The sequence below is a fragment of the Microtus pennsylvanicus genome, chromosome 1 (genome assembly GCF_037038515.1).
Source record: "Microtus pennsylvanicus isolate mMicPen1 chromosome 1, mMicPen1.hap1, whole genome shotgun sequence".
In the NCBI taxonomy this organism is placed as follows: domain Eukaryota; kingdom Metazoa; phylum Chordata; class Mammalia; order Rodentia; family Cricetidae; genus Microtus; species Microtus pennsylvanicus.
In genome coordinates, this window is record NC_134579.1 from 197,957,838 (window position 1) to 198,534,553 (window position 576,716).

The window sequence follows — 576,716 nt, forward strand, 5'->3', positions numbered from 1 at the left end:
AAATAAGCAAACTAATTAATTAATTAAGCACACTTATGTTTCTAGATATTCCACAATGCTACATCCATTGACATGCAAGTGTTCAAAGAGAATTCTGCAGTTGGCTGATAATTTCCTACATTTCTAGATCAGATAGCAAAGTTCTCTCCATCTCCACCCATCCATTTCCATGTGTTGTTTAGGCCCCGGACAACTCAGTTACACTGGTGTCTCTTGCAAAATGAAAAGCAAAAGTAGCTGACCAATCCCTATCCTGAATGAATGAAGGATCTAGATGTGTATATCGGACTAGTTTCTCTCTTTTCTCCAAAGTCATATACGTAGATGCAAGAAGATACGGAGTTTGAAAAGATAATGGAGGTGCAAATGTATAATATGTAGAAAAATCATATAAAATGAAATTATCTTTTTCTTTCTAGAATTCAAAATTCACATTAATATTTCACCATAGTTAAAAAGGAAACCTTCCAATTCTATATCAGTGTGTTTTTAAAATACTAATATACTTCAAAATTCATAATAAATTAAAATATCTTAGTCACTGTAAAAAAACATATGTTAATATTCACTCAAAATAAGACTCTATGTTTAGCCTTAGCATAATGAAAATTATTGCCACTTGTCCTTATATCATGAAACACATTTTTATTTGCTTCAGAAACAAAAGAACTAAGGATTAAGAGCAAAGGCCCCTAGCCTCTTGGTTAAATCTAAATTTCTGATTATTTGAAACAGAGATGAACCTGCCAGCCTGCTACATATAACCAAACATTCACTTATCTGTGCTACAGAACAAGTAAGGAAAAGGAAATGAGGGCCTTGTTTCCTCATGTAACAAAAACAAGCTAAATAAAAATAACAAATCCTGCAAGACCCAAACTTGTCATTCACAAAAGAAAACCGCAAAATGATGAGTGTGAGACAGGGGCAGGATACTAAAAACGCAACTAAACTCTAGGAGTCTGGATTTAAGTCTCCAGTGCACGCGGGTCCTCAGCTCTGAGCTCTGCCATTGGTTATAGCATCTTTACTGATGCTTCCAGAAATGGAGAAAGAACGCAATCTGTGGGCACACAGACAAGCACAGGGGCCCCTTCTGCCCAGGGGGCTTCAGCTAAGACCTCAGCGGGAAGCCAGTACCCTGGGAGGCACCTTGTCCACTGTATTCACCAAGAAGAGAGTCCCAAGGCTGCAGGAGTGAAGGCTGGGTCACCAGGATCTCTTCAGAAGCCTAGCAGGTTCCACTGCTGTTCTTCTGAGACCTAGTTAGAGTTCTCACAGGCTCAACAAAATATGGGGCCCAAAGAAGCAGGAAACAAATCACAGAGGGAATAAGTACCTAATAGTCACCTTATAAATGGACTTTCAGACAAACTCTCTTCCTATAATCTTGGGAGGCCTGCTTATATTGGCTTTTTTCCCCATAAGACACTTTGTTTAAAAGTTTGCAAGTCTCTGCCCAACTCAGTTGCATTTCCTAGTCATTAGCCTGGAGAAAAAGGGAACTCAGAAAATGTTCAGTGATTAAAGGCTCCATCAGTAAGTGGACACATGATTACAGACGTGTTCATATTCTTTGTGCACTTGTGCATTGCAGAGCTCATGCTTTTTTCTCCATCCTGCCTTTTCTTTAAGTACTCTTCCTATTTCTTCAAAATCGAAGGTTATATCAGTACAAGTTGAATACATCCACATAATTTTAATAATATGGGTAGTTGCATGAAAATTTCTTTGTTGCGCCAGTTGCTCAGAATAATTTCTTTTAAAATATACAGACAGGAAAAACCAAACAAAATATAAATTCTATCCCTCTTACTTGTTGCTTGAATTCCACACCACAACCCTCTCCTTCTTCAGGATATGACACAATGTGCCCTTGTATGTGACTGTGTGGTTTGTCTAGTCATCTGTCCATTAGTATCCCTGAGAACAGGAAAAGAACTAGTAGGTGTGCGCATGCGCGTGTGTGCGACCGCGTCTGTGTGTGTCCTCCCACACCCACTTCCCTAGATTGTTCTCCGCAGAAATCTCCTTCTACGTGGGCCATGGGCCAAGGAGAGCCCGAGGACTTCCCTGACCTAAGCCAAGGGTGTATAGTGCACTAGGCATCGTCAGCAGGGTGCCCAAGGGATCACGTGGGAAGGAGGAACTGAGGAGGATGCAAGGAGGGGGTGGGGAGCTGGTAGCAGGAAATCCAACACTTTCGGCAGTATTTTGAAATCGGCAGAGACTTCGCAGGACAAACACATTCTCAAGCGATGCCTCTAAGACCAGCCAGAACACAAAGATCTACCCGGGGTTTATATAAACTTTACCCAACAAGGAGAAACCACCGAGAAAAAGCTCGGTCCTGCTCGCGGATGTGCTTGATTACATCTTCAAGACAAGAAATAACTTTCAAAATGCTTTTGCCCTCATTTCAACAACTTTCCAAACATACTTACCCCCACTTCTACACTGAAACTTTGTCATGGTTGTTTGGGATCCATGGCGGCACCCACTGGCCCTTTCTTGGATCCAGGCATTGACTACACCCTGAACCTTCACACACTTAGCATAGCCCCTGCTCCCCACCAAGAAAACAGGGCCCTCAGCTCAGGATGTAACTCCCAGGAGGAGCTCTTCTCTCTAGCAAGCTCCTCCTCCCTCGGCTTTCTCACGCTTTCCTGTCTTATTTTCAACTGCATTTCCGACAGCTCGGTACAGTCTACAAACACAGCATCCCCCTGGAGTCCCCAGCTGAGGCATCTAAACATCATGGGATTGGATCATGAGGGCATTGCTCTAACAAACAGACCCAGTAATGGATTCATAATGTAATGGCATTTGGGAGGTAGGAGCAGAGAGGCCTGGTTAGGAGAAGAAGGCAACTGAAGGCTGGGCTTTAAAAAGGTATCTTGTCCCTAGCCTCTGCTTCCGAGTCACCATATGGTAAGCAGTTTTGTTCCATCATAGCCTCAAAGTGATGTAGCCAAGTGGCCATGGACTGAAGCCTCTGTGATTGTAAGCCAAAATAAATCATGTTTCCTTTTCATTGGCTTCTTTTAAATACTTGAGACAAACATAAAAAATAGACACGTAACTAAAGCACTTCCAAGTACTGGATTTGAGTTTCAACTCCAAGTTGTGCATCTGGTTCCCGCCACATTTCCCACCTTTCTGGTACAGAATTGACATTATTCTCACGACCCTTGCTCAGCTCCCACCATTGCACTTAAAGAAGCCGCTCTGAATTTTAGGGAACGGAGTCCATATGTAAAATCCCCAAATAATATTCATCTATTTTAGGTAGAATAATTCTCATATTACACAATACATATTTCAAAACCCAGGATAACATATGGAGCTTAGCTGGTATTCTGTAATTTGGATTGGTTCCCTGACAGTTACTAAAGACACTGAATTGTCTCAGCCTTCAAAGCCCTCAAAGCCCTCAAAGAAAATATCCTGCAAACAGATAATTTACTTACTGTGATCTCTCGGAATTGTCTTTTTACTTGTGTTCCTACACCATCTGAGCTCAGCACTCAGAGAGAACTAGTAGCCTCGTGGCTTATCTCCCTCCAGTTCTTCGGATTTTTCTCTTCAATGTTGTCATTAAATAAGACTTAATTAGATCCTCCCCATAAGCCAGTTGTGTGTCTCCTTAGCTTAAAAGTGTGGTAAGATTCCTCCAGTTCTCTCTAAAGCAAAGCATAGGTTATAATTACTGAAAGGCTCTCTCTACTCTTTAGCTGGCCTCCACGTCTCTCCTTTCACATCTTCTCCCCATTCATCAATGCTCTGTCTTAAATACGCCGCTTCCTCCCTATTCCGTGTTTAAAACAATAATATCCATCCCACGCCTTGCTACAGGTGGGCACAATTCCTCCCATTTGACATAATTTTCCCTTTGTTTAAAGTCATCCTTAGGAAATCCTATCTGATCCTCGAGGCTCCCTTCCCCCAACCCGGGACACCCATGAGAGCACGGATGTCACAGAGCATTCTCTTTCGACATTCCTGACTCACGGCTACAAGCTTCCCTATATTCAAGTCGGGTAAATACTACTCCTAACTCCATTCTCCTCTTTATTTCCCGGACACTAACCTGCACGTGGCAGAACTGCATCAAATAGACATTCCCTGAATTTAACAAAACTAAAGTTTTCACAAGTAGCCAAAAAAGCTCAAGTTCTACAAAAAGGGGGGGGGGGGGGGGGGGATGAGGGCTCAAGCCAGCAGTGTTGGCGGTTGTGATGACTGGTGTTCTCCAAATTTCCACTTAAAGATGATGACAGAAGCAAGCCATGAATTATTTATTTGCGCACAAATCACTCTGTTAATGGAAATCTTTCATGACTTGAGATCTAACATACACTCGCTGCCCTGCACTTACCACATGTTCGCTTTCATCATTACTACACAGAGTAATGACAAAGGTAATGGCAGTTACAGGATCATAGGATGCTCGTAAACTAACTTCATCCAGAATAGCTCTTCTGAGCTGAAAACACACCTCTATGGACAGGAAGAGCAGTGGATTATACCAAACCAGTCAACTCATTGCTATCATCAAACTTAAAAACCTAAGCTTTTCTGGGTGTTAAATACATCACCAACTGAAAGAATAAATTCATTCAAGTACCTGGTATATTTGTCTTTATTTTGGTGCTTAATACTCCCCCCCCCCATTTCCCTGAACCAGACTGTCAAGTGACATATGTCACAGAAAAAGAAAAGTATGCGTCTGTGCACCACCTAGGGCTGTGAGGGTCAAACTGTCCCTTCGTTGTGCCACTCCAGCAAGTCATGAAGGGCACGGGTCATGCTCCTCAGAAGGAAAAGGCAGCTCTGCCCCTGTCTGTCTTGCTGAAACAGACACTCAGGCTCATGGGAATACTGAAAAGTAACATGTTCCCATGGAGGTGAATTCTTGGGGAAACTTGGCAAGGGTTAGGGATGAAAAAAAAACCTGAACCCCTCCTAAATCTTTGGGAATACTTAATGAGCTGAAAGAACAGCAAGAAGAGGAAGAAGACGCAACTTTTCCTGTGCGTTCTTACTTTTAAAGATGAAGCCTCATGAAAAACGAAAAGAATAAAATACACGGCATTTTGTCTGTTATTATCTCAAATACATAAAATCAAGTTGATCATGCCACTACCCAACCTGGCATCTCTTTTCACTTTCCTTTTATGTGAAACGTCATTATTTTAACTTGTGGTTCAAAGCCTCCCGCTCCCATCTCCAGAAAATGAGCACTTTGGAAAACACACAGCGTGAGTGAGGCACTGGGGGGCGGGGGGGGAGTCTCCATCCAATCAGGATTCCCTCACTGCATCCGATATACTTTTCTTCCAATTGTCTGTGCCCTGTCAGTCCTTTGTACTGCCCAGTTATTCCAACTCAGGTCCCCAACAACTGCTCTACCCCCACTTCACAAAGAAGTCAGATGACAAGGCCCACTAGGTACAGCTGGCACCTTTTTCAGTGAAGGACAATCCTGGGCACAGCGCCTTGGGACATACAGGATACAGCAACAGTTACCAGGGGTGGTAACCTGTATTAGTGTAAAGAGAACCTAAAGGAAGTAAGTAGGGCTGAAGGGCGCCACAGAAGCCCGGGCAATCAAAACCTGGGGTGTGAGGAACTGAGGAGGAAAGGCAAGTGAGAAAGACATCCCTGAGCCTAGGAAGCAAACATCCACTTAAGACAGCTAGGCAGGGCCTTTGTCTGTGATACGAGTGTGGGAGGAGACAGCAAGGGCAATGCAACTAGGTGACAGCCCTTGAGTGACTTAATGTGAGCACGCCCTAAGTCCCTAGTGACTGCTTCACCCTCTTACCCTACCCTGCTGTGCTCCTACCAGGGAACACAACTCACAGGAGCCTCCTAAAGGGCCCTCTACTCAAAAACACTCAGCACCTCCCCACCCGGGGCTCCAGGAAGCATCTAGGCCTTCACTCTGCAGTCAGTGCCAGTGCCACAGGGCCATCTTGGCTCGGCTTTTTACCCCTAAACCACTGGTCCCATGTCATTTCGTCTCATGAGTCTTTTCACAGGTAATTGTTTTTGTTGTCATGGTATTTGTTTTACACTGAGCATTTGTATTTTACATTTCAAGAAGGTACTAGACCCAAAGACAGCATAACTCAAGAAAAGAGAAAACCCAGGGTGGAGTTCCACAGAGCAGTCATTCCCAATGGAAGTTATGGAACTTCTCATGAATTTTATACTTCACTATAGAATATATTCATATATACTTAAATATATAGTCTTTGGGTTTCGGTTTGTCTTGGTGCATGATTTTTCTTATTTGCTACCTTTTTATAATAAAGTTCCAAATGAAAACATTAAAAAGGGCACTAAAAGCTTGGAAATTTGTCCTTACTGACTCTGTTGCAGATATTTAGTAAGATTCAGACCTACTGATCCATATCACTAATGTCACGGAGTCATTCTCTATGTATCAATTTCTCAGAATCTAACTTGAAGTTTGAAAGGAAATTCACAAATATTTTAATGAAATTCAACAAGTAGTTATGGGATGTCAACTATTTTGCTCGAGCCTTTTTATTTTCTCCCAGGCTGAGAAAAATATTGTTAAAACAAAGATCTACTGTTGCTCTCAAGTGGGGCCTTTAGATACACAGCACAATAAACACACAATTCACATAAATTACTTCACCACAAGGCATGTGTGTGCATGCTACCAAGTCTGCACGCGCGTGCGCGCGCACACACACACACACATACACAAGAAAAAAGGTTAAGAAGTTACATGAGAGGAATAGAAGGGCTGAGTGGATTCTGAGACCAGATAAAATAAAACAGAAAGACCGGTAACTCTAAAATGAAGATGTTCACCAGACTATGACATCAGCAAAGTTCAGCAATCTTTAGTGTCAACAACAGACAGAGCAGATAGTACAACAGGGAAAGTTAACTTATCATTTGGGAATTCATGGATAAGAAATCACCGTGGCATTATGTTCAAACATAAAATGAGAAGCTTTGTGGAGGTGGTTTGGTCCATTATCCACTTTAAGAATTTATAAGAAGCGCTGAAACTGACCAAGAAGCCTGGATCCAAGAACTCATTTTGAAGCAGGTAGAGAGTCTCAGGTTGGGGAGAATGACTGGGTAAACCTTACAGTGTCTTTCATTAGATTGCATTTGTCAGGGGTCTGAAAACTGCACATTCGGATGCCAGGTTGGTATCCTGATCTTCTGGGCTGGCTGGAGAATCCCTAAAATCTGATAATTCTCATAATTTCAATATGGCTTCTCTTTCCTTATATGAATCAGACTAAACAGAATGTAGTGACCATATCTGCAAAGCTCCAATATTTGGATAATGTCCGTCAACTAGACCCATGCCCTCACGGTGACTGTGACATGCCAGCTGACATTATGTAAATCAGGGTTGTGTTCTGTCTCTGTGATTAATTCCCTGGGGCTGTGGCTTTGCCTAAGCCACTATCTGTAGCACCCAGCTCTCCAGCCATAGCCTTCATTCCCTCGCACACAAACTAAAGCATACGGAGCTGTTTTCGCCCAGGCGATAACACGAGTGAACACTGTTTGCAAATGATGAACTATGACACTGGGTGCTAACACACACAGAAACAAGGCACACAGAACCTCAGTTTCACAAAGGCAAGACCTATATGGATCTATTATAATGATGAAACAAAGTCCGGCTGCCCGGCGATGGTGGCGCACGCCTTTAATCCCAGCACTCGGGAGGCAGAGGCAGGCGGATCTCTGTGAGTTTCAAGACCAGCCTGGTCTACAGAGCTAGTTCCAGGACAGGCTCCAAAGCCACAGAGAAACCCTGTCTCGAAAAACCAAAAAGAACAAAGTCAGGTCACTGGAAGTCATGTACTGAGTGATTTTCTTAACAGCCAATGTTCTAGTTTCTCTTGTCAATACTCAAACATGTATGATACCCTCTTCAGTTATAATAAAAAAGAAGGGATTTACAATGAAATGGCTTCCATGCACATGAAAATCTACAAAACTGCCCTGTTACAAAAGGAAACAGTTCATTGGCTATACCCCGACAAGACAGGAGCTAATTGCCTACGACAGGAGAAGCCACAGTAAGCCCAGCAGGTTTGATGGATGCCATCCGAGCAGCTGAAAAGTGTCCAAATACAAGAAAGTGTTTTCTTTTATTTTCTGAATTTTTAGAAATCAGAAGGAGAATAAGAAAACATATATGGGTATATCAGAAGAGAAGGGAGCTATGGAAGGTTGAACAATGGGTCTGAAAAAAATCACAAAATATAGCAATTTTGACAGACATCAGAAATAGGCATTTTATACATCTTAATATAAGACTTCAACAATTTATGATTCTAAATATTAATAACTGTAGTAGTTATATAATTCTGGGCAAGCGAACTACTACTTTGAAATCTAATATTCCCAATAAATATGGATTCTTAATTCTTAGTTTAAAATGACCGTGAAATTACAGCTAGGACCTTGAGTTATACAGCTTGCTCAATAAAGACTAAAATGTTTTCTCTTCCCTCTAATGCAAAGACAGCACTTATCAAATTCCTAAATAAATCTACCCATTCAATGAATGACACTTCCACCTGATCATAGATCAGAGCCAACGGTTACCAACCCAGGTTTTAGCTAGACATATAATGTTAAGATTGGTCAAAAGCATTACCACCTTGAAGGAAAACAGCAGTGTATAAAAACCAACATTATTATAAAGACAAAATAATTCACATTTCTTATTCTTGACAGGAAGTACCATAAAATGAATATTCTAATGGCTGCAGAATTTCCTTCTTTGAAGTATCTTTCTATATGCCACAAATTTGTGACGGTGAATATTTTATTATTTAGAGGAAAATCCCTTGGGTGAGAGGACATGGTCAAATTTACCACTAAAGTCTATGAGAAGTCACTGACCATATTTTCTGTCCACATTACAAGAAAAACGTAGAGCAGGAAACCCTTCCTCAAACAGCATCTGGATGAACTGAGAAAACAGGCCATCTCTGTGAGGTAGGTCCCTGCTGGTAGGCTAAAGAACCACCAGGCATGGAGTGGACAGAATGTAGTTCCTATACAGTCCAAACAGTTCCTGTTCAACTGTTAGCACTAACTACTGTCTTCATGATCATCAATAGTCACTGGCTCCTACTAATAGTCACTGGCTCCTACTTCTGGTCAACCATATGTTTTATCTTTGGAGAATGCTATGGATTAAGTAACACACTTAAGTAACACAAAACAGAAAGTATTTTCAAGGAGCTAATGTCCAAGAGGCCCAGGGCTCAAGCAGCAAGGCTATGTCCACTTTCAGTCTCTTCTATGTAGCTGACATTACATTTCACAAGTTGAAACTGAATGTGAGCACTGTGGTGCACACACTGGGAGGAAGAATAAGAGCCAAGCCTGTGAGTAATATTGAAGTTGATGGTTTGGGGTATTAATTTTCATCTTCTGACATACACAGTAACTACTAAACACAATCAAGCTTTGCTTTTGAAACTTTTTAAACATCTCTCTTCCTGATGAGAGTTTCATCTGATTGCCTGATATCTCTTTAAGTATCCAAAACTGTCCCCAAATGGCCTATGTGTGCATAACAATGAGAACTGGTAGTCACAAATGTGTTTTGAATACTGAACCTTACAAGGCAGGAGGAAAAAGATTCCTGCAGTTTTTAGATCCAAAGTTTCTCCTCTTCTGAATGTCCAGAGGCTACACAAAGAAAGCAAGATCTAAGGCTGAGGCCTCAAGGCAAATCACCTCAGATAAGGCAGCTGCTGGTAGCCAGTCCAGACACTATTATCAGCGAGAGATTACCTAGCAATGGCACCTTTAGGGACTCACAGCTAAACAAACATAGGTGTTTGATTTTGTTTGAAACCTCCTCCCTGAGTAATTAGACACTTCCTTCCCTTATTCATCAACACTCACTGAATTTTTAAATGGCTCTGGTTTATTTGAAGAGAAATTAAATAGCAAGGTACACAATTTTAGCATCATGGAAAACATGTAAGACTTCAGTAATTCCAATCTTGTGACCTAAATTAGGAAAACAGTTTCCCCCAAAATTCTCTGTTACTATGCAAGGGGTTAATTAAAGCATGAGTTTGCCTGTGTTAAAAAAAAATTACCAAGCCCTAAAATCAGAATCATTTAGACTTTCTGATGCCAAAAATCTGTTTGAGAGAGCAGGCTTTACTATGCTGACATTTTAAGAGTAGCCAAAGTCCTGTTCCCACTAAATTCTGGCAGTGCCTAGAGATCTGGGAACAGCCCAAACACCTCCTGGTTCTCAATTTTCTGTCTCAGGAGCCTCCAGTGTTATCTAGCAGAACATGAAGGTCAACTGAGCAAGTCCTGACTTACATGTCTGATCATGTCACACACAAACTGAAATTTCCATGGCAGCAGAATGGCTTAATATGGCAAGATGTGGGGTTTCCTTAAAAGTTCATTGTATCTTAGATGTAAGTACAGTAAGATGTAGTTATACATACGCACACACCACACACACACACACACACACACACACACTTACACACAGATTTTCCCCAAAGCAAAACAGGATATTCACATATTGATCCAAGATTACAAGAAAATTACCAATAAAATAAAAGGGGTTTAGTAGAATCTGGAGTTAGCATGTGCAAGGGGCGCGGGTTCAATCCTCTGCATCTAACATAATGCAATGCAATATAACAGAATGATTGATAAAAGGAGCAATTTCAAATGGTAAATTTTTCTATTGTTCAAGCCAAATCAGAGAACAAAGACAACAGAAATGACTCAGTGGGTAAGAGTACTTGCTCAGTAAGCGTGAGAGTCTACATTCAGATCATAACACCCAGGTAAAAAGTCAGGCATAGCCTTATATTTGCTTATAACTCTAGTGTTGAAGAGGAAGAGCAAGGAGGGCTTCAGGAGCTTGCTGGCTCCAAGTCTAGTCAGTGAGAGGCCCCTCTCAAATGATTAAGGCAGGGAGGCATAGAGCAGAATATATTGACATCCTCACCTAGGTTTTTTATACACAGGCCTGTGTATCTGCATACACATGCACACCACCACATATACATATGCACATATACCCTACACACACACATCACCCATGCACATATACCACACACACACATTATACATATGCACACATCCCCCACATCACTCTCTCTCTCTCTCTCTCTCTCACACACACACACACACAGAGAGAGAGAGAGAGAGAGAGAGAGAGAGAGAGAGAGAGAGAGAGACATATGCATACACCAAACACAATCAAACACACAATTTTAAACCTGAAATAATTCTTAAAGCTGCAGGACAGATTTACAAAGACATTCACTGAAGTCACAGCCCCAAGGCCTAGCACTGATTTTGAGAGCTTCGAACTATTCCTGTCAAAATCTCACCTAACCCCCACTTAACATCACACTTTGGTAACTGGAGTGAAACCACAGAAAGTGTGTACATTCACTTACCTATTGGCTGACTGTTGAGAGAAGGTTCCAATCAAATCAATTCACTTAATCTTTCCAGTAGATCTGATTATCATTGTCTTTGACAAAACTCACAGACTTCACCTAAGGAAAACACAAAGAGAAGAGCATTTCAATGGGAAGCTGGAAACTCTCTGTAACCTAACGATACAAAATTCAACTAGAGACTAGAAATACGTCTTTTCTGGTACCGTGTGACAGAGTAACAAAAGTATTTGGTAACTGGATTAAATTTTATGATTGGGACAAAATGAATGTTCAAGCATAGAGAGATTAAAGTCACAGAGGGAGATGAAAGAGTTTATTTCCAACCTCGATAGGCACATGGGAACAATTGACCACACAATACAAGGACGTTAAAAATCACATGCAAGCAAGCATTGAGATCATTCTGGAATAACCGCCATTGATTACTGTAATTGGCTGAACACAATAAAGACGTAGGTTGTGCTTCACCAAAGCCATTAAATCTTAGCTACATCAATTTCTGCTGAGGAACAGACACTACCACCTAGATGGGTGACTTATTCGTAAGAGCCATCAACCCATCTTGAAAAGAATTCAGTAGGATGGGTTTCCAGACCATTCCGAGCATGCTATCTTGTTTCCCCCAACAGCTGGTCACAGCAGTGAAGCCTTATCGACAGCTGATTACAAATATAACCTGCACATTCCACTTGTCTTGCCAGAGCAATGCCGGTCCTGAGGTCCAGAAATCAAATTACTGTCTCATTTATGGGAGCAGTTCCAAGAGAAAGCGAGCAATAGCTCACCTGGAGAGAAACTAAAATAGACGCCGCAGGAAGGATGGGGCACGCGCGCAGATGACAGAAAGTTACACAGCTCCCAGGGAATCCTGAATCGGACCACACTGGGGTAGATTCAGTATTTCCAAATAAGCCAGTATTCTGAAGTCACAGAACATAAACACAACCCCATCCTAGTCAAAGTTCAAGCCTATACTCCAAAGCCACAATATATACATGGTTTTATCGCGCAGTTTCTCCAGTCTCCAGTCTTGCTCCTCAAGCTAGTGAAATCACTCATTGTTTAGAAGAAACCAGCATGAAATAAATTCGCTATCCACTTCTAGTTTTAGAAGATTTTTTACTCCAAAAAAGATTGCTGATAATGGGTAATAAAAATAACAATAGCCACATCCAAGAAGAGCCTATAGTAGTCAAAGAAATATGTGTGAACTTTCAAGAAAATCTATGCCAAGATTCTGGCCTCATAGCTGTTCACTGAGTGGTATTCAGGAAGCTCACTTGGGCATAGACTCAAGAGACTTCTTCATTAGCAAAGATAAACAGTCTTTATTATCCTTGCAGAGTTCCTGCCATTAGGATGACAAGACAAATGTCATGTGCTTTGCTTATTAACTTATCCATCCATTTATTTCTGTGGTGTTGGGAATATTACTCAAGGCCTTGCCGTTGCAAAGTAAGATCTCAACCACTGCCCTGTGCCCCCCCCCAGTTCATCCTGTGTAAGTGTGTGTGCACAAGCACATGTCTCCATATCTCTGTGTGTGCTGGTGTCTTGTGGGTCTGCGTCTGCCTGTGTGTGTGTTAATTTTGTTGGATCAATAAATAAATCATCATCTGATGAAGTGCAAGATGGCTCAACACAAACACTGTCTTTGAACACCTAAAGCTGAGAAAATATCTATCTTTCCTTTTTTGTTGTTATCCAAGCATTTCAAAGGCTTTCAAGTGACAATGGTACCTAGGTTCATGGTACAATCTGTGAATATAGGCCAGGTTGGGCGTATATAGAGGCTGGCGCATGCTTCTTTCAGTTGGTCACTTTCTAGACTAGACTAGGACTCATCTCCTCATGAGGCAGAACACACTTCAAGATCCCTTCTTCTCATTGTATGTGGCTGTGTGTCCTGTATGCACGTGTGTTTATGGTACCAGTGTCTCCCTTCCGGGCGCCACTGTATATTTTGGGACAGGGACTCTTTCTACACCAGGAACTCACTCACTGGCTAGCCTGACTGGTAGCAAGCCCCCCAAGATCTTCATTTCTCCTTCCTGGCCCTGGGGCTGCAGATGTGCTCAGCCACACCTGGCTTTGCGTGTATATAGGTGCCTGAGGATCTGAAGCCGGGTCCTCGTGCTTCTGCACCCAGTACTCTACCCATTGAACCATCTTTCCAGCCCTCAAGCTTAACAGTTATTTAATTTTTCTTTTAATTTGTACAACATGAAACTGACCTGGACAAACATTGAAATCTAACATCCCTTTCCAGTCTTGTTCGCTTCTTACATAGAATAGGGCTCCCTTAAATGATACAATTTTTGCCTCCTAAGAAGTCTAAAATTTCTGAATACAACCAGTCAGGCCCATCTGTTATCAGGCTCATATGCTAACAGCCTTTTCACCTACACAGCTACAAGCAGCTTCTCTCTATCTGTTGTTGGGGATGAGCAGTGATTTCAGATGACTTAAGGACATGTTCAGTGCCTGCAAAGTGCCTCAAAGCCAACAATACTGGGCTAGCGTGGCTGGGGCTAGATGGATGGTTTTCTCTGCTCGTACCCAGGGCCCAAGCTCCGCAAGCTCTTGGGATACTTTCTGGGGCAGGGTAGTGCTTGTCTGCTGAAGTAGCTCCCAACAGCTGGAGTAACCACGAGTCACCCTGTCCTTCCACACCTGGGCTAGCATTGAGCAATCTTCCAACACTCTCCTTTCACTGACAATGAAACCCAAGGCTCAGAAGGTCAGTACCTCCCAGGGTCTGCAACCAGAAACAGATTTCCTGGTTTCTTTTGTGCCGTGTCCCCTTTCAAATTGAGGCATCTCACCTTAGAAAATGCCGACTGAGTATTAACTCTGTTAAAATTGCTTCTTGGTTTAGGATACAACAGAAAGGTGAAGAGAAACGAGTGCCAAGAGAGACTGGACGCCAAACATGGCAAACTTCAGACCATTCTGTCACCACTGGCGCCACCTAACAGCCTGGTTAGCACAACCACCCTGCTTAGTTACTTATATTAGCTTTCCTTAGAACTAAATAACAAAATTATAAATATTTGAACCAGACAGACAGTCCTATTCTATTACACAAACTCAATACGAGTACTGGCATTTACACAGATGCCCTTGAACTGCATAAGCCCTCTTGATTTTTTTACTTACTATTCTGTAATTTTTATTCCCATGTATTCGAGCTGCTCATCTTTCCTAGCCATGTCCTAGTCCACAGGGTCTGCATGAAGTCACTTCTTACATTAGTCTTGTCCCATATGGGGAAAGACTTCACATGCTTTCATGGGTATCACGGGAAATACTATTTTCCTTAAAATATTATCAGAAAAAAATTATTAAATCGAAAGGCAGGAATATTTTATGAACTCATATTTAACCCATATCAAAGCATTTATAATTTCTTCTAAAGCAACCAACAATAAATAGGTATCCTACATTTAGCACATGTTCTAACTTTGTACTTGACACATAAAAAGAGGTTTTTTCAATTCGAGTTGTACCTCAGTTTCTTTTTATTATTATTTTAATGGTGACAGCAATTCTTCTACTGCTTAAAATAATTTGTCTTTTATCTTTAATGAAAAAATTAAATAATCATATAAGTTGACCATGTTTAGGTCCTGACTTTACTTTTATAGTTAAGTGGCCTTGTATGTAGTGTGTGTGGGTGTGTGGGTGTGTGTGTGTGCGTGGGTGCATGCATGTGAATTGTATTATACCGGAGCTGCAGTTATAGGCAGTTGTGAGCCAACCGCTTTGGGTGCTGGGAACTGACCCCAGGCCCTCTACCACAGCCAGCACCATCCTCTCAGCTCCTGGTTGCTGGATTATTTTGTATCTTTATCTGGAGTCTACGGAGTTAGTTTCTCGCTTTTATTTTTAATATCTCAGTCCACACATTGAAGATGGAACGTTGATTCAAACTGTAACATTATGTGGTCAGCACTGAACTATCGATTCTGTGTTGTCGCATGAACACGGCATGCACATTTTGGGCTGCTTCAGGTACTTCGGCGTGTGGTGTGTCTGAGTCTGTAGAAGGACAACCTTCTGCTCCTTGTGATTCTTGTCCTAACAATCTTGAATACACCTGTGTGCTTGCAACGTTCTCAGCTGCTTTAATCCAGGTTATGCAGCCTTCAATCCCTGTATTCTTTACCCCTCATTTCAATCATACTCAGAAACTTCCATTTGGATTGTGGTTAAAATGGCACTTATCATAAATGCAATATTTGGGTGTGGTTAATGGGAACGTCATGTTAGGAGTTTAGTTTCCACGTTAAGCAAGTTCACTGTATGATAAGCTATCTCTGTACGGATGACACTCCGACTTTCACATCCCATAAATGTTCGCATTCTGTTAGCCTCCCCTCCCCCCTTTCCCGTTCCTATTGCACTTGCTAAAAATACATCATGCCTATCCAGCAACTAATTGTGCTAATTCCTTTTAAGTCTTCCAGAATAATATCCCCTGTATGTGGTTAAACAGTGATTAAGTAGATGATAAGTATTATAAGTCCTATCTTAAATAAACCAGCTTCATTTTCTTGACAAAACTGAGATCAAACTATACATAAACACTACCACATCCACAAAGTACCCCCATCAGCCATTTATTCCCCCATCTGAAGAACCCTTGAGCTCATTTAAAACAAAAATGAATGCCTCGGACCGCCCAGTGCCAAGTACCTTCCTTCCTCCCCCATTCTCGAATGTCTCCTGCCTCTTCTGTCATCTAGGCTTGGATTCAAAGACAGAGGAAAAGAGAGTGCAAGTGACTTGGAGACATAATAACATACCAGGCCTCTGTGACACAGGTAGAGGCAGGAGGATCGGGAATTCAAGGTCAGCCTCAGTTGCATTGCAAGTTTGAGACCAATCTGAGCTACATAAAATATTTTGAACTTATTTTTTTGGACTGAAAACAGTCTCCATTTTATTGTGCATGCTAATTATAACCATATGCCGTCGCCCTTGATTTAATGGATACTCAATAGGTACTGGAAAGCAATGTTACATTTCAGATAGTGTAAGATATATCTAGACGCTAGGTTGATGGGCAAGAGAAGGCTAACACACACAAATGAAAGGAGGAAGCATCTCGATTGTCCATGTGAGAATTCTAAGAACCAAGGCTGGTTCTGTGTTTACTTTAGAAGCCACACCGTGTGTTCAGTGATGTGAAAGTACAAGAGGCATTTCTCTGCTTTACTGGAGAAAGACAATGCATAGAGAAAGTGGCAGATATTTCATCTGAACTATAGTTCCTCAAAGACTGCAAGATGTCTACAAATTTTCTTCCCTGGAGTTCAAAATAGCAAGCTGAGTGGGCGTGAGCAGTTCAAGGAGAAAGAAAGAGGGGGAGAGGAAGGAAGGGGGGAAGGGAGAGGGGGGAGGGAACAAGTAGAAGGAGGAGGAGGAGTTATGGAACAAAAGTAATCATACTGTCTGCTCCTTGTTGCGACATCTACAAGAGGCCATCTGAAGAGCTGTGCATGATTTGCATGAAACGATTGTTTGAGCCAGAATACAAATAAAGATTATGACTTCACACAGAATCTCTAGTTCATATACTATGTGTGTACATGTATACATGTATGTATGGGGGTAGGAAGGGAGAGAGAGAGTGCACACACAAAGACTGGCCCTGGGTGTCTTCCTCAATAGCTCTCTCTTATTTTGGGGGACAGCATAAGTCTGAACACGGAGCTTGTTACTTTGCTAGACAGGCTGGTCACTTAGCCCCAGAGATCCTCCTGTCTCTGCCTCACCCAATCTTATTTTTTTTAACATGGGTGCTGGGTTCCAGAACTCATCCTCATTCTTGCAAGGCCAGTGCTTTACAGATGGAACGATCTCGCCAGTCCGAAGTAGGACCAGTCATACTTAAAGACTAAAGCCAGCATCAGGGTCACAGGAAAGGCCAGCAGTGCTCCGCAATAGCCAGATACCTTTCTAAGTCACAACAGCGCCTCTGCAGAGAGCTTAAAGATGGTGTGGTCTTGGCAGTGCTTTTTATAACTTTAACAGACACATGGTCAACAAGGGAGTTTGTTAAATTACAATGCCAGTTCTAGATTCTGTAAGTCTGAGGTGAAACTAAAATATAAATCATGTGCTAGTATGAGGGCTGCAGCTTGAGAAGCAAGATTTTAACTGACAGCCAGCCGGTTAAGTGTCTGCCTTTCTGCTAGCCATTGCCGGAAGTGATAAAGTCTATGACATGAGACCTGAGCAACAACAACACACACACACACACACACACACACACACACACATCACAAGCATGCAGGGCGGAGAGAGGGCATGCACACATTGTTTCTTAAGAGTGGTGCTGCAGTTGGAGAGATAGCTATTTGGTTAAGAAGTGACTCCTCTTCTAGAGGACCTGGATTCAATTCTCAGCATCCACATGGCAGCTCACAATTGTCTGCAACTCCAGTTCAGGGGACCTGATGCCCATGACAAAAAAAAAAAAAAAAGAACATAAAATAAAAAGAAGTAAGTGTTTTTAAAAAAGAGTAAGTACTCAATGCTAAAAGGCACAGTGAAGATCCTAAAACTAATAATTGCTGAGAGCAGGGAGCACTCAGTTTAGTCGACAGCAGTTACCAAGGGCTTCAAATATGCTGAAGGTACAGGCCCCTGGATGGAATGGGAAGTAGACAGAAAAAAAGAGACAGACCCTCAAGGCGAGCAAGAAAGTAGAGTTCAGACAATTACAGTGCACCTGCTTTGAGGTCAAAGATCTCATTGCTGGAGACTTCCAGCAAGAATCCACTTTGAGCCTAGGGAAGAGAGACTGCAACTCAAGTTTTTTCAGGTCTACCCAAGGATGGAGAGGACTGGATAGCTTGCCTTCGCCCCATGCAAATCCGCTCCACTAGCAACAGTAACAGTGTTAGGAATGACATTTTGGGTGTAAGCCTGGGAGCACAAAATTATCATTTTGGTATACATATTTATGCACATGTATGTCTCTGGTTAACATTCATCTTTAATAACAGCTCCAACAGCATTAGGCCACAACTTTGTAACATAATTGATGATTTTCTGTTAGTGTTTGAATATTACTTTTATTGCAAAAAAAAAAAAAGTAAATGCTTCCTATACAGTACTTTGGGACGGCACACACCCACACAACACCCTCAGCTACAGCATCTTCTTCCTGTCCTCCCACCCTGGCTGGCAACAGGAAGAAACATTCCCAGAAGCAAAATGAAATCATTCATGAATTATACCTTCTTTTTTTTTTTAACCTCCTCAGAAACATTTTCCTGCTGGCCCACATAATGTTGGATGTACTGCACAAAGTTGTCGATAGAAAAGCAAGAGTGAACTGAAAAGATCTCTATGAAAGCAGAAGTTCCATCAAGAGGCCATTGTGAAGACAGGAACATGGGACTGTGGGGATGTAACTGCCACCGGCAAGGGCAGGAGAAGCACTTGGAAAAGAATCAGGACAGGGCACCGTCCCGAGGCCAGGTCACCACTCTGCTTCCATTGGCCGTAGAACATACTCCATCACCTTAGTGAGGCACTGAAAACAAACTGGGATGCTCCTGCCGTGTTTCACAGTAATGTCAACCGGCCTGATGTATTCAGCGAAAGGATTAAAACAAGCAAAAAAAGCAAAGTGGGTACCTTTTGGAGGGCCTTGCCAAGGTATGCCACTAAGCAAACATGCCCCATGCAACAGAGTTAGTGCAAGAGGTTGATTGGGGGAGGAGGAAGGGAGGAAGCGAATGAGGGAATGGCCATCTAGAAGTGCGGACATGAGAGACGTGGGTGGGAGACAGAGAGAACAGGCCAGAAAAGCAAGTGAGGGCCGCTGTGACTGGCATGCACTTTTAAAAGGTGCACCTGTCATAGCTGATGGCGGAAAGGCACCTGGAGGCAGGCCATGATGTCACTGCCTAGGTGTTGAGGCAGGCTGCTGCCGCTGCAAGAACTAACATTAACTATCCCTGGGACTTGCTTTTCCTACCGAACCTCTGTCACTTCAAGACTTCAAGGCTTGAACACTGTAAGACACCTGTAATCATAACTCTTCTACTAGGTAGAGCCCTGGAACTCCGCTTCCTCCAGTGAATTACTGTCCTCCATCCATAGGTCCATCCCAGATCTGGACATGCAAGCCCTCACGAACAAGGAGAAAATGTCGTCAGCTTATGAAATCTAAATCAAGTCTAACTTATGAACAGCTTCAGAACATGAAATACAATATGAATAAGATGCCCTGATGAAACCACAAAGCCTTGCCTTCCCCCAAATCTCTCTACTCAGAACCCTTTCTGGTACTCTCCCCTGAGTCATGGGACCAAGACAACTACAACTATTTCATTTCTCCAAACCCACAACAGCAAAAGAGCTCCAAAATTTCACCAGAGGGGACCAAACAACAAAAACACACAAAACAAAGTAAGTTTTTGTGGGGAAAAGAAAGTGAAGAGGAAAACAAAAGCAACCATGAAATCTTGGGACTTTATCAACTCCCACATAAAGAAGTAAACAACTGTCCCTAAAAAGGAAACACAGGATTATTTTATACTCCTTGGTAGCCGCCACTGCAATCCTCTGTGTTCACGGGTCTACCTGCTTTTAGAACCGCCAAGGGGGAATCACCAGAAGTCACAAACTTAGATCTGCAGTAGCACAGCTTCTAACTACACCCCTAAAGTTGCGGTTCACACAGGGTTCAGCTGAGAAAGACTTCCCCTGCCAGAAGTGATGTCTTCAGGAATCCAACCACTAGGCCTAGACTAAATGAAGGTCAGTGCAGCCCCCAGAGGAAGCCGTTCAACTAGCTGGGTTGGTTCTCCCAGGAAGCCAGGCCTAGAAAACCCTTCAGACTAACAATGGACCTGGCAGAGAGAGCAGCTGTCTTCCCCCACACAGAAGGGCAGGCCCTCCTCCCAAAGGACAGGCAGAGTGCAAACCTGTCTCCAGCAGACACCCGAAGAAGGCACAACAGAGCAGTCAGGGACAGCCACTTGTGGCTGACACAAAGACAGATTCAGCCTCAGGACTAAGGCTGTGGAAATGTATATTGCAGACAGGACATCCCTCCTGGCACTCGGTGAGTGAAGCCCAGGCCACAGCAACAACAACCTGGCCAGAGGACAGCCTGCACCACACATCAAAGCCAGAGGCGCTGGGAGGCTGGCCAAAGACTCTGGGAGCTGCTGGGGAGTGCACTGCCAGGGACAATAGGCAAAGGGACCTGGTAGAATCTATGAATTCCCAGCACTGGGAAGGTCTTCTCAGAGATCCTGCCCTCTCCTGTCAGAGCTGTGATTGAATCTCTTTGAAGAAATAAAAAAAGGGAAAGAATATACATTCTTCAACATTCCTGTCTGAAAGAGCGACACCACAATGCATGCTGAATGCACTCTGGTCCCCATAGGCTGCAGCCAAAATCCAAAGCAATAGAGCTGAGTGAGATATGCCGTGTGTGTGTGTGTGTGTGTGTGTGCACGTGCACGCGCGCGCGCACACACACACACCTTCGTTTTCAGTGAAGGGAGTAATCTCAAACATTTAAATGCAAACATCATGTCTGCATTGTTACACCCTCCCAGAAATTTCCCACCAATTCTATTTAATTAGAGTCACATCGAATGTTAATTACATCCTGACAGCACTACAGTCTGGCAGGGCACAGCAAACAGTCCCCTTGTAGGTAGCAAGGATTTAAGGTAAGACTTCAGACTCTGGCTCACAAGCATGACACAGCTCTTGACGGAGAAGGTTCTGCTGGAGAGACTTAGCCACTTAAGTCAACAGAAATAGAATCTGCTTCAAACATGTCTTGGGCTCGCATTTTCTTACAGAGAACAAACCAGGGACAGAAACAGACAGAGATCCCTGCCCTGTAGGAAGACCCTGAAAACAGCTCAGCCTGGGTTGTCAAAGGGTTCCAAGCATAGGCATAAAGATCTGGGTTCTGATCTGAGGCAGTCTACATGTATAAAAGCTGGTTTGGGGAGACCTTCTGGCCAGGCTAGGTTTGTCTAATCAGTACCCTCGAGGTTCAGGGAGAGACTCAGACTCAAAATAAAATAAAATAAAGTGTTGAGTGAGTGAGGAAAATATCCAACGACACTGACCTCTTACCTTCATTACACACGCATGCACGCATGCACTCCCCCACCCCACCCACACACAGCCTCTAAGTTACAGAAAAACAAATAAATCTCTTGTGATGTGATGTCTGGAGCTGGCTGCCCTTTAAGGTAAAGCAAACAGCAGAGACATGGGATCCCTGCAACCCTGAAGTGACTGGCTTCCCTGTAAGAAGCCACCCTGCAGGAATGCTCTTTAGAAGGGACAGAGTTTGTCCGGTCTCTTTTCAAAGGAGATGTATGTGACTTGAGGGCACTCGGTACTAATGGAGCCTGTACATCATGGCTGTATGGCCAGCAGCACATGCTCCATGAAGCCAGCAGTTTGTCAGAGCTCCGCCTGTCATCCCTAATGGCATGCTGGGGGAGGAATAACTTCCAGCTCCTTGCTAATCCGGTGTGGGGATGCCAAGGTAGAGAGCGTGTTTTACTTGATTGCTTAAAAGGAAGACTTATTTTCAGCTTGTAAATCACCATTCTGGCTCCTTTGCCAGCCCTGATGCCACATTACAATCCTTTCAAAATATCTTTTTCTCGTCAATTTTCACTCATTTTGACATAAGCAAACATTTAAAGGAATTCTGGTGAGCCTCCGAAAGATGAAACTACCAGAGGGAAGAGGTTAAAAATAAAACAAAAACAAAACAAAACAAAACAGGAGTTCACAAATATTTAGCATTTAAGGTGGCTGTTGTTACACCATTAGTGGGCAGCCAGGACTTAGCAGGACTCTAGAACCAGAGGACACCAAACAATTTTCTTTAAGTCACACTTCTGAAGAGGACTTTGAAGAAAAACATAATAATAATGGAAATTTTAGAGCTTCTAACTGATATAGGAGGAACCCTAGCTATTTCTGTAATTATTCCCCCGAGACTGGTGCTGACTATTCTAAAAACAGGATGTGTTGTTTGTTGTCCCTTACAAAAGACAACCAGACCAGTATCAGCCTCAAAAACATCCCAACTACAGATCCATGTAAAGTCTAGTAATAGCCAAAGAGCCAAACGGAATTTTTATTCATGTATTTAAATTATTTTCCCAACGTGAGATGACCGCAGGAAGTGTGTTTCTTGTTTTTATGAATGCCAAAAGGGAAAGACAGTTACATAACTCGGGTCTGCATCATAGCTCTAAAAATTCCAGCCTACCTAGAGCTGAGTCTTCGCAGCTAAGGCTTCGAATTTTTAAAATTAGCTTGGATTAATCTGTAGTAACTAGGCACTTGTTCTGTGTAGTTACAACAGGCTACATTCAACCAACCCATAAGGCTTGATGACTTTTAATTTTTTTTATGAAACCAAAAACATCATTTTAATATCTAACCGCTTAACAGACTTCACTGTCCAATGAAATACAATGTGCTTCCTGTTTCAATCTCTGTAACATTGTAACAACTCCAATAGCAATCCTCCCCTAAAGTTACTGTACTGTGAAGAAACCATTGGCACAGAAAGATGAGCCTAATAGCAATAGATTTCAAGACAGTCTCAATGAACACAGGCCACACAGAGAGGGAGTGTCACCTCTGTTTGGACTGGGAATGACCTCCCTAAATGACACTGATGTTTTCCCTACTCTTGTGTCTTCACAAATGGAAGTGGCTTACCTGGCCCCCTCCCCGATCCCGACCCACATGAGAATGTAGGATACATAGAAAGTAAGTTATATCCCAGCTTCTCAAGCAGGTGGTTGGATTCTACCTCCTCCGGCCACTACTTTTACAAATACCTGGGAAAAATCGAATGAAAACTGCTTACTGCCACCATCCCGTCACGGATGGTGATTAAAACCAGCTCAAGCAGCAACTGAGCTCTGCTCTATGGAGACAAGAGAAGTCTCGTCTCCTCCGGAATTCTACAGGCTAAATCCAACTAACAAGGCTGGATGATCTTTTTAAATGTAGATAGCACTAGAAAAGGCAGCATTTTGATACCTAAGTATTCTAGTCTCTCTAACTGGTTATTTCTGTGATCTGTTATTCTTTTACACACCACGCTGCCACAGCAGAAGGTTGCCAGTGTGGTCTTTAACCTCAAAAATCACATGACTGGAGGAAGTATGCTAAGTGTGGCCCATCAGGTTACAGTAGAGCCCAAGAAAGGGTAGATGCCTGAGAGGAGGGACTTTTAATACTCATCAGCAGGCGGTTGTCAAGGAGACAGGGAGAGCCCCAAATTTGAAGAGGAGATATGTTCAGTCTGGGGACAAACTCAGCTTGAGGTGTCTTCAGGAATATCTTAGATAGAAATGTCCAAGAGGGAACCGTTGCACTTCCAGGTACGGAACGCAAGGAATGTGTGTGTGCGCACACCCAGCTGTATCCATGAGCCTAGAGTGATGCTCAGGACAGCGTGCCCTGGAAGACAGGGCACTTCGGAAACCGTGGGCAGGAAGAGGCCCAGTGCCTGAAATGTGGTTGAAGTCATAATGAAGGCAGGTGTGTAAGGAGGTTAAAAACAACAGTGTGACCAGGCTACCAGGGCACACAGCCACTGAGACAAACAGAGAAAGAGTGAGGCATGAGAGTCAACTGCAAATGTGCAACAGCTGAAGTCAGTCACGGACTGAAATGTGTCACTGGGTTTCAAAATTAGGAAGCTGCTGCGATAACAAGTTAGGTGGTCAAAATGATGAAGCCATAGAAACAAGTCACGCAGGAGCGGCGAAAGCCTTGGGAGTTGTTTTAGCCTTTGCTTTTTTTTTTTTTTCCTCTCTTTTTTTTTCAAGATAGAAGAGATTTCAACATTTTTTTTCAGTAAAAGAAAAGACCTGAGGGAGGAAAATAACAACGTCCTAACAAGATTTTACAAGATTAAATTTTGGCCAGAGTGAAGAAATAATTATGACTTGATTGTGTTAAAGTAAAACTTCAAATTCTCAACAATTAGCTAACCACTAATATTGATTTATGGACTCGGGGAGCCTTTAATCAAAGGGATAGGCTGTTCTGCCATAAAAGGAATCAGGAAGAAATCAGACAGAATTGTGGAAAGGGTACACAGGAAAGGCTAGGCAGCCACTTGGCTCCGCCAGAAGAACTTTAAATATCATCAGCAGCATGAACTCCTGCTTTTAAGGCTGTTTTTAAATTAATGCAATAACAACCACTTCCATTGGAAAGTCTAACCAGTGTTTATAATGTTTCAGATAGTATCTGAGACAAAGAGGAGGCCCAAAATGCCCTGCTGAAGGAACTCTTCAAACATGTGTCTCAAGAGGAGGTGAGCCCTAAGCCTGAGTATTGAAGGCACCAGTGAAACACTGCCAGCCATCTGAAGCAACATGAGAGAAAACACTGGTGGGTGCCTCCCATTTCACACCCAGACAGACTGATGCACTCCGTCTTACCATGTTCTCATTCTGAAAGTCACTTCCTAACAAGGAAGCCATCACATCGAAAGCGTTCAGCAAGAAACAGTTCCCACCAAAAAAACACAAGCGTTACCGTGTGATGGATTGTTTTTTGTGGGTCTAAATGAAAACCTAGTTTTTAATTCATGGGACGAAACATTCAGGGAAGGGTGTGTGTTCCTCTAGACCTGAGAGCCTGACATATGAGGTTGGTGTCTGGGGAGTTTAAAAATAACAGAAGCACTTTCTTATTTCGTTTACAAGTTAGGAATTTTATCTAAGTACTTTGCTGTTAAGTCTTAAGAGATGTCAGTAAAAATAAAATAAAATAAATACAAAACTAGACCAACAAGAAGGAGCAAGGCCTAAAACACATAAGCCCTGGAAACAGGTTCTGGCTCCAAGCCAGGAGTAGGGTCCAGTTGGCCTTCAGTATGACGCTTTGTATGCAGACTCACACAGATGCTCTAGGCATTACCTGATTTCTTTATAAGCTATAACAAGTCATTTTGGTAGTCCAGATTCTGTTTAGGCCACTCTAGTTTCTACAAAGTAAATGCTTAAAATCTGATCTTACTGTTAGAAATGTTTAGTAAAAGACACACATAGAAATAATAATGAAATTTGAACCATCATCAGAGAAAAATCAAAGCAGCCAGCATCTACTGGGCTTTGTTGTTGTGTTTTCTCTTAATCTTTTGATATGGCAGGTAAAATTACTTCCTATCACCACCTCCCTGTTGCCCACTCAGGACCTCAGTAGTCTAAGGAACTTGTTCATGGCAGCAGATAAAGTGCTGAAGATGGGTATTTATGTATTTTTTGTTTACTCTTATTCATTTATTCATGCTACAACATTTATGCATACTTGCAGGAATCTGATCTCTTCTACCATGTGGGTTTCTGGGATTGAACTCAGGTTGTCAGGCTTGGCTGAAAGTCCCTTTACCCCTCTATCCATCCCAAGGGCTCTGAAGAAGAATCTTTTAATCATCTACGATGAACCCACAACTTACCATCTTGAATGGATAGATCCACAGATTGGGAAGTTAAGAAGATCCTTAGGTCCAAGAAAGACAGAACACCTTGCAGTCACAAACACCCCATTTTCAAATTCAAGTCTTAAGGACTTCAGTGGCAAAGGGACTCCATGCACCAAGTGTGAAGAGTTAAAGACGTGGTATCATTCCTGGCCACTCACAGAGCTGGAGGGACTGCCCTGTGATAAAGGGGGGAGGGGGAGTCTTTTGTCACCAGATTCTACATGGGGATGGGTGCTTTTAGAGCAAAGCTCAGTACTCCACAGTCAACAACAAAATCTTTCTTACATATGCTTACATGGCTTCCCTCGCTCACTGTCTTAATTTAGTCTAGCTCTAAAAAGCGTTTCTTACCCCAATGTCAGTTAAAAATCGATGTTTGGAAGATTTTCTGTGCCTGTGTTCCTCTAGATGACATTTGGAGAGTGTGTCATGCTCCCTGTCTCTAGAAATGACAATCTATTCCTGTTGTCCTTGAATAAGAGCCATGCTTTTTTTTTTTAAAGAAAAATCACTACATGCTGCTCTTTTAAATTTTGCAGTAACTTCATTATTGGGAAATGTCTTTAATTTTTCCAAAGAAAAATAGCATTTACTTTCCTTTTAAAAATGTTTCCTGGTAGGTTGCCCACGCTCCAGTGGATGGCAATGTACAACTAAGCAACACTAATTGGACACAGTGAACTTTAAAAAAGTAAAGAAGGGCATGAACTGGGAGGGGGATGTGGTATCGGAGAGGATCAGGAGAAGGTGGAGGGAAGGATTGAAAGGGATATGATCAAGCACCTTGTCTATAGGTATGAATTTCTCCATGAATAAATAAAAACACCCTTTAAAATATCCATGATGAATATTTTCTTCCCCTCGTTTATCCAACAATTCATTCAGCAAACAAATGTGTGCTACTGTAAGACTGTCCCCCATGAATCTCTGAATTAGCGAAGGGCAGACATTGAAAAGCAACTGTTACCAGTTAAATCCCTAAGCAGAAGGCACAGGGTGTCTATGAGTCCCTGAGCTTGACAACACTCTGCAAACGGCATGTCCTCCAGAACTCAGGACCGGAAGCTGCGTAATCAGAATTATACTTCATTTCTACAACTAACCCATGTCGCAGCACACCCTGAACCCAACCTCAAAATCATCAGTAAGATGTTCTAGAAGTTTCCACTCTCACATTCTATCTGTGGAAAATTCATCTATCTAAAGTGTCCACCTATACAGGTTTGACAACTTTGGACGGGAAGCGGGAAAGTATGAGGATACAGAGAATCCTTGAACCTCTTCAGGTCCAGGAGCAACAATCCCCTCTGTGATTAGTCCTAATGTAAAATGGCAAATGTCCCTACCCTGACAAACTGGATATAAGCCTTTGTCATATGACATACAAACACAGCTCGGGAGTCTATGCTTCCCTTGTAACTAAACTTTCCTTTAGTCCCACCAGTCCTGAACAGCATGCAGCTCCTGTTTCCTTCCCCTTTAAAACTCACAGGGCCCAGTTAGTTCTTACTGTCTCTGGTGAGCCGGGATCTCAATCCATAGCTGCTATTCCTTTCGTCTCTTGGCAGACGCATGCATTTGGTAAAGACAGCATACCACAGCATGTCCACAAGAACTCCGAAATATCTCCATGCGTCCTCTATCCCTCATAAGGGGAGCCGGTCACAGCTGTTTCAATTCGTCAGTTCTCTGAGTTTGGGACTGAGAGGGAAGGTTCTGCCCCATGGGAGTACGAACTCTGACCTCCCTACCCAGAGCATCTCCCTGTAGTGTTACAGAAGGCCTCACTTATAACAGGTGACGGCTGGGCTAGGACAACCCTTCTCTCATCCATCTCTGCTCGTCTATCTCTCATCTCCACATCTTATCTGAAAAAAAATCACCTTCTCCAAGTACACTTTTTCCACCTCATATTTGAAGTCTGGACCATGCTTCCCCTCCAGACTAAAGCCACAAATAGTAGTAGGCACTCCAGGCTACCCTCCTAAAGCTTATATAACTGGATTTAGAATTAGCCTAGGGCAATGGAAGAGGAGCACCACAGAGCCTGCCAACCTTCCATGGCACAGTTTCTTGCCACATAGCCAAACTGAGGACTTGAGTCAATAGCACAGAAAACTGTCTTTCCCTATGCGGGCCACAAAAGACCGGGAAGAACTCAAAGAAATAAACAAAGAAGTAAGAATAGCAAGACCCGTTGTCTAGAGGCAGACTGACCTGCCGCGGCATTGACGGGAACACTCTCAATGGCTCCTATCTTTGTCAGAGGCAGCAGGGTTGGTACAATTACTGGCAGCAACAGGGGGCAGAAAATGGAAACAGGAGAGAGAGGAGAATTAAGTGAGTCAGAAACAAGGGCCGTCCTTGAGCAGGGAGTCCCGGGAGCTCAGGGCAAGAGGGAGAGGGAATTCCTGCCACAAGCCAGCAGGGGAAATCCCCTGCTTGGGGTTACCACTCACTCCGTCATGGACTAGGGAGACTCACTATTTAGAAATTTAACCCTCTCTGTCCTTACTTTCCTACTCTGGCCTCCTCAGTTCAGCCTTCGTGCTGTTGATAAAAGGCTGGTTCAGGCTGGCACATATACAGGCCTCTGGTTCCCTGGTAGCCTATGGTGGTCTACACAGCAGAAAGTTGGCCTCCCAAGGGACACGGAGCAAAGGCAAGGGCTACTTCTGACTATGGAGATTGGGAGGAAAGCAGAGCTAGGCTGCTGTCATCTAGTGGGCGGAGGGCAGGGATGCTGGGGACTATTTCACAGCGTACAAGCCAGTCTCTCCACCACAAAGAGTACCCAAAAGAAAAGCCAACCAAACCCAAATACTGTTTAGATTTATCAAAGCATAATGTCCGGTTTTTAATTAAGGACATGAAAATCAAGGCAGCTCAGCTTCTGGATGCTGGCAGGTGGAGTATGCCATCAATCCGGTCTCACCTGGCTCTAAACTGAAGTCTCCTCCGGCAGGTTCTTGGTACTCTTAGGAGCCGAGAACCCCTGCCACAGCTGTCCCTAAGCAGCAGCTGTGTTACTCATCCAGCGTCAAATGACAAGCAGAAGAGAGCGTGTTCTGGCAGGGCTGGCTTACAGCCAAGAGGTATTAAAGCAAGTAAGTCTCCCCTGCAAAGGTTTTCCACAAACAGCAATGTCTTGCAGGGTGCAGGTTCCAGGAGGGCCCAGGCCCTAGTCCACTTGGACTGACTGACCCAGGCAGGAAATGTCAGCTGTCTCGGACACCCCTATCTCCAGCTAAGCACCATTTTACTGACAACTTCCTCTCCGAGTCTCACCCATCATCAGGATGGCTTCCTTCTGAGAGCTCAAGGGGCAAGGATGTTGCTAGGAAATAGGAGAGAAAAGTGAGCTAGGGAATCCTCTCCAACCTGAGCTCCTACCATCTGGGTATCTGCAGGGCAAGACAGCCACCCGCCTCCTCCACCCCTGCCTGGCTGTGAGCAATCACACCCACTCCCTCAACCCCCAGCAGACAGTGAGTTATCCCTCCAAGGGAATATTTTCTGAACACAGCTAGACAGGCCCAACTTTCACATCGCTCTGAGGTGTATTAGAAATGCTGACCTTATAAAATCCGAGAAGGTCTCTGTCTGTAAAGAAGGGGAGGACTATTCTGTTCACTGCATTCCTCAAAAAAAGTCACACATGGGAGCCGATGGGTGCCACCAAACTGTGCTTAAGGAGTCTATGGTCAAATGTATACACAAATTTCGCACTTTTTAACTCTAGAGAGGGAAGTTCAGTAATGACAGAGAGGGACACTTTGAAAACTCTAGGCTAAGAAAAATACTATTTTCTTAAGTGTTCACTCAGAGAACTTTGTAAGAAGAATTGTTTTTAGTTTTAATTATGTATGTGCATTATGTGTCTGTGGGAGGTTGGTGTGTGTGAGTGCAGGGCCCACAGAGGCCAGAAGAGGGCGCAAGTCCCCTGGAACTGAACTAGAGGTGGTTGTGAGCCGCTCTTCAGAGAGTCTGGGGATGGAACTCTAGTCCTAAGGCAGAGGGTCGAGTGCCCCTAAGCCCAGTCATTTCGCCAGCTCTGTGGCCTGAGTTTTTATACTGTGTCCTATTCACAGGTGTAGCTTCACTCAACAGGTAACTATTAAAACGGGGTTGTGGCAAAGGTACAACCTTTGTTGGGAGTATGAGAAAGGTTTTTAATTAGATTTTAAAATCTGAATATGAAAACGTACAGAAAATGTACCACAGTGGAAGCATGTATAAAGTTAAAGTAACAATAATCCATTTGCCCCTGCCATTTCGGCATTATCATAATGCCTCAGGGCTTTGTTTTCTAGCAGAAGTACCAGATTTAAGCATGCATTTGAAATCCGAGTCTCGATAAAACATGTTGGTTTGCTAGATCTGTTGTTAGCTTTTCCCCCAGCAAGGGCTGATACTTTTAGAACTATCTCTCATCTGTGTCTGAGTGTACTTGACAGCCATCATCTGGTTACCTTTACCACATCCTGGTAAGGGCTAAGTGACATCCATCCACCGTCTTCCCTGCTCACTGAGAAGTCGTGAGGGGTTAAAAAGAAAATGAGACCTTCACACACACACACACACACACAGATTCACTTACTGCTCCTTTGACTACCCAGGACTCTGGCCAAGCTTCCTCCTGGGAAAGAAAACATCCCCCTGGATCAGGATGAAGACAGCCTTGCTGTACAGTACCCTTGTGCTAACCCTAAGAGACAGATGCAAGAGGCTGACTCCTCTCGTTGTAAATAACTCTCCCATGAGTGACGTGCCACAGAAATCAATAGCAGGGACGACGATGGCCTTTTTTGGAACTGCCCAGGCAGTCAGCTGGAGAGGGGGCATTGCTAAGCCCAGGCACATTGCCTGGATCAAGCACTGAAAACAAGCTTCGCAAGAGTGAAGGGTGAGTAATTTACTTATTAAAGAGACAACTGTAAAGACTGATGCAAACAGACAAGCATAAAGCCTTCACCACACAAACAGAATGCTTGGCTTGGCCTGGCAACCAAAACAGCGAAAGGCCGTAAGCAGTGAAATCTCGGCTGTAGTACTTCACTTCCCCAAGTCTAATGCCCCCTTTGTCCCTAAGATGACACGGAGACAGAGAGAATGGTCTGCAGGGAGGGCTCTGGTGGAGATGGGCTTCCCACCAGCAGGGAATCCACAGCAGGAAGTGAAGGGGAAGCCTCAGCACCACCCTACCCTCCACCCCATCTGACACGAAGCTGCTCTTCCGTGAAAGGCTGCAGAGAAGGTAATGGGGATTTCTCCTTTCGCTTTGGGTCTGAAACCATCTACATGTTTCCCAAGGCCAGAAGTCTAGCCGACCATTGCCTGCATCACTTTTTCCCATGGTCATTTTTTTTCTATATTGGCCACAAATGCAGTGATGAGGGAACCTCTGGGAGACTGAGGATGACAAATGACTCTCAGTGGCCCCAATTTTAACTTTCAACTTATATGACTGCACCCAGACATGGAAGCCAAAAACAACAAGAAGGCGAAAACATTAGTGCGTGAAGCTTGAACTGAGGAGCAAAGCAAGGAAAACGATATACTGTCACCCAGTGCTGTACGACGACCTAAAAAATTAAAGCAAAATGAAATCATGATGGCAGAAACTCCATCGCCTCTCCTACAGTCAACGATTCTATGGCTCCCAGGCCCGGTTCATCTACAGCTCCTGGAAATAACTATGTGTTGGTCAAATGTTCCTATTTCATATGTTCTCAGGGGCTTTCAGGACCGGGGCAAATTGTTTTCGAAGCACCATCCGGCCATAATGACCAGGTTACCACTGATAATTACGCTCGCCTGTCTATAGGTTTGTCAGCTAAAGAAATCCACAGACGCCCGTCATAATGAGCAGAAACCGACCTCTGGCACAGCTGGGCTGACCACATCACATTAGGAAAACAAGCTCTTTGCAATAACCAGTTCTGGGCATCGCTGGTTAAAAAAGACTAGTTTCCTGTTTTTCTCAGACTTCAGAATGTGGGTGTCGCTATTTTTTACCCCACCCACACTTCTTCTCTTTAATTGTTGAAGATTAGATGCTGTAAACACCTAATCATGGGTAGTGTATACATATTGAAACCCTGCTTTAATTTCAGGCGGGGTTGGTCCATTCTGAGGGAGGGCCTCACCTTTGCTGAGACAGGACTCGGGGCTTAGGGATGAACTTCCCTGAGCTTCAGCTACCCCAGAAAGCTACCCTTGGGAGTGGGCTTAAGCTAGGAAGTTGATACAAGCTCCCTGCTAGGTCCTTGTAGCTGATCCCAGCTACAGGTTGGAGGAGAAGAGGACCTGGGGCTTGTTCTTACAGATGGAATTGTACATCAGATTTGCCAAGCGAATCCCACAGTTAGGAGCCTAGTGCCTGTCCAATAGAGTGAATCTAAGATCCCAACCTAGAACCTACCTATAACCACAGAACCATCCTTCTCCCTTACTGGGCAATGCTATTTTTCTTTCTCTGGGGACTTTCAAAGATATGTCTGCCAAGTACAAAAACAGCATGGCTGTTTTTCTGCTTGATCCTACCATTTCAGTCAGGCCCTGTTCTACAGTCAGTTCCTCCCAGGCCCTCCCCAAACTTATCAACACATGTGCATGTGGGCTCATGGCCATGCATGTGCAACACATACACATGCACACACACACATTCAGGCATAAACACATGCATGTGCGTACATACATGTTCGTGCAGGCACACACATAGGTCCTACGGGAGTACAACATGATCTGTGCATCTCTAGAGCCAGCAGCACTTTAAACTGAGCCTCGGTCACAGCAAGAGAGAGACGAGTGTTTCCCGAGCATCCAGCCAGGCCTCTGTCCTCCACTCTTATCTGTAACCTGTGTCTCCCCTCCTCGCTCTACGTTCCCACACATCTCTCTGGAAACCCTCATCCTGCAGTTTGTCTGCATCTGTTTTTCTCATGGACCAAGAGCTCTGAGAGGTTGCGTGCTGCTCAGCACCTCTGGAATGTTACAGGTGCTCAGTAAACACTGGAAGAAACAGGACAGGGAAGTGACTTCTGATTGACAACTTTGAGGCCAGGAACTACACAGACCCATCAAAAAGAATCTGAAGAGGAAGGAAGAAGACCCTATTAGAAACAGATGTCTCTCTATAATTCCTTTACCAATACTGTGATTTTGGTTCCCTGCAAAAACAGTCTGCGGAGCTTCATTAGCCAAGAATATATGCTCAGCACAAGATACTAAGCATGTCTAGAAACAGACCGAAGAAATAACTGTTCCTTTTTTTCAAAAGAAATAATTGTTTAAAAAATGGTTACAAGTAAAATGTTTATCACTGTATTGCTAAGCAAGAAGTTGGGGTGTTATTTTTTTAAAGTCACTGAAGTCAGAGGACTCTACTTTGAGGGAGTGGGGAAGAATGAGAACCTGAGCTTAAATCTGCACAACCCGCAGAAAACGTCAGGCACAATGGCTGTTATTCCCAGAAAGTAGAACTGAAGGAAGTTCATTTATGGGCTGAGTGTAGCCTAATCTATGAACACTGAATAACACACTAGGGAAACTGAAAAGAGGTTTTTTTTTCTCTTCTAACTTATTTGAAAGGAGAGAGAAAGGGTTCTATCCCTTCCGGCCTCTATTTCTCTAAAGAATAAAATAGGTAAGAAAATCGGAGTCACAATCACACTTAAAGATACACATGTTGATTCTGTATGGCCCACTCCTGTTAATTACAACCAAGAAGAGAAACACTGAAATGGACCCTTGATGTGGATAAGTAAATATATGGTAATTCCTGTCTGTTTTGGGGATTTTTAAATTACCTGCACACATGCACACAGTGCTCTATAACCTACCTATTTCTGTACCTTCTATCAGTGGGAGGGAAGCAAGCTTTAATCCGTCACAGTTTCTGAAACTCAACTAAGAGAAACAGACGCTGTCGACCACCATTTCAGAGAAGGCTTGGCTGTGCTATCCAGGAAACCGAAACTCACTGAGACTCCTCTGGCCTACATCAGATAACCGGAACATGCCATGAAGGAGCCGCCCACCAATTAGTTACCAATGATGTCAACCAAAGTCAAGTATTTTCAAATGTTCAACCCAACTCCCAGAGGACAGTGACTGGACAGATAATACTTTGTCAATGAGTCTTCCCCGGTCACTCATCAGTTAGAATAGCTTCCCGGACTACTCACAAGACTGACTCATAAAGTACCACTTACGTACATGGGGAAACTTGAGGAAACCAGTTTTATGCATAAAAGGAGAATACCGTATCCCAGTGAACCAGGTATGATACAAAACCACTCCATACACAGGTGGTGGTGGTGGCAGACACCTTTAATCCCAGCACTTGGGAGGCAGAGGCAGACAGAATTCTGTGAATTTGAGGCCAGCCTGGTTGACAGAGCCAGTTCCACGATAACGGGGGCTACACAGAGAAACCCTGTCTCAACATATACTCATAATGCTCTAAAGGAAAAAATAAATAGCCCAAGACCAGTCAAACAGTATCACTATTACTCGTAGGCATTAAACCACTGTCTTTCGCCAACAGTTGGGTTTTGCGTGGCTGGGGCTTTCTGTTATTGTTGCTGTTGTGAATGTGAGGATATGCATGTATATATCCAAGCCAGAGGTCAACATTGTGAGTCATTCCTCGGAAACCATTCCTGCTTTTTTGATTGAGTCTCTCTTTGCGAGTGGGAACTCCCATTTGGCTAGGCTGCCTCACTGGCCAATAAGCCAACAGATTCCAGGGATCCTCCTGTCTCTGGCCTCAACACCAGTATCAGAGGCTCATGCCACCACACCCTGATTTTACGTGGGTGCTGAAAGTCAAACTCGGGTCCCCATGCATACATGGCAGGTACTTTAAATGAGCTATGTCTCCAGCTCCTGTTTCTGTTGGGCTCTGGTCTAACATGTATGCACATTCCTCCTATCCACTGCTACTAAAATGTAACGAAGATGAAATTTTAATAGGTTGAAAAGAAAGAAACCAGATCTGTCCAAGTCCTCAATGGACTGACTGCTCTTAGAACTAGGCTTGTCCCGCTAAACCATCTCTTGTCATCTGAGTTCTAAGTTGCCAGCCCCGCACTTGCGGATTATAAATAGACAGCATTTGGTGTGTGGGGCTTCTGCTTAGGAAAGGATTCCATTTCAAAGAGGGCTCCTAAGGAAGAGGGGGGTAAGCAAGCCGACCAGACAGGACGGCAGCCTTGCTGGAGACTAGAGTCCCGTCCACCTGAAAGAACAGATGGCCACACTGGACAGCTGCGGAAAGACGGGACGAGGGCAAGTGAGCACTTGCTCTCTGACACGATTTTGAGCCACCAACAATGAGGAGGCAGTACTTGAATTTTCGCATTGAAACGTAAAATCCTTTTTTCTAAAAAGAATAAAAATAAAAACAGATTCAGAGAGTTAGCGTGAGGGTTAAGACCAGCATTGTCCTGCTAAAACCCTGTTATCCGTCGTTGTTGCCGCATCTCTGCAAGCCTGCCTTCTCCTTTCGCGCTGCGGCCATCTCTAAAAGAGCAGAGCCATGGCACTGGACTAAATTATAAAAGATCAGGGAACAAATGTCACGAATGTGCTGTAGAGGCGAGGGACCAATGCCATCCTCCCTCCGACAGTTTCTACACGTGCACTGACTTCTTTAGACTTCTATTGCTTTTAATTACGTGGATGTGTGTGCATCTGTGCACAAGCATGCAGGTGCTAGTGCTACCCGGAGGTTTTGGCTTCCCCCGGGACAGGAGGCGGTTGCCAAGTGTCCAACTTGGGCGCTGGGAACAGAACGAAGGTCCTGGCACTAGATCTCTGAGCCATCTCTGCAGCCCCAAGGATAACGGATTTAAGAAGCACGAACAACAGATTTGCTACTACACTGAATGCAGGGGCACATATGTGAACATGTATACGTGATAAGGGCAGATTTGGCTATTTCTTTTCTTACATCTTTTTCACAGTTCTATTTTATAGGACCAAATATAATGGGAAACTGCTTACAAAAGAATTCTTGTACATTTAAATAAACTTGTCGTTATAGGAGTCTGCCTTGGGCTGCTTTAGTATACATCCTAAAGACATCAAATGTTTCCTCTGTCTTGTCCTGACCATGACACGTGAGACTGAATTGTTTTAAAACTTGATGTGTTTTTGGAAACGTCTCCAAATTGCTACTGGCTTTCAATAGTTATCCGGCATTAATAAGTATCACCTCCTGAAAACTCAACAGCAGAGAAGACACAATATTGCAAGACGCAAGGGCAGAGCCCGGCAAATACCAAGTTATGAATGCCATTACAGACTCAGTTGAGATCTCGGAAGTAATGTGGAAATCAAGTAAGCTTAGAAAGTCTTTCACCAAAAAAGGCCAAATTCAATAGTAGCTGTCATGCCAGTTCAAAAAGAAAGAAAAGAAAAGAAACATGCAAATTTAACGTCTCACAGTACAGTGCCTCACAGCCACAATCAGTTGTTCACTTTGACACAGTGGACGAGTCCAAGTCCTTGCCCCATCTCCATCTCTGAAATAGACTTAAATCTCATACGGAAGAACACATGGGTCTTCCTGGAGGAGGCTTCACATCCCAGGGACAATTCAAGAAATAGCCACAGTCCACAGGTCCCTCAAACATACCTCCAAAACACCCTCATTACTTAAATCTCATCCCAGGGATGTTATGCAGCTTGTCCCAGTGTAGAGAAATGTTTGCCCTGCTACGGAGGAGGGCTGTATCGAGAGGCGATATGTGTGTTAGCAATTTTCAAATTAAACCTGCATGATTTACCTTTGTCCCCTTCCTTGGAAAGGGCCACCCAGTAAGACAGACCAGAGAAAGGGCTGTGGTTGGGGGCGTGAGGGAGGGGGGCTGGAGCTGCAGTGGCTGGGTGCTCGCTCTTCCCTCTTTGCTGGTCTGGCAGAGGGTTTTCCTCTTCTGCCCCCCACCCCCACTTTCAAGTTCTGCAGTCTGGAACTCAAACCTAACTTAATCGCTCTAACATTGCTACCTCCGCCTCCAACAGCCTACAGTGGAGCTCCACAGCCTCGACAGCCTTCCTGCCAATTCTAGGAGGAGCTTAGGTCTTGGCTCCTTAAACTGAGGGTTACAACCCCATACTGTGGTGGTGAAAAATTTAGCAACAGAAAAAGGGTTTCTAAAGCTCCATGACCGAAACTGAACTCAAGAACAAACGTGCGGTAGACCCAAGGCTTTTAAGGCAATATTCACCTGTGTGGCGACTCACAGCGTCACCGCAGCCTTGGTTCCAAACACACAGCACACACCCTTTGCACTGGGCTGCCCGAAACACACCGGCTCAGATTTGAGACTATTGTCTACCATGGATTTTAACATTTCTTACTGTATTTACAAAGATTTATTCTTTTATAAAAACATAAGATTGCTATAGAAAACAAAGAATTTTAACACTTCCTACCATTATTCTTCCGCATGGAAGTATCTATCTCATCAGCATGCTGTTGGATTAGATTGCTTTCGAATATTTGATTTTTAAAACTGAGTTTGAGCTGCTGACTTGGGTCAGCAAAAATAATTCTGAATTTTGGCTTGGAGTTAGGATAAAATGTCAAAACATTTTTTTGTTGTTGTTGTTTTTTGTTTTTCGAGACAGGGTTTCTCTGTGGTTTTGGAGCCTGTCCTGAAACTAGCTCTTGTAGACCAGGCTGTTCTCAAACTCACAGAGATCAGCCTGCCTCTGCCTCCCGAGTGCTGGGATTAAAGGCGTGCGCCACCGTTTTTTAAGTGGCCCCAAACATTTTATGCGAGGCAATTATACAAAGCAGAGTTATCAGCATTGACAGGTTATTAAATTAAAATATTTATCAACTCTGAAAAATGTAAACTATGTTCTGTATCTGGTAGTATCAAATATTCAGCTAAGATTTAATTATATATATAAAGGAGATATATATATATATATATATATATATATATATATATATATATATAATATATATATAAACAAATAAGCCCATCCATCTCAATATACAAATTTGTTTCTACCTTTAATAATTTATTTTTAATTTTTTAATTTATTGGTTTTGTTTGAAACACAGTCTCATATAGCCCAGTCTGCCTCATAAACAATACGTAACCCAGATTAGCCTTGAATGCCCAATAGTCTAGCCTCCGTTTCCCAAGTGTGGGAATTACAGTTATGCAGCCCCCCACACAGTGATAATGAAATTACAAATGTAGTAAATAAATGCTTAACAATAAATTTCTTTATGGTTTATCATCAGTAAAGGTTTAATTTGTGCGCCCAATTTGGATGTCTCTATAACTAGGGCTGCAAGTAGAAACTGTTTAGGAAGCCCTGGCCTAGAACACAAATCAGGAGAGCTACTGTTACCAATGGTATAGGTATATAGGTCTTAGTATCACAGCTACTGTTGCCAGTGATATAAGCATATAGGTCCCAAAATCACAGCTACTGTTGACAATGGTATAGGTATATAGGTCCCAAAATCACAGCTACTGTTGCCAATGGTGTAGGTATATAGGTCCCAATATCACAGCTACTATTGCCAATGGTGTAGGTATATAGGTCCCAATATCACAGCTACTGTTGCCAATGGTGTAGGTATATAGGTCCCAATATCACAGCTACTGTAGCCAATGGTGTAGGTATATAGGTCCCAATATCACAGCTACTGTTGCCAATGGTGTAGGTATATAGGTCCTAATATCACAGCTACTGTAGCCAATGGTATAAGTATATAGGTCCCAATATCACAGCTACTGTTGCCAATGGTGTAGGTATATAGGTCCTAATATCACAGCTACTGTTGCCAATGGTGTAGGTATATAGGTCCCAATATCACAGCTACTGTTGCCAATGGTGTAGGTATATAGGTCCTAATACCACAGCTACTGTTGCCAATGGTGGAGGTATATAGGTCCCAATATCACAGCTACTGTTGCCAATGGTGGAGGTATATAGGTCCCAATATCACAGCTACTGTTGCCAATGGTGTAGGTATATAGGTCCCAATATCACAGCTACTGTTGCCAATGGTATAGGCATATAGGTCCCAATATCACAGCTACTGTTGCCAATGGTATAGGCATATAGGTCCCAATATCACAGCTAGCCCTTCAGAATGCACTGGATTAAAGACACTGATAATTAAGCTATGGCTACATCACTTCTACCAACACTCCACTAAGTCACAGGTCAGATTTATGACTTGACAAAGAGGAATAAAGGCTTGTCAAGAAAACTGTTTCCAAGCCAAGGACAGTTATCAGCCTACAGATGGGCAGGAAGGACATGAAGAGTATGCACATGACGATGACCCCGTTCATTTGGTAAATTTTAAGCAGGCGGTACACACATGTGCTATGGCTCACTTCGATTAAACACCCAATTCCCCCCCCCCTCTACTGCTCCGTGCTTCGCTTTTTAAGATTGCTTGTTTCAGAAGGGCGGTTCAGTTCAATGTCTTTCAAAGGAAAATAACAATGAAATACCCTGAAGAGAGAAAGACCACTCTCACGGGTGACGCTGGGCAGAGTCCTTCAGTGTTCTCTTCCCAGAGGCCCTAACCCTGTAGGAGTTAACAGAGCCACCTCTCACACATTGCAGCTACCTCCCAAGTCGTCCGTGCTCACACCATAAACATTATCTAGATCCATCTGTCTGGGGCTTAGAGCGCAAAACTGGAATCTTCAAAAATAGATTCCTTCAGCAAGCTTGCTCACAGTCCATTTGTGAATTGTGTTCTTGCTGTCATCGAGTTTTCATTGAGCTCAAATTCAGTTGTCTATTTTTATAGACATATATGTAGTGGGGGTGCGAGGTGGGGGAACAGTAATGCATCAAGTATAGTATGAGAAACACTGAAAGTAAGAAAAATCTTAATTTCATTTAAAAATGACCAAAAAATAGAGTCATGTCACTAATGAAGCTCAGAAATCATTAAATTGAAATTACCAGAAAAAGGAAAAAAAATTAAAGATTTTAAAGATTTACTAACTTCTTTTACTGAGCTATGTAATTAAATGCACATGGACACCTCTAACCATTACATCAGGTGACTGACTTCAGGCATCCTATAACTTATGATGGCAATTTAATTGCTTTTTTAAAGTGCACACTTCAATGATTCATAAACGGGAATAGCGGAGCCCAGTACACTGAAAACCGGCAAACTAATGAAATCAAGAAGAAGCTCCATGATGGAGACAGAGAAGGGGGATCAGACATGGCGGAAGCAGAAAGGCCTTCACAGTCTTCTGTAAATAGGACTCTACTGCCTTATTGGGAAGTATGACACACCTCTGGGCGTCTTCAAAACCCTATCCACCCTTATGAGAAGGGATCCAGGCATCCCCACAGCTACAACTCTGAGCTTTTGCAAGACAATGCCCCCCTCCCACGTCCCACCCTGCAAAGGTGAAGAGTAAAACTGATCGGGAAATCAGGCCTTGGTTCAAATCCTTCCTCTGCCCTTGGCCTTGCCAACGGTAACCTCTCCATATTTCCATTCTTTATCTGTAACATTGTAAGACAAAGATCACATTCACTTTGCCAAGGAGGCGTCAGAAGTTAAATTAGAAGGAGAGCAGGCACGTTCTATGTCTGACCTCTGGCTCTGCCCCAAATGAACTGCAACAAAACCTTGGGCAAGGCATATACACTCCTGGGGACTCAGGACTAAGATGGTAATGATGACAGTAAATACCTCAAAAGCCAGCTGGAGAACTAAATAGCTTCATAGTAGTTAGTCCAATAAATATCTAGACAGCACTCCAGGCTCTAAGTGCTCAAGAGAGGAAACTATCTGTCATGGCCACCAGCTCACAGGAACTGCTCAGCCATATGTAATTCCTCCTCCCTCTCCCAGTCCCCAGCCACACAGATATTTTCTATCAGTGAAAAGAGCCTGAAACTCTACTTGTGCTATGGAGTCTTCCTGTAAAACGGAGGAAGCACCAATTCCTCCTTCAGCTATTAGTCGTCTGTGTGTATCTCTACATCAGAGACACACACACACAAGTACTTAGGTCTGAGAAGCCAACAGTAGCCCACAAAGCATCAAGTATTTTGTAGTTAATGACAATGAAGAGAATGACTGGGGGTGGGGCTGTGCTGGCTAGTCTTAGGTCAGTTTAACACAAGCTAGGATTATCTGAAAGAAAGGAACCTCCACTGAGAAAATGCCTCCGGAAGATCTAGCTGTCAGGCATTTTCTCAAATGGAGGAAAAATCAGCCTGCTGTGGTAGGTACCACCCTTGGGCTAGTAGTCCTGGGTTCTATAAGAAAGCTGGCTGAGCAAGCCATGAGAAAGCAAAGCCAGTAAGCAGCATCCCTCCATGGCCTCTACATCAGTTCCTGCCTCCAGGATCCTGCCCTGTTTGAGTTCCTGTCCTAACTTCCTTCACTGATGCGCAGTAATGTGGAAGTTTAAACCAAATAAACTCTTTTCTCCTCAATTTGCTTTTTGGTTTCAAGGTTGTTGTTTTTTTTTCCCACAGCAATAGAAACCCTAACTATAAACTGAAGTTTCTGGTCCACCCGGTCTAAGTCTCTGTGTGTTTCTTTGGAACTGAACGGCTGTGGGACCGGGTAGGACAGAAACTTCCATTTATACCTAATTAATTCAGAGACTAATGTACCAGGCTGTGTCAAGGGCTGTCTTCTCATCATTACAGCAGCCCTTGGAAAGATCGGACTGAAGCACATAAAGATTTCTCTTACACCCAACAGTGTTAAGTACAGGAAGAGTAAATGGGGTGGCTATGTCTCCCTAACTGCTTGTAAAATCAATCCCTTTCCCTCACTTTCTTTATGGAAAACCACATACGACACTATGCTGTTGATGGAGGTTTTCAATTCTCCCCCAAAGGAACCCGGAGAAGAAAGACTGACGAACAAGATCTAAAGAGAAATTATGTAAATTCCAAGGTGAGGATAATCTGACCTTTGTCTGCCAAACCTATAACCTATTCTACTAAGGGTGGTTGGCTGTTTCTACACTAGTATTAGAACATGTGTGTGAGTATAAATATTATACACAAGTATGCTGTCTGTATGGGTCTGTTTATATGAACAGAGTTTTGGGCACACATGCATGCACATGCAGAGGTCAAAGGTCAACACAGGGGGTTCCTCCTCCCTCACACTCCATCAGTTTTTGAAACGGAGTCTTTCAAAGAACCCGTGGCTCATCAATTTTGCTGGGTGGCTAACAAGTCCTCTGGAATTTTTTGTCTCTCCCTTCTCAGTGCTGGGATCACAGGCATGTGGCACTTTGCCTGGCTTTGTATGTGGGTGCCAGGAATCTGACTTCAGTAAGGTATCCATGTCCTATGCAAGAAACAGTTTACCAATTACCTCTCATTATTTCTTATTATTTCTAAATAACCTCCCTTAGAAACATCACTGCTCACTCAACACAGAAGCAAATGTTTCCCTCTTTTATAATGATATATTTTCATCTGTCTATTTTTCTATTGATATATTTAAAAATCAAGGTTCACAGATCAATAGCTTTGCAGAAAGACTGGTGGCCCAAACCAATCCACACTATACATTCACGAAAAGCCTGACAATCACAGATAGTCATCCGGTTTTTTACTATGTCTCAGCGGCATTTATCACTGTGACATCCACAACTGCGTATTTGGACAAACTACATGCAGAACAAGCGTCTGGCTTGAGCTGCCTTCTGCAAGCCAGTTGCTATCAGCACAGATTGACGGTGACAGATATGCTCTGAGACAAAGAACCTGAACCCATTATCTCTGCCCCTTTCTCCACCCAGTTCTCAGGCACTCTGGTCAGCAACAGCTGCAGCTGATATGCTAACTTGCTCAAGAAAGTGACATAAATATAAAGATTAGATGAAATGAAGCTGTGAATATTAAACATAGCTCTTCTGATAAAGTCTTCCTGAGCCAGTCAGAAAAATCAAACAGAATGTATGGTAGCAGTCACACAAGCTACCAGTCACTTCTTTCAGTCATTAATGCCTTAATAGAACAGCGTGAGACAACTGTGAGATGCTCTAACCCTCAGGCGCTCATCCTCCTTAACTCCGAGATCCTTTAGTGTAATCCCGTATATTGTGCCGACCCGCAAACAAAAAATTATTTTTCTTGCGACTTCATAACTCTAATTTTCCTACTGTTATGTATCATCATGTAAATATCTGATAAGCAACCCCCAAAGGGGTCACAACCAACAGACTGAGAATCACTGCTCTAGAGTTTTTACAACACTGGAAATTTAGGTAGGATCCCACATGCAAGAATGTAATAGAAGAGATCATATATCATTTTTCCACCAAACAAAAGAAGTTTCCAGAAGCTTCTAGGTTGACCATCTATATAACACAACTTCAGGCCCTAAATTTCACCATTTTATACCTGTAACCTGACACAGCTTTAGAACGGAAAGGAAACACATGCCCATAATCGAAAACCAGAAAGATATCCCTTAGTGATACTGCTGAGTCAGTATTTCCGTTTCAGGGGAGTTGCACAACGCTCAAACAATAGTCATCCTACTGCCCTCTGGCTCCCGCAGCCTCGCAGACCAGCTGATGACTGATGAAGGGTCAAGAGGGCAGCAGACTTTGGGTGCACAATATTCAATCCTTTATCAAAGATGGCAAGAGGCCATGTGCTTCAATAAAGGAACAAATACTTCCTTTTACCATCTAGCCAGTTCCTTCCTCTGATTGGCCAGAGCTTCAGCTCCTGGGTCACAAGTATGAAAGCATGCTTTATCATTAGCAAAATGTGTTTTAAAGAGCAAACAATTCTCGGGCCAAGAGAGTTGCCTACCTACATCCAAAAGTTAATAACCAGGTGCGTCTACTTGTCACCGTATGCTAAACTGTCTTCCAAAAAGTCTAGGAATGAATTTCTGAAACTCAACCCTTCGGCACACATTCTCGCTCATCACGACATGGATCCACCCAATAAGGCAATTAAGTTCTTAGGAGACACACAAAGAATATTCTAATCAGATAAATCTTGCAACACATGGCAAACTGCAATCATTTGACATGTTAAAGAAAACAAATTATTTTTATCAACTCATTCAAATCAAGGGGATCTCCACATTTTGAAAGAGAAGAGACAATATAATCAAAATGTTTGGAACTATGGTTAGCTGGAATTCTTTATGGGGATTGAGAGTTGATTACAAAACACTTATTCTCAATCCAAGTTGGGCTTGTTATAATCTTAGGCTTTAATAATTGATAGGTATATCTCTAAGTCTAACATCTCCTTTTGGTGAGCTTGCCAGTGTCTATTCAAATTTGTAGGCTAGCACAGACATGTAGATTTAAATGGAAGATCTGTGTCAGTAGCTCCCAGTCAGCCACGGTTTCTGTCAAATGCTAAGGCACACTTGACAGTGTCTGGAGACACGTCTGATGCTCACTACCAGAGAAGGGCAAGGACTGCTGGCATCTGCTAGCTGACTGACAAGGGATGTTAGATGCATCTTACACTGCGCAAGACTGCTCCCCACAACAAAGAAACATCTGGAATCAAATGTCAACAACACCAAGGTTGAGAAACCCTGCCCCAGATAACTTACTTCAAAAAAAAGCAAACCATTGGCAGTGTCCCACCTTCAGGGAACCTACTACTTCTCTGCAAAAGAAGGCTCATGAAGGCAAGGCTTTTCTTAAAACAACATTACGGCTACTCAAAACTGTATAGAGTAAAAACAAACCCGGTTGTTTGACAAGTGTATACATATCAATGATGCACAAATTTCAGAAGAAATGACTGCAAAACAAGATGTAGGGGAAACGATGCATTCAACTGTACTACCAAAGACAGTTTAACCTTTACCCTTTGACAAGTATGAAATAATTATCCACATTTAAATTTAAAATGAAGTCTTTTAAAAATTCTAAAGTACTATGCTAGATTTTCTCTGATCAATTTCCCGCATCTTAACCCATCTGATTTTTGAATATGCTGTATAAGACAATGCAGTTTTGTGGTTTGGGAGTGGTTCGGGGGGTGGTTGCTGTTGTTTCAGTGTCTGGGACAGTAACCAAAGTTGTGTACTCAACTCCGGCCCCAGCCTGAAGCCCAGTTCCTAATGTTCCTCGCTATTTTCAACATAAAGAGCAAAACTAGAAAACCATCTTCCTGCGTCCAGGAAATGTAAAACATCCACTTAGCACACAAGTAAAAGACCCAGTTGAGTTGAGCTCAGGCCTCAAAGATCTGTACACGAGTCATTTGCTCACCAACTTCAAGGTCACTGACACCTTTATCCCAGAAAGCCATGGGTTAGAAAGGGTCAATCTGCAGTCTTTCATAGCGTATGTTAAACCACTGGGCACAGGCTCATTATATTCACAGCAAAAGGAAAAGACTGACAGGAACTAAGGAGATGGTTCAGGCCATAAAGTGCTTGCCTTGTAAGCTCAAGGACTCAAGTTCACTCAAGTTCAGTCCCCAGGACCCATGGAAAAAGAAAGTCAAGCTTGTGCCTATAAGCCCAGCACTGAGAAGGAACAAGTGATTCCTGCGAGTTGCTGGCCAGGCAGCTTAGTTGATTTGATAAATTCCAGATAAAATTGAGGGACCCTAATTAAAAATCAAAACTAAAAACTTAACAAGGTAGAAAGTACGTGAAGAAAAATATCAGAGGCTCTCCTCTGCCTCCACATGCACGAGTGCACATAAGCACCTGCACACACAGCGACATGCACATTTATACACAAACATGCCTGCATACACACACACACACACACACACACACACACACACACACACACACCAGAAAGGAAAAATATAACACTGACAGTTTGTACCCCAGAACATTGATCTCAAACAGCACTTCACAAGAGACTAAACGTAATTTGTCCTAAGAGGTCAGAAGAGTCCTTGACAATCCTCAAACTGTGGTGACCAGGCCAGGCCAAGAATGGCTATGGATTCTGGCTTCATATCTTACAGGAAGAAGGGCCCAGATCCTCACTCATGCCCACCTTCATCTGCTGAAGCACCACCCCCATCCCCACTCCTGGAGGATCCTGCACCAAGACCGCCACATGGCAGAGCAGGATCTGGGAACTGGAGTGAAGGGAACAGTGGCCTGAATCCAGGAGTTCTCCCTCCCTAGCTTTCTTGTACCATGCACAGACCCCCCTGCCTGTGAGCCAGTCACTAAGAAGTTCCGGTACACCATCATGTATCTGAAAAGTAAGGGTTGTCATGAGGAGTCAATAAAATAGATGTAGCCCAAAGCATCGGCTGGGTTTTGTTGTGGTTTTTTGTTTTGTTTTGGCTTTTGTCCTCAGGAGGTTATGCTAAAGCTCACTCTTCTTTCTCTAACTCTCCACAACACCTTCCTTCTCATCCTTCTTGCCCCGACTTTCCTCTCAAAGACCAGATTCCCACCAGGGCATGGACACACCTGCAATCCCAGCACTGGACCGACGAGAGCAGGAGGACAAAGGAGTTCAAGGTCATCCACAGCTATGTCCTGAGGGTAGCCTGGACTACATCAGATCTTGTTTCAAAAGAAAAGAACAGAGAAAGAGAAACAGGCAAAAAAACTATTCAGTAAAATCTGAACTAGACTGAGGCACCGTGCTATAAACACTACAGTAGCAGAGAACATCATGCCCTCTTGCCACCGACATTGAGTACCCAGCGCCTCAAGTGTAACAACAGCCCTCACATAGACCAACCATCTGATCCTAGAGTTTAAAAGCTGAGCTCAGAGAGATTTTACAAACTTTCCCAGTTGTCCCTTGGCTCCTTAGGGACTGAGATGATGACCACGGCATTAAACCCCAGAACCTACACACTTCATCACCATGAGGAACACCCCATTTTAAAAATAAACGTTACTTCTAAAACCAAACAGAAATCAGTGCCAAGGGAGCCTTCCAATGAGCAGAGACCAAGTACACACATGCACATGCGACACGTCATCCTCTACCTCCATCACCTGTGGCGCCCCACCTTTTCCCTATCAGGACACTGTGAGCACCGGGGAAATCATTCGCTTGCTGATGCAGCCTTCCTCAGGTTCAAGCAGAAAGCGCCCCCTCCATTGGACATATATTCACAGCCATCACAGAGAAGGCGGAGGTGAATAGCGGATGTGTTTGTTATGATGACACAGAGCGTAGGTGAAAACAGGGCTAACAATGGCCATCGGAAAATTCGCTTGTTCCTGATCCCTCCCGGCTCACACAGAGAGTCTTTGCACACCCTATCCCAGACCCACAAGGTAGAGACAACTAACTCTGGCAAATTATCCTCTGACTCCCCCAAACACACGTGAATACACTAACTCCACACACACACACATACACACACATGCACACAATTTATTAATTAAAAAATAATAATAAATAAGGACCTTAGTTGCTTGTTTTATAGCTCAAAATGCAATTTTGTATATTGCGAAAGACCAGAAAACATATATTTTATAATTCCAAGCTATTTTGCAAATATTTCTTTTAAGGAAGACAATGGGATGAAATGACAGCTTGTACACAAATACTATGTGCATTTTCGTGTTACAAATCCTAAAAAAAAAAATCTCTGTAAGGAACATTTTTAAAAATCAATCACTAAAATACATATTTATAAAAGCATGAGACATATGCTCCCATTAACACCCTATTTGGCCCTCATCCATATTTATCACTCATCTCCCCATCTCTACCGGCTGGCCCTTGCAGCCAGCCATGGCGCCTCTCTTTGCCTGTGTCTACCAGACACAGAAGAACTTTGCATACAGTTGAAACTCAGGCAAAGTACTGACTGGTTAGCAGATAGAGATTATGCTCTTAGACCATTAGCATATAATACATTTCAGGGTCTCACTATTCAGCCCTGGCTGGCCTGTAACTTCATATGCAGATCGAACTGGCTTGAACTCTGAGATCTGCCTGCTTCTGCTTCCTGAGTTCTGCAAGGAAAGGCGTGCTGCACTGTGCACCCCCATGCCAGACCTAAACAAAGGCCTTTTACAGCTAGAAGTGAAAGTACACGAACAAGCAACTAAACTGAGTTGGGTCATAACAAAGAACGACCACAGATTCAATGGTGGTGCAACAAAATGCCCCCCCCTGAACTCAACAGTCCCCACATTCAGACCCAGAGTGACTCGCAGGGAGAAGTCCTCAGAAGACTGCAGTATCTCCTAAGTAACTGCCACTGGAGGAGAAAACCCCAGGAAGGGGCTGATTGACTGGCTGGACCAGTGCGTGGGAATCAGCTGATGTCTCCCACGCTACAAACATTAAAAATGGGGACACAGTGAAGCCAGGAATAACCTCCCTTATCTGCTGTAGTTTGGGAAGCCATTTCTAAGCCAGTGAGTATATAACTTGGGAACAAGTCCGTGGTTAATTATTTACTGATAGCTTAGCAATTAATCTGCTTTTGACCGAATGTTCCCGAACTGGAGGAACAAGGATGTCCGATGTCTGAGACAATGAGGCTTTGAAAGCACTTCCATAAAGCAACAATTTTCTCTGATACTTATGACCGACTCAAAACAAAACAAAGGTTAAGCCAGACAGCAAGAAAAAGGAAAGAGCAGGAGGGAGAGGAAAGGGGAGAAGGAGGGAAGAGGAGGAGGAGGAGAAAGAGGAGAAATAACAGAGCAAAATGGACAGTAGGAAGTGACATCACTATAAAACAGGAGTTGATGCATCTTTTTCTGCTTGAGTAAACGGCTGGTATTATTACATCTGGTGGGTGAGAAGCCAGTGAGCTCACAGGGAAGATAATATCAGAGTCCATCCTCATTTAAATGGCATTCAAATCATTACCTAAAGACAAAAAATGCAAAAGCCCCTACCTGAAGGAAGCGAAGAGATACATAGATAATCTCTTATATCTCCGTGTAGATATCCCCTACATGGAGAGGCACAAATTAAATGGTTACCACATCTCTTCAATAGGAGTTAATTAGCCTCTTTGTGACCAAGATTGAAGGTTAAGGTAAGATTTCATAACCATCGGGTTCTTTAGTGATTCCCACTACACAGTTTTCAATGTATTACCCCAGAGTTTCCCACAGTTTTAGATTAAGTCCCACTTCCCAATCCACTATCCTACATCCCTAGATTCTTGAGGTCCCCAGTCCCAATCTACACAGGTGTTAATTCTCTAGGGGGCTTTAACAAGGTTACAAGAGCAACCATAAGACATACACACCAAGAAAAAAAAAAGTCTCTTTCACAGAAAGAAATGATGGTGGCAATACTAAAGTATTAGACAACACATGTGTTTTCATATAGCAGGGACCCAGCAGAGGACACCGCATGGGAACACAGAATAGATTGCCCTGCCAGCAATACCTGGCAGTGAACCTAACACATGGAACTTTCTGGAAAACCTTTACATCAATCCTCTTCAATGAAGTAATGCTATTCACTTCAAATCCAAGCAAGATAAATACAGGAATAAGTATCTCCTTCACCCCTGTTTTTCTAAAATAGGTGGATGCCCTCGAAATATAGTGAGGCCGAGGATGTGGCTGTAGTGGAGCACTGATCTGGTATGCATAAGACGCTGGGTTTGATTCATAGGACTTCTAGAGCAAAAGAAAACAGAGGTAAACGAAACAGTGCATTCCGGGATAGGTATTATTTACAACGACTGTAACTGGGTGCCTTTCGTGCTATCAAATGTTTTCTTTCTTACATCTGCTTGAAATATTTGAAGAGTTATCTTTGGGAAAAGAAGTATATGGTTACTCCCAACTCGAAGTAAACATTTTCCAGCCATTCTGGAAGGGGAGAACTATGCCATTTAAGGGCCCTGAATTCGGCCAGATCTCATAGCACTGGACTCCCGTAACTGATCAAACAAGCCTGCGACTCCTCAACTCTTGCTCTTCCTATGCAGAACCAGAGGGACTTTCAGAAAAGTTTCTAAAGGACAACAATAAATCACCATCCACATAAAACGCGTACACGAGGTGTCTTCCACTTCCTGAATGTTTCAGCGCTGACCAGGAACTCTCCTAAGGGTCGAAGAGGAACGAACAGCATCCTTCTGAATCAGAGTTCTGGGGGCCTGCCCAACATCAAAGAGAAAACACAGCTCAGGTTCTCAGGAAGCCCCAAGCGGAGCCCAGGACCTCAGCTGGGAAGTGGAGGACACACTGTACTTACGTCTTCCCACTACACATGGCTCCCCTGCACTCAGGCACTCGCTATTAAAAGCAGCAAGCTGTTCTGAAGATAAGCAGGAAGAGGATATTCAAAGCGTGTAGGCAGGGTATTTTCATAGAGCTTCTCCGCATTCCAAATACCTGAACAGAGCGAACCAAATTAAAAACCCAACTCGAGCTTTGACCCGAGTTAATTGGAGAAACAATGCCTGTCTCCCTCTCCACTCTCCACAAACACATCTCGAAAGAAAACAAATATCCGTAGCAAAAGCTCTCATAGGCTCAGTTACACATTATTTTTAAAAGGTTTTTGTAATTGTATCGCTTTTTTAAATGTATATGGATATTTTGCCTGCATGAAAGTTAGTGTACCACATGCATGTCTCGTGCCTACAGAGGCCAAAAGAGGACATTGGATCCTCTGGAACTGGAGTTATAGACCATTGTGTGCCACGTGTGGGTGCTGGGAATCGAACCTGGATCCTCTGTAAGAGCAACAAGATCTCTTAACCGCTCAGTCAACTCTCCAGCCACTCCCCTACAAATCTTTATAAAACACTGTATCATAATCTACCTAAATTTCTATTCTCGGATTTTTTTTCTCCAGTTCAGGCTTCTTAAATATATACCTATTTTGATTGTTGTTTGTGAAGTTTGTTTGTTCCATATCAATAACTACATAGGCAAATGGTCTTAGGATTTTGAAATTCATATTCTGGGTGAAAGTATGGGTTTGTCATCAAACTGGAAAGCAAACATAGCGTCCTGGATGCTGACACCCTTGGAGCATGAACTTCTGGAAGGGGTAGGGCTGAGCTACAGCCCATGCGTTAATGCATCTCATGGTGGACTAAAAGAGCTGATCTCAGGAGGAAAGGAGAAACTGAGCAAACTGGCGCCACTCTATATTTCTAGCTCTCTGGAGACTGAGGCAAGAGGATGAAAAGTCTGAGGTTAGTCCGACTAACTAAATAGTAAGGTGGAAAGGGAGAGAGAAACAGCTGGGGAATGCAGCCAACAGGAGAGAAAAGGAAAGACACTCAGGAAGGGAGAGCAACAGGCCTGCAAACCTGAATAAACATGGTCCATTTAGAGGGAACTATGGTCAACTGGACAGGTCAGGGACTTGGAGATGAGGTAAGTATTAAAATTGAGAAGGCAGGGCCGATCTGGGGTCACTGAGTTAACTTGTCTACACCTTTGTCTTAGATAAGCGGAGCAGGCACAAGAAGGTGAATGAGTCAACAAGAACTCCCCACGATGCTCTTGGCTGAGTCCTGGATACAGACGATAATCCACCATGTCAGGAACCTGAGGAGCTCATACTGGGAAGACACACACACACAAGAGCACATCTGGTCATCCCTATAAAGAAACGGATGAGATAGAAGATGAACCAAATGGTGGGAATGCAATCTTGTTCTGCCACTATGGAAATCAGTATAAAAGTTCTTCAAAAAAATTCGAATATGGACCTACCTGTCCCATATGTACCCTTCCTAAGTATTTGCACAAAGGACTCCACGGCGGCATAACAGAGATGCTGGCACATCAGTGTTTACTGCTGTGCTGGTCACAATAGCTAAGCTATGGAACCAACCTTGGTTGATAACAACAGAGGACTGGATTGTGAAAATGGCTTATATATGCACAGGAGAATGTCTCTCAGCCATACATAAAGAACAAAGCCATTTGCAGGAAAATGGACAACTGTGTTAAGCGGATTTAGCAATTTAGCCAATCTCAGGAAGAAAAAAAACTACCAAGTTTCCCTCACATGTGATTTCTAGATTATAAATAGATACACAAGACCATATATGCACACACATGGACATATATACACATATATGACATAAAAGCAGACTTGAAACTGTGCAGGAAAACAAATGGCACAACAGGAACTCAAGGTAGAATATGTATCAAGATGAAAAGCCCTCACGGAGCGCTGTGCACAATGGCTATACACAGTGAAAAACTTTAAGGGTGAACTGAGGACAGAGGCGTCTGCTCAAACTTGAGTCACAAACGGCCTGTATAAAATGGCATTCGAGACTTTAAAAAGGAGACGTCGTACCTGAGCGGATGAAAGTGAAGAGCTTTACATCAAAGGAAAACAGCTCAGTGCAAAGACCAAAGCAGAAACAAACTTAGCAAACTTAGGAACAGAAAGAAGCCAAACGGTGAGAACCTAACAGGGTATGAGGCAGTAAAAGGATGGTCCCTGAGAAACACAGATCCATGGCCGTGGGGAAGGGTCCGGATTTTATTCAAAGGGTAAACATAGTCTATTGGGGGACTTTTAGCAAAAGAAAAAAATAATTGTTATCAATTTTTCCCAAGTTACTTCAGGGAATATAGTCAAGAAAGACAGTTTACACCTTCTGGAACAGACTATGCCTCTAAATGGCGGCTTTGACAGAAGCTGTAGCAGAACAAACTGAAAAGCTCCACCATGCTGCCTCTCTTTTGGAAAATGATACAGAAAGATTTACCTTGGGATACAGGAACGGAGTAGACTCAAGAATGAATCAGCTTGGAGATAGCTCTGACAATAAAGTGCTTGTCATTTATATGAAGAACCAAGCCTGACCTCAGAAGTCACATAAAAAAGCCAGAGCATGGTGGTGCACTGTTGTAATCCTAGTGATGGGAAGACGGAAACAGGAAAATCCTAGGAGCTGGGTGGTCAACCGGCCTAACCTTATTGGTGAGGTCCAGGACAATGGAAGACCCATTCTCAAAAGAGATAGATGGAGCTTCTAACGAGGTTGTCTGTACCAATGAGGTTGTCTGTCCTCCACAGGCATGTGGACATATACACTCAATTCACATAAGCAGGAGTTCGTTCATACACACACACACACACACACACACACACACACACACACACGGGGGGGGGGGAATTAAAAAAAGAAAGAATTTGTAGTTTTACTCAAATTGTTACTTGAGCATAGGTGGTATGTATAATTATTCTATGTACTAGAAAGGAGTTTTTAGAATGTTTTGTGGGGAGCAGAGCTGACCAGAGAGACATCAACCATTCCCTTTTGTTAACTGTTTATATTCAGCAAGTAGACAGGTTGAGAACTCACAAGAAAATCTATTCATAGAGATAAAACTTTAACAATGAGCAACTTGAAACCACATGCTTACTTGGCACCTGCTCAGAGAGATGATCAAACAAGGGGACAGAACCCTAGGCGACTGCAGTGCTTAGGGCAAGGGTAGAAAGGAGAACCAGGAGGCGGGTGAGAGAAAAGTCTCATGAATGTCACAGAAGCTAAGAGAAGGGAGCGTTTATCATGGTGGTCAGCTACTCCCAATGTGTAGAGTTGAAAGGAAAAAACAATGGCCCTGACTTTGGTCAGGATGGAGGGCGAGTAAGAAACTGGTGACAGTATGCCATGCAAATGGGAGGCATTTAGAACAAGGCAAATAAGAAGCCAAGGGAATGGGGACACAGGTCTCTGCCTTCCACCTCCTGTGCCACTTTTAATTCTAAGTTTCCCCCTACACCATGAACAATAAAGACCCCTTAATAATTCTGTGTGAGAAAGATGAATGCAAGTAGAGAGTTGATGGAGGAAGGTCATTGGTTGAGTAATGAAGAAACTGCTTGGCCCTGATAGGTTAAAACATAGGTGGGTGGAGTAAACAGAACAGAATGCTGGGAGGAAGAGGAAGTGAGCTCAGAGGCCATGCTCCCCTCTCCCGGGCAGACGCGATGAAGCAAGCCGCCAGGTCAGACATGCTGAATCTTTCCCCGTAAGACCAGTGCTACACAGTTTATTAGAGATGGGTTGATCGGGATATCAGAAAATGGGCCAAGCAGTGTTTAAATGAATACAATTTGTGTGTTGTTATTTCGGGTTTAAAGCCAGCCAGGCGACCAGGAGCTGTGGCGGCAGGAACACAGCCCGCAGTTCCAACAACAGAGAGTTGCAAAACTGACCAAACAGTAGTGAACAAAATCAGTTTGAGCTAGAAGAGAGGTAGATAAGTGTCCTGGTACAAGAGAGTGAGGCCGAATTGGGACGAGAATGATGAAGAGGACACCAAAAAGCTCTGAAGAAGCACCAGGCCAGAGAAAGTCAGAATGGTTTCAAATACCTGAAGCCACCCAGAAAGTGACGGGAGAGAGCGGTGAAATAGAAAGACTACGCACTTCTGAAGGATTCTATCTTGGGCCATGCCACATGAGGTCTCTTTTCAAGAAGGCACAGTGTTATCCACCAAAGTGTTCACTTGGTCTCTTGTTCTCCACCATCATACGTTTTGAGCAGGCTTCTATTAATAATGTCCTGCTCATCTTTCAACTTACGGTGCCATGTCTGCAAAAAGAAGCTCAAAAGGCATACGTCTATTCTTCTCTACAAAGTGTCTGCTTTATTCCATTAATAATGTCATCCATTAGTATTAATGCTAATTAATAATAATATCCGCTGGGCCTCGGATTATTAAATTATCGTGACTACCTAGATCAATATTTCTAATGTTACTCTGGTGAATTTTTTCAATTACCTACAATTTACATTTTGTACTGCTAAAATGTTCAAAATTTAAACCCCACTTCAGGAAGATTTCCAGTCAGTAGTATTCGGAATTGACACGATACTGCCTCCCTACAATGCCTGGCTACCACATACAACTTGTATCTCATTTCAAAGAATTGTGACTCATGATACCTTTTGGTACATCAGAGAAAATAAAGAGAAAAACATCTAGTTTGATAGTGGAGACTCTTGGAACCAATCTCCCTATATTTATGGAGCCTTCAATTCCCGCACTTGAAAGCATAAGAAATATTCAGAAAGCCGTTCCTTAGCCTCCTGGAGACCTGTGTAACTGTTCTAGGTGGAAAGCATCATTCCAAGGGGACAGAAAGGTGTAAGGATGACAGCATGAGTCTGTAAACGTATGAAGACTCTCTACCTCAGCTTTTGTCATTGCAAAGAAATACCTCTTGGTCACGGAAACCTGCCCACCACCAACAGATGTGAGCCATGTATCCAAACCAATGCCAAGATCCGGGGGCAGAAAAATTATTGTAGATGAAGGCAGTGCAGCCCTCTTGAAGTATGTCATGTAATTCCCATGCACATATTCACTTCACTAGAAGAAGTTCTTGATACTCCAATTAATTGTCAGACTTTTTCTTGATCATGTGAACTTCTGAGGCAGTAAATTGCCTCCAAAGAAGCCCTGTCAAAATCCGAACGACTTTAGTTTCCGTGCAATGAGAAGCTGATCGAATGTCTGATAGAAATGGGGCATGTTGTAAGATGATGTTAACACAGATGCATCAATCATTGCACTGCCAACAAATGTTCCTGACTCTAACGTGTGTTTCAAAGCATGGCTCTATACCCTTCCACATGCAACACTTCCCAAAACAGCCTCTGTCTGAGTACCTTGTATAAAATGTCCATTAATAGCACAACTGAGCATACATTCTGAAACCAGTATTGAGACCTATAGTTCCTCTAGGTGCAATGCCTGATTCCCTGGCGTACCTCCCTGAAGAATTTAGAGAGTGATCCTGGTCATGGCTATAACCCATCCAAACACCAATGCGGGGACAGGCACAAAGCACTCCCCATGTTCCAAACAACGCCAGCAGACACGGAGGATGGCATCAGGGAAGTACACAGTGGTTTCTGTACCTCCCCAGAAGTCCTGGCAGGAAACAGGCTTTTCCCAATCTAGAAGAAAATCAGCTGGGGAAGAAGTCTCCGCTGACAGCCAAAGAAGGCAAGTTCTATGCAGTGTCAGCAAGGGGACCGCAGGGTCACAGGGAGCCTTCCCTGCAGTGCTGCTGGAACCAAAGATGCCACATCTCAGCATCCTAACTCAGAAAGTCTAGCCTCCGAAGGGAGAAAGGGTTTCCAGGCAAGTTGGGTTCACGGTGCGACAAACGCCTTAAACTTGACCTCAGAAGACCTGACATCTATTATTGGCTCTGCCTCTCCTGCATGGTGAGGCACTAGCTAGGTAGGTTATTTAACTTATTTAACTTGTCTGATCCTCAATTACAGCAGCTATAAAGTGAGAGGAGAGAGCAATATCTGTCCCATCTACCAGATGGTCTCTGTAAGGATTTAGCAAGACTCTTCGTTGAAAGTGTTTGACAAACTCTAAAGGCCTCTGAAAATGGTAACTTCTAAATCTTTATGAAGAAGAATGCCTTTCATTTACAGGCAACAAGTAGCTAGAGAAGGCTATGAACCTTCACATTCATCTACTTGAAATGTTATTTCAAGATGATCCTTGCAATGGATTCAGGAACAGCCTGATTTGAATCAATTGAAATATCCAGTAGATTTTTTTTTCATCAAAGAACGCGGATACACAGCATACGAGATAGGAATAAATTAGAGATATATACTTCACAAGCTGCTGCCAGAAAGCCCCTCATCACCTGACCTCTGGAAGCCTCCACTAAGAGTCCGTATTTAACCCCTTCGTCTTCTCGCACCCTCTTCTCCTCTGTCTTAGACTCAAAAGTCAGCCTGCTAACACTAGATTCCCTGCCCCCCATGTTTTCCTCTTCCTCACAGCTACTGCAGTCAGTCTCTTTCCTCTCTTGATCAACTCTCAGCTCTTGCCCACCATCCTGGACCAACTGACTTTGGCTATCTCTGCATGGCTGTAATGGCTGGACACCTCAGCGCACCCTCCTCGGAGTTTCACGAAATCTTGCTTCTCTAAGTGACACTCCTAAGCTCCTCTCCAAACTAGGCCAGCCTCGTATCCTTTCTGTTTTCCCTGGTTATGTTGTAATCAGAGCAAGGGCCTTGATCCTTGACTTCCAATGAACTCTGAGAGCAGCGACTATGTCTGGGTCACTGTTCTATCCAGGGATTAGCACAGAGCACCACCAGTGTAGGGTGACTGCCTAAACCTGAAAGGATTTGAGGACTCTGAAAACCACCCATCCTATTACAGCCTTCTCCTTGGCTTCCACCCCTCCCCGGCCTCTTTGTAGTCTACTTTCCTTCCCAGTCTTAGGATGGGACATTTCCCAGGATTCCAAGCTCAGCTTTCCTATTCCTTTAGCTTTTTCCAACAGAGATGAGTTCCCACCAACAAACAAGTATGTTGGAAAGTTTCTGCTCAGTATTCAAAGGCACCCAAATCCAGCTCCCTCACAACCAGAATAGAGTCCCAGAGCTTGCACCAGGTTCTGAGAGGTGAGGCTTTACCCTGGTCACCAAAAAGAGACTGCAGAGAAGGAACAAAGATCAGAGAGGAATCCAAGCATCCCAGTGGGGACAGCGGAGCCTCAAGTGGGACGATCAGGCAAGCCTTTGCCACCAGAGACAGTCACCAATGTGTCCTACATTGGTGACAAAGAGGCCTCTCTTCTAGGAAGCATGACCAGCCTTTAAAGGCGCAGGTTCTCCACGGCCCCGGGTGCTTTACAGCGGTAAAGGAGCCCTATTCTCTCCCTTGGAGGCAGGCTTTCCATGGAAAAGAGAAACTTTGCTTCAGCTACTCATTTCAAATGGGAAAAGCTGGTCTGCACTGGTGAGACCTTGCCCCCAATTCCTCACGTGGCTCTCCTGCATTGACTAAATCTTTACACATATAAGGTACTAGGTCCCCCTTCAAGTCTTCCCTTAGTCGAAAGTCAAGGCAATGCTCCAGTACCATCCTGTGCCCATATCCCCATCTGGACAGGGAAGTCCTTGCTCCACAACCACTTCAGAATTCCATTCTCCTTCATTTCTTGAACTTGACTTTGGGTCCCAGACATCTGTTTTAGTCAAGTGTGAGATGCTCACCCTTTTTTCCCTCTGCTAGACTGAAGTTTCTTAAGGGCAGACGTTTTGCCTCGTGTCTTGTACTTGTGAAACACTCAGATCCTTTCTCGCAGCTCACACTATATGTTCCCAGCCGTTCATAATTTATTCCTCCAGGAAGAAGATAAATTCTTTACTGGACTTGGCCGTGTGACCTTACAAATTACCTACCTCTCCACGCACATAAACTAATCTAAATAACACAGGAAACCAGTTAGGGATCTGGCCTTAGCTACTTCACACAGGAATCAGGCTATGGTTTTATAGGAAATGAGACATTCGTGGGCAATCCGTTATTTAAATATCTATAAATCTCCATGGGAGGAAATTTTAATCAGTTAAGGAAAACAAGGGCCTAGAAAGGGCAAGTTTTGCATAGCATTCTATAGTAAGTGAACTGCAAAGTGAAGGAGGCCACTTGGTCTGAGACAGGGCAGGAATCCCCTCCACACAGGGTGACAGGTGACTCGTTGCAGCTGTCTTAACTTTTTTAAGGCAAGTGAGTAGTGTCATCAAACTTCAGTGGACTTAGAAGAATGTCCTTGGTGGAATTCCCTGAACCCCAGCACCAGCTCTAGAACCCTACTTTCAAATCTCAGAACACTTAGATCCAAGGGTATTTTTTCAGCTCCACGCAATTCCTCTTTCTCCAATTGAAGAAAAGAAAAGAGTACAAAATAATATTTCCATTATGAGTGTACTTACCCCGTCTACTCCACCTGCCTCCCCTCCCTCACTTCCTAATCCTCTCTGCCCTGTGAAATTATTTCCCCAAAGCCATCCCTGGGCAGGAGTTCCAAACCCCGCCCCGGCTTAAAGGATGACATCTTGCTGTAGAAATCTAAGCACTTCCTGGTCTATCCAAACATCAGTCACTGGGGGCCTCTGCCCATCCTTGTCATAGGGTGATTAAGACAATGCACTCGAGGTCACAGACACAGCCTCAACCAATTACCAGCTCCTTACCCTTATCAGGGCCACAGGAGGAGTCTGCCCACTCTTGGTGAAGTCAGACACATGAGGTGAGAGAGCTTTTCAGCTCCTCAACCCTCACAGATAAGATCTTATGTGTGGGCCTGCCCCTGAACCATGGTCGACAGAATGGACAATTTCCAATAGAGTTCATCTGTCTACAGTGCCTCCTGGGTCTCATCTGTGCAATGACTTGATGTGAAGAGCCAAGAATCCTAAATCACCACGGAGAACTCACAAAGCAGAAGCATCATATACCAAACAAAATATAACTCCCGCCCACCCCACACACATGAGTTCCATCGTAAGTCAGCCTTCCGATTTGTCTGGCACCTCGGTTTCCTGACACCGGCATCGCTTTAACTGTAGGTGCCTCTGAGGGGTTTCTGTTTATCCAAATACAATGTAAGAGTCAAATGCCCTTATTTAAGAAAGAAAAGTTGTTATATGACCTCCATGTTGAAGGCTGTTATTGGTGTCCTCATGGTTCTGTACAAACAACATGAATCTTAGTCAGTGGATTGCTTCTGGGGACGAGGGGCTAGCAGCTGAACACAGAACCTAACAGTGTTCTTCCCCTAAGCTCCTCCTCCAGCAAGAAGCACACATTAACCAGGAACCCCCACCAGCAGCTCTGACCCAAGCTGCTATATAACCTTATACCCAGACTGATCATCTACAAGCAATAAAAGTATCTCCATAGAAACCAAGTATACAATGACATCCACTCAGAGTGCAGGATCCGCTTTAGCAGAAAGGCCACTTGCAGCCAAGAGCTTGCTCAAACTCAGGTTTGCACATCAAATGCGTATCTTTCTGTCTTACACCTTTAGAGTTTCACAATACTGAAGATTGCAGAAATAAACAGACATAGAGAGAGAGAAAGGCAGGCTGGGGTGGGAGGGGGGAGATAGATTTGCATCCATAGTTACAAAAATGCCAAAGCAGATTCTATGCTAAGCTCTGCCAAAAAGAGAACAATTACTCTTACCCATCAGCATGTGGCCTCAAAATTACATTCTCTTCTCCAAACTGAGGCAGTCATAAGATCACCAAAACGAGGCGATCCTGCCCAAACTCACACAGCTCTTATGGACTAAGCACAATGCCGTCAAGGGACAAGCAGCTATTTCTCTCCCACACAAATTACAATCTTCTGGGAAATAGATATTTTTAATGAAGAATACACAATCCTCCTACGTGTTTGGTTCTGCCCTCGCACTCCTCCACATGAAAGACTACATGAATTTTAAAGAAAGGGCGAACTGGATAGCTCCTCATAACATCCCCATAACCCCGAGCGGCGGCGGAGAGTGTAAGTGTCTCTGCTAAGCCCCCAAACTCTTCTTGGCACATACTGTCACTCTTCAGGAAGCCAGCTGAGCTGCCAGTGGTTCCGAGGGGACACTAAAATGAAATCAACAAACAAGGGGTCTCACCCATGTTTTAATGATCTCCTTCTAAACAGTTGCGGTAGGAGAAAGCTTAATTCACTATATTCCCACTGACTCAAAAGGCATAACTCTGAATTTCAATCTCTCACAAATTTCAAGTGATAAATTGCTTGCTGTGAGTCATGCTGCTTATCCAAGGAGCAAGTTTTCAAAAGGCAAGAAAAGTGTTTTTGTAGGTGAGGTTTGCAGTGGCGCTCACCTCCCTCTCTTTCTCCTTCAGTCATTTGAATTGTAAATGTCGCAAACTGAAATAATATGACTTGACAGGTGATAAGATTTTTACCATGAGGAGAGCACTCCTTTGCAAGGAAGCGACAAAAATAGTTACAAAATGTCCCATGCTCACTTTGTGGAGCAGAATGAAGCAAAAGCTCTGTGAACACAAGTCCAGGATGGTTTCTTCACCCCACACAGCTTTTTCAGGGTACCAGAGCCTGGGATTATCTCCTAATGTGGTTCCGAGGAGGCAAACCATCAAGAAAGTTGTTGCAGTAAGACTGGTAATGCTACATTAAGAGAAAATGTCCTTATTTGGGAGTGGGAGGATAATAAAATTGGTAAGCAAAATCAGTAATTTCTTTTCATGATGAAAGACATCCTAAAAAAAAAAAAACAGAAAACTAATTCTACCTAAATGAGTAAATGTTATAATTGCATTATAGTGAAAGGAGTGTTTTAATTTTGCCTGTCATTTAAAGAAACCAAACTAATGACTAGAAAAATCACCATACAGAGAGCCCCTGACTCACATGTGACCCCCCCACCCACCTGCTCAAGCCCCACCTCCCTTCACTCCACAGGAAGTCAGTCATTGCTTCTGCAAACAAGCAGCAGGAGGAAATGATCAGGAGAGCAAGATAAGATAGAGAGGAGCAAAGAAGCGGTGGGAGGCAGATGGACAGACAGACAGACAGAGGAACCACTTGGGAGACAGCAGCACATATAGTTGCTTAGATGCTGGGACCAATCTCTCTGTAGTCATCTTACACACGTGTGGAAGGAAAACAGAGCGGGAAAGGAAGGAAATGAAAAATAAACATTCTTGTGTGTTAGTTATAATTCATTTCCATACATAGACACACATGCACAGTTCTTTCCATAGCTTCTCAAAATAAGATGCAGGTAAAAAAAAAAAATAGCGCCAGATGGATAGCCAAATATCGTCAGACTAAACACAACACCAAATTCCCATCACTGTGCTGTGCCTCCTGGACATCTTAAATTTTAAAGCCTCAATTCTTATTCATGATTTAAAAAAAAATCCAATTGCTCATGGATAAATCGGGTCGATTTGAAAAGCAACCCCTCAACTAATTTAAAAGAACCCCATGCTGCTCTAAGATCCACCCCTGAGTTAACCACCCGCTGCCCACAGCAAGGTTCTAACTATCTACTTTCTCAGGTCCCGGATATGCACCTTTCCCCACAGGCAGCCACGGAGGAGGGCTAAGGGACTAGCTGAGCCAGGGCTGCTGCAGTCCACAAAAGGAATTCCCCTCCCTTCCCCTCTTTCTCCCTCCCCTTTCTTCTCTTGTCCCTCCCCCGTCATCACTGGTGAATGACACCCCTCACTACCTGCCTTGATCAACACCGTGAGCCCCTGTCTTCAGGCATGCAGGGAATTTAACAGCCTGGAAATTCTTGTTGTCCATTCGCTGAGGTCACAGATAAAGCTAAACAAGAGCCGTGGTTCCCATCAATCATAAGTCACTCGCTGGTAGAATGTATGGAAGGAGACCTGATGTAAGCGAGTCACCGGAGAAAATACCCACTGATGACGCATATCCAGGCATAAAAATAGTCACAGGGCCCTCAAAGGGATTATTCAACAGCCTACATTTAGACTTTCTTACAACAGACCTGAAGTCAATGTGCCACAGTAAGTGGTTGAGTTTAAGTTCAACAGACACAACCAGGAGTGCTTGCTTTAAAAATGCTCCCACCGTAACAGGCTGCTTAGTAAATTTTAGCATAACTTTAAAAGCATCAAACCAGTACCAGCCAGCTAGCTCATAAACAGCCTTCAAAGGACAACTCCTGCTTAGAGCACACCCCAAAACCCTCCTCTCGAGTAGTCCAGAGATACACGGTCTTGGCTGCTTTCTAAATCAATGTTAGGAAAATAATACAAACTGCAGTTGGGCATCTTTTGTCTGTTGAAAACATGTTTTTAAGAAGCACAAAGCCTAATTACAAGGTGCACCGGAGAAGCTGACACTTTGCCCACTGTCTTTGCGGTTATGATTTTTTTCAGAAGTGGTTGGATCATTTATAGAAATAATTACAGTGTGTGTTACATACACCTGCTACATGTGGAATATTACATGCTAATTAAGATTAATAATGCATAAGCACTATCATCGTTCAACAAATGGGTGCACAGGTGAAGTAAGATATGCAACTATCTTAACTGAGCAAGCGACGAGATATTAATGGAGACTGAAAGCCTGGGTGGTTAGGTTGTTTTTTTTTTAATTATTATTTTATGAGGAGGAAAATAACTTTTTACATTTGTCACAATTTTAATAATTTTCAAGTCATCTGTTCTTTTCCCCTCCTACTCAAACATATGCACAGCTTGCTACCCGGCAGAACGGGTCCTTCACAGAATCTGCAGATCAGCAAAGGCTGGATTTGGGCATATTTTCTAGTTAAATATCTAAAAATGTTCCCGTTCAAGTTTCCTTTAAGCAGATGATCCACCACAGTGAACAATGAAGGAAGCTGTCTAAGACAGAGCCTAAAATTCAGCCTCGGGATTTGAACACCTTGCCTGCTTGCTCTGCCGCCTTGCTAGCCTTAATTAACAATGCTTTCCTAATCATGGACACATTTCCATTGCTACCATGCAAATTATCAGCCGCAGAATATGGGTCTGGGATGCAGTCCATCTCTGGTACCCAAAGTTACTGACTCTCCTGCCCACGCAACCAGCGAAAAGCTCTTAGCAACAAGGCTGTAACTTTGACAGTGTATTCTGGGATTTTATTTAGAAGAGTCTGACTTCTCTGGAAGAGCTAAGATGACATCTTCCTCTACGGGTAAGTTCTCCACCACTTTCCTCAAGTATGATAACAGGGCTATAAATACAGGTGGAAATTATTTTTAGTTCAAAGATCTCACAGAGGGCTCGAATTTCTCTCCTATGCATACGTGTCAACGGCATGTGGCCTACTTTACAAAACCTAAATGGAAATGTTCACCAGTCGAGGATCTCTGCAGTGTTGAACAAACAGGCCTGCACCTCCATCATTCCATTCATCCACACCGGTGTTCGCAAGCAAACAGCTCACATGTTAGCAATGTATAAGATGTGAGGCCAAGGGGCAAGCTGTACAGGGCGGGTCTCATTTCACAAAATTTCAGTGTCTGGTTTTATCTGGAGATATGTGTATATGTGTGTGTGTGTGTGTGTGTGTGTGTGTGTGTGTGTGTGTGTGTGTGCCTGTGTGTGTATGTGTATATATATACACATATATATACACATACAAACATATACATATATATAATATACAACAAAGAAAATTTAAGAAACAGAAAAAATAATCAGTTGAGACATAGTCCCCTTTATCAAAATGAGAATGTTCCTTAAATTAATGACTCAGAAGCCGAAATAATTTCAATAATTTTACACAGCTCTTGCTTTTTAAATAGCTCAGAGCAAGCCAAAGTGCCCAGATATCACCAGGTGCCACTGGACTTCACACACATGACAGACTCTGGTCATGATGGTCTATGCCTGGACAGGTCTACCAAAATCAAGTTCGTTGCAAGCCCTTTTACCAATCACATAGACACAGCAACTGTCAATACAGGGAACAAGACTGTGTCCCATAAATTGGCTCCTTCATCATTCCTGGTTTAAACAATTCCATATCCAATATTAAATTTGCTACCAGCAAAACATTTTTTTATTCCTGTGAGGAAAGGGAACTTGCTTACTTTAAATCAGACTACACTATCATGATGGGTTTTATATTTCAATTTGCGACATCACTTCCTGCATTAGGTACAACAATTAAGAGCTTAAAGGAAACACTACCGGGGCTAGAGAGACAACTGGGTGGTTAAAAACACCAGTTGCTCATCCAGATGACCCAAATTTGATTCCCAGAACCCACATGGTGGCTCACAACTATCCATAACTCCAGTTCCAAGGGAACTGGTACCTACCTTTTCTGGCCTCCAAGGGTACCAGGAATTCAAGTGATACACAGGCTTACATGTAGACAAAACACTCTTGCACATAAAATCAATCAATCATTCTTCATCTGGGCTTGGTGGTATATACATTTAATCCCAGTACTCAGGAGGCAGAGGCAGGAGGTTCTCTGTGAGTTCATGGCCAGGCCACCCTCATCTACATAATGATCTCCAGGCTAGCCTGGTCTACATAACAAGCTCCAAGCCAGCCAGGGATATAGAGTAAGACTCTGTTTCAACGTAAAAATAAATTAATATATAAATAAATAATAAAAATAAATAAATCTTAAAGGCAAACATAGCTTGAATGTTTTAAATGTTAATGTACAATCAATAAAGCAATTGATTTCATCTTTTGACACATAACCAAAATCACGAGCTCTCTAACCTAAGATCAGGTTATTTAGCTACCTGTACTGAACTGGAGGCATGGAGGGAGACGTAAGCCAGCATAGCATAAAATTAATACAAGATAGGAGAATAAATCCCTTGTTAGCATTAGACCCTCCAGAAGCCATATTTAAGTTCCTCCTGGAATGGTTAGCCTTGCTGGGGTTGATTGATGCTTAGGATATTAGCAGAACGTAATTCTGGTTGTCTTTGTAGAGGTGTTTCCAGAGAGAGTTAGCTGGTGGGAGGGGTCCACCTTGATGGTGAGTGACGTCATCTAGCAAACGGAGGGTTCATACGGAACAGATGAGACGACCTGGTAGGATTTATTCCCCCCGCCCACTTCCTAGTCGCCATGACGTCAGTGACATTAAGATGCCACACCACACCCTCTGTGTCACGATGAATTGAAACCTCTCTAATTGAGAAAGAAGGAAACCCCTCCTCCTTGAGAAGTATTACTCTGGATATTTATCACCACAAAGAAAGGCTATGATAATCCTCTATATCACTCATGAAAAACCACACGAGGAAGTCTTTTTTACACGTTAAATATATCAAAAGTGGGAAAATACATTCCAGTTCAATATATCATGAGTAACAGAGGACGGTGAAATATCAATTGGTACTGTAGGGTTAGCTTCCCACCGGTCTCAGGAGCTCAGTGAGACTTTTGTTTTCAAATATTTTTTTATTGTAGCTTTGAAAAGTTTCAGTATTTACTAGTTGTGTTTCCTAATGTGGCAAATAGGATTACTTACTGAATTTAATTAAGTTACTGTCTTCTTTTCCAACATGTAATGTACCTAGAAAAGCGTGTATGCATGTGTACGCGCACGCACACACACACTTCACCACGTATCTCACTTCCTGTGATAAGACCAAACACTCACGTACCAAAGGTGAACAGTGAGAGTTACCGTCATCCCAGCCTTAACCCTCAGCTCCCACACGTAATCACCACACCAGTCAATTTTATCAAGTTTCCTTTAGTCTGTGTTCTCTCTAACTCCACTGCGGCGACCTCAGTTTTAGCTCTCACTGTTTCTCTTTGGGTAAGCATAGTACTCATCCCTAAGTCCTCTCAAACCGCACCGTACAGAAATGACCAGAACCAAGGGTGGGTGTAACGAATCACAAATCTGTCTATGGCATGACTTCCACTAAAATCTCAAAGCGGCCAGAGATAGCTCAGCAGATAAAGACGCTTGCTAGTAACCCTGAGGGCCTGCGTTCAAACTCTAGAACATACATGGTGGAAGGGGAGAACAGACTCGTGAAAGCTGTCTACTGACTTCCTCCACACAGAGGCTACAGAACACGCACACACGCACTCACACGCACACGCACACACAATGGAAACTATTTTGTAAAAGCCTTTCCACAGCTCTGGGTTGTGGCACATGTAGTCTTGTATCAGGACTCGCTTGTGCTGTTGTAATTATTAACTCTTCTGCCTAAACAGCCTGTTTGCTTTTGAACTTCCTGATATCAAAGGCGACTGTACTCATTAGTTCCCCTCCAGCTCCCAGCAGAGCGCAAACGATGTAGATTGAACGATAGTGTTCGGCACTGACATTATCACTCTTCCTATGGTCGCAGAGCAAACTATTACACTGGGTATTCTGGCTGGATTCGTGGCCAACTTGACACAAGATAGAGTTATTGAGAAGAATGAGCCATAATTGAGAAAAATGCCTCAGTGAGACTTTCCTGTCGGCAAGTGACGGGACATTTTCTTAATTAGTGGTTCATGTAGGAGGGGCCATCCATAAGCAAGTGGTCCTAAGATGTACAAGAAAACAAGCTGAGCAAACAATTAAGCAGTAGTCGTCCATGGTGCTGCTGCAGTTTCTGCCTCCAGGTTCTGGTCTCTCGTTCCTGCCTTGCCTTCCTTTGATGAATTGTGATGTATAAGAGAAATAAACCCTTTCCAGCCCAAGTTGCCTTTAGTTACATGGGTTCTATCACTGCAACAGAAAGCTAACCATGACATTATGCAATGACGTAACCTCTGGGAATCCTGTGCTCTCATTTTACAAAGAAGGCTGAGGTTAAACCGAGATTGCTAAAGTTTGCCCTGCTGTAGCATCAGGCACCTATGGAGAATGCACTCGGCACAGGGAAGAGATGACCATGTTTACACTATAAACATGCAGGAGAAGAATTCCCTTCTTCTCTTTCTCCTTCTTCTTTTCAAAACAGGGTCTCCTGGCTGTCCTGGATTTCACTATATACAGTCCAGGCTGGCCTTGAACGCACAGAGAATTGACTGTCTCTGCTTCCCGAGCACTGGGATATTAAAGGCGTGCCTCAAGGTTGCACAGCAACAGAAGCATCCTTACTTTCCATGTGCAAATAGACACATTTGTCAGGCATGAGCCTGACCAGCACATGTCTGTACACTGGTGCCATCCAATATACTTGAAAGAGAGCTCAGCATGCCTAGAAAACTGATTTGTACATCCTAATTCATTTAGATCCACACAGTTCATGGCTACCACCCTGACACAAGTGGAGCCCCATTGCATACCCAGTCTTCTCCCTGTTCACCAAATCAGTAACAATGACAAGCATTCCAGTGTCAGTGGTCCTTAGGGTGTGGATCTTCACTCGCCCGGTTAACGCTGCCCATTCTGCTAAAGAAATCAGACTGGGGGGCTGTAGCCTTTGCTCCCTGGGCAAATTTACTCTTTTTTGTTTGTTTGCTATTGGTTTTCGAGGCAGGGTTTCTCTGTAGCTTTAGAGCCTGTCCTGGAAATAGCTCTTGTAGACCAGGCTGGCCTCGAACTCAGAGAGGTCTGCCTGCCTCTGCCTCCCGAGTGCTGGGGCTGGGATTAAAGGCATGCGCCACCACCACCCAGCCGCAAATTTACTCTAAAGGGGGCAGAAAGTACTCTGCACAGCCTCAGAGGATCACGTGACAGTCCCAGTGCATCACTTTCCAATAAGGTCTCTACACACTGTATCTTACAGAACTACTGGAGTCTCTTACTGTAGGTGACTACATATAACAAACTTGTCCTGTCTACAGTCTAAGGCTGCAAACTCACTAAGGGTCCTGTCCCCTTGCACAATGGAGTGCCATGTTGGGAGTGAAGGACTGGACGTATGAGGAAGGTAAACCAGCCAGCATGACGTGGAGACACAGACTACATCAGCGAGCACACAGAAATCGGGAGGAAACCTCAGCTCCGAGGTTCCCGTCTCAGCTCGGCTTTCGGTAGGAAAGTAACATTTGACCTCCCATCTGTCAGGTACTACTACTTTAATTACAGCTTCTGAGTCTTCTCTAATAACGATCAAGTGAAAGAAAGCAGGCATATAAAGATTAATGCAAATGGTATAACTGAGAGTCATAAAAATAATGTTTAACTCTCCAGCCCGTGTTATTACAGAGAACAATGTGCTACAAATAGAACATCATGCATATGTCTTGCCAGTCTGAGTGCATGTCTGTAGGGAAGACTCGAGCTTGAAATAATTACAAGGATGGTTGAACTTCTATGTGTAAACTCCATTAAGAATGGGTCTATTATAGTCATCACCTGCAGGGCACAGCCTTCAGTCTTTGCCACCAAGGGGAGACAATGTTTAAGTCAGCTCTTACGTATATGAACTGTCTCCTTAATTACACCAGAGGTACTATATGGACAAGGAATGCCAGCACTAGGCAGTATCTGAACAATAGTTACAGTTCATTTTTCTTCTACGACTTTCAATCATGAATTACTACCCACTGGACCCATAACATCAGCGTCAGGACAACTCCAAGACGGGCTGAGATTTTCAGGAAAGTGCATTCATAGAGTCAGTCAACAAAGCCATCGGCTCAACTGCCCTAAGCTGCTCTTCTCTCTATATTCCGGAAACTTTGGGGGTTTTTGTGCTTCTAAAAGAGAACCTCAGTTTCATTTATTTGCTCCCCTTAAAATTTTAGCCACGTATTAGAGATGGTACCATATGCCTATACCATCACACACATGTGAGCATATGTATAAGTACTAATACATTCAGTTGGAGGCTTTTGAAAGTATTCTCGCCCACGCTCACTTAGCAAAGCTTTGTGATACCTTATAAAGCCATGTGCCATGCAGTTCAATTCCCATTTATAGGTAAGAGTTGGGGCTTGAAGGGATCCTGACTGAATCTGACTGTATTTTCCTGACAGAGAGGAGTGATGTGTGTAATTGAACTGCGTGTGTAGATCTACTTCTAACCAGGTGGGTGACTTCCCATAAGTCACCTATCCTCTCCGGACCTCACCCTCCTTCTACATAAGAGGAGAGACGGGGTGACTCACAGATGCCACCTACCAGTTAAAATTCCATCCTTCACGACTAGCTCTTAGGCATCATCCTCGGGACAAGGCCCCAGATGGTAGACACCTAGCTGGATCTTTGTTCCATGCCATGCATGGTAATGCCTCTTATGGTCTCTCCCTGTTGTTCCACAAATTGAAAAACTGGACCTAATTTAAGGAGTTCAGTCTGGTTTTTTTTGTTTGTTTGATCTTTATGGAGCATTAGCTCCTACTTATTCTTGGATCCCACAGCTCTGCCCAGTCCAGAAAACCAAGCCTCTATAGAAAGGCCATCAGGAGTAGGCATGTGCAGACAGGTTCTGGGGTCCAGGGACAAGGGTGTGTCCTGGCATGACGTTTTCTCCCTATTCGACCACATTTTCACCTTGGGCAGAGGTGTGCTTGTTTTGATAGGATTCAATCTTTTTCCATTTCTGTTTTCAATGAAATAATACAAGATCCAAGATTATAGCAAAGAGTGGTTCATACCCTCAGGTCCTAGAACAGGGCTCCAATGAACTTAAAGCAATGTAAGGAATCCACTCAAAGTCTTCCACACCAAAGGAAGAGTCACGCCCAGAGGAAAACAAGTCTCCTTGAGGGTCCACAAGAGCTGGGGACATCTGACCACACAACCAATGCACAGCGCCTCCTCTGTTGGGGCAGAGAATGCTCTCCCTCCACCCCGACAGTGGAAGCTGGACAGAAGCAACCTGACCGCCTGAAGTCTCTGGAGCCTGGCAGTAACCTGAGCTGCTCTGGGTTATTTTTTACTGATGGCTTGCGGTTCTTAAAGGGACTGTGTTCTAAGTTTACATATCTGGACAAGGAATGCCAAATAATGACAAGACAGACGTGATAAGCCTATCTTCATTACAAGCAGTGCAAAGAAACTAAAGAGCCACTCTAAAGTGAATACCCTAATGCCCTCTCAAAGGGGTCAGTCCTACATCTTGTGGGGAAGCTTCCCATTTAAAATGAGAAAGTGCTAAATGACCAAGAATCCTACTGGCTTAAAATGTAAACAGACGGCAGGCTATGCCCAAGGCTTCATCCTCAGTGCAAGCCAACTACTTAAACAGGAGTAAGGAACAGAGATTAGAATTGGAGACAGTGCCAGGATTGGCTCTACAGTTTTTTAGAAGTATAATTATTACATTGTACAAAAAGCGAAGTTCAGTGAGAGTTCACAACATGCTCAAAAGTTCCATGGCACAGCTATTATACACACGAACTCACAGCAGCCGTAGCTACCTACACAAGACCTACCCAAGATCAAGTCAGTTAAAAATTCCAGCATGGAATAAGGCGGGGCTTCCAAGGCTTCACCCCTACCTGGGGAGCTGGACTGGGTTTGGTTTTTGGGGAGAGGGGTAGTGAGTTGTTTTGTTTTATCTTGTCAAGTTGACACACACTAAAGTTACCTGGTGCAAAGGAACCTAAATTAAGAGATTGCCTCCATAAGGTTGCTCTGTGAATATGGGATGTGTGTATGTTGAGGGGGTGCTAATCTTCTTAATTGGTAGTTGATGTGAAGAAGCCCAGCCCACTGTGGGTGGTGCTACCCCTGGGCACTCAGGCCTGGCTTGTAGAGGAAAGCAAGTTGAGCAAGGCCATCAGCAGGGTCCTCCAAGGTCCCTACTTCATTCCCTCTGAATTCCTTGAGTACCTGCCCTGACTTCCCTCAGAGATGAACCATGACTCATAGCGTAAGAAGAAAAACCTTTTCCTCCCCAAGTTGGCTTCAGACACTGTCTTTGTCACAAGTTAGCTAAGACAGGAGCTGTTGGCAGGTGACAACTGTTGAAGTCACTTTTCTTCAGGAGGTGGCTGTCCTGATACACTGCCCCTGCCCCAGTGATTAGCGCCACACTTGTAGACATTTGAACAACACAAACTGGGCTTGACGGTTTGTTGATTTGTTTGTTTGTTTGCTTGCTTGTTTAGGGTCTATTAACTTGGGAGGGAGAATCATTGGAAAGGCTGGAGAGAGGGAGGGTGGATATGATTAAGATATCTTGTACACATGCATGAAATGTCCGAAGAATACATTTAAAATATTATTGGAAAAGAAAAAAAGTTAGGTAACCAATTATGCTGATTCCAAATGACGATTCCCACCAGACAGGCAGTCCTGTTACCTTCCTCCCCACACCGCTCTACTAACCTGGGAGGAGCAGGAATACTCCAGGAATGAGGGAAATGAGATCAAGTCATCAATGCTAAAGATTGTAAGCCTGCTGGTGACCTTGCCCGAGCTGGCACTACAGACTGAACTTCAGTGGGAATCACTGGGTACACCGAAGGGCATCCGCTACTTCCAGAGATCTAATGAGATCAATACACGTGTAATGTTTTGGACTGGATCCTGGCGTGAAGCCTCCCCGTCAGTGAAGTGTTGTTGGTATCTGGGCTCTCCATATTTCTACTCAGCAGGTGTGTGATTCGATTTGCCTTTAAATCTGACAATGTGTAATCAGAAGACAACAGCTACTTGTCGGGGAACTTGACAGTGTTGACTCTAACACTCAGAACTTGGTCAGGCGAGGGACTGACTCTCCTTTGGAGCTGAGAGAACTGGTGCTCAGAGGTGTTGGTAAGTTATGTCTAAGTAAGGATAGAGCAGGGGTCTGACTTCCAAGTCTCAGCTGTCAATTCCCTCCTCTCCATTGGGGACTAAATGAAGAAAAGCCTTGAAGACTTCACAATGGCCCCCAGACCCCATTCTGTTCCGCACCAGTTAACTGCACCCTTGGTTCTTCCCATTAACCTTTCCCATCTTTATTCTACCTTGCAGCCATGGTTATTTTTTCTTTTGAACTAATCTCTGCAGGAAGTTAACCATCCATTATCAGACTAGAGGTTACTCTACAGAGAATGAGGTCCCCTGTAATCCTCTTAAAATTACATTATTATGAGTATTCATTGTTGAACCACCAATCTTCAGCAATGCAAACAGAAGAGCGCATAAATCGTGCCAAACCGCACAGGTGCACCGCATCTTATGGTTCATAAAGCATCTTTACAAGTATTTGTTGATTTAACCATCCTGACAACTCAGCAAGATGGTCCTGAGCCTGTCACTCAAGTGAGGAAATCAGCTACATATAAGATCAGTCGCATACAATTCAAATAGTCAGTACTATCCTAGGGTCACCCCTTGAATGTCAGATATTCTGATAGCGTACCTATCTACCCCCATCCATTTTATTACCTGTAGCTCTGGACAATGCAGCAGATCATTCTGGTGTCCTACGCTAAGCCCAGTGATGTCAAGATGAGGTGTGATCCTAGCCTCCCCTGTCCTTAATGTCACTATCGTTCACTTGTGATGAGAATCTACTTTCAATTAACTTTTCAGCTGTTTCTCAGCATAGATCAAGTATTATCCAAAGAAAACAGACCAATAGGAAAAGAGTCCAAAGCTTGAGCACTCAGAGAGTAGAAGCCACTTCTCAGGCATGGTGGCACAGAGCGCATTTTATGCACTGAGGAAGAAATGACCAGTGATTTTAACTGAATAAAGCTCAAGAGAACTGTAACTTAACTGTACTGAAACTTAACAAAATTATATATATATTAAATATATGTAATATATGTATTCTTTGATGCCTATTTAAAATTGTATGTGCCTTTAACAGAGGATATGACAACACAAGCTATATTTAAGAATAATATTTATTGAGTACCCACAGTGTTGTTTGAACTATTCCAAGTATTTTACTCTTACTAGTCTATCTCAGGAGTAATTCTCTTCTAGGAGATAAGATTGGCTCCAGCTAGCTTTGACCAGGGTATCGCTGGTGAGCAGTGGGGTGGTATTCTGAGCTCAAGATGATGGCATTCAGAGTAGAAGTCTGTAACCATTCTACTACCCGGCCCCATTGCCTGAATATCAGACATTGCCCTCAGACTTCACTAAATAGTCACAATTACCTCAGCAACAGGCTTGACCTTGTAGAAATTGAAGGTGGCCTGGACCACTGACAATTCAATATTCTAGAGTGTATAAAACTAGATTTAGTTTAATTGCTTACACCTATCTTATTCCATGACCAAAAGCATAAATGGAGCACATTTTAAAAGTTGTTGGAAAAAAATAAAATTTGAAGTTTACATTTTTATTTCAATAATTACATTTTGACTTTGTAGCCAGTTTGTTTTGCCATGAGCAGTACTTTATTTTATCCCCCCCACCCCACCCCGTACAATCTTAAACCTTCATATTATTTTTCATTTGTTGGCCTAAATTCATCTTGATTCCTGCCAGTGTCCACTGAAATTTCCCTTCTGCGATGAAGAACAGTGAAGGGAGATTTCTAAGGTCTTAAATTCCTAACTCTTCTTTTTACCTTCCGCAATCTTATTCTCTTATCCTTTATCTTTTTTCACTTTCCTTTCTTGTTCTTTAATTTGTTCCTTGGCCAAAATGCCAACAATTGGCTACCAGTACCAATCCTATAGCTTTCTTTCAAAACACCACACTCCACAGTTGGCTTCTCAAAGTTGTATCTAGGACAAGCCTACAGCATTTGCAGGGCCAAGCACCAAGTCTCTGGTTTTCAGACAGTTTTGACCATAACTGTACTAACACGACTTCTGTCTCCAAGCTCGGAGCACAGTGGCCAATCCAGGATTCTGCTCAACTGATTGTCACATTTTCCTTAAAAGGCTCAACTTTCCCTCTCATTTTTCCACACATGTCAATAGGTTCACATCAATAGGTGTTTCCTGGCTCCCCGCTCTTCCACTCTCCAGCCTCTCACCCCTCCTACACACAGCTAGTCATTCAAAATCACAATCTTCAAGAGGGCATAGGGCACAGCTGCTATTATATGGTAATCCCAGTTCTTGGCAGGTCCTCAATATTATGTCTCTCATTCAATATTGATGCTTCCAAAAGAAGGAAAGACCAATAGGAAAAGCGACAAATACTTCAATGAGCTCATTATAAAATGGAACAGCCAATAGCAAAACAATGTGAGAAAAGGAGTCAACTTCATAAACCAACAGAAAAGAGAAAATCTCCAGGACTACACCAAGGCATGATGGTTAAATGGGCAGAAGCACAACATCAGAGTGGCTCGTTTGGATAGCGCATGCCCTGCTGGAAGGAGAATAAACTGTCACAGCCCTTTTCAAAGATAAGTGGAAGAAGCTGCTACAATTGATACACACAAGTTCTTGATGCAGTTAACTCCACCCCCTAGGTTACACCCTATAGACATGTCTTAGATGTTCACAGAAATACTATTCCTTGTGCAATGAACCCAAATTCATGAATAGTAAAATGACTCAATTGCATTCATTCAATGGAACCCAACTCTGTCATGAGAATGAATTGCTGGTACACTGGAAAAATTCATCTCAGCCAGGCGATGGTGGTGCACACCTTTAATCCCAGCACTCGGGAAGCAGAGGCAGGCAGATCTCTGTGAGTTCAAGGCCAGCCTGGTCTACAAGAGTTAGTTCCAGGACAGGTTCCAAAGCTACAGAGAAACCCTCTCTTGGGGGGGGGGGGGGGAGAGAGAGAGAGAGAGAGAGAGAGAGAGAGAGAGAGAGAGAGAATGAGAATTCATCTCATTAACATATATTGAGTGAAATAAGCCACACACACACAAAAGCAGAGCATCTGATCTCATAGTTATAAATCACAAAAACAAGCAAAACTAGGGGAGGCAGTGTAAAAAAATCAGGATTTAACTACTTTTGGGTCTTACAGAGACTAAAAGGGGCAAGAAAGTGCCCTCAGAATATTAAGTACATTCTAGATTTTGGTAGCTCTGATGCTCAACTTGTAAAACATTTTACATTCCTTTCTGCCCATGTTTTATTACACACACACACACACCACTAGATTTGATTTGTCCAGGTCCTTTCTTTAGAAACTCCTTGGTTTCCATCCCTCTCCTGTGCGGCAGACACCAAGACTCTTGGGCCAAAGGCTAAGTCTCTGTCGTCTCAGACATACATGCTCTCAACACTGCCAAGTGAATGTGTCTAGCAGAGGTGTGCTACTGGCCAGTTCTGTTCGCTTTCATTCCCTTGACTGTGAAGTCTGTGTTTTCAACCTCTCTGCTGGCCTCTTGGGCTTGGAATGAACCTGAAGACACCGTGGTAATAACAATCTTCTCTTGGAGGAAGAACTGGCTTTGTGTCCAGAAATCAGTGTCGACTATCGCTTTCATCTCTCCTAAGCAGCCTACAAGTCAATGTCAGCCCCACTTTGCAGAACAGGAAACCCAGGGTTCTAGAGGCAAAGGAACAGACATACCAGCACCTCAGTATGCAGTTGGGGAAGTAAAGTGGAAAATCAGGTCATTTTGTTGCAAAGCCAGGCCTTTCCAGACTGTTAAGACCACAGATTCAGTAAACGTCCAATGTGGGTCACTGCTTTCCTCAAAGGCCTGTCTGTCCTCCTCATCTTGAGCGGTCTCTCCACTGAGATACCCTGTCACCCAAGCCATAGTCATGGGGACCACCTCCTTTCTCATGTTCTTCACACGGACTGGGTTACCCAGTGTTGCTTCCCGAGGGTAACAGTGCGCTCTGTATCCATCACTCTCCACACCGCAGCATTAGTCCAGGCCTCAAGTCTTATCTTTGGAGGAAGACTGTCATGGCCTGCATGCTGTGTCTCTTAAATCCAAATTCAGATGCTACCGAATTCCTCTAACTTCTGTTCTCATGATGTTACCTTACGAGGTCTACATAAAATCTTATTCTGAGCACGTCTCTCTTCCTTTCCTACAGGATAGAGGTCACATCCATCGTTATGGCAAATCCTGATGGACAGAGTCACAGCCAAGCTCTTCCTCAAGATTCTCCCCTTGTGGCTCCATTCCTTTTCCATCCACCCAGGGAGTTAACCACAGGTACACGCTGCTCTCCCAGGGCAGTGCCTTGCTGTTTCCCTGTCTCCGTGTTCTACACACCACCTTCCTGGACCTCTAGAATGCCCTTCTCCTGCTAGCTATCAAATTTCCACCCATCCTGCAAAATGCAAACCAGGCATTTATGTCCCTGTCAAAGCCTTCAAGCAAAGCTAGGGTATTCCCTTTATGGCACGGCTAGGTTTAGTGGATGCTTTGAACCTCATATAGCCTGCTTCATATTGTACTGTGGGTTGTTGTTGTTGCTGCTGTTCTGTTTTGTTTATTTGATTTTGTAGTGTGCAGTTCTCACTTACAGTACATTAAGTCAAGACAGGTATATATTTTGTCTTTTTTATGTGTGTTGACCAGCGCAAAACAGTTAACCAAAAATACCTGAACAAATGAATTAAAAAATGAAACCAGTTATATGTATATAAATATCCTGTTGCAGAAAATTTTTTTTATTTATCCTTAGTTATTAGTATATGTATTGTATGTGTATACATGTTCATGTGTGTATGTACATGTGTCTACACACATAGAGAAGCCATAAGTTGATGTTAGGTGTCTTCCTCTATTGTTCTCCACTTACTTCTTGAGGCCTGGTCTCTCATTGAACCCAGTGCTCACAATTCAGCAGGACTAGTTGGCCATGGAACTTCAGGCCTATTCCTGCCTCCACCTCCCCAGTACTGGGATTACATGTATATGTATGCCACCATGTCTGCCTTTTCCTTCTTCTTTTCATATGCACGTGCATGTACTATACCTGTCTGTCTGTATGTATGTATGCATGTTGACATGTTCACATGCAAGGATGTGAATGGTTGTAGCTGTGTGTACGTGGAGGTAGGACCTCTCAGGCATACCTCAAGCTCTCCCATAACGCTAGTCTTCTAGGCAGCTGGCTCAGGAAATCCACTGTTTCTGCCTTCCGAGGCACACTCTGCATTTACATGGTTCCGGGACAAAAGCTTGGGTCCTTGGACTTGCATGCAGAACACTTTCTCAACAGAGGCCTCATCTTAGTTTCCAGTAAGTCCAGTGAGACTGTTCACAACAGAAACAACACTAGACTGTGCCACTTCTCTTTGGGAGTCAGCTAGCAAGGACCTTCCGGCGAGATGTGAAAACACCATTTGGCGCTTGCACAAGGATCTTCCGAGCACACTGTCACTCCCTTTCAGCCTCACCTCAGCTCTTTCTACCCCTGGAAGCATCCAAGATTCCGGCCAGATATTAAAGTTGAGGGAGGAAATGAGTGAAGACCCACAGGAGGCTGGGAGCAGCGATACATACTTCTAGCACCTGTGATGCTGAGGCAGGAAGATTTCAAATTCCAGTCCAACTTGAGTTAAATAGCAAAACTGTCTTACCAAAAAGGAAAAAAAAATCTGTATAGAATAGGATATTGTTTTTATTGCTAACATCTGAACCCAGTGGAGATGATAATCAATATTCAAGTTCAAGTTTTCCACAGAACAAGAGTAGTCTGAGACTTATGGCAGATTATTCTCACAGCAGCTAAAAGAGCAGAATATTCCTCCTTTATCTCCTGGATTGGGGAAAGTAGAACAAAGGTTGCTCCACCGGAACACAGACAGGGGAGGTGTCATCTACCCTGAAGAAGAAAGGAAGCAAAGGGCAGCTGGGACTTCTGGGGATGGGTGTGGCTGCGAGACCCACTGAGAGGAGAACTGACATCTGAGTTACTTGCAGGCCAGGAGAGCACGGGCAGAACTTCTCACTCCATGAGCACTTGCTCTGCCCTTTCCCACAAAGGAGAAAACCAAACTCAGTGGTCAGCAGCCCCTTTGTGTCTAAAGTTACCATTTAGCAGTGCTCTTTAGAAAGAGGCTGGAAATGGGCAAGCCAATGCCCCACCCCCACAGACACCCAAGTAGCAGCATCCTTGCTGATGTTGCTAGAGGGAAGAAGTGCAGCACTCTTGCAGTAGCCTTCCTGAGCTTGGATATTGACCCGGCTTGCAAGTGGAAATGACCCCTGTGGGCATCTGTGGTCTCTTATCAGACCTGATCACCAAGTACGCGCATGCGTGCACGCGCGCGCGCGCGCACACACACACACACACACACACACTATGTGAGCAGGACTTGGAGTGCTCCACTTCCTCCCCCACAAACTTCCCCCCAGCACCATGTTATAAATGCATTGGTGTACACACCCCCTCTGAGAGACTAGAAGCTGCCATGCGCCTAAATCTCTGCAGTGTAGATGGACGCATCGCCCGCCGCTCTACGTCTAAGGCAGAGGTCAGCATCACTGTGAGTAGAGACCGCACTTGCACTTCGGATTTGCTCTTGACTTTGTGTTTCTTAACCTCGCAACATCAGCACCACAACAGCAGCTGGTGAACTGATTCTCGCTTTTCTAGCATCCATATGTCATTTCGCGAGCACATACATGATACATGAGCGTCCCTGCACCTTCTAGTAGAAGGTGTTTATGACCTTATAACATCCAGGGAAGTTTGCGAGAAACGTAAAATATAAATAAACCCATATTTAATAAGTGCGCTGAGATACATATCGAACATCTCATAGCCAGTAGGTGTAATCTCTGGCACGATAAACCTAAATATTATTTATATTGCGATAATTATTTTTTGAATAGGTTTCAAGAATCAAAATCATGTCTAATATCCATTTTCAAATACATATTCCTCTGCAAGTTCTTTTTTGGACCGGGTTTCAAAGCTCAGCGATTATCCTGCTGTTTGGACACTAAGTAGCAGAATCTGAAAAAGAAATGGTGTGATTTCCTTGCAGAAGCAGCATCTCTGCCACCACCCTCCCCCCCCCCCCCCCCCCCCCCCCCGCCTTCTAGACTTCACACCTCAGCTTCTGCTAAAACAAGCGCAAAGGAGTTAAAGAAAGCGAGTTTGGGTTTCCTACCTGGACATCAGCTTCTGGTCCTAGTCACACCTCCTCATACTCTTGACTCTCAATTTCTCAGGTAAATTCACCAATCTGCTGACAAGAAGTTTCATATTATAACTTCTCCATCCAGAGTGCACACATTAAAATGTGACTATAAAAATGGCTGAATAAAAAGAAATCTCCAGGTTTGAATAATGCGAGGAAAGACATGTAAAGCAAGGAGAAGCAGGATGTAGCTAACACCTGCTGTGCCAAGCTCCGTGGAGGTCCCCGGTGCTCAATGAAAAAAAAAAAAAACAAAAAACCATTTACTTCATAGGACAATCTATGACAACAGGCATGGGGCTGCACACCTTTCCCCAGCACTTAAAAGTCAGAGGCAGAAGGATCTCTGTGAGTTCAAGGCCAGTCTGGACTACGTACAGAGTTCCAGGCCCGCCAAACAGTGAAACCTTGTGTGAGAGAAAGAAGAGAGAGAGAAGGAAAGAAAGAAACAGAAGAAGAGATGGACAGAAAAGGAAACACTTAATGTAAGATACATGGCAATGGCATTGAATGATAACCCAAAGAACAAAATAGACATCCATGAGTCCAGAGTGAAATCAATCAACCAAAAAAATGTGTTGATAACTGCCCCACCCGCACCCCTGCACACACTCTTCGAGAGAGAAAGCATAAGTTTTGCCCAATTAAGAAGAGGCAGGGAGAAAAAAAAAAGTAGTAACTTTACAGTGGAAAAATCTGGCAGCCTCTATCTCAACCAAGTTGGCCAAGGCTGATGTCATCAGAGGGCAGGCATGATAATGTCACATCCCCCTAACAAAATAGAGTCTAACTTCAGTCTATAAACCACAAAAGAGTCAATCCTATATGAACCAAGTGGGGGGCATCATGGCATACAGTGTGCTATCGTATGCCACACTATAAACAGGCAAACCAGATTCCTTAACTGTTAATCAACATTGAAATAGACAAGACCCACTCTTTTTCTTTTCTTTCTTTTATTCTTTCTGTTTGTAGGTAGTGTATTAAATGTATATGTGTACATGTGTGTGCTCACCCATGCACCTGTGCAAGTCAGAAATCCATATCAGGTATAACCCCCCTTTTGCTCCCTCCCCTCCCTCTCTCTCTTCCCCCAATTAAACTTTTCCAAGACAGGGTCTTTCAATGAACCTTGAGCTCACTGTTTTAGCTAGAATGGCAGGCCAGGGAGCCTCAGGGATCCATCTGCCCCCACTCTCCCACATCTGCGGTTACAGGTGCAGGCTTCTATACTCAGTGGTTACATCGATGCTAGAGATTTGAACTCACGACCTCATGTTTGTGCAGTCATCACTTTACTCACTGAACAACTCCCCAACCTCAGAGCAGCCTTTTTTCAATGATGATTTGGTGACTTTGGGCTTTTGTTTTCATAGTAACTTTTCTTCTTTGATCTGAATACCTCCAAAACACAGAAGAATGACATCTTCCACTGCTGTACCCCAGTTTTTTCTCACCCCCAACAGTATCTATTCTCCTAACTACTAGATACCATGCACCTAAAATTGGTGAACCTGGCATCTACTTAAACAGACCCACTCTATTTCAATGGCTCCACCCTGCCAGCAACCCAGAGGTTCAAGATCTTCTGAGCAACGTAGCTAGAACCTCGTGCTATTTGAAAGCATGCATTCCCATCTTTGTCCTGAGTGACACAAACAAAGTGCACAATACAGGTGGAGGAGTAGAGAATAAATAACAAATATGCGTGATCAAACAGGACGCTGGCAATGACAGCAGGAAAAGTTGCATGCGCAACTGCTGAGCAACCGAAGTTCCGCGGGACTTCTAATGATCCCTTCATGAGAGCAGAAAAGAATCAGGTCTTTCCCCAATGTTTCTCTTTTATAATAAATAAGTTGAAGAACTGTGCAATGTATCACCCAGACATTTAAGATGTTGGATATTAACTATCATTGCCCAACACATTAAGAATACTTTAACAATAATGTGAAAACCAACTTCTTTCGGGCCAGAGAGCATACTTTCTACAAATCCACCCTTGCCGTTGAATAAGTGTAGGCATTAAGCCACTACTTCTGCCCTATTCTGTTAATAAAAACAACATTCACAGGCTTAAGAGCTTTCTTGCCAAGAGGGATCCAAGAAACCTGAAACATAACTTCTAGGGCACGGAGTCAACAAAGAAACTCCATAAAATCATCAGCCCCCTCCCCACCAGGACTGGGGAATCCAGGGGCTCCCAACATTCACCCACTGACTTTGATAATCGATTTCCAAACTTGCTAGAAGGTGGAAAAGCGCTGTGGTGGAAACTCTTTTGGACTGAGTTTTACTTTTAAAAGTTCTCTAATTTTTAATGTCTTCTCAGAGACTATGATGCTCCCCTCCCAAAGATTCTTCTCTCCACTTTCCTTACTAAAACAAAACGAAGTAGGAAATGCCAACGCTAACATACGTCACACTAACACTAATGCACTTCACAGTAGCAATCTGCAGTCTGGAAAGATTATTCCTTAGCAAGTGGCCCAAATGTCATCAGCCTGTTTCCTATATGTGTAAGGATGCAGAAAGAATGCCTGCATGCCACTGTACAATGAGAAGAAGGGCGAACTCACTCATGAGAGCTACAAACAAATATGAAAGATTTCATCAGGATGAGACTAGAATTTCTAGTAGCTTTTAGACTTACAAACTCTACTCTTGTATCTGGAATTCAAATAGTCTTTGATGAGTAGCCCCTAATGACAGGGAAAATGAAATCAATGAAATGGGGATATACATGCCCACTTCTGCTTTTCATGTTTTGAACTAATCACCCATCTCCTTTAGAGTTGTTTCCAGAAAACTCAGGAACTACCATTTAACTGGCTGAGAAAAAGATGTCAGTGTCATATTTTCTTTATAACATGTATTTCCCTAGAAATGTGAACAATGCAAGATCTAACTTTAAAAAACTAACTATAAATAAAGCATATGAGAAACACAGAAGACGAATGTGACGTTTCGTTCCACACATTATTACACATACACACACACACACAAATAATTTCTTATCCTTATGTTAGAGTAGAAATCATAACTTGATATGGATTTCAGCTCACATATTCTTTCCAAATGAAAATAAGACAAACCAACTGGGTGCATGGCCAGACTCTAATAAGCAGGCCTTTCTTACCCAAGAGAAAAAGAATCGGAGAATTCAGAACTTGAGTCTCGAGCTCCCTCTACTAAGTTAGCATCAACTACACCCGAAACAGTCTGTGGGAGGGGTTTACTAGCTCCATCCCCAAAATCTGCTCAGCCTAAGTGTTTCAGACATGCTCTCTAACACCCTCGTGCTATGTGTCATCAGTTTAAGTAACCATAGGCAACCCATGCTTTCATATCTATGGATGTGGGTTAACAGTGGGCTGTATGTCATATGCACTGTAAGCAGGACTCCTTTTTTTATGACTATTAAAAATCAATTAAGCTGTGTAGTACTCCATTGTGTAAATGGACCACATTTTCCTTATCCATTCTTCGGTCAAGGGGCATTTAGGTTATTTCCAGGTTCTGGCTATGACAAACAATGATGCTAAGAACATAGTTGAGCACATGTCCCTGTGATACAATTGAGCATCCTTTGGATATATACCCAAAAGTGTTATTGCTGGGTCTTGAGAAAGGTTTTTTCCTAATTTTCTGAGAAATTACCATACTTTGCAGGCAAATGGATGAAGCTAGAAAACATTCTGAGTGAGGTAACCCAGACCCAGAAAGACAATTATCATATGTACTCACTCATAAGTGACTTTTAGACATAAACCAAAGAAAACCAGCCTACAAATCACAATCCCAGAGAACCTAGACAACAATGAGGACCCTAAGAGAGAAGTACATGGAACTAATCTACATGGGAAGTAGAAAAAGACAAGATCTCCTGAGTAAATTAGGAGTATGGAGACCATGGAAGAGAGTTTAAGCGGAGGGTGTAGGCAGGAGGGGAAGCAGAGAAAAAATGTAGCACTCAATAAAATCAATAAAAAATAGAAAAAAATCAATAAGCTATACATTCTCAATAACCATGTAGGTGGTTTGCTTGTTTGCTTATAATATTCTTAATACAGATCATCCTTCAAAATGAATTCAAGAAAAGCAATCTTCCATTATTTTCAAAATGTTAGTTCTCCTATAGAAAGACTGGAGGGTATATTGAATTCTCATCATTAAGTCAGAGTTGAGAAACAAAGTGTTCAGCTATCAATAAACTGTATTTATCAGATAACAGGTTATTTTAACAAGATTGTTTAAAAGTCAATTGAACCAATTAAAAACAAACACTGGAGTGCATTATAAATTCCAGAAGCACTTCCATTTACATAATAGAGTCTGAACCTGAGAAGTAGTATAGCAAATGCTTACCAGCACATGGAAAAACTAATCCCCAAACATGGGCTGCTTTTAAGCACTAAATAAATACAAAATGTCTATTTCCTAATTTACCAGTCAGATACACCGTAGTTAGAAATGGAGATCTATGGTTTGTCTTTTTGAGGCATGACCTCCCTCTATAGCTCAGACTGGTCAGACATTCACCCTCTAGGGTACTGACTACAGCATGCACCCCACACCTAATGCAAAAACTTCTTGAATAGAGTTTTCATCTACTATCCAAACTCTCGGTTAATAACTCTACATTTAATCTGTAAATATATGATTGATTAGCATCTCTAGGTAGTAACATCATGATTATTTTCAAATGAACAGCATGGGCATTCTGTGATTCTGACAGAAGACCAAGTATCCACTTAAATACTAACAACCAGGAACCCATACTGCCATTAGGACTTTTCGCAGAACACTGGAAACACTGATGAGAAGCTAGCCTCCAACAAATTACTCAAATACCAAGCCAACACTCCCAAAACCTGTGAGTAACAGAAAAAATAATAACTAAATACATCATACCAACAGCAGAACTAAGTTCAAAATTAAAAATTATTATTTATAAGCCAGCAAGAGGGCTTAGCGACTAAAGTACTGTCACCTGAGTTTGATCCCCGGACCTATGAAAGAAAAGGAGACAGCCAACTCCTACAAGTTGTCAAGTGGTCCACCACGCATGTATTATGTGTGTGTGTGCACATCCACGTGCATGCACACACACACACACACACACAGAATCAGTAAACTGGTGCAATGAAAATAATTTAAAGAACATCTGGCATAAACAGAGTTCAAAGAAACCTCTTTGAAATTAACTGAGAAGTAAATAAATTAGAAAACAAATATGACTCGTAAAGGAAAGTCACCAGGACTAATAAAGTCACCAGGACTAGTAAAGAAAAATCACCAGGACTAGTAAAAGAAAGTCACCAGGACTAGTAAAAAAAAATCTGAAGTACAACGATGAGGTGAATTTTTTTTTTTTTACTCTGGTACAATTTTGATAAAAATGGGAAAAATACTTGCAAATAATACCAGGATTGTATATAATTAAACAAATGTTCATAGTATTTCACAAACAGACTTTTGAGAGAAGTAAAATAGTCAGAAAAGAGAATTTTTTGAAAACTGAACATTGTAGTCAAATTTGTGTGGCCATTAAAACTAAAATATGGAAATCAGCAAAAAAAGTAAATGTTTTCAACAAGACTGAAACTAAGGATTATAGGTAACCATTTCAAATGTACATATAAGGAAATTTTTTAAATCAAATTGCTACAAGGCAGATGTTTTCTGTATCCCACAATACTGCTGGTGAGATAAGATGTAAACTTGACGAACAACTGACCTACAGGAATCTGATAGGTTCCAAAAAAAAAAAAGAAACCTCCCCAAAGGATCAACATGTAAATTCCATAAACCTGTGACTATTCCATCAGTGACCAGATCTCTAAACCAAACAAAACTCAGATCCGCCTGACATGAGACTGAGTGTTCCACAGCACAGCCGTCTTCTTAGTCGTTCACCCTCACCCAGGTTTTTAAAGTTGGTAGAAGAATGTGATGCTAAAGACTGTACACTTTATCCCCTCATTTTGCCACATTCATTACTTCCATGGGAGGTCATATACACCACCAAATCACATTGTTTGAATACAAACAGCTCTCAACTTACAAACACCTGACAAAATCCAAAAATAAAACCAGCTGCCACTAACACCATCAGAGGCCTTGCTATTCCCCCTGGGTAATCAGCTGTCATGTAGAAATTGCAAAGAGGTTGACAGAAGAAAGACAGAAGCAAGAAAAGCAGGACCCAGTGATAACACCACACCGAAGAGGTGGCTCACCTCGGTAGTACGTAATAAACCATGAATGGGTGGACAGATGGACGGACGGATGGATGGACATCCATGTTCATCTTCAGAATTCCATCCTTGTTACTTGGCCCTTATCCTGCTCCGGTACAATGTTAACAAACCCCCTTCTTGGGCTCCTGATCCATAAACTGGAACTAAAATTAACTACAAGCCAAAAGTAAAACACTGTGATCAACAGAGGAGAGGACCGAGCCCAGGACCAATCCACAAACAGATGTTTGGGTGGAGAGCAGATGACAGTGACAAGCATACAAGGAAAAAGTTGGAAGCTGGAATATTTACTTAATATCTTAATTATTATACAAGAAAGCAGAGAAATGAGGCCTCTGTGGGAGGCATAAACAAAAGATACAGACTAAGGCGAAAGTTGAGGCTAGGCCTGGTTTGGCGTGGGTCTTGCATCCTCCCCAAGAGCGCCAGTTTGCTGTGTTACTCGGGCTTTATTTGGAAGGCCATAAAGAATCATTCTGAACCCATCTGAAGTCTGGTCGCATCTCAATTCATTTTACCCTGGTTACTGCTAGTTTACCCTGACTCTCCCAAAATGCTTTGTCACCCTGTCATTTAAAATATCACCCTCAGCTTTCTCTTCCCAAGGAAACCCCATCCTAGCAGCACAAGGTTCAGAGGCAATAAGGCTATTTTAGTTCAACGACCTTGACAGAAGATCCATCAGTATATTCAGTTGTCCAGCCTATCCTATCAACGATTCCCTGGGCAAAACCCTGCCCTTGACATTCAGAAGCACGATGCTGCTCACTCCAGAGACCGTCCTGCACAGGGAAGGCTGTGGGAGTGGCGCTCTGAAAACTTCAGCACTACCCAGGTCTTGCTCGGCCCTGTAAGGTGATCCTAAATTTTGTCTGTAACATTCTGTTTTCCAGGAATGCCATCTTCTGGGTCCACTTTTCCTTAAAAAGATGGCAAGCATACTTCAAGGCCCCTATCTTCCAGAGACGCTCGCCTGCTTCCTTCCTGCAATGGGTCTTCCTCTATAACTTGCCCTTCTTTCCTGCCCCCATTCTGTCTTTCAGCGTACTCAGTTCCTGTGTGGATGCATCACTGACTCTTGCTTGCATCCTCCCTGCCGACCCAAACAACACAGAAGCCGCTACCCTTCCTGCATCATGCCTAGCCCAGTGCAGGAATCAGACCAGGTATTTAAGTTGTTCTTAACTGGGGCTGTGGTTTCTAATCAGAAAGGGAAAGAAGTGATGGAAGAAAGAGGCAAGTTTGAACATGTAGCTTTTGTATAAAATGCAATACAACACGGTGAGACCGAGAGCTGGTTAACTGGGTTCTTCTTCCCCGGTGAATTGATTCAAGTCTAATTGGCAGGATGTTACTGGAAGGAAAAAGGCTTCTGCCTATTTCAGGTTTTCACTGGGACCTAATGTATGCCTACAGTAAAAGACTTCTCACCTCTTCCTTCCTCTCTCTGACTAAAATAAATTCTGAGTTCTACAGCCACTTGACAACAGAATTCTGCAGCAAGGTGGAGAGGAACTCAAAGCAGGTTAGCCGATTTTACACAACATTAGAAGCAATTTTTCAGCCAGGTGCAGTGACACACACCTGTAGCCCCAGTTACTCAAGCGGCTGAGACAGCTTGAGACAGCGGATCGCTTGAGCCTAAGGGTTCAAGGCCAGCCTTGGTTTTCTTTGCTGTGTGGGGTTTATGTATGGGCTGGCACTACTGTGCATTTTTCTAATTAGTATGTATGCTGAAATATCTACTTCTAATAGATGTACCATTCCCCGGGGAAATCATTATGATCTATTAAAGGATAATTAGCCACGTAAAATATGATCCAACGTTAGCTCTGCTAAAAGAGACCTCTTCAGATCTATATGCAACTATCTGAACATTATTGACGACTTTAAAATAAGCTGTTTTGTGAGGTAAGAAGGCTGCATATTGAATAATGACTCAAAATTCTTGGGTGTCAGAAGTACATACGTGGGGATTTGCGATCCAAAAACATACATCCTATGTATTTTAAGGTGATTTAAACATGGAAATGGCAGGTGAGAGGAGAGCAACGACTAAAATAGGAAAGTATTTGCCCATCTTTTCAGTCAGCTATGCCTTCAGTTCTGCACATAGATGACCATCTCTAAGTCATGGATTTGTGGCTTGTCCAGCTGTTTATTTCAAGGTACTCTAAGATTCCTATGGAGCAGCTCCCAAGAGTCACAGCTCTCATTGAGCTCTGGAAATACAGCCTCCGATGGAGCCGCAGATCACTGCTAGCTCCTGGGATCAAGCCAAGGCAGCTTCGTGCTCTTGTTGGTCCCTTCGTCCTTCGGTCGCTCCACCTAGTCTACATTTCAGTTCTGCCTTCTAGATTTTTTTTTTTTTGAGACAGGGTTTCTCCGTAGCTTTTGGTTCCTGTCCTGGAACTAGCTCTTGTAGACCAGGCTGGCCTCGAACTCACAGAGATCCGCCTGCCTCTGCCCCCCGAGTGCTGGGATTAAAGGCGTGCGTCACCACCGCCCGGCACGGTTCTGCCTTCTAAATGTCTTTTTATTTCCTGGTTTCTTGATGTCTTCTGTCTGACTTTGAGTTTTTACTGTCTGACTGTCGGTGGTTACTTTTGCAACCAATGTACCACCTGCTTCCAGTGGCACTCTTCCTATGTGCTTTCTAGACACTTCCCTAATTGTCTCTGGAGGGTCAGATCGCGAAGCCTGTAATAACTGATTCTGGACAAACAAACTGAGTGAAGGCTCAGGGGCTGCTTTAGACCACTGTGGCTTGAGAAACCATCCATGGTTATCCCGCCCTTTCTGATACCATAGTCTAGTGTTCAGCCAAAACTAGCTGACATGATAATGATTTAAACAGATGATTTGTTTGGGTTTTTTTTTTTTTTTTTTGAGACAGGGTATCGTGTATCCCGGGCTGGTTTCAAACTCCCTATCCAGTTAAAAACTGGCCTTGAACTTTTGATCCTCCTGTCTCTACCTCCCGAGTGCTGAGATCAAAGGCATGCAGCACCATGCCCAGATAAACAAATGTTTCTCCTACAAAATCCCCCACCTCATCTTCTCTTTCCTCCCAGAATAAGAAGAAGAACAGCACCCCCAAGATCTTGCAATCTTTAACAGCAACACTCCTTACCACCAAAAGTCATTCCCAGGTAGAGGCTAGAAGTGGTGTCGCAATATACAGATCAAATATACTATTTCTCAGAGAGCAGCAGTCAGAGCAGCTGTATGCACACTGCCTGGCTCACTCCTTAAAATTCAGGCGTCTTGCACCCATCTCAAATCCACTCAATCACCTGTGTTATTGAACCTTCAGACCTAAATCCTAGAAGCACCCCTAGAGACTGTTGTATATAACACAATTGGAAACCTCTGCTTTAAACAGCCATCCAGAGCTTATGAAAGACGCCGGTCTAAGCCCTGAAATTCCCATGCCCTCTACTTAACTATGACAGTGCAGCCTTCGTGGAAGGCCACTCTCTGCACGCCACTGGATAAAATTAATTCTAGAAAGCTCAAGAAAATAAAGATCAAAGTCAGCCTCCGCCCAGGGAGCTTCCATTATAATGAGTGCAAAACAAAGCACAGACATAAGAAGGGGAAAAAAAGCTTTAAAGCATCTAGAAGCAACACTGCAGAGTATTCCAGGGCATGGTTGGCTACATCCACTCTGGGGGAGTGGGCACAGCCAAAACTTGGCAGAGTACTGTGAGGACCCAGAAAGGAAGTTTCTCAGGCAAAGCTGGCGCAGAATGTGAAGAGGGAGACTTTCAAGCGGGTCTGGAAGGGATGTGGAGATTGCCAGACGACACTGAAGATTGAGGAGAAAATATGTATAGCCATGTGTCTTGGTACCACAGTCAACACAAGGAGAAAAAGAAGTGTGCTGCAGGATTATAAAAAAATCTAAGATACTGGCTTAGACAGAACACCCTAAAAAGAAGCTTTATAAATATAGATTATCTTTTGAGGCAGACAGGTAGCACTGTGACCCCCCCAGTCTACAGCACAGAAACTAAGGACCACTTGAACTCTTAAGCGAGTGTGTCAGTCATTGTAGGTCAGGGATGAAAACTACCTAGTAAGAACTCTTTTCCCAGCCTGATATTTTCCCCAGTAGGAGACTTAAGAGTCATTTTTATTCCTTCCAAAGGATAAATCACCCAAAGCCATCCTCTTTCTCCCTTTCTCCATATTAAAAGGCCAAAGGAGAAAGAAAGAGCATGTGAAAGCGTGCATCCACACCCCCACACCCACGAGTCAGCTTGCCCATCTCTGTGTGTACATGAAGGTTTGCGTGTATGAACTGTGTGCTGGTACAAAGGCACACGATGTCCCTAACAAACGACACATCATAGCTTTCTGTACTTTTCATATTTGTTTGTATGAGCGCTTCCATGCTAGCGTTTGTAACAAACTATATTGAAAAGTAAAAGCCAATCAAAATCTCTATGACTTATGATCAAGAGAATTATTCAAATCCATAACACTGGCTTAAGTCCTTTGCATATTTTTTCATCTGGCGACGCAGTCCAATATGACAGCCACTAATGCCGTGGGACTTCATATTATAAACTTTAAACAGCACCGAATAAAATGTAAAGTGTGGTTCCTCAACTGCGGTAATAATCATGTTCCAAACGCCCTAAAGAGGGCCAGTGGCTCTCATCTCAGGCAGAGCGGATATAGGATATGTCCATCATCACAGAGAGCTGTTTGAAGAGCAATTCTGTGAAGTGGCTTTTATTCTAGAAATACAACTCCAGGGCCAAATATAAACAATCATTTTTGTTTCTATCTAAAGATGCACTTTGCTCCCTTCGAATAAGTCTCCCCCAAACTGCTCTAAGAAAAGCATGTCTTTTCCTCAGCAACTCCCTGCATGTCATGGCGGTTCTCTGTGTTGCCCTCTTCATCCCATAGGAATGAGCATGGCTTTTCCCTGCTGTAATAGTTCTGGATGGCCAGGGAGGCATCCCGAAACACTGAGTTCTATCATCATATTATGGAGTCAATAATTATGATTCAGAGCCCATTCTGGGAACAACCTACAAAATAAAAATATAGACGCAAAGGAAATTTCCTAAGTTTTAGACATTGTCACATGATGTAATCCTTCACAAAGACCATATTCAAGAACAGTGAGGCTGTTACCTCTCTCTCTCTCTCTCTCTCTCTCTCTCTCTCTCTCTCTCTCTCACACACACACACACACACACACACACACACACACACTACACACACACACAAATTCTCATGTTTTTAATAATACCTCACTTGCTTTCCTTTGCTGTTATAAACATTTTGACCAAATGACAATTTGGGGAGGAAAATGTTTATGTCAACTTAGACTTCTACAACCCAGCCTATCATTGAGGGAAGCCCAGGCAAGGACTCCAGCAGGAACTGAGTCAGGAACTGAAACAGACCACGCGCGGAGGAAGGCTGCTTACTGGCTCACTTCCTCTGGGTCCTTCAACTACTTTTCTTAGCGCCTGAGCCCACAGGCCTACAGAGGGCACCACCCATAGGGCTCTGGGCCTCCAACATTAGTAATTCAGAAACCATCCCACAGACAAGCCCTAGGCCAATGTGACAGAGAGAATTCCTCAACTGAAGCTTCCTCTTCCCAGGGGACTCTAGTTTGTCAAGCTGACAAAAATCAAAGCCAAACAAGTCAGGTTACAGTTTTAGGCTGGGCTGTGTTCATACCTATCCTGGACCACGAGAAGCCTCAACGTTGCAGACAAGAGACACTTAGGTGGCATGGTAAAGTCTGTTATACAAGACAACTGCCTAGGTGGGTTTCCATGTTTAAGAAAGAAGAAATCAAGTCATTTCAGAAGCAAGAATGAAGATATACTTAGTACACGGCATCCAGAAAAGTACTGTCCTCTTATTCATGATACAGCATTGGTCTCTTTCCCTGCAGGGTGGGCAGAACCAGCGTTCATGGCGCCCTATGGGACTTGACATCTTAGCTTAGGGCCAGTTTTCGTTCTGATTCTTCATCAGACAGTTACATCATCTTCAAACCTCAAGTTTGAGGACCCAGAACACAAGACTTTCACTCCAAGAGCTGCCTCTAGACCACGGAAAGAGAAACTTCCCTTCGTAACATCAGTTGGATAGATCCAAAGCACCTGAAATATGAGCAATTATCTGATTTTCAAAGCCAGCAAGGGGAAAACCCCACATCAAGAGCTGCAGGACGGAAAGTATTAAAATGGAAGAGTAAGCTAATCCACAGCACCTCACTCCTGACTGTTTATTCAGCCGGGCAGAGCACACTTTCCCGTGCTGAGCTGTGCACACTGCAGTTTCCCACAAGCCTCGGAAGCTCGCAATACCAACAGAGCCACCTTAGCAATACCTACAGGGTCCCCTAAGACCAGAGGGACGGGAGCTGCACAGGAAACGAAACCAAAGCAGCACAGTGACAGCAACTCTGGTGACAACTGAGAGATTGGAGATAAAGATTAGGGTGTGGGGGACCTAGTGCAACCTCCAGAGGAAGTGAAACCTAGAACGGGGCTGAAGGCACCTCATTTTCCACAAGAAGTCACCCACTCTCGTCCCATCCCCACCTCCACCTGCACCTCTTGCCTTACTCGCGGGCCTTCTTCACTGTGACCACCATTGGTGGCTCCAAGGACCCAGCCAAGGCCCTCAGCAGCCTCACTCACCTGTGCGATTCCCTCGCCTGCACACAGCACCTGCTCTGTACCCGGAAAGTCAGATTTGAGCCTTTGAATGCTATCTCGTCTTCAATAGTTAAGTTTATTTTTTAAAAAACATTAAAATATAGCCACATCATTTCCTCCCTTCTCTTTCCTCCCTCCGACTCCTCCCATGCTCTGGTCTTTCTCAGATTCATTTTTCTTTGTAACCGTCACGTATCCACAAGCATAAGCACACAAATACAACCTGCTCAGTTCACTTCGGGCTCTTTGTATGTATACAATTCCACAGCTGGCCAAGTGATACTGGATAACCAGTCACGGGGCTCACCCCCTAGGAAGGCTACTTCCCCCACTCCTAGAACACTCTCTGGTTGCCTGTAGCCCCCATGTCTGCTTCTCTACTGATGTTGGGCATGTTCGGGTCTTGTTTAGGAAGCCATACCATTGAGGGATTATGGGTGGAGCTTTCCTGTCACATCTGCGAAATCTCCTAGCGCATGTCCGGGTCCTCTGGCACTTACACCCATAGGAACCACAGAAACCAGGAAAGTAACAAGGGTCTATGGAGTGTGTGTGTGGAGGAATGTTAACTGAGAAGTTGAAGGGAAGTCATACAGAAAGAGAAAGGATGAAAAAAATAACATCAAGCATGTTTGAAAACATACTATTTTTTTACTAAAATGGCACATAAGATGTATATGATAGAATGTGTACATGCGTGTGTGTGTGTGTGTGGCCTAAATGAAGTTATACCTCTTACTCTGACAATACTCCCACCAAGGGAGTTAATATCTAAAAAGCCAATTTCTGGTGTGAAACTTCTCTTTGTATCAGTACCTATTTCTAAAAGGCTCCTAGAACTGCTCAGTGTTTGCCGTCACAGCACACAGGGGTGTGGAACAGAGGGTTAAGCACTGGGTTCTGGTGTAGCTCCTCGGATGAGAATCTGGACTCCACTGTGGATGGATGTGAACACTCCACAGCCTGCCTAGATTCCTTGAGCCTCCAGTTTTTCATCTGTCCGTTATGATTTTACACCATCAAACACAGGCTGCCCACCTATTCCAAGACAGAAGCATTTTTCTATATGTTAAATTTCCGAAATCAACATGAATCTTACTATCAACGGCTTCTTCCAACTAACCACAAGCCTTGTGCTTCCTCATTAAAGCAAATAACACCTTTGGTGGTACGTTAGTCCAAATGAAATATGGGAGAAACTACATCCTAAGGTTTTAATAAAAATTAAATTTGTAAATGTAGGTAACATATTTAGATTAGCCATCCTTGAATAAGCTGATCAGTTATTATTATTATTAAACTAATGATTGTGAACATGAACACAATCATAAGAGATACTTTTGCTCACATATTGTTCATTAAAATGACATAGGGTACCATGGTAGTATATTCTTATAGTCCTAGTTACTCTTGAGGCCATAGAAGGAAGCTCACTAAAGCCCAAGAGTTTGAGGTCACCCTGGAAAACTCTGCGAGACCTGGTCTCAGATTTTTTTAAAAAAAATGGTGGTGGGTGCAGAGACAGATGTCAGAAAGCTGAGTGTCTAATCCAAACATCAGGGCTCCCCAGCACCTGGCACACTGCCTGCTACGTAGAAGGTTCCAGAAGCTAACTGAAGACTGGATGAAGACTCTCCTTTCCCCAGACCCTCTCTACCTCCACTGCCCAGAAATTTAATTCCTAATCTGCATCTACCAAGGCTCAATTTGAATTTCACCCTCTTGTGAAGGATGAGGAAGAGGAAAAGGAGGGAGGTGGAGGGGAGGAAGAGGAAGAAAAAAGGAAGGACAAATTTTTATTTTATTCTCCTCCCATTTTGCCCTCTTCCTATTGCTATACATTAAGCTCGATCTGAACCTTACTGGGCCAGATAATACTGTCTAGAATGGGAACTGTGTCTCTATTGGAGCTACATGTCACAGAAGGCCTTACATAAGAAGAAATCCTCGCACAGCTTAGAGTCCTCCTTATATACACTAATCTTTATCTACTTATATATTACACACACATACACACGCAAACACACACACACATACACACAGAGGTCTTGAGCGCAGAGGCCCCCAGAATGTAACCTTATTTAGAAAACAAGTCATTGCAAATGTCATTAGTGAAGATGATGTCATATTGGAGTGAGGTTGCCCGTTAATCCAACATGCCTGGTGTCCTTAGAAGACAGACACACAGAGAGAATGTTATGTGAAGACAGGGGCAGAAATGAGAGTGATGACATGCCAGAACATGCCCATGGTCACCATCTGTCACCAGGAGCTGGGACTGAAAGCTCCTGACCAGGGTCTTCCTCCAAGTCTTCGGAAGGCGATAGACCTGCTGACAGCCGGACTTCGTATATTCAGACCACAGAAGAAGCCTGTGGGAACCTATTGTTCCAGCCTCCTTGTGTGTGGTACTAGAGCCCAGCAGTCTTAGTAAGCAAACACATATTTCATCTACTTACATACTGCCATGGTGGCTCCCCTGCATGGCTTTTTTCTAGACAGTGTTGCCTAATTTGTCTTGTGGCCTCACCTCACAGCCAACCTCAAAGCCAGAACATTTCAGGGTCAGCCCGGCACCCTTTCTTATGCCTCTTTGTTCCCATTGGCCACCATCAAGGGGCTGGTGGCCCCCACATTTCAGTCTCAACCCTTTCTGTCTTCTGGACCTACAGATTCAGCCTGGTCATTTGACATTGGATGACTTGCTAACTCGGTCATTCAAAACCAAAGCCAGAAGCCTGTTTTGCTTTGCCTTCAGTGAGCCCTATCTCAGTGAATGGCACCTCTACCCCTCCCAATGCAACAATCACATGCCTATAGTACATTCGGGGTGATTTCTCTGTTTCCAGCCCACCATCAAGTCCTAGAAGATTCTCCTTTGAGAAGTCACTCTAACTTCTCCTGTCTTCCCACCTTCCTCTACTGTCCCCCTCTACCACTCTAGTTAGGTGATCACAGTAAGTTAATCCAGTGTTGTAATCCAGTCTATATTCAGTATAAAAACACCCCTCATGCCATATGCAAAGAAAATTTCAAAATGTAAATATGATCATTTCCTGCCCATTTTGACAACTTCTATGGCTTTCCATTTATTTTAGGGCAAAGACCAAAATTCTAACATGGGTTTACAAGGTGTGGTGGTTTGAAAGAAAATGACCTCCAAAGGGAGTGGCAGTATTAAGAGGTGTGGCCTTGTTGGAGTAGTTGTAGTCTTGGAGGAGGAAGTGTATCACTGTGGAGGCAGGTTTTGAGGTCTTATATAAGCTCAAGCCAGGCCCAGCGAAACAGGTCACTTCCTGTTGCCTGCAAGCCATGATGTAGGGCACTCGGCTACTTCTCCAGCACCATGTCTGCCTTTCACCAGTAAGCCACACCACGATGACAATGGACGAAACTTCTAAACATGAAAGCCACCTCAATGAAATATTTTTCGTTTATGAGAGCTGCCATGGTTATGGCGTCTCTTCACAGCATTAGAAACCCTAACTAAGACAGAAGGCCAGGATAGAACCAGTGCAACCAACTTCCCCCAGCTTTCCCTCCCTGGTTCGGGATGCTCTGACCATAGCCGTGTTTCTGCATGCCTTTCACCTGTAATTCCGTCCAGCACAGAGCTGGTGGGCAAGCATTTCCCTCAAGCTGTTGCAAGCTCACCGGCCTGAGGTCTCTGTCCTAACACAGTATTCAAATGCACGCCTGGGCTTCAGCAAGACTTGTACTAACCGAGATGAGTGTCCCCAGCATGTGTTAAAACCAGAACCAGACTTACTCTGTCCTACTACAAACTCAACTCTTAAATCAGTGCTTGGCACAGAAACAACACTCGGCAAACACTTGTAAATAAGTTGAGGAAGAGTAAATGAGTGTGTTGAAAGGAGACACTGTGTTCTCATCGTCTCCATTGTAATGCAAATTCCCCTTTTAGAAAGATGGATATAGCATGCTTTTAATTTTCTAGGAAGCCCCAACCATAGCACAATGAATATACAATAAATGTTGTTTGCAGTAGCTTTATGTTATTTAACTAGATTCAAGTGTCTTCTCCAATGCAGTATTGATAATAATTATACAGTCATCAACAGTTCAGGACAGCTTCAGCTTTAACAGCAGCGAGCAGTGTCCCGGCACTCAGACATTCTGTATCCTCTTTGCAACTCGGCAGGCCTGTGGCTCGTTCAGAATTGTCTCATGCCCATGAGGTCATGCCCAGCAGACCTCTTCAGAACGTGATACCCTGAAGCGCAGCTGTAGAAACAGAAAACTCTCTAACAAGCTTCTTGCTCTCCACTGAACAGCAGAGTGTTCCCTAGACTTTAGGAAACGAACACATTCATAATAATCAAAACAAATACAAGAGGAAATGAAGGAAAGAGCCTCAAGTTATATAAATGTATTTTCTTACGTACAAGCTATTTTCTAAAAATGGGCGTAAGGGCTCTAATCACTTAAGGTGATTGCATAAATCAACCCAACTGCGAGTTTCTAATGTCTCAGATTAAAACCACTGTCACCGACCGCCTAAGTGCTAACAGTTCACATCTGTGCACTGCTTCATAGAACATAATGCCCTACAGATTACTTTTAAGTTGTCAAGTTAGGCTTGTTTGTTTGTTTGTTTTTGATTTAGAGTCTCACTACAGAGCTTTAGCTGTCCTGGTCTCACTGTGTAGACCAGGCTAGCCTTGAACTCCCAGAGACCTACCTGCCTCCACCTCGAAGGTGTGTCCCAATACACCCAGCAAGACACTGGGTATCCTGATGAATCCCAGGTTTTCCTATCCATCCTGTCACTCTAGTTTAATGACACTTTCAGTGGTTCACAGTGGCTTTCTTAATTCCGGTGTGTATTCAACCTACGTTTTATACACTGTGATAAATAAAACAAACCTCTAAGGGCTGCAAAAACCTGTGAGGCAAGTCACCTCAACCTTCTTTTTTAAGGAGACAAAAGTCAAAACAAAAGGAAAAAGGAATAGTAGTAAAGACTTTAAAAACTGCCATTGATGCATGTAAAAATACAGAATCATCTGTATTCTTCCCAGAAAAGTTGCCGTCTTCACCAGGTTCGGAAATTTATATATCCTTGTTCTTGATTCATTAGGGTGTTTTAAAAATTAAAAGCTGAATCTTACTTAGAAGCCACTTCCCAAGCTCAAACTTAAACCAGGAAGTACCTACAAATATCTCCATGCAAATCGAGGTCCACAGTCATCTCACGCACAGGCTATTTCTGCAGATCAAATTGCTCTTTGTGAAACCCATGCCCTGGTACAGCAGGCATCATGCCCAGGCCAATTTTTACAAATATTCTCTTATTTTGTATACTGCAAAATAAACTCTACGTTCAAATCCATTGAGCTCCAGAAATGAAGACATAGTGCACATTAACTATGTGAGACTAGTAAAATGACATTTAAAATATTGGTGACTGTCACTTAGTTTTGTTGCTTGAAAATAAAACACCTGACACGACTGTCCTCTGTTCCTTGCACACTTCACCTTACTACTCTCCAATCATATCAATAAACTGTAAATGAATCTACCATTCTACGGGAATGACTGATGTTTAAATGTAAAGAATCCACGTCGTCAAGGGAGGCAGACGGGTCTGAAATAATAACCTATTCAAATGATGTAACAATAGGCTTAAAAAAGCTCTGTGCGGGCTGTGTACACAAAGCTTCCTAAGGACACTGCTAAGACCCGGAACATGAACTAACTTTTTTAAAAGTACTTCTTTAACAGAAAATTGGTTCCACAATGTCAAGTTATTGTCTATTGTGAAGACACAACTTTTCAGCAAACTTTTCCCATTTTATATAACAGATAGAGATGGTCAGAGTTATAGACAAAAAGAAAATGATGAACATGAAGAATAATGTCCTTTCTGCCTATTCAGATACTCATGTGTCACTTAGTTACCTTGGCATCTCCCATATCCTGGCTTCCAGAGGTCAAGGCGTTAAGGGCTGGCATTGGCCCAACCCTACATCCCAAGCTGAGTGGGGCTCACATTTTGACTTCCTGGCAACACCAATGGTGGTCCACTCTTGTACCATCCAGACAACCAGTTGTAGTGCCAGTACCAGCCCCAACAACTAAGACCCCCATGACCACACCAAAGGCATAACTCCCTGACAGTTGCCCGAACACCAGAAGCAATTTCAGTGCATCCCACAGGTCAAGCGGTGTTCTTAAAAGAAGTTGGGTTACTTCTTAAGTGACTGGGAGAAAATGGGCCTTTTAGAAAAAGAAAATGCATTTTCCTTAACAGGAAGACCATTTGTTTAAACTCGCATTTCCTACTCTTGTTAAAGACAATATTGCTCTCTGTTTGTCTCCCTAACCCGGATAATCCTTCACCACTGACAGCGCAGATCCATAAGAAGGCAAGTAATATCATCACAGAAAAAGAAACCTAGTCTTAAATTCAGACTACCTGAGCTTAAAACTCAAATGCTTAGAACCCACAGGCAGTGTGACCTTGGTTAATAAACTAAACCTCTCTGTCTATAAAATAAGGAGATTAACATCCATCCTCATATGACAAAGAATTTAATGTATACGATAACTAACCGTAAGGAAAGATTGATAAACACACCAAGTGCCCAACAATTTCCTTCAGTCCTCATGAATTAAAAATCCCAAGGTGTTTTATCCACAGTGACGATGATGACATATGGTCCCATTCATACCGAAAATTACGAGTAAGCAGGGCTATGAACTCATTAGAAACTGGTGGTTGTAGCCTACAATGAAAAAATTAGAGAGGAAAGGATGGTAAAACTTGCTTTGGAAATTCTAGGAGTTTATCCTCTTTCATATACTTCGGTGTCTAAATTAAATGTCTCCCTATAGATACCAAAAGCCAGGGCATAAATAATCATTCGCAATACACAGGAAATGACAGATTTTAAAAAAATAAATCAATGCAAGTCATCTCCCAAATATTGAATCCCTTTCGATGTTGACATGGGCTTGAACTCTCTATAGTGTCCTTGTTACGGAGGCTTACAGTTTCCCGCAGGGAACTCTCGGTTCTGATGGTTTCTAGAATAAAATTCTTGGTTAACTTTCTAGCTCTCTGAGTTCACATCTTCATGAAATGGCCTCAGCTAGCATCCCCATGTATCATGGTGTGCCACTTGTCCTTTAGACTCAGCTAACAGCCCATACTCCTGTCCTTGCTCCCCACCACGCTATCCGGGTGTCTAGGATGCTGCAGCCATTTCATGACACCCCCAGGGAAGGGAAGAGGACTCGTCCTAGGCTCCTTCATCTCCCTCATCTTCCCTCCACATTTGCTTTCATTCCATAATATTCTTATTCTTGCATGCAAGTCAATTCATTCACTCAACTGAGATGTAAGATCTCATCTGGGATCCAAAAATACAGTAACTGTCCAGAGGCTTTAATCCCAAAACTCCAGAGATGGAAGTTATAGAACCAGGAATTTAACATCAGCATAGGAAGTTTGAAGCCAGCCTCATTTACAATGGAACTCTGTATTTAAAAACAAAAATTGCATACACGTTATACACACACACACACACACACAAATCTTTTTATCTAATTTTTTTAAAATAATAAGATCTGGAGTGGTCTAACCTTTCCTCGCCATCACTGGGTGCTTTTGAAAGACCAAGGACTTCAACACACTGAATGCTCAGGAGTCTTGTCTAGGAGTTTACCCAGGGGCCTATGCTACAGATCAGGAAACCGAAGCTAAGAGAAATGACATCACCTGATCAAAATCACAATGACATCACCTCCCCAAAATCACACAAGGAAAAGCAGCCAGGCAGCATTCAACCAGAAGCAGGTCAGCTTCTCAACACACAGTGCTGGACAAGCACTCTTTTCCCGCTCTGAATCTGAGTAGGCAGTAGTGCTAGCTCTCGGTGAGAACTATGGAATTTAAATCCCTCAAGTATAGATTAGTACCAGAAAGTCCCATCCATGCATGAGCACATAAATGCATAGTGTTCTCCAGAAAACAAGGGTGTTTCGATTAAAATAATGCCAATATATAACGTATGGCTAGGACCAAATCAATAACTAGTTGTAAAGGTGCTGATGAGTCTCAATGACCAATACCACCAGTAGGGAAAAATAGTTCATCATTTAGTAATCATTATAAAATTATAAAATTATCGCTGAGGAGAGGAAAGGCAACAAGTTAGTTTTAAGGAAGAGGAAATTAGTACAGACATGACCACTCCGACTGCTCCACTCCCAGCTTTCCGTCAGCGGTATCCAACCAACAGGCTGCCGTGAGAGCTTCAGGCATGGATTTCCTCTCTAAAATTGTGTTTGTTGCCAAGTGGTGGTGACATATGACTTTTCCCAACACTCGGGAGACAGAGGCAAGCGGATCTCTGTGAGTTCGAAGACAGCCTCGTCTACAGAGAAAGTTTCAGGACAGTCAGTCCACAGAGAAACCCTGTCATGAGAAAAAGGAAATGAAAAAAGATTTTGCATATTCAACTTCAGATGCGCTGACACTGAGGAGCCTCACAACACAGATCTCCAATGCCTTCTTTCCAGTTCACTGCACCTCAGCAAAACAGAAGGAGCAAGACCTCACAATCAAAACCAGCGTTTTCAGGATTGACAAGGATTGACATCTACATGTCTGTCTTACAAGCCAGACATTCATTTTGTCACAGACACCGGCAGGGCATTGAGATCAGCTAGATAATGTGCTGAGCCAATACAACACAAACACACAGAGATCCTTGCTTAAGACTGAAACAGTCAAGGCTAAAACAACAGCACTGGATCAAACTGGGGCCCCTTCCGATCCTGGGGTCCAATGTGATCATACAGATGGCACGCAGGAGAAACCTGCCTTGGGAAGCGCTCTGCTGGGCAGTGGAAGTACCGCCGGCGACATTAATCCAGGAAAACTTGAATACAGCATCAGCAGCAATCATGTTAGAGATGAAAAGTCAAACATGCATTAGGCTTAGAGTCTTCACTTCAGATCTCACACTGTTAAGTTAAGCAGAGCCTAAGGGTTAAGTGCTTCTGAACATTCTTCCCATTCAAGTGGATTGCTTGTTACTACCCCGCCCCAATGTCTTCTTTTGTCAATCAATAGAGCAAGGTGATGCAAAAAAAAAAAATGACTCTCACTCGATGAAAAGCAGTTCGTAAGTGACTAAAACAGTGAACAGAGCGCCGGGCCTGCAGGCTTGCCAAGCATTGTGTGTCTTTCAATATTTCAATTTAATAAACATTTATTGTGCGCCTATTATGCTTACATTTCATTTTCTGAAGCTTCAAGTATTGTCTCATCGCTGCTGAGTTTAAAGCACTTGACAAAGAGAATCCTGAAAGCCGGCCAGGAATGTGAACCACATCTGCAATGTGACCAGGACTTTTTCCTCCAATTGCTCCATTCAGCACCTGTGCGTGGAGCCAGACTTCAGGGCGAGGCGCAGCTCTGGGCACTGGAGCTATGGCAAGGACAGAGCAAACTCAGCCCTTGATTGCACAGTTAGTTCACTGGGAAAGGTTTACAGTAGACAGCAAATTCTTTGTATAAGTAAATACAGGTGTTTACATCCATCCCTTAAAATATCTTTAAATAAATCTTTTAAAAGTATTTCAAATTATAGTTCTGAGTTCTACTGCAGGATTAAATTTATTTGAGGGCTTCCCTCCAGGAATTCAACTTCCCAGGCGGAGAGTTCAAAAGACATTTTTCTACTGTTCTTGTAAGATCTGTAGGGTAGCTCCATGAAGACGTATGATCTTTCCACAGCAAAGAAAATATAACCTCCAAACTAGGTGTATCTAATTTGTATATGAAGCAAAGTACATGTATTTGAGGCACCAAAGTAGTTGAGTTTGGATTAATGTTATAAAATACAAATTTGGTGCCACCCTGAAGTACTTCTCACACAACGGTTTTTCTATGCAGCAGTGTGTTAATCTCCTGGTGATTATGAGATTCAATTAATATGTCTTGGATCCTACTTAGCACCCTCCAACAAGACGCTGCATAAAAAAAACCCTGGGGATTGTTGTTAATACAAATCTGGAGTAATTGATCCTTATAAATCTATTACTAAATAAATACCTTCATAATGCTAATGTTATGAATGGACAATGAATTTGGAAGCAATTAAGTCATATTGAAGAAACAGAGTAGCGTGGATTCAAACATAATGTGACCCCAAGGAGGAGACTGATGTGCACTTAAACAGTTTTCATGATGGCCAGTATACCATCTGCCTAATTTCACATGACAAAGAAAATCACCTCCCCAAATTAACATTTCACTCACGCAATACTCTTCAATTCCACGAGACATTTTGATTCTCGCCCTTTGGTTTGCTCTTAAATCTGTTTACCAATTGAAAGTGTATCATGGGTGTAGCTCAGGGGTAGTGAGATTGCCTAACATTATTTAGGCTCTGTGTTTGATAAAGACTGCTAGCAAGTCGTAATGACGTCTAGGCATTGAAGTCAACTCCCCTCAACTACTCCCTGGTTTTCCAGCTCCAAGTTTATTTTACTAAGTAGCCTTCCATATTCTGTCAAAGTTCAAAAAGAAAAAAAGCTACCCACCCACCCCCCCAAAAGGCATAATTTCAAGATCCACAGGTCTTATTCAAAAATCTACTCAGACAGCCTTAAAGTCCATCGCTGTATAAATCAGTTGACAATTCCCCAAGGCTGATGACATTGTATGCTACACATAATCATTGGGGATGCAGGCATAGGTCAGTGATAAGCTCTACCAGTAGCTTAACGCGAAGAATAAACAGCATTCGTGTTCCGCAAGACTTTCAGGTTTACTAGAAACTACTACCCAGTATTTTCATCTAACAAAAACTCTTGTCAAGTCTGTGATACAAGAAACCTCGGCAGACCTCCTAGTGAACTTTGGCATTTTGTCTGTGTGGCCAGAAGAACAATCTACCATTACAAAGCCTATTCATGAGTCAAGCACGGAAATTATCACAATGTCTGCTTTAGCTGATGGCTCTTCCCTTTACCATGCTTGCAAGCACGTGAGACACAGGCATCCATGGTACGAAATCACAGATCGTGATCTCGATTATCACTTAGAAAATGCAATTTTCAAAGATCTTGCCATCATTTCTTATCAAAAAGCCTAGGTTGACTCTGCTTGTTTTCAGTTGTTTTAGGTCTACCAGGGAAATGAAAAGTCAACACAAGTTATCGGCAACTTCAAGATAATAAATCCATGGCTGCTGCCGTCTTGTCCTTCAGTTTGCAAAATGGTTTGTATTTTCCAAAGCAAACGACTTTACTTAAATAACAGCTTAAATGACGCCTGAGGCCGATTGCTGGCAAGGAGTGTGTCCTGCAGGGTCGCCTGGCGTCATGTTTATGCTCCCTCCTGCCCATGTCAGTACTTCCACAACCAAGTGAAAAGGTGGCCTTTAGAAGGAGGGTTAAAGAGGAGGTTTCCTGAGGACTTTGCAAAGGAGAATCAGCCCAGGCCCTATGAGATCAGCATTATTCAGCACCCAGGGCCTCCTTTGGGACCCCTCCGGATGCTCGGGGTCCCCAGGCTGGGCAGTCCGCGGCCAGTGCTCACCCCGGCTTTCCGCACTGCCAGGCTCTGCACCCGGAGTCCTTGCGCAACCTGGGTGCTCGCCGTGGGCCCCGAAACTAGGTCTCGGCCGGCTGCCAGTAGCAGCGAGCCCCACTTTCTCCCGGCAGGAAGGGGGGAGGCGGAGAGCATTTCCTGTTGTGCACTGACAGCAGCAGAGACGTCATCGCAGTCAGCTACTTCGGGTGGCCGCCCCGGGCCAAAGTTCAGCCGCGAGCAGGGCGGGGGCGCGCAGGCGGGAGCGCGCACCGAGGCTCCCGCCGCATCCCCGGGTGTGGGATCTACTCTCCAGGTCCAGGCCACTTGACGCCCTGCCCTCTACAATGGCTCTCTACTGCCGGGGCCATTTCCCCCAGAAAGAGGCAAGCATCTTCAGGGCCCCCAAGAACCACTTTCCTGGCTCAGTCCTGATTCAGTTTCCCTGACAGGACTCTCCACTGGGAATCTTTTCTGAAGCATCAAAAGTGGAAACCACTTAAGTTGCCTGCTTTCTCCCATACCTCCCACACCCCTCCAATACCACTTTCTACCTCCAATATGGATTCCTTAAGCAACTGTCACATGGCAGAAAAGAAGACATATTTCGAAACTGCATACCTCCAATGAAGTCAAAGATAAGAAGAAATGCTGTTTTCCATTGAACGACATAAAAACTTTCACTTATTAAGGTTTTAATGCTCTTAACTCATTTTTAAAAAGTCTCCTAAGATCTGTTCAATCTTATGTTTATCCTGAATAATAGCAAGAAAATACTTGACCAAAATATTTTAAAGGACAAATGCCTGGTTGATAGCTCTTACGCCACTGACTTGATTGCCTTTATCCTGAAGTTCTAGCCTTCTATTTAGCTTCAAGTCCTAACCATGATAACCCTAGGTAATTCTACAAGTCAGTGGGTTAAGGTTAATAGTGGTTAAAAATAAGACCATAAGGTATTGTATAATCATTATGAAACAAAAACTGAAATAGTTTCATTTCAGTTTGTTAATGAGATAGACTGTTAATTACAAGAAAAACGATGCCTTCTGTTCTCATGGTGAGCCAGTATGATATGCATTAACCACCGTCTCTAAAGTTTCAACTATACCGTGTATCACAGGATAAGACACGAGATAGTTACAGCTTTATGCCATATAAACCATGACCTTCAGTAATGGCAATTTCTCAATATAAGTCCTTGGATGGAAAAACATCTTCCTCATTGGTACAATATTGACGGGAAGAGGCAGGACACACACGGAAAAGGTATATGGGAATTCTCCAGTCTTCTCAATTTGCTGAGACCCTAAAACTGATCTCATGACACATATTTCAACATATTTAAAATTCTATTATATGATAACATTACTTAAATGTAAACTTCCTTGTAACCTAGGGAAATAGGAAAAAATGAAGAATTGATACAGAAAGCAATATTTTACCTCTTCTGTAGTGCTCACCATCTGGGTCTATTTCTTAATAAAGAAGTCTGTCGTTTTTTGTTTGTTTGTTTGTTTGTGACCAATTTTTTAGCTAGATGACCTTAAACTTCTGATCCTCTTGCCGCTAGCTATCTTTTTTAGTGCTGAGATTACAGATATGCACCATGGCAGTGCTGGGCTCAAAGCAGGAAAACACTTTAACTGGGCTACGTGTTTAATCCAAGAGCCCTCATTTTTAAAAGGTGACTATTTTTTATGCTAAAGGGGCATAAACATGTGATAAATGTCAACTGTCATTCCAGTCCTTACTAAGACAATATTGAAGGGAATCTAGGATGTCATTATAGTGTCCCAGATCAATGTGTCTTTATTTATTTACTTATTTATTTATTTGGAGACAGAGTTTCTTTGTGCAACATCCCTAGCTGTCCCAGAACTAGCTCTTGTAGACCAGGCTGGCCTTGAACTGACAGTGATCCTCCTGCCTCTGACTCTCGAGTGCTGGGATTAAAGGCATGTGCTACCACCACCCGGCTGTCAATGTGTCTTTTCGCTCTTGTCTTTTTACCTTAACACCTGAAGAACAAAATCAGCGTATTGGATAATCAGTTTAAACCTACACAATATTAAAATATTCCATTTATGACAGGCCTCAGTGGCCTACACACCTTTAATCCTAGCACTCAGAACGCAGAAGCAGGCAGATCTCTGTATGTTTGAGGCCAGTCTGGTATACAAAGTGAATTCCAGAACAGTTAGAGCTGTTACACAGAGAAACCTTGTCTCAGGAGGAAAAAGAAGAAAGAAAAAAATCTATTTACTTCACACATATTTATACTGTCGTCCGGAAATAAGCTCTGAGTACTTAAATGTGCACTCTGTCCAAGTCGGCAGACTTGTGAAGACCTCAGCTCTTCTGCTGTCAATGCTACTGACAAGGAGCACCACGTCCTTGTTCCTCCAGATGCCTCCACTGCTCTACCTCAGGGAGGAGGGAGGCAATGCCCCCTGTGAGTCCCGGAAGGGTGTAAAAAATGATCGCTCCAAATGCCTCATTTCCTCAGCATAGACACAGCAACTAAAAAAAATCATTTTATTTATGTGTGTGTGTTGTCTGCACCACATCCATATAGGTCAGAAAAAGGCTTTGGATCCCCTGGAACTGGGAACTGAACCCAAGGCCTCTACAAGAGTAACAAGTGCTCTTAAATGCTTAGCCGTGTGTGTGTGTGTGTGTGTGTGTGTGTGTGTGTGTGTGTGTGTGAGAGAGAGAGAGACAGAGAGAGAGAGAGAGAGAGAGAGAGACAGAGAGAGAGACAGAGAGAGACAGAGCGAGACAGAGAGAGAGAGAGAGACAGAGGGGGGGGAGCGCAAACTTTTAAATAACTATGAACTCCCCAACAGTGTCAAAGCATCTTGATTGTAAAGGAGATTTCAATGTGTCCAATCCTAGAAGACCTTTAGTGGTTTGTCTTTCCCCTGAGGGACTCCTCACCAGCTAGTTACAATGTGTGTCCCTGTCTCAATCACTGCTTTATTCAGTAAGTCTACACTAACCATTGCTTTATGAGTGCATATTCTTACTTACTCTTTCAAATGATGTCACTGGTATATAATTAACATACCACAAACTGCAAGTGACTGCCCAAATACTGTCTAGGCTCAGTAAAGATTTTATTTAAACCTCACGCTATCCGGTTTATATTTCATTGTTGATGATGACACTTGGAAAGAACAAAGAGAATGGTTAAAAATTCTCCTGTTTTATAATCCTAATTACAGGCTAAATAAAATTAATACTGCTACAAATTTAGCACAGACTAAAGATATAAAAACCAGTATAACAGCAATAGAATACATCAACTTGTGAATAAACATATAATTGAAAATACAGACCATAATATTAAACTATGAGTTCTTCAGGTTCTCGAAGCTTTTTCATTATGTGAAAAAGAACGAATGAATGAGAGTCTAAAAAGTAATTTACAGTGTTACTTATACAACACTTTATCATTATGTACATATGGTCGTGTGTGTGTGTGTGTGTGTGTTGTGTATGGCTCAATGGGTAGCAATTCAAACAGAAGAACATGTAACTTAGATAGTCCCAAGAACTACAAGTGGTCCAAGGAGCGCTTGCCTCTTCCTTCAGTGATGGCAGGATAAGGCCATCACCATGCCCTCAGACCTTACATCTCTAGAAAGCTGTTACTGTGTTTTCACACACACACACTGGTGAAACAGTTAGAAAGCATACCAGTGTGTGACAGCACACCTCCTTTGTCAGCAACCAGCTCCATTTCATATTTCAGAACAGTATGTTTTAATTATATTTTATAAATTTTAGTAAAATTTAATTTACAATAGTGCTTGAACATTAGAGTCCTTACATGTACTCAATGACATCTGAAAAGTAACGATACACACACTATTTGCGTTTACACTAACCCCACATAAAGTATATTTCTCCAAAAATTTAAAACACGAAGAAAGTTAAAATATGATAATCTCCATAATCATTAAGAGATCCAAAATCAAAATACCTATTCAGTAAATGAGAACTCTTATTCTAGTAATATGTAATCATTAACTCTATTATAAGGCTAATCTATCACCTTTCTATATAGATTTGCTTGTTCTATGACATACATTCTGCTTAAATATTGACTTCCCTGGCTATTCACTTTATAGATTAATAAGCAATCTAAGCAGAGAAATTAAAACTTGCTTTCCTGTAGACACTACAGGCAGTGGAGAGTTCAATAGGAATAGTTTTCAAGGCTGTTGCAAAAATAGCTGAGTATTATACTGCACTATCCAGAGGTTGCACAGCCGAGGCACATGCATGGAAATGCCTGCAATATTCGGTACCCTCATTTTTTAATGAGTAAAGATATTGCAGAAAACATTAGTTTATTCTATCTTAACGTGATAATAATTTAAACTAAGCATGTCATTATTACTCCCCAAAGGCAGGAAGTGTAAAGGGGTAGGCCTAAATGGCACTCGAGTGGATAGCAATGGATTCACTGGCCACGCATTGGCTTCACTCTGCCTTTGAGACTGAGGTCATTATCTGAGACATCGCCACTTGTAAGACAGGAAGTACAGAAGAATTAACTAAGACTGTGCAGAACCAATGTTTGACGTGTCATGCTATTTACAAATACAATTAAATTTCTTGCATAGGAACTTCCAAATCCATTTCTTTCCCCTATTTGGTTCACCTTTTTTCAACTGTATTTGCAAAAATTATGAGGCTCAACCTCTCATCGTGGTATAATGCATCTCTCGCTGCCTACGGTTTTGGATACCTAAACGCAAGTCCTTAAGAAAATTTTCTTCCAGTGTCTGTCTTCAGCTGGCACGCTCCTCCTAGGCATTTCAAGCTGTCCTCAAAGCAGAGGCCTTTCTGCAGGCGCTGCTGACACTTCCCTGCACTGTGGTGCTCAGGCCTGTCAAAGTCAGGTCTCTCTCAAGCATCCCTTCTTCCGAGAAACCTCTCCCGCATCCCCCGCATCCTCCGCCAAGGGTTATTTTGCACCTTTTTAATGTATCATCTCAGCCTCTCTGGTGGTACTTCACCTGTCTCTTTTTAAAAATAGCTTGCTTTCCACAGTTCTTTTCAGAAGCATGTTAGATTATACAGGTTTTGATGACACCGGTGAAACATTCTATTTTCTACCACCTTGTATTTATATTGCATTTTATTTTCTCTTACATATAATACCAGAATCTTGTTATTACACTTGCTAAAATCTGCTCGAACTGTATGATTCTACAAGGTACCTCTGCACTAGATAAGCTATCTACAAAATGTCAACTAGCATGGCTAGGCCCTTTCTATAAAATATTTTTAAACCAAGTGGACCATCTTCTAAACTTTAGAACTAAAGAGTAAATAGATTTAAGCAACTTAGTTTTGAGGTCTGATTTTTAAAAAAAAGTTTCAAACATGAATATCCAATCTGGGACAAAATGATGAACACCCAATCCCATACAAAATAATAAAAATGAAAACATCCCATGAGATTTAGTTGAAAGGAACTATGAATAGTTAGACTGGGAAAAAGAGAGTAAACAAAGTGAACACTATTATCATCTAAATAACTGTAGGAATGTCTGCCAGACAATGGGGAAATTTATTCTGCACTGCTGCTGAGAACTACGCAGAAGTAGGCAGGGCCTCCCAAAGAAAGTGGTATTTAAGTAGAGGCTGAATCCAGGCAGTCCAGGATGAACTGCCCTGAATTCTTTCTTCCATGGTTGAGGATTAAATAATGGTGTATCTATTTCCTAGAATCACACAAGAGACTTCACATTGCAAAGCACCCTGTCACCAGCTGACAGATCAATACATCGGATCGTATACTTAAGGTATTGATCAGCATCATTTCAGACACTTGCATGGGCTAAGTCACCACAGCCATACTTCCTACACAATGTACCACAGGGAAAGAAGAAAAACATCTTATGAGATGTTCTGCTGCCCCTAAAGGTGCAGCTGGCTCATACACAAACTCTAGGGCACTAGGAACAAAAGCACAGAAACTAACTTCCATGGGCTAAAACACCAAGCCATAGGCACATTCCAGAAGACTCTACTCCTCAGCCTCTCCCTTCTTCCATCTCATTTTCCAGGGGCACTCACACGTCGAATACAAATAACAGTCATTCCCTTTATGCTGTGGCATGGTATATTGTGAAAACTTTGCAAGAAACTTATACCAACCCAGTTGGCTCAAAGGCAATCACAAGTGTTAAGATACACATAGAAACACTGTTTTTATGACTATAAAATGCCATATAATCTTAGTCAACTTCAAAACCACAGTAATTATTATTAGTTTTGAAATGTCCTCTGCTTGTCTTCAACTGTCCCCTCTGGTATCAACCATATGAATAAAAAAAGGGTGGTCAGGGCAGTTTCTTAGAGACATAAATTCATCCACTAAGGGGTAAAACTTTTCCAGCTGTTAATGACCACTGTCGGGCTTCATTAGGTTTAACACCAGCAAATTCTCCCCAAACACAGCCAAAACACAACTAATGACTTAACAGAATTGGAATTTGTCCATTAAAAAAAAATCTAGCATCCACATTTCATGTTCATTTATTTGTTACATTCAATACTGATGAGTGCTGTGCTTTTTAAAAGGTCATTGAGAATATTCTGAACCACTTGGCCCATTTTAAAGGCTATACTTGATTAAATTTGGGATCAAGTTCATCATGCATATTACTAAGGTCATTTGAACAAGTAAACAGATTACACATTCAGAAACAATTGCCTTTGGATGAATTTTCCTTCCCTCAGTTTCCCTCATTTTTTTTACTTATTTATGTCTTGAATATATATGTAACTAGCTTGATATTTTATTAGCCTCGCCTGATAATGATCTATATCAAGTCAAACCCATCAGGGGACATTATCAGAAGCTAGGAACATTCTGATCATTATCTCTCAGAAAACACATATTCTGTAATATACTGCAGCAATAATAATCAGCTACCTCAAGAAGGGCCTGCTAACCCTTGTCACAAACATATTGCTGTGTGTTGAGACTTTTTGGGGTTTTTTTTTTCCTCCAGCAACTGAATTATTCTCAAAAGTCAGTGTTGCTTCGCACTCTAAATATAGTCCCTCTGATTCTCTTGTATTGCCCTGCTCCGTTCCCAGGAGGCAGAGCAGAGCTACCAGCAAAGCTTCGCTTTCACAGATGGGAAAAAAAAATATGATAGAGGTACAGTCACTTGGCCTGAGTCATTTTGAAAATCAATAATGAGGCAAGCAATAAAGTGCTGGGGTCAGAGTGTAAAGACATCCATTCTGGTGGCTCTTTCCAGCCCTGGTGTGCGGTTTAATGAACACAGCCTCGGACGAGCAGTGCTGGCATCTGAAATCCTCATTTAATCCCCAAAGTTCTAGACGTCAAGAATAAACTTTGTCACATGGCTATGGACAAGAAAATAAACCGAATGTTTATAACCTTGTGGTTTTCTTGCTTGCTTAAAGGAATGGAGATTATCCCAGATGTAAAAAGCAAGAGAAGAAAAGCAACCAAGTTTGATCATTGCTCCATGGGCAATTAGAAGCTGAACTCCTCATGACCTGTCTATAAAGTCTTGAGCTGCCCATCAGAACTGACCCAAGGGACCACTGCACAGTGTCCAAGACAGAATTTCACCACCAGCTTTGCAAGACAGGGCACAGTTTCACTCCAAGTCCGCCCTCCTCTATTTTTCCGCTTGGCCTCCATGGCATAAGGGTAAAGGGGGAGAAAAGGAATATACTCCCTCTTTTATTTCATATTTATTCTAGCTGACCCACCAGGAAACAGCACTTCCTCACAGTCCAACCTGTGAGCAAGGACCCCTTCACACAACCCTCTTCCTTAGAGGCTCTTCAACAGAAGATGAGCAAGGAAAATTAACTTCTCACACGGACGCCCTGTTCAATTACAAAGTCCCTTTCTCAGCCCAAGAGGGTGAAAACAGACAGGAGATTTAGATTGTGGCTTCAAGAGGTCTTTGTAACTAGAGAACATAGAATAAAACCCAAAACAGCAACATCCACTAGTGGGAAGCATACAGATGGACTGGCCACTGAGACTGAATCTAATCAGAACTTGGATCTGTTTAAGGTTCCTTCACATGGCTGTATGTGTATCCCACCTCACAGAGAGATAAAGTTTCTTTCCTAGCCTTCAACGCATGCTTCTGGAGATCCAGCAAATACACTGTCACACACTGTGGTCAGCAGACTTTGGTGGAAGTGGGAGCCAACCTAATCTTCTAGAAACTTTATTCATTGAAATGTTAAAATATAAATTCCAAATATAATCTTTATGACAGCAAACTCACAAATGCATTTTATAATACAATGTGATATGCCATTTGCAAAAGAAAGAAATGGTGTTCCACGTCTATGCCAAAGCCTGACTATGCCAAAGCCTGAGTGTTAAAAACTATTTGAATTCCACTTCTTTTTTAAATTTTCTTTTTGCAGTACTAGGGATGAAATCCTGGTCTGGGTGCATGTTGTGCTGTACCCTTAACCCTGAAAAAATAGAAATAAATAGTGCTATAATATTTATTTATATGTTTACATACATATCTTTATACATATGTTTAAATCAGTGGGATATTTTAGGAGTGATTGAAGTAATCTCTCAGTGTTTCTTTAAATCCCATTTAGGCTAAGACACTCATTATATAAGTAGGAATTATCGAACACCTTGAAAAACATACAGCATAGTAACTGAATTTGCCAGAACATTCCTAAATTCCTCTACTAAAATGCTAACCCCCTAAGGATCAGGCCTTCTCTTTTACAGTTTTGTTCACTGGTGATGCCTCCGTGTCTAGACCACCACCTTTCCCAGACCACCAACCTTGGCTGAATGAAAACATTTTAAAATCAGCAGTCCCCCAAACTGCCCCATGAGCGGACCCAAGGCCTCAGGGGGGAACACTATTTCTCCCGGGCTATTGAAACTTAGGCAAAAGTTCAAGTTGGGTAATTCAGGCACCAAAAGCTATTTTTAGCCTGAACCCTTCCCACACCAGAGAATTCAGTTCACTTCACTGGTGCAGCACACTGGCTGAGCGGGCTGAGGAATATCCAAGATCTTAATTGGTGTTTCCATTTGTTAACTGCCGAAGCCTTGTGCATTATGACACTGTTTTCTAAACCGTTTCCATCAAGAGTTTAACGGACCATTTGAAAATAGTTCAGGAACATTTTACTGTCACAACAACTTGAGTTCTTTTGTGTTTTCATTCCCATGCAATCCCTTAAAAAGAATCAATGCCGCCGAGCACCATACACACACTGAGAGCTCACAGGGATCTGAGCACATAGGCCCACAGAAGCTTCACAGTGGCCCTCCAATAGATAGTCCCTCCTTTCATAACCTCAGAGCTGTCAAGTGAGTTTTCAACCACCCACCCCCACCCCCACCCCAGCTGGAATACACCCAGGGCCATTTCACCCTGCTCTGATTTCAAATCGAGGCTCCCGACCCAGAGAATGCCCACTTAAACCCCTGGTAAGTACCCACAGGCTGCTGAGGGAGGCCTGTACTTGGTGATAAAAATGGTTAGCTGGCTTTTTTTTTCATTTTTAAAGGACTCTTAACATGAACAACTATACCATGAGTTGACACAGAGCCTTGAGTTCAAATGCTGCTCCACGGGTGACTCAGTTTCCTCACTTGCAAACACAGAGATAATGACACCAAATCTCAAGGGTGGCCATGAGCTCCCAAGTGGGAAGTGGTTCCTGCTATGGAGCCTGTCATAGGACCAGAGTTCTTTAAGGCCCCAATCCCTTCCTCTTAACTGATTTGCTCGATTGGCCCTGTGCCAATTTTTTAAAGTGTTTTGTACATTTGGGTAATACCATGATTACAGAATAAAATGACGTTGCAGCCCCCTGTAACAACGCAGTCGAATTTTAGACTGATAAAATATAAGATGAGAGAGGCTGTAAAAGCCATCTGTTCCCATCTCTTCCATTTCCAAATGAAGTCCAGAGAGCTCGGATGACTAGCTTCTAGGTTGTCACAAAAAGTTCCCTGCAAAGACCAAGCCAAGCCTTCGTCCTCTGCCCCGCACGCCTGCGATCCCTTCCCTGGCTCTCACCTCCCACTACACAGAGATGGCAACACATGTAATTTTCAGACAATTAAGAGGTATAAAATAACCTCAATTTAATTGCATCCAATTAACAAGGCAAATTAGCGTTTCATATGTACACTATTAAACCAGTTGTCTGGCTTCCAAGAGAAATAAAGCATAGTTTCAAATGAATCTCCCATTTTGGAGTACAAAGCTACTTACAATTTAAATTACCTTCCCAACAATCTTCCTTCTATGGAATTAGACAGAATCTCGATTTTAAAATAAATCTTTTTTGCCACGATCTAGATAAGAATTCCTGGTATTATCTTGTAACTATCGATATTTTCTCTCTCCCTGAACACATGATTTTCTACCATGTTTATATGTTCGAGGGATGGTGTGAATACTTACAGAACCTTAAGTTACGACAAATGAGGGTGAGTCCAAATTTACGCAAAGCTTGGTTGCCAAAGTCCCATACCTTTGACATAAGTGAATCTGCCACAATGCAAATAAGATCTTCTTTCTTTTCAGAGAAAATGAAACCACCAAACAAACCTCTCTCGAGTCAAGCTTTGCATTTCCACTTCTCCAACACCATCATGACTTAGATCCAATAGTTACCAAGGAAACACCATGTTCTAATGACTTTCCAACGAATCACCAATCCATCCCTTACACATTTCCACCCCACGGTGTAAACGCGCTGTGATTTAACCATGATCACTGTTACACACTGGTGTTTGATGATCAGCTTCCATTACGTCATCGTGAATTATTTTTTAGGGTCAAACTTTGTAGAGCAACTTAAAATAATAGTGATATACCTCACTTACATTGCTGCTCAAACCTGAAATGGCAATGTTTAATCAAATATTTTAATCACTTTATTTACTGCCTATTAAGGTAACATTAGACGAGAGATTAAAGTCTCATTGTCACACAACAGAGTCCGCCTCCATTCTGAATGGTAGGGCAATCTGACCAACTCCTAACTACCAAGGCCTTTAGAACCTTTCTAAAACCCACACTTCATAGCATGGTTGCTCTGACCCAACCCTCAAGTGCAACCCAGCTTCCTCCAGACTACTATGGTCCCAGGGGATAGACAGTCAGCACCTTCCAAAACTCCCCCTGACTCTCCCCCTCCCTGGTACCACTGCTCTGCCCCCCACCCCATACCCTATCACAACACACTGCTTATTTTATTCAGCTTTCAACGCTTTCAATTACAAATCCCTTTTCCTGTGAAGACCTTCAGTTCTTTCCAGTTTAGGAAGCAGGAAGCTTCTAACTCTACTTTGATTTGGAAGCTTTAACTCTGCTTTATAATAAAGCTTCTAATAAACCATATGTCTTCTCCAGATTGTAAAACAAGCCTTCAAGTTGGAGATAATTGTCCTGCTGTCTGGTGATGAGTCTGTCGACAGAGTCCAAGCTCGGACTGCCACCTACGTTCTCAATATTATATAAAGACTGAAATTGAGAGTACATTAACAACATGATACACATGAAAAAGGAGGGAGATCTTCAGAAGCCTCTGTTTCCAGTTCTTTTCCTTCAACGTCATGTAACACTGATCCCAAATCATGTGAAATTGAATCCTTATTTTTGCAGTCATGTAGATAAATTATCTAGAGAATTGTAAGTTTCACCCTTTACTAGTCATTCAGAAATAATAGGTCCAGCTCATTCAGGGCTTCAAAGATTAATTGGTTACTTCAAAGACCTTGTTTTAAGAAAAAAAGAGCACTCTCTGAATTGGTAATTATTCATCAATTGGATCAATGATGCAGGTCAGTTCAGTTTACTAGAGCCCCAAATAAACATTTTTGAAATTTAAATTCCTTATGATCACAAATATGAGCATACACTGAAGTCAGCTCCTTCAGTGCCATTCCAAATCCCCAGAGGGTCAGACCAATTGATAACGAAGCTCTATGAAGGAGAGATCTGTGCCACAGCTCCATCCAGTCCTTGGGAATTTGCTTTACTATGACAACTATCCTCTAACATGGCCAGTAGGAAGGACATCACAGGGCCTGATTTGCCAAGAGCAGGCCTCCTTTATGCCTGATTGGGCAATCACTCATGCGGTCACCTGCCTCCCAGGGCTCACCCTCCTCCTCTGGCCTTATCTTGTCATCACTTCTTTCTTGTTATCAGCCCTCCAGCCTCACTGGCTTGCTTCCAGCTCCTGGACACATGCACGTCTCTCAACATCAAGAAAATGACACTTTTCTTTCGACACTTTCCCAATCACTTTGCTCCCGGACCAGGGTGACATAAACTCATTTATGTATTTTCCACAGCAAACTAGCACATTATTACACAGATACATTTACCACGTGGCCAGTGTCTATCTACCCACTCCCTTTCTCATTTGATCCAATCATTATATCCTTAGTAGCTAGCATAATGGCCGACCCATCAAAACTACATACTGAATGACTAGAATATCAGCTGTGATGATAAGACATCTGTGGTGGTATTCGGAAAAGACAGCTAAGATTGTGAGTGGCAAGTTTGAAAAGGCAGGGGTGGGGGCTGGTTATTCCCGACCCTGAAGTCAACCATCCAAAAGTGATGAGACGACTCCTGTTTCCTGCCCAGATTCACCCTCAGGGACCAAAGCATCATTTTCATCCTTTCCTCTCCATGTCTATGAGTTTGCCCTCTGCTTTAAGCTAACAGGAAGTTTAAACATATGGATTAACTAAGACAATAGATCAACTTGTCGTAGTTGATAACCTCAAATGATGGACAGTGTGAATGTGTAAGATTAGCACATCTTTGGTCCAGACCAATAGTAGATGAGACATCAGTTCTGGATCAGCCCTAAGGCAACCACGTAGCCAGTAAAGGCCCATGTCACTCTAACACTGGTTCATCTCGAGAAGCCTAAGTCGCACAGAGCAAGAAACACATCCTCTTTCTGTGAAGTTTTGGAGTTGTGCCACAATAATTAAGTGCTAAAATATTTTTCCAAATGACCTAACGGTGTCTGACACCTTTTGCAAAATACTGATTTTCAAACTCATTCTTCCAGGTTTTTGCCGTAATGAGCACAAAGGGAGCACTGCTCCGTGGTGATAGCAGGAACAAATAAGAAAGCAAAACCATTTCTCAGACATTTCCTTCAGACTACAACTATGTTAAAACAAAATCTCCCTATGTCTCAATGTCTCTATGTCCACCCCTAGTTTCACAGCAAAGCCCCCATTTAAGTATTTCCTTGGCATCACTGAAGACTTTCAGTGAGTAAAGCCAACCCACTTACCCTGGAAGGTTTGAAGCGCCATATGAAACCTGAGCTCCTTAACCTGGGTTAGCAGACTTCCTCTGCTCCACTCTCTGATATCACTCTGAAAGTCACAGAGCTTACATACCAAAGTTTAGCCAAAACATGAGCTCAGTGGATTCACATGAAAGTTCCTAGACAAGAAGTCTACCGCTGAAATATTCAAGGGCAGGCACACACTAGAGCCACGTCTCCACCCCCGGGATGGATGCAAAGGGCTGATGTAGGAGAAGGCGCTCCCTGTGCTGATGTGAACTAAAATGTGAAAACTGTATTTTCAGCCAGTAAGAGAGTTGCAACCCATCTGCCCCACGGCTGTGTTTCCAGATTATCTGAGCCCCTTTCCTCTTATTATGATGGTCACCACAGAAGTTTCAATCACTTCACAACTAATACTGAATTACACTTTCACCAGGCCAAACAACGTTTTTCTACCAATCTTTTCCTACAAGGTACTACGTTAAGAAATGAAAAGAAACACAAAGAGCAGACTTATTGGTTGTTGTGGCTGAAATGAAGTTTTTCCCACTTAAAAAAATGGCAAAGCATACATAAATTTATCATTTTACTAGAATATGCATAAGGCACTCAACCTGGTTTCTGAATAATGTCACACTGCCAAGAGTTCAGGCCGACACATGCACCACTATCCTCCAAGGCACGCCTGGATAAATGTTGTCTTCTGTTTTGTTTCATGGTAACAAGAACATTTGTAAGCACATCCAATAGAAAAGGAGCTGATCAATCAAAACATTCTGCTAGGTAATCTTTCAATGTAGTCAAACAACACCATTCTCTTATGTGATATGTTACCTATAATAAATTCTTCATACGTTGTGATGTCTTACAAAAATGTCTAGTTTAATACTTTTTAGCCCAACAGCCCCCAAGGATCTAACCAGTTAAAATATAAGCTAAATTCTAAATATGAAATAGCCTTAATATATTACCATTCCCCCAACTGTCCCCCAATCAATTTTCACTGATTTAATCTTAAGCAATCTCATATACAATAAGTTACTGCTAATAAAGTCAATCTAAAAAAAATGCAATCACTGAACACACCACAGATGTTAATATGAAATTTTGTGTTATACCCCATCTATTCTCAAAGCAATCAATGATCTCACACAATTTTCAGAAGATGCAGCATTGTGATATCGCATTTTTTCTGCACAAGAGAAACATAGTGCCTATTTCAAGCCTAGTGGTCCAAGAGATTATGACACTTGAAGCTCACGGTCACTATGTGGATATTGGCAGCTCTCCCTCCCCTCTCAGAATAAAAATGCAGTTGTAATCTGGTACCATGATTCCTTGGAGCTCCACCAGAATTTTCTCTTAGCAATGAAAAATGATTTCCAGATTACTCAGATGCAAAGCATTCCTGCTTTGATAAACTTCTACAACCAAAAACTCAAACCCAACAGGCTCATTATACAATCCTCTTGGGTCATTTGTAAAATTTTATATTGGCATGCCTATAAGACATATAAACAATCAGGCATTCGCAAACCTTTAACACATTTATAAATAATAATATAAGGATATACTTAAAATAACTTGGTTTGCTCAAGGACAAATAGCATCACTGTATCAGTACAGGAAATGTGTCTAATAAAGTTCCATGGCCTTTTTTAGGAGGATAGATCACAGCAAATTTAATTAGTATGAATCTTATTAATATTTCAAGTAATTTCTTGGTTTGATCATTCACGCAAAAGAAACAACTGTATTGAAGAGAAAAAAATCAATAGCCCTTGATGAGGGCTCTGAGTTGGCAAAAAAAAAAAAATAGTCCTCCTGTGAATTACTGAAGTCTAGTTTTTGGAGTGGAAGAAAGTACCAATATAGTTTTTAAATAAATTGAGTTATTTTTAAAATGGCAGAAAAGGAAGGAGGAAAAAAAATCAGTTCAATTTTTCAATATAATGAAAGTACCGGAAGCAAGTCTCTCTGTGCTCATTTTGGGCCTAAGTAACTGCACAGCATAAGGGTTTTGCAATGTCAGTTGCACAGCTTCCTGTGTGAATTCTAAGCCATTACAGGTGTCCTGGGGTTTCCCGTGTAACCTATTACCTAGAGATTCCTCTGCTTGCCTCTGCGCTAGACCCCTCTGCCCCCAGGCCAAGCACATTACTGCGGGTCTCCTCCAAGCGTACGGACCCTCTCTATTCACTGCATCTCTGAGGTGAGAGCGCCCACTTTCCCTTGGCGATGCAAGTCAAAAGCTTTCGCATTCGGAGGACTAGTTCCTGCAGTCCTTTGCACTTAGATGCTTTCAAGTAGGCAGGCCAGTGATGAGCCACTAAAAGAAACCCTCCTTCCCCTCCGTCTCTTCCTCAGTGGGAGCCGCATCCCTAAAGCACAACACCCAGAGACCCTTTCCGACCTTCTAGCCCCCACACAGGATGAGCCTGAAGGGTTGGGGTCTCTTTTGCTCCCGTCCTCTGCTGCACTGGGTCTGTTATGTAAGAGGGACAGGACGCGGGAGGCACATGCGTATAAAGCGCACCGATCTGTGATAACAGCTGGGATGGCAGGGCATATCTGGAGTCGTCCCCCCACCAAATACGACAGACACCACACACGCACATCACCCTCCACCACACACACACACAGAGAGAGACACACACGCACACACAGAGCTATGTTTTCCTGTCTTAGCCCTACCAGTACCAGACGCACAGAATAGAAAGGAGGGGGACTGGGGGTGAAGGGAGGTGAGAGGTGCGGCAGCAGCAGCACATCTGCTTTGATAGCAGCCAGCAAAGCCGCCGCGGCAGAGAGCCCCTCGTTAACCCCCTTCCTGTGGCTGCACCACGTCATGGAACATTCCCGGAACGGGCCAACGTTCCACCCACTTCAGGGAACAGACATAAAGGCGCAGACCCAGCTCCTCACGGTGCACAGCCCAAACACACATGTTTCTTCCCGATCCCCCAAGCAGAAGCACAAATAAGCATGCAATCCGCCCCCACCCGTCTCCACGCGCCCGGGGCCAGCCGGCGGCGGCTGGAGCCGCTCTGCGGCCGGTGCACCCGCAAGGCGAGGGCGCCTCCGCCTGAACCTTCCATGGAGACAGTCCCCTCCTTCTTCGCTTCCTTCCTTCCTTCCTTCTCTCCTTCCTTCCTTCCTCGCTCCGGAGGAGAAAGGAGTCACCGAAATGCTCACAGCCAGTGCCTCCACTGCTCTCGCTCGGCCGCAGGCCGGCGGCCCGGCCCTTGCCGTCCGCCCGCCCGCCTGCCCGCGCCGCCCCCGGCCCCGCACCGCGCCCCCTCCCCCGCTACCTGACAACGGGCCGCCAGCCGCGGCAGCCGCAGCGGTGGCCGGGCGGTGCGCGCCGGTGCACGTCCCTCATTAGTAACCAGGCACATTCCTGCCTCCAGCGCTCCCGCGCGGCCCCCTCCCCCCCCAGGACATTACGCAAAGCAGCCTCCCCTCATCTGCATAGATCCTCGGCCAGGGTATTCCCCGCATTTCCCAACGCGCCCGACCCCCCTCGTCGAGGTCTCCCCCCATCCCCTCCCCCTCCTCCGACCCTCACCCCTGGGCCACCGGGAAACCGGCCTGGGTCGCGCGCGGCGGAGGGGGCGATGGAGTTGGGCGAAGGCGATTTCAGGGTAAAGTGAAACAAGCTCTATCTCAAGAGCAGGCAGGATAAACCCAGCGCCGAGGCCACTTACCGAGCCGAGGAGGGACCTAGATTCCCGCCGCTCTGCTCTGCCAGCGGCCGGTGCGCCCTCCACGCACCCCCGGGCTGCACCCAGTACCCAAGAGTCGAGGCGTGGAGGGAGGCTGCTACCCAGCCAGGAGACCTTTCAAGTTGCTCGGGCTCCCGGCAAGCTTCAGTGTCCAAGACTCAACTTGTCAAATACTTGTGCCACAGTCACCGAAGATGTCTCTCTCTTTTTCTTTCTTTCTTTTTCTTTTTCTTTTTCTTTTTGCGGAGACCCTCCTCCACCGGGGAGAGACAGCGTACGGCGGCGCCCCGCTCTCCAGCTCTCCACCCCCTCACCTCCAGCCCGCCTCCCGCCGGCCGCCAGTCTCCCGGCCGCGAGCCCCTCGGGTGGCTGTCAGCTCCCGGCAGTCCGGGTGACAGCGGCCGAAGGAGGGCGCGACACGGCGGGCTGAGTAGGGGGGATCCTCGCAGCCGCGGCGGCCGCTCACCTGTAAAGTCACCGCTGCGCTGGAGGAAGAAGAGGAGGGAGAGAAGGGGAGGAAAGCCCCCTGATGCCCTTGTTCTTGCTGCCGCGGCCGCTCCTCACCCAGGCTGAGCGTGTCTGGTGGGGGGTGTCTGGTAGCATTTCCTTAAGGACAGAGGGAGGGCGGGCGCGGAGGGAGGGAGGAGGGAGGGAGGCGATCCCCACCGCCAGCCCTGGCTCCTCTAGCCTTTATTTATATATTTATTTATTTTCGGACACTGTAAGGAGATGGAGCCGGGGCCGGGGCCGAAGCCGCCAGAAAAGGGCTTGAGCAGCGGGACCCGGGCCGCAGTTTGTCGGCGTGCGGGAGCCGCAGCGGCCGCCTCCCCTCCGGGCTGTGGACGCACCGGGTTATTCCTGGCAGCGCCTCCCCGAACAGAAGTTACTAGGAGGAGTGCGCGGCGAGGGCGGGCGGGGGAGAGGCGCGGGGAGGGAGGGAGGGAGGAAGAGGGAGAGACTCAGCCAGCGACGTCATCGGATCCCCCAGCGCGTCCCTGGGAGGGAGGCTGAACCAGAAAAACCAGTCTGGAGCTGGCCAGTGGGGCGAGGGATGTGCGGGGCGCCCGGCGACCCGGACTGGCCCCGTTGCGGGCGCGCGGGGGAGGAAAGGTCGCCGCTGAGCTCCCCTCGCTAAGAGCCGGGATCTCCCCTGAGAACTGGTATCAGCTTGCCACGCAGAAACACTGGGGCGTCTGGAGCAGTCTGAGAATTTCCTACTAGGGTGTGGAAACCTCCTTCGTGCCCAGCCCCTTCCCACCCCACCCCCCTTCCCACGTACCGGCTCCCTGCCTTCCTAGGGAACGGAATTAGGTGATTAGTGTGGTCCTCATATTTTGCCCCATCCCTCTTCTCTTCCCCTGCCTCTACTCACGATTTTGTTATCAATTGAGAAAAAAAACAACAACAACAAAATTATACTGCGGCCCCTGGAACTCTCAAAATGTTTTACTGGCATTTTCCGTACCCCGGCGGAAGCACGAAGTTTTCATGCGCTCGAAAAGTCCCATTTGCTTTGCCCGGGGTCACTCCCCAGGGTGCCCCGGGTGCACCCTGCTCAGGAAGCCGCCCGCCCTCGCCGGGGTATTCAAATAGGCTGGGGCAGCGGCGCGGGGAGCAGCTGCCGGTTTCCTGGGGGCGCCGCTCGGGGAAAGGGGGCGAGCTGCTGCCACCTCCAGCTGTGCGCTTCTGTTTCCTTGGTAGGGACTGAAATCACACCCAGCCCTGGGAGAGCTGGGCGGGGCGTCGGGGAGGTGGGGAGGGAATCCCAAGCGAGTAGGGGCCGGGACTCTGGCTTCCTCCCCAACCCGGCAACACCCGGGGGACACCGGGGCTCCCTCGGGCCGTTACCCAGCGTGTGTGGACTCGTGTGCACCCTCAGGGGAGGTCCCCAGGAGGTCGCTGCGCCTGAGCGCAGACACAGGCTTCTGGGCGGCGCCGACGCCCGGAGCGTCTTCTCCGGGTGGGCTAGTCGCACAGCCCGACCGCGCGCCACCCACCCGGGGCACACAAGCCGCTTCGCCCAAGCTGTCGGAACCAAGCGTCCCGGGCCGGCCCGGGCCGTAGCACCCTCTCCCCACCCCCTGTCCGTGCCACCGCCCAGCCTGGGGCGGAGTAAACAAGAGACGCACAAGATTTGACCTGGCGCGACCCGGTTTCTGGCCGGGGTTCCCCAGGAGCAGGTGACTCCGTGGGAGGGGTGGAAATTAGCCTCTGGAATTCGGGCCAGAGAGACTAGAACTGTGGTTCTGCTATTAAGGCCGGTATATCACCAACAACTAAGGGATATTCTCCGTCTCCGGTCTCAGATTTCGCAGTTACCAAACGTCAAGACATAGAAAAAAAAAAATCGCTAACCTTCTCATTAAAAGTGAAGGGCCGCCTCTGTAATGAGTTGAAGAATAACGCCTTTGGTTTCGTTTTGGTTTTGGTTTTCATTTTGACCTATAAACAGAGTGTTATGAGAGTCCCTGTGTTGTGACAGCATTACTGTGAAGAGCGACTCTACAAAAATGAAATGGTAAATAAAATAAAAATTCTAATCACTTTTTAGAAGAAGAAAAATCTGGAGATAAGGAATAAGATTTACTATGTTTTTTAGATGAGTCTCAATTAAATTCAAAGCCTTCTTCCACTAAGCAGCTTTTTCTTTCATTGTACAAGTTCCTTGATATTCCGCCCCTTTTGTCTTAACTGGAAAGCCTTAATAGGAAAAAGAAATATCCCAACCACCATTTTTCTTTTAAATGTCTGTCTTTAAAATATCCATTTAAAATCCAAGTGTGATCTTCAATTTTTTTTCCACTTTCAAGCCCACCTGCTAAATGTGCCCAGAGCCTGTTTTATTTAATTGCTTAATAGGGAAGATTACTCAGTTTCTCTAAGAATCCTTCAGCAAACACTGCACAGCAGCTGCCCAAGCACTCAGAAACTGAGTAAACAAAGTAGCAGGCAGCAGTTTGCCTCAGTGGAGTGAATGTTACTTGATAACTTAGCCACTCTTTTAAAGACTAACAAAGTATTCTGAGTCTATTCTGATTATTACAATACTCAGGTACATGGGTAGTTGAAATAAGTATTTTAAAAAGGAAGGTATTATACAAAAAATTGCGAAAATCTGATCTTACCATCAAAAGATTCCTGAAAAGAATGTCTTTAATCAATATTTGACACTTTTGAGGGTTTTTGTTGTTTGTTTGTTTGTTTGATTGGTTGGTTGCTTGGGTTTGATTTGGTTTTTCTAAACGAGGTTTCTCTGTGTAGCTGACTGGCCAGGAATGCTTTTTTATAGACCAGGCTGGCCTCAAACTCACAGCTGCCTGTCTCTGCCTCCCAAGAGCTGGATTTAAAGACATGTGCCACCCCCACCAGCTAATCTTGGATACTTTTAAAATGATTACGTTGAGTGAAAGTTGTCAAGTGTCAAAGACGATAGACTGAACTGAGTTGAATAGATGTTAAAATATATATCAATATGAATATAAACAAACAGGAGACCCCGGTGGGACCAGTGGAAATTAGCCTCGGGAATCCCTAGCACAAGAAGTACCCATGGCTCTGCTTTTAAGGGAAGTATATTACCTATAGCTATGGGATGTCTACTGGAACAGTAGTCACAGTCTTCCAATACATCAGTCATTGCTCTCTGTCTAATATACACAGGCTTGAGTGGTGCAAGCCACTATGCACAGAGAGAGCAAATCACTGCTAGCCATTCCAGAGCCAGATATCCATGGGACTCTAGTAAAAGGCACCTTGAGGCTCACACCTCTTACCTGAGTAGGTCTCACCGGCATGGCCTGCTGTTTCAGCTTCTATTGGAATGGTTGCAGCACCTTTGCCTTCCATGCAAACTCCTTTATAAACCTTATTGTATATCTATAGCACACGCATACTGTGCACAGTCAGTGGACGTCTGGTTTCTTAGAAGGATGGACAGGATAGTCACAGAAAAACTCCTCCTCCAAGGATAAAGCTGGCATTGGATAGGAAACTGCATGCCACCCCGAGAAAAGCCCCATGGGAAGTGAGGCTTGATAAAACACAGTGGACTCAGAGGGAGCACCTCTATGGAGCACCAGAAACCAGGCAGAACTTCCATTCCATCACTCCCTAAACGCATCCCCTTAGGATGTCTCAATTTCAAAGGACAGAAGTTTTCAGCATCTGGATTATGAGATATTAGGAAACTAAAATACTAATAGTTCTGGACACACATTTTTCATCCTGGTGCAAGAAAATGCTTTCCTTCAAAACATATTTATTGAGTGTCTGCTATGCTATGTACTGAAGACACTTTGGACACATCAGTGAGCAAATGAAAGAACTGTGAATTCAAGGAGTTTCCTTCTAGGCAGAAGGGGGGAGGGAAAAAATCAGTGTATATAATAAATATGAAAATCAAACTGTATAGGACTTTAAAAGGTAAAGAGATTCAGAAAAAAAGAAAAAACTTAAATAAAGCATATAGGTGGAGTGAGATAGCCCTGTCACTGTGTCAAACACTAAGAAAGAAACTTACTACCAAGGTTAAAGAAATGATTTGTCCTAGCAGATATCTGGAGGAGCAGTTATCAGGAAAAAGGAAAGACTAACATGAACCTTCCAAACTTGAAATTTGTGTAGACTGCAAGGGGAAAAGGTTTGGTGTGGAGACGCTGAGACAATCAGTGAGTAGACTCCAGGCAACTGTAAGGATCCCTCTTGCTGTAGGACAAGGTTGAACAAACAAGTTTTCGGCCACCCAGTTCCCCCCTCTAACTGAATCTGTGTGAACTCCAGAACTCCAGACTCTCTGTTTCTTCTTCTTCTTCTTCTTCTTCTTCTTCTTCTTCTTCTTCTTCTTCTTCTTCTTCTTCTTCTTCTTCTTCTTCTTCTTCTTCTTCCTCTTCCTCTTCCTCTTCCTCTTCTTCCCCTCCCCCTTCTCCTTTTTCTTTTCTTTTTGCCCTTCAGACAGAGTTTCTCTGTGTAGTCTGACTGTCCTGGAACTCACTCTGTAGACCAGGTTGAAACCAGAGAGCCACCTGCCTCTGCTACCTGAGTGCTCAGATTAAAGTTGTGTGAACCACCAGCACCCAGCCAAAGACTGCATTTTTAACAGTTATAGCAGCTGATTATTTAATGCATTCTAATGCTTAAGATCTACTTCCACAAAGTACAAAGCCTGATCACCAAGAAGACATTGTCCATAAAATGCCTAGAGAACCTAGCCTCAACTCCAGCAAGTTTTAAGGAAATGGGATATATGAGTTACTCTTTTGCCACTGTAGCAAAGAAGGCAGCTGAAGCAACATAAGAGTGGAATGATTTGTGTGCATTCACTCATATATGAATCATAGTTGCTTGGCTCCATGTGCCTGGACAGAATGTCATGGCATTAAGAGCATGTGAAGGAGGAGGCTGTTTATCACGTGTTGGACAGGGAGCAGCAGGAGGAGTGCGGTGGTTTGAATCAGAATGGACCCCAGGGGCTCAAATGTTTGAATACTTGGTCCCCAGTTTGTAGAACTGTTTGGGAAGCTTTAAGGGGTGTGACTCCATCAATCTGTCCCCATGGACTCTCACCCTCTAGAACTCCAAGCCCAATTAAACTCTTTCTTGTATAAGTAGCTTCGGTCACAGGGTGTTTGCACAAGAACAAAAATGTAACTAAGATAAGAGGAGAGGAATAGGTTTCATGATGTAATCTCCAAAGATCTGATTCCTCCAGCTAGACTCCTGCCTCCTAAGGTAGAAATCACATCCATCAAATAGTTCAGCAATCTGCAGAACCAGTCTTCAATAAGTAAGCCCTATGAGGGCACTTCAGATTTAGAAGAGAACATTCCACCCCTGGGTCCCAAGGTTTATGATCATTTCCTAATGCAAAATGTTTTTTATTTATCAAAAAAATAATTCCCAAAGTCTCTAGATGTGGAATATTACTCAAAAGTCCAAATTCAATGTCTCCTCCGACACTCATAGCTAACTCTTAGCTGTAATGGCCTCTAAAATGAAGAAGAATATACACTTGAAGATATAGTCAACATTCCCATCCTAAAAAGGAAGAATGGGAGAACAGCAAGAAAGGATCGGACCTAAGCAAGACTGACTCCCAGCAGGACAAACACCATGTCCACACACTGGGGCGTGCTGAATGAACTGAGTTCGAAATGCTTTGGCAACCTTGATTCTCCAGACTTCTGGTTTACAAGAAAGTGACTCCTGTCTCAGGATGACTCAACTCCCTGCCTGTTCCCTCCCTTGGTAGATAGTTCATGTCCGTGTCCTCTTCAACTCCCTGGGGTTTCCACATGAGTCTTCACCATCAGAGCTTCATATTGCCGCCCTTGTGGGGGAAGCCCATCACACACTGCCTGGCCTCTCAAGCTTTCTTTCAAAGTCAGGGTAGAAGCCTCATGATCCCTTTACTCTTTCCTTCTTCCTGTAAGATTGGCTACACATGGGTGGACCAAGGTCTGCTGCCAACTTCATCAGTTAAGATCACTTTTGGCCATAGCTGTAGTAGCTTTCGAGTATCTGAGCGACTAAACATTATGAAATGGGTCCAGAGGAAACATCTTCGTAGCTGTCCCCAGCCTGGCCCTGTTCAAGCATCTCAGAATTCTCTTTTTACAAGGGAAAATGTTTAAATGAGCTCACTTTTCATATACTTGAGTTAGTCATGGGGGCATATGGCCAATTCCTGAGATACCTCAAGTCATCTTTTTTCTATTGTCCCCCTTGCTATATGTGTGTGTACACATGTGTAGTGCATGTGTGTACGTGTGTTTGCGCATGTGTGTGTGTGGGGGGCTAGTCTCTTCAGGAACCACATGATGCTTGGCTCAAACTTTATTCTCACTTTTATTCCAAAACTATGATGTTTAATCTTTCTACTCTCATTTTGCTGGTACTTCTCACTATAAACCAGCTAAATGCAGTCAACAATAACCACGTCACAACCTGATGTGGGAGTGTCATATATCAATCTGTTGATTTCATTGGTTAAGCAATAAAGAAACTGCTTGGTCCTCATAGGTTAAAACATAGGTGGGCGGAGTAAACAGAACGGAAGGCTGGGAGAAAGAAGCTGAGTCAGGAGTCGCCATGGTTCTCCCACTCCAGGCAGACGCAGGTTAAGATCATTCCTGGTAAGCCAGCTCTTGGGCTACAGCAGATTATTAGAAATGGGCTAGTCCAGGTGCGAGAGCTAGCCTAGAAGAGGCTAGATAGAAATGGGCCAAGCGGTGTTTAAAAGAATACAGTTTCCGTGTAATTATTTCGGGAAAAGCTAGCCGTGGGAGCGGCTGGATGCCGGGAACGCAGCCCTGCCACTCCTATTTCAACAACAACCTGAGTGCTATGATGGCTTATAATATTCTTTATCAGATTAACTAGTTTAGTAATTTTACACTTTGCATCACCTAAAGTCTCGAGGCATGAATATCAATAAATTGCTTGCCAGAATGTAACACAAATGTTCTCTTTTCAAATCTCCAACTCATTCCATAGTTCTACCTGAGATTACCAAAAAAAAGAAAACTGTACTGACTGTAGTTTTACTTGGATTCTGTTCCTCTGAGCCCTCCACCCCATCCCTGAAACACCCTGTTGGTTATCCTTGCAACACGTTGGGCTTCTTTAACTGACTTCTCCTAATTTCCAATTTCCCCTACAACCCAGTTCCAACACCTTATGGGCCAAGTGGGTAGGATTAGCAACAAAGAAATCCCCAACTGCCCACTACAAATTTTCTGTATTAGTTATTTTTCTCATCACTATGATAAAATAATAGACAGAACAAACTTAATGGCACAGATTTGGGGCTCGTGGTTTTAGAGGGTTCAGTCCATGGTCACTTGGCTCCACGTGTTTGAACCCATGTTGAGTCAGAACATGGGGCAAGGTCATTCATCCCATGACAAACACAAAGCAGAACCAAGGCACAATGAGAAGAAGTTAGGACAAATGGACTTTTCAAGGACATTCCCCTAGTGACCTACTGCCCCCAACAAATCCCTACCCTAAAGTTCCATCACATCTCAAGTGTGACCTACTGTCCCCAACCAGTCCTTGCCTTACAGCTCCATCACATCTCAATAGAGTGTCACCTCATCACATAGACTTGCAGGAGCATCTCATTTTCAAACTGCAACACAGGGATTTCATTGTCTCCCATAGCTGGATGTTGGGAGCTCAGCAAGATCCTCAGTGCAAATTGTTCTTCTCCTAATTAGATCTTTGTCTGTCTCTCAGGAATTTTTATCTCTCTGTTTCCTTTGTCTTCTAGACAAACATTTGGAAGCATGGCAGTAGCATTCCCAGTTTATCAGTTGATTGTTTTGGTGGTTACAGTGGAAGAAGATCTTCCCATGTAGCTTAGGCAGCTCCAGCCATATCCTTACACGTGAACCAGTCATTAGCCTTGGGTGGGTGATCTAGTTGGTCATGCTTGCACTTGGAAGTGTGAGAAATCCCTCATGGAGAAAGTATCACACAAAGAAGGAGTCACACAGATTTGTCTACTAAATTTCGAATTCTGCCTTGTTGTTGACTTAAATTAAGAAGTTGACCATAATGATGTATCCAATATCGCCAACTGCATAAATTCTGACTACAGGAGAAATTTTAATTAATTAATTAATTATAATTAATTGTTAATTTAATTTATTAATTCTCCTGTAAAATTGAGAAAAATGTGTCTTGGGAATAACCTCAGTTGATGAAGTGCTTGCCTTGCAAGTATGAAGATCTGAGTTCAGTCCCCACAACCCATACGTCAAAACCTGGCACAATGAGATGCACTTGGCCATCCCACTGCTAGGGAGGCAGAGACAGGAGGATACCTAGGGCTTGCAGGCTGTCTAGACTAGACCACTTGTGGGTTCCAGGCAGGAGAGAAACTGTCTCAAAAATAGGTGGACAGAGCCTGAGGAGTTACACCCTAGATTGCTCCCTAGTTTACACCCGTGCACACATGCCCACACACACCCACACATACATATACACATGATCCCCACTCACACATAAATTATACACACATGTGCCATTTGCTCTGACTAATTTAATGCTCTTAAAAATCAGCAACACTAAAAGGATTGTTCTGATGAATAAATGGAATATAACAGGTGGTCTTAGTAAAAATTTAGAACTGCCTGTCAATGGATCACCAATTTTCATCTGTTTTAATTGATATGTAAAGAAAAATAAGTTAAATCGTAATTAGCTTTATGGAGAATACCTAGATCTCGAAGTAAAAGATTTTAAGGGAAAATAGTCTTGTCTTTTAAAATCATTAATAGAACACAGGTCTAAACATCCTAACATACACCATTGGGTTTGTTCAAGTAGTAATATCCTTTGCTTGCAAAGTGGAGGGAAGTGACAGTAATGAAGGTCTAATTATCTAGGACCACAGTGTGACTTAAGGCGACATCTGTTAGGATTAAATGATAAGTTGCTTACTCCCATGCCTTCAGAACATAAACAGAAAGCTGATCAGTGGTGGTACATGCCTTTAATTCCAACACTTGGAAGGCAGAGGCAGCTGGATCTCTAAGTTTAAGCCCAACCTGATGTGGGAGTGTCATATATCAATCTGTTGATTTCATTGGTTAAGCAATAAAGAAACTGCTAGGCCCATTTGATAGGCCCACCCTTAGGTGGGTGGAGTAAACAGAACGGAAAGGCTGGGAGAAAGAAGCTGAGTTAGTGAGTCGCCATGATTTTCCCACTCCAGAGAGACACAGGTTAAGATCATTCCTGGTAAGCCAGCTCGTGGGCTACAGCAGATTATTAGAAATGGGCTAGTCCAGGTGCGAGAGCTAGCCTAGAAGAGGCTAGATAGAAATGGGCCAAGCGGTGTTTAAAAGAATACAGTTTCCATGTAATTATTTTGGGGCATAACCTAGAGCTAGCCATGTGGGCGGCCGGGTGCCGGGGACGCAGCCCCGCCGATCCTACTACTACACCAGCCTGGTCTACAAAGTGAGTTCCAGGACAGTCAGGGATACATAGGGAAACCCTGTATTTAAAAAAGAATAGAAAAGGAGGGAGGAGGAGAAGGAGGAGAAAAAAGGAGAAAGAGGAGGAGGAGGAGAAGGAGGAGGAGGAGGAGGAGGAGGAGGAGGAGGAGGAGAAGAAGAAGAAGAAGAAGAAGAAGAAGAAGAAGAAGAAGAAGAAGAAGAAGAAGAAGAAGAAGAGCATATTGACAACTGTGTGTCTTTTATTACTCCAGATTTTCCATAAATGCCCTTCCAAGGCCTGCAACAACATCTCTTGATATGCTTAATCAAAAGTCTGTGCTGCCCCCTGGGTTAGGATCTGGAAAGCTCCATGGTGAATAAGAGCTTCACATTACACCAGTTTTCATCGAAGTGTGAGAGCCATCCCTTACTCCACTGAATATGATGAAACTGAGCTGGCTGGCTACCAGGAATCCCCTTCGCTCCTTTTGGTCACATTTTCCTGTGTTCTATTTAATTCTTTATAGCCAATTGGCCCCTTTTTGCCTAAAGGATACTTTTGATGTCTCTTTTTAAAAAATTAGGCTTCATCTGTACACAAATAATTATATAGGGGGAAAATGCCTGTTGAAAGAATTAACCCCAGTGTGGAAAGGGTGGAGAGGCCATGCTCCAGTTCCCTTTCAGTTGCTGTGATGAAACAGGTGGGCCAAAATCAACTCAGGGAAGAAAACTTTCCTTCTAACATACAGTCCATCATGGAGAGATTTCAGGGAAGGAACGCAAGGAGGAACTTGAAGAAACTATGGAAAAAACATTGCTCTCTGGTTTGCTCACTTTCAGGCTGGTTGATAGCTATCATCCTTACATATCCCAGGACCATTTGCCAAGGGGTGTTTCCAATCTCAGTGGGCTCGGCCCTTCTGTATCAACAAAATAATCCTCCAACACACATGGCCACAGGCCCATCTGCTCTAGGCATTCCCTCAACTGAGACTCCATTCTCAGGCGATTCTAGGTGGCATTGACAGCTAAAGATAAATAGGACAGGGGCACAAAGGCACTCTGGATGTGGCCGCTCAGGGACAGGAAGGCTGAGGCATGAGCTGGTACAGGGGCACAAAGGCACTCTGGATGTGGCCACTCAGGGACAGGAAGGCTGAGGCATGAGCTGGTACAAACAGATTCTTACGATGTTCTGGTCTCGTTTGACATGGACCCTGCCACGATGTGTGACAGACACTGAATATTTCATATTTCACAACCCAAGCCGCTGGGGAAACTCGTGTATTACATTCTAGAGAGATTGCATCAGATACCAGCAGGTTTTAGTCTGAGGAAGGCAAATTCCACTACATCTCATTACTTTCTTAAGGACTGGAGAATGAAAGAAAAAAGCAGCAGGAACAAGATTCCATCCAAGGGAGCTATGCAAGCTACCCAGGGGGAAAACCAGTCAACCCAGCAAGTCCAATCTAGCTGTAATGCCTACAAATCATAACCATGACCAGCATGGCAAGATGTTTCAAAAGGTATGATGGTGGCACTTATATCCTGGGGGTGACCAAGAGCCGCTGAATTGGAATGTAAGACATGCTAGATAGAAGGGGATTCATGTCAAGCACTTCAAATTTAGGCAACTGCCCCTGACTAGTGAGGTGATGGAACCCAGGTGAGTGCCTAAAACTACCAATTGGCCAAACCAGTACAGTTCCTAATGGTGTTCTAAATACTCATGCTTATGTGTATAAACCCACAGAAAAGTGCAGCTCTTATCCTCACCATGGAAACATCTTTCTTTAGGTAACAGAGATCATTATAGAAATCCATGACTTGTCAAGATGCAGACAATAACTGAGAGTAGGGGCCTGTCCCCAGTTAACACATTTACAACAGCACCCCCACACCCGACGCTCAGAGACATTTACAGAAGCAGGGAGCAGAAGACTGACTGAATGAGACAGCCAAGATATCTGCGGTGAGATAATATCTTCTGCACACCTCAGGGAAACTGCACCCATGAGCTGTCAACAACATGGTTAGTGGAAAAAAGCAGCAATAATAAAATTAAGTAAATAAAAGCATAAAAGAAGACACGAAGTGGAGGTGGGTAGGTGGGAAGGGTTGGATGTGGGAGGGGCTGAGAGCCGGAGTGGTGTGAACGAAGGGGGTGAATATAATCAAAATACATGGTATGAATTTCTCAAAGAATAAAAAAAAATTTAATTACCATCAAAACTACTAGTGCCCCTCTCTTGAGTATATACCCAAAGGATACCTCATCCTACCACAGGGACCATTGCTCCATCATGTTCATTGATGCTTTATTAATAATAGCCAGAAATTAGAAACAACCTAGGTGTCCCTTAACAGAAAGATATATAAAGAAATTGTAGCATATTTACACAATGGACTATTACTCACCAGTTAAAACATAAAATAATGAAATTCTCAGAAAAAAATGGATAGAACTAGAAAAAGTCATCCTGAGTGATATAGGTGGATATTAACTGTTAATATTATATGTGGATATTATTCGTGGATATTATACGTGGATATTAACCATTAAGGCAATGATAGTCAAGCTATAATATGTAGAAGCACAGAGGTCAAGGATAGAGTCGGACTGGAGGGGGCAGATAGATCTCACTAAGAAAGGGAATTAGAATAGATAGTTATGAATGGGTAGAAGTGGAGCTGGGACAGGAAGATCAGGGTAGGTGAAGAGCTGGGGGGATAAGGGAGAAAATATGGGGAGAGACAGCTAAAATAAAGCGCCATTTTGGAGTAGCTTCCTAAAATACATACATATATGAAAGCAATTTGAATGAAATCGCCAAATAATGAGAGACAAAGCCTCTCATCACCAAATGAAGCTTTCAATTCCAGGACTGGATTACATCTAATTGAGTTGTTTGCCAAAGGGGTCCCATGGACTCTCCGAACAACCCAGGCTTGTTGCCCAAACTGTAGGTTGTCTGCTTGTGCCACTCACAAGAGGCCACAGTCAGTTCCAGCCGTCAGCCAAAATTATCAAAGATGAAACCAGTTTCTAATCCCTTTCCTTATTTTTTCCTTTTTATTTTTATCTTACTTGTGGAAGGAGTCCTGGAGGATTCCTACAAAGCTGCTGGTCTTAGGTCTATGTTGGGATCCTGAAAATGTAGGTTCTAACGCCAGTAAAGGAATACCTCAGCAACAGGATGGATGACCTTGCTAGTGAGAGTGAGGGCAAGCAGGCAAAAAACAAAAGCCTTTGTCTTCCCTGTCCTTTAATGTGGGCTGCCACCAGAAGGAGTGTCCCAGATGAGGGTGAGTCTTCCTGTGTCAAATGGCGCAATCAAGACAATCCCTCCCAGGTACTCCCAGATTTAGGGATTTAGTTGATTCCAGATGTAGTCAAGTCTACAGTCATATGTCCTGAATGTGCCCAATCTCATCTTACACAGATGTAGTCAAGTTGCCATGCAATATTAGCTATCACAGTTGGTAAGTCCAGTCCTGTAGGATGCCTTTGTTCAGAGCCTGTGGATGGAGAGGGCAGTAATGAGAATCCAGGCTTCATAGGCAGAAGCAAGGTGGCAGTTAAGGATATTGGTCCCAGCTCCAATTCACTCTTTGAATCTCCACTCCTTCATCCAGACAACATGGAGGTTAGGAATCCCCAATTAGGAAATTATAAAATCTGAACTGCTAAGAATAGAAGAAGAGAAGCAAAAATAATATCCAAGAGAAATGAGAATGTAGGTGAGGTAACTTTAATGTCTTCCACATCCTCCAAGTTCTTCTCCAGGCAAAACATGGATGTCCAGTTTCAAAGAAATTGGTACTTATGGAGTGGATGGAAGTAAGTAAAAGTTTGGGGCCTAAGGCAACATAGAAGGAATTTGATATGCTGCATGTTAAGAAATGAGTGTAGGGGGCTGGAGAGATGGCTCAGTGGTTAAGAGCATTGCCTGCTCTTCCAAAGGTCCTGAGTTCAATTCCCAGCAACCACATGGTGGCTCACAACCATCTGTAATGAGGTCTGGTGCCCTCTTCTGGCCTGCAGACATACACACAGACAGAATATTGTATACATAATAAATAAATAAATATTTAAAAAAAAAGAAATGAGTGTAGCTCACCCATTGCTGGTGGGAATGCAAACTTGTGCAACCGCTTTGGAAATCAGTGTGGCGGTTTCTCAGGAAATTCGGGATCAACCTACCCCTGGACCCAGCAATACCACTCTTGGGAATATACCCAAGAGAGGCCCTATCATACAACAAAAATATATGCTCAGCTATGTTCATAGCAGCATTGTTTGTAATAGCCAGAACCTGGAAACAATCTAGATGCCCTTCAATAGTAGAATGGATGAAGAAAGTATGGAATATATACATATTAGAGTACTATTCAGCAGTAAAAACAATGACTTCTTGAATTTTGCATGCAAATGGATGGAAATAGAAAACACTATCCTGAGTGAGGTAAGCCAGACCCAAAAAGAGAAAATGGGATGTACTCACTCATATTTGGTTTCTAGCCATAAATAAAGGACAATGAGCCTATAATTCATGATCCTAGAGAAGCTAAATAAGAAGGAGAACCCAAAGAAAAACATATAGGCATCCTCCTAAATATTAACCTTCATCAGGCGATGAAAGGAGACAGAGATAGAGACCCACATTGGAGCACCGGACTACAACCCCAAGGTCCAAATCAGGGACAGGAGAGAGAGCACGAACAAGGAACTCAGGACCGCGAGGGGTGCACCCACACACTGAGACAATGGGGATGTTCTTTCGGGAACTCACCAAGGCCAGCTGGACTGGGTCTGAAAAAGCATGGGATAAAACCGGACTCACTGAACATAGCGGACAATGAGGACTGCTGAGAAGTCAAGAACAATGGCACTGGGTTTTGATCCTACTGCACATACTGGCTTGTGGAAGCCTAGACTGTTTGGATGTTCACCTTACTAGACCTGGAAGGAGATGGGAGGTCCTTGGACTTCCCACAGGGCAGGGAACCCGGTCTGCTCTTCAGGATGATGAGAGGGGGGAGTTGATTAGGGGAGGGGGAGGGATATGGGAGGCGGTGGCGGGGAAGAGACAGAAATCTTTAATAAATAAATAAATACATACATACATAGATAAATAAATAATAAAATAAAAAAGAAATGAGTGTAGGCAAGTTTTCTTATCCCAACTGCCCGCTCCTAAATAACCAGCAGCCGCTTCCCAAATAACCACTCAGAGTCTTAATGCTGATTGTGGATGCTTGGCCAATAGCTCAGGCTTGCTACTTTCTAAATCTTTTGTTTAGATATTTCTTCTCTATGTTTTCCCATGTGACTCATGGCTTGTTACCTCATTTTCTACACATCCTGCTTCCTTGGCAGCTGGTTGATGTCTCTCTGACTCCCTGCTTCTTCCCAAAGTCCTGTTTGATTATTCTACCTAACTTTATCCTGCCTTGCTATAGGCCAATCAACTTCCTTATTATCCAATGAGAGTAATACATATTCACCCTGTACAGAAGGATTATTCTGCAACAGATGAGAGTTGTTTCTCACGACTAGTCTTGGCGAGGGAATGTGTGTTTCTTTTACCAATTAAGCCTTTTATTTTTACTTACTATTTTGGGATTTATGATAACAATGACTTCATCCACATCTAGACTGCCTATTGGCCTAATTTCTGATGAAGCAGAAGCTTTTTTGTGTAGCTTTGAACCTTGATTTAAGTGGGAAGACGGTGTCAAATGGTAATCAGTTGCCACTAAGCATTGTAGCAACGCATGTTCTTGCTAGAAATGGAGTGTTTGTTAGGAGAGCAAATTAAAAGCACTGCATCATGCTAGTGCAATTATTATTTTGACCCAGAGGAGCATGCCCAGCAAAGGGGGTTGTTAAAGTTGTGCAGATTTAAAGCAACTGAAGAGGGAGAGACACAGTTAGCTATGACAGGGACAAGGGCGATACAACCTGCAGCCATGGGTAAAAGTCTGTGTGCCCATCAAGGTGGATCATGTCCTCAACCTTGCAGAAGCCAGTGCGCCCAAGCCATACATTTTGTATAATAAAGAGAGGAAATCCATGCTCTGTTTAGAAAGATTTCACAAGATTAAAAATGTTTTAAGTAATTGTTAAAACATTTCATACTTGAGTTAAGATTTTATTGCACTTGAAAAATTAACTCACACAGATGAGATTGCTCTTGTCTTCACAAAATAACTGAGTAATAGCATCATTTATTTTATATCTTTTAAAGGCATATTTTCAGTAAATAAACAACTTACTCAGAATGTCATTTCTGCTTGCATTTCTTACATATAAGTGAGTATGTCAAAGCTTTTTATTCAAAAAAATTAATATGGTCTATAATGGTCTATACCCTGCTAATGTCCTCTAATTTTATCTTCCTTCTAGTCTTTTTCCTCAATGAGAAGGTGGAATCCTCAACCAGCAAATGTGTTGATGATACCCTTTGTTAAATAAATACTTTGTGTTTTTGTTTTGTTTTGTTTGATACAGGGTCTCACTATGTAACTCTGGCTGTCCCAGAACTCACTATGGCGAACAGGTAGGCCTACAACTCAGAACCCACAGAGAACTGCCTAACTCTGACCCCCAAGTGCTGAGTTTAAAGGTATATGAGACCTTGCCCAGCTAATACTTTGTATTTTAATCTTCCATTCTTGTCACCGTGGTACTGACCCTGAAATGTGTGAACATCCCTCTGTTAATAAGACCTTACCTAAGATAAAGTTTGAGCCCACTCAAAGCAGACCCACATAAAAGGAGCAGTATACATCCTTGGGGAGCCAGCTTGTTTTGTTCTTGATGTTCCATCATTCCTTAGCCAACGGCTATTTTCCAACACTCAGAGATTCTCTAGAGACCATTTAGAAATGTTGTGTCTGGGCATCTAGTTTGAAAAGCTCCCCAAATATCGTGTGGGTTGATAATCTCTTGACTAATTGGCAAAACAGTCTGTAAATGTCAAACTTTGACAAACCATAAATGTATAACTAAATTCATGTCTGCATATATGTGTTTTCATGTGACCATTACCCTGATGGCAATGATTGAATGTTTTAACACACCAGACTTTTTCCTAAGCCCTTTCCCCATCAATATACCCCCAAAGTAATCTATAATCTAACTTCTACCTCCATAGATTGACTTTTGAGTAAAAAGACATGTATTTACATATTTACAAGGGCCCACGTACTAGGTATTGTTTAGTGGCTAAAGATAAATGGAAAAACAAGGAAGATAAAAGCACTATGGACCATAGGGAAATGAGACTAAGTAAATCAGCTTCAGAGGAAAAAAACAAACAAACAAACAGTAAGAACAAAAGAAGTCATCATAGGCAGTAGATGAGTAAGTGAAACAAGAGCAGCTGTGAGTAGGGGGAGCTGCAGAATTGACATTTGGCCTGAGAACTGACTGGTGAATAACAGGGAGAGAAGCCCTCAGCAAAAGGGAACAGAAAGTGCAAAGGCTCAAGACAGAAACAGCTCAGCACCAGGAGGAACTGAGAGGCCAGTGCGGCTGGGCTTGCTTGGTGAGGAGAGGAAGGAAAGGTCCTGAGAAGCGACCTAGAGAGTAGGCCTGAAGATAGAGGTGCAATTGCTGGGTAGGCCACTTTCAAAGACTTGGAAAGAAAGACGTTGGGATAATCACACACACACACACACACACACACACACACACACACACACACAATTAAATACTTTAAAATAAGCTTTTCTCAGAAACAACCTTTAGCTCTTCGATAAACAGAGGCTTCTGGGTATGGCTTACAACTGGGTGGCAGGTCAGGGAGGGAAGGGTTCCAAAGCAGAAGGCTTTCTGAAAACATAATTATACACACTGCATATAACAAAAGGAAAATGACTCTTCAGGTAGCAAGTCCTCCGGAATGTGGGTGCTATTCTTTGCATTTTTCTAGGGCTAATTAGAGAGAGCTGGGAAACATACAATGCTGCCCACAGCCTTGCCAACCCATTGTAGGCACTTCCAATTTCAGATAAATGAAGCCCTTGGTTACCACCCTCAGCTTGTCTTGGAACAGCCATTGTATTATCAGAATAGATGAGCAAAAATCATAGCCTTCAGAATATCTCTAAAGGGTACCTTTCTCTATGGTCAGGTACAAATACAAATCACGTCACTGTGTTAATAAAACAACTCCCAAATTTACTTTGCCCTTAGAATCTTCCATCTTAAAAACGTAATTTCTTTTTTCTTTTCATGCATTATCACATAAAATGTGAGATATTACTGCACTGTGTGACTTAATTAGAGCATTGACAGTTCCATGAGTATGTCACTATAGAACTCAAATACCTGTATCAGTTTACATCTTTTTAGCAAATACTATGTGTATGTACATTTCTGCTCATATGAATGCATGTAAATCAATTTAACAGTTGTCTGCTAGTAGGTCAGCCAACACCTTTACAACACAAATAAATTTGATAAAAACTGTTTTATCAAACAGATCATAATGCTTTTCTGGAAAAAAAACTCAATAAGACAGTGCATGGTTAGAATAGTAACTTCTAGGGGCCAGAGAGGGATGATTCAAATTAAGAGTATTTGCAGGTCTCTCAGAAGACAAAGTTTTTTAATTCTTACTATCTACATGACTTGTTTCCTCGTCCTTCTAATGGACATAATAAGATCACCATCTCACAAGATTGTTCCAAAGATAATCTGAATTAAGACATGCAGAAGGACTGGGAAGATGATGGGTCGGAGGGGAACATACTTGGTGTGAGGGCTTGAGTTCAATCCCTCTCCACCTCCCAAACCAATTAGCAAGCCAGACGTGGTTCCCACTTGTAAGCCGAGCACTGCGAGGAGTTGGGGAGGTTACCAGACCCCAGAGGCCAACCAGTCCAGCTGAAAACTAAGCTCTCAGTTCATTCTGACACCCTGACTTAGAAAATAAGGTAGTGAAGCAATTGAGGATAAAGTCCTGCTGTCAACCTTTGGCCTCCACACGTGCCCACATCCTTACATACATGTACATGCACACATACACCCTACACATATGAACACACATACACAAAAGACAAGCAACCTTTTTAGTACAGTGCTGAACACATAGGAAGAACTTAATACTTATTGGCTTGGTGGTAAAGGTGTTGATGGCTCCTTTTCCTAATGCTGGGCTCACTAGCTAGTCAGTTTGAGGAAACTGACTACCATTTCTTTCTTTAAGTAAGTTTCTGAGTTACCAAGACTTTATCCTTTAGGGGCTCTTCAAGACTCAACTCTGTCAGTTTTTGTAGCAAAAAAATACATTAAGATTTCCCTTTGCAGATGTGGTTGTTGCACGATTTTTTGTTTTCCTTTTGATACTGATATTAATGTAGTAAGAAGCTGGCTGACTCATTTACAGTGACCATTTCTCTTTCTCTCTCTTGTTTTTAAATTTTATTTTGAGTTCACATGTGTTCACTTCTATCTAAAAATCAAACATGTCCCCCAAATTCTACGAATGTTACCAAATTTACAGGCTTACCTGAAGAGATTCCTGTGATCAAAAGTTCAGAGTTACTTTAAATAATGCACGATTTAATCAAGTAGCTCAAACTTGCTAACATTTAATTGGTACGGGGAGAAAAGCTTTGTGTTACTCCAAACTGTGATGTGTGTAGGTCATTTCCTTGTTCTCCCTAAGCTTTTAACAAATGCAAAAATGCCACACACAATTAAATAAGCCTGGCAAGCCAAACGAACTGCTGAGTGCATTATAAATAGCAACAAAAATTATACTTCAGATGTTAACTGGTTTGTCCTGATTTAATGACGACTTACATCATTTGACAGATGAGATAAGACCTTCACCTTTAGCCTTTTCCTCCAAACGTCTAGCGGTGGAAATGTGTTCTTTACCATCTGGTGTCTTGCTTCTGAAGTGCCTGGGTGATCTTCGCCTCATTTCAAGCAGTCAGGGCTCCTGGGCCAAAAAGTCACTCCCCTCCCCTTGCTGTCTTGATTGGCAGGAAGAAGTCTAAGAACGGATGAACGATGAAGACTCAGCTCTTGCTCTGCAGAACCTTCTAGGTCAAGTTGGACTCCTGGTCTTAGTCTGTGTTGCAGACAGATTGCTGCTATCGAAGCGGCTTTTTCTTTTGTACTTCCATTCTTGAGGACACAGTCCCTGCACTTTTTAGGAAGTGTGAATCTCCACAGTTGTTTGGCACTCTTTCCAAGATGACAATGATGTTAGCACCTTTCATCTTCAGATACAGTTGAAGAATAAAGCTGAGAGTGGTGTGCAGGGAAGTGGGGCTCTTTATTGTTTATTGTGTTATGCTAAGCAAAATGAGCCCCCTACACACACACACACACACACACACACACACACACACTTGTACTATATGAGAGAAGAGAATCAGTAAGTAAATGGACGAAGAGGAAAAACCAAGGGCCAGCCAGAGCACTGCGAATTACAAATGCGAACAGTTTCTTGGAAGAATTTGGATGGACAGAGCCTCTCTCCCAAGATTTCATATGTTGAAATCCAAGCCCGGAACTGCCGATGATAGTACTAGACGGTGGAGCCTTGCGGAGATAATAAGACCCGAGTGTGGACTCCTCAGAAATGGGAATATGCTTTTCACAACAGAAGCCTGAGAAAGAACTTGCTGTCTTTCTGCCATGTGAGGACACAAGAAGTTAGCCTTCTGCAATCAAAAGAGGAACCTCACTAGAATCCATCACTACCGGCATCTTGATACTTGATGTCCAACCTCCAGATCTGTGAGAAATCAGATGTTGGCTGCTTTTATGTCACTCGGCTTCTGGTACTGCCTTACAGGAAGCCAGAACTAGGTCAATCAGTATGATTTTAAAGGTGATATTCAGGGAAAATGTTAGACATAAAATTCAAAAGATGAGCAAGTAACTCTAGAGTATAAAAGTGTCAGTGGTTTAGTAGATTTTAATGGTACAGGAGTAACAGAGGTCCCAACATCAAGGATCACCTCACTGCTGTATGCATTCATAGAATAATTAAGAGTAAACATTTGTTGTAGAATATTGTTTTAAGGTGTGTCACATTTGTTTATGCTGTGGAACATTTGTTTCAATGATGCAAAGTTGTAAAGCATTCTTTTATGCTTCATCTGCTTAACTCTGTGATGCTGTGATTCTTTGCCTGTGTAAAGCACCTGATGGTCCTAATAAAGAGCTGAAAGGCCAGTAGTGAGGCAGGAGCAAGGATAGGAGAAAGGGGCTGGGGCAAAAAGAATAAAGACAAGGAGAAATCAGGGATCAGAGAAGGAAGAGGAGGAGAGAGAAGGAACAAGAAGAGTCAACTGCCCATCTACACAACAAGCAAAGGAGTAAGAAAAAAAGAAAAGTTAGATAGAAACAGAGAAATGTAAACTCCCAGAGGCAAAAGACAGATGGGATAATTTAAGAAAAGCTGGCTAGAAAGAAAGCAAGCTAAAGCCAGGCATCTATAAGAAATAAGAGATCTCTCTGTGTGTGACTTGTTTGGGAGCTGGGGGACAAGGCCCCTGCAAAAGCCAAAAGTGCAAGGGGTTAAAAACAAACAACAAATATTTATCAGTGGGAAGGTGGAGCATGGTCATTCCGCCAATAGGAGATCTGAGGGTTTGAAAGATCACTCAGACTCCAACCAGCTTCACTTCCTTCTTAAATTAATCAATTTATTTTACATCCCCTGACCACAGTTTCTCCACCCTCCTCTCCTTTTCTATTCAGAAAAGGGAAGGCGTCCCACAGATATAAAAAACAGCGTATCAAGTTGCAGTAAGACTAAGCACTTTGCTTTGTATTTAGGCTAGGCATAGCAAGTCAGTATGAGAACTAGGGTCCCAAGGCCAGCAAAGGACTCAGAGACAAAGTTTCACTTCTTCATAATTTTCCTCCTTTGGCTGATACTCGTAAGATGACTAAAGACACATGATAAACAAGGAAGTACAAATAAATACATTTCAACCATTGACGTGAACCTAGACAGCCGAGGCCCTGTGATGTACAATCATCTTCTCACTATACATCTCCACGTCTAGCCATCTGTCAGCTACCTAGTTCCTAATGCAGAAAGCTTGGGACCAGTTTCTTAGAGTGCATTGGTAAAAGTTTGTAATTTTAAAATGTCCTCCCGTTTTAACAGATCCTGCAAGGGAATAGGTCCACTGTATGAATCACTAGTGGAATTGTGTGTAGCAAGTGCTTGACACGAAGTATTCCAAACAGTCTGGGGCGATGACTCAGTTGGTGAAGTGCTTGCCACACAAGCACGAGAACCCAGGTTTGGATACCCAGCACTCACGTAAAAAGCTGGGCTGGCACCAACAGACACTTCTAATGCCAGGGCTAGGGCAGGGCAAGATAACAGGACTCCCTGGGTTTGTTGGCCAGAAAGTCTAGGTGAATCGGGGAGTTTCAGTTTTGGTGAGAGAATTTGCCACAAAAACCTAAGGTGGAGGGTGCTGGAGAGATGGTTCAGTGGTGGTGAAGATCACTGAGGATCCAGGATCAAGTCCAACACCCCATGATATCCCACGTGGTAACTCACAACTGTCTCTCTCTTTCTCTTGGTTTTTGTTTTGTTATCTCTTCTATTTCTGGACACAGGGTGTACCCTGTGTAGCCCTGGCTGTCCTAGAATTCACTCTGTAGACCTCGAATTCATAGATTGACCAGTCTCTCTACCTCCCTACTGCTGGGATTAAAGGCCTGGGCCACCATAGCCCGGCACACAAGGGTCTCTAATTCCAGATCTAGGGGATGTGATGCCCTCTTCTGGCCTCCACAGGTACCAGGCACACAAGTGGTGCAGGCAAAACATCCATACACACAAAATGATCATTAGAAAAAAATTTTTTTTAAAAGAAATTAGGTGGATCAGCAATGAGAAGTCACGTGGGTTGACCTCTGATACACACACACACACACACACACACACACCCTCGTACTCATGAACACCTACATACAAGAAAGGAAGAAGTAGTACAGATAACTTTATCTTCCTGGAACTGACAAATCTGTGAGATGTGACCAGCTGTGTGTTTAAACATGATTGGTTACATAGGTGTGCAGATGGAGTCAGAGGCAAGCACTCTACAGTGACGTGCCAGAAAGTGTATTTTGTACTCCTCAGACCCAAGTCTAGTTCAGAGTTTATCAGCTTGAGACGAATATGGGTTGGGCATGGTGAGATGGCTCAGAAATCAAGGACACTTACTGCTCTTCCGGAGGACCCAAGTTCAGCTGCCACCACCCACACATGGTGGCTCACAACCATCTCCAGCTCCAGTTTCAGAGGGTCTAACTGTCTCTTTTGACTTCCATGGGCAAAACACACATGCACTTAAAATAAATACAAATTTGTTAAAACAACAAACTATGAATGGTTGGCAGAGCGTTTAAAAGAAACTTTAAAGCCAGATAAAATCGTAAACACATTTACAAGTGTAACTATCTTATCGTAATGTTTCAATAAATAGTATGTCCCTGATTGTCACACAAGTTCACACATTCACAACTACCGGGACAGAGTATTAAATGTTGGCAAAGTGCTTGTGTAAAATATTAGTTAAAATTTATTCCCTTTCAAATAATGTGTCTCATAAAATTATATTCTGCATGTTTTATTTTCAGCCTTTGATCATTTAAAACTCCATTTTATTTGCAAGAAAAATGCCTATAAATGAAATTAACTGAAAAAGGCAAAGAAACAAGAATATACAATTGATACTAAAAGGGAGAAAGATAAATAAAAAACCACTAATATGTAAAAACATATAAAAAACACTCAAGTCAGTCTCAAGAGCCCTGCTCTCCGACGGCAAATGTTGTTAAACATTGGAACACGTTGCTAAGGGAGATAGGGAATCTCCCTTTCCCAGAAGTCTTTAAAAATAGGCTCACATCTGTTTGGATGGGATCCTGGTGGAAAGATCTGGTTAGGCGTCTCCTTGAGGAACCCTGTCCACTGGGCAGTCTCCCTTCAGACTGTGCACAACACAACTTCAGGTCACCTGGAAAACTGAAGACAGCACTGTCACTGTCTTACAACATCCTTTCCATCGCTCTTTCTGAAGCTTAGGCAGGTAATGGAATTACTCAGGCTATGTGGACAATAATGGACAGCAAAAGCTAAATCTTACCCATTTGCAAAATTTTCCCCAAATATTAAGAAACCAGAAAGGAACCAAGTTTATGTTTTTACAAGAAAGCTGAAAATAAGGCAGTGTAGAGAATCTGTGTGTGTGTGTGTGTGTGTGTGTGTGTGTGTGTTTCTTTTGAATCACTGTTTCATATATCTCAGCTTTGAAGGAAGCTGACCTTCCGATACCCCAGCCCCCACATCCAGAGAGCTAGGACTAAAGTTGTGTATCACATCTGGTTGTGTGTGCTGCTGTGGAACCAAACCCAAGGCTCCATGTATCTTAGGAGAGCATCCTATCAACCCCAACCCCCCTCACTTTGTCCTTCAGGAAGACAGTCTAAACATGAAGTCCCAAGCCACTGGGGCTTTACACTAGTGTCGTTTTGAAAATGTTGTTTAAAACGGAAGGAGAAAAAGAAAAAAAAAAGCTAACAAAGTCTGTGGTAGTGAATATCACACCAAGTTATGTTTTAAAATTCTAGTACCAGAAAATCACAAATTGAGGGGTGAAACATATTTTATTGATTGTTTGATCTGCATTTTTGTTCTTCATTTTAATATCACATATCAATACTATTTTTCTATTTTTTTTATACAAAGTATACAAAGAAAAGAGTAACCTAGTCACAGTCTTCCCTCTGGTAGAATTTATTTCTCTGTTTTAAAAAGATGTGTTTCTTCCTTTTGGTTTCCAGTCTAGTCACAGTTATAGCATTGCATTTTCAGGACTTTTGCTAAATGAGGGGAAACCTCTGTCATCTTTCTTTCATACATGATTGACCAAGCTGCTGAGATTTCAGGCCACTGCAAAATCCTTGTAGGTGTCCTATTTAGGACTGAGCATTCCATAGTCTCTTATTTTCTGCACCCTGACTAGTTATGGATCTCTATGTAACTACCATCTAAAAAAAAAAAACCAACAAACCAAAGCTTCTCTGATGAGGGCTGTCAGACACACTAATCAATGGGTTTAGTGGTAAGTCATGAATTGGTTTAATACTGCATTTATTTAGCAGAATAATAGTAGTATGCTTTCCCCCAGGCCTATGACGTATTTTTCCAAAGGTTCTTGGTCCCAACATTGGTACAATTATGGGTTGCAATTTAGGGAGTGAGCCTAAGATCAAAGCATAAGTAGTTGGTTACTCTGATGACATTCCTGACAGTACTGCATGGCATGTCTTGCCTGTCATTATTGTCACTCACGTGGTTCACAACTGAGCAAGAAAATCGGTGAATACTTTTCTCTTCAGCACCTTACAGCATGATACAAGCTAACCGATAGGGACAAAGCTTCCAGGTGACCACCTGCTAGATTTCCCTGTGTTCTATAACTCAAGTATATTCAAACATAAGTTCTTCCCAGCAAGTTCTGTAGGGGAATCAAGGGCACCGCCAATAAACTGTAATGTCTGGGGGCTCGTCTATGGGACCTCACTGGCCAACAGCTCCAGGAGAGCTGACCCATTTTTGGCATGGGGATTTTTATTTACTAACTTGTGGGGTCCAATTGGGCATCACTGCCTCTTTATAGGGGAACTCCATAAATATTTTTATATGTGTATATGTATATATTTTAGGAAGCATCAGCAGTAGTAGAATCCATATGAATTTTAAAAATGTTTTTAGAGTTAGTTATCCCTTCCAGTATTCCCTTCCTATTTTTCCCTTCCTACTTTTCTTCCCAGTTAACTCTTTCTGGTCCATTACCCCCCCCCCCTCTCCTTACACCTTTATTCTATTATGTTCTCTCCTCCCTTGAAATCTCATTCATAGCCCCTTACTAATTCCCTGAATATAAATATTCCAAATAAAACATGCATATCTGAGAATATAAAGTTAACATCCACAAATGAAAGGAAGCATACAATTTTTGTTTTTTGTGGATAAAGTTTACCTCATTCAGAATGGTGTTTCCAGATCCATCCATTTAATGTCAAATTTCATAATTTTATTTGTCTTAACAGCTATACGATATTTTAGTGTATTAATACACCATATTTCCATTATCCATTCATCAGTTAGTAGGCATCTAAGCTGTTTCCATTTCCTAGGAATTGAGAACAAAACAGCAATAAATGTGGATAAGCAGGGATCTTTATACTAGGAGCTAGGGTTCTTCGGATATCCTGACATGGCAGACATGAATAGCAACAATCAATAAATAATATCCCATGGAACTATAAAGCCTCTTTACAACAAAGGACACCATCATTTGAGTGAAGCGGCAGCACACAAACCAGCAACAATTATTCATGAGCTACACATATGGCAGAGACTTAGTAACTAGAGTGTGCAAAGAACTCAGAAGACTAAGCACCGAGGAAACAAACAACCCAATTAAAACATGGGGCATGGGACTAGATAGAGAGTCCTTAAATGGAATACGCATGGTTAAGGAACATATTTTAAAGGCTCCTCACCCTCAGCTACCACGGAAATGTAGGTTAAGTAAGACTTACTGCTTTGAGATGCCATCTTATCCCAATCTGCATGGCTAAGATCACAAATACAAATGACACCCGATGCTGAAATGAATGTAGGGAACGAGGAAGAATTATTCGCGGCCAGTGGGAGTGCAAATTGGTGTAGCCACTAGGAAATCAGTGCATGGGGGGGTTCCTCAAAAATGCTAGAAATAGATCTACCACATGAGTCGGCTCTGCCGCTCTTGGGCATATACTCATAGTAAATTTTCATAAGTGTGACTAATTTAAAGTACTCTCCTCCAGCTGATGATATCAGTTAACCAGGTTGTTGTTGACATCATTGCTGAATATTCTGTTAGCTTCATTTTTATCTATCAGTGTTAGGATTGTATACCAAATTTGTGAGAAGTAAAACAAATATTTCCAGTGAGTTCTTGTGATATACTTAAGTGAATGATCTCAGTAAAGAGTATCCAGTCCATAGCTGTTCCTCTCATGAGTTATTACCTGTTCTACAATCTGAAAATGCTTCTGTTATAATGTGCATACTCCCGTCAGAATAATATCCACACAAGTTAGCACAAAGTGTTTATGGCTGATTCACTTTTTGAATAACATTTTAATACTTTGCTCACTTCTCTTCCACGCATTTGGATTTTAGAGTTGTGAAGCAGTGTGTAGTTCTAAAGTCTTCAGTTGTATCAGCTAAGCCATAGCAAACCATGCTGCTAGCTTTAGGTTCTTGAAAACAACATTCGTGCTAGTGTTTTTAAAAAATGAGGCAGAACTTACAGTTAATAAAATGCACACAGTCATAGCGTTCAGCTTGTTGAGTTCTGAACAAGACCTTGTAACCATCCCTGAAAGCAAGGTGGAGCAATGTAGAAAAGTCCGCCTACAGAGCACGTTTCCCCAGACACTTCCATTTGTCCAGTTCCTTCTTCATCTGCCCCACATCCTGAGTGGCCACTTCATGATTTCTGTCACGATAAAACATTTTCCCTATTCTTAGACTTCAGATTAGTGGAATTCTGCAGTAAACAATCACTTGTGTGCATGTTTAGAATGATGGGAGGAACAAACGTGCTGTTGTGTATATTGGTCATTCTCTCTGTTTTATTACTAAGTCTAATTGCGTTGTATAAACAGGCTACAATTTGTGTATCCAGTCTTCTATTGATGGGCATTTGTGTTCTTTCTATTTGGGGCTATTATAAACAACACAATTTTGAACATCTTTTGTGTAAATCTCTGTGTGGAGATGTGTATTTATTTCTCTTGGGTAAGTACTTGAAAATATAATTGTCCATCATAGGATAGACACATATTGAAGTTTGTTCAAAGCAAGGTCTTTGCGTTTTAATACCCCATCTATAAGTAAAACACAGAACCAAAGCAGCATCAATTCTTGTATAGTACTGAGAGTGGCCAATGAATTAGAGTTCCACAAAAATCATGTTAGGGGCTGGGACTGTAGCCCAGTGATAGGGCATTTGCTTGGTATAGATAACAATGTCCCTTTAATATCTCTCTCTCTCTCTCTCTCTCTCTCTCTCTCTCTCTCTCTCTCTCTCTTGCTCTCGCTCTTCTTTCTGACCTATTCTGAAGTCCTGAAGAATGCCCTACAATTCCTACTCATCTCTGAATGATGTATGGCTGCCTCTTCTCGTCCCTTTCCTACAAACCCTTTTTCTAGCCGGCTGCTGTTCTTACCACCTTCACCTGCCCTATCCAGTCTTGAAGCTTGACCTAGTCATTTTCCTCTTTAGAAGACTTTCATACAACCTTCTTCTGACCCCCATCAACCTGAATTCAGTGTTTCATTTCTGTGTCACCAGAGAAACCTGTGTTTTCCCCTAATATTGTTTGATTATTTGTCTATGTGCTTCACTGGGCTCTCTATAAAATCTTTTTATTTTTATGTATACAAGTGCTTTGCATGCATGCCAAGGTCAGAAGAGAGCACTGTATCCCTTAGAAGTGGAGTCACAGATGGTTCAAAGAAAGCCCACAGCTATGTGGGTGCTGCGAATTGAACCTGAGTCCTCTGCAAGAGCAACAAGTGCTCTTAACCACTAAGTCAACAGCCCGCTCTCATTGGACTCTGATACAGGTTTCTCAAAGAATTCTTGACTTTGAGTAGGTACTTAACAAATGTCAGTCAAATCAAAGAGTGAATACTTGAGAAGATTTGATATCATTGTTAAAGAATAGGAGAAGTTTCTTTTTATACTTCACATTTCTCGGGTGAAAATAGTCTACTGCAAAACCTGTCTGGAGTTCAGGTTCTGGGTTTATGGCCAGGAGGTGGGGTGGGTCTTGTAGTCTAGTGGCCATGTTTGTAAGCTTGGAATTCAGTGAGAACAACTGAGGAAATGATGCCGTTTTCAAAACTACTAGAGAGACTGAAAGGAGATCAGTGGAGCACAGGGTGGCTGCGGAGAGACAAAAGAAGGGTTTGGTGCATCTGGTCTCGGAACTTCTAGCTCTTCCTCTCTCTCTACCCAGTGATCTCTGGCTAAGTACTTAGCCTTGGGCAGAATCCTCTTATTGGTTCCCTGACCCATAGGATTAATGACGTCACAGGAGCAAAGGTCAAGAGGAGACCACTGACGTTACTCTACGTTACTCTACCTTCTTTCCCACTGATCAAAGCGGTAACCTGGAGGTTAGCAGTGTCTTCAAAGACACAGGGGGAATGATTGCTCCCCCATTCCTGTGTAATTCACCTTTGTGACTTCCACAAGATAACAGACGGAAGTAGAACACAGAGGATTTCCGTGAACCCCTGGAACCATAACCAAGTGATAGTCTCGATCGTAACCGCCCTGCAGCGACTGATAGCGCTCTTCAGACAGATTATTGTGGCCTCTGACACTTGATATGCAGCTATTGATCTGGTGCATGCCTTCTAAGCTCCATTAGGAAGCATGACTCATGCCGAGTTCACCTGGATCGCTGACCAGGCGTTCTTTTCACTTGCTTCCGTTTTATCTTGAGCTTTTTCTCTTCATCCGCTTTCATTTTCTTCATCCTTCCATTCCTTTGATCACCCTCCAGGTACTTCCAACTTAGAAAGTTGGCCTATGGCCTAGACCTGGCCAATACAATCTCACATCTACAGGGATTCAAAGAAAAACAGGAAAATCCAAGTCATGCTCACTGGGGTTATTTCCAATCAATTATCCTACAGTTCTGATCATGGCTGTGAAATCGAAATTTATTTTTGGTGCTTTTTCTGACTCACTTAGATGTAAGCCAGGAGTTAACTAAAGCTCTTCTTAGCCCTTATGAGAATCTAGCAGAGACTGTGGCCCAACCAAAGAGACCAGAGCCTTGCACACAGAGTGACTGAATCTCAGTGACCCACTCGGTTTAGAAGACAGATCAGTTCCCCTGGTCCCAGATTCCTAACCTAAGTGCAGTCCTTCCTGTGCCTTCATTTTTTACCACTTTGTGTTCAGTGTCCTTAATTTTCATGAGTTCTAGGATTTTTTAATTGGGTTTTTACTGTTTTCCCTATTTTTAAAGGAAGACAAAAGAACTAGGTTAAACTGGGCTTAGAGAGTTTATGCAGCTTACTATATAGGTGTAGCTTTTCTACTTTGCTTCTCTGTTGTATTAAAATACTGGCCAGAAACAACATGGGGAGGAAAGGGTTTATTTGGCTTCCACATTCACGTCATAGGACATGACTGAGGGAAGCCAAGGCAGGAAGCTGCTGACTGGCTTACTCCTCATGGCTTGCTCAGCCTGCTTTCTTATACCGCCCAGGATCATCCACCCAGGGGTGACACAGCTCAAAGTGAGCTCAGCCATCCCACATCAGGCATTAATAATACTTTTTCAAAAAGAGGTCTACGGATATGCCTGCAGGACAATCTAATAGAAGCAATTCTTCAATGAAGAGTCTTTCTTCACAGCTGACTTGAACTTGTGTCAAATTGACAAAAGTTCCCGGAGTTTACTTCCCTCTTAGTTTGAGAGATAAGGTAAGGAAGGAAGAAGAAATTACAATATACAGTCCTTTAGTTATATTTCATTTAATTAGGGTTCTTGGGTTTTAAAGCACTGTTCTTTTTAAATAAGACTCACAGAAAGAATTTTTTTCAGGGTAGAAAATTAAAACACTGTATCCAGAACATTCAGCCCTCCCAGGATTTATTGGCAGTTGTTTTGTAGATTTTATTATTATAAATATGAGTAGCTAAGGCATTCTCAAGAAACAAATAGTAGATTTAAGTGCCTTATGAACCAAAGGATGAAGGACCCAGCTGCTGTTCTGTGTTTGAAAGGCAGTTTTTCTATACTTGAGCCCAGGACTGCTCTAAAAATCAATAGAGAAGCCTCGTGATACTCAAATGTGTGCTACTTATGAAATCTAGTGGTTTTGGAAAAAATACATGTATGTACTGTATACTTCAAAATAACCAAATAACAGTATTCTTAATGGGAAAAAAATCCCATTTTTTTTCCTGGAACTGTGAATGGAAAACTCAACTGCATACCATTCTGTTTCAAGGACCTGTAATCTTAGACCATTGAAGAGTTCCCCTTTCCAAGGAATGTTTCTCGGTGTGGTTTCTAAACCTCCTGATTCTGTGTAAAACTTCAGCACATCCTGGGAAGCATAGCAGAAACGGCAGTCTTTGCCACTTTTCATGCCTGACACTGACTTCTTTTGTTTTTAACCAATCCTGTTTGCTTCATTTGAATTTGCAGTAACTGTCAGAGCAAAACAGTTAAATTGGTCTTAGCAGCTCAAGCCTGTAAAACCAGCTACTTGGGAAGCAGAGGCAGGAGGAGTTCAAGTCCAAGGCCTGCCTTGGCTATAGTGTGATTTCAAATCTAACCTGAACAATTTAATGAGACACTGTCTCAAAACTGTAAAAACAGTCTCGGGGCGGGGATGGGGGGATATCGTTAGTGGCAGAACATTTGCTTAGAATTTGGAGGCCCAGGGTTAATCCCCTGTACTGCAAAAGGAAAAACCAATACATGGAAATAAAACATAGAAAGTCTCCAGGGTGATAAGGATTTTCCATTTTGTTTCTTTTATTCTTTAAAATTACAATACAATTGCATCAGTTCTCCCTTCCATCCCTTCCTGCAAAATTCTCTCATTTAACCTTATTGGCTCTTTTAAATTCATGACTCCCCACCCCTAATTGTTATCTCTCTCTCTCTCTCTCACACACACACACACATACACACACACACACACATACACACACACACACACACTCCCAAATACACAGGTACAACCTGTTCAGCCTGGGCAATGTCACCTGTATGTATGTTTTCAGGGCTGATCATTTGGTACTGGATACCAGCTGGTGCCCCCTTCCTTGCAGAAGAGGATCTCTCTCACTCCCAGCATTCATTAGTTGCTTGTAGTTCTTTGTGTGTTGAGGCCTTCTGGGCTCCCCTGTACCCCTTCGCATCCAATGTTAGCCTGCCTATTGTTATTGTCCTTGGTCAGCTCATGATTAAGCAGTCATGTTGGTGAGACTTCATGGGTGTAGCTTTTGACACTACTAGGAGGCACAATCTCACCGAAAGCTCCCCCTTTTTTTTCTGGCTCTTAGACTCTTTCCTCCCCGTCTTCTGCCATGTTCCCTTAGCCTTAGGTACAGGACTTGTAATATAGATGTATCAGTTGGGACTGGACTCCACAAATCTGCATTTTGATCACTTGTAGTTTTCTATAATGGTATCTAATGTGAAGAGGTGTTCCTTCGTGCAGACTAAGGACTGCACATATCTGTGGACACAGGATAAATGATATTCAAAGAAACATGAAGGTGAACTTTGCTTTAGACCCAGCCATAGGCGCTACATAAGCATGTATCCATCCAAATCTTCAGGATGCCAATGCTCTACTGCATTCCCTTAAAGACAATAGTGGGGCTGGGCGTGTAACTCAGTTGCACAAAGCCCTTGGTTCAACCAAAACAACAACAAAAACAACAAAAACAGGGCATGGTGGGACACACCTGTTATCCCAGCACTCTAGAAGCAGAGGCAAAAGAATCAGAAGTTCAAGGTTATCCTCGGCTACCTTGTAAGTTCTAAGTCAGCCTGAGCTATGTGAGACCCTATCCCACTACCCCAAAATATGACAGGAAGCAATAGTTGATCATGTTAATGAAATACCATAACAGTCTATGTGATGCTCATCATGACAAGATTATCTACCAGTTGCCAGCCTCCCCCTTTCCATATCTCTGAAGGACAGCTTATGTGACTATGTGGCCCAAGCAGGGCCACATATAAGATATAGAAAGTTGTGACCCTGACTGAGTAGGTCACAGTGAGAAGGTGACACTGATGTACAACAGAGGAATCATCTTCCTCTCCAAGCCTCCGTTTCTTTCACTGTAATAGACGCAGCAATGCCTCTCCCATAGAGATATGTGAAGATCTGAGAGTTCAATGTTATTTTAGCCTTTATCTGTTGGTTATTTAGTCAGCATTTAAAAACGATGATGCCTCTTCCATGGGACTGGAGAGATGGCTCAGTGCTTAAGGACCCTTGCTGCTCTTTCAGAGAACCTGAGCTCAGTTTCCAGCACCCACATAAGTGGCTCCCTACTGCCTATAACTCCAGTTTTGAGGGACCTGATGCCTCTTCCAGCCTCCGGAGACACCTGCACACATGTGATAGTCACTCACACAGGCACATAAATAAAACATAAATAAAAAGAAAAAACCTTAAAACCCTAGAATTCCCCAGTTCTTAACCACCCCCCTTTCATGAGAATTATGGAAATATATTCAGAATCCAAGAACTGCCACAGCTATGGTCACAGAAACAAACAAACAAACTCCACAAACTCCGTGAACAACTGAAGTCAAATTGCCATTGTTTATTCAAATGGAAAAATTAAGAGTGATGAAAAATCCCTGTCCAATAACTGAAGATGTTAGAAGTGATTTCCATGGCAAAACACCTGAAACTTCATTGCTCGTGTTAAGCCAGATCATGGAGTCTCCCAAAAACCAACAAGGAGACTGAGTTGTGTATGCAAAGGCAAAGAACCTTTATTCAAGTTTGAACTGGACTCTCTGTGTGTCCAACATATTGGCATGATCAGAGAGCCTCTAGTTCTAGGTTTTTTTTTATCACAGCAGAAATTGTGTTGAAGGATTTAGAAGGTTTAGGACCCCTGCCTGTCTGACATTTATCTGGGGGTGTCCTGGTAAAAAGGGGATGGGTGTGTGCTGGGTTAAGGGACATCAAATGATCCTATCTACAGTGGTTGGAATGGTAAGTATTTCCTTTGGAACATTAGGGACTTTCCCCTTGGATGGTTCATTCCTGGGTAGTGCCTGGGTGGTCTCTGTTGAGTCCGCCATGGCTGAGCCCTATACCCTGCTACCATGATTTGTTTAAAACATTTTTAAAAGATTTGTTTATCCATATAGGCATCCTCCTGAATATTAACCTAGAGACCCACATTGGAGCACCGGACTGAAATCTCAAGGTCCAAAGCAGGAGCAGAAAAAGAGAGAGCACGAGTAAGGAACTCAGGACCGTGAGGGGTGCACCCGCACACTGAGACAATGGGGATGTTCTTTTGGGAACTCACCAAGGCCAGCTGGCCTGGGTCTGAAAAAGCATGGGATAAAACCGAACTCGCTGAACATAGGAGACAATGAGGAATACTGAGGACTCAAGAACAATGGCATTGGGTTTTTGATCCTACTGCACGTACTGGCTTTGGGGGAGCCTAGGTAGTTTGGATGCTCACCTTACTAGACCTGGATGGAGATGGGTGGTCTTTGGACTTCCCACAGGGCAGGGAACCCTGATTGCTCTTTGGGCTGATGAGGGAGGGGGACTTGATTGGGGGAGGGGGATGGAAATGGGAGGCGGTGGCGGGGAGGAGGCAGAGATCTTTAATAAATAAATAAAAGGATTTGTTTATTTAATTTATCCCTATGTGTGTTTTCCTTGTGTGTGCCTGGTGTCTATGGAGGTCAGGAGAGGGAGTTGAATCCCCTAGATGTGGAGTTATAGACAGTTGTAACTGTCATGTGGATTCTAGGAACTGAACCCATGTCCTCTGCAAGAGCAATAAGTACTAAGTGCTCTTAGCTTATAAACTATCTCTCTAGCCCCTGCCATGTTTCATGTGGTGTTTTAAGAACACTGGATCCTTCTTCATCTTTATTTTCACCTCATCCCAGCGTCTTTGGGTGGGATCAGCTCCTTGCTTCTACCCTTGTGGTTTCCTCCCTGAGTCCTTGAAGATGCCAGACAAATCAGCACAAGGATAATTACTGCACCAGCCAACCATAGGAGAATCAAGTCATAAAACGAGAAAATACAAACGTAAGATGTAATTGCCCTTCACCATTTTGCCTCAGTCCTTGGCTATCATCCTAATTCTCTTTACCCTCTTCCTTACGTCTTTGTATTTCAAGCAAGTTAATTTGTATTCATTTACAATTAGTGAAATCCCAAGGGATTTATTTTGGGGCCCGGGCCTCACAAAATTTGAGGATGGCATTTTTATTAGCCCTGTGCCTGTTTTCACTCTTTCAACTTCCAATTTACCTCTCCTGATCTTTACAGTTCCTAGACTTTACCCTCATTTCCACAGAAGGGTCATTGCTAAGAGATTAGCAGTCACTCCTGACTGCCATTGTAGGTAGACTCAACCAAAAACACAGATATGTTCACAGGGCATGGGAGGAAAGTGTTTGCAGTATCCCTCAGATAGATCTAAACTCAGGAGGACATGGTCTTTCATTCATTCATGTGAGTATACACACACATGTGCATATACACACACAACAGCAAATGGCACTTCTCAGTCATTAATGAGCAAACACAATCTACACAGGATGCTTGTTCGTTCTGGTCTTAGAACATAGAAAGATTGCAGATGCTACTGCAGCCTATTGACCCTAAGTGTCCAACAATGAGTGGAGAAACTGGAAGGATCTACAAATCAAGGTTCGCAGCCTTTGACTGGCTGCTGTACACAAGACTTCTTAGAGTTTGTTTTGGAAGAACAAGCACTCTGTGTCACTTCTACTATTTTAGTCAAATATGTGAGGCGGGAGTGATTCTTTCTGAAGAAAGATGAGCGAATTGCTGCATTCTATCATGGTTGTTAACATGTGTAGGTGAACAAGCGAATAAATACTTTATTGCTAGAATGAGATAGTCCTATTCATGGTTTGATATTTGCATTTTTTACTTCATAAGCCCAGGAACCAAGTGTTATAAGAATCTAGAATCACACATTCCTTCATCTGGAGAAAGATAGGAAAAGAAAATATATTGTGTTCTCCAGAACTGCAAGCGAGCAGGGTACTACTAAAATAGACGAGGCTAGCCTTGAAGATGTGTTAGCTCTCTGAAGCATGGATAACTCACTTCTGCCTTTAATGACTACCAGCAGAATTCACAAGTGACAATTACTTCATCCTTTGCATGGGTCAGATTTCCATCACTGGGACAAGGCACCTAAGGTAGCGAAGTTTAGTATGGCTCATGGCTTCAGAGATTTGCATCTATGGTAACTTTGTCTTGCTGCTTTGGGCCTACAAAAATATACAACTGCAAGAAGGAGAGAGAAAAAACAGATGAGAGAAAAAGAAAGAGAGAGAGGATAAAGAGATGGAGATAGGGTAGAGAGAGTTGGAGTTAATTTTGCCCTTTAAGAGCTTATCTCCAGTGACCTAAGTTCCAACTTCTTCTCACTAGGGCTCACCTCTGCAAGCTCTTTCCACCTCCCAGTAGAGCCATGGTAATCAAGACTCTTGGGGGTTACTCAATGTACTCTTACCTCACATATTTTAGACTCTTTGTTTAGTATTTGCATTATGCAGTTGTCAGACAAAGCAGCCCAAGACAGGTCGACTAGATAGTCCCAAGGAGTTTTTAGTCGAGAGAGACTCTGTAGAACCAACTCAACCATACCAGTGCTAGATTTGTCTCTACATGCAAATCAGAGTCTGACAGTCTCTAGAGTTGGTTTCATTGGGTTTTTAGAGCTCACACCCAGGATTTGTATGATTTTCCCATGATCTATATACAGGCTCTGAACTTAGATTTGGTTCTATATCTGGTCTGGGAGACCCCTTCCTCAATAGATTTCCTCTTTACTTGCTCAGAATCTGAATAATGAGGGCAGCTCCACTACCTAGAGTTGGTGCGGAGACAGCATATTCAAGAACAGCCAAGGATGAGACTAGCTAGAAATTGGTGAATTGAGTAGAGAAATTGCCTCTGGCGTGAATAATAGTTTGACCCCTGTTTTGGTGCACAGTGGAAAAAAAATACAGGCATCAGGAAAGCAATGGGCCAACTATCAACAAAAAGAGCTGTTTTATTCTTGCAAACGGTATGATTCATGCACAGATGGATTTAGAAACCTTTTCCCAACATGGGTGTAGGGAACAGACACTCATGTGTTCTTGTGTTGAGTGTTAATCACTATAAATTTAGGGAGCCCCACAGAACGATTCTCATATTTTAAAAAGACACTCACTTGGAGTATCCACTTGAAGAAACTCTTTAAAGATACTAATTTTTTAGAGGTTCTTAAAGGGGATGTAGGTTCAGCAGAAAGGCTGGAAACATTTATCTTTATTATTAACAAGAGCTCCCACTAAGTCATGTGACAAACAGGCCAGTTTTGTATGTATATTCTAGCTCACAGAAGAACAAGAATTCAAATAACATTTAGTGGGGTTTTTTTTTGTTTGTTTTTGTTTGTTTGTTTGTTTGGTTTTTTTTTTTTTTTTTGGATTTTTCGAGACAGGGTTTCTCCGTAGCTTTTGGTTCCTGTCCTGGAACTAGCTCTTGTAGACCAGGCTGACCTCCAACTCACAGAGATCCACCTGCCTCTGGCTCCCGAGTGCTGGGATTAAAGGCCATTTAGTATAAGTTTAACAAGAAGTTTGTGGAGTCTACATAAAGGAAATCATGATTTTTTTTTTAAAAAAAATGAGATGTCAAAGTTTTCTATAACTCAAATCTCATTTTATCAACAAATACAATTAGTTGTTTTCCTTAAAATGACAGGTTGGTTTCAGACATCTAAGTGTATATGTCTTCCCCAAATAATCAAAATTCATCAGTTGTTCTTTCAAGCAAAATTCGTACCCCATAAAATTTGGACTTGTTCAGCCTACAATTCAAAAATTCTTGCAAGTATTTCCTCTAGATAACGATACTTCATTATGCAACACAAGCATTTTGTGCATAGCTTCCATTAAGAAAGACACGTTAAATATTAAATAGGGCTGCAGTGGTTAGGGGCACTGGCTGCTCTTTCAGAGGAAACACCCCCATGGTGGCTCACAACTGTCTGTAACTCCAGTTCTGGGCAATCAGTCACCCTTTTCTGACTTTTTTTTTTACTTTCTTTTTATTTATTCTTTGTGTCTTTCACATTATGCCTTCCTATCCCACCCATCTCCCTCCCCCAAAAGAAAAAAAGGGAAGAAGGGAAAAAAAATCTCATTTCGGAAGCTGCAGTGTAACACAGTGAGTCACTTAGTAAACAGCTTTTCCCATGCATTTTTACAATCAGGGGTAGATTGCAAAGAACCACTGGTCTGATTTAAGGAACCTGGTATCTGCTACACCACTGACTCTGGGCGTTCTCTGGGACTCTTCCATTCAGAGTATCTTAGGGTTTTAAAACAATGCAAAGAAGACCAGGCAGTTTATAGAGCAAAAGCTATTTGGCAAACAGGTCTGAAGACATGGAGGCCAAAGAGCAAGGCAAAGGCATCATCCCACGGTAAAGGCCATCATATCACTACATCCTATCATGATGGGAAGGAATGAGCCAGTGAGTCTCTCCTCCCCGAAAACCACCAAAGTCCCACCTTCACACCCTCATATCTAAACAACTCTATATGAATTTGGGAATTATAATTCCAGTGCATGAGCTTCTGCACACATCTCCAAACATGGTGTAGAGTTGCAATTTAATCTCCTCCAGGACAGGAACAAGATGCACCCATGCATCTCATTCATATATATATATATATATATATATATAATTTATTTATTAAAGATTTCTGTCTCCTCCCCGCCACTGCCTCCCATTTTTCTCCCCCTCCCCCAATCAATCCCCCCCCTCTCATCAGCCTGAAGAGCAGTCAGGGTTCCCTGCCCTGTGGGGAGTCCAAGGACCACCCACCTCCATCCAGGTCTAGTAAGGTGAACAACCAAACAGCCTAGGCTCCCACAAAGCCAGTACGTGCAGTAGGAGTGAGAGTCGGTTGGCCGGTGAAGTCCGGGAGATCTCAAGTGTTAAGGCGAGTACAGGCTGCTTTGTAAAACGTCATCTCAAAGCAAATAAATAGCTCATTAATTGCAAAATATGGCATCTCTTGCAGTCTATAGTCATTGCTTTGTTGGTGCACTGTTAATCCCTATGGGGAGAAATAACCTCCAGAAAATAACCGCACTTATTCAGGAAGACTGTGTGACACTATATGACTAGAGATTGAGTGTGATCCCTCACTAGTGATCTTAATCCTCAGTCTACACTCAGAAGCCTTCTGTGTTGGCGAAGGAAAACCGATGCCCTGAAAATTACTTACGATGCCAAAAAGGGTTTGGGAACTGTATATCCGTTCACAGGGAACTACTTAAATACACACTGGGAAAATCGTGCTACATGTGCACAACGGAATACTCTGAAGGACTGAAAGCAATTTTTGTGGCCCAAATCATTAGCCGCTAAGGAAATGCAAATCAAAATGACAATTTGATACCCTTCAATACCCTCCAGGGTACCTATAATAACAGAACAAGTGGAAAAAAGAAAAACTGGAAACACAAATCATGCAGCTACCATGGAACTGTTTTGATAGTCTTCCAAAAGCTCAGCAGAGTTGTCAAGTGAACTTGCAATTCCACTATTAGGCTTATGAAAGCATCTGGGCTCATGAAAGTGTATGCATGTGTCTGAAACAGTACCATTCATGTAGCCGAAAAAGGAAGTGGTAAAAATACCCACCAACTAATATATAGATATTCATTGGGTTATACTAGTATGATAGGACATTATTCACTTACACATAGGGAATGGAAATATTTTAAAAAATTACAGTTGGAATGGATACTGAGGATATTGAACTAAAATTTAAAAAAAGTGTCAAGTACCAGGAGTCACATGTTATACGATGTCATGAAAACCTACCACACATGAAAATGTACATACACTTGGGTTTGTAGTAGTGCTCTGTGACCATTGGCAATCCTTGACATTCTATGGTAATCCTTGGTATTCCCTGGCAATTTTTGGCATTCCCTAGCCATCCTTGGCATGCCCAGGCTTGTGGCTGAATTACTCCAGTCCTGCATCTGTTTATATCAGCTGGTCTCCTCTGTATCATCTCGTCTCTCACATGCTGCTGATACAGGCCCAGTATGATCAAGAATTCTCTCTCTTAATGTCCTTAATCTAACCTGAAGATCTATTTTTTCTGGATAGTCGCACTCAGGCCTCCAGCGGACATGTTTGGTAGCATATCATCCATTATGCTATAGACCCACACTCAAATCTTTTAACAGATAGGTTTGGAAGGTATGAGCTCAAAAGGTGACTATTTCACATGCTTTACTATATTTTAAAATGATCAATTATTATTTTCCTCAGAGCAAACAGGAAATACATTGATGCTAACTAGTTTACTCAGAGGTTAAATAAAATGGCATTTTCAAACACTGTTGGTAAAACTTCCTTTGATGCTGTCTTTCAGGGCTATTTGGCAATTTAATTATGAAAATATTTTTGTCCGTACACAAAGGTGCATACTTGATAGTGCCTTATTGTAGCATAGTTTGTGATGGCAAAAAAATGAGAAAAAGAATTATTTCTGAGATCTTTTTGTCCCTTGACAGTTTCCTCACAGACCTAGCATGAAAACAGACATAAGTCTATATGTTGTAAGCACTGAGAAGGAAGGAACCCGTTTGTTGAAGATCAGTGATGATAAAAAGTCATAATACATTCATTGCAAGACCAATGAGAAAAACTAAAAACAATACATGTGATATGATGAATGTTTTTATGCACACAAGGAAAAGGACCAAAACAAACGTATATAAGCAGTAACTAATTTCAAGCAATGGGATTAAAGAATCTTCTTGTGGTTTTTTTTTTTTTTTTTTGCAGTTCTACACTGTAGGACCATTTTACAACGAACATCTATTATTTCTATTATAAAGGGGAAAACAATGAATTTTTTTAAAGAAGAGAGAGAGAGAGAATGAAAAATCCCACAGAGAGTGGCATTGTTCCAGGCTGGGTCTTGGGCCAAGATTCTGGCTCTGCTGCACAGCGGTGGACAGGACCTCCCTCAGCTGGAGTCTGTGAATAGCTTGATTGACATTCTCTGCCCAAACTGGGCTTTCATGCATCTGGCACAGCTCAGTTGGGAACCCCCTCGAAATTTCCATGAAGGGGCCTCTTGGCTGTGTGTGTGGTTCTGATCGTTTCTTCATTTTCTGTTCAGCCACAGAGCCAAGAATGCTCTTGCTATGGAATCAAGCTCCCCTCTTCCCGCTGCTTCCTGGCTCTACGGCTCTATGGCCTTCCATAGGATCCCTAAGTCAGGACCAGTTTCTGAGAGATGAGGTTCAGAGGCACACTACATTTCTCCAGCAACACTGCAACGTCATCCATCCCCATAAACGTCAAACTAAACCCTTATCACGTCTATGCCTCTTCTACAACTCTGCCCGCATTCCCTGCTTGTCAACTGCCAGTGGCCCTCAACGGATGCTTTATCATCCTCTTTGTGACATTTTAGAAATCAATAGAGGATGGGGAGGCAGTTTATCACGATAAGAGACTACTGGCTTTGACTGCGTCCCGATCCTGGTTCCAGCAATGCAGGAGTGCTGAAATGCACAAGAAAGGTTCAGGCAATAGAACAACAACAACAAACTGTTTTGCATCCCATCTAACTTTTCGATGTTCTGGAGGTGATTTGTGTCCATTAAAAAGGTGTACATATTATTGGAGTCTAGACGAGGCTTCCAATTTCACACAGCAACACTGTCCCTTACAAACTCCCCATTCCAGACTGTACTTTATCACCTCTGATGCAGTTTTCAATCCCAGATGACTGCAGGTTAGACAGGTCTTCCATCTGCCTTTGCCATGGCTAGAAGCTGACTTAGATAATAGATGTGACTCCTTCCCTCTACTGTCGTGTCCTCTAGAATGCCAATTCCTATGCTTTTACATTATGAAACTCTCGCTAGCCTGCTGGAAATCATTTTCACCTTATTTCTTGTTTTAGTTTGTTTACGCATTGTATTGGTTTTTAAAAAAAAACGATGTGTAGGTTGATTGTATTAACCATCTTTTTTTCTTTCAGGCTTATAAAAGACGTATGTTATAAATTATTTGTGATCAAATTGAGGGTATGGCAGGTTGATAAAGAGTCTAGGAAATCATAAATATTTTCACTTGTAGCAAAAATTCTGGAAGGGACGCGTCTCATTCAGTGTCACGTGCCTTCAACAATTATAAGCTTTCACTTGTGTACTTGTGACACGGGCAAAAGCACAAGCTCTTCACTCTCCCTCTTCCTTTAGCATGGAGAATAACAGCCAACATGAGTTCCTCTAGACCCAGAGCCAGGAAGGCAACAAGGTCCAGGATAACTCCTATGAAGAAGGGGCTGGCAAGAGAAATAATCTGGCTGTCCTTTTCAGTTTATCAAACCAGGAGGGAAAGAATGTATCATAAGCCTGGAGGTGGTAGGAAAGAATCTAGAGATGTAGAGACACTAAGGGGGGACATTGTTGGTAGCTGGCTGACAGCAGAGTGAGCTGGTCATGTGTGGGGAGAAGGCGTGGGAGCCCTTTGGCCACAGCACCACATTGTTATGTTGGCGGGGCTACGAGATCTGTATGCTTGTAGTGAACACTGGATATTTGTTAAGCAGTTTCTTAAAAGAATCATCCAGGCTCTGAGATATAAGGAATAAGACAGGGACTTCCCCTGGTTTCTGTGCTGATGGGCAAGAAGACAGAGGAGGGGGGCACTGATCATCACCCCTAAGTAAATAATTTCTATTTTTTAATACTTTCAGCACTTCTATTTTTGTGTTTATCAAATGCTATTGGAAAATCTCCATTCACAGAGTCACAAAAATACCACCTAAAGAGAAGCTGACAGCACCATCTTCCAGAACAATCAGAGTGAAGAAGTGATTGTTTAGACCTCCTGATGGGCTTCCGGCTATAGGGAGTTCGCAGAAGTAAAGGAGCAACTGTGTAAACAACAAAGGACAGAGTGAATCATATGAAAATATTCATTCTGGTTCAGTTTATTTCAAATCAAAACAGTTTTGAAACCCCAACTTGTTTGAGGCGATGTGTAAAAATGGATGACCTGTGCCCCAAGAATAATGCCTTGCTTTATTACAGGGAGGAAGGATCCCTGACAAGGATAATAAAAGTAATTCTAAAGGAGGAAGTTAGAATGAAATAAGAAGATATTCTATACAGGTAAGTGAAAATTTATCAAGACTGAAAATCCTACACCTGGACTGCATTAGGTGTCCTCCAGAAACTGAATCTAAGGCACACTTTGAGGTAGAAGGTTATGAGTATCTGCCATGTCACCAGATCTGTTATATACATGTCCATGTGTGCACTTGTCCATATGTGTGAACACACGTGTGCACACAAACACACACACAAACATACATCAACTTACAGTGTGTGCATTTATATGCGACATATTCAGATATCACTGATAAGGATAGATAAATATAGGTATTCATTCATTTGTATGAAATTGTCTTTCTGATTTTATTAGTTTCTTTTCTGATGCTGTGATATAAATACTAAGGCAATATATAGAAGAAAGAACTTATTTGGGCTTATGGCTTTTCAGGGATAAGAGTCCATTACCATGGGTAAAAGAGTTTAGCCAAGGCTCTGATTCCATCCTAGTTGGGGAGGGGTGGAGCTCCCAGAAGGAATGAGGTCTAAGTTGAGAGTCAGAGTATGGGTTGGCATTATCTGGGGACTAAGAGTGATGGAAGAGCTTGTGTAGCACCTCCTGCAGAGGCAACAACAACCATGAGAAAGGTTTCGAAAGAGTCCAGTCTCTTCTTGCATGTAGAATACGTCAGAGTGTGAAGACAAGTAGAGAGAAGCCCACAGAGGCCAGATCCCACCAAGGTCCTTTAAGGCAGTGGATCTCAACCTTCCCATTGCTGTGACCCTTCAATACAGTTCTGCATGTTGTGACAACCCCCATCATAAAAATTACTTCGTCGCTACTTTGCAACAGCAATTTTTCTGCTGTTATGAATAGTAATGTAAATAGCTGATATGCAGGATATCTGATATGCGACCCCTGTGAAAGGTTTGTTTGACCCCGCAAAGGGCTCATGACCCACAGGCTTACAACTGTGGCTTTAAGGGTTTGCACATCATAAAAATAAACGAAGTGAAGGAAGAAGGGAGCAACATGAACTCTTCAGACCGGATATGCCACAGTGTGCACCTATACTATGGGAGACACAACTTTTCACCCTACAGGAGAGACAACTTTTTGACATTAGGACACTATACTGTCATCCACAAAGTTTACATATGAGAACCGTACAAGTGAGGTACCAAAAATGCAAAAAAAAAAAAAAACTCATAATGCTTTAAGTAAGTTTATGATTTTGTGTTAGGCTGATTTGTAGCTATTTTTGGTGGCATGTGGTCTTTTCACAGTGAGTAAGAAATGCCAGCCTATTATATGCTGTTATGAACACAGTTGAGCAAGTGTCCTTGTGATCTGTGTACATGCCTGATCTTATTGTAGCATATTATATATGCTACCATGTTTGGTTGATGTCCCTGGGAGGCCTGCTCTTTTCTGAGGGGACATGAAGGGGCATGGATCTGCAAGAGAGGGGAGGTGGGGGAAAAAGACGGGGGAGAGTGGAATGAGGGGGAACTGTGGCCGGGACATAATATATAAGAGGAGAATTTAAAAAAAAAAAAGGAAGAAAAGGAATGCCTGCGAGGAAACTAAATTGACCGTATTACTTCAATATGTTCACCTTGCCAGCTTTCACGAGTGGCCCACTGCCCTTTCCTCCTTCCGGATTCCCAGATGTTAACTAGTCAAGGTGTATCTGATGTGTCATTCCACTTCAAGCAATTCTGATAGCATGTGAGGAAAGAAGGAAAGAAGTGTCGTAGATGAGAAAGTGAGAAGATTGTAAGTCATGAAGACTCTTGAAACAATGAGAAAATGATAAGCACAAGGTAAGAGATAAGCTTCTCTGGCACTCTCAGAGCGCTACAGAATCTTGTACCAATAGCATGGTCAGCAAATGATTAATAATCAAAAACAGGAAGAAATCATTTTTTAAGAAGAAGAATTAAAGAAGCCATGTGTTTTGAGCCTCTGTCTTGCTTTGTAGCACTAGCTTGCTGAACTCATTAATAGTGCAACCCTCTGCCTTGTGCCTTCCAAGGGCCGAGATTATAGGCATGCATCATTGTGCCTAGCATAGTCTCCTATGCATTCTATCGCTCCATGGTCTCTTGAGTGTCGTTCCCTTTCAGGAGCCACAGAGCACCACATGCATGCCTCTCTCCCATCACATGTGGCTGTGGAAACTAGGTTGCTCTCCCAGTCACCAGGCCAGCAAGACCTCACTTTACCTTCCTGGAAAGATGAGCTTTTGTACACCCGAACTGGTTGGCCGGTTCCTGAGCTTGAATCCCTTCTGTTGCGTATATCATTATTGCCATAGACAAGGTCTTGCGTTGATCCAGCACTGTGTCCACAATTCCTAAAACACCTAATGCTTTATATTTACGCCATCTTTATTCTCTCTGTTTTCAATTTATATCTTCAATTTCTTCCAACCTTGTCTCTTAGGCTGAGTTTATTGAATACTGGCCAATCATGATGGGGAGAGCTCACATATGCTGTTCTGTGACTATTGAAGAGAAAGGACAGTAGGGAGACTGTAGGACAATATGACACATAAGAGGGCATGCTAGGCATGAAGGAACATGCCACTAATCTCAGCCCTTAAGAAGCAAAGGTGAGAGGATTGCTATACTCAGTGAGTTCCAGGCAAGCCAGGGTTACCTAGCAAGGCCTCAGGTCAAGATCCAATAAAAAAGAAGACAAAAATACCCCTTAATGCTTAATACTAAAAGCTAGATGAACATGAACCATTTAGCATTGTTCTAAGGCAGAAATTTGGGGATCTTGGCACACCAAAGCAAATGCCAGCATGTGTGCTCCTAAAGGTCTCTCTTAAGTTACCAGCACTGGTCATAAGTACACAGAAAAGACAGCATGGGGTAGATTAGAAGAGTTTGGAAAGAAATTGGGAGAAGCATGGCCTAGAGACTTTGGGGCTGTTATAAAGCATAGCAAGAAAGTCGAGTTACTGTCACTTGGCCAGGACCTGGTTTATCTTGCTTATATGAAGTAATAGCTCACAAACTCAATGTTTTTAAATAGCACTAAGCAAATATCTGATTTTTAAGAAAAGTGAGTGAGTCATTTACAGACAGGCACATGGGTGACCTGAAGTAAATCACAGCTCTGAGCCACAAATAAATCTGTATTCTCTACTTTCTCTTTTATGGCTTTCCGCAAGGTTACACATGCTCCCCCACCTCTCACTGTTGACCAGAAAGAGTCTCAAGTAATGGCCCCATTACCACACAGAATTCTTTTCTATTTAGACAGAAGCATGCATCATTACAGAAGGCTACACAAAGAATAAACACGAAGTACTCTACTGGCTGGGGCGACTTGAAACCGGATTTCACCACTAGCTTGAAGAAGCAGAAACAAACAACTGAAAAGTGGGTTTCTGAACAATGCAGTAATATTTAAAATGGCATGTAGAATTTTATTATAGCTGTCATTACCTGGTAACCGAGGGAGGGGAAAGATTAGAAGGGCCAATAGGAACTTGCAAGAGGAAGACCCTATTAAAAATGAGTTAGGCAAAGCTAGAGTTTAAGGATTTTTCAAGTATCTGAAACAAAAACAAACAAAACAAAAAAGCAAAGAAGTAACTCTAAAAGGGTTTTAGAAAGAGACACCATTTGAAACTCTCCAGAGCACCATCTGGGGACTTGTCTTTAACACACAGGCCTTTGCGGACACTCAACAGCCAAGATTCACCACAGTACCACTGGACCTTTTTGTTGTTGTTGTTATTTGTTTTTGGTTTTGTTTTGTTTTGTTTCTGGTGTTTCGAAACTGGGTTTCTCTGTATCTTTGGAGCCTGTCCTGAAACTAGTTCTTGTAGACCAGGTTGGCCCCTAGCTCACAGAGATCCACCTGTCTCTGCCTCCTGAGTGCTAGGATTAAAGGCATGCACCACCACCACTCAGAACTTGGTTTTAACGAGAAGAAATCATTCTTAATCTCAAATGAATATACAATTAGAAGACAGTAGAGAATGAGGGGGGGCTCTGTATGTGAAATGATGTCGCATTTAAGACTGCACCCTCCACAACCACGTATTCCCTTCACTTTGACCTTTGTCAGTCTCTGTATGAATCTTCATCCGCTGCAAAAGGAATCTTCTTTGATAAGGACTAAGAAATGCATACATAATTCATGGTATAAAGACAAGTGTTTCAAAGGCAATTTGATACCATGTTCATTTAACAAAACAACAATACTAGGTTCTCCTCTGGGGATGATGAACCTCCAGCCACGGGTTCTTGGCAAAGCTGTGAGTACCAGGTATGAGTTCCTTCCTGTGGAGCCTTGAATTCAATCAGGAGGTGGTTGGTACCACCACCCTAACAGTCATGCCATTATTGACCAGTAGGCATGCCTTGCCAGGCAGAGGCGGGAAAGGAGACTAATGGAGGAAAGCAGTTAAGTGTGGAGATGTGTGGGGGAGCAGGAAAGAGAGAGAGAGAGAGAGAGAGAGAGAGAGAGAGAGATCTGTAGAATAACTCAGACTAAAGGTATATGATTAAAATGTGTTACTTTTTATTGATTCATAAAGCATGAGTTATAGACCCTTCAAATTCCTTTTTTCTGTAGTGTGCTGTAAAAGGGGTGGCCCTTCTTAGCCTAATATGCTCTTGTTATGTCAGCCCTTGCCTCTGGCTATGTAAAGAACAATGAAGAGGAGGAAGAAAAAGGATCCCAGGGCAGGGAGCGTGACAGGAAAGAGGCACCAAGTAATGGGAGCAAGGAGGAAAGACGTGCAAGAGGGAATAAATGTTTATCTCTCAATGCAAACCGGACACTATAAATATATTATCTCATTCGACCTTTAGCATCTCCCCGAGGGACAAAAAGCACAGTGAAGAGACAGGGGATGAAGAGACTCTCCCAAGAGCACAGAGCAACCCTGAAGCCGAGGCCAGACTCAGGATCTCCTGTCCCAGTGTTCTCACTAGGAGAAAAAGATTCCATTTCCATGGTAGAAGAAACATTGGAAAAAACTTGAATATGACTCATAAAATAGAGAAAGCATTCTCAAATGTGGTATTAAAAACATTACACCGAGCCACCAACGGTCAAATTCAAGGTGTCATTGTAGTGTTGCGAGAAGGGAAGGATAATCGGAAAAGCTAACTTTTGCACATGGAATGGAGGGGAGACACTTGAACAGTAAACTGAGTCATAATCCGAGAACTGTACATAACCACGAGGGTGTCATCTTTCCTCTGGCATACAAGTATTGCCAGATTGTGGAAATAGTTCAAACAGTGTATGGAGACCCCCAGAGAGGGCTCATCACCTCTCCCTTCCCCAGCTCCTTCTCCCAGCCAGCCCTCTTGCAGCCGCTCTGATTTCGGGAAATAAAAACGGCAGGAAATTCAGCATTTGCTCTTGGCAGCAAATCCTTTCTCTTCAAGCCCCTGCCCCTCCCCCTTCCCCCGTCCCATTTCCTATTCTATCTGTAGCTCGTGTCCTACACTAGAGCCTTCAAGTCACAGAGCTAGTCGCGACCAGGGTCAAAGTAGCTCCTTCGTGATGATTTCCTTCACGGCCATCGTCTTTAATCCATACAGGACAAATAGATGGGTAAAAAAAAGCAAACGGCATCTCCCCTGGCCAAAACATTTCTGAAATTGTTTATTTCGCGAGAAATGCATGACAGATGGCGTGAGTGGTGCCGAGGCACTCAGAGCGGAGCGAAGTTTCCTACTGTTCTGTCAGATGTTTTCTCTCTCTGTTCCATCCATTAAATGTTGACTTATTTTTCTTCCCCTAACTTCAGTTTGGCTGTTTAAAAAAATAATGCGTTTGGTATTCCTTTATGATTTCATGTTCCTGCTTGAAACCTCGATGTGAAATGTCACCTTTACACAACACGGAATTAGTGGCCGAAGCATCTGATGGTAACTGTCGTAGCATATAGAATATGACGGGGAGTGCTCATAAGGCAATGGGTTACTGGCAGTTGAACAAATCATTAAATTTAATGGGTAGATTGGTACATAAATCATTATAAATTTACTTAGTATTAAGATTCAAGCTATCTGATTGTCTCAGTCAAGGCTTGCATCGTGGGTTTGTGACATGATTCTTGCATTATCTTCAGGATGACTCTATGGATACTTTCCTCTTAGCAGTGTTCTCCCCTTGATGACCAAGAATGGATAAATACATAAGATGAAAGCATGTGTGTATGAGTGTGCGTGCATGAATCCACACATGGCACATGTAGATGTGTTTGCATGTATGTATCATGTATCCGCTCATGCAAATTTCAACACGATATTGATGAACTCCCAAATGTACCCTCCTGACTCCTACATAGCCCACATATGTCACGCTTCTTGCATAGTTCTCTTTTCGTATCTTTTTGTCTGCACCACCTCCCCCCCCCTTTATGAGTCTCCCGGGCGACACTTTTGGAAAGGAGCAATGGCTTCTAGGAGAGAACCTGTGGAAGTCTAGAGGGTGATGTTTCAAATGGGCATTCCAGACAAGTCTCATGTTTTTATTATTCTCGCTGAGTCAGATCCTTTGGAGAAGGAGTGACTTCGGCTGCCGATCTGTGATAACGATTTATACCCCCATCGAGAAACAAGCATGAAGAACGCTATCCAAACAAAAGACCCTCATTAAGGGAGACATTTTCTTTGCCACAAAACTTTCTTTGCTTAACATTAAAGGAATATTTTCAAGGTTCCTCTGGAAATGATTGGAATCTGCTTGGCAATATCCTCAAAGTGGAAAGTACTGAGGCTTCCTTTGCCAGCTCTCCATGCACAGCTGACCAAAGCAGAGAAAAAGGAAAAAGAACCCCAGACTCATCGGCTTGGATTGCCTGATGGAACAGCAAATCAACTTAGAGCATTATTACTTTATTTTTATAGGAGATATTTGCCAAGTAGATTACCATCTGTAATTGTTTTTTTAAACACAGCATTCAGTAGCATAGCTGGCAAAAACTCTGTCGTCGATAGAGTCTTAATGGTGATGAGAAAGTGAAGAGAAAGTGAGATATTGAAATCTGGGTAATCTGAAGCAGCTTTGTGTGTGTGTGAGTGTGTGTGTTTGTGTTTGTGTGTGCGTGCGGACACACTTGCGTGCATGCGTATGTCCAAAAAAATTGTGCTGCACAACTTTTCCTTTAGGATTTCTTTATAGTCAGAATTAAAATATGTGGCATGTTTGAAATGATACTCAAACTTTTTAGAACGACTTATGTGTGTGTGTGTGTGGGCGTGGGGGTGGTACCGTGTACACACAGGTACATTTACTTGACCCTGTACGGCACATGCGGAGGCTAAAAGTTGACATCAGATGTCTTCATCTTGACACTTTACCTTATTTTTTGAAAATAGGGCCTCCCACTAAACCTAGAGCTCTCTATTTTGTCTAGATTGGATGGCCAGCAAGCCCCCATGGTCTGCCTGTCTTGTTTCACAGAGTTGTGGCTACTGAAACACACTGTCATACTTTTCCCAGATTCTCATGCATGTGTAGTAGGCATGTTACTCATTGAGCCAGCTGCTCAAACCTCTAGATGAACTTTTGACATTTGGGAAACGAGAGGATTCCAACGACCAGTTTGAGGGTATTGTGTTCGACCACCAGTTCAGTATAGAAACCTGAGGCATGTTATCTCAACTGTGCAGCATGTGCCAAACTCCTAGCGGAAGAGGTGGCTGTTCTCTTTCCTGAAGCTAGCTCATTACTTCTATGTGTTCATTTCAGAAATATGCACCTACCCCTTGTTTGTCGGTGTTCGCAAAGTTCACACTAGCCTGGACAAGCAATTCCATTTCCAATAGCAACACTAGAGCTATAAGAAAGCATTTCGGGGATTCTGATCCTTTTGTCCTAACATGAGGGTTTATATAAAATTCTGTTGGGACTAAACATTCTCTCGGGAAGGAGGAAGGGTAGGATGGTGATTATCCGTTAAGATGGATTCTGGTCAGATATGTTAATTAGTGTTATGGTTTGTCTCCTCCATTCCATTTTCCATTCCAACCAGATGTTTAGGCCAGGTTGTGAAGAGTCAATAAACTTAAGTGTCTCCCTTTGGATCATGGTGCCTCTAGACTGAAACACACACATCCTCCCAGGAAAGGCAAAGCCTTCTGCAAGCTGGCTTCTGCCTTGCTGAGGCGGCTCTGCTAGACCCCTCGTTATACTCTAACCACGCTGGCCCTTTCCTTCTGTCTTTAGTCATCTTGTTTTATCTGATATTTGCTCTTGCTGCATAATCCACTAGGAAACACTCACATTGATCTTCATGACTCAATTCAAACGCTATCAGAGTTGGTCTCCCTTGCCTTCTCAGTTGCCCCATCTATTCATTGTACTTATGCTTTTCTGAATTTTTTCTTTCTGCTTACCATTCATTTTCTTTCTCCTGTTGCTAAAATGGAAAAAGTGGGGGAGGGGGTGCAAAAGTTGTACTTTTCCTTTGCTCTCTGTTTTGTACCCAACACACAGTGGGAGAGTCTTGGAAACCCATTAGATAAATCAATAAAAAGTGGATGTAGAGTTACTGTGCCCCCCAAACATAATTTTGCATCCAGTTTCAACTATCCTCTATCAACAACCCAAATATCAATGATACATAAAGGAATATTAAATGGAACCTTCCAGAAATGAATGAATTGTGTAGTTTAGATGATCTGAGAGAGAAAAGGTAGACTGGGGAGAACTCCATAGAGCAAGGGTAGTTTATTTGAATTGCATGTCCATCGTCTTAAAGATAGAAGGTATTCTAAGAGGAACATTTTCAAAAGCCAAGCGATACAGCTTTCACTCACCAGAACATGTCAAACTACTCTTTTTTCTTCAAATGAGCAAGGTGTAGAGCCATTCCACTGTTAGAGCCTGGGAGGCAACCCCAACATCTAAGATCATGAAGATTCCACTTATGTGGACTACACACTTAATCTAGTTGTCCCAAGAACCATCCTACTTAATCTACCAGATCCTTCTTCTTCCTCCATTTGTGATGGTCAATACTGCTCTCATTCAGCAGTTTGCTTCGAGGATATTCTGACTTCATCTTAACACAATAAAATGAATGCCATGTAAGGGGCTAGAGATGCTTTAATGGTTAAAAGCACACACTGTTACTCTTCCATAAGAACCAGCACCCATTCTTTCCTCTCTCTCTCTCTCTCTCTCTCTCTCTCTCTCTCTCTCTCTCTCTCTCTCTCTGTGTGTGTGTGTGTGTGTGTGTGTGTGTGTGTGCATGCACATGCCCAAATACAAATAAAATAAATGTTGTTATTGGAGAATAGAATTTTTCCTACAATATATTCTGATCATGGTTCCCCTCGCTCAACTTCCCAAGATCCTCCTCACCTTCGCACCCTGGCCATCCACACTCTTTCTTTCTCTATCATCAGATATCAAACAGGCCTCTAAAAATAGGAAAATAAGATGAAAGCCATTAAGAATAGGAAAAACAAACAAATAGTAAGTTACAGTGGGTTTTTTGTTTGTTTTATTTTTAATGTATTGCCATTTAAGGGGCGGTCTTCCCTTTACATGACCTCCTGAACACCTTGCTGGAGGAGTCTCTTAGGAGGTCTTCCTTCTGCCTTGACAGACATACAGTGCTGCAGAATTTATGATTCAGAGTTGCTGCTTTAGAGGCCCCTGGTTCTGTACTGAAGATTGGACCACAATTAATATAATCCCTTTTCTCAGGGATTTCCTTTCCAATATTAACTTCAATGCTGGATTGCTTTGAGGATATAATGAAGTCAATGCTTAGAATAAAGGAAGAATGAATAAATATTAGATACTATCCTCTGTAAACCTCATCTGAAGAAGAGAAACTGTCTTATTTCTTCCATGTCCCTCCACAACCCAGTGACTTCTACCTGTCACCCTGGACTCTCTTATGAAAACATGACCAAGCCATACATGCCCCTTTTAGCCTCACTTTGAGACCTGTATGGTATTGTCTGCCTTAACAGTGTAGAAATGTGCTACTTTGTGTTAGGGATGTCTTAAAGGGCTTTCCGTGCATCCGTTCTACAAGCAGTAACCGAATTTCAACTGTGCTCTTTGCTCACAGGTATATGAGCAAATTCGCGTTAGCGGTCATGATGCTCTCACAAACTGGTCCTTCTTTCACAAGAAGTGGACCTCCTGTCCACGCTCACCAAAACTCTTTCCTTGCATCTGTTTATTCTTCTGTCTTGTGGAAGTAAACCCAGCATAAGGTGAATAGATGTCTATTCCATGTCGCCACACGAAAAGTTCACACAACAGAAAGGAATAGTGTCAGCACCATTGTACAAGTCAAAACACAGCTGCTTCTGCACCCTGGGTGCAGACTGAACTTGATTCGAAGAACTTCTCCCAAGCTGGTCCTGCTGACCTAGCTGGTCCTAGCTGAGGCGCTGAGGCAGCTGTAGAGGTAGGCTGTTAGTAGGCTTCCCCATACCCCAAGTCACAGGCATGATGGCGGCACTAACTGGATTCAGTGAATTAAAATCAATAAATAATTATCAAAGGAAGATATGAAGTTGGGAGGGAGATGTTTAGGGGGATCATGGGGAAAGCTGGCGGTGAGGAGTGAAGGGCAGTTATAATTAAGATACAGTAGATTCCAGCAGACAAACGTCAAAGAAACAATAAACTTTAAAGTCTGTCGTCTGCATTCCCTGACTTTAGCAATATATAGTCATTAAACTGGTATGGGTTTCCCTTTTATACAGGTATTAATTTTATTTATTATTATTATTTGGAGACTGTGTACACACACATGCCCACATCATGGCACATGCGAGGAGGTCAGAAGACAACCTTGTGGAGTCCGTTCTCTCTCTTTGTTTGGGTTTGGGGGAAGGAATTTAGTTGAGCAGTGTGTGTAGCCAGTGCCTTTATCCACTGACCCATATCACTGGCCCACCATTCTTGTATTTTAAGAGACATGGGAATGGTTTGGTGTAAAAGACATAAAAACCCCATCACTTATTCCTGTATAAGTGCATCCCTGACTATGCTTTCTTTCTTCCATCCAACCATGGCAAAACCTGTTTCCTTACAAACACTTCACAGTTTCTCCTGAAAAACCCGTTTCCCAGGAGGCCATTCTGCTCTAACCTTCCTATTTGCCTGATATGTGCTTTCTTTAGTATACTGGGACCTTGCGTAGACACTATTATGTATAGGTGAACAGTGATTTTTTCAATTGAGTTTTGAGCCTTTCTTGGCTTCCTAAGAATGTCTTTTATTACCCTTCTACCTGGTAATTTTATCCTTCAAGCTCTGGGAAGCTTATGGAAGAAAAGGCTAGGAATATGAATAAGATAGGAAAATGTTGTTTTAAAAGTAAGTGTTTTCAAAGCAAAACTAGCTTTAATTTCTGAAGTCACTTCTCATTTTAAAATTAACTTAAAAATCTATAAGCACTGTATACCTTTATCATGTTCATATGATACTTTGAAAGTACTTTTTGTTTGTTTTCTGTTTATTTGTTTGCTTTTCGAGACAGGGTTTTCTGTGGCTTTGGAGCCTGTCCTGGAACTAGCTCTTGTAGACCAGGCTGACTTCGAACTCACAGAGATACACTTGCCTGTGCCTCCCGAGTGCTGGGATTAAAGGCATACGCCATGACCGCCCAGCTGAATGATACTTTTATGTTGCAGAGTGAATTGACTTCTGCATTATTGCTCATACTGCTTCTACCACAAGAAGACTTAATATCTACTCTCTTAAAGAGTTTCAGGAATGACATACTGCTGCTAACTCTAGCCAGTGTTTTGTGTAATATATTCTTTGAATGTACTTTTCCTAACTGCAGTTGTGTATTCCTTGGTCAGCATCTACTCATTTCCTCTCTCCCAGGCGCATGGAACCTGGTAACCAGTATTATACTTTCTGTTTAATTGTTCCCCTTTCTTTATAAAAGTTCTTTCTGCTCACAATGAACTATGACCTTATACATTATGAATCATAAGACTTGCGAAGCATTTTATTCAGTGACTGTATTATATTTGTGCAAACATTATATAATACTTACATAAATAATACACTGTTGAGACATGAAGCAGTTTATTAATAGGATTAACATTAATAGCCTTATGATTTAATCTGTATGTGCTTGCACAATAGGTGGAATATGCATATAATAAAATTTAAAAAGTTTTTTTGACATATTGCTATATAGCCTCTAGAAAGTTTGCACGTACACACACACACACACACACACACAGCCCTGTTTTCCTATTTGTTGAAGTCACTGGAATTACATCAGACCACAGGTAAAAAAAAACTTGGCCATAGACAATTTTAAAAGCATGAGGTCTGTCTCAGGTTACAACAAGGCCAGGGCCACTAGCCAGCTTCTTGGATGGTTACTCAACGGTCTCTTCAGAAAGTCAGTTTTCTCACATTTGGCTCTTATGTTCTGTGTTATAAATGACTGTTTCCACCAGGTTATTATGCTCTGATCACTGGTTCAAAGCGGGAAAAAGTCTCCAAAGTTAGAAAACTTTTGTGTAGAAAATGTTACCCAAGGTATCTTCCTGCATTCCCTACTTTGTACTAGCTCTTTCTTACCACATGAAGCCTGGGGTGGGGGTGGGGGTTATTTCAGCCTCCTATAGGCTTCAGAGGGAGATTCAGGGTAAGGAAAGTTTTGAATATTTACTTTCTTGCATGTTGCACCCTTGGCAGTCACTATATCTAGCCCCATATTTTTAAATTGGAAGAAGTTATTCTTGACCTCTCTGAGAGGATAGATGGTCTATCAATGTCTTAAGGCTCCTCTGTAAAGGCTAGTTCTTGATTTAATAATCTATTCACATCTGTAAGGTCTCAGGAACACTTTCTTTATGCTTTCGGCTACAGTCTAATACCTCCTATTTATTTTCTTGCACAAATTGTTTCAAGTTTGGCCATTCAAGGTCTGTGTGTTGTCCTCTGTGTCTTTTTGGCAAACTCCAACCTTTATTACGTTTACTTGGCATGTCCTTATTTTGTGACACTGTAAGACGTTCCAGGCCTGTTCTTTTTACCTCCCACCTTTGTCTGAGAGTAAGACCTTTCACCAGGAAGTTGTGGTGGTTCCTTTTAAATCAGAGAATAGTATTACAAATGATGGTTTCCACAAGAAAACCACCTTTTAATCACACTGTATCATTTAATCAGATACATATTTTCTTCCATTTTAATCCAAGTCTTACTGCAACTAGAATGTATAAAAACTTCATATACATATACAAAATATATGAACACAAGGCTGTTCTTTGTGTCTTGCATTCACTAAGACAAAGAATGTTTTCCTTAAACATATAGTTGAATTTTTTAAAAAAGAAATAGGAACAGGGTGGTTCACAGAGTTTTTTTTAAATAGAAATTGCTTTATTATACCAAATGAACAAATAAAAACATCACATTGTTAAACTAAAATAGCCATTCCAACATTTGCCAAGTCCCAAACTCGGATTGTGTCAATGAAATCATAGACTGATGGTTCTCAACCTGTGGGTGACGACCACTTTGAGGTTGAATGACCCTTTCGTGGGGGTCATGCAAGACCATTGAAAAGCTCAGATATTGACAACATAATTCATAACAGTAGCAGAATTATAGTTTTGAAGTAGCAATGAATTAATTTTATGGTTGGGGTCACCACAACATGAGGAACTGTATTAAAGGGTCACAGCTTTAGGAGAGTTGATAATCACTGACCTTTAGCATAGGCACTCTGAAAAGTATTTTCTTAATGTGCAGAACTGAAAACTTAACCTCTGTGAACCCTAAAGGAAGGTCCAGCTTGCCCCAAACCACTTTATTCTAATTTATCTTCCTCTAGTAAATAGCCTCAAGAATAAGATTCAGAAACATGAATTTTGTATAGAAAAGTATAAGTTCAGCTGAATGTCTGAGGCACTGTGCAATTCCAGTTCTGATGTCAGTCAGGGAACATTGCAGGTGATGGATGGAAAGACTGTAAGAGGCAGAGGATCTGGAAGTTTGCCAAGAGATCATGTCTCCTAGTAATGTCAGAAGCTATACCCATAAAGTCTCACCAATATGACTTCTTACACAATAGTTAAACAAGAACAACAGCAGATATGCTAAAGGGGACAGCAAAGTCTTGTGAATGACAGATAACCAAGAATTGCTGAGAATGGAGAAAGAGTCTGCTGCAAAGACAAGTACACCAGTTAGTTATCCAGTATTGAATGGTTAGCTCTGAAAACATGCATTCAAATTATTACAGACTGAATATGCTATATTTAGGAATACATATATGATACATACATACATACATACATACATGCATGTAATGACAATGAAAAAAGAGGCAATAGATTTGAAAGAACAAAGATATGTGTACACACACATGCGCAAAGGTTTGGAGGGAAGAAACAGAAGGGAGAAAGTTATAATTACATTGTAACCTTATAAAGAAAAGACAAAAAGAACAAATTGAGAAGTGGGAAGAATTGTACTTAGGTTTGTGCCGGCATTCTAAAAACTGTGCAGTGATGGAAACCATGAGAAGCTGAGCTAAAGAACAAAGATCTAATGTAGTGAGGTGTGGTGGTTTGAATATAAATGGCCCCCATAGTCTCACAGATTTGAATATTTGGTAATTAGATATTGGCACTATTAGCATGTATAGGTCCTTGTTGGGGTAGATATGGCCTTGTTGCAAGTATGTCACTGGAGGTGGGCTTCGACTTTTCAAATGTTCAAGCCAGCCCCAGTGTCTCTCTCTTCCTGCTGCCTGCCAATTCAGATGTGGACTCTTGACTCCTTCTCCATCACCATATCTGCCTGCATGCTGATTTGCTTCCCACCATGATCATAATGGACTAAACCTCTGAAACTGTAAGCCAGTCCCAATTAAATGTTTTCCTTTGTGAGAGTTCCACAGTCATGGTGTCTCTTCACAACAATATAACATGGACTAAGACACAAGGAATGCATCAATTACTTTGATAATAAAGCCACAGATCTGAGGAGATGGCTCAGTGAGTGAAAACCACCTGTGACCAAACCCATAGTTCCTGGGATGCATTTGGTGAAGGAGGGAGCCCAACTCTTGCAAGTTGTCATCTGACTTCTATAAACATGCACATGTATTCCCTCACACATAAATAATTGTTATACACCATGTAAATAAGGTATCCTGTCCAGATAGTAGATTTCTGAAATTGAGAGTTATCAATAAAAATTAGGTAAAAAATAACTATAAAGTGTTAATAAAGCTTAATTAAGAAATAAAATTAATATAGGAAAAACTAGACATGATGCATCAGCAAAGTCATATATAAAATTGTAATACAGATTTTTAGAAACGGGTTCGCTGATCTCCAATCTGATTTTGGCAATTGGGGAAAATATACTTGTACAGGGTTTTGTTTTATTAATTGCTTTTTCAACAGAAGGACTTACTCTGTAGCCAAGGCTGGCCTGGAATTCACTCTGTAGTCCATATCTGGGTTTGAACTTGCAACAATTATCCTGCCTCGTTTTCATAAGTTCTATGGTACCTGTGGGTACCTGTGGGTACCTGTGGGTATGAGATACGATATGCAGCTTCAGGCTTTTTTGTTTTTTGAGTAAAAATTGTGTAAGTGAGGAAAAATTCAATATTATACAGACAATGGTTTACCTTGACCAAAATTAATAGCCATGGCTTCTATAGGCTTAAACATTCATATCTATTTTTAAATATAGCATGGAATTTAACATGTATTTAAAAGCACAAAACAGTATCTAAATGTTCTTAAGATTTCTTTCATTCAAAGACCAAGCTGTTCATTGTAGAGCATTTGGGGTGGAGAATGTGGAGAGCTCATGGGGAGACCCAGCAAGGAGAGCAGACCCAGGCCCCAGAAGCAGGGTGCAGCTTGCCCTTTAATAAAGTTGGTTGTAGTTCAAATGCCCACCCCTGAGCTAAACTCTTGAGTATTGACCCCAACAAACTTTAGTACTCTATATCCTGTGAGTCAAGAACAATGGCAAATCCTGAATGCAACTTCATCTTTTATAAATGGGTCTGCTAGCAAGTGTTTCAGAGTGGCTCTTGATGCATGACTTTTTCAGTATCTTAAGGTCTCCCAGAATGAGACCCAGGAGTCAACAGAAAAGCAACATCTTAGCTGGAGGAATGATGTGGGACTCCCCTCTGTATGCTGTGAATACCATCAGATAACGAAGAAACTGTGTTGGGCATGCACAGGGAATAGACATAGGTGGGGGAAACTAAATGGCATGCTGGGAGAAAGGAGGCAGAGTCAACAAGAAGCCATATAGCCCGACCAGAGCTCCATGGAACTTTAGCCAGTAAGCCATAGCCATGTGGTGATACACAGATTAATAGAAATGGGTTAAATTAAGTTGTAAGAGTTAAAGCCGGGCAGTCGTGGCACACGCCTTTAATCCTAGCACTCGGGAGGCAGAGGCAGGTGGATCTCTGTGAGTTCGAGGCCTGCCTGGTCTACAAGAGCTAGTTCCAGGACAGGAACCAAAAAGCTACAGAGAAACCCTGTCTCGAAAATTCAAAAAAAAAAAAAAAGATGTAAGAGTTAGCCAATAAGAAGCTAGAGTTAATGGGCCAAACACTGTTTTAAATAACATAGTTTCTGTGTGATTATTTCAGTTCTGGGTAGCCAGGATGAACAAGCAGCCTAATACAACAAATTGGTGCCAATGTGGCCAGCTAAAATCCACATAAAACCTGACAGGACTTGGAAAGGAATTCTAGACACTAAAAAACAGAATTTAGCCAATTTTTTTTTCCCAAATGGGCTTTGCTCTCTGGCAACATGCTGTGTCTCCTTTAAGAGAGGTTTTCCTGATTCAGCGGTAGCAGGAAAAAGCTGTAGTTTTGAAATTCTGGCTTTCTGGGCAGTGCTGCCAGCATGAACTCTGACTCTTTCTTTAGGTCTGGCCATGGAACACTTGAATGGGGTTTGTGGGCCTAGGTGCTTGTATGCCTGCTTGGGAAAGTAGCTGATACCATACCCGCAGCTCAGTGCCCTCTGCCTGGTCAGGTGGCAGGATCAGGACTTCTAGGAGTGCGCAGGCAGGAGAGCATGGCATTGGATAAATGTATGTTGGCTTGGGAGAGAGAAGAAAAAGAGTACAGAGAGTTATAAAAAGAAGAAAATGATTTTTTAAAAAAACATAAAGCAAAGTCTTTAAAGAGACAGAGTACAGACAGTCATAGATTAAAGGAGTAAAGATAATAAAGTAAGTATTAAACTTGTATAAAAACAATAGAGTAAAAATGAGCTACATAAAGATGAAAAATTTACAGAGAGTCTGGATTATGTATATTATTATGTCTTCTTTGAATTTTTTGACTGTGAAGGAGCTAAGTACAAAAAGACATTTTATTGTATGGGCTACTAAGCTAAACCAACATATATATTTTAAGGGTATATTGATTTCAAAATATGGATCTAAGGATATGTTGCTTTGGAAAAGAGGTTCTTCTTTTGTTTTCACAGAGGATGAGAATCTGTGGATTGCTTCCAGACTAATATGGTTTGATGGACCAAGATGCCTGAAAGGGTGCCATGAATAACCCCCCAAAATTACTTCATCCTACTGCTGACTGAGATGAACCTAGGACACAGGATACACCATAAAAGACCTGGTTAAGCACACTGTGGGTGGTGCCACCCATGGATAGGTGGTGGTCTTGAGATGTATAATAAAGCAAACTGAGTAATCAGGAGGGTCAGGTAAATGAGCATCACATACCTATAGTGTCTGATACAGTTCATGTGTTGAGGTTTCTGTCTTGAGTCATTGTCTGGATAACATCAATGATGGATTTTTGAGCTATAAGATAAAATATACCCTTTTTTTTATCCAAAAAAAAAAAGACCTGGTTAACAGCACCCTCAATCAGCAGTAAGTAGTCTAGAGAACTTTGCTCAAATCCCAAATATTGTTTATAAATGTTTCCTTATATTTAAAGGGGGATATGCTATAGAGATTTGCATGGATATGGATCTTGGTTTATTGATACAAATTTAAGGTCAATTTTGTTATATTGTGTGTTTGTGTGTGTGTGTGTATATATATATGTGTGTGTGTGTATGTATTTCTGCTCTCGATTAATGTATTGTGATTGTGAAGCTCAATTAAAAATGTAATGTAAAATTAAGAAATATAGGTAAATAGAGAGCCATCTATAATAGTGAAGCTTGTAGTCTTGTTAGTTAGGTTTTCTAGATGTACAGAGATGTATTTCAGTTAGATAGATATTCTTCAAATCTTTCAGAGACCTTTAGAATATGGCATTTAAAATGTTTTAAGAACTTAGGACTTTTCATGACAGTGAGACACATCTACTCCTGGCAGCACCAATTACTTCAAGAGAAAGATGGGCATTGAAGAAATTCCTTATGTGGTTGGTTAGCCATTTGGGCAAGAAACCATTCTTGTCTAGCTGCCTAAAGAAGGCAAAATAGTTCTTTGGAGTTCCTGCTTCATGAAAAATCTGCCAGACCTTATGCAGGACACAAAAGAAAGTTACTGACAAACTGTCAATATAGACAAAATTGTCTTTGGAATTTCCTGCTTCATGGAAAAGTCTGCCGGATACTATGAGCCAGTAGGCTGAAGATGGATGTCCCAACAGTACAGAAGAACTTTGTGTGACTGTCCAGGCCTCAAGAAGCCCCTGTCAATTCTAGAGTTTTGAAGTTGCTTACAATAAATTTTCTGTTTACTTAAGTAATATTATATCCTTCTGGAGTCTTTGATGGAGTTGAAGAATAGATGGTGATAGTTATAGTTTTCCTTAGTAATGATAAAAGATAAAGTAGATATAAATATTGTAACTGTAATTCTTGCTTGATACCTGTTTTGTTATATATAATTTTACTATGTTAAAGTTAAATCTTCCTTTTTATTTAAACAGAAAAGGGGAGGTGATGTGGGATTCTCCTCTGTATGCTGTGAATACCATTGGCTATTAAAGAAACGGTGTTGGGCCTGAACAGGGAATAGAAGTAGGTGGGGGAAAACCAAATGGCATGCTGGGAGAAAGGAGGCATAGTCAGGGAGAAGCCATGTAGCACCACAAAGGCCGAACGGAACTATAGCTGGTAAGTCATAGCCATGTTGTGATGTACAGATGAATAGAAATGGGTTAAATTAAGATGTAAGAGTTAGCCAATAAGAAAATAGAACTAATGGACTAGGGAGTGCTTTAAATAATATAGTTTCTGTGTGATTATTTTGGTTCTGGGTGGCCAGGATGAACAAACAGCCTAATACAACAAGGGAATGGATTTTAAGGGCAGAGTCTATTTATTGGAGATTTGCCTGGAAGAAAAATAAACTCCCTCTTTTCCAAAGGGAGCAAGTTAGCTTATCTAACAAAAATCCTTAACCAGATTAAAGCAGAAACCAGCACTCTAGAACCAGAGCTATCTACTAAGCGTGGAAATAGGAAAAGATCACCTTGTGAGACCCGGTACTGAAAACAGGTGTGACTATGATGTAAGCATAGGAGTCAAAGGTCAGTGAGAGACTTTTACCATGAAACAAATGAAAAGCAAAGGTCGTGAGTCTCAGAGAAGATGCTGGAATAGGGCACCAAGGAAGGCTCATTTTGGCAACAGCTTGGTTATCTCAGCAGGAGCCTCTAGTATGAGGTCAGCTTGTCAAAGATTGGTGCCAAATACCAAGGCTTCTGCCTGCAGGAGTCTGCTGCTTAAATATAGCCTGACTCTGGAGAGCAATCGTTCTTGAATACGAGATCATGAGGCCCAGCTGTGAAACTAGGAATTGCAGAGGCTCGAGTAAGTAAAGTGTGGATTAAATTAAATGCCAACTGGCCTCTGAGACAGGAAGAAGGCTTCAGGTAATGACTAAGTATATTCAAATAAAACTGGGATTATAGGACATCAATATCAGGTCATTAGTTGTTAGAAATGTACCATAGGGGGACAAGATGTTAACAACAGGTGGCACTGGCCAGACTATAGCACTGTGTGTGCACGTGTGCATGTACATGTGTGTGTGTGTGTTTGTGTGTGTGTGTGTGTGTGCAGGCCAGAAGACAAATTCAGGTGTCATTTCTTAAGTGCTATTCACCACCATCTGGACCTACACAGGCTGGCTAGTGAACCCTGGGATTTACCTGTTCCTGACTCCCCTGCCCTGGGATTATAAGCATGTAAAAGTGTGCGTGACTTTTTAACGTGGGTTCTGGAGCTCAGACTCAAGTCCTCATGTTCAGGTGGTATGTTGGTCAGTTTGGGTCTGCTTGCCACATACTAGAGTTACTTTAGAAGAAGGAGCCATAATTGAGGGAGACCTTCATCAAATAAGCCTGCGGACATGTCTGGGAGGCATTTTCTTAATAAATGACTTGTGTAGGAGTACTCAGTCTATTGTAAGTGGTGCCACCTCTGAGAAAGGGCTCCATGGGGAGCAAGCCAGTAAGCAGTGTTTCTCCATGGTTCCTTCCTTCTGTTCAGTTTCTGCCTCCAGGTTCCTTCCTTGGCTTTTGATGCTTTTCTCTCTGCTAAGCAGCTGCACATGAATCTACTGATATCTTTATATAATTTATTTTATATTTTTAAAAAGAAAACAAGCTATCTTTTGGCATACATACCAATCCCAGTTTCCACTTCCTCCCCTCCTCTCATTTCCTCCATCACGCCCCACTTGACCTCCCAGAGAGTATAAGGCACATTGCTTTGGGGAAGGTCCAAGGCTCTCCCTACTTTATCTAGACTGAGTAATATCCATCCAAAGAGAATAGGTTCCCAAAAAGCCAGTACAAGCAGTAGGGTTAAATCTTGGTTCCACTGCCAGTGGTCCTTCAGTCTGCTGCAACCATACAACTGTCAGCCACATTCAGAGGGATTGGTTTGGACCTATGCTGGTTTCTTTCCTGTCTAGCTGAAGTTGGTGAGCTCCCATTAGTTCAGGTAAACTGTCTCTGTGGGTATCCCCATCATGGTCTTTACCTCTCTGCTCATATTCTTACTCCATCCACTCACTCTTCAATTGGATTTTGGGAGCTCATCCCAGTGCTCCTCTGCAAGTCTCTGCCTCAGTTTCCATCAGTTGCTGGATGGAGGTTCTATGGTGATATTTAAGATAGTCATCAATCTGACTATAGGGTAAGGCCAGTTCAGCCACCCTCTGTTCTATTGCTTAGGGTCTTAGCTGGGGTCATCCTTATGGATTCCTGGGAATTTCACTAGTGCCAGGTTTCTTGCTAGTCCCATAATGGCTGCCTCAATCAAAATATCTCTTTCCTTGCTCTCATCTATGTCCTTCCTCTATCTCAACTATCCCATTTCCTCAAGTTCTCCTCCCCCCTTATTTCCTCCACTTCCTCTTCTACCCTCTTTTCTCCCCCCATTCCCATGCTCCCAATTTTGTCAGGTGATCTTGTCTATTTTCCCTTTCAAGGTGGATCTATGTATGTTTTTATTAGAGTTCACCTTGTTACTTAGCTTCTCTAGGATCATGAACTATAGGCTCAATATCCTTTGCTTTACAGCTAGTATTTACTTATTAGTGAATACATATCATGTTCATCTTTTTGAGTCTGGGTTACCTCACTCATGAACATACATTAAAATACTCAATAAAATACCAGCAAATGGAATCCAGGAACATCAAAAAAAATCATTCACCATGATCAAGTTGGCTTCATCCCAGAGATGCAGAGATGGTTCAACATACAAAAATCTATCAATGTAATCCACCATATAAATAAACTGAAAGAAAAAAATATGATCATCTCATTAGATGCTGAAAAGGCATTTGACAAAGTCCAACACGTCTTCTTGATAAAGGTCTTGGAGAGGTCAGGAATACAAAGAACGTATCTAAACATAATAAAAGCTATTAGAACAAGCCGACAGCCAACATCAAATTAAATGGCAAGAAACTCAAAGTGATTCCACTAAAATCAGGAACAAGACAAGGCTGTTTACTCTCTCCATATTTATTCAATATAGTTCTTGAAGTTCTAGCTAGAGCAATAAGACAATAAAAGGAGACCAAGGGGATTCAAATTGGAAAGGAAGAAGTCAAACTTTTGCTATTTGCAGATGATATGATAGTATACAAAAGTATACATAGGTATACAAAAACTCTACCAGGGAACTCCTACAGCTGATAAATACCTTCAGTAATGTGGCAGGATACAAGATCAACTCAAAAAGAATCAGTGGCCCAATTCCTAAATATAACACCAGTAACAGAGACACTAAAACAACAATAAATAAATGCGACCTCCTGGAACTGGGAAGCTTCTCTAAGGCAAAAAACTCAGTCAATGAGACAAAAAGGTAGCCTATTGAATGAGAAAAGATCTTTACCAACCCCACATCAGACAGAAGACTGATCTACAAACTATTTAAAGAATTCAAGAAATTAGACATCAAAATTCCAAATAACCCAATTAAAAATGGGTACAGAACTAAAGAGAGAATTCTTAGCAGAAGAATCTCAAATGGCCAAAGACACTTAAGGAAATGTTCAACATCCTTAGCCATCAGGGAATGCAAATCAAAATGACTCTGAGATACCATCTTGCACCAGTCAGAATGGCTAAAATCAAAATACCAACAATAGCTTATGCGGGAAAGGAATGGAATAAGGGGAACTTTTTTCTATGATTTTGTTGAATATATTTTCTGTGCCTTTGAGCTAGAGTTCTTCTTCTATTCCTGTTATTCTTAGGCTTGGTTTTTTCATGGTGTACCAGATTTCCTGGATATTTTGTGCTAAGAATTTGTTGGATTTAATGTTTTCTTTCACCAATGAATCTATTTCCTCTATAATATCTTCAATACCTGAGATTCTCTCTTCCATCTCTTGTATTCTGTAGGTTATTCTTACCTTTGTAGTTCCTATTTATTTACCCAGATTTTCCATATCCAGTATTCATCCTGTTTGTATTTTCTTTATTGCCTCTATTTCAGTCTTCAAGTCTTTAACTTTTTTCTTCACCTATTTGATTTTTTTTTCTTGGCTTCTTTGGGTTTCTTTGAGAGATTTATTGATTTCTTCCAATTTTGTTTGTTCTTTCCTCCATATCTTTAAGGGAATTTTTAATTTCCTCTATATATGTGTCCATCATCCTCATAAAGTTACATTTAAAATTATTTCCTTCTGTTTCTTCTGGGTTAGGATGATCATGTCTTCCTGTTGTATGACCACTGGGTTCTGGTGTTACCATGTTGCTTTTTAAGTTGTTGCATGAATTCTTACATTGACTCCTACCCATCTCTTCTTTCAATTGGTGCTGGCAGTGTCTTTGCTTCTTGGTCCTATCCTTCAGTGACTGTCTGTGTCTTTGTGAACTGTTCTCTGTCTGCTCTGTACAGTCACTGTCTGTATCTCAGGGAGCCACTGAGGTCTCTCTTGGCCCTCTATCTTGGTCTGTTCTCTTAGACAGCTGTCTTGGTTCACTTTCTTGGTCCATTTTATATAGTTTCAGCTTATGTTTCTGAGTTTCTCTCTTGGTCCTCTCTGTGTAGTAGTAGGCTGTATTTCAGAGTTTCACTGAGGTTGGGGGTGGTGCATAGAAAGGTTTAGGGATGGAGTTGGACTTGTAACTTTCAGGGTCTGATGAATCTACTGATATTTTAATTATTTTCCTTCACCCCATGGCCTCTCAGTCAGTGTTCCTCCAGCCACTCAGGGCGTGGTCTGGTGGAGCTTCTGATGTGTAGGTTTAAATTAAATCTCTATCTTTCTATTTATCAATAAGGCTCAGAAGTCAAAGGTTGGGGTGAAAACTTGCTAGCTCAGAGAGGCTGAATACCAACTAGCTGACCTTGCTTTTTGGCCAGAGACTCTGAAAGAGAAATGTCTCATCTCTCATCCCAGAACCAAGAGAGCTCAATCTCTAGTGCCTGCCTTTTCCTATTGCGTGCCTTATCTATCCAATTTGCTGGCTTCTCTATGGCCAATTAACGTCAACTAGTCACTGGCTCCACCCCACAATTCGAAGTATAACTTTATTTGGCAGTGTCAGGAGTACCAGACTGTGAGCAAAATATCCCACAACAGGTTTCTTTTACTGGTGAACTATTACCCATACTGCAAATAAAATCCTTCCCTCCCCAGGTTTGTTTTGGTCAGTGTTTTACCTCAGCAACAGAGAGTCAAAATAGGATAAGAGGCAAGCACTCTACTGTCTTGAATTATTTCCCCAATCCCATCAAGCACTTTTTAATCTTTAAATCTTAATTTGATTTCTCTTTTGTACTACCTTTCTAGCATTTCCTATTTATTTTATTTAAAGATTATTCTTGTATTTTTTTATTAAGAATATATTTACAGTCTTTTTTATTTTACATAGGTATCTTTATTTCACTCCCTTTCTTCCTCCTACCCTACCCTTCCTCCATCTCTACCCGCCCCCCCGCATCCACTCCTCAGAAAGATAAGGCTTCCCATGGGGCATCAACAAAGTCTGATATTTCACTTTGAGGCAAGACCAAGGATCTTCCCCCTATATCTAGGCTGAGCTAGTTCTCCCTCCAAAGAGAATGGGCTCCTAAACGCCAGATCAAGCTCTAGAGATAATTCCTCGTTCTACTGCCAATGACCCCATAGACTACCCAAGCTTCACAACTGTCCTCCAAAGTCAGTGGGCCTAGCTTGATCCTATGCAGATTCCCAGCCCCCCACTATCAGTCCAGCATCAGTGAGCTCTCACTAGCTCAGGCCAGCTGTTTCTGTGGGTATCCCCATCATGGTCTTGACCACTTTGCTTATATTATTACTCCTCTCTCTTGGACTAGTCTCTGGTAGCTCAACCCAGTGCTTCACTGTAGATCTCGATATTTTGCTAGTGATATGGCACTTATGTATATATTTGTAATATGTCATGGGTAAAAACTGCCTGCTGTTGTGACGAGACAAGAAGAATTGAACTCAGAGTTTTGTGCATGCTAGAAAGCACTCTACCACTGCCCAAAGCTGGCCTATTTGCTTGGATGCTCATCTTAGTCTGTTGAGATTACTTAATGGAAAGATCACAAACCAAGTGACTTGTAAACAGCAGGAACTACCTGTTTACTCTTAAAGAGCTGAGAAGGGTAAGATCAATTACCATTGTCCCCTCTGATTCAGAGGGCATCTTTTCATTGAACTTTCCCTAATGAAAGGAGTGACGGGTCTGTCCCACACATGAGGACACCACCCTAATGACTCAGTCACCTCTTAAAGGCTCTACTTCCTAACATCATAACACTGGGATTTAGGTGTTAACCTAAGAGCCTGGAAGAAGGGACGCAAGTATCTAGGCCACAGCATACTCTTGTTTCAGAAACAATATACTTTTTACTTTCAATATAATAGTATTAACTATTTTTAAAAAACCCTTTAGGATGTGTACTGGATAATTTTATGTTAACTTGACACAAGCTAGTTATCAGAGGAACCTCAACTGAGAAAAAGCCTCTATAAGATCCAACTGTAAGGCATTTTCTTCATTAGTGATTTAAGGGGAAGGACCAGGGCATGGTGGGTGGTGCACCTCTGGGTTGGTGTTTCTGGGTTCTATAAGAAAGCAGGCTGGGCAAGCCAGTAAGCAGCACCTCTTCTTCCATGGATTCGGCATCATCTTTTCTCCAGGCTCCAGCCCTGTCTGAGTTCCTGTTCTTTTTCAAGAATGAACTACAGTGTGGATGTGTAAGCCAAATAAATCCTTTCCTCCCCAGGTTTCATTTGCTCATGGTATTTCATCATAGCAACAGTAACCCTACCTAAGACAATGTAGGAAGGCAGAGATAGAAAATGGCAATTCTGAAAATAAAAGCTTATGATGGCTGAAAAGATAATGTTTCCCCTCACTTCTGTCTTTCCTCTCTCTGGTTCACTTCTTCCTCTTCCTGTCATTCCTTCTCTTCGCCATTCCAGCCTTCTCTCTTTTTTGGGGGTGTTTTTACAATACTATTTTTATTTTTTTCAGTGACAATTTTTACATGTCCTCGATGTATATTGGCCATATAGTCTTTTTTTTTTTTGAGGTTGGGTCTCACTAGGTGGCCCAGGCTAGCCATGAACTTACTGCATGACCTTGGCTGACCTCAAATTAGTGACAGTTGTCTGCCTTAGACTCCCGTGTGCTAGGCTTGAAGACAGGAGCTGCCATTCCTGGTTTTTCATTATTTTTATTTTAACAGTTTGGATTAGTTGTGCTCTTCCTTTATATTTTGATATTATTTATCAATTCCTTGTGGCATGGATATGTGTAGGTTTATCTTACTTCACTGTGTTGAAATTTGAAATTTCTAGTCAGCAGCTATGAACACTTTATAACTCTTCTTCTTTAACGATCAGCTAGTTCAAGTCCAGCTTCTGATAAGAAAATTGTGGGTCCAAGTATTGAGAGACTGCCCAAGTCAAACTATGCATTTGCATGTTTTAATAAATAGCAAACTGGGCCAAGCAGATCCAGTGACCTGTTCCCAGCCAAGTGCACATTTTACGGCACAGTATTGCCCTCACTCTATAAAGTGCCGTGTTTGTAGAGTTACTCTGAAATTCCCCTTCCTATAAGGAGAAGACTAGTTTGTGCCAATAGCTGTTTGCCTGGACTTTATCATCATTGTCCCAGCAGGATGTTGTGACTCCTTTTACAGCTTTGCTTTATAACTTCTTTAAAAGGAAATGCTGAGCAAAATTCATGACTCTTCTACTTAGATAAAAGATCAGTCAGTTAATAATTTATTAAAAAAACAAATTTTACTACCATATGGATTTTGCCCTATCAAATTCCATTTTCCAACTACATATATGCTCTAAAATTTTAAGTGTAAGCAGCAGTGATTTTAAAATTGTCTCTGCAAAGAGCTATGAAGGAAACAAAATCTGTCAGCCTTGAAGGTGACACTAGAAAGATCTACGCTCATGCTCATAGAGAGACATACTTTTTTCCTTAGCTAGTGTGGTTGGTCTCTTCCCAGCAACCTTCTATTGAGGACACTTTTGGTTCTATTGTGAGTGCTTGATGTTCCAAGAGAACCACCCAAGTTTATTCTAATATTCTTTCTTTTCTGTCCAAGTTGATGTTCTGCCACATTACAGCTGTGTTCCTGTGTTTTTAGATGCTTTGACCAACATTTTCTACTTCCTGTGCCATCAGCCCCAGTTGACAGCTGGTTTTATCCACCAGCCTCTAGTGCCATCTCACAAGGCCTTTTGTGACAACTACTGGAACCATCATGGTTTGTGGAACAATGAAAGTTTAGACAAGACTGAAAACAATTTGATAAGGTAGAGGATTTCTAGGCACGGGTTTCTAAATTTTTTGGTTAGGATCTCTACTTTGCTATGGCTCTTGAGTCTGTTTTGTGACTTGGTGGCTCTCCGATGCCACACACCAGCATTTCAATCCCTGATAAAACCCTTTCTACTTCCCATAAGTCTTTGCTGCAGAAACTTTCAGACACATCAGTGGAGATGCAAGATTAAGAGTCTCTATGAAGCAGGTCTTATTCTGAGACATAAAGCTAATCCAGGTCTTTTTTTTTCTTCTTTTAGGTGAGATTTTATATATGACCGGTTGACTAGTAATTTTTATAAATATCTTGTGCATTGCCTGGAGTGCTCTTTGTAGATTCTCAAGTGATTTTTTAAACTGGGTTATTAAAGTCTTTTATAACTATATTTTGTTTAGGTGACAAGTTTTGGAAAGATGCTTTGGTGGGTCATATAATAACCCCTTGGAGATCTGTCTCCTGACCCTTTGAACCTGAACATGGCAAAGGAGAATTAAGATTAATAATCAGCCTGCTTTAAAACAGGGAGTTCACCCCAGATTAGCCATCAGGGCCTAATAGCTTTACTCTCATTATCCCATAGATGAGTATGTATTTTTTTCTCACTGCCAACTTATTGATGATAATGCTGCTTTCACAATCCCATTAGCGACTGTCCTATAAATTACAAGCTGTGTATTAAGCTCTTGATATACAATCTCCTACCTCTTTCTTCCCCACCTCCCCTTCTTCTTTTCCATATTCCTCTCTCTGGTTGTGTTATGTACAGACCAGGCTGCAATTGAATTCTTTCTCCTCCAGGCTAACTCCAAAGAGCTGAGACTGTGTGTGTACTACCACATCCGGCTTGTGTGTCAAAGTCTACTCTTGCTCCTTCCCAGTTACTACTAGAGTCTTAGTCATTCATCCCTTTCCTTTCTTTTATGGCAGTGATTCACAACCTTCCTAAAGCTATGACTCTTTAATACAGTTCTTTATTTTGTGGTGACACCCAGCTGATGTGGGATTCCCCTCTGTACGCTGTGAATATGTTTTATTACCATTGGATAATAAAAACTCTGCTTTGGGCCTGTGGAAGAGCAGAATAAAGCCAGACATGAAATATAAACAGAGATATAAAGAGAAAGTAAGAGGAGTAAAGGAGAAGCCATGTAGCTGCCCAAGAAGACAGACACCAGAGAACTTTCCTGGCAAACCACAAGCCTCATGACCATACACAGATTGATAGAAATGGGTTAAATCAAGATATAAAAGCTATCCAATAAGAAGCCTGAGCTAATAGGCAAGCAGTGTTCTACTTAATATAGTTTTTGTGTGATTATTCTGGTATGGGAGGCCTGGAAGGAAAGAGCAGTCTCCACTTACACCCAGCCATAAAATTACTTTTGTTGATAATTCAAAACTGTAACTTTGCCACTATTGTGAATTGTAATATAAATATTTGTGTCTTCTGATGGTTTTAGATGACCCCTGTGAAAGGGTGTTTAACCCCAAAGGGTTTGTAACATACTGGTTGAAAACTGTTGTCTTATGGCACAGATGTTTTACACTTGGTTCTACATATGTGCTAAAATCCATATTATCAAGGATTGTAGAAGAATCACAAGAAAACCTACGGAATCAACTAACCTGGCTGGGCTCACAGGGACTCACAGAGACTAAGCTGACAATTAGGGAGCTAGCATGGATCTGACCTAGGTACTCTACATACATGTTATGATTGTGTAGCTTGGTGTTTTTGTGGAATTCTTAAGAGTGGGAACGGGGGGTTATCTCTGATTCTTTGGTCTGCTTTTGGGACCCTTTTCCTCCTACTGGGTTGCCTCGTCCAGCCTTGATACAAGGGGATGTGCCTAGTCTTATTGCAACTTGATATGGCATGTTTGACTGATATCCCTTTTCTGAAGGGGAGCAGATGAGGCATGGATCTGGAGGAGAGGAGTGGTAGTGAAAAGGGACTAGAAGGAGAAGAGGGAGGTGAAACTGGTTAGGAGGTAATACGTGAAAGAAGATTAAAATTTTTTAGACAGAATGAAAAATTTGATATTTTGTTACTGCTTTGTCTCCTTGTTTATAGTTATCTCAGAATTCCCCAACCCACTGTTCTTGATGCTCATCTTAATTTCTATACTTACAAGTTTCCATGTTTTCTTTTGGCAGCTGAATTCCTCTCCACATTCCCGTTTGTGAAACTCCTAGATAGAGATTGCAATGGCTTTGCTTTTTTCTTTCTGTTTTTCTTCTTTTTAGTGATGTTGGTTTGTTTGTCAATGTTCTTATTTCACTTTCACCCCCTGAATGTTGGTTTTTATAAGCTAGCTCTTAGTTTTTCTCCCGAGTCTCAAGACAGAGCTACTATGGTGTCTGGCACCTGTTGTTCCTATGAAGAACTCGGATGCCAGCCCTGCTGGTATTATTAGGTCTTATGGGTCTCCCTCCAGCAGCTCTGAAGATCATTTCCAGCTCCTCCTTTCGAGTTGCCTGGTTACAGTTTTCCTTATTATTTTCCTACTTGAATGTTCCTTGAACTTCAAGCAGGAATGACGTGTATTTTAACTTCATAAGAAGATTTCCAGTCTTGGACAATGCTTCTGCCCTATTTCTTCCTTTTTGTCCTCGGAAACTCTGATATTGTAATAAAACATTTTGCTCATGTTCCTTAGGCTTCCTCCACTTCTTCCCCCTTTTTTACTCTGTTTCACTTTGCTTTGCTAGTTTTTAGTGATACGTTTTTAGATTATAACTCTTGTATTCATTAGTGTTGGATAGTTTGTTTAAAGCTTGGTCGATAAATTTAATTTGAAATGCTTTACATAGGTTATTTTAAATTTACAGAAAATATTAAAGACTGCTAGGGCAAATCTCCACCATCTTTCATCCAGATTTCCTAGAAAATGGTTTTATATCCATCACTGCATTCTCCCCACAAGGGTTAGATAGACACAGGTATGCATAGACACATACATGTGCAATGTTCTGTGAACAAATCCAGGCAAGCTCTGGCTCTCAAGCCTTATCGCTGATCCTTCATGTGTTTTCTTCTTCTTGGGATTTAGTCGGTGTCTTAGCCATGTGCTGAGGCCATCCTCATCTAACGGCTCATTCTCATCTAACGGCTCATTGAGGACTCTAAGAACACTTTCCCCCTCCTGAATGTATCCTTTCCCTTGGCCTTGCTTTGTTCTGGTCCTGAACTGCAAGCAGACACTTTTCTCAAGGAGAGAAATGTGCTTGACATCATCAGCCCATCAGAAGGAAGTTCTTGCATTTCTGAAATTGAATCTGTCCATGCAGTGCTTATCTCTGAATTTCCCTGATTTCTTCACAAATGGACAGTCCACCTAGGATGTTCTCCTTATCGTCAGTGATCTGGTCAACCACAGCTTACTACATGCTTTCTGGAAGGAGAATTTCTGTCTGCTGTCCTTACCAGATTGCTAAGACATGTCTTCTGTTACTTTACAGTTTATTCTTGATCCTAAATGTATTTGTCCACTGTTATTGGAAGCATGTAGTTCTGGGACTGATTTGTTTATGCATTTTTTTCAGGTTTCATGGACAGTTTATTGTACTGAGTTTAAGAAATATAAGTTAGGCATTGAGAATAAAAGATAACAGCTACAATGACCTCTAATGTAATTAAGGAAATTGTATAGCATCTTCACTGTAGCTCTGAGCATTTGAAATCATAATGTGATATGTCAAGTACATCTGTCTTTTCCATTAAACAGATTCACCAGCTATAACAATGTTTTCTCATTGCACAAGAGTTCTGTATTTCATTTCTGCTTAGTCACTTCATACCAGCTATGTTCTAAGCACAGATTCATCAGTTAAAAAATATGTTTTAGAGCTGTTGGTTAGTAAAATCCCATCAACCGTTGCAAATATTACAGACTATTTTGTATTACTCTTGGTTACCCTACAGTACTTGATGGTGGGACAATATTGCTGAAGATCCTACATACTTGAGAACATGGCAAAACTAAGTTGGTGTTTAACCTAGAAACGTTATTCATATTGGCTAGTGTTCATGATGCTGGAGGGTGTTACCCATGCTATTGGGGGAGGAAATCATTATCAGTATTACCTAGTTGTGAGATACAGCTGGCATGGTACATCCATTAGTTCAATGGTGACATGAAAATTGTGGGGTAATAAACCACTTTCTGTTTCTTTTTAGTTTTTCAAGACAGGGTTTCTCTATTTAGCTTTGGAGCCTATCCTGGAACTAGCTCTGTAGACCAAGCCGGTCTCAGACTCACAGAGATCCACCTGCCTCTCCCTCCTGAGTGTTGGGATTAAAGGTATGTACAATCACCTCCTGGCAATAAACCACTCTCTTGCTGTTGGTTTTTATTTTACACCTTTTACTCTTTTGGGGGACAGGCACACAGTTCCCAAATAAATACATGGCAGCTTATTATTACTTATAAGTGCCCAGCCTTAGCTTGACTTATTTCTTGCCAGGTCTTTTTAACTTAAAATATCCCATCTACCTTTTGCCTCTGGGCTTTTTTTCTTTTCTTACTTCTGTATATCTTACTTTTACTCTTACTCTGTGCTGGCTGGGTGGCTGGCCCTTGACATCCCCCTCCCCTTCCTCCCTTGTTCCTCTTCTTTTTCCTCCTTCTGTTTATTCTCTCTGCCTGCCAGCCCCGCCTATCCTTCCTCCTGCCTTGCTATGGCCCTTTCAGCTCTTTATTACACCATCTTGTATTTTAGACAGGCAAAGAATCACAGCTTCAAAGAGTTAAACAAATGAAGCATAAAGAAAAGTAACAGATTACATCATTAAACAACTGCTCCAGAGCATAAACAAATGTAATGCACCTTAATATTCTCCAACACGTTCTAGTTGGATTGAAGACCAGCTACACAGGATGTAACTCATGTCTGGCACCATTAATGGAACCAAAAGCCCATAACTAAATAGATCTTAGGCTCTACCAGAGAGCCTACTCTTATTCTTCTATATGGACACAGTGATAAACCAACGCTCCTAAACATTTACTACTATACCCGTAGACCAGTGCATTTGTCCTTCCTCATCAGTGAAGCTGCTATTTGCATTGTATGGAAATCAGCCTAAAGACCCACAACTGGTCAGAGAGAAAAGAATGAGAGACTGTGGAGTGCTCAGCCCTGCACTCAAAATCTATATCATACCCACTCCTCCAAAGGCTCAGAAATGTAAATGGAGACTGCTCTATCGTTCCCAGCCACCCAGACCCAAATGATCACACAGAAACTATAGTAATTACAACACTGTTTGGTCAGTAGATTAAGCATAATTTTAGCTAGCTCTTACATCTTAAATTAATCCATTTCTATTAATCTGTGTATCACCATGAGACCTGTGGCCTACTAGTAAGGTTCTGGCATCTTTCTTCTTCTGCAGCTATATGGCATCTGCCTGACTCTGCCTTCTTTCTCCCTGCATTCAGTTTAGTTTTTCTGCCTAGCTCTATTCTGCCCTGACATAGGTCATAGTAGCTTCTTTATTAACCAATGGTAATTAAACATATTCACACCATACAGAGGTGAATCCCACATCATCTTCTCTTTCCTGTCTAAAGAAAAGGAAGGTTTTAGCTTTAACATGGTAAGATTACATATCTTCGTGAGTCTAATATCTCATATATAATCTATCTTTTGTCATAACTAAGGAAAGCTGTAACTATAACTATTTGTCTTCAATTCCATCAAAGACCCCAGAAGGATATAATATTGCCTAAGTAAACAGGAAATGCATTGTAAGCAACTTCCAAAACTTTAGAATTGACAGAGACATCTCACTGCCTGGATTGTCACCCAAAGTTTTTTTTTTTTTTTTATAATGTTAGGCATCCATCTTTAGCCTATAGGCCCATAGATTCTAACAGGCCTTTCAGTGAAGCAGGAAATTTGAAGATCTGTTTGGCCTTATACTGGCAAGTTTGGCAATTGCCTTCTTCTGTGTCCTGCAGAATGTCTGGCAGTTTCTTCTGTGAAACAGGAACCCTGAAAGACACTGTTCACCCAATGTCTCAGACTTATTTCTAGCTAGCTCTTACATCTTAAATTAACCTGTGTATTTCTAATAATCTGTGTATCACCACAAGGCTGTGGCCTATGGTAAGGTTCTGGCATCCTTCCCCTTCATCAGCTACGTGGTGCCTCCCTGACTGTCTATTTTCTCTATATATCTCTGTTTGAATTTTCCCACCTGGCTTTATTCTGCCAAGCCATAGACATATGAACTAACCAAGGCAAGGCTGGAGAACTCACCCTGGTGGTGAGGACAGGGGAGAATTGGTGGACTGACCAACCCTGCAACTACCCAGGTCCAGAACCAGGATTATGAGTTGGCCAACCCCAACATCCACGCCATCCATGATTGACTAGAGTATATGAAGGGACTGGTCCTGCAGACCCAAAGCTGCAGGATGTCCATGACACAGGGCAACAGCAAGATATCCAAGAGCAGTCCCAGTAAGGGCCAAGCATCAATAGTGTAGCAGAAACCAGAGGCCTGGAACCAGGCCAATGACTCTTTGACATGAACACTCGCAAGTACAGATATATGGACAAGATAAAGGGTTTACTTTGTGACTCACTGTGTCGCATTATTCCATGTGACATTTTCCATGATGAGATTTTTTTTATATTATTTTCTTGTTTTCTCTTAAATTTTATTTTATCTTGAGGGCAGGAAGTTGCAAGGGCAAAGGATAGAAACAGAGATGGGGAAATGAATGGGACTGACATGCATAATGTAAAAGACACAAAAAATAAATAAAAAGAAAAATGATATTGAAAATTAAACAATACAAATAAAAAAACAAGAAAGAAGTACCTTTTACTATAAAGTTTAACTCTAGGTACCATTTGCTTGGATCTATGAATCTATGCTGCATGAGGGATATAACACTATAATGCTTATATTAGCTTTGTTTCCAGCAGTTTCAAGTTTCCACTGACCTGTATAAGGGAAATGTCTTCTCTCCTCCTCAGAATATGATAACTTATAATTTTCTCCCTATGTTCATTATTTCTGGCCACAAGTGACTCTATAAATGGTAAAAAAAAAATTGGAAGAAGCCTGTTTTAAAATTGTGCCAGATAAGTGCTCTCATGAAATACTCATAGTTTTCTCTTTCGAGAGCTCTACCCCTCTGTGTTCATTTTTACCCCAGGTCCAAGCACACTTTCTCAGCCACCTACATTGCAGTAGAATTGATAATAGTTCCTAGCTGGCTTCTTCCCAGTTTCTTTGGAACTGGGAGACCAATGGAAGACCATGAGTCCTACCAAGATACACAATGATTATTTTTCTAAGCTACTTTGAAACTCCGAATAACTAAATCTCTTTCAAAATTTTTTGACATTTACATAATTTAACTAATGCACTGCTCTATGAATGAATGAGTATACAATGAAATATTAATTGAAATCCTATCAATTTCAACAGAATGGACTTTTCTAAGCAGGAGACAGTATTTTATTTTATTTTATTTTTTTTTCTTGTTTTTCTTTTTTTCTTTTTTTTTTAATTTATTTATTTATTAAAGATTTCTGTCTCTTCCCCGCCACCGCCTCCCATTTCCCTCCCCCTCCCCCAATTAAGTCTCCCCCCCAGCCCGAGAAGCAATCAGGGTTCCCTGTCCTGTGGGAAGTCCAAGGAACCCCCACCTCCATCCAGGTCTAGTAAGTTGAGCATCCAAACTGCCTAGGCTCCCACAAAGCCAGTGCGTGCAGTAGGATCAGAAACCCATTGCCATTGTTCTTGAGTTCTCAGTAGTCCTCATTGTCCGCTATGTTCAGAGAGTCCGGTTTTATCCCAGGCTTTTCCAGACCCAGGCCAGCTGGCCTTGGTGAGTTCTTAATAGAACATCCCCATTGTCTCAATGTGTGGGTGCACCCCTCGCGGTCCTGAGTTCCATGCTCGTGCTCTCTCTCTTTCCGCTCCTGATTTGGACCTTGAGATTTCAGTCCTGTGCTCCAATTTAGGTCTCTGTCTCTGTCTCCTTTCATCGCTTGCTGAAGGTTAATATTCAGGAGGATGCCTATATGTTTTTCTTTGGGTTCTCCTTATTTAGCTTCTCTAGGATCACTAATTATAAGCTCAATGTCCTTGGTTTATGGCTAGAAACCAAATATGAGTGAGTACATCCCATGTTCCTCTTTTTGGGTCTGGCTTAAGGAGACAGTATTTTAAAAGAACATAGCCAAATGCTGCATGTTCACACCAATGTGTAGACACTACAAAAGATGACCTTTGAAGAAGAAGGAAGTACAATAGTGATTCTTAGAAGTACACATGGAGGGAGAAAGAGGAAAAGCTTAGGTAGTGACTTCTAACATACAGCCAGGAATAAGGAATATGTTCTAGTTTTCCCCAGCATAGCAAGATTAGTTCACAACAAGCCATATGTATTTAATGAAGATCTAGAAGAGAGGAGTGCAGAGTCCAAATATGAAATGAGGAACACGTAAAGTTAAAAATGACTACAACTTACGGTAGTTTGAATGCGAATGTTACCAGACTCAGATGTCTCAGTATGTGGTCCACAGTTGGTGGTGCTGTTTGGGCAGGTTAAGGAGGTGTGCCATGCTGGAGGAAATGTGTCACCTGGGCAGGCTTTTGACGTTTCAAAACCTTATGCCATTGCCACTTCACTCTCTGCTTTGTGCTTGCAGTTCAGGATGTGAGCTCTTAGATTGCTACTGCCAGTTGCCCCACCAGGATGATGGGCTGGAAAGATGGTTTAGAGGTTAAGAGGACTCATCGCTTTTATAGAATACTTGAAGTTAAACCCCAGCACCCACATGGTAGCTCAAATCTCTCTGTAACTCCAGTTCTTGGGTACCCAGGACCCTTTTCTGATAATTATGAGCTCCAGTAATGCACAGATATGCACGACAAATACTCAAGCACATAAATACAACCAAAACAAAGGAAGAAAAGTTGTAACTATTCAAAAGGGAAAGGCATCAAATAACCATCACTCATCCCTGAGTTGGCTAGGATGGCAACACATCTGACTCAGCACTCATGTTGCTTCTAGCCTCGTCTTCATGCAGTCATAACCACGTGCCTTTTTCAGCAGTCATCCAAGGCATATGTGGACCAAGCAAAGTAGCCAATATCAGCAAAATCACAATAGTGGATCAGGTTCTCTGGACTAAGCAGAACTCCCATTTAGTTAAGTCAAGACCACTTATGATACAGAATATTTTCTCTTCTGTTGCCTAAACATATTTTCTAGCATCACACCACAGCTTAATTTTTCACAGATGTGACCCTTTTTAGTTCAATTGTTTTGTTTGCTACCACTGTTAGAATAATCATTTTTATTTTATTGTAATGCACCGAAAAGAGCTATTCATAGATTATAAATAGTGAGAATATAAGTATTGTTCTCATATATATATGCTTACTACTTATAATCTATGAATATATATAATCTCTCTCTATATATATATCCTCTCTACTTATAATATATGATTATATATTGATGTGGGATTTCCCTCTGTATGCTGTGATAACCATTGATAAATAAAGGAACTACTTTGGGCTTATAGAAGAGCTATAGGGGAACAGAGCTAGGCTGGAAAAACTAAGCTGAATACTGGGAGAAAGGAGGCAGAGTCAGGAGAAGCCTTGGAGCTTCTGCCAGAGACAGACATGCTGAAATTTTGCTGGTAGGCCACGACCTCATGGTGATGCATAGATTAGTGGAGACAGGTTAAATTGAGATGTAAGAGTTTAGCCAGAACTATGCTTAAGCTATTGGCCATACAGCATTGCAAATAATATGGTTTTCTGTGTGATTATTTTCAGGGCTGAGTAGCCAGAAGCAAACTAATGGCCTCTTCCAACAATATATGTCATATATATCTCAGTGCTTATAATCTATAAATAGCACTTTTGGTATTTTTATATACATACTTATGTATATATGTAGATAGATAGATAGATAGATAGATAGATAGATAGATAGATAGATAGATAGATAGATAGATAGATAGATATATGGAGAGAGAGAGAGAGAGAGAGAGAGAGAGAGAGAGAGAGAGCCCAAGAGCATTGACTTCTCCTTTGAAGGGCATATAACGTATTTACTATAAGTGGAAAATAATATAAGACAGAGCAAAATATAGTAATATTTTATTTGTGTTTTAATAAATAGAGATTGCCTGAAAATCAGAGTGCAGAGCTAAGGCATTACAGGCCCCAGAGTGGTGGCTCACACCTTTAATCCCAGGACTAGGGAACTGGAGACAGGTGTGATATGGCTGGACAGAGAGAGAGGTATACAAGGCAGGAGGAGACATGAGCTCATTGCAATCTGAAGTTTGGTGGAAAACAATGTAGTCTGCAGTCCCACTGAGGACAAGATTGCCCCTCTGTTTGTCCGAGCCTTGGGAGAGCTCTCCAGGGGCTTGGCTGTTTTGCTTCTCTGATCTTCAGCTTGAACCCCAATATCTGTCACTGAGCTTTTATTATTCATGCTACAGGAAAATAAAGTTTTATATATAAGAAGGTAGTAATTTAGGGACAGCCAGACAGGAATGTGGTAGTAGTGATGAAGTCAGAAAAATGATGCTGGGTAGAGATAGTGTCGGCCAGTATTACGCAAAGACATTTCACATGCTCTTAAATATCTTTACTTTTCTTTCTTTCTTTTAATAATGGAGAGAGGCAGTAAATGACTAGGGATACATACTATTTTATTTGCACCAAGAGGTTATAAACAACTGTTGTAAAAAACCATTTGAAAGTCATTGCTCTCCAAGTTTTTCATGCAGACTGGGGCTAAGTTGAATCAAAAATTATTCTAAAGTCATCATGAAAGCAGTATGACTCAAAGTGAATTGATTCAGATGTGAATAAAAGTGTTCATCAACTTATGATGCTATATACAGCAAAAATTATTGTTTAGGATTGGGCAAGGATGTATCCTCAGACAAACAATACTCCTTGATAGCTACCTAACTGAAGGCCTGGATACTGAAGTGAAGGGCATCCCAGTCAGCCCCTCCTGTGCAGATGATGCAGATATGCTCAAGAAAAGCGATTCCCTGGACATTAGGAGAAGATGCCAACGTTCTGTTTATTGCAAGGTAGCAGTGTTTTCTAGCTGGAAGAGGGCCATGCAAAGTAGGCCCTTTTGCAGAGTTCCAGGCAGAGCTGGCCCCTGGGAACTGGGTAGAATTTCACCAGATGGAGAAGGTGCTATGTATGAGTCATCACTGCCTCAGGGCCATGGAAAAACAAGTCACTGAGTTTGGATGGAAGCGCAAGTATTGTGATGTTATTGGAACACGTGGCTATTTAAAGTGCTGCAATAAATGAAGTCAGAAACTGTGTAGGTGGCTAACCTGTGGAAGGTGCTAGCGGATACTCTCAGAGAGTGAGGTTTCCCAAAGGCTGTGGGGAATCATAGTGTCAGAGAAGTGATCTGATCTATGTTTTTAGTTAGTGGCTAAGGGCCACATGGAGATGCTAAAGTGTTGTCAGGAAAGATAGACAGAGGCTGTTCAATAAGACAGCAGAGGTAGGAATAGAAATAAAAGTCCAATTATGAAAAGTGTCACAGAGGGTGCATAACCAACCCTGACTCTTAATTGGATATTGCAGAAATGCATTGTGGTCTTCCAATATCATTTTTCTCTTCTATGTATGTTGCCTAGAGCTGTCCTATGAATGTGTCTAGGTGGCTGAAGCAACTGGGCTTATTTACTCTGCTGTGGAAGCTATAAATACAAATGTAAGGTGCCAGCAGGGATGGTTCCTTCTGAAGGCTGGGAAGAAAGAACCTATTTCAAAGCTTTCTCCTAGCTTTGGAAATAAATCCTTGATATTGGAATCCTTGATTTGCCATCAGTTCAGTCCCTGCTCCTGTCTTCACATGATACTCACTCTGGAGTTTTCTTTCTGTAAGGATGCCAGTCAGGTTGGGTTAGGTGTTCGTTCACCCTACTCCAATAGAATACCACCTTAAGTAATTATAGCTGTGAAAATCTTATTACCAAATTAGGTCACCTTTGGGGGCATCAGCAATTGGAACTTTGACATAGCCCTTTGAGGGACACCAATCAAGGTTCAGTGTTTGCCTTATGATCTCATGGACTCCTGGTTTGGCCTTGGGCCTTCGTCCACTCAGAACAGAGACTTGTTTTCTCAACTAGGGCCACATGAGTGGACGAAGACTGGTGAGGCCAAGGTGGAAGTTGCATGTGGCATCTTCCTTGGCAAACTTTCCTTAAGGAACAGTATACCACCACACATTTTCCCTTCTGCTTGCATCCCTTGGCCAACATTCATCCACATGGTCACAGATGAAAAAAAAATGAGCTTCCATCTTGGGCAATCCATTTTTATGTTCCCCTTCTTCTTATATCAGGGAATTGGGTTGTTAATTGTATTCATGTTACTCTTAACTCTTGCAAATGAGGGGGGCTGTTGAGGCTGGAGAAGGATGGCAGGGTTCTGTTGACACCCCAAGTCTAAGCTTAAAAAGGAGTGCTCTCTCAAAAGGCTGACCCAGTTGTTCTGGACTGTGGCTTACTGACTGACGCCAGCACATCGGTGCACTTTTACTTTGTCTGGTAGAACACCATGGTTTGACTTATGTTTTGACCCCTCTGAAACTCATGTTGAAATTCAGTTGTCCTTGTGTTATTGTTAGGAGTGGGGCTCTTAAGAGGTGGTGTGGTAACTTGAATAAGAATGCCTCCCATAGGCTTAGATGTTTGAAGACTTGATCTACAATGGTGGCCCTGTTTGGGAAGGTTTAGGAGATGTGTTCTTAGTGAATAAAGTCTGTCACTCGGGATAGACTTTGAGAGTTTAATGACTCTCACCTTTCCCAGTATGTCCCCTCTTTTTCAGGCTTGTGGTTCAAGATGTGAACCCTCAACCTTTGCTCCAGTCACCACGCCTGCTGTCTGCTGCCTGCTGCTTTTGCTCTGCCACCATGGGCTCTTAAACCATAGGGAACTATAAGCCAAACAAACTTTTCCTTTCGTAGGTTGCCTTGGTCATGGTGCGTCATCCTAGCAAATGAAAAGCAACTAATAAGGGAGGTTAGGGCATAACACGGGCTTAATGGCTTTTACATAGAAAAGCATTTGTTACTGCAGAAATGATGCCACATTTCTTCCAAATGGGTTTGCCTGTTCTATCTTTCTACAACATTATGAAAAAGCATGAGATTCTCAACAGAAACTGACTTATTGCTTATGTAATAAAGACGACTACAGAGACGATGCAGGTGGTGGCAGTCGACCCAGGCTGCAGGCAGCAGGGACCGGAGCACAACACCAAGAGCAGATCGCCCCACTACAATTAAATCAAAGAGGTAGGCCTTTGGTTGGCGAGGTCCCTGGCAAACGGGGAGCCTGTTCCTGTTCCTGAAGACCCTTCTGAGGGGTGAGAGGGATCTTGGCCCCCGGAAGGAGCCAGGAAACAGAGCGAGGGCATTTTGTAAGAGGAGCCCCTGGCCAGCAGAGAAACCTGATCCGGTTTTAAAAGACCGATTAGAAAGCATCTATAGGAGGAGATGGGCAGGCGCCAAGGAAAAAAATTCACCCAACAATCTGAAAAACAACATGAAAACACCAGAACCCAATGATCTTACAACAGAAGGACTTGAACACCCTAACACAGAAGAAGTGGAAAAAATGACTTTATGAAAGCAATAGAGTCCCTTAAACAACATGTAAAAAACTTCCTTATAGAAATGGATGAGAAGTATAACAAAAAGTTTGAAGAAATGAGTAAATACGTACATGATACCCTGGGAAACCAAGAAAAAATGATCAAACAGGCAATGGAAACAGTTCAAGAATTGAAAACTGAAATGGAAGCAAGGAAGAAAACACAAACTGAGGACCAGCTGGATATGGAAAATCTAGGTCAACGAGCAGAGCCTACAGAAACAAGCATAATCAATAGAATACAAGAGATAGAAGAAAGAATCTCAGATTCTGAGGACACCATAGAGAAAATAAATGCACTGATCAAAGAAAACAGCAAAGCCAACAAATTCTCATCACAAAACATTCAGGAAATATGGGACACAATAAAAAAGACCAAACCTAAGAATAATAGGAATAGAAGAAGGAGAAGAGTCACAGCTCAAAGGCCCAGAAAATATTTTTAACAAAATTATAGAAGAAAATTTTCCCAACATAAAGAAAGATATTCCTTTGAATATTCAAGAAGCATACAGAACACCAAACAAACTGGATCAAAGAAAAACATCCCCTCACCATATAATAATTAAAACACAAAATATACAGGTTAAAGAAAGAATATTAAGAGCTGCAAAGGAAAAAGGCCAAGAAACTTATAAAGTTAAACCGATCAGACTTACACCTGACTTCTCTATGGAAACCATGAAAGCCAGAAGGTCCTGGATAGAGGTACTTCAGAAACTAAGAGACCATGGATGCAAACCCAAACTACTATACCCAGTCAAGCTATTGTTCACTATCAATGGAGAAAACAAGATATTCCAGGATAAGAACAAATTTAAACAATACGTAGCCACAAATCCAGCCCTACAGAAAGTAATAGAAGGAAAATCACAACCCAAAGAATCCAACATTGCCAACACTGCCTACAATAACTCAGGCATCTAGCGACCCTTCACCAGCACAACTCAAAGAAGGGAGACACACAAACTCTACTACCAAAAACAATAAGAATAACCGGAGTAAACAACCACTGGTCATTAATATCACTTTATATTAATGGTCTCAATTTACCTATAAAAAGGCACAGGCTAAGAGATTGGATACGAAAACAGGATCCAACATTCTACTGTTTCCAAGAAACTCATCTCAACTACAAAGACAGGCATCTACTCAAAGTAAAGGGTTGAGAAAAGATCTTTCAAGCAAATGGTTCTAAGAAAAAAAAGCAGGTGTGGCCATACTAATTTCTAACAAAACTGACTTCAAACTAAAATCAATCAGAAGAGATTAAGATGGACAGTTTATACTCATAACAGGAACAATTCATTGATGGAGGAAGGTCATTGGCTAATAAAGGAACTGCCTTGGCCCATTTTATTGGTTAGAGCATAGGTAGGTGGAGTAAACAGAACAGAACGCTGGGAGGAAGAGGAAGTGAGGTCAGATTCCACAGCTCTCCTCTCCAGAGCAGATGCCTCAGAGAGAGATGCCATGCTCTGCTCTCCCAGGCAGACGCACACGATGAAGCAAGCCACCAGGTCAGACATGCTGAATCTTTCCTGGTAAGACCGGAGCTACACAAATTATTAGAGATGGGTTGATCGGGATATCAGAATTAGCCAGTAAGGGCTAGAGCTAAAAGGCCAAGCAGTGATTAAAAGAATACAGTGTCCGTGTAATTATTTCGGGGCATAAGCTAGCCGAGCAGGCGGCTGGGGTGTTGGGGACGCAGCCCCGCCGCCCTTATTACTACAGTTCATCAAGATGACGTCTCAATCCTGAATATCTACACCCCTAATATAAAAGCACCCACTTATGTAAAAGAAATATTACTACACCTCAAGGCAGACATCAAACCACACACACTAGTAGTAGGAGACTTCAACAAACCTCTCTCTCCAATGGACCGGTCAATCAGACAGAAACCTAATAGAGAATTAAGAGAATTATTGGAGGTAATGAAGCAAATGGACTTAACAGACATCTGTAGAACACTCCACCCAATTAGGAAAGAATATACCTTCTTCTCTGCAGCTCATGGAACCTTCTCAAAAATTGACCACATACTCGGAAACAAAGGAAACCTCCACAGATACAAAAAATTATCAGTGTCCAACTGTGCCTTATCAGATCACCACGGATTAAAGTTAGAAGGCAACAACAATGCTACCCCCAGAAAGCCGACAAACTCATGGAAACTGAACAGTCAACTACTGAACCACACCTGGGTCAAGGAAGAAATTAAGAAAGAAATTAAAGTCTTCCTTAAATTTGAGTAAAAATACTCAAACCTATGGGACACGATGAAAGCAGTGCTAAGAGGAAAGTTCATAGCACTAAGTGCCCACTTAAAGAAAATGGAGAAAGCATACATTGGGGACTTAACAGCACACCTGAAAGCTTTTGAAAAAAAAAGAAGCAGACGTGCCCAGGAGGAGTAGAAGACTGGAAATAATCAAACTGAAGGGGAAATCAACAAAATAGAAACACAGAAAACAGTCCAAAGAATCAATGAAACAAAAAGTTGGTTCTTGGAGAAAATCAACAAGATCGACAAACCCCTATCCAAACTAATTAAATGACAGAGAGAGAACACGCAAATAAATAAGATCAGAAATGAAAAAGGGGACATAACCACAGACATAGAGGAAATTCAGAGAATCATTAGATCTTATTACAAAAGCCTGTATGCCACAAAACTGGAAAATGCAAAAGAAATGGACATTTTTTTAGATAAGTACCATATACGAAACTAAACCAAGACCAGGTGAACGATCTAAATAGACCTGTTAGTCGCGAAGAACTAGAAACTGTTATCAAAAATCTCCCTTCCAAAAAAAGCCCAGGACCAGATGGTTTCAATGCAGAATTCTACCAGAACTTCCAAGAAGAACTAATACCTATACTCCTTAATGTATATCACAATATAGAAACAGAAGAGTCATTGCCAAATTCCTTTTATGAAGCTACAGTTACCCTGATACCAAAACCACATAAAGACCCAACCAAGAAAGAGAACTACAGGCCTATCTCACTCATGAATATCGACGCAAAAATTCTCAATAAAATACTGACAAACCGAATCCAAGAACACATTAGAAAAATTATCCATTATGATCAAGTAGGCTTCATCCCAGAGATGCAGGGCTGGTTAAACATATGCAAATCTATCAATGTAATCCACTATATAAATAAACTGAAAGAAAAAAACCATATGATCATTTCATTAGATGCTGAAAAAGCATTCGACAAAATTAAACACCCCTTTATGGAATAGGTCTTGGAGAGATTAGGGATACAAGGGTCATACCTAAATATAATAAAAGCTATTTACAGCAAGCTGACAGCTAACATTAAATTAAACAGAGAAAAACTCAAAGCCATCCCACTAAAATCAGGAACACGACAAGGATGTCCACTCTCTCCATACCTCTTCAATATAATGCTTGAAGTTCTAGCAATAGCAATAAGACAACATAAGTGGATCAAGGGGATTTGTATTGGAAAGGAAGAAGTTAAGCTTTCATTATTTGCAGATGATATGATAGTATACATAAGCGACCCCAAAAACTCTACCAAAGAACTCCTACAGCTGATAAACACCTTTAGTAATGTGGCAGGATACAAGATCAACTCCAAAAAATCAGTTGCCTTCCTATACACTAAGGATAAGGAAACAGAGAGGGAAATCAGACCTTTCACGATAGCCACAAATAGCATAAAATATCTTGGGGTAACTCTGACCAAGGAAGTGAAAGATCTGTTTGACAAGAACTTTATGTCTTTGAAGAAAGAAATTGAAGAGGACACCAGAAAATTGAAGGATCTCCCTTGCTCTTGGATTGGGAGGATCAACATAGTAAAAATGGCAATTCTACCAAAAGCAATCTATAGATTCAATGCAATCCCCATCAAAATCCCATCAAAATTCTTCACAGATCTGGAGAAGACAATAATCAACTTTATATGGAAAAACAAAAAACCCAGGATAGCCAAAACAATCTTATACAATAAAGGATCATCTGGAGGCATTACCATCCCTGACTTCAAACTCTACTACAGAGCTACAGTATTGAAAACAGCTTGGTATTGGCATAAAAACAGAGAAATCAACCAATGGAATCGAATAGAAGACCCTGACTTTAACCCACAAACCTATGAACACCTGATTTTCGATAAAGAGCTAAAAGTTTACAATGGAAAAAAGAGAGCGTCTTCAACAAATTGTGCTGGCAAAACTGGATGTCAATCTGTGGAAGAATGAAAATAGATCCATATCTTTCACATGCACAAAACTCAAGTCCAAGTGGATTAAAGGCCTCAATATCAGTCCGAAAACACTGAACCTGATAGAAGAGAAAGTGGGAAGTACTCTAAAACATGTGGGCACAGGAGACCACTTCCTATATATAACCCCAGCAGCACAGACATTAAGGGCCTCATTGAATAAATGGGACCTCCTGAGCCTGAGAAGCTTCTGTAAAGCAAAGGACACTGTCACTAAGACAAAAAGGCAACCCACTGACTGGGAGAAGATCTTCACCAACCCTGCAACTGACAAAGGTCTGATCTCCAAAATATATAAAGAACTCAAGAAAAAGGCTAATCAACCCAATTATAAAATGGGGCACTGGGGTGAACAGAGAACTCTCAACGGAAGAAGTTCAAATGGCCCAAAACACTTAAGGTCATGCTCAACTTCCTTAGCGATCAGGGAAATGCAAATCAAGACAACTTTAAGATACCATCTTACACCTGTCAGAATAGCTAAAATAAAAAACACCAGTGATAGTCTTTGCTGGAGAGGTTGTGGACAAAGGGGTACACTCATCCATTGCTGGTGGGAATGCAAACTTGTGCAACCACTCTGGAAAGCAGTGTGGTGGTTTCTCAGGAAATTCGGGATCAACCTACCCCTGGACCCAGCAATACCACTCTTGGGAATATACCCAAGAGAGTCCTTATCATACAACAAAAGCTCTACTATATCCATAGCAGCATTGTTTGTAATAGCCAGAATCTGGAAACAACCTAGATGCCCTTCAATGGAAGAATGGATGAATAAAGTATGGAATATATACATATTAGAGTACTACTCAGCAGTAAAAAACAAGGACTTCTTGAATTTTGCATGCAAATGGATGGAAATATAAAACACTATCCTGAGTGAGGTAAGCCAGACCCAAAAAGAGGAACATGGGATGTACTCACTCATAATTGGTTTCTAGCCATAAATAAAGGATATTGATCCTATAATTTGTGATCCTAGAGCAGCTAAATAAGAAGGAGAACTCAAAGAAAAACATATAGGCATCTTCCTGAATATTAACCTTCATCAGGCGATGAAAGGAGACAGAGACATAGACCCACATTGGAGCACCAGACAGAAATCTCAAGGTCCAAATCAGGAGCAGAAGGAGAGAGAGCACGAGCAAGGAACTCAGGACCGCGAGGGGTGCACCCACACACTGTGACAATGGGGATGTTCTATTGGGAACTCACCAAGGCCAGCTGGCCTGGGTCTGAAAAAGCCTGGGATAAATCCGGACTAGCTGAACATAGAGGACAATGAGGAATACTGAGAACTCAAGAACAATGGCAATGGGTTTTTGATCCTACTGCACGTACTGGCTTTGTGGGAGCCTAGGCAGTTTGGATGCTCACTTTACTAGACCTGGATGGAGGTGGGTGGTCCTTGGACTTTCCACAGGGCAAGGAACCCTAATTGCTCTTCAGGATGACGAGGGAGGGGGACTTGATTGGGGGAGGGGGAGGGAAATGGGAGGCGGCGTCGGAGAAGAGACAGCAATCTTTAATAAATAAATAAATAAAAATAAAGACGATTACATATTGTGATACTTGCTGGGTCTCTGAGGAATTTACATTTAAGTCATTGAAATGAGTTTTTGTTTCATTTTGTTTTGCGTTTACCTCTTAGTTAAATTTATCTCTAAGTGGTCAGGAAAAGGACAAAATATCAACGTGATTTTGTGTGATGTCTTCATGCACATACACTTTGTATGATCAGGTTAAACATAACTATCTCCTTAAGCACTCATCACTTATTTATGGTGGAGACGTGCAAAATCCTTTTAAGTATTTATTCAACTCTTAGCAGGCTGAAAGGATTCCTTGGCAGGGATGTTTTATTCTTTTATATTACTTAGTTCTGGTCCGAAGTTCTATATATTTCGCTTAATGATATAAAGCTGCAATTTCTGTGATGCTCATGGGCAGGGTATTTAGCTGGCATCACTCTTTTTTAAAATTTACATTTATTTATTTATTTTTTAAGACACTCTTTCTATTTTACATATCTGTTCCCACTCCCTCCAGGTTCCCCCCTTTCCACCCCTTATCTACTCCTCAGAGAGGGTAAGGCTTCCCATGAGGAGTCAACAAAGCCTTGTACATCACTTTGAGGCAGGACCAAGGCCCTCTTCACTATGTCTAGGTTGAGTAAGGTTTTCCTCCAAAGAGAATGGGCTCCAAAATGCCAGTTCAAACACTAGGGATTAATTCTGGTCCAACTGCCAGTGGTTCCACAGACTGCCCACATTCAGAGGACCTCCTTTGATCCTATGTTGGTTCCCCCACTGTCAGTCTGGAGTCAATGAGTTCCCCTTAGCTCAGGTCAGCAGTTTCAGTGGGTTTCCCCATCATGGTCTTGACCGCTTTGCTCATATTATTGCTCCTCCCTCTCTTTGACTGGACTTTGGGAGCTCAGCCCAGTGTTCCGCTGTGGATCTCGGCATCTACTTCCATCAGTTGCTGAATGAAGTTTTTATGGTGGCAATTAATGTAGTCATCAATTTGATTACAGGGGAATGCCAGTTCAGGCATCCTCTCCTCTATGGCTTAGGATCTTAGCTGGGGTCATCTTTGTGGATTCCTGGGAATTTCCCTAGTGCCAGGTTTCTCGTTAGCGTCAACTCTTACTCTAGATTGCTTTAGGGGATGTCTTTTATCACCCATTACCATCCACTCAATGAGTTCCTAAAGATGTGTTTTCTCCTAGCAGCATCTCCCTGGAACACATATCTGTTACCATATGACCTTCACCTCACCACGTCTCCAGGGATACTGAGCCTTAAGACTCACACTCCAGGCTCCTCTGGATCTGTCTGGCTGCCTCTACCATGGCAGGCAGTATTCAGGAACGCTGCAGAGAGTACTATTTCTGGGAAGGAAACAGTGCAGCCAGCAGATGCCATTTCTGGATCTCCAGTAAGCCATCCAGATGGGTTGCTGCAAGCAGGAAGTCTACCTCCTGAGTCTCAAGGAGAGACTGTCAGATCGCATGGATTAAACGGCAAGTCTCTCTAAAAGACGTGGGCTTGGAGGTGTTGATGTATAGCATTTCCAGTAGAGTGGGAAGCACTGGCCAAGGCAGGGTCAGCACCAGAAGTGAGGGGGCGCTTTCCAATCCCCTGAAAGCTTTCAGTGACTCATCACTTGCCCACACAAAACTGCTTTTTCTAAAGCTTTGCAACGGGCCTCCATGGAGTTCTTTAGAAATCTCCTGCCTTCATGGAGTTCTCTCTAGCAGAGAGCCAGTTTGTAGGTCGCATGTCCACTCTAGCCAGCAATATCAATGCAAGCTAAAGTGCTTGTTAACAGGAGCAAAATCATTTTTGGTGACTGGGAACAATGTACCACTTGTAAGATGTGTAAGGGAGCCAACCAGAGGCCAGCTGTGATAGGATTCAAACTTAAGGCAGGGTCTGATGTGGCCCCGATATGTAACTGAATCAACCCTAAACTGTGAACCCTGAGAGTGCAAAGCTAATGCCTACTGGGAAAATGAAAAGCAAAAACAACAAACAAAAACATGGGCATTTTGCAGGTTGTCCCAGGCTCACACTGCTCTGCTCCAGAGACAAGGCCATCTCAAGCCGCTGTGCCGATCCCCGTCAACAAAGGGACTTTGAGACTGGCTGTTGGGTGACTTTGACTCCAGCAATCATCATGTTTTTTCTGGCACGGTTCCTGAGTTTACACATGCACTGGCTGATGCTCTCAGGGACCTTCTGGAACTCCCAACGGTGTCATCCTCTTGCCTTGCCTCGGCTGAAGAACTGAGCTTGTTGCTCCCTAAGCACTCTCATGAAAGAGGATTCCCCAGCGAAGCCTGCAGTATTTCCTGCCCGGGATTCCCGCTTAGTGGGATGATATCTATTTACAAATGAGATAAGCATAATCTTTATAATAGCATGATATTGTAGGAATGTTTGTGTAAATAAACCGAGCATATTGGAAAGGCAAATCTAGTGTGGTGGTTCTAACTGCTGAACACCTCTCAGCCCACTGGCCTTGCTCCTCTCAGTACCCGTTGCTCATTTGACCCATAGCTGGGGGAGAAACCTCTTACAGCTTAGTAAAAAAAAAAAAAAAACCCACCTCATTAATTAAATGCATTTTCCTTTCATTTTGTATTAGGACTTTTTAAAATCACTATATTGAGCTTCAACTGAATGAAAAGAGTACCTTTTATTTTGGCCTACTTCTTTCCCTTCATCTTTTCCAGTTGATCACCAGGCCAAAAGCAGTCTTATTGGCACCTCAATTCATATAAATATGCATGAACAAGTACACATGGGGCCCAAAGAGATGGTTCAGCAGTTAAGAGCTCACAATTGTTCTTGCAGAGCACCAGAGTTCAGAGCCAGCAGGCAAAATTACCATATATCCAACTACAGGGGATCTGGTGCCCACTTCTGGCTTTCTTGAGCACCCACACTCATGTGCACCTACACACACACACACACACACACACACACACACACACACACACACACTTGCACAATGAAAGAAAACAAGTATACATGTTAGCTTATAAAAACAGGACTTCTTATTCGTTTTAAGTTCAAACACTTAAAAAGTGGCTTTCCCAGTAAAAACTGCAGGCCCTGTGTAGAGTGCATTCAGAGCAAAGTTTCGGGAGCTACATAACCATCCCAAACTGGGGGAAAATCTGACCCAAATATGAAATCCATATGATGCAGTGTTCTAAAATCATTCAGTGCAATTTATTTTAATGAGTTTTTACTTGTTTTAAAAAATAGGAAGTTTTAGTTAAAGTTAAGCTAATAAGCTAGTGGTGAATCATGACTTTCAACCCATCTGTCGGAAGGCAGAGGCAAGTGGATCTCTATGAATTCAAGGCCAACCTCATCCACAGAACAAGTTTCGGGACAGAAAGGGCTGTACAGATAAACCCTGTCTTGAAAAACAAAACCAAAAAAATGTTAAAAGTAATTTAATGTTTAGGATGCAGATTGCTGTATAGATTATGCCATATCCAGTTGTCCTCTGGGGTTATAAGGGCTAAAAGGGAGAAGTAAGAGTATTCAGTGGTTTTCTTGGGGTGGAAATAATGTTGTATTTTATGTTTTTGTAATTTTAATATTGTAACTATGCTATTTTATAATGAAAGAAAAAGATGTGACTCAAAGGTTTCAAATTTAATCTTTAGCAGTTTTCTTTTGGGTGAATAACATTCCAACAAGAATTCTGTATTGTTTTTAAAGTAGTGTTTTTGAGCCTCTTTTAATAGGTTTGATTTTGTTATCTTATGATTTGTTAATCCTGGTGAGATGATTTTTATAGATTTTGAAGTGAAATATATGGCCTGCCCCTGACCGAGACACTCTTTTAAGAGGATGTCAGTCTCCAATTTTTCAAACCTTTGATAGATGTTTGTTCACTTTGAGAGGATTTGGTCATGCCCAAGTCTCTTAACCTTCACCTTTGTAGGATATCAGAAATAATTATTTAATGTCAATACAGAACCCAAAATATGCATGATTGTTGATTATTGTAAGGAACTGTTGCTCAAACTTCCTCCCAAATTTCAGAGTCCAGAGTGCTAACCATTACACCATGGAACCACACCCAAATTTCAAATCGGGACCTCTTGTTATATAAAATTGGCTTCTAGAAACAGAACAGACACAGCAGTCCCTGCCATTTCCAAAGTTAACAAGTATCATCAGACAATCTGCCAATATGCCAATCTCTCCCTCCAACACACACACACACACACACACACACACACACACACACACACACTGTTGTGTAACAGCTTCTTCTAAGAGATTGAAACATTCCATTCTACGGAAAGCTACTTCAACAAGAAGATAAACAACTCAAAAAAGCTTCAGGAAATCCCTGAAACTGACCAGATTCACTAGGGCCCTCCCTACTGCAGTAAGCACTAAAAGCCTACTACACTAAAAGCCCCACAGTTCCTATAAGGAGTTGAAGACTCTAAGAGCAGATCAGATGCCTGGAAGAGGAGAAACCAGCTGAGCTGCCTGGGAGAGGTTTAGGCCAGAGTCACGTAGAGAGGACACTCTCCAACCTTTCGAGCTGCCTTCAGGCTATGCAGCATGCTCCAAGTTTTGCAGCTTTTGTGAGCTACCACTTGTGCGGGGGTGGTGGTGCAGCTGTCTTTAGTCATTTCTACTCCTGTAATTAATTCCTCAGCCACATTCCTGTAATTAACCCCAATAAGACTCATTGGTTCATATCAAGTTGGACTTTGATGGTATTCCTACTTTGGTCGGTCATGGGGATCCCTATCTGGGCTGAGTAGATGTGTGTGTGTCTCTCTGTGTAGTGTCTCCTTAGCAAAATTTCTCTCTCTCTCTCTCTCTCTCTCTCTCTCTCTCTCTCTCTCTCTCTCTCTCTCTCTCTCTCTCTCTCTCACACACACACACACACACACACACAAAGAGCTTGTGCCAGCTTTTAGCAGTACTTACAGCAGAATATTTGCAATCCTCACCTTGAAAGCCCTACTATATAACTAAACGCTAAAACAGAGTTCTGCAGTCTTCTCTGGGTGCTTGGTTTGTTTACTGTGTAAAACTCAGGTGGATGAGGCTGCTTTTCCTCCTTTCACCTCACCAACTGTGCAGCAGAATGAAAAATGAAGAACGTGACGCTCCGACATTTCTTCCACACAGCAAGCCTGGGACTCTCGAAATCCAATGTGAAATCATGGAAGTATAAATAAATAATCTGCTTCCTAGCAGAAGCGGCATGTTGAGTGAGGTTTGAAATCCATGCAACATAGTGTTTGAAAAACTGGAAATATGATGATATTCAGATTACTATCTCACAGAGAAAGCCTATGAACCATCGCTAGGATGTTAAGATACGGACTAAAAATCAAAGAGAGAGAGCCCAGCAATGGTGGTCCCCCCTCCATTAATCTCAGCACTCAGGAGGCAGAGGCAGGTGGCTCTCACTGAGTTTGAGAGTTTGAGAGAGAGTTCCAAGACAGGATCATACAGAGAAAATCTGTGTGGTAGTTTGAATGTAATTAGCCCCCTTAATTTCATAGGGAGTGGCACTATTAGCATGTATGGCTTTGTTGGAGTGGGCCTGGCCTTGTTGAAGAAAGTGTGTCCAGTGGATTTGGGCTTTGAGGTTTTCTATGCCCAGGATACTGCCCAGTGTCTCCGTCAAGTTCCTGTTGCTGACAAGATGTAGGAGTCTCAGCTACTACAACACCATGTCTCCCTATATGCTGCCGTACTCTTGCTGTGTTGATAATTGAATGAACCTCTGACACTGTAAGCAAGCCCTAATTAAATGTTTTCCTTGAAAGAGTTGCTGTGGCCATGGTGTCTTCTCACAGCAATAGAAAAACCTAATTAGGACAGAAAAAAAAATAAAGGCAAGCAGAAAGCCCCTGAATATCTTAAGATACCGATAAGAAACTGTGAACAGAAAGTCTTAAGGATTGGAAACTGATGTTCTTTTAAAACGTGATTATAGTCAAGGTTTATGCAAAATGTTTCATTCTTAATAACATAAAGTCATCTCACATGGTTAGCAAATCAGGATAATAAAAGTAAATCTGTTAATATAGGTTCAAAACACCCCTCTGAAAACAGAGCAACAGAACACATGATGTCATCATATTTATATCCACAGTAAATTTTTAAAATAAAAATACCACTTTATTTATAATTATGAAGGAAGAGAAATCTTATTAACAAGATTCTAAAATCCAAGTAGGAGAGGTATATCCAACTTTAAAATGGCACTTCACTTCCTAGAAACTTCTTTAAGGTCTTTGTAGGACTGAGGGATTCAAAATAAATTCAATTTTTTCCTTGTAATCATGAACATTCAGCAAGGACACACACAAATAGCCCCGACTTTAGAATGAGAATGAGTTTCTAGGTTGTGAATGAAGAATTTTTGTTATGCTCGTGGCTGCAGTTTCTTTCAGCATAATTATGCCATTTGAAAAGATCTCAGGGCTTTATTCCCTTGTTGGTTGGAAACCTTCAGGAGTGCATGCTAGACTTGCTGGCTTCTCTACCTCTGAGACTATGCTTTCCCCGCCCCCTCATACTCTGACTCAGAGACTATTTGAAGGGGACACCTGTTGTGAATAGATCCACAGGAAATACCTATGTGGCCTTCTCATAACCGGACCCTTTATCTGGTTGGCTGAAACATGATCATGATTTAAGAAAATGAAATAAAATAAAATAACTACGCTGCCCACAGACTGTTGCAACTTCCCTGTGACAACATTTACTGGAAGCCTGAGGGAATCAGCTTTAGATTTACTTTCCTTCCATTGATCGCTGGTACTGTAGTATAAGTGGGGAAATGTCGAAGAGCAAAAGGAATTTTAACCCTGAAGGATTTGTCTTAAATCACACATGCGTGGGTGAGATTTACATCCACCGAGTGGTTTGGCTTTTAAAATGGAATGCAGTCTCATAGCAGTAAGGGCAATCATCATAGATTTCTATTTATAAAACTTCTTCTGGTCACTGAAATGGCTCAGCTGGCAAAGGCGAGTGCTGTCAAGCCCCATGATCTGAGTTTGATAGCGGGGATCCACGTTGTGGAATGAGAAAATTCTCACACCAGCTGTTTACTCTGGCCTCCACACTTTTCCTATGGTACACACACACACACACACACACACACACACACACACACACGAGAAAGCGTGCGTGCATAGTAAAAAGTTTTAAAAGAACTTGTTCAAAGCTCATGTTTAATCTTCTGTTACGTATTGATAAATTAACAAAGCCTCGTGGAATTAATTTATAAGGGCCTTCACAGTCGTAATAATGATCAACTTTAAACCTTCAGCTGAATCCTAATAGGTGTCACTGGAGGACGGCTGACCCCAGTGGGTGCGGTGGCAGCGAGCGTCTATCTCCCGAGCCAGCAGCCCAGGGATGCTGGCCCTCCTCCCCCAGGACCGCGGCAGGGATGCTGGCCCTCCTCCCCCTGGACCGCGCTCCCGCACGCAGGCCGGCGGTAGACCTCGAGGACCGCCTAGGGGGCGCCCGGCCCGGGCTGCGAACGCAGCTGCAGAATGACGTAGATGACGCCAGAGATGACACCAGGCCGCCGGCCCGCGTCGGCCTCACTCCCGCCCCGCCCGCGCAGGTCGCCGGTGCGCTCGCAGCCGCGTCCGTCCCAGGGGACACGCCCCGCCTCCTGCGCTCCGCCCCTCGCCGCCCCGCGCCCCGGTTCCCACGGCGCCGCCGCCGGGCACCGCGAAAGAACCCGCCCGTCCTGCAGGCAGTCCCGCCGGGCCAGGCCGCGCGAACATGGCGCTTGTCCCCTGCCAGGTGCTGCGGGTGGCCATCCTGCTGTCCTATTGCTCCATCCTGTGCAACTACAAAGCCATCGAAATGCCCTCCCATCAGACCTATGGGGGGAGCTGGAAGTTCCTGACCTTCATTGATCTGGTAAGGCCATAGGCTATCCTGTTTCTCCCCCGTCCAGCTGCACCGCCCCCGTCCCCTCCCCGGGGTGTGTGTGTGTGTGTGTGTGTGTGTGTGTGTGTGTGTGTGTGTGACTCACACAAGCACCAGCGTGTGTGCGCCACCAACAGTCATGTTGGCTGGGCTCCCATGAAGGCCTGGATGCCCCTCTCACCTTTTACCTGGTAGGTAGGGGAGATAAAAAGATGGGGCATAGCCAAATGGGCACAGGTCTGCTTCTAAGAAGTGACATGGGAAGAGGATAACGCCACCAAAAGCATCTGTCAGCCTTGATCCTGAGTGTCCTCAGGTTTATTCTCCTCGGAAGTGCTTTCCAAAGCCACCTGCCAAGGTAAACTTGCAACACTCGCGCGGGAGTCTGAGTATTGCCTGGTTTCTTGGAACATGGCTTAAAAGCACCGGAACCCCTCCATCGGAGGGAGAGAAAGCACACAATAAAACCTTTGCACATGCCTTTTCTGCCCATTGTCAACAGTGTGTTTCTGACCTTTCCACTAGAAAACACCAAGAGACCAGTTCATGGCGGGCCCGACCTGACATACTTGGAACTTCCAGTCTTCCACAGTGAAAGTTTGTAGTTTGCGTAATCATCTGTCAACATGTGATACTTGTAAACAGATTCAGGAGACTATAATTACTAGTTTAAACTTCTCCTACTTGGGTACCTAAAGTACTCTTGCAGATAATCAGAGGGTGGACACAATGCTCAGTCATGACTTGAGGGAGACCTGAAACTTCTTAGTGAAAAGTCACCAAGACAAAGCTAAAAGATCTCCAGACATGGGCAGTGTAGGGAAACAAAAGCCATTTAAAAACCACAGAGAAAAAAAAAACAACCAATTCCTGGACTGCTAGGACTATCTGAGATTATACAGTTGTCGCATCCAGAAGGTTGTCACGGATCTTGTTGACTCTCCATCTTGACAAATTTGAACCTATTTGAAGATCTTTCCAGAGGTGTGGAATGCTGTTAGAAACACAGCTAGATGCTGTCAAAAGACCTTCAGCGTGCACTACATAAGTTATACTGCCTTTTCCCCAGCTGTCTCGAGGCACAAGACTGTCCAGTGCTATCTGAATTGAGATTTCAACTCCTTCTTGGAATTGACTTTGCTCTGAATGTATGAATTCCCTACCAGTGTTTCTTTCTTCCTATGTCTGTCCACCTGGGGAGCACATGGTGGGGCTTCACTCCCAGTTTCTTGTGTCTTTCAGGTAGATAGTTATCAACAGGATTACCGTCCTGGAGGAGCTGATTGGCTAGTCAGTGGAGATTGGCTTTACCAGATGTGTAGGAGAGCAGAAACTCACATCGTCAGAGTCAGGCCCCAGCAGTTATGTGCAGAGAATCTTTAGAGCATGCACGAGGCATCATGTCTCTTCTGACAGATGTTTCATGTTTACATCAGTGATGCTCACGTGCTATTAGAAAAAAATCTGTGCATAGATTTTCAGAGTCCTTTAGAGTTAAGGCCTTCTCTCACTCCTGAGTCAGCTCTTCCCTTGAGTTGGCCCATTTGATTATCGCCAAAGATTGAACTACGGCTCTCATGAACCCTTTTCTACTGTGCTTTTGCCTTTCATGGCTCTTGTGTGGTGAATGGAGACACAGATCTTGGGGTGATCAGGGTAGAAGTTGGGGGTGCTGGTCAACCCAAGACAGGATTTCTGCTTCACACATTGGCCTTGCTTATTATGAGTTAGGAAACAATCTCCCTCTGCTAACCTTCATGTTACTTGAGACAGCAGTAGAGTCAGTTTGATAGGCTGTCATGCCCTTTCTATTTTTGTATTCAATGGTTGGACTCATTTCTTTTTAATAGCACGTAACTATATAGGTTTTTTTTTTTGTAGTCCGGTATTAAACTCAGGTTTAAAACTTCATTTTATATTCATGTTTTAGTCCCTGTTTATCTCGAGCCTTAATCCAATCACTCAAACTTGTCACCTTCTGTGGCTACTGAGTGTAGTAGAATAATTACACTTAAAAAATAGTTCCTAAGAGAAACCCCATCTGAAATAAAGTCCAAAAAGCATGCAGACTGTGATTCTTCTAGTAGAGGGTTAGCGTCCTTGGGGTACAGCTGTTCAGATAGCCAACCTGTCTGACCCTTGTGATGGTGTTAAAAGAGTGCCCTAATGAGAGTCACCACTTAATTTTACACGTGTGTGTGTGTGCATGTGTGTACATGTGTGTCTCTGTGTTTTTAAATACCAGTGAATAAACTTTACTTACTAACATCTTGGGCAATTTTAATGATTCTAGTCCATTTTCAAAGAGGGCAGTCGCTTTTCACAATTTTCATGACAAGGCCCCGTTCTGGCCAGCTTGGGTTGGATGGCAGGTAAGGGCACTCACCCTGACAGCCACAGTTGGGTTCTGGTTCTACCAAGTCAACTTCCTCCATCAGGAGACGGGAAATATGGGCTCTAGTATCCAGGTGCAGATGGCTATGTGGGGGTGGCCATGCTGGCCTAATTCAAATCTTCCTTTGCGTAGGAGAGTCATTCTAGTAGATTTAGAGCCTGTGGTCAGACGCTGAAACATAGCTTATTGCTATCAGTATGCTTAGATCATTATTGCCCAAGAGTTGCTTTTCTTAGTGTGGAAAGACTGTAAGGGAACGAGAGTGTTATTGGAAAAAGACCACCTTGATGTGTTAGAGAATCATGGGACCCAAAGATTTCCAGTTCTTAAAGCTCAGCATCCATGACTAGGTTAAATTACTGTAAAAGAGGGGAATTAAGACCTCAGGTGGAATTTCACCGCTTAACAACTGAGCTTAATTTTTTTCTGGAATATGCAGAATAATTAACTCGGTTCTGTGTACTCATGAACATCCTTAAAAGCAAAATAACCAAACAGGTGAAGATTCAAAATGAGGAAGAGGAAGATGTTACCAATAAGTGAAGGACAGAGTGGTAATATTATCAGTTGTGAAGATGGTAGAAGGGACCTTCAGGCCAGAAAGGGCAAGGAACTGGATTTTCCCCTAGCATTTCTGCAGGGTGTACACGTCAGTTGATATCTGAGTTTTACCTCAAGGAAACCTATTTTGAACTTCTGACCTCTGGAGCTATAAAATGCTAAGCTCGTGCAGGTTAGGCCACTACCATTTTGGTAGCTTGTCGTAGCAGCATAGAAAAAGAATATTCTTGGCTGTAGAGCCTCTGGAAGAGAAAACATCCTCATAGCTGAATGCAGTGATTTAGCTGGTCCTTTATGCATTATGTCCTTTATGTCCATTAGACAATTGTTTCATTTTGGATTGTATGCAAACATAGGATCTTAGGTCCTTCATCACATGGAGCATGCGTATGTGTAACACTGGGCAGTGGGAAATGGTTCAAAGACCAAACAACAAGGAGAAGAGTAGACCTTTCTTTGCTATTAACTATCTCCGAAGCTATTGCTGAACAACTGAGCCAGAAGGGCTACTCTTAATTGTAAATGTGCTGGAAAAAAATTAAACAAACTATTTGGATATTCTCTTAGTGTATTTACTGAGGAATTTTCTTCGCATGATCTGGATTCATGCCTGTATTCACTAGCTGCAGGTTCTTCTTCAGCTTGCATAGTAATTTCCCCCAAAGATAATTAAAACAAAGGATTAGAATAGAAGCCGCATACATTAAATTAAACCATGTTGTATGAGCCCTCCTGGTAGTGCTTGGAGCAATGGGTTGTAAGTAAGTTTCTGAACAAGCGGGGATGATCTCTTTCCGAATAGTTTAGGAGTATTCTTTTCTTCTCCTCCCTTCTTCCAAAACATCAAAGCCAATTTTAAAGTGCTTTGACCCACGCAAATGCAGTTTCAGTGTGTACAGTACAATGTCTAATAATGGAGTCAGAATCTGCTTCCTTGAAAACATGATCTGGATGTGTCTTACTAAAACTTAGAAATGATGTTGGATTCAAGTTCCTAAAAACCAAATGGGGCCTGGTGTTCTCAGGCACTTCTGGCTTTGGTACTTAGTGATCGTTTCTCAGGGCAGTGTTTGCCTCATTGATTTCATACTGACTTTTCATTCACACATTGGCAGAACGTTCTCTGTCATCCCCCATTCCCACAGTGTGAACGGAGATCCGCACGGCCAGCCTTCTCCAGGTGCCACTCTGTAACTCACTTTTGTTTGAATCCTTGTTCCTTGGCTACGACAAAATCCCTCCAAAGAAGGAATTGAAGGAACTAGCAGTTTGATTTGGATTTCCGTGTGAGAGAGGGTAGAGTCCGTCATGAAGGGAAAGGCATGTTGGCAAGTACATGTGCGTAGTGGGTCTCATGGCTTGGGCATGGTCTCTTAAAGACTATTGGCTGAAGAAGCAGAATTGCTCCCACAGGACATTCTGATGTCGGGAAGCAGAGAATGGAGCTGGACAGCAAAACTTTAAGGCTCATCCACACTCATGAAAGAGTTTCCAACTCCTGAAGTTTCTATAGCCTTCCAAACATGATGAGTTGGCAGGGACCAGGCTCTCGAACCTGTGAGCCTATGGGCAACAATCCACATCCAAACTTCAACACCTTCTCGACCAGACTTTACATCTTTATAAGATCATCCGGTGATGCCTACCCATATTCTAATTTGATAAATGATGTCCCAGGCTGCACTGTTTTGTCATTTAATGCAGAATGCCTGCATATACTAATTATACATACTTTCAAAATATGCTTAAGGTGCCTTGAACATAGTGAAAACATGCAAAAGATTACAGCTTGAGAATAGAAGAGAAAAACAGGTACTATTACATCAGTGGTGGACCAGTTAGTCCAGTTGAAAAACATACTGGGATAATCTTTGGGGGAGCCAAGATGTCTTATTGTCCCTGGAGTTGAAATAGTGGAAGCTTAGCAACCTACCAGTGGGACATTTCTTCCAGGCACTGACCCTTGGAAGTTGTTACTCATATCCTCATATTTAGGACACTAGTAATATAACAGCTAATCCCTTTTAACTATCATAATTCAACATTCTTTTGTTTGCTAGCTTTGGTTTTTTTTTTTTTTTGTATTTTCGAGACAGGGTTTCTCCGTAGCTTTTTGGTTCCTATCCTGGAACTAGCTCTTGTAGACCAGGCTGGACTCAAACTCACAGAGATCCGCCTGCCTCTGCCTCCCGAGTGCTGGGATTAAAAGCATGCACCACCATTGCCCGGCACTTTGTTTTTGAGACAAAGTCTCACTGTGTACCCCTGGCTGGGCTGAAACTCAAAGAAATCTCCCTGCCTCTGCCTTGGCAGTGCTGGGATGAAAGGCATGTGCTCCCACACCCAACTAACTAAATATTCTTAAAGTTGATGTTTGTATTATGAAAGATCAAGACAAGGTCTTATATTTTATCTGAGTGAATGATCAAGAATCGATTCACGTTGTTGTTATCATTATCCAATCTATTATGTATTGCAAAAAAGAATTTGAGAAAACCATGGAAGGAACAAAATTAGAAAGGCTCTGATATGGAAGGTCTTGGGCATTTCAAAAAGCAGGACATAATCAAATAGATTTTCCTGAGTATACATATTTTACTTTAGACATGAAAATTTTTGACATTTATGAAAATGTTAAGGCCAGCATACTAAAATGCCCAAGTAACCGCACTTTGCATTTGAGTTACTCTTATGTTCATTTACATACTTATCAAGTGTCTCCTTGACGGCAGTTCATGGTTTAATGTGAATAGCAAATAAAATATCTCGCCATTCTGTATGTTGTTATGTAACTACGGTGCGCCATTTTGCCAATCAAAGTCACAGATGCCATGTGGAGGCCACTGGTTCATTACGACTTGGTGAACAAAGTTAATAGTTTTGTTTAGTTTTTATTTTTTAGATATTAAACAGAGCATGTGACTGCCTGTTTTTCTGCGGGACAGTCAAACATGAGTGAATACTTGAATGATCCAATAGTCTTTTTTTTTCTAATCTAGGAGAAAAATTAGGAGAACAATTCTTTGCATTTAGTCTCTTCTCCCCGCCCCTTCTCATTTGCAGACTCCTTTTGGATTAGGCACAGAACAGAGCCTTCTTTGGTCAGGGAGGGCAAATGGTGGCTGATCTATTCACCTAGTCCCTCTATTAGCTGAGAATGGCCTTGAGATTGTAGAAAGTCACGTGAGCAAAGGTTGAGGTCACCCTGTCCCCACCCTTCCCCTTCCCCCATACCTGGTATAACAGTTAGCAAAATTGGTGGCTGCTTTTGACGGTTTTCGTCTGTTTGTCTGTGTTGCGGAGGAGCGAACAATAGTACAATTTTCCACATTGAATCAGATGGTCTTGTGAGCCAACCAAGCCTGGAAAAATCTGGCTGCCTGGGGTTCTGTGCTAGCAGGGCTTTCTCTGGGCAGCCTGTGGGAGGCTGTTAGGGGGCTCATTTCTCTCCTGCAGTGCACTGAGTCCCAGTGCAGCAACAAGGCTCTGTTGGGAAGAGACACACCCTTTGACAAGCTCCACTGTGGGGTAGAATGTGTTCTGGGAGGTGTGGGGGTGGATGGAGACATGCCAGACTTCTAATGACATGTAGTTACGCTTGTGAGGCTTTTATATCATAGGACCTGTTAACTTCAAAGAGCAGTGCGTAGTCATTATAGAAAATTTGTACATCAGTGAACAAAAATTATTATTTTTTTTAATTTAAGAAGTAGTAAAAGGGGAAATATTTGGAAAATACAGGAAGCTGTAGGGAGGAAAGTGTTTCCATCTTAATTCTCCCTAATTTCTTTACATTTTAGTGTTTCTAGATGTTTTTGAATATTACTCACAAAAATACACAAAATGTTAAACTGTAGATATGTGTATGCATGTTTGCACATATGCACGTGTGTGCCAGATAAAAAATATTATTCATGTTATGTTATTTTTAGATTACAAATGTTACTCAGGTACCAATGTTAGTATTTTAATATTTACTCTGTCAGGCATATGTATATTATTATAAACAGAAGATCAGTATCTGCACATGTTTTTGATAAATTTATTCTTAATCTTCATACATTACATATACTTTTGTGTAATTTTTCTAGGTTTTGACAGATTCATGGGATTTAGTAATTATTATCATGGCTATGTAAAACATAGCTTCATATTTTTTACTCCTTCAGAGCCCAACACGCCCCTGATTTGCTGCAGCCCTAGATTTGCTTTACAGTGCTCCTTCTGCTCTTTTCCTGTGTTGTTTATTACCTTTTCCTAGAAACAAAATAAAGGGGTTGGGGGGCTGGAGAGATGGCTCAGTGGTTAAGAGCACTGACTGCTCTTCCAGAGGTCCTGAGTTCAATTCCCAGCAACCACATGGTGGTTCACAACCATCTATAATGAGATCTGGTGCCCTCTTCTGGCACACAACCATACATGGACGGAATGTTGTATACATAATAAATAAATAAATCTTTAAAAAAAATAAAGGGGTTGCTGTAAGGTTTTGGTTCCATTCTATTTTAAATGTATTTACAGCAGTGGATTGCAAATTCATGAACGCTGCCTTGCACCATTAGTGTGTTCCATGTTGTTAGATGTACCACAGTTTGCCAATTTTATTTATCCTAGTTTTATTAGCTTTGTGTGTGTGTGTTTCTGTATGTGTGTGCATGTTCCGTGACACATATGTATCGGCTAATGGATGACTTGTGGTGTTCTCTGATTCTGTCTTTATGTGGCTTCCAGGGACGAACTTTAGTACACCAAGCTTGCATGCTTAGGTTTCAAGAGCCTTTGCCCTCTGGCCTCTCTCTAAGGCCAGTTTGTCTATTTTTTTTTTTTTTTGAACACATGGAATTGCTTTCGAGCCCTGCAAGTTTGCAGTAACAAGGGGGAAATCCTGAGGTTAACACTTGTGTCCCAGTTTTTTATGAACCTAAATTTTTCTTCGTAGTCTATACCCAATTCCTTTATTGATGATTATAAGACATCCAAATCCTTATAGTAGGCTATACCCAATTCTCCCCAGTGATGCCATCCTGTACCAGAGAGACTGGTGCTGAAGTATTCAAGGTATGAAAAAGGTCCATCCTACAGTATGGACCTTGCCCATCCTTACACAGATCCCTCAATGTAGCCTTTGTCTTCCACTATATCCCTGATCATTGGCAATCTTAAATTTGCCCTCCATAGCCATAATTTAAAAAAAATCATTTTAAGAATGTTATTTAACTAGAACCATACGTTTCTGACTGTTTGGAATTGCCTTATTTGATTCAGAATATTTCTATGGAAGCTCATATGCATTGTTAATATTTCATGCTAATGGATGTAACCAAGCTCAGGACTGTTTCTACTCTGGACTATTATAAATAAAGGTGTATGAATATTAATGATCAGGTTTCTTTTTGTGATCATGAGCTTTCATTTCTTTCCCATAAATGTGCAAAAAGCTCATTTCTGGACGGTGTGGCGGTTGTAATTCTAGGTTTTTGTTCATTTATTAATTTTATTCTTTTTACTCAATTTGTGAAATCTTCTTCTCCCCCTCTCTCCACCTCTCCCGCTCCTTCTACTTTTCCCTGAGACAAGGGTCTCACTATGTTGCTCTGGCAGTCTGATAACTCACTGTGTGGACCAGGCTAGCTTCAAACTGACAGAGATCTACTTGCCTTTGCCTCCTGAGTGCTGGGTAAAATTTCTTTGGGACTCTGACCTTTTGATGAATATGTTACAGTTTAATGAATTACCACTTTTTTCCAGTTTTGTCTTTTTTTTGGTTGTATAATTTGGTTCATAATTCTGGTTACCAAGTCTTCTATCACTCATTTTCTTCTCCAGAGCACATCCATTTAGTTTTTGTAAAAATATATGAATATTGTCTTATTTAGGGTTTCTATTGTGATAAAATACCTTGATCAAAAACAACTTGGGTAGGAAAGGGTTTATTTTATCTTACAACTTTCAAGCTATACTCTGGCAATAAGAAAAGTCTGGAAAAGAACTTAGGTAGGAGCCTGGAGGCATGGGCTGAAGCAGAGGACACGGAGGAACACTGTTTACTGGCTTGGTCCTCATGGTTTGCTTATACCTTTAAGCCTATTACCTTTTACCATCCAAGACCCAGGGTTGGTACTGGCCACAGTGAGATGAACCAGTCAACATGTACTGGATGGTTTTGTGTCAACTTGACACAAGCTAGAGTCATCAGAGAGGAAGGAGCCTCAGTTGAAGAAATGCCTCCATGAGATCCGGCTGTAAGACATTTTCTCATTCGCCATGGTGGGCGATGCTATCCCTGGGCTGGTGGTCCTGATTCTGTAAGAATGGAGACTGAGCAAGCCAGAGAAAGCAACCCAGTAAGCAGCACCCTTCTGTAGCCTCTGCATCGGTTCCTGTCTCCAGGTTCCAGTTCCTGCTGCTTGAGTTCCTGTTCTGACTTCCTCCAGTGATGGACTATGATCCAGAAGTGTAAGCCAAAGAAACCCTTTCTTCCCCACCTTGATTTTTGGTTAGTGTTTCATTGCAGCAATAGAAACCCTAAGACACTACATCAATCATTAATCAAGGAAATGAACTATAGACTTGCCCACAGGAGATCTGGATGGGGGCATAGACTCATTGTAGCCCCCCTTTCCAGACAACTCAAGCATGGGTCAAATTGACAGTAAACTCATTTGGAATAGATAATGTATATTTTAGATCTGAAATGGCCATCTGGTTCCTTTTTACACTTGCTGTTGCCTGGAAAGGCATTCCTACTTGTCAGCCATTTCAACAGTGTCCACGTTTACCTAAAGAATCGTTCCAGAGAATTGCCTTAAGCTCCTTCCCTTGTTACTCCAATGTCTGAACCAACTTTGATTTGGCTTCTGTTGATTTAAAAATATATGTATGTTTGTGTATATCTTATATTTCTTGGATTTGTGTGCATCAAGTTTTTTGGTTTAATACCCCCGTCTTGCAAAAAAATTATTTGTGTGAGATTCTGGGCCACTTCAAAGTTGTATGGAAATGTTAATTCATTGGTTTCTTGTAGCTGGTATCATCCTGTTTGGGTTGCAGTTTTATATTCTGTCTCATGGAGGTTTTGGTGTCCTTAGAATTTGCAATGTGTTCTTTGCTTTTGGAGTTTGACAGGATCTCGTACCACTCAGGTTAGCTGGGAGTTGAACACTGACTTCGGAGGCGTTTTCTGTTTTGAAGCCACCACTCTGTTCCTTTGGGTCTTTTCCATTTGTGCCTGGGGCTGATGTCGGTTCTTATGTGCGCTGTGTTGACATTCTTCAGTTTTTCCTTCCCGTCGTGTCTATCATGTGCTCTGTGTCCTGCTTCCCTGTCTTGAAAGATGGCCTCTTCTCGACTTTTACTCTCCTTTGCTGTCATGCAGTTCACACAACAGGCCTGTGCCTTCACTCTGAAAAACAAAAGAGTTAAAATATGCCCTCTTTCATAACCTAGTGGGGTGCCTATTTTCTTGTGACAAATTCTTTTTTCCACTGTATTTTTACAGAGGAGAGTTTTTATTGGGGTGGCGAGGGGCTAAGAGGCATGGGTACTTTGCTAAAGTGGGGAGAGGGGCAGAGAGGTGGACACCCTATTTCTAGAACACAGCAGTCTTGTAGATTGAGTTCCTGGAGTCAGCCTACCCGCAGTTCACACCTGGGGAACAGAGGAGACTTGCGAGGCCTTGGAGCTCATCCTCTGCTTATTCGTATCCACGTTAACATCCAATCTCCCTGCCATCATGTCGTTTCCAAACTTCTCTGATGGCTGATTTTCATGTTCTGTTCAGTGTTTAGTGATCCCTTGGAATGACAGGTGATAGCAGCTAGTATTTGGACTAGCCCCAGAAGTAGCCTGCATATGGTTTTAATACCTGGCTCCCAAGCAAAATACTTTGTAAACATTTCCCTGAGCCATTATACATTTAAGTAAGTGCATATTCTCTCATGTGGGCGTGTCTATTGATTGTCCTAGCAAATGTATGAGTAGATAAATCTTACGCACAGCTGTGATTGTTTTCTTGGGATAAATTCTTAGACACAGAATAGCAATACTGCGTCATTAAGAGCATGCCTTAACTTTAGATGACTTTGCAGCCCTTCCAATACCAGAGTAAAGGTTTTTCTACACTCCCGTTAGCCCTCCTAGAGCAGAATGTCTACGCTAACGAATGCCAGCAATCACTTGAGGCGCTTCAGCCTCGCAGATTCCTGTCCAGGCGTTGCAAACCTTTCACCACGGATCTCATAAACGTAAGTGACTAGCTGTCTTTAACTCCACGCTTATAAAACCCAGCAGTTAGCTATGCTCGGTTTGGGCTCATAAATGCTCGAGCCAAACATAAATCTTCATGTCCTCATCCTAATTAGTAGAGAAGCAACATGGCCGAAGAGGTTAGAATGGCTTTCTGTGCATGGCCACCATGTGTCTGCTTGTGCAGTCTGTTCATCTTCCATTACCGTCGCACTTAGCACGGGCTGGAGTGATTTATGAGGTCCCATTTGCAAAGCCGGCTCTTCAGCATTAGGAGTCTGATGAAAGTTTCTTTGCCTGTCTGTAATATCCTTACATATCCTCCCTCTTCTTAAATAGCACACAAGGAGTGGAGTCAGCTTGGTCGGTAAAGTACTCGATGCACAAGCATGAGGACCTGAGTTTCATCCTCCAGGCCTTGCTGAAAATAGACAGTCATGATGGCGGATGTCATGATGGCGGATGTCATGATGGCGGATGTCATGATGGCGGATGTCATGATGGCGGATGTCATGATGGCGGATGTCTGTTATCTCAGCGCAGGAGAGCCAGACATACACCCATACATAGCTCTCGGCTCCCTGGCTAGCCAATCTAAATTAATCAGTGAGCCCCCAGGCCAATGAGAGAACTAGTCTCAAAAACTAGGTAGATGGCTAATGAAGAATGCACTCAAAGTTGACCTCTGGCCTCCACCTGGTTTATATGTGAGCAGGCACCCCCCCCACACACACGCATGCGTGCACATACACACATACACACACACATATACACACACTCACGGTAGATGTCCTTTAAAAAATGCTGTGGCATATCCCTTGTTCAAATAGATCACTTCTGCATCTGTGTAGGATTTTAGCAACACTACAAGTAAGTAATCTGTAATAATAAGTGTAGTTAAGGAAATATTCGCCTAGGTATACGGAGCATTGAGGTTATAACACAGCATAACCCTTGCATGTTGGAAAGCGGGAGCAGGCCATCACCGCTAGACAATGCAGCAGGAACCTGTGTGTTCATTCACTGTGTAGGCCCCTTCAGGAATTAAGTGAGGAAAGCAAAGGCCCTGTGGTGCTTGGAAGAGAAATGTCCCCCATAGGCTCAGGTATTTGAATATTTGGTCTCCAGCTGGTGGCACTGGAGATTAAGGGACCTTTAGGTGGCAGAGCTTTGCCGGAGGAAGTACATCACTGGGACTGGGAGTGAACTTTGAAGGTTTATAGCCTCGTCCCTACTTCCTGTTCTTTCTGCTTTTTGTGTGATGACATATATCGCTTGGCTTCCTGTTCCTGCCGTTATGGACTTTATCCCCCAGGAACTGTGTTCTTCCTTAAAATGCTTCGGTCCTGGCATTGTATCCCGGTTACAGAGAAGTTAATAATCCGAGCTCGGCCCTCTGTTCTAGCCTCCGTCCAGTCTCCTGTTGGTGTTCCACACTGGTTAAGCCTGGAGGAGAGTCGGAGTTGGGAAGCTTCCTGAGCAGCTCAGTGACATCTTTCACTCAATAACTGCAGGAAAATGTACTGAACTCAGATCTCCTACCAAGGATAGTTTCAGAGGTCTGGGGCCAACTTACAGCTTGCTGTGTACTCTGAAAGAGCATCTCTGTTTCACAAAGTGTTCCTTTATAGCTGAATACAAAATGATGATGACAAACATGACCTTTCAGCAATTATGCCACCAATTTATTGGGGGCAATTATATACTTCGTATGAGCCCATTAATATTAGTGATGCTACATGTCAATTGGACTATATAGCGTGAAAAATGAGCGATTAGCTTCAGGAGTCAGAGTGAGTTTCAGTTCTGGCCTTTCCCACTATCAACTCTCAGTTCTGAACAAATTAATTCCCTCCTGTAGGACCAAATGGCTCTGTTTCATTTGTTTGTCTCACTTATTAGAGGGGAGTAATATTAATACCCATCAGACAGGATTGTTGTAAGGATTAAATGAAATAATGTTGGCTATTGCTGACACAGGAGATTTGGTCTTTAAACCCCATGACATGAGTTCCCCAAAGATTTCATTTTTGTCCAATACCAGAGAGTCATGCTGATCTGGGTGGTAGGTGGATGCTATGTGTTAACTGTTGATAAGCGGTTTCTTAATGACTTCCATGTCTTTGAAAACTGTATCAAAAAAGAAAAGTGTATCTTTCAATTCAAATATTGTTGTCTACCAGATATGTGCAGCCAACAGACATGTTCAGGTGAGCTGTAATTCAATTGCTTTATTCTTTTTTAAAATTTAAATAACACTTTTTTCATTTACTTTATATATTAACCAGTTTCCCCTCCCTCCTCTTTCCCTGTCTCCTCCCCTTTTCCATCCACCCCTGTCCCCATCCACCTCTGTCCCCATCCACTCCTCCTCCATCTCCATTCAGAAAAGGACGGACCTTCCATGGTTGCTTTATTATTATTTAATGTTTTTGTGGAGACCAACCAGGCATGACCATTTTAAATGTTTTTCTTTGGATATATTGAATTTTTCATATAATATCAAGATTTAACCCTGGACTGAGTTCCCAAGGTCCAGTTGAAGGGTGGAAGGAATGAGAATATGAGCAAAGAGGTCAAGACCATAAAGGGTTCATCCACTGAAACAGTTTACCTGAGCTAATGGGAGCTCACCAACTCCAGCTGGACTGGGAAGGAACAAGCATAGGACCACACTAGTTCCTCTGAATGTGGATGACAGTTGTGTGGCTGGGACAGAATGAGGGGTCACTGGCAGTGGCACTGGGATTTATCTCTACTGCATGTACTGGCTTTTCGGGATCCTTTTCTCTTTGGATGTATATCTTGCTCAGCCTAGATGTAGTAAGGAGGGCCTTGGACCTTCCACAAAACAAAGTGCCTTACCCTCTCTCAGGATTAGATGGGGGTGGGGTGGGAGGGTGTGTGGAAGGAATGGGAGGAGAGGAGGGAGTAGGAATTTGGGTTGATATTTTTTTAAAAAAACTCTAAATAAATTAAATAAATATTTAAGTGCTTATTGGAACCAAAGTTTGTATTTTGTACAAAAACTGTTATGGTGTGACCTAATTTGATATATTAAAAGTGCCTTTAGTTAAAACATGAAGTTGGGTAGGTGGGAAGGTGTGGAGGATCTTGGAGGGGTTAGGGTAGGGGAAAAACATGTTCAAAATATATAGTCTGAAAGTGTGTGTGTGTGTTTGCACATGTGTGCATACTGTGAGACAGGGTTGGACAATGTAGCTGACTGGCTGACAGCTCACAGTGCGAACCAGGCTGCCCTCAGACTCACAGAGATCCTCCTGCTTCTACCTCTTCTTCAATTAAAGTTGTGTACCACCATGCCTGGTGGGGAAAAAATAAGTTAAAAAAATAGTGCCCCCAAATCCCAAAACACAAGTTGAAAGGTACCATTTTAGGAGCTGTAGGTTGTAAGGGAAAGGAGACTTCTTCTGTAGGGATGTTTGTTCCTCATGACCTCATGTCTCTCCTTGGCTTTTTGCTGGCCCTCTTATCTGTCTCCCTCCACCATTCCCAGGCCTATATGTTCTTCTTTCCTTACTGTTTTCTGCAGAGGCATAGAGCCCACATTCTAATTTATAAGTACACTCTAGCATAGCTTTAAGCCCCAATTCTTTTCAATGCTCAGTCTTTTCTAACTTGGAAGATCGATAGTCCTGAACAAAGTCAACTTCTTGAGAGTCCTGCCTTTCCAAGCAGCAGAACCATATTTTAAAAATTCACAGGACTCTTCTTGGTGTGGCTGGGCAGCTGTGAGTGCAGATCTCAAGTGGTACACTGCATCCTTCTAGGCAGCTTCCTCTCCTCATAGAATGCTTTTCACCCATTTTTCTCTCAGTCCTAGTATCTTGGGCATCTGTCTCTCCTTTCTCAACCTGTTTTCTTCCCCAGAGACCTACCTTTGATTTGTCATTTATTTAAGGATTCCATACACGAGGACAATGTGTTTGCACCATTCTCACCCTCCTCTCTCATTTCTCCAGTGTCTCCCCAGTTCCTTTTTGAGTTCAGGAACTCTTTATACATATGCGTATGTGTTATGCATGTAAATATTTACGTGTGTGTTTATCCTCATTTATTAGTTAATGTTGCCCTTCTCTGCATGTGTTTAGGGTTGGCCACTTGGGATTGGTGTCTTGTCCTTAGATAAACTAACCAACCTGTCAGCCAGCCAAACAAACAAAGAGACCTGGTTCTCCCTTCCTCAGCAGTCATTTGCTGCCTGTAGCTCTTTATCTAGGCGTGAGGCCACATTTATTTTTTTATCCACCCAAAATTTTCCTGCATCTATATTGGCGTACAGACTAGTGCACTCTTCAAAATTTTCTTGTAGATAGCCGTATTGTTAAGAGCCTATGGCGGCAACATCCTTGTCCTCTCTGGAAGAAACTGTCACACAGCAGACATCCTGGTTCTCTGTCATCTTAAACACAACAAAATAAAACTTGTTTTTTATCTTGAATTGCTGAATGCCACCCAATTTCTCTGGGTGTGTTTTCAGCAAAACTTGAAAGCTAAAATTGGAAGTTCTGGTTTCAGCTTCCTCTTCCCCCATTCTGTTAAAAAAAAAAAAAAAACAAACCACCATTCTAAGGAATCTGCTCTAATCAAGGCCACTACTGACCACTAAATCAGCTAATACTATGGCATTGCTGAGTCCTTATGTAATGTAAACCACCAGAAATGTTTGGTTCAATCTGTCATCTCCCTATCGTTTTGGGTGCCACTGTGGTGCATTCTGATTTATTCCTCCTGGTTGTGTTCTCTTCCCCTTCTTCATCCTCAGTGTTAAATCCGCCAGCAATCATTTCTGGACTCCCTTCCCCCCAGGTCACATTTTGCATCCTGGCTCTCTAGGTGATGATGGTCCTCCAAAGTGAACCTTGGCGCCTCTGTCTCTTCTAAGCCTCTACTCCCCCGTACAACTGCCTTTTAAAATCTATAGTGAAACAGTTCTTGACCTCACTCCCCAAACCACCTCTGCCTCGTTGTTCTTCATCTAAACGAGTACCACTAGAATCCAAGACTTTGTTGCACAACCCTGTACTTATGGACTAATTGAATTTTCACTCGCTTCTTTATTTTTCCTAGGGGCGATCTTATCTTTAAGACTGCACTAAAATTATAAACACCCCAGCAATAATGTATAGCTCTTAAAGATTTCAGTTCAGTTGGATAGCTACTAGATAATGAAAAATGATCTGTTCATTTTTGGGAAGTGACCCAAGACTATAGAAAAACCTTCATCTATAAGCTGAAGCACATGAATTTTTTAAAAAAATGTCCAGTTATCTTAGAGATATTTTGGTAAAATTTTTTGATTTAAAAAGTTAATTTGATGTTATCATTCAGAAACAACAGCCACATATATATATTTTTAATTCCACCTTTGGGCACATCTAGTTTTGACTGAATGTGTAGCGATAGATATTAGCAGGGCTCCTTACCCATTCAAGTCCTGTAAAAGCCCCATAAGCAATCCAGCTAGAACTAGTGCAGAGATCAGCAGGCTTCTCCCTCTGTGAAGCTAAGCTTGCCATGCTCTTTGTCTCCTGTACTCCTGGGCTTTCTCTCCAGTTGCCTGCACATTGTGGGCAAGAGGGGGACTGGAAAACATTAAATGATAGAATAACCGATGAAACAGTGTGCAACATGGGCATAAATTATCAAGAAGCTAGATTGACCACCATTGCTGTTTACACACACACACACACACACACACACACACACACACACCACATGCATACACACCTTTCTTTTCTGGCCAGTTGTTTTGCCTTCTATTTGAAATCTTTACCACCCTAAGATTTAATCCTTTTTAAAATAATAGGTACCCTAAACTAAATATTGTGTTCCTTGGTTTTGCTTGATTAGGGCTTTCATAAAAATGGTCTCATTATGAAGTCTTTCTTTACCCAAACAGAAATAGCATGTTTCAACAGGGTAAACTTGACAGCACAATGGCCCATTGTGATGCTGTTTACACACTTATGTTTTTTATTGCCTTCAGTACTATGTAATTTGGACTTGCAACTGATTAGCCAATTAGGAGTTGGAAGGAAGAGATGTAAATGTTACCGTCTAACTTGACAGAATGATTTATTAGAAGCGTGTATTTGTGGAATGTCACCTGCTTTGTTGTTTGGGAAGCCTCATTGCCAAACCTAAACATGAGTGTCAGTGGCAAACCTGTGCCCAGCTGTTTATGAAAACACAGGCACAGTTGAATCCCAGTAAAGTACAGGGTGTTTGTTTGCCTGTGGTATCCCGCTGATTTGAGAATACACTTATCTGTTCTGTAGCTTTCAGTGGTGTGACAGAAACCTTCTCACACACGGAGGTAACCCCGGCCTCTGCTGCTTCTGCTGTGACCTCCTCCTCATCCTTATCACTATTTCCTGTCCCTTCCCATGGCCAGTGGGTGTCTGGGCCTCAGTTTGCAAGAAGAGACTTCTCTGCCTTCTTTGAAAACTCTAAACAGTTTTATTTTATGGCCTTGTGTTTGTTTTGATTTCAGAGAAGATAGTTTATATTTTGTATTAATATGATTTACATAGACAAAGCTGACAACTAGTGTTTTAAATGAGACTGAAAATAAGACTTTATTGTTTTAGTCTTTTTTAAATTGAAGATAGATTCTTGTCTCATACACAATATCCCGACCATAGTTTACCGTCTCTCCACTCCTCCTAGCTCCCTACCACCTCCCTTTTATCCCAGATCTACTCTTCTGCCATCTCCCAACAGAGAAGAACAGGCCTCCAAGAGATAACAACCAAACTGGACAAAATAAAATGCAATAAGACAAGGCAAAAGCCCTTACACTGAGGCTGGAAAAGGCAACCCGACAAGAGGAAAAGAGTCCCAAGAGCAGGCACAGAGTCAAAGACATACCACACCAAGTTAGGAGTCCCACAGAAACTGCGAGGCTAACAGCTATAACATATATGCAGAGGACCCTGCAGAGTCTGTGCTTTCTGCTTTAGTCTCTGTGAGTCCCCATGAGCTCTGCTTAGTTGATTCAGCAGGTCGTCTTCTCCTGGTTTCCTTCATCCCCTCTGACTCCTACAAATTTTCTGCCATGTTTTCCATGGATTCCCTGAGGCCCAAGGGGAAGAACCCGAAGGAGACCTCCAATTTAGGCTCTCTCCTCATGTCTGGTCTTCTCATCTGCTCACATCTGCTGCTGGAGGAAGCCTCTCTGATGATGGCTGGCACAAGGCACCAATCTGTTTGGTTGTCTGGCAGTGAAAAGAATTTGACTGTAAGTTTCAGCTAGAAAATTAAAAAAAAAAGATACTCAAAAGTATCTACTTTGAAAAGGGCCCCAAGAATGTTCACATCTATCATTATTGTCTCTATTTTAAAGGGAAGTTATACTGGGCCAGGCATACAGTTCATATTCTACCCAAATGTCAGACCCCAACCCTTGAGAAGTAGCCCTGGAATTTAGTACAGGGAGAATAGAGCATCATCAATGAATAAAGCAACCTACTTATCAGCTGGTACTGAGCCCGGTCAACTCACACCAGGAGCTGCACAGTGAAGCTGCAGACATCCCTTCTACATTTGTCTGCTGAAGGACGTGCATGCATTTGCAAGCATTCTGTTTTAGTGCTCAGAGGCAGTTTATAGCATTGACTGGAGATGTGGTAAATATAGATGTCTCCTAACGTGCTGCTCAGCAACCGTTTCCTGCTTTCTTCTGACCCTGGATCCGCTGAAGGATCCTTACCTGAACTCTTCCCTGAGCCTAAGCTAGGTTTAGGCCACAGACAGAGCTCTTATTGGTGACCTGAAGAAAAGTTCTTCTCCCATCAGAGCGACTTGCTTCTATTTTCTGCTCTGATTGCAAAGAATGATCATGTTTCTTGGAGCCATTGCTTCTGACTCTGATGGGAATGGTGGAAAGAGGCTTCTGTTTGAATTTTAATCAGACATGGAGGTGCTGCCCTGAGACCCATGCAAAACCAACATGAAGGCGAGGGTTAATCTCAGTCCCTCTCTGAGACTCCTGCTCACTTCCTGCCTAGTGACCCTTTAAGAACTTTTACAGCTGGTCTTTCTGGGGAAACAAAGATAAAACTAAAATTAGAAAGTCTGAAAAATGCCAGCACCTTCACAGGTATAAATAAAGAACTGTAGCCCTCTCTTCATTCTAATATCCTGCAGTGGAGGCATTTTCTCCAAGATGGTGCCTCCTCTCGTTCAGAGATTCCGTCTGTGTAGAACAGTAGCCATTGTCTCAACTGAGTGGAGCACAGGGTACATGATCAAATAGGACTAACATGAGTTTTGAGTGGTGAATTCAAGCTTAAGAAAGTCAGATAAAGCAAGGACCAGAAAAGAACATGCTGGCACATGCTGGATGGTGGCTAGGGTAAGGTACTGAGGCAGGGCCAGGGTAAGGTACTGAGGCAGGGCTGGGGTGGGGGTGGGAGGGTGGGCGCTTCAGGAAGAACATCTGGAGGTGAACAGATCTAACGTAAGTGTTCCAAGAACACCATGTAAGGAAGTTCAGAAGTCTGCTGTGTATTATAACTACAATGCTACTTGCGTCCATCAGCCTCCATATTTGTCTAGGAGGATGATAACTGGAATGTTTTTACAAGACTGACTATAAACACTCAAAATGCAGTTTTTATTAAAAAAAGGTGTCTAGTGGTATCACTATTTCTCCCACAGTTCCAGAGACAGTGTCTATCAGCAAAGTGCTGCCCGTGAGCCAGTGATGCAAGGGAAGTGGGTCGCTTTGTGGAGGGCAAGTGTCCTAGTTCTGTCTCTATTGCTGGAGGTAAAACTCCATGACCAAAGCAATGTATAACACAAAGCATGTGTTTGGGGCTCACAGCTCCAGAGAGCCAGAGTTCATGAGCATCAGGGGGCGCATGGCAACAGGCAAGTGGGCATGGTGCTGGAACAATAGCTGAGAACTCATGTCTTGAGACACAACCACAAGGCAGAGAAAGCTAACTGGGAATAGCATGGACTCTTAAAACTTCAAAGCCCACCCCAGTGGAACATCTCCTTCAACAAGGCCACACCTCCTAATTTGTCCCAAACAGCTCTATCAACTCGGGAGCAAATATTCAAGTATATAGGAGACATTCTTGTTAATCAACATGGGGACTATTAGGCTTGGGGTCGGGGGTTAGTCAGGTGACACCTACCTACAGCAACCTTCTTCTCATTGAAGGCTATGGCAGAACAACACAAACTAAAAACCAAAACAAAACAGAAAACACACGAGACCAGAGAAGCAGCAATAACAGACTGCACTGACCTGACCCCGAAAGCTCAGCACTTATTTGCTTGAATTTAACCTTCCTTCCAGGAAGAGGGAAAGCAAAGGGACAAGAGCTGACTGGAGGCTCAGAAGAGTGACAGATGACATACTTAGACACAGGGAAGAGCCAGAAAATACCAGACTGGAGGAGGGTTTATTCTTTTTTAGTGTCCTGGGCCTGTGAGTTAGAAAGTCATTCCTGCAAGTTTGGAGGTACCTGGAATATTCTTCTATCTCATGATAACTCGGAAACATCATATGGTCCAGTTTCTGTGGTTCCCTATGTTTCATCAGACAGAGGGAACATTCTTCCTTTAAATTCTTGGTCAGCCAAACGGTTGAGAGACAGCACAGTCCTACATGAAGTTCCATCTGAACCTCATTGGCTCCATCACTGTGATTTTAGCTTCAGCTGCACAATGTGCTCCAATGACAGCTCAGTGCAGAGGGGCTGCACCTCTGCATTGTGTGTAAGGAAAGGGAACATTCAGGGTGCACTGAAGACTGTCCCTGAGAGGGCACAGATGGCCTGGCTGTAGGAGTTTTTCTCTCATTTGCTTATCATAGAAACAGTTTGCAACAAAGTGTGTGTTAGAGATAGTAGACTTAAATCTATTTACAACATATTCCTTTTTTTTTTCACTCCTCCAATTGAGAAGGTGAAGTTTTTCTTTAAGATGTCTTATTTGCAACGTAGCAAGTAAGAAGAACATCTCATTGTGGTGGTCATATGTTTGTGGTGTCTGCTTGATAGTGCAGTGGATGAGGCAAAAGGCCTGGCCTTGCTTTTTCTCTGCTCTAATCTCTTGTTCGAGGGACAAACAAGGAAGGAATTTTCACCTCAGAGAATTCCCCCTTCACTTCAGCTGGGATGAAGCTCAGAGTCTGGCTCCGGGTATGAGATTATACTTTTATCTCTAGGTTATTTTATATATATCAATAAATAAATACTTTAATAATATGAATAAATTAATACTTGTCTCCACTGGCTTCATGCAGCTTAAATGTATTCAACTTTCTAAGATTTTTATTGCTAGAAATGCCATTTAAACTCCAAATCTTTAAGGTGTGTTAATGTGGAAGCCCAAGATTTATAATTGGCTTTTTATTATTGTGTTCCATTATTCATATGCTTATGTCAAAGTCTCACAGACATACTGAGAAGTACTCAAATCTTACAGGAACAGCCCAACAGTGATGTCATCGCCACCTCATCAATATGCCAAACATGAAGCTATTCTGTATCTCCTGGGGATTTTTAGTCTTTGTGTGTGTGTGTGTGTGTGTGTGTGTGTGTGTGTTTGCATATGTATGGGTACTACTCCATAGAAGTAGCATTAATGAGTGATAGAGACCTGTGTAGTTAGCTGAGTAGATACTGCCAAATGATTTCCCCAAGTAGCTCTAACAATGTCTATACCCCATGGCAGTGTTTAGATGCTCCAGTTACTTTGTATTTTCAGTAATACTTTGTAGCACTGGCTTTTTAAAATTTATTTGAAAGCATTCCAGTTATTATGATTAATCTTCAGTAATAATTTATTATAATTTTAACTTGCATCTTTCTGATCACTTAAATTGTTAGACATTTTTATTTGCTTCAGGGCTGCTCGAGTAGCCTGTTCTATGAAATGCCTATTGAAATCTTTGTCCATTAAGATAAAGTTGAGTGACCTCCCTTTTAGTTTCTGGTTTGCAGAAAGCTACTTCTTGTTGCTTGAGGTTTCTGTCCCACCAAGTCCTGCAGCAGTTTAGTCCCAAAGAAACATACAAAGGTCTACATTAATTATAAACTGGTTGGCCTATTAGCTCAGGCTTCTTATTAACTTTTACATCATATATTAACCCATATTTTTTGTCTGTGTTAGCCATCTGGCTTGGTACCTTTTATATCAGTGAGGCATTCTTATCTTGCTTCCTCTGTGTCTGGGTGATGAGTGCAAACTGAATTTTGCCTCTTCCCAGAATTCTCCTGTTCTGGTTTCCCTGACTATACTTCCTGCCTGGCTACTGGCCAATCAGTGTTTTTTTTTTTTTTAATACAAATCACAAATCTTTACAGGGTACAAGACTGTTGTCCCACAGAAACTTCTAAGTAAAGGATATGAACCCTTTTCAGATAAATACAGTAATTTATTTCTCCACATCTGAGACTTAACCCCCTGTCTGTGTGCTATTGTGTGTATGGGTGTGCTCACTCGCACGCACATGTATGTTCATGGATGTGTAGGCTGAGGTTAATCTCCAGTGTCATTCCTCAGGTGCCACCATCTTGGTTTTGAGGCAAAGTCTTTCTTTGGCCTATGAATTGCTGTTTAGTTTAGGCCATCTAGAGATGGACCTGATCCTCCCGGAACTGGGATTCCAGGTGTGAGCTATCACACCAGGCTTTTTATAGCAGTTGTGGGTTGGAACCCAGGTCCCCAAACTTGCAAAGCAGGTACTTTACCAACTGAGCCATCTCCCTAGCCCTATTTATGCTATCTCTGGATCAACTGAATCAATCTAACTCATTGCTGTGGGGATTTTCTTTTCCTTTTAGGTAGTATTTATCTTGTTCAAGATCACAAGGGAATTTTCCGATGCCATCTTACAGAAGTTTTGTCATTTTATGTTTATTTCTGTCCATCCAGTGGTGCTTTTGTGTACGGTGTGAGGAAGGAGTCAAGGGTTATTGTGCTCTCCCATGATCATCCTTTGTCTCTGGCAGCTTTGCTTTAAGTCGGTGTACAAACTCTGCTTCCCTTGTCTATTTTTCTATTCTTGCACTGATGCCACATTCTTTATTGACTTTGTCTGTAAACTCAGCCTAGGAGGTCCCATAGTGTTAGTCCTCCAACTTTGTTTATAGAGATTATTTTTATTACTCTTAGCCTTTTTTGTATTCACTTAATTTTATATTAAGCTTTCTAGATTTTAAGTGGAGAGTTTAAGCTATTAATTGGCATAACAAAAACCCTTAACCTATAACTTAGGGATCATAGATATTTTTCAATACTGTTCTTTCTAACAACATAGCTTAGTCCTCCATCTCCACGTTTTTCTTTGTGCAGCTTTTGTTTTTTCCAGTAACCTCATTCCTCCCTAGGTGCCTTCCTTTTCCTAGCAATCAAAACCTTGCTGTAGATTCATACACTTAGAGCTTGTTAACAGAGAAACTATTTTGAAGCCGAAGAGAGGAAGTGTTCTTCACCTTGTGGAGGAGGTGTGGGTTTTTTTCTGTTGATGGTTTGAGGTAGGTGTGAATGCAGAATGTCCTGTCCAGATGGAATCTTGGATATCCTTAAAAGCAGCAGATGTGTGTGGGCAGAATGATAGAGTATATTGAGCATTCGGAATGTCTTGAGTTGTGGCATGTATAGTTGAATGAAGAAACCAGAGCACATTTTAAGTATGTGATACACTTCATTGATGCTAAAGAAATGACCCCTCTAAAGCAAATGGATTGTAGCCTTTATATTCCTTCCTAAATCTTTTGATTTACTATTGCCAGCCAGCAGAGCTTAAACATTTTAAAGCTAATGGTTAAACATTGTCAAGGTGACTGAGTAAGGAATACAGTGTGTTTTTGAATTACAGTCAAGTGTACTTTTCATTAAATAAAATCTATCTAATATGTAACAAATCATACTCAAATTACTTAAAACATTACTTAAGGGATAACGTATTCTGGAGTTGCCCAAGGTTGCTACCTTTTTCATTTTTCATCATGCTTTGGGAATGAATAGTCTTTCCTCATTCCTCACTGACTTCAGACTCTTAGTTCCAATTCCCTTCCCACATTGGCTCCTATCTTGAAGGCCCATTAAACCTGCTCACATGATCAAGGCTCGTAGCCCCTCCCTCTCGCTTGGAACAAATGCTCATTATTTTTATTTGAGGTTGTTGAAATGTCCCTGTGACAATCTCCTTGCCCATCCTTCATCATCCTGTCTCCTCTCCTGGTCTTTCTGCCCCTCAGGCTCTTCCTCAGACTGTTCTTTAGTGACCTGTTCATGCCCTCTGGTGTGGGCCTAGCCTTCAGCTGCTGAGCCATCTCTTCGGCCCACCAGCTCCTTTGGTGTAATGGTTAACGCTCTGAACTCTGAATCCAGCAATCCTGAGTTGTATCTCAGTGGAACCTATTCCTTGAGAAAGAGAAAGGTCAATCATCCTCATCAACTCAGACCATGGGACCCAATATAAAGGGGCTGGCCATGCGGGCCTCAGCATCGCCGGGGCCATGTTTCCCTTTTCATGTCCTTTTTGCTGGTATCCACTTTACATTTTCTGTTTCACACGGCTTTCTTGATGGCCAGCATTCTGTGGATTTGGAGTCTGATCTTGAACTGTCTCACTACCCAAATGCCAATGTTCAACTTTCTAATGGATTACTTTATTTCAGATCCCCAAAGACTCAAAACAACGCATTACCACAAGGAAATTCCAGTGTGCTCTTCACTTTGGCAACTGGCACGTTTTCCGCTGGACCCATGTGTTGGTCAGTTGCCTGCCTCCATGACAAATACCAGAGGGAAATAACGTAAAAGCAGAGATTGCTCAGCTTTCTTGTGATGCTAGAGGTCTCTGTTCCTTATGACGGAAGAGAGCAGTGCGACGGTTTTTCCGTTCGTGAGAGTCAGGAACAAGGGCAGGGACTGGGGAGTTATGGGCACATGTTCTTCTGCTCCTTGTTTTCATCCTCTGAGCCCCCAGCCTGGGGGATGGTGCTGTTTACGTTCAGGGCAGGCTTTCCCAAGTCTTATTTAATCCTGAAATACCAGTCCACCAGTGTGCTTCTGCCATTCTGATCCAATCAGGTTGGCAGTCAGGATTAATCGTTACATTCCACCACCTGGAAGTGGTCTTTCGTTTTCCTTGATCCTTTTGTTTCCCATGTTCACAGACAACATCATGCCTTAGGATTTCCCTCAGCATCCTTAATGTCTTGCAGCCTGGATCCTCTTCTCCGTGTCAATTACCTTTTCTCTCTTCCCACATAACCTGGTTTGCCTGAACTGCTTCCCAACTGGCCTGTCTGCCTTCAGTATTGTCACCCTCTAGCCCAGCAGCTGTTCTCGGGGGTGTCTACAATGTGGTATTTCTCTGTTTAAGCTCAGCAGTAAACCAGTTCTTCCTTTGGCACAAAGACCTTTAATATAGATTTAAATGCCTAGTCATGATACCCCCTCCCGGTGCCTCCAGGCCGTCTGTTGACACGACCTCCTTCTAATTGCAGTTCCTTGCTTTACTCTGCCTTTCTTCTTGATTTGCTTTTACCCAGAGTAGGCAAATTCTTATCCCTTGTTCTCCTGTAATTCTTCAAGTCTCAGCTTAAATAGGACAGACTGTGGGGGAAACATTTTCCCATCCATCACCCCTACTACTATGTATTATATTGTTACATATATTGCATATATACATATAGGTATAACAATATACATATGTGTATCGCTTTATACAATATATATATTATGTTGTTATATACATTGATCTCACTTTGACATCACTGAAGGCAAGGAACATATCTATCATGTCTGTATCCTTCTCCTACATGGTGGTTTTGTAAATAGGGACCATGTTAGGCTCTGTGGATGCCAAGATGAACGACTCTGTCTCAGCCCACGAGGCTCCTCCATTTGGAAAATGAAACAGAAGCACCAGCAGGTAATTATTGTGCGGTTTGATGAATTCTGTATGACAGGCGTTTTAAGGACGTGGCAGGCAGTGCGCCTTCTGGGTCAAGTGAGTTTTACTGAAGTGTGTGTGGGCATCCCCAGAGAAATGATGCATGGCAAATAATCCTTAGAGTGAAGATTGTCTCCAGGAATAGCCCTGGCAAGTGTTTAGTCAGTTTTGCCAGCTCATCTCCAGAGAATGTTCACTGGCTCTTTAGATGCAGACAACTGCAAGGGAATCAAGTTTTAACAAACAGTAGCTCTGCGTGTAGAGAAATAGCATGTGGTTACTGGAAGAGAGTCGCTCAGAAGTGTGTTTTCAGGGTACTTAGTTGAGATTTGACAGAGTAAACATTTGTCCTATGTGCTCACAGGCTCTCTGACAGAATCCCTTGTTTAGTGTCAAAATACTCTGGCTTTGTCTGAGACTATAATTTCAAAGTATAGTTTGCCTTGTATGTTTTCAGTCTGGTTCTTTCTCAAACACGATGTATTCCGTAAAACGATCCTATGATGTGGGACACTTACAGCTATTTCCCTTTGTCTCTATCCCAGATGAGTACTCTTTGTGGTTGAGAGCTGTTCTAGGATAGTACATGTATTCTACACAGTTAGGGGGATGGTGAACAGAACCTTCTACAGATCAGAATTCGAGAGACCTGGTTCACCTAGACCAAGGAATTCCAGTCTTTTTGCATGGCTGTCTATGCTAGTAGACCATGAGTGGACTTATTTGTCAGAGTCCCTAAAATTTATGTCTAATTGACCACATATGCATGAGGGGAAAAGCTATAATTTTTTTTACCCTTGTTTCAGTTTTTGAAGCAGAAATGATCAATACTCTATGCATTGTGAGGATGTTCATTGTATTTGTTTGTTGGGGTTAGTGTTTAAGGATGTAGATAGCAGACTCTTTGCTCTACTTTTAGTTTGTGGTGTGTTGAAATGATTCAAAGACTGATGTAGATTCAAGTCAGCATTAAATGGGACCCTGGGTCTCAGGAGTTTCTCAGTGAAAGGGCTCCTGTCTTCATGAGATGTTCATACAGTAAATGTTGCATGGCTCTTTCCCAGAAGACAAAGTGGAGAGGGAAAATTACTTTCTTAAAGGCAGTGGGATTTCTAGTCAGGTAGACTGGACATAGAAAGATAAAGATGACTAGCACAGAATCAGCCTCCTCAGGATGCTCTGAGTCCCCTATGACAGACAGACATAAAACAAAAAATAAATAAATAAATAATTCCTTTGGTGATATACATTCATAAACTCAAGAGTGGAGAATATGTGGTATAAATCCTTGGTACCTGGTAACTTTAGCCACATTTTATCAATAAGATAATGGAGCTGGGTTTGAAAGGTAAATAATGAATGGGCAAAAATCTAAAAAACATAGGAAGCTGAGGTAAAGTATAGTATAGTATACAAAAATCCCTATCAACCTACTCTTTCCCCCAGAATTCTTTGACATAGTATAAATCTTGGTGTCAGTTCTACTGTAAAATTTAGTGTATTTCTGTTGGAGGAGGCTTCTTGCTTGTTTCCTGGCCACACAAACTCCTGAAAATAATCACACAGAAACTATATTATTTAAATCGCTGCTTGACCAATCACTTAAGCATATTGCTAGCTAGCTCTTATATCTTTCATTAACCCATTTCTATATTTTTATATTTTACTATGAGGCTCATAGCCTACTGGCAAGGTTCCAGCTAGCAGCTTTATCTTTCTCCTCTGGCAGCTCCATGGTATCTCCTGACTTCACCTTCTTTCTCCCAGCATGCGTTTTAGTTCTCCCACATGGATTTACTCTGTTAAGACATTGGCTGAAAGCAGCTTCTTTATTAACCAATGGTAATAAAACATACTCACAGCATGCAGAGGAGAATTCCACATCACCTCCCCTTTTCTGTCTAAATAAAAAGAAGGGTTTCAACTTTAACATAGGAAGATTTCATATAACAAAACAAATTTAATCAAGAATTACAGCTACAATATTTATATCTATTTTATTTTTTATCATAACTAAGGAAAACTATAATTATAATTATCTGTTCTTCAGTTCCATCAAAGACTCCAGAAGGATATATTACCTAAGTTAACAGGAAGTACATTGTAAGCAACTTCCAAAACTCCAGAAATTACAGAGACATCTTGCTGCCTGAACTGTCACCCAAAGTTCTTTTGTATCATTGGAACATCCATCTTCAGCCTACAGGCCCATAGTATCTAACAGACTTTTTCATGAAGCAGGAAATTTCAAGATCTCTTATGCCGTATATTGGCAAAGTTCATCAGTTGCTTTCTTTTGTGTCTTGCAGAATGTCTGGCAGACTCTTTCATTAAGCAGAAATCCCGAAAGACAGCCTCCTTAGGCAAGTTCAGCAGTCATTTTTCTGTGAGTCCTGCAAGTTCAGTCAGACAGTTCAGGCAAGAGCAGTTTCTTGGCCAAATGACTGACAAACTCCATAAGGAGCCTCTTCGATGCTCATCATCCTCTTGGAGTAGATGAGATTGGTGCTGCCAGGAGAATATGTGTCTCGTTGTCATAAAAAGTCCTAAGTTATTAAAACATTTTACATGCCATATTCCAAAGGTCTCTGAAAGATTCAAGGAATACCTGTCTAACTGAAATATATCTCTATATATCTAGAAAATCTAACATTACTATAAGCTTGAATATTGTAGATGACTATCTATTAACCTGTATTTCTTAATTATACATTATATTTTTAATGAGATGCATAAACACAATATCTTAATTAAGGGCACATATATGTATGTATATATATATCAAAATTGATCTTAAATTGTATCAGTAAACCAAGATGCATACCAATGCAAAGTATTCAGATCTATAGCATATCCCCTTTAAATGTAAACACATTTATAAACAATATTTGGGAATTTGGGAGTAGTTTTCTCCAAACTGCTTCCTGCTTTTTGTGGGGTGAAGTAATTTTGGGGGGTGTTCATGGTGACCTTTGGGGTGTCTTGGTTCATTAAACCACATTAGTATGGAAACAATTCATAGGTTCTCATCCACTGTGGAAACAAAAGCAGAACTTCTTTTCAAAGCAACATATCCTTAAACCCAAATTTTGAAGTAAAGATGCCCCTAAAACAATATATGTGTTTTATCTTAGCAGCCTGTACAATGAGATGCCTCTTTTCACTTACCTCCTTCACAGTTGAAAAATTCAAAGAAAACACAATAATATACATAATCCAGACTCTGTGTATATTCCATCTTTACATGGCTTATTTTTCTTACTCTGTTAATTTTTGTACATGTTTACTCTGTCTCTTTAAAGACTTTGTTTTATTTTTTTTAAAAAAAACCATTTACTTCATTTTATTACTTTCTATATCTTCTCTCTCCCAAGCCTATGTACATTTGTTAAACACAGTGTGACCCATTTAGAGGTCTTTTCATCTGAATCTGTCTTTATTGTGTATATGTAATTATTTTCTGACCAGAAATGCCTCCCCCCCTTTTTTAAAGCTAAACAGGTGTGGCTAGGGCCAAAATGGCCCTGCCTGCTTGCTCCACCCAGTTCAACATGGTGGAGGCATGTTTGCTGCCTCTGAGAGCCATGTCCATTGCCCCATTTTAGGGACACAGTGAATCTATGTTGCCATTAAGCAAATTGTAGCACTCTACTCACAGACCCCATTTAAATCCTTTGTAGCTGGACCTCCCAAAAGAGTCAGAGCTATTCATGCTGGCAAATCAGGAAGCCCTCTTAAAGGAGCCAAGCAGTTTTTGCTGCCACCCCTGAGTCAGGAAGCCTTCTTTTAAAAGAATCATGACTCTGCTTGCTTCTAGCAAACAGAGCTTACCCGAGAAGATGCTGCTACCAAAAAGCTGTGTTTAACTCTGTTCTTTTGTGTCAAAAATTTCTTTTTAAACTCTCTTGGGCTTTTTTTGTGGATGTAGTTACCCACGTTGGCATGCCAGTCTGTTGGAGGAGGTTGCTTGTTTGTTCCCCGGCTTCACAGACTCCTGAAAATAATCACACAGAAACTATATTATTTAAATCACTGCTTGGCCAATCAATTAAACATATTGCTAGCTACCTCTTATATCTTTGGTAAACCCATTTTATTATTTTATATTTTACCATTGAGGTCATGGCCTACTGGAAAGGTACCAGCTGACTGCTCATGTCTTTCTCTTCTGGCAGCTCCATGGCATCTCTTGACTCCACCTTCTCCTAGCATTCAGTTTAGTTTTCCGGCCTAGCTTTCCTCTGTTAAGCCACTGACCAAAAGCAGCTTCTTTATTAACTAATGGCAATAAAACATATTCATGGCATGCAGAGGGGAATTTCACATGATATTTCCTGATTTTTTTAACATTGTTTTTATAATGAAATTTTTGTCTCTGTCCAAGCTGGTGCAGCTCACAAGTCAAGATAAATTTCATATTTTGTTTTCTGAAATCTTAGAACTCCCACTATTATTTCTTATTGAATTTAAAAGGTAAAATTGTGTTTTATTTCTTGGTGTATAGCTCTTGAATAATTTTCTCTTAGAAATTTCAATATAAATACTACTTTTAGAGGAATAACTGTCTATTGTATTACTGTCTGGTGGATCTTCTCCAGAGGATTTTGACATATCTTTCTCTCATTCTCAGCAATAACAATGTGACCTACCCGATTCACAGGGTATATTCAGAATTATTATTATTATTACTAATTATATGCATGTTTGGCTATTGGGTGTTTTCTTTTAGTGTTTAAGCAAACATGTGTATGTTTATGAGAACAGAATGTTGTAAAAATAAAAGATGATATTACCTTAATCAAAAAGGTATCTGAGCAGAAAAATTCTAGTTTATATAGCTATTTATTCTAAGCAATCAGTTAGTAGTCATTCTTTCATAAACATGCCACAGTTTTATACTAAATTTTTAGAATTTTAAAATCTATAATCTTTTTAAAAATTTCTTTCTTTAGTACTGAGGATTGAAACTAAGACCTTGTTTATGCTAAGCGAGTGCTCTGTTACTGGGTTATATCCTCAACCTTTTAAAAGATTTTCATTTTGAGCTGGTCTCACCAAGGTTGGCTTAGAACCCAGTACCTGGCCAAGGCAAGCCTAAAACTCTGCATACTTATGCCTCAGCTCTGGTGTGGCTAAGTGGGAACTGTTACTCTGTAATTTAGTTCCAATGTCCTTTATTTATTTATTTATTTACTTAATTATTTTGCCCCAGCATATACAAGAACATAATTGGTATGTGAGATTTACTCCACAGTCTTTCTTCTTCCTGTTTCTCTGAATAGTATTTTGTTCTACTTAGGGACCTATTTGTTGTGGCTATATGTGGGTCTTTTGATGACAGTAGTCTAACTTTTATTCTGGGACCCCAGGTTCCCATCCAGATGTTCACACCTACCACTCAACTCTCCTGCTTCTTGTCTGTTTCAGGTTTTTCTATGATCCTTCTAAGCTACACGATAATCTCTCATTACTCATTTGAAACCTTTATGTCCCAGTGACTTGCTGGGTTTGTCTTGCAAACCATTACGTCCAGTAGTCTCTAGTGATGACCCTAAAACAAAGGCACTGAACATTACTTTGAAAAAAAGTTCAGTTCAGTAGAAACATTTCTCTGTTGTCTCCTTTGTAGGGCCCTTAGCTTGCCCTGGCCACTCTTCCCTCATTCCAAGTCAGGTCTGTTCCTGCTCTACTCTGTCGTCTTTACCACTGCTATTAATTCTGTTCTGTAGGAATGTTTAGTGACACTGTGTTCCAGATATTGCACAAAGCCCCAGAGATAGACTGTTGAACTAAAACAACATTTTATCCTCATATAACATACAAGAGTCAGACACATATAAAATAGCAACCCTCATGATGATTTCATTACACTTGAATACAGCAACAAAAATTTCAAGGTAGCCTGAGGCTGCATCCTGGTATAGGAAGGGGAAGAAGATGACTGGCTTCCCGGCAGAACGTGGTATCTTTGCTCTTTCCAAAGCTTGTTGGATCTTTACTACTGGGCTAATACTCAATTAGTAGTCCCCAGAATAATTTAAAAATGATGACTTTGTTGAGCAGTTAGTAGATATGTTTACATTTTTTCCTAGGAAATTATTGAATGGATATAAATATAAAAACTATGTATTATATATGATTATACATATTATATATAATATAAAGGCTCTATATAAATAAGAGACTTTTTCCTTTAAAAATGGGTCATGGTAAAGGACAGAGGCATGCTTATAATTCTCATGTCTGCTGTCATCTTCTACTCTGTGTTTCATGAGATATGCAGGAGGTTGTCCATGGGCTATGCAACCCAAAATTGACTGAAAGTGTCCTTCGTTTCCAAAGGGATATTACAGAAATAAACACCTACTTGCATTCCACATACAAACCAGAACCCTTGGCATGCTCTTTTTAGTCACTGTGGAATTGTAAAATATCTTAGGGACTTTTAATATATCTATGATCCATACCGCCACTTAACTCAGGTGGTAGTGGAAGTTTTGTAACACCAGCCTCATGCTTACCCAAACTAAAAGGACCCTGGAACCAAATAACTACTCTTAACTTAAAGGCAAATGTTGTGTAGTTATAAATAAGACAAAAAAGTAAACTTTAAAGAATTGTTCATCTATGTGTGTGCTTTTAACGTCTGCACTGGCAAACTCCAAGTATTCTAGTGAAAGTCAGTATAGTGGGACAGTCACCAATATGTGCTAATAACAGCAGATATTGGCCAAGAAGTTGTCAAACCTCATAAAACTTACCCTGAAACGTTTGCCTAGAAGGTCCTGTTTCCCATGATCTAGGTCAGCATTTAGAGACAGAATTGCCCTAATCAAATTATTCTAGCCACCCAGTTCTCTCCTAGCAGTTCATCTATACCTGTATAAATAAAATCGTTCTGAAGGCTCAATGTTGGAAGGACCCATGTCAATAGTTTTAAAATATTTAAAAGAGGAACTTCTAAGGCTGAGGATTCTTCTATTTATCTATCTATCTATCTATCTATCTATCTATCTATCTATCTATCTATCTATCTATCTAAAGATTTTTTTCTTTTTTTGTTTTTCCCAGGCAAGGTTTCTTCATATAGCCCTGGCTGTCCTGGAATTTGCTCTGAAACTCACTTTGTAGACTAGACTCGCTTCAAACTCAGAAATCTGATTACCTTTTCCTCCCCAGTATGGGGATTAAAGGCCTGTTTGCCACCATGTCCTGCTTAGGAGTTGTTATTTAATTGGCTTCATTAATGCAGTTTTCACACACACTTTCTTTTACCATATGCAACACAGATCCGGCACAGGTTCTATGTAGCTATCTTCTTTTATATCTTCTATCAGTTAAGATTCCATCTGATCCTGACTCAGGTTAAGAGCTTCTCTGATTTAGGTTTTAGACTTTGTTGCCCTTTAGTGATGTCATTTGGCACCGAAGCCATCTGTGAGATGGTGTTACAGGAAGCGGAACTTGGAGGAAGTGTATTTTATGGTTTTAGAAGTTTTAAGTCACTTTTATAAACATCCCCCCTCAAATGCATCATTTGTTTCCCTTCATAATAATTCCCCACTATTACTGTGCTTAAACTGAAATATCATATATTTAGCAAATACAGCTACTGCTGTGTTGGAGGTTTGGCCTGTCTGGGCATGTTTTCATGGACAGCAAAGTGTGCATTCATTTAAACAGCCTGCATTTCTGTATTCATAGTTTATTTAGTGTTTGTACCTAGTGGTCAATCAATAAATACTTGTTTAAGCAATCAATAGTGGTTTTAATTCAGTGCTCAAAAAGGATCCTTTCCAACATTAACAGTTTATATGAAGTCTGTAGATTCTGCATTTTTGAGCCGTTCACAGTATCAGAGCAAGACCCTCCCGCTAACTGTGCAAACGGATCAGAACACTGGCAGCTTGAGGCTTTCTGTCATGATTTGCTGCAAAGAAGAGAATTGGTGGGAAGCTTCTGGCTGCCCTCTTACTGAGTTTTTGGTGAAACGTGGCATGATGTGCCCTTGCCTCTGTGAAGCATATCCGGTTACCGTCTTTAGACCACTATTCGTTTGGTACTTAAACATTGTCACAAATTTCCCCACCAAGCCTTCCCTTCCCAAGCTGCTTATGATACTCCATCATTCCTGGCTGCAAGGCTTATCCTTCTTTTGTTTTATCTAAATGGATTGCTTACCAGGAGTGACTTATGGCTTGTTTCATCGATTTACAGTAATGAGACTGAGTGCTATGAGGTCAATGTCTGTCCGTGGGCAGGGATTCTAAGTCGCAGCCTGCAAACCACAAGCTCAATGGTGCAGTTGGTCCATCTCCTCAGGAATGCTGTGGGGAAGGCTTCTTGAAAATGACTGGGCTCCAAGAACATCACTTAATGTCAGTTTTAGAAAACAAGAGGTCCAGCCATTAGTGTGATGGGTCCATGTTGACTTGGTCAAGCTAACCTCCAAGGGTCACAGAGAATAATTCACCAGCTGGTATAACTGATGGACATAGTCTCAGTGGAAGGGGGAAGTTTTCAAAGAGCATTATGGAATTTAAAGCACATTGCTTTGCAGAGTAGCATTTAAACATGTCACTGGTCACGGACTCCAAGTAACTGATGGCCCACGCCTGTGACTGTACAATAGCTCCAAGATGTTCAGCTGTCTCTAGCGAAGAAGACACTGAACAGAAATGCAGGGGAAAGCACTGCAGAATTCTCTTGTCTGACTCTCCACTGAGTCACTCATCAGGATGCTAGTTGACCTTTGGCCTTCGCTCTTGATGCTGTGACAGGAGAAGACCTCATGTGTTACTAAAGCGTCAGATGATGTGGACTGTGGACTCTTCCCAGAGAGAATGGTTAGAGCCCCACTGGGTGATGGCTCTTGTGCCCTTCCCACATGTTGCTTCACTCTGTCAGTAAAACCGCCTCCCCTTGCCACATAGATACCATATAGGCTGATTTCCAGTAAGAAGTTCATTGCAAGTTTGTTAAGATGAAAAAAAATAACCATTCCTGTACTGTAGGCCCTTATATGACAAGAAGTTACACTGCTTTACTAAATGGTTTCTTTTTCTGTGAAGGAGAAATATCTGTTTCTTTCAGATACATAATGCATTTTATATATAATATGTGTGTATAATATAATAAATATATATGTGTCACACATATTTTTAGACTATAGAAATAAAGAAGCTACATATAGCCTACTTGTCTACTCTTCCGTTCTTTGGATTCTGGAGAGATCCATCCAATGCCAGGTTATGCCCTTATACTCTCTAATTAGAAGAGCCCAGGTAGGGTTTTTCATTACTTCCTCGTCATTTCCTCCTTAATTAATGCTCTTGTCCTCACACAGAGACTCCTCCAGGCCTTTCTTTATGACACGATAAATCTGGCTCCCTCCTTCCCATCTGTCCTCTCCCCAGTTCTTCATTCTATGACCTGTGTCACTGGGGTTCCTGTTGCTTCCCCTCTGAGTTCCCTCCTTTTCATGTTGTTTCTGTCTACTGTGGCAAACGCTAACTTGAAAATAACAGGATCTTCAAGACCACCATGTCACTCTTTGGCCCCGTCTTTTGGCATGACGTCACTACCGTGTACCACTGTAGATGCCAGCCCAGGAAACCTTACAGTCAGGACAGGTGTATTCTGCTCTTTAAAAATCCTGTAAACAATGATCGCATTTCTTACTAAATGCACTGCTGCTTCAACTTTGGTGCAGTTTTTGTGTCTTGCTTGAGTTCAGTTCAGTTCAAAATAGGAATTAGGTGATAACAAAACAATATATCTACTATACTTTGAAGCAATTTTTTATTTTGTTTAAGATACTGAAGGTAGTATGTTGGAGTCAAATAAAATGTTTTCTGGACAAAAAAAATATATGGTTAGGAATAAATTCTAAGAGTCTAGGGAATTTCTCCCATTGTACAGAATATTGTAAGTATTTAAGGCATAAAGAAAATACTACTAGATTTTTTATTTAAAATTGATCATATGTGTGTAAAAATGTGAGAGGAATGTAGGTACTTTTTATGCTCAAGAAAATGAACCCTCATTCAATAGCAGATCAGTAAGTAAGCTTTGATTTCTGGATAGGAAGAGGAAGTGGAGAAATGATATAGAAGGAATGGGAACTGTAGAGAACATTCTAGAAGAGCAAACCACGAATGACTCCAAACTGTCCTGAGATGGTTTTGTTTTTCTGATCAGTATCTATATTTCTTGGAGTGCTAGGCTGCATCGCACCATTTCATTTCCATTGGGTGAAAAATAATAAGAGCAAGCAGCCTGCTAAGAGCTCACAGCCAGATGGTGTACATCCATGTCATGCTGAGCTGATGGGAGGAAATGCCAGCTCTGCAGGATGTGGAGCCAAATGATACTTCAAGGTAACCTGGCTTCAGACTTGTTTATTCATCTCCATGTAGCACTGCATTGTAAATAGTGTAGTGAGTTTTAAATGGGCAGAGTGGCATTTTGAGGCATTAGAAGAATACAGGTAAGATGTCTCCAATGGTTTCTGGTAATTGTGGGCATAAAACTCTAAAGTAGTGTCTCAGATTTGGCAAACTGTTTCTTTAAGCACATAGCCAAAAGTCAATCCATTTGTCAAGGAAAGAGAATTTTTCAGAAGTTTTACCAATTATCATTTGATGATGAGAGCTAAAGACACTCTTCCTTTTTCTTTAGCTGTGCTGGGTACTGATCCTATGACTGTGTACAAGCCAGGCAAGTGTATTTCTGTTGACAGAGGTTTCTGTCCTGCCCAGTCCTACAGCCATGCAGTTCCAAAGTAATACACAGAGGTCTACATCAATTATAAATTGGTTGGCCTATTATATCAGAATTCTTATTAACTAACTCTAACATCTTACTTTGACCCATAATTCTTATCTGTGTTAGCCATGTGGCTTAGTGCCTTTTATCAGTGAGGCATTCTCATCTTGCTTCCTCTGTGTCTGGGTGACAACTGCAGGCTGAGCCTTTCCTCTTCCCAGAATTCTTCTATTCTTATCACCCCGCCTATATTTCCTGCAAGGCTACTGGCCAATCCGCATTTTATTAAACCAATACAAGTGACAAATCTTTACAGGGTATAAGACCATTGTTCTACAGCACGTTCCCTTTCTTTTTCTTTTCAATACAAGAACTCTAAATCTAATCTCCGTTGTTTAGATAGATTTTTTTTCCAGACCGTTATCCATAACAACTTTTAACCAACACTCTAAACAAAAGCATCCATAATCCATCTGGGGGCAATGTGGGCATAGTTTTCTAGGCTATTTCCTGCTAATTAGGGGTGTTGACAATCTTAGGGGCACCTAAAGAAAATTTAAGATTATTGTCAAGGTCTGACTGGAATATTCTGTGAGCTTTGATCATCTCTGCCAACAGTCTTGAGACTGTTCTGAATGTAGAAGTCAGAGGAAACTCCAACAGAGGTCCTCTGAAATGTTGGATCATTTCAGAAATGAAATGATAGGATCATTAACTCTTATTGGAGATTTTTTTCAGGGGCTCGTTCTTGATGAAACCTGATTTTTCTTAATCCAGAATGAATCCACAGCCCCTCATTTCCTGTGGAAACAAAAACTAAACCTCTTCTCCAATGATTTAAATTTGATTTAAATTTTGAAGTCAACACATTTTCAAATTATATCCAGCAGCATTTATAATCAAATGTCTTTTAGCGGCTGTTGTTCCTTTTTCAGCCATCAAACAATTCAAAGACAACACAATAATATATAATATCCAGATTCAATGTGTATTTTCCATCTTTATGTAGCTTTATTTTAGACTCTAATTTCTTTTATTTTTAATATTAATTTTTGGTGTTTTGAAACAGGGTTTCTCTGTGTATGTTTGGCTGTCCTGGAACTCACTCTGTAGACCAGGCTGTCCTTGAACTCACAAAGATCTGCCTGCTTCTGCCTCCCAAGTGTTGGGATTAAAGGTGTGTGACACCACACCCACCTGATGTCTTTCTTTTTTTTTTAAAAGACTTTATCCTTTTTCTTTTCCAAGCCTACATATATTTTAAGCACTCTGTAAACTATTTATAGTTTTTTTTTGTCAAAATCTATCTTTACTATATATTTCTCTTTTTCTGACCACATGAGTCTTTAATTTGCTAAGCTATATGGCTAGCATTAAAGCTGTGGCTTTGACGACTGGATTTATCCCATTCTTAGCTTTCTGAGAGTCTAGCTTTATGGTGGAGGTACTGGCAGGAATCATGTTTATTGCCACGACTCTATGGAGTTTCAAGGTCTCTGCCACCACCACGAAGCATGCTGTCAATAGTTCATAAACACCATTTAAGTGTTTTATGGTGTGGTATTTAAAAGAGCTGCAAGATTTTTGCAGCTAAAGCTGAGTCAGGAAGCCTCTCTCTGCAAACAGAGCCCATCTGAGAAAATATTGCTATCAATAAGATGTGCTTAACTCTGTTTGTTTGTGAATTATTTTCCAAGTTCTCTCAGTTTTTATGCAGATATAGTTGTCCATATTGGCACCATTTGTTGACAGAGGTTTCTGTCCTGCCCTTTTCATTAGCCATGCAGTTCCAATGTAACACTCAGAGGCCTACATTAATTATAAAGTAGTTGGCTTATTAGCTTAGGATTCTTATTAACTAACTTTTACATCTTACATTAACCCATAATTCTTGTCTGTGTTAGCCACGTGACTTGGTACCTTTATCAGTGAGGCATTCTCAATCTTGCTTTCTCTGTATCTGGGTGATGACTGTAGACTGAGCCTTTCTTCTTCCCAGAATTCTCCTGTTCTGGTCACCCCACCTATGCTTCCTGCCGGCCTACTGACCAATCAGTGTTTTATTAAACCAATACAAGTGACAAATCTTTACAGAGTACAAGACCATTGTCTCACAGTATGTTACCACCAATGTATATTCCCAATCTGTGTGTTAAAGAAACAGCAACAGCTCCTGCAAGTTCTTCCTCCTTCTCCTCCTTAAGCTTAGACATCAGGAACAGTTTTGTAGTACCACCCTCTCCTCACTGTGAGCTCTTACTTGGGGAGGTGCTCATAGCTGTTCTGGTGAGGTTGAGGTCACTGTATGTAAGCTGGAGAGGGGCAACTGAGAAGATGACAGGGAGGCACAGGGAAGCCACCAAATACTTGTGAGGGGACAGTGTGTTAGGTGACGCATTGCTGAAGGTGAGGATACACTGTTCTGCAAACTGTTGTTTAGAATATGTATTAATTACTGTTGTCATTCCTGGTGACAGAGTGTCTGACAGAGACAGCTTAAGAGAAGAAGTTTTGTGTGTGTGTGTGTGTGTGTGTGTGTGTGTGTGTGTGTGTGTGTGAGAGAGAGAGAGAGAGAGAGAGAGAGAGAGAGAGAGAGAGAGAGAGAGAGCACAACACTGGTGCCAACCCACACTCTCCATTTTGTTCAGTCTAGGCCACCAGCCCATTGTATGGTGGCACCTACATTTAGTGTGGGTCTCCAACCTCAATGAACCTAATTTAGAAACTCCCTCACAGTCATGCCCAGAGACTTGTCTCCAAGTTTTTCTGTCTCTGTCAAGTTGTGATACCAGCTACCACATACTACAGCATATCTGTTTTTAGAAATTCTTTCCGTTTCCTTCTCTTCTAGAAAGAATTTCTGGTTTTCCACATCTCTTTTGTTTCCTTTTATAACTTCATAAAAGTATTCTCTCTTCAAGTCATCTATTTGCATAAAAATCCTTTACCTGGCCTCATGTTCATTGGTATCAATTTTTAGGTGATGCAGGTTGAATATGTCTTATTAAAAAAATACTTGGATCTATGAATGTTGTGGAGTTTTTTTTCAAGTTTTTGCAGTGTTTGTATATATACAATATGTATATATGTACCATGACCTGAGGATGGGACTAATGTCTAACAGAAAATCCATTTTTAAATGTGTCTTGTACATTTAGCTGGAAGGTAATTTTTGTTGTTGTGTTCTTTATAATCTTTTTAAAAAATATTGTTTTTTTAGCATAATTCTTTAGAGATTTCACATCATGCACCCCAATCCTACTCACTTCCCAGGCCCTCTATATCCACTCCTCACCCCATCAGCATGCATCCCCAATTCATCGAAAACTAAATAAAGCAAACAAACAAGCAAAGAAAAACCTTGCTCCTCCATCTTTCCAACACCTCTTTCACTCATCCTAGTGGCATGGAGAGCTGCCCTGTGTCACCCAGTAGAGCCTTTTGTTAACCACCCTACTGTCAAAATGTTCATTGCAATGAGTCGTTGGTCTGGTTCAAGTCCTCTGGCACACCATTCTCACTGAATCCTCACTGCAACTCCTCTCAGACATGCTACTGTTGTCTCAAGTCATGGAGATCCTGTGGCTATCAGTTTGCAGGACCAGTCCCTTCCTGCACTCCAGCAGGTCATAGATGGTGTAGATGTTAGGGTGTGACAAACCAAGACCTAGGGTATATATAGGACTGGGTGGTAGCTGAGCTGGTTAGTCTTGGCCACTGGGACTGTCCCCTTAGAGGGACAGAACCAGCTCTCCTAGACCCAATGCTATAGGGGCCATCTCTCCCACACCCATTGTGAGGGGTGGGTCCATCTCTTCTGAGTGGGGGTGGTCAGCCGCTGGAAGGCTTTTTAAAAATACAATATTCTTGATTGGTTCTTAAAACATAGTTATATATCTCACATGAAGGTTTTTATAGGATCTCTTCCCCATGGGGATGCTACAGATTTGCATTTTGACATTAGCCCATCAGATGAAGTCAATATGGTGCATGTTGAGACTCAGAGTTTTCTCATTCTGGATCCTATGGATTTTTGAGTAAGGTATGCTTAATCTGTATAACTAATAGTTATGAAAGTCTTCACATCTGTATCTAAAAAAATGACTGATACACTTATAGGAAAATACAAACATTTTATATTGGCTCATCAATTGAAGGCCCAGAGAGTGCCATTAACTATATCCTAAAGTCTTAAAGGGCAGAATAGTAGCGAATTCATGTGTACTAGGAAACTATGGTGGAAGTTTAAACTAGATCTTTTTCCTTGCCCATACCTACAAGGTGAATTTCCTTGTTTCTTGAGCTATATAAAGCAAGTGACTTCCAGATACTTATGCTTCATTGGCACCGAGTCAAATTTCCATTTTCTTTGCCTGGAGAAAAGCGATCCTGTAGGTATTTTCATATGGTAAAGTGCTAAACTTCTTGAGCTCACCCAAACCTGCCTAATTCCCCTGCCCTAAAAACTAGGGGGGTCTTGAGTGAAAAGCAAAGAATTGAAAGATCAGCATAGGATACTAAAAATATGTACTGAAATACAGTAAAAAAAATACCATGTCAATATACTCACTAATCAATGTTGGGAAATGGAATGGTGTCAACACACATGGAGCTCTGATAATCTCTCATACTCTCTTCTTTTCAGGAGGCATCTGAGTTCAGGTTTAATATTTAGCCTTACATATTTGTGTGCATCTTTGTGGGTGTGCACCACATGTGTGTGCCCACAGAGACCAAAGGAACCCTCTGGAACTGACATAGCAGGCAGTTGGGAGTCTCTCGGTGGACGCTGAACTCAGGTCCTGTATAAGCACAGCGTGTGTCAATACCACACCGTCTCCAGCCCGAGTTCAGTGTTATTAATCCCCATGTGTTTCCTCCTGTTTTACTGCCTGTGCATGTATCCTGATATTTGCATTTCTCACAATTTATTTTAATAGTGTCAAAATATGCTGTTTCTTGTTTCTGTTTTTAGTTTAATATTTTGTTGTCGAGATCGGAAAGTTTTTGTTATGAGATGTGAATTCTGGTGTGTAAATCTGGCACAGTTTATTCAGCCTGATGTTAAAAAGACATGTAGATGACTCCATCTCTGGTAAAACAGTAAAGGCTGAAATCGACTTTCCCCAGGTGTGTGTACTGACTTGGAGCAAGGTTTCTGTAGGGCAATGGGTCTCTACCTTCCTAATGCTGTGGCCCTTTAATATGGTTCCTCACCTTGTGTGATTCCCCAACCATAAAACTGCTTTCTCTGCTACTTCATAACTGTAACCTTGCTACTATTATGAATGGTGATGTAAATATCTGTGTGTTTCCAGTTCTCTTAGGTGACCCTTGTGTAAAGCTTATTTCACCCCCAAAGGGTCACAACCCATAGATTGAGATTCATTGCTTCAGGACATGTCTTTCCTGGTCCCGTCCCCATGGCAAGAGTGCGTAGGAATCGCTACATTACTAGGTGTTGTCTATTCTACACAATGTTTGTCCAAACCGTGTTCCCACTGTAAGCTCTGGTTGAGTCAGACTTACTTGTATCATGGTTTCGATGAGAAATGCTATCTCATTGTGGCTGTAATTTGAATTCTCCTAGGAATTGGTCCCACAGGGCACTGGATGCTGACTAACAGTCATGGGGAAAATCATTCCCTGGTGTGGTCTCTGATGTGTCACACCCCGCGAGGGCTTCCAGAGAGGTTCAAACATCTTAAATCTTACGATATTAGATGAGAAATTTCCTAAGTAGGGAATTGTTCTCTGAGTCATTGATCTCTCATTACAAGAACACGATGCTGTTTGTCCCCACTTCTGGTTCTTTTCACTTGTAGCAATCGCGGCATCTCCCGCTCTGGCTATTTATAAAACGACAATAGAGTCTAAGCCGTGGAAGCTAAACCAATTGAAATTAAGAGGAAAACTGGAGCATGACTCTGGCTTTGGTAGACTAGTAATAGCAGGGTTTGGGGGAAGCCCCAGAACCTACGCTTCTAACAACATGTGTGCTACAGGGTGAACCCACAGCTGGAACCAGATGTTGTTTTGTGCCCAGTGAGGAGCCATGCACAGAACTTCCACGGACTCTTCCCACTGCCAATGTGGAAATGCTCTTTTCCTTCGAAAGTATTTGTTTGGTTCTACAAAGCAAGGAGTATTGTATCCTTTAAAATAAGTCCTCAGTAAATTATTTCTGCTCGAAGAAGTCAGGAAACTTCTGAATCTACCATTTCTTTGGTGGTAAGTAGATACGATCTGATCCCAGGGAATATATTTTCTGTCCTGTAATCCCATTTGTCTATGCCCTGGTATGCTGCCTGCACTCAACATCCCCAACTTTGGTCCTACTTCAGGAGGTTGACACTATTGGTTTGCACCATTGCAGGGTTCTCACCATGCCTCGGCCCAAGGAAAGTCTGACTGTTGTAAAGAATTCCATTTGTAGTTGGTTTGTAATACCAGAAACTGTATAGAGACAGTGGTCACAGCATCTCTACGGCACTTGGGAAAGGTTTGATTTCATCAGTACTAAAAATATAAGAACCATTCGGTGTTCACAATGGAAGGTTACTCCATGTCAGAGTGGATCATTTGATTTCTTTATGACCAGATTTCTATCACTCCTGTAGCAAAAGATTCCCAGTGATGCACAGAGATGGGCTCTCCACACTGAGCTTCTTATTAGCTTGTGCCCCTTCTATAGAGAGTATAAACAGACTACGTATGTGAGCTTTCAAATGAATATGCTGTTCTGACAAGTATTCAACAAAACAACAAATACCTCTGATTTTCATTCTCTGGGTGAGCTTCGTAATGAGGCTCTGGACATGTTCTCTTCATGTGTCATAGTGCAGACACACAGCTGCCTTTGTGCCCGGAGCTTCAGTCTCTGCAGCTCTTGCTGACCAGACTGGGTGGTTGTCTCCTTTCAGGTTATCCAGGCGGTCTTCTTCGGCATCTGTGTGCTGACCGATCTCTCCACTCTCCTGACCAGAGACAGCGGGAACCAGGAGCAAGAGCGACAGCTTAGGAAGCTCATCTCCCTCCGGGACTGGACGCTGGCCGTGCTGGCCTTTCCTGTCGGGGTTGTAAGTATGATGCAGGATATACTTAGCACAGAAGCGGTGTGGGTCCTACTTCAGATCTGGCATGTAGAAATGAGGACTGTCGGGCGGTAGTGGCACATACCTTTAGTCACCACATTTGGGAGGCAGAGACAGGGGGATCTCTGTGAGTTTGAGGCCAGCCTGGTCTACAGAGTGAGTTCCAGGATAGCCAAGGCTGCTGCACACTACTGAGAACTCTCTCTCAAACACACACACACACACACACACACACACACACACACACACACACACACACACACACACAAGATAAAAATGAGGGCTTTGCATAGATGAGCTCTTCCATTACCTGGTACTAGGATGAGAACCCAGGACATTGTGGGCTCTTGTACTAGGAACGGAACCTAGGACCTCAAGGGTTCGTGTGACTGAGCTTTATATTGGCCCAGGATTTCTACGTTTGCTTTCTAAGCTGCCAGCGCTACAGACATTTTATTCCCTTGTGGTGCTGGAGACTGGATGTCTGAGGTCACGGAATCCTAGAGTTGGTTTTTTTTGACGCCTGTCTCTTTGGCTTTAAGAAGGCTCTCTTTACACCATTACATTCTCTCCCCGCTGTGCCAGTCTGGGTTTTGATTCCCTCTCCTTATTCGGAAATCCATGATGTCAACTAGAACTCTCCAGTGGCTGCATTTACCCTCGCCTACTGTCGTGTTCTGAGATTCTGGGGAATTAAGACTTCAGCCTATGGGGCCTGAGATATATCAGTTGGTGAACTATTTGCCATGTAAACACGAGGCTTGCACTCACCCCTGTACCCCTGTTAAAAAAAATAAAAGAGAAACCAAAACCAAATGGGGCGTGGTGATTTGCACTTGTAATCTTATGTGCACGCGCGCTTGCACACACATATACACCACATGGTTCAGTCCCAAACATTTTTTCTTGAGTAGCCTAAAATTAAAATAATAAGTATCCAATGGGTCAATAGTTTTAGCAATTTGGACTTAAGAGGAAATCAACATTAGCTAGTACTTCTCTCACCCAACTGCGCCATTCGCTGGTATTACTTAGATAATGCTGCTCGGTGTTTGGGTCTGTCTGGCTCCATTGATTCTCTGTTTTTAGTTAGCTTCCCTCCATCGCTCAGCTCCCTTCACAAGTCTCTTAATTTTCCATTGTCTGCATACAAACCATGTTTCTTTACAGGCCCCATGAGTACAGCCCCACCATAGACTTATAACGTATGTGTAGCTGAAAGAATGAGGGAAGTTTTGTGTATCTCAGATTGTAAGAGCAAGTTAAAACTACCTTACGTAGCTCAGTTTGAGACCTTTCATTTGCTCCGTGATTCTGGCAAGAACTAACAGAACTTCCAAGGTCATGGCTAACACAGCGACTGAGTCCAAATTCAGCACGAGAGGACTCAGAAAGTTCGTTCAATCGTACTTTTGGCTATTTTTCATATTGGCTGAGTTAGTGTTGGCAGCGACTTCCATGTTCTTAGCGCAGAGTTGACCATTTCTGTGTGCTGAATTTTGTTTTCATGGATTAAGTAGCCCTGTGTGTGCTCTTGAGAATAACACAAGGGCAGAAGAACCTCAGAATCCACTAATAAACCTTCTCGTTCTCCTTTCCTTCTGAGTTCTAAGTGCGTGAGTGCTCAGATGGAAACTGTCCAGCAAACCTCTCAAATCTTATTTAAATGTTTTGCATGATATCTATCCATCCATCTGTCCGTCCGTCCGTCCATCTGTCCGTCCGTCCGTCTGTAGTAAAAGATGCTTAACAGGTCAAGTGATGAAGGATAGTATTTAAAACAAGAGCTTTTACTATTTTGGCTACCACAGTACCTCATTGAGCAAACTATCCCAATACTATTTCATGGAGGGCAGCACCAGCCTGATCTGAGCCTCCTAAAGTGGAAGGTGTAGAGGCTAGGCTTTGAGCCCTCTAGGGTCCCCAGAGGTGCCCTTGGCTCTGTTACTTGCTTACAGGGTAACTGCCAGCCTTGCAGAGTTGTCCGTACTGCTCTATACCAGCTCCCTCTGTGTCACACTTTCTCTTTGTCAGTTGGTTACTGGGAAAGCCATATTTCCGTGCTACAGGTTGTAGGCAAAGAACACAAAAGCAGGGTAGTGAATTAGATGACATTTGCCCAGACTGTTCTGAAAAGTTTCTTGGCCAGAGCTTTCCTTGGTCCATGTTCTCCCCCTCTCTTGCTGTCTCTTTCTCTGTCTCTCTCTGTCCCTCCTCCCTAACTTTCTCTCCTGCTACAACCAAAGTAGAGGGAAAGACCCATATAGCCTATCTAGGATTTGTAGGTTTTATATTGGTGCTTCCGTGGGGAACAAGGTTAATTGTGAGCCGACAGTAATTGCTTTATCTGAGCATGAAGTAATGAAAACATCTTTGGAGACCTTTGGACCTTACACAAGGTACCTTCATGGTACCGTTTACCCCCAGGATATATAAAAATAATGAAGTATCCCAATCACAGCTAATTAAAATGAACTTTTGTCTCAGTGTGACTGTGACACGGAGAAGCCGGGCAGGGTGGCTTGAGTGAACAGAGCATGTATCATCAATCTCTTTGTCGATTCCCATAAAAAGTCAAGCTGGCTTTGATTGGTGATGCTAATGGCCAGAAACCACCACCACTCCCCAAGCCTTGCAGCTCATTTTGAACCCTCTAGAGGCGGCTCTTACCATGTGAAGTTTGTTTCTCAACCCTGACACCCTTTTAAAGAAGGCTTACAAATAATTCTGTGACATTATGTGGTCAGGAAGCCCCGAAGCTCCCTAGGAGCAGTTCAGGAAAGAGTGTTTTGTCTCCCATGAGTTTGTTGACTCTCGTGCTGGCAGATGCTATTATATCTGAGAAAGTAAGCATATCCCTTTTAACTAAAAAAGACAATAAAAGAGCATGACGCGTTTGAAAATGCCCCTCCCATAAACCCTAAATGTGTCTCTGACCGCCATCCATGCAGAAGGAACAATTGCATGTTTTCTGTTCATTCAAACCATGCAACCCTATTCATCTGCAGCTGCTGAGTTTGAATAGTACCCATAATCAAATCTTACCACGTCCGTCACCAGTACATCTTTGTTCTGGTGCTGCCTTGGGTTGCTCCAGCCCAGATGCTGCCCCAGCCATCCCAAAGTGAGTGGGTTTGTGGAGAGGCCCCGGAGGTTTAGAGCTGTTCTATCCTGGGATGGGCATCCGGAGTGTGAGAGCAAACCCGCATGGGCGTCAATGAGCTCCTCTGGAATTTGTCCTTCTTACCGAATTTAGTCTTGAAGCTGTGTGCCAAGTAACCATTCCTGGTGTTATAATCTGTCTTGTAAACACTTGAAGATTTTACATGAACCAACAACCTGGAGGCTCTCACTTGTGTGGTATCTCTTCCTTAGGAAACACAAGGAAAACTAATTTTAACACCTCAATGCAAACTCTAAGAATGCCTTGCCATTCTCAGGGGTGTTCATCTGTTGACCGATTAGCTAAATCTAAGCTCTCTTGAAAACGGTTTTGAGATATATGCAAATTTGAATTGCTGTACTCCCGAACTTCAGGAGACAAGAAACATTGTTTTTCTTGTTGAATTTTAAATGCAAAGATTGGCTTTGATGGGAAAATGCATATTAGTATTAATGGCGAATTTTCAAAGTTTTGTTGCATGTTATTTATTCCATAGTGTTTATATGTGTACACACATATGTGGGGTGCGTGGCGTAGCTTGCTTGGAGCTTGTGGATCAGAGGACACCTTGCCAGAGTTGACTCTTTCCTTCTGCTCAGAGTGTTCCATGGATACAACGCAGGTTTTCAGGACAAGGAATAAGTGCCCTTAGGTGGGGAGCCAGCTTGCCAGAACTTAAATGCTAGTTTTTATATATGCTAATGTAACACACAATTGAAATTAATTTGATTCTAGTTGAGAGTACAACTGAAAACAAATGTTTCCCCTTTTTTTTGAAATTTACAAGGAAATATTTTTGAAGTTCCTTATTTATTTTGTAAATTCTGGATTTAACTTTAAAATATACTTATCTGCTAAGACTGTATCACATTATTATATAAGTACCTAAAATCAAACCCTTTTCTAGTTTCTTTAAGCCTTAGCTGTTACCTTGTTCAATTAAATGCTCCTTGGCTTTCTTTCATCTTTGAGATTAAAAATATAGTATCAGCCAAGTAATATTTTATTGTAAAACCTGGTTTGCAGAAGTGGGCGAAGGTGCTTGCTACCTATCCTGGTAACTTGAGTTGAATTCCTGGGACCAGAGTGGAAGGAGAAAACATTCCATTAAGCTGTCTTGGGACTTGTACCATCAATCCATGGTATATGTATGCCCATACATATACATGCCGACACCACAATAAGTGAAAATATAATTAACCAAAACCCAGTCCATTTTCTGTTGAGGGAATCACATGCTTGCCCCTGCGTAAGAATGAGTAATTGAGTTTAATTGCACAGTGACAGTAGGTTTAAAGGGGAAGACCCATTCAAAATCAAGTAGGCAAAATCATCCATTACAATCTGTTTCCAGACACATTTAAGCACAGAATCTCATCACTATAAGAAATTTGAATATGTCAGGTGTCATTTTTAGGAGATAAGCCTTATTAATTATCCCCATTAGCATGCAGATTAAAACGGACAATATATAGACGTGTATCTAAGATATAGAGAAGTAGTGTAAAAGAAGGGAAAAGTATTAGGGGTGGAAGGTTTGGGGAGGTGTCCCAGAAAGATTGATTAGTGAGCTCTGTTTCGAGGGTTGAGTGCTCTTAGCCACTGGGCCAACTCTCCAGCCCCAGCATTTCTTCTTCTGCTCTCTCAGTGCCACCTATGTTGATTGTACACTTGTTGCCTAAGGTTCCAAGACATAAAAACATACTTGATAAGCAATCAGGATCACGTCTCTTGCCTGTGTTCTCAAGGCATGAAGAGGAACACAGCTCTGCAGGCACTTATCCAAGGATGTTCTCCATCAGGCAGATGTGTCGTCCCTGACCCACCAGGAATGGATTTGTCTGGAGGACCCACTGGCTAAAACCATTGTATTTCTAGAATGAACTGTGAGGGGATCCAAGAATGCTGGTGGGAGAAAAGGAAGTGAGACTGTAGTGAGGACGTCAGTTGACCGCGGTTTACCCTTAAGGATGGACTCTTGCTGCTAGAACAAGTCTGGGGCTTTTCAGAATCTTTATAAAATTTAAAGTGGAAATGAATAGGATTCTAGGTAATTTACTCTTTGCTTACACTGATACAAAATATAGAGGCAGAAAAGCTGAGAGACCAAGTGTGAATGTTTTGTGTTGTCTATTTTTTCCCATTAATTCTCAGTATCATTCTGAGTACATTATCTCAATACACTTTGAGTTTTGACATAAACTACTTAAATTTGACATTTAATGAATTTGTTATGAGAGAAAAGTAGATTTCTAGGGCAGTTAGCTAAATGGCTTTTGTTTAATTTCTGAAACTCCCTATAGAACTTGGTTTAGATTACTAACTCAGGACTTCAGACAGCTAAAATCAGTGTGTGCAATCTTCCTTTATTCTCCCTGGAACTTGTAGAGCGAGGGGCCACTTGTTGGTCCCCGGCTGCTCAGAGCACTGAAATAATCACACAGAAACAATATTATTTAAATCACTGCTTGGCCCATTAGCTTTAGCTCCTTAGTGGCTAACCCTTACATATTAATTTAACCCATCTCCATTAATCTGTGTATTGTCACGTGTCAGTGGCTTACCGGCAAAGTTCTGTCCAGCATCTGTCTCCAGTGGCGGCTACATGCTTCTCTCTGACTCTGCCTCCTTTCTCCCGGCATTCAGCTTAGTTTTCCCTACCTAGCTCTGTTCCCTTATAGCTCTGCTTTAGGCCAAAAGCAGTTCCTTTATTTACCGATGGCAATCACAGCATACAGAGGGGAAAGCCCACATCTCATGTTTCTGAGAACAGGATCACCCAGCTTTGTTAAAGGTGCAGTGAGTGATGATTAAACAGACAAATGGAACACTTCATTTTTTTGGTTTCTTCTCTACTTACCTCCTCATTTACCCTGCCCCTTTCATAATTCTTTCCTTTTCTCTGTGTCTTTCCACCTCAATTCTTTCCTTCTTCATATAAAAAGAAGCGTGTTACTCTGGAGGTTTTGTGGAATTGCTACAGTTTCTGTGGATGTTTTGAGGTTTCTCTTTACAAGCCATGGCTAGATCAGATTGTCCTGTGTTATATAAGCTGGGTATAAAAGCGTTTTTCTCCCCGACGGGAGAATCTTCTGGATCTACCACCAACATGTTAGTTTCATTGTGTCCATGGAATTACCACCTGGGTGATTTGCCTTTTCACCTTCCACAGATAGCCAATCATGGGTAGGACTTTCATTCATCTCTTTTTATATCTCCTGTGCAAGAAACTCAGTGGGCATTAACAGGTGGGAGATGGTGAGGAGAGAGTGTGGCCACAGTTTATACTCAGTGCTACTAAACAAGCAACACTCTTTCCTAAACTAAACCAGCATGATTGCTTCTGAAACTAAACCAGCAGTACTGCCCCCTAAATACTTTTAAAGAGACACTTTCCCAGTAGTTACTCTTTAGAGACTGTCTATTTTTCTGTAGGTTGGGTCTATACTTGATTTACACATAGGCATCAACACATGTCCTAGGAATGTGGACTGCAGTGGTGAGGTTTGGTACCGTGTTGGGACAAAGAGAAGACCTTCATCACAGCGAGTGTTAGAAAGAGCCCTTCAGCCCCACTAAGAAGGGTTGCCCACATTGTCACATGAGCCTAGAGAGCTTCCCTTCTCCCCAGTGTTTGCCTTACAAATTCATTACAAAATAAGAGGAATGCTTTCACACAAGTGCAGATGATTAGACAGAAAGAAGTATCCACGTCTCTATGTCCAGGGAATTAAATGAGTGAGCAAGTCCCCAGTGAACCACTGGTAATGTAGGAAGTTTAAATCGATATTGAACCAACAAAAGAAAACAGATTCCAGATGTACTGTTACAGTTAACATTTATGTCTGAATATCTAGAAATGCTTACTGCAGCTTTGCCCCCAACCCTATTACCTTGGGGTTTTAGAGAACACATCACATACCCAGGGGCATTTGCTGTTGCTTCTACTTTTATCCTAGCCTGTAAACAATCAATTCCTCTTGGGCTTCCTGAGGGTTCTCACTACTTCCCTTTCTTTGATGATATGACCTACCAATGACCTAAGTCCTATCTTCTAACTCCTGTGTGCTCCTTGTGGGCCAGGTACCATGCTAATGAGGGCTTTACTCAGTGAGCTGTTTACCTCTAGGAGCAGTTAAGGATGAGCTGCCAACATTCTCACCTCATTTCCCAGATGAGATGAGTTGCCTTTGTACAGTTGGCCTGCTTGAGGTCACTTGGCTGGTAAATGATGCTACTGAATCAAACAGAAGTTGAACCTAAGCCTTCACAAAGAGGAGTGCTCGCTCTTAAAAAGTAGTTTATGCATTCAAACCTACCAGATGTAGACTTCCTTCTCAGTGCTTGTCTTATTGAGATTCTCAGTTTCTCATATTAGGTCTGACCCAACCAACATTTCTCATCTGGAGGATGTATCAGAATAAGGAAAGGGAGTCCAAAGAATCCAGACAAAAATTGCTGTTGTTTTCTTTGTCTTTGACAAAAGCCTGTTCATGTACAATGTTGTTGCTCACCCTTGATGGACTGTTTCATGCTAGTGAAACCATGGTTTCACACGACAGTTTGCAAAGTATTTGTTTTGCTAAGAAAGAAAATATTTCCAGCTTTGTCTTCTCATTTCACCAATTGTATATAGACTTAAAGTACCACAGACTTACCCAATGTATTTCTTAAAATTTGTTAAAACAAGTTTTTATCATGTGGATTAGCTACATTATTTTTTTAAAGGTAGCTAATTATATTTGGTATAATAAATAAAAAATCTTCAGGGTTCTGAAAAGCCACAGTTTGTAGATGCACAAGTTTAAAAAGTATTTTTGGAAAGAATGATATAGTTCATTTTACATGGGCTTATATCCTAACAAATGAATTATATCTAATCAAAAATATTTCATTAGAATTCCAAAAGGCCATTTTGATCTGCTTCATCAAGAACATTTGTCATTAAATTTGCTTTCCTTTGTAAATTTGTAATGTCTTGGTCCATTTTTAACTAGGATCTGAGGTGGTGTTAAGTCACATCAGACAATAATATTTAAGCCTCCTGGGTCACTGTGTTTGTTGTTCAACAAAGAACTCCTGGAAGTAATCTTGATCTGCTTTTTGATTTTAATTTTTAGGGGATTACAGTTAAGCAATTGCCATGAGTCTCTGAAGAGACTTTGAACTTTGAAGCAAGTTTGATATTGTTATAGACTATGGAGAAGTTGAGATGAATGCATTTTGCATTATGATATGGCTACAAGCCTTTGGGGGTCAGAGAGTAGAATGTTGATTTGAAATAAAATAGCCCCAAAGGGAGCTACACTATTTAGAAGTGTGGCTTGGTTGGAGTAGGCATGGCGTTGCTGGAGTAGTAATGGCCTTGTTCAAGGAAATGTCACTGTGGGGGTGGCTTTGACGTTTCTCTGCTTAAGCTTTGCTCGGTGTCATAGACAGCTTCCTGTTGCCCGCAAGATGTAGGACTCTCAGCTATTTCATCTGCCTGCATACAGTCATGCTCCCTACCATCATGGTAATGAACTGAACCTCTGAAACTCTAAATGAGCCATTCGAATTCAACGTTTTCTTTATAAGAGTTGCCAGGGCCATGGTGTCTCTTTACAACAATAGAAAGTCTAACTAAAACACCTTGCTAGGTAGATCAGAAAATTCTCTTGCTGTTGACTAGATGCCCTTGTTGTTTCTGCAAAGCTGAAAGTGCCTAGTTGCTTTTGACTAAGACTACTCTCAATTAACGTCATCTCCTGTCTCCCCATCTTTCTCAGGAAGACTGGGCTATTCACCTTCCAGTATTAAAATAACAGTATATTTTCAAATCACTGAGTGTGAGGTCTCATTGACATGTAGTCATCTCATGGTCGATGCTTCTAAAAAAAGGACAATTCAATTAATCCATTAAGTTTTATTAGATTATATAAATTAGATTTTTCTTAATTTTATTCTCAGATGACAACCTTCAGTTCGTGTTTTATTTAGCTAGACAGCTCTCCTATAGACTCAAGGCCTCTCTTTGGATAATCATGTTAATGTAATTGTATATATAATACTAGACTGTAGTCCCTCTTTACTAAAAACGAAAGAGAAATACAGAAATAGCAGGGGCTTGATTAGCACTTTTACAATGGGCAAGGGTTTACTAATTGCTTTAGAGAATAAGCTGCTTACATCACTGCCAATTGACTGATAGTCGTTCTCAAACATAAAACATGTCTGGTTTGAGCTTTCTAGAGACCAGATTGATTATTTTGTTTACTATCACTTGTCAAAGAGAAAAGGTTTTCTTTTATTTATCTTGATGCAGAATTAAATTTAAAATGGATCTGACTGTGAATTTCTGAAAAGGTTAGCTATTGTATCCATAATGGTAAAATGACCACACTATGGGTGTGATGATCTCAACTGTATGAAACATAAGGCAGTCATTGGAGAGTGAGCCACAGTGCATTTTGGTGGGGATAATCCAGACTCAGACCATAGCAGGAACCATCCACTCAATCTGACATCCTAGGGAATAACTTGCATTTGGGTAAGCAGGAATACGGGCAAGGCAAGGCTCAGACACAAGTCAGGAGCAGCAGGTAGTCCAAGTCAATACTGCTTCTTTATCCTAGAGATAGGGATTTTCTAGAAGGAGGATGCACATGGTCAGATATTCCTCACTGAGATGCTTCAAACTCCACAATATTCTTATGACAAATAAGCTTATTTGTCATAAGAAATAGTAGATTTTCACTACTGGTTCCCATTCAGTTCTGCTCCTTTCTGGCCTCATGTATCATGTCTGATCTAGAGGACCCACTTAGTGATTTTTAAAATATGTGTATGAATGCTCTGCATCTGTCTTTCTCTCTGTGCATGCATGTGTATGAGTACATGCACACATGTATGGTGTGTGTGTGTGTGTGTGTGTGTGTGTGTGTGAGTGTGTGTGTCTGTCTGTTCTTTACCCAGAATCAATAGCTGCATTCACTCACCTGAAATTCTTTGTGTTCTTCTCAACTGCAGGCTTTTCTAAAGGACTCAGAATTCGTTCTAAAACTTCCTGGCATTTAGTTCATTCTTGCATCCAATTATCAATCCATCTGAAAGTTTCACTACACTCTATGTACCAGAGAGCATGTACAAGAGCTTAAAAACTTTGATGGGTCCTTACAATCTGACTTCAGACTCTGGGTTGGTCACTCATTTATTCTGATGCTGAGAAAGTAATCTAATTTCTCTGAGTCTATTTCTTCATCTATAAAACCAGAAACATAATTGTAGTTGTTGCTTGAAGTGTTTATCTCAACATAGTTGTGATGCCGAAAGATCCTGCTTGTCAGCTCTCTAAACCCACATATTATAGAGAACACACAACTGTAAGCCAGCCCTACTAAGGCACTGAGAAAGATTCCCTTCATAAAGTGATTTCAGAATTAAAAAAATATGTATAGTAATGGAGAGAGAGTCAGCGATTGCCAAGTGCAGGGAGGGTGAACAGCACAGGGTTGGTATGGGGGAATTTCTCTGTGGTATAGAAACTCTTTTGTGTCGAGGTCATTGGCAGTGGCCCCACAAATATGAGTACTATGAAAAATGTCATAGTACAATGTACTTTGCCATTCCCTCACACAGAGTGCATGTTAAAATTGCCACAATCTGTACATAATCTTTAGTTTAGCTTATAGCATACCCCAGCATCTGTCTTCTTCTTTCAAAATGCACCTTGGCCATGGGAGATGTTACCACTAAGGAAAACTAGATAGCTGGACCATTTGGTAGGTCTACTCTTAGGATTTTGAGGAGCCTCTATACTGATAGCTCTAATGGCTGCACCAGTATGAGTTCCCACGAGCTGTGAATTAGGGGTCTCTTTCGCCCCCACATCCTTGCCAGTCTTTTCTGTGTTTGTCTTCTTGATGATGGTTCTTTTGACTGCAGTCAGATAATCTCCAAGATTTGTTTTTAATGACTTGGAAGCTTTGGTTAGACGAACCACGAGCACTGAAGCAAAGGGAACAAATGGAGCTTTGGTGATAGGAGCACATGAACAAGTGGAACTCAGCAGGGTGTGAATTTGGGAAGGTGCATGCAGTCAAGGAATGTGGAACTTAGGGAGACTTTCAGGGACTAAAAGGAGACTTTGGGGTCATTTTACAAGGATATTGTTGATTCTGTTCTTCCAGCCAGGAAGAGCTGCAGATAGTTTTTTTTAGCTCAGTTCTATAAAGGTAACTGTAAGACCAAGGCAAAACATAGGGTTAAAAGAAAACTAAAGTCAGTAATGTAGCTAAGAAGATGCTATGGAAGTTGAGAGTAGTGAGGGCCTGTTAATGAGTGCATAAGTAAATTATGGCAAATTCAGACAGTTAGATTCTATGATGCATAGATTTTTCTCAGAGCTGGAGAGACGTTCAGTCGTTCAAAAGCCTTTGCTGCTCTTGCCAAAGACCAAGGTTTGGTTCTCAGCACCCACGTGGTGGCTCATAACTATCTGTAACTCCAGTTCCAAAGGATGCAGTGTCCTCTTCTGCCACCCAAGGGCACCATACATACACGGTACATATATATACATGCAGGCAAACACTTATGCATATACAATGTAACTATGTCAATCTCAAAAAATAATTTATTTCCAGTTGTATAAGACTAAGTACAAACAAAAATGAGGCACACTTTAATGCATATAAAAAGATTTTGAAATTTATAGCCCAAATTTGACTTGTAGAAGTTGAAATTGCAAAGAATGTTTACTTTCTATACAGTTATTTATGCATGCTTACATTTTAAAATATTTTAATGCTTAAATATGTGTCTGCTATGTGTCTACATAGATGGCATTGTCTTCACCTGGGTTCTTTATGAACCAATTTCAAGATGGCGTATTGACTCTTTTTAATTACTACAATCTGGGGGAAATTCATTTATAAGGAAAAGAAGCTCAGTTTGACTCATTGTTCTGGAGTTGCTGAGTGTAGAGACTTCTTCTAGTGACAGCCTTCACATTGACATGATCCCAGGACAGTATAGATTGTCACAGAGAAGATATAGGGAACCCATGTATATGTGTTTGTTTGCTCTCCCTCTTCTTTCAAAGCCACCAGGATTCAGATTTAAGAGCTCTAACCTAATGAGTGACCTTAACTCAACCTGATCCTGTTCTAAAGTTCTCACTTCTACCATCATTGGGCTATGTTGCACCCTCATAATTTTCTTAACATATTATTTTGGAGATAGAAATTCTGTGTGAAATCAAGAGAAAGTTGGAACACATTATAGTCAGAGCACAGCACAGAGATCAATTATAGGCAAGGGGATGCTCGGGGAGAGACCTGTTTGGAAGAGAAGGCTGCGCTAGGCCGAGAGAGGAGCTGGACCACATAGTGATGGTAACGGAGGCAGGCCAAGGGCCCTAGTGCTGGTGTCAGAGTTCTGTGACTCTAACAACATTTCTAAGAAGGTCAGTTTAAAAGGGAGGAAGGATTTATTCTTGTTAAGAGTTTTGGGAGCTCCTGTGGGCAGTTCACTTTATGTCTAGGCCTGTAATTAGGAGGAGCATCATGATGTGGAGCATGCGGTAGAACAGAATTGCTTGCCTCTTGGCATCCAGGAAGCAAAGAAAGAGTGATAAGGAAAGACTGGGAACAAAAATATTCTTTTCAGAGAACATATCCCCTAATGGCTTACTGTCTTCAAGTAGAACCATTGCCTATAATTTCTACTACCTCCCAAATGCCCATTAAGTTGGGAATCCCTAGATGGTTTAGACCATTTCAAGGCTAGAGCCTTCTTAATCTAATCAACTGTCAGTAAGGTTTAGAACTCAGAGCTTCCAGTAACTGATACTGGGTATAGTTAAGTTAGATGTATATGCCCAGACGAGGAGAGCCAGGAGAAACACTACAGCACCCTCTGGTTATTGGCATAAGTATAAAACCCATTTTCAGATTTTGCAGACTGCATTTAATTACTACATTTAGCTTTCACAAATATGAAGATATAGAAGGAAAGGTAATTTCTTGGTTTAAAAATTGGTCTATTAAATTCATTATTTTTTTTAAAAGACCTTTACAGTTAGGAATAGAGGGCAACTTATTTACCATATCCAACAGAACTTTCTCTATCTTGCCTTTTACTAAAAGTACAACTCCTCTATGGGTTGGACTCCATATACCACCTTGCATGGGTCCAGGGCCTTCTGGTCAATCTCACTGACGACACATAAATTTCTGTTTGATACTATTTGGGTATTTTTTACTATTATTTTGTTTTTGTAATTTTTCCTTTTGTTGGCTCTTAATGGGCTGCTTTTGTGCTCAGCCATACATTTAAAGATGCAGTTTTAATAATTTATTATGACCTAACATTTCAAACTAGAAATTAAGAGCAAAATAAACTTCACATGCTTCACAGTTCTTAAGAAGCTAAAGCACAACTATCTTCACCAAAGAAAACTTTTTCTCATTCTTCTTATGATCTTATTTTTAGTTCTTTATTAGTTAAACTGTCTCTTCTTGGTTTTATTCTTTTTCAAAAGTGCTGTCTTCTCTTAAATTTCTGTATCTGTTTTTTGATCAGTTTTGTCTAATGGAGAACTAATTGATGATATACTGTTATTTTGACATAACTTTTCTGCTTTGAATTTAGTTGCCTTCTCAGCCCAATTCCTCTATATGCTTTTTATTACAGTATCTTTGAACACATCACACACAATTTCTTTCCTAGTGATTACCCATCTTTAGATGGCCTAGTTCTTCTAGGGCAGCTCCTTCACCCCAAAGGCAGGAACTGAGCCAGGGAAGGCAGATTTTTCCTGTTTCCCCTTGACCTCATCCTAAAGAATGCCTCCTTCTACCCACAACTAATTTCTTTCTCCCCGACTTACTTTTATAATTGCCCATGTGTCTGGTGTCATGTAGATTGTTCCTTGACAGGTGATCATGGGGAGCACCAGTTTTTCTTGTTGTCCTTGCCATACCCACATCTGCTGGTACAGAGAAGACACACTGGCCTGTCCCCATATTTAGCCTCATCATCGGTGTCACCTGAAGCCAAACAGGTATCACAGCATCTTCCCAGAATTCTCATGCATATGGACATCGTGTTCCCTCATGGAGACCTTTCATGATCGTTAAGGGCTATCACCACTGAGTGTTCTCTGTACTGCAACTCAACCATGAAGAGACAGGATCTTGCTTTTTCTCTCCAAGTTTCCCCCATGCTCAGCTTTCCTAACAGCGCTCAGGCACTTTCTTAAAGAGTGATGCTTCCATCCATGAGTGTTTTCCACTGTTATGAGTTCTATCTCTATTTCTCAGTTTCATTATGCTTGGTTGACTTCAGGAAAGACAGAACTGAGCCTTCCTTCTTGCTGTAGAAGTCTGAAGGATTACTGAAGGATGAGCGAAATCTTAAGTGGGTAAAGAAGGGATTTCTCCTAGAGATCTGAGAAGGAAAGCACTGTGAGCACAGCCTGTGGAGAGAGTGTTTCCTTATGCACTGGAGAGAAAAACCCCCACAGAGAGTAGAAAGAAGGAATGTTTGGTCAACAGGAAGAAAACTGATCAATACACTAAAAAGGTATTATCCCTGTGGTTGATGTGAGAGATAGCCCAAATATAGCAGTTATCATAGTTAGTTTATTTCCAAAATTTGTATTCCATTCCTGCTGTGTTCCAGTTATGGGGAACAAGCAGCAGATGAGCCTAAGTTCCCATTCTCTGGCACTCCGCTTCCTATAGAGGAGCCACGCTGTGATCGATTGGAGACAACAGAAAACAACAATAGGAGTCTGTCCTCTACCAGGGTGTGTGACAGGAAAGGCCAGCATAGTGAAATGTGTGGTGGAAAGTCCCTGTAGAGGTGATATTAAAACTGGACTCCGAGGAATAGGAGATACAGCCATAGCAAATGGGGGGGCGGGCGGGCAACATTCCTGGCCAAGAGTAGAAAATGGGGATGATGGTCCCTGAAGCCAGAAAGAACTCAGTGGGTTTTAGGAAGAATCACACTGCTAGTTGGAATGTAAGAATCAAAAGCTGAAGTTAGAAAGGAAGAAAGGAAACAAACCATGTGGGTGACTTAAGAGTCTGCTTTCAGTCTACCATACCTCACTGGAGATAATTAAGGACCGATGCCAATAAATACAGATAGGTGAGAAAGCTACCGAAAAGCTGAAAGCAGAATGGCGAAAGAGATAAAAGCCTATAACATCAGCTTATACTTCAGAGACTTTTCATAGAAAGATGCTGGCTTTAAAATGATTTGATCAGAGTACATAGGATAAAGATAACAGTATTCTTTATAGATTCATAATTTTTCTCCATTTATTGAAAATAGATATCATTCCTTACATAATATATCCTGATTATGGTTCCTTCTCTCTACTACTCACAGCCTTCCGTCGCCGACACCTCTCCTCCCCTCTGGATCTGCTCCCTCCCTTTCTGTCTCTCATTAGAAAACAAATAGGCTTCTAAAGAATGATAATAAAATAAAATATAATAAGATAAAACAAAAAAACACATTGGAATTAGACAAAACAAAAAAGAGAAAAGAGACCAAGAGAAGGCACAAGAAAAAGAGACTCATTCCTACAACCACTTAGGAATCTCAGAAAACAACAAACTGGAAGCCATAGTATATACACAAAGGACCTGTAGGGTGAGAATAGAAGAAAACATATAAATTAAATTAAAAAAATAATGGAAAGCTCTGACAGGACATCATGAGACAAAAAAACACAAAGATGCCATTGAGTTATTATTATTATTTTTTTTTGTTAGCCGTATACTGCTGGACGGGCAGGCTGTAGTTTGTTTACCCCATGAAATTCCCTTGGAAGAAACTGAATTTTCATTGGCACGTGGTTATCAACTGGAGATAGCTTCTGGGTTAGAGATGGGGCATGTGTCCACTTGTCTTTTCAGCTCTAGGACCCCATCTTGTGAAGACCTGTATAGGCCCTGTGCATGTTGCCTCTGTCGCTGTGAGTTTTATGTGTGTCCATGAAGTTGATTTAGAAGGCTTTATTTTCTTGGTGTACTCCATTCCCTCTGGCTCTTATCCTCTTTCTGCCTCCGCTTTTGCAGGGTTTCTGGAGTCATGAGGGGAGGGATTTGATGGAGACATCCCTTTTGGATCCGAGTGTTCCAAGGTCTCTCACTCTGCATAGTGTCTGGCTGTGGGTGTTTGTATTTGTTCCCATCTGCTGCAGGGAAGCTTCTCTGATGATTGTGGAGCATGGCATTGACCTATGAGTTTAGTAGAATGTCACTAGCAGTCATTTTATTGCTATATTTTTGTTATATTTTGTTTGTGTTGTTGTTTGGTTTTTTTTTAAAAGTAATATTTGGTTTTACCCTACCTTCTTGAGCTATCTAGTCTCAAGTTCCTGGTCACTCAAGCAGAGTCAGATATGGGCTCTATCTTGTGGAGTGGGCATTAAGTCAAATCAGTTACTGGTTGGTCATTCTCACAAACATTGTCCCACCATTGCCCTAGCATATCTTGCAAGTAAGACTCCATTGTATTTCAAAGAATTTGTGGCTAGATTGGTGTTTACATTTTTCTTTTGGTAGTGTGCAGTGTCTCTTCCTGTATCCAGGACATTATAACAAATCAGTTATTGGTTGGTCATTCTCACAAACATTGTCCCACCATTGCCCTAGCATATCTTGCAAGAGGACTCCATTGTATTTCAAAGAATTTGTGGCTAGATTGGTGTTTACATTTCTCCTTTGGTACTGTGCAGTGTCTCTTTCTGTATCCAGGACATTAGAACATAGGAATGATGTGGGAAGGTCATTTGTCATCTGTTGTTTCATTGGTTAATCAATAAAGAAAATTGCTTGGTCTGATAGGTCAGAAAATTAGGAAGGTGGAGTAGACAGAACAGAATGCTGGGAAGAAGGGAAGTGACCCATGCCGCTCCTCTCCAGGGCAGACACAATGAAGCTCCGGCCCAAGATGGATGTAGGCTAGAATCTTCCCGGTAAGCCAAAGCCACCACCTCATGGTGCTACACACATTAATAGATATGGGTTAATCAAGATGTGAGAGTTAGCCAGTAAGAGGCTAGAGCTAATGGGCCAAACAGTGCTTAAATAAATACAGTTTCTGTGTTGTTATTTCAGGGCATAAGCTAGCCAGGCAGCCGGGAGCTGGGTGGCAGGAACGCAGCCCACAGCTCCTTCTACATAGGAATGATGGCTCTATGTAGGCACCAACACAATTTCTTTATGTACATTGAGTTGTTCCAGTGTTGTTTTCAGCAATAGTTTGTAGAGAGCAACCTTTAGTCTTGACAACAGTCTAGGTTATTTGGGAACACCATGGGACCCCTTTGGCCAACAACTCAAATAGATGTAACTCACTGCTGGTATTAGAAGTTTCATTTGGTGACAAGAAATGGCCAGCTGACCAGTTTGAGAAGCATAGTGTGTATTTTTAACCTCCTTATCAAAAATCAGGAGTCCGTAGGTGTATAAATGTGTGTCTGTGTCTTCAATTAGATTCTATCAATCAGTGTATCTGTTTTTGTGCCAGTACCTTGCTGTTTTATTACTATAGTTCTGTAGTATGACTTGAAATCAGGGATGGTGATACCTCCTGTGGGTTTTTTTGTTATTGTTTTATCTATCTTGTGTGTGTGTGTATGTGTGTGTTTTCATATGAAACTCAAGATTGTCCTTTCAAGAACTGTGAAGAAAAGTGTTTGAACTTTGATGGTGATTGCATCAAATATGTAGATTGCTTTTAGTCTGATGGTCATTTTTACTATATTAATTCTATTAATCCATGAGCATAGGAGAACTTTTCATCATCTAATATCTTCTGAAGTCTCAAAGTTTTTGTCATATAATCTTTCACTTGCTTGTTTACTGTTATTCCAAGATATTTTATATTATTTGAGGCTATTGTGAAAGGTGATGTTTCCCTGATTTCTTTCTCAGTCCACTTGTCATTTGTATATACAAGGGATACTGATTTTTGTGAGTTAATTTTGTATGCAGCTACCTTTTGAAATTGTTTATTGGCTGTAGGAATTTCCTGGTGGAGTTTTAAGGTCACATATATTATCACATCATCTGCAAATGGAGATACTTAAACTTCTTTCTAATTTGTATGCCCTTGATTTCCTTCAGTCATTTTATTGTAGGGCCAAGACTTCAAGTAGTATTTTGAGTAGGTGTGGAGAAACGGCAACCTTGTCATATTCTTGATTTTTAGTGAAATCACTTTGAGTTTCTCTCCATTTAAGTTAGTATTAGCTATGAGGTTCATATAAATTACCTTTCTAGTTTTGAGGTAAAATGCTCATATCCCTAATATCTCCAGGACTTTTATCAAGAAATAGTCTTGGTCTGAGTTTTGTCAAATGTGTTTTCTGCCACTTTGTCATTTTCTGTCATTTTGTCAAATGTCTAATTTATTTGGTGAATGTCAATGATTTTTGTGTTTTGAGCAATTCCTGCATCTCTTGGATGAAACCTACTTGGTCATGGTGAATGATCTTTTGTTTTATTCTTGGATTTGTTTTACAAGTAGTTTATTGAGAATTATTGATATTCATAAGAAAAAATGGTATGTAATTCTCTTTCTTTGTTGAGTCTTTATGTGGTTTGCATAACATGTAACTATAACCCCATGAAATGAGTTTGTCAACATTCTTCATGTTTCTGTTTTGTAAAATGATTTGAGGAGCATTGTCATTAACTCTACTCTTAAAGTTTGATAGAATTTTGCACTAAAACCACTTGTCCTTGGGGTATTAGTATTAGTATTATTTGGAGACTTTTAATCACTGCTTCTATTTCACTAGGAGTTATAGGTCTGTTTAAGTTCATTATTTGATCTTGATTTAACTTTGGTAAGTGGTATGTATTTTTATAAGGAGAGGTGGCCTCTTGTTTGTTCTGGCCACCCATCTAGCTTACACCCAAAATAACCACACAGAAACTGTATTCAATAAAACACTGCTTAGCCCATTAACTCTAGTTTCTTATTGGCTAATTCTTACATCCCATTACAATTAATCTGTGTATCGCCATGTGACTGTGGCTTACTGGCAAAATTCTAACCAGTGTCTGTCTCAGGCAGAAGATCCATGGCATCTCTCACTCTGCCCTTTTTCCCAACATTTAGTTCTGTCTTTTCTGCCTACCTAAGTTCTGAGCTATCAGGCCTAAAGCGGTTTCTTTATTCATTAGCCAATGAAAGCAACACATGAACAGAAGAACCTCCTACACCAATATATCAAGAAAATTATCCATTTCTTTTAGATTTCCAATTCAGTGCAGTACAGGACTTTAAAGTATTTTCTCATGATTCTTTAGATTTCCTCAGTGTCTATTGTTATATCCCTCTTTTCATTTCTAATTTTGTTAGTTTGTGTATTCTTTCTTCCTTTTTGTTAATTTGGTAAGGGTTTGCCAATCTTACAGATTTCCTCAAAGAACTAACTCTTTGTTTCATTGATTCTTTGTTTGCATGTTTTTATTGATTGCAGCCCTGAGTTTGACTATTTCTTGCTATCTATTCCTTTTGGGTATGATTTCTCTTTTTTTTTTTCCTGGAACTTTCAGGTGTGCTGAAACTTACTAGTTTGTTAAGTTGCAGTATTTTTTAACGTCGGCACTCAGTGCTATGAACTTGCCTCTTAGAACCAACTTTATTGTGTCCCTTAAGTTTGGGTATGTTGCATATTAATCTCAATCATTTCTAGCAAGTCTTTAACGACCCATTTAGTAGTAAGTCTTTCAGTTTCCATGAGTTTGTAAGCTCTTGTTGTTGATGTCCAGTTTAATCTGAGGTGGTCAGATAGGGTGCAGGGTGCTGTGTCAGTTTTCTTGTATCTGTTGAGACTTGCTTATGTCTGAGTATGTGGTCAGTTTTGATACACATTCTATGAGCTGTTGATCAGAAGGTATATTCTTTTGTGTTTAGGTGAAATGTTCTGCAAATATCTGTTAGGTCAATTTGGTTTATAACACCAATTATCTACAGCATTTCTCTGTTTCATTTTTGTCTTGATGCCATATCTCTTGGTGAAGTCTCCAAGTATCAATGCGTGAGAATCAATATATGACTTCAACTGTAGAAAGTGTCTAAAGTGAACTAAAGCTGAAGTCTCTGGTCTCTCTCTAATTTGGTGTGAGGAACTTCTTTCAAAGAGAGGTAGGCCTTGCATTATGTCTAGTTCTCTTTGGGTGTTAATTTCTAGCAATTGCAAGTGGCACATTAATGCTAGCTGTCACTCAAGTGTTTGATTTTGAATTCTGAAGATCTGTAAAGTAGTCATGCCTCTTCCACTTTCAGTTTGTGTACAGTATTGTGGTCCTGGCCACTGAGGAGCAGTGTGTGTACTATGTGGGGTAGCTGGCTTTTGGGCCTGGCCAGAGAAGGAGCTTGGTTGCAATAGCAAAATGTTCCTACATCATTTATATTGTCATGGGAAACTATTCGTTTCCTATCCATGCCCTGGTAACAGAGTTCAAAGTTATTTTGGGTTTTGATGACCATACCACCAACAGACTATCAGTGCAGGAAGCCAAGTTCGTACCATCTGTGCTGTGTTTGTATCTAAAGACTCACTTGGAAGATTGATTGCTCAGTTATCTGTGCCTCCTGGCCTTCTAATGTGGCACCTAGCAAGGTGACTCACACTTTCTTCAAAGTCACTGTGAATAACCTGCCTAAGTTCCCTCAATGTAGGATGGGGATCGCAACCTTCACTATCAAGAACCAAACAGTGCTACCTATCTTGAATGGTCACTTCCTATAAACAGAGAGTGGCTCCCAGTGGTGCTGCGCTAGCAAATGTGTGGCAATCAGCTCACTGGGGGAAATTTATACAGTTTGGCAATTTTCATGGTAAAATATATAAACAGCTTTATAAAGACTTAGATGAGGATGTAGCTCAGGAGTAGCATGCTTTCTTGAATCTCCAGCACAGCCCCACCATTCTCCAGTCAAAATGATAAAGTTTAAAAATACCTTAATGGGCAAAGATGGTTAAGAATCAGTGCAAGGAAAAAACAAAAAACAGAATAGTCCCATTTGTATAAAACAAGTGAATTCATGATTTCCACTCAGGCTGGCTTTACTAGAAATGTTTACCACTTGGATAAAGAATAAATAACACCATTGTTGCAAAAAGTCCTCTAGAAAACACGGGAAGAAATAATTCCAACTTATTCTTTTGAACCGATTCATTTTCCTCCTACCAAAAATCAGATGATGACACCTTGAGGAAATGAACTTATAGATTAGTATACTTTATGAATAAAGATAAAATAAAACCCTAATCTTGAACAAAACATCAGTAAGTGGAATCCAACAACATATGTCTATAACTTAAGATAACCAGCCATGGGTTGTTTGTTTGACATTCAAGATCAATTAATAGGTCACTGAATGACAGAATAAGGAAGAAAATCTTAGGCTAGTTGTCTCAAGGGATGCAACAAAATCATCTAAAAAATATTATCACTTACAGTAAATGTGTTTATCTTCCAAGTAAAATTCTATGAGATTTTACTCAATTTGTAAAAAAAAATCTAAGAAAAACTGCAGCTAATGTCAGACTTCACTGTTGAGAAATTGAATGTTTTCTCTGCAGCAGAGAAAATGATAAAGGCTTTCACTGTGAATTACTTCTATTCAACTTTGTGCCGAGGACTTAAATAACAGAACAAAAACATGTAGTTCATAAAAGAGTTTTGTTTCTTTGGATACACACACACACATCCAAAACAATTTTAAAAATAGTTGCTCCTAAAACTAGTAATCAAATTTAGTAAAGGTACACGAAGCAAGGCCACTATTTAAAACTTGTGTTTTTATAAAGTAGCAACAAAGAATATACAAAAATGTAGTAATGTACAGTAGCTTCCAAAAACATCAAATACATATAAAGATTCAGGAAATATTGTGAATATCGGTACATTATTAACTAAAATTACTTCTGAGAGAAATTAAAGACAACCTTAGTACATGGACAACCTGTGCGACGTGTAGGAAATCTCAGTGTAGCTAGGAAGTCATTTCTCAAACAGTAACACTGAGTATTCTGACAAGATATCTGTAAAATTTTAACAACCTGGGATTCTAGCATTTAGAATGGAAGTGCAAAGGATTGGAGTTCATCAGGACCATTCTGAAGCAATGAACAGTGCAGGGACATGTAAATGGAATTTTAATATGGTCCCAGGATTCTGCCCCTTGGTTTGACCTCTGTAATTTCTCCTGTGGAGTTGGAAAAGGGTCTGTAATATGAAGGACTTCCATTCTCATGATTAGATTGTGCTGTTCAGCAGAGTTGAAGGGGTTTCCACCAATCGCTTCACACTAGTCCAACGTGGCTCCATGCCTGTGTGTTTACACCTAGCCCAAATCCTTACCCCACAGAAATAGGCATGGCTTCACCACTCATGATGGGTAATCTCGCTGTCAACTTGATGGGATATATAATCATCTGGCAGGTGGACCCCTTGACCTGCCTGTGAGGTATTATCTTGATTAGGCCAATTGTGGTGGGGAAACCCACCTACGGTGGGGTGGCACCATTCCCTAGCCTGGACTCCTAGACTATATAAAAAGGAGAAAGTAGGCTGAACACAGACTTTCAAGCTCGTTGCTTTTGTGTTTATTTGAACGTTTTATACATAGGATCAAGGTATCTTGATCATATCTGCCCCCCTACTTCTTCCCCTCTAGCTTTCCCTAGGCCCATGTAGCAGAGATCTCTCCCAGTTTCATATTCTCCTCCTTGGTCCTGTTAGTGCTGTGTGGCTGGTATTTGCATGGGCGAATCACTGGTCATGGGTAATATACTAGTTGCCATATCCTCTGAGGGAAAGTGAGTGTCTCTCCCCAAGCTGCCCTCAACTACCAATGGCTACTCAGCCAAAGTTAGTGCCTCCACTGTCCCTCCGCTGACCCAATTGAGAACTTTAGCTGATTTGTTATTATACAAGTCTTGTGCAGCAAACCAAGCTCGTGTGTGTGTGTGTGTGTGTGTGTGTGTGTGTGTGTTTAAACACTCATATGTCATATGCAGAGGACAGCATTTCATATCATTTCTCTCCATCCTCTTATATATTCTATGTTTCAACTTCCGTGATATTCACTGCTCCTTGGGGTGGAGGAGCTCTTGACTGTGGAGCAAGTGTGAACATCTGCTTCAAGCTCCTACTGCTACACCAGTATGACCACTATGATGAACCGTAACCTCCCAGTGTGGCCCAAAACAAATACTTTCATTTCCTGGAGTATTTTATCAGAGCCATGAGAAAAGTAACTAAGAAACCATTATTTAATATAAATTACTTATTATGAATTACTGGACTAGAGAAAGAAGCCCTGGGATATATTTGTGAATTAGGGCAGGGATTCCCCCGGATGATGTCACTTGGGTGTGCCCAGAAAGAGAATGATGGAGGTTCTGAATAAGAAGCTGTAGGACCTGAGATAACACTCTGACAGGAAGGCAGGAAACACACGGTGGTAGAAGATGGCTCTAAAAGCAGGAACATCTTCAAGATCTTATTAAAATATAGGATCAGATTACTGCAGGGTGAGACCTAGGGCTCACATGTCTGGCAGATTGAATGTGGGTGCTGTTGATTCATGGACCACACTGAATATCCAGGCTGTAAAGCATGTCCTTGGGGTTAGGAGTAGCATGGCTGTAGACCTGGTACTACATCCCTGGCACTGAGGCATTAAATCAACCATATTTGGATTCTTTTTTCCACTCAGTTGTTAAATATACACAGAAAGAATGAAGTGAAAATAGAAAAGTTCTGTCTTTCATTGAGAGTCTGGTTTTGAAAATGGTTTTATATAAGGCCTCTCCCGTAACTTATTGGCAACTTTCACTCCCCAGGTAGCAGTTTCGAAAAGCTGGTTGGTCATGAAAGGATATCCCCGTTCTCACAGCTTCTTCATCTCAGATCTTCTCAGCCATCTAACTTGCAGCAATGTGAACCCCCCGGCATCCTCCCTCTGAATTCTTTCTCATAGACCTCACAGCCCTGGGAAATATCCTGGTTGGTTCTACTAGAAAAACATGTCATCAAGTCTCAGGGGAGCCCTGGTCGCCATCAGAGTCTTTTCTTTTCCATGTTCTCAGTGGGCAACATCCTCACACGCCATCCACTCCAGGGGCCTCAGATCATTGCCATTCTCGCTCAGGCCACACCCTGTTGCAGTAGAGAAGGGGATTCGTTTGCAACTACTCATTTTTCTTGTGGGCTTTATTTCTCATTTATTCTATCATCCATGTATTTGGACTTCTACCCATCTCCCTAGATCCCCACCCCACCCATTTTTAAAAGACTTCTTAGTCTTCTCCCATCCCTCCCAACCCAGCTATAAATAGGATTCCTTTTCCACTGTTCCTCCCTGCTCCCAGGATCACCTTGTTCTTACAGTCTGGATCTTACATTACCAAACTATCTAGACTACTAATTTGAAGATCATTTGGGGGAGAAATGACCTACTTTTTACTGTTGTTACAGGAATCTATATCTATCTATCTATCATCTATCTATCTATCTATCTATCTATCTATCTATCTATCTATCTATCTATTATCTATCTATCTATCTATCCATCTATCTCTCTATCTATCACCTATCTATCATCTATCTATCTATTATCTATCTATCATCTATCTATTATCTATCTATCTAATCTATCTATCTATTATCTATCTATCTAATCTATCTATCTATTATCTACCTATTATCTATCTATCATCTATCTATCTATCTATTATCTATCTATCTATCTATTATCTATCTATCTACCTATCTATCTGCATAGTTGCAGTCTTTCCTTAGCATTCTTTATTCATAATAAAGAGGTAAAGTAATTGTTTTGCAGATTCCCTTACATTATTTGCAGAATTAATGAGATCAGAACTAATGTTTATTATGAGAGTCCATTCCGTGTATGATATGTCAAATCTTATATACCAGTAAATACCATTAAAGCAAAAATGAAAATATTGGTTTCTCCATTTGTAGCATGAATAAACAAAATAATCTCTATTCCTGTCTACTTTAAGGTGATAATGTTGACAGGTAATGTAATAAAATTTTAAAATAGTGAGCACAGAGAGAGTTCAGTAGTTATGAGCACTGGTTGCTCTTCCAAAGGACCTGGGTTCAATCCCCAGTGCCCACATGGTAGCTCACCACTGCCTGTAACACTAGTTCTAGGCGATCTGACACTTTTACACAGAAATGCTCACAGGCAAAATATCAGTACACATAAAGTAGAAAATAAATAAGTCACTTAAAAAGTTCAAAATAACTACCAAATACCTACTTTGTGTAATTATTATGAATATCCAATCCATTTGATTCAAAATCATGGATAAGTTAAAAATTACTCATTGTACTTGAAGAGTTAACATAATTTTCCTTGAGCTAAGAATTAATTTTCTATTTTGTTTTACTGTTATACATTTGAAAGCAGATAGTAAAATAAATGTTCGGGGGATGTCTCTGGTTCTAAAATAATGTACAGAGATTTAGTCACCTTCTGTAATAATTTACCTTCTGTAATAATCTTTACATTTTATAAAATAATAAATAGTTGTGTAACCTTAGGTTTCAAAGGAGAAAACTACCCAGATTTTAAAACAAACAGAGTTGGGAAAGAATTTTGGGACCTTTTGATTACTAGTCTTGAGCTACCAAGTATAACCTAAAATCTTATTTAAAGTAGAATTAAAATATTTACTATTTGCATTAAAGGAGCACAGATAAGCTATAATTATAAAATTATAAAAACTGAAACAAAATTATTTATATTCATTCTGCATTGTTTTAAAAATCACTCTCTATAGGTCTGTGTGTATAATTTACAAAAAATTATTTGTTAATCTCTGTACGGATGGCTAAGACCATGGGCCTTCCATTGCTTTATTTTAATCTGAACTTTATTTCTCACTGTTCATTTGAAGAATGGTGAAGTAATAAATCAACTAAATACTGCTACTACTCTCTCTGGATTACTGTGCTGTTATTGGGCCCAAAGAAATTTCTGTAATTCAGACAAACTTCAAAGTTAAGTTACTCCAAAGGAATTCCCCTTCACCCACTCTACTTCCCAGTGTCTCTGTGCCTTGGCTTAGGCTGTATGCACTAATGCATTTCTCTTAAATGTGTCCAAAAGACATGTGGTTGGCAAAGGGTTCAGTACTGGTACTGGTGAGAAGCAAACATGAAACCACGTGACCTGATCAAAGAAGACAGGCATAGCGTTGTTTGGGATGTGTGCTCTTCCTATTGGAGAATGGGACCTCTTTGCAAATATCCCTAAGTGAATGTATAAACCCCATGGAGAGGGATCAGACTGGCGCAATTAGCCCCAAGATGGTGTTCTTCCTAACAACACTTTGTTTCTCTCTCCCTTTCAGGCAGGCTCCTCTGCCTGAAAGAACATAGTTGGAGACCAGAGAGGGACTTGACAACCCTGTTGTCAACACTAACACTACAGAGTGAAGTAGGAACTGTTTTGCTAGTCAATCATTGGTTTGCTTCTGACAGCATAAATTCCAAAACTCTAGGGTTTTTAAAACAAATAACCAACAAGTTATGTGCTGTAAAAGATGAACTTGAACCAGATTTCCTTTCCCTTCCAGTTTGTTGTCGCTGTGTTCTGGACCATCTATGCCTACGACAGAGAGATGATATACCCAAAATTGCTGGACAACTTTATCCCAGGGTGGCTGAACCACGGAATGGTGAGTGGATTAAAATAAACAGTTACCTTTGATGAAATGAAAGTCTACTAAAGAACTATTCACTAATTCGAACTTTATCCCACAGGGACCTAAGTATCAGTGAAATCTTAGACGATTACAGTAACAGAAGAATACTGATAGTAAATAGGATTTCTTTCTGTGGCCTTGAGTCATTGTGTAAACAGTGTGGTTGATGAATCCATTTTTAAGAGGTGCCAGGGGTTTGTTAAATCATACAACGAGCTCATTCCTGGATGAGTATGATTTCTGTGCCATTAGAAGTTTGTCATCCTATCTCAAGGATCCCTTTCCACCTATACAACCATGGCGACTAGGTTCCACCCCCACCTTGCTACAGAGGAACTGTGTTAGAAGTAGCTGTTGCACTTGGGCGGTTTTCCCAGACACATGGCAAGAGTGTTTTATTCCTCAATGACCTGTGATAGACGTTTGAGGAATTTATGTTTCTTTTAAAACTTAAATTATATATGTATATGTGTGTGTGTTGGTGTTTATATATATATATATAAATTAAAGTATATATATTCATTATCACGTGTGGGTGCTTGCATTAAATTTATGTGAACCTCATGTATGCAGGAGCCTTTGGAGGCCAGAAGAGGGCGTTGGATACTTGGAAATGGAATTATAGGAAGTTGTAAACCACATAATGTGGGCAATAGGAACCCAACCCAGAGTCTCTATAGGCAGTAAGCACTCCTAACTGCTGAGTCATTTCTCCATCCACCATTGTGGATGTAATTAGCAGTAGACTCGATGGGAGTTTTGCCTGAGATGTTTTCCCTCTTTCCTGCCCAGTTTTCGCTGGCACTTTAGCTGTGCCCCGTTGTTCTCGTTTGTTTCCATTCAAACACTTTGGACGGTTCGTTCACCACTTTACAAGGTTTGAGGGTTATATTTTCTAGAAAGAAGTTGCATATCCTCTTTTCAGCTTCTAAAATTGAGCACAGTTTTGTTATTAATGGAAGGTGATTTTTAGAATAATCCCAGGGTGTTCCCATTGGAAAGGGCAACCCATCACAGAAATTATGGGGAAGCAAGAGCTAGAAATCATGAGTCTTAGATTCAGAGTAACAGCTCTTTCTGTGGTTTCCCATCCGCCCTCAGTGGTGGGACATTTCAAACAAACACATGTTCTAACCAATGTTACTGTACAGAAGCGCTCTGATCCATTCTTTCTTATAGGCGACCCATCAAAAGTCGTGTATCAGACAACTGGAATTTTCTTTGATGAAGTTAGAGCTGTTGAAAAATTAGCCTGTTGATCTAATTTCCTACATAAAAGCTGGGTCTTGTTAGTCTTCGTCATTTCCTGCCCATATCCCCTCATGTTCTCTACTGATAAGAGTCTTACTTAAGAACTTTACTCAGGGTTCTTATCGATATGAAGGGACACCGTGACCATGGCAACTCTACCCGCCCCCTTTTATTGAAAATAGATTTACAATATATCCTGATTACACTTTCTCTTCCTTCTACTCCTCCCAGCTCTTCCCTACCTCCCTTCCCACACAGATCCCATCCACTTTATGACTGTCATTAGAAAAGAACATGCTTTTAAGAAATAATAACAAAATGTAACATATAAAATATAGTAAGTTAAAACAAAAACCATCAAGAGAAAGAAAAAAGCCCAAGAAAAGGCGTAAGTACCAGAGATCTACTTGTTTGCACACACAGAAAAAAATCTTAAACTGAACTGAAGCTTTTAATATATATGTAAAAGACCCGTTGAAACCCGACGGACACTGTGGTTACTTGTTCTTCTAGTATCTCCCATGTACTCTGGCTCTTACGTGTTTTCCTACCTCCTATTCTAAGGGGTTCCCTGAGCACTACAGGTAGGGGTTGAGTGAAGGCATCCCATTTAGAGCTGTGTGTTTCGAGGTCTTTCACTCTGCATAGTGTCTGACTGTGCTTTTTCTCATCTGCTGTAGGAGGAAGCTTCTCTGATGATGTCTGAACAAGGCACTGATCTATGAGTCTAACAGAATATCATTAGCAGTCATTTTATCACTGCTTTGTGTTTTAAAGGACAGCATTTGGTTTTATGCCAGGTCCCTGGGTTATGGCTATCTAGTCTCTGGTTCTCGGTCATCCAAGCAGTGTTTGGTATGGACTCACTCCATCACATAGAGTAGATCTTAAGTCTAATCTGATGTTGGTTGGTTACTCCCACAAGCTTTGTGGCACTGCTGCCCTAGCCTGTCTTGCTGGTGGGATGACATTGAAGATCAAAGGGTTTGTGGCTGGGTTGGTATTTACATTTTTTTTTTTGGTAACCTGCCAAGTACCTTCCCATACCAAAGCCCCTGGAACATAGGGGCGAAGGTTCTCTGTCAGCATCAGTTCAAGCTCTCTGTGTTCCATGAGTTTGTGTAGTTGTCTTCTGCAATGGGTTCTTACTGTCAGTGTGTAGAGAACAGCCTGTAGTCTAGGCAATAACCATGGTTGTTTGGGGACGTCCACGGGACCTCTTTTGTTGTAGGAGCTCCTTCCATTTCTTCAGCCAATAACCGCTGAGATACCAGCCCATTGAGGTGTGGTCTCTCTCCCTTTAAAAATGTGGCCACTTCCCTCTCCTCTCTCTCTTACTTCCTGCTCCGCTTCCAGCGACTAGACTCCCTTCCTGATTGTACAGAGGGATGTTGTCTGGGACAGTGATCTGTAAGTTTTCCCCTTTAAATAAATAACCATTCTATTAATCATAATTCCAAACTGGTGTGGGATTGTGTGTGATTTACGCCTTCATGTAATCGGTGTAATAACCAGGCTAGCTTAATATGAAACAGCAAATTTTAATGAAGTAATATCTTACAACACCAGCCATCCAACGATGAGCAGGAAATACAAAAATAGAGACCAGTGGGGCTCACACTTGCCAGATTTATATCTAAACATTAGCCCGAGGCAAACACACCCCCTAATGGGCTGGGCTTATCCCTACATCTCCCCCTTTTGTCTAAATAAAACAGAACTAAACTAAATACAACTATATTCAATAATAACAAATAATAAATATAGCAAACAATATTGAGAACAAAAGTTTTGTTAAACATTCTATGTCAAGGAATCTAAATAATGTAGAGAGTAACTACAATTATATAATCTTTAACTCCGTCAAAGATCTGAGAAGGAAATTAATATTACTTAACAAACAAGAGATATCCAAAATGTGCAACAAATGACAGAGACAACTGACTACCTGGGCAATCACCCAAAGTCTCGTTTGCAATGTTGAGTCAACCAACTTTGGCTAAGGCCTAACATAACTGACATACCATTATTAAAGACAAGGAACTTTCTTAGAACTATCCTACCCTGTCTTGGCAAGATAAAACAATCCTGTTTTATCCACTTATGGATATTCTGTATCTTTGTCAGTAGATGATGTATGGGCTTTTCTTAACCCAAAGGCCAGTTCTGCCAAGAAGACAAGCTCCCAGTGGAGTGTCTTTGGTGCTCAACGTTCTCTCGGGAGTAGAGTGGCATTGCCAGGAGTAATTGTGCCTTGTTGGCACAGAATTCTAGGTTAGATTAAAGGCTATTTCTACAGCTCTTCGAAGAGGCTAAAGATTATACTATCTATACTAAATATAATCTCTATATATCTAAAAGACCTGATTAATTCTCAATACCTATCTAACTTGAAGACTAAGAGAATAAACAACTGTGTAATATATGAAGACAATTATCTTCAACTGTAAACAATGTCATTACATATCAACTGTAAACAATGTTATTAAATAATATCAGAGGTAGAAATGTACATTGTAATATGGTAAATGTATCAATACAATATAGACAAAGTTATAAGCATACAAAAATAGAGGTAGGAACATTCACATTTAATATTCAGTATATCAATATACAAGAAACAGTACCAATACAATTTTCTAAAAACAGTAATTCACAAATACCAATCATCCCATCAAACCAGTTAATCCCCCCCTTTTTTAAGCCCAGCCCATTAGGGGGCGTGGTCGCCTCGGGCTAATGTTTACATATATCTGGCCAGCTTGAGCCCCGCTGGTCTCTTTTTTGTATTTCCTGCTCATCACTGGATGGCTGGTGTTGTAAGATATCCCTTCATTAAAATTTGCTGTTTCATATTAAGCTAGCCTGGTTATTACGCCGATTACAGATTGGCCCGCAGACGTGGGCAACTGACACAAAGAATCCGCAGAGAGAGTGTCGATTGCCTTGGCAGGCTACTTAGTCTAGGGTTAGTAGCCCGCCTGGCAGTTCAGTTATTCCAGGGTCACGGAGAGGCACTACCTGGAAGATATGGGCTAGGAGACAGGAAGAAGGCCATGCAAAGTTTGTCAAAGCCTCCGTTTATTACAGATGGGGTATAGCTTTATATATGGTAAAGAGTTGGGGGATGGGCACAGGGTCCTGGGCTCTTGCCGCGTGGTTCACGTTGGTCACATGGTCCGAGTTGGTCACGTAGGCAGGAGGTTATCTTCGGTCAGGTCACTATAGGCCAAGAAGTCAGGAGTCGACACACCTAGATCTTTAGATAGTTTAGAATGCGGGGTGGGTTCCGCTAACAGATAGCTCTCATTAACAGCCAATTTGGGTGTGGGGTAGGCTCTGTCAATAGAACCATTCTTAACACAATTAGGGGTGTGGGGTTCTCTGCAGACTCCCCAGGGTGATGGTTCCTGTAATGATTTTAGGAGGAAATTGGCTCCTGACAAGAGAGGACTGCTGAACTTGCCTAAAGGTGAGATGGTCTTTCGGGGTTCCTGAATGCAACCCGCAGCTTCCACAACACCTTCACTCTTTGGACAAAAATTCAATCGAGTATAACCCAATATCTGCACTGGAAGCTTTATTTGGCGACAAGAAATGGCCAGTTGGGACTCTGTGTCTCCCATTATTTGGGCCCATCATTGTAATTGCTTTCACATATTTCAGGATGATTGCATTTCATTAGATTTTGGTACCGCCCCTCAATGCTATCCACATTCCCTCCCTCAACCCTATCTTCCCTCCCTCCCTCATCTTATCCTCCCATTCCCATTCTCTTATCCACTTACAAAGGTATTCTATTTACCCCTCCTAGGGAGATCCATGTGTCCCCCAGTCTTTTCCTTTATAGTTAGCCTCTCTGTGTCTACGAACCGTAGATTGGTTATCATTTACTTGTGAGCTAATGTCTACATATGAGTGCATATAAGCCATATTCATCCTTTTTTTGAGTTGGGGTTACCTCACTCAGGATGACTTTTTTTTTTCTAATTCCATCCATTTGCCAAGGCAATTATTGTAGGATAAAGCATTTAATTGGTTGTTTGTTTGCAGTTTCAGAGGCTAAGTTTATTATCATCATGGTATGGAGCACTGAGGCAAACAGACAGATATGGTGCTGGAGAAGTAGCTAAGATTCCTGTGTCCTTATCAGCAAGAGGCAAGATGGAGGGGCACTGGCCTGGACTTTTGAAACCTCAAAGCCTACCCCCAGTGACACACTTCCTTCAACAAGACCACACCTTCACCTCCTAATCCTTAAAATCATTTCAAATAGTTGTGTGTCCTGGTGACTAAGTATTTAAATATATGAGCCTATGGGAGCCATTCTTATTCAAACCACCACACTTCTGCTCATCCAGAAGGTCAATTATTTATTGTCTTATGAAGCATTTCCAAACTCCCCAAGCAAACTTATTTAGCTCTTCTATTTTTTGTGTTTGCACACACTACCCTATTTCTAATATATATATTAGAAATATATATTATATATACATATATATGTATATACATATATATGTATGTGTGTTTATGACCATAAAAAATGTTAAGGTCCTTTGCAAAATACCAGCCTTTCAGTTTTAAACTGTTTACCCAGATGCCTTTTATATGCTAGGATCAACTTGTGCTTGGTGCTTGATATATTGAAGAATTAATTGAGTACTGTATGTTTTAACAATTCTCTCCTACTTATATCTCATTGCTTTTGTTTCTTCAGACCTTTGTATGCTAGGCATTCTACAGTGATTGCATCTGTAATTTTTCACAGTGGCAATATGAACAATTATCTCATTTATAAATGAAGAAACCAAGACTCAAAAAGCATATACTCTTCCTCAAAATCACTTAGCTATGGTGATAGCAATGAGATCTGAGCTCATGCCTATTTGGTTTCAAATATATATACTTCTTACTAGTTTGTGTTTTATATGGATATTTAAAGCATTAACTAATTCTTTTAAAATGTTACTCTTTATAGCTTTTACAAGTGTAGGTCAAAAATGCAAAGAAATATTTTGAAGTTTTGTTTCCAATGGTTTAGTGTCGTTCAACTGTTGAAGAAAAACCAGTTGACAATTAACTAGGCATTTTAGAAGAAATATTTTGTGCCATTTGTCATTCTTCAAAACAAGAATATAAACAAAGATGCCCTTGCCACTATAAATACTAAACCAAAACACATTGTCACGTCCTCTTAACAGGGAAGGCTTTGGTCATCAGCAAGCATATTCTTATTCAAACATGAAACCAATTTTGTCACAGTATCTCCAAATATGAGGAAGAGTGAGAGAAGCTGATGGCTTTATTAGGAAGCCAAAGTGAGTGGATTAGGAAAGGGAGATCCCTGAAGGGTTGCCAACCCCCAGTAGGGGAATATGGTACATCTCTGGAATGTTAGGGGATTTTAGTTGGGAATATAGTTACATCTTTACTATCAACCTCACTCTTGTCCTGTTTGGCTTATTATTTGTATCCTTGAACTGCACAGTGTTACCTTCAGACCAGGGAATTATTTATTTCATTTGCAGATCCATATTCTGAAGTTTTAATGCTTCAAACAAATGGCTTCTTAACCATATGTATAGTCATTGGAACGAAAACTTGGCTCAGTTTTTCCTCTTAGCTCCCTTGAAAAGCTAATGATTTTTCTTTTGGAAACAGTGGGCTACTTAGAAACACAAGAGGAACTGAATGACCCAAAGATTTTAGGAAAGAGAAAGGATAAATTAATTAACCTGTCAAATTCTCTGAGGTAATATAAGCTCAGTAGTTTCTTTTGCAGCGAATTTTGTTTCCCAGCAGAGATAAAAGACCATTTCCTTGCATTGTTCTCATTCATGATACCAGAATTATGGCCAAAGAACTCGTACAAAGTAGCTGAGAAATAGCCTACATTTTCATTCACCTTTCTTTAATTTCATACATATTTTACTGTAGACATTAATTAAATAAAATATTATGTTGGTTGTTTAGTTTGATGGTTAACTTTTATAGTCACAAACGTTAATTTTTATAAAAATGTGTTATAAGAGGTATGCAATTTAAAAAATTAATTGTTTTCATTTTTGTTCAAATTTTAAACTCTTAAACATTTTAATATTGTATTTGTAGTTTAAAGTGTAGATGCTATTATTCTTGTAATACTCATTTGTTAGCTACTTTTCTGTTGCTGTAATAAAATGATCAAGGCAGCTTTAGGAAGAAAAAGTTGAGTTGGGCTTACACTTCCAGAGGGATAGGTGTTCGTCATGGCAGGAGGGATAGCAGTAAGCCACAGGCATAAGCAAGAAGCTGAGAGTTCACAGTTTCTAACACAAGCCAGAACCTGAGAAGGCAAGCAGGAAGTGAGGCAAACTATAAACTCTGAAAGCTTGCTCCCAATGACCTACTTCCTCCAGCAATGCTCCCTCTCCTGAAGGGTTCACAGCCTTCCCCAAAGGTACCCACAAGTGAGGACTGCATGTGCAAATATGTGAGCTTGTGGAGGACATTTCTCATTCAAACATGTATATCAGCCAATCACAGATTTCTCTAGTTTGTTTTATGATTATACATCTGAAAATGTAGAAAGATATGATATATCTTTGTGTATTTGCTTAACTAATAACTTTTCAGTATTGCCGTGATCGTACTGGCTTTCTAGGCCTAGCTGCTTCTTTTGTCAGTGGGAGGACTATGTTCCTTGTTGGCGTCCTCAAGGATCTGCCTAACAGGGTTGTGGAAGTCTCAATGGGAGAGGCATAATAAATTTAAGAGGTTCTTATTGGATCTAGTCCTGGCAAACCAGAAAAGCAGAGGCCAAATGGGAGGAACCCTCTCCTAGGGAGTAAGAGAGTTTTCTGTTAGGTCCAATGCTTATGTTAGTTGTAAGGGTAGAATAGACAAGCAATTGTTGTGATTGGGTTTCATTGTAGTACTAGAACGTCAACATCCTGGTTAAATCAGGAACCAGACGTGACATGGGTGATATACTACCTATTTGTGAGGAATGTCAAAAGACCAGTAAAACACTAATTCAAGAAGGTTATAATAGATTACCATTAACTATTTAAATATTTATAATCAAAAGCACCCCAAGAGTGGAAACTGAGATTGGTATGTAAAATGAGAAAAGATTGTTTTAAAAAAAATCATCCCAAGAAAGAATGTACCTTGTTCTTGTGGTATTCACTGAAGAATTCCCAAATATTTTCTGGGGATCTTGAGTGCAGGGATCACAAAACTGGGATAAAGCTCATAAGTAAATCCTGGCCCTATCTCAAAGAATATCACCAACTCTGGAATTTGAACATAGAGCTTCTGGGCATAAAATCAGTCAGCTGACAGACTCTGGACTTGCAGAACCTAAAATTCACACTTTTTTTTTATTTTGATTTATGCTAGCGATGGCAAAAGTTAGACACGATTCCAAATAAAAAGTGTTTTATCTCCTCCTGTTGTATAGAGGAACTGATCCTAGGTTTTATTTGAATGGCAGCAGGGGAAATGGGTCAATAAGTGAATGACAACACCAATTCAACCTCATTGTATAGCTAAGAAGTTGCCCCTGGGCTCTCCAAAATAGCCCCTAAATTTAGTTTATTATAATCAAAAATATAATCTATATATTAGCATATTTTATTTCAGCCACTATTTAACATGAAATAAAAATGTGTTCTGTTCTTGAGCCCAGATTTGTATTTATATTCTTAACAACTCCACCCATAGATGACACTGATAAGACATTTTCTAAGCATTAGCATGGAAGGATATTTGATGTACTTGCCATGAATACTCAGAAGAATTACATTTACATTTTTATCTTTTTACCACTGATGATCACAGAAGATGAAGAAGGACATGCAAGCAAATAGATTGGTTCCTGTCTTCGTCACTGTTCTGTTGTTGTGAAGAGACATTATAACCCTATCAATTTTATGAAAAAAGCATTTAACTGGGGTCTTGCTTATAGTTTCAGAGGTTGAGTCCATTATTATCATGGTGGATAGCATGCAGGCAGGTACTGGAGCAGTACCTGAGATCCAATCATGGTCTGTAGGTAGAGAGAGACGGACTCTGGGCTTGACATGGGCTGTTGCAACCTCAAAGCCAACCTTCAGTGATATACTTCCTCCAACACGGCCATACCTCTTTATCCCTTCAATCCTTTAAAATAACACCATTCTCGGATGACTAAGCATTCAAATATACTGGGCCCATGAGAACCATTCTTATTCAAACCATCACAGTACCAAAACTATTGAGTTTGGTTATGGACAGATGTAATTGAGATTTTTGCAAGGCCTTCAACAAGTAGAGACTGAATGCTGTTACAGCCCAGAAAGCATGTCTTGAAAACCCTTGTGCACAGCAGGCTGTTGGGCATTGTGGAGTTACAGAATGAGAAAAACACAGAGGAGGAAAAATGTCAAAGGAGGCAAATGGTGTGTCTGAAGTTGAGACGCGTAAGTAAAAAACTGCTACAAGGTCAGAGTAGTCTCAGGAGGGCCATTTTTGCTCTCACAGAGAGAAGCCCACATTTTCTGACCTGCCTGCGGGTTGTGAAAATTGAGCCTGGAACCTTTCTTTCCAGCTAATTACACTTTTCAGGCATTGACAATGGAGCCATGAAAAGCAATACATAAATATTTCAGATCTAGGAAGATTGCAGGCTTTCAGCGGTGTTCCGACAAGAAGAACCAGTGATGAGACATGCCTCTGCTGTGGATGACCTAGTTTAATGTTTTAAAATTCCAGGAGAAGACAAAACCATATGGAATGTAAGGATATTATTATTATCATCATTATTATTAGAACAGATCCTAAAGCTGGCAAAATCTTTATATTCTAATAATCACAGCAGGAGTGTTCACTCCCCCATGTAATTTATGAAGAAAAAAAACCATACCCCTTCTCATACTTGATTTGTCATGTCTTGTTATATTTAACTGATCCCCACAAGAGGCATAATTTAGGCAAGTATTTATCCTGTTCAATATTATTTGACATTTAGTACTTATGAAAGGCCTTCTACAGCTGGTTTTCCCAGAAGAGAAGGCATTAAGTGCTACTTGCATTATGGTTGGTTTTGCAAGAACTCAAGATCTGACATTATTTTGGTAGATAACATGACTTATGGAATGTTTTCATCCTTAGGATTCACAGATTGTGCAATTCACGGTCCATAGTGTCTGTGCTCCCCTCATACTAGACACTTCATGAAGGGAGTTGCTAGTGGAAAGAGGACCGTTATAAACACTCCAGAGATAAGAGCTGCCTTTTCTCGTTTTTTTTTTTTTTTTTGTGGCATTCATAAGTAACTAGAAGAGAGCTGAAAATTTTGAGAAATAAAACTTGGAAATGCAAACAGAGGTTGAAAGCTTCTTAGGAGTCCTCCAAGCAAATCAGGCCCTGAAAACTAGAGTCATACAGGGAGCTGTAAGACAGATACTTTCTGAGGAGGTTACAAGGGTTCTGTATGCACATTTGGAGCATCATGCTTTGCAGGAATCGCTTCCTCCACTGTGAATTTTTATTCGTGACTATCTGTTCTCCCTAGTCCAATCCTCCCCTGTTAGCTTTTGCAGCATCAGATTTTAACATTGGGATTGAATTCTTCTTCTTTTTGAAGTCATTTCCCCCTTCATTTAAAATATGAATAGATCCAGCGGTGGTATTAGTTCAAAACAGCCCTGTAAGTTCTAGTCAGGGTTCTTGGGGCTATCAAAACCCAAAGTGTGGTTTACTGAAGGGCCTTTCCCCTTAATCCTTAAATCCAGAGATATTTCGAACTAAATTTAAGTCATCTGTTTTCCATCCATTTGTTGCTGGATCTTCATGTTTTGTGGAGGGGTGGTGGCGGGCAGCAGGCACCAGCTTCCTCCTTCATGCCACAGACAGATCATTCATGAGTCACAACCCAATGTCTTGGCAGAATTCCAAACCCATATCCTTTCCCCAGCCCTTCTTAATTGAAGTGCCAACCTCAGCTAACTTCTCAGTGTATTTGGCAAAGACATTAAAGAGGAAAAAATCCACAGTGGTGTCACAGAACCAGACAATACCAGATCCCAAGATCCTCCAGTGCATATATGTGATACAAAAGTTCCAGAGCCATAGTGAATGATTCATGGCAGCAGCTTCTCACTGGGCGTTTCCAAGGATGGAGATCCAACAGGGAACCATGATCGTGTGACTTTATTTCCTTTGGAAAAGGCCATCACTGGGATCAAAGGCTTTTCTCCAATTCAGATCAGCCAACTGTCTTCACCCATTCTGTAGGATCTGAACACCAGTCCTCTGGGTCCCTCTCATAGGCTCACTGAACAGGTCTCCTTGTCCCCGATAACTTCCACTTGGCAGGAGCCATTCCCAGTCAGTGCTTCCTGGTTCCTGTGTGGGACATCATGCCCTGGTTTTGATTGATATAGTAAATATTAAAACCAATTCATTGCATTCACTCTCCTCCTCTAATAGGTCAAACCGTGTTGGAATTAATATAGTTTCTGTGTGGTCCAAGGGAACTCACATCACAACAGGTGAATTCCATTAGTAGGATCTCCCAAATTTACCCTGGTCTCTTCTTATACTCACTGGACCCACTTCAGTTCAAGGTTTCAGTTTCTCAACTGAGCTGTGGCAGCTGGGCCTTCTCTCCTTCAGCTGCATCTTTCTTCCTTCTTGTTCATTTCCTGTCCACTCAGACCCATATAATCACACAGAAACTATATAATTCCAACACTGTCCAACCTATTACTTCAGGCTTTTTATTAACTAATTCTTACATCTTAAGTTAACCCATTTCTATTCATCTTTATATCACTGTGAGACTGTGACCTACCAGTAAATTTACAGCATGTCCTTCTCCTTCATCAATTACATGGCATCTCTTTGGCTCTGCCTACTCTTTCTTTATATATCTTCCAGCCTAACTATATTCTGCCCTGCCATAGGTGAAAGTAGCTTTATACCTTAACCACTAAGAGCACATATATACAGAAAAACATCCCACATCATCTCCCCTTTTCATTCTAAATAAAAAGAAAGATTTTAACTTTAACATAGTAAAATTACATATACAAAACAGTTACAAAGCAAGACTTATAGTTACAATTTTTAGTCCATTCACATTTAGGAAATACTCGTTCATCTATCCTATTGTTGTGTCTGAAGTTTTATATCTAATTTTTTTGTCATAACTAAGGAAAACTATAATTATCTGTATTCAACTCTTCAAAGATCCCAGAAGGATATACTATTACATAAGTAAACAGAAAGCATATTGTAAGCAGCTTCCAGAGTTCTAGAATTGACAGAGACATCTTGCTGCCTGGACAGTCACCCAAAGTTTTTCTGTAATGTTGGGGCATCCATCTTCAGTCTACAAGCTCATAGTATCCAGCAGAGTTTTCCTTGAAGCAGAAAATTTAAAGATCTCTTTTGTCTTGTTATGGCAAAGTTCATCTGATGCTTTCTTCTGTGTCCTGCAGAATGTCTGGTAGACTCTTTCATGAAGCAGAAACCCTGAGAACTGTCTCATCTTCTTTAGGCAAGTTTAACAGTCATTTTTTTTGTCAGTTCTGTATATCCAGTTCATACAATATAACATCAAGCAGTTTAGACAAGAGCAGTTTGGCCAACAAACTCCATCAGGAGCCTCTTGGATGCCTATCCATCCTCTTAAAGTAATTGGTGCTGCCAAAAGCAGACACTGTTTCACTGTTGAGAAAAGTTTAGGTTCTTAAAACCCTTTAAAGGTCATATATTCTGAAAGTTTTTGAAAGATTTGAAGAATTCCTATCCATCTGAAATATATCTCTACACATCTAGAAAACCTAACTATCATGAATACAAGTTTGACTTGTATGACTATCTATTAATCCATATTTTTAATTATACATTACATTTTTAAATGAGCTGTATAAACACAATACCTTAAACAAGGGTAGAAATACATATACACAGTGTATCAAAATAAACCTTAAATTTATATCAATAGATCAAGATCCATACCAATGCTAAGTATTTATCTCCATATCATATTTCCCTTTAAATGAAAACAAACATTTATAAACAATAATTTTGGGAATTTAGGCATAGTTTTTCTCCAAATTTTGTCCTTTTTTAAGGCAAAGTATATTTATGGTTCATGGAGACCTTTTGGTGGGTCTTGTTCCATTAAACCACATTAACCTGGATAGAATCCACAGGTTCTCATTTTCAGAGAAAACAAAAGCAGAACCTCTTTTCCAAAGCAACATATCCTTAGACCAAAATTTTGAACGCAAGATACCGTTACATTGGTTTAACTTAGCAGTCCCTAGAATTAAATGTCTCTCTGCAGTCAAAAAAATTCAAAGAAAACATAATAATATGCGTAATCCAGACTCTGTGTATTTTCCATCTTTACATGGCTTATTTTTTCTCTATTACTTTTAAATATTTATTTTATTATCTTTACTCCTTTAATCAGTGTCTGTCTGTACTTACTTTTTTATTGTCTATACTTTATTTCTTCTCTCTCCTAAGCCTAGCACATTTTTGAAACACACTATGTCCCATTTAGAGGTTGATTTCTGTCTGAATCTGTCTTTTTTATGCATCTGTAATCATTTTCTGACCAAGAATGCCTTTTTTAAAAAAAATGCTAAGTGGGCATAGCTAGGACCAACTGTGTGGCCCTGTCTGTTTTGCCCAGTCCAACATTTCAGAGGTATGTTCACCATCTCTGTGAGCCATGCTTACTGCCCTAGCTCCAGGCACCCAGTGGGTCTGTGTTACCATTAAGCAAGCTGTAGCACACTGCTCACAAACCCAGTTTAAGTGTAGAACCTCCCTAAAGAGCCAGAGTTCATGCTGCCAACACAAACTAGGAAGCCTTCCCTTAAAGAACTTGCACAGTTTTTGCCACTAAAGCTGAGTCAGTAAACCTTTTAAAGGAGCCACACCTCTGCTTACCACCAGCAAACAGAGTCTATCTGAAAAGCTGTGGCTACCAAAAAACTGTGTTTAACTCTGTTCTTTTGTGTCTATAATTCCTTCCCAAGCTCTCTCTCGGTTTTTATGTGGATGTAGTTGCCCCCTGTTGGATGCCATTTGTAATCAAGGAAACTGCTTATTCCTTTCCTAGTCTCTCAGACCTGAATAATCACATCTAAACTATATTAATTCCAACACTGTTTAGCCTGTTAGCTCAAGCTTCTTATTAACTAACTCTTATGTCTTAAATTAACCCATTTCTATTAATCTGTCTATCGCCACGGAGCTTTGGCCTACCAGTAAATTTCTGGCGTGTCCGTCTTTGGCAGCTACCTGGCACCTCTTTGACTGTGCCTATTCTCTTTATCTCTTCCAGCCTGGCTATATTCTTCCCTTCCATAGGCCAAAGCAGCTTTATTCATTAACCAATAAGAACAACATGTATACAGAAGAACATCCCATATCACCTCTGTTTATCTTTAGTCAGTCCTTTTGGAAGCCTAGACTGCCATTCACAGAAAATGTACATTCCAGTGGCTTCCAGTCAGTTCCTTCACGGGTACCAACTGTGACTGAAGGGAATATTGGTCTCCTAGGTCAAGAGGACTCTTAACTGTACCACATGGCTTTATCCACGCATTGTTAGCTTTCCATTTATTTACTTATTTACCTCACACAGAGACTTTCAGGCCATAAGGGACAGCAGTCCCTTATCCCCCCAAATGAGGAAATGCTACAGAGGCCCTTCCCAGTCATGCTGTCTCTTCATACCATGCCTCATCTTGCCTGTATCCATTTTTCAGTATCATATGACCTTTGTATAATACACAACAAAACAATATAGCCATTGTCCTTTCTTATTAGTATTGTCCAAGCTTCCAGTAACATTTTTGAGGTTAATTACACTCTACATCAAACTTTTATGTCTTTTATGTGAATCAGATAACATTTAACATCATTGCTGATGTTTTGTTTTTTGATTTCAAATGTAGAGCCCTTATGTATATTTCTAGTGGATTCTGTGTTGTCAGAATCAATGTAAATAGGCTGGCTTTATGGAGAATCCACAGTATAAAGAATTTGGTAATCACTGCGTGAATATATTGGAGTTTAACAAAATAATACTTTTTGCTTTGTATTTTGGTGCCTATGGTTGCATCATTGAATTGAAGTTGCTTGTAGGGGAGAGGTGCATAAAATAAACAAGAAAATGATTGACATTTTTAGTAGAAAATATAAAGTCCATGGTCACCTTGTCACATGCACCTTTGATACAGAGCGTTGTGGAGTGGCAGAAGGAAAAGTTAAGATACAGTGACAGCTGCTAAACATGATTTTCATATTCAGGTTGGCGACACAGGGAATAACTATGTGTACACATATGCATGCTTCTTTAACCAAGCATACAGAGTGTAGAAACCCGATTCACAGTGTTTGCCCTAGCCACCTTCCTGCCCGCTCCCCTTGATCATTTGATTCTGACTCTAAATACTCAATTGGTCTCCATCCTTTGGGTATAGAGATATGCTTGTATGATTTTCTTGAGCTCGTTTATTCTCTTCACAGGCTAAGGCTTGGCCTTTAGCATTTTTCCCCTACAATATTGTCAGTAACAGTGGATCCTAGCCACAAGTCTCCTCAGAACTGTTCCAGGGACTGAGTCTATACCAATTCCTGGTGCTTCTGACAATCACCCTACTCACCCTGAGTCTGCCCATGTAAGCATCACCATTCCCTTGACTTTCCATGATTTACAAGCCTCTTTGCCCCTCAGGTACCTCTGCTACACAGGTCTTGGCTTTCTCTAAATATCTGATGTATGGCATATCTGACTCAGTGCCTGGGATATAGTAGCACTCAGGAAATGCTCTCTGATTGAAGGAATGAATGAGTGAATGAGTAGGTGTCCTCACTTTCCCACACTGGTAATCCTACCTGTCCTGTTTTCTTCATATGGACATAAGATGGTACTTTATGATTGCCATTTCAATTTCATCCTCCATTAGCTATTCTCTCTGTAATCTGTTCTCAAGCCTTGAGCATCCTTGCTGAACTAATTGACCGACAAGCATCTCCAGTACCAGTCTTTTCTCTTAAGAATAGAATTATGTGTACCAGCCTTCAAGTGGCAATATGACAATCTGTCCAAAGGTGCAATTCTTTCAGGTGTTCAGTGTAAGTTGAGACTGCTTATTCATTTTCCAACTGAATAACCACACAGAAACTATTAATTATAACACTGTTTGACCATTGACTCTAGCATATTCCTCTTACAGCTTAAATGAACCCATTCATCTGTGTATAGCCACAAGGCTGTGGTTACTGGATAGGGTTCCAACCTGTCCTTCATCAGCTACATAGCATCTCATCGACTCTGCCTACTCTCTCTATATCTCTGTTCAGATTTCCCACCTGGCTTTACTCTGTTAAGCTATTGACCAAAACAGTTTCTTTATTAACCAATAGTAATAAAACACATTCACAGCATACAGAGGGGAATACTGGGAGTGACCCATGCAGCTCCCTGTTTGGCAGTTTGCTTCTTGGAGAGTCTTTTCAGAGCCTTCTAACATCCATAAATTTATCTCATCAATCGTCTTTCGCTGGAACACTGTTCAGGATTTAGTGTCCGATATTAGGACATTGACAAACATCCATTATACTTTTGATAAACAAAAGGGAAATAGATTTTTATTTCCATCTAAGCAAGAACAATAATTTCCTATTGTTCTTTCCATCTTTGGACCCACAGCTAGGGATGAGTGTGTACAAAGTGCACTAATTAAGATTTACTTTTACAGAAGAATGAAAATTAGCTCCGATTGATGGAATTGTTTTCCCTTAATTGCAATCTCTCTTGTCCTTATCTTCATTGATCTATGTGGTCTTATAGTAACCTAATTGTCTTACATATCCAGGTACTGGTATTCGTGGAGCTACTTTATGTATGTGCTACAACTCTGTTGCCATCACTACACATACAACAATGTGACTTTCATATTCTTCCTTTACTGACCCCAAAAGATGCCTACATATTTCTCCAGGATGCATTTCTCATAGTTACCTACTTTTGAGCCATCTGGAAAGAGGGACTGAACCAAGTGACCTCTAGAGTTTTCCCTGGTTTTATTATTCTTATAAAATAGCTTGGTATAAAGGACTTATGAGGTTGGTCAAAATAGAGTTCATTATCAAAGTCTTGCATGTCTTAACTGAATTCCATTATGAGGAGCTTACAGTGTATTGTGGAAATCATGTAGTATACTATAGGCATGCGAATCCCAGGGCATGATACATAGTAGGCCCTATAAATATAGTTCTATAAAACAAAATATACATCCTCCCTATAGCGTTCTTACTTACCATATAACCAGTAGTGAGTTAATGGGAAACTCTGAAATTCCAAGGAAAATGCCGATAGAAATTTTAAAATTTCAGAAACACTGCATTTTACATACTCTTACATGAGAAGATGACAAAAATTTCTAAAAAGTGTGTATCTGATGTAAGGCATTTGTCCTTGGAGAGAGAATTCGCTTCTTTGTTGTGCATATTTAAGCATTTCTCCTCAGTGCACCTATTGGAAAGAGTGCTGCTTAGATTCAAATTTGACTGCTAATCTTCACACATATGGCAAATGCGGACTACTCAGACCGCAGCTATTTTGCTACATTCCACGGTGTCTCGTTTATTTGTTTGATTTGCAGCTATAGCAACTAGATTCCACCATGGTAGGCTTTTGCACAGACCCACAGAATGATCAGCTTGGTGGACTCTTGGCACTCAGCACCACACTCAATTGAAGACATATGCACAGACTCACTTACCACATTTAAAAAAAAAAAGTTTTTTTTCCACCCTGGGTAGACCTGTACTGTCTGTCTAAAATGCGAAAAGCAACTTTCTGCAGGGATAGCAGGCCATTAAATACATCGCGACCTTCTTCTCCATAACGTTTCAGATCTTTGGCTTTTCTTACCGTACTTTTAAAGCAGACTGCCTCTCCACAGAACGCTTGCTCCTGTGATGACTAGAGCCTTGCCTTGGCACCATGCTGGTGCTATTCCATGCACACAGCTCTGCGCAAGAAGAACAGTTGGAAATGACCTTGAACTAGAGTTTTGCCAAGTCAGTGAAATAAGGGCCTTCAAGAAGTACCATTTTCCCAGTGAGTTGGAGAATATGTGTGGAGCTGTCAGAACCAGTGCTCTAAACTGGGCGTGGGATTACGAGATCTTAGCATCTCTGTGCCATGATGCTTGTGCTTGGCTTTTGAAGATGCACATTGTAAAATGTTGGAAAACTTAGGTAATGAGGAAAACTGATATCTTACTGTTTTTCCCTTTAGGTAAGTCTCCCCACTTCTCCCAACCATTTGCTGGAGGAAGTAGAGAAGCTCAATATGTGTGTGTGTGTGTGTGTGTGTGTGTGTGTGTGTGTGTGTGTATGTGTGTGTGTGTGTGTGTGTGTGAATGAGGACTTAAAATGAGTGTGACTCTCAAAAGAAAAAAAAAGAGAAAGATGCAATTAGTGGGCAAGGCAAGTAGGAAGAGGTAGCTCTCCTTCCAGTTGTAAGCTGCTTGTGGGTGGGATTTTGATCCATGGGATTTAGGCTCCAGGAAGGGAGCAATTTCTTCTCTCAGTGTGTTTACCTGCGCAGTAAACTGTGTTGCTATCGAAACCCATTAGTTGATGGCAACTGTGGTTACTGTCCAGTTGTTTCCCACATTACCAAACACCATCTGCATGGCACACGATGTTACCAGGTTGCACTTCTCATCCCAGCGAGTATGCTGACTCCAAGGAGCAGGATAAAATGAAGCCCTGCTTTAACCTTGTTGAGAAGTCCTGGTTCACATGACTCTGCAGATCCCTCCCTCTTCTGTCTCCGCTCCACCTTCTTGGGGTCTTGCTTATAGACCTGTGTTGAGGCCAAGGTTGTCTGAGGTCTGGCTAGACATAGTGGAAGGGCAGAGGAACACTGCCGAGAGGTGAATGTTCTCATGTCTCATGCAACAGCTCTCAATTTTATACAAAATAAGATTATGCACTTCTCTTATAAAAAAGTAACAAAGACCATTCAACTCGCTTTAAAATCTAAGGAGACTAAAGTCACTTGTATTTTTACAGTTACGACAGCTTTCCAAGGACTGTCCTGGTAGGTGTACCTCTGTGTAACAAAGGAGGCACACTGCAAGCAGCTTTCTGGGACATTCTTTGTTACTTCATCTGGGATTTTCTTTTTCAGCAAGTAATTTTATATTTCTGTAAGTTTAAATTGGAGCCCCAGAAATGAAGGCATTTTTCCTTCTAAGCTCAAGTCTTCTGTACGCATCATGGTTAGTGTTCGCTAAGTAAGTCACACAGCTGAGCTAATCAAAATGACTCCTCGTGGGGGTTTACGCAACTGCTCACTTTATGCAGTAGCATGTTCAAACCGGTGACGCCGCTGAGTGTGGTGCCACACACGTGAACCCCAGCACTTAGAAGGTGGCCACTGCATGATAAGGAGCTGAAGGTCATCCTAAGCTTTAGAGAGTCCAGTGCCAGCATAGGCTACATGAGACCATGTCTCACAGAAACAAAAGGAGGCCAGCGGGCGGGCAGGCAGGCAGGCAGGCAGGCGGGCAAACAACAGCGCGTTCACAAAACCACAGCCATTATCTTGAGGTCAAGCTGGGTGGCTTTTCCTAAAGTTCTGCTAAGGATAATATGCTAGGCTGTTTCCCACAGTTTGGAGGCTGGAAGTCCAGGTCAGGATACCATCATGGTTAGGACTCAATAAGGGCACCCTGTCTTTTCACTGTGCCTTCAAATGGCAAAAGGTTCCCTCAGCCCTTTCATAAGGCTACTAATCCCCTTCACTGCCCTCATGACCTAATCCCCTCTACGGGCTGTACCTTCTGCACTGTCTGTCATTTCATGGGTTTGACTTTCAACCTAAAATGTTTGAGAGAAAACAAACGTTTATACTTCTTCAGGAGGGATTAAGTAAAGGGAGACAGAGAACACCAGAAATTCTGGTATTTGATGTCACACACCCTAGATCAGAAAAGCCAGGAGGCACCATAAAAAGAGAAGGCCCAGGCAGTGAGATTTAATGCCCAGGGTCTGTGCTCAGTTTCCCAATGACCTCAGCAAGCCCACTGCCTTTCTTTTTCTGTTGGCATTTTCATGATCTCTGTAGTAAATATCTTAGGTGCTCGGGAAGAAGGGAGTTTATTGTTATTCAAAGGAATCAAATAGTACTTCACACTTAAACCATATTCAGAATTTCACTCTTGTAGGTTTTTTAGACTCATGAAGTGATTGATTATACACAAGAACAAACTGTAAAACATTTTGGTTGTGTATATTATTTGTGTGTGTCTGTTTTTCATGGCAGGAACATATGTGAGCAGGTGTATGTAGAGGAAATGCTTAGCATTCCTCAAGCTGTTTTGCTTGGTCTTTGAGATAGGGTCTCATGCTTGCCTTGAAGCTCACCCATAGGCTGTTTGGCTGACAAGCCCTAGGCATCCGTCCTTCTCTTCTTCCCCAGCCCTGGGCTACAAACATGCTCCTCTACTATAGGTTGCCTTTCTTTTCTTCATTCCCTGGGTTCTTGGGAACAGACTCAGTCCTCAAACCTGCAGCATAAACACCTGACTGGTGGAGCATCTCCTGAGTCCTTGGAAGACTTTATGGAAAGACTTCTTTTGACGTCTTTGCATAGGTCCAAAGTGAATGGAAGCCTCCTTTGCAAGGCCCCAGGCTAAGACAGGAGGAATCCTGTTCTAGCAAGGTGATTCCTTGTCCTCTCTTCTTTCATGGCTTATCATTGCGAATCAGCTGAGGTTTCATGCATCTACCAGGAGTGTTGGAAAATAAACCATTGGGGTAGTACTATATCTGTCAGAAATTTTCTGTTTTCTTCATTTGCATTTATACTTATACAGATGGTTGAAAGAAATATGATCCCTACTGAAATCTCATTTCCTTTCAAAGCCGGATTCATCTGTACTGATCTACACGGCAGGCATCTTTCCTTTTTCTGAGTCCTCAGTGTTGCAATCCTGGTGGCCAGCTCTAGTTGGTTCAGGCATCCCCTTTGTAACATCTCACAGATATTGAAAAGACCTGCACACCATCTGTGGTTTTTGTTTTTTTTTTGGTTTTTTTTTTTTGAGACAGGGTTTCTCTGTGGCTTTGGAGCCTGTCCTGGAACTAGCTCTGTAGACCAGGCTGGTCTCGAACTCACAGAGATCCGCCTGCCTCTGCCTCCCGAGTGCTGGGATTAAAGGTGTGCGCCACCATCGCCCGACCATCTGTGGTTTTAAATGTTCCCTTCCTTTCGTGGTTCTGAAGCAGGTTTGAGGACCTTTGGATTTATTTGTCTCTGTAGCATCCTTGAAGTTCAAGGGAAGAGACTCATGGGATAAAACAGAGAGAGAGGTAAGTCATCTTGGTGACATGTGAAGCTGAACTGGATGGAAGTGTGGTGGCAAAGAGACACGTGTAAGTGAGGACACCCAGCCGCACTCGACTCTAGTGGGTTGGTTAACAATGTGGCTTCTTTGCCTCAGTTTCTACGGGACTAATTGACTGGCACTCTGTCTCAATGTTAGGAAAAATGAATTAATATTACCACTTATTAAAGAGTAGAAGTATACTAATGCGTCAATTGTTATTAATCCTTGAAAATATTTATGGGGTTCAATGGTCTGTAACTAATTAGAGACTGCAGTTAACAGGGGATATGGGTTTCCTCCGAGTTACTTGAAACAAAATATAAATCTTTTATATAACTATATTTCCCTTAGAAAAGTTTTTTTTAACTTGTCAGAGGGATTTTTAAAGTTTTATTTTCTTTTCTTGGATCCCACTGCTTTTCCATAAATCCTATAAGCAGAATTACAGTGAAGTGACTCATCGTCTGAACGCTGTTCTGGAGGTTCTCCTGCCAGTGCAGCTTGGGCTAGAGGAGATTTGCAGGAAAAGTCTGCTTGGGAAAGCCTGGGTGGGAAGAAGAGTGAAGGAGAGGTGAGAAGGGGAAAGGAGTGAAGGAAAAAGGAAGGAATCAAGGAAGGGGAAGGCAGGAGAATATTTGTTTTGGATCACATTTGTTTTTAAACTTAGTGGCAATATAAAGGAGAAGGTTTTATTTCAGTATTAGGCAGCCTGGAAGTGCAAATGAGTTGAGTCTCTGAATTGTGTGTGTGTGTGTGTGTGTGTGTGTGTGTGTGTGTGTGTGTGTATACGCATGTGCACACGCACACACTTAGCTTTTAACTCAAAATAGTTTCCCTACAAAAATTTTGTTCGTATTCTCTCTCCTTCTGCTCCTGATTTGGACCTTGGAGGTGGAAGGTCCTTAGACTCCCCACAGGGCAAGGAACCAGGTCTGCTCTTTGGGATGATGAGAGAGGGGGAGTTGACTGGGGGAGGGGGAGGGATATGGAAGGCGGTGGTGGGGAAGAGACAGAAATCTTTAATAAATAAATTAATTAATTAAAAAAATTTTGTTATGTAAGTGGTAATTAATTTTCAAGGCTGGCTTATCCATTCTTTCCATTCTGTCTAAAGGTGAATGATTTGAGCGTTGGCAGTGCTGAACGGTAGACTGTACAGTTGAAACCTGGTAGACATGAAGAACATCAAAGCAATAAAATCAGTTGTTGGAATCTCTAGAATCTTTCAACTTGAACACTGGCAGTGGAGTGGAAACAGATGTGATCTGGGGAGACGGCGGCTGTTCAGATCCCTAGTGTGGTTATTGGAGAGTGTCAATCAAGGGAACAGCTGTGCATGACCACCGAAAGTGGCCACTCCAGTGGGCCCTCAACAGCCATGATTCATTTCTTCCTGCTCTACATCTGGACGGGACAAATGCCGTCCGCTAGAACCTAGCCGGGAGATAGTACTTGCCGTTCATGCTCTCAGACAAAGCAGGAAGAACTGTTCTCCCTGCGAGGTTTGTGCTCAGGGGGCAGAAAGGGCTGCCGTCATGTGATGACGGTTGTGATTCATCTATCTCTGCGAAAAGTTGTTGCGAGAACATTAGAGTCCACAGCAATTTACAAGGACTTAAGACAGCACGTCTCAGCTGCTTTTGCTGAGTAGCTGCTCTGAATCAGCTACTCTGTCCCTGTGAGCAGCTCCCGAATGCTTTCATGACACGCCCGACGTAGCACAGAGCAGAGTGACATAGGAACAAGTTTTTTATTTTTGCCTAGTCATGCTGAGACAGGAGCAGCTTTCCTGAAAGCAGTACTGTTACAGGGGCCTTAGGAAACAGGTGTCACTCAGAGAAGGAGGAGGAGTCATAGTAAGAGCCAGCCTATTCATGGGGATCAGATAGCATGCCTATGGCCTGGGATTATTCCGGGTGCTGATGTGCTTTCTTTTAGGGAGAATGAGAAATGAATGTTCCAAGGAGGGATGAAGGCCCATGGTGATGTCTTAGCAGCTGAAGTCAGGCATGTTGATAAAAATGATTTGAGGAGCAATTTCCATTTATGCTGAGATGAGGGAACTTTAGTCCAGCGTAACTGACAGTGGAGGGAAAGTTAGGGGATGAAGCTGGAAATGGATGAAGAAAAAAAGCAGAGGCTCCCGTCTGCCACAGTTCTATGTACCAGAGGTTTAGGATTTAACTTCCAAGAAACAAGAGGCTAGTGAAAGTCTTGCATGAGCAAGGTATTTGGATACGTGTGTGTGTGTGTGTGTGTGTGTGTGTGTGTGTGTGTATGCATGTGAGTGTGTGTGTTAGAGAGATGGAACGTGAAAGGGAAGGTGACCCCGTATGACAATCTGTGTGTGCGGTGTTGGAAGCAGCACAGAAACATGGTCCTCCTGAAGCTGACCTGTAAAGTGGGGAAGCCCTGGGGTCACCCTGTGTCCTGCCCAGAGAGGTGCAGTACCATCCTACCAGCTGGGAGGGTTATGGGAAAGTTTGAGCAAGTTCGATCTTTTTCCAAGACTTCATCCTTCAGGATTGAAGGGGAAGAGAGCAGCCAAGGTTGGGGAAGAAAGAGAAGGTAAGCATGGAGCCTTGGCCAGTGTCTGCACTAGGGGTGGGTGGCAGAGGAACTGGGGAAGGGAAACTAGGAAGGGGTCTTTGCATGGACTGAGGACTGTGTCTGGAAAACTAGGAAGGAGAGCATTTCCAGAAAAACTGAGCCGCTAATATTCCTGAGCTACAAAAGCACAGCTGCTTGCAACGCTGCTGAGTGTATAACTGCTGAGCAAAGGCCAGTGACTGCAAAGGAAGGGAGCAGGGGAAAAGGAGCCTGCACAGACAGAAGGCAGTGTGTGTGTGTGTGTGTGTGTGTGTGTGCGTGCGTGCGCGTGTGAACTCAGAACTGACCAGTTCGGGATTCGGGACTCACTGAAGTCAGAAACTGTGAAAGGAAGTTTTGAATGATCCTTCTCCTTTGAAGTTTTCCAGTCTGCGATTTAGATCTTTAGGAACCTCTAGAAATTGCTAATGATGTGCGGCTGGAGATAAACCATTTGTTTTTATGGAGTTTCAAAAGTGGGAAATGAATGGAACAGGACTGAATTTGGGGAAATGGTTCTCTGGCCACAAGGTCTGTACAGACACTGGGCAAAGGGTCCAGGTTTTTGTTATTCTTCAAAGTGTATGCTTGCATGTAGGAATCAGGAGAAGCAATTTGAAGTTCCTGGAAGGAGTGTCACCGTGGGCTAAGCATGGAGATATGCATACTTTCTCGCCGTTTCTCTGATCCTATTGGCAATTAAAAGGAAAAGAAAAAGGGAGAAAAAAAAAACTTCAGGAACATAAAATGTTATTGAGTTTATGGCAGTTGTTATGGTTACCTGCATAGCGTCATTGTTTTATTAATGTGTAATTCCCTTTATTTCTGGAAACGTTATTGTGGAGCATAATAATCTGCAGACTCTTTGCAAGTTTCTCCAGTGTGACTTGGAGACTCTGACAATGGCTGGGATGAATGCTGTGGTTTCAGGGCCACCAGTGTGCTGCAGTCCCAGTAACGTGGACATTCACTGTTTAGGAAAAGAGAAGTTGAAGGTGATAACTCTTAAAAGTTCAGATGTTCTCCAAACAAAGCATTTCTTTGTCTTTGTTTTTTTTTTTTTACTATAGGGAAATACTCTAAGAATTGAACCCTTTTATAACTAAAATAATTTAGTTTTTTGTATATGAAAGCCATTTTTAGAGTAGTAACATACTACTTAGAGAGGAGTATGTTATATTGAGGAGTTTAGGATTGTGTGTTTAGGATTCTTTAACAAGTTATATTTACTAAATTTATTATTTCCATCATTAGAGGGAATAAAAGAGTATTTCCTTATTTATTTTTATGAATGTGTTTTGCCTGCATGCATGTATGTATGTATACCACATGGATGTCTGGTACCCATGGAGGTCAGAAAAGGGAGCTGGATCACCTGGAAGGTGAGATAAGGATGATTGTAAGCTGCAGTGGGTACTAGGAACCAAACCAAGGTGTTCTGCAAGAACAGTAAATGCTCTCAACTGCCGGGACTCTTGTCCTACTCCATAAGAGAGATGTTTAAAAAGGGTAACTCTTGAGCAAGTTTCCTAAGTGTATTTTCCCTCTACTAGAGTTGACTCTGAATAACGTAGTTCATTGAATTGTTTTTCATGCTGACTGCTTATGGTGGCAGAGGTTGCTAATGGCTCTCCCTGTCCTCTGCTCTTTTTCCTGGCCCATAAGCCAGCTACATTTTCCAGCTGTTAGATGTAACCATGTGACTCATAGGACAGTGGCATGGGATTGGATGTTAAAGTGTTTTGGATCCATGGGTTGTTCATCCCTAATTCAACAAGCTCTTCATTGAAAACATTTGGGAAAAAAAAAACGCATCTGCACTGGTCATGTTCAGACTTTCCTGTTGTATTTGTATGCTAGTAAACTAGAGGAGATTGAAATATACAGGGATGTACACAAAAAAGTTCTAGGCAAGTACGGTGCCATTTCAAAGAAGGGACTAAGGCATCCTAGATTTTATTGTTCACCAGCTCCAGGAGCCAGCACCCAAGGAATGACTGTATAATCCTTGCTGGTCTAACCAATAAGAGATTCCCATTTAGACCTCACCAACCTCATTTCCAAATCAAGAGGGTTGCATATTATGTCAACTACTATGACTCAAAAATATGTGCTCTGATAAGCGTCAGTTTAAAATGGGCGGCATTATCGTAGAGAAGTCCCTAGGTTTTTGTCCACAAGTATCTTCCATAGCTACTTTTACTGTTTTTTAAAAAGCAAACTAGCTTTGCAAGTTCCAAGGTCCCCTAATCAGTGTTCAATGATAAATCTGCTGTTTTATAAGAATTCCTTGATGGCAGATACTGGAAAGTATCTGACTTTCTGACTTAGGTGTACTTGGGCACCAACGGGAGAGAAATTTGCCACTTAATATTTTGTATAGATCACCAGGTATTGTGCACTTTCATAATATAAACAGCCTTATTTATTTTATATAATTGATATCATAGGAAGATCTACTGTTTTATATTTATTTATTTATTTATTTTTGGTTTTTTGAGACAGGGTTTCTCTGTAGTAGAAGCCTGTCCTGGAACTAGCTCTTGTAGACCAGGCTGGCCTCGAACTCACAGAGATCCGCCTGCCTCTGCCTCCCGAGTGATGGGATTAAAGGCATGCCCCACCACTGCCTGGACATTTTATATATTTTTGAAATGTCTTATAGATTCAGTATATTTTATATGAAATATATATTTTTATATATTACATGATATTGTCACAGATCTGCAAGGAACTTCAAACAGATCATACCAGAACGCAAACATAGCCAACTTTCTAACCTCACAGCCTTTTAGTGTAAACTCACTGCAAGTCAGCTGACCACTGTGCCCCCCAGGACAGAATAACAGCTTGTAGGAACTGGACACATAAGCCAAGTTTGGCATCTGTGATGGCGGGAACAAAAACTCTTGTTTAGCAGTTAGAACCTAATACTCAATGTTGCTGAGTATGACTTTCTGTCTTAGTTCAGATATCAGAACAGCAGTTGCAACAGGCTCAGAATAGCAGCTGTAGCCAGTGTTTCCTCATACGGTTCTAGGGCCAAGCTCTTTCATCTGGCTGCTGTTGGAGCCTGAGTTTGTTCTTCATCTGCATACAAACCATTTGTAGGGGGCACAAGGAAGGAGAAAGCATACTTTTTTCTGGTTAATGCATGAACCAAAAATTGCACATCATCTTTGCCTATTGCTTGGTTCCACAGGTACGTAACGGGGAGGAGGGGAATACAGGAAGTGGCGCTTTTGGGTGCCATTAGTTTTGCTTTTGTAGAAGAGGGGGATAAGAGATGAGATGGGGTGATAACAGCCTTTGACACACCCTCCCCACTCTGTACTGAAGATGCTAAGAAAATTCCAGAACACTTGAAGCAGAAAAAAGAAGGAAAGAATTCAGGGAGGCAAAATAGCAAGATTGAGAACACGCCATTGATGTAAGCTGTGTGCTGGGCAGTAAGCTATTCTCTCTTACTTTATGTATGTCTGAACTATTTCATAATAAAAGTTAAATGAATTCTGGTTCAGAAATAAAAGCAGTCTGTGGCTGTGCCTCGGTGTTCATATGCCCTCAGGGCTGTACCTGGTTAAGTCCTTTCTAAAGTTTCCCGGCTATTGTCTCTTCTGCGTGAATGCATACACTCATAAATTTTATTTTATTTTTTTTTCACACAAGAGATTTATTGGGAAAGACACAAGAGGGTGGCTGCCTTTCATAAACTTTATTTTTATATACAGCACTGGTTAGCAGTTTGTTCTGAGTTAATTAAATAAAAATTTCATGAGTGCTGCATGCGGTAATAAGGAGATGCAAACAGGAGTGTGACAAGGCCCCTTTTCAGCAAAGAAAATCTAATCTAGAAGATAAGACATTCTCTCAGACCTCACTGGAAAGAAACCAACCAGACGGCCTGTGTGAGGGATCACATCAAAATGAAAAGATCAGCAAAAGTTTCTTGGCAAGGATGCTGGTAAACTGTGAGGGAGGAGTAGGGTTGGCTAGAGGCAGGTGGTGTGGAGAAAGGCCTGGGCAGCGACCACCAAGAGAGAGGCTATGAGCCAGACCATGAGCTGGCCCCTTGCTGAGAGCAGACAGAGGCATGGGGATTTTTAGTGTGCATACCTGGATGTCCCAATTAAAAAGAAAGCAGTAAATAAAGAAGAGGCTTTGCAGGAGGGATGCTTGTACAGGGACATGCAGCGTTGAGTGAGCTTCTGGTTAGAGTTCAGATGAAATATCCATCTCACCTGTAGTGTTGGGATATCAGGTTCTCGTGGGTGGTGGATGGCCGAAGCTGATAGCTAAAGCTGGAGGCCGATGAGGAGTTTGGTACTAAAGAGGTTGGGGCAAGAGTGTTTGCAAGCCAGCATTGTTAGGAAATGGGAGTCCTGATGACGCCTTCGCTATGAAAATGATGTGACGGTTGCAGTTGACACTACAGATGATATGAGTCACTGATGGGAGAATCTCTGTATTCTCCTCCTCCTCCTCACTGAATTCTTAGAGCATCTTTTGTGGATATGTGTGTGTGTGTATGTGCAGGTGTGCACATCTGTGCCCATGGAGGCCAGAGTGGGGTGTCAGTTGTCCTCTTTCCTTTTCCCCCTCATCCCTTTGAGACAGGGTCTCTCACTGAACTTAGAGCTCGTGCATTTTGGCTACTTTGGCAATCAGCCAATGCCTGTATTTACCAGTACCGACTAGCAATGCTATCAGGGACTGCCATATAAAGTGCTGCTGTAGGGCTCAGTACATCCCTCAACTCTTGGAGCAATTTTAAAGAACATAATTGGCCACTCTTCCTTGGGAGTCTCTCTTTGCAGCCTCCAGTTTTCTTCTAGAGACTGGTCTGATTTCTTCATAGGTCCCTCCTCTATGGAATACTCATAAGCTGAGTGCCTCAAGACCATGGCTGGCTTCTTCCTATGGCCTCCTGGAGGGTCTCTTGCTGGTCCATGGCTTCACCTAAGTCCAGGAAGTTCCTGTGTTAATATCTCACTTAAGTTTTAGTTCTACCTCATGAGCCACTTTTACCCCGCCCCCATTCTCTCTCTGTCTCTCTCTCTCTCTTCTTAACTCTCATTCTCTTAATAAGATTGAAACCACCTCACTCAGGTTGGAACTTACCATTGTAGCTCAGGATGGTCTCATACAACAAGCCTTCTGCTGTTCTACCACCCTCACCTCGGTGCTGGGATTATAAGTGTGACCCACCATGACTACAATGACATTTTATGTGTAACATCCAAAGTTGGAATATGGACTCTTGTGTCCCTCCCAAACCTGTCCTCTGTGTCAGCAAATACCACCACCATCAACTTTCCTACTCAAGCCTTCAAAGTGAATCATTAGTTCACAAAGACTAACTCCATACTGCACTCCACTAGGAAGCCCTGAGCAAATGCTACTGCTTTATGCAATGTTGTTTGCCGAGAATGTTCCCTACTATAGCTGAGTTGTATAGACCCTAAAAACAGAGGTCTCTGATGTGACTTCACTGTAGCCCAGGACTTTCGTATAGGCACCAGTGTGACCTTTTACTTCAAATTTGAGGCTGACTGTTTATGTTTTTAAAGAATGTTATGGGCCACTTATAGTGAATAGTCAACCACATTTGATGACAGAACTAGTATCAGTGGGCCCCCAAAGTGGAAGGGATCTCAGAAATCTGTCTGAGAGAAGATTTCTTGTTTAGAAATTAACAATCTGCTGTTATTCTCTGGTGAGGAATAGAAAGTCATTTTCTTCCTAGTCTACCAGGACAGAGGGGAAGCAGTTGAAGCAGGCTTGTGTTTTTCTCTGCACCTTATACAACTGTGTTCTTGGGAAAGACAGTGATTTGGAGGAAATAGAAAGTTCTGGGTCTACCTTGGGGGCTAGCAAAACATTGTATAACAAATTAATGGCGTCTTTCTTTTTCTACATCTTCTCCCACGTCAAACATAACTGTTGTTGCCTGGAAGTTCCTGGGCACCAGAACACTGCCTGAGTGAGCTCATCTAGCCCTTAGAACCTTTAAGTTAATTGTGTTGCCACTTAATTGAGGAGAGAACTGAGGCCCAAGAAGCTAATGAATAGCCCACATATGAAGGTAATGCCAAGCTAGGCTTCAAATTCAGCCTCTTGCACTCTTGTAATACTGTGTTGCAGAGAGAATGCCTTGAAATGTCTTTTCCTCCCTCACTGCTTGCTATGTTAGAGAAGGTCGCTTATTTGTCCCGGCTGCCCAGAACCAAAATAACCACCCAGAAACTCTATTAATTAAATCACGGCTTGGCCCATTAGCTCTAGCTTCTTATTGGCTAACTCTTACATTTTAATTTAACCCATCTCCATTAATCTGTGTATCATCATGATGTTGTGACCTATCAGCAGAATTTCATCACATCTATTTCCGGTAGCGTATCCATGGCGTCCCTCTTCTAACTCCATCCTTCTTTCTCCCAGCATACAGCCTAGCTTTCCCTGCCTACCAAAGTTCTGCCTTGCTATAGGTCCAAAGCAGTTTCTTTATTCATTAATGGTAATCGCAGCACATAGAGGGGACTCCCACATCACTGTTGTGCCATTGATATAAGATGTGCCATCCATTTAATTTCATGACCTTTTTCAGGATTAAAATAAGCACTCCTAGATCTAGTATAGTTAAACCAGGTCTATCTTTGAAAACTCCTACCATTGTAGGAGTACCATTTCTTCCTTGTAATTCCCTTTTACCACATGTGCTGGAGGTGTTCAGCTTCAGGGACAGACTAATTGCAGAAAATGGGTAAATTCTTGGTTATTTACTTTTGAAATTGGGTGTCCCAACTCATAAGGGATTGAAGACTTGGGGTTTTGTTTTACGTACTTTTTAATTATATGGCATTTTTAAAAAGACAAATAAAAGCTGTTTCCTTGAAAGGGAGAGCCCGACAACTCCATCAGCAGGAGAGTTGAGAAGCAAACTTGATGTTGGGGTTACCCCCTTGCCAAGGATGATCTTTTAGCTCCTAGGAGGAGGTTCTGCAGTTTAGAGGCTTTTGTGCCTCCTGTCCATCACTTCCACTTCTGAGTCTCTGGAGTATGAGTGAGTCTAGCACCAGAATAACTGAGGTAGTTGGTGGCTTTCCTCCTGGGCTCTTGTATGCTAAATCCAATAATTTGACCCCAGGTCTCCCAAATTCTATCAGAAAGGAAGGCCGGTACCATAGCTGACTCGTTCTCCAGCAGCCTATACAGAACCCCACTGACACATTTGTACTACCTCCCCCTACCTTCATAAACATCAGAAGCGACGAGGAAATCACACAGACCTAGATCTGGAATTCTGGAACATTCTCCTCAGGAAGGAAACATCACCATAGCAGAGTGAAAAACGTGTTTGTGATGGGTTGCGGAGTCCAGGCAGCATAGTTGGGTCTGGATTCACTATGTCCCCAGAGACTGCTCTGGGAGGGGAACAGAGGGCCTAAAGGTCCTGGTGAGAGAACACCATCAACAAGTTTAATGGGTTTTCCTGTGCCAAGGAATGTCATCAGTTAAAGCAGTGTGGGTAGAAGTTCAGCAAAGATTAGCAGGAGCAAACGAGCTCAGGGCACTACTGAACCGGTCAGTCTTGCTCCTGCACTGCCACTATGCACGTGGCGCTTCTTAAAATTTAGATCCTTTTCCACAAGAGAGCTGGGGAAGGAAAGAAGGAAAGGGATTGGGAAAGGGAGAGGGAACTAGAATGTCAAGTTGACTGTGTTTAAGTTGGAATTTGACAGAAGTAACTGAATGATTGAATTTCCTTTCCTGGCTGTAGTGTTAGAGGCTAAGTGACTGAAAGCCACACAGTTATACAACAAGTATTTAAATTATACAGCCAGACAGTCTGGCTTTTATATGCATGCTCTAAATGGCCAAGCTGCCCTATGCCATTCTTGATACAACTCTGCTTCCCTCTTGTTTCCTACAACCTGGTAGAATGGCTCAAGATCTAAGTTAAATTGCATTGTAGAAATTAAAGTGACAGCGACATCTACCCTATGACTATCAGCTCTAATTTTATGATTCAGTAATAGTAAACAATTTTAGAGTAGACACGTGAAATGTGGTCCCTTCTCTCCATCTGTCTCACCACAACATAATCCATATCTTACTGGACTGTGGCAACTGCTTTCAAATTTTCCCATGAAATTCACAGCAATTAATGGACCTTGAAGAGGGGGTGTGGTGTGGGAGGTCATTCTGTCTATATGTTGCTTTCATTGGTTAATAAAGGAACTTCTTTGGGCCTGTAGCAGAGCTGTAGGGGAACAGAGCTAGGTGGAGAAAACTAAATAAAATGCTGGAAGAAAGGAGGCGGAGTCAGGGAGATGCCGTGGAGCTGCAGCCAGAGTCAGGCATGTCAAAACTTTGCCGGTAAGCCACTGTGACATGGCAATATACAGATTAATGGAGATGGGCTAAATTAAGATATGAGAGTTGGCTAATAAGAAGTTAGAGCTAATGGACCAATCATTGTTTTAATTAATATAGTTTCTGTGTAGTTATTTTGGGGCTGGGAAACGGGGAACCAACAACAGCTTGGGGGTGGTATACACATGCATGCATGTGGAGGAATGTGTGGTGAACTCAATTGTGCAGTGTGTGTTTAAATAGACACAAATGTTGGGATGTCTTCCTCAGCCACTTTTCTACATTATTTTTCATATGAGCTCTCTCACTGAACTTAGAACTTGTTAGCCAGTGAGTCCTGGAGATCTGTCGGCCCCCTCCCAATGCTGGGATTATAGGTGTGTACCACTGTGCATGCCTTGGACCTGGTACTAGATATCTGAACTCAGGTCTTCATGCTTGTTCATCAAGTGCTTTACTCATTGAGCACCTTTACATTTTAGAATAAATTTAGTCTGCATTTTAGTAGAATTTCATAAGAGACAAAACTCTGTGCTTTACCATCTCATATAACCAAATATAGAATGAGCATCCTTAGGTGACACCAAAGTGCCATGTCTCTTGAGATATTATAGCATCTTTTGAGACACATAATACTGAGAAGGGACCTCATGGAAGGGAATTCAGTTGAGGACATATGGCTAGATGACATGACCTTTAATGTCCTTCCACTTTTTGAAATTCTACCATTTTAGGAAGATGGCTATGGAAGCCAGATTACTTGGTGTTTAAAGAATGGGAAGTGTGGCCATAGATGCCGTAGACTCCTGTTTCTGGTTGAGATTACCATAGAGGGAAGGAGATTTTTTTTTATTATATATCTTGGCAGGCTGGAGGGAAGACTTAATACTGGGGATAACTGAACATATTTGTAGGTAAACTAGGAACTATCTGAAAAACAAAAGTTAAAAGTTAGTGAGTATTCTGTTCTAGCATCAGTGTATAGAATACTATATATATATACATACTATACTACAGTAATCCTTCCTATGGGAGCAAGATGCATTCAGAATATTATATAGATGCTTAAAACCATAGGTAGTTGATGTAGAATTCCCCTCTGTATGCTGTGAATACCATTGGTTAATAAAGAAGTTGCCTTGGCCTGTTGATAGGGCAGGGTAGAGCTGGGTGGGGAAAACTAAACTGAATGCTGGGAGAAAGGAGGTGGAGTCAAGGAGAAGCCGTAGAGCTGCCATATGAGACAGACATGCCGGAATCTTGCCAGCAGGCCATGAGCCTCATGGTAAAATATAAAATAATGGAAATGGATTAAATTAATATGTAATAGCTAGTCAATAAGAAGCTAGAGCTAATAGGCCAAGCAGTGATTTAATTAATACAGTTTCTGTGTGATTATTTCAGGAGTCTAGGCAGCTGGGAAACAAACAAGCGGCCTTCCTACTACAGATTGTAATTATACATAAGTGCATTGTTTCTTCTCTCTGTATTTATACCACCAGGCCATTTAATTCTATAGATGAGGAATTGTAAGAAATAATAACATCTGAAGCTAGAGCAGTTGCTGTATTCAGTAAGGAAAGGTGGGTGAATGTGGTCTCTCTCAAAATACCTTTTGTATTCTCTCTGTTCAGGCTTCTTACAATGATATGAGAGCATATGCCATTTTTACATCAGAATTCAGATTTGATAAATGGCATACTCAGAATGGCATGCTGTTTAGAACCTGTACATTGTTTCTTCTGAAATTTTAAAGCTTGGACCACTGTTTACTATAAACCCTAAAAGTGTGGGAAGTGAACAGTGGATAAGGTGGGCAATTGTGCCCCCAAAGTTAATAGCTTTAAACAACCATTCTCTCTATGTCGGGATATCTCGGGCATGTGATTGAGTCTGTGCTCTGTGCAGTGACTCTCCTGCAGATTTCATCAACATTTTGGGTGTGCTTTGCTAGCACGATCTGGGCCTTTCATTGGCATGGCTAGATATATACAGCTCTGTTGGCCAGATTTCCTGTCACATGCTTTTGCAGCCTGTCAGGGTATTTCACCTTCTTACTGGCAGCTTATAATTCCCAAAGCTATATTCCAAGAGGTCGGGCCAAACTAGGGTGTTTTCGAAGACTTACCTCAGAATCTCAGAGCATCACTTTCAGTACAACTCTTCATCCATCAGATCAGCTCAGATTCAAGGGACAAGGAACTAGATGCTGCTTCTCAGTGGGTGGCAGAGCAAAGAATTCATTGCTTTCCTCTACCTGTCTTGAAGCTGATAGAAGTTCCTTTCCAGCATGAGGGGGCATGAGAAGGCTAAAGTCAGGGTAAAAATAGAGAGTTTACCTCTAGGGTCATAGTGGGAAGCATAGCAATGAATTCATAGCTTTTGTTTGTCTATCTCTCGTAGAGATAGTAAAAGATCCTAACGAGTGTGTGTGTGTGTGTGTGTGTGTGTGTGTGTGTGTGTGTGTGTGTGTTCAAATTCAGAGCAAAGGTATAGACTTTACCTCTAGAATAACGGAAAGATGTGTCTGCCTTGGAGATAAAAAAAGTTCACATGGAGGTTTCAAGGTAGAGAAAACAGAAGATGGAAGGACTTATTCCCAGACCGTTCAAGCCATTCAGGGCTATCCAGAAGGAGTAGGTCATGTAATGAAGGCTCCATGGCTTACCTGTTGTCAATAGGCCAGCTAGGGGTCATCATGCAGCCTGCCAAACTCTTGGGTAGTTCAGGGTGGTGGAGCATGTAGCGGTGATATCTTGACATCCCTGGAAAATAGCCTGATCTGTGGCATACTTCCGAGAGCTGGCCAGCCCTGGGCTGAAGGCTTGAGTGGTAAAATGGGAAAGCTCCTGTTTTCAGATTATCCAGGTAACCTCTAGCAATCCTTTCCTGAATACAAAACTCAGCCACACAGGGGAGATAGGCTGAAAGTATTCATAGCTGCCCCGACGGCAGATTGTCCTATAGCCGCTCAGTGGAAGGTTGCTCGCAGCTCTGCCTGTTTGTGACCGCTTGATAAAGATCTTTGGAAGCCTGCTAATTAGTTCTAAAGGAAAGTCTGTCTTTGGCTCTGCAGCTGGCTGTTTTCCTGTTATGTGTTCTAGCGACAGGTGACGGTTGCGCCAATCCATGTTTTCTGTTGTTGACACAAAGCACACACACTGGATCTGGCTCAGAACAGCTGAATCTAGACACTTTGCCAAATGAGGATCACACTTGTGCGTACAGCACAGATGTGGATTCCTACAGTTGTTTTCGTCTGACAGCGTCTGTGCCTGTGGTGTCATTGATTAATGTAATATTGTATTAATGGGCTGTTGCAACACTCTGGGGCCTCCACGAGGTCTTCCAGCTAACATCAAAGAATTCTGCAAACTGAAGTTTTTAATAAAATACAGATTGTGGGATAAAATAATTATGGTGGTGGTGGTGATGATGATCAGCACCAACCAGGGGATTTGCGGATAGCACAATGCTTGAGGCATCAATTTTGATGGACTTGCCAATAGAAATACAGTGAAATTACTACGTAGGTTTACTCTTCCAAATCATTCGACATCGTCTGCATGTATTTTTTTATTTTATCTCTCTTTAGAGGAGCAAGGCAAGAGGGCAGTGTTTGCCACACTTTTCTTCTCCTTTCGAAGTGTGTACTTACTTCAGTTGTTTGCCCAGTGGTACCATAAAATCCCAGAGGTTAGCAAAGGCTGGCATAGCCACGTGTGCAACATGGTATTGGCTGCTAACATTAAAGTTGAATTCTTCACTGTCCATTGTACGCGGCTGGCAAGCAACTCTCTTCCCTGCTGCACGGATATAATGTTCGCAGGGTCCTTCTACATCTGATTTAAGGCCTAACTACTTTTCCCCCCCTCTTTCTCAGAGTATTTTTTAATGATTAACTATATTTACCCTGTTACAAAACTCTTCAATAATATCTTAAATGCATTCACTGTTGGCAATGGGTTTTTGATCCTAGTGCACGTACTGGCTTTGGGGGAGCCTAGGCAGTTTGGATGCTCACCTTACTAGACCTGGATGGAGGTGGGTGGTCCTTGGACTTCCCACACGTCAGGGAACCCTGATTGCTCTTCAGGCTGATGAGGGAGGGGGACTTAGTTGGGGGAGGGGGAGGGAAATGGGAGGCGGTGGCGGGGAGGAGGCAGAAATCTTTAATAAATAAATAAATAAATTTTAAAAAATTTAAAAAAAAGAAAATTTAAGTGAATAAAAACATCCTGGGTAGAAGACACTCAACTTTGTAAACGAAATGGTAACCGGCAGACTGCTCGCAGAAAGGCACAGAGCCAGTGCTCTGTTTTTTTTTTTTTCATAGATTTTTTTGGGGGGAGGGCTTTCAAACATCTATTTGATAAGAAAAATGTAAGGAAGCCTTTGCTTTTCCCTACAACTCTATTATGCCTCACAGTGACTTACATCTAGAAAATAGAGCTGCTCCTTTTAATCATCAGAAAGATTTGAATTCCAAAGAAAGCAAAAGACCTGCCCCTCCCCTCAAAAACCCTGCTTAATTAAGAGAAAAAAAAATTTAGCAATGAAAGTTCATGAATGAACATTCATATAAATAATTTACAGCTAGCATAATAAGATCATTAAGTTTAAGCATGCAGAACATCATTTTGGGCTCTGCTAATAATGCTAACAGAGGCATTGTTTAAATGAGTTAGACTCCTGATGTTGATCGTGTGCCTTCAGAAGTCCAAGGCGGATTGGTATATAGAATGGAGATACAGAGGAGGGAGCTCTAATGAACTCATATCATCTGTGTCTGGCTGCCAAGACCTGCGCAAAACCAAGCCAGCCACAACCCTAGCATAGAAAGGGGAGAGAGAGAGAGGTGCTTGTGAAGTCCCAACATTAAGCTGGGGAGCCCTTTCCAGCTGGCTACTGGGAGAGAGTGAGTGTTCTTCAGGGATGTGACTCCCGATAAGCTGCCCAAGCTCCAGTAGATGGTCCCATGCCCACTCACATGTAGGCATCAGTAAGTGGACTGAGTAGGTTTTAAAAGAACATATGAAATTGGATGGACAAGGTAGTAAGAGGGAAGGAAAGGAGCTGGAGAGGAGGGGGTAAGGAGTCAAAGTGATCAAAACCCAATATATACATGCATGAAATTTTTAAATAAAATTAACAACAATAGGATGTTGAGCCACTGATCTGATAAGAGGACAGAGGTGCCTGCTACCAAGTGCAGTGACCTAAGTGTCATCACTGGGACCAACATGATGAATGGAAAGGTGACTATTGAGACCATTCGTCTGATCTCCATGCTTGTTCTATATCCTCTCCCCTCCCACCCGCCACTAAATGAAATAAAACTTACTTTTCTAAAGAGAAGAGGGTGTATCTCTTATATTTTTAGCACTTTTATACTTAGATACATTTGAGCGGGTTCTGTAAAATTCTTGTCAATCAAGGTGGATAGTTAACAATTAGGGTCTCTGTGGTAAGTGGTTGTTTCTCTTTGTGGGTGCAGGGTTCATAGTGTTACCATAATGTAAACCCTGAAGGTATTGGGGTTTGTGTGCGTCACAGCTCTACCCACATCCGTAGGAATTCTGTATTGGGTGTGCTCGGAAGAAACATGGAGGCGATGTTACACCCTCCCAGCTCTCTCTTTTGTGAATTTTTTTTTCTTTTTCCTTCTTTGCTCCAGAGATTCCATTGTATGACTCTCCTTTCTTTAAAACCACCATAGAATACCTTCCATGTCCTAATTACACAGTCCTCTTGTGTTTTTCTAGTGTTTGTATTCCCATAGTTGCAAATAAAAAGTATATTTTTAGTTTTAGAATTTTCCTTTCCATTAAAAAAAATCCCTGAAGATTTGTGGCACCACTGTTATTTCTGTTAATGGCACTGCCTCCATAGCAGCAAGCTGGAGCTTTGGAGGAAAGCATGTTTACAGAAAGCAACCATCCAAGTGAGTTACAACTTTGTGAAAGGGGTTTCAGTTTAGGTCTCTTGAAACCATTACAACACACACATTTACCCCCTTCTAATTGTAGTTATGTGTTTGATTAAATGAGCTAGACCCTTATATCTAGAAAATGACATTAGTTTTTGGGTTCTCATAGCAGAAAAACAAAACTCTGGGCTACTCTTGTTCTTGGCCATAGAATACAAAATAAATGAGTGTCTACTGTCATTTAATCCTGAGGGTAAACTCAAGGTCGGATTAGTGGGGAGTCAGAGACTGTTTCCAGTTTTTCATAGCTTAGTTGGCTGAACATAGACCAAACATGGATGCACATGTTCATTTAGCTCAGAAGGCTTATTCTCTCAAAATTTGAGTAGATAGAATCTCTGCTTTAAAATATTATGTGTTTTCTTCATTCTGTGGCAAAGTATAAGTGTTCGTATGTCTAATTTGATCAATAGAAAGGGAAAAGAGAATGGTATCTTGAGAGAACATGCTAAGACATGCACTACAGGGCATTTTGCTCACATGGCTGCTGTTCCCCTGTACCTTATCATCACCCATGTCCTCAGAAATAAATGCCAACATCTTCCTGATGGGCCCAGTCCATAGCCCATTGCACAGGTAAAAGCTACGAAGGAGGTAAAATCATTGTTTTCTATACTATTTTCAAGCAACAGCCATTATGAAACCAGATGCAATGCAGCAGCGTCTAGCCATAAGTGGCAACAGAAGAGATGGGCTGCTTCTGTCTTCCTGCAGAGAGCTTGCAGTTGCCGGGAAAACTCAGCCAAGAATCCACAGTGAAATGGATGGCTGCAGATACATGAGGCAGGGTGTCGCACACACCGCCAGCAGTGTTATATAATCAGGGGCGGCAAGGGTCAATGCCACCAGGTTTTGTTAGACTGTCAAGGCTGAATCCTTATGCGACCCTTTCAGGAACAGAAGGCTCTTATTCAGTGAGAAGAGAGGAATAGGATGCTTCATCTCCATCCAGCAAAATAGTAGCATCATAAAATCAAGCCTCCACTGCAGACATTAAAATTTAAACTCAGCACCTTCATGCTCACCAAAGGAGCCCCACAGAACCTAGCAGAGCCCGTCCTTCACCTCTCAGATGCCTCTCTGAACGATTTGAGTTTCCCTAGCTATGTTCAAACTTAGTCTTCTTTTCTGGAAAATGATCTCAGGGAGGAAAATCCCCCATTTGTAATTCAGGCAGATTGCAGAGGTGAGCAGAAATCAGGGTGGGGAAGCTCTCCGGGAAGCCGCAGCCGGAGGGAAGCTGTGAGGGAAGGCAAGTTAGGAGAGAACATCGCCATAGTCCTGCACTAACTGCCAGCTCCCAGCTGGCCTCAAGGATCTCTCTCTGCATTGGCAATATTAAATTAATCTGCAAAGTTGAAAGCAACGATTTCGCCTCTGCAGCTCCTCGGGAAAGAAAACAGCTCGTGTTCTCGTCATTTACTGAGCAGCAAATATAGAGTTGTGGTTCGTTCACCAGCCTCTATTCTCTGCATATATGAAGTAAGATCCTAAAATCATAGTCCCCTTGTATCATTGTAGGAGACAGATGAATGACACCCCAAAGACCTTGTTGTCTGAACACCCGAACCTTTGATATATGATATGACAAAGGGAGAGTAAAAGTTGCAGGCGTTGCACACGGGTGACAGTAACACTTGACAGGAGAATCGTGAGTTTGAGGCCAGCTTGGGCTTCATAACAAGACCCTTTGTCCAAAAAGAAAAAGTGAATTGTGGGTGAAATATGCATTGCTAATCAGCTCTGGATTGTCCAGTAGGCCCTGTGTAATCAGTGTCTACTCTGAGAAGAGTAAGTGACGGGCCAGCAATGGTTTGGAAGATGGAAGAGTTAGGAATCAAGGGGCCCAGGTTACCTGTAGATGCAGATGTACAAAAAAATAAAGTTCTGTTCTAGAACTTTCACAAGAAACACTATACTGAAAACACTCCAGATTCATCCTATTGAAGCCTCTTTGGCTTCAACCTCCAGAATTTTGAGGTCACCAATTGCCATTGCCATTTAAAATTTGTTGCAGCAGTCATAGGAACTAAATGGAACCCTGCAGCTGATCTCCTTCAGAGCACTGTTAAAGATTCCCTCTTCACTAGCCAACTCGACACACTATATTAACATGTTTGAAAGAGTGTGTTCATATGAACACGCACATTTGTACGTGTGGTAAGCAAACTACAACCCTGGCTCACTGAACAGACACCGTCCACCTTTTCTTTCTTTTGGAGACAGGGTCTCTCACTGTCCTTGGTGTCATCCAGTTGGGGAGATGGACTTGCCAGTGAGTCTCCTTTCTCTGCCACTCCGGCACTTGACTGAGCTCTCTCTCCAGGCGGTTCCCTAGCTTCCCCAGTCCTCCTCCTCACACTCAAGGAAGGCAGTGCCTGGCTGTTCTCACCTCTGTATCTCAGGCTCTGGGAACAGAGCTCCTCAGTGCCTTACTGCTCCTCACAGTCTTCTTCAGTGTCCTGTGAATAATTATGCTCGTGTATGAGTGATTATCGACCCCACTTCCCTCCCTTGGGCTTCCACAAATGCACACACAGGAAAGAAACAAACAAACGGAAAATTAGTGAAGGACCAGGAACCGGAAGGAGTAGGAGATGAAAGTTTCAGAAAATAGCAATTATCAAACAATTAGAAAACAAACTTCCTGTGTGTTTGATAGAGCCTTGTGATGGGGAAGAATGTAAACTGTAACGAGGTGGCTTTTCTCCAGGAAGAAGACTAGTGGTGCCCAACCACAGAGAGTGGTTCAGTTCCTTTTCGGGGTGATTTACCATAGTGCCTCAAGCCACTTTTTATCAGGAGATAATAAAAAATGAAATTAACCTGGTGTAATAAATATAAGAAACCGGACAAAACAGAGAAGCTCAGTAAAGCATTTGTTGTGAATTTAAATCCATGTGGCAAACACATGCCATTGTTTTGATTTTCAGTGCTTTTTCCCTATAAATATTAACAAACCTTTTCCATTTCACTTAGGTATCAAAAAAGCATCCATTTCTGAATGTCTGGTTGGTGAAAACTATGGCTCTTTATGTTACTTTTCTTTCTTAATTTGGTGGTCTGTGTACAGCTTTCCTCTCTACCTCCTTTGCTCAGGGTCTCACTATGTAGTCCAGGTTGATCTCAGACTCAGGATCCTCTTCCCTCAGCCTCCTGAGTGTGAGGAGCGTGTATTGGTAATTGCAGAGGTGCGCCTCTGAGCCTGGCAGATCTTTGCTTTAACCCTATCCTTGCTTTTAGATACTTTTGTCACCCACAAATTCAAAGTGTAGCTCAGTGGTGGGCAACGAATGTAGCTATGATCCCAGTCGGTGATAGTAAGGTTGAAAATGTTCTGCCCTTGAGTTCTTTTGTTGTTCCTTTTTTGTTTACATATGTAAATCCCTAGCATGCATTGTAATGATCTATAGCATTCACTTAAATAACAGAATGTACATTTCAACATTCCTGTATGTGTTACTCAATACAATGTAGCTTCTCTACAAATAGTCATCCCCTGCTGTTTGGGATTAATGGCAAAAACAAGTCATTTATGCATGTTTAATACTAGCAGGTTTTTTGTTGTTGTTGTTGGTTTTGTTTTGTTTCCTGGAAGAAGATATTATTGGTGTCTGTTGTGTATGTTCTCTACTGCTGAGTTACTCTCCCAGACCTCCTCGTGTTCATCGTCGGTGTACTGAATCCACTAGTGCAGAAGCAGCAAGGGTAAGGATTTTACTGTCTAGCCAGGAAAAAGACAGAAATGGTCAGTAATAGGCACGGTTTTAAATGCTTTGAAAATGGATTGTGTATCATAGTAAACGAGGGGCAGTTTTTAAACTGAAACTGAGCTTGAGCATCAAAGGGTATCTGGAATGATTTTTCTGAGATGAAAACTATGAGAATAACACAAAATTAAAATACTGTGAATTCTTGTTGACTTATAGGCCTTAATGAAGGGAAATGAGGGTCTCTATGGTTCCTTGCATAAATGATGGAAGGTGTACTGTAATCAAATCGAGAATTGGAATGATAGAGAAACCAACGTTTTATGTATGTTTGAATGAGTGCCACAGCACTAAACAAAAGAATAATAAAATATATGCTTGATTTTTCCTATGAAGAGACTTTGCCAAATCCTAATAAAATCCTCTTGATGTCATGCCTCAGAAAGCAATAGAAGGGAAATGCTTCGGCGTTTTCCTACAGGAATGCCACTAGGGTATATGACTGCCAAAGCATGCAAATAGGACTGGCTGGGTTGGATTTATGGGTGACAGGTTGAGTCTGGAATGTTCATTGCTCTTGACATGTCTAGGAAAGAGCCCTGGTCTTGGGCTCAGAAGCCCTCGATGCAAGCTCTGTCCACTGCCCAGCGCCTGTGAGAACAGAAGCAAAGCACTCTAGTGTTCTGATGCCCAGGTTACTCTGTCTGGAGGATAAGGCTCCTTAGTGTGACTGTGCGGACTGGATAAATCCCGGGTCTTACTATCAGCTGTAGCTCTTTACTTAGCTATTGGGGAATAGATCTCATGCAAAGGCATATAATGTGTGGTAGCGGTACACTGAAATCTTCCCTGTCTTCCTACCTGCTGTTCCACCTCAACCCTCCCCACTGACCAGAATGAGCCTTCTGAAACACTGATTACACAAGTCTATCCACAAGAGCCTTCAGTGGACGCTCATTAATACCCAGATTAAATGTAAGGTCTTTGTGCTAAGTTCTCTTCTGCCCTGGGAGTGGTCTTTGCCTGTCTTAGACTGACTCCCCTCTCTCCATTACATACCACTGCTGTCTGGGATCCATATATTCATGCTTTAAGTCTCTTCGGGCTTCTATACATGCTGCTTCCTAATATTAAGATATATATGCCTCTTTTTCTCTCCCCACCAGATCCTCCCAACTGTTTCTTCAGCATACAATAGTCTCACACTTTCCTTACGTGTGTTCTCTGTTGGATCAGGATGCATAGCTCAGGGAAAGTTCCTCCACTTTCCTTACGTGTGTTCTCTGTTGGATCAGGATGCATAGCTCAGGGAAAGCTCCTCCCCTGTCCCTACACACAGCCATCCCATCTTGACAGGTCATGCTCATACATGACCTCTAGAGGACAGAAATTAGAGATGACTACACTGTATGTCTCTCACCCTGTGCGTGGATCATGGTGGCTTCTCCGTGTGTCCTGTTGAAGCAGGTCACTGTTCAGTTGCTGGTTCATATGCACAAGTGGTGAGCGCCAGGCAGAAGGAATCATACTTAGAAATTTCTTTAAAGATTTAAAAATTTCTACTCCCAAATGGAAAGGGTATGGGTTACCCATAAATCTTGCTACTTGTGACATCACAAACCAGAATTTGTAACAAAGTTTGCTGTGGGCCTAATTCAACATCTACTCTCTCCTTTCTCCAGAACAATAGACTCCTATTTTTAGCTGAGTGTATAGTCATCGAGAATAAAGCGAACCAGCAAACAAAGTCTTTCTATCTCTCATGCCCTTTTCAGGGAGACACAGCAAATTACTAGGGTGCTGGCAAACAGAATTAAAGGAGGTTTTACGGAATCACCAGGAAGGCCAATTAATGGAGGAGCTGACTCTTGGGGAGAAGGAAAGGACCCCTGAACCATCTTCTTTCCCATCTTGCTTCTAACCCGAATATTAGGTTTGTGACTATAATCCACGTAGCTACTGTGGACCACGGTCACCTAGAGATGAGAACTGTGATAAAAGCAAACAGTCTTGCCTTTAGTGGCCCGATGTGTCCTGTGTCCCTGCCCTCTATACTTCTTCATATGAAATATAAATGCACAGTGTAAGTCAGTGGTCAGCCGTTTTTTCCTGTAAAAAAACAGATACTAAATACTTCAAGCTTTGCAGGCCTCACGGTCTCTGTCCTACCTGTCCACTTCGGTTATAGTGCAGGAACCGCGTAGACGACACAGAGATGAAGGGGTGACTGCTGAAGCCGACTTGTAATTAAAAGGCAAGTGGCAGGCTGGATTTTCCCCACCTGCTATCATTTGTTGATCCCTGCTCTGAGGCACTGTGACCTTGAGTCTCTCTGGTGGACAGGTCGCCGTCCCCAACTCTGGTGAATACGTCTTACTTGTTAAGCTGAAGCTGGATTTAAAATAGAGACACCGGCAGTTTTCTAGCTTCTTTTCTTTTTTCCCCCTTCAGAAGACTTCTCCTTTCTCCCATTCTGTCCCGAGTTCTGACGTGTCTGTGTCAGAGCCCTTTGATTATGAAGACCAGCTGAATCAGGTCCAGGGCTGCTCTGGGTTTCTCGGAGTTCCATTGTGTTCCTTCCGGAGGATTCCTGCAGAATAATGAATGGGGAAGTCATCAGGTGTGTGAACAGGGAAATGGAGGACAAAAGGCTCATCCTGGGAGAACTCGGTGAAAAGCACCGTGCTGAGAGGCCTTAAAACCTGTTTGAATTATGTGACCAAACTTTCAGCTGACAGGATGCTCACTTACTACTCTCTTCTCTGTTACCAGGGAGACTGTACAAGCTGAAGTGATGTTTAGCAGCAGGGCAAGATCTGCTCTTGAAGATTCTTTTCAGCAAAGACTTTGTCTAATGTTGTCAGGATGCCTTGGGGTCTCTGGTTTAGCTCATCCATAAAAGCAGAACAATGGAGAGCAGAGCAGGGATAGCAAATGCCAGCTGACACGTGGTGAGAACTAGACCTTGGGATGCAAAGGGACTCTGGGACTGCACCTGCGTTTTACTAACATTGGCTAGGGCTTCCTCACCTCTGTCATCTCCAGGTACAGGGGAAGAGATAGAGACAGAGACAGAGATAGAGATAGGGATAGAGATAGAGATTTCCTGGCACAAAGCTTGAATGAACTTGTTAGTGGGATACTTGATTGATTGGTTTCCACTACAAAACTTCTACATATTTGGGAGTTGACTAAGCCTTCAGACTCCATTATATCATATAATCCCAGCTTTCTGCTAATTATCTTAATGATGTCCGGAGTCAGTGTCTTCTGCCTGTAGATAGGAACAATGGTTGACAAGGAAATTCCCAGGGAGGGGGATCTGGGGAAACAAGCTCCCAGGGAAATCGAGAATCTAAAATCGATAGTGTAGACTAGGTTGATTGCAGAGATATCTTAACATCCGGAATGTGGTTCCGGCAGCATACAGCACTTGGTACTGGACCACCTAGTGCAGGACAGCCAAGGTCACCAGATATCAGCTGGCCATCCAGGGCCAGAGTTTGGGTAACAACCACCATAGAAGACAAAGGGGCTACGAGGAACATGCAGCTCAAATCCGACTGCTCATGGTTAAAGACAGAAGAGAAATCCAAGAATTTTTAAGCCCCTTTAAGAAAGACAATTTAAAAATGTGGCCTTGAAACAGAAGCATCCAACCCCAAATCATCCAGACCCAAACAACCCCATCATGTGTTTCATCAAGTGTGCACCCAAGTCCCATTCTCAATTGACCTCAGGATCTACAGGTCTCCTGAGAGAAGCAGAGCCAGGTGCTGAGGAAGACTGGGAATACTGGTGCCCCTCTCCCACCTCAAGCCCCTCCCCCAGCATGAGCCCCTCTTGCTCTCAACCTTGGCAGTTCCTCCCCCTTGGGCTCCCTTTCCCTCTTTATCTCATCACCTGGAGAGGAAAGCAGTTGCCCCATGTTGGTGGAGATGCCAGGATATCACTTGTTCTTTAATTGCAAACGGTGAATTTTGGCCTGTTACAAGGTATTTGGCTGTGTTAGTGGATGTTTGAGTCCTTGCCAGCCTGTTGGTCAGACCCTTTGTAGGTCTGTTTTATTATTTGCTTTCGGTGTGAATCATGTTTAGGTGTTCCCTTAGCTCATTTATGGAGGAGCTCTTGTTTATGTGAAACTCCGAGACCACCATGAGCGGGGCACAGTAAATCTCCAATTCATCACCGTTCATAATAAGCGCCCATCTAAAATAAACTAGTTTACTGAATTAACAAATCATCACTATTCGCCGGCTGCTGAAAAAAATATAACAAGAGCAATTTTTCATAAAAAGTTCTCGAGTGTATTTGTTCTTTATCTCCAGCTTTTTCTTTTCTTTCACTTCTGCCGCTGCTTGATTTTCAGGATTTCTCTTCTCACTTCTATTATTACTATTAAAAGGCAGGAGAGCACAATTATAAGAAAATAAAAGGGAAACATTACCTACTATTCTATCAGTGTGACCATTTTACTGTTTCCTTCTGGATCCTTCCACGTTCTTTTACTCCTAAGCATTTTGTTAAATTGGCTGTTGGCGATTGACTTTTGAAGTTCAGCTCATTATATACATTTTGGTCTCCTAGTGTTTCCACCGATTCCTGTCCTATGGTGGTATAACATTCCAAAGAGCACGAGTATCAAGCTGCAAATATGAGTTGTTAAAGGATAGAATTCCTACTATATTGAGTTCCTAGTATCCACACATCTTTTATTGAACTGATTTTTTTTCCTTTTTAAAAATTGATTCTATTGAGCTATACATTTTTCTCTGCATCCTTCCCTTCCTCTCCCCTCCCCTTCAACCCTCTCCCATGGTCCCCCATGCGCCAAATTTACTCAGGAGATCTTGTCTTTTTCTACTTCCCATGTAGAAGAAATCCATGTATGTCTCTCTTAGGGTCCTCATTGTTGTCTAGGTTCTCTGGTATTGTGAATTCTAGGCTGGTTTTCTTTGCTTTATGTCACTTATGAGTGAGGGGACATATGATATTTGTCTTTCTGAATCTGGGTTACCTTGCTCAATATGATGTTTTCTAGATCCATCCATTTGCCTGCAAATTTCAACATGTAATTTTTTCCTGCTGTGTAGTACTCCATTGTGTTAATGTACCACATTTTCCTTATCCATTCTTTGGTTGAGGGGCATTGTTTCCAGGTGCTGGCTATGACAAACAACGCTGCTATGAACATAGTTGAGCACATGTCTTTGTGGCACGATTGAGCATCCTTTGGATATATACCCAAAAGTGGTACTGCTGTGCCTTGAGGAAGGTCGTTTCCTAATTTTCTGAGAAATTGCTGTACGGGTACAGGGGCTGTACCAGCTTGCATTCCCACCAGCAATGCAGGAGTGTTCCCTTTTCCCCACATCCTCTCCAGCATAAGTTGTCATCAGTGTTTTTGATCTTGGCCATTCTTACAGGTATAAGATGGAATCTCAGAGTTGTTTTGATTTGCATTTCTCTGTTGGCTAAGGGTGTTGATCATTTCCTTAAGTGTCTTTTAACCATTTCCTTAAGTGTCCTTTGTTGAGAGTTGAACTGAATTTTAAAGAAAATAATTTTACCTATTCTAAAACTGTGATTTTAAAGATCCTTATGTATGGAACTTCCCTTATACTTTTGATTATTTAAGATACATTCCCAGAAGCGGGATTACTGGCCACATGGTCTGGCCATGTTTATAGCTCAGTGTGTGTTACCAAACTGTGTTCCAGCAGGACTGTACTGTCCCCTGACTACCTCTGCCATGCATGAAGCTACAGTCTTCACACCCCTACCAGCATTAATGTGAAAGGGAGGAAGCATGACTTGTTTGACTCTCCCCATTTTGAATGTGTGTATTGCTAGCTGCATCTTCGGGCTCGTGAATTTACTACTTTTGAGAAACTTGAATGAAAGGCACAGAGTACGAATGTAGTACTGTGGGTTACTAGGATGGTCTTCTGTGGGAGTTTGCAGTGTCACCAAAGGACAGTAGCATAGATAACTACAGGCAACTGATCTGGGATGCATGGTAGAATGCCCTTTTTAAATGTCAGTATTACTTTTTGTGACCCGAAGCACAAGATATATTTTCTCCATTGTTACAATTCTTTTTCCAAATAGGAGAGTTGCTACCATGTGACCCAAATCTCCTGCCTTATTTCTTTTCCCTAAAGCAAGTGTTTAACATATGTCTTTTTAAACTTTGCAGAATTCATTATCTCTTCAACCCTACTTCTAAAGTCTTAAAATGGGTGGCCCACCTCTAAACTTGAGTTTAAACAAAATATAAACTATTCCCGTATTCCAAGTTGTTGATTCCTGTTTGGAGGACCCCGTATCCATTCTCCACATTTAAAAATCATGGCTGCTCTTGCATTCCTAAACTTCTGCTACTTTCTTGCTTCAGATTCTAGAGTGTTCTCTCTCAGCAATTTCCAGCCTTAATTTCCCCTCAAGTGGGGAAAAGCAAGGCAACATTTTTGTAATCTTTCTATAAACTACTCTTGTTCCTTCAAACCTCTTCTAACTGAAACATCTCCTGGTTCTGATGAAGCTTGTGTGAATTACAATACAAGTAGAAACATGTCTTTTGTTTGCTTGTAGAAGTTAATGAGATAGAAGTGGTTCTCGGGAGAACATCAGAGCGCAGGAAGATGGGTCTGTTACAGTCCTTACTGACGAACACAAAGTCGAGCATTAAGTTCCCTATCTCTCAAGATCAAAATAAACCTTGTTATATCACAAAGCACATGGGGAAGGCAGGAGTCAGGAGATGTGCTTGATTTACATCAACTCTGGTTACCTAGTGACCCCAAGGAAGCTTGAGGGTCAATTAGTGACTTTCAGTTGTTGGGCAATTTTTTTGTGTGTGTTTGTTTGTCTTTTAGCAGCACAACTCACTGTTCTAGCAAAAAATAAAACACAAAATAGACATCTTTGGAATTCCCTTGGTTGAAATATAACCCAGAGATCTGGAATCCTGCCCTTCTCGCCTCCCCTAACCCTCTGTTCCTCAGGACTTCTAAGGCTGCTCCAAGAAACCTTCAAACATCTAGTCATGATGTGAAAATTGAATCCCAACAGACCAACATCATTTCCAAGTCTAAAACTTGTATGCGTTGCTTATAAAAATATAGTCAGGCTGGGCTTGTGTTGAGCAGGTGAGATAAACAAAGTGGCATGGAGCCCTCCCTGTGTAGCAAGGCCTGGATATGGATGTCATAGGTTGGAAAAGCAGTGGCCTGTGTCTGGCTTTACTTTACAGGGGACATTAATAAATCATGGAAGCTTTTACAAAGTATGACTAATGACTCATTGGTTCCTCTGTACTGTGGACTCCACTACCAATCATCCCTTCTTACCTGGCCTTCTTTCCCTTAGCCCTTGCCACTAGCTGCATCATGGAATACTCAGTTCCACGCAGGACACACAAATGCAGTAGGGACCGGGATTTGTGGTCAGCAGGCCTTTACTGCTCTCCTCCAGAGTGTCTCAACGCTGGCCCTGCTCTTACAGGTTTTCATGCATAAAGCCTTCTAAAAAGACATTGTTTCGTCTTGTTCACAGCTTTAGCGACTGTCGATGAATTTAATTCACTCGCCATATTTGAATATTTTCTGAATCTCTCTGCACACCCTGAAGTGTGAATCCACAAAGAACAGAGAGCTTAGCTGCCTTCTCTATCACCTGGCACCTTGAAAAATGCCAGACTCATGGCTGATGTTTTGTAAGTACCTAGAGAGTGAGTCAGGAAAACAGAGAAATAGGTATTATTATCTCTATGGTGCAGGTGAAGAAAATGGGGCATCTGGAGATTGCCTGACAACCCAAAGTCACAGCATCTGTGAATTTAAGAATCTGGATTCAAAGTCATGTTTAACCTAAGAACAGATCTTGACTGCCGTTTGGCCTCTCACGCACCCATTCTCAACTGTCATTGATGTCCATATCTACCCAATGGAACATGAATAAATGACTGGACTGCTTTTGTCGTGCCAATCACTGCTCGCTCTTGGTGCTCCGAGGCTCCAGGAGCTCTCTTTGATCAGCTGTAAATCCTACTTCCTCTTAGCTTCAGCAAACTCAACATTGGACACCTCTAATTTCCCCTGGGTTCTTTCCTATCTTGAGCCAGTGTTTACAACGTGCTTCCCTCATTTAGTTTTTGTTAGGGGAGTTTTCTTGGGAAATCACAGTGCACAGTGCCACCTCACACCACATGGGGACCCGTGGCAGATCATAAGAATGATTTTCTTAACATCCTACTTGGAGAACCGCTCAGCTTTTACTGGGGTTGGATATAGGTATATGGTGAGGTGCTACTGCCGGGGATAGGGGTGACTCAAATGAAAAGGCATTGTCGAAAGTCCGCCCCAACATGGTAGACACTCACTAAAGCTCTTTAGAGAAAGTTTTTCACATGACTGGCAGCTTGACAATGGGCAGGCTGGAGAAGCCCCTCCCCCGTCCTTTGGTACATCTCCTCCCCCAGCACCTATGTTCTGCTTGTATAGCAGTTCAGCTGGCCCTGGTGACGCTCCTAAGCTTCAGCTTTCCTAGATGGGCAGGATTTGTTTACATCTAGGGTTTCGGGAGTCTCCCTGTTCCTCCCTGGAGGGAATGTTTCAAATCTGAGGAAATTGCTTTATGGCACTGACCCTGTTTTATCCCTCCGTAACAATGCAGTGGACTCTTTCTACCTCCCAAGTTGAAGTGAAATGCATGATAGTAGGACCAAATCGCTCTATTATCCCTTGTGATGATATCCTTCACCCACCCCCTACGTGTGCTCCTGTTCTAGTCAATTTTCTGTTGCTATAACCGAATACCTTACTGAGTAATTTATAAATAAGTTGATTAATCTCATACTTATGGAAGATGAGATGTCCAAGCACATGCCAATCGTGTGGCAGAGGGCATTCCACAGTAGAGCTAGAGTAACAGCTCTGATCTCTGTTCCTCTCATTGCCAATGCCATCTGAAGGCCTCTTCTAGATTGGTTTCTGCTGTTGTGATGGAAAAGTGACCAAAAGCACCTTGAGGAGGAAAGCGGTTGTTTCAGAATACAACTCCAGGGTCACAGTCCGTCACTGACAGTTGTTCAGGCAGGAGCTCAAGCAGAGGCTGAGGTAGAAACCCAGAAGGATCATTTCTCACTGGCTTGCTCCTAGACCCACAGTCAGCTACTTTTCCTCTATAGTGCAGGATGCCTCAGGATGGTGCTCCCTATGATAGTCTGGATTGTCCTCCATCAGCTGGCAGCCGAGATGCCCCCAGACACGCCCACAGGTGAGCTCCTTCCTCTCAGATGTGCCAAGGTGACAGCCAAGATTAGCCAGGGCAGTGCCTCAACTCAGTGGGCCTTATCAAGTCCCAATTTTCTTTCGGTGACCTCGCTTCAGAACATAACTTCACCTCCACACATAACTTTGAGGACTTAGCATCTCACATGGGCTTTGCCAGAGATACGTAAATCCCATGCCATCTCCCTGGATAGTTTTTTGATGAAATGTGAATTTCATTATAATCAGGATTGTATTTCTATACTTTGTAGCCACCTAGTACATTAAAGAGGTCCAGATCATGGCAGTAGAATGCAAATTAGAAGATGCTTAGAAAGGAAGGAAAGGACTTTCAGACCCCTTCTATCAACTCCCTCAGCATTCACAACCAATTGGGTTATTGATTATCAGGGAACGTGCTTCATAAAGCATACAGTCAGTAGAATTTGGGTTTCAGCTTGAAAACCTACTCATTATTCTTCTAAAGTTTATGTATGTAAATAAATTTTCTGTTGCTGTACCCGAATATCATGTTTATTTATTTATTTTGCATGCACGTGTGTGTGTGTGTGTGTGTGTTCATGCTCACATGCCATACAACCTGTGCAAAGGTCAGAAGACAACTGTGGAACACGGTTCTTCCTTTCCACTGTGTATACCAGGGACAAAGCTCAGGCTGCCAGCCTTTCTGACAAGCACCTTTACCTGTTGAGGCATCTCAGTGGCCCAATTCACAGTTACTCTTATCTCTGAGAGTTGGGGGTGGTGGTAAGAAAATTGTTGGTCCAGGGTCAGGAGCCTCTGAGTTTTATTACAGCTTCAATTCTGTCACTGTCTGCTTCTCTGGGAAATGGCATCGACCTTCCCTGGGCCCTAGTTCTGTCGATTGTCAAACCACATGGGTTGTTAAAAATTTCTTCCAATTTGAGACTTGCCGCTTCTGACTTAGCCCTCTGAGAACAATGCCCATATAGAATCCTCCTGACAGAAAAGTATTTGGTCTCCCTTTCTCCTTTCACTGCCAAGGGTAATGAGTCGGTGTGGAAAAAAATATTCTGCTGTGAAAAGGTTCATTCAGCCTTTTCTTCATAGATCAAGTGGTTGGTATTTCTGCTGGCTGCTGAAGTCCATTACAAATCACGGTCTGGAGAAAGCTGCAAAGCAGCTCCCAGCCTCCCTGCTGAATTTGGATACATCCTTGGGTCCCGCTCTGTAGCTCATCCTTAACAACTGACCAAATATTTACTTTGCTCAGTACGGAAAAGGGTAACATTTTCCAAAATATTAAGCTAGGTTGGAGTCAGAACACAGACAATGAGGCAAAAAGTTGGCCCTCTCTTCCAAGTCATGTTGTTGAATCATTTTCCAGAGTGCCACGAGAAGCCCAGCCTTTGTGGGTGCATGTGCTCCATTGTCATTCTGCTGAAGGCAGCAGCGGCCAGCCAGCCTCTGCCTGACTCACACCCTGGAGTGTAAAGCAGTGGCTCGGGGAGTGAGGTCCTGGTTAGAGACAGATGTTCTCAGGGACCATCCTGACCAATTGAGTCAGAACCTCCTGAGATGTGATTCAGCCATCGAGGCCATCGTCATGACGATCTGGGCAATGAGGTTCAAGTTTGAGAACCTTTGACTCACAGGGGCTTATTGCCGTTCAGTTTATAGTGTGAAGTAATGACAAGACTTGTAACTCAAGTTCTCGATGAGAAAGTCATTTTTACCAGTGTAAGTGAATGTTCAGTTCGAGGGCATTGCTATTCATTGATTTATTGGTTTTCCTGAAACTAAACTACAAAACCCAGGCTCACTTAGAACTCATAGAGAGTCTTCTTAGCGTCCTGGGTGCTGGCATGACAGGCACAAAGCAGCGTATCTGGCCTTGGTATTCCATTTTAAATGTTTTCCCTACTTTGTTCCTCGGTCTTCAATTCCATTTCTATCCTCACTGCACATCCATGACAACAGCATCTGAGTTGGCCTCATCTGTGCTTGGACAATAAAAGCACTTCATTTTGTCCTAGCCCACCTGGAAGATGCTAGTGATGTTGATAACAGCCCCTCGCATTCTTTACATACCTGATTCTGTATAGCCTAGGATGAAAAAGAGGGCAACGTGGCATGAGTATGGCTTAGAATGTTCTATTAGTGGTCCTTCTAATTACTCAAAGTAAGGAAATTGCAATTTCTTGTCAATCAGATTATGAGAAAGTATTCTGGTTGTGAAACGTTATTGAGAAACAAGCTGCTGAGTGTACAAGATAGCTCAGCAGGTAAAGGCAGTTGCCGTCAAGCTTAATGAATTGAGTGCTGTCCCCAGGACCCATGTGGAAGGAGAGAACCAACTCCTTCAAGCTGTTCCCTGGTCATGTGATTGCTGTGGCATGCACGCTGTGACATGGTGCATACAAACACACATACGCTAAATAAATATATATATTTTTCAGAGTGTGCTACTGCTAGGCATGGTAAGGAACTCCTATGATGTGGGAGTCCCCTCTGTATGCTGTGAATACCATTGGTTAATAAAGAAACTGGCTTGGCCTATAGCAAGGTAGAACTTAGTTAGGCAGGGAAAACTAGGCTGAATGCTGGGAGAAAGAGGGCGGAGTCAGGGAGAAGCAATGTAGCCCTGCCAAAGACAGAAGCTGGAACCTTGCCAGTAGGCCACGAACCTCATGGTAAAATATAAAATATTAGAAATGGGTTACTAGTAGATGTAAGAGCTAGCTAGCAATACACTTATGTGATTGGCCAGAAATATAGTTTCTGTGTGATTATTTTGGGTCTGAGCTGCCTGGCGGCCAGGATACAAACAAACAACCTTCTTTACAACTCTCCTATAACTTTAGAATTTGAGAGGTTGAGGCAGGAGGATCATGGGGATTTGGAGCTGATTACATGGTGAGATGATTTCTAAAAAATACTGACTAAAGTGATAAGCCATCATTTTAGTACACGTGTTATTTCTGCCTCAAAGTTCAGATCATTATAGGGAAGATATACCTTCATTCTTACAGACAATTCTTCCTTCCCCTCCCCGGTGTCTCTTGCTTGTTCTTCACTGTGTTATGTGTGCCTGGCTGTTGCAGACATCAGAGTAATACCCTTTGTCCCATGGTTCACGTGTGGCAATGCTGTTTGATCCCAGGGTTTCACTTCCCACATCTGTTCATGTAGAAAGCTGAAACATCTCTAACAAAAATGTGACTTTGCTACTGAGCTCCAGCCAGTGTCTCCAACTGCTTCAATGTCCTTCCAGAGCCTTAGATACCACACCTCCAATCATGAGGTACCATCCTCATACACCTTTGCTTCTCCCGATGTCCCTATATGCTACAGGTCACAACCACCCACTTAAGTAGAAGCTGATAGAAAGTCCATAGGTTGAGGAAGAGTGTATATCTGGAGTCATATCTACATTTTACCACCAACCAGCCACATGCCATTATATAACTCGCTTGTCAGAGCATTGGCTTCTGGATATGTAAACTGCTGGATTGTTTTGTAGAGAAAAAGAAGGAATGTATGGGATAACACAAGAATGCATGGTACTGAGGCATAGCTCAGTGGTAGAGCGCTTGCCTCGTATGCTGTGTTCAATTCTCAATACTGCAATGAAGAAGTAAGTAAGTTAGTAAATAAAATAAACATGCTTCTTTAATATATTATCCAAACCAATGCACATTGAGGATGAAAGTGCCCAGATTGGTAGTTATTCTGTGGCATACATTTGACCTGTATGAAGGCAAGCAGTGATACTCTCCCTGTGCATGGTGCTGTGCTATGTGGCGGGTCCTCCGTAAACAGTCTTCCCTTTTCCTTCCCTCCCTGCTCTGATGGTGTTTGTCTCCAGACTTTTTGGATTCTCCTTCTGTGTCAGTCTTCCCGAAGGACCCCGTCTCCACATCCTCAGCAACTGTTCCTGAGACAGCAGGGGTGTGTGTCCACCTAGCTCCTTGTTTCCCTTTTCCTTCTAATGTTTCTATGTACTGTTGTCAGATTGATCTTCTGAAGCTTCATCTCTTAATCCATCGTCTGCCTCTAGATCCCTTGATAATTCTCATGGCCCACTTCAAACAGCTGAAACTTCCCAAGATGACATTTCAGTATTGTCCCTTGGGCTTAATAACTTAGTTCAGACCAATTCCAAGGACTGTTCTTCCTACCATGTTCTTGACAAATGCAACCATTTCCTACCCACCTTGTCTCCTCTGTATCATTGCCTAGATGCTTTCCCTGATGGTTGGAGTCTTCTCCCTGCCTCCACCTGGTTTTCCTTCTTGCTGAAGTGTGTTTTTTCCAAGTCTCCCTTTACCTCCAGATTTTTCTATCAGTGTTTTCTTCATAGTCTAAGCATTGATACTCTTTCCTTTTTGTTATAGTTAATCAGGTTTATGCCTTAGCACATAAAAAAGGGATGCTAGACAGTAAATGTATGGACTTGTGCATATTAAACCGAGATAATCCTAAGTAGTAGGAAGGATTGTTGAATTAACGAATGAATGATTGAATGAACTGAATGAATGCTACTTCTCTCTTACCAGAAATTGAATACTGTCATTGTTTTCCCAAGTAAGAAGCTTCTTAAAGAATATAACAAGAAGCCGGGCGATGGTGGCGCACGCCTTTAATCCAAGCACTCGGGAGGCAGAGGCAGGCGGATCTCTGTGAGTTTGAGACCAGCTTGGTCTACAGAGCTAGTTCCAGGACAGGCTCCAAAGCCACAGAGAAACCCTGTCTCGAAAAACCAAAAAAAAAAAAAAAAAAAAAAAGAATATAACAAGAATTCTTATCTATCTTACTTCTTTACAACATTAAAAGTAAATAAAACAAAATGCCGAAACTATCAATTAGTTGGTCTGGAGAAATGATTCAGCAGTAAAGAGAGCAACAGAACCTAGCTTTGTTTCCAGCACCCCATCAGACAGCTCAAAATCACCTGTAATCCCAGATCTGAAAGGTTCTGAAGCCTCTGACCTCCACAGGCAACCAACGCCACCCCCCACATACGCACAAAGTTAAAAAAAATAAAATAAATATTAAAAAGCAACTCTTAGCCATGGTTTGGAACTATTAATTTAGTGCGAATAAAAGTTCGGAAACTACACACAACTCTTTCCTACACCTCTACATTGTTATTCGCCTTATTTTCTCCAAAGGAGAAAATTATTTGATAATAGAATGGATCAGTTGTAAATTTTGCATATGCATGTGGTGAAAATTGGATGCTTTCCTACAGATCGGTTTTGGAGCACTCTTAAAATTGGTCTTGAGTTGGAAAGACAGCTGAGAGGGTAAAGGTATTTGTGACTCAAATCTGATCATCTGAGTTCAGTTGTAGGAACCCCTGCAAAGGTGAAAGTAGACAACTGAGTTCAGTTGTAGGCACCCTGTGAAGAAGACAGAAGACAACTGAGTTCAGTTGTAGGCACCCTGTGAAGAAGACAGTGGACAACTGAGTTCAGTTGTAGGCACCTTGTGAAGAAGACAGTGGACAACTGAGTTCAGTTGTAGGCACCCTGTGAAGAAGACAGTGGACAACTGAGTTAAGTTGTAGGCACCCTGTGAAGAAGACAGTGGACAACTGAGTTCAGCTGTAGGCACCCTGTGAAGAAGACAGTGGACAACTGAGTTCAGTTGTAGGCACCCTGTGAAGAAGACAGAAGAGAACTGAGTTCAGTTGTAGGCACCCTGTGAAGAAGACAGTGGACAACTGAGTTCAGTTGTAGGCACCCTGTGAAGAAAACAGAAGAGAACTGAGTTCAGTTGTAGGCACCCTGTGAAGAAGACAGTGGACAACTGAGTTCAGCTGTAGGCACCCTGTGAAGAAGACAGAAGAGAACTGAGTTCAGTTGTAGGCACCCTGTGAAGAAGACAGAAGAGAACTGAGTTCAGTTGTAGGCACCCTGTGAAGAAGACAGTGGACAACTGAGTTCAGCTGTAGGCACCCTGTGAAGAAGACAGAAGAGAACTGAATTCAGTTGTAGGCACCCTGTGAAGAAGACAGAAGAGAACTGAGTTCAGTTGTAGGCACCCTGTGAAGAAGACAATGGACAACTGAGTTCAGTTGTAGGCACCCTGTGAAGAAGACAGAAGAGAACTGAGTTCAGCTGTAGGCACCCTGTGAAGAAGACAGAAGAGAACTGAGTTCAGTTGTAGGCACCCTGTGAAGAAGACAGTGGACAACTGAGTTCAGTTGTAGGCACCCTGTGAAGAAGACAGAAGAGAACTGAGTTCAGTTGTAGGCACCCTGTGAAGAAGACAGAAGAGAACTGACTCGACAGTTATCCTCTGACCTCCATGTATACACCATGGCGCATTTGCTCTCCCTCCTACATCACAGTGCACACACACACACACACACACACACAGAGAGAGAGAGAGAGAGAGAGAGAGAGAGAGAGAGAGAGAGAGAGAGAGAGAGAAAATTTTAGTAATAATAAATGTAATTTTAAAAATAGTAAGTTACTGTCCCCAAACTCCAATGTGAGGTGTAGAGTCCCTTGACCCAAGGCCTGGAGGATAGCTCATCTGGCAAAGTACTTGCCTTGCAGGTATGCAGTCCTCAAAACCCATGTGAAAATGTGGGGCACAGAGGCAGATTTCTAATTCCAGCTGTGGGGAGAGGCGGGGACAAGAAGGACTCCCTGTAGAACATCCCCATTGTCTCAGTGTGTGGGTGCACCCCTCGCGGTCCTGAGTTCCTTGCTTGTGCTCTCTCTCCTTCTGCTCCTGATTTGGACCTTGAGATTTCAGTCCTGTGCTCCAATGTGGGTCTCTGTCTCTGTCTCCTTTCATCGCTTGCTGAAGGTTAATGTTCAGGAGGATGCCTATATGTTTTTCTTTGGGTTCTCCTCCTGGATCTGGAAAAGCCTGGGATAAAACCAGACTCTCTGAACATAGCGGACAATGAGGACTACTGAGAACTCAAGAACAATGGCAATGGGTTTCTGATCCTACTGTACGCACTGGCTTTGTGGGAGTCTAGGCAGTTTGGATGCTCAACTTACTAGACCTAGATGGAGGTGGGGATTCCTTGGACTTCCCACAGGACAGGGAACCCTGATTGCTTTTCGGGCTGGGGGGGGCATAATTGGGGGAGGGGGAGGGAAATGGGAGGCGGTGGCGGGGAAGAGACAGAAATCTTTAATAAATAAATAAATTAAAAAAAATAAAAAATAATAAAAAAATAAAATTTACACCATTGCCTTTTAGAACTAATAAATAGAATGGTGTCCAAAAAAAAAAGAAGAAGAAGAAGGACTCCCTGGGGCTCACTTGTTAGTCAGCCTAGCCTACTTGCTCAGTTCCAGACCAATAAGAGAGACTGCCTAAAACACAGGGAAGATGGTGCCGGAAGGATGAAACCCTGAAGGTTCCTTCTGACTTCCACATGCATGCACACAGTGCACAAGAGCTCATACACACGTAAGAATGTATACACACACACAAAGACATACATGAACATATATGCAAATACACATATGCACAAAGATCATTTGACTCAACTGTTTCTTTTCAAGAGAACATATGGGGTTAAGATAGTATATTTTTAATGACAATATTTAGGCATATGTGTGTTAAGTATATGCCATATGCATGTAGGTACCCACAGAGACCAGAAGAGGGCATCCAATCCCCTGTAGCTGGAGTCATCCAGTGTAGATGATGGGAACCAAGCTCTGGTTCTCTGGAAGCTCAGGAAGCACTGTAAACTGCTGAGCCATCTCTCCAGTCCCCCTCAAACTTCAGTTTTATAAATTAAAAGGAAAACATTTTCTATTTCCCCCAAATCTCTTGTAGCAAATAGGATCTGAAAAGAGACAGTTGCGAGTTGCTGTAAATCTCCGCAACACTGCTGAGAGGATTCCTGTCATGATTCTCTGTGTTTTCCTGTTGCAACATTTACCTGCGTGTTTGACTTGGGGACATGCTCTGGCATGGTGAAGAGTTGAGTTGCCTTGGAAGGCAGTTCTAGATCCCTTAGTTCATAACCTTTTCCTTGCATTAAATAATTGATCAAATAAATTTTTTTACTATTGGGAATATTTTTAAATCACTTCTTTGTCTGCATGGGTTCCTGGAATTAACAAAAATGGGTAGTTTACTTTATTGACTTTCCAATGCTGATCCTCCTAATCAACACAGTTTTATGACAGTTACATAGAAACTGCTTAATTTGAGTGGCCCTTCAAATATTGCTATTTACTAGCTCATTCACATTGCACCTCGGGCACTATTGAATGTCAAGGTCGGCTGTATCTTTGTTGTCAGCCTTCTCTGGAGAATGATCTTTCAGTTTACTTTCTAAACATGAACCATTGAGTTAGTATTTTTAATAAGGGTAAAATATAGCAAGTTGTATTCAGAAAGCAAGAATTTTAGCCCCATCCAGTCAACCCACCAGTGACAAAATGGTCACTCAGTGCTGGGCCCCCATGGGGTACCAGATGAAGATCTTAAGATACAATGGGAATCTGGCAAGTATGACTTGACCATGCTACCTAGTGTTTACTTGAAAGGGGCTGTCATGGTTGCACCAATACCTCTGTCCCAAGCTCCTTCTTCACCCTTATTCTGCCTGGATGGTACCAGGAGGAAGTTGTTTAAAAATAAAAAGCAAAAACATGGTATATATTCTGTAGTTGGGGACCCGGAGGAATGTGAACTTTGATGTAAGAGACTATAAAATTGAGAAAAAACAAAGCAAAGCTAAACAAACGAACAAGCAACAACAACAAAAGCAATACCAAACAGGCTCTTTTAGAGCCTAAAACATCACAGTAAAAGCAGGTTTAGGTCATGGCTAAGAGGGCTACCTACGTCTTTGGGCTAAAATCTATTCACGTGGAGAAACCTCCTAAATGTTTCTGGATTCTTTTCCCAAACCTTAAGGCGGCAGCAGTCTATAACTTTTTGCCTTCATGGGGCCCTAGACTGCCTGGAAGGAACTGGGACCACGGAGCAGACAAGCTGCAGATCACACAGGAGTATCAACCAGCACCCTGCAGCCCATTGCACAATTTAGCTGTCCTTTGAGGCTGACTTCATCTTCCTCTATCAATTTTTACCCCTCTGTTTCTGTCTTCTTCTTGCCTAATGAGGAAAGCACTTCAAACCCTGCTGTTTCGCTACCCGCCTCCTCGTTTGTTGTTTGTTTAAGACAGGGTCTCTTGTGTCCCAAGTTGACCTTGAAATATTGTTTGGTAACCTAGGATCAACTCTGACCTTCAGACGGGACTGTTCTTGAGTGGGACAGCCAACTCTGACTCCAGTTAGAAGAGGACATTTGGCTAGCTAAGACAGTGGCTCTCTGGAGGCTCCATGGCTACAAACTCCAGCAGCAAAGACAATGGAGTGAGTACTCTGGAAATTATGGAGTAGAAGCATCGTCCAACCATGACAGGCCACCAGGAAGGAGAGAACAGCTGAGATCCAGGCTAAGCAGCCATTATGAGAGCTAAAGCGGCTTCACTTGTGCAAATGAAGGCTTCTGAGGAGTTTGAACTTGAGAACCACTGGAATCTCCACACCAAATACAAAAACAGCTATCGTCCACATCATTACTGCATCCCAAGTTAGGTCTGGTCTGAAGAGCAGAGAAAAGAGTAACCCTTGCTTGTCTCCCTAGGGAGGTGTGGAGATTCAAATGTGTCCTTTCTCTCTTCAGGATGTCAGTATGAAGCATCAACAACTCTCTCCCCATTTCAGAGTTCAACGTGTAGTCCCTGTGAAAGCCACATGTTTCTTCTGTAGCCACATGAAACATGGCTTAGAGGCATACCAGCCAAAGACGCTGGTACCGTGACAGAAACACAGACTTGGGGCCAGTGGTGGGGACAAAGTCTGATTTCAGGAGCTCTGCCAAATGTGCCTTTATGGCTCTGTAGGGAACAGAGAAAGAGCTGAGTCCCACATGTAGTTAAAGATGGTTGTCCTCACCGCTCCTGTGTAAAGACCTTCGCTTCCAAATATGGCATTAGATTGAGGAGACTTATATTTTAACTGTCGTGGGACTTCTTACATAATGTGTTTCTCCACACAGCCTGTGTGTTTCCGCAACTGCTGCATTCCAGGGTGAGAATTCCTGTAAGCCATTCACGCCACCCCACTATCAATTCTCCCCAAGTTTTGTAGTGATACTTCATTTGTGTTTTGATAAATAAAGCTTGCGTGAAGATCAGAGAGTAAAACAGCTACACTGGTCAGCCTTACAGACCAGGCAGTGGTGTCACACACCTCTAATCCCAGTAGCCACATTAGTTTGCCATAGAAGCCAGACAGTAGTGGTGCACATCTTTAATCTATCACTAGAGAGGATTATAAGACAGGAGGAGACAGCTCTCACACAGTCTGAGGATTCTTGGTGGCAGGATCGCCATTTTAGACTGAGGTACAGGTGAGAGCCAGTGGCTGGCTGTTTTGCTTTGCTGACCTTCAGGTTGAACCCCAGTATCTATCTCTGGGTTTTCAGTAATAGTGCTACAGTCTTATTGACATTTACACACAAACCGAAGTGCAACTCATTGGAAGATGTAGGAAAATATACTTTATTATATAATGTACATCTTCATATTTGAAAGTTAATGCCTTAAATCTCACTGGACCATAGAAATGATTATCAATGCTACATGCCTCTTAAAACAATTTAAAACCTTGTGTGTATCCTTGTTTGTATGTGCACCTCACTTGTGCAGGTATCCCCAAAGGCCAGAAGAGGGCACTTAAGCCCCTGGAACTGTAAATACAGGTGTTTGTGAACCACATGGCATATGTGCTGGGAACCTAACCCCAGTTCTCTGGAAAAGCAGGAAGTGTTCTTAACTGCTGAGCTGTCTTCACAATCCAGTGATGTCCCTTTTGATTATGTGCCTCAAATGGGCTGAATACCATGGCAATGCGGACTTGTCGTTTGTATTTAGTAAATAATACCATGCTCATGATCTACTCACCCCATGAAATGATGACAAGGACAGTGCCATTAGTTTTCTTCTTCATGTTTTTTTATAGTTGTGTTAATGTTTAGATGATTCTGTTATTAGACTTTCAGAAAAATTCTCTCTGGCTATAATCAAGAGTGAATTTTGCTGCTGTTTATTGTACGATAGCACTTTTTGTACAGCCTTCAGATTTCTCAAGGCTTCGTCATTTAGAGATAGTAAATAAAAGCACATCAGACTCTACAGGCTATTTCTTGATCTCTCTTCTTTTAAAGTTAATTAAAAATAACGTTCCATGCTCAGAGATTTTTCTTAAGTCATTAATTACAGCTTCTGTCCTCATCATTCTTTCATTTTTGCCAGAAGACTTGCAATCAGTGCCTGAAACTTTTTTAGATTTCAGATGATGTCACCTCTGTGTTTAAAGTCCTCCCATAAATCCCAGCGTCTGTAGTTTCCCCTTGACTGGAATGACAATTTCTAGTTATGCAGCAAACGAGGTTAGGATCACAGGACAGAATGTTTGGACTGTTTGCATGTTTATTTAATATGTATTGGGAAAAATAGAAATGCATGTTAATGTTTGGCTATATTATATAAGAGAATATATATTTTATATATCATTATATGATAGCATATTAGAAAGAAATCAGGAAAAATATCTTATGTAATATTATTGCTTAGGATGATAGAAAAGTTAAGTGAGTTGATTTAAAATTGACTTCTCAGATATGGGAAAGCCATAAAGGCAAAATTAAACCTTGAGAAGCATTAGCAACAGGAGAAGTTTGTCTCCTTAGCTTGTTTGTAACTTCCTGTCTTGCCACCCTTCACTCCAGCCACTTGGGACTATTGGCTCCTCTTTAAATATGTAATTGACTTTTATACTTCCCATTCCTGAATTGAAGTATAGGCTTCCTTGCATCACATATACATGAGCTCAAGAAAGTCACTTAAACATATTGGACTTGTCCAAAACAAAAAGCTAAAACCATTGAAAATAAAGGAATTGCCATCAGCCCCAGCAGAAAGGTCTAGGATGATTACAATGTAATGGTAACTGTGTCTTAATCAAGATAAGAATAAGGGACATTAACACAGCTAGGAAACATTCCTAGAGGGTCCATGCACATGCAAAGTTCATTCTTATGTGTATATGTGTGTATGTTTGTTTTTAAGACACAGTCTCACATATCCCAGGCCGTATATAGTCACAGATGACATTGAACTTCTGATCTTTCTGCTACCCAAGTCCTAAGGTCACAGGTTTGCACCACCATGCCCAGCTTATTTAGTTTTGGGGGATCATGTCTAGACGTGGTGCATGCAAGGCAATCATCATGCCTCTGACTGAGCTTATATCCCCAACCCTTGAAGCTGAGTTTTACAAGATGCAATGTAACCATCTCTCATTCAAAGACAGGAGGGTCTCCCAGCTGAGAATCTGAGCATAACTATAGGTCAACATCATCCAACGGAAATATAATGCAAGGTAGACTAATCAAAAGTACTCAGGATTGGGTTGAACTTAAATAGCCTATTATATTTTATTCAACATATGGTAAGTGTTATCATTTATTTAGGAGGTGTTGTGGTTTTAGTGTAAAATTATCCCCATATACTAGTGTGTTTGAGTTCTTAGCTGGTGGTGCTGTTTAGTAAATTATAGAACCTTTCCAAAGTAGAGCTTAGCTGGAGGAAGCACATCACTGCCAACTGCCTTTGAGGTTTCATAACCTGGCCCACTTCCTGTTTCCTCTCTGCTTCCTGAATGCTGATGCAATGTGACAAGCACGCTCTGCCACCGTTCCTTTCCCATCATGATGAACTCTATTTTTCTAAAACTATAAACGAAAATAAACCCTTCTCCCATCAGTTGCTTTTATCAGAGAATTTTATTGCAGCAACAGAAAAATATCAGGTAACCAATATTCATACTTCTTATTTTGTTCTTCTAAATCTGGTGTCTATTTCACACCAATTGTCCTTGTTTTATTCACCTAACCATTTCCCAGTGCTCAGTGGCTCACTTGTGTCAGGTACCCACTGGACTTGGTCGCAAATGCTGGATAAAGGTGGGTTCTTTGATATGTGGTTGCTGATAGAGCAGAAGGAAAGGTAATCAAAATCCAGGCTGTGAAGCCCTAGATGCCAAGAGAGCAAAGTTCAGTTTACCTGGGAAGACACTGTGGAGCCTCTGATGTTCTTAAAAATATTTCATATAGATATGATTTGAGGATCTGGGAAGTTGTTCAGGCAACTGTATGAGCATGGGTCGGGGTGGCATGATGCAAAGAGATGCTTCTCAATTGCTGTGCTTCTGCTTAGTAGGGTTTTTATGAACCCTATTTATTAACAGACATTTCAATTCTTCAGTGATTTTTCAATCATATTCTAGACTTTAATGATAATTAAGGATACAGTGGAGGAATCTTTGGATATGGGTACCATTAGGTACAGGCCATATGGGATCTGGTTCATATTTCCTAGACAGAAAGTCCTCCACTAAGTCTCTCAGCACAGGCAGTGTGTCATCACCAAGTCCATGTGTCGGGCTAGGTGTCCTATACGTGGGAGAGACACGATCACACCCCTCTTTGTAAGTATGCTGGATAATATTGTGTTTCCTTTCTGATAACCTTGACTTTCCATCTTTTGGTGAAGTGGCAGATGTCTTGAGTTTGATGATCACACCCTGCTCATTGAGTTCTCTCTCTGTTCTCTTAAGGCCAAAGATAAGCATCCTGGATTTTCTTCTACCTACTTTGCAGGTCTTTTCCTTATACTTTCTGGTCTACCTTTCTGCTGTTTTGCCTCCTAATATTCTTTGAGTTTCACACTTTTTTATCCAAAGTGTTCCACAGCAATGCATATTTATATATTTATATATACAGTGTGGAGCAGAGGACCCGGAAGTGATGTTCTTGCAGAGTGGCACATTGGCCCTCCTCTTTCCTCTGTCCTCTATGCTCCCAGGCCTCTGCTAGTCTCCCTAAAAATCATGATGGAAGCCACAAGTGTTACTGTTGGCCTCGCTTCTCCTCCTCCATCCTTGTCATCTCTTGGAATTTAGACAAGACACACAAAGCGTAGTCTAGATGATAGTCAGAATTTATGGCAGAATAATGTGAGATACTCACAAGGGTGAGACCGAACATGACTAAAGGGAGCATTTCAGAGAGAAAAACACTCACAGACTGAGAGTAGGCAACAGACAGAGACATATGAAGGGAATCACAAGCTGAGGGCAAGCAATGGATGTAGCACGAGGGCCTGCTTTATTGAGGTTTCTGTCCTGCCCAGTTCCCACAGCTGGCAAGTCCCAAAGAAAATCACATAGAGGTCTCCATAAGTTGTAAACTGATTGGCCCATTAGCTCAGGGTTCGTATTAGCTTTTTTCACTCATATTAACCCATTATCCTTATCTATGTTACCCACATGGCCCAGTACCTTTTTCAGTGGGGAAGGTCACATCCTGATTCTTCCATGGTCTGGGCAGGACTTGGGGGAGAGCTTCCTTCTTCCCAGAATACTCCTGTTCTCATTGCCCTGCCTCTACTTCCTGTCTGGTTGACCCACCTATACTTCTTGCCTGGCCAACCAGCATTTATTTAAAACATGTTTGACAGAATACAAATAATTCTCCCTCACCAAATGGAAAGCAAAACCATTTAGCCAACCTATATTCTTAAGTAGGCTTTAATCCCATAAGGTGGACACTGTCATTTTGCTGTGCCCAGTGTGAACAGCGGTTACTCTTCTCTACATATTACTTGGTGAGTAAGATGTTTGGCTGGTCTTTTTGTTTTTCTTTTTAAGAACAGAATCAATGGTTTGAATTTCTGTTGGGAAGCCAACTTTTGACTACTTGACCTCTGTCCATGTGCTTGAGGGGCACCCAGCTAAAGACCCTCAAGGATATAAATCTGGCTGCCCTGGTGTTGAGAACATTATCTCCATATGGAGGGAACTCTTGGGCTCTGTTTTCACTGGGCCATGAGCCTTTTCTACAGACCGATTTCCTTCCCTTCATCACAGATGCTCCACGAAAAAAAAAGGACGTTCATACTGGAGATCTACAGCAGTGCTGTGGGAACCTGTGACTTCTATAACTGACTTTTTTTCAAAGATAGAGTAGGGTGATTGGCGATATTCCCGTGGGTACCGCTAAGGGGGTCTCCCAAAGAAAAGAGAGAATCCTGCAGACTTTCCTCCACCTTGTTCCAGGCATCAAAGCATTTCTGGAGCAAGTTTCAAAGGAGAAGGAAGTTTTCATTGAACTCTGACAAGGATCTGTTGTCCTTAAGTGGAAAATGAACTTTTTGCATGCTAGAGAAATGAGTAGTAATGAAAGAGAAGAGCTCAATCTCCTGGGATTGCCTCGGCCCTTCCTCTCCCTTTCCCTCCCCTCTTCTCCCCTCCTCTCTAGAATTTAAATTTCAACACCATTAATGAGTGGAAAAGAAATGTGTAAAATTTGATTTAAAGAATGGCCTTTCGAGAGTGATGGTGAATATCTGTAACATAACATGAGCAAAATCTAGTTAGGAGATGCAAATGGGCACCTTTGCTTAAACAGGAGAGGAAAAAGAAGCCACTTCCGCTTTTTAAACAATCCTTAGTCAAACAAAGTAGTAAGCACAGGGTAAAACCTCTAATTTCTATGCCTGCATTTTGTGTTTGTCTGTCTGTCTTTCTCTATTCCTAAGTCGCCTCCTTCTGCAGACATGGCATTAATCTCTCACCTAATATCAGTACTCTAGAGTGTGTCTAACCAGTTGTATCCATTTTCAAAGGTAAGGGCACAGAGATGGAGGTCGTTGTCACATTGGGTTCCAGGGCAAGCAGAACCTAGCAGAACAGAGCATCTCTAGTCCATGGCAATTATCCTTGAGGGCGAAGCCTCACCCAGAAACAGGAGTAATCATCTCCCGAGAACTGCCTTGTCTCTTCAAGCAACATGGATTTCTTCAGACCACTTTGTAGGGCTGAATCCGAGACAGTGGTCAAGGAGACTGGACCTAGGCCAGGACCGCCTAACTGATGCAAACCTCTCATTCCCTGCCCTAGTTCTCCTTAAGCCCAAAGCCCAAGTCAGCACCCAGGAAACAGAACTGGGGGTCGCTTGATCTGCTCGTGTCTCTTCTCTGCTTTTTGACTTCACGGGTCTATTCAGTTGGTATATTGGGAAGGGTGCCCAAAGGTAATTTGTTGGGGTTTTCCAGATCTGCAGCTTTTGCCCTAAAAGTTTGGGTTACAAGATGATGAAATGAATTATAGTCAGATTATCTTGAGCTATGACATGAGGAGCTGTCCCCCTTAGCATGATGCGCTTCCCTTGGGGAGGACAAGAGACTCAAACTATGACTACAGAGACTTGCTTGCTTACATGTGTTTGTTCATTCGATCTTCCATCCATCTGTTATTATTGAGGGCCCACTAAAAACCTGTGTGCTCAGTATCCATAATTTAAAGGTGAGAGTATACAAGCAGCTGAAGCTCTTGGGGCAGGAATAGGCAGGGGCATTTTCCTGCAGGGCAGCCACCTTGCGTTGTGTGTAAGCTGCTTTAGAAACCCAAAAGACAGGCTTTTCCTTCAGGCAGGATTCTGTGAGAACTCCCAGGCAATGTGATTGGTTTTTTTTTTTCTGAATAAAATTTAGTATTTCCTTTCATTGCTATGGGTCTCTGGGAGGTTTTGTGTTAGAACCATGTTTCTGTAATGATGGAAGAAGAAAACCAACCTGAAATTTGTATAGATAAGTTTTTCATTGTGTGCTTTATGCTATAGAACAGTGGTAAAGAAAGGACGTGGGAAATGTGCATATCTGTAGGGCTTCTAACTCAGTGTATGAGAAAGGAAGTCCATCCAATCTGCTTCAAAGTAAAATAGTGCCCTTTCATGCGGAATGTCTTCCTGGCATTGCCATGCTCCCAACTTCCTCTTCTCACTTTTTCTCCCCTGCTGCATTCATAAGAAAGCAAAAGTCTAGACTCACAAATAAGGCCCATATTGTAAAAAAAAAATCAAGAAAAGAAACACTAACAAACGTATATAGGTTTTCCATGACACAGGGGTCTCATTAAAAAACTGGGAACCAAGATACAGGTAAACCTGTACATTTCTTTTACTACAGGCGTTGGTGAAAACTGGAGACTATTATGACTGCATTAAAAAAAGTGTGATCCCATGGTAATTACGTGTAGGAAGGGATATTTGCTCGGAATCTCAGCGCCTTTCTTCTGGGAAGGGGGACAGGATGTAGTTCTTTAGTGGAGATTTTTCACCTTCTTCAAAGGAAGGCCAGAAAATGCTTCCCAGGTTTATGGCCAGCGTTAGAAAAGAGTCTGGCTATGAATCTAGTGACCTTCCCGATTCTTCCGTTTTCCCCCATACCTTTAACATTGAGTATTTTGAAGCTGCATGTCCTGGACACCTTGTAAGTAATTAGCTCAAAAGAAATTTGTTCCACCTGCCTTGGACACTTTGGTTCTTTGATCCTGTAGGCCTGTGTAGGTTCGAAGGCGTGCCAGTTCTCAGGAGTAGAGCACATACGGCTGGTGTCCCTCCTGGTGACCTTCGCAGCCATCTGGGCCTGGAGCTGTGGCCGTCCAGCTCAGCTCAGCAGGACAGGGCCTCTGCCTGTGTGTGCGGATGCCTCATTTGGACTCCATGGCTGTGACTCACGCCATCTGTTGGTAATTTGTCGTTTTTCTGGAGTCAGGATTTTCAGAGGACTCATTCTCTGGCACCCCTAAGTGAGGTGCCCTGATGGCAGATCTCTGACTTGCCTTCTCATCAGCCTGTGGCCAGAGCCCACTGCTAGTGCTGCGTCCAGCTGCTGTGGAAGTAATGATGTTGTCCTTTGCCCTTTGGAGAGCATCCCACTGAGTGCCTACCCCCTTGGAAGCCACTTATAGTCTTTGTAGGACTTGTTTGAAGAACAGCCAAACTGGCAGCCATGAGGCTCCACTTTCACAACCTCTAACAACAGTAGGCTCCAGTCCTGATCTGACCATCTGCTTAACTTGTCCCCTCTTCAAACAGTAAGCAGAATGAGCCACCAACCCCACCCCTAACCCAATACTTGCTAACTAAACCACACTTGCTTCAGAACAACCCCAATAGAGGCTGTTCCTGTAGTGGACCACATTCTAATTTCTTGCTTTCACTAGGACAGGCATCTTACCCCCTTGAAGGAGAGATAGTAACTCTCTCTGCTTTTCTGTCTAAGGAAATTGGGGCTCCAAACAGTGGAGTAACTTGCTGTGAGCATGTGACTAAGTTACACCTCTATGCCTGTCTCCAGAAAGCAAGAGTTTGACTGTTTGGGATACTGCCTAGCATTAATAATAGCATGCTTTGAGTTTCAGTGCTTTTACTGAACTCACCCTTCAGGCTTCAATACAGTATCGTATGTCCATGAATGATGCTCCTGACTCATCTACTAAAGGCATTTTAGAGCTCTACTGTGTGCGGTGAATTGTGTGGGGCCCTGAAGGCACAATAGTAAGAATCAGGTCTTGGGAAGCCTTAACTTGTAGATGCATCTTCTCATCAGATCACCCTTCTACAGGTCATGTGACCTGCAAAGCTAAGGTCCCATAACATGCAAGGCTGAGGTGCTGTCACTTGAGTTCATGGCTGGGCAGTAGAGCCCACATTTGGTATGGATACCTTGCCAAAATCATAGATCCTCTCTTTCCCATGCCTTCTGCTGTTATTTAATAAGAACTTCTGAATCACCTTAAGTTCTAAATAACTGCTTTCTACAAACCTTCACATTTGAAGAAAAACTGCAATTTAGACATGGAGGAAGAGAAAAGACACAAGGCGAAGGGTTCTGCAGAATCGGTGGCATCTACCGGAAAATCTCGTTTGTGGATAGCAGAGAAGATGATGGCCAACAGTTTGAAAACTTCTTTTCTCACTCAAAAATAAGTTAATGGTATTTTCCAGTGTCATTTCAGTTGCTAACAGTGCTGCTAGGGTGTTATTTCTCTCTAGCTTTGACATGCCACCCTTAGTGTGCGAACCATCTATCCTTGTGTCCTTTCTTCTGTGCCCACAGGATGCGCCGTCGGTCCCAGACTTGTTTTTTCATAACTGTTCAAGCAGAAAGATCTAAGAAAGAAGGCTTTGCTCCTGCTGTGACATTTGCTTTTGTTTTTCGCTTTGGGAAAGGGAGCCATCCCCAACCAGTCTCCTTTTTAGCTCGCTAGTTAGAACCAGGTCAGGTGCCAAGCTCTAAGCCAATGTCAGTCCATCCTTTAGATCTAGGATGGAAGCTGCTGCTTTTTCCTCTGCCGTCCTGGGATTCCTCAGAAGCTGTGAAGTCTGTGTTTAATTTGCAAGGAAGAAAGTGAGCAGCTAATTAATGGAGTCTGTCCTAACTGGGCTTGTGTGACATGGATGACAGAAAACAGGAGTCTAAGAAAAGGCACAAGAAACAGATATAGATGCAGACTCGTTTGTTTGCACACTCAGGAATCCTATAAAAAGCCCTACACTGGAAGTCATAATACATTTACAATTGACCAGTGAGGTAGAAAGAGAGAAGGAGGAGGACTAGTAAGAGACTATGACTAACTGTGGCCTCTTGGTCTTGGAATCACCTACTGGAGAAACGGTGATGAGTAAGAACAGTCCACACTTCAATACTGAGGCAGATCCTGGAGTAAAACTATCACTGTCTACAAAGATTTTATTATAGGGGGAAATGACGCATTAAAAAAAAAAAGGAAAGAGAACACCAGTGAACACCCACAAGCAGTTTATATTCCATCTTCAATTCAGACCATGTTAAAGTGTGATGAAGAAATACAAACATTCCCCAGAGCAACAGAGAAGAACATCAGTTATCCAGAAGTCTTTATTTCCCTGGACGGCATGATACAGAGATGACAGAGACACATCAACTCATGGGCAGAGATTTCGGTGTCTATGCTCCCCTACCTGTATGCCTCAGCAAGACACAGTCTGCTGAATGTGCACCTTAAAACACCCGAGAAGGACTGGCTAGTTCCGTTCATAGAGTGGAAGAGCAGGTTCCAGGAAGAGCTGAAGCTGCATAAGATTTGAGATGGACAGGACTGGAGAGATGGCTTAGAGATGAAGAGCACTGGCTGCTCTTCCAGGGGTCCTGAGTTCAATTCCCAGCAACCAGATGGTGGCTCACAAGCATCCATAATGATATCTGGTGTCCTCTCCAGGCACGCAGGCAGAAAACTATATACATAATAAATAAATAAATCTTTAAAATAATCCAGGGAATCCCATGTTCTCTTCTGGCTTCCACAGGTACCAGACATGTATGTAGTCACATATATACCTGTAGGCAAACACTGGTCCACATACGATAAAAATAAAGACAACATTTTTTTAAAAAAATGGTTTGAGATGGGCCCTGTGGAAGCAGACACTTAGAGATGAAACGGAACAGTCTCATCCAGAGCGACCTCATAATAGGATCAAAGTCATCATTTTTTTAACCAGTCTTAATCTTAAAACCTGTAGGACCCAAAGGGCTGTCCTTACAGCACTCCTCAGAACAGCCTGCGCTTTCTCACTGTGTTAGGACAGAAAGTGACCATGGCTGCTGAGCCCAGGAGCTTCCTTGCCTTAGAAGTGGGTAAGCAGATCCTCGAGAAAGCAGACGAAACCATGTGTTCAAATCCCCGCTTCTTTACCCATGTCCCTTCCTTCTCATTTTCCCATTTCCACAGTCGTGTGAATAGACTTGCTATGCCCAGTAAACTTCCCCCTCAACCCTGAAGTGTGTACCACTGCACCTTTGACATACTCGTGTTCTAGCATAAGGCCTGACACATGACCGTTTAATCATCTGTGCTAATCACACGTATGTTAAGTACACAAGATGACATGTTGGCCAATAGTGACATCCATGTTGTTTGCACAAGTGATTGTAACTTATCAGTGGTCATCCAGTCTTCGTGGATGCGTCTCCTTTCAGGAACCTCTAAAATGTGACAAGAAGTGGGGATTTGGTAGCAGGTTTCCCTATTATTAGACACATCTAATACATAAGAGGGTAGGTGGAACTAAACGTCTACCTAACCTCACCAGCCATGGACAAAGACGTTGAAGGAACAATGAGCCAACATTTTATGAACATACTCCTGGCTGTGCTAGAAAGTCAATCAAGCCTCTATGCTTCCTGTTTCTTATCTGAAAGACAGAAATAAAAACAGTAACTGTCTATACTTATTCATTATAAAGACAAACATAAATTTATGCAGTCCCTCACATATTTATACACACCATACATAGTGAATATCTCACCCTGTGCTGACCCCATAACCCATAAGAGGTAATTATTTTTTTCACACTTTCAGAAGTTGAAAGTTTACAGAATTTAAATGAGAATCTGACTTAGGCCAACTGGGTAGTAAGTGGGAATATTGAGCTTAAAATATAGGTCTGACCATTTTTGAATATTCGTAGATCCATTCTCTGGGAATGTAGTCATGGTATATAAGAATACTACATGAACATGAGCCTAGCAAGCAAGTCAGGATGAGCTATTCCTCCATGGTTCCTGCTGTACTTCCTTGACCCTAAGCAAACAAAGTGACTTCCCACTTCCCCCTCCAGAAAATGGGAACAAATACAGAGACCCACTGTCAGAGACTGTGAACACTCAGCCCTAAATGGAATGTCTCCATCGCCAAATGACTTTCCTTGGGGCTCAGGGAATATTGCAGAAGAGGAGGGAGAAAGAATGTAAGAGCCAGAGAGGAGAACAAGGCCCTCTAAATCAACATGATCAAAGCTTATATGAACTGAGACCTAGGCAGCAAGCACGGGGCCTGCATAGACTGTACCAGGTCCTCTGTGTATATATTATGGCTTCCAATTTAGTGTTTTTATGGTATTTCTTAGGATGCAAATAGATGGGTCTGTGATTTATGTGCCTTATCTTAGGTGCTTTTCCTCCTTATTGTGTGATCTGACTCTAATGTGATAGTTTTGGTTTCATTATATTTTATTTTACTATATGGAGACAGCTCGTTAGTTCCCAGCCACCCAGAATTGAATAATCACACAGAAAACTTATTAATTACAAAACTGTTTAGCCAATTAGCTCAGGCTTCTTATTAAGTAACTCTTACATCTTAAATTAACCCATTTCTATTAATCTGTGTATTGCCATTAAGCTGTGGCCTACCAGTAAATGTTCTCAGTGTCTTTCTCTTTCAGCAGCTACATGGCGTCTCCTTGACTTTGCCCCCCCCTTTCTCTCTCTCTCTCTCTCTGTCCTGATTTTTCTCCTGACTTTACTTTGCTAAGCCTCTGGCCCAAATAGTTTTATTCCTTAGAAGACTATTTTATAATGAGAGACACATAAAGGGGGTAGATCTGGATGGAAGGAGAGTTGGGCAGGGGAACTGGGGGGGATAGAAAAAGGGGAACCATAATTAGGTTATATTAGGTGAGGAAAAAAATCTATTTTTAATGAAAGGAAAAGCAAAATTCATTTCTTGTTCCAAAAGTTTACAAAAGAGACCAGGTTTGTTGTCCAGCATAATCATTTATAGCCAGAACAATCTAAACGTATTAAATAATAAAATATAGTTGATGTGGGATGTCCTTCTGTATATATGTTGCTTTTATTGGTTGATGAATAAAACTATTTGGACAAAACAAACAGAAGGAAGGAGTCCAAGAAAAGACTCAAGAAACAGAGACGCAGCCATTTGCACATCCAGGAATCCCTTAAAACCACTAAACTGGAATCCATAATATGTATGCAAAGGACACTCCTCCTGAACATGGCTCCCTGAGCTTTAGCAAGAGGGATTTGATGGAGACATCCTGGATAGGGCTCCGTGTTCTTACTCTCTGCATAATGTCTGACTATGAAGCTCTCTGTTTGTTCTGCCTGCTGCAGGAGGGAGCTTCTCTGATGATGGCTGAACAAGGTACTCACCTGTAAGTTTGGCAGAATGCCATTAGGGGTCATTTTATTGTATCTTGTTTTTGTTTTTAAAGCAGTTGTGTTTGGTTTTACCCTAGGACTCTGGGCTATTTAGTCTCAGGTTCTTGGTTTCCCAAGTGGTGTCAGGTATGGGTTCCATCTCATGGAGTGGACCTTTAGCCAAATTAGATATTAGTTGGTCACTATCACAAACTTTGTGCCATCATGGCCCTAGTATATCTTGCAGACAGGACACCATTCTTGATTAAAAGGTATGAGGCTGCGTTGGTGTTTATATTTAGCCTTTCGTAGTGAGCAGAGCACCTTCCTGTACCTAAGACTCTAGAACATAGGGGTGACAGCCCTTTTGTAGGCACCAGCTTGACTTCTCCATGGTCAATGAGTTGTGTACGTGTTGTCTTTAGCAATGGAACTTGTCATCAGTTTGTGGAGAACAACCTATAGTCTTGGCAGCAGCTTGAGTTGTTTGGAGTTTCCATAGGGTCCCTTTGATCAACAACTTAATTAGATGTATGTAACTCAGTCCTGGTACAGAAAGCTTCATTTGGTGACAAAAGATGGCCTGGAGCTCTGTCTCCTCTATTTTTTGGGCATTTTACTTAGTTTGCCTTTATACACAGACACAAACACACACACACATACACACACACACACACACACACACACACACACATGCCTTCATATGTATATATATGGAAGCTTCTACTATATTAAGTCCATACTATCCCTCCAATGACCCTTACTAAAAAGTCTAATCTTGACATGACTACAGAATTGCTAGGGCTTTATGAGGAATTACCTGATGTTTTTACCAGACACCACATTCAACAGGCACCCCTTTCTTCCAGGATTATGTAAATATAAAATAATAGATTTGAGGACAAATCCCATCCTTTCTCCTTCTATCTAGACCAATGGTGAACATAATTTTCTAAAATTGGTGGTAGAGCATTTGCTTTGGTTTTTGGTTTGTAGGGTTTTCTTCTGTTTGTCTGTTGTGTTTTATTTTGTTCATCTTTAATCCAGTCAGGTTTGGTTAAGTTTCATCCCATGACACTGTAATCTCAACACTCATACTCAGAAGGCTAAGACAAGAGAATGCTTTAACTTTGAGGCCAACCTGGTGTACATAGAAAGTTTTAGGCCAGCTTGAGCTGCATAGTAAGATCCTGTCTCAAAAAAACCATCAAACAAACAAACAAACAAAAGCTATGATCTAACATAAACAAAGATTTCAAAATATGTAATGAAAATAATTTCAAAAATGAAAAATAGTCAAGTGGAATTCAAGCCCTACATTGCATATCGTTAAATTCTTCGAGCAGGTTGCTAAAGACATTTCTAAGTGCGAGCCGCAATTGCTATGCTTCTCTTTGCGGCTCTGTACGTGTGTCTGGTGCCCTTTCTGCAGCCTGTACTCTCAGCATCTAGTTTCAGTACTCCTCAGAGACTTACTGCTCAGGTGAAAACAGCACATGTTCCCACCGGCTCTCAACGTATGGAAAAATTACTCAGTCTTCTGTAGATTTTCCTTTATGAACATCGGCCTGATGTTTCAAGATGGCCTACAATCAGACAACAATTAAAACCTGACCCGAAAATATTCGACAACAAAAATCCGCAGCCTTTACACCCAATCCTGGGCTAAGCACAAGGAAATCATGAAATTTGAAAGTCTCAAGTGATTATTTGAAGGAGACAGGATCTGGGCGTATTTTAGAAACACCAGTTTCAACACAGACCTTTCCCAGGTCCCTGTATGGAATTTCTAGTGGCATGTGCAAGACAGAACCACCTTCCTCACCTCGGCCTGCATTCCCTGCTGAAATCAGACTTGCTGGTCAGCAACTTTTGCTCCATATACATGCTGTGGTTGGGCCATCTTCATTTTACCACTGCTTGATTGGGGCACAAAGAAGTAAATAGGGCGTAGCACTGTTCTTGCATATTCTGAATATAGCTTTCCTCTTCCACCTCGTTCTCACTTTGTTTAGTGAGTACTTTTGCATCATCCCCTAGCCTAAGGACTTGCAAATATCAACTTATTTCATCCTCAGGTATAAGCCTAGGAAGCGCCTAATCTGCTCACTATTTTATATGGATGAAGAGACAAATGCACAGACAGAATATTTCACATATCCGTAAATCTCTGCCCATCTATCTGTCTATCAATTCATATATCCTTATAACCATATATCTCCATGGGTAGGTTTTGATCCCATCTACATTTCTGTTCCCCAATAGTAAAGAAGAAAATCAGAAGAAGAACTTAGAGCTAGTGCTCCGTTCTGGCAGAGTCGGGAAGATTCAGCTGCAGTTCGTGTGTTAGTCTCTCCCCCGCCCCACCGCCCCGCTTTGACCATCTACACCTGAAAAACAATTTAAGGGAGGAGAGATTCAGGCGGACTTATCACTTCAGTAATATCAATTTGTTGTCACTGGGTTGCATTACTTTGAGCCTGAGATGAGATTAAACCTCATGGTGCAGTGGAGGGTGGCTACTTACCTCGTGGTGTGCAGGAAGTTGGATGGGGGAAAGACCACTTGCATCTTTCCATGTCTCCAGCCATGCCTGCAGTCACCTGCTTCTTCCAAGCATCGTCTACTTCCTAAAGTTTGAACCATCTACCAAAACAACACCAGCAACTGGATACCACACTTTCAGTGCATCAGCTGCAGGGACTATTTTATATTCAAACTTAACAAGAGAGACAAGAGTGCTGGGAGGAGAAAGGAACACAGGTATCCTAGTCTCTCTCTGGTAAGGAAAAACAAACAGGAATGGGTGGGACACAATAAAAAAACAAACCAACAACACAGAATCAAAATTATATTTTATATCCAACTCATATCCCAGGGCATGAAAATATACGATAATAATGATAATAATAATAAAGTAGCTATGCGTTTTAAATTTTAATTTGAATTCCCATTTATGTACATAACATCATTTCCCTATGACAGTGTGGAGGAGGCAGTACAAGCCTCATTTTGTATGTGAAAAAGTAAAGTTTCAATGAGGTTAAAGAACTTACTCATGTTCTCATAGCCAGTGATTAGCCGAACCTAATTTCACACCCAGCTCTGTCTAACGCCTAATCATGGACTTTTAACAACCTGTGCTTTTAGACTTAAGGCCCAGACAAAATTAAACTAGTTTTTTTTTCAATCACAAGAATATAAGAAAGTTTATTAGCACCCATTAACTTGCTATAGGACACTATGTTTCAGACAAGCAGTAATATCTTATATCCCTCTGTCAGCGGTATATTGGGCATGTGTCCCTGTTGAGTTTCTTGCTTCTCCTGTCTTTATCTTATTACCTTGTCTCTTGCCTTGGGTCACAGGTGGTGTATGGGAATCAGCAGGCTGTTACTGAGCCTCCTGCCTATCTGATGTCCCGGATGGATGACCCACTAGGGTTATTGGATGCCACTAGCAATATTTCCATTCTAGATCTACATAGAGTTTGTGGACTCAAGGAACTGATCCGTGAAACCAGGCTAGAGAGTGTTTTCATTACTCCACAGAGTGTGTATGCTTTCGTTTTCTCTCTTACAGTCATTCGGTTTCCAGCTTCTTTTCAGTTCTTAGTAAACAAGACATCGATTAGGAAGAAACATGAGAAGATGGTAATCTCATGGAAAATAGGATTACTATTGTATCTATAGTCACTGTTTGTCTAGCACAATTCAATGAAAAGTTAGTAAGAACCAAGTGATTTGAAAATGGGTCAGCTGGAGTGATATTAGTGTAAAACCAAACGAATCATAAAAATAAAATGGAGGAGTTCCCCCAAAAGAAAGCCCTTGCGTTCTTGGAATTCACAGGGTGCTTCCCCACAATTAAACAGTTGCATGGAATCCTAGCCTTATCTTTCTTAGAATGACCTGGAAACTAAAAATAACCAGATAAAGTATTCCTGGTACTTACTAAACCAGGTGATCTCTCCTATTGCATGGTATCTGATCCCAAGTTACCTCGATTTAACTTGTATATTTTATTTGGTGGCAGATGGTGATACCATAGATATTGTTGATGTATTGATTGCTATAATCAGTGGAGGAAAAAGGTTTTCAATGATATCTTTAAAAAGAGAAAGAATTCTTAGTTGCTACCTGGCTGTATGGTTCTAAAGGATTGCCTCATGACCACTGAGGGTAGAATAGGAAAAGACGTCCCCTTTGGTATAAGGGTTATTGGGGGAAAAGTTAAATGAATGAGGATTTTTCTGGACAGAGTTGAAGGGGCAGTGCCAGCATCAATACCTATGACCTATTTTCCAGGCTTTTCCGCTAATTCTATATTCTCTTTAAAGCAGAAAGCAAACTCCGTTCACGCAACAGGCATCATTCGATGCACACCATTCTAGGAAGGATGCACATATGGCACTCAGACCTCACGTCTTCCCTCCTGCTCCCAACACAGACATAACTAATCAATCACAACACTCTTCTCTGCCAAGCTTGGATTTAGGTTAAAAAAAAAAAAATCCTTTCACCACAGTGCTCCAGGAAAGTCCTCTCCAACCATTCCAGGTGGCCCATGAATTGAAATAAGTTTACCTTTTCTGTGTGACCTTGGTAATGCAAAAAAAAAAAGAAAACTGAATAAAACACAGCGCCCAAAACAGACCTGGCAACAGTTACTACAATAGAAGGAAGGAAAATGATCAATTTTCTATGTTGAGTGATGTTGTCGTATAGATAAAGGAATATCAGATTTTTTTTTTCCTAAAGGAAAGGGAGAGTGTTTCTAAGAGGAAATGAGACTGGATGAGACTGATAGGACCCTTTTCAGTCAAGGTGAGTGGAACCTGGGCTCTCTAAGTTACACAGCCTGGGAAGGCCTTTCTCAGCCTGAATTTAGTCAGAGGCCTGACTGGAGCTGGGGAATAGGTGTGAAGTCAAGAGTGTAACCTCTTTGATTGCCGGAGGTTGTTAACGGCTTTCCTTGTAGAAAACCTAAGTCAGAAGCACGTGACTCCCTTGGGGGCCGAGAGGTATTCCCATGGGCTCGATGTTCACAGCACAGTGATGAGTAGCCTTTGATAATAGAGAAAATGCATTAGATAGCTGTGTACTTCAGTGACATCACCTCTAAGCACAGCTTATACTAATAGCGGTAGAAGAGGCTCAGGGAAGAAGGCTTCTGTCCTCAGTGCTCTATTTTGACATACCACAAACAAAGTACTCTGGTCAGCAGGGTGCAGAGTGGAGAGATGATTCAACCCCAAGGTGTCTGGGTGGCCGGTGGGACGGTAGAGACTTCGGGACAGCCCTAGACTGCACACTAGGGTGTTTTATGATATAGCCAAGAAACAAGGAGATTTTTGACAAATTATAGAAACTTGCCTTGAGATTTGCAGATTCATAAGTTGTTATTGTGAGAGCTTTTTTTTACAGCACAGGGCACTTGAACTTACATTCACTTTTCAAAGCAAAATCATTATAGTTAAATGACTATACTGAGAAGGAAATGGTAATGTCCAACCTTGAGAGGAGACACAAGTTCAAACAAATTTATAACTTTGCTGTCATTAGCTAACATCTCACAGGACACCAGCTTATGCCCATGTCATATGGGCGATAGGATAGTCACACCTCCTAAAGTCACTTAAGTCTGAGAGCTAGTCACCAACATATTGAGCATGATTCAAATTAATATCAGAAAAATCTCTGGCGTCTATATGAGACTGTTAGCAATCTCTCACGTGCTTCGTTGGCAGCTCACAACTACCTAGACTCAATGGGAAGGTTTTGTTAACATTATTTCAGTGGGAAATATTGTCCTTATCCACAGTCTAGATTTAAAAGGAAAAGAAAGAAAATCAGGCTGGAGAAATGGCTCAGTGGTTAAGAGCACCAACCGCTCTTCCAGAGGACCCGAGTTCAATTCTCAGCTCCCACATGGCAACTAACAATTGTTTATAACTTAAAGATTGACACCCTCACACAGAGATCATGAAGCCAACACATCAATGCTCATAAAATAAAAATAAGTTATTTAAAAAGAAAAAGAAAAATGTTTATAAAAAATTGAGAAAGGAAGGATTGACAGATTATCTGTAGTGATTATTTGGAAACAATGAAAATGAAATACATTAACCTCTCACATCTCATACCACATAAATCACATATATGTCGTGTGGAGTTAGCGAACGTCCTTTCTTGACTGTCCAAGGTGTGTAAGCCACTCCAAGATGAACCAAGTAAAAATTAGTGCCCCAATCACACCTAAGTGGCATGACATTTGAGAGACTATCCTAGTTTGAAATGTTGTTGTGAACATAGTACATTTTCATAAGGATTAAAATTCATTCCAGCAAGGAGGGAAATGAAACTACTTTATAAGAAACTGAAGTAAGTAGACCAGCTGCAGTGGGGTTGACTGAAAAGGACAAAAGCTGGTACCTGGGGTTGGGGATGGTGATAAGTGTGGTTAGCATGGTCGGCCAAAAAGAGAAGAATCCAGAGACTTGTTGTCATTTCCCTTTAAAACTGCAGTGGAATGAACTAAAATGCATTATGGATACAGACTGTGGAACAGATAGAATTAGATATCTAGAGATGTGCGCATGTGTGTGTGTGTGCGTGTGTGTATGTGTGTGCGTGTGTATGTATGCATGTGTGTGTGTGTGTGCTTGCACGTGAGTGTAGTGGGGGAAGTTCTTAGCTCAAATAGATTCTAAGAATGCAGCATTTCATGGTGATTTGAATTTTTCTCCCCTGGGGCTTTGCACTAAATGTACTGCATCTTTCATTTTATTGATACCATAATGGAATTTGATACACTCTAATTCAGAAACTAAAATGTTTATTCATTTCATATGTCAGGACAAAATCCAATCAAGAAAAATTATTGCCCCTCTGGAAGCTCCATTTGTACAGAGTGATAATTGCTTCACGAAGAAATAAACAAATTTGGGATGAGGGTGTTCGCCTTTACCATCAGCCAGCGAAGCAGCTCTTCATCTAGATCCTCCTGAAGTAGATTGAGTTTATACCCTGCAAGGAAAAACACTGAAAAGCCAAGAAAGAGCTCCTGCTCGCTTTCGGTGGTCTGTGAGCTTGTGAGCATCGTCTACATACTTCAACAGTCGTAGCATGGTTGGTGCAGGCCTCCAGCCAGGTTGTATTATGAAGAAACGTAGCTGATCAACTGGAAGAATAAACTTCCAAGATGTGGGGCTTGCGTTTCGGTCACAAGATTGAGTTGTGGTTGCTGTTTAACAATCTCCTCTTTGTGGGCAAGTTGTTGAAGGCCTCTGTGTCTCCTTCAGGTTTCTCTCCGGAGTTAGCTAGGAATTAAACTCAATGATTCATCTGAGCCATTTCACACAGAAACCAATGTACAGTAAGGACTAATGCAAAATATAATAGTGAATGTTGCTATGTGAAGTACATCAACCAATAGATTTGCCGAGGAACTTACATGTGTCTGATATGGTCAAACTCAGATGGTCTTCTCAATAACCACGTGAGGGAATCAAATTTTTTTCAACAATTAGCCAGCTGAAATTAAAGGAAAGAGTGTTCACAAAGGGTCATCCTCACATCCAATACCAATCTTTAGTGAGAATTCCAAACCACTCTGAGTTCCAAAGATCGGTTAGAAGAAAGCTGTGGTGTCCACAGTCGTGGCTCATTAAGAAGAAAGCTACTGCTAACATCATCCAGCGGATGAGGCATGGGGAGCACAGCCCAGCAGAGTCCAGGTGTAGAGCTCACACTTGTCCTTGCTCTGTGGGGTATTGCCAAGTAGGAGGCTCCCATGAGCTTTAGGGCTTGGGTTCAGGAGCAGCTCAATCAAACAAGGGACATGACTGACCTTTAGTTTTCAGTTCTTTCTGGAGGTGAACTGTTGCTAGCCTTGTTAGCCTTCTAACCACGGCGACAAAAATCATTATTTTGCCTCATGATCTGAGAGGCTTCAAGCCATAAGCAGCTGGTTCTGCTGCTTTTGAGCCTGCAGGAGAGCAGACGACAGTAGAAGGGAACATTTGGCAAAGCAAAATGCTCACCTCATGGAGACTGGCAAGCAAAAGAAGCGAAAGGAAGAGCCAGACTCCCAATAGCTACTTCAAGCATGTGCCACCAATGACCTAACTTCCTCACCAAAGGCCCCATGTCCTAGGGAGTTTCTGCCTCATCCCAGTAGATGCCAAGCCTTTAGTGCGCGCACACACACACACCTTTGGGGACCATTTAAGATACAAACAATGGCAGTGGCCCCAAATCCTCATTGTAAGTCACATTAAGAAACTGTCTAAAAACTCAGAGACAAACAAAATCAGTTCTAATAGCAGGACATTCCAAGGGCCTGGAGAGCAATACCCAAAGGCAATGGCCTACTTCTCTAAGCCAGGTTGAGTTTTTACTACTAATGTTATTTGCATGTGATAGATGGAGAAATGGAGATACGGAGTGGCCATGAAAGTCTGAGCTAGTAAGTGAAAGCCAAGACCCAAACCCAAGCAGTCTTTCCCAGGGGCATGTAAACATTGCTTTCTGCTGCCTAGGGATGTGCACAGATTCTGAGGAAAGCAAACTTCTAAATGGTAGGTCCTGGATTTGAGCCTGGGTGGATCTGATCCCTGGGCTCTTGATCTCTTTGTGTTCCTTTCCTGCAAAGGTGTGAATGTCTCTCCAGACATTATTTATAGACTCCTGCTGCTTCCTATGTGAGGTTGCTAGAAGCCCCCACTGGCAAAGTAGGCCTTTAGTCCTAGCATCTGTCTCAACAGTGAACCTGGAGGGTTTCCTGGAAGTGCCTTAAACAAGTAAGAGTGAATAGATTTCCATTAGACTTGATAATAATATTTTCTGTAGCACCAATATTTCTGTGGGCATGGGGGCGTTCCAGAATATATCAACATCATCTTTCAGGTTTAAAGCCAGATGATATTGATGGTCTTGTGATCAGTTAATTTAAGGATTAAGGAGACAGAGTTAGGGTTGGCATCAATTTGCACCCGGCACATCTCAGCTGTGTGTATACAGAACGCAGTCCCTAGTTTTGAATGCAGTTACATCTTGGAGGCTTTCTCCAATACCCTGAAATTTAGGGTGTAATAATAGATACCAAGCTACAGCTTGTTTCTTTAAAGACAGTCTCTCAATTACTTGTCAGGCACAGATAGCGTTTGGGAGTTTAGTGGGAGGACGTTCACACTCCCCACCACCCTCAGAGACCAGCTTTTCTCGGAAACCGCTGCAAACACAGAGTGGATCATTGATGAAAACCAAAGAGGCGGGCTCCGCCCACCCACAGAGCTGCCATGCCATGTGTGGGGCCAGCTCATCCCTTGGGCAGGAATGAAGCTCTGTGGGTTAAATACAGCGAAAATAAAGCAAAAAAAAAAAATCCCTTCATCAAAATTTCCCAATGACTGTTCATGAGGAGGTAGATTTGTTTTGCAGTTCCACAGGAGAGTCAGAAGCATGAGGCCCATTTATCACACAGATAAAAGGTCTGAAACGAAGCCCCCATCTAAAACCTTAAGCTTGCTGGAGAAGGGGGACAGCACAAACTATTCTTTAATTGTAGGTCCCAGTCTGGATGGCAGTTCCCTTTTTTTAGGGAAAATGTCGCAGCTGACTTCCACGTATGTTTAGTTTGGGCTTGTAAGAGGGGCTCTTCTGTTACTTAAAGAGGAAAGAACATGTAATTAAATCATGTGAACATATTAAAAGTTGCAGTAAGCGTGCCACAAAGTAATTTGAGTTTTTATCGACCTGTTATGGTTTTTATAGTGTTTTCACACTGGGCGTTAATGGCCGTGGCTGCAAAGCACCCTGAAGTCTCTTCCAGGCATTCTTGTTCTTTGCTTAGTGCAGGTCAGCTTCTGACTTCCTCGCTCTACTGTCATGGTGGCATGCATAATCAATCAGAATTTATTGACACCAAAGAGGGGCATGCAGTTCTTCTAGGCTGTGAGAAAGAAACAGCATAGGTTGCTAATGTTAGTACAGATGGGGTAGGTGAGAAAGTAAGAGAAATCATATAGCCAGGCTTTTAGAGAAGTGAAATGCATTGTTGTCAAGGCCAATCCTGGACCCAAGCTGCTTGCAACTGCTTGCTCCGGTCACCCACTAACAACCTGGGAGCTTCTCTAGATCCCAGCTCAACTCTTCCATCCCTGTCCTTCTCTGGGTCCAGGATGTGGTGCTGTTGTGAGTATTTCTCCACTATGTAGCTCTCAAAGCTACTCCTGTCTTGTCACATCTGCTGATCGCCACCCTCCATGCCTCCTGCTGCGTCCCTGACCCTTGTTAATGCTCTTTGAGTGTCAGAAAGTTAAAGTCTCTAAAGACAAGAATGCAACTGAGGTCACCAGGCATGATTCATAGCTTGCCCCCCAGTGAATTTATAGTACAATAATCAGGTCTCAATGAAACACTGCCTATGTGCAGAGGGCAGTTTCAGGTGAAGTACGGGTTTTGCCTCCACCCGGTGTTGACAGAGAAAGTGGAACTAAAGATATACTGCCTGGGAAGCCATGCATTCAAAACCTAGAAAAAGAGAAGCTGTGTGCTTGGCGAGGACCATGGAGCTTCTCAGAAAGCAGCTCTGGTGAGTGAGGCCTGGTGCCACGTGCAGTCCCCAGTATTTGGGAATCTGAGGCAAGTCCAAGCCCAGCCCAGGCAACTTAATGAGACCTGTCTCAAAATGAAAAATAGGAAGCATTTTTAAAGGGCTGAGGAATACAGCTCAGTGGTGGAACGTTTGCCTGATACATACAGTCCTAGGTTCAGTCATCAAAACAAACGTGAATGAGCAAACAGCAAGAGTGTGGCTTCACAGGGAGAGAAAGAGAGAAAAAAGAGAGAGGAGAGAGTGTCGTGATATTTTGTTTGTGCTGTAACAAATAAAGCTTGCCTAAAGATCCGAGTGCAGAGCTAGCCACATTGGTTAGCCATAGAGGTCAAGCAGTGGTGGCACACACCTTTAATCCCAGCACCAGGAAGGTAGAGACAGGAGTGAAGTGACTGGGCAGAGAGAGGAATAAATATAAGCGGTGTGATCCCAAGTGCTGGAACCAAAGACATGAGCTCAGTTTCTCTTTTAGACTGATTGCATCTCATATTGCCCAGGGAGGCCTTGAACTCACAGAGATCCATCTGCCTCTGTCTCCCGAGTGCTGGCGATTACAGGTGTGTGCCATCACTTCCTGGCCTCCATGGCTAACAAGTGTGGCTAGCTCGCACTCTGATCTTCAGGCAAGCTTTATTTGTTTTGTTTTTCTGAAAGTTTTTCTATATCTTAAGGAGAATGCATCCTTTTTCCCTCAAGCTTTATTTGATACAGCACAAACAAAATATCACCACAAGGAAGGGGGGGCAGAGAAAGAGAGAGGGGTGGGGTTGGAAAAGAAGGGGGGAGGAAATGGAAAGAAGGAGAGGTGAGGGAATGGGAGGCACCAGTGCAATTCTCCAGAGGGAGCTGCACCTCCGCAGCAATGCTGCCTTTGCCCCAGCAAGGTCCTCTGCTTTGAGCCTTCTGCACACAGTTTGGGTTCTCAGGTGCCTTCCTTCATAGCCCTTGTCCCTAGCATCTTCCAATCTTTTCCTTCCTTTCTTTCAGTCCTTGAAAGAATCATATGGTCTTTTCTGTTTTAAATATTGTCACAGCAAGTTCTCTGGTTTGGGCATGATGAAAGTAAAACACCAAACAGGACATTTTAATCTCAGGGTATCCTGTGGGTAGTTTACATTGAAACACAAACATTTCTTTTTTTTTTTTAAAGCATCTACACATATTAATCTGCAGAACCTGGAATATAATCTGTCTGTGGCAAAAGATAGAATTAAATTGATGATCCTATAAGGGGAGGGATTATCCTAGATAACCTCAGATGGGGGCTGGGAAAGGAGCCATCCCAAGTGTCTGCTTAGGAGAAAGCCGGAGGGAAAGTAGGCATAGCCAAAGGAGTTGGCGTCCACAGACCACACTGTTGAGATAGAATTGCCACTATAAGCCAAGATTGCCAGCATCCTCCAGAATCCAGACTGAGCAAGCTTAGATTCTCTCCCTAATTTTGAAGTCTTCTCTTCCACCCTAACTATTAGTCTCCTCAAGACCTGGGTGGTAGCAACCCCGCAGTACTCTCTTGTACGATTTCAGCCTTCCGGAAATGCAACAGAATACATTTTCTTTCTCTTAGACACTAACGATTGGGGACTGCTTTGAACTCAGTTCCTGCTGACCAGCTCCTCTTCAAAGGCCTGCTCCCTTCTGTTCGATGAGAAAATACATCTTGAAAGTGACAGGTTCCTACATTACCTGGGTCTGCCAATGTATGAAGCGATAAGCAAAAGAAGAATAAGGGATTTCTGGTGATTAGTGAGAGACCTGGGGGAAATACTGATGAGAAAACACAGCCACTTGAAGGATGTGAGTTAGAGGCAAGGGCCTTTAACATGCCTGGTCCTCACCAGTCCTGCATGCCACAGAAAGTAGCGCCTAAAATTACCCATGCTTAAATGGAACTTTCAGAGTAGATTGGTTTCCAAGGGGGATCATGGGAAATTTAGAACGACTTAAACCATTTAAATGGGAACCTTACTCTAGCATGTAAATAGACCACCAGGAGACCAAACTCTGGACTTCCTGTTGGAGACTCTGCCCAGCTGTATCTAAATACAACCTAAAGTGTAAACTATGGGGTGTTTTGCTTCCTCCTCCTTTTTCTCCTCCTCATCCTTTTTTTCTTCATTGTTCTTTTCTTTCATTCCTAAGTGTTTACTCTGGTCTGTCCAGTTAACTTTGTCATTATGGTTTGTTTTGCAATTTGAGTTGCATGGATGGGTGGATGGATGGAAAGATAAGTCTGTACACAGACACAGTTTTAGCTACATTAAAGAGTTTCTTGTTTTGCCTTCTAAGGAAGCCATCCCTAGAGTCATGTTGCCCTGTGAGGCCCTTCCTGCACTGTAGACAGTGTATTCACGTATAAAGGTCTGGATAAAGACAAGGAGCCCGGAAGTGGGTACCATGGAAAGCTAGGACATATTAATGAAGAAATTCAATATGAATACTACTTTAAATATTATTCCCATCTTCTGCCATTCCACCCCGAATGCATCCTATCACATTTGATCTCAGAAGCTAAGCAGGCTCCAGTCTGGTTTAAATTACTCCAGCTGCTGTCTTCTTTTTTCTCTTTTCAAGCCTACAAGTTGAGTTGGGTCCATTTGTATGGTTATCCCTGCGGCTACTAGTTTATTACACACTCAGAGGACTGACTGACAGGCATCTCAAGCCAAACAATGGATTTGTATTTGCCATCAAGAAATTCCATTTTGATAGATTTAGCCATGTTTCTCGCGCAGTGATTTTTCAATTTCTACTTGAGTTATTGAGCTCTTAATCCAAACAAAATCTTCTGCAGATGCCAAGCAAATAAAAATGAAATGGCTATTGCTGAAAGAAAATAGGACAGAGGGTCCTCTAAGACGAGCTACCAAGATATAAATCCTTGTTACGTCATTAATGTGTAGCAAGTTCTTACCCTGTTTGTTTAGCCCTTTACATATACTAAAATATCAGAAGGAAAAAATATGTATTCTTTCAAAAAGCAAAATTGTCTGAACCTATCTTATTTCTTTGACCATAAACCCTTATAAAAGTATCAGATGAAAATTTAGATAATTCTTACTTCCCTGTTTCTATTTAGGACAGTAAAAGGGAGGGACTGTGAATCTTAAAATCATATGACTGGTTTTGGTAGCATTTTAATCTTTAATCTTATTTTCACCAAAGGCACATAAGTACAGGGACAAAACCTATATATTTAAGATATACTGTGACTTGCTCATGAGTGGCCATTTTTAAAATAATCATGTCAATGGTCCTTGTCATTTTTTGTTTGCTTGTTTGTTTTGTTTCTGTTTCTGTTTTTATGACAGGATCCCATGTAGCCCAGGCTGGCCTTAAATTCAAATGTAGCCAAGAATGACCTCAAATTTCTGATTCCTTCACATCTGGAATTTGAGGTTCGAGGAAAGCACCAGGCATGGCTTCTACAGTGTATCTGATTTCTCTTAAAGATTTTTTTTAATGTATGCCTGCATGCATATGTATATACCGTGTGTGTATGTGTGTGTGTGTGTGTGTGTGTGTGTGTGATGCTTTCACAGCTGGAAGAGGTCTTCAGAGGCCCTGGAACTGGAGAGGTTGGGTTGTGAACTACCATGTGGGTGCTAGGAGTCAAACCCAGATCTTCTGTGAAAGCAGCAAATGCTCTTTACCACTGAGCCACCTCTCCAGCCCTATACCTGCTTTTAACTTTTAGTTGGGGGGTGGTTAGCTTTACTGTTCTCTTTCTTGCATTTCCAACACCAAAGGCCCAGCAGAAAATAAAGGCAGCATGCTTTCAGTTGTTTGTTCGAGGCCTTGAAGAGATTGTAAACTGGGTTTTTAGTCTGCTATTCTAACTTACCAACAAATGGACGTTTGTATCCTGAGTTATTAAGGTTTTGGGTACAGTAGTAAGTGTTCTGCAGACATGGAACTATAGCCAAGGCTCCTCTTTTCACACACACACACACACACACACACACACACACACACACACACACACACACACACACACAAGTCCTGATGGCTGGGATAAACTTTCATAACCACTCCATATATTCTGATTCTCATCTGCATCTAGAGGCTTCTGCAGAAGGAGATTATTCTAAAAGTGTGTGCATTCATGAGAGGTTGAGATCCGAGATATTTATCTCAGGCCAGCCTACAAACTAGAGTACTGTGTGTGGTAGCTCTGCTTAGAGTAATTGGAATTGTATAAGTAAAAGAAGAAGGGGAGAAGGGAGAAGCTAGTAACTGCTGACTGACTGTTACAAACAAAGACATGGACTTATGTAATTTAATCTTCACAACAATACCACAAGGGTGATATTATTATTTCCATTTGGTGGATAAAGAAACAAAAAATAAAAAGGAAGAAAAATTATGTTGATGTCCAGGATCCTATAACTTGACTTAGGAGCATTGGTGGTATTTGAGTTTAGTTTTTCCCAAACACAAAAACAAGGCACTCCACATGAGATTGAAGCATTTCTACCGAGATGCCAGAGAATGGGGGCCCTAAGGTTCTCCTTCAGGAGAGAACAGTCTCTGTCCTTACTGGACAGATCTGTAGGGAGAGTGGTGGGTGTAGCTAGATGGATTTACAAAAGCTCACATCCATTCAGGCTTTTCATGTGTTGAAAGCAACTACCAGCACATTGTGAATGAGATCATCAATAAAGCTGTTTGCGCTGATTCTGGCAGAATTCAAGTGACCCCAGCATAGAGACACCATATAGCTGTTGCTAGCATCGAAGAACACAGTACCTTCTTTCCTCACTCACGCTCTTTGCTCTTTGGGAAAATTCACTCAACCTTTTTTTTTTTTTAAGATTGTTCTTTTCTTCAATGCATCTTATCCAGCAACCCCTCATCACGGGTAGAATTCTTTTCATCGTCTTAGATGGCAGAGAAAACCAAAAAGGGCCTCGGGCAAGGTATGGAGCAAGAACGTAGAGGAGTTTGGTGTATCTGAGGCTGCTGTGCTCAATTCATAAAAAGAAACAGCAAGTTGACAAGAATCTGGGTATTGCTGGAAGGTCTTAAGTTCTAGACCCAAGAGTTTAGGGGTGATAGAGGCTACGGGAGCCATTGTGCCTTTGTCTTCCATCCCCAGAATCAGCTGGAATAGGCTTTAACAGGGTCTCTAACTTTATCTGAATAGGACATCAAGAGACTTTTCAGTCCCCGTTTTGCCTTTTTAGGAATATTGGCCACCACTGACCATGCTTTCTCTTTATTCCCTTGAAACCCTTGATGCTGTACCCTGGGTCTTTCCTCTCATCTCTCTGGGCCCTTTCTCCATTCAGTCAGTATTGCAAGCTTATCTCTAGCCACCTGGTCACTAGCATGCAGTTTCTGAAGGTTTGCTGTTACACTTTCAGCCCTGTTCATTGTTTTATTTGTGGTGTTGGGAGTTGAACCCAGAGCCTTTTACATGCTGGGCAGGCACTCCACCATTGAGCTCCATGCCCAGTCTGGGTTGTTCTTTTTTTTTTAACAGTTTACTATTTTTATTTTTTTTAAGTTTACTATTTTTATTTTTATTTGCATGCACTTGTGTGTCTATTCCCGTATGTAGGTGCCCTTGGAGGCCATTGGATTCCCAAAACTGGAGTTGCAGGTGGTTCTGAGCTGCCTGGCGTAGGGGCTGGAAAGTAACATCCAGTCCCCTAGAAGAGCAGCAAGCACTCTTAGCCTCGGGGTCACCTCTTCAGTGCCTAACCTCTGTGTTTTCATGAAAATCTTTCTCTGAATCACATGCATACCCAAACCTTCATTTTTTTCCCCCGCTCTTGTAATAAGTGTGTCCCAATCTCTAGACCCTCATGAATCAGATCATAAATGTCTCCTCACTTCTAACATGCTCATAATCCAAATTAGTATCCCTCCCACACTGTTCTACTTCTGGGGTCCCCTGTCTAGGATTACAGGCTGGATTCCCAAAGGGGGGAAACCAAGAATGACTCCATAGGTTTCATTTGAGCAATGGCTCAGATAATGAAGCAAAAGAACAAAAGGATCAATCATGAATTTAGGTTTGGACTTAACTTCATTGGAGCTGGCGAAAGGTTTCTGAACCACAGACTTTGGATTTAGAGACTTGGAGGCCAAATGAACGTAACAGTAAATTTTAGGCTAAAGTTGTATTGCAGGGACAGGCAGGATCGTCTACTTAGTATGACCCCACACACCATCCCACCCTACTACCTCAGCCCAGTACACATAGTTATGATGTGTGTTTATTAAATATTTGGAGGATAGATCAGTCTCTGACATGCTTGCCATGCATTCATGACGACCTGAATTCAGATCCTCGGCACCCATGGTAAACGCTGGACGATGAGGTCCTGCGTGCTTGTCATCCCTATGCCGGGGGCAGAGATAGGTGACTCCCTGGAACTCATTAACACATCAGCCTAGCTGAATCAGTGATGAGCCCCAAGATTAGTGAGAGATCCTGTCTTAGAAAGTAAGGTGGCAAGCCATTGAGAAAGCCACCCATGTGTGTGCACAACACGTGTGTACATAGCACATATGCACACAAATATCACCCATGCAAATAAACACATTAGTATTTTTTTAAATACTTGAAATTTTCTTCTTTAAATCTAGTCTCTCTTAAGGTCACCAGGAAATCTTTGGAGTGCTGTGGTCACAAGGAAGAATCCAGCAATTACTAGCTGAAGCAATAACTTGATGGTAACACAGGCATTCTGTGGTCCCTGCCTGCCAGTCCCTCTCAGGAATGTCTAGTATGCGCAAGCTAGAGTACTGCCAAGTAGACGGCTACTCCTTATCTCAGCCAGGGTTTCCCTTGCTGGGATCAAACACAGTGAGCAAAAGCAACTTGGAGAGGAAAGGGCTTTTTTGGCTTACACTTCCACATCATTGTTCATCATCAAAGGGAGTCAGGACAGGACTAAAACAGGGTAGGATTCTAGAAGCAGGAGCTGATGCAGAGGGCGTGGAGGGATGCTGATTACTGACTTGTTCCCCATGACTTCCTCTGCCTGCTTTCTTGTAGAACCCGGGTTTGCCTACTGATCTTATGGAAGCATTTTCTAATGGCTAGCTTGTGTCAGGCTGACAGGAAAAAAAAAGGAGAAAGAAAAACAAAGAAAGAAAGAAAAAAGCCAGCTATCATATTGCTTCTAATCCCAATTTATAGCTGTTCAAACCGAGGCTTATGGAAGTGAAGTGGCTGGCTAAGTTCACAAAGCTAATAAATATAATGTTAAATTCCAACTTGGAACGTACTTCAGGGCCCTTCCACTGTCCACAACTTCCTTGAGTGGTTTATTTTGCTGGGAAGTCCCACAGTGACCACTTTCCTCCTTTTGCTCATTAACAGCAAGCACCACAAAAAATAGTCCTTCTTTTTTCAACTTTTTTGGCTTCAGAAGGGGAAAATGGAATTTCAACGTATAGTCAGTTCAGTTTCAGGTGCGCAGGCACTCAGACTGGGCACCGTTGTGAGAACCTCACTGGAACCCGACTGATGTTCCTGAAGAGCAGAGGCGAAAGAAGCCTGGTAGCTCTGGAGTGTTCTTGTCTTCAAATCACGTGAGGCCGGAGGGGTACAAAATGGATGAAGAATGGTGGCTTTGGCCTAAACAAGGAAGAGTAGCTACCGTTAAATGTGAGGATTTTGGAGAAAATAAGATAGCTACTGGAAAATACACACAGGTTGCAATCCTAATTTTTCTTACCTCCGCCACCCGGCTTTTAAGTTCTTCAGCGTATAGAGTTGATGTTGCTCAATGGTAGAGCATTTGCTGAGCAGGAACAAGGCCGTGGGTCCCAGATCCAAAACTGTAACCAGTCAGTCAAGAAATGCCTCACTCGAAGAAAGGGAATTCGTTTCCAAAAACAGCTGTCCATTCAAAGGAAGAACAGAAATCTGCTCAATGACCCCTTTCACCAAAGCTTGTCGTAAGCTAAGGGTCTTTGGGAAGGCCTTTTCTCGCCTTGCTTCTAGCGCAATATATTTAAGTTGGACAATAATCCTTGGACTCTGAGATCAGCAAACAATTGCTAGCTTATGGTCAATTTCTTTTAATGACTGTCTTTCACCAGGTGTGAGTTAGGGGGCCCAGCCTCTGTCGTACCCTGCTTTAGAGAGATCGAGTAGGATGACGTGTTCCTAGGACGACTGCTAAGAGGCTGTCAGCAGCCACTGCAGCTCAGGTGTCTAGTGAAATAAGTGACAGAAGAATTTGCAATAGAGAGCATTTTCCTGATATCACTTTGTACGAGCAGCTGTTTATGAAATCCACTTGCGAATGTAAGCTGTGCCGGGGAAGGTACAATCCAAATAGCATAGGAAATATCAAATATTTTATGCTGTCAAAACACAGTGACGTCATTTTCAAGGTACGGCTTTCTTTTGAAAAAATGAAGTCTCCATCAGCACGGAAGAGGCACGGAAGACGGCTTGCAGCCGGGGAGGCTCCGGCGTACTCACGACCCCTCCTTGTGTTTATGGTAGAGCTGGGAGACAGGAGCTGCCGGATTTATGGCGTCATAGCTTTTCAAGCTGCAGTGAAAAATGGGAACAGAGAGAAAACAAGGGAATTCTGAGAAGCCATTACCTGTACACGAAGGAAGCCAGGAAGCATATTAACTTACCACTCGAAAATGAACGACTTTTAAGAAGTAGGGAAACGGGCTGGAGAGATGGCTCAGCCGATAAAGGCTAGGCTCACAACCAAAAATATAACAAGAAGGGGAGCTGCCAGGTGTCTAGAATGGTGGAAGGGATTTTACGTAGGCTAGGAAGAGGTAGAGGACGTCAAAGTATATCACAACAGAAATGTAAGACTCTGTGTGTGTGTGTGTGTGTGTGTGTGTGTGTGTGTGTGTGTGTGTGTGTTGAGTGTGAGAAACAGAGTGTCTGTGAGTGTATACGTGTGCGTGCATGCATTTGTGAGTATGTGGGAATGTGTACATATATGTGAGAGTATGTGTTTGTGTACCTGTGCATGTATGCATGTGCGTGTGAGATCTGTGTTTGTGTGCCTATGCATGTATGCATGTGTGTGAGAGTGTGTTTGTGTACCTGTGCATGTATGCATGTGTGTGAGAGTGTGTGTCTGTGTACCTGTGCATGTATGCATGTGTGTGAGAGTGTGTGTTTGTGTACCTGTGCATGTATGCATGTGTGTGAGAGTGTGTGTTTGTGTACCTGTGCATGTATGCATGTGTGTGAGAGTGTGTGTTTGTGTACCTGTGCATGTATGCATGTGCGTGTGAGATCTGTGTTTGTGTGCCTATGCATGTATGCATGTGTGTGAGAGTGTGTTTGTGTACCTGTGCATGTATGCATGTGTGTGAGAGTATGTGTTTGTGTACCTGTGCATGTATGCATGTGTGTGAGAGTGTGTGTTTGTGTACCTGTGCATGTATGCATGTGTGTGAGAGTGTGTGTTTGTGTACCTGTGCACGTATGCATGTGTGTGAGAGTGTGTGTTTGTGTACCTGTGCATGTATGCATGTGTGTGAGAGTGTGTGTTTGTGTACCTGTGCATGTATGCATGTGTGTGAGAGTGTGTGTTTGTGTACCTGTGCATGTATGCATGTGTGTGAGAGTGTGTGTTTGTGTACCTGTGCATGTATGCATATGTGTGAGTGTATATGTGAGATCTGTGTTTGTGTGCCTATGCATGTATGCATGTGTGTGAGAGTGTGTGTCTGTGTACCTGTGCATGTATGCATGTGTGTGAGAGTGTGTGTTTGTGTACCCGTGAATGTATGCATGTGCATGGGAGAGAATATGTGTGAATGTGTACCTGTGCATGCACATGCATGCATGTGTGTGTGGCGGTATGGTATGTGGTGTGTTTGTGGTATGTGGTGCATGTGTTTGTGGAGGTCTGTGCACACCTGCATATGCACACTCAGGTCAGCATTTGGTGTCTTCCTCAATTACTCTCAACATTGTTTTTTTGTTGTTGTTGTTTGTTTAAGGTAAGGTCTCTCACTGAACCTGGAACTCCCTGATTCAGCGAGGCTGGCTGCCAGTTAGCCCTAGGGATGCAGCAGTTTTTGCTTCTACCATGCTGGGACCCCAGACACACTCTGACAAAGCAGCTTTTTCCATGGGTGCTGGGGTTGTGAAATAGGGTCCTTATGCTCACACAGCAAGCAGTTTGCCGAATGCACCAGCCCCAACTCGCTTCTCTTCTTTAGTTTTCAAGGTGTATAATCTAGCAAGTAGATATTCTGAACACATGATAATTAATGACTCCATTAGGGTTTCCCAGGGAGCCAGTCAAGGGATCGAAAATGGTTGTGAGGGAACCACAGACAAAAGTCAGGCAATTTTCACTTTTCTGCCTTGCCATTGTGGTCACTTTTTCAGAACGTTTTAAAATAAATAGTTATTATAATCCTTCCTAGTGTTCTTCTCTTGCTGTTACCCGCTCAAACTAATGTGTGCGGCTAGCCTGAAGGATGTGTCACAAGACTAACACCAGAAATAAGCAGGAGGCTAATAATCAAGTTGGCAGCCACAGGAATATGTATTAGGGCACTGGTGTCTCAAGAGATCCGCTTGGAACTTGAAATGACTCTTTGGGCCATGATTGTGTGCAAGGAAGGGGAAATTCGATGCGCATAACGGCCGTCAGCGCATGTCACAAAGGATGACTGACCTGCGGACAGTTGCCTCGTGGAGGAGTGGAGGAGAGGCAGCCAATGTGAGCTGCTGCGCTTACCTGTAGACAGCCTCGTGGAGGAGAGGCGGCCCATGTGAGCTGCTGCGCTTACCTGTAGACAGCCTCACGGAGGAGAGGCGGCCCATGTGAGCTGCTGCGCTTACCTGTAGACAGCCTCACGGAGGAGAGGCGGCCCATGTGAGCTGCTGCGCTTACCTGTAGACAGCCTCACGGAGGAGAGGCGGCCCATGTGAGCTGCTGCGCTTACCTGTAGACAGCCTCACGGAGGAGAGGCGGCCCATGTGAGCTGCTGCGCTTACCTGTAGACAGCCTCACAGAGGAGAGGCGGCCCATGTGAGCTGCTGCGCTTACCTGTAGACAGCCTCACAGAGGAGAGGCGGCCCATGTGAGCTGCTGCGCTTACCTGTAGACAGCCTCACGGAGGAGAGGCGGCCCATGTGAGCTGCTGCGCTTACCTGTAGACAGCCTCACAGAGGAGAGGCGGCCCATGTGAGCTGCAACATTTTTATTTAATCATTTCCCTCGTTTGTTCTCCGTGTATCTGATACCGGGTTTTGCTTCTCACCCTAGTTTATTTCGGATTTGAAAATTTCTCCCCTTTGCCCCCGCGTTTACTGATTTTCTCAGTAGATATTCTAAACCCTGCCCTGTCTCTTCATAATTCTCTCTTTTTCAAAAAATGCCCCTTCTTCCTTTCCTTATAGATGTCTACTTTCAATTGTTTTTTTATTAATTTATCTATAATAACAGTTATACACATAGAGTAAAGAGCATTTAAAAAAAATAAAAACAGGGCTAGCGAGATGGCTCAGCAGATCGAGGTGCTTGCAGCCACACCTGAAACCGAGTTCAGGTCCTTGGACTCCCATGGTGGAAGGAGAGAACTGAGTCATCCCACAAGCTGCCCTCTGACCTCCACACATGTGAGCACACACCTGTGTGTACACATGTACAAAAAGAAACAGGAAAGATCCATGTTACTAGTTGTTGATATTATAATTGCATTTGTTTTAGACTGTTTTACAAGCAAGACCAGTTAAACTGAATTTGATAACTAATATTCAGTGTCCACATTTTTTAATATCTTGTTGGTCCATGAGGAAGTATATCTTAATTTAAAAGCCCTTTGCTCCTTATAGATAATTAATATTATTTTTTCATGATTTTGCTAGTGTGTAAAACATAGGGAAATATCTTCGCTGATGCAACTGAGGAAGTCTGTACCTTATCTTGTGTTTGTTTCTTTAGTGTAGGCGGATTGTTATTTCCTTAGCATAGATTCCCAGAAGTTGCGTGACGGTCCTTGGATGGGCTTTAAGGCCTTTGATAATGGGGTACGCGGTCTGTCAAGAGAGTGGTTGTGACATACATACTCTTTATCCAGTTGCCATAGCCACACGCTTTTCACCTCATTCTTGCCCCAGCGGATGCTTTTCTTTTCCAAGATGGGTCAGTGGACTCTGCACGTTAGAGCGGTAACTGTTGGCAGGAGAGCGCGTGTTTCTGTGTGCTTGCTATCTGTTCCTGTTTGTTAGTTCTTCCCCTTTCCATCGGCTGCTACCCCGCTCTGCTCGTCTCCAGTCCCTTCCCTGTTCCCTACTGGTCCTTCTTCTTCCTGTCAAAGTTATTTTTGTGACTCTCTTTTGTCTGAAGTCCAGTAACTTGTAGGGCGGCAGTGGGATTCAAATTGCATTTTAAGATCGTTTTTATGAGTTGTTCCCAGCAGGCGTCTTCAAGGCCCCAAGTTCGCTTTTTGTCCCCCACTGCGAAAAACTGATTGGCAGCTGGTGATGGGCAGGGCGCTGGTGCTTGGCACTGGCAGGAAACCCTGCAGGAGGTGCCCAGAGCCATGGCGGATGAAGTGTGGCCAAGCCAGCACAAGGTGGGGGACCAGATGTCACCCGATTATGTTCCATTGAAATCCAAACAAAGCCCCACATTCAGGATCATTTCCTTGAGACTCCCTGGTTGGAAACTGGAGCCCAGCCAGAATCTCACAACAGCTGGTCTCCCTAGGCTAGGATTTATATGGCTTGTAGCAAATGTTACCTGTGTGTTATTGATTGGTTTCTGTGAAGCTATCAAACAGTATTCCAAAGACCCAAAGCATACTGCTCTCTGCTGAAACTCAAAAAGGGCCATCTATCATAGGAGCCACCAGCGTCTCATTATAGGCTTGAGAAGGCTGAGAGGGAGATGTTTTTCTTCTCCCTTACGCCACCCGTGTTGACCTTGAAGCGGTAGACTGACGCTCGCTTCTTTTCCGTGACAACACGCCTCTCCTATTAGGAGACAGCGCCCACCCTTCAAAAATAAATTATATTATAAAACCAGCTTGCCAGGAAAACCAGGCCATGAGAACTTGTGCTAATGTTTCTAACCCCCAGTTCTTGCTGGGAAGTCTGAGTCCTTTCAAGTTCACGTTCTCACCGAGGTAGTATGCATTTTTGATTTTTCCTTTCCCCTGAAAGAGGACAAGCCACGGGCTCAGCAACCTCACATTCTGAGCAAGTGGCAAGGAGAGAAAAGCAAAGCACCACACACACACACACACACACACACACACACACTCTTCCCAAAGATGCTGCGGTTAGAAGTGCTAGGTTTTGGAGCCTGAAAACAGAAAGCAGTCTCCTAGGCTAGGAAGATGGTGCTGCTGGGGAAGTGGCTGCCGTGAAAGCAATGGGATCCCATCACCCATATAAAAGCAGGAGTCAGAGTCACTAGGGAGGAAGGTAGATAGACAGATCTTGAGGCGTGGTGGCTAGGCAGCTAGCTATCTGAATTGGTGAGCTTCAGGTTCTTTGGAGACCCTGCCTCAAAACATAAGGTGGAGAGTGAGGGCTTCTACAAGTGTGGACCTCTGGCTTCTACATGCAGACACATACACATATGTGTAGTGGGTATTCACTCTGCCCGTGACCTTGGGCTATCTAGCCCGATAGAGGTGGTGCTTCTTGTCTGCCTATGTGACCTCTTATAATCATGGGCAGAGCGAATGCCCACTGCATGTATGCACACAAACCTGTTCACACACATGCACACAATCATACAAACATTCTCTCTCTCTCTCTCTCTCTCTCTCTCTCTCTCTCTCTCTCTCTTTCACACACACACACACACACGGACACACACATGGACACACACACACACAATCTATTTAATGACCTATTTTCTAAGTCATAGAATCAGAAAAGTGCTCCTTTTCGTACAGTATTGGGCTTAATGTATTCCTGATGTAAATTCAGGAACTATACTTTATGACTTGGCTTTATAAATGGATGCCCCTGCTGTCTCCATCACCCGATAACGTCCAAACGCCTCTCCTTGCCTTGTTTCTCTCTCTCCCTCTTGTTGCCTGGCGGTCGTCAACTCAGCCTCTCAGACCTCACAGTGAGATTCTGGAACTAACCCTCTCCATTAGAAACAAACAAAATAAATTGCTCCCATTCCCCCAAAGGAATGTGCTATAGCCTCTTTCCTCTGCAACATGGATGCAATTTAAGTTTGGCAAGGACTGCACACAATTTACTTCACTGGGAGGAGACAAATTGCTGAGAGACCTGCAGTAAGGACCAGGCATCCCTCTGCCCTCCCTGTGAACTTGAAATGACAGAAAGTCACCGGGTCATGCTTTCTGAATCCACGGTGTGTCTGCACAGTCCTCAGCCATGCCCTCACGCCACAGAAATGCATTAAGAAGCCACTTGTGTCTGATAATTCTGAGTTGATTTCTTCCTGTCTGTCCCTGAGAGGCCGTGAAGTTCAGCCTGAGAATGCATGTGTAATTTGCTTTCCTGAAGATTAGCTGTCACCAAGCCAGGGGCATCTAAGTGTCATTCAGTAACATTTATTTGCTTCACCCTGACTTAGAACCCTGCTTGTCTGTGATACTCCCAAGGTGATGGGCTAAAAGGAAATAAAAATAGGAATATAGCCTAATCCCTCATGTTAAACACAAGGCCCCCAAGATGACCTTATATGTGGGCCTTGAGTATTCTACACACATACACACACACACGCACACACACACACTTACATGCAGTGATGAATATGTTAATTGCTTGATTTGGACAATCATTTTACAGATATACATTTATGTGCTTGGTCCCCAGTTGGTGGAACGGTTTTGGGAAGGATTAGCCTTGGTGGAGGAGGTGTGTCATTGGGGTGGGCTTTGAGGTTTCAAAAGCCCCTGCCAGGTCCAGTCTCCATCCCTCTGCCTCCAACGTGCAAGTAAGATAGAAGCTCTCAGCTACTGCTCTAGCACCAGGCCCACCTGCCTGTTGTCTTGTTCCCTGCTGTGATGACCATGGTCCCACCCTCTAAATCTATAAGCATGCTCCCAATTAAATACTTTCTAAGTTTCCTTGGTCATGTTGTCTCCTCATAGCAATAGAAGAGTAACTAAGACAGTGGCAATCACCTGTAATCCCGATACTTGGGAGGTATAGGCAGGAAGAAGGGTCAGGAGTTCAAGAGCGTCATAAGATAAATAGCAAATATGAAACAACCTTGGACTACTTTATATTATCTCAACAAAGAAAGATAAAGAGAGAGACAGACAGAGAGAGAGAGAGAGAGGGAGGGAGGAAAAGAGGGGAAGGAAGGAAGGAAGAAGGAAGGAAGGAAGGAAGGAAGGAAGGAAGGAAGGAAGGAAGGAAGGAAGGAAGGCAGGCAAGCCGACAGCTAATCTCTCAAGACCAAATTTAAACTCCATATCTTCCAAAGAATTTGTCCGAATTTTTTCCACCACCATTACCATAGCAATTTTTTTCTCCCACACCACAATATATTTTCAGGATTTGTGCTTTTAGATTTCACCTCCCCATCACACAAGAACTATTTAAAGATCAGTCAGTCCTGCATCTAGACATAGAATCTAAAGCCCAGCAAAGGGCACGATCCCATTGAGCATCTTGGTGCATCAGGACTAGAGAATTGTAGATTCACAGTGTGTGCCAGTGAACAGCGTCCAATGGTGAACAAGAGAGACATACCCCCTGCCTTTGGGAAACTTGTATTTTTATGGGTGCATAGGCAAGAAAATGGCCAGTAACAGAATGAGGTTAATGCTCCTACAGGAAAAGGATAAATAATGTAAGAGTATGCAGAATAAATATCTGGGATGTGACTGATGGCTAGCCAGTGGAGAAAACTTCATATTAAATATAAATATCTTGAATAACAAATTTTAAAAAATAATGAATACATCTATCAAAACATCAAGTTGTATTCAATTTTTCTTTGTCAATTATACTTCAGTGAAGGTGGAAAGGCAATCACTGATCAAGGACAATGCAATCAAGAACTAATTCAAGTGGAGCTCAAAGAACTTAAGCTTAAACCATTCACATATGAGCCAGAAAAATATTACTCTTCCCAACTTTGTTTTTGCCCCTTTCCTTCCTCCGCCCTCCCTTCCTTTTCCTCCCCTCCTCTCTCTTCATTTCCCCTTCCTTCCCTCCCACTATCTGCATGTGGAAACATGCATGCATAAGGACCTGAAGGATTCCAGGATTCCGCCATCTTTGCACGCATTCTGTAGCCAAGAAAGAAGAGGGTCAGATTTCCCATCTTGGTGAGTTAGGGTGTAGAAAGAGTTCTCAGGATCCATATTCCGCATCCTGGTTGAGTTAGGATGTAAAAGGGGTTCTCAAGGTCCATGTTCTTCATCCTGGTTGAGTTAGGATGTAAAAGGGGTTCTCAGGGTCCATATTTTTCTTTTTGGTGAGTTAGGGTGTAAAAGGGGTTCTCGGAGTCCACGTTTCCCATCCTGGTGAGTTAGGGTGTTAAAGGGGTTCTCGGGGTCCACATTCCCCATCCTGGTGAGTTAGAGTATAAAAGGGGTTCTCAGGGTCCATGTCTTGTCAGAGTCCAGAGCCCTGTCTTCCCCTGATATCAGGAAGGTCTAATCACCCCTGTCTCTCCTAGTCATTCTTTCCTTTTGGTCATTTTCATGAATTCATCACAACATCTCTTGAATCAACTACTGCAGGTGTCTTGGATCATGCCATGTGACTCAGCAACTCCGCAACCCAGCGTATGCTCCAGAAGATATGCGGACAAGTCCATTGTTACTCTGCCTTTCCTAGGGAGACCTGAATAAACACTGGTTAGCTCCAGAGAGGGCACCAACAACAGGAAAAGAAGAAGAAAGACACTGCTACCTGAGTCCACCTTGGGAAACCATTAGATTTATTAGACTGACTTACAGAGCATGGGCAAGGGTTACTTACAGAGGGTCGGGTGACTCAGAAACAGCCACATCGCTGGAAACTCCCCCCAGCATGAGTGATGACCTCATAAAAGTGGCCCTGCGGAAGTCCTGCCTCCTGTTCTCCTTCCACCTCCTGAATACTTACTTTAGAACCCCCCTAAGATCAGTGGGGGGTGGCACACAAAAGCTGGAATCTCAGGGGTAGGTCCAGCGACACCCCAACTCCTTCTGTAAGCATCAAAGCCCAGTTGCCGTTACTGTGACCGGTTATCACTGTATTATCCTGTTTATTTCATCCCTATAACTAAGGATCCCAGTATGGTGTAGGTCACTACTGTAACCTCTGCTTCACCAAGCTGCTAGTCATATAAGGCTCAGAGGAAACGGCTTTACCTGAACTGTCCCTAAAAGAAGAATGCCCAAGAGCAGATGCAGAAGCGTTCTCGTTCTGAATGTGCAGATCCACAGATCCGGAAAGAACACCTATGTTGTTAAGGACAGGAACACAGATTCAGGTTGGCCCCAAAAGCATTCCAACGTGGAAATGGTGTCACGATGCTTTTATAGTTACCGAACAAAAGGAAGGCATAAATCAAGGCACATTTCAAATGCAAGGTGGAGACCCCCCACAAGAGTAAATTACAGTAAAATGGGGAAGTTTCTGCTGTGTGCTGGAGTTGCTACCTAAAAACATTCTTCCTGTTGGGTTGGGGGAGTTAGTTACAGGTTCAGTTAATATATTTCCGAATGTGGTCCCTGGTGTCTGCTAGATCAGACACAGGAATAAGCAGTGGAGAGCTGGTAAAGAACTAGATAGCTGGAGATAGTTTGGACCTGGATCGTTAACATTCCAACTCTCCACAGTCTTGAAATCCTAATCAGTCAATCGGCCTAAAAGCGTGTTAAACACAGGTGTGGCTTTCTCTGGGCGGTTCAGTTCAGCAATGAGAATGAAAGACTACGATGTTCTCAAGTTTGAGACATTATGACGAGCAAAAGCAAGATGCCCGAGAGTAGCTCCATTCATAAAAATGCCGAGGTCACACAAGAATGATTTGCTCTCCTTGAAGTCAGGATATTGGTTAGCTTTGGGGGATTAGCTGTGACATAATGGGGCCTGACAATGATTGTCTAGGGGCTTTGGCTCTTTCTTGATCCACATTTTGATTATAAACCTAAGTTGACTTTGTGAACATTCAGTGGGCTTCTGGGTGCTTTCCTGTGGTCTGCTTTTCTTTCTTTTTCTTTTTCTTTTCTTTCTTTTTTTTTTCGAGACGGAGTTTCTCTACAGCTTTGGAGCCTATCCTGAAACTAGCTCTTGTAGACCAGGCTGACCTCGAACTCACAAAGATCTGCCTGCCTCTGCCTCCTGAGTGCTGGGATTAAAGGCGTGCGCCACCACCGCCCGGCTTTTTCTTTGCATGTGTTCTGCTCGAACTGGAAAAGGCTGAGGCATGGGTAGAGGCTCGGAAGGCAACCAAGTGCATCATCCAAGATATAGACACTAACTCCTGAGTCTTGAGCAGAGTCCTCCTGTGTACTGCTGCAGGGTCTTTACAGATGCCGAGTCAGGAATCCAGAGGCCCAAGCAGGATTCGGAAGCTGTCCTAGATTTGAAGAATGCCAAGTGGCTTTTGGTTTTAAGCCTCTTCCCACCTCCACAGAAAGAGCAAAGTCCACTTGGTCTTTAAGCACCCATTCACCTGGGCTCAGTGTTGTCTGCATAACCATGAGGGTTGCCTAAGCAAAGCATGCAATGTGTAGGGGCAGAGATGAGGAAAAGGATTGGAGTATACTGTGCCCAGTGTAGCAAAAGAAGCATCCATCCTGAGAGGTCTTTACCGGCCTCTTGCCTACTATCTACCTGTAACCATTAACACTGCTTTATCTTGAAATCTGTCATCTCCTTGCAAAACCAAAATGGAGAGAGAATTTTTTTTTTGAGCTGTGACCTAAATGTCTCTTTCCTCCTTGATTTTTCCCCGTCATCTTGGGAGAAATTTTACTGCTTTGTGCTTTAAGAAGCCCTTCTGAGAGCCTGATCAAACACCACAGCACCGTTGTGGGAAAGAGCTAAGTTATAGCGGCATTCCTTACTTAGAACAGTGCCTTCTCTAGGCCCTTTCATTTTGTCTAATAGGTGAGAGATGACCTTGAAGATTAAAACTGAAAGCTTCTGCATTCCTTACGTATTTAGCATGTATATGTGCATTTCTTGAGTATATGGGTATGTCATTTGCATGTATGCATATGTGCTTGTATGCATGTCTTTGACTATGAAAGTGTGCTTTTACAACTATGTGTGCGATTGTGTGCTTGTGTGCATATGCATGAGGCAAGCTTAGTGAGTATGCATGCATAGGTATATATTTGCTACATGGGTACGCATGAGGTATATGTTATACTTGGGAGTATGTGTGCGTGTGTGTTTGCATCTATTTCTGCAGATGTATGCATGGGTTCTACTTGCATGCATGTACATAGTTGAGTATGACAGCATGTTTTCACAGGTATTCATAGGTACATGGATGTGTACTTATATGTTTATGGGTAGTACTTCCATGTATGTGAATGAGCATAAATGTGTGTGCAGTATTTTTACCCCTTTGCATTGGTGTATGCTTCTGTGTGTGTGTGTGTGTGTGTGTGTGTGTGTGTGTGTGTGTATGCACATTCTCTGACTATGATGCCATTTGCGAGTACATGTTACTCTCTCAAGACTCACGGCGCTCTGCTTTCAATTATACTCAGAATAATCCAAAACCCTTCTGAACTAATCCTAATCAACTTGGAAGCCACCACAGTTGGGCATGAGGCTGTCAAGTGTGAGTGTTTGCAGATGTCAGCACGAGGAAGGCAGGAGTCCAGGAGGACAGATCAAGGCTTAGCGACAGGAAGATGCATGCCAGTGCAGCCTAGCTCCAGAGCGCCAGCACAGCCACGAGAAAAACTCATCGTGACAGCAAATCAATAATCTCTTGGAGACGATCTGTGTCTGAAATATCCTTGATTAATTATGCCAGGGCATGCTTGGCAACAGTCCTTTGCTCCAGATTAACCTGATGCTTTTTGCATGAGGCAGGATTATAACTGGTTCTCCTAAGTTGGATGTGACATTTGAAATCAGGCTTTAAAGGTTTGGGCTATAGATTTTTCTGATGTCTCCATGTCAAACATAGTTGTTCTTATTGCTGATCGTAGATGTTTGCCAATCAATCAAAATAACATTTATTTGATCATAAACAAGGCTAAATTAAAACCATTTGAAATCATTGTACTTGAGGACTTGGTGAAGAGGCATCTTTAGATTCTCTGAAAACTCGCTTCAGTGCTGTGACAGAGAGCTGCGATGACATTTTTAAAAAAGCGATGGAAGGATGTTACTATTAACTCAAAATTAATGCTTGTCTGCATTTTGTGCATATCTAGCTTTTACTTGATGACTTAGTCCCATCTGACTATGATTTGGAGTAAAATATTTGCCCTCTTTCCTATAATATGCAATTATAAATTTTATCCCTTAAAACCGAATATATTTCTAAAATCACTTGTTATATATTGCACTCTGGAACTTATTTTCTTTCTCATGAATTGCAGGTGGGATTCTAATAAAAACTAATGAAAAATAAGACTTGCTTCAGGCTATGAAACTTAGAAATTCCTACAACAAAAGTTGATCTTACTGTAGTCTCTTAGGTTTAATTTTTTCCTAAAGCACCCCTGTGCCCAGCGTATCAAGGCCACCTTCCCTCAGGCTGATTATAGCACTATGTGCTACATTACTGATGCATTTATGTAGTCGCAGTTATGAGTTGATAGAAAGTGAACCAGTATCCTCATGTAGATAAACGATAGCAGTGCAAATCAAAACAGGGCCTAATATTTCTAAGGCAAGTTTGGCAATCTGGACTTCCATTAGTTAGGATAGAGCAGTTTATCCTAAGATACAGCAGCGTAACTCTGAACTCTCTGTAGATCCGCTGCACAGAATTTATTCCTCACTCACACAAAGTCTTTCATGGGCTACTTGACTCTTAGGGCAGTTCCCTTCCAGGTTTATAACTCAGAGATTTGGATGGAATCTATCTTGAGGTCTCCTCATCTAAAGTCTCAGAACAATATGGCAGAGAAGAGAGAAAACAATCACAGCAGCTTGAAACATATCAATCTGGAAATGTCCATATAACCTCCATCATTTTAAAATTCAGGGTTTAATGTATGTTAGCATGAGAAATGTGAGCCACACTTCAGTGGGTAGAAGATGATTGCTTGTAGTACAAAACAAAGAAAAGTTCCCAAATGTCTGGTCAGATCATCGAACCTAAACAAACACATGAAAACCTAAGGTCTTTTAGTGACAGCTCTGTTAGTCCAGAATGATAAGAAACTGATCTGCAAAGTAGGTTGTATCCCCACTTTGAGGACCTTTGAAGACCATGCTAAGAATCAGCCCATTTGAAAGTAGCAGATGGATGTTCGAGAATGGAGTCAGGTGATCAAAATCATATTCTTAGAGCCAAACCCTGGCGTGGGAGGATGCTAATGCATCCGGATGGGTGGATTCTGCTGAGAAAGTAATTTCCGAGAAAATACAGATGTGTGTTGTTCTGTGTTACGTGTGTTGTTAAATGTGCTAGCTTTTCTCTCTTGACAATGCACTTCAGTTTTCGTAGTTCCTCCTAAACCTATCTCCTCAGGATCCTGAAGGAAGTATTGTGGTGTTCTTACCACTCAAGCAATACTGCTTCTCTAACCTTCCACCTATTCTGTGCCTCGTCGCCGTTACTCACCTGTGTTCTGCTTGACATTCAAAATACTTTTAGGAGAACAGAATTTTGAAGAGACAAGAAAGGCTTACCCATGGCTGAGTGTGCCTCCGTGATGTCCTGGGGTTACTCTTGTCCTCCCTCTCAACTTAACGGAAGACTCTGTACACATGAGCTTTGCTTCCCTATAGGAGCATCAAGAAGATTCTGGTGTCCAGGCAGTCCTGAGCCCCTGGAATCATGCCAACCTGACAAGATAAGACAACGGTACATGTTCCTTCTCTCTGACACTTCATGACAGTGACAGTTATTTTTCCATAGTAATATAATATCTCCCATCGACTGTCACCCCACCATATTTCCTGGGGTCCCACAGATAATATTCACAATAAGGATTCACAATAGGACTACCTGAATCTGAGTTCAAATCCAGCATCTTTTATTTGGGTAAATCTGAGAAAGTTTCCTAACCTTCCTGTGCTTTATCTTATATGAAATGGGGTTGATTATGGCGGTAATAATGAATATTGCTTAGAGGGTTATGGTGAGATATGACTAGGTTTTAGTCTATGTAAACAGCCCCGGCATGCAGGAAAGGAATTCATGAAATCAATCACTGTTTACTGGCATTGCATAAGCCAGTCTTATCATAGACTCTCATGCTAGCAACCCTAATGAATTATATTTTTCTCCAAGGTGAGAGACTTCATGTTAGTGTTTGGCTAATTAAAAGACATTCCCAGCGACAGCTAACCTGTAAGAATCTCCACCTACTGTGGTCTGAGTTTCCATTTTAAGTACCTGAGATTGTGCTAAGCACCATCAGGATAATATTTACTAAGTGAACAGATGAACGAATGACTGAACCGAAGAGCGGGTGGAACATGTGTCTCAGTTGAAAACCTGGGTGGGCTTAAGGGGTGGGAGCTCTGGTTAAACACTGGCTGCACAATGTGTGAAGTCTGCCCTATCGTGAACAAGTCAATCCCCTGATCCTCTCTTCCACACATAGAGATGAAGGTGAAGATAACCACTGTACAAGAATTTTTTGCTGTGAATTAAATAAGAATAAAGTGGAAATTATCCACTCTAAACTCAGCATACATTAGCTCAGTAGATGGAAGCTATCCTTATTTTTATAGATACCATATTCATGTACGTCAATTAAAAGTGAAGGAAGTATTATAAACACAGAAGGATGGACAAAGCCTCATTTCCATGTGTTCAAATAGATATTAGCCAAAGTCATAGACCAGCAGGTATTTTTTATCTTTTCCTCATCTGTCCTATACCACATTTATTATTAAAGTTAAGGAGGGAAGAAAGCAGAAAAGAGACTGAGAGGTAGGAAAAGTGAGGTGAGAAACTTAGAAGGAGACCAAGAAAGAGACAAGCCATAAGGAGCATTGAGTTCCTTCTTTGGTTTTTTTTTTTTTTAAAAAAAAAAAGGACAGAAGCAAGCGGGAGAGGGGCCACCATGGCAAGTAAGTTTCTCCTTGTCCCCGCTTCCACTCTGCATCAAGCTTGGCCTTTCTATTATTGATATCTAATTGGCTTCCCTTATCTTCATATACTTTAAATCCACAGCAGAAATTTGGACTTATGGTGGAAGAAGAATTTGGCACAATGCATGAAAAAGAAAGCCCCCATAATTCAGCTTCCAGCTGCCTTCGTCGTTCATTTCACTGGTGTGTTCTGAGGTGATACAGTGGCAACGTCCCCTTGGTGCACTGTGCCGTGCCTTCCCATGACTTATTTTTCCTCTTGTCAGCCAGATCCTTCCTTTCCTGTTTTTCTGCGTGTCACCCCGAGACCCTTGTAGAAACCCAGCTCAGAGGTGTGCTGTTCTGTGAAATCTTCCCTTGAGCCACCGAATCGGATCAGAGGTTTGGTGACCTTGCACCATGTCTCCCATGCCTGGAGCTCACCACACTCCTCACTGTCTGTCTAAGGGTAGCCGGCAGCGGTGCTAGGCTGTGAGATCTGCAGTGCTAACTGTGGGGTGTTCCCAGAAGCAGTAAAAGCCAGGCCACTGAACGCTGCACTGTAACACTTTCTAGTACAGTGTGCACCATTGCTGGCATCCATTAAGGAAAAATGCAATGTTGGTCCATAAGACACTGGCTGCAAATGAGGAGAAAATGTATAACACAGGGGCACCTTCCAATACAGTGCCATAGACCCTCAGCGCCTCATAAATGCGATCATTAGGAAGATTCTGCAAAGGAATTTACTATCCTTAACTCGCTTTTAAAATTACATGTAAATGTATCTTTTATAACAGCCCCTCTAGTTTGTTACTATCCCAGTGTAATTGTTTCCATGATGTAAAAAATATGCATGTCTGGGTTTAATGTGTGACACTATTTAGTTGATTTGTTCTAGTGATTAAAACCATATCCTAGGAGTTGTTGGGACTGGTGTCAGAGCTGAATGCATCCAAAACTGAGTACTCAGGCTATAAAGGAGTTGGCAAGGGCCTGGAACATTCTGCTGCTAGCGTTAATTCCACCTAAACCCAGTTTTTTTACCCTGGGTCATGATTTCTAACCTCGTTTCAAACAGGAGGTTGCTCCTGGGTAAAAAGTCCTTTAATGACGTCACAGCGCGCAGAAACAGATGGTCAACATTATGCCACAAAGACACCATCAAAATAGAGTCTACGTCACGTTTACAGGCACTATCAACTAAGACCAGTACCTTCGCACCTAGGAAAGGAAAGCCCAGGGCAAAATGAAGTATCTGGAAAAAGAAAAACCATAGTAGCTGAAACTGATAGTTCCTTCCTTCCATTGTGAACTCTATAAAGTGTGTCTGTTTGGGGGTGGCACACCTTAACCTGACCATTTAATAGAATTAATAACAACAATTTCAGAATAAAACATTTAATCAGATTTAGACATAAGATTTAGGTTTGCTACTTCCCGTGGGCACACCCAGCTCTTTCCTCAAGAGAATAAGGAAAATCCTATGTGGAGTCAAATAAGAGCAGCCACGGCAGAGAAACATCATTTCAAGTTACCCGAAGTCATGTGTCCAACACGGTGACATTTTGTGATGTTTTTATAGTAAGAGAACACAAAATCATGAATCAAGGTATTTTCTTGATTGCATGTTTTAGCCTTTGGATTGTTGGACACTAGCCCTTTATATCTTCTGGTTCTCAAAAGAGTGCATTTGATAGTCTCCTGGATGCTAGGGCCGATGCAGAGGTGGGTTATGAAGAGAGCCCAACTGGCAACATTTCAGCTCTCCATCATCACAATGTTCTTATAGGAAGTCAGTCTTGTAGTCTTTAACATGGGTGTGTCTCCCCCACCTCACTCTCGCTCCCATCCCCCACCCCTGCCATGCAACCACACCCTGAGAACTTCAGTTCACACAAATGAACCTGCATCGGTTTGTTTCCAAGCTGCCTGGGGTCTTGATTTCATCTCCCCGAAAGAGGAGATGTGCCTCATTGATTCTTAATTCACAGTGACCCCAGGAGTTTTTCCTGTGCGCGTCCAGCACTGGGCTCTCATTCAGAGTGCAGAAGTCAGTGGGACAATGAATCAGCCAGTATCTTGTGGTTTTCCCGCTTTTATGATGTTCCCTTTCTATCACTTCAAATTAGATGACTTCATTTCTTAAACCTGGAAGTTCCTTCTTGTTTTATTACCAAATAAAGATTTCTTAATTTAATCCCCTTTTATCATGTCAGTGACCAAGGTGATAAAAAAAAGTCAAGTTGTATTGTGAGTGCATTTTTTATGCACTAGGGCAGGGTTTCACGTTGCTTTATTGTTTGCTGGACCTGTAACCCTGATGGACCTCGTTATGGACTCCTTCACCCTGTCCTCTCAGGCAGGTTCAGTCATACATCTGCTCATGCCTTGGTCCTCACTAGGTACCCAGGTGCACACTGCCATATGCATGCACACCAGGATGTTCCCAAACTTGTGTGCAGGGACTTCTTTCTATTTGTGATCGTCTGTTGTCATAAGGATATAAGAAACCTAGATGCCCTAACATGAAAGAGGAGCACTCTTCCCTGGTAAGTGACGGGCCTATAGCTGTGAGAAATCCACGGAGACTGCCTATGCCCTCCAGATGTACAAAGGTGGACACTGGAGTACGTTTTCTCTATTACTGACCAGAGCTTCTTATGCCCCACGTTCCGAAACTGGCCTTTCTTTTAATGAAGAAATAACTTGTCTAGCATCTACGTGGCAAGAGAGAAGTGCTCCCCAATGGGGGTGGGTGGCTTTGTAGAAGAGAATGAGCAGAGAAATGGTGAAGAAGAGTCTCCAAATCTTCTCTGCTTTGAGTGCTTGGATTGCGGCTGTCACTTCTAGGTACCTAAGGTGATCTTGGGATGTTCTCACGTCCACCCATCTCTCTTCCCCGGAATTTTGGGCCACCACATGTAGTTTTATCCTTCTCTGAGTCAATTATAATATTAAAACTTCCCTTTGTGTACAGGTTTCTGGTTGACCTCACAAACAGTCATAAGGGTCTGAGAGTCCGTATCCATGAGCAGCATAAACCTGTTTCCTTAACACTATTAAATAACGGCACCTTCTTCCGACATAAGTACCTGGACTTGCTGCTTGCACACCTCTTTTTATTTTTGGCAAAAAAAAAATCCATTCACAAATAGTCTGGTAGTTCTAGAACTTACCAACAACCTCCTCTCAGGTATCCCAGTGTGCAGACTGTATTTGCATTAAGCAGCGCGTGGTTAGTCTAACAAACTTCGGAGATAATCAACTGAGAGGAGGAAAGCTTTGCTTTGGCTTTGAGTTTTGGAGTTTCAGTCCATAATTAACTGGCCCTGCTGCTCTTGGCAGGGATGCGAGGCAGCGCAAAGCCACTAACTACCTCTTGGCCAAGAAGTGACGCACAGAAAGAAGAGGGACCAGGTTCCTGCAGTGTCTTTCCCGTGCACATGCCCTGTGACCTGGATACCTCCCGCCTGATCCCACCTCTTCAGGTTTCTGTCATATCCCAACAGCCTCAAGCTGGGAATCAAGCCTTTAACACATGGCCTTTTTTTTTGGGGGGGGGGGAGCTTTGAGCTCCTATCTATAGGCATAGCCCAGGTGTGTACGATACGGCACAGAGCCCTGGCATTAAATGTAACTAAATCACGTAGTGAAAGATGGTTCCCTGTTCATTGTCCTTCTGATCCCATTAGGAAAGTCTATTTCTGTTTATATGTCCTTAATGCCCTTCTCATACTTGTTAACATCCCCAACATCCTCATACTTATTAACATCTTCATCACATGCAAGGCTTCATAATCAAGGTGTCCTGTATGCCAGGCTCTCTTCTGAGTGCTACAGATATCCCAGCAAGCACACTGCAAGCTCTCCATTCCCATTCAGCCATGGTCCTAGCTGAAAATATATCCTGATGCTCAAGTCCTTGAGATGGAGAGCTACCTGGGAGTAAATAGGTACCCGGAGCGGGGAGGTGTTATACATATAGATCTAAAGTAAGCATCCTTCTGCTGCTCCCGATTTGAGCATCCAGCTCAGTTACTGCTGGAGCACTCATAACTTACCACTGTTTGTCATTCATAAAACTTTACCTATAAGGCAACACTTCTATTTGGGATAAATACTTGACACTGCGTTATTGATATAAACTATTTATAAATAAGAATAATACGCACCAAAAACGTTTGGATGAGACACTCTATATTCTTTTGTGCATGAAAATTATGAGTGATGAATGTTAGTTTGCTAAAAAAAAAAAAATTCCCTTGGAGTTTGCCACTGCCCACACCTTCACATATGCAGCGAGCCACCTGGAGGCCTCTTGTCGGTGGTCGTGTCCCTGATGGAATACATCGCCCCCTTTCTAGACAGCAGATGCCAGGGAGGCCGTGGGCTATCAGATCTTCCTTTCCTCAAACCACTTCCTGTATGGCATCGGCAGAGCACGCCGTGGCCTTGCCAAGTAAAACACCTGGTCATCATCAGGCGTGCAAGGTACAAGAAAGGAACTGAGCGTATTTGGGCTGGTTGTTTGCACTCCGTTCGTAGAAAAGTGGCTCATTTCCTACTCACTTTGGATCAATGAATGAAGAAGTAGAGTTCAGGAATTTCTTCATGAATAACCAGCCCAAACCTATAACCCACCCAAGCCTTCAGGGTCAACCTTGTGCTCAGAGTAAAATTACAGTTTGCAGATCTCTGTCTGGGTAACATTTGATGAGATGTGCATTTTGTTTTTTATTCTGTAACATTACGGCTGATATCTCAAACTGTTGGTGAAATTTCCAGTCAGTGTCATCTGAAGTAACTAAATTAAAAGGGAAAAACCAGTAAAATGCATCTCTAAAATGCATTCTATCTCTGCATTAGCACACAGCACCTTTTGTTCACTACAGAGCAGAATGTTCTGTTTCAAAATAACAACAATAGGGAAGATAAACGATGAAATATAAAGCTAGCCGTCTGTGCAGTCATGCACCCTACACCCATGGAATGTCACACTCCTACTAATCGATACTCAGAGATAGATGGTCTGTGGAAGAGCATGCTGAGGCCAGAAATGTTCAGCACTTTAATACTTATTACAAAACCACGTCTTTCTATTTTCTTTACAAATATGAGCCAGAAACTTTCCCAAAAATACTTATCTTGATATCCCCAATGTGTCGTTAACCTGCCACCTGATCCCATTGTGCTGAAATGCTAGAGCTTGAAAATCATGACATTTTATTTCCTGCCTTTTCCTTGAATATGCAAATAATATAGTAATATCAGTACAACACAAACAATATAGTAAGATCAGGACACAAACAATATAGTAAGATCAGCACACAAACAATATAGTAAGATCAGAGCACAAACAATATAGTAAGATCAGAGCACAAACAATATAGTAAGATCAGCACACAAACAATATAGTAAGATCAGGACACAAACAATATAGTAAGATCAGCTCACAAACAGTATAGTAAGATCAGGACACAGACAATATAGTAAGATCAGGACACAAACAATATAGTAAGATTAGCACACAAACAATATAGTAAGATCATATTAAAAATTCTGGAATGTCTTTTCTGGTTTCTTGCTTCAGAGATTTAAGGTTTTCACTGAGAGGTCTTTCACTGTCATTGTTAGGTTTACGCCTAGATGTTGTTGAGGCTGTTATGCATGGGTCCTGTTTACATGACCTCTTTCTCACCTTGCACGTCATCGGTAAATAGAAAGCTTGCTGGGTTTTGTAAGTTGGTTTTGTATCTGGCCACTGTGATGGAAGTTCTAGTTACATCGAGAAGCTCTCTCATAGAACTTTAGACAAGGTCCCCTGCAAACAGAGATTATTTGACTTCTTCTCCTATTTATACCCCTTTGCCTTCCTCCTCCTACCTAGCTGCTCTAGAAGGGATGTCAAGCAGTGTGTTCAAAGGGACCAAGGACAGTAATCAGCCCCATCGAGTTTCTGATTTTAATGAGATTGCTTCAAGTTTTTCTCCGTTTCGGATGATGTGGGATGCTTGTCATACATAGCCTTTATATTGAAACACATTCTCTCCATGCCTATTCTATCTAGGACCTTTATCATGAAACACAGTGAATTTCTTAAATGATTAGGAAAAATATCTTTGAAAGCGTTTAACAGCCTTAGCAATCAAGAAAAGCAAATCAAAACTACTTTGGGATTTCATCCGACCCCAGTCAGAATGGCTAAGATAAAGAAAACAACTATCTAGAGATGTTGGCGAGGATGTGGGGAAGAGTAACCTTCCTTCGTTGTTGGTTGGGAATGCAAGCTGGTTCAACCACTGTGAAAAGCTGTGTGGAGAATTCTCAAAAAACTAAAAACAGATCTATCATATGCCCGAATTATACCTCGCCTTGGCACATATCTGAAGAACTCAGCATCCTACTACAGCGATCTGTTTGACCATGTTCATTGCTGCTCTGTTCACAATATGCAGGAAATAGAAGCTGACTAAATTTCTGGCAACTGGTGAATGCATAATGAAAATGGGGTACAAATGCACAATAGAATTCTTTTCAGATGTGAAGAAAAATATACTCATCAAGTTTGCCGGTAAATGGGTAGAACTGGGAAGTACTGTATTGAGTGAGGTAACCCAGAGCCAGAAATACAAACTCTATGTTCTCTTATCTGTGGATCCCAGCTCCAAATCTGTAAATTTAAATATATAATCTGGAGCAACCACAGAAGCTGGAAAAGTAGAAAATGGCGGTGGGGAGAAGGGGGTTGGAGAAAGAACTCTAGGAGAGGGTAATAGTAGATCATAAGTGTTTTGAAGAGGAAAAGGGAGAAAACTCAGACAGGACTTAACTGAATGTGGGAAAGGAAGGATACAGGATGAAGAAAGAGAAATAACAGTAAGGATGTTTAAGAGACAGACCATAGGGAAACACTTTGTATTTATATAAAATACATACAGATGGTGTCAGAGCTTCTGTTATTTTCATTCTGTGTATTTATTTATTTATTATCCTACAGGTTTTACTTATATGTTGTGGGTTCTAGTTTTGAACTTAAATGGGATTCCCGAGTGTGTGAGTGAGTGTATCTGTATGTGTTTCTTGTGCCTTTTCTTGGATTCTTTTACTTCTGTTTGTTTGTCTTGTCCTATTCCAATTTCCTTTGTTTTATCTTGTTATATTTCATTATTATCCCTTAGATGCCTGTTTGTGTTCTAACAAGAGACAAGACGGGTGTGGATCCAGATGGGAGGGGAGATGAGGAAGAACCAGGAGAAGCAGAGAAGGGAAAAAGTAATCAGTGAAAAAAATCTATCTTCAATAAAAAAGGAAAAATGTAATATTTATACATACATATATATGTATACATACACACACGTGCACACACACACACATACAACTTTAAACTATTCTTAAACAACAACACGGTGGTGGGCCCGAAACAAAACTGTATTAACTCTGTACAGAAAGGCTAGCACACACACTGTGACTGCTGGTGCTCGTTGTCACCTTGACAGGATCTAGAGTCACCTGGACATGAGCCTCTGTACATGCCTATGGCGTGCGCACACAGGGGGGTGGCTATCTTGATTATGCTATTTGGTGTGAGGAGACCCGTCTCAATTGTGAGCAGGCAAGGCACCCAGAACTGTATAAAATGGAGAGAGAGCTGAGCATGAAGATCTTTAACTGTCTGTTTCTCTCTCTCTCTCTCTCTCTCTCTCTCTCTCTCTCTCTCTCTCTCTCTCTCTCTCTCTTTGATCCCCCTTTTGGTTTTTTGTATGTCTTTTTAAGTAATAAAAATTTCCCACTGTGAATATCGGATAAAATAAAGCTTCAAAACTTTGGGTACAGGCACAAGAATACTAATGGAGCAGTTGCTGCAGTGCATGTTTTTATATCCATTCTCTCATGGGGGAGCTATGCACGGCTGTCTGTTATGGGTCTTTCCGAGGAATTTACACCATTCGTTCTGTAGAGAGAATTTACTGTAAAGAGGCAATGATAAGGATTAGTCTTCGCTGTTCTTTTCCAGCACACGACGGTTTTACCCTTTATATTAATCGAGATGAGGACATCCCACCATCAGTATCCCAGTAGGAGCAGCGGACTCGCCGCCATATGCACCTTCTCCGTGAGCTATATATTATGGTAAGGACCATGCCTGCTGGGAGTTCGTACTCTATTAGATTCTATGCTGCTAAATATGGGCACATATTGTATTATGGATATAATCACTAACAGATTCACACTGCGTGTCTCATTTGGTCCAAGACCTGGGCTTTGTCTTGTTTCCCCAGATGCTTATATTTTTAGAAATATATGCCAAACCTCACACAGCAGGAATTTGTTGAACAATCCCATGTAAGCAGTGTGCCTTCCAAGGCTATGTTTTTCAACTTGTTTTCAAACTAAATGTTTTTCTTGGACACTAGTTTTATAGCTTAAGGGCTTTTTCTTTTGCTGGGGATTTTGTTTTTGTTGTTGCTTTTGTTGGGGGAGCGGAGGCTGCAACAAACACAAAGCGAAAACAAATAACCAACCTCTGTAAGTGAAAATGTCCACTTTTATGGACCTACTTAAAACCTACTCAAAAATGATCTGTTATAAGTAGAATGCATTTAACTTACTTGGTTTTGGATATCGAGGTAAATAAACCACAAGAGATGACCATGTGATCTGTTGGGCACACTCAAGACCCAAGCTTGGGGTGCCAAACTTACCCAATAAGAATTTTTGCTTCATGTTAACTTGTGTTTTTATCATGTTTCAACACTTTGATAACTCATTTATCTAACGATAAAGAATTTTTAAATTTCTTTTTCTAATTCCAAGTCCTCTTTGATATGTTGACACAGAAAAGAGGGGATTCCTCCTCTAAGCTTCTCTACCTCTTGGGACTTTTCTTGTCCTGGGTTCTAGGGTCACCATCCCCTCTTTTAGGTCTGGAGCTCTGGACAACATTCTTACAAATACCTCATGATGGTTTATAATCCTGCTCAAATCCTACACTCTTCTGGAGACATGGTCTCCATGGAGCAATTTGCTCCAGCCAGCCTAGAGATCGCGAAGAAAGTAGTCAGTATAAGACTTTACATGCTTCGCATAAACTATGACATAATATCCCAGACCTGAGAAGAAAGAACATTAACCATCAGGAATAGATAATAAGTGCTGGATATAAGTAATATTCAGAGTACAGACCTCAGAATAAGCAGGCAGTAAAGTTCACCCCTTCTGCCTTCAGCCAGACCACCAACTAGATAGAGAAAGTCTATTCATGAAGATTTGAGAAGTTTGTTTTCCTAATCACCTACTTCATACGTTATTTTGTTTCTTTGTTTATTTTCTTTAAATTTCCTATCCAGAATCTGAAGTATTGACTTTCTCTCATAGAAAATGTCGAAGAGGTTTGTCCCACTGATGACATGTTAACATGTATCTTAGAAGTGAACGTATGTACTTTGTAAATATGAACTTGGCATTCAAAGATTGTTAACTTTCCAAAGAATCAATATGGAAGATGCACAGTCATCCTGGGGTGCTGTCTGGAACCGCCTTGGCCTAAACGTCAGCTCTCTTCCCCAACACTCTTCCACAAGCCCATCACTGTGCTCCATGGGCTCATGTGGGGGACAAGGAAGCTCTCTCTGGGGGCTGTGGTGTATTTCTGAGGATTTATTCATGTGGTGCGAAATGATCTTGCAGAGCCTGGAGGTTTCAGGAACTATGTTCTTTCTGATGGCTTTTCTTCCGCTGGGTATACAATCAGCCCACGTTCCAAAGAGACACATGGGAAATACCACACAGTCCTCATTATAGACCCCCAAGATCCCTCGTTAGAATGAAGCATTACTCGTGTGCTCCGTGCCAAGTGAGGCTTGCCAGCCCCATGTACTCCCTCAGCAAACCAGTACTTGTTTAGACATGTACTTGCATTAACCAGCAAATTCCCTCAGATTTGTTCTGAGAGAGCTTTCAAAGGAGACTTTTTTTCCTTTGGTGTTCTGCCCTAGGCATTCGTAGCTCTGCCAAAAGCTAAACAATGCCCCTCGAGTCATGTCACATTGTATAAATCCCAGGGTTTAATTGTTGTCAAAAAGGTACTGGCTTTTGCTCCCTTCCAGACTGTCTCGGAGCCTAACATACCAGTGACACAACGGTGAAAGATTCAGGAAATGAAATCTTCAGATAGCATACCAGTGTTGTGACTGAACATTCCAGAACCTCACGCCAAGATGGGAAAAGCCGTTCCTTATCATGTGCTAATTATAAAATAAGCGGGTCTTCTTTACAATGCTGGGAATGGCAAGTTAACTACACCTCAGGGCTGCCGGCCAGGCTGCCTGGCTACTCTTGTACGTTGGCTCTCCGATCTCCCAAGTCTCCTTTTCCATCTTGTTCTGGTCTCCGCCTGGATTTGGATAGGATTGTTGAGAAAGTGAGGAAGCAATGCCTTTATTCGCTGGGACCACTGAGTGTGGACATCTTTCAGCCCCATGTGGGTCTTCTCCAAGCTTAGCCTCCTAAGGTCACTCCAGACCCCATGAGCACTTCTGCCTGCCTCCTGAGTTTCCCTCTCAGTCGCTCAAATGTTGGAGGCACAAACATCCTCCTGCCCATCTCTGAGGAGTTCTCAACTCCTTTCTTATACACCTCTCCGCTGCCATCACCTCCTACACGTTTCTCTGTACCCTTTTGTAAGATGCCGAGCGTGCAGTAGGGGACTTCAGCAGAGCCACGGAGATGAACACCTTGCTATATGTGTTTATTCAGATAGTCTTTTAGTTCCTTCAAATAGTTCTACAGCATAGGCATTTCTTACCCATTTTCAGAGAAGGAATGAAAGCTCACAGAGGATATTTAGCTTGCCTAAGACATACTACAAGCCTATTGCCACACACTAGTACAAGCCCAGGTACACGGCTCAGAGTCCACACCATTAACCCTCTGCTGCCCCTCCTGGGTGAAGAGTCGTCTAGTAGATGAACAGATTATGGGAGGTTTTGCTTTTCTGAAGAAAACATCAAGTCTAGGAATGAAGCCCCTTATCTGGATTGGACCCCACTCCCCTGCCTCACCTCTTTGGATCCCAGCTTCCTTGGATTAAAATTATGGACGAGGACAGTATGAATGCGCAGGGGTTGAGGGGACCCCGTTCTTTAACGGAGCCCTAGAACAAGGCCGCCCTCAGAGTAGAAACTTCCTGTCTGCTGCAGTCAGTTCTCAGAGGCATCGCAGCAAAGAGCAATAAAAGCGCCTAATGTTTTCTTCTTGAGAGTCTGAGAATCTTAGTCAGGGCCTTCCGTTCTTCCCCGCTCTGTAATTCGCTTTCCTCCTTCACACTGGCTTCACTGTAGAAATCCAAAACAACTCTGAGGGACATGAAAATAGCATTTTTATTGTCTCACAGCCCTGATGGTTTTTGACAGATTCCATATTCCAAATCTCATTATCCCAAATGGGTTCATTAAACAACTTCCCAACATAAAAAAAATAAAGTAAAATCAGAATGCAGTGTGATTTCCCTTTTATGATCCAATCCCAAATGGTTCCAGATCTGAATTCTATGTCCCACCAAACTCATCTCACCACAGAATGCTGGATTATGTCTTGTTTTCTTATTGGCACCTTTCTGTATTTTTCTCAAGCTCTTGCTGAAAACAAACACATTTCTTTTTATATGCATTGTCTTCAAACTCAGAAAATCTTTTGACAAAAAATTAAAATGTACTCTAAAATATAATATTCTTAGACATGAGAAAAAAATTAGAAAGAAAGTAGAATTTTAGATCACATGAAAGCCCTGTTCAGTAGGCTGCTTCCTCACCAGTTGAGCAAATATGGCCGACATGTAGTTGTTCTTTGATCAGAAGATTGCATTTTTTCCTGACCACCCTGAACAGTTTATTCCACCATAATGGCCTTCCCTGTTAACTTTTATGTCTTTCATAATATTTGAGTTTATTGGTGGTGGTGGGTTGTTGTCTTTTTTTTTTTCTGGTATTGCAGAACTGGGCCCAAGCTCAAAGATTTGGATTGGAAGTGCCTCCCATTCTGGAGCGAGATGCCTCTCCTGGGGCTTGAGGAGGAAGAGTGGTCAAGGACTCCGCTTCTGCCCCCTTCACCAAACAGCCCACTCTTCACCAGTACTCTCTTTGCCATCTCCCCAACTCTCCACTCCCAGCCTAGCCGGGAAACGGGAAGGGTGTCATTGCTAATTGAGTTTGAGTTCTGTGGAGCCTTCTGAGAAGGAAGCACCACCACGCACTCACTGAGGGCAAGCATGAGAGACCCCTGAGAAATGGTGGGGCTGAGGCGGGAATCTGATCTAGGAGCCTTCCTCAGTTGTCCCATAGGAGCCAAGAAGAACATGGCAGGAGAGAGGAGGATAGCCATGGGACAGCCTGCCTGAACGGGGAGGGACTGGGGCAAACGGAGACAGCCGTTGTTCTTCCAGTCGTCTCCTGCAGATGGGTAAGCTTCATGGGAATCTGGTTTCACAGAGGAAAGCTTGGCACTGAGATGTCTCAGTGGCCCAATGACAAGTGCAGCCTCCAGGCAAGAAATTTTGCAAGAGCGAGCAAGGGAGTGTGTGTGCTGCCGCAGTCAGAGGTCAAGGGAGGCAGCCACGTCTCCCTGTGGTCCTAGGTGCCCCTGTCAGGAAGTTAGTCAGGATTTCCATGAGACCAGAAAAATGGCAGGCTGGGACGATGACTCAGTGGGTAAGAAGGGCCATTTGCTTTGTAATTATGAGCACTTGAGTTTGAATTCGCAGCACACATGGGAAATGCTATGCATAGCCCTGCTTGCCTCAAACCCTAACACTGACAGGCAGAGACAGGTAGCTCCTGAGAGGTTGCTGGCTAGCCTGTCTCTCCAAAATGATGAGCTTCCGGTTCAGTGAGTGACCTTGTCTCCGGGCAGTAAGGGGTGGAAACTGATAGAGGAAGGAAGACACCTGAAAAATCGCCCTGGCCATGCATGCACCACACACATGTACAACACACACACACACAGCAACCAGAGAAACTGACATACGTTGGCCACCATATGACTGGAACTCTATGCAGTAGCTGTCTTTGGCCTCTCTGTTCTCTAAGTATGCTGAGTCACTGAATTCCCTTACCTGTTTCTTCATTCCTCAGAAGTTAGGCTTCATCCCGACGTTGGTATACATATGTCTCAGATGCTCTGTTTGTCTCTCTTCTTCCTAGGATCTTGGGGAAACCCTTGATCCTCTCTTGGCCTCATTTTTCCCCATATAAAATGGGAAAAAGCTAAGCATCTGTCTCTCAGAGTTGTGAAGATTAATGAAGACATAGGGACCCACAGGGAAGTTTTGCATTCTCTCTAGGCAAAAAAAAAAAAATCCTGGATGCCTACAGAATCTCTTTCTCATCCCCAAACTTTTTTATTTTCATTTTGTGCCCTGTTCTTCTCATGGGTCTTACTCCTCCTTCATGCTGATTGTGTCTCTGCAGCTTATTAGGAATGTGGAAAGCATAAAGCGTTCTTCTGAAATGTTCCTATGGTTCATGTATTAAGTTATTTCCAGCGCTCAGCTCTCCCCTGGGACTTGAGAATGTCATTGCTTTCCCATTATTCCAATCTGCTCATTTTTCACAAGCACTTGCTTGAGAAAGCATTGTTTCCTTATATTCTAACAAGAAACCTCTTTGGACAACCCAGGGTGTCACAGCTGAAAGTGGCTTGCTCAGGGTCCCTCAGAGTGTTCATTGAGGCACAGGTCAGGTGAGTTCTCCCTCTTCCCCAAACATCCGTGTTGGAGTTCTTCAGAGACCAGTGCCAGTACCTCATTTATTCTCCCCAAGTCAGCCTGTCTCTCCTGTGACCGCAATAACTCCATCCCAGACCATCAGGTCGGAAACTCTCCTAAACTTAGACCATTATCTACTCATTTAGCAGTTACAAAACCACCTCGGGCCATACCTGATCTCCTTATCCCATCCACAAACCCTTATCCCTCTCCCCCAGTGTCATTGCCCACCCGATATTCATGCCAGAAACACACTGGGCATCCTGAAGTCATCTGGTATTGAGAACAGGCCATCAGTTGCCCGGCACTGTACATCCCGGGCATCTTCAGAAGCCTCATGCTTTGCGCTCCCAGGCTAGGAGTCCCGCCCTCGTCTCTGTAAGTCCTGCTCATGATTCAGGCCCCAGCCTTGGTGTCTTGTTTCCCGAGAACACGTTTGGTTCTGCTTCTCTGTGGGGCATTATTGGTGTCTCATTAATTTCTATCCGGGGATTTGAAAACTAGCTAGAGTCATGGAGTTTTGATTTTGCTTCAATATTTGTCCTCAAAGGCCCCTCCCCTCACTGTCCAGAGTAAAATAAAAAAGATCTGAAGTCTTAAAGAAAATAAAGAGCCTCCTTGTCTACAGGTTTAAGTATCAATAATATTTAGACATGACAACAGTCAGAATGATGTCGAAAATATTCTTACATTAGCTTAATAAGAGAAATTGTGATGGTATGTGAGTTTTAAATGAAAGCCAGGTATGGAAATGAATATATTACATGTACATTTATCATACCTGTCTTACACTTTGCTCCACAGTAACCACATAAAGTGTCTACAATGTCCCTGCTACCCATTTTTCTAAGATTGAATCTCAGCTCAATTGTCTCTTTTCCCACCTGCCTGATTTGCTTAAATTGCCAACAGAAGCTCATAAACTTCGAGAAGAAACCCCGAAGGCCACACTCTGTGGGAGTGACAGCCCATGCGGGAGGTGATCCAGTTTAAGCACTGGAAATGTTTCAAGTAGAGGAGGATTTTACTTACTGACAGCCTACCAGCTTCCCGGAGGTGAGGTCCTGGGCTTCTGAGACCATGAGAGACCCTGAAATCTCAGAGCATGTCCTCTGGTGGGCTGCGTGTGAGGGTTTCTGTGTGTCCCTTTACAGTGGCTCCAGGCTTGCCCAGGCTCCCTCCCACCACATGGCGCCCATGGCCAGCAATAACCCGGTGGGTGACAGGCACCTCTCTTATAGCACTAAACAGTGTTGGGGGCCCCAAATAAAAACTAACTGAAAATAAAGTTACCAGTTCAGAAGAACAGAAAGCTGCACCGGAGTCGAAATGCACTTTCAAGACTCAGTGGAATGTAAAGCGGTAATGAACCAAAAAGACAAAAAACAAAAAAAAAAAAAAAAACAACAACAAAAACATGCAAAACTTGTTCTCCAATCACCATAAAAACTCGAACTACATACAGTTAAGAGTCTCTCCCTCATAATTTTTAGAGGTAGAAAAGCATTATCATATTAGTTTTATTCTTCCATATTCAGAAATATCTAGATATGATACTATAGAGCAAAGTTCATTAACTTTCTCAAACAAGCATGCACTGACTGCTTTCCCATAAACTAGACAGTAGGTAGATGGGGAAGGTGAACAGTTTGTAGAAGCTTTTGCTCTGTTCAGAAGATGGTGGTCTTCTGAGGAATATAAGAAAATAAAAAAAACAAGGTTTCCTTACCTACCTGGGGGTCATGAAAAGATCATGTAAATCTTGCCCACAGAAGTAACATATGTGGTGCTCCATTGAGGATGAACAAGAATGAGACTTTGCAAGGTCCAGAGAAAGGAAGATGACCTATTGACAAAGGAGAGGAGGTCACCACTGGACAGCCAAAGATGTGGGAGCTAAGAACTATTGACACTTAGGTAATTGTAGCAGTGTAAATTGAACCCCAGTACTCTCCAATAATGATGCGTGTGTGCGTGTGTGCGTGCGTGCGTGTGTGTGTGTGTGTGTGTGCGTGCGTGCGTGCGTGTGTGTGTGTGTGTGTGTGTGTGTGTGTGTATTTACAGGTAAATGTGAGAGTGGAGAAGAGTGTGAAACGGCAGGCCACTTCCCCCTGTCCGGCTCCTGCAAGGCTAGCTTTGCCTGAAATAATTACACAGAAACTGTATTCTTTTAAACACTGCCTGGCCCATTAGTTCCAGCCTCTTATTGGCTAGCTCTTACATATTGATCTAACCCATTTCTAATAATCTGTGTAGCCCATGAGGTGGCTTACCAGGGAAGATCTTAACCTGCATCTGTCTGGAGTATGAGAATCATGGCAACTGTCTGACTCGGCTTCTTTCTCCCAGCATTCTGTCTGTCTACTCCACCTACCTAATTTTCTGTCCTATCAGGCCAAGCAGTTTTCTTTATTAGTTAACCAATGAAAGCAACAGATAAGATACAAGGCCCACCTCCATCAGTGGAGATTAGAAGCTAACATTGGGGTTCTTCTTCAATGAACCCCCCCCCCCCGCAGTATCTGAGAGAGGTTCTCTCACTGGAGCTAGAACTCCTGGAGCCAGCTGGATTGGCTGGCCAGGGAACTCCAGGGGTCCACCTGCCCCAGCCTCCTCCCTAGCTCAGGGATTGCAGATAATTTCCCCAGGCCCAGATATTTTTGTGTAAATGCTGGAGAGCAAACTCTCGTGTGTGCTCAGCAAACACTTTACCAACCAAGCCATCGTCTCAGTTCTTTTTATTTGTTTGTTTGGTTGTTTTGTTTTCTTTTTCTTTTCGGTCTTATGACAATATCCTTCCTTGAGTGGGTTTTCTAGTGGTTGGTAGTTGACTGACTGCATGAGTGGGTATGTTAGCCCCTTCCTATGTTACCCATTTCTGTCTGGGGTTGATGAAGATCTTTTCCCCTGCTGTAAGCTACCGTTTTGTCTTGTTGTCTGTGTCCTTTGCTTTACAGAAGCTTCTCAGTTTCAGGAGGTCCCATTTATTCATTGTTGCTCTCAGTGTCTGTGCTGCTGGGGTATATTTAGGAAGTGGTTCCCTGTGCCATTGTGTTCAAGTGTGCTCCCACTTTCTCTTCTATGAGGGTTCAGTGTGGCTGGCTTCATGTTGAGGTCTTTGATCCATTTGGATTTGTTTTGTACATGGCAGTAGATATTGATCTATTTTCATTCTTCTACATGTTAACATCCAGTTATTGCAGGCCCTATTCTTTCATCCCGACTCCCCATTGCTCTAATTTCTTCACAACCTTCTACAGCCTCCTATGCATTTTTCATTTTTTGGCAAGAAAGTTTGTTTTTAAAATTCAGATTTTGTCATGCTAGTCCTACTTAAAACACCCCTAACAGTTTGTTTTACCTAGTTGGAAGTTTTGGGGGGACATTTCCATTTTGTTGCCACTTTTGTTTTTCTTTGCATGATGACGTATCCTTGGGCTGTGAAATTTTCACATGAAAATAGAAAAAGCAAATGTGCAAGTCACCCCTAAAATCTGAGAATGATATACAAAAATCTTACATAAGTTCAAACATTGCATAAATTTGCAGGTACAAATACAAACCATTTTGCAAGAGCAGTAAGTGACTTAGCCCCATGGCATCTGGTTGGAAAAACATTGGATAAGAAGTAGATGGAATCCTGTGGTTTTGATGAGCTGATTTCTAAGCTCCGCTCGGAGATTGCAAGAAAAAGGTGACAATTCATTCATAAATTCTTGTCAGCCTCTTGAGAAATCCAAGAATTGTCATGAGGACTCTGTTTGGATCTGTTTATTCCCTAGAGAGATGAGGAGCTCATGAGATGCTGTCAGTGAGCCAAAGAGTTGTCACTTCAAGACAAGTCTCTGTCAGAAACACATGAACCTTGGTTTCCCTTTGCTCCCCACCACATATATGAAATTTTAACCAAAAATCCACTTAAAAGTTTAGAAAATTATTGAACCAACAAGAGGGCTGAAAGGACATGTTTTCAAGCTTGATGACCTGACAGTCACACACGTGAACACATACAGCTTTTGTGACCTGAATAGGACCTCCAAAAGAACAAGAACAAGAAAAATAAAATTCTGGTATGGACGGGGATGGGGTTCTGGATACCCCACCCCTACCTGAGGAGCTAATTCCAGTTGGTGGCTACTGAATGAGAGGAAGAGGTCAGCCATTATAGGTTGCCTATGCCCTAAGGAGTGGCTCTCAGCCTTCCTAGTGCTGCGAACCTTTAATACACTACAGTTCCATATGGCGACCCCAGCCATAAAATTAATTCACTGATGCTTGATGACTGTAATTTTGCTGCTGTTATTTATCATAATGCAAATGTCTGATTTGCAGGATCTCTGATATGTGACCCCTGTGGAAGAATTTTGACCTCCAACAGGGTTGTGATCCACAGCTTGAGAACCACTGCCCTAGTGGAAGATTGCACACACGTGCGTGTGAGCAGCACTAGCTGAACTTAGTGCTTTCTTTTTTCTTTCATGATGAAGTTGAGAAAGAGACAGGAGATATGCTGGGGGATCTAGGAGGGACTGGAGGGAGGGATTATGGGGATGGATAGGCCCAAGACACATTGTATGTGTGTATAAATTTTTCAGAGATTAACTAATATAAATTGAGTTCAATATAATTAAATCATTTCATTAGTTTTCAAGACATCCTCTGCTCTCTTAAGTGTGCCCTGTCTCACATTTGTGTCTAAACATGAGTGTGTGTGCTCATCTACACACACGCACACACACAGGCATACACACTAAATGAATAATTGTAATAAAAATCTGAAGAGAAAAAATTAAAAAATAAAAAGAAACCTTTAAACTGAGTACATTGTGTAGTCATGCTATTTGCCTTTCAGGATCCAGGTAGATGAGGTTAACACAGATGTTAACCTATCGCATCCCGGAACAAACTTTAAGGAAAAATAACTCCTTTCTTGTATACTGCTTCTTCTTTATTTGTATGACAAGAGCAAATGTCCAGGTAGGTCTAGGTTCATCTTTTTTTCATTTTTGAAACTTCCTAGGTTTCAAAAGCCATGTCCTGGCCTGCTTAATGGGCCTCTTGAAGTGCCCTTGTTGTATCCGTTCCATTATTTCTAGTATCTCTGCTCATCTCCAGTCTTGATGTGGTGAAGTCTGAGGGAAACCTTATCTCTCTGGAAGATGACCCTGTCCTAGTTTTCCATTGCTGTGGACACAGCATCACCAAGGCAGCCTCTAAAAGGAAGCGTTTGACTGGGGCTTGCTTACAGTCTCAGAGGATGAATCTATGACCATCATTGTGGGGAACATTGCAGCAGGCAGGCACAGTGCTAGCAGTATCTGAGAGCATACAGTTGATCCACAAGCAGCAGACAGAGAGCTGGGGACAGAACGGTGAGGCAGAGAGAGAGAGAGAGAGAGAGAGAGAGAGAGAAAGAGAGAGAGAGAGAGAGAGACATGGGGGGGGGAGCTGACTAGGTCTTTCGAAACCTCAAAGTCCATCCCCAGCGAAACACCTTCTCTGATAAGGCCACAGTTCTTAATCCTTCCCAAATGTTCACCAAGTGAGTACCAAGCATTCAAATACGTGAGCCTATGAGGGTCATTCTGATTCAAACCACTACAGATCCTCTATTATTCAGGACACATTAAAAAATTCAGTCTTTCTCTAAATTAAATAATAGTTTCGGCAGAGTTAAATTCATCTTATCAAGTTTACCTTTATACTTAAAATTAGTTCCAATTTCAGATTAATGTTCCTTTATTGTAGGAAATCTTTTTAACCACTCAAAGGATTGAACTTTCTTTTTCATTTCTATTTAGCCCCTGACTCCAGCCGAAACGATGGTGCAATCCACACGCAGGATCCTGGGTTCAGTCAGATAGTAAACAGGAATGAAGCCCCAGGAGCCTCTAGAGAACTTTTCCCTGCTGAAATAAGCAGATGAGATCTTCTGAGACTCCACACAACATAGCTTCTGCATATTGGTGGCCCTTCCTCTCTTAACGCTGTCATATCCGCGTGCTTTTTGTCCTTCAGCCACACGTAACTTCTTTCCATCCCTCAGACACGCTGGGCTAAGAGAAACCCAGATAGTTGTCGGCGCATTACTTCAGCTTTCTCTGAGGGTGAATTTGGAAGAGGTTGGCATGTGAATCTACTGATAGATATCAGACTCATCCACAAAGGTGGGCATCACCCAGTCTTCAGAAAGCCTGGAAGTATGGTATGAGATGGGCAGCCTGCTGTCTCTGCCTGGGTTGAGACATCTGTCTCCTATTCCGCCATCAGAGTTTCTCGTTCTGGAGCCTGTGGACTTGGAAGTTATAATTCTAATTCTTAGAGATATGGGCTTAGGTAGAACTATACCACTAGCTTTTCTGAACACTGGCTTCCAGACAGTGGACATGGGACTTTTCAGATCCTAAATCGGTGTGCCAGTTCCTCCCAAACAAATTACTCTCTGTGGCTTTGGTGAGCCATCTGATAAACATGCCACGCTCTTTCTGTGGCTCTGGTGAGCCATCTGATACACAGGCCACACTCTTTCTGTGGCTCTGGTGAGCCATCTGATACACTAGGCCACACTCTTTCTGTGGCTCTGGTGAGCCATCTGATACACTAGGCCACACTCTTTCTGTGGCTCTGGTGAGCCATCTGATACACAGGCCATGCTCTCTCTGTGGCTCTGGTGAGCCATCTAATACACAGGCCACGCTCTTTCTGTGGCTCTGGTGAGCCATCTGATACACAGGCCATGCTCTTTCTGTGGCTCTGGTGAGCCATCTAATACACAGGCCACACTCTTTCTGTGGCTCTGGTGAGCCACCTGATACACATTCCGTGCTCTTTCTGTGGCTCTGGTGAGCCATCTAATACACAGGCCACGCTCTTTCTGTGGCTCTGGTGAGCCATCTGATACACAGGCCACGCTCTTTCTGTGGCTCTGGTGAGCCATCTAATACACAGGCCACGCTCTTTCTGTGGCTCTGGTGAGTCATCTAATACACATGCCACGCTCTTTCTGTGGCTCTGGTGAGCCATCTGATACACTAGGCCGCGCTCTTTCTGTGGCTCTGGTGAGTCATCTGATACACAGGCCACGCTCTTTCTGTGGCTCTGGTGAGCCATCTGATACACAGGCCACGCTCTTTCTGTGGCTCTGGTGAGCCATCTGATACACAGGCCACGCTCTTTCTGTGGCTCTGGTGAGTCATCTGATACACAGGCCACGCTCTTTCTGTGGCTCTGGTAAGTCATCTGATACACAGGCCACGCTCTTTCTGTGGCTCTGGTAAGTCATCTAATACACAGGCCACGCTCTTTCTGTGGCTTTGGTGAGCCATCTGATACACAGGCCACGCTCTTTCTGTGGCTCTGGTAAGTCATCTAATACACAGGCCACGCTCTTTCTGTGGCTCTGGTGAGCCACCTGATACACAGGCCATGCTCTTTCTGTGGCTCTGGTGAGTCATCTGATACACAGGCCACGCTCTTTCTGTGGCTCTGGTGAGCCATCTGATACACAGGCCACGCTCTTTCTGTGGCTCTGGTGAGTCATCTGATACACAGGCCACGCTCTTTCTGTGGCTCTGGTCAGCCATCTGATACACAGGCCATGCTCTTTCTGTGGCTCTGGTGAACCATCTGATAAACACGCCATGTTCTTTCTTCCCTGAAGACATCACATGCTTTCCACAATTTTCTTCTCAGCCATCACTCTGTTCCCAGTCCTACCCCCTGACCTACTTAGCTACCATTCTTACCATCATGTCTTCCAAGAAAACTCCCAGTTTCTCATCTGTCTTACGTCTGAGTTTCCTCTTCCCATTCGCTTGTTGGATTTGACCCGTAAGTGTCTTCCGTCCTTCCAAACAGCAGTGTTCTGAATGTAAGGACTATGCCTTTTCTGTTTGTTGCTGTAGCCTGGCCTTCTAACACAGTGGTTCTCAGTCTTCCTAATGCTGTAACCCTTTATAATACAGTTCCTCATGTTGTGGTGACCCCCAACCATAAAAATTATTTTGTTGCCATTTCATAGCTGTTATGTTACTACTGTTAGGAATTGTATTGCAATGCAAATATATGATATGCCACCCCCAAAGCAGTTGTGACCCAAAGGTTGAGAACCATATTCTACCAGAATGTGTCACTTAGAGCCTTTGTTAAATGCAGAGATGAATGAGGAGACAACATTAACTAAGACACTAAGAAACTGAAGTGTGAGTTCTGAGGGACTAAGTTCTTATGCATAAGTACTCTATGCAGGCTGACTATAGTACTTAGCTGTCACCCCAGTCTGAAATACCGTATTTTGCTTTTACATTGCTTAATTGTTGGACAACTCTCTTGTTAGAATTTGGGGTGGGGGTGGGGATAGAGGTAGAACTTTAAAAGTGTCAAAAACACAAGTTATAAAAAGAGAAGGAACTGATGGAAAAACAGGAGAGAAACAGGGTGATCTCAGAACATGGGAAGTTCCTGGCTGAACTTTGGAGAACACAGTGTAAGAGGTTCTGTCTGCCTCCTCTTCAAAGCTCTACATACCAGTGCTGCTAAATGACTTGAAGCTCCATGAACTCACCTCTGAGACACGTTATGTTCCTCTCTCCACCTGAACTATTTTTTTCTGGCCCTTCCCGTCGTTCTTAATCTATCTCTGAGTTTCAGATTAGATATTGCGTACTCCAAGAAATCTTATCTGACATTGTGACTCACCTGTGGTTCCCCTTCCAAGGACTCACAGCATCTCCAGTGACACAGCTTTGATCTGCCCACACACCTACCTACACCACAGCCAGCCTGTAATCTTATGCACAAGAGCTATGGTACTCCCCGCCATTAGCCACATGGCCTGGGGAAATGCCTGCTGTCTGGAAGACGTTTGCTCAGTCAAAGTCAGTAATAAGTGGAACAAAGGGATAGTGTGTACTGTCAAAAGCTTCATCCAGGCAGGCATCACAGTACACACAGCATTTAGAGGCCCAAGCAGGAAGATTATCATGTCAATGTCAAAAGAAGACCTTGTCTCAAAAAGTGGGGGTGGGAGCAACAAATAGATCACTTGAATCCATGAACATTGAAGAAGCTGAGATGCAGGGCAGAAGAGATGGCGGTGCCTTTCCCACACACTGGCAGTTGCATTTCCTCAGAGATGAATTTCTGTGTCTTTAGAAAAGAAGTGAGAACTAGAGTAAGTAATGTTTGTCAAAACATACTTGTCTGTCTGGAAAGTGTTGAGAATGAGTCTTTAGAAATGACTAAATTATCAGCTCTCTCCTTTTCCCTCGTTGTCCATGCCGAGTGTTCCGCTCTCGGTGATAATTTCTACACACACCTGGGAGGAGGAAAGAGGCTGTTTACAGAGCTGCACACTGACAGGGACCTGCACCATAGTAGCCAGGATCTCACATGTGACCCATCGTTAGAAATGGCCAGTGCAGGACTAGGATGATGGCTCCCTAGGTATAGTGCTTGCTATGAAAGCAGAGGTTAGAATCCCCAGAAGCCACAGAAGGACAGATGTGGAAGTGCATGCATCTGTAATTTCAGCATTCCTATGGGAAGCTAGGAGGTGGAGACAGAAGGATCCCCAAAAGCTTGCAGGCCAGATAGTTTGGCAAATAGGATACCCTGTCTCAAAAGGTGGGTGATGAGGACAGACACCCAGTGTTTCCATACTCACATTGTAGCATGAAATTTGAATGAAATGTATGCCCTGGCAATGCTGAAGCATGCATGGGCAGACAGTATATGGCAGTTTTGTTGAACTTATCCAGATTGGGTTTCATGGTTTAAGTTGATGAGGACTGACCAGGTCTCTTCCTCAAGAGAGCACCAGATCTCATTACAGATGGTTGTGAACCACCATGTGGTTGCTGGGAATTGAACCCAGGATCTTTGGACGAGCAGGCAGTGCTCGTAATTGCTGAGCCATCTCTCCAGTGAATAGGTTCTGGTGTGTAATAATAATAATAGTAATAACAGAAATATATCCTAACAGACATCAAAGAGGATGAATGCCTTTTACTATTTACTATCAGTTTGCCTGCCCTTCTTAGATGCAAAGACTGGTTGACTTAGTTAAGATTTTGACTGTACACACTTACTTTTTAAAGGTACCAAATTATAGAAAATCCACGTTTTTTTAATCGTATACTGAATCAGTAGAGATGTTGTCTAGACTTGAGTAAATGAAATAGCCACAAAGAACATAAAATTAGATTTATAACACTGTCCAGTAAGCCTTTGAGTAGAAGCCCTTTTCTTGGAGGGGTCATCATATAAAAGTAACTGATAACACAAATAATTAAGGGAACTTAATCTGTTGAATCAAAGCAGGCAATGGTTCTCTTTCTGTTTGCTTTTAATAGTTTATTCCTCAGTATGGCATTCCATAAAGCAATGATGTAGTTTGTTTTTACGAGACAAATAGCGGGAAATAGTCTTGAATTGGCTCTCGCTTTGCAGTCCAAAGTATGTCTTGAGGCATGGTCCCCTTTGCTGAGCTGATGATGAGCTGAGATGAAAAATGAGATTCCTTCAGATCTCCGCATTCAAGGTCTTCATTGATGTTAATCATCGGAACCCTTGTGAGGGAGCTGCATGGGTAACAGAGACTGGCCCTGTACTGTATGAAGTCTGCGAGCATCAGAGTAACAGGGAGCTCGCCACAGAGGCCATCAGGTAGGTTTCCATGGTAGCAGCCTTCTCTTGTCATCCTGTCTCTAACAGCTCGAAACTGAATGCTCACTGTGCTACTGCTTAATGAAAAGAAAATGGAATATTGGTAGCGCCAGTAGTCATGGCTGGTCTCCAGGTGCTCCACCAAGGTGAGGTAGGTTGTCGGCTAGGGTCTTCTTTTCAAGCAGTGTTCCGCTAAGGAGGACTGGTGTCCCTTTGATTTTCTTACATGTTAATGACCTCCAGTCATCTCATATTATTGCTATAGAAATAAGTAGAACTAAGTGAGAAGTAAAACCATTTCATCAAAGCTGCCTCTTACAGTAGACAAGCTTGCCGTTCTAAGACAGAAAGAAATCAATGTAATGCTATGGAAGACATGATAATAGCAAAGAATGAAAACATTTGAAAGTATGTGTTCATTTTCCCCAAATTCTCAATACCTGGGTTTTCTCATGGTCCTTATTACCTAAAATAAATCCACTGTCTTATCACCTCCCTCTTGATGTAAATTGATGATTTTATCGGTTAGCCACATATTCGGGAGGGACTGTGCAGCCTTCTTATTCTTCAAGAAGTGAACAGTGAAGTCAAATATTACTCAGTCATCAGCCAAAGAGGACTTACCAGAGATAACATCATCCTGCTACTCAGTCCTTTAAAGCATCACACACTTCGATGAGTGGAGAAATAAAACTCTTCATCTGATTTCATTTCATTTTCCTTCCTGCCTCTCATAGGCTGGGAGACGTGAAAACATGTTTGAACCAGTACCTGTTTCTGCTACTTTCATCATGAAATCCACACAGTTCACGGCATGGTTTTACTTGCCGTTTTAATCTTCAATATAAATGACTTAGGTGGGTGCTACATTCATGAAGATATATAAAAGTTCCTGTTGTGTAGAAACTATATCTTTTTAATATTTTAAATATGAAAACTCCAGTAGAATGGAGTATAGAAATTAATAGGTATTTAGGTATAAATGGGGTTGCTAAGGACCCAGGATTGTGGTATCAAAGTATATCAAAAGCTAAAGGCTTCTAGCTTGAGGTTGTCTGGAAGTTCCCGTGCACCTTTAGGGCAGATGGAACACCTTTAGGGCACTCCCTTGAAGGTCAATAGAACTAGAAATTCAGGAAACCCGTGGACTAACAGACAGTAGCCAACCATTGAGAGGCATGAGATAGGGTGCAGAGGCAGAGCGTCCAGAACCACGCCTGAGGGAAAGCCAGGCTCAGATTCTGCCACCACCCTCAGAAACCTAACAGTGAGACTAGCCAGTCTTTTAAAAGAAAGAAGCCTTACATTTTTCTGAAGTGTGCAAACACCGCTGCTCTCCTATTTAATGGACTACCAAAAATTGTTTTTTTTTCTAATGAGTAGAGAATTAGAATTGTCCTGTGTATAGAGTGCAGTCATGAGTGGAAGTACCCTCCCTCATTCTGAACCACTGCCTTGTGGTCTTCACTTATGATGGGGTAATCTGCTTATTCCACCAGATCAGAGATGGCGAGGACTCAGTCAGGCCCACTGCAACTGCAGACCTCACCAACAGTCCCTTTGGTGGCCAAGTTAGTCCTATTGTACCAGAGATCCATGCTAACCAACTATTTTGGCCACAGAACATTAACAGCAGACCTACACAACCACAAAGCCTCAACGTGGGTTCTATGGCCCCAGCAGAAAGTTCTAGTAGCTACAGATTCTGCTAAGTGGGCTGCCTAAAGTTCAAAGTGGGTTGACAAGACAGGCAAAGTTTTTTTTTTTTAACCTTCTGAAGCTAGCCAGCATCTTCAAGTGTGCAGACACCAAATTGACAATCAGAAATGTCACACCACTCAAAAAAATCAGTGATGAAGTATCTGGGATCTGTAAACAAGTCTGAAGAATTTAAAATAATTTAAAGAAGTAACTTAAAAGCTCAGAGAAAGCAAACCAAAGGATAATAAGAAAGAAATAAAATTTAAAAGTCGCAAAGAAATAAAGATCTTAGATCTAAAACTAAAGAATATAATTACTGAAATGAGGATTTTAATAGAACTTCAAAAGTAGAAAATAAAGGAGAATAGGTCACAAACACAAGTTGTCGTTTCATTATTCCCCCAGATCAGAGAAAGAAAAAGAAGAGTGAAGACATGTTCAGGACGGATGGGATTCCAGGAACTGATTTAATATAAGCAGTGTGGGAGTTCCAGAAGAGCAAGGGATGGAGGAATAAAGATTACTTAAAGAAATAGTAGCTGAAAGCTCCCCAAATAGATGCTCAAATTTGTGAACCTAATAAAGCTTATAATTAGAGTGAGCTTAAAAGGTCTAAGTCAAGAATCTTTCTAAGTAAATTGCAAAATATCAAAGTCAAAGAGAAAAGTTTGCCAGCAGAAAGGAGGAAATCAAATTGTTGCATCCAAGTAATTTCTTTACAAAATGAATAGATTTCTCAACAAAATGATCCATTCGAACTGTTATAAAGAAAGAAAATTCCATCAAGAATACTATACCTAGAGAAATTGTCTTTCACAAATGAAGAAACAATAAAAGTCTTCCCCCATAGAGAAAGCAGAGAAGCACGGAGGAGTTCATTACCAGGAGCCAAACTTTACAAATAACAATAAAAGTAGTCGTCAAACTGAAACAAACAGTGGCCGGTGACATGAAGCATACGAAGGAGCAAATATCACTAGTGGGAAAGTTGAAAAGTGTTGAGAACATAGCACATGAAGCCATGATCAGATGCACATAAGGAAACAAGGCTCCCACGTCAGTGGCATAAATGGTGGGGGGAAGGGCGTAACTTTATGTGTGGTTGAAGTAAGCTGCCAACAACTCAAAATGGACAGTTATAAGAATTTTGAAGCAAAATTATTGATAACCAGGAAAGGAAAGAGCTCATAACAGAAACATAATTACAGAGAGAAAGGAATAAAAGCATGCCACTACAAAAAAAAAAAATAGAAACCCTCAAACCAAGGTGAGGGACAACAAAAAAGATATGGAAACACGTGAAAGACAAATGAGAAGAAGACAGAGAGAACGTAAGAATGCTATTTTACCCATCACTAACTACCTTAAATGCAAATGTATTAAACTCATCCATCAAAATACATATAGTAAGTCTAACTAGATTTTCGAAGAAATAAGATGCAATTTATGTATACAGTTTATGTTGTCTACAAGGAACTTGCCTAAATTTAGGGACACGGGCTGAATATAAAGGGGGTACAAACAGACATGACATGCAAGTAATTACCAAAAAAAAAAAAAGAGGTAGATGTAGCTGGGTGTGGCCATACATACCTATAATCTCAACACTGTGAGGAAGAAGCAGCAAGACTGTGAATTTGAAATCAGTATGAGCTGAGACTATATCTCAAAAATAAAAAAGAGAAGAATTAAGGAACGGGGAGAATAAAGAGAAACTATGTATAAACAGACCTTAAGTCAAACTCTGCTTACAAGAGCCAGAGAGTGCCGTCATATTATAAGGGGATCATCTCTGTGAGAGGATTTAGCATATTATAAATATTGCCTGCCTAATACTCAAGTATCTAAATATGTTAAACAAACATTGCACATCTTTTTTGTTTGTTTGTTTTATTGAGAAAAAGAAAAAAAAAGTTTCCGCCTCCTCCCAGCCTCCCATTTCCCTCCCCCTCCTCCCACCCTTCACCCCCTCCCCCCACTCCTTTCCCCCTCCCTCTCCAGTCCAAAGAGCAGTCAGGGTTCCCTGCCCTGTGGGAAGTCCAAGGTCCTCCCCCCCTCCGTCCATGTCTAGGAAGGTGAACATCCAAACTGGCTAGGCTCCCACAAAGCCAGAACATGAAGTAGGATCAAAACCCAGTGCCATTGCCCTTGGCTTCTCAGCAGCCCTCATTGTCCGCCATATTCAGAGAGCCCGGTTTTATCCCATGCTTTTTCAGTCACAGTCCAGCTGGCCTTGGTGAGCTCCCAATAGATCAGCCCCACTGTCTCAGTGGGTGGGTGCACCCCTCGGGGTCCTGACTTCCTTGCTCCTGTTCTCCCTCCTGCTCCTCATTGGGACCTTGGGAGCTCAGTCCGGTGCTCCAGTGTGGGTCTCTGTCTCTATCTCCATCCATCACCAGATGAAGGCTCCCAATGATGGCTCTCCTGGTGCCGAGATAACATTGCACATCTTAAATGGATTGTTCTTAAAGGGAACAATTGATAGCAATACAATCACTATAGACACATCAGTACTTCAATATCAATAGACAGAAGACAGAAAATGAGGAATGTGGGGTCAGACTTGAGCAGCCCTGGAGATCTGTGGACCTCACAAAACCTCCCATCCCATAGCAACAGAGCACTTTTTTCCTTTTTAAATGCTTGTATTTCTTTTTATTTAACAATTTATTTCTTTTTCAAAAATTTAAACATATTCAAGCCCAACATCCTCCAGTTACTACCCTTCCACCCCTTTCCACCTGCATTAGTTACGGTTTCTATTGCTGTGGTAAAACACAATGACCAAAAGTAACTTGTGAAAGAAAGGGTTTACCTTATATGTCCTGGACAGGAACCTGGAGGCAGGAACTGAAGCTGAGACCACGGAGGGGTGCTGCTTCCTGACCTGCTCCTCACGGCTTGCTCAATCTGCTTTCTACTTATTTACTTGTTTGTTTATTCTATGTGTCTTTTACATCATGCATCTCTATCCCATTCACTTCCCGTCCCTTTGCATCCTCCTTCTGCCCCTGCATATCCCCAAATTAAGACAAAATCTAAGAGAAAAAGGGGGAAATAATGTTTAAAAGGGGGGAAATTTAAAAATCTCATTATGGAAGCTGCACGGTGAGTCACGTCATGCCAGATATGAAGTGGGTACAGCTGTCCCATGCTTGCAACTTCAGGGCTGGCTCCCCCATACCTGCGCTAACAGGGCTAACTCTCCCACTCTTATGACCACAGGGCCAGCTCTCCTACATGTCCCAGACGTTGATGGGGGATGCAGCTCTCCCCCACCCAGCCACCACCAGACAAATGAGTAATAGGGATAGCTCTCCTGTGCTCACAACTGTGGTACTGGCTCACCCACACTTACGCTAACAGGGTTGGCTCTGTTGTGTTGCCCTGCTGAGGTGCATCATATACTTTCTTCTAGCACCCAGCCCCAGGGTAACACCATTCCCAGTGAGCTGGACCTTCCCACATCAACCACTAATTGAGAAAATGGACCACAGCCTTGCTCACAGGCCCATCTAGTCAGGGCATTTTCTGAATTAAGATTCCTTCTCTTTAAAAGACTCCAGCTTGTATCAAACTGACATAAAACTAGACAAGACACCAACCAAATTTGAGATTAATTCTTTTTTCTCATTCGTTCCCCATCGATTCTAGTTTGTGTGTTCTTGGGAGTTGGGCCTGCCCTGATGTGTGATCATCCTATCCTAGGTCACATCATAAAGAAAAATGAGTGTGTTCTCACAGCAACTATCGAATGCAACACTCCTCAGCTGCTGGTGCTGTGGCTATAGCACATGCTTAAGGAAAAGCTTGAAGAAAGGACTGAAAGAATTAGGTGTGGCTTTTCTTGAGGGGCAGAGCCAGGCATGAAGAGGGGGCTAAGGGCCACCATTCTGGAGGCGCGGAGTTTCTGCCTTTTGAAATACAAAGCTTTTATAACTTTTGATTGTTTGATTCATAGTAACAAATAAACATTAAATCAACTTTAGAAAGAAACAGCAGCTTTCTACAGCTATCCTGCACAGTAGTGGGAATGTCACATGTCACATGAGGGCCATGTTGGTCTGAGACTGGGAACGCTGGTTCTGGGTCTCAGACCATGTCTAAGTCACAAACTGTTGTGTTCCCATCTCTGATACCACTTAGGCTTGTTACGTATCTGTTGGGTGAAAAAGAAAGAAACCGAACGTTTCTCACTGGGAGAAGAAAATGCTGTGACAATTGCAGAGATTGTCCTCACCATACAGCGTGACACTGGGCACTGCTCAAAACAGAGGTCTCCAGAGCAGCATTTCTCAACCTGTGGGTCGTGACCCCTTTGGTGGTCAAACAGCCTTATCACAGGGTCACATATAAGATATGTATCCTGCATATCAGATATTTGCATTAGGACTTATAACAGTTGCAAAATTAGAGTTATGAAGTAGCAACAAAAATAATTTTAAGGTTGGGGGTCACCACCACATGAGGAACTGTACTAAAGGGTCGCAGCTTTAGGAAGGTTGAGAACCACTGATCCAGAGAAAGGAGGAGCAGGCAATCAAGAGGACAACTAGGAGTTTTTAATTATCCTAATGAAATAGTGTCGCTGAGGATCAGAACAGGAAGCGAAGTTGATCTCAGCAGAAGCGTGGAAAACCATGATATCCGCTGTGGAATTCAGGCAGCCCCTCCTTGCCTCCCAGTCTGAATGTGTGGCTCCTGCAGGAGCCAACCCTGGTGATCACATGGACCGTAATGGTCCCTTGCTGAGACCCCACCCCCTCCTGAAAGAACACATGTTCCCTCCGGTGTTCAATGTGTCAGCTTGATGTTTGGCACCTGTGTGCTTTGCGAAGTTCCAAGTAATTAAAGTTAAGAAGAACCAGCCATGAGTTTTATTGAGGGAAATTCAGATTGAACTCTCTCCAGGAAAACATCCTTATAAAATCAGGTAGACTGGAGAGAGCAGGGCTCGACGGACACGAATACTTCGCCACCCGTTGAGGCACGCGCCAGGAGATGTGTTAAAGGAGAGCTTTCTGAAGTCGATTCTTGGCCTGCCTGCGTGGATAAATCACTCCGATATTTGTGATTTAAGATCAGGAAGAAAACACATTCCCTCATGACCTCATGAGAGGAATTCATTCCGAAAGGCTTGCACAATTCTCCTCTTTCCCTGGGGATGGGTGGAGGGACTTGTAACTTAGGAAATATTCTTGTGTGGAGCACAGGAGAATGTTATATACTTCCACATAAGGAGAAACACTAGGAAGGCTTTGCGGTCATTTGTTTGATTTGCCTGGCTATTGAAAAAAAATTAACTTAAGTTGGTGGTGCTAATAACTATCTTATCTGCCAATCACATCACTAATTGATTATGTACTTAGTCCTATGTTTCCGCGGTGTTCTCTATTCTCAGTGTTAACTTCTATCTCATTCACATATTCAGCTCATATTTCTAGGCAGTGTTTAAACTTCTTTAGTAACCTGGAAACAGGATCAAAGACATTCCGTAATGTTCAGGGTGACCCGAAAATACATAAATAAACTAGAAGTTGTCCCAAAGGGTAGAGGGCATAGCTACTCACACAGGACTATGTAATTTGTGAGGCCCAGTGAAAAATAGTAGGAGAGTCCTTTGTTAGAAAATTATTAAGAATTACAAAATGGTGATCATAGATCATTAATTTAAGTCTAGGACCTTCTGAGCACCGAGTCATGTGAGCATGGCACACACACCCAGGAAGCTTTCCCAGGGTCTGTGGGACTAGCCTCATTGAAAGTAATCAAGAAATCTGTAATGAGTATTACACTATGATTCTATCTTAAGGTATTTCCTTGGAAAGTACGCCTAATGTGCAAAAACAGGCTTCTGCCATTGTATTTGTAAACTAAATGGTATTTCAACACTGCTCAGAGTGACTCTCTCTGCTTGGTGTCTGTCTGTAACTGATGCATTTTCTACCACTACGCAGACCTCCCTTGAGAGAACGTTTGAGCCCACTTTCCCATCTAAGCAAGCATCCACTCACATTATCCAACAGTCCCTACCTATTCAGTAGCAAGTCTTGGCAAACTTACCACACCACAATCTCATAACCACACCTACACAGGCCACTACCGTTCACCCCACAAGTGGAGACTCGTGTGTTAAACAAACAGAGGAGTCCATGAACCAAAACACAAAACAACAGCAACAACTGTTGGAAGAGGCTGCTTGTTCATTTCCCGGCTGTCCAGACTCGCAAAATAATCACACAGAAACCGTATTAATTTAAATCACTGCTTGGCCCCTTAGCTCTAACTTCTTATGGGCTAATTCTTACATATTAATTTAACCCAACTCTATTAATCTGCATATTGCCATGAGGCAGTGGTTTACCAGGTAAAGTTCCGTTTGACTCTGGCAGGGCTACATGGCTTCTCTTTGACTCCGCCTCCTTTCTCCCAGCATTCACTTTACTTTTTCCTGCCTAGCTCTGTTCTTCCCTGCTCTGCTGTAGGCTCAAAGCAGTTCTTTATTAATCAATGGTAATCACAGCATACAGAGGGGAAGAATAGATAATAATAATATAGTTTTCCTTAGTTATGATAAAAGATAAAATAGATATAACTGGAATTCTTGCTTGGTAACTGTTTTAGGTAATTTTTCTATGTTAAAGTTAAAACCCTCCATTTTTATTTGAACAGAAAAGGGGAGGTGATGTGAGATTCCCCTCTATATGCTGTGATAACCATTAATGAATAAAGAAACTGCTTTGGACCTACAGCGGGACAGAACTTTAACTAGGCGGGGAAAAACTAAACTGAATACTGGGAGGAAGAAGGCCCGAGCCAGAGAGAAGCCAGGTAGCCCTGCCGGAGACAGATGCCGGTACTTTACCCAGTAAGCCACAGACATGTGGTGATACACAGATTAATGGAGATGGGTTAAATTAATATGTAAGGGTTAGCCAATAAGAAGCTAGAGTTAAGGGGCCAAGCAGTGATTTAATTAATACAGTTTCTGTGTGATTATTTCGGGGCTAAGCAGCCAGGAACCAACAAGCGCCTCCTTGCAACAAACAACAATGAAACTTCCAGTTTCCAAAATGCAGTAAAACAGGTCCCAGTGAAGTCAGTACTGGGAAGAAAGTCCATGGGACCTTCAGAGTAGCCATCAAATTGAACATATCTACATCCAGTTCAGTCCACACATGAGCAGACAGCCAGACTTGCCCGTGAAACATCCTTCAGAAGTATCTGAGAGTTGAGAAACAGTAAGCCAGAGTTGATGTCCACACTCTGCCCTACCCAAACACAGACAACAGCCTGACAAATGTAGTGAGTCCCCCAGGTTAAATATGGTGTGACTGTTTAGGAGATAAGTCACTGCCTTTTCTGAAGGAGTGTTTCATCCTGCTCTCCCCTCTCCTCAAAGGAAGCTGTAAAATCTGGTCCTTGACTTTTATAAGACATTCAATCTTGTGTTAAAACTTCGCTAAAAGTAATTCATCTTGCATTTTGCAACATCTCTGCATCTCACACATTTTCCATAATGATCATGTGAATTACTTTTATAGTGAGGGGGGAAAAACTTTATAGAGAGATTTTATGCCTAAATCATCTTTTAGGGTCTAAGCACATTAAAGGCTTTGTGGAGTCCCGTTCCCATCCATCACAGGCTAACATCTGGAGCGGTAGAGGAACCAGCTACACAAGCTGGGAACTTAACTACTGAGACGTGTATCCCAGCTTCCCCACATCTCAACCTCTCTGGGCCTCAGTGTCCTCAGCTGTAAAATGACATAAATATAACACCTTCCCCCCGAGAAGGAGTCCTGTAAAAACACAGAGCTTGTCACTGCCCTTACAAATGTAGTTGGCTGTAAGTTGCCATTGAACATGGGTCTATATCCTGTATATCTTTTTAAGCCGCCTAGCTCCTTATCTAAATTTGAATAGTAACCTTGTAATCCTCTTAAATAATCAGGGAAATAAAAAGGTTCCTGGTGGTACAATAGCTATTTGTGTCCATTCTGGATAAATAAGGGTAACAGCCAGAAAAGGAAACATTGACAGGTGGTCCTCACTGTGCTGTCTCAGACTCTTGACACTGTCCCAGCTCATGACTTTTCTAACAAGGTGATCTTTGCCCATGTGGCTACATAAGCTAGGGAATTTGAGAAGGTTGGTTTGTTTGAACTCTTCATCAAAATGTGATAAGCAGTCAATATTCAAGATAGATTTCAATCACACACACACATTATTGCTTCCATGCTCCTAGTGGAAACCGTTTTCCTAGTAACTCTCGCTCCTCAGCTTCTGTGTTGTAGACTCTTTGAGCCACACCCTGGCTTCAGGAAATTACATTGCCTCTCTGGCTTCCACATCACTAGCCCACATCCACGCTTTCACTGTTTCTGCTGAGTCTCCTTGGTCTGCTGCAGCGTTACCATCTGGGCAGCTCTTTTATGAACCCATTTTCCTGATGCATTCTGTACACTCTCACCTGATGGTCACAGTCTGTCCTAATAGCTCCCACTATCATCTTGTTGCCAGTGAGCTTGAGGTCTATGTTGCTACATCAGACCCATGTAACTAACAGCCTTCAGGACAAGTTCGCTTGGATATCATTTGAACGTTCAAAGTGAGCGTGTCCAAACAGAACTCCTCATCCCCTGAAGGCAGCTAGGTCAGAGCATTATTTCCTATCTCAGGAAATGGCAGCTCTCCCTACCTGGCTCATCAAGCCAGGAATCTATGATTAATCCTTAACTCATCTCGGTGGCCTCTCAGAATCAGCTCAGTCAATCACCAAGTCCTCTAAATCTGTCTCTGAAATCAGTACATTTTTATTTTTTTAATTTTTTACTATGTATTTTAAAAAGAACACATTTTGTGTTATGACCTAGCCACCAGGAGTGAGTGTGTGTGTGTGTGTGTGTGTGTGTGTGTGTGTGTGTACTCACGCATGCATTCCCGTATGAAACTTCCATTTTGCAAGTCAGTTTTGCTCATCATATGCAAGTCCTTCTGACTTTTTCTATTCTGTTATCTTGGTTTTGTTTTTAATGTTTGTAACCCATGGTTACTGGCAATTACAACCAGTGCTTCAGGGAACAGAAGGAACACCTGATGCATAGTGTTTGCCCGTGTGTAAACAGGCTAACTATGCTTGAATCCAGGCTACCATGTAACCAGCTAAACATCTTCCTATCAGCCTTCGTACCACCACCAACGTGTCGCTGCTTATGACCTATACTTTGATAGATAGTGGTCTCCATATCTTCTGAAAAACTATTCATTAATTTTTATTTCCAATAACTGCCACTTCTATCTAGGCCACCACTGGTTTTGGAGAGAATTGGTTTTCAATTCCATCTGCCCACATTTATTTAATCTGCTTCAAAGACTTCTTTCTCTCCACACTCGGTAGTCTAACTTTTGCATGGTTAAAAAGACCACCCACAGTTTGACATCAGCCCCTCCTGTACTCAGTCCCCGGTCTCAGCAAAAATGTTTCCTCCTTGACTCTCTTAGCGTTTTTCCTTTTTCTTGGGTTTTTGGATAGTCCTTTTGGCTAGAAAGTTCATTCCTCCCCTCTTTAATTAGCAAACCCTTCCTCAACCAGTCAACCACTCATTATCCTACCATGTGACAGGCACAGTGGCAAGTGCTAGGTGACAGAGAGGAGTAAAGAGAGATACAGCTTCTCGCTTCACACAATGAGTGCTCTAGTTCAAGTAAAGTTATCACTCAAATTTAAGTAGTCAAAGAGCTCTAAAAATCAAGATGTGTGGTTTTTTGAGAACTTTCTACACTTGAACTAACCTGGCAGATCAGGGAAACTTTCCTGAGTAAGTGATGGCTGTCCAATCCCCACAGCAGAATTAAGATATCTGGGGATGAATACAGCTAGTCTGTAGGAAGGGTAACTACCAGCATAGGTGGAAAGAGGTGCACACGAAAATCCACATGGCAAGAGGGAACGTGGAAAATCAGGGAGTCGGATGAAAATCAATACGGCTAGAGGTAAAGAGCAGCAAGGGAAAGGAGCAAGATGAGGCCAGACAGACGGGTGCAGGCCGGTGAGAGGCAGGTGTCTATCCTTCTTGCCTATAACAAAAATGAATGGAGGAGCATGGGCGTGGGGTAATAATGTGTTCTTATTCTGGTTGAGAAAGCTCACTGTGCCCGTGTGACCATCAGAAGAGGAGGGGAAAAGAGAAGAAGACACAAACTAGAAACTGTTACAGTCTTCTGGGCTGAGAAAATTTTCATACAACTTAAAATGGTGATAGAAATAGAAAAAAATATAATGTATTGCAGAGATGATTGTGGTAACCTTGATCAGAGAGGCCAGGGCTTTGTATGGTTAAAGGGGAAAATGTTGACAGGTGTTGGATTTGCAACTGAACCATTTTCAGAGATGAGAAATCTGGGAGGTCTGGCGAGAAATAGAAATAGCTTTGGCTGCAGATAGACTAAGTTGGAAGTGCATTTCAGATGTGCAAAATGAGATGCTGTCAGGACTGAGAATATTTTCTAGACCATAGAAGAGAACTGGACAGGGATACAAGTTTGTGAAATATCTGTGTATATGGTAGATGTGAAGCCATGGTCATGACTGGATCAACAGGGAATGTATTACATTGAAAAGGTGGAGGAGTTACAAACTAGCCTCAGGGAAAGTCCAGGGCTGTAGAGTGTTAAAAGTACTTACAGCTCCCTCAGAGGACCTAGGTCCAGTTCCCAGCATGCACTTTGTGACTCACAACCTCTGTAACACCAGTCCAGGTTATCTCTCCTGGCCACTGAAGGCCCCAGACAAGCACATGGTGCACTTCCATGCATGCAGGCCAACCAGGATTGGGCCTACAATAAAGCTATAAAATTCACATTTAATGTAGAGTAATTTAACAGAAGGAAAAGAAAGAGTGGTCAAAGTGGTGGGAGGGGAGGAGAGAAAGGGTGTTCAGGCCAGCCAGCATGCTGTATCGGGTCATCAGTAATGAAGCTGGGGAACTGGAGAGATGGGTCAGTAGTCAAGAGCCCTTTTCTATAGGACCTGTGCTCAATTGCAAGCACCCACATGGCAACTCACAGCTCTCTGTAACTCTGCTTTCAAGGGATTTGGTGCCCTCTTCTGGCATCCATAGGCTCTGTACACACATAGTGCACAGACAGACAGATGTTCAGACAAAACCCTCAAAAACATAAAATAAAATAAAGACCATATATTTAAGGATAATTAAAGTGTGTTGGCAGAAGAACAATACAAAGTAAGGATGAGGCCGTGAGTATTCACCACGTAAGAGTTTGCCTTGGAGAGGAGAGACAAAGAGCGATGGTTGTGAAATCATTGAAAACATTTTTATTGCACATTGATGAACATCATGTGAACATTTCGGCTATGAAAGAATGGCTTAGCAGAAAGCTGAGTATACAAGAGCCTATCCAAGGATGACTAGTTGTACATGAGCAATCCATGTAAAGGCAGGAAATAATCCCTATGCACCCGTGGCGCTCCTATCCCGGCCTTTGTAATTGTTGTGAGCCTTCTCCTTTAACAGCTGAGCCACCGCTCCAACTCCTGAACTCTGTAATTGTGCCCATCGCTGCAGATGCTCTTGAAATAGCTTGGTTGCCCACCAGGCTGGACTCACAAGGACACGCATTACCTCTGCCTCGTTTACTGCTGTATCTCTGCAAAGTGCTGAAATGGGTGACATGGATAAGTGTCATTTTTTTAAAAACTTGTAAATTTCAAATAAATTTATTAGAGGTATACTGAATAAAGCAGATAATGCAGAAGCTTTATAATACTGGTTAATATGTGTATATGTGTACAAATATTTGTATACACATGAATGCATGCATATATATACCATGGTTGTTAATTTCTGACGATAAAATTTTTAGCATAAGTGCCATTGCTTTAAGCATAGGTATTTGGGCACTTAGATGAGAAAGCTTTAAAAATGAGATAGCAATTGAAAACAACCCAAGAACGAAGACCTCTCCACTCGTAGACGAGCAAGGCCATGAGTCATCTTTGCACAGAGACTTTAACTGTGATAATATCAAGGAAACAAATGATGAAATCACAGCCTGTTAGGACAAGTGGGTATATCATTCACACTAATCCAGGTGTAACCCCAAATAACAGGACTTCTGCAGCTATACCTGGATAATTTGATGACCTAACAAGTCAAAAAAAAGTCAGAAAGTGGGGAGAAATATGAATATCTAAGACAATATCATGTGCCTTGAGGAAAATAACTCCAGACAACAAAGAAGTAATCAAGCATTGATGGGAGAGGGGCACTTGGGGCCCCTCTCTTAATTGGGGAGCTACTTGCAATTGAAGACTTCTGGGGGCTGGAGAATGCTCTTTCTTCAGTAGTGTAGCCGCTGGTCAGTTCCCCATGCTCCAGCACAGATCTCCTGCACCCACACTCATGTAAGCAATTCTCATTATTCTCATTCAAGGGAAGAAGGGACATGAAGGTAGAACCAGGGGAAGAACTGGTCCAAAGGAGCTAGAGGGTAATAAGAAAGGGTAGTTAGTGGATTATGAATATGGTTGTAATACATTCTATACATGTGTGAATTCCTCAAAAAATAATTAAAATATTTTGAAGGGAAATCAATTGTGTATTTCTTTCCTGACTTTTCTAGGGTTTTTTTTTTGTGTGTGGCCTCAGATTTTTTTACTTGTGAAAGGGGAATAAATATCCCTTAAAGGGGACTTTATAAGAATATATATGACATAGCATATCATGTGAAAGCACCATGTGCAGCCTAATTTCACAGGATCCAGAGTATAGGGATGAAGCATAGAAACCTTGAGTTGGAATTATCATTTGTCCAAAGTGATGTGGATGTGTTAACCGGTTATGGAATTCTAAAGTTTGAGGAAAGATCCAGTCTGGAGATAAAGATTTAGGATTCACCTAAAGACACATTCTATATGGCTGTGATTGTATCTCTTGGCATTGTATTTTGGTTGCGTGGAGATCACAAGTGCATTACATAGACTGAGGAGTAGAGCTCAGGCCTGGCATCAGAAGTGATCTTTATGAGCTGCAAATGAAACGCCCAGTCCTCCAAAAGCCAGCAGAGAGCCAGGAGCAGGTATGCAGAGTATAATTAATGTTTATAGTTGAGTCGTGCCCCCAGTTTGCCTCATGGAGGAAGCATTTACAGTGAGTCAGGTCACGATGTTGTAATTGATGGGTAAAAATAATTTACTATTTGATGACATTAAGTTGGGGTATGTTTCATATTTTCTACATGGATGCTACTTAGTAGCTGCCACACTACCTCCCTACCTTAGTTAAAACTAGACAAGGGAGACTGACCTCCAGTGATTTATGAACTAACAGAACAGGTCCTATTAAACTCCACACTCTAACAATTTAATTTCTATTAGTCTCTACAAGGGCTTCATCTTATGGAAAAAATTGTTTTTCCTAACTTTTTTTAATAGATCTATTTTGGCTTGAGTAAGTCAGTGCCATGGAAACAGCCATCTCTAGACGTATACTTACATGTCATAGTTACTATGTCTAGCCCTCAAACTTGTCATCATCTTCAAACAAACACTCTGTTCCTCCTCTGGTCCCCTCGGACCCTTGTGCATTGGTCAGCTTTCCATTGCTGTGAGATTAACAGTCTAAAAGTAGGAAACGGTTGTCCATCACAGTTCCAAAGGGTCCAGTCCACGGTCACCTGGCCGGACAGCTCTCATGAGGGAGCAAGCAGAACTAGAAAATTCCCATCTTATAGGGACTGGAAGGAAGAGAGAGGGAAGGGGCCAAGGATGAAGTATACCCTTCAAAAGCTTTCCCAGGGGCTGGAGAGATGGCTCAGCAGTTAAGAGCAATAGCTGCTTTGCCAGTGATCCTGGGTTCAATTTCTAGCACCCACGTGGTGGCTCAAAACCATTGGTAATGAGATGTGGTGCTTTTTTCTGGCCTGCAGGCAGAACACTGTATACATAAAAAAATCTTAGAAAGAGAGAGAGAGAAAGAGAGAGAGAGAGAGAGAGAGAGAGAGAGAGAGAGAGAGAGAGAAAGAGAGAGAGAGAGAGGAAGAAGAAGAAGAAGAAGAAGAAGAAGAAGAAGAAGAAGAAGAAGAAGAAGAAGAAGAAGAAGAAGAAGAAGAAGAAGAAGAAGAATCTTGCCCAAACAACCTACTTACTCTAACTAGACTCCACATCTTATAACCTCTTCAACTTCCCAGTAGCCAGTTGATTTAAGAATTGATCAGTGGGTGTGTTCATCCTCTCATTAGCTCAGAGTCCACATGATTCGTTCCCTTCCCAGAGGCCTCAGCACAGGATACTGCTGCTTTGAGAACCGAGCCTTCAATCCATGGACTGAGAGAGAAGCTTTTTGACAGAGATGTAATATGTGGTGATCTCTATTGTGCTTTTTCTCTCAGTTTGCCTACTTTGGTGTCTCATACAGATGGAATCGTCAGAAACTGTCCTGTAATTTGACTTCTTTATTATCATGTTTTCAAGGTTCAGTATGTTGTGATGTGTACTAAAGTTTTAGTCTTCCTTGTACAAATCAGCATTCCATTGTGTATTATATTCAGCCCTTTGCGTATTCATTCATTGTAGTGGCATTTCAATTGTATTTTAATAAATAAAGACTGCCTGAAGATCTGAGAGTAAAACAGTCCACTGGTCAGCCTTACAGACCAGGTTATGAAAACACACGCCTTTAATCCCAGTAGCCACACTAATTGCCATAGAAATCAGGTGGAGCACGCCTTTAATCCCAGTGATGTATGCCTTTAATCCAAGCCCTAGAGAGGAATATAAGATGGGGGAAGATAGCTTTCAGGGATAGTCTCATTCTGAGATTCTGGGAGACAGGATCGCCATTTCAGACTGAGTTCAAGGTAAGAGCCAGTGGCTGACTGTTTTGCTTTTCAGATCTTCAGGTTGAACCCCAGTTTTTCTCTCTGAGTTTTTATTGATTGTGCTTAAATTCACCTCTGAATGGACATGGGTTGGACCATGGCTGTTCTGAGTGCTAGTGTATTGATGTGTTTCCGTCTCAACTTTTAAATATTCTGGAGATGAAACCAGAAGTCTAAACCACAAAATTTTGAGGCCATAAATGTCCCGTGCATGCTTACAGGCATGTGAATGTGTTTATGTGTGTATGATTTGGGCTTTGTGTGTTTGTATTTCATTCATTTAAAAAGTGAAATTCTTTTAGCAGCACCGCCAGAGTGTTTCACCTCCATGGCCGCTGGGGCTTTACCCACACAGATAATACAAACTGTAGTGAAGTTCCTTGGCTTCCCGCCACCACTGAAGCCTTTGTATGGGTGTCTCCACATTTTTTGACACTGAAGTGTAGAACGTAACCTTTCTTCCCAATGTAATAGTTATTTGTATTTTATTCATTCTCCCAAACTGGTTCTATTTGGTAAAAGAGCAAACCCCAAATAATCCAGAAAACCACTACCAGCAGCCATGCCAGGGTGGAGGCGGCGAGGCTGGCATTGCAACTAAATTCTGGGAAGCAATGCTAGTTGGTGTTGCTGTTCCTGCCGAGCCAGACACGTCCGCCCCAGAAACAGGATGGTTACGAGGAAGCATGCGCAGATGTCCAGAAGGGAAGTGAGTGCAGGATCTGCAGAGCCGAGAAGCAGGAAGCCTGCATCTGCGGGGTGGTGAGGTGGCGGCCCCAGAGCACGCAGTTCCTGTCTCTGTCTCACTGAAAGGCGCTGAGCAAGATACCTGGCATACACTCACTCGGCTTTATTACAGGCTGATTGCCTAACGCTACATTGTTCCATTGTATAAAGAAGAGATTAAAAGGATTGTATAACAGTATTAAATCACCCAGCAGTTTCTAATACCTGACCAAAACCTTTTAAGTGTCATTAAAGACGAGAAGACGCTGCCAGGAAGGAGGAGGCTAGGGAGACATGTCACTCAGTGCAGTGTGGGGTCCTGACATGGTCCGTGGAACAGAGGAAGGACGTGGCAGAGGAAGGCAGCAGTGTTTGGTACTGACGGGCCCATGGTGACTTCTTGCTTGGAGTAACTGTCTTAGAATTCTACAAGATGTCAACAGGTTGAGGCTGGGCCGTACAGGAGCTCCTTGTCTTGGAGTAACTGTTCTAGAATTCTACAAGATGTTAAGAGGGTGAGGGTGGGCCATGCAGTAGCTCCTTGTTGGTGCGATGGGCTTCCCTTTGTAACACACCAGCTTTGACATCTGCCATGGCCGTGACTCCATCTTTGTCTTCTCTCCAAATCCAATGCAGGGTGTGCTGGATACATCATGTCACCGGCATGTGGGTGTACCCTTTCCTGGAACACATTGGCTCAGGAGCCAGGATCATCTTCTTTGGGTCAACAACAATCCTAATGAATTTCCTGTACCTGCTGGGAGAAGTCCTGAACAGCTACATCTGGGATACACAGAGAAGTGAGTATCGCTGAGGGCACATGCACAAGAACAGCGCTGCCTATGAGAGCCTTGGCAGAAGGAGGCTTCTGCGGCAGCCTCCTCTTCAGCCCTCCACCCAGGCTCTCCACGGAAGCTTCATTTTTTTTTATTACAGTATTAATTTAAGAGCTGCTGGCAGTGCTATCTGAAAGGTTTATTTCTCACTTGGTCTTATTAGGTAGTAAAACATCCAAACCTGAAAGATAAAAGAAGCGTGCTCATAAAATTATATAGAAAAAAAAACAGTGTTAACAGGGAAACAAAAGTGAAGCCAGCTATGATTAACAGAATTCTGCCAAAGTGAAATGGCCCTAAATTAAATAGTAAGTTATTGAAAGAGCCTCATTAAAAGTCACCAGATCTCATTCTTCATGTCATCTTCTCATGGATGCGGTCGTCTCAAAGGAATGTCATGATCACGAAGCCAGCACTGTAAACCGTCCAGGTGGCCGCCCTTTGCCAGAATGGAAGGTCGCAGAGAGATGCAGTCATTAAAGGCTATATTTCATTGCTGCTAAAGCTCCCTTAACCTTTGACTTGATTTCTCTTCTGTTTCTATTTATAGCAAAGCCTCCTTCTTGGCAAGACACACAATCTTATCTAAGCTGTGACAACCCTGTCCAAAATCTATGTAAGAATACATAACCGCTGGAAGGTGGAAAGGCAAGGACTGGCCATGTAGTGATCTGAACCCTGCATGAAAACACACCCAGAGGCTGGTATGGGGGGTCAGAGAGATCCGGACATCTCCTTGGACACGGTCCGCTATTCTAGAGATGAACTGTAAATGGACTGTGATCCGCCAATGTTGAGCACCTGGTTGAAGGCAGTTGCTTTGCAGGAGCTCAGTCCTCTCGTCTAATAAAGTAGTGTTTGCATAGTCGTTGCATCCGATTGCTTTGTGCGTGCTTCTTCTGAGACCGTGTGTGTCAGCGCGTCAGCCAATGCTAGGTGGCCCCCTTTTTAATCCATTCTGACCATGGCTTGGAGAACCAGACAGTAATCTTCTCATGATGTTTCCTCCATTCAACAGAAGCAATAATCCTTCTCTTTTAAGTTTGGACTTATTTGGCGCCTTAAAAATGTTCCTGAAATAAAATGCAAGACTGTTTCCTCGCCATCGTCAGAGAATGCCTATAGTTAGGTTTAAACTAAGATATGCAGTTCAGGAAAAAAAAATTCTGGCTTCCTCTATCCCCTGGATGCCCTCAATTCTGGCAGACATTTGACCATGACTCTGCTACTGCCTTGAGTATATGCCTGAATGGCATAAGAGATAACTACCCAATCTAGACCAGAGAATGTTGCTTACCAGCAGCATTGAATAAGGAGTTAAAGATGAAGGGTGACACTGAGTTTTCTGAATTGTTTGTGAGGCTTAACTGGTTTCTGTTGTTTTCTTGCATGACATGCATGAAAACCAGTCACCAATTTATAGCTTATTTCTGTTTAGAGATTAATTTTGTCTACAATCATTTAGTGGAGCCCCTAGGAGCTGATGTTTGTGACAAACCAGCATCTTCCCCCTGCTGGCCTTTCCACAACTCGTGTGTGTGTGTGTGTGTGTGTGTGTGTGTGTGTGCGCGCACGCACGCTCCCTCATTTTTATATGTTCATCTGATGCTCATATGCCTCCTCTGCCACTGGTATTACATTTTCATGCAACTGTGCTCCTTTCCCTTTTAATGAGTGTTCTGGGGATCAATCAGAAGTCCTCTTGCTTGCAAGGCAAGTACTTTGATGGCTGATCCATTTCTCTCGTCCTTTATCCTAAATTTACATGCCAAAAATTTCATTCTGTTTATGTAGTGGGATTTTTTTTTCATGCACCAACACATAAAAATTGGAAATTTTCATATTATATTTGGACTTCCTCTCCTTACCAAGTACTTTAAGATCTGGTGACATTGGTCCCACTGTTCCTTCTGCCAACATTGGATTTGAACTGAGTATCAGTTGCCACTTCTTTTGGTCGTCTGTCTAACTTCCCCTAATTCTCATCTGGTACTTAAGTCAATCAGTTTCACAACTGAGATTAAAACTGCAGATTAAAACCAGTGTAGGCGTGCATGGGCACGCGTGTGTGCGTTTGTGCGTGTGTGTTTGTGTGTGTGTGTGTGCATGCTCATACACCTGAACATATGCTTGTATACATGCATGTACATGTTGACTACTGTTTACACATACAGTACAAAATAAATAAATAAAAGTTCTTGCTACAAATCAGTTACTATAAAATTCCACAGTGAGGAATACGGCATACAAGGTATAAAATACCTCCTGAATTCCTTAATGGTTTTCAATGACTCAAATTTTCTGGGTTTATTCTACAACTTCAAGATGAAAAAAAAATTGCAGACTATGACAGCTGGAGGTAGGGACGTCCTAGAGATTATTTGAAACCATCCCCCACCGTACAAAGGCAGCTGAGGCCTGTGAGTGATGTTCTCAAATAGTCACCAGCAAAGCCAGTGTCTTCCACCTTCCACCCAAGCTTCAGCCCCTTGTCACTTCTAGTGAACTATCAGAATGTCTCAGTGTTTTAGAAACACAAAACAGACCACCTGCTAGGAAATACAAGCCCTTAAAATAAATTAAACTAACGGTCAGGCATTTGCTCTTTTTTAAATAAAGTGGCTCTGTGAGAGCTGTTTGTGTTGGCACTGATAAAATACCACAAGCTGGGTATCTTAAACAATAAAAAGAGAGTGTCTGACATATGGATGCCACAAGTTCAAAAGCAAGATGGTGTCGGGATTGGTTCCTCATGAGATCCTTAAGAGAAAGTCTACCACAGGCCTAGCCTGGGCTGGAAGTTGTTCATCTTTATGCTCAGAGATGTGCCCCATGCATGCATGTGATATGATCTTTCATTTTACCTCTTTTAGAATGACACCAGTCATATTTGGCAACACTCACCCTAATGGTTTCATATTAACTTTGTGAAGACCTCAACCAATTCAAGTTATTTCTGAGACAGTGGAGATGAGGAATTCAACATTACAAATCTGGGACTCTATATAATTCATCCTGTAATAGTCCCTCTGCCATAATGTCTTTGGCACATATAAAATATCTTCTCCTCCTTCATCTCAGTATCCCCAAAAAGCCATTCTGACAAAGAAAGAAATAAAAAAAGAAAGGAAGGGAGGGAGGGAGGGAGGGAGGGAGGGAGGGAGGGAGGAAGGAAGGGAGGAAGAGGAGGAAGGGAGGGAGGGAGGGAGGGAGGGAGGGAGGGAGGGAGGGAGGGAGGGAGGGAGGGAGGGAGAGAAGGAGAGAGGGAGAGAGGGAGAGAGGGAGAGAAGAAAATCTCTTCTGATGTAAACCTACAAACTATCTGTGGGTAGGATATGATCATAATTCATCCCAAAGCAAAACTGTTCTTTGGGTTCATGCTAACCTCTAAGACTAGACAACAAGTTACCTCCTTCTAAAGTATGGTGGCCGAGAATGTACAGTCCCCTTAGAAATAGGCAGAAGGGCTCATGGCTTGCTAGCAAATCTGAAAGCAAGCAGAGGAAATTTCCTTTAATTTAAAGGCTTGAGAATAATCCTCTTTGGCTAGATGCTGTAGCCCTGAGGCTCACAAGGAGGGGTTGGGCCCTGCCTTCCAACCCCTGGAAACAGAAGATCCGCCCTCCCCCAAATCCTGGACTGGGATCATGGCATGTGTGGAGGGAGGTGGGGTGGGAGGAGGTGCTCTTGTGTCCTTGGTCCTCCATTTCATGCTGTGGCTGAGCCCTTCATCCAGGATAGTACTTCCATTGGGTATAAAACTCTCAAAAACAATGCTGGTCTCTTCCTGCAACTCAAGGAGACCCACCCACACCATCAGAGAAGAGGGTCCTTTGGAAGGCTTTCCTGGATGACTGTGGCTCGTTCTGGTTTCTCTGGCAGTGATTGCTTGGATGCATGAGTCAGATGCCTAATTTCTTTAAGGAACAATTGTCTGGCCTCACCCTGAACATTCTCTCACGTTTTGAAGTACTGTGGGTCAGGACTTCGGCATAGGGTTGTGCTGTTCAACTCATGACACCTGAAGCATGACTGTTCTTCAGCTAAGACTGCTCTAACTCCAGCAACCCTGACTAAGGCTTCTGCTCTCACCAGAGTCGAAATTTGAGACCAGAAACAACAGTGCTCGAGAGTGAAAGACAGAGAAAAGGGCAAAACGGGTAGGAAAGAGGAGGGAGTTAGACCCAGATCTCATGTGCAGGAATAGGTCCATTCTCGATAAGGCCCATCCAGGTTGCCTGGCCCCTGGCAGAAGCCCTGGGCTCTCACTTTCTGAGCGCTACTCCCTAGTGGAAGCCATCCCCCTGCTTGAGAATATGTGTGGATACCTCCCTCGGGGTCAGTCTTGGCCCTCTGTGTTCCACAGGTATAGCCTGCCTCAACTTTCTGATGGGTTTCTGTCTGTCTGGTTTTTGGCTTGGTTTGGTTTGGTTTGGTTTGGTTTTTGTGGAACTACGTTCAGTTCTTTTGTTATTAGCTGCGTTATTTTTGCCCTCTTCCCCATGGCTGCAAAACCAATATATGAGGAGCCATTTCTCTTCCAAGTCAGGGAAGCCCAGATCCTCCACCTCTGTCCTCTTTTGAAGAGTCCACCATTGCTGCTGAATCAACTCATCAACAAAATGTTCTAGAGAGAAGAGACCAAAGAGATTTTTTTTAAAAAAGATTTTTCATCCCATCCACCCCCAGCATCTTTACTCTTGTGTAGAGAACACAGGACAGAAGTGGGGACTCGGGAGAGTGCTGTCTGAAGGGAGCCTGCATTGTTAACTGTCTTTGCCTTGGTTACACACCCAACAATGGAGACACAGTGTAGACGCTTCCTTTCAATCAGCTCCTCTCTCCTCGAGCCCTTGTTCCTAGGTGTGATGTTTCCCTCACGTGATCCATGGGAAGTATTTTGGAAACTATTTTATATCTCAGCCAGTTCCTTGCCTGCAGAAATCGACCATTAGCGAGGATGCCTGCTCAGAGCATTGACTCACATTGCGTTGCCTATTCTGGACTCCATGAAGCTAGCTAGGAGTGGAAGCTGGTGAAGGAGGAGGTTCCCTCATTATCTCTAGAATAAAGCAACCCTCGGAGGTTGGGCTTTCTGGCTGATCACTGTGGGAAACTATATGTTGTTTATTGCTTTTCTGCTAGTCCTGTTTTCAGAGACTTCCCCTACGTGCATTTATTAACAACGAAGATTAGCTGCGTATCCACCATCAAATAGACACTATCCAACACTAGGGCTATAATTAGTAAAATCTCTGCCCTTAGAGGTCTACATATTTATAAAAGAATACTAACAGGACCAGATAGACAGTATTTCAAATTCCTTTGTTCATTATTGCGATTGAAACAAACACACAAGAAGCATTCAAGAATTTGGAGGAGGGGGATTAGAAAAATGTTTATGTAGAAACAAAAGAAAAAAAAAGGAAGAAGCGGGTAGAATTTCTGCATTTAAGTATAACTTGCAAAAGTAGCCTGAACTATTTCATCTCCAGGAAAACGAACCATCACCAACCATTCACTGCAGACAACAGACAAAGCCTTCCTGATCCAGTAGATACATGTCCTTCAGGAAAAGCCGATCTGGATGGGTTGGCTCCTGCAGGCAGGACTTGAGTTTCAGCACGTATAAACGTGGGGCCAGAAGTACAGTCATGGCTACAGTGATTTCTAGCATGTCTGCGGCTCTGGGTTCATGCCCTAGTGTGGGGTAAGGGGCAGGGTTGTGTGTGTGTGTGTGTGTGTGTGTGTGTGTGTGTGTGTGTGTGTGTTATAAATAAGCAGAAACAGCTCCTGTGGCTAATTGGGGCTCCATGAGCTTTTTTAAAAATTAATAAATTTTAAAAAGAACAGCTCTAAGGCGATTAGAAAACCAAAATCCAGGTCTTGAGAATGGACAGGACTGAAGCAAAAAATAAATGAAGCTGTTTAAATGCATCAGCTGCACGGCTCCTGCTGCTGGGGGCTGGTTAAGAAGCTGGAATTTCCTGCTGGAATTTCCATCATGCAAACCAATGAGTCAGGAGTAATCCTGCCCCAGGGTTCTACTCCCAAAAGCAGGAGAACCAGGCTGTGTCACAGAGATGTCAGGAAAGTGTGGGGAGAGAGGTCACTGAGGGCGTTTCTAGAAATGGTTATAAATTACTTTTCTCCTTAGCTAGGAGAAGTGGGGTGGGGGGAAGGTGGACAGAAGTCAGCTAAGGGAGCCAGAGATTCTACGAGCAGCCCCCATATAGCTCGGCATGTGACGCTCAAATAAAGCTTTTTGTTTTTCTAGGTATGGAAGAAGAGAAAGAGAAGCCTAAGGTAGAATGAGATCCAAGTCTAAAAGGGAAAGCAGGAAGGAGCTCCCCTTGAATTCCTTTGGCCCTGGGCACCAGCAGTGAGGAGACAGAACTTCAAAGGGGCCACGGCATCAACCCTGTCTCCCTGGCCCTGAGGGAAGACAACTTTTATTTTCAAAAATGTGCAAAATAGGATGCATTGCTTTTGAAAATCACTCACCCTTGTTGTTTGAAGTACTCTCTTCCAAGTTCATTCTTGGTGACATTTTCCCTCTTTTCTAGTTTTAAACTAAAGGTGATCATCAAATCTCCATTTCTGCAATAATAACTCCATTTACTGAGGAAAAATCGACTGTGTTTCTTGTTAAGGAATATAATAAAGTTGCAGGGGGCAGATGTGGATCCAGATATTCATATTTAGTCTTAAATGTGGCTGGAGTAATGACTCTGGGGCACAATATGGACCCAAGAGGAGGCAGGAGAGGTGGTTCCTGTGGTGACAGCCATAGTTGCCTGGAATGAGCGCTGTTAGTAATAAATAGTACCAGTTTAGTCGAAACCCTGAGTGTGCTTGAATCTCCCTATTTAATCTGTCAATAATTCCCATGTGCAAACATTATTGTTAATAAAGATCCACCAACCAAGCTTGATGTCTGCCTGGTCCATCTCAGTCTCGACCACGTGGTCCAAGGGTCTGCGCCTGTTTCTATTGAAGCAGACCTGTTGACTGTACTTCATTCATTCCTGTGACTTTCATATTTTAACAGTGCTGTGTTGTCGTCATTCTGGAAGGAACACTTTAAAATCTAACTTATAAACTCTTGACCATAATTATTTGAAAGGTAGAAAACAGTGTTATACCAATTATAAAATAATTACCTACTTAGTGTAAATATGTTCATCCTAAAGTAGATCAAGTGATACAAAACCGTTTATTCTAAAAATAACTTAATTGGTGATACAACTTAGGAAGTGCTAGAAAATCCACCCCCCCATAAACACCTATGAATGTGTTCTCTTTTGTTTTATCTACAGCCACCTCTTCATAAAGGAGCCTGATTATCCCCATTGACAACTAGAAAGGGTCCAGGACTCCACAAAGAGAGAATGTTTTTATGAGGCTCCTGGTAATTTATTAATAGATTTCAGGATGTATGATTTAGGACTGAATATGTTCATACATACATTACAGAATGTATATCCAATTTTAAACAGTATTTTATTAAAAATTTCAACCAGAAGGAAAAACTCGGTTAATAAACATACTCATTTTAAAAAATGTATTTACAAAGACTTTTGATGACTGTTTTGATGACTATTTATTTAGCAGTTATAGGTCTATTTGACCAAAAGCATTTGTTCAACTATGTTCATAGCAGCATTATTTGTAATAGCCAGAACCTGGAAACAACCTAGATGCCCTTCAATGGAAGAATGGATGAAGAAAGTGTGGAATATATACATATTAGAGTACTACTCAGCGGTAAAAAACAATGACTTCGCGAATTTTGCATGCAAATGGATGGAAATAGAAAACAATATCCTGAGTGAGGTATCCCAGACCCAAAAAGATGAACATGGGATGTACTCACTCATAATTGGTTTCTAGCCATAAATAAAGGACATTGAGCATATAATTTGTGATCCTAGAGAAGCTAAATAAGAAGGTGAACCCAAAGAAAAACATATAGTCATCCACCTGGATATGGGAAGTAGACAAGATTGCAGGGCAAAACCTGGGAACTTGGGGGTGAGGTGGCATGGGGCTAAGGGGAAATGGGGAGAGAAATGTGAGAAGGGGAGAATGGGGGGAGCTTGGGAGAATGGGATGGTTGGGATAAAGGAAGGGTGGACACAGGAGCAGAGAAATATATATCCTAATTAAGGGAGCCACCTTAGGGTTGGCAAGAGACTTGACTCTAGAGGAGCTCGCAGGTGTCCAGGGAGATGTCCCCAGCTAGTACCTTGAGCGACTGAGGAGAAGGAACCTGAAATGACCCTATCCTATAGCCATACTGATGAATATCTTGCATATCACCTTAGAACCTTCATCTGGCGATGGATGGAGACAGAGACAGAGACCCAAATTGGAGTACCGGACTGAGCTCTTAAGATCCAAATGAGGAGCAGAAGGAGGGAGAACATGAGCAAGGAAGTCAGGACCATGAGGGGTGCACCCACCCACTGTGACAGTGGAACTGATCTATTGGGAGTTCACCAAGGCCAGTGGGACTGGGACTGAATAAGCATGGGATGAAACCAAATTTTCTGAACGTGGCGGAGAATGAAGGCTGATAAGAAGCCAAGGACAATGGCACTTGGTTTCGATCCTAATACATGAACTGGCTTTGTGGGAGCCTAGCCTGTTTGTATGCTCACCTTCCTGGTCCTGGATAGAAGTGGGAGGACCTTGGATCTCCCGCAGAGCAAGGAATCTGGACTGCTCTTCATTCTCCAGAGGGAGGGGGAATGTAATAGGAGGGAGGGAGAGAGGGGTAGGGGAGTAGGGGAAGGGGGCAATGTGTGCGAGGAGGGGGAGGGAAATGGGAAACGGGAGGAGGCGGAAAAAAATAAATATATAGATAAAATTAACAAAAAAACATATAAAATAATGGGTTTCATTATGACATTTTCCTAAATACATATCATGCACTCTGTTCATATTTGCCCATCCCGTTTACATTCCTTTACCTCTCCTCCCTTCATACCTGACATTTTTATATTGGCTTTGCAACAACTTGACAGCTGGGTCCCTGCTGACCCAAGCTAAAAATACATCTCCTAGTATGACTTAGCAGAAATCACATATCCCTGCACAGATACAAGTGATGGAAACATAGAACCCACATCTTCACGGAGGAGCATCAGTGTGACATGGTGAAAAGAAGATGTGTAATCAGGGCATGGTAGCATCGAGATTTGGACACGGCTGCGCACATCTAAGACAAGCTGGAAGATAAGTTGGAATTTAATATAATAGATAGTTATGGATGGAGGGGGCTGGAGCAGGAGGATCAAATGGAGATGGCAAATGAAAAGGGAGATGAGGAAGGGGATACTAGGAAAGGCAGCTAACATTATGGGTCATTTGAGGGGTAGTATGAAAGCCTATAACAGTGGAAACTTCCACATATATATATGATCTAAATGAAATCACCAAATAATAGAGGAAGCAGAGCCCCACCTGGCCATCTCTTGTCACCAGATGAAGCTTCTAGCCCCAGGACCGGGTTACATCTCATTGAGTTGGTGGCCAAAGGAACCCTATGGGAACCCCCAAATGAGCCAGGCCGTCACCAAGACTATAGGTTGCTCTCTATAAATTGAAGGCAAAGCTGCATTGCTGAAGACAAATCAATGAACAGGGAGAAGTCGAACTCATGTCTACATGGAGCCCTATGTAGCCTCACATTCTCACGTCCTCGGTACAGGAAGGTGCTCTGCTCTCTATGAACAGCAAAACATTAGCCCAACCTTAAGAATGGTGTCCTGCCTGCAATATGTGCGAGGGTCATGACGGCAAAAGCTTGTGGGAGTGATCAACTAATAGCGGATTTGGCTGAAGGCCCACTCCATGAGATGGAAACCTTACTTGACACTCCTTTGATGACCGGGGTCCCAGGGTAAAACCAAATACTACTGGTCTAAAAACAAAACAAAATAGCAATAAAATGACTCCTGGTGGTATTCTCCATAGACGAGTGCCTTGCTCAGTCATCATCAGAGAGGCTTCCTCCTGCAGCAGTCGAGAACAAATAGCAAAGAGCCTCACAGCCAACCATGTACAGAGTGAGAGTCTTTGGTACACTCAGCCCTAACCAGAATATCTCCATCAAATCACTCCTCTCAGGGCTCAGGAAACCCTGCTGAAGAGGAGTGTCCTTTGCGTTTACACTCTGGTTTCCAGCTTAGTAATTTTATGGGATTCCTGGGTGTGCAAAGTAAGTGGGTGTCTGTTTCTTGTGCCTTTTCTTGCATTTTTCCTTCTGTTTGTTGGTTTTGTGCAATTCTGATCCGTTAGCTTTTGTTTTATCATATATTATATTATTATACTTCGTTATTATCTCACAGAAGCCTGTTGATTTTGTGATGAGAGACAGAAAGGGAATGGGTTCAGATGAGAGGACAAGTGGATCTGAGAGGTGTAGAGGGAGGGAAAAACCATAATTAGGATATATTATGAAAGAAAAAAAACCTATTTTTAAAAAAAGAAATAACAAAAATAAAAAGATAAAATATTTAAGATAATTTAAAAGAGAATTAAACATTAAATTAATATGTGATAATTGGCATACAAGATGTAATAGGAAATAGTGGGGGAAAGTCCCATTTGCAATAGTAATAACTTTATAATGAAAATTATGAAACAAATGCAAAATAGGATTTTAAAAAGTGGAAACATCTGAGAAATCATAAGCGTGCCAAGCCTCAAGTTGCTTTATAAATTCAGCATGAACTCAATAAAAATATGAACCATGTTATTTGTTTATTAGTGAAATATGTACACTGGTATTAAGAAATGTCTCAGCGATTAGGAGCACTGGTTGCTTTTTCCAGAGGTCCTGGGTTTGATTATTAGCACCCACATGGTGGCTCACAATTGTATGAAGCAGTCCCATGGGTTCCATCACAGTCTCTGGCCTCTCGAAACACGGTCTGCATCATGCAGAGGCATGCATGCAAGCAACACATCCATGCATAGAAATAAAAAATAAAAGTTAAAAAATCACAAGGAAGAATTGTTAAGCCAACTTCTGAGGAGAAAAACAGTAATGAAGTAAAAGAAGACTAATGCAACCAAAGAGTAAGATCCTGCTAACAAAGCAAGGTGGGACTGTCTATAAATACACAGATTGAGGGCAAGCAAAATGGAAACATTGGTAATACAAAAACAAATACATGAAGAAACTTGAAATACAATAAAAGTTTATTTCAAGCCAGTGAGAAAAACATGGATTATTTGACAAGTATCATCAGGCCAACTAGAAAGCCATCTGGATAAAAATAAGTTGAATCCACAAATATTCCTTTAATCTTGGTAAATTTTGAATTGATCAAGAACTTGACATTTAAGATAATGCATTAGAACAAATTTCATAATTTTTCTGAAGTAGAAAAGCCCTTCTTAATTGGGAGTGAACTACAAAACTTTCAAAATAAGATAAACAAATTCTGCCATATAGAAAGAAAGAAAGAAAGAAAGAAAGAAAGAAAGAAAGAAAGAAAGAAAGAAAGAAAGAGAAAGAAAGAATTAAATCCCAGTGCTGTGCCCAGCCTTCATAAAGGAGGTTTATTACTGCACAGATAGTTATTAATACAGAAACACATAAGTGGCCAATGAGCTGAGGATAAGTGCTGAGAGAATACTAGGGACACTGGCTAATATCTTATTCAGCAAACAACACTTTCTGATTCAGTGGCTAAACTGACACCTACAAAACCAGAGCCCGGTGGACTTTGAGCATGGAGCTAGTAGACCTTACAGTAGGACTCTCGCATTTGTGCGTCAAAGCTGCATGTCTTATGGCTTAGATTCGGTTTCATGTGTCCCGTTTTCCCTTAGAGGGTTATTTTAGCTTTGAGAACCAGAGCCCCTGAACCTGAAGGACACGTTTTGTGACATGCACAACCTGTTTCTGCAGGTGTTCTGGATGCACCAAGACACGCCCACCCTGTAACAGGTGCTGCCCTGCGGCAGGTGCTGGCCATCTAAAGGTGCCCAGGAGCAGAGAGCCCTGAGAGTGAATCCACCTGCTGTGCTGCAGGGACTGAGAGGAGAACACACAACCGGCAATCTCTCCCTTTGCTTTGGAGACTCTTGCTTCCTTCAGGCTGTTTGGAAGGATGTTTATACCTTTGTGTGAAGACTAGCCAAGAAGCCACAATTCAGGAGAGAAAGAGCTTCTAGCTCCTCTCCTGGAAAATAAAAATGAATTATTGATTAATGAGAATTGATTTAAGAAAAAATTGGACCAAAGATGCAGAGCAACAAAAAGTTCTCTAGATTGTACCACTAACTTACCATACCCCTTCAAACAAACCACAGTAAATTTTATATATATAAGGAGCACAAAACTAATTCTATAATAAAATTAATTTTCCACAGTCAAATAGCCTTTTCTTAAGAGGCTTTTAAAGATTTAATAAAACAAAAAGACACATGGAATTCTAGAAGAGTCCATTTCTTGAGAATATCATTTTTGTTTGTTTGTTTGTTGTGGGTTTTGTTGCTTTTAGAAACAACCACATGTCATTTAGTGAAGGGTATAGGTTCTAAGAAATACCTCCTCCAGCCATTTCTTCACTGTGTATAATCAGTGTGCTCTTCCTCAAGCGGCATGGTGGTGATCAATTACTAGACATGGCATTCTGACCAATAGAGGTATACTAGAGACAGATGTCTGAGGCTGTTCCTGACTCGACATGACAGACTGCTTTCTAAGAAAGCTTATTGGTAAGTAAAAAGTGTTTAATCTTCAATAATAATTATAAAACATATACAAAATAATAAACTAGTGGTGGTCACTTGTTATTACTATCAAGTGACACAGGCTGTAGATAACTGGATGAGATACATCATTACAAAATGGACAGGTTGCTTACATGAGCATCATCACAGATGTGAAGAATATACTATAACATAACTGCATTTATGATGTTGCCAAGCAAGAGGAATTTGTTCCTCAATGACAATCTCGCAGAATTGCCTTTGTATATGTGATCCTCCCATGGAGGACCAAAACACCTATGCCATATATAACTATAATTCCCAAATAATAAATTTTGAAAGGCTCAATAGAAGAACAAACAGGTAACACTGAGGGAGAGTGTCCTGAAAAAGACAAGTACTTTTGTATATTTGTGCTGTTATTATACATTTTATAATGTATTATGAAATGCAGTCATTGAAAGAGTATGGTGTGGGTAAATAATAGAGAGGAAAACCAATAAAAGTAGATAAAAATACAGACACTACCTCCATACATTAAAATGTACTAAATAAATAAAGATGGCATTTTGAATTAATAAGGTTATAATAAAATATTCAATAAATGGTGTGGAAATAAGTGAAAAAAAACTATTTTATGAAAAGAAAAAAAAAGACCCTTAAACCACATGTAGATATACAGACACTTCAAAAATGATTGTGAGAAAACCAATAGCACAGGCACTAAGATCAAAAATTAATGAATGGAACCTCATGAAATTGGAGAGTTTCTGTAAGGCAAAGGAAACTCTCAATAAGATAAAAATGTCAGTCTGTAGGATGGGAAGGGATCTTCACCAGCCCAATATGAGACAGAGGGCGGATTTCTGCAATATATAAGGAACTTAAAAAACTAGATGAGAATAAACCAAATAATCCATTAAAATGGGGTGCAGATCTAAACAGAATTCTCATCAAAAGTTCAAGTGGTCGAGAAAGACTTAAGGAAATGTTCAACATCCTTGGCCATGAGAGTTAGCATTAGGAAATCAAAATGACTCTGAGATTCCATCTTACATCTATCAGAATGACTAAAATGAAAAACACAAGCAAGAGCTTATGTTGGAGAGGATGTGGAGTAAAGGAAACACTCCTCCATTGCTGGTGGGAGTGCAAACTTGTACAGCCACTTTGGAAGTCAGTAAAGTGGTTCCTCAGAAAACCGGGACTCAACCTACCACAAGACCCAGAAATACCACTCTTGCACATATACCTAAAGGATGCCCAATCATGCCAAGGACATTTGCTCAACTATGTTCGTAGCAGCTTTATTTGTCATAGCCAGAACCTGAAAACAACCTAGATGTACCTCAACTGAAGAATGGATAAAGAAAATGTGGCACATTTACACAATTGATTATTACTCAGCTCTTAAAAACAAGGACACTAGGAAATTTGAAGGCAAATGTATGGAACTAGAAAAAACTCATCCTGAGTGAGGTAACCCAGATGCAGAAAGACAAACATGATATGCACTCACTCACTCATAAGTAGATATTAACTGTAAAGTAAAAAAAAAAAACTATGCTTCAATCCACAAAGCCAGAAAGACTAGGTAACAAGAAGAGCTCATAGGCAGATACCCAGTTCTCCCTGGGAAGAGAAAATAGCAGAGATTTCATGAGTGAACTGAAGGCATGTGGGGATGGGAACATAAGCAATCAGGCTGGAAAGGAATGGAGGGGGAGAAAGCTGAGGGGGGACTGCTGGGGGGAGGGCACTTCAGGGTTGAGTGGAAGCCTGGTGCAGGGGAATCTCCCACGAGTGTATGGGGAGGACCCCAGGTTAGACTCCTAGCAATAGTGAATAAGTAGCCTGAACTGGTAGTCTCCTGTGTCCATATTGGCGCCTGGCCCAATTGTCATCAGAGAGTCATCCAGCAACTGATAGAGGTAGATGCAGAGAGGCACAGACAAACATTCAGTAGATTTTGGGAATCCTGTAGAGGAAGAGGAGAAAGGAATGTAGGAGCCAGAGGGGTCAAGGACACCAGAGGAACACTCATATAATCAGCTAACCTCATAGATTCTCACAGAGACTGAACCGACAACCAGGGAACCAGCTTTAAACTGACCTAGGCACTCTGCATATATGTTAGAGTTGTGTAGTTTCGCCCTCTTATGGGGCCCCTAACAGTGATAACAGGGGCTGTCTCCATCTCTTTTATTGACTTTTTGAACTCTACTTCTCATACTTATGCCTTGGTAAACCTTAATATATGAGAAGGTGCTCAGTCTTACTACAACCTGGTATGCCATGTTTTATTGATACTGATAGGAGACCAGCCCTTTCCTAAATGGAGAGAGAAGATATAGGGATTGGGGCTGGGAGGGGGAAGTGGGGGAAAGGGACTTATTGGGGAGGATGGGGGGAGGTGGCAGTTGGGATGTAAAATAAAAAGATGAATAAAAATGATTATGAAAAAGAAAAACATGCATACATACATATATGTACATGTATATAAATACCACACTCTGCACAGCTGCACTAATATGGGGATATAGAGATAAGAATTAAAGGTCAGTTTGATGCTATGCCCACTTAACAGAGTAGTGATAACAGGTTCATCACTGGGGTCTGTGTGCTCCAATCTTAGGTTCTTGGACAGATTTACAGTATGAAGCATGCATTTATTCCATGGAACAGGCATTAATCAGAAAGTATTTGGTTGTCTTTATAATGTTCATGCCACTAATGTATCCATGGACATATCTTGCCACATCAGTCATTATTGTAAATCAAAGGGTTCACAACTGGGAAAGACTGTTGACGACGTGCTCACTTCCTACCCCAACAGCTTACCTAGCACCTTCCAGCACGAAAAAAACTATCCATCAGGGAATAACCTTCCTACTCAATGTAGAAGGAGCTGCGGGCAGGCCTGCTTTTTGTCCTGCCCGGCTCCCACATGGCTAGCTTTACACGTGAAATAACAACACACAAATTGTATTCATTTAAGCATTGCTTGGCCCATTAGCTCTAGCCTCTTTCTGGCTAACTCTCACATCTTGCTTAACTCATTTCTAATAATCTGTGTAGCACCATGAGGTGGTGTCTTACCGGGAAAGATTCAGCATGTCTAACCTGCATCCATCTTGGGCAGGAGCTTCATTGCATCTGGCTCACTTCCCTTCTTCCCAGCATTCTGTTCTGTCTACTCCACCCACCTAAGGGCTGGCCTATCAAATGGGCCAAGGCAATTTCTTTATTAACCAATGAAAGTAACTCCTCCATCAACTCAATACCAGCTTGATTTCTGCATCCTGTGACCAAAGTGTATGTTGTTTTAGGCAATGGGGTGTTACCTCCCAGTTCTGCTGAGCAACCTGAAGCAGAATATAAACAATAGTCTGTATTGTTTTAGACACCCCTGACCAACAACTGAATGACAGATATTCTACACCAGGAACTATGGCTTCTCAGAATATTAGAATCTGCATAGTGCAACCCCAGTTAAATTCTTTTATGTGAATATATGCAGAAGGGAGCAGAAGTAGTCCTGAGTGAATGAGCTAGACAGAGTCTTCTGAAAATGAGAAACTTCTGCATTCATGAACTCATGGCAGCTGTTGGCTGCCCATCCGCATTCACATAGGAGCTCAGACCCCTAGCTGAGGAGTTATTAACAGTTGAGTAAACCCCTAACTGAGGAGCTAGTAATAGTTGATGGCCTCTGAGGGACAATAAGTCAGTTTTCTTTAAGTCATGATAGGTCAACCATGCTCCAGGAGATGGCCCCATACCCATAAATGTATGGGCAATACAAATTTGATTTGGTGGTTTTTATTTTAAAGACAAAAACTTAGAGATATGGGGAAATGGGGAGGGTAGATCTGGGAAGAATTAGAGGCAAGAGTGCAGGGCAAAACTACATTGTATATTTTCAAATAATTAATAAAAATGTATTTAAAGTACATTTCAATTTAGAATTTCAACTTAGAAGAATTTCACTAGACAAGAATGCTGAGTAAGGAGTGTTTAGATTGCAGTGTTTGAAAGAACAAATCAGAAAATTTAGGGGGGACTTAGCAAGCAATAAATATTGAGACACAACAAAAGTGGTCTAAAACTTGGGAGGGGACTCAAAAATGTTGCATTGTTTAAAAATGTTTGAAACCCATACTACTTCTGTTTACTTGAGTAAATATGCTCTAATAATACTTCCTATTCACCAAATATGTTCACATTCTGACACTCGTGACTAGCAAAAGAGAACGATAGATGTAATTAAGTCAAGGACCTTAAAATAGAAAGATTATAGCTAACGGGATGGCTCATTCAGTAAAGTCCTTGCCTGCAAGCAGGGCCCAGGTAATAAACAGCCAAGAGTTGTAGCACATGCTTACATTCTTGGCACTGAGAGGGGCTGTCCCAAAAATAGGGGCTGATATCTAAGAAAGGACCCCCAATCTTGTCACCCAGAACAATGCCAGCAGACTCTAAAACTCACAAGGCAGGGACGTGAATTATCCATGAGAGTCTCAAAGATAATACCCTCTTAGCGACAGTTTGATTTTCAGCTTCTGACCTCCAAACTTGTTGGGTAAAAACATTCACAATTTAGGTTACTTACTTTGTTTTAATTTTTTTTCTTTTATTGAACATTGGATTTTTTCTGACATAATATATCCTAATTACTGATGTATTCATAGCAAACAAAGGGAAATCCTACAACAATGAACATGGTTAAGCAAGTATCCCTGTGATAGGATGAAATATACATTGGGTATATGTCCAAAAGTGGCATAGCTGAATCTTAAGTATATGGATTCCCATCTTTCTGAGTATCGGCCACACTGATTTCCACAGGGGCTCTATAAGTTCGCATGACCACCAGGAATGGGTGGATGTTCCCCTTACTCCACACCCTTGTCAATATGAGCTGTCACTTGTTTTCCTGATCAGAGCCATTCAGACAGGTACAAGATAAAATCTCAACGTAGCTTTGATTTGCATTTTCCTGATGGCTAAGGATGCTGAACATTCTGTTAAGTGTTTCTCAGCCATTTCAGTTTCTTCTTTTGAGAATTCTGTTTAGAGCCGTATCCCATTTTAAAATTGGGTTATTTGTTTTACTTAACTCAAGATTTTTGAGTTCTTTACATGTTTTTGATATTAGCCTGCTTTTAAATGTGTAGCTGGTAAAAACCTTTTTCTTACAGGCTTCTACTTTGTCCAGATGACGATGTTTTGTTTTGTTTTGTTTTGTTTTGTTTTTGCCATGCAAAAGATTTTCAGCTACACGAGGTCCCACTGCTGTTTTTAATAGCAGCAATGGGGAAAGAATGTGTTCATATCATTAAAAATGTTTAGTTTTGTGCTAGATTTAAAGTAGTAGTAGTTGCCTCATGATTAAGATCTAAAAACCTGTGTGTCCGCACTTCTTACTCACTGAGTGGCCAGCATTGTTAGTCATCCACATACCAAACTATAGAATTCTCACTGAGAATCATCTTGAAAAGGAAGTTCTGAGGTCACTGAAGAATTCCTCATTTAGCAGCATTTGCCATTCAAGGGCACATGAGTGCTTTTCTGTCCATCCCCCCAGCAAAGCAATGCAAAGTTTTGAGACAGATGACCCTAACTGTGAGAACAATTCAGAGCATTTTAGAGTAATGGCAAATGTCTATGCTTGTTAAAAGGAGCTTTGCTAGAGGGAGATATCCTACGATCAGGTCAAGCTTTCATCAAAAAAATATATCTTTAAAGTCTTAGTCAAAACAATAATCCTGGAACTTCTCTCAAGAGAATTTTGAAAGTATGTGATGCAAACCACAGTAGAAGTAGTTTTCAGTGCTGTGTTTGGTTTTACATATTTGTACAAGCACATTGTTTGATTAAACAGGCTCAACATAAATATATGTAAGAATGAACTTTATCCACTTTCAAACATCACAAAAATTTGAAGCATCAACTATGCATTTTGACTAGGCCAGAAATATTTCTTCATACCCCTCAGGTTTAGTATTCATCCAATGCCTTTGAAACTCAAGCTAACAAAACTTCCTGTTCCCCTGACTATTCCCTATGCCTAGGAAAGAGGAGGAACTGTCTAAGCTTTCCAAGAATGGAAGGTGGTGAATCCCTTCTCTCACTCCTGGTCCATTACTAAGACTATGATGGCTTCTGAGAAGAGATGAGATTGTGACTCCATAAGGACTCACATGGACACAGTCCTCTTCCCTCGTTACCATGGCAACAAGAAATCCTCCCAGAAATCTCCACTTACACAAGTCCCAACTACTTTCCCTAATAGGCCTTCATCATGCCTGGTTAAACCAAGGAACATAGCCTGCATGGGGTCTTTTCTTTCCCCTATAAAACCACTGAATGCTCCATCAGCAACCCTTCTCTCAGCTACAGACCTTTCCCACAGCTTTTTCTGGAAGTGGAGAAGACAGAGGCCAAGAGGAGAGAGTGAGACAAAGGGAAACTTCCTTGAGCCCTGACTCCCAAGTCCTCAACTAAGAGAATCAATGGGAGAGCAAGGCAAAAGGCCTTGGGAATTCTTCATAAATTCTTTATTAAAAAAAAAATCACATCTGTAGTAGGAGACCGCATGTTGGTTTCCAGCTGCTTAGCCCCAAAATAATCACACAGAAACTGTATTAATTAAATCACTGCTTGGTTCATTAGTTCTAGCTTCTTATTGGCTAACTCTTACATGTTAATTCAACCCATTTCTATTAATATGTGTATCGCCACGTGGCTGAGTCAGAGAGATGCCCTGTAGCCCTGCTGGAGACAGACACTGAAACTTTAGCCAGTAAGGCATAGCCACTACACCTCCAAGAAGCAAGCTTTGTTTTTTGGGTTGCTTTTTTTTTTTTCATTTAAACCAGCTCCATTTGAAACCAGAATCATAGAATTAATTAAATTATAAATTTGAAGACAGTGTATTGAGAACAAAAATACAAGTTTTGAGTAAAAGAATTCTGAGAATTAAAGATAGTAGAATTGAGGGAGGAAGCATAAGAATAATAAAGTTTAGTATTTCTGAGGAATGCAGCAAGCCATGGTGATTGGTCTCAAAGCAGAATATTGAGACACAGTTCAAAACATGTTGTTTCTGGAGAATTTTGGCTTTCTTCAAAGAAAAAGTAATAGGATATGGGACCAAGACACATACACACACACACAACACACACATCTATAAATAAGCAGAAGAAGTTTTAAAAACAATAATTGTTAGAATTGGTCAACAGCTGCTTAAGACAAGAGCACCGAGGTAAGGGAATTACACTGGTACGTCTTGGATTTCTACCTGGTGGGAAATTTCCAGATTGTAGCACAGATGAACCTGGCAATAACAATAACTCATGGGGTGATGGCGTTCAGGGAGATCTCGAATCTGTGAAACACAGTTCAAGGGGAGAAGGGGCCCCAAAATTCACATGGGAACCCATCTAATCTTTAAGTACAAGTAAGTTTATTCGGGAATGGGTAGAACTACAATTTTTGAATGTTGAGAGAAAAAAGGCAATTTATTGGTGTTTAAAATAGATGAAAATAGTCTGGCAATCAAAACAAATAACACCCCTTAGCATTCAAATTTCTTCTTCTCTTGAAATTTGTAAAAATAAGCCTCGAATAACAACAACAACAACAATAATAATAATGGCCCTTGAGTATTCTATTTTATAAGGACTACCATTACTCTTGATAGTACTGGGTACTCTCATTCATATGGGCCACTGCTACTCTTTACAGCATATTTTTTTCCCAATCTATGCCATCCCTTTATTTCATATAAAATTTCCTTGATGCTTTGGAAACAGTCAAGCAAGCTGCATAAAGAACGGGAGAGAAGAAGTGCAAGTGTGCTTTTATTTCAATACTAGACAAGATAACTTCACAACAAAAACTTTTGTCCTCAAGACAGAAGATTCTCCCCTTAAGAAGATAATGATCAGCCGGGCGGTGGTGGCGCACGCTTTTAATCCCAGCACTTGGGAGGCAGAGGCAGGCGGATCTCTGTGAGTTCGAGACCAGCCTGGTCTACAAGAGCTAGTTCCAGGACAGGCTCCAAAACCACAGAGAAACCCTGTCTCGGAAAAAAAAAAAAAAGAAGAAGATAATGATCATAAATGCGCCCATACCTTATCACAGCATTTCAAAATGCCGAAGTGAAGAGTGAATGCCTACATGCGTGATCCAAGAAACATTACAGATATTAATCACAAAATAAGAATATTTTTTTTTGATTATTTTTTTATTGATAAAAGAATAAAGGAAAAAAAAAACAAATTTCCACCTCCTCCCAGCCTCCCCTTTCCCTCCCCCTCCTCCCACTCTTCTCCCCCTCCTCCCACCCCTCTCCCCTTCTCCCCACTCCTCTCCCCCTCCCTCTCCAGTCCAAAGAGCAGTCAGGGTTCCCTGCCCTGTGGTAAGTCCTAGGTCCTCCCCCCTCCGTCCATATCTAGGAAGGTGAACATCCAAACTGGCTAGGCTCCCACCAAGCCAGCAGATTGCGTAGGATCGAAACTGCGTGCCATTGTCCTTGGCGTCTCATCAGCCCTCATTGTTCGTCATGATCAGAGAGTTCAGTTTTATCCCATGCTTTTTTTGGTAATAGTCCAGCTGGCCTTGGTGAGCTCCCAGTAGATCAGCTCCACTGTCTCAGTGGGTGGGTGCACCCCTCGCGGTCCCGACTTCTTTGCTCATGTTCTCCCTCCTTCTGCTCCTCATTGGGACCTTGGGAGCTCAGTCCAGTGCTCCAGTGTGGGTCTCGGTCTCTGTCTCTATCTCCATCCATCACCAGATGAAAGTTCTAAGATGATATGCAAGATATTCGTCAGTATTGCGCTAGGATGGGGTCATTTCAGGTTCCCTATCCTCAGCTGCCCAAGGAACTAACTGGGGACCTCAGCTTGGGCACCTGGGAGCCCCTCTAGGGTCAATTCTCCTGCCCACCCTAAAGTGGGTCCCTTAACTAAGAATTGTGGTTCCGTGCTCCCCTATCCAACCTTCCTTTATCCCGATCCTCCTATTTCCCCAAGTCCCCCCTCCTTCCCTTCTACCTTTTCTCTCCCCATCTCCCCTTACCCCCTTCCCACCCCACCCCCAAGATCCCACTTTTCTCCCCGGCAATTTTGTCTACTTCCCTTATCCAAGAGGATAACGATATGTTTTTCCTTGTGTTCACCTTCTTACTTAGCTTCTTTAGGTTCGCCAATTGTAGATTCTGTGACCCCTATTTATGGCTAGAAACCAATTATGAGTGAGTACATCCCATGTTCTTCTTTTTGGGTCTGGGATACCTCACTCAGGATAGTGTTTTCTATTTCCATCCATTTGCATGCAAAATTCGAGAAGTCATTGTTTTTTACCGCAGCATAGTACTCTAGTGTGTATATATTCCATACTTTCTTCATCCATTCTTCCATTGAAGGGCATCTAGGTTGTTTCCAGGTTCTGGCTATTACAAATAATACTGCTATGAACATAGTTGAACAAATGCTTTTGACATGTGATAGAACATCTCTTGGGTAAATTCCCAAGAGTGGTATTGCTGGGTCCAGGGGTAGGTTGATCCCGAATTTCCTGAGAAACCGAAACACTGACTTCCACAGTGGTTGCACAAGATTGCATTCCCACCAGCAATGGATGAGGGTACCCCTTCCTCCACAGCCTCTCCAGCAAAGGGTATCCTTGGTGTTTTTGACTTTAGCCATTCTGACAGGTGTAAGATGGTATCTCAAAGTTGTTTTGATTTGCATTTCCCTGATTGCTAAGGAAGTTGAGCACGACCTTAAGTATCTTTTGGCCATTTGAAGTTCTTCTGTTGAGAATTCTCTGTTCAGTTCAGTGCCCCATTTTTTAATTGGGTTAATTAGCATTTTAAAGTCTAGTTTCTTGAGTTCTCTATATATTTTGGAGATCAGACCTTTGTCTGTTGCGGGGTTGGTGAAGATCTTCTCCCAGTCAGTAGGTTGCCTTTGTGTCTTAGTGACAGTGTCCTTTGCTTTACAGAAGCTTCTCAGTTTTAGTAGGTCCCATTTATTCAATGTTGCCCTTAATGCCTGTGCTTCTGGGGTTATACCTAAGAAGCAATCACCTGTGCCCATCTGTTGTAGGGTATTCCCCACTTTCTCTTCTATCAGGTTCAGTGTTTTCGGGCTGATAATGAGGTCTTTAATCCATTTGGACTTGAGTTTTGTGCACGGTGATAGATATGGGTCTATTTTCATTCTTCTACAGGTTGACATCCAGTTGTGCCAGCACCATTTGTTGAAGATGCTTTCTTTCTTCCATTGTATACTTTTAGCTCCTTTATCGAAAATGAGGTGTTCATAGGTTTGTGGGGTAAAATCCGGGTCTTCTATACGATTCCATTGGTCGACTTCTCTATTTTTATGCCAGTACCACCCTGTTTTCATTACTGTAGCTCTGTAATAGAGTTTGAAGTCAGGGATGGTAATGCCTCCAGAAGATCCTTTATTGTATAGGATTGTTTTGGCTATCCTGGGTTTTTTGTTTTTCCATATAAAGTTGATTATTGTCCTCTCCAGATCTGTGAAGAATTTTGATGGGATCTTGATGGGGATTGCATTGAATCTATAAATTGCCTTAGGTAGAATTGCCATTTTTACTATGTTGATCCTCCCAATCCAAGAGCAAGGGATGTCCATCCATTTTTTGGTATCCTCATCAATTTCTTTCTTCAATGCCTTAAAGTTCTTGTCAAATAGATCTTTCACTTCCTTGGTTAGATTTACCCCAAGATATTTTATGCTGTTTGTGGCTATCGTGAATGGAGAAGCTTCTCTGATTTCCCTCTCTGCTTCCATATCCTTTGTGTATAAGAGGGCGACTGATTTTTTGGAGTTGATCTTGTATCCTGCCACATTACTAAAGCTGTTTATCAGCTGTAAAAGTTCTTTGGTGGAGTTTTGGGGGTCGCTTATGTACACTATCATATCATCTGCGAATAACAAAAGTTTAACTTCTTCCTTTCCAATTCGAATCCCCTTGATCCCATTATGCTGTCTTATTGCTATTGCTAGAACTTCCAGCACTATATTGAAGAGGTATGGTGAGAGTGGACAGCCTTGTCGTGTTCCTGAGTTAAGCGGGATGGCTTTGAGTTTCTCTCCGTTTAATTTGATGTTAGCTGTCGGCTTGCTGTATATAGCTTTTATTATATTTAGGTATGACCCTTGTATCCCTAATCTCTCCAAGACTTTTAACATAAATGGATGTTGAATTTTGTCGAATGCTTTTTCAGCATCTAATGAAATGATCATATGGTTTTTTTCTTTCAGTTTATTTATATGCTGGATTACATTGATAGATTTTCGTATGTTGAACCAGCCCTGCATCTCAGGAATGAAGCCTACTTGATCATAATGGATAATTTTTCGGATGTGTTCTTGGATTCGGTTTGCCAGTATTTTGTTAAGGATTTTTGCATCGATATTCATGAGTGAGATCGGCCTGTAATTCTCTTTCCTGGTTGAGTCTTTGTGTGGTTTTGGTATCAGAGTAACTGTAGCTTCATAAAAGGAATTTGGTAATGACCCTTCTGTTTCTATATTGTGAAATACATTAAGGAGTATAGGTATTAGGTGTTCTTGGAAGTTCTGGTAGAATTCCGCATTGAAACCATCTGGTCCTGGGCTTTTTTTGGTAGGGAGGTTTTTGATAACCTCTTCTAATTCTTCGCGACTAACAGGTCTATTTAGATTGTTCACCTGGTCCTGATTTAACTTTGGTAAATGATATTTATCTAAGAAAGAATCCATTTCCTTTACATTTTCCAGTTTTGTGGCGTATAGGCTTTTGTAGTAAGATCTAATGATTCTCTGAATTTCCTCTGTGTCTGTGGTTATGTCCCCCTTTTCATTTCTGATCTTATTAATTTGCAAATTCTCTCTCTGCCGTCTGATTAGTTTGGATAGGGGTTTGTCAATCTTGTTGATTTTCTCCAGGAACCAGCTTTTTGTTTCATTGATTCTTTGGATTGTTCTCTGTGTTTCTATTTTATTGATTTCAGCCCTCAGTTTGATTATTTCCAGTCTCCTACTCCTCCTAGGTGAGTCTGCTTCTTTTTTTTCTAGAGCTTTCAGGTGGGCTGTTAAGTCTCCAATGTGAGCTTTCTCTGTTTTCTTTAAGTGGGCACTTAGTGCTATGAACTTTCCTCTTAGGACTGCTTTCATAGTGTCCCATAAGTTTGAGTATGTTGTTTCTTTATTTTCATTTAATTCCAGGAATACTTTAATTTCTTTCTTTATTTCTTCCTTAATCCAGGTGTGGTTCAGTAGTTGGCTGTTCAGTTTCCATGACTTCGTGGGCTTTCCGGGGGTAGCCTTGTTGTTGAATTCTAACTTTAATCCATGGTGATCTGATAAGACACAGATGGTTAGTAATACTTTTTTGTAACTGTGGATGTTTGCTTTGTTACCGACTATGTGGTTGATTTTCGAGAAGGTTCCATGAGCTGCAGAGAAGAAGGTGTATTCTTTCCTATTTGGGTGGAATGTTCTATAGATGTCTGTTAAGTCCATTTGTTTCATTACCTCCATTAGTTGTCTTATTTCTCTGTTAGGTTTCTGTCTGATTGACCTGTCCATTGGTGAGAGAGGAGTGTTGAAATCTCCTACTATTAGTGTGTGCGGTTTGATGGCTGCCTTGAATTTTAGCAATGTTTCTTTTATGTATGTGGGTGCTTTTATATTAGGGGCATAGATGTTCAGGATTGAGACTTCATCCTGATGAACTGTTCCTGTTATGAATATAAAATGCCCCTCTCCATCTCTTCTGATTGATTTAAGTTTGAAGTCAACTTTGTTAGAGATTAGTATGGCCACACCTGCTTGTTTCTTAGGTCCATTTGCTTGATAGGCCTTTTCCCAACCCTTTACTCTGAGTAGGTGCCTGTCTTTGTGGTTGAGGTGTGTTTCTTGTAAACAGCAGAATGTTGGATCCTGTTTTCTTATCCAATCTCTTAGCCTGTGCCTTTTTATAGGTGAGTTGAGACCATTGACATTAAGTGATATTAATGACCAGTGGTTGTTAACTCCGGTCATTTTTTTTTAGTCGTAGAGTTTGTGTGTATCCCTTCTTTGGTTTGTGTTGATGAAGGGTCTCTAGTTGTCTGAGTTATTGTGGTCATTATTGGATTCCTTGGTTAGTGATTTTCCTTCTATTACTTTCTGTAAGGCTGGATTTGTGGCTGCATATTGTTTGAATTTGTTTTTATCCTGGAAAATTTTATTTTCTCCATTTATAGTGAACGAAAGCTTGGCTGGGTATAGTAATCTGGGCTTGCATCCATGGTCTCTCAGTTTCTGCAGTACATCTATCCAGGACCTTCTGGCTTTCATGGTTTCCATGGAAAAGTCAGGTGTAAGTCTGATAGGTTTACCTTTGTAAGTAATTTGGCCTTTTTCCTTTGCCGCTCTTAATATTTTTTCCTTATTCTGAATGCTTTGTGTTTTGACAATTATATGGCGAGGGGATGTTTTTTTTTGATCCAGCCTATTTGGTGTTCTGTATGCTTCTTGCACCTTCATAGGTATATCTTTCTTTAGGTTGGGAAAGTTTTCTTCTATAATTTTATTAAATATATTTTCTGGACCATTGAGCTGCACTTCTTCTCCTTCTTCTACTCCTATTATTCTTAGGTTTGGTCTTTTTATTGTGTCCCATATTTCCTGAATGTTTTGTGATGAGAGTTTGTTGGACTTGCTGTTTTCTTTGATCAGTGTGTTTATTTTCTCTATGGTATCTTCAGAATCTGAGAGTCTTTCTTCTATCTCTTGTATTCTGCTGGTTATGCTTGTTTCTGAAGTCTCTATTCGTTTACCTAGATTTTCCATGTCCAGCCGGCCCTCTGTTTGTGTTTTCTTCTTTGCCTCTATTTCAGTTTTCAAGTCTTGAACTGTTTCCATTATCTGTTTGATTGTTTTTCCTTGGTTTTCTAGGGTATCATTCACTGATTTATTCAATTCTTCAAACTTTCTGTTATATTTCTCATCCATTTCTATAAGGGCGTTTTTTACATGCTGTTTAAGGGCGTCAATCACTTTCATGAAGTCAAACTTTTCTCCTTCTTGATTAAGGAGTTCATGACCTTCCGTTGTGAGGTCGCTGGATTCTGGTGGCTTCATGTTGCTTTTCAGTTTGTTGGGCGAATTCTTGCCTTGGCGTCTGCCCATATCTTCTTCCAAATACTCCCTTATGGGTCTTCTTTTACCAGATCAGGTCTCCTTGCCTACCCAACGCGGCCTCACCAATGTTGGCTCTCCTGGCACCAAGGGATCAGGTCTCCGTGTCCAACCCTGGCTCGTCCCAACGCTGGTTCTCCCCAATGCTGGTTCTCCCCAACGCTGGTTCTCCTGGGCCGAGAGATCAGGCCTCCGTGCTGGTTGGGCAGCTTGCAAACAAAGCGCCTACCCTCCTTGGTGCAGGCAGGCCACAGAAACAAAGGCAGTGGAGCCTGCCCGGGCACCGGGAGGACTGGGACCCAACTCCCAATGCCTTGCGCCAAAAGAGGGCGGGGGGCCCAAGTGGGGAGGGCTCTGGACGGAAGCTGGGTGGGCCAGGAAGAAAGAGGCAGTAACCAGGGAATAGAGGTCCTGCAGAGAGCCCAAGAAAGACAGGAGGCCAGGGGACCCCCGAGATCCCCGTCCCTGGCTGGCGCCGCGGGCCAGAAACTCACCCCAACGCTGGTTCTCCTGGGGCCGAGAGATCAGGCCTCCGTGCTGGTTGGGCAGCTCGCAAACAAAGCGCCTACCCTCCTTGGTGCAGGCAGGCCACAGAAACAAAGGCAGTGGAGCCCGCCCGGGCTCCGGGAGGACTGGGCACAAAATAAGAATATTATGAACAACTCTGTGTCATTTCAATTTTGACTCTAGCCGCATACAAACAAGGAGAACAACAGAGGAGTGATAATGTCTCCCCGTTGTTCTGTAAACCTAAAAATTAGGCCCTATCTCTGGGTCTGAAGTTAAAGTCACTTCATTTAATACAGACTTAACATTTAAAAAACCCCTTTGGTACCTAGAAGTCAATAAGGCTAGCAAGCTCTCAGAGTTGAGTACATTGAGTTTATTCTAGGACCTTCATGGACCCTTGCTCTAGACTCTTCAGTCTCTGAATGTATACCTTGCATACTGTGGTGTGGGACAATGGTCTGTATTCTGTCAATTATATTTTAAATAAACGCTGATTGGCCAGTAACCAGGCAGGAAGTATAGGTGAGAAAACCAGACAGAAAGTCAATGAGATCAGGTCAATGAGAACAGGAGAATTCTAGGAAGGAGGAAGTCTTATTCTGCAGTCCTGATCCAGCCACAGAACAAGCAAGATGTGACTGCCTCACCAAAAATGTACCAAGCCATGTGGCTAGCATAGACAAGGATAATGGGCTAAGATAAGTTATAAGAGTTAATAAGAATCCTGAGATAATGGGCCAATCAGTTTATAACTAATGTAAACCTCTGTACCATTTTGGGGGAAATTAATGATTGCCGGAACCAGGCAGGACAGAAAACTCAGTCAACAATTGTGGGTCAACCAGATGACCTCACAAGACAAAGAGTTTACCCTTCTGGTGCTGTCCCTGAACCTCAAGCCAGGTTCTTATTCCAGAAGCGAGGTCTGGGAAGCAGATTGCTTACTAAGAACCTTAAGATGATGTGTAGTACTCAGATTGGGAAGCACAGCATTGGCTCTCCAAGATGGTGCTGATATGCAGGCAATAAGTGGCTCTCTTAAGTCAACACAAGGCAACTGAAAGATTCAGGGCTATCCAAAGTTCATTGTCAGCCTTGATTTTGAGCCGCACAGTTGTTCACGGGCCCCGACTCTTGTCTACCTATATTCTGACTGCAGTGCTACATTCAAACATGTTTGACCCTGTATATTCTTGCATCAGAAAGCTAGTTTGGTACTGAATCCCAAACTACACTTCACTGACAGTGGCTCTCCCTACTCCTGCAGCCTGTGAGGTTGTTACTCTCTTTTGCTTCTGACTTATGTATTTGTGCTTTCCAAGCACAGCTTTAAATCTTGGAGGAAAGATACAGACATCCCTGCAGAAGTTAAACTGCCTTCTTGCCCTATTTCTGGCTCATCCATCTCTCCCTTATTAGTGTGAGTGTTGGAAGCGGCAACAGTGGGGCCAACATAGAGAGATAACACATTCTACCAATGGACTGTTACAGTCTGAAGACTTCCACATAAGCGATGGGGATATGACTTAGCAACTAAGACCATTTGCTGCTCTTCCAGAGGACCTAATTTTGGTTCCTAGTATACAGGACAAGAGTCCTACCACCACCCAGAACTGTAGCTCCAAAGGATTCAGTGCCTTCTTCTGGATCCATTGGCACCAGCATAAAATAAATAAATATTTTTAAAGACAAAGCAAGTTCCATGTGGAGGCTAGAGTGGTGTGAGACAATGGTCTGTATTCTGTCAATTATAATTTAAATAAATGCTGATTGGCCAGTAGCCAGGCAGGAAGTATAGATGGGACAACCAGACAAGAAGTAGAGGTGAGTCAATGAGAACAGGAGAATTCTGGGAAGAAGAAAGCCCATTCCTCTGCAGTCCTGTACCAGCCACAGAAGCAAGATGTGACTGCCCCGCCAAATAAGGTACTGAGCCATGTGGCTTAAACAGACAAAAATAATGGGATAATATAAGTTATAAGAGTTAATAAGAAGCCCGAGCTAATGGGCCAATCAGTTTATAGTTAATGTAGACCTCTGTGTGATTTCTTTGGGACTTAACAATTGTGGGAACCAGGCAGGACCGAAACCCCGACAACACTAGAGAATTCTAATCAGCAAGTTCAACATAAACAAAAAAGCAAATTATCATTCATGTTTCCTGAAGATTCTGGAAATACCTACTTATGAAGCCATCATAACAGAACCTAGTAGCAGCCTTCCATGTGACTCCTTGAAAGCCAGCGTTCCTGGGCAGCAGACAGAGGGAGCCTGGTGAGGACTGATGTGACCGGCAGTAGGCAACTGCAGAAGTGTCAAGATCTTCACTGCTTCAGTGCAACTGAGTTCTGACACTGTGAATAAATCACCATTTCTGAGGTTTCTTAAAATGTGAGGTTGGAAATGAGCCAGAAGTGACACTCTGGACAATAAAGACCCAGAAGCAACCTAACTAGTTCCTGGACCTAACTAGGAAGAGATGAATACCACAAAGAGACATTATGTTCATGCATTAGATAATAAACAAACAGAAAGTTCCTTTTCCCTTCCTGCATTCCAAATCTTCGCTATGTCCTGCATAGGACTATAGTTTTATAGTATGTGGTTTGATTTGTAAGGTGACATTTCTATGTAGCCCAAGCTAATCTCAAACTTGCAATTCTCCTGCTGCAGGCTTTAGTGCTGATATTGCAGGTGTCACCATGCCTTGTTCATGCTTTTCCTCAAATATACAAATATATTTTTCTATGGTTCATATACTCTAAAAACATTCCTGATAACACTCAAACTAAATACAACATATGATAAAGAAACCTGCATGCTAGCAAATCTCAAGAGCACCCTCCCAGAATTCTTCATAAAACAGAGCAAGGTGAAGCCAGCATCTCCTAAAAAGGATTATATCCCACAAAGAATCATTCATCACCATAGTACAAGGTTTAATAAAATGAGTCAATTTATCATATTGGTTTAATGAAAAAACAAGGCAAATAAATCTCAACTATAGAGAAAAATCATTTGACAAATGGAAGTATCCATTTTGTGCCTAGCAGATGGGTCCTCTGAACAGAAGGGTCTGATCCACATCATCCATCATCCCAGAATAGAAAGGAGAAAGGACCAGCGACATTCTTAGGGTCCCGCCACCGGTCCCTGGTGACCCTAGGATTCAACTGTTTTCCTATTTGTCTCCAAAGCACGCATTTTTTCTCCACAGTACAGTGTCTCTACATGCAGAGTGCTGGTTTCATTCTGTGGAACGGTGTTCGGTGCTGTTTAAAAATTTTTTTGAAATGCTATTGCCACTATCAAAAAGAGAACATTTATTTTGCATATTGAGATGTTCAGGAATATATTTTTGAGACATGAATTCAATATGCAGAGATTATTATTTTCTTTCTGTTAGCAATTCGGGAGTAGATACAGTGTAATAGCGTAGAATATTAATCTCTTTGGGGGCCCGCTGTTGAAATAAAAAGGATGTAATAAAAATTACAAACTCAAACACATAGGCACTAACTCTAACATTTGGTCAGCACAAATCATTAGTATTGCAAAGCCAAGAACTTCCAAAACCAAAAAATCCAGGAGAAAAACAAATATTCTTATTCATAAGAATAAGAATCAATCTTGCCACCTCTCATGCTACTTTTTCATGTTTTTGTTTTTGTATGTGACTTTCAATAGATAAAATAAAAAGATAATTTATTTTCTCTAGCATAATCTAATTTTTCCCTGTGTCTTGCTTTGATTTTAATGTATCTTCATGCAGATTTTTTGTTTCATACATCAATTGAATTGTGTTTTATTTATATGTTCATGCTTCCATAATTTTAGGCATTGCTGCAGTCTACCTTATCCACAAGAGAATAGGTTCTGAGAACCTTGATAGACATCTGATGAACTGGATGGTACATACATATGGAATATATATATATATATATATCAGTATATATAAAATTTTGTACATATATCCGCAATAATAAAATTTAACTTATATATTAGGCACAATAAAAGGTTAGCAGCAATAATTAGTAATGAAGTAGTTTGATTATTACAACATGCTAACAAAAGTTAGGTGAGTGAGGGCTCTCCGTCTTGATAGAGTCAAGAGAAATATTGATATTGCCGGACAACTGTTGGCTGCGTTATAATTCAAACTATAGTACAAGAAAATCTATTTGGAACTAGTCTCATGATAGATTTGAAATTGTTGGGGGCCACACACAATTAGTGTTTTCTTTCTCGTGCCTTCTCCCATTCTCTGTAGGGATCCCCCTCTGTCCTCTCACTAATTTTCTAGCACACCCGTCTCTCAACTCATTATTCTTGTCCTTTTATCACCCTTTTTTCCTCTGCTTCTTGGTTCTGTCCACAACACCACTTCTGAAACAATTTTTATTTTCCTCCTTTGAGAGAGTGAGGTTCCCAGGAGGCACTGGGAGCGGTGGGTGTTCCCTGCTGCTGAGAACCTTGACCTCTTTCCTGTAGATAAATGACAGGCAAGAGTGCCAGTGACAGGACGTGGGTGTGCAGACAGGGTGGTCTTGGGCTCCTGCCAGGCCTCTAACCAGTCTTGCCGACATTCTAACCTGCTGCCCGCCGTGTGGGAATTGAAGTGGAAATGATTTGCACAACTAAATTTCCTGAGGACTGGGAAAGAGCACATTTACTGTTTATGAGGGACCTCAGAGTTCCCCAAGATCCTCCAAAGTCCCCTCCTTTCTCTCACTGCCACAGTCAAGATCTTTTGAGATTGTAAGAAGGGATCATAATTAAGTGCAGGAACCAAGAAAAGGTTGAAAGGCCAGAAAACAAACAGACAGATTTAAAAAAAAATACATTCATTGATGAGTGCTCAAGTTCACCTTGATAAGCTTGACAGGACACTATTATGTCTGAAACAAAAAGAAACCACCAAAGTTCAGAGAACACGGTCTATACAGTCCATCAGGTGTAGCTTTGACACAGCTGTTATTCACTGACTAGGGGATTCCAATATTGACCCCATCCTGCCTCAGTTTTCCCATCTGGAAATGAGATATCTCCTCTTCAGGGTTCATTTCATGGGCTGGCTCTTGTGTGCTTGAGCTGTCCAACAATAAGGATCCAAAAGGGGTAGCTAGCACTCCATTCTCAGCACAGTGTGGCACAGAACACTAACTGGAAATGTCTAAGTTATCTGTTCTCCTTTAGAAACTCACAATTTAAGTGAAAATAAACATAAACATCAAATCATATAATACAGGAAAAGATTAGTGATGTATGTATACATATACACTTATGTGCATTGTGTATAATTTTAGATAAATAATAAACAATATGACTCATTACACTTTATTGAGCAACGTTTTGTTAATTGTCCCCTGGTCCTCCTCCTCCTACTGTATTGACCTCCATCCCCCCTCCTCTTCAGTTGGAACTCATTCCTCTTTATCCCATTTTCTACTTCATATCATCCCTATTCTATTCTGTTTCCTTCCCAATCCACCTTTATGCTTTTCTGTTTCTATAGTTACTCCACATTAGATATTCACATCTGAGGACTGAGAGCTAGGAACTGCAGATGAGAAAGAACATGTTATGTGTGTCTTTCTGTGTCTGGGTTACCTCAAGGGACTTAAGCCAACTAGGCCAACAATGCTCCCCAGAAGAGCCAGACCAACAAAACCTCCAGTAAAAGGCCCAAGAAACATGCTTTGGATGATAGGTAGTCCAAAGGTCTCCCAAAACAATATGGATTATGGATTTAGGCTTTGGTTGCCTCTCCAAGGTTAAGGGTAGGCTCTGATTGCTGAAGACACTATATGTTTAGGACAAAACCTTAGATCATTCAAGCAGAATCTGATCTGAATTCCTCTTCACTGAGGTCTAACTGAGAGTTCCAGAAAACACTATGTAAGTTGCCAGTGGAGGAGAGCAATTATATGGTCCTACCCAGTTGCAACACCTATTACTCACCTATGAACCCAGCTGAACAACTATGAAGCATGGCAAGATATGATTCAAGGTGCAAAAATGGCACTACGAACCTGGGGCAACCAAATTGCACTTTAGGCCCATTCAACAAGAGGGAGATCATGCTTGATACTGAAAACCTAACCAGCTTCCTGGCTGGTGAGATCATGGACCTGGGGAAAGAATCTACTACTGCCACTTTGCTAGACCAGCCTAAGTCATGACTACATTCTAAATCTTATCCTTATTCCCAGAGATAAGTGTAACTACCACCCTTCATCAAAGAAGCTTCCCTTCCCAGCAAATGGAAAGCAGCACAGAAAATCACAGCTAGATTTAATACAGAGATAATGGTTTGTGGAAGAGTTGAATACCAAATAATGCATCTACAGCACAGCTCCTGTATCTATGACTCAGAGAACATCATGAAAGAGGGGGTGGAAAGAGTGTAAGACACAGAATATCAGGATGTTTGCTGTGAAACAGTCTCTCCTAGAAAGGGCCACATAAACAAGACCAGAACATGGCAATATCAAAAGACATGTTAACACTGGAGGGGTAGTCTCTCCAGGGATCCCATCCCTAGACAACTGACCATAGCAGGAAGAAGGAGAATTAACCTCTTCCGGAGGGGGGGGTGCCTCCCTGTTGGTAGTCCAATGCAGAGTGCTCAGCCCTGAAACCATATATAAACTAACAACAAAAACAGGCTCAGTAGGGTATTGTTTCTAAACTATGTTATAGCAAAATAAGGATTTTATCATACCAGTGTGATGAACACAGTTGTGATGTCATCTCATCTGTAGTTTTTCACGGTTTTTCTGAAGTTGCTATGATAAAAGTTAACTCAACCAAGTAGGCTAGAATAATATACTGGTCCCAATCCTTTGTTTTGCTTAGTTCCTCATTTCTATAACCACATATCTGACATGAACAATTTAGGGCGGAATAAGTTAATTTGGCTCTCAATTTCAGAGTTTAACCTATCCTGACATATTCTAACATTTCTGGGCATGTGACATAACACAGAACATACTGTAGCATGAACAGCAACTTGGAAACACTTCTTTGCAGTAGAAAAAGGAGCAACCAGGGCAAAGAGGAGGGCTGTGCAGAGTCTGTGCTTCAAGGACACACCCGTAGTGACCTATTACCTCCAACCAGATCCTACCTTCAATGGTTTCCCAAATGTATAAAATAGTGCCATCAGCTGGGGACCAATCATTGAAAACATGAGCCTTTTATAGATATTTCAGATTCAAACCATAATATTATCCTGAATTTGTTGTCATGTGGAAAAGGGGAATTAAAACTACAGATAAATAGATATGGAGAGATGGGATGCTTGTTCTGAGTCATCCTGTTGGTCCCTATACAACTACCAAGAGTTTTATGGTGAGAGAGGTCAGGGGGAAAAGAAAGCAAAATTTGGACAATATAGTTAGTTAATCAAACAATCTCAAACGCAAGCAGTAAGTGTTGAATGAACAAATTAACAAAAGTAAATTTATTTTATCATTAAAATCATTCAGAAGTTGCTATATAGCAAACCTTCAATTTTCTGTCCTCATATAATTACGTTTTGTTTTTTAAAGATATGACATTATCTGAAAAATAAGAACATAAATATTTTCCAGGTCATATCTTTTACACCCTTGGAGTGAAAAGTTTTTACTGAATTGAGACCAAGAAGCATGCTCACTAGTTTATATTTTCTATGCCTATGCACATTTTCATCTCTTTCATATTTCTTCTCCCAGGCATCCAGATGGGGTCTAAGAAAAGCTGAACAAGGATTACACTCCATCTGCTGCTTTTACAGAACAAATATTGTCATTCTCCAAATTTAGTTGGCGATTTTCAACCCAAATTCCACATTACAGGGTTTAAGAGTTCCGAAGTCACAGACCTGGAGAACCAACCCATCAGGGAACCGTCACAGGTTTCCTGTCATTGAACATTGGGTGACTGAGAAGATGAGGAGTTTGGCATATCTAGCAAGTCCTTGTGAAGTTCCACCGTCATGCATATCCTTCACTTGAGTTCTAACAGGTTGAATCCATGCAAGGTATCATGGAGAAAATCAAGTGATCAGACCCCAAGGTCATTTCAAGTTCTACCCTGTTCATTACTATTTCCATGGGCCTCTGGCTGATGGTTGATCTCCTCTCATGCCCTGTAGAACATGTGGCAAATTTAAACACAGAATTCAGAATTCCACATGTGATGTGGAACTCTTCAATTTTGCTCCAGGAGGAAACACTGGGGAATAGCGAGGTGCTGTCATATTTCTGAAGACATTCAAAACAGGTAGATTCTAAAACATAAAGGAATAAAAACTTTTACCAGAAATAAATAAATAAATCTGTGTAATAGTAACCCTCATTGTCATTACTAATATATTTTAAACCCTCAAACCTTGCACATAGAAGCATGATATAGATGATCTTCTGATATTAATACATCTGCCAATTGCATAGGATGCCCAACGAAGTCTGTAAATTTTGCACTAAAAGGGGCCAGTCCTCATCACCACTGGATGGTAACTTCACCCATCACCCGCCCCACTTATTTTAGATTTATGTTTATAAGTACTGCCTACATGTATGTATGTGCGCACATGGTGCCCACAGAAGTCAGAAGGTGACATTGGATTCTCTGGAACTGGAATTAGGAACAGTTGTAAACTACTGGGACAAACCTGGGCCATCTGCAAGACTAGCAAGTGCTCTTCATGGCTGAGTCATCTCTTCAGCCCCTGCCCCACATCTATTTAGCAGCTAGTTAAGACTAGGGGCTTTCAATTTTCATTATTTTGTTTCTTCTTCTCATGGAAATGGAAACATAAGTGTGGATATGTGTTCTAGGGACTTAAAAGGAAACACACTCTTGAAATGCTAAGCATGCCTATAATTATTTAGCATCTGCTGAAATAAAGGCAAGAATTGTGCCAAACAGAAAGTGTCATTTTTTTAATTATCTTAGAAATTGGAGAAGGCAGCATTTTGTCAAAAGAAAAAACTAATGCCCCAAGGGGAACAAGCTAAGCACTGTGAGACTTACAAATCAAGGCTAATAGCTGTCTACATTGCTTGATTTTCTTCTGCCATGATCCGTGTGGGTCCATATTATAGAAAACAGCATCCTATGGAGTTGTTGCTGCGTACATCCTGGTCAGGACCTGAGAGCCCTGGTGACATGGTCTCCACCAGGTGTGCCTTGAATTAAGGAAACAGCAAAGAAAGTATTTACAAATCAGGCTATCAGGGAGATCAATGGGTAGTCTGAAACATGTGTTTGTGATCAGAAGATCTTCCCCATGGAAAACACAGAAGAAAGGAAAGAGACAGAAGAGTTTGGAAATCAGGTCAGAGGAGGAAAAAGCAAAGGGAAATGATTAGAGCATCAAAAAAGTAACTCTTGTCCAAATAAAGATAGGTTATTTTCTCAGAATCTCTCCTCTCTCTCTCTCTCTCTCTCTCTCTCTCTCTCTCTCTCTCTCTCTCTCTCTCTCTCTCTGTGTGTGTGTGTGTGTGTGTGTGTGTGTGTGTGTGTGTGTGTGTGTGTGAGCATTATATCAGAGAATGAGTGTGGGATGTGAAATCTGGATTCAAAAGATAGGGAATTTTGTCTCAAATTTTTTTCCTCTCTGGTGATGTGACATAAAGACATGTGTTTTCTTTTTGTTTGTTTGCTTGTTTTTTGCTTTAATTTATTTTTTATTTCTTTTATTCATTTTACAAACCAACTAGTTCCTCCTCTCTTCCCTTCTCCCACTACCCCTCACTACCCACCCCCAAATCCATCCTCCCATCTACTCCTCAGAAAGAATAAGCCCTCCCATGGGGAGTCAACAAAAACTGGGACATTGAGTTGAGGCAGGACCAAGTCCCTCCCCCCTGCATCAAGGCTTAATATGACATCCAACCATATTAAATTGATTTCAACAAGCTAGCTCATCCACCAGGGAGATCCTTGTCCCACTGCCAGGGGTCCCACAAACAGAGCAGGCAACAAAATCGTTGCCCACATGCAGAGGGCCTAGTTTGGTCCCATGCAGGCTCCTCAGCTGTGGGTCCAGAGTCCATGAGCTTCCAGGAGGTCTGATCAACTGTATCTGTGGGTTTCCTGTCATGATCTTGACCTCTCCTTGCTCATATAATCCCTCCCCCCTCTCTTTGACTGATGAACTTCCAGAGCTCAGCCTGGTGCTCCTGGGTAAACTGCAGGCTGGAGGGAGAGGGTGGAGTGGAGGAGATGAGAACATGAGGGAACGGTATGGTTGAGTTGGGGGGAAGGACAGAGTGGGAGAGTAATAAAAGAGATATCTTGCTAGAGGGAGCCATTATAGGGTTAGGAAGAAACGTGGTCCTTAGGGAAATTCCCAGGAATCCACAAAGATGACCCCAGCAGTAGTGAAAAGGATGCCTGAACTGGCTTTCCCCTGTAAACAGTTTGGTGACTACCCTAACTGTCATAGAGACTTTATCCAGTGACTAATGGAAACAGATGCATGCGTTGCTTTTCTGGAACTTTCATAACAGAATTTCCTGGAACTCCTGGGTTTAAAAACAGAAATTATTGTCTCATAGTTTGGGTGACTGGATGTTTAAAAATGTCCCTGGGGTTGACTTCTGAGATCTTTCATGCCTTCTGCCTATATCTTCACATGGTGTCTTAGTTATCTTTATATTGCTGTGAGAAGATACTGTGATCAGGTAACTTATAGAAGAGTGTATTAGAAGCTTACAGTTAAATTCTATGACTGTTATGAAAGGGCATGTAACACCAGGAAGATAGGCAAGGTGCTCGAGCAGGGGATGAGAGCTTACATGTTGATCCACAAACACAAGGCAAGAGCTCTAACTGGGTATGGAGTAGGCTTTGGAAACCTCAAACTCCACCCCCCAGTAATATATCTCCTCCAACAAGGCCACACTCCCCAATCCTTTCCAAACAGTTCCATGAACAAGCACCAATGATTCACCTGTATGTGCCTATGGAGGGGGAGTTGCCAGAGGCTGCTCATTCATTCCCTGGCACCTCAGATCCAAATAATCACACAGAAACTATATTATTTGAAATACTGTTTGGCCAATAGCTTAAGCATGTTTCACACTAGCTGTTATATTCCAACCTAACCCATCTTCAATTAATCTGTGCATCACCACAAGGTCATGGCCTACTGGGAAAGTTTTAGCAGGCTCCAGGGGAGGTGTCTGTCTCCAGCAGCTGCTACATGGCTTCTCCGTGACTCTGTCTTCTTTCCTACTCTATCTGCTTGGAATTCTGGCCTGGTTCTCCTCTGTTAAGCCACTGGCCAAAACAGATTTATTCATTAACCAATAAAAGCAACACATATACAGGAGGACTTCCACACCAAGGGGACAGTCTCATTCAAAGCACCACATACATTTTTCTCCCTGTAGCTTTCTTTTCATTTCCTCTCTCACAAATGTGTCTGTGGTGTGTGTGAGAAAGAGAGAGAGAAAGAGTAGGCATGGGTGCATCTGTGTGTTTTAATGCACGTGTAAGTGTGTTCACATGCAGTGGTGGCCCAGACTTGATTATGGGGGTGTCTTTCTTGGCTACTCTCCATCTTATTTATTGAAGTGGGGATCTCTCAATTGAACCCACAGTTTAATAATATGACTAATCCAGCAAAACAGTTTGTTCTAGGGGGTCCTGTGGCTCTGTGTCTGAGTCCTGGAATTGCCTGGGCATTTATATAAGCTTAAGAGATCTTAAGGTCTGTCCTCACCTTGCATGACAAGCACTTTACCCACTGAACCATCTCCCTAGCCTTAATCTCTGTTTCATGGCAGTTCTATTGGATTAAGGCTCATCCTAAAGACTCCATTAGTTAATACCTCATTACCCAGAACTCAGAGAGGCAGATGTCTATAAGTCTGAGGCCAGACTTGTCTGTAGAGTAAGTTCCAGGACAATAGCTACACAGAGAACCCTGTCTCAAAAACAAACAAACAAGCAAAAATAATACCTTATTAAATAGCGTATCTGGAGACTCGGTCATATTTTGTGGTACCAGGTTAAAATTTTAACATATGAATTTTGAGGAAACAATGCAATGTTTCCATAGAACTTAAAACAGTGTTTCATCTTAGAACACTCTGTGATCTTTTCAGGGTTCCCTTTTGGCAAACAAAACTTATAAAGAGAAGTTACTCAACGTTTTATTGAAATGTATAAATGAGACGATGCATTTCAAAAATGAAATTTCCATCAGCAAAAAATTGCCAAACTGTATTTATATGAGTGAATATCTGGCAAAAAGCCAGAAAGGGGTTTTAATCACATAAGAAATCCCTATGATGTTAGTAAAAGAACATATTTTTTCAATATGTAGGTGTAGATAAGTATATACAAATATATTTACTTTGTGAAAAAAACATACCATTGGGACAAAACACCAAAATGTTAATTACAGCTAAATTTAACTGGTGGAATTACTCAGAGGTAATTTATTTTTCTTATAGGAACTGTCTCTTAAATGAATAGCTTTGATCTATAGGCACTTGTTTATTTGGTTTTTGCATCAAAATTGTGTTCATTTTCTGCTATAGAGATTTGCATTGGTATGGAACTTGGTTTATTAATATAAATTTAAGGTCAATTTTGTTATACTGTGTATATGTATTTCTGATCTTGATTAAGGTATTGTGTTTGTCCAGTTCATTTAAAAATGTAATGCATAATTAAGAAAAACAGGTTAATAGATAATCATCTATAATAGTCAAGCTTGTAGTCATGTTAGTTAGGTTTTCTTGATGTACACAGATATATCTTCAGATGGACAGGTATTCTTCAATTCCTTCAAAGACTTCCAGAATATGTTTTAAGAATTTAGGACTAATGAGGAGCAGAAGGAGGGAGAACATGAGCAAAGAAGTCGGGACCACGAGGGGTGCACCCACCCACTGAGACAGTGGAGCTGATCTACTGGGAGCTCACCAAGGCCAGCTGGACTATTACCAAAAAAAGCATGGGATAAAACTGAACTCTCTGATCATGACGAACAATGAGGGCTGATGAGACGCCAAGGACAATGGCACGCAGTTTTGATCCTACGCAATGTGCTGGCTTGGTGGGAGCCTAGCCAGTTTGGATGTTCACCTTCCTAGATATGGACGGAGGGGGGAGGACCTAGGACTTACCACAGGGCAGGGAACCCTGACTGCTCTTTGGACTGGAGAGAGAGGGGGAGAGTAGTGGGGGGAAGGGGAGAGGGGTGGAGGAGGGGGAGAAGAGTGGGAGGAGGGGGAGAAGAGTGGGAGGAGGGGGAGGGAAAGGGGAGGCTGGGAGGAGGTGGAAATTTGTTTTTTTTTTCTTTATTCTTCTTTTATCAATAAAAAAAAAAGAATTTAGGACTTATCATAACAATGAGATACATCTGTTCCTGACAGCACTAATTACTTCAAGAGGAAGATGAGCATCGAAAAAGCTCCTTATGGAGTTTGCTATCAATTTGGGCAAGAAGCTGCTCTTGCCTGGAAAGCTTGATGCTATGCTGTATGAACTGGACATGCAGGACCCACAGATAAATGACTGCTGAACTTGCCTAAAGACAGTGAGACAGTCTTTTGGGGTTCTTCCTTCATGAAAGAGTCTGCCATACATTCTGTTGGACACAGAAGAAAGTGACTGACAAACTGTCAATATAGGTGGAACTGTCTTTAAAACTTTCTGCTTCATGGAAAAGTCTACTGGATACTATGGGCCTGTAGGCTGAATATGGGTGCCCCAAAGGTACAGAAGAACTTTGGGTGACTGTCCAGGCAGCTAGATGTCTCTGTCAATTCTAGAGTATTGGAAGTTGTTTAAAAAGCACTTCCTGTTTACTTAGGTAACATTATATCTTTCTGGAGTCTTTGATGGTGTTGAAGAATAGATAGCTATAATTATAGTTTTCCTTAGTTTTGATAAAAGATAAAGTAGATACAAATATTGTAACTATAATTCTTACTTGATACCTGTTTTGTTATATTAATCTTACTATGTTAAAGTTAAAACCTTCCTTTTATTTAAACAGTAAAGGAGAAATGATGTGGGAGGTACTTCTGTCTATATATTGCTTTTATTGATTAATGAATAAAGAAACTGGATTGGCCTGATAGGGCAGAGTAGAGCTAGGTGGGGAAAACTAAACTGAATGCTGGGAGAAAGAAGGTGGAGTAAAAGGAAGCCATGTAGCCCTGCCAGAGACAGAGGCTGGAACTTTACCCAGTAAGCCACAGCCATGTGGCAATACACAGATTAATAGAAATGGGTTAAATCCTAGATGTGAGAGCTAGCTAGCAATACACTTAAGTGATTGGCCAAGCAATGATTTAAATAATATGGCTTTTGTGAATTATTTTGGGAGTCTGAGCAGCTGGTAAATGAACAAATGGTCCTCTTACAAAAATTTTCCATTACTGTGACAAAACACCCAAGACAATCAAGCTAAAAGGAAGAGTTCAGTTTCAAAAGTTTCAGTTCATGGTCACTTGATTCTTTTGGCAAAATAGTAGTGGAAAGTTATGGTATGGGAAGCTAGTCACCTCATGGGTAACAAAACAGAGACAATGGAAGGACACCAGTCCCAATGCCTTCTTCTTCAAGGTCACATATCCAGGGGACTCACTTGATTTCACTAGCCATGACATCATGAAGGTTCTTCCACCTCCCACTAGTATCATAGGCTAGGAATGTAGCTTTCAACACATGGCTTTTGGGGAGCACTTAGGACCCATAATAAAGCAAGGATGCCTTAGTGAGGGTTCTATTGCTGTGAAGAGACACCATGAGCATGGCAACTCCTATAAAGGAAAACATTTAATTGGGGCTGGATTACAGATCATAAGTTTAGTCCACTATTGTCATGGCAGGAAGCATGGTGGCATGGTGACAGACATAGTATTGAAAAGATAGTTGAGAGTTCTACTTCTTGATTCATAGGCGGCAGGAAGAGAAAATGACACACTTCTTCAACAAAGCCACAGCTACTCCAACAAGTCTACATTTCCTAATAGTGTCACTTGCTGTGGACCTATGGAGCCATTTTTATTTAAACCATCACAAAGGATAATGTTAAATTTTAGTTTTAAAAATCAAGTACACTATAAGACTCCAGGTTCCTATTGTTGAAGCTTTGCTGTATGAGCAATGGTCTTCACCTCTTTATTCTTTCTTCTGCCATTCAACACCATGCTTCTAATGCGAGCTCAAGTTTTAGTTGTTTTGTGATATTCCTGCTTTTTTCCTAGTTTCTACTTTTCTCTATGGTCAGTAAGGACCTATGTCTAGCTCCTCCCTCATTTCTATCTTCTATCTTAATAAAACATTGTTGAATTATTGAATATCCAGTGATTACATTTTAATGACAATCCTCACACTTTTCATTGTTGAACCTGGTGGTAATGGTCTGTAATGACCTTGTTAGAAAATTCTCCTTTGAAGATAGAAGCCATGTTGACTTTCTTTCTCTCCCTTGCTTTCTTTTTCCCCCACTTCTCTCTCTGTCTCTCTTTCTCTGTAATTATTACTAACTCATCACCAGAAGGCACACCCAGTCTTCAGTATGGACATACAATCAGATAGATGGGCTCATCTTTCTTCATTTCAATGCCTTTCTTGAAAGTTCTCTCCTAAAGCCCCAACTTCCTTCCCTTTCACCTGGACACTAACCTGTCCCTCAGGTGACATCCTGAGTGTCTCATCCCCATTAATCTGGGAATTGTATTTTCTCCTCTCCCAAAACAGAGCTCGTGTTTTATGGACTCTGTATTCTTTATCAATTTAATTCCTTGTTAATATGAGAAAAGTTTTTTCAAGTTTCCTTTGAAAGAATGAATGAGGAACTGATTTACTTTTGTTCCTCACATGTGGAAGTATAGCAATGAGTTTTCATATTGACAGTATTTATTCTCTTATCTTCATTTCAAAGAAGAGAAAACTTGTTCTAATGTCTGTACAAAGATAAAAGGTTCTATTTTATCTTCCATATTGATGAGTAGCTGGAAGTACTGCTATATCCAGGTCAACTGAACATGATTTAAAAGAAAACTGCAACAAAACAAATAGTTTCAATGGCCCGTCAAGTGACTTAGGAGGTAGAGCACTTGCTACCAAGCCTGAAGACCTGAGGAGGTCCTCAAGTCCCACCTGGCAGAAGGAAAAAAACTTCTGACTCTTACAAGTTTTCATCTGACTTCCTCACACACACCACGACACCCATTTACCCACACATATAGACACAGGAAATGAATAAAGTTAGTCACAATTTTTAAATAGTGTTTTGGTCCATTTGCCCTATTGTAACAAAATAACACAGTCTGATGGCTTATAAACTTCTGAGATTTCTTATGATTCTGCCAACCAGAAGTCTAGGACAAAGTTGCCAGCACAGCTGAGTTCTGGTGAGGGCTCTCTCTGAGTTACAGATTGATATCTTGAGATATCTACACTTGCAGAGGTGTGACATTAAATATTGAAATACATGGATGAGACAAACTCAAGGAGAGAGATGAAAATGTGATCCTAAACTGGGTCTCAGAAAAATGTCAATAGAAAGACATCAACATTCGAAAGCAAATCTAAAAACGAATCTGTTCTGTACATGCTGGCTATGCCTGTGTTAAAGAAAGTCTGTGTGTAATAAAGCAGTGTCAGAGTCTATACAATTCACCAAATGAAGTCATTTATTTAGAAATTAGAATGAATGAAGATGTCCTGATGAAACACATCACATTTTGTGCTAACCTAAAAACTTACCTTATTTTTGTTTTCAATTTTCAGCTTAGTGTCTGTTCATTACAATATGGTAAATGACACAATTATAAATCTTCACTCTAAAGCACAATGGAACATGAGTTTTCTCAAGACTTGCTATTGTGGGGTTTGATCCACATGTATTTTCCACAAAATATAATAATAAGAACAGCATACAATGATAATTATGGACCTGTCCTTTTTTATAGTTACTTGATCTATTTGGAGTTAGCATGACATGCAGAGCAAAAGTTATGAAGGCAGGCAACCCTGGCTTCTGGTCTTGGTGTTATCACTGCTTGAATGTCCTTGAGTTAATTTTATAAACCATCTATAATCTATTTCCCCTTCCATCGAAGGGGACTGCCGTTCAGAAGATAGTTACGAGATACTGGAGGTTATGTATTGAAATATACAGTGAACAATACTTAATAGAATGAAAGGTTTAGCTACTTGAAATGGATTGAATGTTTGTGTCGCCCAAACACCAAATCGCTCTCAGATTCCCCCCACTCCTCTTTCTGTCTCTGTCTCTCTGTCTCTCTGTGTGTGTCTCTCTCTCCTTTATAAAAACAACGTCAACCACAGAGAATTAACTTTATGAAAAACTTGGAGATTGAGAAGCAGAGCAGAGTACAGTTTGCCCATGCTGACAAAGCAGAGGTGGACCAGCTAAAAGGCTCTGGGTTTGGTATCCCACAAACCTTCCTGCACAGCTCAGTGCTGGAGTAACAGTCTTCAGGTAAATAGTTTGCTTTGGTGTTTATAGACCATGAAACTACTAAACTAGACTAGGTAACAGAACTGGGACACAAAATTCAGAAGGAACCTTAAGATATTCTACATGATAAATAGATTTTATAAAAAAAAAAAAACCACCAATTCTTGCTGTTAAAGGATGACCAAGTCACCAGGAAGTGAAATAAAACAGAGCCCAGGTCTCTACAACTCCAGGGAAAATTCTCTCTCAATCCACTATAAATTCAGTCATAAGAATGCTGTCTCCTGATGAGATCTGAATTCGATTTTTAAAAAATCTATATGAAAATCTTGTCCTCTGATGGCTACAGTCTGTGATTTCCCTGGATAGAGATCACTTCTCTCTCCCCATCTTCCCAGTCCAGTGATTCTAACTTTGTCTTTCCCTGAAATGCCTCATTGCTCATGAACACTTACCTGTAGGGACTTCTGAATGCAGAACAAATACTTCCTGAGCAGGAAGAGAGGTGGTGGGAACATTGCCCCTTCCTGTGAAGAACTTTAAAGTCATTTTCCCGTGTGGGCAATAAGTGCGTGGTTGTTACAGCTCCCAAAACCTTCATGACAGCCCTTCACATCAGTTCTCTGTCTTTACAGAGGGGCTGCACCTCATATATTTCTGTGATTTTGTTTTTAAATATTAAATATTGGTTATGAAGAGATTCTCGGTCTCAAGATTGCATTCATATATATGTTTTCTTCTGACTTATATGGAAGCAACTCACACATCAGGGGCTCAGCCCTTGGCCCATAGTTTGAAAGCATCAAATCAAAGCCTCATATAGACTGAAAATTATAATACTTAGGGAACAGCATTATAATTGCTCATTTATATAAAGAGAGCAAATTTAAATAATGGGTCAGTAGAGAATGTTCTCAGGTCTCTGGAGGAGAACCCATCACCATTCTAAGGATGCAGCTGCTCTCTTTGGGAAAGGTAGGGGAAAGTGTGGTTGGTTCCACCTTGGAGGAAGTTCACTTGCAGATGCTATTATGGGAGTGGCGGGTTGGGCTGGCTTAGTTTCTCACCTGAGTGTGAAAGGATTAGCCCGCATCTGAAACTTTGGGGGATGTGGAGGCTCAAGTGTGGATCAGGCAGAATGACGGAGAATGATATGCCAGGGGAAGAAGCAGAGTGAACTGAGATGTCAAGACAGGAACGTGAGGCAAAGTCCAACCTACAGCTGAGGCAAGAGCAGCTCTGAGGCATTTCCAGCTTGTTTTACCTGTGAACAGAACTGGAGAGTTTCATTCAGTTTGCTGATAGCCTTCTAAGTGGCTTCCTTATGTCCAGCGTATCCTTCTCAACCCACCTTCTGCTCTGACGTTTCTCCAGCTTACGACCCTCCCAATGGGTGATTCTCTTTAGCCCCAAACAGTGTTGTGCCTGGATTCTAGTATTTCTGAGACAGTCCAGCTAAGAGGGGCCCTGCTCAGGACACACTGAGGCAAAGTTCCTGAAAACCCAGACTGAAAGGAAAAGAGTGAAACCTAGAATTCTTCAGTTTAACTCCTATCTTTCCAGTTAGTAGAACTGACATTTCCCCAGTGTATTGTAAAATATAATGGTGAACATAGGAATTTCTTCTCCAAATAGTTGGAAATGGAGAAGAAACAAGTAGGTCTTCAAGAAACATTGGCTAAATTAAGTTCTTTGAGCACATTTTTTAAAATAATTAAACTGCTAAGCACCAACTAAACATGAAGTAAGGGAAACAAATCACATAGTGTCCTTCCACCAAAGTTTCTTGGACAAACCAAAGGAGGCAGGATAGACAATATCCATAAAATACAGCAAAAGACAGAGAAAAGTGAATAAAATCACAGAACATATAGAAAAGACAGCACAGTGAGGTTAGCTTTTACTTAAAGACTTGGAGAGTTTATTTCTAGTTTTGTCTGTGTGTATGTGTGCACATGCGCCCACAGAAGCCAGAGGTATCAGATGGGTCATGCTGGAGTTACAGGTGATTGTAAACCACCTGAGATGGGTGCTTGTCCCCAAACTTGGGTCCTCTGAAAGAACAGTGTTTTTGGTAGTATTTCTAATGCTCTGAAGAGACATCATAACCACAGCAACTCTTAAAAAGGAAAACATTTAACTGGATCTGCCCTATAGGTTCAGAGGTTTAGTCCATTATCATCATGGCAGGAAGCACACAGGCAAATATGGTTGCTACATGGTTCTACTTCTAGATTAGCAGGCATTCAGAAGAGAGGGAGACACTAAGTCTGACGAGCATCTGAAACCTCAGAGCCCACCCCCAGTAACATATTCCATCCAACAAGGCCGCACCTACTCCAACAAAGCAACACCTCCTAGTAAAGCCAGTCCCTGTGAGCCTATGGAGGTCGTTTTCATTCAAGCCACCACAAGTAGCAGTGCTTTAGCTGCTGAGCCGTCTCTGTATCTCAGTGGTTATTTTTAAAGTAAGGTAACAGTCATAGGTTCCAACAGATTAAGATGTAAGAGCATTTAAAAGGCTAAAATATAAAGAATGGCTGGAAGTGGGTTTTATGAAAAATAGAGATCCAGATAAGGAGGGCAGTATAAAACTGTAGTAAGGAGCCTGACACCAACCGCTGGAGTGTCCTGAGCAAGAAGAAACAGCAGAGTAGAAGGAGAACTGAAAGAAAGAGACAGAGAAACTACTTAGGAAGCTACCATGGGACTTAGTGAAAAGCACTACTCAACCGTGACTCCCTCATCCCCACATCATCCAACAAAAGAGATGGCATCACCTTATGTTTGAATTCTTAGAGATTCCTTTTAGGCTAGTCCTCTTACATGAGTTACAGTCTTAATTAATTAGTGGAATGATCAATGATCTAAACCAGGCACAAACTACGACAGCAGTGTTCCTGGCCCACTAGATGAATGCTTGGTAAAGGTACATTCACCCAAATGACTTGAATCAATCCCAGTGCGGATATTCACAAAAGTCACCAGGAGCATGGGGGCACACATCTGTAAATCCCATGACTAGGGAAGACTGAAAGTTCTGGGCTAGCCTAGGCTACATAGCAAGATCCGGCTTCAAAAATAAATATGTAAAACAAAACCAAAGGTGTTTGGTCTTCAGGAGGAGTGGGGGAATAGGGAGACTGGCCAAACCAATGCAGTCTTCCGCATTTGCTCTGGGATGACATCTCCTGAGTGTTAGACAGTGTTATGAACAAGCATTTGGAAGGCTGCGTTAAGATGAAGCCATTATGTGATTACATAGTCAGGACTGTAATTTACAGTGGGAAAGCCAGCTGTTCCATTGCTTCATGCGACTTTCGGAAATATTTCTGGACACAGAATCAGCATCTGGACTCTAAAACTGCTGCGTCTTAAACACCACAGAACCGACAGTGATTTGCTCTAGAAAACGATGGACACCGCAGGAGGTCCTGAGGGGTACGGAACTCCCGAGGTCAAAACTACAAGTCACAATTTTCAATACAATTGTCTTGTGAACTGTTAGGGAATCATCTTTAAATTTTGATCTCATCTATACTGTATGGAACTTAAAAATGCATGCATTGTAAAATTAATAATTTAAATATAGATCATTTAAAATGCAGATATTTACAGTTACCGTCCCCCTAAAATAGTTGGATCCTGGGGATAGAATCTTCTTTTAATGCTGGGTTCTCCTCTATGCCTTATCCTAGGGTGAACACTGCAGGACTTAGCAGGAAGGCGGGATGTCAGGCAAAAGTCAGGCCATTGGCCATTGGTATTGCTACCTGAGCTAATCAATAGAAAAAGATGTAGGTTTATAAGAGGTAGGATAGGTCAAGGGCTGGTGAATGTTTATTGCTATATGTAGGCTTTGAGGTACAATGTAATTTTGAATATAGAATTGGTGAAAGAGTACATAGTGAATTTAGGGATAGCCTGGATCAGGTTAGACTCTGACTAAAACAAACACTAGAAAAAAAAATCATCCTGAGTGAGGAAACCCAAAGCCAGAAACAAATGGTTATGTACTCACTCGTCAGTGGATATTAGGTGTAAAGCAAAAGATCTCCCCAACCCCTCAATGGCCTCCTCCATCAAAATATCTCTTTCATTGCTCTTCCTTTCCATCCCTCCCCCAACTCAACCAATCCCTCTCGTTCCCAACCCCCATCCCATCCCCTCTCACTCCCCCACCCCTCCACCCCACCTCCAGTTAACCCATGAGATCTATGTCATCTCTCTCCCCTTCCTAGGGCGATCCATGCAGGTCCCTCTTAGAGTCTTCCTTGCTACCTAGCTTCTCTGGGGCTGTGGACTGTAGCCTGGTTTTCTTTTGCTATTGATTTGTTGATTTCCCATCGGAGGCCTTGTCCTTTCTGAGGAGTGGATGAGGGAGGGTTGGGGAAGAAATGGGAAGAGCAGGAGGAGGGGGAGGGAAGGGGAACTGTGGTTGGTATTTAAAATAAATAGAAAATTTAAAATAAAATAATAAAATTTCTGGAAATTTCCCTAGGAATAAAAAAAAAACAAGAAACAAGTAGAACAGAAAAAAAAACTGGTGGAGGAAATAGGGCAGGTCATTTACACTGGAGACCCAGAAGGAAGGCAGCAGGAGCAGATCAGTATAGTAAAAAGAAGCACAGAGACCACAGACCAAGTGATGCCAGACGTTAGTTGACTGCAGACCAAGCTGGATGTTTGGCAAATAAGTAACAAGTGGCCTTGAGGTTCTTAATGCCAGTGTACAGACACTCACTGGGGACATCATCTGAAGCCCCAGCAGTTAAAACCCAGCACAGTAAGCATTGGGCTCAGAGGAAGCATAGTGGTCTGCAGTCTGGGGCATGAGGTCTCAAGGTTTCCATCTGTAGGGAATGAAGCCTGTGGACTGAGGTTCTTGTCCCTCCCAGTCCCACAGTCGTTCAGTCCCCCCCCCAAAAAAAAACCACACAGAGGTCTACATTAATCATAAACTGATTGGCCTATTAGCTCAGGCTTCTTATTAACTCTTTCTTACATCTTATATTATCCCATTATTCTTGTCTGTGTTAGCCACATGGCTTGGTATCTTTTATCAGTGAGGCAGTCACATCTTGCTTTCTCTCTTTCTGGGTGATAACTGCAGACTGCATCTTTGCTCTTCCCAGAATTCTCCTGTTCTCATTGCCCCACCTCTACCTCCTGCCTGGCTACTGGCCAAGCAGTATTTATTAAAAATAATACAAGTGATAGGGTAAAAGACCATTGTCACACAGCAGAAGCCAGCTTAGCTATTAGGTTTTTTGACTCAAACCTTCACTCTGAAGGTAAGAGAGAATGACACAGACATACACTATTACAGAACAAATCTATCTCATTGGTGTTCTTTTCAGAACTCAATGTTTCCCTAAATTCATATCTTGAAGTTCCAATCCCTCATATGGAGGATTAGGAAATGGGTCTTTGGAAAGGTTTTAGGTTTGAGTTAAGTCATGATGGTAGAGGCTCTACTGTGTGAGAGCCTAGTAGGAAGTGTGCCCCCACCAAGAACCTGTTGTAGGAGTCTTCTTGTTCGCCCCTGCCACCCAGAACTGAAATAACCACACAGAAATTGTATTAATTAAATCACTGCTTGGCCCATTAGCTCTAGCTTCTTATTGGCTAACTCTTACATCTTAATTTAACCCATTTCTAGTAATCTGTGTTTCACCATGTGGCTGTGGCTTAATGGGTAAAGTTCTGGCATCTGTCTCCTGCAGGGCTTCATGGTTTCTTTTTACTCCTCCTTCTTTCTCCCAGCATTCAGTTTAGATTTCCCCACCTAGCTAACAAGTTCTTCCTTGTTATAGGTCCAAAGTGTTTCTTTATTAATCAATGGTAATCGCAGCATACAGAGAATCCCCATGTCAAGAATCAACACTTGATCTTATCTTCCCCAGCCTCAAGGACAGTGCTGGGTAGATTTTTACTGCAGAGAACCCATCCCATAGCACTTTTCATACTAAGCATGTTATGCTTCAGAGAAACTGTTTGGATGGAAACATTTCCATTCTGCCTTCTCCAGTGTTTGTCGGTGTCTTCATTTCTGGAGAACAGGGCCAAGTGCTTGATGCTACTAAGGGCAAATGATGGTCCATGCCCAGGGTTGTGTCCCGTCTATGAGATAAACTGTGGGCTCACCCTGCTCTACCCCTTCCAGGCACCCAGCACTGAGGGAAAGCTTCTTCATTGGTAGAGAGCATACATGGTCTTTGACAGGGTCATGGTCATGGAACTTGCTTTCCCTGGCTCTGTTTCTGGGATTACTGGCCCTCCAGACATAGCATTTTCTCTTCCATCAAACATCTGCTCTGTTGAGCCTCCAAGTGAGAGGGTGGGCACTTGGTGGCTGCCTGACTCGGAAACTGTCCATTATGAGAGCGGATCATCTTGCCTTCCATTAAGTGTGTGATTACAGCCAGATGCTCTGGTGATGGGCACACCATTCCCTATAATAACCATAATTATGAGCCTGGTATGTCTTCAGCTCCACAAACTCTGAACTTCTGAAGTCAGAAGAAATGTGGAAGAATTGCTTATTAGGGGCCGCAATCAAACGGAGGAGAACTTTTTTAAGCAGGGGGGAAATTCCTGCCTGACACGTTGGCTTCTGTGCAGCCTGCTCTGACATCCCGTGGGGTGGCCCTGGAGTCCAGAACGAGCATGACTCTGGCTCCACATTCCTGCTCTCCTTCCTCTACTCCCCTGCTCCTCACCCAGCCCCCCCCCCCACTTCTTCTTCTTCCTTCTCAGCTGGGAGAGGAAAATAAGCACCCGCCTGCCCACCAACTCACTCCGCCCCGCTGTGAAGGTTTGCCAAGAGGGGTGCCTCTCCTGCCCGTTTGGGTGAAGTTCTTGGAATATCCAGGGAGAAGGGGGTTGGAGGGAGCTACTCTTGGCTGCTTGCCACAGTGACTAACAGCCACCTGGCCTGCTGTTCTTGTGGCTCCATCTATTTGTGGAATACGGGGCTGTTTGGGGTGTATTTGTGTACAAGCGAAGTCCTTACATATAGGAACTCATTTAAAAGAGTTGGAAACCCAGCAATTGAAGAAATGCTATCTGAGTTTGCTTGGCCTGCTGTTACAAAGACCCATACCTTATCCTTAAGGTGGCTTAAGGATAGTTGTTTGCTGTTAATCTATCACAGTTCACGATGAAGGCTGGAAGTTCAAGATTCAAGCATCTCGGGGCTAGTTTCTTCTGTAAGGTGTGTGTGGGGGTGGGGGGGCTGAGCTGGGTATTTCCTTTACTCTCCCCATGGTGCCTGCATGTCATTTCCCATCTCCCCATATATTTCTCTATATGGTGTCATTTTTGAGCACCTCAGTTGAATTGAATTAGGGACTCATTCTGCTCCAATACAACCTCATCCTCACTAATTTCCTCTGCTGTAGCCACTCAGTGTTTGAAGAACACCATATTCTGAGATGCTGGGATCAGGCATACATATGGAGGTATGTATGAGGGGTTGGGGAACACAGCTCGATTCTTAATGTATTTTTTGAAAGTCTGTCATGGGTCAGGCACTGTCTGAATTATGACAATGAACTTAAGACCAAATAAGTTTCTGCTTCCCTATAGGCCTCTGAGAGGTATATAGATTATGAAGGAAAACTATAAGATCAATAAGATGATGATTGTGACAATACGTTTTGTCCCTGGGAAGACTATAGATGAACACAGGTAGGAAAAAGTTCCCATGTACACCCAGAGGAGGCTGTCCCTGAGGGAATAAGGTCTGGAGAACAATAGGTATCCACAAGGGACGGGGTAGGTGGAACAGACAGGAAATGACAGAAAACCCAAGGTGCACTGGAGCCAGAAATTGGGCCACAGAGAAATGAGGAGGAGTCTCTAGGTTGGAATACAATCTGTGTCAGTGTGTTCCAGGCAGGAGGGTGAAGAGGAAGAGGAATGAGATACCACTGGGAGAAAAATAATGCAGGCCTCAGAAGCCACTGAGGAGTTAGGACAGAAGCCTGGGGTAACTCAGGGAGAGCTAAAGAACGATGTGTGAAAAAATGAAGTCAAACTGACTCATTAGGAAAACCTCACTGGCTTCTTTGGGGGAGAACAGGGAAGGAAGACAGTTCAAGGGGGAGCTGAGGTCCTAGGAAAAGAAGAAGGGAGCTCCGGAGTCTTTGGTCCTCAGACCCCAGCTCAGGGTTCCCAGAGCTCACGTGGCTATTCTCCTCAGACAGCCATGTCCCCAGTCTATGTAAAGTCTCATTTTTCTCCCCCTTGCTATTTTGTTGTTTACATACTTACGGCCTTTATCAGATGCCAGGCACTGCTGCATTTAAAACGTTAAACCCTTTATGTGACTTAAGTCTTGACTGTGACTCTCCCTACACTCCCTCTCGCGAGCACGCTGGGATTTTATCATCACGTATCGAGGAAGGCTTGTTGAATGAGTGTGCAAATAATAGAGAAAATGATGGAGAAATGGAGTTGGGGGTTGTTAACCATGACTCCTAAAACTTTTAACATGGATAGGAGGGGAGGCTGTCCTCAGAGTCAGGAACCCCAAAAGAGAAAGCATCCCCTTGGGATTGAAGACAGAGAGTCATGGAGATAGAACAGTGACCTGAAGCCGACTGGTGGGGCACAGCAGGTGTGTGGGCATCTGCCACTTCAGCCACACAGGTTTCTGTCACCCGATTCCATGGAGAGGAGAGAGGGCATCAACACAAAAGTACTTAGGCTCTATCCCATAACAGATGAATAACTGCTATTAGCTTTGGACTCTCGGCATTTTTATGAGATCTTAGTTCCAAGGCTTTGAGGTTTGGCAGCAGAAACATATTATTCACACACAAAACAACTGCATTAAAATAGCATTAAGCATCTGGCTTAGAGTGACAAGACCTAGGAAACCGAGAGCGATGACGGAGTCTGTCCTGAGTTCACCCCCAACACCAGCCCTGGTGCTGTTCCTCCTTTAAGACACAAAGGTCTCCGCTGTGCAGAAGTCGCATGCGGGACCAGGACAAAGTTAGAAGAAAGGAGGAGAATTCGGGGTCAGGTCATCACGGTGACCCCATTTCCTTGACCAAGGACTGAGAGATGTCTGTAGTGACTCAAGCCCACAGCACTGGGCTTGACCAGACCCCATGGATCCAGGGTTATCTTGGTTTAAAAGATACTTCTTTCTCTTAACTAGCAAAGCAACCGAAAAGGCAACTGCATTCATTTCTAAATTGATCCAAATCACTCTAAAATGCCATCTATTCTTGGGAGTAAATCGGAGATCCATTTCATTTACCCCTCTTCTTACATTGGAGAATGTAAGCTGCCGGTCAATAGCTGAGCTGACAGATAAGAGCAAGAAGACCCAGGCTTTCAAGAATGACCTGGCAATCACTTTCGCAATGGGCGATAAAATAATAACCCTGCAAAGTCTGGCTGGAAATGCATGAAAGGAGAAGGCAGCTGGAAGTTGCAGGTAATGTGGCTGCTCCCTCTGACCTGTCACTCGGCAAAGCAGACAACCTTGGCTCTGTCATGCTGCTATTGATGTGTCGTGGCCGTAAGTGAATCTGTGACTTTCCACCAGGGCCACTGGTGACAATGGTGACACCTCACCAACCCCACCCTCCACCCCTTACCCTTTAAATAAGATGGTTTGGGGAAGGGAGTGGACAGGCAATAACAAGCTCAGAGTTGACAGGGATCATTGCACTGCCATCAAAACAGTGGTCACAAAGTCAGGGACAGGCCACCCTGGCAGATTTTTTTTTTTTTAATGTCGAGCTGACTGGAATCTTATTTAACAGTCTTAATGAGCGCATTAGCTGCAACTTAACGCTAAGTCTGAATGAAAAGCACCAGGATTTGACATGTTTCTTGGCAACAGCTTTTGACAAAAACGACGTGTTTGTCTCTAGCTCTGTGCTGGGATTCTTCAGTGGGAAGTCTCTTGAATTAAAACATCCTCTTTGGAGGTTGAGTTTTCAGCCTTTTCCCCCACGTGCTCCTCCCGCATAACCGCATACACCCGCATACACCCGCATACCCCCCCCCCCCCCCCCCCCGCGCGCACACACACACACGTAAATCCACCAACCCAGGTGTGGGCTGTCTCAGCCCAGATGTTGTCATTGACCTATGTACGGTGATGTCCCCATGGTAGCAGCTGTGAGGCCTCATCGCTCTGTGAGTCCCGCACAGGAGATGGAAGGCAGTCCAGCATCCCACACTCCAGGCACATTTTCTCCTGAGCCCTCATTGAGGACAAAGCAAGGGCGTGCTAAGACAGATATGAGGGCACCGGAGAGGAAGTGACTGTTGAGAGTGGCTGTTTCCAACCTGCTGGTAGCAACCCTTTCGGGGAATCTCATGACCTTTTCACAGGGGTCACTTAAGAACAATAGAAAACACAGATATTTATATCAGGATTCATAACAGAAGCAAAATTACAGTTCTGAAGTAGCAACTAAAATCACTTTATGGTTAGGGGTCACCACAACATGAGGAACTGTATTAGAGGGTCGCAGCATTAGGAAGGTTGAGAAACAATGCTCTAGGGGGTTTTGCTGGCCTCTGCTCCATCCTCTTTCCTGTGCTGTGCAGCTCAGCACCCCACAAGTATGGACACAGCAGACTCTAAATCCCTGCTTCATTATGTAATCATAAAGGATGGGTCACCGAGTGAGGCTGATTGCGAAAGCTCCAGGTTCAGAGCACCAGGACATGGGGAGGGGAGCAGCAGCCTGCTAGGAGAGTGTACTGGTGCATTTTCCTGCACCCGTTGACTGCCACAGTACCTCAATGTGAGCTTCTGCTGGGAATCACTGGACTCACACAAACGCTTGGCCTCCATGGAATCAGCAGGAATGCGGACAGGCCTTGTTGCCTTGAGGATCCTGGCTGGGCTGGTCCAACCACTGACTTCCTGTCTTGCAAGTTGATGCCTCAACACCAGAGCAAAGGCCAAACGGAGCCCATAGACATCTTGTCAAAGCCCTTGGCTTGCTTAGGGCTGTTTAGTTTTGCTCCTCCTGAGACGAGAGAAAGGATGAGCTGACTACATCTTGCCGCCCTCAGCTACTGTGGTGAAAGGCTCCTCAGGCCCATCCTCGGGTAGCAGGCTGGCACAGACCACCAGGATGGTCATCCAATCCCGGGGTTCACGATAGTATACAGACTGAGCAGGTTATATCTAGGAGTCCATGTGTATATACATGTATGCATGCAATAGCAATGTAAAAAAAAAAACCAAGGCTATGAATTTGGAGGAAAGCAGAGAGAGGTATATGGAAGGTTTGTTGGGAGAAAATAGAAGGAAGAAATGTTGGAGCCAAAATCTCAAAAGTGAAAAATAAGGACAACAAATTGGTCTGTTGTAATCTTTTTTGTAAAAGATTATTTTAAATGAGACACGTGTGAAGAACACCTGACAGGAAATATGTCCTTTTGTGTACAAAAAAAGGAGAAAAGGAGAATGAATTAATGAAAGAAAGGAAGGAGCAAAGGAAGGAAGTGAGGGGGAGAGGAAGGAAGGAGGGAAGGAAGGAAGGAAGGAAGGAAGGAAGGAAGGAAGGAAGGAAGGAAGGAAGGAAAGGAGGGAGGGAAAGAAAGAAAATAGTGACGATTTGATTCAGGGGGAGAAACATTAGAAAGGGCAATCTAGAGATGTAGAATGACCTTGTAATAGGGAGGCTTATAATTCTAAGTGAAGTATTTGAACTTTATTGATGTATTTAATAGGAAAGCAAGGCAGGAACTAAGATGAAATAAACTTTAAAGGGGATGGATTCGATCCTGGTGGGATTCCCAGGTCTCAGAACACCTGTGATATTCATTATTGGATAAGCTCTAATCAAAACAAGGTATGTAGCTGGAATTTCTTAAATGGACACACCCAGCTGAGAATTTTGGGGTCTTCCCTTAGACTACTGCCTTTTATATATATAGTTCCCCAAGCATAATGCTGTGCCGTGACTATCCAAATCGTGCATGTATATTCCATTTCCTAAGCATGTGTGTGGTCATGAACGATGGCCAAGTTTAAGATGCAATGCATTCTCCATATGGCATACAACACTCTCGGTGCTTCTCCTGAAATACCACGTCTGGTGTGTGTATGCTGCAGACAATCTCCAAAGGAGACGGGGGAATCTCAAATTTTATTCCAATCCAGTCAGACTGAGAGGCCCTGGAACTCTGGAAAGAAACCGCTTGCTTTTTCCATCCCTGTGACAGTACAGAATCCTGGGTACCAAGTCCTTTCTTCACAGCCAGGATTTTGATCTCCAGTCTGCGTCACACTCACTTCTGACAAAATGTTGAAAGTAAAATGTATGCTTGCCCGCCCCACTCTTCTTCCTTTTAAAATGCATGGAATTGTCAGTTTTGTTAACAACAAAATCTGTTGGAGATTCTGAGGATGCGTTAACTATCCCGTCATGCCTCGACTTGCAGATGGCAGTCTGAAGGGGCAAGGAGCATGCTGAATGGTATTTAATGTGTTCGGACCAGGAAGGGGACTGTGAGACCTAGACAGCACAAGGCCAACCAGAGCCTGACTGACTGAGACTGCACTGCAATTATTCTCTTCAAAGGTCAGTCTGGGGGCGTTCTGTGCTGCAGCAGAGGCTACCCCCTCCCCATCTTCAGCTGTCTCATAGTGCATGGACAAAAGGTCATGGGGCCAGGAAGGTGGTGCTTAGAGATAATTTGACCTGTCTCATTCTGTCACATCAGTGCAGATGAGAGAGGTCCAGGTAATTTACTTGACTTCTCTTGTCCTGACATCTGATCTTAGTACACACTAGGTCTGGCATCTACCAGTTGGCCATCTGTCACAGGTCCTGCATTTTAAAGTGTTTGAAACAGAAACTCACAGTTCAGAGTGTTAAGCTAGAATATGAGTTTTTGTTTGTTTTGTTGTTTGTTGCAAAGGAGAGGGCCACTTGTTCATCCCAGCCACCCAGCTAGCTTAGACCCGAAATAACCACACAGAAACTGTGTTCATTAAATCACTGCTTGGCCTATTAGCTCTAACATCTTATTGGATAACTCTTACACCTTGATTTAGCCCATTTATATTAATCTATGTATCAACCACATGGCTTACCAGGAAAGACTTGGCATGTCTGATTCTGACAGCTCCATGGTGTCTCTCTCTTTCTCTGCCTTTCTTCCTGCCAGCATTCAGTTCTGTCTTCCCCGTCTACCTAAGTTCTGCCCTATCAACTAGGCCAAGGAAGTTTCTTTATTCATTAACCAATGAAAGCAACACACAAACAGAAGGAACTCCTACACCATTTCCCCTTTTCTGTTTAAACAAAAAGGAAAGCTTTAACTTTAACATAATAAAATTACATATAACAAAACAGGTATCAAGCAAAAACTACAATTACAATATTTATATCTATTTTATGTTTTTATAACTGAGGAAAACTATAATAATAATAGCTATCTATTCTTCAACCCCATCAAAGACTCCAGAAGGATATAATATTACCTAAGTAAACAGGAAGAGCATTGCAAGCAACTTCCAAAATTAAAGAATTAATAGAGACATCTCTCTGCCTGTACAGTCACCCAAAGTTTTTCTGTAGCATTGGAGTATCCAACTTCAGCCTACAGGCCCATAGTATCCAGCAGACTTTTTTATGAAGCAGGAAATTTTAAAGACAGTTTAGTCATTTTCTTCTGTATCCTGCAGAATGTCTCACAGACTCTTTCATGAAACAGGAACCCTAGAGGATCATTTCACCTTTAGGCATGTTTAGCAATCATTTCTCTGCTGGTCCTGGATGTCCAAGAAAGAGCAGTTTCTTGCCTAAATATTGTTGTTGTGACAGGTAGCCCTGGCTGGCCTAGAACTCACTATGTAGACCAAGAAGGCTTCCAGATAACAGAGATCTGCCTGCCTCTGCTTCCTATGTACTAGAATTAAAGTCATATATCACCCTGCCTGGCTAAACTAGAGAAATCTTATGTTTTGTTCCAAATGTACAATCTATTAAAAATAACAAGAAGAAAACTCAAGGAAGTGGACAGTTCTTTTTGAGGTCACACCCGAATCAGGAGAGGAAGTTATGTTTCTACCCAATTCGGAGCCATCCAAGTAAATCGGTTTCACAGTCACATGCCCCCCTCCCCAAGACTCAACTACAAATCTGCCAGTGCTCAGGTACTTGGGAAAAAAAATCAGAGGACATTGCCCCTCACTATGCTTGCAGTGTACTGGGATCCCCAATGCTGATTACAATAAGGTCATGCTCTTTGTAACCATCCTCTGGTTTAAAGTATACTTTCCAAAACCCTCCATAAAGCTGCGCAAAATACAGCTAGACATCAGGAAGCCAGCAAAAAAAAAAAGCACCAGTCATACAAACACAGCTTTTACTCCACATGAGAGATGATAGCAGTCCCTGTGGATGTTTGCACTAAGTCTCTGATTGATTCCTGTTTAATAACCTCTGAAAGCTTGTTTGAAGCATTTTCAAGCTCCAAGGGGACTGAGAGTTACAAAGAAATAAAGGGAATCAGCATTCCTATGGGCTAGGAGCCGCTGGCCGTGGCTAGTCTTAGTGACTATTAGATTGTTATGAATAGATGCCATGATCAAGTCAAAGGCAACTCATAAAAGAAAGCATTTAATTGAGAGCTTGCTTACAGTTTCAGAGGTTAGCCGTGATCATTGTGGCAGAAAACAGACAGGCATGGCACTGGAACAATAGCTAAGAATGTCCCAGCATGTTCCATCCTGATACCCAGGCTGCAGACAGAGATTGAGACCAGACCTGGGCTTTTGAAACCTCAAAACCCATCCAGCAGTGACACATGTCCTCAATAATGCTACCCTACTCCAACAAGGCCACACCTCCTAAATCCTTATAACCCTTTCAAATAGTTGCACTCCCTGACGACCAAGCATTCAATATATGAGCTTATGGGGGCCATTCTCATGGATACCGCCACAGAACTAAACGAACCGCTAATGCAGTCCAAAAAACAGTATGCAAAAGAAGGCCTTTTGGGCTGGTTAACAAGGCTCCACGACTTGCAAACTCTGTCAAAAACATAATGCCACAACTGAAGTTAAAAGAATTCCTGATTCAATAGGAAGTGCCTTTATCTTGTCCATCATGATTTTGTAGAAACTGTGTGTTACATGTTATCAAGATTGGCAAGACTATTCATTAACAGGACCATAGCGGCTAAGACTGCATTGCTCAAGGCTGTCACCCACAGATGAGAATGCACCTGTCCGCAGTGATATCCCAGAAGCTATCCTGTCAGGGAAGATGTGACCGGTGGTCCCTGAGCATCCATCCCCAGACAGCTCCCCCAGGACTGGCTCCTCACTTTCATTCTAAAGCTGCTAGCACCTGGGGACTGTTTTAACTTCCTTTTTTTTAATACAGTGCCAATGCTATGAACACTTAACTCACGCTCACATCAGCGACAGCTTCATTTAGACTCTTTCATGTCAAGACTGATTCTCTCCCATGTCCTTCCTAAACTCAACATCCCTGAGCCAGCGCTCTCAACTTCCTCTCCTCGCAGAGTGATTTGTTTCTACTAGGATTTTTTTTTATTATAGACTGTCACTGACCATACTGAGCTTCTGATTGTTGTTAATTTGTCATTACAGTTCTAAAGTTTCTCCTCCTGAAAAGCAGTTTTGATTAAAATAAAAATAAAATAGTATCTGCGGTTCCATGTGGGTGAAAAAATAAAAGTAAAAATAATTTAAAGTAACTTGGAAAGAGTTCGCTTGCTGTTTCTATCATAAACATCTGAAATACAGGAATTGATGAGGAATGGTTTTATTGAAGTCATGGTTCTGGAGACTGAGGATACAAGACCATTGTGCTGACATTTGTTTTGTGTTTGCTCAGGGCTCTGGTACTGCACCTGACTATACCACCCAGGTTTAGGGAAAGTGAAATCACACTGGCTCAGGTTACTGTCTTCAAGTAAAGCCACCAGTGCTATGATGGGGTCCCACCCTATCATATTCTAATCTTAATTACTTCTAATATCCCCATCTCCAAATGCCACCTACATATGACTACATGGGTTTAGCCAACACATGACCTTTGAGAGGACATCCAAACCATAGTAGAAGCCAAAAGCATTATTTTTCTCTTTGTTACTTTTTCTTTGTTTTTTTGTTTTGTTTTGTTTTGAGACAGGGTTTCTCTCTTTGACAGTTCTAGCTGTCCTGGAACTAGCTCTTGTAGACCAGGCTGGCCTCGAACTCACATAGATCCACCTGCCTCTGCCTCCTGAATGCTGGGATTAAAGGTGTGCGCCACTACTGCCCGGCTACTTTTTCTTAGTTTTTCACATGTGATATGACTGGTTTCATTCCAGCACTTTCAAGCTTACATGTCATTACTCATCTCCCTTCCCCGTCCTCCCAAGTCCTTTCTTCTGCTTTCATACCACATAGACTGAGTTACCCTCTGTCCTGTTTCCCCTTCCTCTGGAAGGATGCTATGAGTGTATGCGCATGTGTATCTGTGAGCACTTGTTTGGAGACCAGAGGTCAATGCTGAATGTCCTCCTTCATCACTCACTGTCTTTTTTTTTTTTTTTTTGAGATAGGGTCTCTCACTGAAGACTGTCTGGTCAGAATGTCCCAGAGATTGTCCTGACACAGCCTCTCTTTTGGTGCATACACTCATGTAACAGATACATATAAGTGTGTATGACTCAGCAGCACAATGCCATGTTTTCTTTCATGTGCAGAATGTAAATTTAGATAAGCATGCATTTGTGCCAACATGAAAACTGGTAGCCTTTCTACAAACTAATTGTGATCTTGGTGAGAAAAATATCAGTAAAAATGTGTCATCTACGATAGCTTTAGAAATACCTAGGAGTGAGTATAACCAAACGGGTGGAAGACTTCTATGATTAAAAACTTGGATTGAACAAGTATTTGGTGAAGATTCTAGAAGATGGAGAGAGCACTCCTGCTTGGGGATTGACAGAATTACTATCAAAACAGGTATCTGTGGAATTGATGCATCTGACATCAAAATTACAATTACATTCTTCACAGATCTGGGAACAATCTTAAAATTCATATGGAAACCAGGAAACCTTGAATGGCTAAAACAGTTCTAAGCAGTGAGAGCAATTACATTACAACACCTAACCTCAAATCATACTATAGGGACATAGTAACAAAAGTCACATGATACCAACACAAAACAGACACGAACACCTCTGTGTTCATGAGAACAGAGGACTCAGAAATACACCCCTAGCTTAAAAAAAAACTAATTTTTTTACAAGGATATCAAGAGCCTAGATTGGACTAAAGGAGTCTTTTCAGCAAATAATACTAGAAAAACAGATATCCACATGTAGAAGAATGAAGTTAAGAGTCTTCTCTTTGGTCCTGCACAAAAAATCACTTCAAAATAGATCAAAAACCTTAATGACAGCTTGAAACATAACAGTACAACATACAGAAAACTCGTGAAGACATAAGCATAGTCATGGGCATTCTGAAAAGGACTCTCATCACACAGGAAGCAACTTCTAATAATTGACAAGTGATACTACATGAAATTAAAAAGCTTTTGCACAGAAAAACAATTCATCGAAGTTAAAAAGTGATCTACAAAATGAGAAAAAAATCATTGCCAACTAGAACAAGATATTGTGTGTGTGTATCTGTGTGTGTAGGGGGGGTTAATATATAGAGTAGTGGATGTATTGTAGAAAAAAGAACAGGAAAAAAAAAGAAATCTTCCAAATGGGCTAATGAACAGAACTGGCATTCTCCCAAGAAGACATACAAATGGTGAATAAGCCTGCAAAAACCATTCAACATTCTTAGCCATCAAAGAAATGCAAAGTAAAACTACATCAGATTTTACACAGTAAAACTGTGAAATTACATCATCCTGGTCAGTATAGTCATGCAAAACAAATTAAAGCCAAAGCAGACAAAACAACACAAACAACAGAATGGTAACATGTGGAGAAGAAGGAATCTTTATTCCCTGCAGGTAGACACATAAACGAGTGTAAGCCCGTGATCCCACTGCCCACTCCTGATACATTCAAAGGAGGCATCCAACACACCACAGAAATAAATGTGCGCACAAGGCTGTTGTCACACTGTTGTGGAATAATCTTTGTGTCCCCCTGATTGGTTTAATAAAAAGCTGGATGGCCAAGAGCCAAGCAGGATTTGGGGGGGGGGGGGGCAGAGAGAATGCTGGGAAGAAGGAGGACATGCTGGAAGAAGCAGAGCAAGCAGCATGGGCATTAGAAAGTAAAGGTAACTGAGCCACATGAAAGAACGTAGATTCAAAGATACGGGTTTATTTTAGTTATAAGAGCTGCTTAGAAATAAGCCTAGGCCATTGGCTAAGCTATCGTAATTAATAATAAGTCTCTGTTATTACTGAGGACCTGGCTGTCCTGACGAGAAAGACTCTAACACCACATTATCTACAGTAACTAAGAAATGAAAGCTGCCTAAGCGCCCATCAGCAGATGGATAGATAAAGAAATGTGGCATACATATACGAAGGAATTTTGTTCAACCATAAAGGAAAATGAAACTAAACATGACATTTATTGGAAAATGTTTAGGACTAGAGATCTTTGTTTTTTCCCCATTTTTGGTCATAGACTTCTTTACTCTATTGAGATGTGGGCCTTCTGTTCCTAGTTCCCTTAGACTTTGTGAAAGGATGTTGATCTTTGTTGAAGGTCTTCTCTATTTTTAATGATAATCATGTGACTTCTGTGCTTATATCTAATTTTGTATCACATTAATTAGTTAACATTTGCTGAACTAACTCTGAATTCTGAGATGAAACTAACTTGGTCATGGGTCATGATTTTAATATGTTCTTAAATTCAATTTGCAAGCATTTTATTGAGAATATTTTAAACATTTATTATGATTATATATATATATACATATATATATATATTGGTTATTTAACCATTTCATAGAATGTATTTTGATAACATACTCCCCTCTCTCATTTCTTTCCAGAGCCATCCTCTCTTCTCACTCCATATAACTTTGTGTCCTTTTTACAACTCTTAACCCACCAAGACTACCCAAATTTGTATTGCCCAAATAATCTTCAATGTGTAATCTTCCACAGGAGCATGTCTACTTACCAGGGACCATACACTTAGCAAAAATTAGCTCTCCTTCTTCCAGAAGCTAGCAGATTCCAAAAGCTATATGGTTATGGAAAGGATTCACTATCCTACCCCAACTCTAGGCTGGGATTTGATCGGTCTTGGATTTTCACCGGTATTGTGCATACTGTGAATTCTTATGTGCAGCCAAGGGACACTATTTCCTTATAATTATCCATCGCCTCCAGCTCTTGAAATGGTTCTTCCACAATGATCCCTAAGCCTTGGGAGGAGAAGGTGCAGGGTATAAGTTCCCTTTCAAGCTGAGCATTCTGCAGTCTCTTATCGTCTGCACCTTGGCCAGTTGTGAGTCTTTTGTATTAATCACCATCTATTGCAAAGAAAAGCTTCTCAGATGAGGGCTGAGAGATGCATTGAGTTTTGGGAACAATGACAAATCATTAGAAGTCATTTTAATACTATATCCATTTGGCAACATAGAGCCTATGACACGTTTACCTATGTGTTCTTGGCTAATAATGGTACCAGGTATGGATTTCATCTTGTGGAGTGGGACTTCAATCCAGTCTGAAAGTGATTATTTACTTCCCTGGTGTTTGTGGTTCTATTGCATTAGTTGGGATGTCTTAGCAGGTAGGTATTATTGTAGTTTGGTGGGGGGGTTCATAACTGGGTAATATATCCGATTACCTTTTTCTCCAATAGTATGCTTTGCACCTTGGAGAACTATGAAAGCCATCCAGTAGGGATGAAGCTTTCAGGTCAATACCAGCTGATTTCTCTATGGTATTATCTATAGCACTGTCTACTTTGATTCACATGTACCTTGAATTTTATCTGTTTCTTCTAAATTTTTGAGATTTGCAAGCAAAATTTTTCAGATTATTTTTCAATGTACCTTACATTTTACTAAAATATATTACATCCTCTTTTCATCTCTAGATTTGCCAGTTTTGGTCTTCTCTCTCTTTAATTTGGTTAGTTTGGATAGGAAGTTGCCAATATTGTTAAGTACTGTCCTTTTAGTCTCCATTTTATTAATTTCTGCCCTATCTTGTAGTCAACTGTTTTTGCGCTTGGATCAAAGATCGCAAAGAAGACACAGACAATTAGAGCAATTCAAACCTGGACTTACAGAGGAAAAATTAGCAACACAGAGGAAAATGGCAAAATGGTGGAGAAAATCAGTAATATGAATGGAAAAGTCATCTGCATGAAAGAAAAATTTAGAAAGGAAATTGAGATTGTGAAAGAAAAAAAGCACACCAGAAATGTTATAAATGTGGAATGGGGATGATTGACTTGGAGGAGGGATGGAGAGGGAGAGCATTGAAAGAGATATCATGATAGAGGGGGTCGTTATGGGGTTAGAGAGAAACCCGGAGCCAGGGATACATACTTCCAGGAATCCACAAGGGTGACTTCAGTAACGACTCCTAGCAACAGGGGAGAGGGTACTTGAACTGGCCTTCTCCTGTAATCGATTGGTGACCACCCTAATTGTCATCATAGAACTTTCATCCAGTAACTGATGGAAGCACATGCAGTGATCCATAGCCAAGCACTGGGCTAAGCTCTGGGAATCCAGTAGAAGAGAGGGAGAATGAACTATATGAGCAAGGAGGGTCAAGAACACGATGGGGAAACCCACAGAGATAGTGTACCTGAGGTCACAGGAGTCCATGGGCTCTAGACCAACAGCTGGGAATCCTGTACAGGACCAACCTAGGCCCTCTGTGTGTGGATGACAGTTATGCAGCTTGGTCTGTTTGTGGGACCCCTAGCAGTGGGACCAGGATCTGTCCCTGGCACATGAGCTGGCTTATCAGAGCCCATTCCCTATGGTGGGATGCCTTGCTCGGCCTTGATGCAGGGGGAAGGAGCTTGGTCCTGCCTCAACTTGATATGCTAAGCTTTGCTGACTCCTCATCAGAGGTCTTATCCTTTCTGGATAAAGATTGGAAGGGGTGCAGAAAGGAGGCAGGTGGAGGGAATGCAAAGAGAGAGAAAAGGAGAAACCGTGGGTGGTATGTAAAATAAATAAAAGTTTTTAATTAAAAAAAATTCACTGAATCAAATGGAAAGCATCACCAATAAGATCAGCCAAGCAAAGAAAAAATATCCAGCTGAAAGATGCATTTGAAGACATGGTATATTCAAATATCAATCCAGAAAAGAGTGAGTATGACCACAAAACCCAAGAGCTCTGGAGATATATATATATATATATATATATATATATATATATATATATATTGACTTCCTGGACTGAGAAAAAACTTCAACTATTGTCTCCAAGAAATATGCTTATGGGTTAAAAATAAAAATCCATAAGCTGAAAGTCAAAGGATGGAAGTCACACAATTAAGTTAATAAATAGATGCCCCAACAAGCTTAGAATAAAACTATTATATTATAGCTATTTTCATATCTGAAAGACATCAAACAAAATCTTTTCAGAAGAAATTAAAAAGACCACTACATGTTAATAAAGGGACAAATGAATTAGGAAGCTGAAACAATTGTAAACACACACACACTAATGAGAAGAAATGATCACATGGGTACTAATACAAAATTTCTTCAGGTGACTTATATCCCATTCTCATGTCTAGATAGGTCATGCAAACTATCTCCAGCAAAGGAACCTCAGAGTTAAACTACATTACAGAGCCAACAGACAACAGCTATCTGAAGAATACAGTCTTCAAAACACAAATTCTTCAACAGTCACAAAATACAAATTCTTCTCAGAAGCTCATGGAACATTCTATAAGACATACCACATTAAAGTCCACAAACCAAGTCTCAAAAAACAAAAAAGAAAAGAAACTTCTTAATGCTTTATCAGTAACAAGATAAACTACACAAACGTCACACATGCTAGAGATGTAACAATGCACCATTTTTCTTTTCTTTCTTTTGTTGCTTTTGACTTTTTAAGAAAGAGTCTTGGATATCTTAGGCTGGCCTCACACTTTCTATGTAGTCAGAATTGGCCCTGAACTACCCATCCCGTGCTCCTAAATACTGAGAATACATATGTATGCCATCACATCCAACTTGTACAATACATTATTAAATGACTAGTGGATCATTAAAAAATTGTGGGTGAAATTTAAAAATTTCTAGACTCAAATAAAAATGAAAGTACAAGTTAGCAAAGTCATTGAGGCCTAGCTAACATGGGACTAAGAACAAAGTTTATGGCTAAGTACTTACACTGAAAACTCAAAATATCTCAAACAAATGACTTAATGATGTACCTAGAAGTTTTCAAAAACAAGAATGGGGAGCTGGAGAGATGACTCAGCAGTTAAGAGCACTGGTTGCTCTTCCAGAGGTCCTGAGTTCAATTCCTAGCCACCACATGGTGGCTCACAACCATCCGTAATGAGATCTGGTGCTCTCTTCTGGCCTGCAGGCATACATGCAGACAGAACACTGTATACATAATAAATAAATAAATCTTTAAAAACAACACAAAAAACAAAAAACAAACAAACAAACAAAAAAACAAGAACAGAGATGTAATTTGTTGTCTGAGGTTTCTGTCCTGCCCGATTTTTGCAGTCATTAAGTCGCAAAGAAATCACACAGAGTTCTACATTAGTTATAAACTGGCTCATTAGCTCAGGCTTCTTGTCAACTCTTATAACTTATATTAGCCCATTATTCATATCTATGTTAGCCACATGGCTCAATACCTTTTTCAGTGGGATAGGTCACATCTTGCTTCTTCCATGGCAGGCTCACAACTGCAGAGAAATGGGCTTCCTTCTTCCCAGAATTCTCCTGTTCTCATTGACCTGCCTCTTCTTCCTGTCTGGTTGTCCCACCTATACTTCCTGCCTGGCTACTGGCCGATCAGTGTTTATTTAAAACATAATTGACAGAATATAAATAAGTGGCCTGCTCCAGTAATTTATAAAGAAAGATGATATCTGTTAAGGAGTAAGTTGTTTCTCTCACCAAAGTTACAAAATACTATATAATCCTGGGCACAGTCCAGTCTCATTTTGGAAGCTGTTTGTTAAGAATAGAAAGCTCAACACCAAAATGAAATCTGTAAAGGTAGCTGCTTCAGACAAGACAGGGAGCTGTGTCTTGGTGTGCTGCCGTGCCCTATAGGAGATGAAGAGCGAGGCAGGAACTGAGCCTGTCATGGGATTGAGAACATGTGTGCCTTTAGAAAGAAATAGGCTCAGGACCTCTGCATTTATGTCTGCCTACAAACAAAAGCAACTCTCCAGGACAGCACAATTAATGGTCTGAAGAGAGCAGAAGAAAAATTTAAATGGCTCCAAATGATTTGTAGTCCACATTTAACTTTTATTTCTGCAGCCAAGCCTGTTGGAATGAACTACCAAGTGAAGTGAAAATTGGAAACAATTAAAAACTCTCCAGCAGAACTTGTCTTTCTTTGTCAAGTACACCAACCTTTTTGTAATGTGTATACATTACAGCACAGCAGCCTGACTCTAGACACTCCATCAATCCTGCTACCAAGTGGAAGTGTAGCTAGAAAGGTTGTCTTCATCACTGGCACTCTGGAAACAAGTACGGAACAGTCACTGTTCTTGATGGGAGGTGTGACTCACTCCCTGATTCGAACATTGAACCTATCTATTTGCCTCCCCAGACAGTTGCTTTCCTATGAAAACTCTAAAAGTCCACTGACGAACACTGAAGAGAGTACGAGAACCAAGAATGGATGGGAGCATTGTGGAAATAAAAAAGAAAGAAAAGGAAAAAACTAATTTCCAATGATATTTAGCAATCTAAGTACATGTTACTCTGGGGTGTGTATGACTAACCAAGCCAGTGATGAGCAAGCAAGCATTGAAAAAAAAAAGTGTAAGCAAAAGACAATTTCAAGTAAGTTACGATGTTTTGTTTATAATTTCAAAAGAGTTACAATGTTTTGTTTCCAAATTGCACTTCCAATTAAACATGGTAAAAGAAGCAGAGGTTTTGTTTTACTTACATTCCTCTCTTAAGACTCATGGAACAATTATCTATCTTCAGTGAAACAGAGAAATAGCCACACACCCCAAGAAAGCTGAATTTTCTAGAAATTCTAAGGCCTTGGCTAAGTAAGTTGAGTAAGAAGGCTTGAGGCCACATCACAGCTAGGTAAGGTGGCAGTCCTGGATCCTCAATTAAAGAATTAAAGAGAAGAGGTCCAGGTACCAGAAAGGGAAGGATAAAGAACACGGTGCTACAGAGGCCCAGTTCCACAACCCGAGATCGGCAGAGCCAGCCTACTTAAGGCTGTTATCGTGAGCTCAGGGACAGAGAGAAGTGAGAACAATCCTGAATCGCTCATCGCTTTAGAGCTGTGTGCTTGTGCAGTTCCTAAGTCTTATAGTCGTTACCTGAAGCAAGGGCTAATCACGCCTGCCAGCTAAGAGCCAGGGCTCTGCAGACCGAGATCCCTTCCCCGTTCTCCCACTTCTCTCTGCAACTAATCTGCCGGCATCAATCCTTGATAACCCATCCATGCACATGATCTGGAATGCATCACTTATGACCTAGCTGCTTTGGGCTTGGAGCAAGAGGGATGATGCATAGGGTTAAGGAAATAGTGGGCTTCCTTCACGGGAGACCAGAGGTTGTTATACACCTGTCTACGACCACACGACATGCTGGCTTCTGCGCAAACCCAGTGTCATTTCACACATTTTGCTACAGGAGGCTGGAGAGGAACATCTGAGTCTGCTTTTCTTGTGAGGAGAGGAGAAGTGCAAGAGTTTGAGTCAAGAGTGGGATTGATGGAGCCCCACAAGCCAGGAGTCTGGTGAAAGTGAGGCAGAAGCCACAGCTGATGCTAAACTACAGGTCCTCACTTTCCACTCAGGACTGGGGTGGTTTCTTATTATTAAAAAAAAATTAAAGCTGAAACTGTCACCCCAATTTTTAAAGCCAGAATTGTAATTCCTTCAATATCTTCGCTTAACAGCCACAGCACTTTAGAGAAATCTCTGGCAGGGACAGCATGCTGAAGGGTATTTGAGGAAAGGAACCCTTCATCATCTCCCTGAGGGCTGAAATAACCCAAATGTGAGCATTTGCATCACTCTCGGCCCTATGCAAATCAGAGAGAAGCCTGCTGGGTACCCTTGTTTATTTTGGTAAATGTGTGGGCAGCAAAAGGAAAGGGGCTGTTTAAAACGTATGTGAAACTTTTAGTTTCAAGTTGTTAAGCTCTCCAAGAAGGAACTTAGATTTCTCAGGAATAAAATCAAGTCGTACTTAAGAAATATGTGAGGCATAAACATACTTAAACTCTCCACTGAATGTTTTATTTTTACGTATGTAGGGTGTTCTGCCGGCACATGTGTGCCACATGTATGGCTCGTACCCAAAGAAGCTAGAAGAGTGTATCTAATCTCCTGAAACCAGAGTTACGGACAGTTGTGAGCCACTCTATGTGTGCTGGGAACCGAGCCTGGTATCTCTGGAAAAGCAGTCAGTTCTCTTAAGTGCTGAACCATCTCTCTTGACTCCACATCTAAACTCTTTTAAGGTCATGTTGCCGGCAGTTTGAACAAAGGATGGGGAACTTTTTCTTCCAAATGGATCTCACCTGAAGGGAGAATATGTGTGCTCCTACATAAAGCATGCTGGCGCTTGAATATCATAATTCTAGATCCTGCTTCTCTTGTCCTTCTAGGCCTGGCCACAGTTTCTGTTCATCTAATCTTGATTCTCCAACCAACCGTGACTTCAGGATAAAGAACTTCTCTGGAGTTTGCCTTCTGTTTCTGAGGTTTCCCTCACTGTATCTGGGTTACTGATGTTTGGTCCCTTTTCCTTCTCTAACACTGAATTCCCATTGATTTAACTAGTCACTGTTAATAAAAAAAAAATGTGCTTTTGAAACCCAACAGCAGCTTCCTTCAAATTTAGCATCACACAATTGAATTATATGAAGGTTTAATATCAAGTTGTTATTAACATTAATGGGGGTATTAGTTACTTTTCTGTTCTGTGATAAAACACCAAGAACATGCTGGGTAGTGATGGTGCACGCCTGTAATCTCTGCACTCAGGAGGCAGAAGCAGGAGGATCTCTATGAGTTTGAGGCCAGCCTGGCCTACAGAGTCAGCTCCAGGATGACCAAAGCTATACAGAGAAACCCTGTCTCAAAACTTAAAAAAAAAACACCATACAGAAGGAAATGTATAAAAGGAAAAATCTATTCGGGCTTACAGTTCCAGAGGAATAAGGGTCCACCATGACTGGGGGGCATGACATCAGGCAGCTTGGTGGCTGGAGCAGAATGCTTACATCTTCAGATGAGAGAGAGCAAGAGGAAACAATAGGAGTCTTTACACTCTCAAAGCCTACTACCTTCAGCTCATACTTCCTCCAACAAAGCCACACCTTCTATACCCAAACAGCACCACCAGCTGAGGACTAAGGGCTCAAAGACAGGAGACAGTGGGGCACATACTCATCCAAAGAACCACTGTAAGGAAGACAAACAGAAAAGAACAGATAATAAACCTTTTTAAAGAAATAAATGGGGCAGGAGAGATAGCCCAGCAGTTGAGAGCACTGGCTGCTCTTCTAGAGGACCATACCAGATTCCTGACTGCTACATGGTGGCTCCAACTGTCTGTAACTCCAGTTCTAGGGGGTTGGAGGCACTCTTTTGACCTACAGGGATGGCAAGCATACACGTGGTGCATAGACATATATGCAGGCCAACAACTCATACATATAAACTGCAAAAATATATATTTTAATTTAAAAGAGAGCACTACGAAAAGAAATTGATTCAACCGGATCTACGACTATTGTCAGGTTTCCACACTTAAAACACCTGGTATTGACCATATGATGAGATGTGGGATAGAGGAAAGTAGTCTTCCCAGTGACAGAGAGTCATCCCTAGAAACATACATACAGCAGCATTATGTGGACTCAACAGGTTATATTTAGGAACATTTGTGTATATACACATACATATAAGCATGCAATAATAATTAGTGAAAAAAGAGGCCATGAATTTGAAAGAGAAAAGGGAGGGGCATATGGGAGGCTTAGAAGGAGAAAAGGGTAGAGGGAAATGTTTTTATTAGATTGTAATCTCAGGAACACCCAAAGGGTTTATTGTATCCTGAATATGAGGGAATATTGTAACCTAAATATGAAGGTTAAGAATAGGATGTTACAGAATAAAAACATCCAGGAATGTTGCCAGCCATGGTGATACATGCCATAAACTCAGCACTCAGGAGGCAGAGGCAAGCAGACCTCTATGAGTTGGGAGGCCAGTCTGGTTTACACAAGTTCCAGGTCAGCTAGGGGTACATAGTGAGACCCTGTGTCAAAAATAAGCAAATTCACGATTTTGTTCTGCCATAAATAACTAACTTTTTTTAAGGCAATAGATAAGAGAAAACTTTCCTGCACAATGGAATTCCAATTAGTAAGTGCAGAAACAATAAGGCAGAAAACCAGTATCTTTAAACTTTCCCCAGCACTCGAGGGGTTAGGAAGAAGTGTCAATAAAAGATAGAATTAGAAGGCAGGATGGTCACGTGGCTTCAAAATACGTGCCCGACAAGCACTGGCCAGTTCAGGGGAAGTGCTGTACAACAGAGAAATGCAGCTGAAATCACTTTAACCAAATGATCATGGGCAGTAGCAGTAGAGACTGGACGAGTTAATTCTGGACAAGTCTTCCAAAACAGCAAGAAACTCCTAACGTGACTTCAGAAGCAGTTTACAGAGGCACAGCCCAAATTTATTCATGAAGAAACCTTAGACAAACCTAAATTTTTTAAAAAAAATGGTTTAAAAAACAAAATGAAACAAAACCTGGCCAGTAATTTTCAAAGGAGTCATGGATGACAAAGGAAGACTGAAGGAGCCTTCTGGACTTCAGCGAAAGCCGGAGTGAGCAAAGCAGCCAGGGCGAAGACTGAAGCGTTCAGCCCTTCGTGCTCAAGGCCATGCACTGCAGGATTGGTTTTGAAGGAGACCTGACAGGAGCACATCATTCTGGCTGAGATCCGGGGATTTAGTGGGAAAAGTGGGAAGATTTGCATAAGGCTTGCTGGCCAGGGAAAAAAATTGTATCAATATTAATTTCCTGGTTTTGATCACTGTAGTTATGCAAGGATCTGTTTACTGTTTGTATGACTTTTTTTTACATGAGTAAAACTCATTTAAAATGAAAGTTTCCATTTCTATTTTTAAATTCTTAAAACAACAGCAAGGAGAATAAATTCTTGTTGAAAATCTAGCACAATGGTATGTATGGGGCTATTTAGTAAGTAATGATGTACGGGGATGAGATGGGCTTTGAAAGAATCCAGATGCAGGCTTGACTCAGGCCTTCTGTGATGCAGGCTAGTTCATCTCTATAAGACTCTGATGTGGGAGTGTCATATATCAATCTGTTGATTTCATTGTTTAAGCAATAAAGAAACTGCTAGGCCCATTTGATAGGCCCACCCTTAGGTGGGTGGAGTAAACAGAAGGGAAGGCTGGGAGGAAGAGGAAGTGAGGTCAGACTCCACAGCTCCGCTCTCCGGAGCAGACGCAAGAGAGACACCATGCTACCAGCTCCAGGGAAGACGCACACTATGAAGCTCCGACCCAGGATGGACTTAGGCTAGAATCTTCCCGGTAAGCGCACCTAGGGGCGCTACACAGATGATTAGAAATGGGCCAGAGCAGTGTTTAAAAGAATACAGTGTCCGTGTAATTATTTGGGGCATAAGCTAGCCGAGCCGGGCAGGCGGCTGGGGTGTTTGGGGACGCAGCCCTGCCACCCCTATTACTACAAATGACGCCCAGACGTGTGGCTAACTAAACCCACTTAAAAAACCTGAGAAGGCTTAAAAATAAGGGAGAGAGAGTTTAACACAGATTTTTGCTGTTTGTTGGTGGCGTGCTGTAGAGAGATTTCCTGATTCGGCAACAGCAGCAGAAAAAATGCTGTGTCATTTCAAAGCACAGCTTCTTGGGGCTGTGCCGCCAGTGCAAACTCTGGCTTTATGTTTGTGTTCCCGCTTGGGATCGGAAGGAGAGTGCTCTGAGACCCTGAAGATGACTCAGAGCTCCCCGCCTGCTCCTGGGCAGAAGGCAGAATCAGGCTTAGGCAGGCGGAAGAGCATGGCGGATTCCTGCCGCCATACAGGGACGTGTTTTCAGGCTGCACAGTGCTCCTCGTGTCAGATTTGGATATAACTTGGATGAAAAGAATTTCTGTGCTGCGTGCTCAGTCTCAGAATTAAAGTGCTGAGTGCCGCTCCTACCTGGTAGCCCCAAGAGGCTTCCTGACTCAGCTTTAGCTGCAAAACCCTGCGGCTCATTAAGAGGTCCTGCCACAAAACACTTAAACAGTGTTGATGAAAAGCTGAACACATGCTTTTCGGTTTACAGCCGTAGCAGGAAAAAAGCTGTGCCGTTTAAAAATGCCGGCTTTCTGGGCCATCCTGCCAGGGCAAACTCTGACTGTTTGAGGCAGGAGGGCCGGCTACAGAGAGAGGACTTGAGTGTTGTCTGTTGTAGTTCGCTGGCTGGCAGGGACCTTGAAATGCTATAAACGTGGCTACAGCCAGTACCTCAGCCATGAGGCTGAAAAGCTAAGGAATGGGCTACATCTAGCCGTCAAAGCCACGCCTTTAGTCCTACTGAGTGAGATTGCTTGGTAAACTAAAGACTCATGTGGTCAAAAAACAGAGAGATATACAGTAAAGAGAGATTCAGAGACAAAGAAAATTTCTAAATGGTTTACTGTGTGTTAAAAATATATGCAAGCTAAAAGTTGAAGTTCTTAAAAAAAAAGGAAGAGAGTTGTTGTGTATCCTAGTACACACCTTTAATCCCAACACTTGGGAGGCAGAGGGAGATAGACCTCTGTGACTTCAAGGTGTGGTAGCACACGCCTTTAATCCCAGTGCCTAGAAGGCAGAGACGAACAGATCTCTGTGAGTTCAAGGTGTAGTAGCAAACACCTTTAATCCCAATGCCTGGGAGGCAGAGACAGGCGGATCTCTGAGATTTCAAAGACAGCCTGGTCCACAGATGTACGCTCAAAAAGCAAAAGTTAACCTAGGAATGTCACATCTTAGATTCTTAAGCGCCTAGTGATTTAAATGCGCAAATCAAAAGTGCTCCTGGATAGTAAAAAATTGTAGATTCACAATAGGACAGATTCAGACCACTAAATGAATCACACTGTTGGATGAATGTACGTAGGCTTGGGAGAGAGAAGAAAAAGAATATAGAGAATAAAGTTAATGGTTTAAAAAAAAAGGGTAAAGTCTTTAAAGAGACAGAATAAAGTAAAGTGATAGAGTAAAAATAAGCCGCGTAAAGATGAAAAATTCACAGAGAGTCTGGATTCTTTGTATTATTGTGTTTTCTTTAAAATTTTTGACTGTGAAGGAGCTAAGTACAGAGAGACATTTCATTATATGGGCTGCCCAGTGGAACCAGAACGGATATCATGAGGGTATGATTTCAGAATTTGGGTCTAAGGATATGATACTTTGGAAAAGAGATTCTTTTTTTGTTTTCACAGAGGATGAGACTCTATGGATTTCTTCTATTCCGATTTGGTATGATGGACCACGTCCTCCTGAAGGGTTGCTGTGAACATCTTCAGAAAATTGCTTTGCTCAACTGCCAACTGAGATGAAACTAGCACACAGGTTATACCATGAAAGACCTAATTAACGACGCCCCCATTCAGCAGGAAGCAGTTTGGAGAGAAAAAACTGCGCCCATGTTCCCAAATATAGTTTATAAATGTTCTTTTACATTTAAAGGGGGATATGATATAGACATAAATAATTTGCATTAGTATAGATTTTGCTTTATTGATAGAGATTTACGGTCAATTTTGTTATATGTATAAATGTTTCTGATGTAACTTTTACTTGATAACTGTTGTTATATGTAATTTTGCTATGTTAAGGTTAAAGCCTTCCTTTTTTTGTTTAAACAGAAAAAGGGGAAGTGATGTGTGAGTGTCATATATCAATCTGTTGATTTCATTGTTTAAGCAATAAAGAAACTGCTAGGCCCATTTGATAGGCCCACCCTTAGGTGGGTGGAGTAAACAGAAGGGAAGGCTGGGAGGAAGAGGAAGTGAGGTCAGACTCCACAGCTCCGCTCTCCGGAGCAGACGCAAGAGAGACACCATGCTACCAGCTCCAGGGAAGACGCACGCTATGAAGCTCCGACCCAGGATGGACTTAGGCTAGAATCTTCCCGGTAAGCGCACCTAGGGGCGCTACACAGATGATTAGAAATGGGCCAGAGCAGTGTTTAAAAGAATACAGTGTCCGTGTAATTATTTGGGGCATAAGCTAGCCGAGCCGGGCAGGCGGCTGGGGTGTTTGGGGACGCAACCCTGCCGCCGCTCCCATATTACTACAAGACTGGGTTTCCGTGCCTGTGAAAGGGTGGTCATAATAACACATAATATATAGGATTCATTCTTACTGCCAATATTTATAACTATGTGGTGATTATTTATAATAGCTAATATTTGTAAAGAACTTATTATAAGCTTAGCCAGCAGAATTGTTAGCAGTTGTCATTGTGATTGTGGTCGACGACCAGCTGATTCCTTATAAACAAACTACCTACTGAGCAGACAGGTCTCTCAAAGCCAGAGAGATAACCCATAAATTATGCTTTTAATATATTGAGGTACCTCAGTGTAACTGAATACCATAGGTGGACATCTGAACTTACAAAACTCACAAAGGTTGATTATATTTCTTGAAACCTGATTTATAGGCTTCTCGTGAGGCAAGCAACATCTGGTTTGCTTTTCATTTTGGAGTGACAGATCCCTGCCACAGGACATCGGTTTATGTGTTGACTTAAGCCGACTTAGAAGGGGCCACCACTGGGTCATTTAAGCCTGTGGAGATGCCGGTTTAATACTAAGTCTTCACGTTGACCCTTGCAGAGGGGCAAAGAGAAGCCAAACTCCCTGGTTTGCCTTTTCTAAGCAGGACTCTGAACTCCTCAAATGTGATGACATAGATCAAATATTTGAGGTTAAGGATTGCTTGTAGGTTCATGCTTTCTGCTGTAATCCATTTTTTGAGGTAAGTCCAGGATAAATAATGAGCAGGCACAGAAGGGTGAGTGTGGCTAAACACGATCCTGCCTCGGTGCTAAGTCAAACACTGAAATGTCTGGTGTTTCTAGCCATACACTCATTTCCTGAGGAGGACGGAAGATCAAGGGTCTTCCATGACAAATAGTTCGTTTGTAAATAAGGAGTGCAAACCATCACAAACATAACATACCACTCTGCTGTCTAGTAAATACTTCCAATAACAATTTAAGGTTAAGAACAAAGGCTAAATTCCTGAATAAATCCTCTTATCTTCCAAATCTGATCTAAGGTTTTAGAAACCCTCCCTTCTGGATATTAACCAAAGAGAGTTTCCATCTAGTCCCTGAGAAGGGAAGGTCAAATCGATGCTAATTTTAACCTAAGCAGAGACATTTTCTAATCCCTGAGTCCTTGTTGATCCCTGTCCTCTGATGGTGGATTCCAAAGCACCTCTGTGTGCCTGGAATGGACTTCTAACTGTAGCTAACATCCAGGGGATCAAGCCAGTGCCATCTAAATTGTTGCCCCCCCCCCCATCGCCACAGCCATCCAACCTCCCGGTTCTGTACTCTAGCCTCAGAAACAGCAGACTTTCAGATTCACCTTCATCTTGGCTTTTAAATTTCAAGACTAGAAGCTTCTTCCAGTGGGCCCCTTGCTTTCCTGATTATCATCTTTTGTCTTTTTGTTTCATTTTATTCTACCTATTGCTTTGTTTGCTTGTTTCAGAGAGGGTCTTGTTATGTATCCCAGGTAGGCCAGAAACTAATTTTTCAGCCCAGCATGGGCTCCAGTTTGTGGCAATCCTCCTGCTTCAGACTCCCAACAAGACTTTCTACTTATTTGTTAGTACTGTTTGTGTTCGTTGTTCGGTTTCATTTGAGAGAGAAAAGGTTGATTGTGCCTTGTGAACCACCAAGGTAAGTTTTCTAAGTAGAAGAACTCTGCCTTATGTAAATTATGTATATCAGAATTAGGGTATAAATTTTCACTGAATCAGCAAATAGTACTATATTCACTATTATTTCAGTTAAAGTAAGTCCATCTTACTGGAGAGGGAGGGGGGAGGGGAGAGGGGTGGGAAGAGGGGGAGAAGAGTGGGAGGAGGGGGAGAAGAGTGGGAGAAGGGGGAGGGAAATGGGAGGCTGGGAGGAGGTGGAAATTTTTTTTTTATTCTCCTTTTATCAATAAAAAAAAAGGAAAAAAAAAAGTAAGTCCATCTTGAGCAACGCAACAATTTATGCAGTTTCTATAAAGTGCACAATAAGTGTGAAAATCTTCGTTTATAAAACAAAAGGACTAATTACCTCAGATGGTTTTCATAATTCTGTTGCTGGTGAGGATCCCTCACTAATTTCATCCAAGCCTCAGCCCCACCTTTCGACGGACTGGAGTTGTACACATGACGCAAAAATCCGTCCCTGCTCTGCCTTGAGTAGAGTTTCCTTAAGTTATCTGGAGCTACTTTTTGCAGTTTGTTTCTTACATAATCGTAACACCTGGACTTAATTTGGAACTTTATTTCTGAAACATTTTCAGATATGGCATATCGCTTGCTAGGCTGATTACACACGTGGAGAAACTACTGGTGAGTCACGTGACCGGGATCCAAACCAGAACTACAATAAGAAGGAAAGCCCTTTAATAGCCATGCTCTTTCTCCTTCGCCATAATCAGTAAGCTTTCCTTTGGGATGCAATTAACTATTGGAATTGTATTTTATTGATCTCCCACACTGTTCAACTTGCGGGCACTCCTGCTGCACGAGGCGAAGGATGTCTCTGAGTTTCTACGAGAGGAAGACAACAGAAGCAGTAGCTGGTTACTGAACATTTGGCCAACAGACATTCGGCGAGTGCCATGTGCAATACACTGAGCCACCTTCAGACAGTAAAAGCATTCAGATTTACACAGCTCTTGCCCTAACTGCGGAAGTGCAGGCCAGTGCTATGCAATACGGGGAAACTAGGATGCGCAGGCGCAGCAACACACGCGAGTGGCCACCAGGGTACAGAACTGAAGTTCTCAGATTCCCTCAACCATTGTACACTGGCTGAAACTGATCAGCCTTGCTTTCCCTCCTCATTCTGCTGGTGGCATCCCTTCTTTTTAAGTTATCACTTCCAAACAATTCTGCATGTCAGAGGTGATCCCCGACACTGCCTTAGGCGCAGACCACTCTCGAAGATCCTGATAGATCTTTGGCAGTATACTAAGTTTGCTAAATTTGTCCTCCCCTGAAGAAGCAGACAGTTGTCTCTATTATATTGTCAACGGTGCAGGACAGGACCAGACAAACAAGCAGGATACATGGTGGATTTCTTCCTTAGAAATACACTTTGGACGAGCAGTGTATCTTAATATACTCAAGTTTATGCTATTTTTGCCTCTAGGGTCAACAGCAGTATATAAAGAATTCCAGCTTTCTTCAGACTATGTACCATGAAACTAGCCTAATAAAAAAGAATAACAGAATAGCAGGCAAGTTATACAGCAAAACTAGACTAGGACACTCGCAGAAAGGGTGTTTAAAAGATAAATATAATAGCATATGCTCACGGTGCCAGATCTTGGGAGGTAGAAGAAGAAAGATCAAATGTTCAAGGCCGATCTGAAGGAAAGAAAGAGTATGTGATAAAGAGCCTAGACTTCCAATCAACTCAGAATCCTGCCTTTATCGGGTGACGAAAGGCACAGCATTGTAGACTGACTTAAGGGTGCTGCTATCATTTTTATCTCAAAAGAGCAATTTGTGCAGGGTCTCTTTTTCATGTATAGATACTGCTACTATGGATGGATTGGGGAATTGCTGAGATGACTGGAGAAAGTAAAAAGAAAAGAAGCCATCAGATTTTATACGCATTACATATCTGAACTACCACATGTAAGAGGTGGCTGAAAGGCTGCAAAATGCAAAACGAAGAAGGGCAGTGATGAAAATTCTGTGCACCTCTTTCACCATCATGTTTTTCCAGAGATGTCGCTAAGAGCTCCTCGCAGCGTTCATATCACGCACTATCAAGCGACAGACGCCGTCTCCATTTGTGAAGGTACGAAAGGGAGTGAACAGACTTGCTACCTGGAAAGGAGTTGGAGGAAATGTCAATTTCTAAAACCTTCATTTGGTGCACATAACTAGAGCTTCTAGTCTGAGGAAGGCAAACCCATCCTTTCAAATCCAGCCCTGCAATTTATAGCTCTTGTCACAAGGTCACCTGACTATGGAAGTCTCAGTTTCTTTATCTGCAAAGTGAAAATATGCTAGAGATTGAAAGAAAAAAATAGTTGAATTGTTCACCATTCTTGGTATTCATTCTTTTTATTATTTATTTTTATTGCCTTTAATCATGTATATAATGTGTGTGTGTGTGTGTGTGTGTGTGTGTGTGGTGTGTGATGGGGGAGTGTCATATATCAATCTGTTGATTTCATTGGTTAAGCAATAAAGAAACTGCTAGGCCCATTTGATAGGCCCACCCTTAGGTGGGTGGAGTAAACAGAACAGAAGGCTGGGAGAAAGAAGCTGAGTCAGTGAGTTGCCATGATTTTCCCACTCCAGGCAGACGCAGGTTAAGATCATTTCCTGGTAAACCAGCTCATGGACTACAGCAGATTATTAGAAATGGGCTAGTCCAGGTGCGAGAGCTAGCCTAGAAGAGGCTAGATAGAAATGGGCCAAGCGGTGTTTAAAAGAATACAGTTTCCGTGTAATTATTTCGGGTAAAGCTAGCCATGCGGGCGGCGGGGTGCTGGGGACGCAGCCCCGCTGCTCTAATTTCAACGTGTGTGTGTGTGTGTGTGTGTGTGTGTGTGTGTGTGTGTGTGTGTATGCAGTTACCTCCAGAGTTCAAGAGGATGGTAGATGTCATGGAGCTGTGATGTGGGATTCCCCTCTGTATGCTGTGAATACCATTGGTTAATAAAGAAACTGCCTTGGCCTGTGATAGGACAAAGTAGAACTAGATGGGGAAAACTAAACTGAATGCTGGGAGAGTCAGTGAGAAGCCATGTAGGCCCACCAGAGACAGACACTGGAACTTTACCCGATATACCACAGCCTCGTGGCGATACACAGATTAACGGAGATGGGTTAATTTAAGATATACACTTAAACTATTGGCCAAACAGTATTGCAAATAATACGGTTTCTGAGTGATTATTTGGGGGCTGAGTAGCTGGGAACAAACAAGCAGCCTTCTACTACAGAGCTAGAGTTACAGATCCAGTGTGGGTAACTGAGATTTGAACTCACGTCCTCTGCAAGAGCAGTGCCTGCTCTAAACTGCTGAGTCCAGCCTTGCCAGTATTCATTCTTCTGCCATGCTACTTTCCAGTTCTTCTCCAAGGAAATTAATGGGAGGTGTATTAAGCAACTAAGCTTCTTACACTCTAAGCCTTAGCCATGTGGCTTTGTTTAGCTAATTAGATATTTACAGGTATGTGACAAGGAAAAGGATGGAATGTATCACTAGATTATTCAGAGCTTGAGAGCAGAGCCTATACCTCTGCAGTAGCCTACTGAACATATGGCCACAAGGTTCTATAAGCTTTTTGGTACTCAGTATTGGTGTTATGGTAAATCACTGACATCTGACAGTAGTAACTACTAACTCTGCATCTACATCATAATAAGAGTAATACTGATGTGCTATTTCTTACAATGAACAATTACACAATATGCAAATGTATGGGAAATTCATCTATGAATCTAAAACAGACAAGTATTCTGAAACATGTCATTTACCAGTTTTTGTGAAGGACCAAGAAGATTCAGTTATATTTTTAAGCTAATAGATACCCTGAACTCTGTCTACAAGCAGTTCATTTCCTTCTACAAGATTTACATTAAATATTTTTGATTTATATGTTTAGTTAAATATGTTAAATATTTTAAAAAACAAAACTAACCAATATCACACACACACACACACACACACACACACACACACACACACACACACACACATGCATACACCCCACAAAGACATTCAAACCCACAGTCTACCAAGAGAAGCAGGGCCTGGATTCATGATTAAACCTGAGTTAGAGGATTTTGCTGCAGGGGAGGGATGGGCAGGAAACAATGTTTACCACCATCTTCTTTCCTTGTAGCCTATCTGGGCAATCCTCTTGAGGTGGTTTAATATGATGGGAAATGGGAGCTTTGGAGCCTAAATTCTGGCTCTGCCTCCTCTGTGATCTTGAGCAGGTTAAACTCTGGGGACCTGGATTACTTCATTCCTTGAATGAGAATAAAAGCAGGAACCTCCTCGGGTTGCTGCAAGGCTCATATAAAGTTATAGCTGCAAAGCCCGCACAGCTGTGCCTGGCACACAATAAACAGTCAATAAATATCTGTGATCACGAACTACTCCGCAGTGGAGGCTGAGGTCCTGCAGCTCCATTTTGAGCTGTGCTAGGTTCTCTGGGCTCCACTCCTGACTATGGTAGGTAAACCTAAAAAGGACTTGGTTCAGACAGATCACCAGCACTGGAGCGGTCACCGTGCTCACTTCATATTTCAGAGTCCAGCGGAGGAAGAACCTCAGGCAATGGCATAAAAGGAGAAAGGGCCAAGGAGAATTTGGATAAATGTCAAGAATGATGCTTTTGTTTTCATGGAGTCTCAGTCATCTCACCCAGCCTCTTAGAAGAAAGAGGAATTCAAAGAGACTTTCAACTTCATGGAATAACTGCCCATTATCACTCAGACAAATCAAATGACCTTCGCCTAGCCAGCCAGGCAAGCGGATAGACCAGTGGCCTTGCTGTTGTGAAATATTTCTCTCGCTGATTTAGTGAAACTGATAACTGGAGCTAGAACCAACTCTTAGTGTCGCTGTTCTTCTCAGAAGGGTCACCACCAAATTATACTTTCTTCTTCATCCTGGTCTTTGCATCTCTTCTCCACTCCCCCCACATACACACATCAAGGAGATGACTGTTCAACCTCTCAGGGCTTTAGCAAGTTCTCTTGCTGTGGTCACCAGATGCTCAAGTAAGTCAAGACATCAATGCCAGTGCCACAGATATTGCCAGTTCTCGTTCTGAATCCTGCTCAGCGAATGCTCCACAGCCCAGCAGGACGAACAATGAGTACCAGATGAAAGCGGGGCCCACATCCCATGCCAACACTATAAAATTCCTGAAATCACTGCCACCTTATAAAAGTTAACAATACAAACTTTCTCCCCTTATCAATTCAATCTGCTGCTCCCACAGGCAAACCTTGGTCCAGAGTTCGGCTCTGCTATTTCCCCTCCCTGGCTCTGTCATAGGCAAAGAGAGCATTTGGGGATCTGGTGGAATCCAGGGGCCTCTGGCAGCTGTGCACTAGGCTGCTTGCCAGTGTAATTAGACTAGAGACTTAACACCGCCAATCACTGATTATTTCAACCCCACGTCTCTTTTCTCTATTCTCTAACATACCTAAGGGTCAAAAGTACACGCGAGACTATCACAGCATCAGCCTTCACCGCCCCCCCTCCCAAAATCAGAAGACAAAGCCAATTCTAGTTCATAGCTTAAACACTGATTTCCATCTGATGACAGTTCCCACACTGTCAGGACAGACTTTCCTAGAGCCCAGCACAGGTCACATACCAGATCTCTACTTGAGGGCCAATAGCAGGCCATTGTACAGATTTGGGGGTGTCCAGGTCTTCAGGGGAACAAATGAAGAGGCATCCACTCCCTTCCACTGAATCCAACCATGGATATTGTGCCTGAATTCAAGACTCGGGAAGTCAAGTGGGTGAAAGAGAGTATCTTCATCAGTACATGAATTGTGCCACGTGCTCCTTGCTGAGCTTTGCCCGCACATCTGGGCTTCTAGGCACTATGAAAATGGCAACTTCAAAGCAAAGACTCAAGATGATCTGTGCCGTCAGCTGCCTGCTCCACCGTTGCCAAAAGCCATCAGCACGAAGAGATAACGCCATTGGCATTCAAATTTAAATGTTACAATAATAATAACGCCTATGGCCGCCTTCAGGTCAGTTTATAATAAAAATAACTTCTCAATCCTGGAAAACCTATCCAGTTTCTTTCTCCTTCTCCTTCTCCACTTAATGACTGAAGTTATTATTTCCATGGTGGTCTCCAAAACCACATTTGGTTTCTATGTAGATTGGCATGTCACCTCCAGCAATTTTACTGGCTGAATTTCTCTCTCCAGAGGCTATGATTAAAATATCAATCCAGTTTCTGAACAAAGTTAGCAAAAGAGTTATATAAATACCTAACACGAAAATTCTTCACTAGGGTCCCCCTCTTCTTTTTTTAATTGTCTCACGGGAAAGTTACCAAGGTGGAAACAAACACTGCGCATCTCTGTCCCCCTCTCCTTATTGTCCTTCCCAGTGCCTCAAAGGTGAAAATGTGAGCGAGTAAACACATGTCCCGCATGTAGGTTTCCAATGAGCATAAACGAACTGGAGAACATCTGGAATCTAAGCCATGCTACCTCGGCTGCCCAGCTGTCTGGCAGTGGTGGCCTCTGCGAAAAGGGGGCATTAGGCAAAGAGAAGGCTTGCCCAGTAATCCAAAAGGACAGCAAACTCTGGTAGTGCTAATTCACCCATTTGTCCTACTGCCTGGAAACCATCCAAAAATGCAAATCCATCACTCAGCAAGCATTTACTGAAGCTGCCTCTGGGCCTAGTATTGGGCTAAATCCTCGCGTTTGAGCAGCTTACAATCTAATTACTGTAATTACAGACCAATTGAGTATTAAACTCTGTGACAGTAAGGAGGAGCTGGAAGCGAATGATCACAGTGGGCTGGGGTATTTGGGAGAGAGCTCATAGAGATTGCAGGCCTGTGAGAAAAATATCACCATAATGCTGAGGTTTCCACCAGCTGATAAAGGGGCTTGGGATAAAAGATCACTGGTGGGGTGTTGAGTAAAGTGGAAGGGACCCAACAGGGAAGGTAGATGCTGGCTCTCTTGGTACCCAGCCAGAATCCCTCTTTACAAAGAAGATGGAAGGAAGGTCAGGGGAGGGGAGTCAGAGAGACAGCTCAGTAGTTAAGATCCTGTACTGTGCTTACACTGGGGACTCCCAACTGCCTGCAGCTCAGTCTCCAAGAGGACCCAATCTGGGGGCACCTGCACGCAGGTGTACATGCCAACACACAGAGAAACATGGACAGATATGAAACTAAAACAAAATTAAAAAGGAAATACAATCTCTCCTGAAACCATTTATACTTTGAATCCATAATGGTGACATTGCTGATATAAAAAAAAAATCAGACATCCATAATTTATTTAGCTTCTCTTATAGAGATACCTCTGAAGGAAACGACTTCCTACCAATGCCAGCACAGGCTGCAGGCAAAACAGAAGGCATGTTGCTGCGAAGTCAGGATGGGCCATTCTCCAAAGGGCAAAGGGGAAGAGGGAGAAAATGGGTGAGACCCTGGGTAAGGACCAAAATAACCAGCGTCCATCTGCTCATCTGCTCCAAGAATTTCCCATAGCTAACGTGTGAGTTTCGATCTAATTAATTAATGGAAGTAGCAATAGTTTATTTCCCTTTAATTATGAACTTTGCATTCACCAGAATAGTTTAAATAAATTATGAGCATTATGTGAGAAAATCCCATGTGAAGAGTGCTGTGTGGAATGGTTTTGGTTTGCTTTTAATTTGTCTAAGAAAAAAAGAAAGAAAAGAAAGCTAAAAAGATTTGACACTATAGTAACTGTCGTTAAAGAGGGCCAATGCTTGAAAACCTTTTGACATAACTCTAAGTAAAATGCATGTTCTAAACCCCCCAAAAATGATACATTATCGTTTCTCCTTGCTACTCTTTAAAAGTAGTATATAAAGAAACAACACGGTTGAAGCCAAAATAAATATTTCAGTGTCTCCAATCTCACTTCGATATTTATAAACAAACTTTTAAGAAGTCATGGTAACGAGGTAAAGCTGCGCTCTGAGCCACATAACCCAGCTGCAAAATCATGGAACTTGAATGAGCGGTGCGGAGATCCAGCCTCGTCACCTTTCCCACCCTCCATCAGGAGACAGGAAACGTTTCCGAAGGGCCAGACGCTATTATAGACCCTGTGACCGGAGTTGCCCCTACTGCTGGGTGTGTCCTTGTGGCACCAGAGCCAGCACAGGCAGAAACAGATGGGAGCTGCTGTGACCCCGGGAAGATTTAGTGTGATTTTATTTTCATCTTAGGTTCACAAGCCCCTACATATTAATTATTCAATTGATTTTTTTCCCAACCACTTAGAAATGTAAAAACCTGTCCAACGGAAGAGTCTACAAAAACAGGCACTAGAGGGGATTTGGTCCACGGGCCATCATTGTGGGTTCCTTCTCTAGATTTTAGTTAGCGCTCTCAACTTGTTAAAAGCAAAGTTTATCCTGGCACTTGTGAAAATGGGAAAGACAACTTCATTTGGGATTAGAGCGTTATCAACACTACTGCATTTGTGGTGTGAGACTGCAAGCCCGGAGAGCAAAACAACAGGGACTTTATAACCAGAGAGCAGGAGACACAGGTGGGAGGGGGAGAGGAAACAAATGTCAGCCCGCAGACTCCTGCTGAAGGTAAGACAAGATCACGTACACCAGTGGCGGGGGTGAAAAACTGAGCTTCCTCTTGAGAGTGGGGGAAAGGATCCTCTAAGGAGAGCTCACAGGACCCTTATAAAAAGCCGTGCAGACCCGACAGTCAATGGGGCCGGTGTTGTGGCCTGTTTAAGAGGTCTTGGAACCTGACCAAAGCCTGGCCAAGGACAGCCTTCGTCAAATCAAAGGTTTCTCGCTAGTTGTCATTGATAGGTGGTGTCCAGCGTGTGAAAGTCAGGTGAGAGACGGTCGCATAAGCCTGTGTTTATTAGCTCAACACACAAAAATGTAGGATCCTAAAAATGTCAAACTCTCACCACAACTCATGCCCGTCTGACCCATAAAAACAACATCACCCATCAGGCCTTTCCTCACTACTCACAATTAGCGCCCTGTGGAGTAAGGAAATAGCTGGCAGTTGTCTGCGCGGATGAAGTCAATGCAGTCTCATTCCTTTGCCAAAAGGCAGGGAAATCAATTGCTGATGTCTCTTTTCCTCAGGCCTACCCGAGGTCAGCTGATGTGGAACAACCAGGCAAGACAGGGTTTGGCTTCCCCAGGGCCTTTTTTTTTTTTTTAAAAAAACGGAATCTACACTGCTTTTTAAAAGAAATGAAAAAGGTTTTTAGAGTTGCAGCTTTTGCTTTTACCTACCCCAGTGGTGGGGCTTAAAACATTTTAAGTTAAGATGTCTCTATGGAAACACACACACATACACACAACTTATATTTTATGGCCAGGTGATTATCAGCCTAGATTTCAACGTCCTATTGTATTACCATAGGCCATTGGTGATGTCAGCAATACCTTGGACCATTTTCCCACAACCCTATTAGTTATAATGGAATTTATGTAATTATTTCTTTTACTGAAAAAGGAGTCTAGAGTACTTTGCCCTGAGATTTCCTTTTAATTTTCACTGACAGTGTATTGTTTAAAATATCCCTACCAAAAAAAAATTTTTTATGAATTTTGGGACATACAATGAAGAGGGAAAAATGAAATCAGATAATTTAACAGTTGCTTTTGGATTTACATAATCAATTTTCCTTCCCTCCCTTCCATCAGGGTCAAACATAGTTTGTTAAGAAAAAAGTCACAACTTCTTTTCCCCACAGACTGCTCATTCACCGCAACCAAGAGTGAAAAAATCAGACATCTTGACCAAGTGACCAAAACTAATGTCACCTGTAGAGTCTGCTGGTCTTTGTGGGCCTCCACATGAGAACACAGCAAACAAAAAGACACCTCTGTTGTCCAGAAGATGGTAGCAATGACAAAACCGCAGCTGTGGCGACAGGCGCAGGACAGGTATGGGGAAAAAAAAAAGTGTCAGCGAGGGAGGGAGGTGTGGTTCAGCCAAGAGCGGGAGGGAGAGCAAGGCCTGGGCCAGCCCCTGTGGTCCCTGGAGCACTGAGGAAAGAAAACAGTTGCAATGGGAAAGGCAAAGGAAATGTTCTAGGTTGGAAGGAGATGAAAACACAGAGCCCTAGGGTGGGCCCAGGGTTAGAGGACTGAAGAAAATCCTCTCCAGGGTTTAGCTGAGCCAAGTGACCCACCGGAACACCAATGCTAGGTGAAAGCGTAAGAAAGATAAACTCGAGGGATCTTTAACTACAGAGTGATGGTGGCACCCGACCGAGAGCACTTTATAAAAACTGAAGCTTAGGGGTAAAGGACCCTGAGGATGTACGCACTACTGCCACCAAAAGCAACCAAACAACCCAGTTCAGTGCCTGGAATGCTTGCCTAACAGTCATGAAGCCTTGAAACTGATTTCCTGGCACTCAGAAACCTGCCACAGCAGCAATCACCTATAATCCCAGCTCTCTAGTAGAGGCAGAAGGATTTGAAATTCAGAGTCATCCTCAGCTGTACAGTGAGTTTGAGGCCAGCCTAGGCTATGAGAGAAACAAAACACAAAGCGGGGAAGGGATTCTTAGAAAAACAAGCAATCTTGCCTACATTTGAGATTGTGTTCTCCATATTTGAAACATATCACAGGAAGAAAAGTGCCGATATCTTGACAGGTATGACCTTTCGTCAATGACATGCATGACCTTACGTCAGTGATTGAAGCCTGTGACAGCATGACATAACTGCCCATCCTTAAAATTTGCTACAATTTTTTTAAAATTTCATTTATTATTTTTTATTTTTGCTGGGTATTCCAGCAGCTTAGATGTAACCATTTCTCCCTAATTTCCTCTAACAGGACAGTGGTTCTACAGCTACCCTGTGCCCTGTGCCTTCCTAACCATCTCATGCACAAAGAACGACTCTCAGTCTCTCCTGAAGGCACAACCAGTATGGTTCTGTTGGGTGTCAACTTTTGAGCTGCTCTCTTAATATTTTAAGATATACATCTATAGTTCCTCACCATCACGGGGATATTGCTTTTGAATTCTGCAGATTTGGTGGCTATGACATACTAGCAATACTGCCAGGCAGTGGCAGTGCTGGTTCCTAGTCTACAACAGATCCAAAGTGATCTTTCCCATAGGAAACTATGCCTGTGTCCAAAAACTCTTTGTCAGTGACTGGAAAGAGAATGTTGTTTTTTTTTTTTTTTTTTTTTTTTTTTTTTTTTTTTGGTTTTTCGAGACAGGGTTTCTCTGTAGCTTTGGTGCCTGTCCCGGAACTAGCTCTTGTAGACCAGGCTGGCCTCGAACTCCCAGAGATCCGCCTGCCTCTGCCTTCCGAGTGCTGGGATTAAAGGCGTGCGCCACCAAGGCCCGGCTTGGAAAGAGAATGTTAAAGGTGGTAAAGGGAAATTAAACCTTTCAGCCCTGCTTAGGAATCAGGAAATGTCACTTCGCCATCTGCTAAAATTGAGAAGGGAGAACACGCTCACGGCTTTATTCTGGTATTATCTCTTCACTTCCTAAGCAGGGCTTGTCTCTGGGATAAAATGCACACACTATTTCTGGCCCTATGCTTTTAGCTTAGTCTTTTTTATTTTATGAATTTCTCTCTAAATTCAAACTAATCACTTCATTAAAAGCTTACCATAAAGCCATAGCCAGAAAGACCCGGTGGTACTCTACAGAGGAAAGATCCGGGTTGCTTTGCCTACAGGTAATACCCAGAAAATGATATGAAGTCAATAGACGATGTCTGCCCGCGGGAAGGCATAGGAGCCAGAGTGAATTATGGCCAACTGCAAAAAGGAACACACTAGTCAGGGCACTAAAATTTAATGAGAAGACAACTTTTAAAGTAGATAGAACCGAAGAGATGCACAGACCATTATTGTAAATTTAAAATCGTGCGTATTCTTCGCCCATAAAACTTCTGAAATGCCGTTAAAAACACACACGCACAAAACCACGCAATTATAAATCCTCTGAAGCATGTAACTGTGATTAGCTGCTCCCCCCCCCCCCGGCAATATAAAAATACTACCGCCACAATCACATTCCTGCCTGTAATGTAATTCAAAACAAACAAGTCGGAGACAGCGCTCAAATGGCAGAGTCAACAAACACAGCCGCTTTGCATCAAGGGCTCGCGCTGGCACTGTGGCTGGCGCTGGCACAGGCCCTGTGGTGGAACGGCGAGGCCCCCTGTTGGGCAGAGTCGAGCACTGCGCCCAGGGAGGCTCAGAAAAGCCGCACCTGGCATCGGTGATCCTTCTGGGAGATTTTGTTGTAAGGTCAAATTTTTAGCCACTCAATTTAAATTTTATCAGCTGTGTTTCAAAGAGTAATGGCTTTGTCGTTTTGGATTAAATGGATCATCTTATTCAATCCCATAACCATCATTCCCGCATTCTTATTCCAAGTATCATCTTGCTTCGACCTCCCCGGTACTGGGGTCACAGTGTGTACCCCAGTGCACCTATCATTCTCCAGAAAGTCATGTCACTTTTCAATTATCTCTGAGAACACGAGGTCTTGGTTTGGAGAGTACAACATCTTTGTTCTGTTCCAGAAAGATACGGATCTTAACAGAATAGTTCCTCTGTTATAAGAAACGACTTCACTTTCAGTTTTAGCTTTAAAATTTTTTTTTAAATTGTGTGTGTAAATTGTGTGGAAACGTGTGCACACGTAAGTGTGCCCTTGGAGTCCAGAAGAGAGTATTGGAGCCCCTGGGATTGGAATTACACGAGGTTGTGAGCTGCCCAGTGTAGGGCTGGGAACTGAACCTGTATCTTCTGAAAGAGCAGTGTTTATTCTTCACCCCTGCGCCACCTCTCTAGCACCCGCTAGTTAAGACCACTCCTCTTCAAAGAAGGCACGAACACAATTTTATTGTAGCAATATGCTAGGATTCAAACATGACCCTCGGGCACTGCCTTTAAAAGCATCCATTTTATCTAAGTACTTTTAAAAAATGTTCTAGGGTTGGAGAGAAATCTGTCAGTATAATGGCAGAAGGACTGGAATTCAACCTCCAAAACTTAGGTTTAGAAGAAAGGAGGGAGGGGATGGGAGGGTGTTGTGGTGCATGCCTGTAACTCCTGCACTAGAGGACACAGGAGGAACCCTGCGCATTCCTGCACTAGAGGACACGGGAGGAACCCTGCGCATTCCTGCACTAGAGGACACAGGAGGAACCCTGTGCATTCCTGCACTAGAGGACACGGGAGGAACCCTGTGCATTCCTGCACTAGAGGACACAGGAGGGACCCTGCGCATTCCTGCACTAGAGGACACAAGAGGAACCCTGCGCATTCCTGCACTAGAGGACACAGGAGGAACCCTGCGCATTCCTGGTCAGCCTGCCGGGTATTAACTGAGTAGTAAATTTCAAGCCAGTAAGAAACCTATCCTGAAAGAGAGAAAGACAGAGAGAGAGAGAGAGAGAGAGAGAGAGAGAGAGAGAGAGAGAGAGAGAGAGAGCAGGAAGAGGAGGAGGGCGGCTACATCTGAGGAAAGGAAAGGCACCTGAGATTGTCCTCTGCTTCCATACCCACACAGGAACCCCCAACATGCACGGTCATATGCATATATAAAGTCATATTACAAACTAGCACGAGCCCAGGTCCCATGTCCTATGGGAGTTGTGGGCAGAAGTGGGTCTGAATACACTCAGTAAAAAACTGAAGGCTTTCTTTCCTTCTTCTTCCTCTGTGGGTCTTGCTCAATCTTCTGAAGACTTGTCTTTTGTTTGTTTGCTTTCTTGTGTGTGCATGCGTGGTGTCAGTGTGTATGTACTTGTGCTTGGGGGTGCATTGTGGGGTCCTCCTAGATCACTCTTCACTCATTGAGGTGGGATCTCTCATTTGAACATGGAGCTCACCGATAAGGGCTCAACTAGTAGCTTGCTTTGGGATCTTGGAAGCCCAACTCTGCCTTCTAAGCACTGGGGTTACAGGCAGGCCGCCAAGCCCACCCAGGAATTTATGGGTGCTGGGGACCGAGGCCTCTTGCTTGCACGGCAAGTACTTTGTCACTCAGCCATCGCCCCAACCCACGAAGAGCTTCATTAAGATGGAGCTGAAGCTGTGGCTGATCTCTGACCTCAAGCCTGGATTCCTCTTCCCCTTCCGGAAACACTCTTTCAGCTTGGGAAGAGCTAATAGCTGTTTACATTTGTCAGACTTTAAGAAGGGCTCATTTGTTCCCTTAACAGAGCATGGTGACGAGAGACACCGTTTTCCCACACAGAAACAACAACATATAAACACGGCCAGCGATGCCAACAGCTCTCGGTTGAGAATTCTTTGTAGGTCTCCTAAGGGCACGTGGCTTTCATCAGAATGTCAGGATTTCTGACAATCCTTTTTCCGAACTTTTGATTTTGGTGCTGAAAAAAAAAAGAGGGAGAAGCAGGAAATGAAGAATGCCAGACTTGGTTCACACCGGGTTGTTTTAAGGTGGGACACTGCACCTGGAGGAAACTGACCATTTGGGTTTTCTTGTTTGTAGAAGGTCTTTAGGAGCTCCACGGCCTCCTCAGCACGGTATCCGGGGATGCACTGAGGAAGGGAGGAACATGAGGTGAGCGTCGGCAGTGATCCAACAGTAACGTATACACGAGCAGACTCCATACACTGCTCATTACTCAGGACAAATAAGCAAGGATACACCAGATATATTAGCATGGATAAAGACGTCCATTTCCAAAGAATGGTTCCCAGCTTTAGTCCCCATGTCTCTCAATCGGTCACTACAGTATGTAGAGACTGCAGAGGGATGCTGTACTCATCACCTGAGATGCTAAACAGGTGCTCATGGAGCGCGAGCTATTTTCACCTGCGATTATTTTCTAGCGTTTCACCAAGCATGGGCTGCTATTCACCTAGGGCAGGTAAACTATTATTGGTGGAACAAATCCAGGCCACAGTTGAGAATGACAAGCTAGCAACCGTTTATACTTTTAAGAGTTTATCATTATCATTATTACTATTACTATTATTATTAAACAAAACACTATATGACAGAGACATGTTTCTCACAAGAGCTAAAAATATTTATTTTTACATTTACAGGAAACACTTTTCAAGTTTTGCTATGGAGGATTTAAGAAAACTGCTGAGTTTGTTTTCACTCTGGGATCTGGGCAGAGGAGACGACAATGTGTGGAAGACCAAAGGAGAAGTGAGAGCTGCAAGGAGCAATGAACGGTGTTCTGAAGACGAAGATGAACTGGACATTATAGAAGCAGCTGGGAAGAGTGGGGGAAGCATGGGCTGTGTGTGTGGACGCAGGCTGAAGGGCCTGGTAGGGCAGGGGAAAGCAATCAAAGGCATTGAGATGGCGCCAAGCGCTCGGGGGTTTTGGCACTAGGCTAGAGAGACTGGAAAGGCTCTAACCCATCCTGCTGAAGTTTATGGAACAATTCAGTCATCCCTCAAAGTGGTGCCCAGCCAAGCACCTGCAGACCTCTCTGGGGCATTGCTGAGAAGGCACAACCCTTCCTGGAGCCTCAGCTGATGTCTGGCTGGGATCTTCCCCCATGGTAACAGAAATCTTCTCCCTCTGCTTCCAAAATAAGGCCCAGCTCTGGCCATCTCATTTCCTTTTCCTCTCATCTTTACCATCTCATGCTCTTAAGACTCCACCGTGGCTGCCTCCCAGGCATCACAAGGCACTCACTGATGCAAACATGGCCTCCTTCCCACCCCAGCTCTGTGGTCACGTCATGACTGGACACACAAGTTTCATTTAGAATCCTATCCTCCCTTGCTTTCTCAGTCTGCCATGCTAACCATGGCTGCTCAGGGTGTGCGGGGGCTGGTGCCAATGTCCCTCTGAGCCCACCAGGCCCTCTTCTCCAGGGACTGGTAATGCACTGTTTCTCCATCATTGCTGTCCAGTATAATTACGTGGGCAACATCCAAGAGCACAGATGCTCCTCCCCACCTTTTTGTTCATCTGATCCAGGGTCTGAGCACAGAGAAATGCAGAACCCTTCCAGGAGATTCCAACATGTGGTCCAAGGAGAAACACGGACAAACACGGAGGTGGGAAAAATAATAAAAACTATGGGTCTAGATAGTAAGATGGTATCCTAAAGTACCAACCAGAGCTGCCCATGTGTGGCTTTTATCAAAAATAATATTCTTATAAAAATAAATGCTTTGAACAGAAGAGGTAATAAAAATGAATAATGAATAGCCATTTTTAAAAACAATAGTTCCACAGAATTCTTTGTGAAATTTTTTGCTGCTTATAACACAGCATTATATGAAAAGAATCCCTAAGTCTCATGTGAGATGCCATCTCCCTTTTGTACCATGAGTTCAGCCAAAGAAAAGGAAGAGAACACAGCATCCAGAAGCCTGGCCTACTAAAGCCTGGCTTTAGCACGTCAAAAGAGCTCCTTAGGACATAATTTGGCATTAAGCTTTGATCCATGCTTTTAAACCATGGGCATTCATTTTCCACTGAGCCAGTACGGCCATAGAGATGAACTGTAAATTAAGTTTTCAGGTTGAGAAAGATTGACTGCACTGAGATCCCTGAGAGAGAACTGCTCAAGACTTCATGTCACCAACATTCTGTTTATTTGTGTGTGTGTGTGATGTGCACACGTGTGTGTACAGGCTAGCAGGCAAGTGGAGCCCAGAACACAAGGTCAAGTGTCTGCTTACACAGTCCACCTTGCTGAGACAGAGTTTCTCGCTGTTTGTCACCGAGTACTGCAGGCTAGCTGGCCAGGACGCTCCTTACCTCTGCATCCCATCTCGCCACAGGACCCCTGGATTCCAGATACCTGCTTCTGCATCTGGCCTTCAGTGGGATCTGGAAACCCTAATTCAGGTCCTCGTGCTGCATGGCAAACACTTTACCCACTGACTGAGCTGTCTCCTCACCTACATTTTAGAGAATAATGTTCCACCCATGTCTGATCCCCAAGGACACACCTTAGTTTTGTCCAGAACTCTGAGAAATTACTTAGGCCGTTCTCACAGAGGAAGTACCGCACGTACAGAGCCAGCAGTCCATGCACAGTTATATAAGCAGTGCTCGGGCGGCTCCTAGAAACAGCTGGAAAAATGAAGTCACTCTGCAGCCGTCTTTAATAAACAGCCTCATTTACTCCCCATCACTCTGTTACAGCCTCTTCCTGACATGATGTTAAAGGCGTCTGTCCTTAAACACAACAGTAGCTGGAAAACTCAAGGCAGGATGCTTTACCTGACTCGCTCTGTGCAGGATTAGGGCTCTCTAAGTCCTCACCATAGCCTGCAAACACGTGAGATCTTCAAGAATTTACCGAATCTTTTTCTTTTTCGAGTATAAATGCCGTGGGTTTAACCCTCCATCTTGGAGAATGAACCAGTAGAGAGAATTGGGTATGCATCCAGACATGTGGGTTTCTAATGCTCACAGTTGCAACAACAGAGCTTTCAATGGTGTGATAAAGGAAAAGAGGAAAGGAGAATTTCTAACAGCTAAGGACATGTGGGTTCTCTGGTCTTGGGGAGGTCTCAACACTAAAAACATCTAAGATAATGAAATTGCAATGATGATTGGATGGTAATCATGGTATGTGACAAAGTGATGGAATTTGTGCCTAAACAATGTTAGTTGTGAACAGTATCGTGGTTGCTGATGCAGGCCGAGTTCCAGCATCATATTTACAGAGCTAGTATTCGCTCCAACGGAGAGTCTCTAAGCCCACACAAGGTGCCAGTGAACCCCCTTAGGAGCTAACAGTTCAGAAAGCTGCAGACTGTCCTGCAGGACAGATTCTGGAAATGGAAAAGGGACACACATTTTTCTCCAAGAAAAGAACTCAAGCCAGGGCCCCGAGGTTCTGCTGGATGCTGCCATGGCTGTTTGGAATACTAACCATACACAATTGGTAAGCCCACCAGGAGATGAATAAACAGAAGAAAGTGGGTGGAGATAGGGAGGAAGGAGGGGAGGGAGGGAGGGACAAAAAGAGGGCATATGCAGATTCTATTACCTGAAATGGTCTCCCAGTATTGGGTAGGTCAGCAGAGGCGATGTTTAGGACGGAACCACAACCACCAAACCGTTCATTCTGACAGCCATAGACGACCAGCGGAATTTATGGTACAGAATTAAAGTCTGTCATAGTATGCAGAATCATGGCAAAGAATAGGCTGATTCTAATTACCTAAGAAAACTCAGTCTAGACTTCAAAACAAAGTTCATGGTTTAAAATAGTACAAATCAGTTGTACAAATGAAGAGAAAAGGGTTTTAAGTATTGAGAAATCAACATCTAGCATTTGTGGGTCAGCAAGACAGCTCAGCTGGTTAAAGCCCTCGCCATGCAAGCCTGACAACCTAGGTTGATCCCTGGAACCCACGTAATGGTGGAAGGAGAGAACCAACTCCTCAAGATTCTCACCTTTGCATGCATGCCATGGCATGTATTTGCCCACATAATAATAATAACAAAAATAATTTCAACAAAAGATAAAAACCTGGCTATTGTAAATAGAACAGAAACTAAGTGTTTTTACGTAATATGCAGTTTAGCCAATTTTCTGCTCTTTCCAAAATCACTTTTTCAGAATCATTGTAGAATTAGAAATTTAATTCAAGAATTTCACCTTTTAAAACATGTAGCTTAATCCCTGGAGCCCACTGTAGAAGAGAACAGACTCCTAAAGGTAGTCCTCTGATTGCCACACAAATGCCATGGCATGTCCATGCCCCTCATAATAAATAAATAAATTTAATCAAAATGTAAAAAGGTGGATGGTAGCCTGGGGTGGTGGCATGTGCCTACATCCAAGCACTTTGGGGGTGAAGAATCAGCATCTTTAGGCCAACCACCACTGTGAGTGCCAGGCTAGCCTGGGATACATGACAGCTAGCCTGGGCTATGTGAGACCAGTCTCAAAACAAAAATAACGAGTCAAACCAAAATAATCACCCAAACAAAAGCCAAAGACCCAGTCACATCTTTCTGCAAGGCAGGATGAGGAAAACGGCCTAATAACTCCTCTAATAACGCTGTCAACAACTCCTCTCACCCAGAGACAGTATGCTTTATTGTACCCAAGAGGCCCTCTACATTGTTTTAAGTGATAAAACTGCACATAATTTTAAAAGCGAGTGAAGACGCACGAATAAAGAGAGCTTGCCTAGCATTCACAAGGCTCTCGGTGGGATAAAATAAATAAACAAACTGTAGAAATGGACTGCAGTCAGCATACACATTGCTCACTCTATGTAAGACACAATCCAGCCACGGAACACTAGCTCACGCATGTCCATGCGTGTACAACAATAACATCCGATGACATTTCCAATCCTCAGTTACTTAATTATTTAAGTAACTTAATTACTTAGTTACTTAAGTTGAACTTAATTTTTTTGTACTTTGTGATAGGTATTTATGACAAAAGCAGGTTGACAGAAAATATTTAAATTACCCATAATCTGTCTCCCAAGGCAAAGCATGCTCCTCAGAATGTGTCCTGAGCTCTATCTTAATTTGGACTCATCCTTACACCAGAGTTTAAGTCGGTTCCAAGCATTGCTTTCTGTAGCGGATGGGCTCAATAGTTTTGAGGTTATTGGTACAGAGAAAGAAGAGGTAACTTCACTGTGTAAAAATCCTCCCTTCTGTTTCTGGCTGAACTTTCCAATGTGTTCAGTAACTGTTTCCACACATTAAGAAACTGAGAGCTGGGGAGAAGCATTAACTCCATGATAGAGCATACACTTAGCACGAGCAAGAGCCTGGTTTCAATCCTCACCACTGAAAAGAAAATCAAACAGAGAAAAGAGAAAAGACATGTTATGGATCTGGCCATTTTCTTTCTGACAGGCGAGGTAAAGACAGGAAACTCAGAAGCCAAAGGATACTCATGAGGCGGAGAGCAGCTGCACACATGATACACGGCTCCACGGTGACGAACAGCACGGTGTGTTCAAACACGTCAGCAGGACGATGGCTGTGTTGACGACACCAATCCAGGACCTGATCAATGGCCACCATTTCAGCATGCCGTGTAGCCTTGAAAGAGAGAGACCTGTATTGATATTGTTCATTTCATAACTGATGTCTTTAAAACAAGCAAAACAGAAATTCAGAGAGCATTCCTATCATTCTGTCTGAACTGGAACATTCGTGGTTCCCCAGTTCCCATATCCTAGCCACACCAACAGGGATAACTAATCCGAGATAATATACAAACCTTGCTCCTGTTTTAGTGAAATTCCCACGTACCTTGGGGGAAAGTTTTCATTAAAATATCATAGAGAAAATAGGTCTCAAAAAAAAAAAGATGTCTATGGTTTCTGAATATTTGAAGGGAAGATTGAAATTTTCATAAGCTTGTGCTCTCGTTTCAGACAGATTTTCAACTGAGCTCACTTCAGGGCAGAGCTCACTAGAATATCATCATGTGCACAGCAGGAGATGAGATTTTCTAACACAACTGGCTCCATAAAAACCACAGACCTGAGATCTCAGCTAGTTCATGGGAGACAGCGTACTACGGGAGAAACCACCCAGCATGTGGAATCAATCACACTGACATTTGAATCCTGACAGGCACGCTCTGTTGGTCTCAAGCTTTGGATCCTCTGTGTCTCGAGTTTACTGTTATCTCCTCTACAGCTCCTAGAGCAATCTGAGTCTCACCAGGCACAATGTGGCTTAATGCTATTTAGGTTCTCCTCATCCCTTTTCCCCCTTATTAAAACAATTTTAGAGCAGGGGTGAAAAGGCGGCTCAAAGATTAAGAGCACTTGCTGCTCTTGCAGAAGACCAGAGTTCAGTATCTAGCACTCATACTGGGTGGCTCACAACTGTCCCTAATTCCAGTGAGCTCCAACACCCTTTGCTTGCCTCTGAAGGCACCTGCAGAGGCACATGGTACATATACATACACTCAGGGGCACTCATGTGCATGCACACATGCATACACACACACATTCACACACATTGTCTCATGTACCAGTTTCCTCTGAGATAAAGCCTTCTACTTTAGACATGAGTTCCTTAAGACACAGGATGTTCAAGAGCAGTGGTTCTCAACCTTCCTAATGATGCAATCCTTTCTCTCATGTTGTGGTGGACTCCAACCATAAATTACTTTCTTGCTACTTCATAATTGTAATTTTGCTACTATTATAAATCATAATGTAAATGTGTTTTCTGATGGTCTTAGACAACACCTGGGAATGGGTTGTTTGACCCCCAAAGGGGTCGTGACCCACAGGTTCAGAACTACTGTTCTAGGGGCAGGTAAAACATTCTCTCCTGCTGGGAAGCTCCTCAGACTCAGAAAGTAAACAACTCAAAGTCCTGGAAACTATCTAGACAGCCCCTCCCTCCTCAAGGGCACTTCAGCAATGGGGGCTAATAAGAGACACTCAAAGCCAGGCAGTGGTGGCACACGCCTTTAATCTCAGCACTCTGGCGGTAGAGGCAGAGGCAGGCAGGCAGATCTCTGTGAGTTCAAGGCCAGCCTGGTCTACAAAGCTAGTTCCAGGGCAGCCAGAGTTACACAGAGAAACCCTGTCTCAAAAAACCGAGAGAGAGAGAGAGAGAGAGAGAGAGAGAGAGAGAGAGAGAGAGAGAGAGAGAGACTCAAGACTTTTAGACCAGCCATAGTACCTAGAAGAAGCTCAGAACACCTGAGGCACGTGAAAGACATGCTCTCCCACCTGCCCAGCTGCCTTAAACTAGTGCATTGTCAGGTTTCTGGCTCTCAGGAGAGCTGTCACAAAGGCTGGGGCAAGCTTTGTGGTGTATCTGTTACAAGTCATTTCTGCTCTTGTAAGGAACCCAAACCAAATTAATAGGTTTGCCAAGCTTTGGTGATGCCCCTACTTTTGGTGAGTTGCTGGTTTCCTATCTGAGGTGAGCATTTGTTCACATGTCCCCAGAGTAGTGTCACCCAATGTGTGCGCACACACACAAAAGAAAATAAAGCTTTAAAATAACTTAGTGCAAACTCCTAAACACAGGTAATTAAGTCAAGAAGATGTAGACAAGTTAAACATATAGTAAGTAATGAAACCGAAACAATAATCAAAAGTCTCCCACAAAGAAAAGTCCAGGACTGGGTAGACTCATGGCCAAATTATACCAAACTTTTAAGGAAGACCTAACACCCATATTCACCAGACTATTCCACAAAATAACAGGGGAAAGAACATTACTGAACTGCCCAACGCCAGTCTCCTCAAAACCAGACGAGGGTACCGCAAAGAAAGAAAACTGTAGATCATCCTTCTTGATGAACATAGATGAAAAATTTCTCAATATTCTGACAATCCTAATGCGAGAATGTAGTAGTTTGCACATCACAATCAAGCTGGATTCATTCCAAAGGTGCAAGGTTGATTCAACATATACAAATCGGTAATATACTTTATAAGTATATTATAAAATGCAATATACTTTATAAGTAGTCTTAAAGACACAAATAATATGACCATCTCAATAGATGCAGAAAAGGAATTAGACAATGTTCAACAGACATTCATGATTTAAAATAAAGTCCTGAAGAAACTAAATCTTATATAATAACTGCCGTATATGGCAAGGCTACAGCCAACAAACTAAATGAGAAAAAAACTTAAAACAAAATCACACCATGAGACAAGAGTGACCACTTTCTTTCCTCTTATTCAAAACCATGTTCAAAGTCTTACCTAGAGCAGTAGGACCAGAGAAAGTGATAGAAGGCATCTATATCAAAGGGAAGAGGTGAAAATTCTCTCATTTTTGGATGACACGAGTCTTGTGGATTCCACTAGAAAGCCTTTACATCTGACACTTTCAACATAGTGACAGGATAGAAAATCAGCACAGACAAAACCAGCCAATTGTCTATGTATCAATAACAAACTATCCAAGAAAGAAAGCAGGAAAAAAAATCTCACCTTCATAATAAACTTTTAAAAATATCTGGAAGTAAATCAGATTGAAGAGGTCAAAGACTTCTACACTACAATGAAAACTTTAAAATAATCAAGAAAGAAATTGAAGAAAATAGAAAATAGCCCACTCATGAGCATGGATTAGCATAATTAATATTGTGAAAATGGCTGTACTACCAAAAACAACCTACAGAGTCCCCTCAAAATTCTAATGGCATTCTCTGCAAAACTATAAAAAAATCAATTCTTAAAACCTTAATATGGAACCACCAAAGACTCTGAATAGCTGAAGCAAAAAGAACAATTCTAAAGGAATATATTACAATACCTAACCTCAAATTATTCTACAGAGCCATTGTGATAAAATAGTAAGTATCGGTACAAAAACAAACATATAGAAGTAAAGTAGAATAGAGACCCAAAATAAATCCAGATAGCTGTAACCACCTTATATTTGACAAGTGTAAAACACATAGAGGAAATAAGATAACCTCTTCAACAAATGGTGCTGGGAAAAATGGATTTCCACATTCACGAATAAAATTAAACCCATTTCTTTCACCCCACACAAAAATCAATGTCAAATGCATCAAAGATATTAATATAAATCTGAAATGCTTTAGCCCCTGGAGGAAAATTGGAAACTAATAGTGCCAGCTTTTAGGAGCCACTGCACAGCAAGGAAAACTAAAAGCAGAAGGAAGAGAGGGGCTTCAGAGTGGGAGAGAACTTTTGCCAGCTACACCATGCTCTGAAGAGACACCATGACCATGGCAACTCACAGAAGAAGGCATTGAACTGGGGCCTGGCTTATAGTTTCAGAAGGTTAGTCCATCATGGTAGGGAGCACGGCACCAGGCAGGCAGACACAGTGCTGGAGCAACAGCTCAAAGTTACATCCTGATCCACAAGCACAAGGAAGTGGGGGAGTGAGGTTGGGGGGGGGGGGTGATGGAGAGACTAGGTCTGGCCTGGGCTTTTGAAACCTCAAAGCCCATCCTACTAACACACCACCTCCAACAAGGCTGTACCTCCTGATCCCCCCTAAGCAGCTCACCAACTAGGAACCAAGCATTCAAATATTTGACCCTATTAGGGACATTCTTATTAAAAGCACACAAGTGCTTGTATGTGAGGTATGTGAACCCATCTGCATGCATATAGAAGTTAGGAGAGGATGTAGACGTCCCATCTATTACTCTGCGCCCTGTTCCTTTAAGATAGAGTCTTTCACTGAACCGGGCACGGCTGCAGCAATCCTCCATACCTCCATACCTTCCGATATCTTCCGATCCAGCCCTCCCACAGCTCTGGGGATACAGGCACTGATGGCTTCACCTACTTTTTTATGTGGTTTCTGGGATTGAAATTCAGAGACCTTGTGCTTGCACAGCAAGGAATCTTACCACATTTTCCCAATCCCAAAAGTTTTATCTTACACAAAGTCTCCCAGATTCAGAAAATACTGCATGTTTTCTTTCAAAGATGGAACAAAGATTTAAAATTTCATATATGTATACATGTAAGGGCACAGACCACAAAACCATGAAAGGAAAATAAGAGTTGTTAAGGGAGAGAAAATTGGGGCAGAGGAAAAGGCATGAAAAAGAGGAAGCAGCTGAGTGGTAGTGGTGCCTTTACTCCCAGTGTGCTGAAGGCAGCCGCAGGCTGGTCAAGGCCAGCCTGGTCTACACGTTCGAGTTCCAGGACAGCCAGGGCTACACAGAGAAATCCTGTCTTGAACTACAAAAGCAAAACAATCAAACAAAACCCCACAAAACAAAAACAAACAGATCAAAAACAAAACAAAACCAAAACCAAAACCATCCAGAGGGCAACAGACTACCTGTGACAGAAAAGCCAAAGGGGACTAGCTGGCTGTGGAGGAGAGGGACTGGGACTAAGGGCTGGGAAGAGGCTACTGTAGAGCACGTATAAAAATCTAAAACAAAACAAAAAACAAACAAAAAAACGTATTACTTTGCACAACTAATTTTAAAAGAAAACTAACAAAACAGTCTAAAATAAAAGCAGTTTAATGTAAAGCACCTATGCAATAATTTATAATATCTGGCAATAACATTTATCAACAATTGATACTGAGTGCCAACTTTATACAGCTAACTAAATTCTATATATGATTAAAAAAATTCCGTCCTCAACAAGCACAGCACTGAGCAAGGCTGAAAGAAAGGTGCTCATATTCCTGTGACCTGGAGCACAGTGAGGAAAGAGTTGGCAGGGATCCACAATGCTGTGGTAGCCAGTGGCGGACAGGAGCTAGCCTAGGTGATTACAGAACCAGAAACCCGGGGAAAGAAGGACTTTATAGAAGAGGGTATGGTTCTGGCTGCATATCAAGACAGCAAAAGAACTTAACACCAAAGATTCTTCCAAATGGAGTCTTTAAAGCTCAAATTCACTGAGAGATGGCATCCTCACAGATCTTGATAAAAACCAGTTGAACTGAAATCACCAAATTGCTCTCTTGCCGCTAAAGAAACACAAGCTAAGCTGTCTTACCGTGCACTGAAAACACACAGGGAAAGAGGATAGGGAATAACAGAGCAGGGTTGATATCACAGCCCAAAGCAGAACTCTGGGCTCCTCACACTGGAATCCAGGGCCTTCCTATGCTGCATTCAAAGTGCGAGTCTATAGACATGACAGTGCAATAACCTTGGTTAATTCCAAAGTGTCTAAAAAGTCAGTCAGTGGGGATTAGGTCATGAGTTCTCGTGTGAAACGCATGGTATCAAACCACGCAATACGAAGTAGACACCGCGGCAATTCTGTAAAACAGAACTTGGTAAGTATCAACATAGCCTCTACTGCACCATGTGTGTGATCTGCCTCCGATGCTTTCATGCTGTCATAACTGCTGTGTGCATCTGGGTTCCTACTTTACATGAGTTTTGCTAAACCTCGAGGTTGTAATGGATGAACTTTAAAAGCCCCAGTGCTGACAGTAGACTGGTCTATGCTGCGGAAGCACAGAAGATCAAAGTTCATGAGAATGGCATTATAGTTATGTTATCCTTCAGTCCACCTGGCACTTTAAATCCGAAAAAAATAGCACAGCACTTTCACCTACTTCCATTTCCCATGCACGTCCACAATGACACATCGATGTGCCACCACGTTTAAGAAGCACTGCTTTAGACCATGGACCTTCCAGTCCGACCACAAGACGTCAACAAGTCACTGAGGCTGAAAGGCATGTAGCTGAAGACAGCTCATCCTGAAGACCCTATCCCACTGACTATCCAAAAACATTTTCTCCAATATAATCCTTTCATGCTTCCCTCTAATTTGTACATTGAGGGTCTTTTGTCCTCTCTAGGAAAAAAATAAAGAAACTAAAAAAAGTGCATTGCAAGTTAAATGGATCTCCTTTGAAAAGGTTAATTTTCAGGTTGAATTTGTTACAGTGAATGTGGACTCCTTTCCTCTGCGCTGACATACAAAATTCCTTCTTGGGTTTCACTCAAGTCTTAAAGGGAAACATAATGAAATAAAAACAAAACAGCTGAGGGCATGTCACACACACCTTTAATCCCAGCACTCAGGAGGCAGAGTCAGGCAGATCTTTGTGAGTTCGAGGCCAGCCTAGTCTACAAGAGCTAGTACCAGAATAGGCACCAAAGCTACAGAGAAAACCTCTCTCAAAAAAGCAAAAACAAAACAAAACAAAAAACAAACAAATGAAAAACATCTCTTAGCTTTTTGGCTAAGATCACAAATGTAGAAATAGAAAAAATAGCTTCATTGAACTTTTCTGAATATGTGCTTAAAATATCATTGGCTATATCACTGTTATAATCAGGAAAATGAACATTTACAAAGGAGAGAGGAAAGATCTAGGGCTGGCAGATGGCTCTGAAGATGAAGTGCTTGTTGAGGAGGAAGAAGGGCCTGAACTCAGACCCCCCCTGCAGCCATGTGAACACCCAGACATAGCCACGTACATTCACAGACAAACCCAGTGTAGAAGAAAGGAAACAGGGGTGCAGGAGGGAGCTCCTAGGGTTCACTAACCATCCACCCTAGCTGAACGGATGAGCTCCAGGTGCAGTGAGAGACCCTGTCTCAAAAAGTAAGGTGGAAAGTAATAGAGGAAGGCATCTTGACCTCAACCTGCACACACACACACACACACACACACAGACACATACACAGTGACACATAGACACGTATACACACACACACACATAAAGGTGTACGCCTATACTTCCTGCTTGGCCAATAAGCGTTTATTTAAAACATGATTGACAGAATACAGACAATTCTTCCGCACCAATGGGGAGAGACATTGACCCACTGGTCACATTTGGTCTTGTCTTGCCAGCTGGCCCCTGCCATGGCTATATTATGTTTTTGCATTGATATTGCTCAACTCACATTTTTTGTTTGATTCACTTCATTTCTTCCCTTCCCCACAATTTCATTTTTATAGACCATAAGGCAGCCAACAGGAACTTCAGTATTTTCAAGTGCTTCTTTGGCCTGAAACACAAAGAGGAAAATCTCAGTGGTGATGTGTTGGGGAATACGATTTTCAGGTGTAACTTTTGTTTACACTGCATTTGTTTAACTCTGTGAAGCTGTGTAACTGTGCCTGTCTAAACACCTGATGGTCTAATAAAGAGCTGAATGGCCAATAGTAAGGCAGGAGTAAGGATAGGCAGGGCTGGCAGGCAGAGAAAATAAAAAGGAGAAATGAGAAAAAAGAGACAAGAAAAAGGAGAGAACACTAGAGGTCAGCCAACCCAGTCACTTGGCCAGCCATGGAGTAAGAAGGAAAGTAAGGTATACAGAAGTTAGAAAGATAAAAGCCCAGAATCAAAAGGTAAACAGGATAATTTAAGAAAAACGGGCAAAAAGCAAGGCAAGCTAAGGCCGGGCTTTCATAACTAAAAATAAGCCTCCATGTGTGATTTATTTGGGAGCTGGGTGGAGGCCTCCCAAAAAATCAAGAGTAAAACATCCCACAACAGTTATGTGTGGTGCTTGAAAGGCTATGTGAAAGAGAAAAAAAGCGAACAGATGCACAGATAATGACCAAGACAAAACACGCCTGCGCTTCCCTTTCTGAGGTCTGGTGTTTTGGTGCTGTGTTCTCTGCTGGGTGTCTATGTTAAGAAGGACTCGGGAATGTCTCCCTTCACAAGCCCTGAGCCTCATTTTCTCTCACTGGTAGCACAGGTAATCAATGGCTTTTGACCGGTGTTCTTAAAATTCCAAAGCCACCCCTTCTCAGACATGAAACGTATAGTTACAAAGAGATGGGATAATACATAATATATCTAATTTTTTTTTGCTTCTTTAAGAAGAAGAAATGATCCCATGAAGTACCAATATCATAAAAAGGATCGGAGTGGATGTTGTTCTGCCCCACAACTTCTAGAAACATGTGTAAGTTTAGGGATATTTTATATAAACATGGCATACACTTGGAAAGTATTCTGGACGTTTCTTTTAAAAACCAATATGCATAAAGTCTATGATCCACATTGCACAGAAACACACACAACATACACAGTAAGCTTATGAAACTTTAATAAGCTCTTCGGAGTATACCAATGAGATATCCCTGGCTCTGATCGTGTACCGCGGTTAGAAAAGCTATAACACTGAAGAAAATCGCATGAGTGGATCCTCTCTATATACATTTTTACTTTTTTGCAGTTTCCTGTGGTGTAAAATTATTCCAAAAGGAAAAGATAGTAACTATAACCAAATAAGAGTCTAGCACGCCTATTGAGGGAAGGTCGTACTATTGACTGTTACAGAAGAAAAATAGAAAAATACAGACCAAAAAGGAAGGGGTATCAACTGGGCCAGACCAGTGACAGAAGTAATTTAGATGGAATGGCAGAAAAAGAAAAGCATTGTCTTGAAAAACGATTTCCTGTAGTTCAGATTCTCAGCTTCCAAGTGGACATTTCCCAGTAGCTCTCTTAAGAGGCAACACCATGTCCACACCTTATCCCGAGATGTTGAAAATTAAGTTATTCTTTTGTTTTGTAAGTGTGGTTTGATCTCGGACTATTTAAACACTTCATAACTGTCAATCCCTTTTCGTTTATAATCCTAAAGTGATAGGGACACGGATCTCCATTGTGCAAATGAGGAAACTGAGGCACCGGGAAGTGTCTTGGCCATCTGAGAGATTTGTAATGAAAGTCTAGGAAGTTTGACTTTCCTCCTTACACACTTCACAGATTATTGGAGCAACTGTTAGCATCAGATGCTGGGTTCTCTGCATCACCAGCGACTTCACTTCATCCAGTTTGGGGCTTAGAGTTGGTCAAGAGCCAAACGGAGTGGGCAGAGTCAGAGGGAGAAACATGGAGAGTTGGAGACTAAAAACTGTGAGAGGATAAACAGAACATGAAGAACTGGAGCTGCGATGGCAGGAGGAGCTTCAAACACACAGAAGAGAACCAAAGACAGGGCCAGGTACATGGTTCAGCAGGTAAAAGGCTTGCTGTGAATGCCTGATGACCTGAGTTCAATCTCTGGATCCCACAAAGGAAGGAGAAAACTCTGCCCTCTCAAAAGTTGTCCTCTAATCTTTATACATGTGTAACTTGTGCACATACGTGTGCACACACATGCACACGCACATATACAACACGCACACACACAAACACACACACACACACACACACACATTAAATTATTTCTTAAACTCCCCAACCAAGTAGAGGAAGTACCTAGGTGGGAAGAAAGAGATAGGGAGAGCCAATAGCCCTGGTCACTGTGTACCTGACATGGCCCACAGCACTGCTGTCTGGCAGCCTTTCTCTGCACCAGGTCAAGAGAGGACTGAGAGTCATGGTACCTAGTTCCTCTGGGTCCTCTCTTTCTCCTTCAGTCAGTTTATCTCCCTAGAAATGATAGGAATGACCTAAAAGAGACAAACAGCATTGCTGATAAGGAATGGCCCTTTAGGCCATGCTGAGAGTGGGTGTAATGGCAGTCCAGAGAAAGGGAGCTGAGAATACAAAGTCTGTGCGAGCCGGTTTAGAAGCACTGTCTTCCAATACATTTCCATGAAAGTACGCACACGTTTCCTCTACTGACAAGTTCAAAACTTGTACGAAAGCTGGATATCCACGTCACCCCATCCTATCTCAGACTTTCCAGTGCCCCTCCCACCTCTTCCGGCCACTCCCTTCCTCCCATCACAAGTGCAAAAGAGTTCAAGCAAAACAGGTCTAATAGTGTAGACAGCTTTGAACTTAAGAAGCTGAACTTCTCTGGGAGAGGCCAAAACTCGGCCACTGAAATGGCCACTTGATCTTCCATAAACTAACAAATTCTCAACTTCAAAACCGAAGAACAAAAGCTCTCTTCTTCCTATCCCAGGTACTGAGAAAGATAACAAAAAAGTGTTAACAATAACAAAAGAGAGAATATATTATTTCATATATGAAAACAATGTGTGCTTTTGTCTTCACAATGACAGAAACACATGAAGGATGCTCACAAAATGTCATCAATGCTATCTCTGAGGTCAGGACTTTAAGAAATTTTTGCATAATTTGTTAAATGTTCTAGACTTTATTATGAATGTGAACTTTTATAAACATTAGAAGGAAAAGTTGAAATATTTTAATTTTGTAAAAGAATAAGAAAAAAGAACATTCCAACATCAATGGCTGAGCTCAGTTTTAAGGCCTTTATAAAGGTGAGAGCAAATCGGTATGTAGACGGCTATACCACCTAGATCCCTGTTAAGTACATTTCTTAATGTTCACAGAAAGAAAACCTAGCACTAGAAAGACTACACACACACACACACACACACACACACACACACACACACACACACCTACCTATCCCTGGCACACATCAATATCGGTAAAGCTTGGAACAAGATGTAAATACGACCAGAACCCTCCGTAATCAGCAATCCTTAAAGGGATCGAAGAAAGGAAATACAAGAGCAGAGAAAAGTATTGTAAAAAGTAAGCAAGTGATAGGTGAGGATTGTACAGGTACACGTTTTCAAATGACTCTCTACCAGAAACAGCTTCAGCTTTCCTCCATTTTAAATGTTCAAGGGTGTCGGGAGCAAAGCACAAAATAGTGTGGCTGTGTGGATCTGAAAGTCTGTGTCCATCCATGGAGAGGAAGGTAGGCAGGTAGGTAAAATAGCAGCTAGGGCTACATGTAATACATACGGCACAACCGTTCTCTGTATTTTCCCTCAACCCCAATTATTATGAGACAAAGCTAAAGAAAATTTCCCGAGAATAAAACAAGCGGTTGATCTAGATATTTTGAGAGCCGATACTGCAAAGGTGATGAGAAAGCGCGCCAGCCACATTTGCTCAACTACTCGGGTCAGGGTATGGCTGGGAGAAAGTTTGCACCCTCATCATCCACCTGCCGGCTTCCTCACCATCCGCATCGCCTCCTCCATCCACTTTTCGGTCTCCTGTGCCGACACCACGCACGAGCCGTCTGGAGCAGTGGAGGAGTCCACCTTCTCTTCCATGGCGCCGTCAGTCAGAGACCCGGGCCGTGGAGCCGGAGGAGACCGGACAGCAGCGGAACGCGGCGGGCGCGGGCTCTTGCTTCCGGGAAGACAGAAAAGGGCGAGGCACCCGGGAGCTATTTGTGGACGGACCCAGGCGTCCCGGACCTTAGTAAGCGGCGGCTCCGGGAGGACCGAAAGCTCTGCAGCTCCGCTCTAGTCCACGCCCCCTTCCTCCGCTCCGGCGAGAACCTCTGCGCCAAGAAGCGTTTGTGCTTTCAGGAGAGCACCGAGCACCGCCGCCGCGCTCCAGCCGGAGGTCTGGCCCAGGTAGACGAAGACACGGTTTCCTGGTGAGGCAGCCCCTCTCCCCTGGGTAACCCACACACCCAGGGTCTGAAGATGCTGAGATCAATGTGGAATTTTCTGAAACGTCACAAAAAGAAATGCATCTTCCTGGGCACAGTTCTTGGAGGTGAGTGACAATGTACTTTGGAAGGGGACTTTGGCAGAAAGAAGGGACAGAGGTGGCTTTCCAAACAGGCAGGGCCCACCGATCCTAGTAGAGGGATTGGCTCAACCGTCAGAGAAGAACCTCTGGGGTTCTTTTCTCTCCTCTCTCTGTGCCCTTTGCCCCTCATCCTGTCCCCCTTCTCCCCCCACCCCACGGGACTTTGGAAACCTACCCCAATGAAGTTTCTTTTCGAAGCTCTATTCTTATACAGATAACATTTACCTTCCTATTATCTTCTGTTGCTTTCCTGTTAGATTTCTTCATTCTTTTTGGCACCAGTACTCTGGCTTTTAACCTTTCGCAGGAGTTTCGAAATATTCTGGGGCAGTTAGCTTAAGCCTGCATTTGGGGTAGTGTTTAAAGCTAACTTGAAAACAGGTGTAACATGCTGCTGTAAGATACCCTAAATAAATGAGGGGGGGAGTATTTTTGATTCTCCAGTTTCAAAATACAAATTATGCATCAACAAAACGCTTAGGATTGGGTTATTCTTTAGTGCTGTCAAAACTGTCATTGTTGGTCATTGCCTATTTTGCTGATATAGTTGAGTTCACTGACTGAGAAGAGAGTTAGAAACACATAGAATAAACAAAATCTAGATGATGGGCTTGTAGCTTTGTGATAGAGTACTTTCTTCAGCTGACTGCATTAGATCTCAGGCAGTACACACAGACACCACTTTAAATCCCTTGTCTTCGTAAAACACACAGTTCATAATTCTGGGATTTTAATAAGGGAGTAGAAAATCTTTTGAGTTACACAAAAAGGAAACTTAGGAACTTTAAAAGAATTTTTTTAAAACTTGAGTTTTCAGAAATGCCATCACTATCCACCTATCCTAAAATACTAGGTCAATAATATGGCAATAGTCATGTTCTGCTTGTCTCTGCTTCTCATTGGATAATGACTGATAATCACCTTTGAGAAATACTCCTCCAGCCTCTACTATCTAAGCAATATTTAAATTACACCAATATTACAAAATACATATGTGAAAGATAAAGATGTATGTCTCATAGAAGACATATAAATAGAGATTTTCAAAAATAAATAAATAAATAGAGATTTTTTTTTCCTTTGTCGAAGGAAAAAAAATTGTCTCTCACAATTTTGGAGGGGAGAGCCTACCCCTTAATGGCAGATCGGAAAAATTAATACGAGAAGTTAAAAAGTATATGAATATGGTAATATATTTTCTTTTGGAGCTCTATGGAGAGCTTTATAATTGCAGATTGAGAGGAAGGAAAAAGCTGGGTGTGGTGGCACACACCTTTTATCCTCGCACTTGGAAGCAGAGGCAGGCAGATCTCCTGAGTTGGAGGCCTGGTCTACATAGTTGAGTTCTAGAACAGCCAGAGTTTCATAGTGAAACCCTGTCTTGGAAAGAAAAAAAAAGAAAGGAAGGAGAAAATACTTAGAGGCATAATAGAAACACTACAACTTTCTAGCAAAATGGAAAATATTAAAACTTCAGCATATCTAGTTTTGATTTGTAAAGAGATCATATTTTTTCAGTGTCATGAGGAAATGCCTATCTTTATTTCAGTTTAAGAAATGTTTATTAATTGAGTGTACTGCTGGAAGTAGTATACAAGTTACAGATTTTTAATCTTTATCATTTATTAGAGACCCACTGTATGTTGAACACTATGCTAAGCTCTTTCCAGCCAATGGAAACTAGAGCAGGATAATTAATTATGCCATTTTTAAAATGTAGAAACGAGAGCACATAGAATTAAGAAGCTTGCCAAGGGTTTGAGTTACTACAAGGAAGTAAGAATTCAGCCCCAGGTGTGTTAGAACCCAATGCACATTATTATTCTGTACTTTACCACTCTGCCTTTGTGGGTTCTTTGATCTTTTAAGAACTGAGAAATAAGTGAAAGACCGTGATATTAAAAGACCATGAGAGAGTTAAATACAGAACATATTGATATGTAGCAATATGGAATTGTATACAGTGAGAAAGGATTTCACAAGAGGAGCGGCACAGTTGGACAGACTTGAAAGCTGACTAAGGTGTTATACATGCTCAAAGGAGTTCAGATATTGAGTGATGGAAAAATACAGGCAAGCAGAACTTTGAGTAGCGTGGCTTCAAAAGTTAGAATTTCTATTTTCCTGTATTTTGGATGATAATTGCTTCATGTCTGTCTATGCAGTTTGATCATTTGAGACAGGCCAAGAGCAGTGGTTCTCAAACTGTTTGATGGGAAGTCTCCTTTGTGTTCTTAGAAACTAAGCCCCTCTCCAAGATACCTAAGTTCTGTATCTATTAACAGTTTTAACATCAAATATAAGATGGTTTTAAAGTAATTATTAGCCCATTTGTGATAACAATAATAACCATGTTAAATATTACCATAAGACATCTTCATGGATAAGAATGGTATTGTTTTACAATTGCAAAACTCCTTATTTAGTTTGGCTTAGCTGCAAAATAAATTTGTGTACCTTCTGTAGTCAGTCATATGTGAAACCACCCATTAATTAGCTTCTAAATTCTCCCCATCAGGAAAAGAGTGTAGAATGCCAGTGACAGCATTTTAGTATGACAATAGTATTGTGGACCTTAGAGATGCCTAAACCGACTCCAGGGATGTTCAGACCATACTTTGAAAACCATTCTACAAGAGAAAGTGTTAGAGACCAATGGAGCTAAGTACATATTTATTGTCTTACTGATTTAAAAAAAAAAAAGAAGAAGAAGCACAGAACACTGAGCTGTATCTTAAGCCTTGTAATTTTTAACCTCTTTGGATTTTGGTTTTCTTTTTCTTATTTTTTTGTCATTTATTTACTCAACATTTGAATAAGAATAAGGCCTACTCTAACTATACTGGGCTCTGACTGTACAAGGAATAAGACAGCATTTCTGAACTCATGATCTAGTCTGGAAAATAGGGATAGAAATAAGCAAAAGCAGTATGAAGTGTGAAAAGCCTTCCTAACTATGCCACTGTGTATACTGTAGGAGGATTGTGTGTGTGGTTACTTCTCAGATTTTACTATGGGTGAAACCATTGAAGGAATTCGGAAAAATATAGAACCCTGCCCTTCAGATTCTAGTTCTTCAGATGTAGTACAGTTCAAGAACGCCTCATACTGGAGGCATTGAGATGCCACCAGGTGGTACAGCACTGCCTACTATGGACAAATTTGTTAGTCAGCACTGGAGAAAAAAAGTGAAATAGAACCCAAACATCGGAACTTGGGGATCTGCCAAGTTAGAAGTGGTACTGGTTAATTATTTTCAGATGGTATAGAAAATAATTGTGCTGAAGTCATTTTTATCCTGAAAGACAAGACTAAGAGGTGGTTTTAAAACAGATGATTTATACAAAGACTAGCCATGCTTTGCTAGCCATGAAAGGAAATGTCAAAACATTTTCACTTATTTTTTTTGGGCATTTAATAGATATTTTCATTGCTAATAAAGAAGGTTATAGTTACAGAGGAAATCTGAAACTACTTGATTTTACACAGATGTATGCCCAGAGAGAAAAAGTCACCTGCTCCAAATCCCCTCACTTGCTGTCGTTTTCTAGTTCAAGAGTCAGGCTGCCGGTGAAGTATATATAGGCCTGAGTATTATAGCTTAACTCATGATATGTTTTCTTTCATCAATATTTTCTAGAGAAACATCTGAAAAAGTCAATTTGTGGATTTTGTATATGGGATCTTAGTGAGCTAGACCTTGAATAGGAATGAATATTAATGCTGGCTAAAAGAAAACAATGGGTCTATTAAGCTTAATTTCACGTGTGACTTTTCTAGGGATTCCACAGTGAAGACCTCCCAGATGAGTACCTTAAGAAACCGAAATTTATCTTACAGTTTTGAAAGTTAATAGTCCACTATCAGGGTGTCAGCAGAGGGTGTTCCTTCTGTCATGTGGCCGTCTTGTTTCCACGGTCTTCTACAACAGAAGTCTGACTGCCATAAAGCCACAGAGATCCTTTCGGAGCCTTCCATTGCCTTCTCTCTGTGCATATCTCTCTAAATTTCACTTTCTTTACAGAACACTGGTCATGTTGTTTTGGGGCCCATTGATTTCAGTTTGTATTGACCTCACATTCTAAGGTGCTTCAGCTGTCAATATACTAATCTGGTGCAAAGAGGGAGTGGATAAATTCAACCTGGAGCAAATCATTTCCCTTTTTAGCTTTAGCTAGAGTATACTGCACTTCCCAAGTAAATACAGAATTCCTAAGGTTTTATTTTTTAAATAAGATTTATTAAGAATATGATGAAAGAGACAGGCCATCTCCCCAAGAAAATACACAGGACAATCAAATTTACCACTGTTCCAGAAAAATTATGATCTATGCAAAGAATGTCACATCAGCAATCAGTTTACAATATAACTTGAGAGATAATAATCATTGTGTATATAACTTTCAGTAATGTGTTATGGAGATAAGCTACAGGCAATTCATTCAGAACTAGTTGCACTAGAATTGCCTGTTGGAGGGTCACTTTGCTAAATATAAGTCAGTTTCTTCATTCTCTTGGGATTTTAGTGGGGAGAGGGGAATAGGTTCTCACAGAACATCCCAGGCTGCCCTCAAAATGGTGATACCCCTGCTTCAGCTGGAATTATGGGTGTGAGCTACCATGTCTCTCTTATTCTAATGATATTGTGTCTGTTCTGCTGTGATGTTACAGAAGACACAACCATTGAGCAGCTTTTATGAATTTCTCTTCAAGCTTAATTACCATGCCTGTATTTATCCACACACTAGCAATAATCGTACACTGTTTCTATTTAGCACACGATTTTATGGAATCATCTAAGGATATGTAGCATCTTAGAGCATCACAACATCTATCTTAGTGAAAATAATTTAGGATGTGTTTGTTTTGCAGTTCCTGATTGTGAGAAACAAATCCAGCTACCTAAGTCATACATACTCCCTTTATTAGATACTGTGAGCTACAAACAGTAGAGATAAATGAGAAATGGTTAGTCCCCTTTACCCTTGATGCCAGATTATAATGAAATCAAGTTCTGGCACACGCGCAGGCATCTATTAGCAAACAAAGATGAAACAGTAGCACAGCCTGCTCTATAAGCTTGCTGAGTTCTGCTCTGCTTTGGCACTATGGCAAAATCATGTACCTAAAACAAAGGCGTCACTATTGTTGCTGTGACTCATTTGACTTGGAAGACATTTCTGGGTTCCAGGTTAAGCCATCCGGGGGAGAAAGGCCTGCAAATTCATGTTCACAGAAATGGTTCTAAATTATTTCAGCTAATCGTGAGTCTAGAACACCTACTTATGTATTCCATGAAAATCCAGTTCTGCTGTTCATTGAACTACTTAGCAAAATATCTGATGCTAACCAGAGATGGTCAGTTAAACCAGACCATCTGGTATGGGGGACTGCTGGGGAAAATATGTAGATATCCAGGAGAGGGTGGGAAGTAAGAGCGGGTAATGGGGGTAGTGGTGGCTGTGATCTCAATGGATGGTATACATATGTGGAGTTGATCAAATTTTAACAGTAGGTGTTCATCATATTCCCAGTTAAGAAAGTCAGTGGCCGCTCATCGTACATATAGATAAACATGAACCCATTTATATTGTATCACCTATGCTTACATGTGCTGAAGACTGCAAGACACTGCCATAATACATAATACATTGTGTTATGATGCTGTCCTCCTGCTCGCTTATATTGAGTCATTTTTAGATGATATCAGTTATAGTCTCTTTTTCTCAGTTTTTTCTAATAAATGGGTGGATAAATACATGACTTCCCAACTATATACCTTTCTCTCGTTCCTTTAAATCTCTTATTATAGAGACTTTTAAAATTATTTGTTCATTGAAGAAAATATGGAAAATAGAGGAAAGCAAACAAAAGTGAGAAACCACAATTATTACAGTTTACTTTACTTTAGAAGTTAAATCCACGAACTTATCTGTTTCTTTTCCATTATAATACAAACTTCCTGGATGTTCTTTTATCACCTAATAATGTAAGGTAGATATTTCCTCAGTCATTAACTATTTAGCAATGTGGTTTTTAATAGCTACATAAGATACCATTATGTGGACAGATCATAATTTATTTAAATAACTCTCTGTTGCTGGACGTTTAGAATACCTCCAGTTAACTATTAAAGATGCTGCCAGACTTCATAGATTCAGTGCCTTTCTGCTTCTTGTCTGCCAGTCACTTCTCTTGTGGCTGGACATAATATAATACATTTTATACATGTAAGATAAATAAGAAGGTAAAATATGCAGTCTCCTTTCCTTTTTCAATTGTTTAATAAAAGTTTTTTAGGAACTGTAATATTGTCCCTAATATAAACCTTATAGTTTAATCAAAAATGCCTAAAAAATTAGTTGGGATTTTTAGTACTCTAATTAATATACTAGTATGTTTTTAATGATTTTAGGAGTATATATCCTGGGAAAATATGGACAGAAAAAAATTAGAGAAATACAAGAAAGAGAAGCTGCAGAATACATTGCCCAAGCTCGGCGACAGTATCATTTTGAAAGTAACCAGAGGACTTGCAACATGACAGGTAAGCAGAGATATAGATATATTTATGTGGAAAAGTGCTTGTTGGTTTGTAATAGTGCACATACTTTCAGATATCAAGTTATGGGAAAGACAAAGAAAAGATGCCAAATCCTTTTAATTCTATCAACAGAGACATAAAATTTCAATGTGAATTTTTAAAACCAGCACAAATACTCATTTATTCATTCGGCAGATGTTTGTGGTGCCTACCTCTGAGGAAGTAGGCAGTAAAGTAAAATTCCCTGACTTCTAAGGTGTATGTTCTGGTGAAAAGAAGATAAGCGCAGCAAATAAATAACCTTGGATAGTGGTGGATCCAGTAAGGGAAGTAAACTTTGAGGAGTGGGCACCTGTCTGGAAAGTGTTGTCAGGGGCTCATGCTTCTGACCAGATGTTGTGTGTAGAGAAGACTCACACTATAATAGAGAGAGCAGATGCCCGAGATGAGAACATGCTTGTGACATTGGAGAAACAGCACACAAGCACTGGAATGCATGAGGAATGGATGGGTGCGAGGAAACAGAGCTCCAGAGATAGGCCAGACCCGCATGGCCTCGAAGGCCACAGCAAGGAGTCATAAGTCTGTTACATTTGCAGCAGGACACTACAGGATGTGGGTATTACATAATGGCGTCTGCTCAATCACTTAATTAATGGTAATAATGTAACTACCAGAGCTAGAAACCTCCTGGGAAAATGGCACAATAAAAGCAGCCTGCTCGTATTTGGAGAGAGCAAGAGCATCACACCAGTTAGAAAACGACCAGTTGAAAACTAGGTTCTCAGTTGTATGTCAAGCCCCTGTTCTTTTCCCTATTTAAAGCTCTTTTTTTTTTCTCTAACATTTCCTTCAAGAATAACTAATTTAGAAAGAATTTACCAGGCAAGCTAAGTGCTTCTTGTTCAGCTTACATGTAGGACTTTTCTCTAGATTTATAGGGACTTTATTGCTAGCTCACTTTCCTCATTTCATAGATAGAGAAGCTAAGATCAAAAAGAAGAGATAGTTCACAGCCATGTGTGAGTTTTCTATTTGAAGTAATCCTATCTAACCATATGCTTCCATTCTGTGAAACCCTAGTCAGAAGTCTTGTCTGTAATGACAGCTCTCTCATGCACAGCCCAGGATGACAGAGGCTCTAGGGAGGGGCTGAGCTGGCCTAATTTCAGATTTGTATTATTTGTGTTCTGTGAGCTAAGTAAGCATCAGCTCTTTCTATATAAAACCCCAATCTCAAACTTACTTCAGAAATGGTTTGTGAGGGACCGGGTATGTATTGCAGTTGGTGAAAGTGCCCCCATACATGCATGAAGCTCTGAATTGAATTCGCATCCTAGCACTTGGGATCCTGAGGCAGGAGGATTGTTTCAAGTTTGAGGACAGCCTCGGCTAGCAAGTTCTAGACCAGTCAGTGCCATATAGCACATCCTGCGTTATAAAGAAAAATGAGGAAATCACAAGTTAATGGACTTAAAGTGCTTGGCACATGGGTCCTCAGCAAATTATGACCTCACAGATCTCATGGAACTAGCTGGTACTGCTAAGGACATTTCCGTGAATTTTTAGAGAATATTAATAGTCTGAGATTATTATGCAATTTTTCATAAAATGATAGAAGGTCACTCTTGGGATCTCAAAATATATCTCAGCTTGACAGGATCCTGAGTCAGATTGGGCCTCCCAGAATCACATGAGATGTGTGAGCAATTTCTTGTGGAAATGCCTATGGAACATAATAGAGAAGCAGCAGGATGGTTAAGGGAGATCTCTGACACTTGTGGAAGGGAGGAGTTGTAGGTAAGAAGAGCCCTAAGCTAGGCATGGTGATGCCACTTTTAATCCCAATATTAAAATCCCAGGGGACAGAGGCAAACAGTTCTTTATGGGTTCAAAGACAGCGTGGTCTTTTTAGCCATGTTCCAAGACAGCTATAGTGAGACCAAATCTAAAAAACTAAAAGTGCGAGACTACTCGCCACAGCTTTAAGAAAGCTCAGCTAGTTAACAGGAGCCAACAAGCCCCAGTTCCCTGGTAGGAGTCCCCACCCAAGTACTCATTGCCTAGGAGCAATGCAAACCTAGTAATGAATCTATAGGTTAATTCTGCCGCTCTTAGACGGTGTAGCTGGCACATGCCCATGGCCGTTACAACCCTCAGCAGACTACAGGCAATTAAAAATAGCATATCAGGATCACTAGGAGGTAAAAATAAACATTCCCTGAAAAACATGACAAACTAACTTCTGGTATTTATCTACAAGGAGGCTACAAATAATGTGATTACATTTTTATCATAGAAATCTTTGGTGATATCCAGAGGCACTAAGGACTTTAGTTGCATACAAGAGAGGTCTTTGCCTTGAGTTTTATAAGATAATGGGATGCTTCTGTGCTTTGTCCTTTTGCTTTATTGTTTTTGTGAGTTTAAATTTACACGTGACATAATGCTTGCTTTTGTTCATAGCTGACATCACTAATAAAAGTTTCAGACTACAAAATATTCTTGTTTTATTTGGACTGTGATAGACAATTTTTTCTGTATGATGAATCAATTTTACAGATACACAATGATCCAGAATATTGAATAAAGATTGGGAATTCTAATGGATCATAAACTTGTAATGAACAAACAATACACTATGACTTCTAGAAATACTTATTATTTGACTGAAATAATTGGACTATAGTAATGAGTTATTTGATTTGGATACAGAACTGACCTCTTCTGGCTCCTGCATACACATGATACACAGACATACAATCAGGCACATGCAAATACATATGAGATAAATTAATTTTTCAAAAAATTTTGTTGAAAGCAGATGACTGAAGATACAGAGACTTATTCATTTTTCTTACAGGTGGCTAGAGGAGAATAAATTATCAAAGAATTATCAAATTTAATAATCAATATGTAATAGTATATATTTAAATATATAAAGTATACATAAATATATAAGTAGATATATATATATATAAAATAATAAATAATAATCAAAGAGACTCTTCAAAGTAGGTTGTTATATCCCATAGTCTTTAAAGTAGTTCCCACAAGCACCATTCTAATGTGGGATTAGGGCCTTGTTTTTTCTTTGTAAGGTAACATATCTGAAACAAAGGATATGAATATAAAAACCTTGGCTTTGATCACTTTCATCATGCCAGAAGTAAACTTAACATTGAGAATTTTGAAGTATCGAAAAGAAGGAAAGGGAGCTATCCATAGACCATCATCCAGACATCCCCACTGTTAACAGTTAGGAAAAAATTTCCCTTTCTGTCTTCTGCGTGTTCTTGCTGTGGTTATGATAAAGTGTTGTTGTGGTAATGCAAGTAAATGCTTGCTTTATTAGTTTTACATAATTAATTGGAACTCTTTAACCTGGATGGTTCCTCCCATCTCCTGTTAGTTGCCACTATTATCATATAGCTTAAAGCATACGAATATCTCAATGAGTATGTTCACGTCATCTGGGAGTGTCTCTCTTTTCTGTTTGTGTTACAGTGCTGTCCATGCTGCCAACTCTGAGAGAGGCCTTGATGCAGCAACTCAATTCTGAGAGTCTAACAGCCTTGTTGAAAAACAGGTAAAAGCAAGTTATGTTCTTTGCCTTATTGGAATGCAGTCAAAGTTTACAGAATGAAGTAAATACTTTTAATAAGTGATTGTTTCCTTACTTTTCAGTTAAAACTTGCATAGGCTCAGTTTAAAAAAATAAATGCTTATATTACTTAATCAATATTTAACTTTATTTTAGCTCTGCCTCATTATACAAATCATATGGGCAATAGTATTATTGTTTTATATGAATATTTTATATAATTTTTACATTATTCAGCAGATTACTTATTGAGTGTTTATAGAATATAGAGAAATGTAAAGCTAATAAAATTATGGTCAATATCGTGCATCTCATAGTGTTAGGAATATAGTAGACTGTTTGGGATAAGGCACATATATTTATAAGTAACTGACAAATTGATATACAAAACATGAATGTGTAATGCTGACAAATTATTATGGCAGTAGAAAGCATTGCCCACATTTATGACCTAGTATGTGGCTTGTGATATACACACAGGCATTAGAAGTTATTAGTTTGAGGAGGCTTCTGGAAAACAAATGGCTGCTTCCTTTGATGAGCAAAATATGGGCAGTGATGATTTCACTAAGCAAATTTTGTGACTGAAGGAGAGGAGGAGGGAGAGAGAGACAGAAGAAGGAGAAAGGAGAGAAGATCGAGACACAGGTGAGGTCCACACCCAGCAGCCTGTACATGTTAAGTACATACTGGCCATTGAGTTACACCCCAAACAAGTAAGTCTTAGTAACGAGGTTAATGTGAACATCTGCTTGGCTGTACTGAGCCTCCATGTAGTCGTGGGGAAGAAGTGCTGTCCAGAGGCTGTGGCCACCCTGACGCTAGGTGCCTCCCACACGTGCATGCTCTCATGCAGTTTTCACAATGCGCTAGGTGCCTTCCACACGTGCATGCTCTCATGCAGTTTTCACAATGCGCTAGGTGCCTTCCACACGTGCATGCTCTCATGCAGTTTTCACAATGCGCTAGGTGCCTTCCACATGTGCATGCTCTCATGCAGTTTTCACAATGCGCTAGGTGCCTCCCACACGTGCATGCTCTCATGCAGTTTTCACAATGCATCTGTGAGGCAGATGTTATCATCTGTGCCTTGCAAACAGAAACTTAATACTCGGACAGGTTGACAACAAACTTGACAAATTTGTTTTCTTGTTTATTTTATAGTACTGGTGAGTGGACCTACAGCCTCACCCATATAAGGCAAACACTTTGTCACTGAACTACAGTCCCAGCTTTCTTTGAAACTGGTATCCAGAGAACACATCCCAAAATAACAATGAAATTATGCTAAAACTTTATATCTGATTAAAATATAATACCAGTGGCAGATGATTTTCATTCTTAGAAGTAGACTGAATTTAATTTCTGCTTTATAGGCGTAAAATGTGACTTACAAAGTAATCTGTATAATTATACAGGAAGGTATATATGGACAAATTAATCTCAAATAAATATCTAGTCACTTCTCACATGGGCACAGTAAAGGACAAAAAGTAGATTTTAATCTTATTTAGGAAGCAAAGACAAATTAAGTGAATAGGACTTTTTTTTAAAAAAAAATAGATGGATAGATAAGAGTTATGCTAAACGTGGTGATATTCCTCCCCCTTGGCAAGCTTGTTTCCCATAAAGCCCTTCATTCTAAATGCTTAGAAGGATTCTCACTGATTGAGATAAGGCCTCGGTGTACAGCTCAGTGGTAGAGCCTACGCTTAGCATTCTTAAGGCCCTCAACTCAATTTCTAACACCAAAAAGCTGACGAATAAAAATGTAATAAAATTCCTCTAAGTTTAAGGTTGAATTGATAGCCAAAAGGGGGAAATGGGTTAAATATAATACAATTCAAAAATGTTAATCCCGGCCGGGCGATGGTGGCGCACGCCTTTAATCCCAGCACTCGGGAGGCAGAGGCAGGCGGATCTCTGTGAGTTCGAGACCAGCCTGGTCTACAGAGCTAGTTCCAGGACAGGCTCCAAAGCCACAGAGAAACCCTGTCTCGAAAAACCAAAAAAAAAAAAAATGTTAATCCCATGGCAAAAACAAACACTAAAGGAGAATGTAGGAGTTTAGAAAAAGATTGGCTTGCAAGACAATGTGAAATCTTGACTTAATACGCAAGAAAAAGTTTAAAAGGGACTAACAAAATCTACAATTTGATGGTTTTTTTATATTAGAATCCAGTCATCTCTGATTCCATATAAACCTGCCAAGCAAGTTGGTCTTCTTTTTAGACTAGTTTGTTCATAACTGATAAGGGATGAACAGATGACCTGATAGCTTTGTTTCGACAGGTGCGTGGTAAAGAACCACCAATGGAAGAGACTCTTACACGCCCTTATCACAAGCAGCAGCATGCTTTAGCACACATTGGCCAAAGTTTTAGGTAGATATTTTAGTAACACTGAAAAGTCGAGTTGTTTTTAACTTGGACTAGATGTCTACTTGAAGAGTCCCTTTGAACAGAAACCACGTAGAAGGTACTTTCCCTGACCTATGCGATTTGAAATCAGGATTTCTTAAAAAGATAATTATGAGTGTGTGCGTGTGTGTGTGTGCACATTTTCGTTTTGTTGTTTTGTAATCCTGGGGTCTGAACCAGGAGTACATGATAGGCAAGGGTTCTTTCTACCACTGAGCTTAAAACTACAGATACAGTCTTAGGGTGATTGCCAATACACAGGCACTACTGGGTTGCTCACTCTGGTCTCACCCACCAGATTCCCCCAAATGAAATATGGTTCAGTAAGTATGACATCAGTTTGTCATTTTACAGATTGCTGCCACTAAGTCCATCCTGTCTTGTTATATTGATTCAGCTTCAATTGTAATACTAACTCTGAATTTTTAAGGTTTATTATTTGTGCACACACAACACACACACGCACGCACGCACACACGTACATACACACAAATCTGAATACTGGTGCTTGTGGAGCCTGGAGACATTTGATGCCGCTGGAGTTACAGGCCACCCAGTGATGAGGGTGCCAAGAACCAAACTTAGGTCCTCAAGAACAGTAGTATTTTTTCTGATCATCTGAGCCATCTCTCCATTGAAACACAAATTTATGTTCAGATATAACAAGCATAATTGGCCTGTGTTTTATATCTTTGTGTTCTAGTAAATAATATTTATTATATTTTGTAAAAGTATTTATGATAAATTGAAAATAGTAAAAATCCCAGTCCTTTGAAACAGGTGCTCTGCAAAACACTGCATTTTATATACATAGCACAGTCACACACTCTGGTGCTATACCGCATTTAAATACTCTGTTATTTTTATTGCATTGTACTTATTTATTTTGTGTGTTGAAGGATAATTTTCAGGAGTTGGCTCTCTCCTTTTACTGTGTTAGTCCTGAAAACAAATTCAAAATCATCAAACTTAGGAGCAGGCACCTAATACCCACTGAACAATTTTGCTGGCCCATAAATATGTTTTTAAACAAATATGCCTTTGTGCTACTATGGACTAATGTCCTGGATATGTTGATATCTTATTTTTAAGAAAATAAAGTATGTAGTATGTCTGCATTTATTTAAAGAACAATTTATTTATTGAAATGTGTTGAATAATACATACATGCTTATATAAAGCAGTACAGTAGAAGAAAGCATATTTAAATCACCTATGAATGAGAGAGAAATATGATACTCAACATACAAGGTTGTATCAATTTGACTTTATAACCCTGTGTTTTCTGTAATTATAACTATATTTAATTTTTAAGTGATATCAAATATTTATAGTAAAATAAATAACCTGAATTTTTCTAGTTGATAGTATAACCACAAAGACAGAAACTGTATTAAGTGTCTTTAAATCAGAAATTTAGTTAAACTTCCTTAGTGGAATAAATACTCCTGTTACCTAGAACTTAATTACTCTAGCCCCTTTTGAAACACTATTTTAAGACCTCTATTCTTGAACTGATGGTTGAAGCAGATTAATAACTATGTTGTTTTCACTGATTTCTAGTGTGGGCCAAAACAAATGCATATATAATATGAATAAAATTAAGCTAACATCTTATAAAGTCGACTTTGACTTAAACTATAAGCTTGTGGCATAATTTATCTTTAAATATGTGTGTATAAATAATATATGTTGGCAGAGGTTTCTGTCCCACCTAGTCCCACAGTCACTCAGTCCCAAAGAAACACACAGAGGTCTAAATTAATCATAAATTGCTTGACCTATTAGCTCAGACTTCTTATTAACTTTTAAATCTTAAATTATCCCAGTATTCTTGTCTATATTAGCCATGTGACTTGGAACTTTTATCAGCGAGGCATTCTTATCCTGCTTCCTTTGTGTCTGGCTTCCTCTGTGTCAACTTCAGACTGACCCTTTCCTCTTCCCAGAATTCTCCTGTTCTGATTGCCCCACCTATACTTCCTGCCTGGCTACTGGCCAATCAGCGTTTTATTAAAATACAAGTAACAGATCTTTACAGGATACAAGATCATTGTCCCACAGCACCCCCCTCCCTTTTTTTCAAAACAGTCAACAAATGCCCCTGATGTGGACAACTGAATTCTCTTAAAACCTGAGAGATTTTTGGAAGGAATTCTAAACACAAAAAGAACAGAGTTAAGCATGGCTTCTCGGTAGCAGCATTTTCTCAGGTGGGCTCTATTTACTAAAGGCAAATGCATCTCATTAAAGAGAGGCATCACTTTAGCTGCAGAAACCTTACAGCCCTTTTAAGCAGCTCTACCACAAACCATTTAAAAAGTGTGTATGAATAGCCAACAGCATGCATTTTGGTGGCATCAGGGACCTTGAAACTCCATAAGAGTTGTGGCAATAAACATAGCTCCAGCCAGTACCTCTGCCATGAGGCTAGATTCTCAGAAAGCTAAGGAATGTGATGGATCTAGACAGCAAAGCCATGGCTTTAATCCTAGCCATATTGCTTAGCAAATTAAAGACTCATGTGGTCAAAAAAGGAGAAATATAAGGTAAAGATAGATTGAAATGAAAAAGCCTCTAAATGGTTTAGAGTGTGTTTAAAAATATATGTAGGCTTGGGAGAGAAAAGAAAAAGGATAAAGTCCTAATATGTATGTATGTATGTAGGTAGGTAGGTAGGTAGGTAGGTAGGTAGGTAGGTAGATAGATAGATAGATAGATAGATAGATAGATAGATAGATAGATAGATAGATAGATAGAACCTGGATGTGGTGGCATACACCTTTAACCCCAGCACTTGGGAGGCAGAAGCAGGCAGATCTCTGTGAGTTCAAGGACAACCTGGTCTACAGAGTGAGTGCCAGGACAGCTAGAGATACACAGAGAAACCTAGTCTCAAAAAGCCAAATATTAAAAGTAAAAGAAATAGAGTTTAAAATAAAGCCACATAAAGATGAAAAATATACAGAGAGTCTGGATACTGTATGTTATTGTGTTGTCTTTAAAATGTTTGATGGCTGAGGAAGGAGCAAAAGCTGCAAAAAGACATTTGATTATAAAAGCTGCTGGATTAATCCAACATATATATTTTGAAAATGCCTTGGCTTAAAAATTTAGGTCAGAAGGTATATTAGTTTGGAGAAGAGGTTTTGCTTTTTTTGCCATAGGAAATGAGAGGCTGTGGATTCCTTCTAGGCTAAGAAAAATCAGATTTGATCAAGAAGACCACCTGAGAAATCTCCAATAGGAGCAGATGGCCCAGATGTCTGAGTTCTACATCCAGAACAGCCTCAACACTTCTGGCTAAGATTAGCAAAAAATTTTTTAGATTCCAGTAAGATTATCAGTGCCTCCAATCAGCAAGAAGTAGCCTGGAAAACTATGCCCATTATTCCCCCCCAAAAATGGATTATGGATATTTTTCTTTGTTTGGAATGTTGATTGCAAGTTGTTATTGATAATGGTCAGGAAAAAGCTAAACAATGAGATTGGATTCAGAGTTCTTGCTTTGAATTTTAATAAAAGGGGAGGGGGAAGTGCTGTGGAACAATGGTTTTGTACCCTGCAAAGATCTGTTATTTGTATTTTAATAAAACACAGATTGGCCAGTAGCCAGGCAGGAAGTATAGGCAGGACTACCAGAACAGGAGAATTCTGGGAAGAGAAAAGGCTCATTCTGCAGTCTTCACACAGACACAGAGGAAGCAAAATGAGAATGCCTCACTGATAAAAAATACCAAGGCACATGACTAACACAGACAAGAATAATGGGTTAATGTATGATATAAAAGTTAGTTAATAAGAAAGCCTGAGCTATTAGGCCAATCAGTTTATGATCAATGTAGACCTCTGTGTGTTTCTTTGGGGCTGAATGGCTGTGGGACCGGGTGGGACAGAAACCTCTGTCAACAAATATATACATGTCTAACAGCTTATCCATCAGTTTTCACTTACAATAAAATTCCTGCAAGGGGCTGTTTTGGTTTGTAATTTTTAGAGTTCCAGTCCAGATTAGGCAATTCTGCTGCACTGGGTCTCTGATGGCAGTTGTGGGCCAGCAAGCTGCCACCTAATGACCAAAAACGCAAGAAGAATAATACTCGATGTGCCAGGGTCTCCATATCCCCTGGTAGGCCTGTCTTTAATGACCTAGAACTTCCCTGTAACCTCCAACTCTTAAAGGTTTTTCTACTTTCCAGTTATGTAGCCTGACTGCCAAGCTTTTCATATACAATCATTGGAGAGGACAGTAAGCCAAGCCATAGCACCAGCTGAGCACACTGAAAATGTTGAGAAATAATACCTGACCCAGGAGTCATGTAGTCTCTAACATTTCCCATCATGACAAACCAGGACTCTGAAAGAAATACATAGTTTCAGATCTGCAGCAAGCTTAGAACAACTCAGGACATCTTTTCTTTTTAAAAAGTAAAGAGTAGTGGGCTCGTGCCAAAGGTCTTAAAAGCCAGCCTAAGTATAGCCCCAGTGGTGATTTCAACAGCAAGAGGGAAATAACTTCAGTTTGTTATACTTCAAATATGCCTGTCAATTCATGTGCTTATAATGACGCTGCAAAGCAACAAAACAGTGGTACTTACCTTTGAATGATCACAGAATCTACTTGATTATGTGTAACATAAGCAGAGGGAAGAAACTTCCTGGTTTTCTTTACTGTTTGTATATTTCCATGTATGTGCTCAGAGGAAAAGGATTGGAAGAATGTACACTGGTAAAAGTGATTGTTAGCATTGTTTAAAAGAATTGCACTTTTGCTATCTTATGGGCTTTGTTTCTTCAGTATTTGTATGTTGTTTTAATATTTAAAGGGAATATAGCTGTGTAGTTGAAAGTTATATTTGTTTATATTGATTATTATTTTCTGATTTTTTCTTTAGGCCTTCAAACAAGCTAGAAATATGGGAAGACCTAAAGATAATAAGTAAGCCTACATATTTCTTATAATAGCATATCCTTAAGATATTTATAACAGGAACTTTTTTTTTCTGTTTTTTTTCAAGGCAGGGTTTTTCTGTAGCTTTGGGTCCTGTCCTGGAACTAGCTCTTGTAGACCAGGCTGTCCTCAAACTCACAGAGATCCGCCTGCCTCTGCCTCCTGAGTGCTGGGATTAAAGGTGTGCACCACCACCACCCAGCAACAGGAACTTTTTATGCCATAGTATGTATATGACTCTTCTTTCCCTACTTCATCAAATAGTCATGTTTAAATATAAATATTCATAAAGCAGAGAGATCAAAGTCTGTTTCTAAACTATATTAATTGTGTGATGGTGATATTAGTGTGCTGGTTAGGTATTATATTTTTAACGTTGTATTAAAAAATTATCTAACCCAAGTAGTGCCAACTTTACATTGCTATTATATGCAAAATTTCATTAGTGATAAAAATTTGAATCAAAGAACATTTCTAGGCTCTTGTATATGTATGTATCAAAACTTCATACCAGCACACTCTCCTGATTCTTCATTTCAGCTAATATATCCACTGAATGATGATGCCTAAGTCTTCACCTAGTTGGAAGACAAATCCAACTTCCTAAGTTCCTGTATTTCCTTTCAGCTGTTGTCCTTCCTCACATGCCCTGGGAGCAGCTGTTTCTACATTTTCCTTCTCCATTTCTTTACTCCTACTCACTCTTCGATATAGCACCCTAATTTTTGCTCTTGCTTCCACCCAAGCAGTCCTCATAGGCATCAGAAGTAATCTCTGCTGTCCAATCCACTGGGGCTGTGGACTCACCACACTTCTTGGCACAGTGGACACCTGTGTTCCCTTCTCTGTCCTGAACACTGTGTTGTTCCCTTGAGGGCGAAGTCTTCCTGTTTCCCTGTCCTCTCTGATCCTCCAGTTCTTTGCTGGGCCTCTTTTCCTTTACCTGACACTGAGAGCTGGAGTCTTCCGTGCTCAGCCCTCCTTTACCTCAACTCTCTGGACATCTGAGTTCTGAAGACACAGCTTAGTCAGGTCTGACTTTGCCTTGCCCCAACCCTGTGCCCATGCTCGAGATAGGTCCAGGGCCTTGTGAACACTAGGAAGTCAGACCACCAGAGTCACATGCCCAAATTTCTTTGCTTTCCTTTCCCAGCTTCTAAACCTGCAATTCCTTTTACTAATAAGTACTTATTGGGCAGGACTTCATTTGGGAAATTATACCTAGTCAAGCATAATGACAACAGCCTGAAATCCTAGCACTTAGTAGTCTGAGACAAAAGGACCCTGAGTTCAAGGCCAACCAGGTCTACTTAGTAAGGTCCTGCAAAAAGGGGGGGGGGCTGGGGAGGAGAGTAGGGAGAGGACATAATTATTCTAAACAGGCTTAAAGAGATAAAGTTTTTAAATTGATCTATTTTTGTACTTGCTCCATTTACAAATGTATTTGCTAAAGTCAGCTATTTAAAAGTAATCATAGGCTTAGGTCATGATTTTATATTTTTGTTGGTGTTTTAGTAACAATGTCAAAAGATTTCTTTTCTCTCTGAAGGCTTCACAAGGAGTATTGTAGCCGTATATAGTAACAATGTCAGAAGATTTCTTTTCTCTCTGAAGGCTTCACAAGAAGTATTGTAGCCGTATATAGCACTTGTATGCTGGTCGTTCTTTTGCGGGTCCAGTTAAACATAATTGGTGGATATATTTACCTGGATAATGCAACGGTTGGCAAAAATGGCACTGTAAGTTTACCAGACCTGCCTTTTCTATCTCCTGACTGACTCTTGTCTTGGGAGAGCAGACTTTTTGGCACATTAAAGACTCTTTTCCTGTAAAGGCTTAGCTCATTTAACTCTAATTCTGTTCCATGCAGACGGTTCTTGCTCCCCCGGATGTACAGCAACAGTATTTGTCAAGTATTCAACACCTCCTCGGAGACGGTAAGATCACAGTCGGCAGCGTGCGTGTTTATGCTGTTGTGGGCGGTGTTAAGGGAACATGGCTCTGCTTTCCCTCCAATAGGCCTGACAGAGCTGGTCACTGTCATCAAGCAGGCTGTACAGAGGATTTTAGGAAGGTAAGCTGTTTCTCCTTTGACTCTTCTGATTTCTCGGCTCTGGTGAGTAAACTGAGGGGGAGAGCTGGTTGTGGTGACACAGTTGCATCTTCCCGTCCTCAGGAGGCCCAAGCAGGAGGATCCCAGGCTCAGGCTTAGCTGGCAGGTAGAGTTGAGGGCTGGCTGCCTAGACAACGTAATGGCCTCTGTCTTCAAATTTAAACACAAGAAAAAAGTGGGGCCCGGGTGGGCTTACGTAGAGCATTTGCTTTGCATGCATGCCTGAGGTCTCACATTCGTTTCTCAGTAGTGCAGAGGAAAGGGGGACAGAAGATAGAACTGACCTAGTGAATTGGGTGAGTCATGAGAGTAAGAAAAAATATTTAATAATCTGCCTACCTCCCCCTTACACTAATAATAAGATCTGTAATTATGGCAGGACTTTCCTTGTGAGATCTATGCAGTAGCTTACTGTGGTTCTGTATTGATGGCCCTCACCTGGCGGCTGGCTTCCCAGTCCTTCCCAGTTCAGCAGTTCCGACTAAATGCAGCAAGGTTTCAGATGCCAGCTTATTAAGACAGGAGCGCTGTGAAGGGTGCTGTGTCCTTTTCCTTTTACTTACTCTCCTTTCTCTGTTCTAGTGTTTCTCTTAAACATTCCTTGTCCCTTTTGGACTTGGAGCAAAAACTAAAAGAAATCAGGATTCTTGTGGAGCAGCATAGGTCTCCTTCTTGGACTGATAAAGATGTATCCAGGTCCTCACTGTGCCAATACATGATGCCAGATGAAGAAACGCCATTAGCAGCTCAGGTACTTAATTCATAGCCATTTCTATATTTTCTGACTCTTACTCCATATTTTATAAATCCATTACTCTCTCTTGAAATATAGATTTCTAAGTCTTGTATTTCAGCAATTTAAATAAAGCCTTATTCATTAGAAAAACTGTAAATCTGATTTAGCGTAGCACTTATAATATTGAGAACTTAGCATATTTTTATCACATCATAGTTAGGTTTCAAGCACTGTGATGTATGCTATGAATCTGAAGGAGAATACAAGTTCATTACCCTCGGGAACCGAAGAGACAAGTCAGTATGGCTAGCGAGTTTGTAGAGGAGCAAAGAGAACCTGGAGGAAGATCATACTGGAGACAAGAGCATGATGAGCTTTGTGTCTCTAGATAGAAAGACTCTGCTTTAGTTTACAGAATTAAATGTTAATGAGACTAGGGCTACATTCAAGTTTGCTTAAATTCATAGCCTGTTTTTTTTTATTGTGACAGGTGTGTGTCTCACACATACACACACACAGAGTTATGTAACAAAGGAAAAAAGAGGTCATGAATTTCAATTAGAACAAGGCAGAAGGGGTACATGGGAGGAATTAGAAGGAGAAAAAGGGGGAAATATTGAAATTATTATCTAAAGATGTAAGAAAATAAGAGGCTAGAGAGATGGCTTCACAGTGAAGAAAACTTACCAATATTATAAAAGATCTGAACGTGTGTGGATAGTACACAAGCACTTGGAACTTCAACTCCAAATCTGTCTCCCTTTTCTGGTCTCCTCGAGTACCAGCACGTACATGCACCTGAGCATGGACACACACAATTTAAAATAAAGTATTTATTTAAAAAAAAATGAACAGTGACTGTGGGGCAGCAGCCTGAAGAAATCTCTGAGCTCTCAAGGAGGAAGCAAACAAGGCCTGTTATAACACCAACTCTGGCAGGTGTGCTGACAGATGTTATAGATGCTCAGTAAGAAAGTACAAATCCCAAAGCTTTCTGGTTATACATTCAGGTTGTATAACTTACTTTTAAATTAGTTTTCATTGTTTAAGAGTTTTCCCCTAGGGACTCTAATGGTTATCTTTTTGGGTGCTGAGAGGCTCTAGATTCAAAATTATCCAAGGAAGGGAGGGAGGAAGAAAATGAGAGAAAAATTGTAATCTAGAAAGGGAATCTTAGCCGGGTGGTGGTGGCGCACGCCTTTAATCCCTGCACTCGGGAGGCAGAGTCTCTGTCAGTTCTAGGCCAGCCTGGTCTACAAGAGCTAGCTCCAGGATAGAGCTACAGAGAAATCCTGTCTCGAAAAACCGAAGGAAAGGAAAGGAAAGGAAAGGAAAGGAAAGGAAAGGAAAGGAAAGGAAGGAGGGAGGGAGGGAGGGAGGGAGGGAGGGAGGGAGGGAGGGAGGGAGGGAGGGAGGGAGGGAAGGGAAGGAAGGAAGGAAGGAAGGAAGGAAGGAAGGAAGGAAGGAAGGAAGGAAGGAAGGAAGGAAGGAAGGAAAAGGAGGGGAATCTTATGAGTTGAAACATTGAAAGATTGAATTGAACAAGGAGGACAGGAGAGACAGAATTAATGAAAGTGCCAGGGGCTGGAGAGATGGCTCAGCGGTTAAGAGCACTGACTACTCTTCTCAAGGACCCAGTTTCAATTCCCATCACCCACATGGCAGCTCACAACTGTCTGAAAATCCAGTTCCAGGGGATCTGACACCTTCACACCAATGAATATAAAATAAAGTTAAATAAACCATAATTTTTTTTTAAAAAAAAAAAAAGAAAGAAAGTGCCAGCCATAGTGGTACAATCAGGAGGCTGAGGCAGGAGGATCACTTGTTTCAGTATATCCAAGTTCCAGGCCAGGTTGTGCAACATAGGGAGAACTGATCTCAAACAGAAGAGAGAGTTTAATGAAAAAAAATTCAAAAAATCATCAAATTGTTATAAAATAGAATCTCATGGAAATGTAATAAGAGACTTTTAGCAGTCTAAACTCAAAACAATTTCTAAATTTTAGAATTTAACAGTGGCACAAAGTAAAAATGAAGGAAATGAATGAAGAGAGGAATGATAACCCAAGTCATACTGAGTTAAAGCATGAAACTGTAGGATAAAGCCGGGCAGTGGTGGCGCACGCCTTTAATCCCAGCACTCGGGAGGCAGAGGCAGGCAGATCTCTGTGAGTTCGAGGCCAGCCTGGTCTACAAAAGGAGTTCCAGGACAGGCTCCAAAGCTACAGAGAAACCCTGTCTCGAAAAACCAAAAAAAAAAAAAGAAGAAAAGAAAGAAAGAAACTGTAGATAAAAGGAACACACATAGTTTGGATAGAAGAAAAGACGAGGGAGAAAAACCTCACACATCCTAATAGAATTTCTCAATAGTGCAAGAAAAGAAAGAGCTTTTGTTTGGTGAGTGTTGACCTGTGTTCCATCTGTGTGTGTAGGTGTGTGAGGCATCCATGTTGGGATGTAGGTGAATGCACCTGTGTACAAGCATGTGTAGGCAGTCACTCTGCACCTTACTGCCCTCACTGGTCATGGAGCTTGACATTTTGGCTAGGGTAGCTGGCCAGCAAGTTCTGAGATCCACTTACACCTGCTCCTTACTGCTAGAGTTATGCACTAGGGAGTCACCCCCAGGCCTGCAGGGCAAAGACTCTTATCCACTAAGCCAGTACCCCAGCCCTATTAGTCATTTTTTTTTAAAGATTTATTTATTATGTATACAGTATTCTGCCTACATGCATTCCTGCCAGAAGAGGGCGCCAGATCTCAATTCATGAGTGCTAGCCATTGCCTGGTTGCTGGAAATTGAACTCGGGACCTCTAGAACAGTCAGTGCTCTTAACCTCTGAGCTGTCTCTCCAGTCTGCCCTATTAGTCTTAATATCTATTATTTTTCTTTGTCTATAGATGGCTGGAAACATCCAAAACAAACCAAATAAATAAATAAAGCTTTATAAAGAGTACCTCAATTTATGTTTTAAATACTACTTCCATGTTTACATAAACCTTGATAATTTTTTTTTAATTTGGCAGTTTTGGTTGTTGATAAAGTAGAGACATCCAGATTTCCCAAACCCTTGAATTTTTAATGTGATTACTTCATTCGTGATTTGGTAGTATTTGAAACACTGATATCTAGAACTCTTATTTTACAGGCCTGTGGGCTTTCTCCGAGAGATATCACCACTATTAAACTTCTCAATGAGACAAGAGACATGTTGGAAAGGTAGAGTACATAGAAATGCATTTGTACTTCCAGTGGAAGTAAGGCCATTCTCCAATGTTCCTGATCAAATATGCAGTATAATATTGTGAAAATTAAAATTGTAGTCTATTCCCTTCCAATCCAGGTGGGATTGCCTGTCTAAACTGGAAGGAAGTTTGCATGTGGCTTACATTTTCATGCAAGCTTGTCGTGTACTTGAATTATATCCCCCATGCCTTTCTGCCCTCTCCTCTATCTCCCGTCTCCCCAACCAATAGTTTCATTTGTTCCCCTAGACAGCCTTGCTTCTTCTTTTGTGTAATATGTAAATACATAATCTATGTGTCTACATAAAATATAGAACCCACAAATGAAGAAAATGATGTACATGTCTTTCTAAAACTTGATTACCTACAGGTGCATCTTTTTCCTCCAAACATTACAATGTGTTTTACATTTTCTGTATTCATTCCCCTGTTGATGAACGCCTAGGTTTGGTTGCATAGCTGAGCCATCTTAAATGATGCTGCAGTAAACACCAGTGTGCAAAAGTACCTCTGGTGTGTTGACTTGGACCCAACTGGATAAAAACTCAGGAGTGGCTTTCATAAGTGGAACACAGGATGGGTCTGCTTTAGTATTTGAGGACCTCCATACTGATGTCTGTAGTGGATGGGTTCATTTGTGTTCTTGCCAGCTGATATTTTTAAGATAACATTGTACAAAATACATATTAATATGAAAAATATGTGACAGTTGGCAAATAGTCTCATCATGTCAGGCAAAACAATACAACTGATTGTTACACTGAGTTTGAAAAACTAAGTGATAAATTTAGACAGTTTTTCATGCTATGAAAACCAGATTGTAACTGGAAATGTTACTGATTCTGAAGAGTAACCACATAGTTATTGAGTTTGTTTTCTTTGTCCGCTGGGAATCTAAAAAGAAATATTTCTTATTTTATCTAGTCCAGATTTTAGTACAGTTTTAAATACCTGTTTAAACAGAGGGTTCAGTCGACTTCTAGACAACATGGCAGAATTTTTTCGGCCCACTGAACAGGAGCTGCAACATGGTAACTCCATAAATAGGTAAGATGGCATATAAAACAATAATATGACCAAATGCTCTTGAAATGTGATGACTTAGATATAGTTAAGTTTTCATACCAAATAAAAAGAAATCTTAAATGATAAATTATACCCTGAGTTTTCAGGAAATTAAACTCTTCTAAACCAATGACTCCTTTATTGACATAAGTTTCTTCTGAATTTAATAATGCTTTTTTTATCTCTACACCTTTGATACTATAGTATTTACATTGTGAAACTTCCTTTTTATTTAGTCAAAATCCATTTTTAAAAATTATTTAGAATAAAAAGCTGATAATGTAGCCATTATTGGCCTATATAAATTCATTGGTCTGGTTGTGGTAATAGCCAGGCATTCTTGTAGATTCTTGTTTGGTGAATTGTTTCCATATAGTCATATTTAGCTTATATTTAAACAATCATTTTCAAAAATGCTTATATATATTATATCATTATAGAATTGGGAATACCTAGTTGGCTCAATTATTGTAATTTGTCAATTCTGACTGTTGCTACATAATGGACTCGTGTTGTTGAAAGCTTCATTGTGTCTGTCTGTCACTCTGATACAAGGATACTTGGTTTCACATCAGGCTCCTCACTCTTTTAGAACCTCTGGTTTTACATCACACTTGAAAACAGTGGACTACTAAATCAGTGCTGATTAATTGTAAATGCACCTACTAAAATTTAAAGAAACAGTAACTGGCATGTAACGTAGATGTGGGGTTTCTAATGGAATTCTTAGCCTAGAAATTTTCTCTTTTTCAATTGATAAGTAAGAAAAAATTATTTCATTTCTAAAGTCTAGGAAAGCTGAATGCTCAATAACTTCTCACTGATGTCAGAATATAGAATTTTAGTTATACTTCAAAATCATTACTGATTAGGAATAATATTAGGAATGAAAGAAGGGTTAAAGTGTTAGAAAAACTACCACAGTCAGTTATAACATAATGTTAATAAAACAGTGCTTTTGGGATGTCTCTGTGGGTAATGGCACCTGCTGCCAAGTCTGCTGACCCTAATGCAGTCCTTGTAACTTACTTGGTGTGAAGAAAGAATCGCCTCCGCTGGGTTGTACCCTGACCTTCCCTTGTATACTCTCATGTACACATGCACACACACAGGAACATATGTACACTGAACAAATAAACTATTAATAAAAATATGCTAGCAGGACACAAATCATCTTTACTGTTGTTGAAAAGGCATAGACTAAGAAATTTATTGCATCTTATTATAAATAAGATTTGATACAATAAAAAACTGAAATCAAAAGCAAATATACTTATTGACTAAACAGGTTGATTTTTATTAAACTCAGAAAGAGCATGACGATCATCTGGGATGTTCAGCATTGAACTTTTGCTCTTTCTGATGAATGTGACAAGGCTAAGAAAAGACCAATCTTGAGGACCAGAATTTAGGAACACCATTGAATTTTCCTGTATTGTGTTTAAGATAGACAACTAAAAATAAATAAATAAATAAATAAATAAATAAATAAATAAATAAATAAATAAATAAATAAAGATAGACAACTAATAAACTGTTAGTTGACTCTTAATTTCCTAAGTTAAGCATAAACTTTCAAAATATAAGATCATTTTTAATGGGAAACTATATTCACAAACCCAGGAGGATTAACTAAAGAGGTTAAATTCTTCTCCTAAAATTAATCTACAAATCTAGTCAAAATTCTATTGATAACCCCACTGGAGACTGGAAGACAGTTATTTTGATGGCATTAACCCTGTCAAGTGATGGTAAAGGTGATTGTCAGACAATGGACTGAGACGTCACAGAAATAAAGATATTTCTGCCTGTCAGACAGCAGAGATCCAGTGTGTGATGTGGACAAGGCATCATGGTGCAGGAGTTCCACACCAGCGAGGCCAGAGCTGTCTGACG

The 576,716-nt window shown here is 41.9% G+C and overlaps 4 protein-coding genes across 12 annotated transcripts in view; 2 read left to right on the top strand and 2 right to left on the bottom strand.

Moving 5' to 3' along the window:
* Hivep2 (HIVEP zinc finger 2) overlaps nt 1-121,609 on the bottom strand; it is a 190,924-nt gene extending 69,315 nt beyond the window's left edge. Inside the window, exons 1-3 of one of the 8 annotated variants that reach the window (XM_075948624.1) lie at nt 121,192-121,609; nt 79,085-79,159; nt 11,475-11,576 (exon numbers count right to left, since the gene is read on the bottom strand). The gene's annotated coding sequence lies outside the window, so the exon portion shown is untranslated. Of the gene's footprint in view, nt 1-11,474; nt 11,577-79,084; nt 79,233-120,002; nt 120,263-120,311; nt 120,438-120,707 lie in introns of those variants that run through there. The other 7 variants (XM_075948588.1, XM_075948607.1, XM_075948615.1 and 4 more) reach the window with 7 other exon arrangements.
* Nucleotides 121,610-218,048: 96,439 nt separating this feature from the next.
* Aig1 (androgen induced 1) lies at nt 218,049-447,082 on the top strand. Of its 2 annotated transcripts, XM_075948670.1 has the most exons (7): nt 218,049-218,384; nt 262,237-262,392; nt 289,212-289,313; nt 405,581-405,696; nt 439,955-440,118; nt 440,705-440,770; nt 446,432-447,082. In XM_075948670.1, exons 1-7 carry the CDS (start codon nt 218,244-218,246, stop codon nt 446,467-446,469), a joined length of 783 nt encoding a protein of 260 aa, XP_075804785.1. In that variant the 5' UTR covers nt 218,049-218,243; the 3' UTR covers nt 446,470-447,082. The 2 variants fall into 2 exon arrangements, with proteins under 2 accessions (XP_075804785.1, XP_075804796.1); XM_075948681.1 differs by lacking the exon at nt 440,705-440,770 and having other exon boundaries at nt 218,052-218,384.
* An 84,011-nt stretch (nt 447,083-531,093) lies between these two features.
* On the bottom strand, nt 531,094-549,715 carry Adat2 (adenosine deaminase tRNA specific 2). The gene is made up of 6 exons (XM_075948693.1): nt 549,553-549,715; nt 545,541-545,645; nt 538,110-538,260; nt 536,231-536,337; nt 532,718-532,790; nt 531,094-532,618 (listed from the first exon to the last, which is right to left on the bottom strand). The coding sequence occupies exons 1-6, from the start codon at nt 549,646-549,648 to the stop codon at nt 532,575-532,577; spliced, it is 576 nt and encodes a 191-aa protein (XP_075804808.1). The 5' UTR covers nt 549,649-549,715; the 3' UTR covers nt 531,094-532,574.
* A 77-nt stretch (nt 549,716-549,792) lies between these two features.
* Nucleotides 549,793-576,716, top strand: part of Pex3 (peroxisomal biogenesis factor 3) — a 30,964-nt gene continuing 4,040 nt past the window's right edge. Inside the window, exons 1-10 of the mRNA XM_075948707.1 lie at nt 549,793-550,102; nt 556,554-556,685; nt 560,190-560,271; nt 567,602-567,645; nt 569,272-569,396; nt 569,528-569,594; nt 569,677-569,731; nt 570,353-570,521; nt 573,659-573,729; nt 574,680-574,802. Coding sequence (XP_075804822.1) covers nt 550,030-550,102; nt 556,554-556,685; nt 560,190-560,271; nt 567,602-567,645; nt 569,272-569,396; nt 569,528-569,594; nt 569,677-569,731; nt 570,353-570,521; nt 573,659-573,729; nt 574,680-574,802 — 941 coding nt within the window. The 5' untranslated portion in view covers nt 549,793-550,029. The remainder of the gene's footprint in view (nt 550,103-556,553; nt 556,686-560,189; nt 560,272-567,601; nt 567,646-569,271; nt 569,397-569,527; nt 569,595-569,676; nt 569,732-570,352; nt 570,522-573,658; nt 573,730-574,679; nt 574,803-576,716) is intronic.

Excerpts from the sequence above, each read along its gene's own strand:
- Aig1 (XM_075948670.1), top strand. The coding sequence starts at position 218,244 with ATGGCGCTTGTCCCCTGCCAGGTGCTGCGGGTGGCCATCCTGCTGTCC. Across the intron at positions 218,385-262,236 it reads TCCTGACCTTCATTGATCTG|GTTATCCAGGCGGTCTTCTT; the intron begins GTAAGGCCATAG and ends GTCTCCTTTCAG. Across the intron at positions 262,393-289,211 it reads TGGCCTTTCCTGTCGGGGTT|TTTGTTGTCGCTGTGTTCTG; the intron begins GTAAGTATGATG and ends TTTCCCTTCCAG.
- Adat2 (XM_075948693.1), bottom strand. The coding sequence starts at position 549,648 with ATGGAAGAGAAGGTGGACTCCTCCACTGCTCCAGACGGCTCGTGCGTG. Across the intron at positions 545,646-549,552 it reads TGGAGGAGGCGATGCGGATG|GCCAAAGAAGCACTTGAAAA; the intron begins GTGAGGAAGCCG and ends TTTGTGTTTCAG. Across the intron at positions 538,261-545,540 it reads AAGTGAATCAAACAAAAAAT|GCTACACGGCATGCTGAAAT; the intron begins GTGAGTTGAGCA and ends CTCTCTTTCAAG.